This window comes from Danio rerio, chromosome 12 (genome assembly GCF_049306965.1).
Source record: "Danio rerio strain Tuebingen ecotype United States chromosome 12, GRCz12tu, whole genome shotgun sequence".
Lineage (NCBI taxonomy): Eukaryota > Metazoa > Chordata > Actinopteri > Cypriniformes > Danionidae > Danio > Danio rerio.
In genome coordinates, this window is record NC_133187.1 from 11,869,710 (window position 1) to 12,417,500 (window position 547,791).

The 547,791-nt window shown below is 36.6% G+C and overlaps 7 protein-coding genes and 2 long non-coding RNA genes across 34 annotated transcripts; 4 read left to right on the forward strand and 5 right to left on the reverse strand.

Annotated features, from left to right (window-relative positions):
* Positions 1-520: 520 nt before the first annotated feature.
* adam9b (ADAM metallopeptidase domain 9b) lies at positions 521-34,570 on the reverse strand. The gene is given in 22 exon segments (NM_001114439.1): positions 521-1,081; positions 3,748-3,794; positions 4,006-4,126; positions 8,850-8,991; positions 9,071-9,176; positions 9,972-10,058; positions 11,514-11,697; positions 13,377-13,482; positions 14,030-14,225; positions 14,937-15,026; positions 19,801-19,972; positions 21,434-21,555; positions 23,339-23,426; positions 25,930-26,099; positions 26,261-26,332; positions 26,916-26,978; positions 27,072-27,255; positions 31,243-31,319; positions 31,571-31,646; positions 31,728-31,804; positions 31,886-31,995; positions 34,463-34,570. Coding segments are annotated over 22 exon segments (2,406 nt in total). The 5' UTR covers positions 34,521-34,570; the 3' UTR covers positions 521-1,023.
* A 2,744-nt stretch (positions 34,571-37,314) lies between these two features.
* On the forward strand, positions 37,315-55,607 carry si:rp71-19m20.1. Of its 2 annotated transcripts, none has more exons than XM_073918269.1 (6): positions 37,315-37,763; positions 41,405-41,608; positions 43,859-43,931; positions 44,004-44,204; positions 47,444-47,757; positions 54,848-55,607. In XM_073918269.1, the coding sequence occupies exons 1-6, from the start codon at positions 37,630-37,632 to the stop codon at positions 55,020-55,022; spliced, it is 1,101 nt and encodes a 366-aa protein (XP_073774370.1). In that variant the 5' UTR covers positions 37,315-37,629; the 3' UTR covers positions 55,023-55,607. The 2 variants fall into 2 exon arrangements, with proteins under 2 accessions (XP_073774370.1, XP_699238.2); XM_694146.10 differs by having other exon boundaries at positions 41,405-41,602.
* Positions 55,608-73,394: 17,787 nt separating this feature from the next.
* On the reverse strand, positions 73,395-142,441 carry htra1b (HtrA serine peptidase 1b). Of its 2 annotated transcripts, XR_012387655.1 has the most exons (10): positions 141,843-142,441; positions 122,005-122,107; positions 118,874-119,075; positions 87,747-87,941; positions 86,756-86,788; positions 86,295-86,409; positions 83,008-83,065; positions 82,739-82,834; positions 74,536-75,785; positions 73,395-73,984 (listed from the first exon to the last, which is right to left on the reverse strand). XR_012387655.1 is itself a non-coding variant. In NM_001111182.1 (9 exon segments), coding segments are annotated over 9 exon segments (1,431 nt in total). In that variant the 5' UTR covers positions 142,303-142,427; the 3' UTR covers positions 73,398-75,616.
* Positions 142,442-177,794: 35,353 nt separating this feature from the next.
* Positions 177,795-278,706, reverse strand: plekha1b (pleckstrin homology domain containing, family A (phosphoinositide binding specific) member 1b). 13 transcript variants are annotated; one of them, XR_012387866.1, is made up of 17 exons: positions 278,609-278,706; positions 245,806-245,966; positions 235,529-235,585; positions 230,793-230,838; positions 227,870-227,967; positions 223,205-223,336; positions 221,823-221,960; positions 214,193-214,261; positions 203,689-203,753; positions 199,708-199,771; positions 197,873-197,962; positions 192,345-195,533; positions 191,919-192,023; positions 190,820-190,948; positions 190,560-190,645; positions 190,208-190,250; positions 189,569-190,110 (listed from the first exon to the last, which is right to left on the reverse strand). XR_012387866.1 is itself a non-coding variant. In XM_073918274.1 (14 exons), exons 2-13 carry the CDS (start codon positions 245,944-245,946, stop codon positions 182,277-182,279), a joined length of 1,122 nt encoding a protein of 373 aa, XP_073774375.1. In that variant the 5' UTR covers positions 245,947-245,966; positions 278,609-278,706; the 3' UTR covers positions 182,014-182,151; positions 182,268-182,276. The 13 variants fall into 13 exon arrangements, 9 of the variants coding, with proteins under 9 accessions (XP_073774373.1, XP_073774377.1, XP_073774372.1 ...); XR_012387867.1 differs by lacking the exons at positions 189,569-190,110; positions 190,208-190,250; positions 190,560-190,645; positions 190,820-190,948; positions 191,919-192,023 and adding exons at positions 180,450-182,151; positions 182,268-182,440 and having other exon boundaries at positions 195,463-195,533; XM_073918274.1 differs by lacking the exons at positions 189,569-190,110; positions 190,208-190,250; positions 190,560-190,645; positions 190,820-190,948; positions 191,919-192,023 and adding exons at positions 182,014-182,151; positions 182,268-182,440 and having other exon boundaries at positions 195,476-195,533.
* Positions 184,754-187,505, forward strand: LOC137490434 (uncharacterized). Its single transcript, XR_011009895.2, has 6 exons — positions 184,754-184,800; positions 185,121-185,233; positions 186,151-186,277; positions 186,451-186,536; positions 186,831-186,873; positions 186,971-187,505. It is a non-coding gene; the product is annotated as an uncharacterized lncRNA (long non-coding RNA).
* Positions 278,707-281,676: 2,970 nt separating the features above from the next.
* On the reverse strand, positions 281,677-335,051 carry btbd16 (BTB (POZ) domain containing 16). 11 transcript variants are annotated; one of them, XR_012387871.1, is made up of 20 exons: positions 334,972-335,051; positions 334,785-334,875; positions 332,865-332,904; positions 332,617-332,770; positions 324,468-324,573; positions 324,036-324,124; positions 321,198-321,326; positions 319,515-319,634; positions 319,211-319,322; positions 310,488-310,557; positions 309,131-309,261; positions 305,222-305,341; positions 304,901-304,986; positions 300,170-300,252; positions 296,502-296,576; positions 296,284-296,385; positions 293,054-293,242; positions 287,452-287,490; positions 286,914-287,017; positions 281,677-282,223 (listed from the first exon to the last, which is right to left on the reverse strand). XR_012387871.1 is itself a non-coding variant. In XM_073918281.1 (19 exons), the coding sequence occupies exons 2-18, from the start codon at positions 334,841-334,843 to the stop codon at positions 286,949-286,951; spliced, it is 1,734 nt and encodes a 577-aa protein (XP_073774382.1). In that variant the 5' UTR covers positions 334,844-334,875; positions 334,972-335,051; the 3' UTR covers positions 281,677-282,223; positions 286,914-286,948. The 11 variants fall into 11 exon arrangements, 9 of the variants coding, with proteins under 9 accessions (XP_073774382.1, XP_073774381.1, XP_073774387.1 ...); XR_012387870.1 differs by having other exon boundaries at positions 334,785-335,051; XM_073918281.1 differs by lacking the exon at positions 287,452-287,490.
* A 477-nt stretch (positions 335,052-335,528) lies between these two features.
* Positions 335,529-449,163, forward strand: waplb (WAPL cohesin release factor b). 2 transcript variants are annotated; one of them, XM_021480269.2, is made up of 20 exons: positions 335,529-335,788; positions 341,625-342,115; positions 364,536-365,217; positions 369,337-369,656; positions 374,717-374,829; positions 399,289-399,384; positions 401,377-401,538; positions 404,513-404,649; positions 404,757-404,868; positions 404,965-405,192; positions 414,890-415,001; positions 415,129-415,226; positions 416,156-416,232; positions 430,978-431,141; positions 433,401-433,516; positions 437,549-437,713; positions 438,185-438,389; positions 442,163-442,251; positions 443,194-443,289; positions 447,407-449,163. In XM_021480269.2, exons 2-20 carry the CDS (start codon positions 341,647-341,649, stop codon positions 447,470-447,472), a joined length of 3,507 nt encoding a protein of 1,168 aa, XP_021335944.1. In that variant the 5' UTR covers positions 335,529-335,788; positions 341,625-341,646; the 3' UTR covers positions 447,473-449,163. The 2 variants fall into 2 exon arrangements, 1 of the variants encoding a protein (XP_021335944.1); XR_012387869.1 differs by lacking the exons at positions 433,401-433,516; positions 437,549-437,713; positions 438,185-438,389; ... (1 more) ...; positions 443,194-443,289; positions 447,407-449,163 and adding an exon at positions 432,203-433,380 and having other exon boundaries at positions 430,978-432,105.
* A 4,445-nt stretch (positions 449,164-453,608) lies between these two features.
* On the reverse strand, positions 453,609-454,391 carry atoh1c (atonal bHLH transcription factor 1c). Its single transcript, XM_021480473.2, has one exon. The coding sequence runs from the start codon at positions 454,367-454,369 to the stop codon at positions 453,755-453,757; it is 615 nt and encodes a 204-aa protein (XP_021336148.1). The 5' UTR covers positions 454,370-454,391; the 3' UTR covers positions 453,609-453,754.
* A 68,812-nt stretch (positions 454,392-523,203) lies between these two features.
* Positions 523,204-524,410, forward strand: LOC141376770 (uncharacterized). Its single transcript, XR_012387879.1, has 2 exons — positions 523,204-523,363; positions 523,434-524,410. It is a non-coding gene; the product is annotated as an uncharacterized lncRNA (long non-coding RNA).
* The last annotated feature ends 23,381 nt before the right edge of the window (positions 524,411-547,791 follow it).

Below are 547,791 nucleotides of genomic sequence, written 5' to 3' on the forward strand. Positions count from 1 at the left end.
TATAGATAGGGTGAGTAGCTCTGTCAACCAGGAGGAGCTCAAAGTAGAGCCGATGCTCCATCACATTGAGTGAAGTCAGCTGACGTGGCTGTGGCATCTGTTTCAGATGCCTCTTGGACGCCTACCTAGGGAGGTTTTCCAGGCATGTCCCACCGGGAGGAGGCCTCGGGGAAGACCCAGGACAGGCTGGAGGGACTATGTCTCTCAGCTGGCCTGGAAACGCCCCGGGATCCCCCTTGAGGAGCTGGAGGAAGTGTCTGGGAAGAGGGAAGTCAGGGGTTCTCTCCTAAGACTGCTGCCCCCGCGACCTGGCCCCGGAAAAGCAGTAGAAAACGAATGAATGAACAAATACCAACAGAATAGTTTCAAAACGGCTTGCCATATTGGTAAGTAAATCGAATATAAAGAGTGAATGAGCATCATAATGCAGACAATGCCATGTAACATTATAAGATATGGAATATTTATGAACATTCTATCAAAACAGCATTTTTAAAACTAATTTACATGACACGATTAATAGTTTAAATACAGAATATACTTTATTATTTTCATTTAGACATTTATGGTACATATAAAACAGATTTTCAGTAAAATTACGTTACTTTAATATGAAAATATTTGTATTAAAATAGCAAACCAAACAGAAAAAAGAAGAATGAAAACAGTGAACCTTTTCTTCTAAATGTAACAAAACAGGCAGAATTTACACATTTACTGTGCTCAAATCCCTGAATTCACACGATTACAGTGCAGCTTAATCTATGGGAGATTAATTCTTCCCCCAAAGACAATAAATATTATCAACCACTGTGTTAAGATGTCATGCATTCATCACTTAATGTAGAAAACAAAATTACAATTCATGTAAACATTTTTTTACTATAAGCAGCACTGATCCTTGGTCTGTTTTCAATTTTAGAAAGTGTGCCAACAATTTCATTTAAAGAATAAATTGTGTGTCAAGTGAAAATACAATACATGTACAATACAAAAGAGCAATAATTGTGCAGGTTTGTTCCTTCATACTGGTACTTGGGTCTGTCTGGGTGGGATTGGTTTGGGGACTCCAGGTCCTTGTCTGTAAGATGGAGAAGAAGGTCAGATCAGTCATGAAAATCTCAGACATTGATTTGAAACAAGAAAGTCAAATTATGTTTGTAAAGGTTTTTTTTTTTACTCAATGGTCAGGCATCCTATTTTAGTGACTACCGGATTTAATGTACAAAAGTAATTTTATATGTGCAGCTCAAGGAAAAATTATTAGCTTTCCTGTGAAATATTTATTCTTCTTCAAATAATTATCAAGTAATATTTAAATGGCGCAAGAACATTTTCACAGTATTTCCGATAATATTTCTTCACATTTGTTTTATTTTAGCTAGAATAAAATAAGTTTTTAATAATAATAAAAACCTCTTAAAGTCAATATTACCCCCTTAACAGTATTTCTTTATCAACTGGCAACAGAAGAAAAAAAAAACATTATACATTGACTTGAATAATTACCCTAACTTGCCTAGTTATCCTAATTAACATAAGTTTTTAAATCACACTTTAAGCTGAATATCTTAACAATATCTAGTAAAATAAAATGCACAGTCATCATTGCAAGGATAAAATAATTCAGTAATCAGAAATGGGTTATTAAAACTATTTTGCTGTTTTAGAGATGTGTTGGGCAAAAAATGATCTCAGTAAAACCAAGCTTGGGGGGAATCTAAAAGAATTCTGAAAGAATATAAAAGACTTCAACTGTATATAAGGCGTAGTATCTTTTAGTAAATGGTCTACTTTAAAGGTTGCAAACCACTATCATGTAAAGAAGATGTAAAATGTGGGTGACAGCATTTCCATCATTTATTGTAACATTATATTTATGTAAGATGGAAACAGCATTATTCTGACCTGTACTGATATTGAAATATAAGACAAATACACAAAAAAATTATGTCTGCAAAATTGTTGCAAACAATTTAAATGTGTTGAATTTAAACAAATAAAATTTAGTAATGTTCAACTTAATTTGTTTAAATTCAGCCCAAATAAATTCTTTACAACCAGAAATTTTATTACTTCAAGGAATCATCTTTAAATATTTTTTTTTCAGTGTAATGGTCTGAAGGATATTTTTGAAGTGTAAGGATTTCAATCATTCATAAAGGCAGCAACACCAACACTCCAAAAATAAACACTTATTAACTTTAAAAAGCTATCACAAAGCGTGTGACGTTTTGAGCACCGGCTCTCCATCAGACAATATTGATCACAGCATGTTTCTCTTTTATACACCTTTGGATCCTATGAGCTACCACATACAGTTGAAGTCAGAATTACTAAACCCCCTTTTAATTTTTTTTTCTTTTTTAAATATTTCCCAAATGACGTTTAATAGAGCAAGTAAATTTTCACAGTATGTCTGATAATATTTTTTTTTCCTGGAGAACATCTTATTTGGTTTATTTCGACTAGAATAAAAGCAGTTTTTAATTTTTTTAAACACCATGTTAAGGTCAAAATTATTAGCCCCTTTAAGCTTTAACTTTTTTTTTTTCAATTTTCTACAGAACAAACCATCGTTATTACAATAACTTGCCTAATTACCCTAACCTGCCTAGTTAACCTAATTAACCTAGTTAAGCGTTTAAATGTCACTTTAAGCTGTATAGAAGTGTCTTGAAAAATATCTAGTCAAATATTATGTACTATCATCACGGCAAAGGTAAAAGAAACCAGTTATTAAAACTATTATGTTTAGAAATGTGCTGACAGAATCTTCTCCGTTAAACAGAAATTGGAGAAAAAAATAAACAGGAGGGCAAAAAATTCTGACTTCAACAGTATAAGTGTGAGTGTAAATACCTAAAATGATAATTAATTCGTATTTTGGGGCTGAATGTGATATTTTTTTAAATTAATATTATGAAAACATTCTTGTTGAAAATTTGGCCAACATTATTTTACTGTATCAAATATACTGTTAAAATAAATTACATTTTAGTCTTCTGTAACGCATGGTAAAAATGCACATTTTGCTCAGGATAAGATACAGTAAGAACCCTAACATTTTAACCACATACCTGAGTAAATTGCATTGCATGATTCATTTAAATTCTCATTATGCATCTGAAAGGAACACTACTAAAATAATTTATGCCGTAAGGTCAGCTGCAAAAATGTATGACCATGGCTTTCCAGCACTCATATTTCATTGCATGTCTTTATAAAAACCTTACATTATTATTAACCATAAAAAAGGTCAGCTCAGAAATTAGTAAATCTGTTTCTAAAGCTGTACAACATTTTTATTTTAATGCCTGTGAACTTTTCATCATTGATTTTTTTCTCCATTTTCTAAATTGATCATTATTATCGTTTCCCAGTGCAAAACCTACCACCACAATAGCTACAAAAGTATATTCTATACAGCTCTCTATTACAGCAGTACAATATTCTTCCAAGACGCTGCTATGCATTTGTGTTTTTGTAATATGTTATTAGGGTGTTTTGATTGGTTGCTTAGTCTTTAAGTCTATAATATTCTGGGTATGTTTTTAAGAGCGCATCTCCCTTTCCAAATATGCAGACAAACTTGGAGGTCCAGTTTCAGACCAAATATTTGAGACTAAAATTAGATTCATGGAAATATTCTTGACTGTAATAAGAAGTACAGTATGTTGCCTGAAACACCACCAATAAAAACAGACAGCACTGAAAATACTTGGGCCTGATATTTCTAGTGAATACCTTGGTTGGTTTACTGTGGTATCCTGTTGATACTTTGGATCAGTTGGCTGAAAAACAAATAAGCAAAAGTTATCATAATTATCTATTACTGACCTTGTAACTATACCAAATGCAACCTTGTTTAGCATTAGTGGCACATTAGAATAGCTGTCAGGACAAAGTATCATATCTCATCCCTAGATTGTTTGCACAATAAAGCACATATCTGTAGCCCTGTTTCTTTTCGAGTAATAATTCATTGTGTGGCAGTGTGGTAACCTGTGATTGGTGTGCTGTTTGAATTTCTGTCATCGACTGTGGAGCGGATGCTCTTGTTGTATTGCCATTAGCTTGCACATTTGACGGTGTGTTCGAAGAACCATTTGCTGCATTCGTTGGCCTGTTGTAAAACATTAAGCAAAATATTAATATCAGAAGATTTTAAACTAAATTCAAACATTTATTAATGACTAATGTACTAATCAGTTGCTTTACAATATTACAAAGCTGTATCTTTTCCTCAAGCCACTCACAATCAACTAGGGATTGATTAATTATAATATTTTAATATTCTAATAAAACCGGTCCCATTTTCCACTTAAACATCCCTCTTATTTCACAATGTGACAGATTATTACACAATAGCAGATCAGTGCTACACTGTAAAAAATGCTGGGATCTTCACAATTCCTTCATCATGTCACAACACAAACCAATTAAGTTAACTTAATAGTTTTACAAATTTAAGTGAATTGAACATAAAACAATTAAGTTGTCCCCAAATTAATTAGGATGTGTGTTGCTTTAATTGTTTTATATAAATAGCTTGTGCAATTAGCAAAAGTACATTTTTGAGTGTATTTGTCTTTTATCCTTCCCATGGCAACCTTAAAACCTGCATTGCTTGTGTTTATATACAGTATATGTACCAAAAGCAAAAAACAAAAACAAAAATGACAGTATAAAACATCTGATCATAGAAATATGGATTTCTTTACACCCGTTTTGAATTTCATCACTCTTTTCAAGTCATGTTGTGTTAATTTAACTTCACAATATATCACTTTGAAAGCAAGCACGTTTACTTTTTAAACAGTGCAGCTTTCAGGTAGAATTACAATGTCATTGTTTACTATAAAACAGCTTTCTGGTTTGTCCATGTTAAGTCTTAATCCGGATGATTATGCTAAGGAAATCACAGAGCCACACCTAACTCATTACATCACAAACCGGTATTAGTTAGAAGATGTTTACTAGTCAGAGTGCACATTTCTGGAAATATATTTCATCCTTAAGCTTAGCTTTGGTCTGGTTTTGTTCAAAATGACTTCAGATCAAGGCCAGGTTTCCCGATAAAGATGCATCTTGGCTCTTAAAAGCATTCTGTATGTGCAAAGTTAAAAATGCTCATTACAGTTTCACACGCATTTCCTCAAAGATGCATGTAAAATGATCATGTGAGAACTCGTTCCATGTGCTAAACTGCTGTTACACCTAAAAACCCATTCTTAATTCTTAGTGCCGTGGCGTTGCCACATAGGGGGGTAATGGTTTTTTTGAAGTGTCACCCACTGTACTTTGGAGTTGCTGTCCATTTACAAAATGCTGAAATATAACCTTATAAAGAGTGGTATCCTGTATGTTTAACGCAATAATAGTCATCTCATGTGGATGAATACAAATGTATATAAAGCACAGATATACAGACAGAGGCACTGGCAAAACGACTTAAAAAAATGTATTAAAAATGAAAACCTTGAGGGTAAAGAACACAAAGTTATGCATAAGAAATGCCCAATACATGCAAAGCTTTCATGTACATCCATGAAAGTCATTGACAGATTTTCAATTATTTATTTATTTATTTATTGAGTTCATCCATATTTCTCCATTTTTTTCAAACATATTTCCTAATTATTACAGCCCAGAGTAGATATCACTGCTAAAATGACTTTTATGAGTCCCGGCTCCAAAAAGTCAGAGAGTAAAGTCACTCTGTAAAATCTTATCCATCAAGATGCTGGCCAGAGCCAGCCTGTCCCGGTACTCAAAGACATACCACAGTGTTTCTTATTTCCTGGCAAATGATAACTTAGTTTAAATTTTGTGAATTCTCAAATCTGTGTCGCAAACTCCACGCAAATGACAAAGGACCTCCTAAAAGACTTCATCTTCCAAGCATCAGAAAAATATCACAGGAAGAGAGAGAGACCCAGAAATACAGGTATTAGTCATGCGTTTACACTGTGCCCTTTTAAGGTGTTTACATGGTGGTTCTTAATAGTAGTGTGAAACTGAATCAGATTTGCCATCCTTTTATCTAAACTCTCTATTTTCCTCGCTGTTTTATGTTTTTGTTGTTATGTGGTGACGTTTTTGTTATATGTTAGACTAATCAATAAATTACTTCATTACCATGTTAGATTGTCTTGAACCAGCGACCTTCTTGCTGTGAGGTAATCATGCTACCCACTGCGCCACCATGAAGCAGTCATAAATATTAATAACTTGTTATTATTAATCATTAACATTCATAAAATGAGCTAATTTCGCTACATGTACAATAAAATCCAATTAAAACATTTCATTATAATTACACTTGCACCTGAATAAAGTTACAGGTGTAATCTACCAATTGTCCTCATCCTCATTGCCGTGGGGCTTTAACGATTACTTTGTTAAAGTTACAATGCTTTTGGCAAAACAGACCATAAAATTAAGATTAGTCGCACAATCATTTTTACAATTTACTTAGGTTTATGATGATTTTGAGAAATGCAGGCCAGGTTGTATTATGATTTTACTTTAAATGTACAGAGCATGTTGGAGCCAATAGCCAAGTGGTACTTTGCGCCGACATAGTACAACATCCTCACGGCGACCCGAGCTTGATTCCCAGCTTTGCCGATCCTTCCCCTGCTACCAATAATTTTCTTAGAGCATCCAGCACTATTTTGTTGCTTTTTTTAAACAGGTGTTAGAAAAGTGCAAGCCACAGTAAATGTTAAAATTCCTGGTCCCACTTTATATTGTCGCTTATACCATAGACTGTAAAATATATGTAAAATATATGGACGTAGTGTCCGTGACGTCACCAATAGGTTTCTGAAGAGCGCAAAAGAAGCCACAAGTAGGCGCGGCCAACCGTCGCCATTTTGTTCACGCGTCATCGCACTCACGGTGGGATACCAAACAAGGGCAAAGAGGAGGAGAGTGAGCGGAGCTACAGACACCTGCTGGCATTTTGCTTGGTCCTGGCTCAGACACACTTTACTTTGGGAAAACGCTTAATACTTTTATCACCTGCGACTCGTTTGTGTTCTGACCACATGTGCTTGGCTGTATACTATATCAATAAAGTGTTTAGAATTTTAAAAATACTGTAGTAATACATTGAGCCACTAAACATTGTTCTTATGGCATTTTTCAACAGGAGGAAAACGCGAATTACTTCCAAACACTTCAGATATAGTCTAAATGCAAGACTATTGATAAAATCCAGCATAACACTGTATGATAACATTTCCCCTGACTGTTCTAGAGCCTACAGCTAATCAATCTGACAGATTCTGGAGTGCATTGCAGCTCTAAATATAAATATAAAAGATAAATGATCTTAAATAAAACAAATACATCTATAGAGATGGTATATAAGTATATAACTTTACTCACATGGGAAACAGAGGCAGCGTGAATGGTTTGTGAGCACAATTACCGGTAAGTGCACAAAGCATTCTATATCATCTGATAATTGTAGGAAACAAGTCCAAAAGGCAGTTGACTGTGTAAAGCCACATAAAACAACACAGAAATACGATAAATATGCCGAGATCAGTGGGTAATCTGCAGGATTCAGCTGAGGTGACGTGACGGCGACCAGCGAGACCTAGCTGTCACTCAAGTGGCCACGCCCTTAATTATGCAAACTTAATATAACTTAATATAAAGGAAACGGATGAGTTATAAAAAAATTTACCCCCCTCACAGTTGTCATGAAGGGTAATACTAGCTGTATAAACCAAAATCGTTTTTTTTTGGTACCAGGCTGTAAACACCTTTTTTCTGCTGTAAAGTTGGCCATTTTAACAGTGGGCTCAACTGAAATTTGCTCTATTCTGAAGCCAGGAGCGGCCAGGACTAGCGGAGTTTCGGATAAATTGCAGTTTTAGTTACTTCCGTATTGGCTTCGCGAGGGAGAGCGGGAGGTTGCCGCTTGGCTTATACCTGTGAACTTACATGGTAACGATGTGTAAGTAGTATGTAACTACAGTGTATGTACACACTGTTGCATAGTATTTACTTGTGTAATACTGGTGTAACTACACACATGTAACAACCCACAATAGTATGTGTAGGTTCAAATGTGTAACAGGACATTATTAACACAATCTTTGGTAAAGTACCCCTTTAATGTGAATTACTGATGTGACTCTACAGTTTACCTTAAAAAACATATAAATGTAAGGCATTTTTGATATTTATATATACACACCGATACTTTTTTGCCAGAAGTTTGCTGTTGTTAAACAGTTGCACAAAGCCTTAGGTTTTATATATTGCACAGTAATTTGTGACAATTCTACACTTTATATTGAGTGGACAGTTCCTGAGGATTTGCCCTGCAATTACACTTAATTCACAAGGTAAAACCTTCTATTGCATTGTTATTTCTGCCATTCTTATTCTAATACAGTGTTCAGAAGTACATGCAAACAGGTGTGAAAGTAGAAAACACCTGCAATTTTATTGTTGTTACAAAATGCACTTATGTAATTCTTGTTAGAGATGTGTACTTTCTTAGTGTTGTTACCAACGTTCTGTTACACATTTGAACTTACACATACTATTGAGTGTTGTTACATGTGTGTAGTTACACCAGTAACACACAAGTAAATACTATGTACCAGTCTGTACATACGCTATAGCTACATACTACTTACACATCTAGTAATTATGCAAGTTCACAGGTATAAGCAACACTTAATATAAAGTGGGACCAAATTCCTTTTTTGTAGTCAAATTAAAATCTTCCCCCATTACTTTCTAAAGAGTAACAAAATTACAACAGAAGTTGAACCTTACTGAACAGGCAAAAATAATGAATGCTTGAGTGACAGATGTACCTTTTCCGTATGGAAGGGCAGCCCTTCAGGAAGCGCTTGAGACTGTCTCTTTTGAACACGTACAGTAATACGATTATTAAAACCACCAAAATTGGCACCACCAGAAGAAAGAAGATCAACAGTCCATTTCTCAGGGAGTAATCTAAGGGGGAAAAGATAATGTAATCATTAAACGTATCTGTGTGTTTTGTATAGTGAAAATGAAATGAGTGTGTTCTTACCAATCTCAGCAGGGCCACTGTCAATACTGCCTCCTCTACCTCCTTTGTTACAGTTGGGTGGACCCCAGCCATTATTACAATGACAATGATATCGATCATTACACACCTGTGAGAACGCCACACAGCATTACAAATGGGCAAGACTTTTGTTGCGTCCAAATTTACATACTTGAACTAGAACTACTTCCTAAAAGTATGTATTTTTTTTGCGTGTAACAGAAGAGTATGCAAGTTTGAAACATACAACTTCCTCATTAACGGATTGCTTTGCTGTTTAGTTGCATACCCTGTCAATCATGTCGACACATCATCCACATTTCTGTCATATTTAATTTCCTGCCTTATTGGATATTCAGCAACAGGTTATTCTGACATTTATGAGTCTTTTATGCAGGAAAAACCCTCAGGTCTTTGGATAAGTATTCATTCAGTACATGTCTTTATATAAGTTCACATTGTTGTTGCAGATGAAATATTTCAAAGAAAATGTCATTGAAAAATTTTCCAGTTGGCTAGATATTTATTAATAGTTTTCAATAAACTTTACCCTCTACTTTTCAGCTGGGCTTGCATGTCTGCCATTTTTGTAGTTTGTTTTTTTAGTTTATAGTTCTAATCTAATTCACATCCAATGCACAATGTATTAGCAGTTACAGTATGTCAGATCTACACATCAAATTTTTACCAGAAATAGTAGACCATCCTCAAACCTTTGGTTTAATCTTTTCAACATACTATGGTTTTGGGCATACTAATTCTAATTTCAAATACTATTTATGAGGGCTAGTATGCAAATTTGGGACAGATCACTGGTCATATCATGAAAAGTGCAAGTAAGAAAAATTAAAAACTAAGAAGGACCAACATCCACTGATTCACATTAACACCAGGAATAACTTACTCCATTACTGCTGCAGTCTCTCTGGGCATCACATTTCCGACTCTGATCCATAACGGAAGAATTGAAACATGTGAAGTTCGCACAAAGCTGAGGGAAAAAGAGAACGGTTCATTTAAAAGTTACACTCTTACTGGCCACTAGGTCAAGACAATCTGCTGAAGTGATGAAAGGTGATTTAAATGACTTTTGGTGCCATGTGTGCTGGTATTGTAATAAAATATATGAATAGATTTAATTAAAAATAATTTTACAATTTACCTGAAGGACCACACCAAGTTTCTTGTTTCTTTCCAAGTTCTTGTTTTGTCACTTTTAGCTTAGCTTACCACAATGAACTGAATGGAGTTTAATTAGTATTTTGTTTAAAAAAAATGGTTTGATCATTTTCCTGTTTAAAGCTTGAGTCTTCTATAGATACATTGTGTAGTAAAACTGACAGAAAATGAAAAATGACTAAGCCAATATTTTTAGGAACTAAACTCTTTCTGGCTTAGTATTCAAGAAACTCTTCTACTGTACCATGGCTGCACCAGGCAGAGATATATTACGCAGTGCATGAGAACGGGGTGTTTTCAGAGGAAAACACTAATGATCAAATCCAATTCAATTTATTATGCTAAGCTAAGTTAAGAGTGACCCTGGCAGAATAAGAAATGGTCTGAATGGATACATAAAGGGCTCAAATAAATGCTTTAATCTAGGATATTTGTAAAATGAGACTGTTTCAACACCTGTGAAAGAGATGCCAATGTCTCTGTTTTTAAATAAGAATGAGGATTATTTTCAATAGGGTTCTAGAATTATATTCAATTGAATTGTGTCATTACCTTTGCAGGCCTACACTAAACAAATGGGCTTTAACGTTTAAGTTAAAGACAAAAAGGTACAAGGCAAGCAAATATTATAGTACATATTATAGAGAACACATTTCATTTCAAAAGTTCATTCATAAGATGTAGGTTCAAGTGTCCATTAAAAAAATGACAAATCAAAGTTATGACTTAATTGCTGATATATAGTTGTATATAGTGTTGTTCATAGTGTTGTTCATAGTGTATGAAATGTTCTGGCAGCACAGTGGCGCAGTGGGTAGCACAATCGCCTCAAAGCAAGAAGGTTGCTGGTTCGAGCCCTGGTTGGGTCACCTGTTATTTCTGTATGGAGTTTGCATGTTCTCCCCATGTTTGCGTAAGTTTCCTACAGGTGCTCTGGTTTCCCCACAAGTCCAAAAACATGTGGTATAGGTGAATTGAAAAGATCTGAAGTTTATGTGTGTGAATGAGTGTGTATGGATGTTTCCTAGTAATGGGTTGCAGCTAAAAGGGCATCCGCTGCGTAAAAACATATGCTGGATAAGTTGGCGGTTTATTCCACTGTGGCAACCGCAGATTAATAAGCCTAAGCGGAATTAATAAACTAAGCCAAAAAGAAAATGAATGAATGAATGAAATGTTCCAATACAGGTATAATATCAACAGTTTTAGCCTGAACATTAGACTTGCACCACTAATAGCTTAAATTTAGGATACCCTTCATTTTCACCTTTCCAGGAGCGCAGACAGAGCCTGTTTTGACATAGGCTGGATCTGGCACATCAGGGCCCATGTTGAAATCAGCATTCATGCAGGTTATTGTGCCTCCCTCTATTTTTTGTACACTGACTGTTGCTCCTAGCGGTGGGTTATTGCTGTTGAACAGGCACTGAAGTTTTCCACACATAGCATTTCTGTAAAGAAAGAAAGTATAAATCAGGGTTTTTACACCTTTTCCACAGTTTAAAATCTTAAAAAGCTTTTTTCAAGAAACTTCCAGGTGCATTTTTTAACTTTTCCAGCACTTTTCAATATTAAACATGCTATTTGTTACAGTATTTTATACTATATATACTATATTCCAAAGAAAACTATTTGATGGTACGTTTGCATCAAGCCCAACATTGTCATTTACCATTTCAAATGTCATTTACTCCGATCTCAAACGTGTCAATCAATCAACCAACCAACCAACCAACCAACCAACCAACCAATCAACCAATCAATCAATCAATCAATCAATCAATCAATCAATTCAGTTTTTAAACAGTTAATAATTTTACCTACTTAGTAAGTTTCAAGTTTTCAGTTTCTAACAATTAAACCAAAATCTAAGCACTTTTGTAAACTTTAAAAACCACTAGACTAAAATTCAAGCCTTTGTAAGGATTTTCAGCATCTGTACGAACCCTGATCAATTCCCTCAGCACTTAAGTTGAACTAAAAACACAAAACAAAATGAAAAAAAAATCAGATGGAACAGAAAAACCCACACATTTAACATGTTGCAAAAAATTTCAACAATCTAGGCGCAAAGTCCGAAGCGCATGGCGCAGAAAGCATTAAGGGCATGTACGAATCCACTTTTGCCATTTTTATAATAGAAAAATATGCTGTGCTCCCTGACCCAAGGTCTAACAGAGTTGTGCTTATTCTCTTAATGAATTCTGGGTGTTTTTTGAGCATATTGTGCATTAAGCCAATTAGAGTCTCAATTACATATTCTCTTTAAGAGTCAGTTGCGTTGCGCCATGGCACATTTGCTATTTACATGGCGGACTTTGCAAGCGAAAAAACTGAATTCTTCACTAGCGAGAAAACAGTTAAACAGACCATCTGCAGTGCAAGGATAAAGAACAAGCCTCCTTCATCCGGCCACTTTACTTTCTCTTTCTCTTTACTTTTACTTTTTACTATGTCGATAGGGAAACTCGTTGTACTCACTCCACTGAAGACATTCATTAGCCTACATATTTAATTTTGTATGTTAAGCACAAAAATTTGCTTCAATACAATTTCTTTATTCATTCTAATCTTCAGGAAATTAGTAAATTAATAATGTTAACAAAATGTGGTTGTAATTAATCACACTGCCTATTCTTATGCCCCAAATGGGGATGTACACGTCTCCAAAACCCATCAAGTGGACAAATCTAAACTTGTTTTTATTAAAAAATAGCTCTGCCATGAACATTAAACCAGCTCTTAGTTGGCCAATGAGTCTATTTCAATTTATCAAAATACCAACGGGCCAACAATGCACCTTAAAACACCTCCTTATAGAACACCCATGAGTCCACATAAATGGTGCAAATGGATCTGCTATTTAAACAATGTGGCGCAAAACATGAAAATTAGAGTTGTCTTAAAATAGCAACAAATCATGCCATACACATCTTGCGTCATATTGTGCAGGGTGTATGATAGGGCTCCTAAATTGCCATGGTGATTTCACCTAAAAAAAAATGTGTATTTGCTCACAAAACCTTTGTATTTTCATTCAAAACTTCCCAAAAAAATGTATGTTTTTGCATGTTGATGCATAGACATTTTTCAAATATTTCCTGGATTCTACAGTCTATGAGGTACTTACTGTACTGAACAAGGTTTCGGGAATGTCCCAGAATATCCACAGTTCCCAAATGCATTGCCATAAGTATTAACATTGGTAAAGCACTTATCATCTGCTTTGGTTGCTCCTAAATAGAAAAACAAAACAAAACAAAAAACAGGAATTCAACAATACAAGATAAGCTTTGTATAAACTTAAGAGCGGCAACGTGGTGGCTCAGTAGTTAGCACTATCGCCTCACAGCAAAAAGATTGCTGGTTTAAGTCCTGGCTGGGTCAGTTGGCATTTCTGTGTGAGTTTGCATGTTCTCCCCGTGTTTGCGTGAGTTTCCTCCAGGTGCTCCGGTTTCCCCCACAGTCCAAAGACATGCGCTATAGGTGAATTGAATGAACTAAATTGGCCGTAGTGTACGAGTGTGAATGAGAGTGTATGGATGTTTCCAGTACTGGGTTGCAGCTGGAAGGGCATCCGCTGTGTAAAAACATGTGCTGGATAAGTTGGCTGTTCATTCTGCTGTGGCGACCCCTGATGAATAAAGGGACTAAGCTGAATGAATGAATGAATGAATGAATGAATGAACAAACAAACAAACTTAAGAGCAGAGCGTGATATAATGTTTGTCCGCATCTTAACAGATTAAAAGTGTGCTAAAAGTACAATGTGAAGTACTGTACCTGAGCCAAAAATCTGTTTGCACTGATAATCAAAGGTCTGGCAGCGGCCCTCAAAGCAGTAGGCAGCATTATTGTTACACGGGAGACCGTCCATCATGTAGAAATCTGATGGACAATATGGAGACTCTCCACCACAGTACTCTGGCAGGTCACAGGGGTTGATGGATGGTCTGCAAGGTGTGCCGGCAACAATGATCTGCTCAGAGTAAACCAATGTTACACTTACATTCAATATTTACTTGCATCCATGTTTCTAATATAATCCTGCAACTTAAATAAATGTTGTTAAGAGATATCAATAAATTTGGGTTACACTTTACTTGAAGGGGGGCAAAACCTTAGTAATAATGAAACCTTTGTAACCTTGGAAGATGAATGAGATTTCATACATGCTTATGGCAACTGTCATTAAGCGTCATTAGCTCAGTTATGTCATATTAAATGCAAATATGACATTGTTTGGGATGTCTTTGTTCTGACAACTTGACAATACCAAGGTAACAAAACCTGTCAAAACATGACTGTCCTGAGAGCAGTATTACTGTCATGAAATTTTTCTGATGACCTTTTTCGGTGAAATGCTGAATTAGTCATTAAAATGTCTCAGTAAATGTGTCAAACACTGTCAAATTCTTTTATGAAACGAGAGATTTGCATCATGGATGTGCATGTGTGCGTGATGCTATCATGTCAATATGGACCAAAATCTCTGAGGTATATTTCCAGTACCTTGTTGAATCTATGCCACGAAGGATTAAAGCAGTTCTGAAGGCAAAAGGCGGTCCAACCCAGTACTAGTATGGTGTACATAATAAAGTGACCGGTGAGTGGATAATATATCAAGCCTTTATAACATTGTAATTTAAGTAGTCAGGTTAACATGTATATTTGTGATGAGGGGTCTGACCTGACACTTTTGACAGCAACTTCCTGCGGCGCAGGTGGAGCCCTTAGTGAAGGTGCATGTGGCAGCATTACAGCATGTAGTATTGCATTCCTGCAACACATCAGCAACACTTCATTTAGGACACCAGCAATGAAAAGCTCTGTACTCTGTCACACAATGAGTAAGTTTCATTTTTAAGACGGTTGAATAAATGTAGCCAAGTCACTTCAAAACCCAACCAAAAACCATTAAACGCTGTAATGTGCCTAACTATATGAGACATGGGCTGTTTCTCAATACGCGTTCTTCAGCGGTCTTGCGTCCTTGTGTTCTCATGCAACGTCATCATCAGCTGCCTAAGTTCAGTTCCAATATTTAAGACTGCAAGTACGGAGGACGCGTGAAACTTCTTGGATGTGATCTTGATATAGAGGACGCACTGATGCAGACTTGATCACCGAACTCGCTCTGGAAGTCCCAGAAGTCATTGCGACTGGAGGTGGGAAGCGCTGCATTTTATATAGGTTTATAATAGTTATATATTAATTTCAGAGATATAACTTATTTACCTCAGGAGTTTCCCTAAAGGAAACGGTGAAAGTAAAAACATGACCATGAACATCTTAATCAAGAAATAAACACATTAAGGGTTTTTGTTTGCCAAAATTCGTATTAAAATATGTTTTATTTATATTGTGCAGAGTATATTTATAATGTTTTTATGCAAAGTATATATTTTGAAAAGGGGAAAAACAATAAACCGTTGTATGAGTGCTTTAATGTTTAAATAATTTACCACTTAAAACGCGTGAAGGTAAAGTGACCATCAGGAAAAAACGCAGCATCCCATTTCTCAAAGGACACGTTCTCTGCCCTCGCGGTCTCCCAAGTTTGTTCTTCCGACGACACCTGGCAAGACCGCTCTCCACGATAACGCAAGTCCGTTCTCTGCATTCTTGGAATTGAGAAACAGCCATGCTCTAAACCTTTATCAAACACACCTGAACCAATTAATTAAGACCTGAACACCACATAATAATTACAGGCAGGTGTGTTTGATATGGGTTGCAACTGAAATCTGCAGGAAGGTGGCTCTCCAGGAACAGGGTTGGCCACCCCTGCTCTAAATGGTGACCATTTTGGTTAAATATGTTCCTGTGGCAGCTGAAAATATTTTTGCTACCATTTGAGTGTTAAAAAACACTAATGTCACTTGACCTGCTTTTGTTTCTCTAACAATTGCTTGCTGTTTTTTGCGTAAACATTATGTGCCTGACAGGACCTGAATGCTAATGTGGGATTGAGGTAGCGCCAATATTTTAATCATTCCAGCAAACTCAATAAAGCTGTAAATTCCTGAAAAAACATTTATTCATTACAGTTAGGACTTTGAATGAGTAAATGATCCCACACATCTAATCTGTAATCAAAGAGACTTCACAAACAGTGAGCGATTCAGCACAATCCATCTCTCGGTTTCAAAATGTGCGAATGACCCAAGTAAACTCTTGAGTAAGCGTAAAGTAACCTTGTGAATGTATTGCTTTTGGATGGGAGCCACACATTCATTCTTAACGACTCTGTTTACACCAGGTCACTACATCCATTTTCTCTGATCGGATAGCTACTGAATCTAATTTGTGAAAACATCAAGTATCTACACTACCTAAAACCTACATTTAAAATCGACATTTGGCTATATAAATGTTTCTCCACTAAATGGAAATGATTCTGATCTTTAAATCCTGCACTATATGCAAATTTAACAAGGTTATGCAAACTTAAACACCAGGTACACAGCATTTTAAAAATTACAATAACTGTTTACGGAAATGTAGTAAGTAGAGTGTATCTTTATTCTTCCTATTTCTGATCTATAAATATAAATATAGATTTTTTTTATTTATTTGTCATATTTATCTCATGATTTCATGTGCTTTTATTTGCCGTTAACGAATTGGAATATAAATGGATTAATCTACTAAGGATTAGTATAGTGAGTATATAATGCTTGAGTCAATATTGAGCCGACATTTTGCAAAATGCATTTTTCATGAAAATTGCCACTAGTGTCACGGTTACTGGTGTTACTTTTCTTATGAGTCAAATCACTGTGAGAAAACTGGTGATTCATATGTGTCGCCGGTGTTATTCAGTTTTTTTTTCCACGTCACATTGAAAAAGTGTTTAGATACATAATTATTTATAAGGTAATCAGTTTACATCTACTAAATTCTGCTACACCCAAGGTTTACGAAAAATTGCATCATTAGATGTTTATAGATGGTTGTTGTACTGAACTAACATTGAGAAAAAAAAAAAAAGTTTTAACAAACGTGATTAAAACACATAAAACATAATCCCCCTTTATACAGTCAGGTCCATAAATATTTGGACATCGACACAATTCTAATATTTTTGCCTCTCTACACCAACACAATGGATTTGAAATTAAACAAATGATGTGCTTTAACTGCAGACTGGTAGCTTTAATTTGAGGGCATTTACATTCAAATCAGGTGAACGGTGTAGGAATTACAACAGTTTGCATATGTGCCTCCCACTTGTTAAGTGTCCAAAAGTAATTGGACAGAATAATAATCATAAATCAAACTTTTACTTATTTAAAACTTGGTTGCAAATCCTTTGCACTCACTTACAGCCTGAAGTCTGGAACGCATAGGAATCGCCAGACACTGGGTTTCATTTCTGGTGGTGCTCTGCCAGGCCTCTCCAGCAACTGTCTTCAGTTCCTGCTTGTTCTTGGGGCATTTTCCCTTCAGTTTTGCATTCAGCAAGTGAAATGCAAGATCAATTCGATTTAGATCAGGTGATTGTTTTGGCCATTGCATAACATTCCATTCTTTCCCTTCAAAAATTCTTTGGTTGTTTTTGCAGTATGCTTTGGGTCATTTTCCATCTGCACTGTGAAGTCCAATGAGTTCTGAAGTATTTGGCTTAATATGAGCAGAAAATATTGCCTGAAACACTTCAGAATTCATCCTGCTGCTTTTGTCAGCAGTCACATCACCAATAAATACAAGATAATCAGTTCAACTGGCAGCCATACATGCCCATGTCATGTCACTACTACCACCATGCTTCACTGCTTAAGATCATGAGCAGTTCATTTCTTTTTCCATACTCTTCTCTTCCCATCACTCTGGTACAAGTTGATCTTGATCTCTTCTGTCCATAGGATGTTGTTCCAGCACTGTGAAGGGTTTTTTAAGCTCTAATCTGACCTTCCTGTTTTTGAGGCTCAGCAATGTTTTACATCTTGTAGTGAACCCTCTGATAGTGACCCTCTGACAGCACGCAGCTGTGGCGGCAGGTCTTTTTTACGCAGATCTACCAACTACCTGTGGCGTTATTTAAATGATAAATGTTGAGATCGCATTTATGTAATAGCTTACGAGCATGCAAATCTCTTTGCTTGCGCGCCAATTTCCTCTGTTCATGCACAAAACTTCTTGCACGCCCTCAAATATAGGCTGCTCAAGCGCATATCTTCTTGTGCACTCTCAAATACACACTGCTGAAGTGCGATTTAGTGCGTTTATGTAATAAGCATGTCTCCAACATTTTTTAGATTTGCTACGAATATTTATGAATTTCTCCCATAGACCTACAGAACGGTATTAATGTGTCCTGAAGTAAAGTGAAACGTCGTGTTTGCTGGCCTCATGCATCACGCACCTGTCAGTCAGTCAGCCAGTCAGTCAGCACGTAACCTTAAAGGGTTAAACAAATGACGCACAGTCCTACTACAGTTACAGAAAAGTCTGCGCTGTTATAATTCACGTATATGTTAATACATTTTGGTGCTCGCTATAAAAAAAAAACACGACTGGATGAAAATGACGAAAAACTGTAATGTAGCAGTGGCGGGATCAATTTTGGCATCATGCCCCGCCATGAAAGATTAAATGTAGCGAAAAATCATGCAGACAAATTCTAAATGCAAATAGCAGACTCTGGACCTTTTATCTGCTCATTGTAATTGGAATAATAAGCGAATAACACACATGGCCATAGAACTGCTTATAAGGCAATTGTCCAATTACTTTTGGACCCTTAACAAGCGAGGGGCACATAAGCAACTTTTGTGATTCCTATACCGTTCACCTAATTTAGTTGTGAATACCCTCAAATTAAAGCTTTTATTTTAAATCCATTGTGTTGGTGTATATAGCAAAAATGTTAGAATTGTGTTAATGTCCAAATATTTATGGAACTAATTGTATGATCCTCATATCTTTTATTTTATTTTTCTAAAACTCGAAATACATGTGCAGAAAAAAACAAATAATAATATTTTATAAAAACGTTTAATATTGTCAAAAAAGTGGGCAACAACAGCGACAAAAAATGGTAAATGTGAACTTTAAAAACATTCACAAAAAACTTTAAGTCATTAATGTTTTCCTAAAGCCAAAAGACAATTGATTAACGTGGCCTAAGTTTAAAAGTAAAAAAAAAATATATAGATTTTTTAAACATTTTCCATTCCAAAATAGATGTTTCTATAGAATGACCCATAGATACAGTAGAGCGATAAATATATGTTTAAAATCATACCTTGATATTAAAAACAATAGCAATTTCAATAAAAAACAGAATGTTACCATGTATTAATTTAGGTGTGGATGATGATATTATTATAGTATTAATATAGTTATGGTTCTTTGTGTAATTAGGCCTTAACTTTTTGCAGTTATGTGTATTTAAACCAATTCAACTCTATTATATCATGCCATATATTTTACTGCTTGAGAAACCAAACAAATAGAATACATTTTGAATGTAATTGTTCTACTGAGACTAAAACTCTGATTCCGTACAATGAAACTCTATTAATAATCATCTTAGTTTAAACACATACCTGTGGTGTGCCACAGTCACACTCCTCTCCACTCTCCAGAATTCCATTCCCACATCTGGGCACAGATATGATGCTGTCCTGAGCAGGTATGTTCCTCAAACATGCTCCACCCCCTCCCTGAATCAACCTCTCGAAGGCATTATCACTGCAGTCACTGAATTTAGTTGATCCACTGCAATCACACCAATACACAACATCATCATCATCATCATCATCATCAACTTCACATATAGTATGAGCTCATAAAGAGATTTTGTAGAATTGTCATTATATAATTCAATCTGAAATGCTCTTGCGCAATAAGAAGCATTTCAAACAGAATAACGAACAGCCAAAAATATTATTTAATGTTAGAACAAAAATTATGATGTGCTTAACAATTGGAAATCACCTTAACACCCTTCATTCCAGAACTGGATTTTCGACACGATATTTGTCATTCAGACGGAGAGCCTCAAGGTGCATCTCAAATGGCACACTATTCACTACGTATTTAGGCACTTACACACTCAACAGCATAGTAAAGCACTAATGGGTTTCTTACTAAGCAGAAATTCATACCATTTCCCTCATGATGTTTGACAGTTGCCAAATTAGTGAAATAAATGAGCAATCTACCAAATAATACCTACCATGAGTATAACCGCATTCCCCATCAGGAGGCGCTATAATCACTCTCATAGGAGAATACTGCTTTCACAATCCAAAATAAATAAAGTACTCCAACATGTGTGCCTGATGGCTCCGCCTCCTCCACTATGAGAGCAAAGCAGCGGCCATTGAGTGCGTGAAGTGTTCATCATTATTACACACTTCATTTTACCGGTTGAATAAGTGCATAATCCAGGTAATTAAAGTGCACTTATTATTTTTAGAGCTTTCAGTATGTTCAGTATTTAGCTTCAGTATGTTTTATTAATAATAATTTGAATTATATGTTTAATTAGGTCACATTTTCTTTAAATGTACAATATACACTATTAGTTTAGACATTAAATTAGACTTTTAGCAATAGCTAACTTGCTTGCTTACCTGCCTGCTTCTTTGTTATTTTCCTACCTATTTGGTTGCTTGTTTACTTACTTGCTTACCTACTTGATTACTTGCTTACCTGCTTACTTGTTTGTTTAATTACTTGCTTACCTACTTGATTACTTACGTGCTTACCTACTTGCTTGCTTACTTGTTTACTTACTTGGTAACCTACTTGATTACTTGTTGACTTGCTTGCTTATCTACTTGCTTGCTGGTTTGTTTACTTGTTTACTTACTTGCTTGTCTACTTGCTTGCTTGCTTGTTTACCTGCTTGCTTACCTACTTGCTTACTTGTTTACTTGCTTGCTTACCCACTTGCATGCTTCTTTGTTTACGTGCTTGCAAAAACTACAGAGCCACCATTTCAAATCCCTAAACCCATGCATGGTTGTGCTAGTGCAGGATCTGAGTAAACTAATTGGCTAAAAAAAAAAGTCACTGGCAATGTAATATTTTATGCCGTTTTACTTTTAAATGTGAAGTCTCTTTATACATTTCACAAAACAACAAACAATGAGCAAATGCTGAAGGAATTTAAAATTAAAATGAAATTGAGCAAATGAAGGACTGAAATTATGAAACACAGCAGTCACTGACCTGGCAGAAGGTGCCATGATGCACTGACAGCTACACCCATTGCTGTCATGACTCATGCCCAAATTATGGCCCAATTCATGAGCAGCCACCGTAGAATAATACTGCAGATTGTTGTCACTGAACTGTAGACATGTAAAAGCAAAAGGCAAACGAGAACATGACATTAGAGTATGTTTGCTGACAAATTATATAGATCTAAATACATTTGCAGCACAGCAAAATAAAAAAATTAAATAAACTGACATTTGGGCTGCACAATTTTGGACAAAACATACATTGCAATAATTAAAAAAAATTTAATTTAAAATTTAATTTGCCAAAAATCTATCATTTTACATTGAACTGGAATGTATAGGCATAAAATAATTAATAAAAAGCATAAATTATTACAATAGACCAAATATACAAATGAAATAGACAGTGCTTTATGGTTTTCTGGAAAGTCTAACAGTATGTGAAATAATCAAACGTAAAATAGCACTGTATACAGTAGTCAACATTTAAAGTAGATAAAAACCTTTCATTTTAAAACTCTATAAGAGCACATTCCTATTGTGAAAGTATTTTTTGATCCCTTTCAAATGATGAATACTTTGTATTTTGTTGGTCTTTATTGTATGAATAAATACAATTAATCTTTGTTAAATCTACAACTTTAATAATTTCTTGTACATAAATGTGATACACTGTGATATCAATTCTAAAACAATATAGTCCTAATTTAATTTTATTGAATCATTCATTACTTTTCTTTATATTGCTCATACCATTTGATACAGAACAATATAGAGCTTATAGCTGAGAGAAAAACACCTATGCTATTTGGAACAATTAATTATATTGCCAAAAAATATCAGTGATATCTTACATTAAATGATCTCTTTGTATCTACTCTGTATTTTTACATAATATGTCTTAGCAGGATTATATATATATATATATATATATATATATATATATATATATATATATATATATATATATATATATATATATATATATATATATATATATTGTACATACAGTTGAAGTCAGAATTATTAGCTCCCTAAATTATTAGCTTCCCTGTTTATATTTCCCCAATTTCTGTTTAACGTAGAGAAGATTTGTTCAACACATTTCTAATCATAATAGTTTTAATAACTCATTTCAAATAACTAATTTATTTTATCTTTGCCATAATGACAGTAGATAATATTTGACTAGATATTTTTCAAGACACTTCTATAAAGCTTAAAGTGACATTTAAAGGCTTAACTGGGTTAATTAGGTTTACTAGGCAGATTAGGGTAATTAGGCAAGTTATTGTATAACAATGGTTAGTTCTGTACACTACCAAAAGTAAATTGCTTGAGGGGCTATTAATTTTGTCCATAAAATGGTGCTTAAAAAATTATAAACCACTTTTAATCCAGCCTAAATAAAACAAATAAGACTTTCTTCAGATAAAAAAATATTATCAGACATATTGTGAAAATTTTCTTGCTTTGTTAAACATCATTTGGGAAATATTTAAAAAAAAAATAAAAAAATTCAAGGGGGGCTAATTATTCTGACTTCAACTGTATATATAAAAGTCTTATTTCTTTTATTGTGAGGGGCAAAAACTCACAATGCAACTTCTCAAAGGCCTGATCATATTTGATACTACATTTTAAAATGGCCTTTTTAAATAATTGTAATATTAATAATATATATTGGAGGTTGCATTGTTGCTTCACGCAGCCAGTCTCAAACACACCTTTCCATTAATAAAACATGCAAGTTTTAAATTACTGCTTCCAGAAAGTGCTCCCTCGGGATACTTAAGATCCTTCTTGTTTTATAACTAGAAGTATATTAAGTAGCCTATAATATCATCAGGTCAGTGTAATAGTCAACATGATAAATAAAGTATGCTCTAACCACACTGATTGCTCCTGAAGTACTCGCAGAACATACACTCCCTACGAAGGCCATGCCGAGCACACCTCCGGGATAAGCTCCTTGACCTCTAAAAAGAAAGACACAGATGATGTTACTCATGTTACATGCCCAGAGGAAACCCGGGGAGAACATGCAAACTCTACACAGAAATACCACAGAATTTATTTATTTATTTATTTTTGCCAGTTGCCCAGCCGGGACTCAAGCCAGCAACATTCTTGCTGTGAGGCAAGTTTTGTAATGTGCTTCAAATATTCGTAACTTGAAACAGATAGAAATGTGTCTTCCCACATTACAGTACTTGATCTATACCTGGCATTTCTCCTGTTGGGTTTTAGGTTTCGAAAGAGATAAAATTTCACCACCTTATTCAAATTTTTACCAAATTTGCACAATCCATATGCACAATGCTTTGGCTTGTTTCCCTTGCTTGAACAGACCTCCCATGCCAAGATAAGGTCTGCATGTTCACGTGGGTTTATTCCAGGTGCTCCGATTTCCCCCACAGTTCAAAAACGTGCTACAGGTGAATAGAATAAACTAAATTGGCTGTAGTGTATGTGTGTGAATGTAAGAGCGTATGGGTGTTTCTCAGTCTTGGGTAGTGGCTGGAAGGGCATCCGTTGCGTAAAAAATATGCTGGATAAGTTGGCGATTCATGACGACCCCTGATTAATAAAGGGACTAAGCTGAAAAGAAAACGAATGATGAATGATATGTTTGCACCATGCAATATGGTCATCTGCTTGAGCTGTAATTATTCTACCTGTTTTGTAAGTTAGATTTTTTTTAGCATTGCCTAGTCTTCTGGTTCTTTGTTATCAAAAACTTTGATAGAGCACATTTGTGCCACGCACATTGTTTCCAGAATCCCTTAATCCAAAGGTGTTTCTCCCATTAATTTTTTACCATGGGGATTAAAAAAGTCATGAACCAACAAGATATGGGGTGAATCACAACATTACATTGCCTAGATTTAAGCAAAGTACTACACACACACACAAAAAAAACAGACAAAGGTACAGGGAATGTAATACCCAAGTGTTAACCTCCCGCTCTCCCTCGTGAAGCCAATACTGAAGTAACTAAAACTGCAATTCATCTATTGGCCTTTGGGGGCTGGCCCCTGGCTAAAGATGTTTACTGACTGCAATGCTAATTAAATTGCCCAATTTTACTGCTGATAAAAACATGTTTACTGTCTGGTACAAAAGAGGATTTTGGTGCTTATAGCTAATATTAGCGGTGCATTTTTTTAAATAACTTATCTGTTTTACTTATATCGAGTTATATTAGGTCTGCATAATTAAAGGTGTGGCAACTTAAGTGACAGCTAGGTCTCGCTGGTCACTGTCACTTCACCTCCGCAGATTCTGGCTGATTAGCCACTGAACTCAGCATATACCTCAGGTTTTTGTCTTATTTTATGTGGCCTTACACAATCAATTGCCTTTTGGAATTATTTCCTACAATTATCAGATTATATGGCATGCTGTGTGCACTTAATTGTGCTAACAAACCATTCAAGTGGCCTCCATTTCACATGTGAGTAAAATTAAATACTTATACCATATCTACAAATGCATTTGTTTTACTTAAGATAATTTAGCATTTATAATGTTCTTTAGATCCTGTAAAGCACTCCAGAATCTGTCAGATTGATCAGCTGTAGGCTTTAGAACAGTCATCTGAAACGTTGTCAGACATGCCTGGATTTCATAAACAGCCTTGCATTTACTAGCATAATAATTTGCGTTTTCCTCCCGTAAAAAACGTCATTAAAACAATGCTTTAAGTGGTTCAGTGTATTACAACAGTGTTTTTAAAAGATTTAACATTTTAATGATATAGTATACAACCGAGCACATGTGGTCAGAAAACAAACCAGTCGTAGGTAATGAAGCATTAAGCGTTTCTCCCAAAGAAAGCCTGTTTAAGCAAAATGCTATTAAGCACCTGTAGCTCCACTGAGGCTCTGCCTCGTTGCCCTTTTTTGTTCATCCTCGGTCAGTGCAATGATGTGCGGACAAAATGGCGATGATTAACCACGCCCACTTGTAGCTTAATTTGCGCTCTTCGGAAACCTATGGGGTGACGTCATGGATACTACGTCCATATTTTTACAGTCTATGGTAATACCACTGTATTGGTGTCTCTAGAAGCATACACATACTGTTTGTTTATTTCAAGTCTGTTGCAAATTTTGTGTTATTTTAATTTTAAGTGTACTGTAGGTTCAGTAATCTAACTTTTATGGTAACAAATATGTTGTTTCCATTGCCTTTAGAGTGAAATTATTGAACCTACAAACAGAAACCTGAGAAAAATTCTCATTTTAGATTTTACAACTTGAACACAATTAATCTTCCTCTCTGAACTGATTCATACAGAACTGTGGAATTAATTTATTTACAGTATTTAAGGCAAGAATATTATAAGTACTGTAATTAACTTTCCGAAAAATGAAAAGTAATCCCCTTATTTACTTTGGATCAGTGGATAAGTAATTTTATTACAGCAACAAGTTATTTTGTAACTATTTACACCCAACTCTAATGTGAAGTACTTACACAACGAGCTGAGCTGCGTCATTCCTGATTTGAGGTGACAGTGTTGTTTTTCTCCAGTCCACAAACCTGCCCAACACGTCTCCAGCATTGCCCTCCACACTGAAAGGGTTCCCCGTATCAAAGATCTTCAGGCCAATCAAGGCAATTCGGATATTCAGCTGTTTGAAGTACTTCAGGAAACATGAAAGCAGCCACAAATATGTCATTACATCACATCTTAAACAACCAGTCTAAAAATGCTCTTGACATACAGTTCTTAGCATTAACACAATGTTTACAAAAGTCAAGAATGAGTCAGGTTTCTAGCATTATCGGTCACTAGTTTTCTCACCGTATCCAGCAAGTTAGCCAACTGAACCATTTCGTCACGCACAGCATTTACACTTCTGTTCTTAATGATGAACTGAGAACAGATCAACACACTTATCAGAGTCAACCAACTACAATGATAATTTGTGTATTTGTGTGTGTGTGTGTGTGTGTGTGTGTGTGTGTGTGTGTGTGTATGTATATACATACATAAATGAATACATCACCTTTTAGTATTTAATTTTTTTGTGATAATTTCTCAGTAAAGTGGAGACAAGAAATGTTGGTGCATTTAACCTCTTAAGGCCCAAGGTGTTTTTTTACATGCATTTTTTTTCCTCTTTGCTATTTGTGCTTTTTGGAAACTAATTATAATAAAAATTTAAGTATCATCTTTTGATATGATGTACTTTTAGAGAAAAATTATGCCCATACATGTGGACTCGTGGTCCGAATTTACATAAAACACTTTTTCCAGAAAGTTTTTTTAATGCATATTTAAAATAGAAATTTTTATTTGAACTTGCTTTGACTATCAGAAAGTAAAAACAACATTTTTTTTTTGCTATGAATGCATATATATATATATATATATATATATATATATATATATATATATATATATATATATATATATATATATATATATATATATATACATGATGGCTAAAACTTACCCTTTTTTGGTCAACTACTAATGCCAACTCCACATATTTAGTCTGAGGTAAGGTTCGCTTTTTCTGTGGATTAAAAAGATTCAATGAAACCTCAAATATTGTGTTTGTTCAACATATATCAAAATACTGATAAGGCAAAAGGACATCTTTTCGAACCCGTAAAAACATGGACATGTCAGCATAACGAGAGTGGTCCTCACTGAGAGACGTTTCATTTTCCAGTCCACATACAAAGGGCTCTGAATGACTGTCCTCTAACAGGAAGAGCAGGTGTTCATTGGCTTTAGAGTGCAAGACTGGTTCCAGTCCATAGCTTTTATTCCCAATGATAATGACTCCTCTAAAAACAAAGCACAACTCACAGTGTTACTACTACTTAAAGGGAAAGTTAACCCATTTTTTTATTCACTCATTATTTACTCTCCTTCAAGTGGTGACAAGTTTAAAGCTTTCTTCAAAATATCTTTTTGTTTAACAAATGAAAGAAACTGCTTTTGGAACATGCAATAAGAGAGTAAATGATGACAGAATTTACAATTTTGGCTGAACTTTTACTTTTAATGTTTAAGAGAGCCTTTTTCAGGCAGATCAGCTGAGCACAAAAAAGAAGGAAGATGAGAAAAAGTGTTGTCAGAAGCTTCCTCATACATGCACAATAGGACTACATTATAATGTTTTTTTTGGTTTTGTTTTTTTAGCTTTGGATTTACGCAAATTATAGGGGACACCCTATTGAGCTCTGAAAAAACAAAAATCCCATCCCTGGTTTTTACCCAAAAAAACAATTACTGAACTTAAGAGGTTGATATGAAATATCCTTATTTTTTAAGTTATATATTTATTGGTATTAATACTAAATGTAAGCAGGTCATCTTTTTGCAAATAGTGATTTGCACTGGTTATGCCAATTAAAGTCTGGTTGAGCCAGACACAATTGCAAAGGAAACCTGTTTGGTAACAGGAGAAACAGTATGAAGAATATGCATATGGTCACAAAAAAATAAAAAAAACTTTTATACACTATGTCCTGTGTTTTATTCATTGCTACACTAATGACAAAAAGACATTTTTGCCCATGAAATCTCCTCAAACGTGTCACCTTTGTAACCATGCATGAAAAAGAGTGGCTTATTAACAGTAATGTTTTTTTAATGATTCTTTTTTCTGATCCCATTCTAGGGCTGGGCAATATGGCAAAAATGTCGTCTCGATGATTATCTTCCATATTGAACAATAACAATATAAATTTAGATATAAATTGTTAATGCTTCCATATTTAAAAAAGTACCCCAACAATGACTGAAGCCACAAAAATTTGTGGGTCCATTAAATGGCATAACATAGTATCTGCAAATAATTTTCGTTGGCTTCGGTACATCTCTAAGATCAACAGACTTTCAAATTCCAATTGTTGCACATTTCTTCTGTGTGATTGGCTCTTAAATCAATATAGAGTAAAAAAAATCCAGAGCTTATCATTGTTATTGACATAAACATTATCACAATTTGATATAATATTGTTTAGCGGTCCAGCCCTATCCCATTCTCTCTCTCTTTTTTTTTTTTTTGCTCACATACCAACTTTCATTCTCATTCTCATCTCATTTCTCATTTTACACTGAAACTGGAAATAATTCACTAGCTGATAATTTAAATGAAATTAATACAACCACTATATTTTTAATACAAATAAAACAGTTTTTTAACAGAACTGCAAAGCTATATGCAAAACCTCTTTGAATCGAAGAAAAAGAAAAATAGCTTTGTGAGCCTAAACTAAAACAAGTCTAAACTAAAACAAGGAACGATTAGATTTGATCTTAAACACTATAACCTATACAAAGCACAATTATTGAATTGCAATGCGAATGCAGGTTTATTTTTTATATGTACAGTTGAAGTCATAAATATTAGCTCCCTTTTGAATTTCTTTTTCTTTTTTAAATATTTCCCAAATGATGTTTAACGGAGCAAGAACATTATTATTGATTATTATTAATAATTCTGACTTTAACTGTATATGCAGTGGGAACAGAAAGTATTCAGACCTCTTTGTTTTTTTTTTACTCTTTGTTAGCAGCCATCTGCTAAAATCATTTAAGTAATTCTTTTCCTCATTAATGTACACAAAGCACCCAATATTGACAGAAAAACACAGAATTGTTGACATTTTTGCAGATTTATCGAAAATGAAAAACTGAAATATCACATGGTCCTAAATATTCAGAACATTTGCTGTAAAACCCATATATTTAACTTAGATGCTGTTCATTTCTTCTGATCATCCTTGATATGGTTCTACACCTTAATTTGAGTCCAGCTGTATTTGACTATACTGACTGATCTTGATTAGGAAAACCACACACCTGTCTATAAGATCTTACAGCTCACAATGCATGTCAGAGCAAATTAAAATTATAAGGTCAAAGAAACACACAATTTGAATACTTAGAACTATGTGATATTTCAGTTTTTTTTTAAATAAATCTGTCTTTGTCTGTCAATATGGGGTGATGTGTAAATATTAATGACAAAAATTAACCTAAAGGTGCAGTAGGTGATCTGCCAGAATGCTAGCGTTAGCATAATAGCTTAGAAATTTTACCACCCTCTCCTGCCTTCCAAAGTCATACCTCCTTAAGTCATGAACTGGCGAACGTGCACTGATTAGATATAACACTAGATCATGTCATTTACCAGTTAGAAAACTCTGTGGAGACACGCACTTTATCAAGCGTAGTTGTTGACAGGCCAGCGGGTGCAGGACTTATATATCCCCAAAACTGTCACAGGCTGTCACTGTTCAAACATGAACAAATGTGTGAATATAAATCAAACTTTACCTCAGTCAAGCTGGTTAGGCTGAAGAGCACATTTACTTATGTTTTGTTACTAAATAAAAATTAGATCAGAAAAAAAGGAGCGCTAAAAACAGAAATATCCTGTCATCTTTTTATATTACGTTTACTTTACAACGATTGACTTTTTATTTCCGGTTGTGCTCGCTGATTCTCGTACATCGCTTGTTTTAAGCTCCTTTTTCAGTTGAACAACTAAACGAATGCTTATGTCTCCTTAACTGACTATATTATCGATGCTGCAAAAAGTACTCCATGAACTTGAAAATAGCCAATCTTTTGCCAGATGTTTTCGGTGGTTGAACAACACTTCCGTGCATATAAAACCCATTCATAAACAAGAACACAGTCTACATAAGCTTTGCGTGGCTAAATAGTTTTAAAACATACCTGTCTAAAATTAATACTTCAGCCGTGGTGTGACCCTTCTGATTGTTGTTTTGAACTTCGTAACATCACCTCCATCCAGCATGCAAAAGTAATTTCGATATTGATTCAGGCTTTAGAAAAGTTTTGATTTTGCATTTTTGGCAGAAGCCCTCTCAGAGACCATCTTTCTTTTCATGCATACAAGGCCATGTTGGTCTTTCAGAAAGAAGTTCAGGTTGATGCAGAGTTTGCCTGATGTCTCTCTGTCAGCAGTACATCCGTGCTGCACTTGTTTGCTTAAAGAGGCTGCGCAAAAATTCAAATTTAAATTTGTTGACAGTTTGAGTTACCTGATAATCATAATTAAGTTATTTGTCGATCCTACAATATTTATTTTAGATAAAAAAAATTTTGTCTTATACCTTACCTAGTATAAAAAATACATATGAATACATTTAGATCATTAACTTTAATCATTACTATTGGAATGTAAAAAAACTTTCAACCAGCACAAAAAAAAAATTTCTGGAAACAATCACCTATGGCACCTTTAAATGGTTTTAGCAAACGGCAGCAATACAACAAAGAGTAAAAAATTTAAGGTGGTCTGAATATTTTCAGTACCCACTGTAAGTATGAATGGTCTATAAAATTTGCAAGGAACATAACAAGAATAAAATATATGCAAAGTATAAAGTTTGCAAGGAATAAAACAAGACCTAAGTTGAGTCTGTTATTTAATGCCAGCCAATTTTTGCATGCAGGTATTTGCGTTTGCATAAATCTGCACATTTAGTTTTTTCTTCTTGTTTAAACTATGCATTTAAAATGAGTTGAAACAATCCAATCCTTCTTTTTTATGTTCAATCTACTTAAAGTTATTTTAATCAATTAGTGTTGGGAAAACATGAAGGAATTGTGTAAAACCCAACATTTTTTGCAGAGAAATAAACTGAAGTATAATTTCCTTATGAGTTACTTTGCAAGCATGGTATTTAAAAATGAAAGTATTAAAAATTCAATGTCACCTTCACCCAACTAACTGCTTTGACTGCTTATTTGATAGTGAAATTGTAAGCAGCATACAGTACACTACATACCTGATGCCTTCACAAGTGCTAAGAGCAACAAGAGAGTCTTCATAACCCTCTACATGCCCTTGATAGTAACACTGCACCTGGAACAAATCCACTAGCATTAGTACAGCTCATTTTCCAAAACTGTCTCAAGGTTAATGTCTTGGTTGCTAGTCTTCACAAAATGACCACATGACTGCATGTTTAAAAGATCAGATTACCAACACCCCCGTTATGTATTTTCTGTGACCAGTTTCCTGATTCAGGAACGATTTACATACCATGTAAAGTAGGTTGTAAACAATATGTCTTTCATATATTGTTATTCTAATAAAACAAGTAGAATTCTCACCATTCTTTCAGGCTGCACTTTCCCTTTCTTTGGTGTTTTATGAGAAATCACGACAAAGTTCTTTGATAAAAAGTCTCTGAGGAAATGAGAGATCAAATTTAATTTTGTAATATAAAGCTAAACTTTAATAAAAAGCTAAATTGTTCAAAGTTCTTACGTGTTCTTTGTCACATGCAGTATTCGGTCACTGCCTTCAATCCTGACTGAGTATGTGATGATATCAGCATGTCTTTCCTAAAATCAGCCACAAGATTTCAACGTAGTTAGAAAACATAATTTAATTTATTTCCAGACACTGTTAACGGTGCTCTGTACCTCTGGTTGTTTGTGTGAGGGGTCTGCATATCTCCTCCAACGCATCTGAACCAGCTGAGGTTTGACCACATCATACTTCTTCAAATAGGAGGTCTGATCTATGGCCTGGACTGTATGAAGGAATAAATTAAATTAAGCAACTGATTAACAATTATCAGGGGTGCATTTCCGAAAATCATCGTTAGCCAACGAAAGTCGCAAGTTCCGTCGTTACATAATTAATTGATTTGGCATTTCCCAAATCCATCATTCCAATGCACATTGTTGCGTTGCAAACGTGTACACTTGCAACTACACCTCTGGAGCTGTAGTTAGAAACATAGTTCCTGGCTGTATTTTACTCCCAGTTTTTCCCCCTATGCCAAATTCGTTTAGAACATTCTAATATTTAAACTTGGACTAATTAAAAAAAAAAACATTAAAGTCATCTCTCTTAGGTGTAATTTGCTTTCAAAGTATTTTTACAGTTCATTTTTAGTGATTTTCATTTAAAATTGCGCTCCCTTCGAAGTGCACTTTGAAAACATTGATGCCATTTTGAACACAGCCGTGGCTCATGATGAAAGCTATAGGTGACCTATTATTTAAAAGTGGAATTTACATCACGTCTCTAAAACTTGTGAAAACAAAAAACATAGCATACGTTAATGCTTTTAATTTATATTAGGTTATTTATTAAGTATCTGTACTGTATATGACATGGGCCTGCACATTTCTGAACATTGGTTTGCATGTGTCAAATCGTAAAAGTAGACTTTTCAAAAAATAAAAACTAAATAATAATAAAAAAATCATCATATCATCACCTTTAATATTATTATTAAAGTAGGATTTTTTTTAATTAATTTTCATTTCTTAATAAATAGCTTCATTATTTTTTATTTATATATATGATATTAGAATACGTGTTAGTAAGTGATTTCATGTTTTAGAATAGAATGTGGAATGCAGTCAATATTTGTAAAGGAAACATATGTGCCATTTACTTCTATTAATATAAAAAAAATGAGTGTATTTTTTTTACTAATCTTGGATTTTTTTTTAAATGTGTGTGCTTGTAAAACAATATAATTTGCATAAAGAAATTATGGGGTTCTTTTACAAAGAAGTTGTTACCACCCCGTTTAGGAGCATCATTATGGGCGGTTTAAAATTCAAACAATGGATCTACAACAGAGAAACTACGGATTTTGGGAAAGACTCGTCACTACATCGTTCTTTTCCCAAACGATGCATCGTATTATGATAGTTCAGCCTCGAGTTATGCTGTTGCTTGGGAAACCAGCCCAGATTAGATAATGTAACAACTGGTAATCCAAAAACAAAGAAAAAATGCTTCAAGGGTAAATAATGTGTTGGTGCTCTTTGCATAAGGAAAATAAGGAAGGAATATATATATATATATATATATATATATATATATATATATATATATATATATATATATATATATATATATATGACATATGACATATGTCATATATATCTTTGTCAATAAAGGATTTGAAACTTTTTTGTATCACTGTTATCCTCATTTTATTTTATTTTTTTCAAATTACCTATTGTTTATGTAGACATTTCCAGTCAAATCTTTTTAAAAAAACAAATAGTTTTTTTTCTATGAGTTTTTAAAATAGGTTTTTTATGCTCACCAAGCATATGAGGAAACAGAAAAAAATATTATTGAAAATGTTAAATTGAAAAATAAATAATCAAATTTAAACAGTTTATCAGCTATTGTTAATCGCTCACGAAACATTTTGGATGTTAAAACAGTTTTGCTGATTCATTTCATCCAATATGTCATACAATATGATTAAAAAATGTGACTTTAAATAAGAAAAAAAAATATTAAATAAAACATTTTATTCAGCAAGGACGCACTACTTTTATCAAAATTGAGACAAAAGACAAAGCACTTACAAAGCATTTCAATTTGAAAAAAAAAAATCCTATGCTTATTTAAACTTTTTATTAGCAAGACAAAATGTGGAAACAAGTATCAATATTTTCTAACTAAATATTAGGCTGCAAAAAACTCAAACAACATTGATAACACTGAGTCGTCACATTAGGCTACATTTTAAAATCTATACAAACAGAACGCATAATAACTTGTTTAACATTGAGTAAAACTATTTCTCGAAATGATAGTTTACGATAAATAAAAGCAGCCATGGTGAACATAAAAAGTATTTGTTCAAAACATTAAACAATAGTAAGCATTTACAGAGTTGGTGTATTTATAGATACAGTTTTAGACGTTCCATATATTTTTTCCAGACTACTGTGTAAACAAGAGCCGTTTGTAATCACACAACTCTAAATAGCTCTAACATTAGCTTAATTAACCTACTTTAACAACCTTTAAAACTTAATAAAACGATTACAGTAGGTCTAAAATCAGCTATTATTAATTCACGTTCCCTGTACGATTAATAAAACTCAACACAAGACTTTTGTCGTAGGCTTTGTTGTCGGTGAAACACGACTCTAGCTCTTCCTCCATTAAGGGTAGCTACTAAATGAAGTCATCAGTTTGAAAATATTAAGGATAAATGAATTGATATGTCTTACCTGGACAAATTGAGAAGTTTATGAGAATAAGGACGAAGATGTTAACGTGCCGCGTCATGATGTTTCTGTGAACTGACGCTGCTGGATCTCAGGTGAGCAGCTGAGCACGAGCGAGGGCGTGCACGAGCAGTCCTACAGGTAGAGCGACATTCCACTATTCTTTGTTTGGCCCTCATTCATAACTATTCATAGATGTTATAGTTAGAAATAAGAAATGGCTGGCGCATTCCACAGGATTAAATACAATTTAAAAGATTTTTCTGTGGGGAAAACCCACGCGAGTACTGGGAGAACATGCAAACTCCACATAAAAATGCCAACTTTCTTGCTGGCCACATTCAGCCACATTCTTGGTGGCGACAGTACTAACCACTGAGCCACCGTGCCGCCCATTATTTTAACAATCATAGTAACATAAATTATAAGTATGTGTGTATTGCAGTTAATTGTAGTAGGCTACAAATAGGCTACACTGAAAAAAAATATTTCTGCAAAGTTGTTGCAAACTATGAATTGAATTTAAACAAACAAATTACATTTAGTAATGTTCAACTTTATTTGTTTGTTTGTTTGTTTGTTTAAATTCAGCCCAAATAAAAAAAAAAAAAAGTAAATCCAGTGGCGTTTAGTTTAAATGCCACGCTGAGTTCTGCCACTGAGTAAATCCAAGTAATCATCTTTGAATATTTTTTTTTCAGTGTACAATGTTTGTTTATATGTAGTATTAAATTATAGATAAAAAGCAGTATGGTATTACGATTAAATACTATATTTTTACAGGCCTTTAGCCAGTCTGGTGAAAGGGGTGGTTCTTTTTTCTTGAAAAGTGGACCTTTTTTGCAGTTATTCGCCTCATTTTCTGTTTAACTATGAGATTTAAATACTGAATTTAGGTGACATTTTAAGTTTGTTTTTTTTATTAGCTTGTCGGATGGTCATCATAACCACACTTTTGATACCAAACACTTTGATACCAAACATATTTCCTAAATATTTAGAATAAAGAAATATGACAAATTTGAATTTTTTAAATACAACTTTATTAGATCATTAGAAAAAAAAGTTTTAAATTAAAAACTGTAGTCTATTATAATTTATTAGGCACACAATAAACTGTCCAGCAAATTAAACTTTAGTCAGAATTTGGCCATTAAAATAATAAAAAATGTAAACATATTAATAATAATAATTTAGACTAATAATATTAGCAATTTTTCTAGCCTCCTTTGTAAAAAAATACATTTGAAAATTAATCGATAAAAACAATAGCCAAAATATTATTTACATTTATTTTAATATGGCTTGCTTTTGTGCTGCATACTTGTATTGGTCATGTTCTTTCGAGAATAAGGTCCAAGATTTAGAATAAAAGTTGTTTCACTATTAAAAAAAACTATACAGTAGTGAAAGATGACTTTGCTTATGTGTTTTTTGCACAGATGTTGGACAAAAAAAAATGTTAGCATTGGCCAAAACTGATTAACTTAAGTCACAGTCACACCAAAGCGACAGCCAGCAGAGGATTCTACTTGGTCTTAAAGGGGGTGGATACCGTCTTCCGAACCCCCCGAAGCCCCCTGGCTTGTCTTTTTCATTAATCTGGTATTTTTTTGTTTGACACTGGCTGAACTAAGTATGACAAGTTTATTCCTCTAGATGGCGCTCGAATGACACGTCAGGGACGAATTACTAAGCGTATTCAAGAGGTATCAAGTCCATGCGTTTGATGCATCGTCTTTTGTTTTGATATATGGGCAAAACCTGTTTTACTATATTACAGTAATAAGGCTATCCGTACCCTTTTCCAAAGAGAACTTATTACTGTACCTTATATTCAGTCTTATTGGATGTCTTTAGGATCAACTGATTTGCTGGAAAAAAGTGTGGCCACAAAAATTTCATGTTAGAATTAAAATTAAAGAAATATCTTATAAACTTCTCCACAGACTTTATCCAGCAAAACATTATTTACAAAAATTTAAAAGTGGGATTGAAGTAAATTGTATTGTTTGTAATGAATATGAGGAGACTGCTTTACACTTATTTTGGCATTGCGCATACTCAGTCAACTTATGAAGTGAGGTGCAAAGATTTATTAATAACAGTGTTCTTAACCTCTGTCGTTGTTGTGGGAAAATATACTTTTTGGCATTTCCACCCCAATCGAGAGGAAAGTTGTTTTTATTTAATTAATTAAATTATTTTGCTAACAAAATTTTACATTTATAAATGTAAATTTATCAATAAGAAACCGAATTTTAAGGTGTTGATGACTGAATTATGCTTATATAGTAGTATCAGAAACTCTCTAAATATAAGAAAGCACTACACACCTTACTGTGAACGTATTCATGCTTATTACAAATGTACATTTTGTATATTTGTATTTGATTTATTTACCCCCTGACATGTAGGCCTATTTTTTGTACTGTTAAAATGTAATAATAATAATAATAATAATAATAATAATAATAATAATAATAATAATAATAAAATTAAAAAAATAAATAAATAAGTAAATAAATAAAAGGTATTCAGTTAAATTTTTTTGGTAAATAATAAACATGTTCATCGTTTCTCAACTGTTAAAAGTTATCTTTGTCGTTAATAAATTAACTGAAGCTTCGTATTGTTTGCTGTTCTGTTAATTCAATCTCTTTGCTTTTCAGTGGCTTCAAAGGCAACGAAACTACATGAGATGAATATAGTATTTTATTATTGACAGAAGTAAATGTATGACAATAATATTTATTTATTTATCCTTTGCATACCGCACATGAGAAAACTAAATAAAAAAATAGAAAAACAGTGAATCGTTTGTGTTTTACTCAGGCGTATGCTTGAGCGCCTTTGTAGGGTCCTAGAGTAGCTGCCGTCGCTGTTTAGAATGTAATGTTAAAGTAGAGCGCAGTTTGTTTTTATTGCTTTTATAAAACGAAAAACACTGCGAGGATGTTGTGTTTTTTGTTTCGAACTTGATTAGTTAATATGTTTTAACTTCTCACTCTCACTGCAGATATATGAACGAACGTAACTGAAATCCTTTACTTTAGTGTGCAGTATGTAACTTAATCGTATTGGTTTTGGCTGTTTTATGGGAAACGGTTTAAAATATCGGATTGTGTGTGTGGATGCTGTTGGTGGGGCAATAAGAAGCATTTATCAGGATGTTCTCGAGTAAAGATGGTCTGATATCTGCAAACAGTTCATGGCCGTGTTCATCACAGAAGCAACTCTCTGATGTTCTCAGCACGACACTAGACAACAAACTGAACGACACACAATGGTTTCAACATGACAGGTGAGTCCGTTTGGTGGCTAAAATAGTGATTCGATTGTGTACTTTTAAAGGGGACCTATTATGCCCATTTTTACAATGTGTAAAATAAGACTGATGTCCCTATAGTGTGCTGGTGAAGTTTAAGTTCATAATACCTCACACATTTTCATAGATCTTAGAAACTGCCCCTTTTAGACTTTGGTACAAATTGCGTAGTTATGGTGACTGTCGCTTTAAATTAAAATAAAATTGTGCTTCCAGCCCTCTTTTCAAAAGAGGGTGGAGCTATAAACGTCTATGTGTCATCATAGCTGCAGATTCAAAACTTTAACGGCGGACGGCTGCTGCTTGCACAGAGCTTTCTATGCTAATGAGCGAGGGATGAGGTCATCACTAATAGGTGAGACTTTCCCCCTCCGATGACATACAAAGGGAAAATGTCAGCCAAAGTGTTTCTTCTTAAAATTAGAATTAATTAAAGTTTATTATTAGAGGCTGGCTAAATTCACACAACTGTGCTTTACCCCCTTCTAAAAGTGATTTTTGCATAATAGGTCCACTTTAAATCCAAAATGCACTCATTAATAATTGACTAACCTTTGTTAAGTTAATCCTAAAACTTGAGTTTCAAAATAAATTGTTTCTTTGATGCACTGCGATGCAGATGCAGATGGTTCAATATTGGTTCAGTAATAGATCATAACCGGTTATTACGTAGTGGCGACATTTATCTCCTATGCGCTATGTCGCTGTAGAATACTATGGCAAAGGAGGCGAGGGCGAGAAATTAAAATGCTCCAACTACTTAAAAAGCAGATAATTGTGCACAATTCACTGCTTGTGAGTTTGGTGGACAGTCTTTCTTTGACACTGAAGAATGTACAGCACACAAACTGCTGTTTCACTACTAGCGAGAAATGCTGTAAAACTCCATCTCTGCCTCTTTCTCACTTTGGACATTTGACCCGCTGACGTGTACTTGAGGTAACTTTTCCTCTCCTCGCGGCTGTTACAGCGATACTTGTGGATCCAGACACGAGCTTGCCAGTGGTGCAAGTTTTCTCCACTCCACTATTATGGAGTACCTGTGATAAACGCGTATTATGCGCAAATAGACTGTAACTGCGGTTGTTCTTCCCACGTCACTCATCGGTGAACAACGCTTTCATTTTCAAAGCTAATCGCAGCCTTCTCTATTGAGCGGGTGAAGACAGTGACCAATCATAGGAGTGTAAGAACTTGACAGCGCTCAGAAGGCAAGATGGATAATATTTACATTAGTCTATTTCCTATAAATGCTCATGTTGTTTTCTGTGCATGTACTGGAATATTGTCTAAACATTCAAAAAGATTTTTCTTTGAGCAAGTAAAATTAAAAGTACAGTTTATATATCTTACTGCGTTTATTTAAGGACAAAATTGTATTACAAATAATATAAAAATATAAATATATTTATAGATTTTAATAAAAACAAAATCTTGTGTTTTGAAGAAAAAATCTAATTCTGTATGGAAAGCATCGTCAATGCACCGTGATGTACCGAGATATCAAATTGAACGGAATCAACAGCATGATAATTGTAACTGAACAAATCATGAGACCAGTGTAGGTTCACACCCCTACCTAAAACATTCTTAAAATTAAAGGATTAGTTCATAAAATGAAAGTTGTCTAAGCCTCAAGTGGTTTCAAACCTTTATGCATTTGTATATTTGGTTGAACACAGAACAATATGGACAGAATAGTAGATATCTGATCTTGAAGAAGGTTTGAAATCCTTTTGAAGCTATTAAAGCAGGGGTGTCCAAACTTTTTGGGCCGAGGGCCAGATGCAAAAAGACAAACGTTGTCGCGGGCCAAATTTTACATACATCACACAGACACGTGTGTATATATATATATATATATATATATATATATATATATATATATATATATATATATATATATATATATATATATATATATATATATATATACACATACATATATATACATACAGTTGAAGTCAGAATTGTTAGCCCCCCTAAATTATTAGCCCCCGTTTATTTTTTCCCCAATTTCTGTTTAACGAAGAGAAGATTTTTTTCCACACATTTCTAAACATATTAGTTTTAGTAACTCATTTCTAATAACTGATTTATTTTATCTTTGCCATGATGACAGTAAATAATATTTGACTAGATATTTTTAAGACACTTCAATACAGCTTAAAGTGACATTTAAAGGCTTAACTAGGTTAATCAAGTTAACTAGTTAAGTTAAGGTAATTAGGCAAGTTATTTTATAACAATGGTTTGTTCTGAAGACTTAAAGGGCTAATAATTTTGACCTTAAAATGGTTCATAAAAAAATTTAAACAGCTTTTTATTCAAGCCGAAATAAAACAAAAGTCTTTCTCCAAAAGAAAAAATATTATCAGACATATGGTAAAAATGTCCTTGCTCTGTTAAACATCATTTGGGAAATATTTAAAAAAGAAGAAATAAATCAAAGAGGGGCTAATAATTCAGACTTCAACTGTGTGTGGATAGATAGATAGATAGATAGATAGATAGATAGATAGATAGATAGATAAATAGATAGATAGATAGATAGATAGATAGATAGATAGATAGATAGATAGATAGATAGATAGATAGATAGATAGATAGATAGATCATAACAAGAACTGCTGCTTAATTGAATGCATGTAATAGCGACACCCGGTGGTTATTTATTGAATTGCGTTCATTTTTGTATAGCGGGCCAGATTCTATTGATATTTATAAAAAGCCTCGCGGGCCGCCACAAAACTGATTGCGGGCCACAGATGGCCCGCGGGCCGTAGTTTGGACACGCCTGTATTAAAGTGATAGTTCACCCAAAAATCAAATGTACTCACTATTGACTCACCCTCAAGGCAGTTCCAAACATTCACAAGTTTTTTTCCTCTGTTGAACACAAAAGAATATATTTTGAAGAAAGCTAAAAACCTGTAAGCGTTGACTTTCATAGTCAAAAATCTTAAAAATATCTTCTTTTGTGTTCAGCAGAATAAAGAACATCATAAAGGATTGAAACCTCTTGAGGGTAAGTGAATTTTCATTTTTGTGTGAACTATTCTTTTAACATCTGAAGTAGCTCACATTCTTTAAAATATCTGCATCTCTGTTTAACAGAAAAAAAGAAACTTGAGCAGGTTTGGATGTGGATGGTGAGGAAATAATGGCAGAATTTTCACCTGTTTTTGAACTATCCCTTTAGACACCTTTAGAAAAAATATAAAACAACATTTAACACCAGGAGAAGCAAACAAGTAAATAAGTAGGTAAATAAATAATTGGAATATGAAGGAAAGTTGTGACATGTGGCCAAGTATGGTGACTCATTATACTTGGAATTTGTGCTCAGCCTTTAACTCATCCAAGTGCAGTGAACAGACACACCATGAACACACACCTAGAGCAGTTGGGGGTTCTGTGCCTTGCTCAAGGGACTCCTCTTAGCCATGGTATTATAAGTGGTGAGAGCACTGGTTATTCACTCTTACCACCTACCATCTCTGCCGGTGCCAGGACTCGAGCCTGTGACCTTCACAAGTCCAACTCTTTAAACATTAGGCCATGACTCTTCCCATGAAGTGTTTTTGTGACTGTATTTGCACATGCATTTCTCCTAGGAATGAAGCTGTCTGTCTGGAGAGAGCAGAAGAGGACTCACCGTGTGTCGTCACACTTCAGTGTTCACCCGGCTCTGCGTCTGCGATCAGCAGTCTTCAGGTGGTCAGTGAAGCCCGCACTATTGAAGTGTACTCGCTGTCTGGAGAATACTGCGGCACCTGCCGTGGAGAGGAAGTTCAAATATCACACACTAATGGGTATATGTATGCGAATGCTTAAGTTTACTTTACTAAACTTACTCAATTAAATCCTAATCATGTCATGACAAACTATATATCAGTGGAAGGTCTAAGACTTTTAAATACATATTTCATCACTTTTTTGTTATGTAGGAAGAGTAATAGATTAAAAAATATATATAAGGTCAATATGGTCACCAATGGAAACTGGATGTCATCTGGTCCTGATAATTGATCTTGCAGCCAAGCCAAATAAAATCTTACTAAAAGCTTCTAATTTGAAATATGAGTGGTTCAGATAATTAGATTTTCTGCCATTTTTCAAAACATAAAATACATATTGTATGTAATGTATTCATAAACAATGAAGGCACATAACTTTTATTTTAATCGACATTTCAACTTCTGCCTTCTGTCTTCTTTAAAATAAGACCAAGCTTAAATCTATTGACCAAGGCATTGAAGACATTTAAGTTGAACGTCATTTTCATATGTGCAAAAAGTGGGGGCGACAGTTAAGTTGTTAAATTATTATTATTATTATTATTATTATTATTATTATTATTATTATTATTATTATTATATCATGCTCTTATTGATATAGGCTATGTTTAACAACTACCAATTTTTTTTTCTCAAAGTGTAATACACATAGAAATACACTTCTGATGTAACATAATATACAGATCTCAGATTTCATGAACTTTTCGCTCTTATTTGCATGCAATTTGAAATAATACATTTTTTAAATAGTAAGCTAATTTAGTTAAATAGCAAACAAATACACACATACACAGCTAATGAAAAAAGACAGCATGTACATTTTTACTTTTAATAATTTCAGATTTTTTTTTTGTAATTAAGCAACTTCAGACTTTTCTTGCAAATTTAAAATAAAAAAGTTGTCATTTAGTGTTTGTCTATTTTTAAGCACAACTTCAACATTTAGACGTTAAGAAAAAGTAAAGAAATCAATTTTTGCTGGAATAACCCTAATTTTTTATTACACTAAATCAATTATTACCAGTTGTCCTTTTCTGCTCAACATTTTCATCAGTTAAATTTATCAGACTGTTGTTGAGTGCAACATATTAAAATTTTACTTAAACTCATATCTAACAAATCCAATGATTTTTCAAGTAGTCTTTTAATTCTTCTCCGAAGCTGTAATTACTTTGAATTTGCCGTTTTTATAATGCAAATATCTACAGTTGAAGTCAGAATTATGAGCCCCCCCTGTTTATATTTTCCCCAATTTTTGCTTAACGGAGAGCAGATTTTTTCAACACATTTCTAAACAATAGTTTTAATAATTCATTGCAGATTTTATTTGACTCTTTTATGGAAAAAAGAGCAGTTGTGATTTTTAAGATAATACACATCCCCTTTACTTAGCATTTGAATTTCTACCATCAGGACGCAGGTTTAGAATTAATAAAGCACGAAGAAATGCCTATAAAAAGTCATTTATCCCAATGGCAGTTGTTGTTCTAAACCGGATCAATGTTTGTAGTGGATGAGGTGGTTACCAAGAATGATTTGCAGTATTGTGCATGGGGCTAATTTGGTTTTTAAACTTTTAACTTATGTTGATGTCTTGATAAGTGTGATTGTATCGTAGTTGTATGTTTGTAATTGTTGTCCTAAATCCAGTGTTGAAGAAAAATTTCCTTTCTGTGTCAAGCAGAACGGACAATAAAGTTTTAACTAAAACTAACTTATTTCTAATAACTGATTTATTTTATAAATTTGCCATGATGACAGTAAATAATATTTGACTAGATATTTTTCAAGGCACTAGTATTCAGCTTAAAGTGACACTTAAACGCTTAACTTGGTTAATTAGGTTAACCAGGCAAGTTAGGGTAATTAGGCAAGTTACTGTATAAGGATGGTTTGTTCTGTAGACAATAGAAAAAAAAACTAGCTTAAAAGGGCTAATAATTTTGACCTTAAAATGGTGTTTAAAAAATTGAAAACTGCTTTTATTCCAGCCGAAATAAAACAAATAAGACTTTCTCCAGAAGAAAAAATATTATCAGGCCTACTTTGAAAATTTCCTTTCTCTGTTAAACATCATTTGGAAAATATTTGAAAATGAAAAAATAAAAAATAAAGTGGGCTATTAATTCAGACTAGTTTTTGTTATTTTTAGTTTTTGTCAAACAAGAAAATGTAATTAATTATATTCCACCTCACAAAATGAATTTGTTTTTTGGGTTTTCTTTTAAGTTAAATGTGATTACCCTGATGGTTTGCTCTATTTTGTGGCAGTTCTGAAGAAGAGAGGCATTTCTACAGGAATAATCTGATTCTGGAAAGCCCTGCTGTGTCCTGTGAGGTGAAGGTAAGAAATGTGAGAAGTAAATCCACACTTTCATTGCAGGCATTCAAACTGATATATGATGTGTTTGTACAGCTGCTGTCTCTCGGTGGCCGCTCCTCTGTGTCTGTCGCTCATGTTTGTGTGGGACTGGAGACACTGAAGGGCAGACAAGGTGGGCCGAGAGTAGAGCCAGGCATTGACCTTCAGCAGGTGCAGGCCATGATGGAGGAGATGGGCACCACCCTTTCACCGGGAGCACAAAATCTATTGGAGCTGGTGCAGTGCCAGCAAAAGGTCTGGTCTCAGTCTCTTATTACAGCATAATCACCACTGCACTGGGCAGATTTAATAGGATTGATATTATACAGAGGAATAATAATGAAAATATATTAAATTAAATAATAAATAGTATTTTTTTATATTACTTTATTACTGTTTTCAGTAATAATTTTAGTTGAAAAAGTAAAAATAAAATTCTTTTAGTTGTAACAAATTGAAGTAATTTAGGATGATTATAGATGGGTTGATATCTATTTAAAGCTACCCTCCTGTTAAAATAGATGAGTTTATAATAGACTTTTTAAATTAGACCCTTTTTATCATTTGGACAAATTTGGTTTAAATCTGACAAGTAGCTTGGCATCTTTTTACTACATACAGCTGCTTTTATACAAACAAAAAAGATATACAGAATCTCTTTAGCACTATGACCAATAGGTTGTTTTCAATCATGGTTCTGATGACATACAAAATTCAGATGGGGGGCAGGAAGTAAAAAATTGAATGGGAGACATAGAGGAATGTCTGTATTTTTGCGATTTAAACCATATTTATGGTTTATATTTTCCATATTAATGGAAAATAACCACATATGTTGGACATGATCCTTCTATCATGAAGAGAGCCCAGTTTCTACTAAACTGAAATATATTAGCCTGTCATCGAGGCGGTATATACTGTATAAGCTATTATGTTACATGAACAAATACTACAGTAAATACTTTATTGTTTGAAAGCATACAATAGATTATTACTTGAATTACACTTCGTAGTAATTATAATGTTCCTGTGACATGACTCAACTGTAGTAATAAACAAATGGGGTGTATGCCGAGCTAGTGTTTTTCCCAAACTGATAAACTTCCGGTGACCTGTTATTGTGAACTTTTTTCCATTTTATATGGTTCCTTTTACAGCATGGATGTTGTAATGTCATTAAAATACATTCAGTTAAATAAACTTTGGCAGTCATTTAGTTGCTCAAGCTTAAAACGAGACAAAAAGCCGTTTACTCGCAGGCGCCCTCAGAATTGGCAGGCTAGCGCAGAAGCTCCATTGAATATACTAGGGTAAAATAAATGCTCACATTATAAAGATATGGCAGGGGAAATGAAATTTAATGCAGTGCTTCTTGTACAATCTGAGACCCACTTTATATCGGATATCACTCGGCTAGTGGAGATCGCTGATTTTTAAAGAAAACAGCCCTTAAACGCGCCGGTTTTTGCATTGGCATACAGTTCACCGGAAGCGCTTAACCCAGGTTACTGGCAAATTAAAAGTCCTATTAGCATGCTTCGGCATTCACCCTATTATTCAATAGGCTTATATTAAAAAAATATTAAATTATATTAAAGCTTATTATTCAATATGCAATAGTTTTCTATGCTATAATCAAAATGCACCACAGTTTACACTAATGTTACAGTATTTATTACAGTTTATCAGTTAACTATACTACAGTATTTCATAGCATTAATTAAAGAAGAGTTATACACATTATACACTCTACTATGTGGTTCAAAACATGTTTATTCTTTATTACTATAGTTTTTTTCTCATGCAGATATCTTCCAGACATCACAAAATACAGATGAAAGCAAACAAAAGCAAGGGCGCAAAGACTATTATTATTATTTATTTATTTTTGGAAGGGGGAAAATGCACCACAATAATAAACATCTAGTTTTGTTGGCGGGTTGCATTTCTTTTTTGTTCTGTCGATGAACTTACCTTCAACAAACATTCACTGCTGCTGCGCATCTCGATGTTCACGTTACAGTTGTTATTCTGCCGAAACGCCAGTAAAGACATGGATTATTGTAAAACAAGACAAAGATTTCATTACAGCAATTACATGGCAGGATATGTTATTTATATTCTTCTAAAGTTTGTAAAAGTGTGGTGGTGTTTGCATCTGATTTTTATTTAACACATTAACATATTTATGCACATAGCTAGCTAGGCCTGTATATAATTTTTATTTGTGCTGTCAAATGAATTATCAAGTTCCAAAAAGTTTGTACACATGGATGTATTAAATGAATGTTTGTTACATGCTGCATTTCTACAGTTTTTAGACAGTTTCTTTCTCCCCATTATGAGCAAATAATCTATAAAAGCTGTTTGGCATTTCTTATTTGGGTCAATTAAAACAATTACAAACAGCATAAAACAGAAACATTTTGATGTTCTGATAGCAATTCCTATGTAGAAGAATCACTTCCTGCCCTTCATCTGAATTTTTTTTTAGCCATTATTCTAGTCTTCATTGTTACATGCTGCTTCAGAAATGAATCAAGTTTCTTTTAGAATAAGTTTCTTTTATTCTGTTCAGCTCTTTTGTTGTTCAGGATTGAAGAATCCTGAAAAGATGTTACATGTTTTCCACAAAAAGGCAGTAAATAAGCATTGGTAAAATGTAAAAAAAAGAGCAATTACATGCAAGTTTTAACCAAAATAGCAAGTTTTTGATGTAGGCTTATATTTTAGAGTACTATTTTCCACGTAATTCATAATCATCTTAAAAAGTCTTAAATTTGACTTGGTAAAACCTACAGAAACCCTGAAATAATTCCTGAAGTATCGTGTGAATTGTAAAAATAAAATTTTTACCTTCACATGGATTACGTTTTGGTATATTAAAATATTTTTAATTGTAATATATCACAATTTTCCTGTTTCACTGTATTTAAATCAATGCCATCTTAGTGAGCTTGAAGGTGCCGTAAAGTGCTTTAAAATGTGCATTTTTTTATTTGATGTTATCAGATGATGTTATGACATTAAATCAGCTGAAATATGAAGATAGGGCAGGACCTATAGTTATTTATTTATTATTATTTTTTATGACATCTCTGCCAATGAGAATGGTTGAGCTCAAGCACATCAAATCAAAAGTATTTAGATGGGGGCAGGACATGTTAGATACTAGAGAGCATTTGATTGTTCAGAAGAGAATTGAAGTATGAAGTGATTCATATAGTTGGAGGTTTTGGATGTTTTTATCGTTTTAATGCAAATGTTGTCACTGTTCTTGGAGCTTGTAGATATCCTTAAACTAACATCTATTAAACTTTATTATAATGTCACAAGACTTTTTGATGGTATAAAGTTTGTCAAATGTGTTATATTTATTATATCTTTTCTGTTACACACTGCCAATTTTTTGGACAATAGCTTCATTGGTTGGAAAAAGCTAGCATGCAGCTTTTATTACAACTGAACAATCATTCTTTGTCTGTCGTGTCCAGAATAAATCAGACATGCTGAATGGTTTCATTCCCCTGCTCATGGGAGGAGGGGCTTTAAGCTGTCTGTCAAGAGGAGGCGGGGCTTCCAGTGCCGAAGAGGCGGAATCAGGCCCAAATCTACCCTCTGGCCTCGAGCAGCTTCTGTCTGCCAGCAACCAGAACCAGATACCCACTGCAATGTCTGCCCTGCTAAACTCGGAATCAGCCACAGTCAGCCCAGACCTGCTTCCAATGCTGCAGAGCGTATGCGGTCAGGTCACACAGCTCCGTCTGGAGGAAGCCACATCTCCAGAAAGGAAGAAGAATGGAGAGCGGTAAGTGTGAGTCATGTGTGGTTTTGAGTAAACAGAAGTTCACTGACTACAGTTTTTGATGTGTAGTTGTGGTAACTGGCTTATAATGACAACAGTGTGAGTACTGTTAATATGAGGAATAGTGCTGATAAACACATGACGTTTTTATTATTTTCCAGGTTGTTAAGGTAAAAGGAGTAAAAATTGTAAATATTAATGTTCCTCAAGATTTTAAAATATCTTTATGTACTGTAAATCTTCTATATTAATATCTAACCCAGAAGTAGTTTTAAACAGAAAAAAAATCTGTGAAACTATTGGTCAAAAAATATTTTGTTAAAAATAAATAAAAGTAAAAGTAAAACTCACAATAAATGAAAATCTAAAACTAATGGAAACTAACAACAGTCACTGAAAATGTAACACACTGGTGTTTACAGAAAACCTAAGCAATAATAATAGTCGTTTTCAGAATTAACAAGCAGTCATTCTGTGGTGGAAAATCTGATTTGTAGATGGTGCTTTTACGGACAAAAAAAATCTTCATTTGGCGAATGTAAACTTTAACTATACATTTTTAACTCTATTCATGATCCTTAATCTATTTATAATTATACAGTGGGGGGAAAATGTATTCAGCTCGCCACCATCTTACTCAGAAAACCTATTTCTAAAGGTGCCATTGACTTTTTAATTTTAAATTTTACCCAGATGAACAACCAAAGAAATACATATTTGAAAATAAAACAAATCTAATTAGATTACAAATCATGTTATGTGTGATAAAATGAAAGGACACAGGAAAAAAAGGATTGAACACATGAAGAAGGGAGGTGCAAAAAGGCTGTGAAAGCCCAGCAATCCTCTGCACTCATTAGTGTAAATTAATATTAGCTGCTTCAGTCCAAGATCTACATTTGGCAGGATGATGAAGATGAAACCAGGGTGGACATTTCAGCAAGACAATAATCCAAAACACAGTCAAGGAAACTCTCAAATGTTTTCAGAGAAAGAAAATTAAGCTAAAGAATGTCCCAGCCAATCACCTGACTTGAATCCAAATGAGAATACAAAATAGCGATCAGTTTGGAGCATTTTGAAGGATTTCTAGCATCTGTACAAACCCTGTAGTTAGAATGGACGTTTATTAATTGAAGGGCACCTATTTTACCCCCTTTACAAGATGTACAATAAGACTTTGGTGTCTCCAAAATGTGTCTTTAAAGTTTCAACTCACAATACCCATCAGATTATTTATTATGTGAAGTTTTTAAACTAATTTCGAGAGGAGCACGTGATATAATTGACAGCAGCTGGCCACCTATCTACACTCATTAGTTAGCCAATCAGATCTATCCTAACCCACTATAAGTAGCCTAGCTAGACATTACTCCCTTATCTTCGTTTTCCGAAGAAACCCCCCATCCACCCCTTTCTCCTCCTTTTCTCCTTTACAAAAAGGCGAGCTCTCGAGAACCACCTGATCTCGTACTCCCCTCACATGCTCTATGGACCTGGCGGGAGCCCTGGGCTCAACTGTCTCCGAGCTCAGGGTTCTCTCCCGGGACAGCATGCCAAACCTGCTTACAGCTGTCAAGCAATATCTAAGTGTGAACTCTTGAAATAATGTAAAGTCTGCACATTTTGTGTCTGATGCCAATGTAGCTGTTTTTGTAGCCTGTGGCTTTAAATCCAGATGAGCTGTTTCTCCGCTCACCATTCCAACCTGCTTGTCTGCTTCTCATTATGCGTTACATCAGATAAACATATAGAGACAGACTCGGATGAAGCTGAAAAAAAGGTCTTGTTTCAAAAATACCAAGTACTAATACTCATTTCTAATAACTGATTTATTTTATCTTTGCCATAATGACAGTAAATAATAGTTTATTAGATATTTTTCAAGACACTTCTATACAGCTTAAAGTGACATTTAAAGGCTTAACTAGGTTAATTAGGTTAACTAGGCAGGATAGGGTAATTAGGCAAGTTATTGTATAATGATGGTTTGTTCTGATGACAGTTGGAAAAAAAAACTAGCTTAAAGGGGCTAATAATTTTGTCCTTAATATTGTTCAAAAAAATTTAAAACTGCTTTTTTTCTTGCTAAAATACAACCAAAAAGACTTTCTCTAGAAAAGAAATAATATTATCAGACCTACTGTGAACATTTCCTTGCTCTGTTCAACATCATTTGGGAAATATTTTAAAAAGGCAAACAAAAAAAATTAATAATTCTAATTATTCTAATAATTCTGACTTCAACTGTATATGTGTTTGCTGACACCGTACAATTACATACCGATTTTATTATTATATTATATTTATTATTATACATGTCTTTATTACAAACATGCACTGATTTAAAAACATTTAAGCTTCATTAAATTCATAAACTTCATATAAATTCATTGAGGTGCAGCTAATCCAGTGGTTCTCAATTTCTGGCTTTGGGACCTTCCGCCCTGCACATTTTGTATGCCTCTCTTACTTGACACTCAAGAATCAGTTCATGAATCTCTCTGTTAATGAACTGATGATCTGAATTAGATATTTTAATTAAGGAAGACATACAAGGTATGCAGGGGCGGGGGTGGCGAGGACTGTAATTGAGAACAACTGATCTGATCACAGAGAGTGATTAGATTGTATGTTTCAATCCCAGTTTCTTTGCAAAAAAATAGTCCATGGACACATGTTATTATGGAGACACACTTTTCCTACACACAGTTTTGTCCAAACAGCTTCCAAAAGTTGATTTTCATCATAGGTGCCCTTTAAACCACAAAAATGATGATTAAATGTAACTCGCATAAAATAAAATGAAATCATTTAAATGAATGAAAAACTGAATCTAACAACAGTCATTGAAAACTTTACTGAAATAAAATGACTATTAGCAAATTAAAAACATTCACATGTAGCTGGTGATTTCAAAGACAGACAAACAAAAAAACCTTAATTTGCCAAGAAATGTAAGCTAGGTATTATAGTTTGATCGTTAATATTTGATCGTTAATATAATAAGAAGTTTGTCTGAATTCTTTATCATTTTTACTTGTATTTGTTTAAGTTGCATGTGTATGGTTTTGGATTCAGTGTTCAAACCATTTAGCTTTTTTACTAAGGGTTTTACACAAGAGTTAATGTAAATTGTGCAAACACTAAACTTTGCTAAACGTTTTGTGCTAAACTTTTACTTCAACACTGGTCAGGATCTGCTAAACTAGAATAACAACAAACTGATTCTAAATATACAAAAAATAGATTAAAATGTGTTTACAAAATAAAAACTAAACTCAAATGAACAAAACCATTAATGAAACAAAGTAAAACTAACTCAAATTTACAGCAAGCATAAAAATGGAAATAAAAACTAGTTCAAAAATGCAAATAAAGCCATATAAAGGTTTGCTTTGTTATTATTTTCTCTGGTGAAGCTCTTCAGTGCAAAAATAGCATGATGTATGATTCATACACCTGGATTAGATTAGAAACATTAAAAATTATAAATGCGAAAACTAGTTACAGAGCAGTTACATAAATGCCAGTAAACGTGGCATGACTCTGGTGTGAATTACTGCGTGTGTGAATCAGAGCTTTTTGTGGAATGGGAACATTATCAGTGAACACAATGTCTGTTCTAGAGGGATATAAGATGGCTGAGAAAGACTTAATAGAATGCCATTTACTTTAATTGTCTTACACCAAGATAAGAAATCTAAGTTTCAGCATCGATATCACAATGTGATCATTCCCAATAGTCATATTGCGAGTATACGCAATATTGAGTCTGGATTATAATTATATAATGTGATATATATATTTTTGAGGCCTGTGACTGTGTGAGGGATTTAAAAACATTCAGGGCTAAGAAATTGTACTGAATTGAATTGTTTATAAAATGAAGACTATGCAGTATTGTTTTACATTCGATTATTTAACTACTGTATACCTGAATACAGTTCAACTCATCGAAAAACAAACGCTGTTTATTTAATTAGTATTTGTTTCTTTATTAAATTAGTCTATGATTGTAGGTTGTTTCTTATATTTTATGCATATGCACTTCCCTACAGATTCATTCCAATCAATCTAAAATGATAAATTCTTTCCAAATAGCTATTCAACAGAGAAGTATAGTAACGAAGTAGAACTACTTCACTACTGTACTTAAGTACTAAAAGGCTGTATCTGTACTCTACTGAAGTATTGTTTTTTTTTCTCCTACTTCCACTTTTACGTCAGTACATATTTTCAATGAGTTTAATACTTTTACTCCGACAGATTTTTTGTGTGCTACATCGTTACTTGTTACTAGGGGTGTCAAAATTATCGATATCGGTTCAGTAATAGATCATAAACGGTTATAACGTACTGATGTCATTTAACTCCAATGTGCAATATCGCAATACTATGGCGAAGGAGGCGAGGGCGAGTAAATAACGCTCTTACTACACAGCACACGAGCCGCTATTTCACTTCATTCATATGGAGAAATGCTGTAAAACTCCATCTTTACCTCTCTCTCTCTCCCTTTGGACATTTGACCTGCTGGCCTGTTTGTGAGGTAACTTTTCCTCTCCTTAAAGCTATACTTGTGGATCCAGACGTGAGCGTGCCTGAGGTGCGAGTTTCTCCACTGTGTCTATTATGGATTACCTGTGATGACCGCATATTATGTGTATACAGACTGAAACTGCGACTGTTCTTCCTGCCATCAATGAACATCGCTTTAATTTCTAAAGCCGATCGCAGCCCTTTCTGTTGAGCAGATAAGGACAATAATCAATCATAAGGGTGCCTGCAAGCACTCAAAAAGCAAGCGAGATAATATTTACACTAGTTTATTTGCTATAAATGCTCACGCTGTCTTCTGTGCATGTATTGAAGTTTTGTTTGATACAATCAGAAAGAGTGTTTTCTTTGAGCAGGTCAAATTAAGGGTACAGTTTATATATCTTACTGCTGTGTTAAAGAACAAAATTGTATTACAAACAAATATATAAATATTAACATATTTATAGATTTTAATAAAAAAAAATCTTGTGTTGTGAAGAAAAAATCTAATTATGTATGGAAAGCATCGTCAATGCACTGAGATATCGAATTGAACCGAATCGATGACATGATAATCGTAACCAAACCGTGAGACCAGTGTAGATTTACAGATCCTACTCGTTACAATTATAGACTTTTTTCCTGGCTGCTGTATGGAGGACGCCATAGTGACCAGCGCCATCCGGTAGAATGTTTAGAACTTCCGTTTACAGCGTTTACAACCGGTAATTTGCGATCCGAAAATGGGTTTCAATAGCGTTTTGAGTGGATTACGTAGTGTTTTTGTGAGACACAACTTTGAAAGGTGCGTTAAAGCTGTCATAATCTGTCAGATCTGTGGTTCAAGCGCATGAGAAAAACAGTATTGTATGCCATGTTTCTTTTCATTCTGCCTAATCACGTGCCCCCAAAAAAGATATTAAAAATAAACAAAACTATATGATGTATTTTGAATGCTTTCTATAACTACATTAAACAACACTTGTACTTTCAGTACTTAAGTGGTAAATTTTAAAATAAACTACTTGCAATACTTAAGTACAAAAAATGTTGAATACTTTAGTACTTCAGTAAGTATGGTGCTGAAAGAGCACTTCAACTTCTACTCAAGTCACTTTTTCGATAGAGTACTTGTACATTTACTTAAAGGTTCAGGACACCCTGGAGAACTTTTTTTTATATATTAACAGATGTGTGTGTGTTGAGCATCAGTTAAGACAATGTTAGCACCTGCCAGCTTTAATTGTGGGGAAAACTGGATAATTTTGAGCTTTTGTCAGCTAATTTCAGCTTCCGGGTTTAAAATGATTTTTGGGGCGGGATCAAAATCAGCGACGTAGCGCAGTACTGCAAGTGCAATGATGACGCGTCAGTTTCACATTATTATTCATAGCGAAGTTTTCCTTTCCTATGAGAAGAGCCCCTGCTTAATTATTCATGAGACCTGCCAGAGTCAAGGCCGAGCTGTGAGACACGTCACTGACCCGTGGCACACAGTATTTAGCTGTTCATGAAGGCTCATATGCGTTTGTTTCCATGATCCACGGGGTTTGTTGCATGTTTTCCCCCGCGATCTTGTCAGGGCCGATCATACAGCAAAGCTGTGTGTGTGCTGCTTGCATTTTTGTCGGGAGAGCAGCACGGGTATTAGAGAATGGCGGACGCTGTGTTTTATCAGGAGTTCGTTCACATTCAGACACATCACTGTGCTGCTGTGTTTGCCTAAATCCTCCAGATTACCAGCAGGGCTAATGGTTAAAATAGACAGGTCAGGAGACCTGCTGCACTGAGTCTGCTGGATACGGGGATCGAGGGAGAATCCTCATTTATAGGGTTTACATGAACACACTTATCTTTTTAATGATATAAATTGTGGTTATGTGTATATGAAATTACGAATAACAAATGTAGCAGGGCATTAAATAACTGTTCATTTCTTTGCATTTTAACTTTGTAAACTATAAACTCATGCGTCTCCTCACGGTTTGTCTCATTTTGTGAGCTAGCTTCGTTCGCTTACGTTCTCCCCTGCTGACTACGCCCACTCCTGCCCGATGCTCGCTGAGCTCCACGCCCATTAATCATGCATCTTTTGAGAAAATTCTGAAGTAGACTTTAACCGAAAGTGGGGGGTGTCATGGCACTTTAAGTCTGGGTCTCCAGTACTTTATACATCTCTGCTACTCAACACTTCTAGTTAAATTGTATTCATATTGCAATATTTATCGCTGAATAAAACAAATATTGCAATGTTTGATTTTTCCATGTCGTGCATGTCGTCCTACTTTCTGTTTTGTTCTATGTGAGAAAGTCAGATATTTTTAAAGCTAAATGAACCGCTGCTTACTAGTTACTAGTTTCTGGGTTCTTACGCATTTTTCAAAGTCAAATTTAGTCTTTTTTTAAGCACTTTTCCGGATGCATTTTCTAACATTTGACTGGATTGGTTTAATAAGCACAATACTTCAATCTGTTCATAAAACTTTCATTGTAATTTCTTTTCCATCCTTTACTGTTTTTTCACTGTGTGTCCATCTGTTTTATATTACAGTGAGGGCCATATCTGCTGTGGAGGGTTTGAGAAGATTCTGGAGACGGTTGTGGAGAAGAGAATGGATGAGATGGAGAGAAGATTAAAGGAACATCTGGACCTGCGTCTGGACGCTCTTCAGCAAAGACTAGAGATCACACTTCAGCAGGCACTGTCACATAAACAACAACAGTAAACACCGTCCTGTAAAACACAGAATTAATACTTCTAACAAGATCTCAAGCATGAGATGACAACCATATTATTCTATAAAGGTAAATAAATATTCAAGTCAACTATACCTATATGATAAAAATGGTTCTAACATTTTTGGCCAGCAGTCTCTCCTGCTTTGAGTAGAAATGCTTTACAGTTTAAGAAAACAATTTCAATGATTCAGTCTTAAGTCACTGTACTGACCTGGTTTTGCATAGTAATTAACAGTTTGCTATGTCGGTTGACTAACTTAAGTTCACAAAATTATATCAGTTGATCGTCACACATCACAATCACTCATGGAACACTTCTTAGTAACAGTTGAAATACAGGTAATAAATTATTTTATCCAAAAGATACAACTTGTGCTGCTAAAAGAACATTTTTTTTCTGTTATTCTGACTATTGCAAAATAAACTGTAATGCTAACAGCTGATTTAGAAGTTGTACTTAAAACAGTTGCACCGACGTTATTGAATATGGAGTATTTGTTACTGTAAATGACCTTTGTAAATGATGTTCATATGTTGGAGAACTAACATTAAACTGCTGTTTATACTAAAAATAATGTTGCACTTTTATTATGTTAGTTTGTCATGTTTATGTTTTGTTAAAGAACACTTTCATGCCATCCATTTTCTTTTGTTTTTCAAAACAAAACAAAAAAAACATTGTTATTGTAGTTAAATGTAACAATAAATTCAACATGTTAATCAGTGCACCACAAAAACAGATTTAGTATTAACAATCCATCTTAATATGTGACGTATATTTTATTTTGAAACAAACATTCAGCTTTTTTCAAATATACTGCATTTGATAGCACTTGCAAGCACCTGACACTAGCTGTGGTTCCTTCTTGTTCAATCTTTACGTTAGTTCTCCACATTATTTATAAGCAATAAACTATGTTTGCCCCCATTTAAAGTTTTGTCAATTAAAGTTGTGAATGTCGTTTTCTAACTTAAATATGCATTAGTGTGGACATCTATTGTTTTTGCCATCTTGAGTAGTTTATTATTATTATACTATTTTTTTATTGTACATTTTCATGTTTTTTTTACAATAAATTTACTGACCATACATCATTTATGTCTTATGGAAAAAAGTAATTTGGGCAAAAAAGTAATCAAAGTATATGTGTGAGCTACAGTACGCCATTGTGATAAAAAAATGAAAGGTTCTATTCTAACGATCTAGGCACAAAGTCTAAAGTGCATGGCGCAAAAGCATTAAGGGCATGTCAGAATCCACTTTTGCCATTTCAAGGACAGAAAAATACGGTTGGCGGCCTGGCGCATGGTCTAACAGGGTTGTGCTTGTTCTTTTAATGAGTTATATGTGTGTTTTGAGCATAACTTGCATTAAACCAATCAGTCTCACATCTTCCATGCCCTTTAAGAGTCAGTTGCGTTGTGCAAGGGCGTTACTAGGGTAGAAAGGGATAAGGGGAAGAAGCACAAAGCTAGCACAATGTATGTTTTTCTGACAAATTTGCATGTATTTACATTTATATGACGCACGTTCTATTGATTATAGTTATTTTATTTAATCAAAACTACACATTTTATACTGTAAAAAAACAAATGTTAAGCTTCATCAGTAGTTAGAACTATTCAGTTTTGTGAACTGTATTACCTCATCAGCTTCAGCTCCTCAAAATAATGAATGAATGAAGACAATGGAGTGGCTGGATTTTTTAACACCATGTGACAACAGTGCCACTCCCACCTGCCGGTAGAAACAGGTACTGCTGAACAGCTTAATATTTAATTACCCGACACAAACACTGCATTAAGTGGAATGCGCGTGATTTATATGGTCATTTTAAGTTCCTAGATAACAAAATAAATGTTATACAACCTATTTTTATTTAAGTGCAACATATTCCAAAAGATCAGGAGCTTTTGACAATATATCAGGGGCTTAAGCCTCCATAGCCAACAAAATGTGTCTTAACACACCTCCTTTCTAGATCAGAACACCCATGAGTCTACAAAGTGGCGAAAACGGATTTGCTATTTAAACAACATAGCGCAAATAATGAAAACTACTGTTGCGCTGGTCTGAAAATAGCAACAAATCAAGCTAAACATGTCCTGAACTTTATTGCGCCGGGTGTATTATAGGGCCCATGGGTGGCATGCAAACACGTGTACATGTCCTCATACTATGCTGGCTGATAGATTTTACTTTGCAAATTGTGATGTATGTTTATTTTCATGTGCTTAAAACTGTAACTTTAAGGGATAATTCACCCAAGAATTAAACAATAGTCATTAGCCCCTTTCACACAGTGATACCGGTAAAATATAGAAAATTTCCGGAACGACTTTACCGGTAAATTCAAAAAGTGCTGTTCACACAGGTGAGGACGTTACGGAATTTTTCCGGAAAAGAGCATTCACGCATCCATTCCAAAATACTGTTAAATTCTGAAATCATTAACCAGAAATTACCTCTAAATGGCTGCGCTTGTATTTGTAAACATTTGATTAAATCACAAACTTACAAACTGGATGGATAAGTATTGTGAACAACTTTGATGAAAAGAGAAATACTTTCGCATGTCAAGATGTACATGGTATGTGTGTAAGCTGGCGCTCGCATGCTGTTTCCCGGGCATACGCAAAGCTTGAAGTTAAACAAACAACTGCTTATCATAAGCATCTTATCTATAATTTTTTACACGGTTGGTATTAAGATGAACATATAAACGTTCTCGGACTAAATTCTAGCAGCTAAATGTGTCTGGAAAAATATTCAAAGTCTTTTATTTTCATAAACCGCATGGACGTGAATGCGTCTGACTGTTCAGATTGGCTAAAGCAGACGTCTCACTTCAGCATGTTCTAGACGTGCACGCGATCTTTCCGACAATATTCCTTCTGAATTCACACAGCGCAGCATTCCCGCAAATTACCGGTAATGTTACAACTTCTCTTTCCGGAAAATAGCCAGAACGAATTTACCGTTATTTTCAAAGAGGGCCTATTCACACATACACACCTTTCCGGAAAATTGCCGGTTATTTTCCGGAAAGGTCTGTATGCATGAAAGGGGCTATTAATCACCCTCATGTCATTCTAAACCAGTAAGAATTTCTCACATAATTTAAAAGGCATCTATAGCTTTTTGGACAGAAATGTGTGAAGGTATAGTGCATAAATTTATATTGTAGTCATATAAACGCAGCAGATATCTGTTTTTGAAATTCCTAATGTCATAATCCCAGTGATCTTGGGTTTTGTGCAACCACAAATTTTGATTGACGGGCACTTACCACATCCACAAGACAGGATTTGCAAAAAAAACTGGGATCAGATTATCCCTTCTCCATGATCCAACTGCATTTCAAAAGCAGTAAGTATTACACTTGACATTTTTATAGCATTCAGAACTATAATTTTTAAGATATGTAATTCATAATAATTCGTCATTTTTGGGCTTACGAATATGTATGTTTCAATGGCATTTGTGTGTGGTTCATTCATCATTAATAATAATGAATAAACTTCACAACAAAGATTATTAAATAGCCATTGTACAACTTCCTGGTTCATTGTGCTTAGTTTATCCTCACATCTGACCATCTTTTATCTTTTCTAAAGTAACATAACCAAACAGTGGGTGTGGAGAAGTTTGAGTGGGCGAGGAGAAACCAGTTCATTTGCATTTAAAGGCACAAGCTCAAAACAGCTAAAATTCCCTGTAACCCAAAAATGTATATTTACATAATTATATCTTGTAAAAAGGGCAAATTAGAAGTCCTTGAAATTGGAGAGCTCTCTGACCCTCCATAGAAAGCAAGGGTCCGAGACAGTCCTCTTTGCAGACCGCAGCTTGATGACGTAGTTAACCAGGTCCGTTACTTAATTGATGATCGCCTACACCTCCTTTACCCTTAACCCAGTCGTCACAGTTGCATGGGCACTACAAGGTATGCTATGTAGTTGATGATCGCCTACACCTCCTCTACCCTAAACCCAACCATCACAGTAGCATGGGCGCTTCCTTAGTAGGCAATAGAAGGTCAGATACATAGTTGATGATCATCTTGAAGGTTCCTGAAAAATTCTAAGCCCAGAAAGGGGGACACATGGACTGTTTTGACCATTTTCTTAGTACGTTTTTGGGCTTTGAACTTTTCAGGACACTTGCTTGGGCCGCAAGTTAAGACAACACACGCAAATAGGAAAACATGACCAAATTGAGAAAGTTTAACAATGTGCACACACACATTCTCACAACACATGCAAATAAAGAAAGGCAAGTAGCTCTAAACAAGAAGCAGCAGTATTCATCACTATTGGCATCCCCCAACACATTTCCATTGTGATCTATGCAAATTGCAGTGCATTGTTGTATTAGCATTTGTTGTGAGAATTTGCATGTTTTCGAATTGATAAGGATGTTTAATCTATTTGTTAGTTTTTTTTCTATTTGCTTGTATTTTTTATTTTACTTGGATTGAGTTTGAGCTCTTTCTGCCACCATAACTATCCTGTTTGATAGTATTGCTTGAAATTGACATTAAAACTTAATTTGCGACTGCCTTCTCTTTATTTTGACGTATCCAAGTGAATCAGTTTCTCAACCAAGAAAAGATGAAGGGCGAGACTTGATTTTTTCCAATGGGAAGTCACTGTATCATTGTTTTCTATTGCTCTAATGTGTGACTGACAGCTTCTGCATTACTTTCAAATAGATTGAATGTAATCTCATAAGGTGTTGAGTTTATAACTTCCTTAAAATAATCCTGAAAACTCCACTGTGAGTTGTTCTGGCATCTTTTAGGCACCTCATCTTTTCTCAGCAGTTCATAAAATTTTAGTTGTCTCAGAGCCTGCATTGCAAAAAAGATGTCCTTTTCCCACAGCCCTCTCTTGCATCCTATGAACATAACCTTGTGCTGTTCTTGGAAGTTGCCCATTAACAATGAAGTAGTTGCTTGCTCAGGAACAGCCAAGAAAATACAGCTGAATCAACAAACTCTACACTAAAGGTAACTCCACATGAATCAATGGGAAAATTAACCAAAAACCCTCCAAACTGACCTCTGTCAGTAGCTTTCCACTGTGACAATGCTGGTACTTTGACCCGTGCCTTGTCATGTGAGACGCTACTCGCATTGACATGGCTGTCTTGTGTCTACACCACACTGGTGTTCAGTGGGCAGAGCAGTTAAAACAATGAGCTGTTGTTTTCTTGTGACCAAGAAGAGACGTCCACTTCAGAAGGGGTTTTGTAACCACAGAGAAATGGGTCAGCAGTGGAGGTGGTACCGCTGATGAACAGCGGCTGCTTTTGTGCAGACACCCACGCCAGTATCTCTAAACACCAGTCTCAAACCTTTCCAGATGATCCAACAAAAGACATGCTGCTGCCACACTCCATGCAGACGCTCATGTACTGACCTCAAGAGAACAGCATTATGAAGTCTGCAAGAAATCTAAATCCAAAAGTCACAAATCTCCATTTATACATATATTTGAAACTTACCATTTAATCTTTAAGGTAGGGGTGCCCAATCGTGTTACTGGAATTCTGTCTACCTGCACTTTAAGCATTGATTTCATGTAGCCGAGTCCAGCAAGTAAAGTGCTGTGCAGGTAAACCTCACTAGAGTCCTTGGTTCTTAGCCCCCTTGGTAGAGCAATCAACTCCAATGTGGAAGGTTGCCAGTTTGATCCCAGCTTAGAGCAAGTTGGGTTATGTAGGACAGTCGGGATTGCATTGGTGCCGTGACCCGGGTGAGAGTGAGGTTTAGGGGGTGAGTGTAGCAGAGACCAGCTAGTGAAGTGCTGTGCAGGTAAACCTCACTCCTCTGACGTTTAAAATGTGCTCTAGCGACAGATGAAAGGTTTTTAGCCTCCTTAGTAGAGCAACCACCCCATGCAGAGAGTCACCGCTTTGATCCCTGCTCAGAGCAGGTTGGGTGGTGTAGGACCGGCGGGGGTTACATACACATACCTGTCTGTGATCAAATACTGTTTAATTTGTTTGTCAAGTTGTATTCGATTAGGGTTGGAGCTGAACTGTGCAGGGAAGGTTGATCTTCAGGAGCAGGATTGGGCACTGTAGTATGTCTTCAATGTTGTTGTAAATGCAACTATTCCCAATACAGGTGTGGTACCAAGAAATTAATCCCCATGTTTAATTCAATTTGTGATTGCCAAATCCCACTACATCTTCTAATTGTTACACTACTCTACACCTAATCCCAAGATTCCCAACCCTAACCTATACTGGGGAATGAGGGGAGGCAGAGAGTGCATTCCAAATGGGATGTATCCCCCTCTGAAGTGCACTTGCATCATTGCCATAATATTGATGTTTTATTCCAAACCGAAGTGACCAAAACTGGCCACTCTGAAAGAGAAGAATGCAGGGTTCCACACCATTCCTTTATGTTGTCCAAACACAAAACGATTAAGTTAATGTAACAAATGTTGAATCAACATAAAATAATTTAAGATATCCAAAAAATTTAAATTGAACGCCAATAATTGTGGTGTTTCAGATCATTTTAAAAAAGTAGTTTGAACAAGCAGCAAAAATCTTTTTTTGAGTGAAGAGCCTTTTGCAATGAAGAACTTTGAAGGATACATAGGGTGTCCGCTGGGTCTTAAAAATATTTAAAGTTAAGAAAATTAAGCCCTTCAAAGAAGTCTTAATAACGTTTTTACAAGGTCTTAAAAGTTGTTCAAGCGTTGTTCAAAGTGTTTGACTCCAAAAAAGCATAAATATATTTACTATGATCCTAATATTAACAATTGCATGCCCGATCCACAAGATTGGTTTGTGCTGGGGTGTGTCCGGCCAAGCTCCTCTGTCCAGGAGAGGTCACGTAATTTATGACAAATGAGTGAAGGTGATGTGACGCTTTCCACATGTAGCGAAACCGAAGAGTGAACAGACGGCAAAATGTAAGTTTGCATAATCCTGGTTGGAGAAAGACAAGTTTAAACAGTGGCTGCCACTGAAAACAACCGCGAGGCCTACAGCACGTATTGTAAAAAGAAAATTAGTATATCGTTGATGGGCATAAATGCTGTAAAGTCCCACATGCAGGGTGCCAGCCACAAGGCTGCTGTTGGCTGCAGAGAACAGCTGCAGCCGTCCATCGCCAGTTATGATGCTCCACCAGCCACCCCACTACCCAACACCTCAGCTGAACTTGTCAAAATAGCTACAACAGCAACCTCTGCCCCGATGTCTGCCGACATCAGGGTGACTATGGGCGGCACATTTACAATGCATGGAGAAGGTTATCTGGGCACTTTACACTGCGGTGAACCAACACTCACTGAACTCGAACGAAGGCATTTCAGATATTTTTAAGTCGATGTTTATGGATTCCAACATAGCTAAGACATTCACCTGTGGCAAGGACAAAACTGGTAACATCATGAGATTTGGGCTAGTACCGTACTTTAAGCAGCAGCTAATTGTCACCATCAACAAAGTTGGCTCGTTTGTGTTAATGTTCGACGAGTCTCTCAATCAGTCAACAAAGAAGAAGCAGTTCGACGTACCTGTTCGTTCTTAGGATAGTAAAGGTAAATGTGTCAGATATATAAATAAATCTTGCCCTTGGTTTAATTTATTCTTTCAAGCTTTGTTTCTTCCAAACTTATCTAAGTTCTGTTGCATGGTTGTGCTTCATTGATTTATTTAACTACAACTGATTATTAACAACTGATTATCAAGTTAAAGGTTTAAAACTAATTAGAACTTGAAGTGGCAGCAAGGTCTTACAATATTCTGAGGTCTGTGAGACACCACAGCGCACCATATCTTTACATTGTTTTCTGTCTGCAGTGGACAGACACTGAATGGAACACTGTTTAGAACTTTAAAAGACATGCCATGACACTGTGGCACTTCTCAACCCATGCTTGACTTCTAAGTATTTAAAGTCTCTCAGTGAGCGATCATGCAGGTCTGGATACATCTGTACGAATAAATAATTTGTTATGAACTAATTAATTAATCATAATTAACTAATTCACCACTGCCTATGAAAACAATGCCATCTTCCATCGCAATGTTTCACATTAGACATCGTACGATGCCAAATTGTTCGACATTGCCCAACCCTTATACATTCATATAGCTACATAAACTATATTCATAAATGTTTTCCTGCCTTTAAAAGGGAGGTTGTACCATTTCAAATATCAGTTTTCAATAATCATTGGAGTAATAATTAAGTCAAACTTTTGGCAATAGTAGTCCCCACAGACAAATCAAGCACTGAAGACAAATACGCTACGCATCTTAATGTCAATTCAACATCACTTGGTGTATTAAATAAATGACCTAATTCTGTTTGCATCTCATATTTATATCTTATTTCAACTTTGTCCTGAGATCGACCTCAGATACAGGCAGTGTCCTTCAAGATCAATTCAAGCTGTGATAAATAGGGAAAGAATGCAAACCACCCTATTTCTTCAGTCCAGAGCCTGAAGTCATCCAGCAAACACCAAAGGAAAACACTTACATAAAGTAGTTACACTTTATTTCAAGTTGACGTAGTTACAGTGCCACTATTTACTGAATACTGAGTAATATTAATTAGTTAGATCTACTTAGGCATGGGACGGTAACCGGTTTCTAGGTTTATTGTGGTTTGGAAAAGTTACCTCGATTGTAACTAGTGATTATTTTAGTTACTGTTGCCTTTCTAGCAGCTTAAACCAGTTTGGCCATTCTTCTCTGATCTCTGGCATCAACAAGTCATTTGCACCCACAGAACTGCCGCTCACTGGATATTTGAGATGGTTGTGCATGAAAATCCCAGTAGATCAGCAGTTTCTGAAATACTTAGACCAGCCCATCTGCCACCAAAAACCATGCCACGTTCAAAGTAACTTAAATCACCTTTCCTTCCTATTCTGATGCTCAGTTTGAACTGCAGCAGATCGACTTGACCATGTCTACATGAAGTGCATTGAGTTGCTGGCATTTGGCTGATTAGAAATTTTAATTAACGATCAGCTGGACAGACATACCTTATTTCAAGAGTTCACACTTAGCTCATGATTTATACATAGCTTGTTTGGCATGCTGTCCCGGGAGAGAGCCCTGAGCTCAAGGGATCCTCGAGCCCAGGGCTCCCCCCCTTTTGCAGGGCGAGTGGAGATTGAGCTCAGGTCTATCTCAAACTCCCCCGCTGCTGAGGCCAAGGCGAACTTCCTGAGAGTAAGACATTATAAAAAGGTTTAGGCTTGTTTTATCTATAATATAGAGCAAATTTGGATGGTGGGAGGAAACCGGGGAACCCGGGGGAAACCCACGCGGACACGGGGAGAACATGCAAACTCCACACAGAAATACCAGATGGCTCAGCGAGGACCCAACACCATTGGTATTCTTGCTGTGAGGCAACAGTGCTAGTCACTGGGCCACCGTGCCGCCCATTCTGGATAAAGGAGGAAGAAGGGGAGGAGGGGGGTTTCTTCCAGACGAAGATAGTTGTAGAAAGGAAATGAGGATATATATAGTGATTTGGGATCCTTCGATTGGAGGATCATAATTAGTTAATGTGGACCAGCTGGGTAAATCATGAGCACATGCTCCTCTCGAAATTAGTTTAAAACTAAACTTCACAAAGTGGCCGGTGAGTGATATGCACCAACATCCAAGCATGTTATGAATCTAAATCATGCAGTGGCTCACTTTATATGCAAAGAAAAGAGAGATATCCAAAAATGCATTTTCAAGTTGTAAAGAAATCTGTTTTTGAAACTAATATTTATTTGAATTATTTAGCCTGACATGTTTACTTTTGCAAATTCCTTCAATTTTTTCCTTAAAATAAAACATATTGGGTAACACTTTATTTTGATGGTCTATTTGAGTATTAGAAGACTGTCTGCTTAATATCTGTTGATACTGCTCCTTCAACAGACATTTAATTGACTATAAAAAATTTTTTTAGCAAGAACATGTCATCTTACACGAACCCCAACCTGATAGTCTACTTTCAATCTAATGAGAATTAGTTGGCATGTAGATGCAATGTAACTTGATTCAACAAATGACCATCAAAATAAAGTGTGACCATGTATTGTGTTCAATGTGGGAAAAGGCTGTTGTTTTTTAACACAGACATTAAAAAGACCATATTTCAGAGCTGTAATTGCAATACAATGATTTATATTCAATGTTGTACCTGCAGAATCTTATGCTGGTCCATGCGTACGTGTGCTTTATACATGGTTGAGGTTAAAAAAAGGGGTTAGGGTTAGTTTTAATTATCCATAAATCATTGTAATTACTATAGTAAATCTCTAACTACTTCACCTTAAATTAGAGTGTTACCAAAACATCCTCTATTTTACCTGTTGAGCTCACATGCAGTGGATTATATTTAAAGTCATATGGAGCACAATGTTATAATTAGCAACATTTTCTTTGTTAGGCAATACTTTTGTACTTTTTAATACAGTTCCTCTGCACAGTATTTTCACCTGAGGACACATCCAGTTGTGCTTACAATAAAGGAACAAATGAGGGCAGCATATCACAACAGATCCTGAAAATCCTCTATGTTTCAAAATGAGAGATCTTCAGGTTCACTGCTAATTTTTTAAATGTATTTATGCTAACAGCTGCAAAAGATAAGTTTAACCATGTCATGGGTAACATACAGTTGAAGTTAGAATTGTAAGCCTCCCTGAATTATTCACCCCACTGTTTCATTGTTTCCCCAATTTCTGTTTAACGGAGAGTAGATTTTTTTTTTCAACACATTTCTAAACATAATAGTTTTAATAATTCCTCTTTAATAACTGATTTATTTTATCTTTGCCATAATGACAGTAAACAATATTTTACTAGTTTTTTTTTACAAGACACTTCTGTACAGCTTAAAATGACATAACTAGGTTAATTAGGTTATCTACGCAGGTTACGGTAATTAGGCAAGTTATTGTATAATGATGATTTGTTCTGTAGACTATCGGAAAAATTATAGCTTAAAGGGCACATAGTTTACCCCTTTTTTAAGATTTAATATTAATATTATGGTTCTTCTGACTGTGCCAGTTTAGGTTCAGTTCAAAACACAGTTCAGATTTTTTTTTTATTATAATGTGTTATTTTGGGGGCTTGTACACAGCTTGCTGTTGTAAGGGGGTGTTGCTTCACATGAAAATAAGTTTCGACTTCCAGTGTTAAGGCAAGTGTTAGGCAAAAGACAGGTAGACACAGAGAGAAGCAACAAGAGTGAGAGGATCAGCATTCAAAACATACAAAACATGTGTCTTTGTATAGTTTTACAGCCAACTGCTAGTTTAAAGTTCCGAGCTTGTACACTGAGACTAATAACCACGCACACTGAATTAACTTTGACTGAGGCACCAGATGCGCAGCTCAGAGCCGCGACACAGAACACCAGACAAACACATTCGGATGTTATTTTATATGAAACTATTCAGATGGAGCTCTGTGGCATAGCAGAAATATGAAGTGTCCCGAATCATGGCTGGGCGCGCGGACAGTCGCCGGCTGGAATCGCGTTTATGTGTCCCCTGACAAAAAACTTGCACTTTCCAGCTGTACCTGGTTAAGAACACAGGGAGCTTCTGTGAAAAAAAGGCTGAAGTTTAAGATAGACGCAATGAAAAGTACACATGTTTGCAAACCTACCTACAAACAAACTAACTTACAAACAATAATTCCAATTACAGCGATCATGTGGTGAATGTTGATCTTGTGTTGAGCTCAATGAGCCTTACATCTAAAATAGAGCCAGGGGTGTTTCTTTAGTGACATCACTTTGACTATCACTCTGTAAATAGCGGACGTGAAACAACAAACTGAGCATATGGTCGTGACGAGCAACTGTCAATCAATATTGGTGGACGGGGGGACCGCACTCTTACATCAAGTTGCGGTCAATCTAAAACCAGCTACAATTGGTCCAATGTTTTAATGTTGTTAAATTAAAAATAAAAAGGACTCTGTGTGTTTATTCATTCATTCATTTATTTTCTTGTCGGCTTAGTCCCTTTATTAATCCGGGGTCCCCACAGCGGAATGAACCTCCAACTTATCCTGCAAGTTTTTATGCAGTGGATGCCCTTCCAGCCACAACCCATCTCTGGGAAACATCCACACAAACACATATACTACGGACAATTTAGCCTACCCTATTCACCTGTACCGCATGTCTTTGGACTGTGGGGGAACCCGGAGAAAACCCAAGCAAACGCAGAGAGAACATGCAAACTCCACACAGAAATGCCAAATGAGCCAAGGTTCGAACCAGCGACCCTGTTGTTGTGAGACGACAGCACTACCTACTGCATCACTGCTTCGCCTGTGTGTGTTTATATTACCCCAATATGACTGTCTATATGCTATACCCAGAGATCCCCTTGGTCTTAACTTCGGAGATCGGCAACATCACTATCACACCATCCTCTTCCTTGGGGGCCCTCTTAAAATAAAGAAATTGAGAATGTGGTGACATCTAAAATTGTGGTAAAAATCAGATGAGGGCTTTTCTTTTTCTGGATGGCTTTCTTTAATCGTTGCTTGTGTTTAGGGAAGCAAGCAGGCAAAGCGAGTGGGTCAATCAGTAAAACCAATTGGGTTTAGGGAAGGAGGAGGAGGGTGGGTCATCCGATTGGCCAGTCGCCCAGTAAATCATTCAGTCAGTCAGACACACTGTCACTCAACAGCGGCTTCCAGTGGGTTTACTCGAGAACAGCGCGGGTGCGAACCTCGCTCACGAGAAGCGTTAGAGATTTGCGAACAGATTTGCGAAAACAAAAACTGCACAAATACGTACCTCCCAGGATGTATTTTGCGGTCTCCAGAAACGTCCACAGGACTACGTTTTCAGAATGAGCCTGGGTTGACAACATGAGTCAAATTTGTGAATAACGGCTCCCTTAATTGTTAGTACATGTTGTTGATTAATGTATTAATTAACATTTAAGTTTAACGGTAACACTTCACAATAACAGTACATAAATAATTATGTATTAATATGTAAATAAAAATAATCTGAAATAATGATGAGTTATGGCACACAGTAATCATGAGCTAACTTAACTACAACATGTGACACACGAGTACATGAGTAAATTACGTCTACCTTAATTACTTGTTTGTACATGTTTATTAAAAAAATTATTAATTAACTTTTAAGTTTAAGCCATATGTCAGCAACATTACCTCATGAGCTGTTAATGACATCATTAACTGCTCATGAACTCCTTTGTTTAAACTGTACATGTTGATTTTGACAGAACACTTTTCTATTGTTATTAAGTGTAAATGTGCTAGACGCATGTGCATAAGGAGTTCATGAGTAGTTAAGAATGGGTTAATGATGGTGTGCCCCTACAAGTAAAGTCATAATATAAATATACATTTACATATCATGAATTCATGATGGTTAAATTAAGCATAAATTAATGTGGTAATTAACCCAGGTAAAAAAAAAAAGTGCACTAAAATGCACTTTATTTTAGTAGACTTAACAGTAATGTACTAAAAGTGCTCTATTTTCGCACACTAATTTGTACTTAATGTACTAAAGATAGTATTAGGTATATGTTAAGATAAACTTAATACCATCTAAGTGTACTCAAATGTGCTATTTTGAGACACCATGAAATTGAACTAAAATGTGCTTTTAACATACTATATCTGTATTTAAAAAAAAAAAAAAAAAAAAAAAAAAAAAAAAATATATATATATATATATATATGTATATATTTAGTTACAACTAGAAATACACTTGAACCCTACTTTTAAACATTTAAATATATTTATGACTAAATTAAAGTATAATCCGTCCTTACATTCAGAATACAGTGATATTTATGCTAACAGAATCAACAAACCTATGTCATTAGATTGTTTAGACATCCTCACGTAATTGGTTAGACAAAAGATAATTAAGTAGAAGGATAAACAGTCCAGAACAATTTTAGAATATGCAATGTAAAACATGTTTCCTTAGATTATCATGTTATTGACTACACTGGATTCCCAGAGATGGGTTGCGGCTGGAAGGGCATCCACTGCGTAAAATCTTGCTGGATAAATTGATGGTTCATTCCGCTGTGGCGACCCCGGATTGATAAAGGGACTAAGCCGACAAGAAAATGAATGAATGAATGACTACACTGGATATACACAAACATATCATCCCTTCTGCATACCCATTCTTAGCTTTCCTGATCATTCCTTGACCTACAGCACACACATACTTCAAGACAATAATGTTTTGGTAAGATTACCACACTCAAAATCAATTTAAGTGTTAGTCATAATAGTGCATTCACTTTAAGTGTACTTAAGTACAACTTTTGGGAAAATGTACTTCTACTACAATACATTACTAATAGATTTTTTATATATTAACTTATTTTAAACTTAGAATTAGTATGTATACAGTGCACTAAAAATCAACTAATTTTTAAAGCATTTAAAGCACACTTTTTAAAAACACAATAATAAAAATCTTTTGGATGTTTTATCCTGTAGTGTACTTTATTGTAGTACACTGAAAAATTATTTAAATATTACTGGTATTTGGTATACTTTTGTCAAGTGTACTAAAGTCCTACTGAAGTATAAAAATACTTTTAATTAGTATATTTATAGTGTAAAACCATCAAACATTTATTTAACACAAAAAAATAACAAAGTACTAAAAATGTATTTGTGGGTATTTAAGTGTATTTTAATTGCATTTAATTATATATTTTTTTCACCTGGGAATACATGAATTCTATCAACAAGTAATTAAGGCTGCCATTATTCACACATGAACTCACATGACTCATATTGTAGTTAAAGTTAGTTCATGATTAGCGCATGCATTTACTAGTCATCAGTTCATAATTAAGTAATGTTTAGTTTACATCATTATACATGTACTGTTATTGTAGTGTTACCTATTAATTTCAGAGTCCAACGCCTAACTCTATTTTAACCATAAACCACTTCTTAAATCAAATGACCAGCCATAATCATATCCATAACCACAAAACCAGATTTGTTAATTAATCTAGTTACACGTATTGCTGTACAAAATCATTACTCATGTGCCATATGTGCACCGTATGTATTATAACAACTTAGATCTGATCTCAGCATTTGGCGTGACTCTAAATAATAGCTCTTAAAGGGTAGTAATAATCAAATTCAGTGAGAGTTTTACGTGTCCCTCAGAGCCCGTGCTAGACTATATTAAGAACGGCTCTGATACAGCACGTAATTGATTTGTGAAACATTATTCATCATTAACGCTTTGCTGTCTTAATACGTAACCAAGCATGACGTCCAATCATGACAGAATATTGGAATTCATTTCAGCACAGATGTGACAAATTGGTAAAGAATGGCTAGACCTCAAGAGACCAGATTCACACAGCAGGACCTCTATTAAAATCTCTATTAAACTATCAAGACTCTTTAATAGAGCAAATCTGGGCACTCGCTGCCTCAATTTTCTCTGCTGGAGTGTTTCTTGCCAAAAAAAGACAGCTCAAACTACTATTGCTTCACTCCGAACTGAGCTTAAAGGCATTATTATTAAAATTAAAACAGTAAAACAGTTATTTATTTATAAGCTGACTTATGTACTTACAGTATCCCAAATGTTTTAAAGAATGATCAAATCCAGAGAAAAATTTTAAAAAGCTGTTTAACTAGTTATGGGGTGTGACATGACTTCATACAACCTCAATTTCTGTTGGTTTAATATGAAACAGGGAAACACCAAAGATGACTTAATATGTTGTTCACAATATTAGCCTGTGTAAGTATGATTAGTGTGATAGAACACTGCTTCTGCCAATGTGTGTAAGAATAACTAAATAAAAGCTTCGCTGCCCTTCTAAAAAGAAAAAAAAAAACAACAGCTTAAGGGGCTGATCACACCCAACGCACTTTTACATTCCAAAAAACGCGAGGTGCACCACACTGCATTTTTTGGTAACAAGAAAAAAAAGAAGCGCGGCGCATTTTTATGTTGCTAGGCAACAACTGAATCAGCTGCGTATGGTGCGCGACTGTTGCTGTTGATATTAATATAATTTTAAAATTGAATATTATTGTGATATTCAAGATTTGTGAGTCATATAGCACTGGATAATTCAAAACAGCAACCACAAGTCTTTTCTCTTCAAGTCTCCTTAGTTATCTTGATAACACAAATACTGCAACAGAAACCCTGCCTCTGCTTTCATTTGATTAGAAAATGAAAAAGACGAGATTGATTTAAAAGGCTTTTTCCGCTCAGAGTTGACTCTGTCAACTGTGAGCACACAGCGCACAATGGCAGAAATGCGAGGCACGCAGGGCGCATAAGAAGTGTGCAAAACGTTTGCAGCCATTAGTAAACCATTCAAAAAAGGCAAAAAACGTGTTCTGTGTGATCGGCCCTTAAACCAGCCTAAGCTAGTTGGCTGGTTTTAGTTGGTCAACCAGGGGTGTGTTTTTTTCAAAAACCACTGTTAGCTAACTAAGGTCACAAACATAATTATTTGATTTAGCGATTACAAATTCGTTGTTCCAACGAACATTCCCAAACTGCATTGTAAACTTATATGCTTGCAACCTTACCTCTAGAGCTGTAATCATTCCCCCTAAGCCCTATTCATTTAGAACCTTAACATTTAAACTTGGAATTATAAAAAAAAACAATTACGTCATCTCTCGTAGATGTAATTTGTTTTCAAAGTATTTTTACAGTTTAGTTTTAGCGATCTTCATGTTTACAATTGCACTTCCTACGCAGTGCACTCTGAAAACATTGATGTCATTTTGAACACAGCCGTGGCTCATGACGAAAGCTGTAGGTGACCTACCTATTATTTAAAAGCGGAATTTACCTTACATCTTCAAAGCTAGTGAAAATTTAAAATTATAGCATACGTTAATGCTTTTAATTTATATTTATTAAGTATGTGTACTGTATATGACCTGGGCCTGTTGGTTAGAACATTTCTGCAGTGGTCTGCATGTGTCAAATTGTAAAAGTAGACTTTAAAAAAAAATAAATAAATAAACAATAGGCCTTATCCTACTTACTAATAATAATAATTATCATCATCATTATTATTATTAAAGTAGGATTTTTTTAATTTCCTAATAAATAATATATAATAAATGTAATTTCTTAATAAACAGCCTTATTATTTATTTATTTATTTATTTGTTTATATGATTTATATATGATATTAGAATACGTATTAGCTTTTGTAAGTGATTTTATGCTTATTTAGAATAGACTATGCAATATTCTCAATAAAATTTCTAAAGGAAACATGCCCTATATGTGCTATATTTACATAAATTTTCAATTCATATGGAAAACGAGTGCATGTTTTTACCAAAACTAATTATGATTTTTTAGCCAAAACCAACTATGTCTACCTTGAACCAGGCTGGTCAAGCTGGTTTTAGCTGGTCATTTTCCAGCTTGACCAGCTAAGACCAGGCTGGAAATGGCTGAAACTAGCCGGAAAATGACCAAAATCCCTCTAAAACCAGGTTGGTTTAACAGCTAAAACCACCCAATCAGCTTAGGCTAGTTTAAGCTGAGGTTTTTTCAGCAGGGTTTTGTGCCATACTGTGCTCGTCTTTCATCAGAATTGCTTAAGCGCTCCTGTTTTACTACGATAACTTTCAGCCTTACTCTGCTTTATACTATCATGATAATAAGCGATTAACACTTCAGCTCATCTATGAACACGATTTCTGAAAGACTTCAGCAAACTATGGCTTCATTTGTTGTTAATATGTGCCCTCTAGTAATAATACACCATTGAAACGGTTTAAAAACATTACGTTCTTTAATTTCGTTTCCGAAACTGGCGTCTGACATACACAAAAACATTTAACATTTTCAGAGATAAAACTCATCCTCTAATGGACCACAGTCCATTTTCAAATAATGTCAAGTGTGAGATTTGAGCATAAATATATATAAAAAGAAAAAAAAGTTGTATACAGACAACACCACTTTGTGATGCCTTGCTGATGTATACATAAGGACAAAATACAGGCTTTGTTCCAAAACCTAATCAGCCTCGCTGTCTATACATAGGCAGAAGCCTTCTAGGTAGTAGTGTAACTGTGGTGAACATATACCTGACTGATTGATTAGCCTACTATGCTAATAGCAAAATAGCACATATGCTTCAGTGCTAAGCTAGTAGCAATATAGCACACATACATCTCCGAGATGCTGTTAAAATAGCATTCAACTGAATAATTATATCTAAAACACATTCTATTTCTGAAAATAAGATGTTTAAGCACATTTTCTTCACTTGTTTACTCTTTGACTTTTGATGAAAAACAGGAAAATTGTTGTAATTTATTTAGCTTTAATAAGGCAATATTTCCAAATGAACAAAATACATACAGTACAAACATGTGCACACCGTATTGTTCAGAGCGCGCCTGTTCATGTTTCGGCATTCCACTTAGTCATCTTTCAGGATGGATAAACTTCAGCTTTTTTGGGCTTACTGTAGCATTCTTTGTAGTTGTTTTTATATACTGTGCTATTTATGCATGAATCAAGCCTTTGTCTGTATCTTTGTATAAACAATAGCTCTTCTGAAATATGCTTTGCTGTCCTTGCTTCAGGTTTTCCCATGATTCATTCTGGGAGGAATTTTAATAAAAAAAACCATGAACATTGTGTTGTTTACTCACCCTTTGCTTGTTCCAAACCTGTTTGAATGTTTTCTGTTGAACAGAAAAGAAGATATTCTGAAGAAAGCTGGAAACGTGATTATTGACTTCCATAGTGTTTATTTATGGATTTCAAAGAGTACACGTTTTTTTTATTTTTCTTTAAAATGCCTTCTTTGCGTTTCACAGAATAAAGAAACACCTTAAGGTTTGGAACCACCCAAGGGTAAGTAAATATGAGTAAACTTTTGGGCAAACTACACAGTTAAAGTCAGAATTATTAGCCCCCCTTTGAATTTGTGTTCTTTTCTAAATATTTTCCAAATTATGTTTAATAGAGCAAATAACTTTTTACAGTTTGTCTGATAATATTTTTTCTTCTGGAGACTTGATTTTTGAGTTTTTGATTTTTGTGAACAATTTTAAGGTCAAAATTATTAGCCCCTTTAAGCTAATTATTTTTTTATGATAGTCTACAGAAAAACAATCGTTATAAAATAACTTGCCTAATTACCCTAACTTGCCTAGGTAACTTAATTAACCCAGTTAAGCCTTTAAATGTCACATTAAGCTTTATAAGTGTCTTGAAAAATATCTAGTTAAATATTTTTTACTGTCATCATGGCAAAAATAAAATAAATCAGTTATTAGAGATGAGTTATTAAAACAATAATGTTTAGAAATGTATTGAGAAAATCTGCTATCTGTTAAACAGAATAGAGAAAAAAACAAATTGGGGAAAATGGGAGAAAAATAAACAGGGGGGCTAATAATTCAGGGGGGCTAATCATTCTGACTTCAACTGTACATTACACACATAAACACACACGTTGAATCAAACATTCCTGTTTAATTCCACTGATTTATTTATTTATTTTTTGTAGATATAGGTTTCAGTTACTGATAGTTAAAATAAACCTGTGCAACCATCCCGAATGGAACCTTCGAAAGCAGTTCACTAGGTTTTGGAACAGAAAAAAATATATACATTTCCGAATGTCAGCCCACCAAGCATTTTTAAAAGACATCAACTAGATGTATAAACGCAGGCATCCTGGCTAAAACAAGTCATCAAATAAACATATTAGACAGACTTCACCTCTGTATTCATTCATTCCTGTCTATTTTTTAACTACTGTTAGACATCTTTTAGATTTTCACTATTCACTGACAGTCCAAACATAGCCTTGTATTAGCCAAGATGTCACAGTTTAGACGTCTATTAGACGCCTTTTAAAGAAACACTCCACTTTTTTGGAAATTTTACAATTCCCCTAGAGTTAATCCATTCAGCCAATCTCCAGGGAGCACTTTTAGCTTAGCTTAGCTTAGCATAAATCATTCAATCGCATCCAGACCTTTAGCATCCAATTAAAATATTTCAATCAAGAGTGTCAATAATCTTCCTATGTAAAGCTTGACTATTTAAAGATGAACAATTTGTATCTTTTTTAATTTAGATGCCAATGGCCTATAATCAAATTCAATGATTCATGCTAAGCTAAAATAAAAGTGCTTCTACCATACCTAAAGATCAGCTCAGTGGATTTAAAAATGGTAAACTGTTTAACTCTAGGGGAGTTATTTAAAAAAAATGAAGCGCTCCTTTAAACAATAACAAAAAATGCTTGTATAGTGTGAACACAGCGCTAAATTCTCATATCTATTTACAAAAGACTTATTCTAAGATGGTATGCTAATGAATAAGCAGAAAATGGCTTCATATATGAGAAAAGGCAAAAAAAAAAACAAAGGACATTTGCTGTTCTAAGTTTTGATGATGGTTGGGTTTGGAAGTGTTCATTATGATTGATTTCTAGATTGAGTGCGACTCCAGACACACTCTCAGTAAAAGTCTGAGAACCAGCTCAAGGTGAGCGTGAGGGTGGTCAAGGGTCGATCTCTTCAGGAATGATGGTGAGGATAATGTCTTCATTTCCGCGCCGTACCACTGCTCTCAGGCTTTCGTCTGTCTTGATGGCCGTGCTGACGTCGCTGGCCGATGTGATCCTCTGACCGTTAATGCTGATTATGACGTCACTCTCCTTCAAACCGCCACTAGAAAACAAAGCAAGAAGCAGTTCAAACTGACCTGTTTTTAAGAGTGCCAAACGCTTTAGCTAAAGTCCTTTATTGGCTTTGGAGTCTTTTATTCACATTGGATTTCCAATACAAAACATTATTAGGTTTTGTTACATCAAGGCGCTTATGTCATTATGATGTCATGTTGCAGAATTTAAAGCTATGGTAAAATTAGGAAAACACTTGAATGTTCTGTTTGTTAGTTGTATTTGTTTTGAAATTAACCCTCTGACTCACTTCTATAAATTAGATTTTGAATTTTGAAAAACATTACTGCTTTCTCAAAATGGGCAGAAAATTTGTGACTTTTTGGCAATTTGGAGTGTAAATAAACGTACAAAAGTGCAAGATTCGAGCAGGCAAATTGGTCATAAGAATTGTCACACTTGTTACTTTTGGTCAAAAGTGACCAACCTAGAGGTAATGAAAGGGAAACTTACAGAAACACAAAATATCTAAGAATTTTTGTGTGTATAATCTACAAATCAGTTACAATACTGACGCTCTGGTATTCTCTTTCCTACACAATGTTCACTTCAAATCACTATTTCTAACAATATATATATATAGTTGAAGTCAGAATTTTTAGCCCCCTTTTGATTTTTTTTCCTTTTTTAAATATTTACCAAATAATGTTTGACAGAGCAAGGAAATTTTCACAGTATGTCTGATAATATTTTTTCTTCTGGAGAAAGTCTTATTTGTTTTATTTCGGCAAGAGTAAAAGCAGTTTTAATTTTCATAAAGCCATTTTTGGGACAAAATTATTAGCCTCTTTAAGCTAATTTTTTTTTTTTCGATAGTGTACAGAACAAACCATTGTTTTACAATAACTTGCCTAATTACCCTAACCTGCCTAGTTAACCTGATTAACCTAGTTAAGCCTTTGAATGTCACTTTAAGCTGTATAGAAATGTCTTAAAAATATCAAGAAAAATATTATTTACTGTCATTATGATAAAGATAAAATAAATCAGTTATTAGAAATGAGTTAATAAAACTATTATGTTTAGAAATGTGCTGAAACAATCTTCCCTCCATTAAACAGAAATTTGGGAAAAAAAATAAACAGGGGTGCTAATAATACAGGGGGACTAATAATTCAACTGTATATATATACACATTGTGTATATATATATAATACATTTATATAATACATATAATACATTGTGTACACACACTGTACACTCTACATTCACACACACACACACACACACACACACACACACACACACACACACACACACACACACACACACACACACACACACACACAAATATATATAAAAAAGAAAAAAATCAAAGCGAGGCTAATAATTATGAATTCAACTGGTCTTACGGTTACGATTATCATGCCATCGATTCGGTTCAGTTTGATACCTCGGTGCATCAAGATGCAGTGATGTTGCTTTCCTTTCACAATTATATATTTTTTTCTTTACAACACAAGATTTTTTTTTTTTTTATTGAAATCTATAAATATATTTAGATTTTTTTTATTATTTGGTATACAATTTTGTCTGTTAATACAAGTAATCAGATATTTTTTTGAGAGAGAGAGAGAGAGAGAGAGAGAGAAAGAGAGAGAGAGAGTGAGAGAGAGAGAGAGAGAGAGAGAGAGAGAGAGAGAGAGAGAGAGAGAGAGAGAGAGCGCGCTTTCATTTTCTCCCTAGTAGTGTAATAGCGACTCGTGTGCTGTACCTGTGTCAGTGAAAAACTGTCCCGCAAACTTACAAGCAGTGAATTGTGCACAATTATTTGCTTTTTAACTAGTTGGAGCATTTTATTTACTCGTTCTAGCCTCCTTTGCCATAGTATTCTACAACAACATAGCGTATATGAGATAAATTACATCAGTAACCGGTTATGATTTATTACTGAACCGATATCGAATTGTTCACACTTACATTGCGGTGCATCAAAGAAACAATTGATTTTTGACACCTCTAATATATAAATAACTTTAAGATTGTTTGAATTTATATAAAAATCATAAGAGTGATTCCGATTTCTATGTGACAAGAGAGTTCAGTGAAATTGAAAAAAAATATATATATACAATAATAATTCTGGGTTTTTTCACTAAATACTGATTGCTTATGTCTTCTGACACCCCTGGTTTAGGCAAACACTTGGTTTGAACGACCGTTGATGTGATAAATTATGTATTTCAGCTTGTAGCAAAAGGGTCTTGAAGGGACTGGAATGTATCAAATACTATAGCATTTGACTTGATGAGAAAGCAAAGTTTAATGCGGTGATGTGAAACCATCATTGGTTTATTAGGCTTGAAGTGACACACCTAAAGATTTCATTCATTTATTAATTTTCTTGTCGGCTTAGTCCCTTTATTAATCCGGGGTCGCCACAGCGGAATGAATCGCCAACTTATCCAGCACATTTTTTTTTACACAGCGGATGCCCTTCCAGCTGAACGCATCCCTGGGAAACATCCACACACTTATTCATACACACACTCATACACTACAGACAATTTAGCCTACCCAATTCACCTGTACCACATGTCTTTGGACTGTGGGGGAAACCGGAGCACCCGGAGGAAACCCACGCAGGGAGAACATGCAAACTCCACACAGACACACCAACTGCGCTGAGCCGAGGTTCGAACCAGCGACCCTGCGACCTTCTTGCTGTGAGGCGACAGCACTGACCTAAAGATTTGAATGTTTATATATTCTAAATGTGTCTGCTTTGGAGCAAACTAGGTTATAGATTGCCTTAAGACGAATATATTGAAATGAACACTTAAAACGTTCATGTTGATTCCATGGGGAGTTAAATCACTGGTATTGTTTGATTATAAGCACGTCTGCAAATATGGTTTTCCTTTTTCCAGCTGCATGTACCATTACATTCTTTTGCTTGTGTTTTTTTACGCACTTCTCATTTGAAATTATTTTATCCCTGAACATTCTGTTTAACTGTGTTGTTTTGCAATTCACCATTTAAAATGGTTTAGTTTGTCTGACCATATTTAACGCAGATGTAAATCAAACAATGCTCAAGTTTATCTTTTATTCTTTATTAATATTGCATTATGTTCACATTTACATTCATGTAAAATCAACCCTGAATTGTTCTAAAAGTGGACAGGTTTTATTTCTTTTTACAGATTATATTTACTTCAATCTATCACCCCTGGACTTTTTGTTAAACCCTAATATATCTTGATTTTTGCCATCTAAAAAAGGTTTGATTGCTTCTGACATTATATTTAAAGGTTCCATTTTAGATTTGGGTAACAGTATAACAGTTTAACATAAAAAATCAAATTTTTCCTCTCTTGAAAGTTCAGCAGCAACCTTTAGTTCTTAAAACGTTCATGCTTTCGTACTCCAAGCACTATTTCTTCCGAACTAGCCATTTTGACACAGTTTGACATTTAATTCATGGCAATTTTCTGTAGATTTTCTGACCACAGACAGTTTTTTGCTTCCAAACAAAAAAAAGTTAAATGCTGCTACACGCAACATTAAACCATTTAGTTCTAAATGGGCAACCCACAATGACAGGAAGTGGACACTTATGGACTGGTCACATCATCAGATGTATGCTACAATGATGTGGAAACCTATGTCTGCTGGAGAGTAGATGCTCACCCAGACACAATAAAATTGATGGTCAGGCTGGAAAATGACCAGCCAAATCCAGCTAAAACCAGCTTGACCAGCCTGGTTTAAGCTGGACAGCTGGTTTTGGCTGGACTCCCAACTTGACTAGGCTGGTCAAGCTGGCTTTAGCTGGTCATCTCCCAGGCTGACCAGCTAAGACCAGGCTGGAAATGACTGGAAACCAGCCTGGAAGTGGCCAAAACCCCTCTAAAACCAGCCTGGTCGACCAGCTAAAACCAGCCAACCAGCCTAGGCTGGTTTAAGCTGGATTTTTCAGCAGGGGTATAGTATGGAAGTTTGCGGTATCGAACGCAGCCCTTGTTTTCAGCTGCCATGCCCCCTTGTTTAGCCCTTGTCTATAGTTCTCGTTAGTCTCAGTGTTTACACCTGGTCCACATGTTCTTCCCTCCCTGTATAATGTTCTCTCTTCCCTCATGTCTTTGTTGGTTCATTGCTTCTTGTTACATGTTGTTGACTGACCGTGTTCAGTTATCTGTGCTGTTGTTTGTTAGGGAGTTGTCTTTTGTCAATGTTTGCTTGTGTTTTTCAGTTGGCCTTCAGTATCATCCCAGTCTGGTTAATCCTTTTACAAGTTTGTATGTTTAAGTTATTCTATTAATCTTATTTAGTAGTTTTAAGTGTTTAAGTTAGTTCCTTTTTATTGGTTTTATTTCTTCAGTAAGTTAAAACTAATTCAGTAAGTTAAAACTAATTTTATTTATCTTTGGTTTTTAGTTTGTCAATAGTTTCTGTATTAACTTTTTTTTTTTTTTTTAATTAGTTTATTGTCCCCAATCTGTCTTTGTGTGTGTGTGGGTGTGTGCGCGTGTGCTGTCTTTGTCTAGCCCTGCCTGCTGTGAGTCCCTGAGTGCTGGTGTACTGTGGGCTGCTAGTGGCAAGTCCACTCTTCAGGATCGCTGGTCAGCAGTGCATCCAAGGCCTTTACCACCTCTTGCCTGGACTTGGCATCACTGCTCAGTCTCCTGTTCTCCTGACGTTTTGTGGCTGTTGTTTACTCCATCCAGGACTCTCAAGCACTGTCTCCTTTGTCTGTCGGCTCCATCCAAGATTCCCCAGCACTACCCCATCCATCACCGTTGGACTGTTTCACCTTCCCCTACCTCATTTCACATTGTCAATAAATACCATTACAATAAATAATTATTATAAATTGAAACATGCTTAAAACTACATATAATAATGTGCAAAACCGAAGGAATTATGAATTTTTGTATGTGTTTTCAGCAGATTATATTAATAACTGTTTTTGCAGTTTTTTTTGCTGTATCTGATCTGTACCACATGGATGAATGAATAAAATCGTAATTGGGTCACATGAACCGTTAGGTGTAAATAAATCTTAGTTTGGTCTCCACGTCTGTTTGCGCATGTGTCAATTAAAAAAATTCAGCCTTGATCAGATCCTGAATCATGGAAAATCATGGAAACTGCTAGTTCAGTATGGATATAGATGTCACACAAAATAGTATTCAAAATTAAATTAGAAACACTGAACCTGGAATAAAGCACATAATCAGACCTGAGGTGATCGTCAAAGTCATTTATGCTGTTTTTCCAGCCACACTGTTGCAGAAATTTTCTGTCATCAAAGTGGATGGTTAGGACAGAAACTATTTTTAACATGGCAAAGAAAGCTTTTATCACGTCTCAGCACTGCATTGCATTTAACTCTGGCATTTCCTAGTCCTACAAAGGTCCAGGTTAGTACCAATAGATTGATCTTTTATTAAAATGTAATATACTGTTCAGCTTTTGAAACAACTTGAAATGCCTATATAATAGTATTTTTGTTTATATATCATAATATATGTCCTTTGGAAACCCTTGACAGCAGACATGTTTTGACATTTACATTTATACATCATCTGAAAGCTGTACAAAGAGCATTTTGTACATCACCCGAAAGCTGTACTGAAAGCATTTATACATCACCCGAAAGCTGTACTGAAAGCATTTATACATCACCTGAAAGTTGTACTGAAGGCATTTATACATCAGCTGAAAGCTGTTAATATTTGTCCAAAATACAACAGTTAGAAAATATGGAATCTGAGGGTTAAAAAAAATCTTAATACTGAGAAAATCGGCTTTATATTTGTCCAAATGAAGTTCGTAGAATTGCATATTACTAATCATAAATTTAGTTATCATACGTTTCTTAAAAAGAAATGTTCTAATTGTCTTCATGCCACAGCGGAATGAACTGCCAACTTATCCAGCATATGTTTTATGCAGCGGATGCCCTTCCGGCTGCAACCCATCTCTGGGAAACTTCCATAAACACTCATTCACTCATACACTTTGGACAATTTTAGCTTACCCAATTCGCCACAGAATGTAATTATTCCTGTAATTTTATAGATTCTTTATTGACGTGATAAATAAACTACTAGTCAGTCATTTGGCTAATTGCCGAAAATATAGTCATGCAACTTTATATGTTAGCTGTGGTTTGTCATATACACACACACACACACACACACAACGGACAATTTAGCCTACCAGATGTCTTTGGACTGTGGGGGAAACCGGAGCACTCAGAGGAAACCCACACGAACACCCATATATATATATATATATATATATATATATATATATATATATATATATATATATATATATATATATATATATATATATATATATATATATATATATATATATATTTATATATTTATTTATTTATTTATTTATTTATTTATTTATTTATTTATTTATTTATTTATTTATTATTTTTTGCAGTAGTAATAGTAATAATTAGATTAAAAAAAAAAATCAAATACATTGGTAATGCTTAATTTAAATTCATGCATTTAGTGCTACTCCTCCCTCAATAACAAATGCCTGAGAGCAGTTTAGTTTATCCCCATGAAGCAGGAGGGTTCTGTCTCTGTTGCTCCTCCTCCTCTAAGTACTGAACAAAATACAAGTATACACACATGGATTAAATAATGTCCATAATTTATTGTCATAAATAATGCACCTAGAAGTGCAAATAAAAACCCAATAAAGGTTAAAAATAACCCAACAAAGCACCAAATATTTTTAACTCAACCACTGGGTTATATAAATAACCCAACATTTTTTTTAGAGTGTAGCTACGTGTTTTAAGCATATCACTCATAGATTCTATGTGTTCAAGTGTTTTCTCTCCCTGGTGTGTGAAGTCAGATTGTAATCAGTTTGGTTTCCCCTTTGTTTCTCTGCGTTTGTTTGTTGCCTTGGTAGTTTATTAGCTGTTTTGTAAAGGGTGTCTGCATGTGATGGGCTACTCACACTTCAGCTGGTGTTTTGGGAATAACTTCAATGACGTAAGCACCAGAGGTGACATCTGGGAAATCATTTTTTCTCTGCTTTAGCTCCTTAGCAAGTCTATGAGAAACAGATTCTTAGTACAAACACAAACGCCATGTCTGTTTGCATGAATTATCGACAATACAAGTTAAAATGACTTGTTTAGATGGCCGACTCATTTCATTTAAACATTCCTCCATATTCACAAACGTACAAGTGTGTACAGAAAGAAAACAGTATTTTAGACTCACGTTGGAGTTAACGTCATCATCCTCACACCAATATACTTCTTTTTTGTGGCTGTTTTTCCTGAAAAGTAATACAAGATATTGATAGAATTGTGAATCAAGTTTAGGGACTGATTTACTAGCAGCTAGCACCAGTGCAAACCTTATTTTGGTTTTCAATATAATACTGTCAGCAACACTGTTAACATTTTTCTTTGTAAATTACACAGTATTTAGCCGTAATCTAAACATTTTTTTTTTACTGTAGGACAGTTGTGCAGTATGTAACTGCATTTTAAAGTTGTGTTATAAAAGATACAAAATACTGAAAATACACAGACAGCAAGATAAATGGTGCAGTAAATATAAATACAGTTTTTTTTTTTGCTTGCTGAATTGAACTGCTGCCAGTAAGTTACTGTAGATTCTACAGGGAATTGTTAACAGTGAATGTCACAAAAGACACTTTGCCATGGAAGCGTGTTATTTTGAGCCATATGGAAATCATGTATGATAATAATATCTTGTTGCAGCGAATTTAGAATTATTTGAGGTCCCAGTAAATTATGTTTGCACTGTATACTCTGTTAAACACACATATACACAAACATGGAGTGTGTATGGATTAAAGTATTGTTTTCAAAAGGAACATTGTTCACAAGGACAAATGATTTCATTGAAAATGTTAGTGTCGTCAGTTTTTTCCAGAGTACAATAAAAAATATGTTTTACTAAGGAAATAATTGTAAATTGTGAAACTGGGAATTTAAAGTAGTTTCTTGCCTTTTCCATGTATGTACATATGTCCAATAGGGCTGCATGATTAATTGAAAAAAGATCAGAATCTCAATTCAACTCTACACACGATCTTAATTCTGCTTTTCTACACAGCAAATTCATTAGTGTTAAATTTCGAGTGTTGCAGTAATTCAGAGTAAAGTGTTGAAATTCTAGAGTTAGATAAAGATAAATTAACCCTCTCAGTGTTAGAAGCTGATTTGCCTCCTTGTCATACAAAGTAACATGTATCTAACGCTAATACAGTGTTGACTACTACATCCGAGAATTTATGCAGCAATATCCTGGTAGGATTTTTCCAGACGCCATTTTCTTTTGCCATGAGGAGCAATGAGAAGAAGTAACTGGTGATTAAAGTGTTTGTATATAGACATCTGACATCCAAATAGTTATATATATGTTAGTTTTAAATATCTCAAAGAAAAGCATAATTTTTCATCTTTATTTTGTACTAACCATGTTACATTAAAACTAAAGAAAATCTTAAAACTGCTCCTTTTGGTTAAAATACGAGAAATATGGTTTGTGACTGTTTTGAATCATTTCCTTAAACATTAAGCGAATAGTTAATAAAGTGTTGCTGATATTAAACAAGATATTTTTTTTATTTATGTGCGGTGTTGAAAATTTGATCTATAAGAGTGTTAACACATAACACTGATCCTTTTGTGGTGTTAATATTTTACACTATAAGAGTTTGCTAATTAACACTGTCTGAGTGTTGATAATGTTAACGCTTACAATAGTGTAAATTTAAGACTTTTATAGTGGTTGCCATATAAACTCTGAGGGAGTGTTAATTTGAACTCTAAGGTAGTTAAATCTACTATCTAAAATTTGCAGTGTCTGCCAGATTGAGCCAATTTTATTTTCAAGGTCAGGAGAGTAGCGTAAAGATGGTTGCACACATCTTTACATTGTTTTATATAGGTTGCTCAGCAACATGAACACCTCCATATGGTGTTAAACGTGTCACATACTGTAATTATAAGGTATAATAATAACAATAAAAAAATGGTCAAGATCAAACATTTTTGTGGCTGACTTCACTGCATTTGCAGCTTTCCTTGCGTCTGAAAATGTATGAGGAGAGTTATTAAAGGGATGGTTCGCTGCAAAATGGCTGGTTTCAAACCTTTGTGAGTTTCTTTATTCTGTTGAACAAAAAAAAAAAAAGAAAAAAAAAGAAAGAAAGCTGTAAACCTGTAACCATTGACTTCCATAGATGGAACAACAAATAGTATTTTTTCAGCATTTTTCTAAATATCTTCTGTTGTGTTGAACAGAAGAAGGAGAAATACTGGTTGTGAACCAGTGAAGGGTGAGTAAATGATGCCAGAATGTTGGTTGAACTATCTCCCTAAATCATGTAATTTGATTTACTGAGGTTTGCGGTAGTCTGTTTACTGGCATTTTGTAACCCCCCCCCCAAAAAATTGTGACTCATTTTTTTGTACTTGACATGCTGATGCTGTAAGAGGAATGCAAAGAGTAGAAAGCTAAGTGTAAAACATTCTCTTCATTTCAAAAAGAAGACTATTCGCAACATATTGATTACCATGTCACATTATTTTTAATTTGTGATGCTTTTAGTTGACTGCATTTGTCTCTGGTAAAATGAGCTGAAGCATCTTTCTTTAATCTGCACATTGGCAGTAGAATTACCTACAGAGCTTTGCGCTCCTATCAGCACTTCCAAGTAAAATTTAATGGAAGCTCATTCTAATTTGCCTTGTTTAGCAAATTTGGTCTTTGGACTATCATAAGCTTTAAACACACAAATAAGCAATAAGGTAAATAGGCCTCCTGTTTTTGTTCAGTTAACTTACATTAGAGGCAATGAAAAGAAACAATCACAATTAAAATGAAATTACCAAACCTACACACAAGAGTCTAAGAAAAATGCCTATTTTAGAAAAAAATGTTAAATGACACTTTTCATGTCATCAGATGTAAAAACCTAAATGACATAGGTTTTTACATCTGAACTTTGTTTTTCCTAGTACAGATATCAATGGTTGCAGGTTTCCAGCATTCTTCAATATACTGCATCTTCTCTTGTGTTCAACAGAACAAAAAAGATCAAAATGGTTTGAAACATGTTTCTTTCATGGCTGAACTATCCCTTAAATTCTTATAATAATAACCATTAACTTTGATTTTAGCCTCAATAAACTAATAATTTGCTGCTTATACAGTAGCTATTAGGTAGTTGTTAGGTTTAGGTATTAGGTAGGATAAAGAATGTAAAAACATCATGCAGTAGACAGTATGTAAGTTATAAGTACTAATAAATGGCCAATAACCTATTAATAGGCAGGTAATAAGCCATTAGTTAATATAAAAAAATGGTACCTAAACTAAATTGTTACCAAAACTCTTGACCTAAAATTGAAGCTTTTGAGGAGTTAAGAAACAGAAATGTACTGATCTTTCTATGCTCAGACATAAAATTGAAAACATATGTCATAACAGGACTTAGATGTTTCTAAGTTTTAAATGCTGCTGCTGACCTTTAGCCTGCCTGTCGTGAGACTCAGCCAGGAACTGTCGGATCTTGTCAGAGGGAATGGCGAAGGATATTCCTGCGGTCACCTTCAGTGTGTTGATTCCAATCACTTCCCCATCCTACAGCAACAGACACAAGAGTAAGGACACAAATGTAAACGTGAACTCACACAAGTGCACTGCACATCTGGATGCACAAATGTCTTCCTGTGACAATGTGATATTTCCGAAATTAATCATTATGAACGCACACATGTGTTTATGGTCACGGCTGACTCGACACAAAGTCTTAATGCCAACATATGTTCCTATGCTAATAAAGAAATGCCATAAACATCATTAAATGCAGAAAGCCAGTTTTGACTGGATTCTGCTGCTCGTGTTAATATGCTTGCATACAAGACTCAAGCTGGTTTTATTATTTGCACATGAGGAAGATATACATAACAAAGAGCAAAACTCTTACCAGATTCACCAGGGGCCCTCCGGAATTACCATACTGAAACACAGAAAGAGTGGTTTATGACAAGTGTGTCAAAATGTTTGTTCCTCTTAATCAAAAGTAGATGTTGAAGTTTGTTGCAATGTTATTAAGTTACCTTTAAGTTTAAAACTATGGTAAAAATAAATGAAAAAAGAAAGAAAGTGTATTTATGGCATGTTTTACACATTGCTAACCTAATTTAACACTGCTAGCATGAACAAACATGTTGCCAGCATGTTACTTACATGTTTTAATACATGGTTAACATGTTCTGGCTCATTTTAGCACATTGCTAACTTAATTTAACACTGCTAGTATGAACAAGCATGTTGCTAGCATGTTACTTACATGTTTTAACACATGCTTAACATATTGTAGCAAGCTACTAGAATTAATTACATGTTAACCCATTTGTAACATGATTTACTACATAGCTAACATGTTTTAGCATGTTTTTATGTTTAGCATGCTGCTAATACGCTTTAACATTATGCTATGAATTATCATGTTGCATGCATATTTTTAACATGGTTAGCAGTTGTGTATTACTATGTAAAATGAATGGGAGATTCGCATCGTGGATGTGCAGCTGAAAATCTTTTTTCTTGAATTTGCCAGTATCTTGTTGAATCTATGCCACGAAGGATTAAGGCAGTTCTAAAGGCCAAAGGGTGTTCAAAGGGTGTTTCGGTACTAGTAAGGTGTACCTAATAAAGTGGCCGGTGAGTGTATATTTAAGTCGTTAGCATATTTAAACAACTGGCTAATCAGTGTTATGTTTCAAGCAGGAATAAATATGTTACTAGCATGTTATAACATGGATAACTATACTTTAAAAAGATTACACAGCATGATTTCACCATTGCAGTGAATTAACATGTCTTTAACATGTTATCATTTTGCTATCATTAACATGTTTTAATGCATGATATTACCAAATGGCTAAATAGTATATTGTGATGTTTGTGCTTACATTGATGATGGCATCTGTCTGGATGTAGTCCATATCAGAGTTGCGCAGGCCCAGCTCTTTGCCACCTCTCTGGGTAGTGCTGACGATGCCTGTGGTCACTGTGTTCTGAAGGGAGAACGGACTGCCAATTGCCACCACAAATTCACCTGGTCTCAGATCAGCTGACCGGCCCAACAACAGCACAGGGAGCTTCATCTGCAATATTAAACAAAACACAGAATCAGGCTTTGACACAATAATCCATCCTTCAGGCCATACATTTTCTGAAAAAGTAAATGTTCTATTAAAAAAAGTTTATTAAATCAAGTTAAATTGCTAACAAAGGTTTGGCAGCAGGACCTCCTTAACCAATTCTTAACCTACTCCCTAAAATGTATTTAAGGCAGACCAGCCCTCTAACGCTGTTTCTCTCGTTTTCCCAAACCCCCCGTCACTCCCTCGATTTCCTTGCTTCCCAATAACAATCCTTATAACCCTCTTCTCCCTCCTAGGTTGAATCAGGGGGTCCAATCACTCTACCAAAATTTTACAGAGACTTTACCCCTATTCTAAGTCTCTGGGGCATCACCGTAGGACACCCAATCAACCTACTTATCCTATGTGTTCACTGTTTATCCTCTTACTTCCCTTCCTTCACATCCCACTGTTCCCTAACAATCCTTTTCATCCTTACAATAAAGTCTAGCTCAAAGTGTATAGTGGTCCATAGTGAAAAATCCATGGTGAAAAAAAACAAGGGAACCCCGGTTTTACTCCCTTTTGAGAAATTGCTCGTTTTTATGTATGGTCTCTGTTGTACCCGCATTTTTCTTCAAGTGCTCTCTGATAGTACAATCTCAGCTAAACCTCAAACCATAAAACACACCCATAATGCTTTCATCCCCATACTGCACAGCTGGTCTGAGGTTCTTCTGGTCAGTATTTGGTTCACACCAAAGATGCAGCCTGACATTGTGGCTACCTTTATTTATATGTGCTGAAATTAATGCGATGTCTTGTCCTGTATGGTGGTTTGAATCATTCAACATTCATGGATGATCTAGCAGATAATGAAAGGCCTCAAAGAGCCACATGTGGAAGCCACACACCTCTGCTGCTGAGACTAAAGCAGACCGCAGCTTTCTGAGGTTGTGTCCTCAATGTTACTCCATGATTATGTTCCAATCATTTGATCATTTTAACATATTGTATGTCTGAAGTACCTGTTGCTAGATTTGGGTATTTGATATCAAATATACCCAGGCAGCTTTTTGGAATTTCCAGAAAAGTTGCCATAATTTTTTAGCAAGTATGTTTTTATTTGCTTTTCAGTTGTTTTGAGTATGATAATCATTTATGGAAATGATTTTAGACTGACTGTAAGGCACAATAAATAAAGTTCCAGAGTAAACCAAATTTTTAATTGTGTAACATTCCATGATTTCTCAATAGGATTCGAATCAGACAAGAAAAACTTTATATGAAATTTTAGATTCTCCATCAGACATTATCATAAGATTTATTGTTATTCTTACCATATCCACCAAAAACATGCACAACACTATAGGTTTAAAAGCAGCTAAGCATACATTTATACAAAGTCTTTCTACTTCCACATACTTTCACAGCTTTGTTTATCAAGCAGCTTTTTATGTTATACCAGCTGCTAAATTATAATGTATTACCCCAGTCAAACACCGGGCCTTTGGTTCTATCAAAAGCAATTACTGACTTCGAAATAAGCAAATTAGTGCATTGGTTTTCTATGTGGAATTGTGTGGTACGGGTTTTTCAGATTATGCATCCAACTGTGAACTTTTGATTGTTTGGAAAAACAATAAATCAAAGTGTAATCAAAGCCTGCGGTGGCCACAGCTGTACGGCTGACACAATTCTGAGTCATATTAGACCCTCCCGTTTCACACTTGAGATTTCAACACCATTTCCCTTATGGCAACAGGAAGAGAGAGAGAGAGAGAGAAAGGAAATGAAGATAAAAGTGCAGAGAGATCGAAAAGAGGCTGCTCGTATCATCAAGCTGGGCCAAGACGGAAACATATTTGTTTAAAAATTGACAACAAACTCATGAAACATTTTTCTCACATGAAACAATGTCTTTTTCACACATTTGAATTTAAAACAAAATGATTTTTACAAGATATCCTTCTGAAGTCTTTTGATATCGAGTCTGTATGTACAGTTACTGCATGTGTTTTGGTATGTACATCTGTTATTTTTACAGCTTGCAGCCTAAGGATAATTCCAGATGCTGGAAAAGAAATTATGAGAATTATTTCTTATTAAAGGAAAAGAAGAATTTCAGGAAAAGCCAGAATGATGTTTGGAAAACATGTTATTTGCATGCTAAGTCAACCATCGCTACTATCATTGCTTATATTTAGGGCTGGAATTTGGAACAAACTAAACCCTAACTTAAAGTAAGCCTTTGTTTCCCACATGCTAATTGCAAACAGTGCTTCAGACTTGAATGATAAAAGCTATAGAGAAATGCATCACTAAGCAATTTATAATGGTACAGTAATTAATGGTAACTAACATTTGATTTTAGGTAAGGCGATTGGGTGTGGAGGATGATTCGGGCTAACATAAAACATAAAATGAATTGTCAACGCCAACCCAGGCTCATTCAGTAAACGTACTGCTTTACATTTCTGAATAGTGCCAAATACGTCCCAGGAGGTACGTTTTGTTGCAGTTTTTGTTCTCGCGAATACATCAGAGGCCGTTGTTTATACTTTTTGAGATCTCAAATTTCTCTCGCAAGAGCCATTCGCACCTGCTGTTCTCACGCCAATCCACCAGAGGTCGCTGTTGACTGACTGAACGATTGACCCACCCTCCTCTTTCCCTAAACCCAACCAATAGTGTTTTCAAAAGCACAGATTGACCCGCCCACCCACTTTCCTGAACCAAATCAACAGTTTTAAAAAGCAATCGAGAAAAAGAAAAGCTCTTGGCTGATTATTTACCACGTTTTCAGATTTTTCCAAATTCTCACCATTATTTACTTGTTTATTTTATTTTTTGGCTTCTGTTTTTGTCTTACCTACTTTCTAGAACTGTTCTTCACCAGACTCATACCCTGTGATTGTTGTCAACTCCTCTCTGCAGTGGTCAGTTGTTAAGCACATAAAGGAACGATGTCAAACATATTCTTCATTTTAAAGACGAAATGCAGCCATACTTACTTCTGGCTACATAATTCGCGATCTCCAGAAATGTATATAGGGCTACAGAATATATGTTTTCAGAATGAGCCTATGTTGGTCATTGTGCTACTTTTGACTGTCATCATGTCAACAAGCACAACAGCCAATGACACTGCTGTATTTCAGACTAAATTGGTATCTGTATGTATAATATGTATTTTATAGATGCATCTTTGTACATTTGTGAATCAATATAAATTGACAAATCACTGTATTTGTTTTATAATTTTTGTTGTTGTTAAACTGAGATATTATATTGTCTTCTATAAAAATTGTAGTGTGCATTTATGCATAACAAACTTGTTCAAACTGCTGCCTTGGTATGATCAAGCTGTACATATTGACACAATCAAATTTCTTGTGTTTTGTTTAAATACTTTTGTCCGCATTTACAAAAACATGGAATTACAGAGGGCTTGTAATCTCATGAAAAGCTATCCAATGATTAAATTGAATATAAAATTACAATGCAAGTTTTAGCTTCCTGCCAGTAGCGGGACTTCTATGGCTCGTGTCCACTGACTGGTACAGTACGGTACGCTACAGGTTGGTACTTTTTCAGGCTTGCGTTTCCACTACCAAGGGTATCCTTTTGATGGGCGTGGTTTACGACAGAGAGTTTCAGTTGATGTCATTCTCACTCGTTTACAAATCATATGAGAAGCACTTCTCACAAAACAAATGCTTGAAAACATATAAACACTTGTGTATAAATGTTTATTACTTTCTATGAACATGATTTGATTATAACTGCAGATCAAAATAGCTTACTGTAACGCCTGCAATTATATAAAATAAATAAATAAATGCAACACATATGAACACATACAGACCCTTATAGTCTCCGATATGATACCAATTACAGAAAAACTACACACAGTATACATATAGTTCTTATTTGAGTTTAAAAACAACACACAACATAGCCCACAGTCAAACCTCTCATCTGTGTCTGTAACCTACAGTACATCAGCACATGTAGCCTCTGTTAGAGAGTAATTTTGTCATTCTGAGTTCATAATAGTCCAAAAGGCGATGATAAGCATGATAGCTGCTGAAACAATTTGCTCCTGTGTTTTGTCGAGCTTCTTCTTTTTTTTTCGCGATTTACTCTCGCGTTTGTCCTTTTCTTTTCTGGAAGAATTAGATGTCAAAGATACTTCGATAATCACACACACATTATTATTATCAGCTCAAAAAGTTTGCTAAATGAAAGATTGACGCGATCGCAAGCTCTCTGGAGAAAGCGAAAACAGCTGACTCTTTTAAACAACCTCGTAAAACAACAACAGGACACGGCAGATTTTGTTCTTCTTTTTCTTTGTGGCTGTTCATCAAGACAACGACAAGGTTTGTTTGAGCTCGGGTCATCCATGGCTCATTATATGCATATAATACTCGATGTAATGTATCAGCTGTGTATTAAATACATAGCCGTTCCTTTGTTTTCATTCTGGCTAGCTCCATGAGCTCGTGACATATCTCTGTAACCAATTAGCGTTCAGCTATGTGTGTAGCTCCACCTTTTGGTACCCTTTCTTGTGTTTGGTACCCTTTCGAAAGGGTGCCAGAAAAGTGGTACGATACGGTTTGGTTTAGTACGCCTTTTGACAGTGGAAACGGTCATAAAAGCAAGCCATACCAAACCACTCTGTGGAAACGGTCCAACAGAGAGTATTTAATTGGTCAGAAGCTTAAGTATGCAGCAAAGTCATAAAAATTGTTGATGAGAAACTGCGAATTCTAAAAGCTTCTGGCTTCTAAATGCAAAATTTATAAATCATTTGACACATATCAACACATACTCAAAAGTCATTGATGACCACTGTTTAGTCACATCTCACTTTAAAGTGAATCTTTTAAAGAACATGGTGTACACTACAGTCTTTTGTCTCTGAATCCCAACACCAATATTTTAATGATTTAATGAACCAAGAAATCATGACACATGATGTAAGATTTAACAACCATATTTTTACAAGCCTGGCTCATTAGAAATGTGTGCCCCAGAATACATTTTTGTGAAAGATATTGACCCTATCCTTCAATGTGAAAGTGTGTTTGTTTTTGCGATTATTTTCAAACTTCCGCCTATGGGAGAAATGACTAGGTATAATTAACGTCAGAAAACGGTCAAACTACTTGCTCTACAAACAAGTGTTTGCATGACTATACATACCAAGTAGACTAATATAATAAGAAAATATAAGTTTGCAACATCAAGCAGCATAACAAGCTGTTTTTAACATCTAAAAATGAATGGAAGTTAATAAAACCAGAACCAAAAAGATTGAAATGGTTGTGCCTGCCCTTACATGAAGAATACATAAGAAGTACATTTTGCTGTACATTTCAGATGAAAAACCCTCAAGAGGGCGCTGTCTACATTTTGTCTTACAACAAGTTTTGCTGTACTTTTAAGATACACATCTTTCCTGTGTATGTGAAAAGGCAGGACTTGTTGTACATATCCCCTAGACTAGCGAACCACTAACCAAAACCCTTCTTTAAATCTAACCAATATTGCTTTCAAAGGCGATTTTGAGAGAAAAGTGCTTTGAATGCATATAAAAAAGTACACTGCAATCACAGCTTTTTACCTTGATTTTACTTTGCTTTTATCACATCGTTTTACCTTGATTTTACATAGCTTTTATCTCATTTGTGGAACTGCGTATGACCGGACTCAAACCTGAACATTCTCCACCTACATGGTGAGCAACCAAGCAAACTGACCACGCCAGAAAAGTTGTCCATATAGATATAAAAAGGTGAGGCAAATGTATTTGATTACAAATTAAGGAAGTTAAGGAGGTTTGTGGAATTTATTTGGTGTTGTGCAAAGAAATACATAAAATAATCCTTTAATAATCAAAAATATGTCTCAGTAAATATCATTAGCATTAAAAGGAACAAATGGTGGCATCATACTGGCCCATAGCATTTATTTTGTATAGTAAAAATGTAGTAAAAGTATGTTGAAGTACACATTTACAGTCTGATCTCATGAAGATGATTTTACAGTTTTTGTCAGTTTAATGTCTAATTTTTACAAATTTGTATGCATTTATTCACATAAAAATGTATGAATTTTTTTTTGTTGTGGCAATAAACCCCACCCCTAAACCCAACGGTTAATTGGGGAATGAGCAAATTGTACTAAACTGTACAAATGAGATCATACAACTTCAAACGAATTTGCAAATAAAAAAGTTACAGATTGCTGTGAGATTTTGGTAGTATTTTGAGATTAAACTTAAAAGACACAATCTGAGAACAGCTGAGACTTTTATTATATTTTGAAAAAAATAAGGTAAAGTATATCAAAGTCCACTGTAAATGTTGTGTCCTATTTATTTTGTCCCAAAATAATTTACTAAATTTGTTTGAAATAGTAATAAGCCATTATTTAATACATATCTTCCTAAGAGGTTAACCCTCAAGGGTTAACTAACCCCCCAAGAGATGATACAGAAAGGCAGATAAAAAACAAAACAAAAAAGCTTGTATTTTTGAAAGCGTAACAGAGGGAGTATCAGAGAATGCCTGCTGAGCATTCCAGGCAGTCTTGTTTGCAGATGCACAATCAATGCTTGGATAAAGATAACATGCTACTGTTCTGCTCCTTCATTCACTCCCACAACCTCTGACAACCTACAATCATGCTCTTAAAGCCAGCAGCAGTCCTGCAGCAAATCTGTCTATGCTAAATTTACTCTTCAAATTATACGTGCTTTTGTGTGTTAAACAATATCCGTTATATGAACTGGACACCCCTTCTTAATTTTCTGCAACACTGCACCTGTTTGAATGGGACACAAAGCATAACTGCACACATCTATTGCTGTTCCCTTTATCGCACCACTAGAAAAATACAAAGGATAGAAATAAATATACTTAAACTGCAGTCTATTGCTTGTCAATTATAAATACTACTTGTCACCGACTGACAAATTAATGATTTAACCTCCTGTTCCAATAGGAAGTCAATGGAGTCAAGACTAAACATAGAAACTGAATTACTGCAACAGCCTGAAATGTGATAATTTATCCCATGCTGAATATTGCTCAAAGGACAATGGTATTAAATGCTGACTGCATCAGCTGAAGAGCTGAACTGTGCAAACCGGTGAAAGATGATCCTGTGGTCATGTACTGTAAATGACAGTCAAGGGCTTCTTGTGAAATGTAAAGATTTGGAATGTTTCTTTAACCCTTTAACTTTAAGGGCCCTATCATACACCCGGCGCAATAAGGCGCAAGACGTGAATGGCGCGATTTGTTGCTATTTTCAGACCAGCGCAGCAGTAATTTTGATATTTTGCGCCACGTTTAAATGGCAAATCCCTTTAGAGGTCCAAATCCAAATGGATGTGTGTTAAGGCGTATTGTTGGCGCATTGCTATTTTGAGGGACTGAAATAGACTGACCAACTACTGTAAAAGCTGTCTAAAGTCCAACGCAGAGCGTGTAAATTATGCACCTATGCAGGTCCAAACACCTACACAATGCTTAATACACACATGATGTACAACAATACACAAATATCTTTACATATGAAAAAAATATAAGGCATTAAAAAATGTCACACATTTTTTTTTTACATAAATATAAAAACCACTACCTCATCTCGGGGGATTTTTTTCAGTTTATTCATGACAATTTGCACTTGTATCGTGTTATTATTATTGTTGTTAGTATTATTTATTATATGAATATTTATATTTGTTTTAATAAAAACAAGTTTAGATTTTGGAGACGTATGCATTGCCATATGGGGCATAAAAATAGGACGTGTGTATGGATATATTTCAGTTTCTTGACCATGTTTCGCTATTATTGTTCATTTATTTGTTTGCTGGAAATTAGAACAGAATTTTGAATTAGTTTCAAAACAAATCTTTGCCCTTAACAAACAGAAATCAAATATGTAAGCTAATTAATGTCTTTAGAGGAGTGAGTTTCCCTGTTTCCTTATCTACGAAAGTAAAGGAGTAAAGAGTAAAAGTAAAGTAAAGAGAAGGTATAGAGGCCGAATGGAGGAGGGTCATTCTTTATCCTCGTGCTGTAGATGGTCTGTTTAACTATTTTCCTGCTAGTGACAAATTAAATTTTTCCATGAACCGCCAACTTATCCATCACATGTTTTACGCATCCATACACACTTATTTACACTCACACTTTGGTCAATTTTAGAACACCCAATTCACCTGTACCACATTCCGCATCACTCGGAAACATCCATACAAACTCATCCACACTCATCCAGCCAATGTAGTTTATCCAATTCACCTGTACCCCATATCTCTGGACTGTGGGGGAAACCGGAACACCCGGAGGAAAACCACGCGAACACGGGGAGAACATGCAAACTCTGCCAACTGACCCAGCCGAGGCTCAAAACAACAACCTTCTTGCTGGGAGGCGAACGTGCTACCCACTGCAGCGGAATAAACCGCTAACTTATCCAGCAAAACCTCTAAACTACATTAGAAGTGCCATGGCATCTATTGCTACTCTCTGGTAATTCCTATCTTTTAATCCTCATGTGTATGTTGATTTGAAAAAACAACAAAAACAATTGCTTAATTAAATGCATATAATGAATAAATACATTTTTCTGTACTTGTGAAGAATGTACTTGTAAGAACAATGTGACATAGTAGCATGTGCATATGTTTAGTTGTGTCACTGTTTTGGTTCCTGTATTTTGCTTCACTTTGTTTTGAGAAAGAGTTTCCAATTCTATCCTGAAGGTCAAATGTCAACTAGAGTTTAGTCCCAACCAGCTCCAACACACTTTCCTGAAAGATTCTAGTTAGTCTGAAGATCTCAATGAGCTGATTGAGGTGTGTTTAATTAGGGTTGGAGCTGAACTCTGCGGGACACTGGTCATCCTAGAACAGGTTTGGATGCCTCAGAGCTTGACCTTAACTACTACTTCTTAATTGTCTTTCTTACAAATTAGTCTCACCCATGTCTTGTTTTGTTCTTCCTCTAAAAATACTCCCTTTAGCATGTTGTGTGTTTGTTCTAGTCCTTAATTTGTCTGTTACTAATACGATTGTTGCTCCTTGTGATTTGTTGCATTTATTACAAGGGACTTAGTGACTTTCTGCATGTAGTAGTTATATATAATATTTACCGTACCATATTCTGATCATAGCCATATTATTTTATGTCTTACTTTAATAAAGCTGAAAACAAATAAATGTTTAGGGTTTTGAAATTAAAGCATTTGAGCTGGTACAACTACAAATCTTAGATGCTTGACTAGATGCTTTCGCTTTTCTTTTAATTTTATTTCAAATCATTCAGCAAACTAAAACAATGTTCATTGATCGTCTTACAGGGCGATTTAATCAGCTTGCGTCGTCTGTTAGAGTGGAAGCGGATTTGACGACTATTTCATTAAATCCCTCTAATCTCTTTAAGAGTGGATCATTGACGTGAATTTAGAAAGATCTCTGAGAAAAGAAAATGAACTAGTCCTGCCAGACCTATAGAGATGAGTTATCCCAAATGATGATAAGCCAGACTTTACAAGACCATTTCCACAGGGCAAAACGACTGGCTTGATTTCAGACAAAGCTGCCTCGATGTCTGTAAAATCTGAACTCATGTTTTGACTCCCTTAAGTCTCAAAGCTGTGACATAGTCTGTTCAAGATGTTCTGTCCATCGCTGTATGTCTAAATCTAACACTGTTTTTTTAGAAGTATTGTATTATGTTAATATTCTGGGAATGATTGTTTTGTTCTGTGTCAAATTGCTCCTGTAACTGGAATTAACACCAACATATACATATAACAACAAATATATATATTTTTACTATCTTAGGCCCTCAAAATGCAGGTATTCAAAGTTTGGTGGTTTGTTCAAATGCAAATGCAGTATTGAGTCAATATAAACAAAACTGTCAGTTTTCAAAGACGCTGGCTCTGTCTGTGTAGTGGGGCAAACAGAAGTTTTGGCTTATCATTGTGCTGCCATCTTTGCCATGTTGACAGCAACCATAACAAATCTTTTTTGAGGCCTTTAATTGGCCAACATGACTTTACTGTTAAGAGTATGTTGCCATCTGTTGCTTTGGCACGCTCTTGACAGTGCTTCATAAGGTATTATTGTGTTTTCCAGATTTTTTCTTTTAAACTGTGATGAGTATTTATACAACAAAAAGCTGTGTCTCATTTTAGAGGCTGCATCCCCTGAAGGATGAATTCGAAGGGCGAAGTGTCATCATGGCGCGACAAAGGCTGTCCCATTTAAAAATAAATAAATAATAAAAAAAAAAAACAAAGGCTCCTTCAAACGCAACCTTGAAATGTGTCCTCCGTTTCCCAGGTAATGATGGACATAACCGGTGGATCCTTTGCAGCCTCGAATGTCCCAGGATTTATTGTGTGCTGATAACGACAAGACGTTTTTTAAAGTAAACTCCAGATTAAATGTTTGAACAAGGTTTATTTTATTGGATATCTAAACGTGTTAAAAAAAAAAAAAAGAGTTTGACATGTCTTACTAAAGAGTGCTTTTATAGACTGTTAACATTTTTATGGGTACATGTATAGAGAAAAAAGTTTTAAAATTCACTTTGAAAAAACGTCATTGCAAATTTTATTACCGATTATTAACAGCAGCTTTTATGGTTGCTATAGGTGACGAGACCTGTCCTCTGTAGGCTAGATAATCTCATTTGAAAATTTCAGCTTGTTTGAACATTAAAAGACTCACCTTTAAATTCTGTATCCTTCGGATGATCCAGTCTCTAAAATGAGACACAGCTAAAATTATGTAGAAAATTTGGAATGCACCTACTATAAACAATCAGATAGACTTAGAACAGAAATTTAAATTCTAGGGATGTTTTTTTTTTGTTATCAACTTGAGTAAAATGTCCTTTTTTGTTTCATTCTGTAAACTGCTTATGGCTTTTCCTCCTAATTTAAACTGTTGTCATTTCAAGCATTTTCCCATAACATTTATATTCTATTTTTAGACAACTCCTTACAAATATTTTTACTTTAGAAGAGTTATACTAAAGTAAATAAGAATTAGGGAATAACTCAGGTTCCCCTTCGGTTGGGGAACTTCAGTGCCATGAATGGGAGGATTCGGATCAGAAGCCGCTTATCTGGAGAGTATTGAACGGGCCAATGAATGAAATTAATTGGCAGCGTAAGCTTGCGCAGGTGTGCGACATCTGCAATTATCTCAGCATATAAGCACACCTGAAGCCAGCAGACGCCATCCTTTTCGCTTCAGATCCTTTCTGAGTGAGTCGATGAGGGTTCCTCTTGCTGATCAGCACTTCAGAGCGAACGAGTGTGTCTCCCGGTCCAGAGTGGGTCTTCGCGGTGGCAGACGGTCGAGCTGGGTTACTCCCTTGCCTGCGGTTCTTTGGGTCCGGTCCTCCAGAGCGGTGCGTATAGTTGCAACTTTCCTAAAAGAGCAACACAGTCGTGCAGCACGTCCTTTTCAGGATGGCGCTCCGACTGTGCGTTTCTGGATGCGGGGGTTTCCTGTCTCCGGATGATGGACACGATCACTGCATTGCATGTTTGGGGGTCCAGCATGTTAATGCGGTGCTCGCGGGCGGTTCATGTCGTCATTGCGATGCCATGACCGTTGCACAGCTAAGATCGCGGCTAACTTTCGCAAGAGAGCGAGCCACCCCAGTTGCCTCCTGCTCTAAAAAAGCAGCGGGCGCTCGGGCAGATCTGAGGGTTTCAGCGGGAGCTAATCCGCCGCCCACGGGCTCGCGGACCTCTCGCTCCTCACGGCGCTCCATCCAAGCTTCGGGTGGTGAGAGTGATCCGTCTAACCAGATGGTAGCTCTCACACTCGCTGACACCGGAGATCAGATGTCCTCCGCGGCATCGGAGGGTGGGCTTTCACTGTCCGACGAAGATCCGGACCCGCTCGCCCCCTCCGGGCAGGTGAGCGCTGTCAAATCGGATCCTGAAGCGGACATGTTAGCCGTGCTTTCCCGGGCTGCTTCGGCCGTGGGGTTGGAGATGGTTTATCCCCCAGCTCCGCGGCCGGACCGACTAGATGGGTGCTACGTAGAGGACCAGAAGGCGAAGCCTTCGAAGCCTCTCGTCCCCTTCTTCCCGGAAGTGCACAGTAGGCTCACGCAGTCCTGGAGGGCACCTTTCTCTGCCCGTGCTGCGAGTGCCTCCGCCCTCACCGCCCTTGACGGCGGAGCTGCCAGGGGGTATGAGGCGATCCCGTCAGTGGAGCGCGCTATCGCGGTCAATCTTTGTCCGCGCGGCGCCTCTACGTGGCGGGGTTTGCCCCGCCTCCCGTCCAAAGCCTGTAGGTTGTCTGCCTCCCTCGGAGCCAGAGCTTATAAGGCTGCGGGCCAGGCTGCTTCTGCTTTGCACGCGATGGCCACCTACCAGCGCTACCAAGCGCAGGCGCTGGCCGAGCTGCACGAGGGCGGGTCCAACCCAAGCTTATTACATGAGCTGCGCACCGCGACCGACTATGCTCTTCGGACTACTAAGTCCGCCGCGTGTGCGCTGGGGAGGACGATGTCCACACTTGTGGTTCAGGAACGCCACCTCTGGCTAAACCTGGCCGATATGCGCGACGTTGACAAAGTTCGCTTTCTTGACTCGCCCATATCCCAGGCTGGCCTGTTCGGCGACACCGTCGGTGAATTCACCCAGGAATTCAAGGCGGTGAAAGAGCAGTCGGATGCGATGGGCAATGTCATCTATCGGCGTGGCCGTAAGCCCGCTCCGCCCGCCGAGCCATCCACCTCCGCTGTTCCTCGCCGAGGGCGCCCGCCAACGAGTGCTGCCCCGCCCCCGCCTGCGCCTCCGGCCAAGCGGGCGCGGCGTTCACCTCGAAAGCAGGCAGCCCCTCCTGCCCAGGGCGCCGTTAAGTCCGGTAAACGGACCGCGAAGCGTCCCTGAGACAGGCCATCCGGAGAAGAGGAAACTTGCTCTTTCCCCGCTGGAGGGCGGGGCCCCGATAACAACGGTACTTTTCAGTGCCACCAAAACATCAGTAAAAGAGCACTTTTTCCCTTCCCCGGATGTGACTGCACGAGTTCTGCCAGTCCGGGACGCGCTGCCTTCCGGCTCGCAGACTCTACGTGCTTCGCCAGTGGCTCACGAGCGCTGGGGGGACGGTCTCCCTTCCCTCAGCCCTCCAGCCCCCTCTCCGGAGTCAGGGTGCGGAGCCAGAGCGAATCGCTCTCCTCCAGCTCTTCCGTGGGACCCTCGTGCTTCCCGGATCAGCACACCCACTCCGCGCTGCCCCACCGCTGGTACGTCAGCGATTGTAGCGATGACTCCATTAGCGAGGGCTCTGCCTGCCTGGTTAGCGCGGGCCAGCCCCTCGCGGTGGCTCATACGCACAATCAGACTCGGTTACGCGATTCAGTTCGCGAAACGGCCCCCCAAGTTTACGGGCGTGTATTTCTCCAGGGTCAACCCCCTGTCCGCCCCTGTCTTGCGAGAGGAGATTGCTGCCCTCCTGGCGAAGGGTGCAATCGAGCCGGTTCCTCCAGCCGAGATGGAGAGTGGGTTTTACAGCCCATACTTCATCGTACCCAAAAAGAGCGGTGGGTCACGGCCAATCCTAGATCTGCGCGTTTTGAACCGCTGTCTGCACAAGCTGCCGTTCAGAATGCTCACGCAGAGGCGCATTCTCCAATGCGTTCGTCCTCGGGATTGGTTTGCAGCCATAGACCTGAAGGACGCGTATTTCCATGTCTCCATTCTTCCACGCCACCGCCAATTTCTGCGGTTTGCGTTCGAGGGTCGAGCGTGGCAGTACAAGGTCCTCCCCTTCGGGCTCTCTCTGTCTCCGCGGGTCTTCACCAAACTCGCGGAGGGTGCCCTAGCGCCCCTTCGGCTCGCGGGCATTCGCATACTCAATTATCTCGACGACTGGCTGATTTTAGCCCACTCGCGGGAGCAATCGATTATGCACAGGGACAAGGTGCTTCGGCATCTCCGCCTACTGGGGCTTCAGGTCAACCGAGAAAAGAGCAAACTCGCCCCCGTGCAGAGGATTTCTTTTCTCGGGATGGAGCTGGACTCGATCACCATGGTAGCGCACCTCTCCGAGGAACGCGCTCGCCTGTTGCTGAACTGTCTGAGGGAGCTCGACAGCAAACTAGTGGTCCCACTGAAGTTCTTTCAGAGGCTCCTGGGGCATATGGCATCCGCAGCCGCCGTCACGCCGCTCGGGTTGCTCCATATGAGACCACTTCAGCACTGGCTTCACGATCGGGTCCCCAGACGCGCATGGCACGCGGGCACACACCGGGTCTCGGTTACTGCGCTGTGTCGCCGCGCCCTCAGCCCTTGGAACGACCCCTCGTTCCTACAGGCCGGTGTGCCTCTAGGACAGGCGTCCAGCCATGTTGTTGTTTCAACAGACGCTTCCAACACGGGTTGGGGGGCCGTGTGCCGCGGGCATGCGGCTGCGGGCCTTTGGAAGGGTGCCCAGCTGCATTGGCATATCAATCGCCTAGAGCTGTTGGCAGTGTTCCTCGCTCTCCACCGCTTTTTACCGGTGCTGGAGCGGCAACACGTGCTGGTCAGGACGGACAGTATGGCGGCGGCGGCGTATATCAACCGCATGGGGGGTATGCGCTCTCGCCGCATGTCTCAGCTCGCCCGCCGTCTGCTCCTCTGGAGTCACCCGCGGCTGAAATCGCTGCGCGCCATTCACGTCCCAGGCACGCTCAATTGTGCAGCCGATGCGCTCTCACGACAGCTGTTACGCCCTGGAGAATGGAGACTCCACCCCGAGTCTGTTCAGCTGATATGGGCGCGATTCGGGGAGGCCCAGATCGATCTGTTTGCTTCCCCCGAGAACGCTCACTGCCAGTTGTTTTTTTCCCTGACCGAGGGCTCTCTCGGCACGGATGCACTGGCCCACAGCTGGCCTCGGGGCATGCGCAAGTATGCGTTTCCCCCAGCGAGCCTGCTCGCGCAGTTTCTGTGCAAGGTCAGGGAGGACGAGGAACAGGTTCTGCTAGTTGCGCCCCTTTGGCCCAACCGGACCTGGATATCAGAGCTCTCACTCCTCGCGACGGCCCTCCCCTGGCGGATCCCTTTGAGAGAGGACCTACTCTCTCAGGGACAGGGCACCATCTGGCACCCTCGCCCCGATCTTTGGAACCTCCACGTGTGGTCCCTAGACGCGAGGAAGACTTAGGTAACCTACCGACTGCGGTGGTTAATACCATCACTCAGGCTAGAGCCCCCTCCACGAGGCGCGCCTACGCCCTGAAGTGGAGTCTATTCACGGAATGGTGCGTCTCTCGCAGAGAAGACCCCCGAAATTGCCAGATTAGTGTTGTGCTCTCTTTCCTTCAAGAGAAGTTGGACAGCAGGCTGTCGCCCTCCACTCTCAAGGTTTACGTGGCCGCCATCTCCGCTTATCATAGCGCGGTAGCTGGCGGCACCGTGGGAAAGCATAACCTGGTCATCCAGTTCCTTAGGGGTGCTAGGCGAATTAATCCATCTCGCCCCCCTCTCATGCCCTCTTGGGATCTCGCCCTCGTTCTCACGAGTCTGCGATCCGATCCCTTTGAGCCACTCGAATCAGTATCTCTAAGATTTCTGTCCCTGAAGACAGCTCTGCTGGTTGCGTTGGCCTCCATCAAGAGGGTCGGGGACCTGGAGGCATTTTCGGTCAGTGACTCGTGCCTGGAATTCGGGCCGGATTACTCTCACGTCATCCTGAGACCCCGCCCCGGTTATGTGCCCAAGGTTCCTACCACCCCCTTTAGAGATCAGGTAGTGAACCTGCAAGCGCTGCCCCCGGAGGAGGCAGACCCAGCCCTTTCTTTAATTTGTCCAGTTCGCGCTCTGCGCATTTATGTGGACCGTACTCAGAATTTTAGATCATCTGAGCAGCTCTTTGTCTGTTATGGCGGTCGGCAGCAGGGAAGTGCCGTATCAAAACAAAGATTATCCCACTGGATTGTGGATGCCATTTCACTCGCTTATTCGAGTCGAGGTCAGCCGTGTCCCCCGGGAGTTCGTGCACACTCCACTCGGAGCGTTGCATCCTCTTGGGCGCGTGCACGCGGCGCCTCTCTAACAGACATCTGTAGAGCTGCGGGCTGGGCGACACCCAACACATTTGCAAGGTTTTACAATCTGCGAGTGGAGCCGGTTTCCTCAAGGGTATTAGGTAACCCTTTGGTGATTGAGGAGACAACTCGGTAGGGTGTTGAAACACGCTTGCGGCGCCATTCTCCCTAACACGGAGGTACGTGCGCCTTTTTTATCTGTCAGTAAAGTTCCCCGTCAGGTGAGCCCTGCAGATTCCTCCGTGGCCCCCAGCACTGACTCAGCGGAGGAGTCACTTGCTGGCCCACTACGTTGTAGGTCTGCCCGCTGGTCAGCCCGCGTTTTGGGTATAGGTGCCTGCTATGCGTGATCCCCACTAGGCGATCCCATATGCTTATTCCGCCACGGTTAAGTCCCCCCCCTGGGTGGACCCGTGTCTTCCCTCTCCGCTAACCACTCTTTTGCTATGCGTACTCCCCCTTTTTAGGGCTAGTCCATAGGTAAATTCTGCCATCCCCCCCCCCTTGGGTAACGGATGGCCTCCGCAGCGTCCTCCCTATCGGGATTGCACGCTTCCCAACGTACTGTCGTATTCCTAGAATTATCTAGACGCTCACGACTTCCCAAAAAATATATCTAAATCCGTAAAACTTCTGTTGAAGTAGGATAAATTAGGGCCAGGGACACGTTGGAGGACCGCGCCCCCCATGATGTGGGTGCGTCACGCTTGCTTGACTATCTCCTCATCGGGGGTGTTGGTAAGGTGCAGTCATTATGGCGCTTTCCATATTCTCCCATTCATGGCACTGAAGTTCCCCAACCGAAGGGGAACGTTCGAGGTTACAGAAGTAACCCTTCGTTCCCCGAGGAGGGGAACGGAAGTGCCATATTCCGTCGCCATAATGACTGTCCCTTAGCTGTTTGAAAGTCTCTTCAGCTTAAAAGGATGGCGTCTGCTGGCTTCAGGTGTGCTTATATGCTGAGATAATTGCAGATGTCGCACACCTGCGCAAGCTTACGCTGCCAATTAATTTCATTCATTGGCCCGTTCAATACTCTCCAGATAAGCGGCTTCTGATCCGAATCCTCCCATTCATGGCACTTCCGTTCCCCTCCTCGGGGAACGAAGGGTTACTTCTGTAACCTCGAACGTTTTCAACAAATGAAAAATTGACTTTTTTTGGTAACACTTTTTTTTTATGGTCCCATTAAGTACTGGTAGACTGTCTGCTTAATATCTGTTGATACTGCTCCTTCAACAGACATTTAACTGACTATAAGAAACTTTGCAAGTGCATGTCAACTTACACTAACAGTAACCCTAACCCTAACCCCAACCTAACAGTCTACTTATAATCTAATGAGAATTAGTTGGCATGTAAATGCAATGTAACCTAAATTCAACAAACGTATCATCAAAATAGAGTGTTATCCTTTTTTTTTTTTTAGACCTTAATAGAATGAAACAAATATTAACATCTTACATATTATTTTTTCTTTATTAATTCAGGCTGGGGTGTTTGGTGAAACTGTTGAAACAGAAATTGAACTTAAAACAGCCCTAAATAAAATATTTTCCATCAGATACAGCAGATACAGTCTACTTGCAATTTTGTTCACAGCTCATTAAGACACAATTAGTATCATAATTATCATTCTGTGAAATTTACAAGATTACCCTTAGCCCAGTCTTTTAGTACCTACACTAACAGACTAATTGCCACAAAACTTTATGGCATCCTTAAATCTGTCTGGCGTAAACGTTGTGTAAAGTCTGAAAACATCCTGAGGATGTTATGCATAGCCCACAAGTTTAAAAAACACGTAAACCTACTTGCTTTAATGCTGAAGGAGTTGCCTCAGGCCACCCTAAAGATGATGAGAAAAGCATTCACATTTTTCACGGCAATCTACGTGATCTAAGGATATCAGTGAGATTTTAGCTTGGCCTCAATGATTTAGTTACAAAAGGAAAAAATACTACAACAATCCAATATCATGTCCTGTTCCAATCTTTATCCATGAACACATATTGGATGAGAAAGCTAAATAATTTAGTTGTTTAGTCAGAGGACACATGATATAGATACATGTGTACTGCACGCAAAACCTCTATTTAGAACAAATCAATCCCAGCTGAGCTCTCAATATCCTCTCAAAAACTCCTGTGTTCTGCCAGAAAGAGTAGGAATCTTTGACTGGCTCTTCCTGTTTCTCAGCAACTGTAAATCAGATTCCAAACTCACAGACATTGTGGTGTGGGTCAAACTCACTGTGTTTAGAAATGTCTGAATTTGGCTCTATCATACAAAAATGGATTGTTTATGTCAAATCTCAGCTTTTAACGTCAATTAAAATTTAAGAACCTGTGCTTGCGTCATTCTGATACAATATGTGAAAGCCAGAACTCAGTTCTCTGAAGTTTCCGAGTAAATGTCACAATGTATTTAACAAAAAAAACATATTCATAAATTCATAGAGACATTTTGAAAACATTGCCTTAAATCACTTTTTTTCCATGCAATTTTTGAATGGCTAACATATTTGTTTTTGGAATAAAGAGTCTGACCCAATTTAGGTGTCTTGCCCCATCATGGAAGAAGTCTGCAAGGCTGCTTTCTCGGACGACAAGACCAAACGCTTTAAAATATGTGCTGAAACAAACCAGGATGAATGACGACTGCATGTCTGCCAGACTTTGTCTCCTAAATGCCCTGAAGGATGCCAAGACTCCTTGTATGTCTTTAAACTGGCATCGATTGGATTTGAGTGCAAAATTGCCAGCAGGAATGTTTGTGGACTAGATTTGCGGTATGCATTAACCACTGGAAAAGTACATATGTAAAAATAATTCAAAGACAAACTCAGCTGCAGTTTACCTAGGAAATGTTTACCCCCATTTGTATGAGCAACTGGTTGCCAAGAGCGAGACATTGAAGGACTCTCTTTCTTTACTCTGATGAGTCAAAGAGATGTGTCTGAGCAAGACTTACTGAGCCTCAACCAACACCAACCTCAAAAACTGACCCAGATTTCAGACATGTGTCCTCCAAATCAGACTTCCACTCATGATATCTTCTTAGACAAACAGAAGAAGAACACAAGGCAAGTTGTGACAGCGTCGGCATTGCATGTTGGCACTGAAGCCACGGAAAGTTCATATTAAACATTTATTTTAAAAGTATTCAAATAAATTCTGAGTTATTAAGACAGGAATGTTGCCAACAGGGCTTCCTAAATGGAGGGAAATTCCAGACAGAACTGAAATTGGGCCCAAATTAAGATCCAAGAAATTCTGAATATTTTTATAGGCTGTGCGTGTGATTCTGTAGTGAACTCATTGCAAACTATATTTGCTAGAAGTTTTATTTGTTTTTGTTTTTTATTGGATGCATTGGTGGATTTCAGTTCTGTTTTAAACTTTTTGAAAATGTCAAAATGATTAACATGAAGATTTAGCTTTTTCTGATTGTTTAAAAGGAATGCATCTTGATTGAATTTTGATGTATTTAAATTATTTAAATGATATTGAGAGTTTTGTAAATGAGACTGTAAATAAGAATTTATCATTAAAATCTGTGTAAGAACAACTTACTTCTAGGGTTTCTGTTCAGCAAAAATAAAATCACAATAAATAGCAAATAAAAGTAAAAGAAAAGGTTTGTTTTGACACAACATATGTGTGTGTTGTGTATTTTTATTATGTACATATAATTACACACATGCAAGCCTATATATGTGGTGTGAGGAAAACCTCCTCTCACTCAACATTAGCAAAACCAAGGAGCTGGTGGTGGATTTCAGGAGAAGAGAGAACACACCCCTATCATCATCAACGGGAAACCAGTGGAGAGAGTCAGCACATTCAAGTTTCTTGGAGTACACATCGCTGAGGATTTTTCATGGACGGCTCACATAGACGCAGTGCTGAGGAAGGCACAACAATGCCTCTTCTTCCTCAGGCTTCTTAGGAGGTTTGGAATGAGCCCCCACATCCTCCGCTCGTTCTACACCTGAACTGTGGAGAACATCCTGTCTGGCTGTATCACCACCTGGTATGGAAATAGCACCAGCAGCAATCGCAAAGGCCTACATAGGATTTTGCGTACTGCTAAATGCGTAGTAGGAGGTGAGCTTCCCTCCCTCCAGGACATCTACATCAGGCGGTGCATGAGGAAAGCCAAGTTCGAAATGCAATCCATACCTATCCCCTACCCCTAAACTCAACTATAACTGTAAATTATTCCCAAAATCAGAGGGGAATAATAGTTGGAAAACATATGTAGAAGTGCATAAACTGTAAGCCTAAACTTTACATAAACTGTAAATGTATGCCTTAATTCTGACTGGCTGATTGGAATGCTGTTCCAGGATCAACATAGATGTACTGTAAATCCACAACTTACGGTTTTATCTGCCTGGTCAGATGTAGGGTCGAATTGTGACCTTACAATTACAAAAAGCTTTCAGTGCTACACTTGGACCCTTAAAAAATCTATGGAAGTTCCAATGAATTAAAAAGACAAACACAACTGCAGACACTGTGCATTTCAGCTGCTGCTTTTGAGACTCTTTAATGACAGGGCCTTCACTGAGGCTGTGGTAAATTAAAAAGCACACTGTACTGTCAGGGTTGTTCTTCTGTTTGTGTAGTCTTCTAATAACATGAGGCTACTAATAGTGAACATAAACCACATCAAGGAACGAATCCCGCAAACTGAAAATCTGGAAAAAAACAACAACAAATCGGTCCAAATAAAAGAGAACATAGTCTACTGCTGTGGTTGCTCATACACAGCACAAAGACAAAATGGGGACTTTTTCTTCCTGCACTATAATGGATATAATGTTTTCCCTGACAGGCAGAAATGTTATGGCGATAACCCCTTCCATTATCTGATAACCCCTGATGACCTCTTCAATAATCCATGGCTGTCCAAACTAGAGTTGAAAAAGAACACTTATAAATACTGAGTCAAAACTTTACTAAATAAAGTAGATGTGGCCAGATTATGTGTTTTGTAAGGCAGAAAAAACACATCTATGCTGCCTTCAAAATTCAATCAATAGAAGTTACCTACTAAGACAGGAAATACAGCAGAATTTATATTCAGACATGACTTTAGAGCTTTGGATGCAGTTTAAAAATTCTCGTAGGCCAAGGTTAATGTGCTGTCTATTGTGGTTATGGATGCGACTTGACATCACTTTTAAAGAATCAATGAACATGTCTGGCCAATTTCATGGAATGTTATAATGAATCTTTCATTGGCAGAATAGATGACATTTAAATAAAAATAGGCATCAGCGCATGTTTGTTAGCAGCAAGAGAAATAAGATGCAATCATTTCCAACAGTGAGTTTACAACTTCATTTGTTCATTTTCCTTTGGCTTAGTCCTTTTATTTATCAGGGGTCACCACAGTGGAATGAACTATCCAGCGTATGTTTTACGCAGCAGATGCCCTTTCAATTTAGCTCATCCAATTGACCTGTACCTTATGTCTTTGGACTGTGGATGAAAGCAAGGCACCCAGAGGAAACCCATGTGATCATGGGGAGAACATGCAAACACAGAAATTCCAACTGAACCAGCCGGGTCTTGAACCTTCTTGCTGTGAGGCAACAGTGCTAACCACTGAGCCACTATGCTGCCTGAGTTTACAACTTTTTGACTGTAAATAAAATGAAAAGGGTAGTAGGGTACAGTAATCAAGAAAAAGTACTTTACACCTCTGGTCCAATGCTTTTCTTGGAGGGCCACTGTAGATTCTAATCACGGCAGATTTTGGCTCCATTCCTAATTAAACATACTTGGATCAGCTAAACAAGTTCTCCAGACGACTCTCTAGAAGCTTACAGGAAAGTTTGTTAGAGCTGCCTGAAGCTCAAATAGTCCTCCAGGAGCAGAATTGGACACCCCTGTCATAATCTTTCCTTGAATCCTGGTTACACTTAACCAAAGTTCCTTTCAAGAGAAGTCAGCAGCAGCTTCAGCAGTTATTTAGACTCCTGCAGTTTGGGGGCAGGGCGGGGAATCCCCTCAACCACCACCAGTGTGCAACACCCAGCTGGATGACACGACAGCAGCCATATTGCGCCAGATCACACACCAGCTGGTGTAGAGGAGATATAGCCAAATATTATATGGGGGTGGTTAGGAGGTCATGATGGACAGAGGCCATTGGGCAAATTTGGCCAGGATGCTGGGGTTAAAACCCTACTCTTTTTCAAAAGACATTCTGGGATTTTTAACGACCACAGAGAGTCGGCTTAATGTCTCATCCGAAAGATGAATATACTGGGGAGTTAGGACCTACACAGACCACAGGTTGAGAACCTCCTGCTGGTCTCACTAACATTACTTCCGGAAGCAACCTAAATCTCGTATGTGGTCTAGCATCCACGTACTGACTGGGCGCAGGATTGCTTATCTTCAATGGGCGACCATGTGAGAGTTGCAGAAAGCTAGCTGCTGGCTAAATATCTAAAATTCACTTGACTACTTTGGCCATTTATAAAATCTCTTTGATAACCTCATGGGATTACAAAGTTATGCAAATGTAATTTCAATGGAAGCAGTAGGTATTTCAGAATACTTTGAATTTGGATTTATTACCTGGCTCACAGGCTGTTTTTCATATAATATAATGTATGTACTGTTACCTTGCTTGCTGCATATGTTCCAGTTTGTTATTCTAGTTACCAGTTATGTTCCTCATCTGTTTCTAGTTTAATTTGTTATCCATGTGAATATTATGCTCTGCGTTTTCATGTCAGATGTTGGGTCAGATACAGATTACAAGATATATCAGCCTTATTTGGGCATGATCAATTTAATCTACAGTAGGGTATTGTGGTGCTTTGTGTGTCATAGTAAATGACAACTGAATCTGTCTTTGGGATGTTTTACAACGTCCAGACAGAAAGGGCTCTGTTACACTGACAACAACAAGCTCATTTGCACACAACTTTTTAAACAAGGCGAACTGAATATAGATGGAATTATGCAATAGAGGAAAGGTTTGTGTTTGTTGTCTATGGGAATAGGAAAACGTTCAACCTAAAATCAACCAAATATCAACATCTAATGGTGTTACAGCTTGGCGTTGTGTGGACATTAACACTATGACGTCTATAAGATGTTGGATTTTAGTTGCCATACCTGAAGAATAAACGTCAGTATTTGACATCAATATGACATTGGTTTAAAATGTTAGCCCGACGTTGAATTTAAGTCACACACATTTTCGAACACATCCTAAAATCAACCAAATATCAACTTCATTTGATGTCGTTACTGGACATCAAAATAAAATTGTCCTTAGACACTGGCTAGACGTTGAATTTTGGTCACCTGACATAAGTACATAAATACACCCTAAGTCTAATCTAATATCAACATCTTATGACATTGTGTGCCTGCTGGTCAATAACTAAATGCAGTACAGTATGTTGCGTTTACACACATCCACAAATTACATGTAAATGCATCAGCGTAATACTCACTACTCTTAAGTACTTTTAAAAGGTCTACGTTTTACTCATTCTTTTAGTAATATTTACAACAGATCAGAGGTGTAAAGAGTACCTGAAAACCATACACAAGTAAAAGTACAAATACCTTACTGTAAAAATTACTCAAGTTACAAGTCACCAATTCCAATAAGACTTTAGTAAAAGTATTGAAGTATCCGATTTTAAAAGAACTTAAGTATTTTACTCATACTAAATATGGGCTGAAAGAACACAAAGAAAAAATTATTTCTTTATTAAGAAATAAAAACTAACATAAAACTACTATAAAAACACCTCAATGTTTCAAAATGGCAGAGCAAAATAGATTAAAAAATTTAACTAAAACACAAAGTCAAACAACACAAACTATTTTTCCAAAAAAAAAAAAAAAAGTAGTAAAACATAGAGAAATAAAATTCATAACTGACTTTGATGTAATTCACCTCTCATTCTCAGAGGTTGGCATAGGACAATTACCATTTTCAAGGTATACCTTGGTTTGGAAAAGTCAAGGTTTTAAAACAGTAAAAATTTTCTGCAATACCGTTTTTTTTTTTTTGCCATACCGTAAGGTATGTATATGATTTTTTTATTTGTTTTTAGGACGACAATATCTCAGCAGAAATTATGTTGTCTTAAATTAAATTTAAACAAATGAAGTCCGCAGAACTCAATAATTGATTTAACCTAACACGTTTACTGCTCCTAAATATTTTAAATGTTTCTCAAAATAAAATATATTGTGTTCAAAAGGGATTTTTTTACCCAGACATTTAGAGCAGTAATCATTTTAATGTGAAACTGTGATATTTCTATACAAGGATATCATAATCTTAGTCAGAATCTTTTATAGGCCCATGCCTATTCATAGAGGGGCAATGTTTCATATGACGCTAAAACTTGTCTAAAAGTAAAAGAAAAATGTGTTTAAATGTGTAACAATGTGTCTGTCTATTGTTTAAAAATGTGTTCAGAAAAAAATATTTTCTGATTAATATTAAATATGTCAGCCATAAATGATACAGATGGGATGAGAACCTAGCATGTTCAGCCTGTGGTTGTGATTCCTGTGAGCTACCATGCATCACTGATATTACTGAAATCTATAAACCAGAACTTCCTCAATGTGCATGAATTTACTAACAAACATCTAACAAATCTGCCTATTTAATCTACAAGCAGCATGTTTGGCAGGCTAAAAAACAGATGTGGCAGCCATGTAAACTTCTTCAAGTCCTAGAGTGGAAATACATTCAGATACACAAACCAATTGTGACCTAGATCTCATAAACATGTTCTTGAACATTCACACAGAGACTGTACATAGATTTCAGAAGTATCACAACCTTGTCTAAATGCAGGTGACCCAAGTTATCCTTACCAGTTATTTCTACTTCAACTCTCACCCTTTTGTAGCCTGCCAGGACCTGTCTACAGCATTTACTGTATGCTATACAAACTGGAGTAACATGCTCTGACATGCTCTGCTGGCATCTGTTTTTATCCCCATCTCTGCTGGTATGCTTTTCTCATCCAGTGTTAGGTCTGATTCACATATCCTGAATCTGGAGCACATAATCGTAGTAGCAGGGCTGAAACTCTTGGGTATAAAACCAACATTCGAGACCTCCAGCATCCAGGAACCCTCTATACAAATCAGTTCAGCAATATTTACATTAGAATAACATATATTCACATGATATGGTGGCTGTCATAACACTATCGTTTGATAAATCCTATTTTTATAACATCATTGTTATTGGCCAGTTCATAAAATTAGGCCGATATATTTAAGGTGATAACTTGAGCCTTTGCTAAGCCCCGCCCTCCTTAGTTACTGTTGTTACACCTGTCAAGCTTTCGTGCCTGGCACGTCTATTACAATATGTATGCACCGGTGTCAGACATTCCCAGCGATATAATTAGAAATTAGAAAATAAAATCTAATTAGCAATGTATTTTCAGATGAAATGTTTGAGTCTGAGTTATAAATGAAAAATTGACTGAATAAAATAATTTATTTAATTTAAACTGTATTTATTACTCCATGAGTCAATAACACCTTTAACAGCCAACATATAACAACTACTTTAGAGAAAATAAAAATGCAAATAGATAAAGATTATTAAATTAAACGCTTAAACTGTAAAAAACGATTAAATGACTTTACTTTAAAAAGTGAGTAAACCTGTTGCTTTAAAATTATTTGAACTACACTCACTAGCCACTTTATTAGGTACACCTGTCCAACTGCTTGTTAATGCAAATTTCTAATCAGCCAATCACATGGCTGCAAATTAATGCATTTAGACATGTAGGTATGGTCAAGATGATTTGCTGCAGTTCAAACCGAGCATCAGAATAGGAAGAAAGGAGATTTAAGTGACTTTGATTGGTTGTTGGGGCCAAACAGGCTGGTCTGAGTATTTCAGAAACTGCTGATCTACTGGGATTTCCACGCACAACCATCTCTAGGGTCAGTGAGCAGCAGTTCTGTGGGCGCAAATGCCAGAGGTCAGAAGAGAATGGCCAGACTGGTTTAAACTGATAGAAAGGCAACAGTAACTCAATTAACCACGCATTACAACTGAGATATGCAGAAGAGCATCTCTGAAAACACAGCAGGTCGAACCTTGAGGCGGATGGACTACAGTAGCAGAAGACCACACCAGATGCCACTCCTGTGAGTTAAGAACAGGAAACTGAGGCTGCAATTCAAACAGGCTCACCAAAATTGGACAATAGAAGATTGGAGAGACGTTGCCTGGTCTGATGACTCTCGATTTCTGCTGCAACATTTGGATGGTAGGGTCAGAATTTAGCATCAACAACATGAAAGCATGGATTCATCCTGCAACATTTCAGGCTGATGGTGGTGGTGGCGTAATAATCTAGGGGATATTTTCTTGGCACACTTTAGGCCCATTAGTACCAATCGGCCAATTAGTACTCAAATGGCCTCCACACTCACCAGATCTCAATCCAATAAAGCAACTTTGGGATGTGGTGGAACAGGAGATTTGCATCATGGATGTGCAGCTGACAAATCTGCAGCCACTGCATGATGCTTTTATGTCAATATGGAGTTATATGGAATATGTAGTTCTGAAGGCAATAAAGTGGCCGGTGAGTGTGTGTTCATAATTATTAGGCTCAGACACTACCTGGCCAAGTTGCCATTTCTGTGCGGAGTTTGCATGTTCTCCTCGTGTTTGCATGGGTTTTCACCGGGCTCTCCAGTTTCCTCCCACAGACCAAAAATATGTAACATAAGTAAATTGACAAATCTAAATTGACAGCATGACCATTTCATAGCATTATAATAGACTTCCAACATTATCAAGCAGGGGAGTTCTCGAGACTCTTGAGATCCGAGCTCAGGGCTCTCTCCCGAGACAGCATGCCAAACACGCTCCATAATCAACCATCAGCTGAGGGCGAACTCTTGAAATGTACTTCCAGCAAAAAAACTAAGCTCTTGATGATAGATTTAGAAAGAGAGAGAGATGTATGGATTTACACAGTTATTCATGCACAAAAGGGTTTCTACATTGATCTATTGCAGAATTTTTGCATTGACACTGGTACATTTTTACTCTTTTTTTTTTTTTTTTTTTTACGTTGAATTCCACCACGAAGCACTGTTTTGTAACTCTGCTACAAAATACTAATGCACAAGGCCTGAATGATTGCTGTGAAATTGTTGTGTGCAGAAATGCAGATGCAAGATATGGGTACATCACATTCAACAAGCTGTCTAAAACAAGGTCAACAAGTTTCTCAGACTGTTTGTGGAAAGTGATGTTGATGTTCTATCCGCTTTGAGCAATTGACTAATTTGCTGGGAATAACAACATGAGAGTCAGATTAGATCAAGTAGCACAGAAAGAACAGGTGCAAGCGAAAAAATTATGGCAGATTCGGCTCTCAAGAGAAGTGATCCATTCAGAGTCTCTTGACACAGAAAATCATCTGTAATGAGTTTAGAAATGACTTCCGTCCAAAAATAACCAGACAAACAAGGTGGTCACTGTGAAAACCCGGCTGCGTATTTAAAAATGTTTCCCACATCTGTTCTGTCAAATCATTTTTAATATAAAAGGGTATTCTAACATTGAACCAATTGACCACAGTCCACCATAAAACTAAAGATGAAAAGAATATGAGACAGTTACCCAATATAAATTATTCACATACGCCAGTGACTAAGCAGAACCTGAGCCAGAGAGGAGGGGGGTGTTATGCAGGAGAGTCTGCAGAGGAGTTACAGAGACGTGGCACTGCAGTCTGCCAGCATAAGGCCAAAAACTGTTACCAAACAGTTACATCACTCATATTGTTTAGATAAGCATCACTAAGGCATTTTCAATGTGATGCAGTCCTTGATGTATTTTAAGTAAAACAGAATTGTATAAATGTATACACTTTATAACTGGACTCCCCCTGTGCAGTTGATCATGGCTTATGACAGCTTTCATATATTTCATAAGGCTTTACTTTAAGCCTGTGTATACAAAGCATTATAAAATAGTTTCGTCCTGCATGCTGATTGGATAGTTCAACATTCCATTAAATTTATGCAAATTACCAGCAAACAAAAACAACTCTTTCAAAGAGTTGACGTAATAATTTTCTATACATACAACTATATTTGTGTCCCAGAATGAGTTTTTAGGCAATAAAGCAATAGGTCAAACTTTAAATAAGCAATTTATTAGTAAAAAATAGCACTTATTCAGGCCTTTTCGTCTAGAATTTGCCACCCGCTCAACACAAGAGACCGTTTTTCCAGTTTGTTTTTATATCTAATAAACAATGCATGCTCTCATCTTAATTGTTACAGAGCAAAGATTTTTTGCTTATGGCAAAGTTTCATATATTCATTTGTTCATTTTGCTTTGGCTTAGTTCCTTATTCCTAACAGCAGAACGAACCAACAACTAGTCCGGCATATGTTTTACGCAGTGAATGCCCTTCTAGCCGCAAAACAGTAATGGGAAACACCCATACACTCTTACATTCACACACATACTCTAAGGCAATTTTTGTTTTACCCAATTCACTTACATGTATAGCTCATATCTTTAAACTGTGGGGGAAACCGGAGCACATGGAGGAAACCCACATGAACATGGGGAGAACATGCAAACACGTCGTGTTTTTTAAGCCAATATTAGATCTCAATTTGATTCTTACATTATGGTAGTTTACATGCATTGTAGGAATACAAAATCCAGTGTAAATGTGTATTTTGTAATTGGAGGTTTTAGATGAATGAAATGTTTCCTAAATTCTTAAAGAGCATCAGTGTGTGGATGTCAAGATTTTGAGATCAAATTGATTATCATTTTTGACTTGTTTTTTTGATCCTGTCATCAGAACGGACATCAGAAACCATTTAAACACATTTGTAAGGAATTAACATTAAATATAAACCACATCTTAACAATTAAACAGCTAAATTCTGGCTTAAAAATACTCTTCAAAATACATTTTGTAACATTACTCTGCCTGCAGCATTTAATTTTACCTTATTATAAATTTATGTTTTTGACAAATGTGCAGAATTTTGCAAATTATGTACCCCCGCTAAAACATGATGGGTTTAATTTGTTGTGTCTGGGGTCTAATTATGTCAAAATGCTCTTTCATGTGTTTCCTGACTCTGCCTGGGTGTGAAGCCTGTCTTGTTTAGTGAAGCAATTCAACAATGTTTATCTAGATCTAGCTCTCTTATATAAGTAAGAGATACTTCTGATACAGAAGTATGGAAAATTTGATGAGATAAGGTTGTTGTTTGTACCAGAGTCAAGAGACAGGCATCAATTTATTTTAGAAACCATCTCAGATGCTCAATAAACAAGACTAGGCATGATATCAGTCTGTCAGAAGTTAACTGAGACTCATTATGAATCCTTGTCACCACTTTAGCTTAAATTGAACCTTGAAAAGACTGTACAAACTGTTCGTAAGCTGCAACTTTGTTTAAAGTTCAAAAATGTTAGTTAGTTCTTAGAAAACTATATAATGTAGGAAACTGAATACACCAGGAGCTCCCTCAAATACTGGGAAGCTAAGCCGTTGTAGGTAGTCAATAAAATTTTTACATTTATACGATATTTAATAAAGATCCAACGCAATGATAAAAGCACTGGATTAATATGATCAAATTTCTTTGTTCTAGAAAGCACTCCAGCAGCTGCATTTTGACCTAGCTGAAGTTTGTTTATTAGGCCAGCAGGGCAACCGCCTAGTATTGCATTACAATAGTCTAACAGACAGGTCATGAAAGCAAGAATAAGCTTTTCCGCATCAGACATTGTCAAATACAAACACAAATACTGCTATTCAGAACCAAAGAATTGTGCGCTTACTGCACTCCAACGAACTTGTAAGGATTCTAATCTAATTAATACATATTAAAGCTGTTTAACATTCTTAAGTGTAGATGCTAAATCACTGATATGTGTTAGTTTGCACTGATTTCAAACGGTTTAACGTATTTTATTTTCAAAATCCAAAGTAAACTGCTGCTGCTTGTAGTAGTATTGACAATAAATGTCACGTAAAATGAAATTCAAACTCACATTATTAGCATTTAACACTGAATGCACATAAGGTGTACCTGAGGTAAACATTGCCAGTTTATCCTGTTGTTCAGCTGCAAGAAATAAAAGCCATTTCTAAAATATAAATTTCAGGTGTTGGTTAGAAGAAAACCACTCATTTTAATAGGGAAAGTTTTCCTTCTAATCAGGCTGTCATTGCTTTTATTGAGAACACAACTAAAATCTGCCTTAAATCAGCCTTTAGGCTCGATAGTTAGGCACACTTCTGTTGATGTTGTTAATCTGGCAACCTGCGCTTGCATGTGTTTTGAACCAGGTGTGCAATATCTAGTTCAACCACAGGGTGTCAAACTTACATACTGAACCTTCAAGTCTTCTCATCTCCCACATAAACATGCAATGAGCACTGATGTTGCAAGTCAGAACCATAATGGAAATTAGTTGCTAAAGTTCTTCAAATTAGTAACGCACTCACACTTTCTGTGTTTAATTAAAAATTTAAATCTAGACCCAAATCTGTTAACAGTGCGACCCTTTTGAACAAATTTCCAGGATCTAGAAGTAAAATATTTTGTCTTTTTTTCATAAAAATCTTCTTTTATGTTTTAAAAATGTTACACATTTGTAATTTCATTGTAATGAATGAGTGACAGGTTTTTACGATGTTTCCTACATTAAATCCTTCATATTTAGGTAGCTCACTACGATTCTGAACATACTGAATGTCTTTATACACAATGTCTAAAAACCCTGTCTGTGAGCTATACAATATTAACTGGCACTCACCGGGGCGTCTATTTTGATGAGAGCGATGTCTGCTTTCTCATCTACGTCTTTGATTTTGGCATCATAGGTGGTCCCTGTCTTCAGTTCGACCTTCACCCGATGTTTGTTGGCTACCACATGAGCATTAGTTACAATCAGACCATCTTCAGACACCACAAAACCAGAGCCGCTGGCCACCGCCACTTCCCGATTGAAGACATTTCTAAGAAAGAAAAGCGAAGATGTTTTTGAAGACTACTCCAAATGAGAAACATTCCAATAATGTGTCTATTTCCCACAGAAGAACGGCAAAGAATGATGGTCGTTCAACATTTTTAGATCCGACACATATTTTCCAGCTAGGCTTTGGAGGCACTTTCTCTGACAAATGATTTGTTGAAAACAAGATGGTTGTTTAGTGAATTGTTCACCACAGTGTATGATTTCAACAGCATAAAGTTAAGATTGGCTGAAATTGTACATTCCAGAAACTTTCTTATGTAATGATGAAGGTATTGTGTTATTTAAAGTTATGGTTCATTCCAAAAAAAAAAAAAAAAGAAAGAAAAATAAAGAAAGAAAAAAAGAAAGAAAGAAAATTTACTCACTATTTACTCACCCTCAAGTGATTCCAAACCTTTATAAGATTCTTTTTTTTCTGAAGATATTTCAACAAACTTGTAACTTTCAGAGTAGACAAAATATTCTATACACTCAGAAATAAAGGTACGCAAGCTATTACCGGGGTGGTACCTTTTTAAAAAGTACAAATTTGTACCTAAAAGGTCCATATTAATTCCTCAAGGGTAGCCTACATATTAGTACCTAAAAAGTACAAAAGTGTTCCTCTTAAAATGTGTAGTTACTAATATATACTTTTAAGGGAACCAATCCAATATGGACCCTTCAAGTACAAATGTGTACCTTTTGAAAATGTACCACCCCAGTGACAGCTCGTATACCTTTATTGCTGAGAGTGTAGGAGTCAGTGGTTGCAGGTTTTTCAGTTTTCTTCAAAATATCTTCCTTGGGTTCAACACATGACAGAAATTCAGACAAGGGTGAGAAAATGTTGACAAAATTTGTCATTTTTGAAGGAACTATCCCTTTAAAAGAATTAATGTTTAAGTATAAGTGGTTTTAATAAACAACAGAATTCTATATAAAAAAAAAACAAAAAAAAAAAAAAAATATATATATATATATATATATATATATATATATATATATATATATATATATATATATATATATATATATATATATATATATATATATATATATATATTAGGGGCTTGAAACTTTAATTCACACTACATGAAGTTGCCCTAAGGAAAATGTTTATGAAATGTCATTAGCAATAGGTTGCTGCTGAACATTTTGAACAAATATTTTAGGTGACTCAGGAATGATAAGTCCTCTCAGGGAGTGATTAGTTTTGGCACACATTGTGCAGGTGAGGTAGCAGACTGGTTCCTTTTTTGAGTCTTCTAACAAGTTTGAGTCATTCATTCATCACGTGAAATGTCATAAGCCAATCCAATGCAGTTAAACTAGGAATTTGAAAAAAAAAAAATCATATATTTTACATTACTGTGGGGCATAAGTTTAGGGTTGGGCTGTAGGTAGGTATTAATAAAACAATTTATTGTGCAATTTAATAAATAATATGAATAATACTCTATATAATTACTGTTCTTACACTTCTGTGATGGTTGGGTTTAGGGTTGGTGTAGAGGAAGACAATAAAGGGCACCTATAAGGATCAGCTTTTATAAGCTGTTTGGACAGAGCTGTCTGTATTTGTGTCCACTGTCATATTGGAGTGATATAAACCCAAGTCTGTTTTTAAAAATTTCCTGACGTTAAAATTGGACCCAAATCCCTGTGATTTTGTGTGTGTGTGTGTGTACTGCAAATGGCATTTGTGTGAGACTTTTAGAAAGGCTTGAATAAACTTTACCATAAATTCATGAAATAAACTTAACTCTGTATTTTTGCCTAATGAGCTGTATTTCAGCTTTCATCCAAGTCTGTCTCTATCACTGACTGCTGTTTATCTGACATAAAGCATGATGAGAAGCAGACATGTACGCAGGAGTGGTGGGCAGGGAGAAGCAACACATTTGGATTTAAAACCACAGGCTAGAAAAAAAGGTACAATGTATTCAGACAGCGAAATGGGCAGATTCTGGAGATAATAAATTATCTGATGGGTATTTTTAGCTGAAACTTTTCAGTTCTGGAGACAAAAAAAAAATATTTACGTACTTGTATTATTTAATATTATGTACTTATCTTACATCTTGTAAAAGGGGTAAAATAGGTGTTCTTTAATAAAATACAATTAATGTGTAAATTAATAAATAATATAAATAGGTCTCATTAACTTCCAGTCACAGCTGCATCCCTTCAAATAAGAACTGTTCATCACTCAAGTCCTCAGATTTGAGTCATTCATTCATCAATTGGAAGACATGAGTATATCATATGCAGTCAGAGCTGGAAAAAGATTTGATCCGTTCATCTCCCAAGTCCTCAGGTTTGATTCATATCTTTACATGCTATCAAATAATGAATGAATTAATTAATGACTTAAAAAACAAAGGCTTGAAGAGGGAACTAACCATGGGTCCTTTTGGCTGAGACTTCATGCATGGGTTAAGCTTATAAGTGAGTGCTTTGTAACTTGAATGAATGACTCAACTTGAAGTTTTGTTTTGTCAGAAGTGGTGATCTGAGCTAATCATAGACAAAAGACCCAGCTAAAATGGCAATAATGATTATTTTCTCTTATAGCATTCTAATTATGACTTGTTTGAAGTGTGATCACTGTTTGTAAATGTAATTGGAAGCATCTTGAACATTATAATGATATTTTGGCAAATTGAGTCAGTAAAATGATCCAAACTTTAAATGACTAAATGACATTCTTGTCAATGAATTATTGGTCAATTTTTCATTTGAAATTGATGATAAAGGGCTATTAGACGGCTAAAAAGAACAACAGCTTGTAAGTGTTATGAAAGTGACAGAAAAACAGTCCAGAAAATTGAAATCATCCATTTTGTTTTAAAGCTAGACCTGACTAAGATGTTCTTTGGGAGACATGAGATGATTGATTGATGAAGTGTGTTATTCAGAATGCATACTTGCGGAATAATTCAATGTGAACCACAGCTGGAGCGATCTTCTCCACCACATCAGCGATGAAGTTATATCTGTGCCGGAGACTATCTGGATTCTCCTCGTGGCCTGGAGAACACATGGCAAACACAGACACCCATTACAACAGGGTTGGAAATCAGCAGGGGGTTGGTAACCAGAATGTTCCCACAAAGTCAAGATAAGGAGACAATTAAACAATTAAACAAAATCTATTACAGCTCTACAGATTAAAGTGAACATCTTCACACTTTGCATCAGATTTTTTGTTTGTGCGTGTGTGTTTTTTAGCATTGAGAATTGTAACAATTAAGCATGCATTCAAGTGTTTGGTAATGTTCTTTTTGCACATTAAGTTTAATAAGGTAATGGAAATTGAATACTCATAAACTGTATTATAGTTGCACAAAAATGGCAATAAAATTCAAAATATTTCAACAAATTTACTATCAGTACACTCACCGGCCACTTTATTAGGTACACCTTCCTAGTACTGAGTTAGACCCCCTTTTGCCCTACCCGACCCTACCATGCGAATGTCGCAGCAGAAATCAAGAAGCATCAGACCAGGCAATGTTTTTCCAATCTTCTATTGCCCAACTGTAGCCTCAGTTTCCTGTTCTTAGTTGACAGGAGTGGCACCCTGTGTGGTCTTCTGTAGCCCATTCGCCTCAAAGTTGGACATCTTGTGCTTTCAGAGATGCTCTTCTGCATACCTCGGTTGTAACGAGTGATTATTTGAGTTACTGTGCCCTTCTATCAGCTGGAACTAGTCTGGCCATTCTTCTTTGTCCTCTGGCATCAACCGAATTGCCGCTCACTTTTTTTAGATCCTTCTCTGTAAATCCTAGAGATGGTTGTGCGTGAAAATCCCAGTAGATCAGCAGTTTCTAAAATACTCAGACCAGTCCATCTGACACCAACAACCATAGCACGTTCAAAGTCAAATTTCTACCCCATTCTAGTGCTCGGTTTAAACTAAAGCAGATTGTCTTGATCATGTCTACAAGCCTAAATGCATTGAATTGCTGCCATGTGATTGGCTGATTTCAAATTTGCATTAACGGGCAGCTGGACAGGTGTACCTAATAAAGTGACCTGTGAGTGAATGCTTTATCCATTTTGCTTTGTTTCTCTCAGACACACCTCTATATTTCGGAAATGTTTGCAACTCTTAATTATGACCTTACAGTGATTTTCTAGTGGTTACAACTTATTATTACAATCTGCATAGCAAGACTTTAGATGAATCACTGCTAAGAATACTATTTGTAGTTTGGTTCCTTGCACACTTTCACTGACGGAATTTTACAGTCTCATGAATTCATTGCTATGGTTACAATATTATAAAATTACAGTAAAATTACATAAACATACAGTAAAGAGAGACACATATTGGATAATAAGTAAACCAATGAGTAGGGCCAAAAAACATTTTTTTGCTATTTCTGCACAGAATTTTGTAAAAAATCTGTGGGTTTATGCAGAATCATTTTGGAAGTATCATGACTAAAAACATAATACACAAAATAATACATTTTCAACTTTAATGTTTACAATGCAAATCCAATTAGATCTACTTAATTGGTAAACCAAACAAGTCTCTTATATAATATATCAGCTAAAAGACAGAAAATATTACTTTACAAAGTGTATGATAATTAAATTATATGAACATTTTCATATCAATAATAATATGTCAATAATATTAGTAATATTAATTTAAAAACTGAATTTACACAGACTTTATTTACACGAGTAAATAAAGAGACTCAATGATGCTCTAAAAATCGGAGGAAGACTGCATATTTCTGTGCACGCAGATTCCGTTAGGCCTAACGCAACAAACCAGCAATACGAAACAAGTTATAAACACACAAAGAAAACAGAATGTGACATAAAAACTGAAATGATAAAAGTTGTCTTTGTGAAAGATAAAAAGATTTTTTATATAGGCTAGTTTTTTAAATGCTTTTTGGTAATTTAATTTTAACAAGATGTCTGCAAGAGTAGCTTCCAGTATATTACATTTCATGTTAAATTATCTTTAGATTACTTACAATGAGTACCAATATAATTATGAAGGTTATCATTACATACAGTGATCTCCAGTTCCTGGCGTCTAGACTGCAGCTGTGCACAAGAGGTTTGGCCAGAGGAGAAATGTTTGTGCCCAACGGAGCCTGATTTCCCTCAAGTTTTTTTTTCCTTCACTTTCGTCAACTGGTGAAGTTTTATTCCTCACCGCTGTCGCCACTGGCTTGCTTCGTTTGTGACTTGTAGAGCTGCGCATCGATGCATTTGCTCATCAGTGTTTGGACTTTCAGAAGTGAAAATTAAACCACCCTGAACTAAACTAAACTGAACTTCAACTCTGAAAACTGGACTGACGCAGTTTTGAATTTTAACTTACTAGAACTTCTATGTTAAGCTGCTTTGACACAATCTACGTTGTAAACGTGCTATAGAAATAAAGATTAAATGAATTGAATTGAATTGAATTGAATGAAACACAGGAATCCTTGTATTGTCAGAAAGTATGCTATGGTGAATTTCTGGTAACTACAGCTTTTAAATATCCACAACAAATACGTAAATGAATGCATCTGAAATATATAGAATAGAATGGTAAATGAGAAAAACACATTAGTGTGTTAGGCAAAGATTAAACTAGCACAGCTATGTACTGTAGGAATGTCCTGCAAGAGGACAACAGTCATGTAGAGAGTTTTAACATCATTATACCAAAATATTTGACCACAGAATTCCATGATAACTAAAACAGGACCACATAGCTTTTTTTTAGAGGCAGTTATTTTATAAGAACCCTTGCATAAAAACACAAACAGACCGAATATTGCTTATAAGACAAAACAAAACAAAACGTGAGTCTTTTAGAAACATGGGTTGACTTGTCTAGAAAGTGATCCATCCGTTTATTCAAGTGCTTATAAAACCTGGAGTCAAAACCTTTTATAACTTTGCACATGTAACACTTTTTTACCTTACATAACCTTCCTTTCACAACATCTGCATGCAAGCACATCTGCCCTACCCTTGTGAGCGTGTTAAATAGCACGCTATTTGTTTCCTCCCTGAGGATCTGTATACAACACTACTGTATATACTCACTGTTGAAAAGTCCCAGTGATAAATAGCACCTTGACCCAGAACAGCAAACTTTTATGACCTTTTTTTAATTTCTTGGAGGTTTTCAGCATTAGTGAATGCTTGGGTTGTAAAAGCACGCAATTACTGTAATGAAACACAGATGGGTAAAGCGGAATCTCACACTTGCGAAACTAAACGCCACCTATTAGTGTGGAACTATAACAAATCACATATACCCTGCTGTCTTTTTCAATTATGAATTTTATCAAATGCTAAACTCTTGAGAAAATAAAATCCAAATGTCACTTGACAACATCTAGGTGGATGAGAAAATCCTTACCATCTATGTTGAAAATCAGTTGTAAATAGAAATGATTATACTCAGGGGCGCCTGCAGGATTTTATTCAAAGGTACGCATATATCCATCATCCCTCATTCTTATTTTCATCCCAAAAAACAATGATGCTTGCTGTCAAAGGCTACATTATTTAAGGACATTGCCACGAGTGGGACCAAGAAAATGAAAGCATATCATTGTATTTTAATTTTAATATGCTTTCTGTTGGTCAGTTATCTACTAGATAAACAAGAATAAGGAATAAAAACTGGGGTAAGATGCTTCAAAACCAGTCTCAAGCTCTTTTGGAAGGGGCGGTTCAGGGGCTGATGAGGCTGCGGTCTCCACCCCGTGTGGGGAAGCAATATTTGTCTCATTAGTTTTAGGCCTTTTGGCAAATGTCTCAATTAAACTTAGCTGTTTTAAAGAGTGTTTACTCATTTTGAACCTTGTTTTAAACAATAGCTATCTGAACTGTAATTTTTAGTGTGTGAAAAAAATACCAGCAAAACTAAAGCCAATAGAGATTTCTTTACCCATCTTTCACCATGCAAGTATACACTTCAAAACACACAAACACACACCTTTATTTATTCTTTCTTTCTTATTTTGTCTCTATATTTGCCTGGAACGCAACTGTGATTGAACTGTGTACTATATATATATATATATATATATATATATATATATATATATATATATATATATATATATATATATATATATATATATTGTAGTGTATGCTGTTTAATAATCATTTTAAATTATGTAAAAAATAAATAAATAAATAAATAAAATAAATAGGCTATAATTCGCGCTTTCTTATGGTAGGTACGCATAGTGCTGACAGCCGTAGGCAGGCACCACTGATTATAGTTTACTATTGTAGAAACACATTGCTAAAAAAAATTGTAGGCTTATATAACTGATTGCCATTCCCTCTAGCATATCCCATCACGACTCTGGAATCTTGATAATGGAATTGTTTTTCCTCCCTTGTAATATGGCTCCACATCTGTAGAGGGTTTTTAGTACGTTTAGGCGAGAGAACATTTCGTATGCTATGTCATAGCTGGCACAAAATCTAACGTTTGTGAAACTCGCAAACGAGTCATGTTTTATGTGAGAAGTACAAATAATGATTCTATATGCACCAGGGACACACAGAAAGGTCAGGAAATGGCCACACCAACATCTGCTGCTTTGTGAACTTTGTGAATCACAGATTTCGTAACATTTAATTCAAAGAATAATATGTGTTAGGCACTGTGAGTGTAAGCACTATTTTACAAATTTGCAAATGAGCACCGAGTTGGAAAAACCAACTTATAATGATGATAATCTACAGATGATCCAGAAGACTGCAGCTCATTTAGTCTTCAATGAGCCAAAAGAGAGACCATGTAACACCTCTCTTTATCGCTCTGCATTGGTTACTGTTTGAAGCTCTGCTCAAGTTCAAATCACTGATGTTTGCTAACAGGACAGCCACTGCACGTTCTTACCTCCACCTGCTCCTGAAGGACTACATCCCTTTCCAGGGGGCCTCTGATCAGGGCTGCGTTTCCGAAAGCCATCGCTAACTGACTAAGGTCGCAAGTTCCGTCGTGACAAACATAGTTTGTTGATTTGCCGTTTCCCAAATCGGTCGTTCTAACAAACATTTGTTAACTGCGTCGCAAACTTGTATGCGTGCAACTATATCTTTGGAGCTGTAGTTTGAAACATATTTCCTGTCTGTTTTCTATTTCCAGTTATCCCCCTATGCCATACAGTATTCACTTAAAACATTCTAACATTTAAACTTAAAATTATAAAAAAAAAAAGTTTTTTTTTTACGCCTTTCTTAGGCGTAATTTGCTTTCAAAGTATTTTTACAGTTCAGTTTTAGCAATCTTCGTGTTTACAATTACGCTCCCTTCGCAGTGCACTCTGAGAACATTGATGTCATTTTGAACACAATTTATGGAACTTATCTTATTCTTCAAAGCTTGTGAAAACCAAAAATCATAACATACGTTAATGCTTTTAACTTATAATTATTAAGTATCTGCACTGTATATGACATGGGCCTGTTGGTTAGAACATTTCTGCAATGGTTTGCATGTGTCAAATTGTAGACTTAAAAAACAACAACAACAACAACAACAACAACAACAACAACAACAAAAAAAACAATAATATTATTAATAATAATTTATTAATAATAATAATAATAAATAAATAATAATAATAATCATTATCATATTCCTCATCATCATCAACAAATTATATTCATATTATTATTAAATTAGGATTTTTTTTATTTCCTAAAAAAATTATAAATAATATATATATAAATAATTTCATTTCTTAATAAATAGCCTCATTATTTATTTATTTATATGATTTATATATAATATTAGAATATGTGTTAACTTTTGTAAGTGATTTTATGTTTTAATACCGAATATGTAATGTTCTCAATAATATTTTTAAAGGAAACATAGGCCCTATATGTGTCATTTACATATATTTCAATTAATATGGACAACAGGTGCATGTTTTTATCAAAACTAAAATTGGATTTTTTTTTATGCATGTGCGTATAAAAAAATATAATCTGCACAAAGAAATTATGGGCTCTTCTTTAAAGAAGTTGTTATTCCACCCCGTTTAGAGCATCATTATGGGTGTTTTATGTTATAACTAACGTGGTTCAAACGATGAATCTGCAACAGAGAAACTACTGGTTTTGGGAAACATTCGTCACTACAACCTTCTTTTCCCAAATAATGCATTGTACCATGATGGTTCAGCCACGAGTTATATTGTTGTTTGGGAAATGCACCCCAGAATGGGAGCACCGCCTTTTGGTGCCATCACATACTGTAGCTATAAGTAAATTTTCAAAACCTTTTCATTCAATGTTCCTCACTGGTGGAATGATCTTCCCGTTCCCACTCGAACTGCGAATACACTGGTATCCTTCAAACGACAACTAAAAACCCATCCCTTCTGAGAACACCTGAACCCCGGTGAATAATACCAAAACCACCTATTGAAGCACTTTATCTTTCTCTCTCCCTCTCTCTAAAAAACACCACAAACTCATATTCGAGCACTGAATTCTCTGCGCACTAACACGATACTTTGAACAACTAGCACTTCTTATATGTATTGCCTCTTCTTGTTGAATCGCTGAATACCTCCTCAATTGTAAGTCCTTTGAAAAAAAGCCTCTGCTAAATAACTAAATATAAATAAAGAGAAAATCTTTTGAAACACTCAAGGCATGCAAGAGATACCTTGTAATGCTCATCCTGGCAACTCACTATAATATTAGTTATGTTTTCATCCAAATAGCAAATTAGCAAAACTGGATAATGGCATAAAATGTTTAAAAATAAAACACCATTTCGAACCTATGATTTAGGAGAAAAAAACAGTCACTGTCACTGATTGTTTTTGGAGGTTTCGTCTTCTTCTGAGGTCATTTATTACATAAGGAAAAAGTTCCACAGTGACTTTGTCATGATCACCAGCGATCCAGGCTTGTAGATCACTGGTAAACATTAGCTGTTTCTCTATATGAGTTCTTCAGCGATCTTGCGTCCTTGTGCTCTCATGTAACATCATCATTAACCATCAAGTTCAGTTCCAAATCTCAAGACCGCAAGAACAGAAAATGTAAATAAGTTCCCGGATGTATTTTTGATATCGAGGAGGCATGAATGCAGATGCATGTGTGGATGAATACTGCACTGCATTTATGGGTGCTTCCACACCTATGAATCGATTCAGTTGTTCCAAAACAGAGATTACAAATGTTACATTGTTGCTCTTTGCACTTGGAGCGGTTCGCTTTCACACTACAAAGTTTCTAATCAGACCAAAAGAGCTAAAACAAGTCTCATGCGAGTAAACTCTCCTTACATTGGTCAGAGTGTCAGGGTTTATTTTGCAGCGTCCCGCTAAGCTGTCAGGAGAGGTGGTGGTTTGGTGGTGATTGACAGGGTGCACACGCGACGTGTCTGAGGAGAGATGCGGTGGGGAAGGGTTAGAAGGGTGCACGACGATGCCTATTTGAGGACCGGGAGGGAGACGCGAGATTACTGGGAGATCATCACTCGGGCATCGGGAGACTCGCGAAATTTCCCGCCATACTCATAATTCTCTCTTCATATAGCCGTAAGCCTATTACATATCCATAAAACACTGTGATATAACCGCGCTCGGATCGGATCGCTTTCTCACTGCAATCGAACCGCTCCAGGGTTCGTTTCAATCGAGCCGAGACCACCTCATTCAAGCGATCTCGGAGCGATTACTTTGATGTGGAACAGATGTGCCTTGTTCACATATGCCAAACAAACCACACTATCTGGGCAAACGAGACACGTTCTGAAACAAAAGTGTAGGTGTGAAAGCACCCTAAGATTAATAATAACTGTGAGATTGCTTTTGGAGGTTTCGTCTTCTTCTGAGGTCATTTATTGTACAGGGAAAAAGTTCCACAGTGGCTTTGTCATAATCACCAGCAATCCAGGCTTGTAGATCGTTGGTAAACATAAACTGTTTCTCAATATGCATTCTTCAGCGATCTTGCATCCTCGTGTTCTTGTATAACGTCATCATTAATCGTCAAAGTTAAGTTCCAAAACTCAAGACTGCAAAAACGGAGGACGCTTGAAGGTTTCAGGACGTGTTCTTGATATCAAGGATACATGGATGCATTGACGCAGAATACTGCATTGAATTTAAGATAAATAATAACTCTCCATGGCAAGATTCAGACTTTCTGTGGATCAATTATTGTCTTCTATCTATAGTGGCACCAATGTTCTGTTTAACTGAGGCTCTTATTCATGAATGCTGTCACATGCCGCTTGAATTCCTCTACCATCGGAGAAAAATGACTCCTGATCTTCCAAAACTCCTGCTCTATTCTCTTTAATCACCCATCTGGTGGAAAACTTATCTCAGCTTGAATAAGAAAACACAGCTCTGTTGAATTTTCTAGTCGAAAATACTACCTGTACTCTCTGTAACAGCCAGTCACATTTGTGTCATTAGATTTTAATCTAATTTATTTGACATCATGTTGCACTATATGACAAAAAGACTGGACACTCACTAGACAAATAATTTCTTAAAATATAATATAATATAAAAAGTAATTTTTGATTATGAAGCAACAGTATTTTTCGCTAAAAATGAAATATGTAACGTATAAATAATATGAAAACAATATAACAAATGTATTGGTCATTCAGAACTTCCAAGTCAAAACTACAGGCACATATTGGCAAAAAACAAAACAAAACAAAAAAACACCAAAACACATTTTTTAAGATGTTAACAGTCATTTATATGTCCCATGTCGCTAAAAACACTATAAAATATATTTCACAAAAAAAATGGAATTGGTTGTTTTTGCGTTATTGCCAGCAAATTCCTTTTCTGGTTTGAAAAGAAATTTAGAAGCAACGTCACGGCAATTAGATCCTTGTGTAAATTCCAGCGTGGAGACTGGATGTCTGTACTGGCGGGTACAACATGACGTCTTTGAGTTTTTATCAATAATTAATGAGAAAGACTTGGTTCGAACCAATCAGCATGTTCTATTGTGAATGAGGTGCAACTTCATTAATATGCTTGATAGCTTCGAAGAGTTTTTTCCTGTTACAGTGTTCAGATGGCAAAAAAAGACGCCACATAGTGTTGCCAACCGTAATTCAAACAAGTGGAAGAAGAATTGTTTGGAGACATGGGTCGTCAGTGTTGCATTTATAAATGTGCCACAACAAAGGTTTTGTTTCCATTTCCCTGCTATTAGAGAGCGCAGCTGGGCTCAAATGTGGATTACAGTGGTCTGCTAACATGCGACAAAAATATGTGTAAGGGACATTTTTACTCAAGAGCTTTTCGAATCTGGAAATGGTGAAATCCGGATTTGCCACTTGTCTTCTTTTAAACAAAGAAGCAGTCCAGTTGGTGCTGACTGTCCTGTCTCTACAGATTCGGTAAGTGTGTGATCAGTGTCCTTTGTTCATGTTTCTTAAGAGGCAAAGTTAGTTAGTATCGTCAGCAGTACTCTTTCAGTTTTTAAAGACATACCTTAATCAAAATGATTTAGTTAAGTTAACAGTTCTTTGATATAAACACCTTGTTTAAACTATTATCATTGTGCAGCATTTTTGGCACAGCTTTTTGAAGCTATTTTCTGCACTTACCAAGTGCATCTAAGTTGTCGAGAAATGCGGCGGGTTCAGCAAGTACTCATGCTGGGTGGGCGGGTTTGGGGGTGGGGGGTATCAGCGCTCATACTGAAGGCACTGGCCGTCCAGTTTGTTGACCCATGCTGTAGAGATTCATGTTGTTGTTACTAGCCATGTAACATCCGCTCCCTTATCTGATATTACTTGTAAAAGTGAGGCAGAGTTGATTAAATCGTAAAGAAAAAAATGTTTAATACTGAAATTCAGGCTCATGTTGTGCAATTTTAATAGTCCTTTATGATTTTATCTTGTCACACTGTCTCAGTGATTACGTTTACATGGACATCAGTAACCAAATTATTTGCTTTAATCTGAAACCGAATAAGACAATAATATGTTTAAGGTGTTTGCATGAGTTGCTATACACAATTCCTCTAGAGTTTCATGTATTTTCAGGTGTTTGATTTTTAATTTGTCGACGATAACTGCAGTTTAGGAGTTTAACTTTCATTCAGGAACATTATGACAACTGAGATCTAATGACGTGACACAGTGATCATATTCGTACATACTACAATCTAACATACTACAATCATATAGGATTATCAAAAATCACAGAGTTTAAGCTCAGCTTTAGCCTTGGATTATAGAAATCTTTTAGGATTTTCAAAATTTTTCTCAATATCAACAACACGGCCAAATCAACCAGCTTCAGTTTTCACCAAAACTCGTGGTGTAAAAAGTAAAAGGTGTAAATAGTAATAAATCTCAGAAACACTTCAGATCGGACCACTGAAAATGCATGTTAATACCATGTGTCCATATGTTTATTTTAGATTTGCTTATTTAAAAACTAACCCCAGGCAGCTCCTTAATTACAGTACAAGCACTTATTTTAGCATGTTTTGTTTGTCATATAATGGCCATCAGACTAAAAGAACAGCTTTTAAGCATGTTTTTGGATTACCGCTATCAGGTTATGAATGTGGAAATTCAAATATTCCAGGTGAAGGCTGGGCCAGCTCTTTTTATGAATGGAGACTGTTGTAGCAATGCATAAACAAATGTAACTACCCTCAAGTGAACTATACTGTGTCATCGCTGGCTGTGCCAACTATAGTAGGAAGCCTTGCAAATAGTCTTAGAGACAGTTGTGATGTAATGTAGTTTGTGTGCTATTTGTAGGTCACATCCAATTGGCTTAAGCGAACAGATGATTCCTTACCAACAGTAGCATTGGTGCAGACACATGATTTCTCATATATTGAGAGCACTGTAGGGCGTCGCTGGGGTGCAGTAGGTAGTTCTGACGCCTCACAGTAGGAAGGTCGCTGATTCGAGCCTCGGCTGGGTCATTTGCCATTTCTCTGTGGAGTTTGCATGTTTTCCCTGCAATCACGTGGGTTTCCTCTGGGTGCTCCGGTTTCCCCCACAGTCCAAAGACATGCGGCATAGGTGAATTGGGTAGGCTAAATTGTCCGTAGTGTATGTGTGTGAATGACTGTATGTGGATGTTTGCCAGAGATGGGTTGCAGCTGGAAGGGCATCAGCTGCGTTTAACATGTGCTGGATGGGTTGGCGGTTCAATCCGCTGAGGCGACCCCAGATTAATAAATGGACTAATCCGAAAAGAAAATTATTGAATGAATGAAAGAGAGCACTGTGATTAAGTAAACATTTCTTAAAGCTTATATGTTATAGGTATGAGTAGGAAGCCACACAAACCCTAATAACCACTTTGAAATATATATATATATATATATATATATATATATATATATATATATATATATATATATATATATATATATATATATATTTTTTTTTTTTTTTTTTTTTTTTTTTGCTTTTAAACTAATTGTTCATATTTAGTCTTATATACAAAAATTGTGTATTGTAGTAAATACCACACATAATTACAAACGTTACAAGTAAAGCATTGAATTTAAAGGAATAGTTAAAAAGTAATATATATAGGATGGCTTAGGGCTGAGTACAGTATAGGGTAGTTTTCATTTTTGGGTGAACTATTTCTTTAATATAAATGTTGAAATAGGTTGCCCATCCTACTGTTAGTTTGCTATCAGGGAATGACATGAAAAAAGAAAGCCCCGTCCCCTATACTCAGATTCCATTTTAGTTGGAAGTACATCATTCCGGTTCATGCAGACTTTAATAATCTTTCTTTTTTACAACTTTTAAACATCATTTAACTTTTGACAGTGTAAAACAAAACTAAAATTACTATATTTAAGAAAGCACATGCTTTCCTGACAAATTAACGTTCTGAAGTGCAAAAGGAACATTATTTCTTATGGTTTCTTTTTCAGGTACGGTGAAGTACTGTATGATCACCGAGTTATGCTGTTAGGCTGCACTTCTTACAGGTAAAATCGTGGTTTGCTGGGAAACAGGTCTGGCTTTAAAATATGAACAACTGACAAACTTTCATAGTGAGATAAGCAGGTCTATCTACTGTATGTAAACAAATCCCTACAGTTTTTGTTTTACAGTTTGTTTTTATTTTTGTTCTATATACAATTTGGAGGGTTTTATTTTTATGAAGTGCATTTATCATAATTTACATAAAAACAAATTGTTACTCAAAGCATCCTCTTTTGTTTACTGTTTTATGCTTTCACAAAATGGTGTGAAAAGACCTACACAATAATAATAGTGTGATTAACAAATAATATGGCTAAAACATGACAATTTCAAATCAATTTGTCTTTACTGTTGACTTTAATAAGATAATAAGCCTCTGTTTATGGTAGATACTTAGGGCCCTATCATACAGCCGACGCAATACAGTGCAAGACGTTTTAGGTGCAATGTGTTGCTATTTTCAGACCAATGCAACCCTAATTTTCCCATTTAGCGCCATGTTGTTTAAATTGCAAATCAATTTGGGCCGCTTTGTGAAATCATGGGTGTGCCGGTCTAGAATGGAGGTGTGTTAAGGCGCATTGCTATTTTAAGGAACAAAAACAGACTGTGCAATTGACCAACTGAGAGCTAGTCTAAAGTCCATAAATATAAAAACCACTTCCTCCTTGCCTTCTTCATCTCTGTGGGCTTTTTTCAGTTTCATGACAACTTGCTTTTATATAACGTTAGTATTTTTAGTAGGAGTATCAATTCTATGCATATTTTTATTTGTTTTAATAAAAACAAATTTTTGATTTGTCCACCTGTTGCAATTTGGAGACGTCTAAGGGGCATAAGGATAGCACTTGTGTTTGGATAGAGTTTTTGACCCCACTTGGAGTGCGTACAACACTGTTTCCATGTACATAAATAAGTAAAGAGAAAGTAAAGTGGGTGAGTGAAGGAGCCTCATTCTTTATCCTTGCTGCAGATGGTCTGTTTAACTGTTTTCTCGTCAGTGAAGCATTTAGTTTTTCCATTCAGTTTTTCCACTTACAAATCCGCCATGTAAATAGAAAATGTGCCAAGGAGCGTCGCAACTGACTCTTAAAGTGAATGAAAGATGAGACTCTAATTGGTTTAATGCTCAAAACACACCTATAACTCATTAAGAGAATAATCACAACCCTGTTAGACCATGCACCGTGACGCAGAGCGTATTTTTCCATAATTAAATTAGCAAAAGTGGATTTAAACACAAAAATACTTTTGCTCCATTCGCTTTGGACTCTGCGCCTAGATCGTTAAAATAGAGCCCTGAATCAGAGTATTGTTTTAACAAGTTTTGTCTATTGTCATGAGACTAGTCTTGCAGATTTATTGGATCATACAGAGAACTTTGATATAATTTATTGACGTCTGTCCACAATCTTGAATTAGTTTGAAAATCTGTTGTTTTGAACTATCCATAGATCGTTTGCCCAATTTCCACCTAATTGAATTCAGACCATGCTGCCAACAAGTTATAGAATTTTCCAGTTGCAATAGCTTGTTGCTGTGTTTGTTTATGATGTGGTCGCTGGGCTGCTTGGCCCTGATAATTGCTGCTTGCAGCTATATTTTTAATTATGTTCATATCGAAATATTGTTCAATTGTAAATGCACTGACTACTAGGCCTAAATTTTAGTTTCATCTAAAATTTACTTCTAAAGTTAGCATTTTTCTCAGCTTCTAGGTTCAGTAGTTTCTCTCTTATAACATAGAATACTTTCCTTTTAATCTCTCTATGGTGAAATAACTGAACATAAGAGGCTAAGAAAAATGCTCCTTTTTTTGCATCTGAATTCTTCATTTATTAATTTATTTTTGGCTTTAATATTTATGATAAATGGTTTATAAAAAACAAGAATTGAGCTGTAGCTCATTGGCCACAATCAGTATAGTGGAAGCATGGTTAAATCCTACTGTACCTGCCCTCCCTGATGAATTTTCCACATCAATGGCATTTTGCCTGACAGCAGAACTGCACTGTCGACATAAGACTTCCTTAACTTTCTTTGCAGTTTTTATACTGTACATGCCACCGGCTGAGATTGGCTTGCGGTATGCATTTCCTCCCTTGATGCAAACTCAGCACTTGAGGCAAACCATGGAGAGTGTGTGTTGGCTTTACTGCAGCATACTGTAACACTCTCGCTTCTTATGATAAAGACAGACAGTCTTTATGCTCTCAGGACTATATCTGTAGTTATTGAATATCCACACTGCTGATTCTCTTGCTCATTAAATCAAACTTTTATTCAAGGACTGATGTCTGTCATCAATTTAAAGCCAAATAACGTTTTTTTTCTCCCTTGGTTTGGGCAATATCAAAACATATTTCTTCCACAGATCATTTGGGTCTTCAACAATGTAAGTGTTTGGGCAAGACCCTTAGTCCTCTCATTAGGGAGTTGACTTCATGGGTGTTTCCTTCTGGGCACTTTTATGTAACAGAAGTTGATTTTTGTTAAAATCTTTTTACTCTTATTTTTTGTTTTGTTTTATTATAATCAAAATATCTGTCCATCCATCCATCCATCCATAAATTATCCCATCTATCTATCTATCTATCTATCTATCTATCTATCTATCTATCTATCTATCTATCTATCTATCTATCTATCTATCTATCTATCTATCTATCTATCTATCTATCTATCTATCTATCTATCTATCTATCTATCTATCTATCTATCTATCTATCTATCTATCTATCTATGATCTATCTGTCTGTCTATCTGTATGTCTGTCTGTCAGTCTGCCTGCCTGCCTGCCTATCTATCTATCTATCTATCTATCTATCTATCTATCTATCTATCTATCTATCTATCTATCTATCTATCTATCTATCTATCTATCTATCTATCTATCTATCTATCTATCTATCTATCTATCTATCTATCTATCTATCTATCTCTCTATATGTCTGTCTGTCTGTCCATCCATCCATCCATCCATCCATCCATCCATCCATCCATCCATCCATCCATCCATCCATCCATCCATCCATCCATCCATCCATCACGATTCAGTTAAAAAAAGTATTTATTTTGACTTGTACTGTATGTAGAAAAACACCTACTGTAAGTGATCATATTAGAGGTTATTATATTTTCAATGATTAAAAATGTTTAATATATTATCAATTTGGGATTCCAAATACAAAAATTAGATTTTACTGTGCCGGTTCTAAGTGTAGATCTGCTGAATGACTAAAAAAGTTCTTACTATGATGGTAAAAACTGTACAATTCTAGTCAAACCATATGTCTGCAATCTTATACCAAAAATGAAAGTAAGGGCAGTTATAAAAACTAAAAAATAAGCCCCAAACTTTATCAGCACTGCCTTTAGAATCTGTATGGATCTTCTTGGGGACTTGGTTTCACAAATATGCCTGGCAAAATATTTTGTTATATAACCTACTGTTACAATGGGTTACATTTTCTTGAGTGTTTCCAATAAATCATTCATACATTTTCCTCCGACTTAGTCCTTTTATTCATAAGGGGTTGCAACAGTGGAATGAACCACCAACTTATCCAGCGTATATTTTACACAGCGGAAGCCCATACAGCTGTAACCCAGTGCTGAGAAACATCCCTACACTCTCACATTCTCACACACACACACACACACACACACACACACACACACACACACACACACACACACACACACACACACACACACACACACACACACACACACTACGAACAATTTAGCTTATTCAATTAACCTATACTGTGTGTCTTTGGACTGTGGGGGAAACCGGAGCACCCGAAGGAAATCTACCCGAACATGGGGAGAACATGTCCAATAAATTAAGGTACTAAAATATGAAAGTTATTATATTTTGCTCAGAAAAAAATTCTATTAAGCAGGACATCTAATTTATAGAAACAAATCAAGTAGTATTATACTTTTACAGTTTTGATCCTCAAAAACATTTTTGTCTTTGACCTCTATCTAGCTGAAGAAACACCCATATGTTCACATGTCGGAAATGTAGGGAAAAACAGCTCAAGGTTGTAAAATTTGACCTAGATGTGGATCCTCAGAGAATCGGTTTCTAAGATAATGTCCAGCATGGAGAACTCCAGATGTAGATTACGTCATACGATGGTAGATGTCATGCTTCAGCTTTGACTGAGTAGAAACAGAGCTTTACTGTAGGTCCCATTTCAGCAGGTCCTGGGTGCACAAACAAACCTGCATAACTATATTTTTGGTAAGTCAAGTGGTGACCGGAACAAAGGTGAGGTGACAACATAATGAGCCAAAGAGAATACGCAGGTAGCCAGGTTACGTGGAGTTACAGATTGTGCCAGACTTGATTTGGAAACCATTATATCCAATGACATAAAGGCCTGGTAACACCTAATTAAGCGCATTGGATGAGGCTTTTACAAGAGTTCATTACAGTACATTACAGATCTGTTACAAATCCTAGTGCTGTCTCAGCTGTTGACCAGCCAAACTTTCAAGTGGTAGGTCAAGATGAGCTATCAGAGATCAAATTTTTTCAGCTTAGTTTTTAACAATCTTCTTTGCAATTTTACAAACTCACAAAAAATCTTATACACTAGAGCTTTACGTTAGGTATCTCGTTTTCAAATATGTGAGCCCCAAAGGTGACTATTTTAATAATAAGCTGAATTAATGCAACAAACTCATGTATAATCAATTAGCATCTGTCTTTAAATGTATATAAAATATTGTTAAAAAATCAGTTTCTCAAGAGTATGACTGGCGTTTTAACTTTTGCAACCTGGCATTTGTGTTTTGGACAGCAGATCTATGCATTGAATAATGATGGAAAGCAGCAGCTATTCACTTCCATAATATTATTTATTTCTACTATGGATGTCAGTGAGTGTTAGTTTGCAACATTCTTCAAAACATCTTATTCTGCATTCAAAAGAAGAAAGAAGAAACGAATAAATGTTTAAATCTACTTGACTGTCTGTAAACGGTTATGAAGTTTTAATTTTGCGGTGAACTATTCCTTTAAATTCTTGCACTCTTTGAAGCAGAATGGATTCTGATAGGCTGCCAGTGGTATTTATTGTGCATAAACTGGAAAGAAATGAAATGATTTCATCACATTTAAAAGGTTTTAATACATTTTATCAGTCTTTTTGTGAATCTGCCTTTTACCTTTTGGAAGTTTAAAAATGCTCTTTTGGCATTGTTCAAAACACTTTGATTGCATTTTGCATCGATAATGAATTATAATATGAAGGCAAACCAAACGCCGAGTTAAAAAAAATTTGGTGCTTGAAATGTCTTTATTTTACTGCACTAAACTCCTGAGTTATGATGAGTGAGATCCCGTTGATGCATTGGATTTATTGAGACCTCCTAAAACACTAACCTTTTTGGAATGTACTTTTCCTCCTGCAATTTTGCATCAACTATTTGTCTCTTTGAGAGAAAGAACTTTTTTTCCCTTGTGTGGATATCTGCTGTGGATGTGTTTTTCACTGTATTCCTGTATGTTTTCAGTGCCAAGCATAAATCCCGGTAATGGAGCTTTGGACGGACCGGCAACATCTAATAAGCTTCTATGTTTATCGTCTTGAGAGGGAGCCAATTTAAATCACGCAATAAAAGATACTAAGCACTTTATTTAGCATTCAACACCTTAGAGGTATTGTAAACAATCAAAGTCACATTGTAAAAGTCTTATTTTAAACTTACTAACTAAGGGATGGTATGTGATATAAGAGATCAACAGATTATATAACTTTAAGGCATGTCAACACTGTTCTTAAAATGAGTTTTGAGTGGATTTGAAAGTGAGTTTGAAGAATTCAAATGCGAAGACCTCTAAGTACCATTTGAATTTTCTTCTAAAATGGCCATTTTTTCTCACCACCCCATGTTTTTAAACAGTTATTTTACATGAAATGCAATAAAAGTAACTTGAGAGTTTTTATTTTTAGAAGGAAATTTCAAATGGCACAATTTCCTTCTAAAAATAAAAACTCTCAAGTTACTTTTATTACTTTTTATTGGTAGAGGTTTTCCATCTGATCTCTGTATTTAATATTTGTACTAAATAAGGGATGGTATGTGATATAAGAGATTATTATTATATAATTTTAGGGAACTGTTCTCAGAGTGAGTTTGGAGTTGATTTGATAGGGAATTTGAAGAGATTATGTGTAAAACCTCTAAGTACCATTAGAATTTTTCTTCTAAAATGGCCATTTCTCTTACCATCCCATGTTTTTGATCAGTTATTTCACATTAAATGCAATAAAAGTAACTTAAAAATGCTATTTTTAGTAGAAAGTTTCAAATGGCACTAGAGTTTTTTTTTTCCATCTGATCTCTTTATATGATATTTTTACTAACTAAGGGATGGTATGTGAAATAAGAGATAAACAGATTATATAACTTTAAGGCATGTCAACAATGTTCTTAGAGTAAGTTTGGAGTGGATTTGATTGTGAATTTGAAGAGTTCACATGTAAAACCTTGACCATTTGAATTTGTCTTCTAAAATAGCCATTTCTCTCACCATCCTATGTTTTTGATCAGTTGTTCCATATTAAATGCAATACAAGTAACTTGAAATATGCTCTTTTTAAAAGAAAAAATAAAATGTCTCTAGTGTTTTTACATCTGATCTCTTTATTTGATATTCTAAGTGAATTGATCTGTTGTGATATTAAATCTGTGCTTTGATAATTCTCCACAAAAATGCAATAATTTAGCCAAAAATGTAATTTGTATTGCCCTAATCAAGGGCAAAAAACTTTTTCTCTATTTTTCTCTATTTTCTTTAGAATTGTCAGAATACTGACAGAAACATGCTAATGTGAAGAACTTTTTTTTTAATCTTCAAAAAATCTCACAAATAAAAACAGTGATAAACTTAACCCTTTAACTGCCCCAACAAGGAAAAAAAATGTTTGGATTGCATTTCTTAACTCCTAATGTCAATAGTTAACACATTCAATCCACTTTTTTTCCAAAACATCCATTAACTTCTAACATATCAACCTCTACCAAATAGTTGACGGTTTATGGTAAAATAAAAAAAATAAAAAATCGGAATTAATACACTATGAAAAATCTGAAAATATGAAGTATAAGAGCAATTTATTAGAAAAAAAAAAACATTTTGAATACTAAATCATCTTTATTCTATGAAGTATGACATGAAATATTTTAGATTGTCATTTAACATGTTTTCTAGTTTTTTTATTTTTTATTTATTCATTTATTTTTTTTTACAATAAAACCAATACCAAGTGTAGTAGTGCAACAGGATTATGTTGGATTTTTTTTTTTATAAACCAACAATGCTGTTTGTGTAAACCATTATTTAAAACAGTCATTCTCTAAATGACTTTAACAGTTTAGATGGTTAACAGTTAACAGTCAGAGCAGTCTGTTAAAGGGTTAATGTGCCTCAGAAAACAATTAAGAATGCTAAGTGTAAAATTAGGAACATTAACAGAAAGGTTTCCTATGTTTCTACTTGGCTATGATGCACAAAATCGTTGTCTACACTCAAACAATGACTTGCTGCTTGTTCAAACTACATATTTAAAATGAGACGAAACAACACAATTATTAAGTATTATTTTAGGGGACAGCTTAATTGTTTCATGTTTAACACCATATATTTTAATAGATGTGTATTGGGACAACATGAAAGAATTATGTTGAGCCCAGCATTTTCACAGTGTAGCCTATGCATAACCTTGGATATTTTGTCAAAACTTGGAAATGTAAAAGGTCAATTCTTACCTTTCCCGCAGGCTCCTCTCTGGATGAAGATGATGGGTGGCTGCTGAAGCTTCTGCGCCCGGTTACTGACCCTCTTGAGTTCGCAGATGTTCCTGTAGGACACCCCATCACTGCCGCAGACCGGTTCAGAACTCTTGCACACGCACACGCCGGTCTTTCCTCTCCGTCTCACGGTAGTCGTTGCACCAACCCCGTCAGACACAGCGCATTCCAGACCTTCTCCACACTCCGGGTCTCCCAGTTTCCCTGTGCCGCCGCAGGACTCACCCTCGCCGGCCGCGCACACTGGGCAGCAGTCGCACTGGTCCAGGATGTCACCGGCCAGACAGTCGGGCGGTATAGGCGGACAAAGACTCTTATCACAGCGCTCCGGACAGCCGATCACATAACGCTTAATGATCCGCGCATCGCACAGCAGCGGTACCAGAATAATAGACGCGCACAGAATCAAAAGACGCATTTTACGACTATAATCAGAAGCAGAAAACTTTCAAGTCAAATATTTCCAAGTTAATGAGATTTGGAAAACGTCACGGGACAAATAAAAGGTTAAACTGCAGTGAACTTGACCAAGTTTGATGTGCTGTCAAATGCCCGTTATCCTGCGCTTCAATGACAGACTTTATAAAGCTTGAGGAGCAAAAACAGCAAGGCTGATTGGTTGAGTTTGACGTCAGGAACGGGTGTGGGACGGGCTTAATGGTAAACAAGGAGGCCACGCCCAAGCATGTGTCTAAATATTATGGTAACAAATCCCATGCACACATTTTGAAAGCTATAGGCTACGTCAATCAATCAATCAATCAATCAATCAATCAATCAATCAATCAATCAATCAATCAATCAATCAATCAATCAATCAATCAATCAATCAATCAATCAATCAATCAATCAATCAATCAATCAATCAATCAGTCAGTCATTCAAAGTAAATTTAAATAGACTACATTTAAATCACTTATATTAATTTATATAAAATGTGTATTTTTTCAAATTTGTAGTTGATAACATTGTATATTTAGTTAGATTAATAACTAATAGTAATATATAATAACTATATAATTGTATAATCATAGTTAGTTTATTAGTATATAATATAGGGAAGAATGTGAATAATTACAAGTGTAAAAGCACAGTACCGATAAAAATGCTTTTTAGACGAGTTATGAACAACCATATGCTGAAACCCCTTAAAACCTCTTTTTTTTAAACCGTGTACTCTATGCTTCTAAAAACTATATTTATTTGAAGTTTATCTGTACAGTGGTGAATTAATACATATCCCAGACTATAGTCTCCTTTGAGTTCTAGAATATTATAGTCACAGTTTTTCTTTCTTTTTAATATATTTCTTATAATATTAAATAGATTTTAATAAAGTAAAATTGATATGTCCTGACACTGTTTTTGTTGGCATGTTTAGGGCAATATTATATACGTATTTGCAACAGTATAGATTTTGACAAAAACATTAAAATTGAATCAGACATATTCAATATATTTCTTTATATGTATATATGAAAAAAAGAAGGAAATTACTAGAAAAAAAATTACTAGAAACAAGTTTAAATGATACAGCTTTTAATATCATCCAGATATATTCCTGATAGAATTGGCAAGGCAAGGCAAGGCAAGACAAAGCAAACTTTATTTGTAGAGCACAATTTTACACAAGGGTAGTTGATCTAAAGTGCTTTACAATGATAAAAATTAAATAAAATATAGACTTGTCTTAAAAATATAAGAAAAAAAATATATATTAACTGAAATACAGATATACAAATTTAAAAACATCCAATGAGAAATGCTGATGTCCAGAGGGAGACTGTTCCAGAGCCTTGGGGACGCAAAACAAAAAGCTTAACCTCTTTTGATTTGCAGCGAGACCGAGGTACAGACAAAAGAAACTGATCATAGGACCTTAATGGCCTACAAGCTGTATATGGCCTTATAATTTCATGGTTATAGACCGGGCAGAATTGTGCAATGCTTTATATGTGAAAAGAAGGATCTTAAAATCAACTCTGAACTTTATAAGAAGCCAGGGCAATGAAGCAAAGACAGGAGAGATATGATCTGAACCAACTGTAACCAATACATAATCGGACCAATACACAATTTTAAACAATACAGTGTTGATTGAGGTAGACAAATTACAGAAATCTAACCGAGAGGAAATTAAAAACATAATTTACTATTTCTAGATCTTTATTAGAAAAAAACGGTTTAACATTTGCCACCAATCTAAGTTGGAAAAAGCTAGTCTTTACAATTGCATTTACATGCTTGTCAAAATGCAAAAGTAGATAAAAAAAAAACTCAGGTTAACGTTTTTTTTTTTTTTTTTTTTTCGTTGTTCGTTGTATGCGAACAATGTAATTTGTAAAATAAAATGATGTTATTTTTGCACAAAAGCATATGAATTCTCTCTCTCTTTCTAACAAAAGTGAGTGCAAAGAGTAAAGAATGACATCATTTTAGGGCGGACTGTTATCTTGAATAGAGAACATATGTTAAAATCTTGTTAATGTAATATATTTGACATCTTTTAAATTGAGTTCAAAAATAAACATTTTATTCTGAATTCTCCAAAAAGGGTCAATAAAACTGTTCAAGATGAAGTCATTTTGAATGTTTCTGGATTGATCCAATGAATTTAAGTATAGAAAAATGTCTTTTTGATCATAGAGCAGAAAGGCCAGATATAGTCTGGCACCAGTAACTGATATAACCACTACTGAAGTGAAAAGGCTGCAGAACAGAAGTACATTTAACCTTGAAGCAGGTGAGCTACAGCAGCAGAAGAGCACATTTGGTAAAATTCCTGTCAGGCTCAGCAAGAATCAAATAATACAAGACTGGAAAAAGGTTGTCTAGTCCTTTTTTGTTATGACATTCAGAATTTGGCATACGAACATGTAAATGTACTGTAGATCAAGCCTTGCATCAATGGTTCAGGCTGCTGCTGGTGGTGTAATGGTGTGTAGGGAGATTTTCTCACACACTTTAGTCTCCTTTGTACCATTGAGCATTGTTAAAACACCACAGCCTTACTCAGTATTGTTGCTGACCATGCCCATTCCTTTAAGACGAGAATACACACATCTTGTGATCATGGACAAATCTGCAGCAGCTGTGATGCTACTGTATCAGGTTGTTATGGACAAAAATCACTAAATAATGTTCTCTACTCCTTGAAGCTAAAAAGAGCTGCAAATTGTACACTAAAAAATTATATGTTGGTTTTAATTAACTTATTTATGTCAAAAGGTTCCACGTAATTGAGTTTTAAAAAAAGAATATTTATTTTAGGGAACTTAAGTTAGTGACATAAAGGCAATGTAATGTTGTTTAGTTCAATCAACATAACATACATCAGTTAGTTTCAATCTACGTATTATTTAAGTTCAGTTACTAAATAAATTAAAGCTAAATTATGAATGTTATGTTGGTGAACTTTATTTAGGGATTTAATTTATATCAAAATTTACCAAGCATAACATTTCACAGAAATGCTACTAAAACTAACTAAAATGTGAAACTAAAATGTGAAAAAGACAGGTAACATGGCAATTACATAATAGGCCCAATATTATAACGTTATACACAACATGGTATTAAACTTTCTGTACACTTTTTCAATTTGTACCGTAATATTCATATTTTGATTCCAGTATAATGAGAGTGATTGCTGTGGTTTGAATCTTGTCCTGTGTTGTCATGAAACTGCGCATGTGCAGATTTTACTCCACCTTATGACCAAAATGCGGTACTGCAGAAGCAACACAACCCCCTTTCACTTATTTTAATTAACCGAGCTGTATAAAATTGAAAACTTACTTCTTTGGATCAACTCATTTTTTGAATCAACTCAAGCCATAATCCATTTTTAGTGCATTTCATAAAGTGGAAGGATACTGTAAGGTGTGAAAAGTGTCCTTGAATTCAGTGGTTGAAAAAACTATTAAAGAGCCCATATTATGGGTTTTTGAAAATTCCCCTCCATGTAGTGTGTAACACAGCTCTAAGTGAAGTGAAGTATCCAGCTAAGGCTTAAATCTGTAAGAATACAGTGTTTAAAACTGTTGATTCATCTATAAAAGAGTCGAATCATAGTGCTTCAAACGAGTCGCCTTGATACCGACTCATTAGGTGTTTCGCCATGACGTACGAACGAAACAAAGTTTTTCACGTGCACGCGCAAACCCGGGAGATTTCAAACCTGAGGCCCCGCCCTGTGACGCAGTAACCCAGACACACACACACACCCACAAACACACGCACACCCACAAACACACGCACACAAACATGCCGGTCGATTGAAGTCACACTGCAGATGGATATATTGAGTCTCTACCCAAAGATGAAACATCAGCATTATAACCAAGCAGTTGGAAACTTCTGGAAGCTACATGCTACAAAGAATACTTCATCTGAGTTTGTTAAAGGAAGGATCAGTAAAGAGTAACTGATGGACGTCAGGATGAGTTTCTTCCTACATTTCTCAAGTGTAAGTACGTGCGGTTAAAGTTGTTGCCTCGTTTACTCTAGCTTGCAAATGTATTTAGTTGTGGTTTGTTACTTGTAACCGAGTGTACTGTATCAGGTTAACTGGATATATTATCTTATCGCGTGCAAAGTCACGTTAAAAACGCGACGCGTGCTGTTTGTTTATGGAGCTCCGTGCTAGAGTTCTGCTCCCGCGATTTATTCGGAAATGTATTCCCGCGCCGCAGAAATCTGGCGCGGGGAGAGAGAGAGAGAGAGAGAGAGAGAGAGCGAGAGAGAGAGCGAACGAACGAACGAGCTCTGTGTACTTTGTGCTGTGTGTGTACAGACAGCTTGGCTGTCTGGACTGTATACTGGGTGATATTTGGTTGTGTTCTCCGCTCTAGCGGGACCGGGCGCGGCGGGCAGAAAACGGAGCGGGTTCTCAGGCTAAAACCTGGCGGGTGCGGGCTGAAGCGGGAGCGTTGTCATCCGGAGGTGTGTGTGTGTTTTTGTGTGTGTGTGGTATGGCGAGTACACGACTGTCTCCTTCGTTCGGTTATCCGTGGCACTATCCACTCGCCATAGTGTGGCAGCTAAAGTCCACGCCTACACTATCGAGCGTGTATGAACTGTGATTACTTTTTAAATTGCTGATTAGCTATTGGCCATTTCCCTCTCTGACTGAAGGCAGTCGACCAATCGCGACAGACTGTCATCGGTCCAATCAGCGCAGATTAGCTCCGCGCTAAGGAGGGGTTTGGGAACAAATGAATCACTGGACGATTCATACAGGAGTCGCTGGGATAATTAGATAAAAATAAATGCAGATTATAAGACCATGAAAGTGTTTTTTGACCTTGCATGCATATTAGACTGTTGTTGGAGACCCTTACAACCAAGATATGACCTTATTTCATGTATAATATGGGCTCTTTAAAATGCTACAGTAACCTGGTTAACCGTAAGTGTCTTTAATATATGATAAATTACTATAAATTCACTTTCCCAAAGTTCTCTACATGACATTTTGCATGACTTTTTACGCTTTTCTGGTGACATTACTATGGATCTTTTTACTTTCATTTTATGGGTTATGCACAGTAGAGATTTATGTTACATGTAATCTTGATAAAACAATGTTTACACCGTAAAACCAAAAAAGTTAACGTAACTCAAACCATTTACAGTTGAAGTAAGAATTATTAGCCCCTTTAAGCTATAATTTTTTCGATAGTCTACATAACAAACCATCATTATACTGTACAATGACTTGCTTAATTACCCTAACCTGCTAACTTAATTAGCCTAGTTACAGTAAGCCTTTAAATGTCACTTTAAGCTGTATAGAAGTGTTTTGAAAAATATCTAGCCAAATATTATTTACTGTCATCATGACAAAGATAAAAGAAATCAGTTATTAGAAATGAGTTATTAAAACTATTATGTTTAGAAATGTGTTGACAAAACCTTTCCATTTAAAACAAACCATTTGAGTTAACCAATCCATGTGAGCACTGTGAACTTACTCCATTTGAGTTGAAGTAATGAGGTATTTAATTAAATCATTACCTTCAACATTGAGTTCAAAACTCTTTTCAAATGAGTAGAATTAACTTTCAGTCAATGTTAAGTTAACTACACTTTTTTCACTTGACAAAGTTGACTTGGGTTTTACAGTGTTTTACATTATTTAGTTTAATTTTAATTACTTTCAATTTTTTATGTGTGTTACCATGACAGCGTTTTGTTGTGTGAATGGCACCTTTTATAAATTAGCATGTTTCCATGCTTGTGGGAAAAGTTGTACGCGATGAGCATTGATTCATCCACACATGCTTATGGTTGTGTTTTTGTCTGTATTAAAAAGTTATGTTGTGTAGATGTTAATAATTTAAATGCTTTTTTCCCTTCAAAGTGTTTCTAATTGAACATGTTGGATATGAAACTTGTAGTCAAAGTAGCTTTTCATTTTTCTTTTAACAACAAACAAACAAAACCTGTTGCACACATATACATTTTGGTTTTATAAAAATATATGAATAATATTAAAACTTTAAAAAAAACAAAAAACTTTTGTATAAAAAAGTGTTAATTTACCCTAAAATTAAAAAATGTACTTTATGTTCCTATAATATTTTAACACTTAAACTACTGCTGCCATATTTTATTTGTTCATTCATTTTCTATCAGTTTAATTTCTTATCAGGGGTCACCACACCAGAATAGTGGGGGTCGGCATTTGTTTCCGCATATGTTTTACACAGACTTCCAGCTGCAACCCAGTACTGGGAAACACCCATACACTTGCATTCGAGAATTCACATACATTCATACACTATGGCCAGTTTTTTACACTATGCCATTTTTTCACCATAAATTTCATGCATTTTTTTTTACAGTGAAAGTATATGTAATGTAATATAATGTGTGTATTTAAATAGCACACTTATCGTGTATGGCCATACACCCAAAGCACTTCACAATCATGAGGGGGTCTCTCCAGCCTGATCTCACGAGAAAACGTAAGTATTTTACGTTTTGGCAGTTTAGTGGCTAATTCGTACGAATTCGTACGAGTTCAGTCGTAAGAAAATGTATGATTTTAAAAAGGAGGCGTGGTACCTAACCCCACCCCTAAACCCAACCGTTATTGGGGGATATGCAAATCGTACTAAAATGTACGAATTAGATCGTACGAATTTGTACAAATTAGCCACTAAATGAAAAAGTTATGAATTGCCGTGAGATTGTGTTGGTCTCTCCATACCACCACCAGTGTGCAGCATTAACTTGGATGATGCTACGGCAGCCACAGGACGACGGCGCCAGTGTGCGCAACTTACACCAGCTATAGGTGAAGAGCAGAGACAGTAATAGAGCCAATTGGATGGATGGGGAGGTTTGGGAGGCCATGATGGGTAAGGGCCAATGGAGAGAATATCTGCCAGGACACCGTCGTTATACCCCTACTCTTTACGAGAAGTGTCATGAGATTTTTAATGACCACAAAGAGTCAGGACCTCAGTTTAACGTCTCATCCCAAAGACGCTGCTTAAGCAGTATCTTGTCCCTTTCAATATACTGGGGCATTAGGACTCACACAGACCGCAGGTTGAGTGCCCCTACTGGCCTAACAGCACTTCCAATAGCAACCTAGTTTTCCCATGTGGTCTTCCATCCAGGTACTAACATGACTTAGGCTATGTGGAAAACCCAAGCACTGATCTGAGCTAACAAACTTATGTTCAGTTCCATTTGATGAATTTTTAGATGTGCTTGTCACTGAGTTGCAGGTCCAAGTTGTCCTCCCATGCAGATCTCTGAAGGGAGTGGATCAACTCATGCTCACTTATCCTAGGCAACATGTTGCTTTTCTCAATATTTGTGCCTTTATCTCAAAATTCTGGAATTTTTAGTTATTACTAAAGCACAAAACAAACAGGAATAAGATGTGTCTATTGGTAATCCTTAGTTCTGTAGTCTCCTATGTTTATATTAATTAATTCTTATTAAATTCTTTGCACTGAAATAGCTTGGCACTAAAAATGTTTTTCCACAAGGCAAGAATATTTTTTTCAGATTTTTTTGTTAACAAGAGTGCTATTTTATTTATTTATTTATGTTTGCAGAGTTTATACACTGTAAAAATGCTACTTGGGTTTCACACAATCAATTTGTATTGAGACAACTGGAAGGAATTAAGTTAACCTAGTAGTTTTTACAAATTAAAAATAAACATAAAACAATAAAGTCTCCCAAAAAAAAAAAAAAAAAAATAGTGTTGTTTCAGCTCGTTTTAAATAAGCAGCTTGAACAAGCAGCAAATGTCCTTCTTTGAGTGTACACTATACAATGATACTAACCCACCCAGTTCCTCTTAAGCACAAAGGAGCATTTGTTTCTGGAGTGCTAGAAAAGAGAAGGTCTGTAGTTTCTGTACAACATCAAGCTCTTCTAAACTATCCAGTAAGCTGAGTTTAGACAAATCAGTAAGTTTACTTGCAAAGCAATCTCTAGTAGCAGTAATAATTGTAGTGTGTTTGTAAACAGCAGTTGAGTTTGTGGCCTTGGCTAAACAGTGCATCAACAAAATAAATGGTCTGAGATGCCATCTCCTGCCAGAATTTCAACAACATCAACACTGATGCCATGTGACTATATATATATATATATATCAGTGTAAACTGAAGTCAGAATTATTAGCCTCCCTTTGAATTTTGTTTCTTTTTTAAATATTTCCCAAATTATGTTTAGAGAGAGCAAGGAATTTGTCACAATATTCATTCATTCATTCATTCATTTATTTTCTTTTCGCTTTAGTCTATTTATAAATCCGGTGTCGCCACAGCGGAATGAACCGCCAACTTATCCAGCACCTTTTTACGCAGCGGATGCCCTTACAGCCACAACACATCTCTGGGAAATATCCACACACACTCATTCACACACACACACACTCATACACTACAGACAATTTAGCGTACCCAATTCACCTGTACCGCACGTCTTTGGGATTTGGGGGAAAACAGAGCACCCGGAGGAAACCCACACGTACGCAGGGGGAACATGCAAAATTCACCCTTGTGTATTACTCCGCCTACATACAGCGACATGCACAGCAACATGTTGGAAAACATAATGTACTTTTGAGGCTTTTTTATTCGAGAATGTAGTTGTTTAGATTGCAACTATGAAGTTTATTTATAAGCATATTGCCTATTTTAAACATTAATAATTTTGAAGTGCGTGTCGGCGGCCCGTCATTGAGCAGAGGAAAGATGGTTGGTGTTGTCCATCCACAAGATGGCGACAGAGAACGCTTAATAAACCCTGTGACAATGCACGTCTCCCATCAATGCCGATATGCAGCCATTTCGCACTGCTACACAGGCACATGCACACATAGGGCTCAACCTGTGCAGTGCACATGCCCTTTTTGTCTTGGATAGAAAGTGCCCTTCCAAAATGATCAAAAGTGCCCCCGCTAGTTATCATTTGTAGACAGTAAATTAGCTATTATTTAGCTATTATTTTCTGTTAAGAATTCAAATTAAAATTTCTATTAGTATTAAATGTATTATCATTTTAAAAATGAAACTAAAACTGATTTATTGAGTGATTTTTGTCAAATTCGTTGACATTGGGATTGACAGAGCTTAATTTCTTAATGTATTTTAAATTTTTTAATGACTTAATGTATCTTCTCTGAACTAGTTAGAATTTGAATCCACTTGTTTGTCATGTTCTATCATTTACCGCAGTTTTTATTATTCATAATATTTCTCTATAACAGCTAATGGTGAATGTCTCACCCATTAACAGGAAAGTGCTTACCTCTACATTGAAAAATAAGATGGATTGTTTGGTTTGAGACCCAGCAATGGATTGTTTGGTTTGAGACCCAGCAATAAAAACTGAAGTGTACTACAAGACAGCACACAGGCAGAAACATCATTGGCTCTTTAAATTCATGATCTTTCTTGGCCATCATTCTTCCTTTTGTGGCACTTTTCCTGTAAAAGCCTGTGTTTGTTGAAGTTACTGTTACTAGTGTGTGTATTTTAAAGGGCGGGAATGATATACTGCGTGATGACATCATCTGATTGTACCAGCTCCAGAAACATGCTTTGCACAAAACTTTACAGCACAGTTACATCTATACTACTAATATGGCTGATCAGCATTCCTGTTTTGTGAAGGAATGGAGCTACACTGAAAACAGCACAGATTCTGTACAATAATTCACAAGCCGCCATTTTATAACCTAACATTATGCTGTAAAATATACTATATACTATATACTATATAAATATACTGAGTTCCTAGTGTAGCAGCATCTTTCAGTGTACATGGCTGAGGTCCCTTAGTAAGTTATAGAGTGGAGGAACTATATGACGTCACGTCGCCTTGTTGGCTAATCGGCTGCTAGCATAAAACTGGTTCCCTCGATAAATCCCATAAGCTTTTCGAAGATTGCAAATAATAAGCCCTGTGTTCAAACACTGTTTACTACACTAACATGTTTTGTCCAGCCGGATAATCCTCACATGAAAATACAACTTTGAGCACTTTTGTATCTTAAATGCAAACGCAAAAACTGAAAAGCTGACATTAGGCTATAAACAGGCTACAGCGCCTTCGAGGCACGTGCCTGTGATGTCAGCACCACACTGCTACAGACAACTTTTCTAGCTTATTTTTAGAAATATGGTCCATGACAAAGAGTTAATCTCTCTGTTTATTATATTATAATCCACTCTATATATTATAAATAAATAAATACGCAAAAAAACGCATACACCTACATGCCTTTTGGATCGTTTTTAAGTGGGAAATACGTTTGTTTTGCTTTACGGTTCTTGTAAAAGTTTTAAAACTGCATGTATAAATGTGCGTACATAGTATTATCACAAGACATATTTAAATAAGTGTAATGCTTGCATGCACACAGCCTGCTTACCTTAACAGACAAAATAAATTAGGCGTGAGGGACAAGTCTTTATGCCTGCAAGATCCATCATATACACAGAACAACATTCAATATTATTTTTATGTCACGAAGTACAGCAAAATGCAGCCTACACAGTCACATATGCTATACATTTCATTGAGAAGTGTATACTGCAGTAATGACAGAGTTAAATGTGTTCAGATGAAGAAAAAACCCTGATGAATAATCAATTGATCACGTTAAAATAACTCTTAATATGTATGTATGGGTGGGATACGTGAATTTTTATACAGCTGTCCCCCCACTTTTAAGATGTCCACCACACTCCTGTTCACACGTTTGCATTACTGAGAGCAGGACAGAGACAGCTGCACTGGTAAGCAGTATCTTTAAAAAATCATTTAATTGAAATAAATGATCAACAAATTCATCTGTCTTGACTGTCTTTACAAGTGAAGGAATTATCTACACACAATATGAATTCATAATTAGAAAAATACTACAATCAATACAATAATATTCATGAAAAACCTAAATAACAGACTAATCTAAATGCCCAATGCAAGCGAGCTGTGCTTCAAACCAGTTGAGCTCGATGACATAATGTCTCCGACACCACCTGTAGTCTCATTTAGCATCTTGATAGCAACCGTTCTTTTAAAGAAACATAACCGATTTAAAAAATCAAGAGTGTGGTGTAACTGAAGTGTTTTATGTTGTTAAACAAAACGGAAAAGTATCTTTAGTTTCTGTCAGCCACGAACCTTATTTAAGCAATTTTACTAAAATCCCAATGAAAAACAACATTGACTTTGGGATACTAAAATGCTGTCTCGCTTCCAGGTTTTTGCATACAAATTGACGTGATGGTTCCTCCACTCTATTCCAAACATCACAGGGAAATAATCAGTGAATAGTAATGCTATAGAAGGTTTAGCATTTAGCATAGAAGCCATTAAACCTGACTATAAGCCTAAAATTAACAAAAATTATAAACTGTGACTAAAAATGTTTGGGTAGATTGAAACATTGTTCCATTATGCTGCTCTTGGTAAAATACGTTTCTGCAACAATACAAGGTAACATATCAAAAAAATGCTAGCAAAATTCATGCTAAAGTTTGCTAGTAACACTTTTGTTTTTATTATGACACCAGCATCTGAATGGACGACAGTTTCAAAATGGCAGAGATGTTTGGAGTTATCACAAAGAGATATTTATACAAGAAACATATATTAGGAACACATTAAGCCACATTTGCTATATATTAAGACATGCTAACAATGTGTACAATTATAATTTTAAAATATAATATAATAATATAACAATTATAAAATTTGCTAACAATGCGTAATAAATAATGGTGGGTCATCATCAGTGTTAACGTGCTGACTCCTATCAGGCTTTAAAAAAAAAAAAATCGCCGTTAATCTATTCTCAAAGTTGGTTGGGAGATGGGTTTGTTCTATGCAATCTATGATGACTTTCACCTTGATATTTTAGAGCGGGGGCGAAGCAGTGGCGCAGTAGGCAATGCTGTTGCCTCATAGCAAGAAGGTCGCTGGTTCGAGCTTCGGCTCAGCTGGCGTTTCTGTGGGGAGTTTGGGTGCTCCGGTTTACCCCACAGTCCAAAGACATTTGGTACAGGTGAATTGGGTTGGCTTAATTGTTTCGTAGTGTATGAATGTGTGTGTGTGTGGATGTTTCCCAGAGATGGGTTGCGGCTGGAAGGGCATCCGCTGGGTAAAAAAACTTGCTGGATAAGTTGGCAGTTCATTCCGCTGTGGCGACCCCAGATTAATAAAGGGACTAAGCCGACAAGAAAATGAATGAATGAATTTTAGAGCGGATGTATACTTGCCAGAATTGCACTGTAGGGGGTGAGAACGAGTCTTCGGACCTGTGTGGATTGCTACTGTAAAATTACCACATCAAACGTGACGTGCTAACACGAATGCAGTTCACTTGAGAGAAACTGATTAATGTTAGCTACACATCTAATTATCGGGCACCTGTAGAGTTTATGCATTCGAGTAAAACATTTACAAATAAAATGGACCGGGTGCTTTTTAAAAGTACCCTCAAATCAGCAGGATGCCCTTTTGAATCTTTCACTTACTCCGAAGACACTACTTACATGGAAATCTGTAATCTAGTTATTTGCCTTATAATTAGGGCTATAAAAAGCTTAGCATCAAGAAAATGACATACTTTTTGCTTGAGTTTTAAGAGGTCCCTGCTGAAAAATCCAGCTTAAACCGGCCTAGGCTGGTTGGCTGGTTTTAGCTGGTTGACGAGGCTGGTTTTAGAGGGGTTTTGGCCATTTCCAGGCTGGTTTCCAGCCATTTCCAGCCTGGTCTTAGCTGGTCAGGCTGGGAGATGACCAGCTAAAACCGGCTTGACCAGCTTAGCCAGGCTGGGAACCCAGCCAAAACCAGCTATGTCCAGCTTAAACCAGACTGGTCAAGCTGGTTTTAGCTGGATTTAGCTGGTCCCTTTCCAGCCTGACCAGCTAAGACCAGGCTGGAAATGGCTGAAAACCAGCCTGGTTTTAGAGGGGTTTTGGCCATTTCCAGGCTGGTTTTCAGCCATTTCCAGCCTGGTCTTAGCTGGTCAGGCTGGAAAGGGACCAGCTAAATCCAGCTAAAACCAGCTAAAACCAGCCAACCAGCCTAGGCTGGTTTAAGCTAGATTTTTCAGCAGGGGTGTCAAAGGCTAGATCATAGTTCCAAGATGGTGGACATGTCTGAAGTTACCAAATGAGGTATGTAAAGATAAAGTAGAAATCCTTGAATTGCACTCCAGTTTCTGCTTTAAAAGTGTTTTTTTTTTTTTTTTTTTTTTTATTATTGATATCTGACCTTGAAGGACAAGCAAAAATATTGGAGCCGAACAATTATGTAAATATCACAGACCAATAAATGATCCTAAAGTGTTTCCTAGTCAGAGCAATGTTTTCTGAATTTCTTCTTGGTAAGCCGATTTGAACTCCTGAAATGAACTTCCTTTTGTCCTGAGCTTGTTCTTGTTTATAAATTTTGAGGTACTTCCAAGAAGTAGCTTTTTAAACAGTAATTTTTCTACAACGTCACATTGTGTTGATCCATTCCAGACCGATAGTTCTTCAACATTTGTTATAAAGACCATAAAAAATGGCAGATTTATACACATAAACACACTGAGTCACATCTGGACAGCTTTGCACTCAGATACACACACATGTGTGATAAGATAAGAAAAAAATATCAGCAACATGAAGCACACAGTGTGCAAACTACAGCTCAGCACAGATGTGTATTCATGGTGTCGCCGGCCACATATTCCCCACATCCGTTCATCATTCTGTTCAATATTCCTTGCACTTCATGACGTGAGAGTATCAAGCTGGGCTCAAGTCAGATAGAGTACAGCATTCCGGGAAAAATAAGCCTACCTCCTCCCTGAGTTTCCTGAAACAATCCCCAGGACAAGTGAGTCACCCTTTCACATCAGAGAGCATATATTTTACTCCAGCAACTTTCAATTATGGCACATCATTTGCTTCGCTAAGTTTTAATACTATAATGAATCAACTTCCAAAGCAAAGCTGAAAAAGCAAGCTTCCTGCTTAAAAGTAAATTAAATAATTATGCTGCCACAATAGCCAAAATAGTACTGATTTAAGCTTTTTATTTTTTTCTGAAAACCAAAATGTATGTTGACTTTCAGATCTTTTAAGTTGTCACCACTAAACTCTGCAGTGCTTCAGGCTGTGTCTGCAGACTTCCCTTATCAGACTTTCCTTATAAAATCTGGCCACTGTTTGTTGTGCTTTGTGTTATTAGCGTAGCAAACTTTGTTTAAACCTGCGACAGCGAATTTTTAAAACTTCTCTCTTTTTCAGTCAAAGGATGAGTGTGTAATTCATCTATCCTCTTTTCCCCAAACAATGCTGTTGGTGAATACCCAAAAGCAGCTGTGCTTCATGACTCAGACCTGTGAATGAATGTCAGCACTTTTAACAATGAGTGAAATCAAGGCCCAGAGAGATCCATTTGTAAACTTTAGTAAACTCCCAGCTGCTCTCAAATCACTATCAGTCAGTGAAAATTTTTATTATTAATTTACAGTGTGCTTTTAAATTTTGTTCTACAGACAACAGCAGTGTTACTGTAAATTTTACACTAATATTTATTTAAGTGCTTGTAAATTAACAGTTGTACGGGCAATCAAAATTGCTAGTAAGTTGCTGTAGATTTTAATAATAATAAAATTATTAATTTACAGTGTGCTTGTAAATTTACAGTCTTACTGGAAACTAGAATTGGCAGTAAGTTACTGTAAATTTTAAAGTAAATTATTAGATTACAGCATGCTTGTAGATTTGCTGTCCTATTGGCTACCAAAATAAAAGTCAGTGTTACTGTAAATTTGACAGTAAATTATACTTATTAATTCACAGTGCGCTTGTAAATTTAACTCTACCGATAACCAGAATTGCCAGTAAGTTACTGTAAATTTTACACTGATATTTAATTTTAAATTTAGTGTGCTTGTAAATTTACAATTGTACCGGCAACCAAAATTACCAGTAACAGACTGTTAATTTTGCTGCAGTTTTTTTTTTACAGTGAATTTTTAAAGCAATACTCACACTTTCTCCATGATTATTATGTTTAAATAGTAGGCATTTGTTGAACAGAACATTTTTGTTTGCATGCTTTAATAAATAGGCCTATTAATTTATTATTGCTTTATGGCTTCATTTGATTACGATAAATTAGTATTCAATCGTAAAACCAAGTATGTTAAGAGAGATAAAGAGAGAAAACATCAACACTTTACTATAATGTTGTATTAGTTAATGTATCTACTAGCATAAACAAACCAATACATTCATTAAAGTATTTACAGTTTACTAATGTCAGCTTAGGGAAATAAAGTTGTTCATAGTTCCCTTAATTACACTTTTTGTTAACTAACTTTTAAATGAATAAATTAAATAAAGAGCCCAGACAAAATCAAACTGAATCTTATTAATATGGATATTTAAGACTACACACTGTGAGCATATTTCATTTACAATTATGAGGGTGTCCTTGGAAAGTCACATCCTCCAGCTGCTTTATGTGAAATGATCAGGTGTTAAATAAAGGACGCATCCAAAAAGTAAAGTGCTGGATTCCAGGACCAAGACCAACTGTCTTAGCAGATGCCTTTATCCCCATGTGTCTCACCAGCAAATGAGGAAAACACAAGCAATTTAAAGCAACCAACAGTATAGAGGAACTATGAAACATCTGTTCTGCATATTAAAAACTGGCATCTTAAAAGCAAATGACATTTGATATTAGAAGAAAGGTGAATTTTAAAAGGTGAATGAAACATAATTATTCCAGTTTCAGTAATTTCTTTGAAAAATAAATAAAATGAAATAAATTTTAGTTTACTATTTTTTTACAGTACATTAGGCACACCAAAAAAAAAACCTTCACATGCCTACCTATGACAGATATTCATTCGTTTATTAAATAATACACATATGTGCCTTTTCCCAACATTCAGAATTAATCTACTGAATTCTAAAACTGCTGTTTACTCTAATAAAACACAATAAAAGAGGATATTTTTAGAAAAAAAAAAACTTTTAAAAATATTGTTACATTGCAAAATATATATTGTTCAAATGATGTATAATTTGCATGTAGTTTTTAAAATAAAATGTATTCATGCATTTTGCTTATTCTTATTCAATATTCAGTGTGTGTTTGTGTGTGTGTATGTGTGTGTGTATGTATATAGTTGAAGTCAGAAAGATTAGCCCCCCCCCCCCCCCCCCCTTTCTTTCTTCTGAAGAAAGCCTCTTTTGTTTTATTTTGGCTAGTATCTAGTACTTAGTAAAATATTATTTACTGTCATCATGGTAAAGATAAAATAAATCAGTTATTAAAAATTAGTTATTAAAACTTGTTTACAAATGTGTGGAAAAAAAATCTCTCTGTTAAAAAGATAAATGATAATAAACAGGGTGGCTTATAATTTTGACTTCAACTGTATACACACACACACACACACACACACACACACACACACACACACACACACACACACACACACACACACACACACACACACACACACACTAAGTATTTATTATGTGTTTGTTTATTTTAAAAACGTAAAATGTATTTGTGTAGTCAGTTGGGTAAGCTAAATTGTCTATAGTGTATGCCTGTATGTCCTGGTCCTCCAGGTTAGGGTTGTGTTAACAACCCACCTCATGAAAACTAGATGTTACGAAACACCAACATGTTGCGGCTAATATTAACTTTGATATACTATGTAAAATAAAAGAAAGTTTTGCAAAAAAAATAAATAAAAAAATCTCCTAAAATCGCGAAGCAAAATTGTTTTTTATTTTTTATTTTATTTTGCTAAAAAAATAAAGAACTGCAAAAAGGAAATTAAAATTAAATTTGCAAATAAAAATCAAGCAGTGCAGAAAAAAAAACAAAAAAAAAAAAACGTTTCTTCACGTTTCAGCGTGTTTTAGTTTGTTGCCCTGATTTGACAAGGGGGCAAAGTCAAGGAAACTTGGGCGTTTTTTAAAATTGGAAATACAAAATCCAAATACAACAAAATGACATTTAACTTTACAAATTGTGTATCACACATGGTCATGGAAGCCTCAACACAAAATAATATACAAAAAATACAAAAAATGTAGTTACAAATAACATTCAAACTAAAATAAAATTAAAAGTGAAAAAAAAAACATTAAAAAAAATCAATACAAAACAAATATCGTCTTGGGCAAGTTATATGACACAAATAAATTTAACATTTTTAAGGCAGCTTTTTAAATTTTTTTTATAGCCAGGACATCTGAAAACATTTTAAGTTGCTTTATTAATACGAGTAATGGAGGTGTTTTGAAACATCCACATTTATAAATAAAATATTTGACTAATACAATGATCATATTTATCAAATCCTGCAAAACAGAGCAATCTTTAGTAATTCCATATAGTACATCTTATTATGTGAAAGTCAAACCTTCAGCCTCCATTTAATCGACATCATTAGCTGGAGACACAGTATCATCGAGGCGGTCTTACAGCCCTGTAGGTCTGAGCTTGCTGTAAATGCTCAAGTTCCCTTGTAACATTTAGTTTTGTAAAGACAATGCTACAAAATGTTTTGCAAATATATAGTTTTTTTAAAAAGTGCAGATACTTTAGTTTTTTTTGCACTGCTTGATTTTTGTTTGCAGTTTTTTTTTTTTTTTTGCAAATTGAATATTTATTTGTCAAAACTATTTTTCCCTTGCAGCTCTTAAATTTTGTTAGCAAAATAAATGTTTATTTCTCAAAAATAAATTTTTGCTTTGCGATTTGCATTTATTTATTTTTGCTCAATACTTTATTTTTTTGTGTGCAAAGCTTTTTATTATTTTGCAAGTATATGGCCCTAGATTGACTCCATAATACACATTAAATAGGCCTGGGAGTGACTTAAGAATTTTTTCATTATGTTTTTGTATTTTTAAAAAATATATATTTTCTGTATAATTTAAATGAAAAATATACATAGTTTTATGCTTTTTTTATTTAGTTCTTGTCGCAAATATAGAACGTTTTGGAATGTAAATGTCTTATGATAATTTTCTTTCACGTATGTCAAATGAAAGACGTTTATTGTTATCGATCAGAAAGTGTGTTAACAGGAGCAAACCTGCAGAGGGCGCTGTATGACCATCATAAAAAAAAGGCTAAACAGGCCTCAAGAGCTGAAACATACACACTTAGCAGTGACACACACATCTTTCCATATTTTACTAAAGGAATACTCAATTTAAATGTTGCGGTGAGTTCAGCTGTCCATGACATTAATAAAATATCATGACATGAATATGCAATGACAAAACCTAAGTGATGTTTTAATGCACATAGTCATGAAAATGTCTACAAGTGGTTAAGCACAACATCATTTTTCAGGAAATGTGAGTAATGAATACATACCAAGATCCTACTTATTAAAGCCACCTTCCTGGAGATTTCAGTTGCTACCCATATCAAACACACCTGAACCAATTAATTAGGACCTGAACACCACGTAATAATTACAGGCAGGTGTTTTTGATATGGGTTGCAACTGAAATCTGCAGGAAGGTGGCTCTCCAGGAACAGGGTTGGCCACCCCTGTTTATAGACTACATTATGGTAATTGATTCAAGAATTAAAAAAAACCTAAAGTTATCTAATCATGGATGCAATGTAAAACATTTAAATCTTGGAGCATGTGAAATTAGGACTGGCTATTTCAATCAGTTTGGTTATTCAATTTGATTCTGATTTATGTAGTTTGGATTCGTTTCCATTTGATATCAATGTTTCATCTAAAGTTTTAAGGTCGGTACACACCAAGCTGATGCCATACAACTAGCGCCAACAAGACCAAGCTGTGTTGCTGCCTAGTGTAGGCTTATAAATGGTACCATCTGGATAGTCACTGCCTTTGAACATTAAGTACTTGCACACATCAAACTTTAATTTGGTTTCTGCCTAAATTGGCTGCAATGACTTTCTGCCATGATGATCCTTTGTTTTGTTTGGGTCTGGAGCAAAGCAAAATATTGCAACACCTCAAGAACAGAACCTCTCAAGTAAAGTTCATATTAAGAATCAATTTGTGGGTTCCAGAATCAACATAGTTTCGTTAAACTGAAGATATATTTTTTGATTTATTTTTTTTGCCTCGCCCTACTGTAAATCCCACCATAAGATCATTCTGAAAATGTAGCCCTAAATACATTTTTGGAGATTGTGAATTATGCAGTCAGAAGTACGTATGGCTGCATTTCATCTTTAAAACGAATGCAACAAGGTGGTATGATGCCGTTCTTTTTCGTGCTTACCAGCTGACTGATTACCTCTGTATGGACAGCTTTCTTGCTGTTTGTCCAGTTAGCACAACATGTACGTCGGCAGATTTGAGACGCAGAAAGGAGGTGACCATGACAATGAGGTTCAAGTTTAGTAAGGAATGGTTCGGGAAAGTGGGTAAGACAAAAACAGAAGCCAAAAAAATAAAATAAACAAGTAAATAACAGGGTGAGAATGTGGTAAAATTTGAAAACAGTAAAAAATACGATGAGGCCTTTTCTTTTTCTGGATTGCTTTTTAAAATTGTCAGTTGGGTTTAGGGAAGTGGGTGGACGGGTCAATCGGTGCTTTTGAAGACATTATTTTTTGGGTTTACAGAAGCAGGAGGGTGGGTCAGTCGATCAGTCAGTCAGTCAGTCAGTCAGTCAGTCAGTCAGTCAGTCAGTCAGGCAGTCAAACAGTCAGTTGACAGTGGCCTCTGGTGGATACTAACATTTTGGAAGTGTTACAGAGCAACACATACAGAACACAAAAGTATAAATGCAGGGAATGCGCCAATGGGTAAAGCAATCACTTAACGATTAAGTATAAATTAATAAGCGCACCTCACAAAATTTTGAGCTACATCATGAACACATGCTTGATCTGCCTTGGATATAATTGGGACTTGGCAAAGATGGGTTCGAGAGGCAGCAGAGGAAGAGGAAGATAGGTTTGTAAAAGCAGTGGGGTTTGGTTTTCAAGGCTGTTGGAACCTTGAGCATCTGTAGCGAATTAGCTCGAAGTGAATTGAAAATTCATTTGAAGGGGCTTCAAAAGAATCTCACGAACAAACAAATCAATATGTCCATTTCAAAGCAGGATTCATCCTGCAAGCAATGTAAATGTATCTGAATCACAATGTAGGCCTTACCAATGGAGACATTACAAGGTTTTAGCTAAAAATTAGAAAATGGACAGACCTCCCCAAAAAGAAAAAGAAAAAAAATGTAAAGGACCACAACCCAGTAAGTTTCTTAAGCCAATGACAAAGTGAAGAGGAACTAATAATACTTTACCCTCTGTTTGTCTCACGTTTCTGAACGAGGCATGCAGCAGGACCTCAGAAAGAAATCTGAGGCTACTTTGACCAGACACAGTTCTGTACAGAAGCAATGAAAAACAAAACGTCTAGTTGAGCTTACTCTGTATCATGACAAGAGAGATGTGATTGATGAGGGTTCTACTGAAGCAGAGGGGTTATACTCCTTCCTTATTTTGTTCAATATCAAATTGTCATGTCATTCAAACAAGTAACACTTTTTCTAACCAGGCAAGAACTATTTTCACAGCTACACAAGTTTGGAAAAGTATCTTTTTTTGCAAATACCCTCAACCCTGCAGAGTGAAGTTCCAACTATGCTCAAACATTCAAACCATGTAGTTTTCAAATAAGCATGAAGGACAAATTTTGCAGTTCTCGGTTATGTTTAAGCTTGAAAACTTTAGCCCTCTAGGAACTGACACCTCTGTACTGAAGGATGACATGCTACTTTGTTCCATATTATAGTTGGATGCCATGGGTTCCCAGTTGCACCTGCATAGGATATGTGGGTTTGAACTTAAACAACTGAGCAAGGTCAACAGAGCAAAAAAAAAAAAAAAACTAGCTAAAGCTGGTTGTGGTTAATGAGAAAGCAGAATTTGCTGATCAAAGCTGATCTGGTTTTTGTTACCCCTCTAGGTTGAATCTTTCATGGAGACGCAGTTAAAAAAAAATCATGACACTGAGATACCTGCTATAAAGACAAGTTTTTAATGATTTTCAACCAGACAAACTCTTTGTCCATGCTACTACTGATAACAAACATGAAAAATATCACTCACAAATATCCTCCGTAGTTGCTCCAGGGGTTCCTGCTCATGGCAAAGCATCACTGTTGTTTATTTCCCCTATACACAGACCATCACACATAATAGTCCAATGGTACCTGCTAGGATATACAGGGAAGCAGGTGCAAATTCAATTCTTAAAGTTTATGTGGTGGAAACAAGAAAGTGAACAATGGTTGTGACCATGATTATAAAGGGGTACTTTTCCAAAACTTGTATAGTTGGAAAAGCAGCTTTCGACTAGTTAGAAGAATAGCTACTTGTTGGTATGCCATGACATCTTGATATTGCACAAAATAAGCTATCATGAAGTACAATATGTACATTTCATACTTTACAGATTTAACTTGTGTGCACATGCTCTGAGTAAAGGAATCTCCCTTATAAACCCAAATAGCATTATTATGCACAGAAACAGTTTAATTATCAGAAATGATCACTCTGCCACCTGCTTAATGTCATAATTAACATAGTTTGAACAAAAGTAAGGAAACAAATCCTACTTTTCTGGGAAACAGTTTTGACTAACTTCTTCTCATTATTTTTGACAAGGGCCTTGGTGGTTGTTCCCAGTGCACAGACTGAGAGCGGTGTAGGTTTAATCCAAGTTGAGATGCAAGTCTAAATGGCACCAACTCAAAATACACAAGATTGACAGGTACAATGGGACTAAAAGTCCCCTTTAAGGATTTCTGTCCCTATTGACATTGGTTGCATCATGCATTTGTTGCAAACTTGTCAGCTGCACATCTATGATGCGAATCTTCTCTTTCAACACATTCCAAAGGCGCTCTACCAGATCTGACATTTGGTACCCACAACATGAGCAATACAAGGCGTGCTATCTCTCTCTCTCTCCCTCTCTCTCTCTCTCTCTCTCTCTCTTTCTCTCTCTCTCTCTCAAACACACACACAGAAAGAATTACTTGGTAATCCTAATACTTGTACTGTTTTTATATAAAGATAATTATCATTCTTATATCTAATTTAAGAGTCAAACCTTAAAATAAAAGGAAAACAATGGTGTGACTCGATTTAAAAACAATTCAACCAAGAAAATATGAACTTATGGGACATTCTACCAGAAACGTACATTATCTGTGCCTAAAATAAAAACATAAACACAGTGAATATAAAGTATTTCATCCCAAAAATTTCTAAAATGGACTGATGGTTGATTTCTGTGAGTTGTTCTGTAAAGGAATGTCCTTCATTTGTTTCTCAGATTTTTTTTTCTTTAATAAAAAAACTTTACAAATGTACAAACCCTGTCATTGTCCAAAGCTTTAATGGTTTTGTAATGCTAAAAACTGTTAGTTAGAAGAAAAAAACCTTCTGAAATAGCAAGATTAAATTGTTATCATTCACATCAATTGAATAAAAACATGAAATTATAAATTGTACAAATAAATACTACAAATATATAATACAAATGTACAATTTTCCCCAAGTTTCTATCAGTCCTGTCACATTTGCATTAAATTTAGCATACAGTGCGTGTAATACACATTAAAGGCTGTGATTAGAAAGTGACATCATTTAATGAAGAAGAAGCTGACAGTGATCATAGATGCGTTCTATCATTAAATTGTATGATTTTATTCTTGTTTTTGTATGATTGTTTGAGGACGACAAGCTAAAAGTCAGGCCCGTCACATTTTTTACAAGTGAAAATGTACGCTACTGGTAGAATGTCTGATATTCTACTCATCTCATTTTCGTCCACTTATCTGGGCGCCAAGTCCTTAAAGAAAACTCCCAGCCTGATCTCACGAGGAAACGCAAGTATTTTATGTTTTTTCAGTTTAGTGGCTAATTCATACGAATTAATGGCTAATTTATTCATTCATTAATTCAAGGAATTAGTGGCTAATTCATACGAAAAATGTACGATTTTAAAAAGGAGGTGTGGCACCTTACCCCAACCCTAACCCCAACCATCATTGGGTGATGAGCAAATCGTACTAAATTGTACGAAATAGATCGTACAAATGCATACAATTAGCCACTAAATCAAAAAGCTACGAATTGGCGTGAGATTGCGTTGGAACTCCAGACTTCCCTCTCTCCAGACACTTCCTCCAGCTCCTCCAGGGGGGTCTCGAGGCGTTCCAAGGCCAGCCGAGAGACATAGTCCCTCCAGGATGTCCTGAGTCTTCCCTGAGGCCTCCTCCCAGTGGGACATGCCTGGAACACCTCCCTAGGTGAGGTCCAGGAGGCATCCAAAATAGATGCCCGAGTCACCTCAGCTGACTTCTCTCGATGTGGAGGAGCAACGGCTCTACTCCAAGCACCTCCCGGATAACTATAAGAGTATCCATAAGGGTGCGCCCTGCTACACTGCGAAGAAAACTCATTTCGGGTTCTTGTATCTGAGATCTTGTCCTTTCGGTCAGCACCGAAAGCCTATAACCACAGATGAGAGTAGGAACATAGATTGACCGGAAAATCAAGAGCTTTGCCTTTCGGCTGAGCTTCTTCTTTACCACAATGGACCGGTACATCAACCACATTACTGCTGCCACTGCGCCAATCCGTCAATCAGTCAATCTCACGCTCCATCCTTCCCTCACTCGTGAACAAACCCCAAGATACTTGAACTCCTCCACCTGGGTTAAGGACTTTCCTCCAACCTGAAGATGGCAAACCACCTTTTCCAATGGAGCTCTGGAGTCTAACATGCACTGGAAACAAGTTTGACTTATTGCCAGCAATGCAAACCAAACTCTTACTCTGTTTATACAGGGATAAGAGAGCCCTTAATAGAACGACTCTGACCCCAAACTCTCAGAGCACCCTCCACAGTGCCACAAAAGACATGATCGAATGCCTTCTCCAAATCCACAAAACACATGTGGACTGGTTAGGCATACTCCCATGAACCCTTGAGCACCCTGGTGAGGGTATAGAGCTAGTCCAGTGTACCACGGCTTGGACGAAAACGGCATTGTTCCTCCTGGATCCTAGGTTCAACCATTAGTCCTTTATATCAGGTGTTCACAAACTTTTCAGCCCATGACTCCCCAAAATAAAAATGCCAGTAACTTGCGATCCCCAATATCCTCTGTATTATAAATACAGAAACCTTGCATACAATTATAAATACAAGTTATAAATACACAAACCTTGCATACAATTGACCCTCATTTTGAGAACCACTGCCTTTTATTACAAATCAAAAACATGGTGCAGCACATGTTCCACAATAAAAGACATACAGTATTCATCCCTGGGGTTGTGAATCAGTTTACATACACTCTTAGCAAATGGGCCCTTTACACATTCCCAGGCTTCATCATAGTTGGGTGTTGAATGAGATGAGCGGTACAGCAAATATCATTTCACATGTCCATGTTCCCCAACAGTACTACACACAAATGTGTTTATGCGACTTATAAAAGAGGGGAAAAAATACTACATCTCACAGACCTTTTTTTCTCTCAGATCTTGGACTGTATTTTGCAGTTTTGACCTGATATACTTAGAACAGTGATCTTGCAGTTCTGAGAAAAAAATAATTATGACCTATTAACTCAAAATTGGAAGAAAGCCTCTAAACTCACTATTTTTTGAAATGGTCGCAGTTCAGAGAAAAACGGTCAGAAATGGTCAGTACATTCTGAGAAAGTAAAAATAAAAGCATATTACATGACAAACTTGGAAATGTTAGAAAAAAAGTGAGAATTTTGACTCCGAAATCTTCCCAATCTCTTTTTTCTAATTTCTTAAATGTGACAGTAAAACAATTTACTTGAAGGGGGTGTTCATAAGACAACTGACATAATTTTTTTTATAATCATGACATGACACATCAAGAAGAACATTGTATCCATGTTAATGACAACTGTCATTAAGGACTCTATTTTAACGATCTAGGCACAAAGTCTAAAGTGTAATGTAATGTACTGTAATGTGTATTTATATAGAACATTTATTGTGTATGGCCATACACCCAAAGCGCTTTACAATCATGAGGGGGGTCTCTTCACACCACCACCAGTGTGCATCATCCACTTGGATGATGGGACGGCAGCCACAGGACAACGGCGCCAGTGCGCTCACCACACACCAGCAATTGATGGAGTGGAGAGCAGTGATCGAGCCAATTCGGTGGAAGGGGATTATTGGGAGGTCATGATCGTATGGGCCGATAGAGGGACTTTGGCCAGGACACCAGGGTTACACCCCTGGTCTTTCACGAGAAGTGCCATGGGATTTTTAATGACCACAGAGAGTCAGGACCTCGGTTTAACATCTCATCCGAAAGACGGCGCCCACTGACAGTACAGTGTCCCCTTTACTTTTACTGGGGCATTAGGACTCACAAAGACCACAGGTTGAGCGCCCCCTGCTGGCCTCACTAACACCACTTCCAACAGCAACCTAGTGTTCCCTAGTGGTCTCCCATCCAGGTACTGACCAGGCTCAGCCCTGCTTAGCTTCAGTGAGTAACCGGTCTTGGGCTGCAGGGTGACATGGCATGGTGCAAAAGTATTAGGAATGTGTCTGAATCTACTTTTGTTATTTTAGTGATGGAAAAATACGGATTGTGCCCTGGCGCATGGTTTTACATGGTTGAGCTTAATCTCTAAATGAGTTATAGGTGTGTTTTGAGAATAATGTGCATTAAACCAATCAGTCTCATATTCCATTTCCTCTCATCTTTTAAGAGTCAGCTACAGTACGTCGGGATTTGGCGTATTTGTTATTCATATGGCAGACTGTGTAAGTGGAAAAACTGAATGCTTCACTAGCGAAAGAACAGTTAAACAGACCATCTGCAGCACAATGATAAAGAACAAGCCTCCTCCATTCAGCCTCTTTACGTTTACTCTTTACTTTACTCCTTTACTTTCATGAATAAGGAAATGGTGTTGTACACACTCCACTCCAGCAGGATTTAATGAACAATAATAACGTGTGGTCAAAAAAGTTATTTCCAAACACACGTCCTATTTTTATGCCCCATATGGTGATACGTCTCCAAAACCCAACAGGTGGACAAATCTAAACTTGTTTTATTAAAACAAATATAAATATACATATAATAAACAATACTACTAATTATAACATTATTCAAATGCAAGTTGTCATGAATGAACTAAAAAAAAGCCCCTGACATAAAGCCATGGAGGTGTTGGTTTTTATATTTATGTAGAAAAGAACCATTTTGGTAACATTTTAATTCTTAAATTTTTTCATATGTAAAGAAATTTGTGCATTGCTGTACATCCTGTGTGTTTTAAGCAATGTGTAAGTGTTTGGACCTGCATAGGTTTGGTGCATAACTAGCGCGCTCTGCGCTGGACATCAGACCAGCTTTCAGTTGATAAATGGTGGGGTCTATTTCAGTTCCTCAAAAAAGCAACAAATCCAACAATGCACCTTAACACACCTTCCTTATAGACCAGCACACCCATGAATCCACAAAGTGCGCAAATGGATTAGCTATTTAAACAACATGGCACAAAACATGAAAATTAGGGTTGTGCTGTTCTAAAAATAGCAACAAATTGTGCCTTATTGTCCCGAGTGTATGATAGGACCCGGTGCATTTGTTTGCATTTGCATCCAAAATAGATGCCCGAGTCACCTCAGCTGACTTCTCTCGATGTGGAGGAGCAACGGCTCTACTCCAAGCACCTCCCGGATAACTATAAGAGTATCCATAAGGGTGCGCCCTGCTACACTGCGAAGAAAACTCATTTCGGGTTCTTGTATCTGAGATCTTGTCCTTTCGGTCAGCACCGAAAGCCTATAACCACAGATGAGAGTAGGAACATAGATTGACCGGAAAATCAAGAGCTTTGCCTTTCGGCTGAGCTTCTTCTTTACCACAATGGACCGGTACATCAACCACATTACTGCTGCCACTGCGCCAATCCGTCAATCAGTCAATCTCACGCTCCATCCTTCCCTCACTCGTGAACAAACCCCAAGATACTTGAACTCCTCCACCTGGGTTAAGGACTTTCCTCCAACCTGAAGATGGCAAACCACCTTTTCCAATGGAGCTCTGGAGTCTAACATGCACTGGAAACAAGTTTGACTTATTGCCAGCAATGCAAACCAAACTCTTACTCTGTTTATACAGGGATAAGAGAGCCCTTAATAGAACGACTCTGACCCCAAACTCTCAGAGCACCCTCCACAGTGCCACAAAAGACATGATCGAATGCCTTCTCCAAATCCACAAAACACATGTGGACTGGTTAGGCATACTCCCATGAACCCTTGAGCACCCTGGTGAGGGTATAGAGCTAGTCCAGTGTACCACGGCTTGGACGAAAACGGCATTGTTCCTCCTGGATCCTAGGTTCAACCATTAGTCCTTTATATCAGGTGTTCACAAACTTTTCAGCCCATGACTCCCCAAAATAAAAATGCCAGTAACTTGCGATCCCCAATATCCTCTGTATTATAAATACAGAAACCTTGCATACAATTATAAATACAAGTTATAAATACACAAACCTTGCATACAATTGACCCTCATTTTGAGAACCACTGCCTTTTATTACAAATCAAAAACATGGTGCAGCACATGTTCCACAATAAAAGACATACAGTATTCATCCCTGGGGTTGTGAATCAGTTTACATACACTCTTAGCAAATGGGCCCTTTACACATTCCCAGGCTTCATCATAGTTGGGTGTTGAATGAGATGAGCGGTACAGCAAATATCATTTCACATGTCCATGTTCCCCAACAGTACTACACACAAATGTGTTTATGCGACTTATAAAAGAGGGGAAAAAATACTACATCTCACAGACCTTTTTTTCTCTCAGATCTTGGACTGTATTTTGCAGTTTTGACCTGATATACTTAGAACAGTGATCTTGCAGTTCTGAGAAAAAAATAATTATGACCTATTAACTCAAAATTGGAAGAAAGCCTCTAAACTCACTATTTTTTGAAATGGTCGCAGTTCAGAGAAAAACGGTCAGAAATGGTCAGTACATTCTGAGAAAGTAAAAATAAAAGCATATTACATGACAAACTTGGAAATGTTAGAAAAAAAGTGAGAATTTTGACTCCGAAATCTTCCCAATCTCTTTTTTCTAATTTCTTAAATGTGACAGTAAAACAATTTACTTGAAGGGGGTGTTCATAAGACAACTGACATAATTTTTTTTATAATCATGACATGACACATCAAGAAGAACATTGTATCCATGTTAATGACAACTGTCATTAAGGACTCTATTTTAACGATCTAGGCGCAAAGTCTAAAGTGTAATGTAATGTACTGTAATGTGTATTTATATAGAACATTTATTGTGTATGGCCATACACCCAAAGCGCTTTACAATCATGAGGGGGGTCTCTTCACACCACCACCAGTGTGCATCATCCACTTGGATGATGGGACGGCAGCCACAGGACAACGGCGCCAGTGCGCTCACCACACACCAGCAATTGATGGAGTGGAGAGCAGTGATCGAGCCAATTCGGTGGAAGGGGATTATTGGGAGGTCATGATCGTATGGGCCGATAGAGGGACTTTGGCCAGGACACCAGGGTTACACCCCTGGTCTTTCACGAGAAGTGCCATGGGATTTTTAATGACCACAGAGAGTCAGGACCTCGGTTTAACATCTCATCCGAAAGACGGCGCCCACTGACAGTACAGTGTCCCCTTTACTTTTACTGGGGCATTAGGACTCACAAAGACCACAGGTTGAGCGCCCCCTGCTGGCCTCACTAACACCACTTCCAACAGCAACCTAGTGTTCCCTAGTGGTCTCCCATCCAGGTACTGACCAGGCTCAGCCCTGCTTAGCTTCAGTGAGTAACCGGTCTTGGGCTGCAGGGTGACATGGCATGGTGCAAAAGTATTAGGAATGTGTCTGAATCTACTTTTGTTATTTTAGTGATGGAAAAATACGGATTGTGCCCTGGCGCATGGTTTTACATGGTTGAGCTTAATCTCTAAATGAGTTATAGGTGTGTTTTGAGAATAATGTGCATTAAACCAATCAGTCTCATATTCCATTTCCTCTCATCTTTTAAGAGTCAGCTACAGTACGTCGGGATTTGGCGTATTTGTTATTCATATGGCAGACTGTGTAAGTGGAAAAACTGAATGCTTCACTAGCGAAAGAACAGTTAAACAGACCATCTGCAGCACAATGATAAAGAACAAGCCTCCTCCATTCAGCCTCTTTACGTTTACTCTTTACTTTACTCCTTTACTTTCATGAATAAGGAAATGGTGTTGTACACACTCCACTCCAGCAGGATTTAATGAACAATAATAACGTGTGGTCAAAAAAGTTATTTCCAAACACACGTCCTATTTTTATGCCCCATATGGTGATACGTCTCCAAAACCCAACAGGTGGACAAATCTAAACTTGTTTTATTAAAACAAATATAAATATACATATAATAAACAATACTACTAATTATAACATTATTCAAATGCAAGTTGTCATGAATGAACTAAAAAAAAGCCCCTGACATAAAGCCATGGAGGTGTTGGTTTTTATATTTATGTAGAAAAGAACCATTTTGGTAACATTTTAATTCTTAAATTTTTTCATATGTAAAGAAATTTGTGCATTGCTGTACATCCTGTGTGTTTTAAGCAATGTGTAAGTGTTTGGACCTGCATAGGTTTGGTGCATAACTAGCGCGCTCTGCGCTGGACATCAGACCAGCTTTCAGTTGATAAATGGTGGGGTCTATTTCAGTTCCTCAAAAAAGCAACAAATCCAACAATGCACCTTAACACACCTTCCTTATAGACCAGCACACCCATGAATCCACAAAGTGCGCAAATGGATTAGCTATTTAAACAACATGGCACAAAACATGAAAATTAGGGTTGTGCTGTTCTAAAAATAGCAACAAATTGTGCCTTATTGTCCCGAGTGTATGATAGGACCCGGTGCATTTGTTTATGTCAAGCTGTCATAACAAAAACATCTAAAACGATGTATCATTTGCATTTAAATGACATACCTGAGAAAATGACACTCAATGATTCTCTCATTCACATTAATGACATGGGTCATGAAATTCTTTTTAACATCCCTTCAAGTCTAGTGTTCCACTCAGGAAACTGTGGTTTATGAATTCAAAGTTTATATCTCACATTTAATGCTTATACATCAGCAGTTCTGAATTTATTATAAACCAGTTTTCATGAACACACACACTCTCACACACACACACACACACACACACACACACACACACACACACACACACACACACACACACACACATATATATTATTTACAGTGTTTTTTTCTTGTTTTTTTAAGTACATTTAAAATTACGTAAAATTAAACACAGTCGGAAGAACGTTATGAACTGATTACATAGACTTTAAAAGCAGCACATACGCATGCACCAATTGCCAAATCTTGTTAATCTGTTACTGTGAACATTATGGCACATTTCTCTTTGTTTGCCTTGCTTTGTTTGTCAATTGTTTATGTGGTTTGCTGCCGGGATTGACCATTTGCCAGTTATTTGACCATGACTCTGGATTCCCTGCATCTGTTTGCCCTTGTGTTGACTGTTTCTTGCCTGACCATCTCTGTGCAATAAGCCTGCATTTGGATCTGCACTCCTTTGTCAGCGTCCCCTTCACGTTACAGTTCCATTTCATTTAAGATTTGTAACTGAATCATTCCATATAACTTAAACCTCTACATGTTTTACATAAATACTATTCAATAAAATGTAACAACTGTCATTTTAAAGTTCTGAGAATTTTAATCAGTTGTATCTCGTATGTTGTTGTTTTTTTTTTAATCCAAAATAAAACCGTTTAAACTACGACCATGAGCATATCTTGGCATTTTATTAAAGGTGTTTAACTGAATGATTTAGGGAAAATGTTTTCTCTTGAACTTTTAATACAGTCACTTTATTGATGGTGTTCGATCATAATAATCTAGTAAAAGTCTGTAAAATAACAGTGTTTCTCTGTAAAACTCTTAGCGTGTAACTTTACTAAACGGATTTGATCATAATAATCTAGGAGGAGTCTGTAAAATAACTGTGTTTTTCGGTAAACATTTTAATGAAAATATCTGTAGATTTATTATTTTTTGTACTTTATTTCAACAAAGAAATGTTACCATAATTTTATGGTTTTTGTTTGGCAGCCAGTCATTTGACCTTTTTTTAATGATTTTTTTTTTTTTTTTACAGTGTACATAATATATACCGTAGTGATTTCCTCAAGATAAATAGAAAAAATAGCACAGCTGGAATCACTACAGCAGTCGCCATCGTCTGATCTCATATGAAGCAAGAGATCGCAATGACATATAATGACGTGCAGGTGCTGTATGGCTGGGGGTAAATGTTAAAGCCCTTCCACTTCACCCTCGGTTTTAAGGGCCTAGTGGAACAGGTAGGTTTACAAAAATAGATGTGGGATTGGGCCTTAATAACAATGCAAATATACACACTACATAATTCTGTAACTTTTCAGCATTATGTTTATGTTGTTAGTCTAGTCCAGGGGTCACCAATCTCATTCCTGGAGGTCTGGTGCACTGCAGGGTTTAGCTCCACCTTGCCTCAACAAGTATTCAAGTTTACCTAGTAAGACTTGGGCTGTTTCTCAATATGCGTTCTTCAGCGGTCTTGCGTCCTCGTGTTCTCATGCAACGTCATCATCAGCTGCCTAAGTTCAGTTCAAATACTCAAGACCGCAAGTACGGAGGACGCGTGAAACTTCCCGGATGTGATCTTGATATCGAGGACGCACTGATGCAGACTTGAGCACTGAACTCGCTCTGGAAGTCCCAAGTCATTGCGACTGGAGGTGGAAAGCACAGCAATTTAGATTTATTATTAAAGTTCAGAGATATAACTTATTTACCTTAGGAGTTTCCCTAAAGGAAACGGTGAAAGTAAACATAACCATGAACATCTTAATAGGAATAAACACATTAAGGGTGTTTATTTGCTGAAATTCGTATTAAAATGTGTTTTATTTATATTGTGCAGAGTATATTTATAATGTTCTTATGCAAAGTATATATTTCAAGAGTTCACACTTAGCTGATAATCAATAAAGCGTATTTGGCATGCTGTCCCGGGAGAGAGCCCTGAGCTCGTAATATCCTCGAGCCCGGGGCTCCCTCCCGTTAGAAGGGCGAGAGGGGAATTCGAGGTCAGGTAGGTCTTGAGAACTCCCCTGCTATTCACCGTGAGAAGTGTAAACTCAGGTTGTATTGGGTGATAATTTGTTTAAATCGATTGGCTATAGGTTTATGTTTTTGGACGGTGGGAGGAAACCGGGGAACCCAGGGAAAACCCACGCGAACACGGGGAGAACATTCAAACTCCACACAGAAACACCAACCAGCCCGATGGGTTGGACTAGCAGTGTTCTTGCTGTGAGGCAACATTGCTAGACAACTGGGCCACCGTGTCGCCCGATCAGAAAAAGTAGGAGGATGTAGGGGTGGAAAGGGGGGGGGACTTCAAGACGAAGATAACTGGAGTGAAAAACTCAGGTTATTTATAATGCTTCCGTAATCATCTAATAGGGCTGATTACGGAGCTAACAAGGAACCAGCCGTGTTGATTATAAGCACGTGATCCTCTCGAAATTAGTTTATGAATAAACCACACTTTGAAGAGGGGAAAAACAATAAATCGTTGTATGAGTGCTGTAATGTTTAAATAATTTACCATTTAAAACATGTGACGGCCATGTGACCATCAGGAAGAACGCAGCATCTCAATTCTCAAAGGATCTCAAATTCTCAGTTCTCTGCCCTCTCGGTCTCCTGAGTTCGTTCTTCCGAGGACACCTGGCAAGACCGGTCTCCACAAGAACACAAGTCCGTTCTCTGCGTTCTTGGAATTGAGAAACAGCCCTTGATTAGCTTGTTTAGGTGTGTTTGATTAGGGCTGGAGCTAAAATTTGCAGGACACCTGACCTCCAGGATCAAGTTTGGTGATCCCTGGTCTTGTCTGTGCAGATCAAGCTGATCACAAAGTCTAATTTAGTTTGCAATTGTACGCCAGAAAAAAAAAAATTAAAAATAAAAACAAGCCCACCAAATCCCAATGTCTTCAAAAAGAATGAAAGTTTCTGTATGATCCAAAACCTACCCCAAGAAAAAGGATTTGAGCACCAGATTATTTCAAAAAGAATTTATGAATCAAACAGATTTTAACATGACGATCCTCAGGTTGTTAGGAAGGATTTTTATTGTATTCATTATCATCATTAGTCTGATTAAATCTTTATTGGAAACTGTTACAAAGGGGTACATTCACACAAGAGCGGTGCATCAAAAGTTTGATGTATGTTCACGGTGATCTTCAAATATGTCTTAAACTGATGTATTATGTATTCCAGGCCAGTAGTTGGTTGTGTTAATAAACACTATGTGTCTACACACTTACAGCCTTACAGTCCACAACTTTTGTTTTAGCTCTCAAGTAATAGGTAATGCACATGGATATCATGGATGTAGAAGATAGTTATTTGTTGTTAATTGTCAGAATTATTAGCACCCCTGTATATTTTTCCCTCAATTTTTGTTTAATCAAATGATTTTTTTTCAACACATTTCTAAACATAATAGTTTTAATAACTAATTTCTAATAACTGATTTATCTTTGATATGATGATAGCACATAATATTTTACTAGATATTTCCAAGATACTAGTTTTAGCTTAAAGTCCAAGTAAATGCCTTAACTAGGTTAATTAGGCAGGTTTGGGCAAATTATAACGATGGTTTGTAAAATGCTTAAAGGAGCTAAAAATTTTGACCTAATAATTTAGAATAAAAACTGCTTTCATTCTAGCCGATATAAAACAAATAAGACCTTCTCTAGAAGAAAAAATAATATAGGAAATACTGTAAAAAAATTCCTAGCTCTGCTAAACATCATTTGGGAAATATTTGAAGAAGCCAGGAGGGCTAATCATTTTCACTTCAACTGTGAATGGTTTTTAAAAGTTTGTTTTTAGGCCTTCAAAATGTTGTTGCCATGTGAATGAAAGGCTAAAATACTTTGAGTTTTTATCTAAATGACAAACTAACAATGTTCTACCAGTCAAAAGTCTGGAATAATCGTTTTAGAAGGATTTAAAACTGACTAATCAATTGTTGCTCAATTATTGCCTATGATAGCTCACTTTGAGTATGCTAATTTTCTCTGAAGTCTAAAGCCACGGTCACACTATACACTACCTGACAAAAGTCTTGTTGCCTGTCAAAGTTTTAGGAACAAAAAGTAATAACTTGACTTCTAGTTGATCATTTGGTATCAGAAGCGGGTAATATGAAAGGCAAAGGCCTCTAGATTACGCTTATTTTAGCAAAATGAAATATGATCATGCCTTGATTTTTAATTAAGAAATTAATTTCTGACTTTGCTAAGACACAAGTCCTGTCCCTTAAAAGAAATTATGTACAGTATAGAATATAAAGTCATGGTGCAGTGGAAAAAAAAATATTATTGTGTATGACTCCCATGAGCTTGGAGGACAACATCCATACATCTCTGCAATGACTCACATAACTTATTAATAAAGTCATCTGGAATGGTAAAGAAAGCGTTCTTGAAGGACTCCCAGAGTTCAACATTCTTTGGATTCATCTTCAATGCCTCCTTCTTTATCTTAGCTCAATAATGTTCATTTCTGGAGACTGAGCTGCCAATCTTGGCGCTCCTTGACCTACTTTGCTCTTAGTAACTTTGATGTGGAGGCTGAATTATGAGGAGCGCTATTCTGCTGAAGAATTTGTCCTCTCCTGTGGTTTGTAATGTAATGGGCAGCACAAACGTCTTATTACCTCAGGCTGTTGATGTTGCCATCCTCTCTGCAGACCTCTCACACGGCCCCTCACTGAATGTAACCCCAAACCATGATTTTTCCTTCACAAAACTTGACTGATTCATCTGAGAATTTTGGATCCATGTGGGTTCCAATAGGCCTTCTGCAGTATTTGTGATGATTGGGATGCAGTTCAACAGATGATTCATCGGAAAAATCTACCTTCTGCCACTTTACCAAATAATCACCTAGTAGTCAAGTTATTATTTGTTTTTGTTTTTTTTCTACAAATGAACATCAGTTGGTAGCAAGACATTGAGCGTGCATTTTACACAAGTGCTCAGCTTTTTATAAAAGCTACAACAGTTGCATAAATACTCTCAGCTGAGCATTTTTAGAAGAGTGCTGAAATTTTCAGCTGCGCAAAAATGCTTTGGTGGACACGCAAAAAAAATTGGAGACGATTGGAATCAATAATAATAAACTGCAATAAAATTTCACAATATTACTTTTTTATTGTATTTTTTCAAGAAATACATGAAGTCTAGCTGAGCAAAAGTGACATCTCAAATATCTTTATTCCAAAATTTGGACCGGTAGTCTCTTTTATAAAATCAGTTAAGGTTCTTTTTATTACAGACTTCTTAAACAAAAAAATAAATACCAAACTTAAAACAATATACTTCCAGTTTTTCAAACCTTATTGCGTAAAATATACTAAACATATATATTTTCTACTGTACATTATGTGTTTTGATGCCTGACTTCCTTTAAAGCGTGTGAACAGGCATTGTGTGTTTTAGGCTACACAATCTCGCGGCAATTCTTAATGTTTTGATTTAGTGTCCAATTCAGCTAAATGTACACAATCTCATTTATGTATTTTAGCATGACTTGCTCTTCCCACAATGACGATTGGTTTTGAGGGTGGGGTTTGGGGGGCACATTTCCATTTAAATATCTTTTGTACTAATTCAATTGTTTGAATTCGTACAAATGAGCTATTTTAAGCACTGTTTCTGTCAAAAATTAAAAGTTAAATTTATTAGTGAGATTAGGCCAAGTCTAAAGATTGGGGGAAAATATCAGTTACTGCATAGAAATTTAAATTTAGATGCCACATTTGACCATTCCTCTCACATCTGACATAGTAATGCATCTTGAAATGGTCAACATGTTCCCTGCACAGCCTACCCTCTCAGAAATAAAGGAATAGGAGCTGTCACTGGGGCAGTACCTTTTTAAAAGAAACAAATTTGTACCCTAAAGAATCCACATTGGTACCTCAAAGGGGCATATTAGTACTCAAATGTACCTAAAACGTACCTATGAGTAGGCCCACAGAATTCCGCAGATTTTTTGGCCAGTATTATTTCGGTTTATTTACTTGAGTAAATGTGTGTAAATCTAGATTTATTCAGTTTTTAAATTAATTACAGTAATATTACTGACTAACATGAAAATGTTCATCTGATTTATGTACAATGCAGTTTTTACAGTAATAGTTTCTATCTTTTAGTAGAGAAATTATATGAATCTAAATGGATTTTCATTTAAACATTAAATAAAAGTTAAAAAGATATTGTTTTTTTTATTTTATATATTAAGCTTTTAGTTATGATACAAAAAAATAATAATAATTCCGCAGAAATCCACAAGGTTTTACCAAAATTCTCAGCAGAAATAGCAAAAAACGTCTATGAGGTACCATTATGAACCCTTCAGGTACAAATGAGAGCTCCAGTGACAGCTCCTTTACGTTTATTTCTGAGAGTGTACGGTTGAGATTTGAATACTTGAAGAGATTGGATAACCTTTCACTGGTGAAAATGTTTGTGTTTTTATATGCAATAGTCAATATTGTGCTGGCCAAAATAATTGCTGACACACTCTTATCACCCCAATTGACCATATGACTGCTATGGTATTTGAATAGCCAGCCCGAGTATCTTTGATGAACTGCAATATTGTTTGATACAGCTGATTTTAAGATCCCCCTTGTTTAAAATCAATCATTTTTGCATTTTCTATTGTTGTACACAACTGTGTCAAGCTGCTTCCCTTCATGGGGCTCAAATTTAAGTGTTTTTTTTATCTGGTTTTATGGCTGAACATTAAAATAAATGCTTACTGTAGGTCTATTTCACTGATTACATATTAAGATAACTTACATATTAAGAATTACACTACCAATGTTGTTAAAGGAACATTATAAAATTGCAAACCTTTCACCATTCTAAGCATAACAAATGCAGATACACCTTGCTCTGCAAAATTCACAGACTGGCTTTGACCATTCAAATATTGCAGATGAATTATGACTTGACTTATGCTGCCCATAGATACAGCCACACTGTAAAACCCAACAGTCAAGTTTATCAAATGAAATGAGTGTAGTTAACTCAAGTGAAAGTTATCTCTACTCATTTGAAAAGAGTTTTGAACTTAAAGTCGAAGGTAATGAGTTAATTAAATACCTCATTACTTCAACTTGGAGTAAGTTCACAGTACTCTTATAGATTCGTTTTTGAACTCAAATGGTTCGTCGTAATCGGTTTCCTCAAACAGTTTGAGTAACCTATTGGGTTTTACAGAACTCAGTTGGTTTGAGTTCTCTTCATTTATTATTTACTGTGCTAAAATTGCTTTGTGCTAAAATGGATTAAGTTCACAGTACTTATTAGGATTAGTTTTTTTTTAACTTAGATGCTTGGTTGCAATCGGTTTTACTCAAATGGTTGGAGTTACCTTAACTTTTTGGGTTTTACTATGCATATATAAATACAGTTAAAGTCAGAATTATTATCCCTCTTGAATTATTATTCCCAAATTCGATTTAACAGAAAGATGTTCATAAGTATAATAGTTTTAATAACTAATTTCTAATAACTATAATAATAACATACTTTCTAATAATTTTGAATTTCTAATATAATAAGATACTTTTACTCAGCTTAACCAGTTTAATTAGGCAAGTTAGGGTAATTAGGAAAATCACTGTATAACGATGATTTGTTCTGTAGACCAGTGGTTCCCAACCTTTTTTTGCCTGAGACCTGTTTTTCCTCCGGAAAATATTGTAAGCCCCCCTCAACATTTAATGATATTATCACTCATATAAGTTTGCAGTAAGAACGACAAAAAATGTTGTTTTCAAACAAACAGTATGTTTAATACTATATCTAGATATGTCTATGCACAAATTATAGCCTAATGTAAAATATAAAAGCAAAACTTCAGTAAGCCATTTGTAACCGAAAAGCGTAAGCCTTTGGCCTTTAAATTGGTCATATATTAGTTGCCAATTTTTAAAATGTTTCTTGTCAGTAGCTGTGATGTCCCTCATCTCATTTTGGGTATGTGTCAGTTCTTTTGCCTTCCGCTCAAAAAATGCTCTGAGCTTGTCGCGGAATTGGAGATGAGTCGACTGCAAATGTCTTAATAATCTGGACGGCCTCATGAATGGGTTAGCAAGAACTTTGGTGCAGAAAATACACTGTGGTCAGGGACTCTTTGCTTTGAGAGAAAGGAATAATACCATACTTCAGATAACTATCTTGGTGTTTCCTGCATTTCGTGTTTGAAGTATTGCTAGTGCTGCAACATTAAATCTTTTGAGCTTCCTCTCCTGGGTCCAGTATGCTTGGGTCATTAGTATTAGCTGCTGAAGGTGAATCAGTGAGACTGATTTTGTGGAGGACGAATTACAAACTTTTATACTTTAAGCTCAGCCAGGGGATAAAATAAACTAAGGCAACATGATTGTTCTAATTGTACACCGCTAAAAAACTTTAAAAATATGACGTGACCCCTCATAGAACTCACTGAGGCCCCCATGTGGGCCAGGACCCCCCTGTTGGGAACTGCTGCTGTAGACAATCGAAACCAAATATTGCTTAAGGGGCTAATAATATTGACCTTAAAAGGGTTTAAATAAATTAAAAAACGCTTTTATTCTAGCCTAAATAAAAAAATAAGAATTTCTCCATAAGCAAAAAATATTATAGGAAATACTGTGGAAAAAAAATCCTTGCACTGTTAAACATCATTTAGGAAAAATTTAAGAAAAAAAAAAATCACAGGAGGGCTAATAATTTGACTTCAACTGTATCTATGTGTAAGTGCGCTAGTACACCTAAGCGTTATTTCCCACTCACAGCATTTTCTTTCTGTTGTTATCAATGGAAGCGCTATGTTTTTCAGCAAGGTGTTCAGTGTGCATTTTACACAAAGTGCCTAGCCTTTTATAAACGCTCCAACAGTTGAAAAAATGCTCTTGTTGAGCGTTTTTAGAAGAGTGCTGGAATTTTCAGCTATGCAAATAAGCTTTGCTGGACACGTGCCCTAATTTCCCTTAGCAGAAAAATAATTGCCAACTATTGTTATCAACGAATGCCAATAACTTTGTGTAATAGTGTACAATTCTTTGAGAGGCTTGACATTAATTAAATTTCACAGTCCTTATTATCCCATGATGCATTGGGCTTGAGTCCCTACCGTTATCATTTGTAATGTGCGTGTGTGTAAAATACCCAGAACATTGCTGTTACACTTCGGTAGTGTGCAAGTCTTTATCTTTAGGGGAATTTGAAGGTGGTGTTATGTTGGTTCTTCTCTGCCAAGGCGAGCAGTCATCTGTGTTTACTTTAAGTAGATTTGGGGCGACTCCTGGAGCGACAGGCGCGCTCGTGCCCCGGCCCGCATGCTGGTTCGCTCTGCTCCCTCCCACGCCATGCTGATGGCCCGAGGGGAGATGGCATTCTGGGAAACTGAGTTCAGCAGGGACGGGTGAGCGAGAAGTTGGGAGACTTGGTTCATCGTGGTAGAAGGTCGAGGTTGGTTCAGCAGGCTCCTGCGGAGATCGAGGAACAGTTACAAAAACACCAGAACGCTGTGTCAGTTGGGACAGAGGAAACAGATTTTGTAGAGAGGGTGAAAAACTTGAGAACAGGGTGAAGCAGGAGTTACAGCAGGATGTTAAGTGCAGTTTGGGACACAGGCGGCAGTCAAACAATGGCAGTGAAAGCAACCAGGCTGGAAGATGTTGATCATTCTGGGAAACAGCAGGAAGAGGAGAGCTGGTAGTGCAGGAAAAGGGCTCGTTTTTTTGATTGTTAGTGTCTCAGTGTCACATTTAATCTCTGAAAGGGAAAATAAAAGGTGGAGATCAGATAAAACAGCATTGGAGGAAGACAGAAGGTAAAATTGTAGGACAAAATATATATAAAACAGACAGGTCTATTAAAAGGCTTTGAGGAGACAGTATTCACCGCAAACTTTTTAAACTCAAAACCAAACACTTTTTCACACGAAGGAAGAACTGTAGAAGTGTCTGTTCTGATCAACACTAAAGTTTGACTGTTTATAGTCAAATTAACATTTTTATTAAGCTCCTCTAATGTTTTTCTGGTCTGGACAGATCAAGATTTCATGTTGGTGTGAAAAAGAAGCACACTCTAGCATATGCTTTAAAACAGTGTAACATATATAATAAAATAGATACTTAATGCTCATTTTTTAGACAATTAAGTCATTTACAATACTATTTAGTTCTATTGTCTATTAAATATGGATAATTGTTTTGACAACCATTAACTAAAATATATTAAAGGGCACCTATGATGAAAACCAACTTTTGTAAGCTGTTTGGACAAGCTGTGTGTAGGTATAGTGTGTCCACAGTCATATTGTTGTAATAAAAACACAATAAGTCTCTCTTTTTGAATTCCCTGATGTTAAGGATCCAAATCCCAGTAGTTTTGAGGCCCATCCCAATGTGATGTAGGAGTGCTGTTTTCCCCGCCCACCAAATTGATTGACAGCAGTGTCTTAACATGACTCCATTGTAACGTGTATAATCATATCCACAAAGCAGGTAGTGCGCACCTCAAGAATGAGTTTTGCAGGTTTAAAAGTTTTTAAAATAGTGCAGGTTTGCAATAAAGACATTTGCTATGTAATTCAACACCGTAATTCAATTAGTACAATTATAAAACAAGATGCTTCAATCCCAGTTTGTGGACTTGGGTTTAGGTTTATTATTTATTTATTAAATTGGGTTTATTTTGTACATTAATATAACGGATGTCCATACAGCAGTAGGCATTAATATGTGTCTTGTCATATTTACTGTGCAAAAATAGTGCAAATCTAAACGTGTGTGTGTGTGCACAAACTTTATAACTACATTGTGTGTGACTCATCGTAGCAGAAAGGCTTCAATTAATTCCACATCAATACATCAAATAGCCATAAGGAAAGTTCTTACTGTAGTAAGGGAGATCTGCTTCATTCTTATCTGTCACTGTACTGTTTATCGACATGAAACGCAGCAAGTAAAGTCTACACCCATCAGAGTGATCAGTTTGAGTACCGCTTGATCTCTGTGGCTCTGATATGCACGTGGAAAAGGGGGGTGGGAAGAACCAGCTCATTTGCATTAAAGGCATAGGCAACATCTACAATATCGAAAACTACAAGCTCAAATATCCTAGATTCAGAAAGTTATAATGATTAATCTGATGAGTGTTTTGAACTGAAACTTTACAGGCACATTTTGGAGACACAAAGACTTATCTTAAATCTTGACAAATAGGTAAAATAGGTGCCTTTTAATGTAATTCATATTGAAACTTGTGTGTTAGCTCAAATAAATGTAAAAAATAAAAAATATCAAAAAATGCACTGCCTCAAATTTTTTCTAACAATAAAATATGTAAATATATATTAAATGCGCTTATTTAAAAATGACGAAATACATTATAACTTTTCAAAGCTTAAAATTAGGCAAGGCAAGGCAAGTTTATTTACATAGCACATTTCATACACAATGGCAATTCAAAGTGCTTTACATAAACAATAATAAAAGAAACAAGTAAAATAAAAATAAAAACAAATAATAAAAATGCGTAAAAACAAAACAAAACATAAAAACAGGTAAAATGTGATATAAAAGAATGAAGAAGAAGAGAAAAACATGATCGTGCAATCTGTCGGACGCAGCACAGTGCTCATTCAGTAAAGGCACAGCTAAACAGATGTGTTTTCAGTTTTGATTTGAATGTGCTTAATGTTGGAGCACATCTGATCATTTCTGGAAGCTGATTCCAGCAGTGAGGGGCATAGTGGCTGAAAGCTGATTCACCCTGCTTTGACTGAACTCTTTGAACTTCTAGTTTATATGATCCTAATGATCTGAGTGATCTGTTAGGTTTGTATTCAGTGAGCATATCTGTGATGTATTTAGGTCCTACACAGCAAATTCATCTGAGTTAAATTCTCGGTGTTGAAGCATTTCAGAGTAAAGTGTTGACGTTAAAGAGTTAGATTTTGATAAATGAATATAATAAGAGTTAGAATTGATTTTATTCAGTGCGAAATCAAGGAGTTATCTTTTCCACACTTGGTGGTGTCATTTCCAACATCCGGGAATTCATGCAGCCCCAGTCACTGAAGAATTTTCCAGACGCCATTTTCCATCTGAGGTTTAGAACAGCAACTGGTGAGTCAAACTACCTAAATGTTGGTATTTTACTGACTTTCTTTAAGGAAATACAGTTGTAAACATATTGTTAAGTTAATAACTTTAGAATGGAGTGACAATTTTAATCTTCTGCGGTTCATTCATGGTCGTTTGTGTATCTAGCTTAACTGCATTACTATTCACTTCTTTTCAAGAATGTTTTTATATATGCTCACGCATACATAGTGCATAAAAACATCAAATGTACATGTTCAACACATTTCTGTCACGCTTAATGCCATTTTGTGCGTTGTTACCCATCTGTAAAATAAAATTGACACTTCTCCTTTAATTTGAAGCAAACTAGCGAGGGAATCCCCTGAGCAGCCTAGCCTACTCTGCCCGGATGCTAACGGCTAACGTTACACAGGACGGTTTCCATAAGCTCTGGAGAGTTTCTAAAACATATCTGGTGAGTAAATGAACATATGCTTACTTGTAAAAGGCTTCCTGACTAAAACATATGATTGTTTGTTATTCGTGTACGTTAATTTGGTTATTTTAAACACCGCGGCCCTTTTAAACTGGTTCATTCGTGGCCGTCCATATATCGTTAGTTCAGACTCGCGTGATAACGTACGCTTGAATTATATTAAGCGTTGACAACCATTAAAGTCGGAATGTTAACATTAATGTCTTTAAATGACCGCGTTTGCACTTTCTCAGACATTTAAGGTTACAGAAGTCTCCTGGAAGTTGCGGGACTAACGTTAACGTTATCCCGCAAATGCACAGAGACTCCCAGATGCCCAAGTAGATGCCCGCAAATGAATGATAATCTCCCGGAAATCGCGCGTCTCCCGCCCGGTCATTAAACACTTTGCACACCCCTCTCCACCGCATCCCTCCCAGCTCTTCAGGTACGTCGCGCGCAACTCATCCCATTGCTCTTCAGGTACCCGCTACCTCCCGCAAATCAACTCTGTATCCCCCGAAAATGACTTTTCTCAACTCGGGATCTCTGACGTTAGTAAGTTAGGCTATTTATGTAGTCAGGAACATCTTAGTCAAGCTTCTTCTCCCGCATGATATTGTGCTTAAAACTATAGGCTAAACTTAGCATGTACTGTACACAACATTTCCTTTTTGTTAAAGACAATTTAGTGCGTTGTAAACAGCCACCTGTCTGTAAAATTAATCAACTGATTAATATTTGAGCAGCCTAATGATGATACAGGTTTGATTTGTAGATTTATTATCAATAATCAACATCTGAATCAAAAGATATCTAAAAAAGTGTGAGGCATACTTTGTGATGTTCATCTCTCCTTTTTATCTGAAGGTTATGCATATGTGTTAGATACTAATTTTTTGTTGTTTTTTTAACAGCCACAGTTCTCTATACAATAACACAAGACCCTGTGACGGTGGCTGATTAGAGACGGATGGTGTATTTCCAGAGTTGGTGAAATGACCAAGCACACCTTCTTGGTCATATGTGGTGATAATAATGAAGGTATGTTTGATAAAGTTCTGTATTTGTTTCACATAAGCTGAGAGGGTATTAGAGCATTAGAGTAACAAATGACATGAAGGTGATAAGTTTTGTATTGTGGGTGAACTGTTACTTAAATAATGTTTTGCTCTTTGCTTTGCACTTTTCCTCTTCTGCTTATCCTAATATTTTAGATTATATTTGGACCTGAAACATCTGCTAGACTCCAGTAAAGGTGGCGTCAATACTGGACCTGAAAGGGCCTAACAAGTTGAATCTGGTAAAGAAACATGCACGCGCACGCACACGCTTACAGAAAACTGTTGTTTGTGAAGTTTATGAATATTTTTTACACTGTGGCCAATATTTTGGGGAAGTCAGCATCACTAAATGATATAAAAGATTTTAAGCTCCTCTAAATTTTGCTCCAAGTGTTGTGTTAAATTCAGGATTCTGGACAGACAGCTGCCTGTTTTTCCAGTTCTAGTCATAGTGGTTAACCTAATTGTTTTTGGAGATCCAACAGTGATGTATGTGTTTTTTCTACTTTTCCATATCCTGTCACCTCAACCAGCTGGGAGAGTCAAGTTGTGGATCATCATGAAGATTTTCAAAAGGTGAGTTTAGATTTCTTGAATGTTTTATTTACTTTAAATGTTCTTTTAAATATATCATAGAATTTGATTGCAATTTGTTTTCAAACATTTTTCTTAGTCATGCTGGAGTCTTGAAGAGTTCTTAGATGAGCATCACCCTATATCCGTGCATCAGGAACCACCAGACGAGCGATCAGCAGCTACTACATCGTCATGGATAAAAAGGTCATTCTGTGGCTGGGAAGCACTTCATTCACAGGACATGCTTGATGAGATTTCCAAGCTCCAGTTTGTTTTCACACAAGTTTACAGCATTTATACCTTCATTTAAACTGCTGTGTTTGATATGGAGGACCAAGGAAACACCAGAAGTGAAAGATTTGCACGCCAAGTTATTTAAAATGTAATTTCACAAGAAAACTATGAGTTCAGAAGTAAACTATGAGTGACGCTATATTGAACTTTCAAATTGCTCTGATAACACATCAAGTTTGGACCAAAGGACTGAAACAGCCTTTTTGAGCACTGGTCATACATATTTTGTTGATACTGTCTGTACATTTAAAGCATATTTGACATTGTTGCATTTTAAAAACTGAATGAATTGTTGAAGTGGTGAATGTTTTCAAATAAAATGTTTTTTTCTTTTGTAATTTACAGTCTATTTTACCTTTTTAACATATTTACACTCAAGAGAGTTGAATAAAATAATATATTTCACCAGGCGGTGTTAAATATAGTTACATTTTTTAACTCTGTCCAGAGTTAAAATTAACCCTTACTTCGGTGTCAATGTGCCAACCCTTTTGAAAGTGTTGATTTAACTCTGTTTTGAGTGGACCCCATGAGACACTTTCAAAGTGTTGAAATTAACACCCATAGAGTTGTTTTGGGTCCCCATATTTTGCTGTGTAGGCCATTTAGTGATTCATAGACCAGTAATAATACTTTAAAATCTATTCTGAATGTAACTGGCAGCCAGTGTAAAGACCTGAGTACAGGTGTGATGTGCTCTGATTTTCTGGTTCTGGTTAGAATTCTGGCCGCAGCATTCTGGATGAGCTGCAACTGTCTGACTGTCTTTTTAGGAAGACCAGTGAGGAGTCCATTACAGTAATCCACCCTGCTGCTGATAAAAGCATGAACAAGTTTTTCTAAATCTTCACTAGAAACAAAGCATCTGATTCTTGCTATGTTTTTGAGATGATAGTATGCTGATTTACTGACTGCTTTGACATGACTGTTGAAACTCAGATCTGACTCAAGAGTCACACCAAGATTCTTGACCTTATTTTTTGTCGTTTGACCTTTAGTGCCAAGGTACGCATTTACCTTGAGAACCTCATCTTTGTTTCCAAACACAATCATTTCAGTTTTCTCTTTGTTTAACTGAAGAAAGTTTTGACACATCCAATTGCTCATTTCATCAATGCATTGGCATAGGGTGTCAATGGGGCTGTAGTCATTGGGCAGTAAGGCTAAGTAGATCTGAGTGTCATCAGCATAGCTGTGGTAGGAGATTTGGTTCTTTCTCATTATTTGGCTTAGAGGGAACATGTAAAGGTTGAACAGGAGAGGTGCCAGAATCGAGCCTTGTGGGACTCCACACGTCATGGGTGTCCACCTCGACCTATGGTCACCTATACTGACATGGTAACCTCTACCTTCAAGGTAAGATCTAAACCATTTGAGGACCGTGCCAGACAGCCCAACCCAGTTTTCCAGCCTATCCAGGAGTATGCTGTGATCGACAGTGTCAAATGCAGCACTGAGATCCAACAATACCAGCACTGTTATTTTACCTGAATCTGTATTTAGGCGTATATCATTGATTATCTTTATAAGAGCGCTCTCTGTACTGTGATGTGATCTGAAAAAATTAGGGGAATTCATCTCTTTTAATACACGTAAGAGAATTATTAACATTTACAGTTTTTTTACTGTAAATTTACTGTACTTTTAGGGTTTTTAGTACACTACAAGAACACATTAATTGCACTCTACTGTACTTCTTTTTCACAAGCTATATACAAGTTTCATAAGTTATATAAATTATGATAGTGATAATAACTGGAGATAATATTCTGTTACCATTCCGTTACCTGTAAATGCATATGATGAGCATGAGATTGAACCAATTATGATAATTTATTATTATTTTTTAAAAACTCTTTAAAGTTGAACCTAGCCATTCCAATTTTTATAATATTTATTTCTTAAGTTATTGTCATCTAACAGTTGTTTTGTAAGAGAGTCTGATAGTAATATGACATCAACATATTAGATTTGTTTGTACATTAGAGTCCACCTAATCATTTTAATATGTGCTGTAAATGCCGTCAGCCTAAGATACATGGTGATCACTTTTTATCTACAACATGCAATATAATTCAGTTAAACAAACTTGCATTTCTTTTCAAAATATAGATTTAGATTGTGATAAACCAATACTACACAGCAAAATATGGGGACCCAAAACAACTCTATGGGTGTTAATTTCAACCCTTTGAAAGTGTCTCATGGGGTCCACTCAAAACAGACTTAAATCAACACTTTCAAAAGGGTTGGCACATTGACACCGAAGAAAGGGTTAATTTTAACTCTGGGCAGAGTTAAAATATGTAACTATATTCAACACCGCCTGGTGTAATATATTGTTATTTTATTCAACTCTCTTGAGTGTAAAAATGGTAAAAAGGTCAAATAGACTGTAAATTACAAAAGAAAAAACATTTTATTTGAAAACATTCACCACTTCAACAATTCATTCAGTTTTTAAAATGCAACAATGTCAAATATGCTTTAAATGTTTTATTAGTACAGACAGTATCAACAAAATATGTATGACCAGTGCTCAAAAAGGCTGTTTCAGTCCTTTGGTCCAAACTTGATGTTTCATCAGAGCAATTTGAAAGTTCAATATAGCGTCACTCATAGTTTTCTTCTGAACTCATAGTTTTCTTCTGAAATTACATTTTAAACAACTTGGCGTGCAAATCTTTCACTTCTGGTGTTTCCTTGGTCCTCCATATCAAACACAGCAGTTTAAATGAAGGTATAAATGCTGTAAACTTGTGTGAAAACAAACTAGAGCTAGGAAATCTCATCAAGCATGTCCTGTGAATGAAGTGCTTCCCAGCCACAGGATGTCCTTTATATCCATGACGATGTAGCAGCTGCTGATCGCTCGTCTGGTGGTTCCTGATGCACGGATATAGGGTGATGCTCATCTAAGAACTCTTCAAGACTCCAGCATGACTAAGAAAAATGTTTGAAAACAAATTGCAATCAAATTCTATGATATATTTAAAAGAACATTTAAAGTAAATAAAACATTCAAGAAATCTAAACTCACCTTTTGAAAATCTTCATGATGATCCACAACTTGACTCTCCCAGCTGATTGAGGTGACAGGATATGGAAAAGTAGAAAAAACACATACATCACTGTTGGATCTCCAAAACAATTAGGTTAACCACTATGTCTAGAACTGGAAAAACAGGCAGCTGTCTGTCCAGAATCCTGAATTTAACACAACACTTGGAGCAAAATTTAGAGGAGCTTAAAATCTTTTATATCATTTAGTGATGCTGATTTCCCAAAAATATTGGCCACAGTGTAAAAAATATTCATAAACTTACAGTTTTCTGTAAGCGTGTGCGTGCATGTGTGTGTGCGTGTGTGTGTGTGCGTGCATGTTTCTTTACCAGATTCAACTTGTTAGGCCCTTTCAGGTGCATTATTGACGCCACCTTTCCTGGAGTCTAGCAGATGTTTCAGGTCCAAATATAATCTAAAATATTAGGATAAGCAGAAGAGGAAAAGTGCAAAGCAGAGCAAAACATTATTTAAGTAACAGTTCACCCACAATACAAAACTCATCACCGTCATGTCATTTGTTATTCTCTAATGCTCTAATACCCTCTTAGCTTATTGTGAAACAAATAAAGAACTTTATCAAACATACCTTCATTATTTTCACCACATATGACCAAGAAGGTGTGCTTGGTGTCATTTCACCAACTCTGGAAATACACCATCCGTCTCTAATCAGCCACCGTCACAGGGTCTTGTGTTATTGTATAGAGAACTGTGGCTGTTAAAAAACAACAACACATTAGTATCAAACACATATGCATAACCTTCAGATAAAAGAGATAAACATCACAAAGTATGCCTCACACTTTTTCAGATATCTTTTGATTCAGATGTTGATTATTGATAATAAATCTAAAAATCAAACTTATATCATCATTAGGCTGCTCAAATATGAATCAGTTGATTAATTTTACAGACAGGTGGCTGTTTACAACGCACTAAATTGTCTTTAATAAAAAGGAAATGTTGTGTACAGTACATGCTAAGTTTAGCCTATAGTTTTAAGCACAATATCATGTGGGAGAAAAAGCTTGACTTAGATGTTCCTGACTACAGAAATAGCCTAACTTACTAACGTCAGACATCCCGAGTTGGGAAAAGTCATTTTCGGGGGATACAGAGTTGATTTGCGGGAGGTAACGTTAGCGGGAGAAATGAGAACCTGAAGAGCAATGAGATGAGTTGCGCGCGACGTACCTGAAGAGCGGTGGGGGTGACTTGCGTGCGACGTACCTGAAGAGCTGGGAGGGATGCGGTGGAGAGGGGTGTGCAAAGTGTTTAATGACCGGGCGGGAGACGCGCGATTTCCAGGAGATTATCATTCATTTGCGGGCATCTACTTGGGCATCTGGGAGTCTCTGTGCATTTGCGGGATAACGTTAACGTTAGTCCCGCAACTTCCGGGAGACTTCTGTAACGTCAAATGTCTGATAAAGTGCAAACGTGGTCATTTAAAGACATTAATGTTAACATTCCGACTTTAATGGTTGTCAACACTTAATATAATTCAAGCGTAACTGTTACGTTATCACGCGAGTCTATGGACTAACGTTATATGGACGGCCACGAATGAACCAGTTTAAAAGAGCTGCGGTGTTTAAAATAACCAAATTAACGTACACGAATAACAAACAATCATATGTTTCAGTCAGGAAGCCTTTTACAAGTAAGCATGTTCATTTACTCACCAGATATGTTTTAGAAACTCCAGAGCTCATGGAAACCGTCCTGTGTTGCCGTTAGCATCCGGGCAGAGTAGGCTAGGCTGCTCCGGGGATTCCCTCGCTAGTTTGCTTCAAATTAAAGGAGAAGTGTCGATTTTATTTTTCAGATGGGTAACAACGCACAAAATAGCATTAAGCGTGACAGAAATGTGTTGAACATGTACATTTGATGTTTTTATGCACTATGTATGCGTGAGCATATATAAAAACATTCTTGAAAAGAAGTCAATAGTAATGCAGTTAAGCTAGATACACAAACGACCATGAATGAACCGCAGAAGTTTAAAATTGTCACTCTATTCTAAAATTATTAACTTAACAATATGTTTACAACTGTATTTCCTTAAAGAAAGTCAGTAAAAATACCAACATTTAGGTAGTTTGACTCACCAGTTGCTGTTCTAAACCTCAGATGGAAAATGGCGTCTGGAAAATTCTTCAGTGACTGGGGCTGCATGAATTCCCGGATGTTGGAAATAACTCCACCAAGTGTAGAAAAGATAACTCCTTGATTTCGCACTGAATAAAATCAATTCTAACTCTTATTATATTCATTTATCAAAATCTAACTCTTTAACGTCAACACTTTACTCTGAAATGCTTCAACACCGAGAATTTAACTCTGATGAATTTGCTGTGTAGAAGAGAAACATTAAGATAAAAGACAAAACATAAATGTCAAAGAATTGTAAAAGCAAGGTTGTGAAATGGATGGTATACTGGTAGTAGTTAAGTGTGGTCATCAAACAGTATAAATATAATCTGATATAATGAAGATGTGACATGTTGAAGATATTGAGATGTTGAGAACATGATGAAGATAATAAACAATGCTATAAAGAGAATTCCAGCCAAATACCCAAAGACCAAAACGTATAAAGAACAACATATATCCTTTCCAATAAAAAAAACTACATTTTTTTCTTCACTGTGACCAGAAGTTGAAGGGGAAAGAGTCAAATCTTCACAACACTAGCCTGATAAAGCATCCAGATAGATTTTTATTTTGGTTTTATTAAAAAGAACTGTTTGTATAAATTGCATAAATTACAAATATAAGTTGTTTCATATTTTCATATTTGTCTTCTAAAAACTGGATTTAAACAAAGAAAAAAACGCAAGTCCAGATAGTACTTCCAAAAATGTTTATGTTAAAGTTTGAAATATCAGTAAATAAGGATCTGACAGGGCTTTAAAATTATATTCTATTATTATTTTTTTGAAGCGCAAAAAAAGGAGAAGCTGAAAAAAAAGAGCACATTATTTCTTCAGCAAACGTGAACAAACTGATTTGTTTTAATTTTATCATCACCTTTTGGACTAATATGAACTGAGAATGATGGAATGACTCTCTAACAGAGGCTACATGCGCTGCTGAAGATTACAGACAAAGATGAGAGGTTTTCACTGACTGTAGGCTATATTTTGTGTTGTTTTAAACTTAAAAAAGGATAAAATGTATGTTTTGTGTAGTTTTTCTGTAGTTGGTAACATATCGAAGACTGTAAGGGGCTGTATGTGTTCATATACGTTTATTTATTTATTTATTTAATATAATTACACACGTTACAGTAGGCTATTTCATTAATCTGCAGTTATAATCAAACCATGTTTAAGGAAAAGTTGGTAATAAACATTTATACTGAAGTATTTAGGTGTATAAAGCATCTGTTTTGTGAGAAGTGCTTTTCATATGACATGTGAGCGACCCGTACAGCTTTATTGTAGTTATTTCCTTGAGTGAGAATAATGCGACTGAAACTTTCTGTCATACACCACGCCCACCGAAAGAGTAACCTTGGTAGTGGAAACGCAAGCCTGGTAAAGGTAACCCGTACTGACCCGAACCTTACCGTTCTGTACCAGTCAGTGGAAACAAGCCATTAAGGTGTTTGGCTGATCACAACAATTAGACAATTCTTGCTTTTTTTGGACATGAGGGTTTTCAATGTCTTGTACATGATACAGATTCCAACCTATTGTGTTTTATTAACGTTTACACCTACACTCAACCCTAAACAAACCCCTTACAGCAATGACAAAAAAACAACAACAATTATAATTGTTGTACAGGGTCACAAAAATGGCGCTTTATTTATGTACACATTCTCAGTAGCAACCTTTCTAGCCATAACTCAAACTACTAGTGGCATGTCCCTTCTACTGTCCCTTCTACTTGGAGTTCTCAGAGCTGCAGGAATATATACTTGAATAGGGAAGTGATTAAAACTGCAGTGCATAAACTGGCCACTAGAGGCTGGCTCCAAAAGATAGTCTAATCTCAAAAACCTAAAATTTTAAACTCTTTAGCAGAAAAAAAGTTTACAGCCTGGTACAAAAAAGTGTTGGTATATATAGCTAATATTTTTCTTCTTAACAATTGTGAAGAGAGTGAATTTTTACATAAAAAAAAAACAGTTTAATTTAAACTAAGCTTTAAAATTCTGCATAATTAAGGGCGTGGGCAATTGAGTGACAGCTCTCTGCTTCTAACCGCTGATCATGGCATATCAGTCAAGCTTGTGCTTTTGTTTTATGTGGCTTTACACAGCCTATAGCTTTTATGGGTATTTCTTACAATTATCAAATAATATGGCATGCTGTTCAATTCTCATTAAGAACAAGAACAAAAAAAAAATAAAAATAAAAAATTCATACTACACTTGAGTTCAAGACAGAAGTGTGGCTAATCAGATGAGTGGATGAGATGTTAAATATGGATGTGCCAAAAGCATAGTTAAATGGAGTAAATGGAGATGATGGGTGTCAAAGGTCACTCTATAGCAGGGGTCACCAAACAAGTTCCTGGAGGGCTGGGCTGCGTCCAAAACTGCATACTTCCATACTATATAGTACGCCAAAATCAGAGCCGAGTAGTATGTCCGAATTCATAGAATTCGAAAATCAGTATGCGAGAAGTACCCGGATGACTTACTACTTCCGGCGAGATTCAGGAGTGCGCATCTCATGCATGCTGCGCTATCCCATGATGCCCCGCGAGCAAATTCATGAAGTGAAGTAAAGCGACGCAACTGACGCAGGTAGGTCACGTGACCATGACAAAAAGGACATATAGTACGTCTGTATAGAACGTACTTTTCTAACGGCCGAGTAGTACGTATAAATTTAAATGCAGTACCTACTGAGTAGTAGGCGGTTTCGGACGCAGCCCTGGTGTCCTGCAGATTTTAGCTCCAGCCCTAATCAAACACACCTGAACAAGCTAATCAAGGTCTTAGTAGGTATACTTGAAACGACCAGGCAGGTGTGTTGAGGCAAGTTAGAGCTAAACTCTGCAGGGACACCGGCCCTCCTGGACCGAGATTGGTGACCCCTTATTTATAGCATGACATAAGGGGTGGTTTTAGTTGGCTTGGGTTGTATTGTTTAGGTGAAGCAGCTCTATACCCTGCTCAGATGTACTAAAAGGACTGCAGGCCTTCTAATTTCTAAGCAGGGAGCTAAGTGTAAAAGAAAAAGGGCCAAAGGGTTCAATCTCAACACATACGTGCTGCATTCACCATTGCAGGATGTATACCTCTGTATACAAGGGTTTGAGAGCCGCCTGGCCTGACGCATCTGCAACATAGTGCACATTCATTAGGCACCTACATGGCAGAAAGGAGAAACAAAAACTATGTTTCCATTCTTCTAATTGTATGTGCATTTTACGGAGTGGAATAAAAAAACCTGGATAGAAACACCAAGATATGCAGAAATTCTAGAAATGTCCATAATAGACCTAAGCACTCATTTCAGTATAATGATTTTTTTAGCATATAAACTACAATTGATACACATTTGCCAAATAAAAACCTTGAAGTGTATTTGATTTTTCCTCAACATAATTAAAACTTACCAGTGAATAGATCTCATCTCATAAAAAAATCTTCACGCTAATGTAAAGTTGATTTGAATAAATAATAACCGACTCCAGCATGCTAAGGCATTACTCCAGTCAAAGTCCTACATTAGCCACATGTAAGTATTGATGCTCTCTATGTATTTGGCAAGAACGCTTCATTATATCAGCATAGTTGTCCAAATAAATGTCTTGAGAGTGCTTTATAATGAACACTCACTCATACAGGATGATCCTGTTCAATCTTCAATCTCTTATGGGCCACCTTCAGATTAATGTGTTTCAACAGATTTAGAATATATTTATTGTATTTTAAATGTTCATGTTTTTTATTTTTAAATGGAAGCTATTAGATATTCAGTCAGCTCAGTTAAAAGCAACGTGTTTATTTGTCCTTTGGGATTCCCTGTTGTCTTGTTTCTAACAATTCCTCCATATCAGGATATATATATATATATATATATATATATATATATATATATATATATATATATATATATATATATATATATATATATAAACAACTGATGTTTATACCCTAAGATGGACGACAACAAATAGTGCGCTAACAAAAATAATTCAGGCACCATATAAGACAATATATATTTCTTAATCCTAAACAGTTTGGGAGCAGAGTACAGCTTTATTTCAATTTTGTGTTGTTTTTTATGACCTCCAGTAGAAGTGTAACATAATAATAGTACAAAGCAAAACAAATATTTTGGCCTAAAAAAATAATCAATATAAAACTTCTCCTTGCTGCTGAAGCACCATGTCCATGGTATTAAAAAATATAAATGAGTTTTCCCTGCTTTAATAAAAAATAAATAAATAAATAAAAATAATCAATTCACATGAAAACACAAAAATGAACTATTATGCATCTTAATGGGTACACTGAACCAACAGGCAACAACTAAAAAAAATCCTATTATGATGAGTTCACACAAAAAGTGGAAGAAAATTGCACACAAGTCAATGCAATAGTGAAAACAAAGGTGGTTTATGGTCCGGTGGTGTGAAAAATGTAGAATGTGCGATCCATTTGTTGCAAATGAACAGAAATCGCTTCAATGTCTTCCATGTTTGGTGTGAACACAGGTGTTGGCCAATCAGAAAGGAAATATGAGGCAAGAACCGCACAACCACACTTTAACTGGAGTTTCAGACAATTCTCACCCTGAACTAGAAGATTTCTGAAAGTTTTGGTTTCAGTCACCTGATAATGCATTTTTAAGGGGACAAATCGCATAGAACTAACTACAGTTGAAAACACCAGTGTTTGTGTGGACAGGGCCTATGAGGAGATGTCAACCACACAAAACGTTTGAGAACCACTGGGAAGTATATAATGGCACCAGTTATAGGGAAAATTACTTTTGGATGTAATGCATTAAAATATTGAGTTGCTCCACAAAAAAGTAACTAGTTGCATTACTTTTTATAGAAAGTAATGCGTTACATTACCTTTGAGTTACTTTTTCATACCTCCATGAGGCTTGATCTCTTTTGGAACTTGCAGAGTATTTTTCTCTTTTTTTTTAATTGAGGAGCTCCGCATTTAACGTCACACTGTATGTGTTCAAAATAATGAGAATACTTCCATCTCAGAAATGTAAGGCTCTGCCATCTTGCTTTCTGTCTGATCCCGCAGGGAGCTCATTCTCTCAGTGAATGTGATTCAATGTGATTACAGTCATTTTAATTCAGCAAATAATTTTTTTAAAGGCAAATTAATTCATCTAAAAATGTAACTGGAGTTACATTTAAAAAAAGTCACTCAAATATTATTACTTCAATTTTTAAAGTAATGTGTTACTTTACTTGTTACTTAATTCACGTTACTTGTAATGAATGCATTACCCAAAAAACTATTAGCATAAAACTATCCTTTCAAGATTGGCCAGTGGCTGTTACATCAGTAACCGTGACAAGTGAAGTGAGAAATGGTTAAACTGGAAATTAGCTCAGCAATTGGTACAAAACACCTCACAAAAGACAAACAAAAGCATAAAAACAATCTAACTGATGATATGTGAGTTAATAAGAGTCTTACAGATGCTGCTGAGCGTCCAGGACCCCGCTGGGCCACTATGGCCCCAGAGATAGCCTTTATCCAGCCGTGCATCTCTTCAGGGCTGTCAGACTTAAAAGAAATAAAACACACATACCAGTAGCTTTAGTTTTTAAGCTGAAGTAAACATGAGAAGTTTTAAACATCCTTTCTTTCATATTGAGATGTACATCACAATGCTTATTAGTACAAGAAAAAAAATTCATTGTGATGAGATCAGTGAAGTGATGTTCTTTAGTTTAAAGATTATGAAATAAAATATGAATTTCTGTACATGTTTGTAAGCTTAAAAAAAGTTACAAATGATTTAAGATAATGTTTTTCATATATAACTTAGCATAATGTTTTAGTGTGATCACAGTGTTATACAAAAAGTAGAGGATATTTTTTATTTTACTGTAGGTTACAAAGAGAACAAAACGAATATGTTATAAGACAATTTAGTACATCTTATTAAAATAAACACTTTCAAGAGTTCACACTTAACCAATGATTGATAATATGCAAGTTTGGCATGCTGTCCCCGGAGAGAGCCCTAAGCTCAAAAGATCGCAGAACGCAGGGGAGCTTTGAGCTCAGGTAGATCTCGACAACTCCCCTTTTTGATAAGAGCTGATGACTAAAATGATTGTTATGAAGAGATATGCTGCTGGATGATAGTTTGACTGTAGAGCTAAATTTAGATCGATCAATTCACTTGTAGTGCATGTTTTTGGAATGTTGGAGGAAACCGGAGAACCCGGGGACAACCCAAGTGAGCACGGGAAGAACATGCAAACTTTGCACAGAAACGGCGGCCGGTCTATTTAAGCACTAGAACCGGTGACGTTCTTGCTGTGAGGCACTGGGCCACCGTGCCACCCTATGAAGGGAAAGGTGGAGGAGTAGGGGTGGAAGGGGGGATTCTTCTAATCGAAGATGACTGTAGTGAGAAACCCTGGCTCTTTATAGTGGGTTAGGAATCATCTCATTGGTGGATCATACATAGTTAATGCAGAACCAGCCGTGTTCAATCATAATCTTGTGATTTTCACGTACAAAGAATTTTCAGATGGATCCAAGTGCAAGTGAAATTGTATTTATTGACACAGTCAAGATAAATGTGACAGAGAGTACGGAGCTAGGACTAGGAGAAACCAGAGCAGGGATCAGACGGGAAAACAGGGTCTAGTGGTAACTCCGCACGGTCCTGAGCACAGACAAACGAACACATAAGCACACGTAACAAACTGACAAGGAAACACAGAAAACGTTGCATATATATAGGCGTGATAATGAGCCTCAGCTGGCGAACTAATCAAACCAACTGAGTGTCGTCATAACACGTGACCAAAACAAATACACGTGGGCAACAAAAACAAAACAAACTCACATGATCAAACAGACACTACGGAAGAGCGCACAAACCTGCAACCATGACAGTGATCCTCTCAAAATTAGTTTATAAATAATCTTCACTTAGTGAAGGTAATTAACTTGACAAACTTGCAATATTTTCAGAATAAACTCCTAATCTGAAAGCCTGAATCTAACAAACCTTTCATGAGAAAATAACATTGATGTAATACAAAATTCCTATACAATATAATGCAAAAACCATTTGCATCAATAACGGTAACTACTATTAGTTCTTGTATCTCGACTTCACATTCACAATATAGTATGAAGCACCTTTTGTTTTTCTCCTGTCAATAAAATAAAATTACAAAAATAACTGCATGCATTTTATTCCAGCATCATAAATCAAAGCGTAACATTATTACATATAAACCAGCTCGAGATTTTACCATGAATTACAATGAATTAAATATTCCTACCTGAATGTAGAAAGTTCTCGTGGTAGTAACCAGTTCAAAAAGATTGTCCCTCATCATCAAGTCACTAAAAAGGTAAATGGCTATTAGATACAGTACTTATTGAACAGCACAGTAGTACAGATGCATGATGGGAATGCTGTAATTCATTGAAACTTTTATGAAGTGTCCAAACTTTTAAAACTTGTGATTTTTTTTGCGAGTCAATATTATGATAAACCTGGCTGTCTGGAGATAATGGCATGTTTTCCCGATGTTTCCTGACAGCACACATATATCACCAAGATGTTTTTCCCCCCAGTGTGTTTTCATCCAGAAGTCTTTTTTTTTTAATGTTAAATCCTCACCTGCAGAATATTGCTAATGTCATCCATGATTCCTAGAATATCATTTGTAGCATTTTTTATATCAAAGTGTAGAATGAATGTGAATCTGCTTATTTGGCACATTTCACAGTTGTTTATACTTAAAAAAAAAAAACTCAGCACAATCCTTTTCAGATGATTTCCCAGGAGTAACAGTAATATATGTGTAAATACATTACGAAAATCTGTATTCAACATGCATCCAAGTTCCTGAGATTATTGAAATGCCAAGTAGAAACTTGGTTCTATCTGAGACTTACTCACAAAACAATGCTCAAAAAGCGAGCAGGATTAATATTTACATTTGTTTATTTGCTATATATGCTGGGAGTGTAACGAGATGCTTACTTTGCGAGATGAGACACAAGATTGAGTTTATGTGAAAAAGACGAGAAGAGATTTTTATTCTTTTTTAAAATCCTCAATAATGAAATGTATGAATAGAAAAATTTGTACTGAAAAAAAGATAAAAATCAAAAAAAGCAAAACTATTTTGGTGACTTTTTAAAATCAACTTGTAATAAATATTATTTTATTTATATTTTAATTAATTATAGGCAGTGAAGGACATTCATAATATGTGAATGGAAAATAGATTTTATTCAACTGTAAAAAAATAAACTAAAAATAAATCACAAAACCACAAAATGCGCAACAATTTAATTCAGGAGTCTCAAACTGCCATTTGTGGGACACCCTCTTCCTTCTGCTGACCCGCAACTGACATCAAAAATATAACGAGATTCAGCTCAACAAAACATATATTTTTGAATCACTGCCATTACCATTATGTTTCAATCCAAAACCGTGAATTAACTTTATGCACAAAATTAGATTATCGCATTAAAGATGTGCGAATAAAGCAGCGTTTCCATCCAATTCCATTCCATTCCTGACTAACTGGCGCTAAATATCAACAGTAAAAACGGAATTTGCTGCTATAGGAGAAGCTGCGTGAATGTTTTCTTCATTTAATAAATAACTTGCGCCTCAGAAGGCAATGCTGACACGCAGTAAATGTGCAGTGGCGTTTGAAGGCGAGACACGGAGCACAGACGCTCTTGATTCTTGAGGTCATTAATAATATAATAACACATACTAAAATGGTTAAGGTGTTAATTGGTAATACACTTGAACATGTATTTATTTTTATATTTGTATATATATATATATTAAACTAGTTAACCTAATTAACCTAGTTAAGCCTTTAAATGTCACTTGAATTTAAATGAGTTATGAGAAATGAGTTATTAAAACTATTATGTTTAGACATGTGTAGAAAAAATCTTTATATCTATAAATCTTATATATATATATATATATATATATATATATATATATATATATATATATATATATATATATATATATATATATATATATAACAAAATATATATATAAGATGGGTTGAATTTCTATTAGCATTGACAGCAAACATAACAAATAAATCACTGTGTTAGCCTAGTAATTAGTCTACTCCGGAGCATTGAGCTTTCATGCAACATAAATTTTTCTTGCTTTCATACAACTGAAGTCAAGGCTAAACTAAGCCAGGATAGCTTGAAAATCCTACATAGCTTAATCCCTTATCTTGCTTTTGTTCAGTACCCCTCAGGTGTGAAAAAATCTCAGACAAAAAGCATAAATCATGTGGCATTTATTTGAGCAGTTTATCAACCTCTTGTGCAATAGGAGGCGTAGCAGATATCACAAAAAAAATTATTCAAAAGATAATACCTTGGATTTATTACTTTAAGGTAAACAATTTATTTGGCCTGAAATTAAACAAACAAAAATAAGTTGAACATTACTAAATTTAGGACCCTATTATACACCCAGCGCAATGAGGCTGAATTTGTTGCAATTTTCAAAACCAGCGCTGCAATAATTGTCACATTTTGTGTCACGTTGTTTAAATAGCAAATCCATTTGCATCACTTTGTGGACTCAAGGGTGTTCTATAAAAGAGGTGCGCATTGTTGGCGCATTGCTATTTTGAGAAACTGAAATAGACCGCGCAATTACCTTATAAAAACTAGTCTAAAGTCCAGAGCAGAGTGAGTTAGTTGTGCGCCTATGCGAGTCCAAACGCTTACACATTGCATAATACACACAGGATGTACAGCAACACACAAATATCTTCACATATGAAAAAAAAAATAAAATAAAGGAATAAATTGTTACAAAAATGATTATTATCTACATAAATGTAAACCACTACTTTCATGCCTTACGTTGGGGGGCTTTTTTCAGTTTATTCATGACAATTTGCTTTTGTATAATTTAATTATTATTAGCAGTATTATTTATTATATGAATTGTTATATTTGAGACGTATGCATCACCATATGGGGCATAAGAATAAGGCGTGCTTGGATAAAACTCAGTTTTCTGACCACACTTCATTACTATTGTTCATTTATTTGATTACTGGATATTAAAACTGATTTTAAAAATAGTTTTGAAACAAATTCTTGTGCTTAACAAACTAAATTTAATATGTAAGGTAATGGATGTCTTGAGTGAAGTGAGATTCCTCTGTTTCTTTATCTACAAAAGTAAAGAAGTAAAGTAAAGTGTAAAAGTAAAGAGAAAGTAAAGAGGCTGAATGGGGGAGGCTCATTCTTTATCCTCGTGCTGCAGAAGCTGTTTAACTGTTTTCTCACCAGTGAAGCATTCAGTTTTTCCACTTACAAAGTCTGCCTTGTAGGCTAAATAGCAAATGTGCCATGGTGCGACGCAAGTGACTCTTAAAGAAAATGGGAGATGGGATTCTGATTGGTTTAATGCATGTTATGTTCAAAACACATTCATAACTCATTAACAGAATACAACCATGTTAGACCATGCTCCAAGACGCAGAGCATTTTTTTCCGTCCTTAAAAGGGCAAAAGTGGATTCGGACACATGCTTAATGCGTTTACGCCATGCGCTTTAGACTTTGCGCCTAGACCGTTAAAACAGAGCCCTTAATTTGTTTGTTTAAATTCAACCCATATATATTTTTTGGCAACAATGAATTGTTCCAGAAATCTTTTTTGTCAGTGTATGCATTTAGAAATAATTTGCAGAACAAAACAAAATTATAGGGCATTTGAGAACTTCTTGCTCAACAGAAGTGTGGCAAAACACATTAGGAAATTATTTCCTAAAGAAAAAAAAAAAGACATTATGTGGCATTTCTCTGAGCAGTTTGTCAACCTCTTGCTTAATAGATCTTGTAGCAGAGATGCGATTGGAAACTATTTTTAATGACAACTAAATTATTTTCTTACATCATGTGGTATTTGTTTAAGCAGTGTGCCAATCACTGGATTAAGAGGGGGTGTGACAAGTGAAGTAAAAATAAACTGAATTATCCAAAAAAAAAAACAAAAAAAACAACAACAACAACAACAACAAATGCACACACATTTATTTTAAAATAGTTCAAAAACTAAACACATTTGGATATTATTTTCTAAGCCAAAACCGTATTAAAACAACAACGACAAACTGACATCTTGTGGCAGTTTTCCAACCTCTAGTTTAACAAAAAGCAAAACTAAACTAAATAAAAACAAAAACATTTTCTAAAAGCAAATTTTCTAAAACAAAACACAAATGAAGAACTACTGACCTTTGTTTACACTCCTGCACCTTGTTCACTTCTTTCAGAAGGATAACCTTTAATGGCTCTCGCTCCTGAAAAAGAGGGTTTATTTAATACAGACCTTACTTCATGTGAATGGTTGTTCAGAAAAAGCAAGCAATCCAGCCACGCTGTGAGCACGCAGACAGAAAAAACAGGCCCGAGCAGGATGCTGCAATGAGAACAAGCCTGTAATTATCACCCCCTGAAATAGCCTTTATTGACATCTACTGTATGATTTAGCCTTTGACCAAGCCTCACTCCTGCATTCGATATGCCTGACCCCCTTACACGCACCCACACACATATACTGTACACCAACACTCATATTCACAGCATCAGCGGCTTTTGCTGAAGCAGTAACAAGTTCTTGCTACTGAGACTGAGATACCACAGTTAATATATCACTGTATTTGTTTTTACTTTAAAGAGGAGCTCACAATCAAGTTGAATCCAATTTCATTTAAAACAAATTATTTTCTGATCATTTAAAATAGGAAAAAAATATTATAATTTTATTTGTATTATCTCAGTGTTTGTTGGGACTAAGTAACAGGACAGTGCAAATAACGTAAAATGTAAAATAATATTAAAATTGAAATAAAACCAAATTACATTTGGAATTAGACATGGGACAAAAACTCGTTTCAAGATTTACCGTGGTTTGGCAAAGTCAAGATTTTGAAACCACCAAAGTTTTATGTTACACCGTTCCTAATTTATATGTAATTATTTATTTATTTATTACATTTTTTTTTACACCCATTTTATTCAGTTTTTTAGGGCAACAGTATTTTCAGCAGAAAATGAACCTCTACATCAAAAGCTATGGTTCAAATATTTTAAATGTTTCCTACTGTGATACTATGATAGAATATATTGTGTTCAATTGGGAAAAAGTAATCACAACACCGTGATACCATGAAACCACGATATTTTGATAAAACTTTATAATAACTACACACTATGAATCATTTACTTTATAATAACTACATACTATGAATCATTTACTAAGCATTAGCATCTAGTGAATTAATAAGCTGTTAAGCACTAACTCTACATTAATAAGCGTTAGTAAGTAGTTTATAACTGCAGCTACAAATCCTGTATTCTTGACTTATAACCACAAATATAATGTGCTTAATAATTGTACTTTCTTCCTTTGTTAATTATTTATTTTTCATTACTAAATGAAGTATTGCATTATTTACAAACCAGTTGTCTTTAAGAGTAGTTGGTGGTTTTTAAAATCATTCAGAATGAGTTAGTAAATGAATGATAAACTATTCAAATTAATATTTGTTTATTTTATTATTCAGGCAGATAGTAATGGTGACTTTATATGTTAGTGCGTGCTTTATTAACTACAGTTTTGTGACCTAATCTAAAGTAAGGACTACTTATGCTTTATAAATCCCTTATAAATGACATATAAAGGCTTGGTATCAAATGAACAATCATCTGCAATCTTATTTAAAAAGTAACATTTCTATAAATTTTAAACATTGCTGAATAACAAGTGTCAAAATACAACATAAAATTTAATAAAACAACCACAATATAATAATTTAACAATATAATAGGATGCAGTGTTTAACTGTACAGTAATTTTATTTTAGATAAGGTTGCAAATATTTAATATTTATTTGATGCAGTTTAATTTGTGTATCTTTAAACGAATAGGAATGAATAAAATTGTTTATTTTCTTTTTTCCTGTTTAGAATAGAACTGAGCCTTTAATTGTCATTCGTACGGGATTTATAAAGCATAAATAGTCCTCACTATAGATTAGGTCACAAAACTGGATGAAGTTGAGTCAATAAAAAATCAATTAACCTACAAATTAACTATTACTATATGACTAAATAATAAGAATTATAAATGTTAATTTTAATAGTTTATTAATCATTTACTAACTCTTTCTGAATGATCTTAAAAAATTACTAACTGTGCTGAAATACATGTAACAATGCAATACTTAATTTTAGTAATGAAAAATAAATCAATAACACATTATAATTGTGGTTATAAGTCAAGAATAGAGCATTTGTAGCTGCAGTTATAAACTGCTTCCTAATGTCTATTAATGTAAAGTTAATGCTTATCAGATAATGAATTCACTATTTGTTAATGCTTAATAAATGATTCATAGTGTGTAGTTATTATAAAGTGCTACCGATATTTTTATCCAATGTTATCATTCTGTCAGAATCTTATACGGACCCATGCCTATTTGAAATTAAGTATTTAAGTATTAAATTAAGTATTTTATATTTTAATAAGCTACTAAAATTACTTTAATCCTTAATCAGATTATATGTAGGAATCCTAAAAGTATATTCAATACCTTTTTTTTTTTTACTTTTTAAAGACCTCTTCGCCACTTCAAGTTCTAATCAGTATTAAACCTTTAACTTAATAAACAGTTGTAGTTAATTAAATCAATGGAGTAAAACCATGCAACAGAACTCAGATTAGCTCAGAAGAAACAAAGCTACTGTTTCTTTATAGCTTTTGTTCTTTATTTTTATTGACTTATTCTGAAAGAATAAGTTACGTGGTTGTTTTCAGCGACAGGCTTCAGCCACTTTTTAAAATCGTCTTAATCCAACCAGGAATACGCAGACTTGCATTATCCCATTTTGCCATCTGTTTCGTTCTATGGTTTCGCTACATGTGGAGAGCGTCACATCATCTTCCCACGTTTGTCGCAAATTATGGGACATCACCTGGACAAAGAAATTGGCCAGACGTGCCCCTGCCCAAACCAATCGTGTGAATCAAGCACGCCATTGTTAATAATAAAAGGTAAATAAATATATTTATGCTTTTTTAGAGTCAAACACTTTGGTAAAAGCTTAAAATGTAAGACATCGTAAAACGCGGTTAAGGCTTTAATACCTTCTAACGGCCTTAATTTTCTCATAATTGATTTATCAACTTTTAAAGGGGTGTCCAGAATGTAATTTTAAAGAGCCCATATTATGGGTTGTTGAAAATGCACTTCCATGTAGTGTGTAACACAGCTCTAAGTGAAGTGAAATATCCAGCTAAGGCTTAAATTTGTAAGAGTAGTGTTTAAAAGTGTTGATTCATTTATAAAGAGTCGACTTGATAACGAGTCATTAGGTGTTTCGCCATGACGTACTAACAAAACCACATTATTCACGTGCATGCGCAAACCCGGGAGATTTGAAACATGCAGCCCCGCCCTCTGACACAGAACCCCTCTTCCCAACCCCTAACCCCCCTAAGTGTGTATAAGTGTATAAGTGTGTGTGTGCGTGTGTGTGTGTGTGGGCGCGTGCGTGAGGACGAGGGCAATATGTGTGTGTGTGCGTGGGCACGTGCGTGAGGATGAGGGCAATATGTGTGTGTGTCTGTGAAAAGAGCAGAATGTGACAAGCTAGGAGATCTCCTCACCAGTTCTTGGGAGTTTTAGTTAGTCGTCTGTATTTTCAAGTCCATCGACTGTATTTACATTTATCCACTGGCAGCTAAACTCCACGCCTTACACTATCGAGCGTGTATACAGACTGACTAATTCTATTTTGTTGATTAGCTGCTAGCTATTTACTCTGTCTCTGGCTGAAAGCAGTCAGTGTCAACCAATCACAGCAGACTGTCATCGGTCCAATCAGCGCAGATTAGCTTGGCGCTAAGAAGGGGTTTGGGTACAAATGAATCACTGGACGATTCATACAGGAGTCGCTGGGATAATTAGGTAAAAGTAAATGCAGATTATAAGACCATGAAAGTGTTTTTTGACCTTGCATGCATATTAAGACTGTTGTTGGAGACCCTTACAACCAAGATATGACCCTATTTCATGTATAATATGGGCTCTTTAAGGCTTGGTTGTGTTTATAAGATGCAAAGCAATGTGTGTTCATGTTTCACTTGAAGGAAATCATGTTATTTTTTCATAAATCTCACTTTGATTTTATACAGCTACTCAGCTAAGATGAAAACGACTGATATATTTCCTAGTTCATCTGAAAGGCCCGCCCTCAAGTGACTCTGATTGGTCATCGTCATAATGTGCTGCAATTCGCGGATCAGCTCCACATCACGCCCGTACAGACACGCACTTTTCTGCTGTGTAAACAGTCAGTCAACCTCCTGCCTGCTCTCTAAAATAAAATCTGACAAGTGTCTGTAATGAGTGAAAATGGGGTGCGGCTCCTTTAAGAGAGATCATTTGTGTGTGTGTGAATGTGTGAACTTTCTGTAACAAGCGCATGTGCCCGGGACTTTCTTTTTCTTTTTCTCTAATGCTTGGATTAAGACACTGCTGACAGAAGAATAAAGCACAAGATGTGGGATGCGACCTGTGTGAGCCTTGATTTATTTTTCTGCTGCTACATGAGTTAGGCGAGCTCTCCTGTATTTTTTAACTCAATGCGTTACACGACATCTTTCACATATATACGGAATATGCAGGTGTAAGTAATATAAATCGTTCACATATCTTTTACGACTTCATTATCTGAGATGTAAAACGCATGGGAAAGCTGCCTAAAGAGAATCAATGCAAAGTAGCGCACACACATAGACAGAGGCTGCACGCGCTGGTGAAGTGTGTGTGTTTATAGCAGTTTGACTGATAAATATAAATTTGTAGCTAAATCGTTTGCGTTGCAAAACAGCATTTCCTGTTGTTTACATCTTTGCTACAGCATACCATTAACGCTAGATACTGTAGACGTCATGATCAATTTTAACAAATAAAAACACTTGCAGGTTGTAGTTCACAGCTTTTGCTTTGAGGAGATTTTAACCGAATCCAGCACTGAACTGGGAGAGATTCTGGAGCTGTTTTGTCAAATCATGCTTGCTGTATATTTTATAATTCTCTGGAACATAGTTAATATTGAACTGTAAGCACTTCTGTCTTTGTGTCGTGCCCTTTGGAAGTCCAAATACAGAAACAGACGAAGCTCTGTGGAAACAACAGTGTTTGAAAGCATTTTAGCCATCTCTGCTATAACATTACAGTGCCTCTGGCCAAGGCCCTTAGCTGCGCAGTGTGTGTGCGTGGTAAAAGTATGTTTGTGATCTCACAAGGGCTGGAAGTATTTTTTTGTAGTCCCCAAAATTCGTTTATTGTAGGCTTTGCTAAGCTAACTCTGTAAAAACCAAGGTCTCCCTTTGCATTGAACTTAGAGCTTTTTACATTCAGAGATGTCGTTTATGTTCACACAGCTACATTGCACACCAACTAAAGTTTAAAATATGAGATCGTAGTGGACCACCCCTTTAATACTTTTTGAGACCCCATGGACACCCTGTTAATATTTGTTATTTTTAGGATTTACTAACAATATTACTTTAACAACTTTACTAATTTACTGTATTTTCCATCAAACGAACAACCTTAGTGAGCATAAGAATCTTCAAAAACATTAACTATAAATGCAATTATCCAAAACAGTTGATCCAACGAATAACTTCTAGTCATTATTTCATTGAACTTTCACTGTCAGATGCAGAAGATCAGTTTGTATCAGTCTGTGCTATTCTTAACTTGATGGGAATAAAAATAATATCCGTCCTATAAATCTGTGGAGAATAAAGTTTGTCAAAAAGCTTTAACAGGAAGTTGTGTGTTTGAACGTTGGAACGAATTACCATTGTTCTGCCCCCACAGTTTATAATGATTTTAAACTACTACAGCCAAAAATGGTTCCTTCTTCAGACAAGAAGATGTGCCAATCACTTTATTTGAGAGAAAATGTGCGTCACAAGCCAAACAACTGCCCACCCATCCGTGCTAAAATGACATTAGTGATAATAGAATCTTCTCATCCTTAAAATTGCTAATCCAGTGTCATGTACTTCACATTTGGGGGCGTAAACTTCCTAACCCTGAGTTGATTTCCTACATAATTTCCTTTTACAAATTTCCAAGTACAACTGTTCAGTAAAAATGCTCTATTTCTGGATGTTTTTAAAGGGATAGTTCACCCAAAAATGAAACTTACGCTTTATTTTCCTCATCCTTAAGTGCCTCAGAAAATGTATTGGTTTTCTTTATAATGCTTTATACAGAACATTTTTTCTCAGCCTCCTTTGTTTATGTTGACATATTTCAGTTTAAAGACAGGGAAAAGGAAAAAAAAAAAAAGAAATCATGACATTGTACAGACAATTCTACAGATTACTGAGCCACAGTAAGCAAAGCTCCCATGAAGCACTGAGCATGACGTAATCAGCCTTAAATATTTGCATATTAAAATACCTGCATATTATTTGTAATTAACAAATAAGTGCAATCAATACTCAGTGTTCTGTTGAAACTCAAAAAACATTACATCCCATTACTAACCTTACATCTTTCTACAATCATGTTCTGCAGACAAAACAGCCTAAGGTATGGTCATGTTGTTTTTTTAGATTTATGTTTTTTGTTTTTGCGTTCATTTGGATATTACCGTCTGTAGAGAGGAAGTAAAGTTGGAAAGACCGAGATAGGGGATGAGACCAACAGACTGAATTGTCATAAAAACTTCACAGGCTGTACCAGGTGAGCTACTGATCAAGTTTACCATGTTGGAAAATATATACCTGTGAAGAAAGATGTTTGATCCAAACAATAAAGAGGAATTAAATTGAGAAATCAAGTTTAGACAGGTCTTTTGAGGTAACTCAAAACTTTCACGTTGGTACAAAAAAGCTTTTATTAAATCTCACCTGTCAAAAGTAAGAGAAAACGTTTTTTACTATGTGCCACTGCTTTGTCGGTTACATAAACCAAGGATTTATTTGTTTTAAAGTCTGTGTGAACTGGAAGTTGCTGAGACTTTTATTTCAGCATGTTGATGTACTTCCATCTGAAAACAAATATTGAGTAGGGGGCAGGGCTTTCTCTTTGCGCATAATTCCCCTGTAGCATAACTAATGCTAAGAGGAGTGTGGTTAAGAATATGGCTAAACCCATCAAACTGATGTGAGCTAGCAAAATAAAATAATAAATATTTTATATGCAGTCGAAGTCAGAATTATGAGCCCCCCTGAATTATTGGCCCTGTTTATTTTTTCCCCAATTTCTGTTTAATGGAATTTTTTTCCACACATTTCTAAACATAATAGTTTAAATAACTCATTTCTAATAAATTACTTATTTTATCTTTGCCATGATGACAGTAAATAATATTTTACAAGACACATCTATAGAGCTTAGAGTGACATTTAAAGGTTTAACGAGGTTAATAAGGTTAACTAGGTAGGTTAGGGTAATTAGGCAAGTTATTGTATAACGATGGTTTGTTCTGTAGACTCAAACAATATAGCTTAAAGAGACTAATAATTTTGACCTTAAAATGGCTTTTTAAAAACTAAAAACTGCTTTTATTCTAGCCGAAATAAAACAAATAAGACTTTCTTCAGAAGAAAAAAATAATATTAGACATACTGTGAAAATTTCCTTGGTCTGTTAAACATCATTTGGAAAATATTTTAAAAATAAATAAATAATCAAAAAATCAAAGGGAGGCTAATAATTCGGTCTTCAACTGTATTTTATAAATAAAAAAATGTAGCATACATCACATTGGCATTCATCTATTATTTTAACATTAAAAAACTGTTACGTATTCAGTGCAGTGGGTGTAATCATAATTTATATGACAATTAATACAATTTGTGAGTGTTTTACTGTGGCTAGTATTCAGTTATTATATATTTTTGGAGTTTTGCAAAAATAGTATAGACTAATGCTGTGCTTACACCAGATGCGGAAAATGTGGATGAATCGTGATTTTCGTGTGTAAATAGACACGTGAACATCTGAGTATACTCGCTTCATTTACGAGTCAAAATCTGCTTCATTTGTGCGTCAAATTCACGTCACAACACTCGCGGGTTCACATGAAGGGAAAGGCTTCTGTCTGCCCGGTGACTCTAGCTTTATTGCTAAATGGCTAACGTAGATTTTATTGAAAAAATAACTGTGTTTATGTGCTTTATGAAGGCTGAAAAACAGCGTCGATACATTTGGAGCTGTGTCTTAGTCCACTAGATCCATTCAGAGATGTATCCAGCTCTGTGAGATCATAAACTCCTCCAGAAACTTAACCTGGATGATGAAAGCTTTCAGCGGTGCTTCTGACTGAGCCGAGCCCAGTTTGATGAAGTGTTGTCGGTGTGTGCAGGAGGATTTTCCCCAGGGACACCAACAATAGGCGCTAGGTCATAATTACGGCCCCCACTAGAGCAAGCTCCTGATTGGTTAAAGTGGCGCGATCGTCGCTGAAGTTCAGTTTTTCGAACTTGAACGATTCGGGCGAAATCGGTGTGAACGCAGCACTATATAATATTAAGCCTGGTTTATACTTCTGCGTCAAGTGACCGGCGTAACCCACGGCGCATGCAACGCGCGTAGCTGTGCATGTATACTTCTGCACGCTGTCCCTGTTGGTCTGCATTAACACTTCCGAAACACTAGTTGGCAGTCAAGTGTTAATGGTCCTTTGTGTCGAGTTTCTTCGCTGCTGTTTTGCTTTTCCTGAACACTTCCGTGATGTACAAGTGGCTCAAACTCGCTCATTTTAAGGCAGGAACCGGCAGAAGTGCAATAACTTTAACTATGAGGTAAACACAAAACAAAAATTTCCATCCGGAGCTCCTTTACGGGACTCCACACTTGTAAACAATCGCTCCATCAGGCTCGCACCATTAACGCGGCTCTTGGTCCCACCCTGACTTGTCAGCGCTACCAAGCCGACCAATCACAGAGCTTGTGCTACACGTCGTTGCGACGTGTAGTTACATTTTTTGAGAGGTGCACGTCAGCGGTGCCGACGGCCATGGCGGAGAACTATGCGTCAGCGCTGTAGCATACGCTGGCGTTTGACGCAGAAGTATAAATCAGCCTTTAGGGTGACACAGTGGCTCAGTGGTAAGCACTGTCGCCTCACAGCAAGAAGGTTTGAGTCCCGGCTGGGTCAGTTAGCATATTTTCCCCGCGATGGTTTCCACCGGATGCTCCAGTTTCCTCCACAGTCGAAAGACATGTGCTGTAGGTGAATTGAATTAACTAAATTGCCCATAGTGTATATGTGTGCATGTGAGAGTTTATGGAGGTTGGCTGGAAGGGTATCCGCGGCGTAAAACATATGATGAAATAGTTGGCGTTTATTGCGTTGTGGCGATCCCTGATAAATGCTCAACTAAGCCAAAGAAAAAATGAATGAATGAATGAATATAAGTTTTGTTTGGGAGTTTTAAAAAAAATACAGACTAATATATATATATATATATATATATATATATATATATATATATATATATATATATATATATATATATATATATATACATACATACATACATACATACATACATACATACATACATACATACATATATATATATATATGTATATATATATATATATATATATATATATATATATATATATATATATATATATATACGTATATAGTTTTCTATGAAGCTTGTGAGGAGCAATATGAAGTGAGTGAATATATTAATATGACTACATTGTTTTTGTTTATAATTATAAATATACATTGACAAAATTTTAAATGAAATTTAAAAACCTATTATGTAAAAACCTCATTTTTATAAGAGATTTAAACAGTTGTGTGGCAACATTCTGGGATTGTAACCAGCTTTTAATAGTAAAAATGAAGTGTTTTTTTTTTTATATAATCACACTTAAAAAAACAGAAACACAGAAACACTTTGATTGACATTATTTTATAGGAAGGGGAACCCCCCCATCCCCCCCCCCCCCAGTTAGTCCCTCATCAGCATAGGACGTTAGTCTTGTTTTTGAATCTGCCACTATGCTGACAAATAGACATTTGTAGCTCCCTCCCTCTTGTGAAAATAGCCCAGGAAGCACAATATCATTTCAATATAAACCGGTATTCACAAAAAATCTTACAATTAGGATCAAAGCCTAAAAGTGGCAGTTTCAAAAGACTTATAAAAGATTATTTGTGTGATATTTTGAGCTGAAACTTCTCAAACACATACTAGGAACATTTTACATCTTGCAAAAAGGGACATAATAGGCCCCCTTTAAGAGGAAGCAATCCTAAATTCACAAATGCAGACTTGTCCAGACAAAGTAATCCTGTTGACACTCAGCAAGAGGAATTCAAAACATCGTGAACAAGTTCAAACAACTACACACATACATGCTGCACGCACATACACAGAACCTCCACTGGACACAAGCTTTCACTCCCACATGAGTCACTGATCTAATTCTAGGAGCTCGTATGTAAATATGCTCCATTTGGTGAAATGCGATTGGCCGAAAGATCAGATGGCATGAACAATACACAGGCCGGACTTTCACTAATCAGATGGGAGCTTAGAGACGGGCTCACAAATGCACAGGTGCAAAACACAATGCAAACAAAGAACGGTCAATGGGTTTGAGAATAGTTCAAGGACAATGGAAGTGTGCAAGACTCTGGAGAAATAAGGAGAAATCAACATTCAGGAGAGACTGACCATGTCTGTTTTGAAGTAGCTGAGTGCATTGTCATCCAGCATGAAGTATCTCCTCTTCCAGTTCTTCATCTGCAGAATGACAGAAGATAGTGCTGTTAGAGAAACTACGGAGCTGTTAAGCTAGCCACAATTTTAGAGTGTGTAGGCAGTGATTATGTGATTATGAAATGGTCAGTTTTGATGATGCAACAATGCAGCTTACAGGTACAGGTAAATATGCATTTCAAGAGTTCACACTTAGCTGATGATTGATAATAAAGCATTTTTGGCATGCTGTCCCGGGAGAGAGCCCTGAGCTCACAATATTCTCGAGCCTGGGGCTCCCTCCTGTTTGAAGGGCAAGAGGGGAGTTTGAGCTCAGGTAGGTCTCGAGAGTTTCTCTGCTTGTGAATGTGTTAGGAATAGAGCTAGGTTATATGGTAAAAAATTATCATTACCTTTTTTTTATATCAGTTAATGTTGATAATTATCACGATACATGTCAAATCTTTATACCTATTAATTTTATAGGATTTTCAGCATGCCAATCGCTTTGTGCAGCTGATTAAACACATTTTGTGAAATGTTTTAGCTCTCTGACAATATAAATAATAAAATAATAAACAAAAGAATCTTACTTCATCATTTACTGTTCAAGTTTTTAACAACCAAAGACATTACCTACAAGTTATTGGATATTATTGTTCAACCTCAAAATAAATAAATAAAATAAAACCGGTTTGGAACAAGCAAAATGTGAGTTAACGGTAACAGAATTTTCAGTTTTGGGTAAACCGTCCTTTTAATGGTGAGTATGGTGAACTTAGGGTGAAATATCCTACAATATATAGACTATTTTATTTAGAGATGTTAACGATTACTTGATGATCGATTGGCTGTCAATAACCCTTAAATCGATAGACCTTATCGATAACTAATTAAAGATGGACCTTTAAAGGTTTAGTTATGCTTTGCAGTGTGAGACACATCCACGCATTGCATAAAGTGAGTACAGTTACCTTACTTACGCAGTCATTCTCTTGTCATTTCATATTGCGGGACGCATAAGAAACCTGATATGCGCACGTCTTGGTTATATCCGAGGGTGTTTAAATTTTACCTCAAAGACTGGCACGAATAGGCCTATGCAGACTCTCATTTTATAAATCGTGCATCACGGCGAGACATGTGGGGAGCCTCTCCATTCACTCAACGAGGTTCTGAGCTCTCTGATGCTTCAGACCAAGTTTATTAATCCGAGATAATTTAAGAAATCTATCAGTGCTGCAAAAAGCTTGTAAAGACTAGCTGATGCTACTCAAACCGCTCTACGCTAATGAATTAAAATGAAACCGTGAAAATAGTTTAATTGATTGTTTTGGCGGCTGTTCATTCTGCTGTGGCAACCCCGGATTAATAAAGGGACTAAGTGACAAGAAAATGAATGAATGATTGTTTTGGCGCTAAAGCATATACTATAGTGGACTTGTTTTAAAGCGCTTCACCTCAGATGGATGAACTAACATGAACTAACAATGAACTACTGTATTTTCTTTAACTAACGTTAACTAACATGAACAAAAACAGTAGTAAATGTATTGTTCATTGTTGTTCATGTTAGTTAATGGATTAATTAACATTATCTAATGAATATTGTAAAGTGTGACCGATTTAAGTTACATACTATACATAACGAAATTCGTTGCAAAAAGATACATTTTCAAAGAAAAATATATAAAGTGTATATATTTTTATTTCGTGCCCGCCTTAAACAACTGCAGATGGATGATACTCCATAAATAAGGATTTAATTAAATATCCACTGATTATGTAAACGTCTGTCATATACTTGCTGCATTTTTATTATTTCATTATTTTAAAGATTATGTCTTCATAAAGGCTGGTTCTTTTACTGTCGATGAGGGACAATATGTATTAAAAATTCCAAAGAAAATATCTGAATATTAAAAAAGAAACATAAGCTTGACAACAAAAGTTCCTATCAATGTCGTAACAAATGCCCTTAAATAGTGCAGCTTGTAGTTTACAGCAAGCATCAAGTATTCATTGAGATGTGTTTGAGACTGTGTCTGTCATATTTTTCGCCTGTCTTTTCGGGGTTTTTATTCTCGTAAGCACGGCTTTCGAAAATGATGGGTAGTTGCGCTGGTTTACCTACACTTGTTAGGGTTTGTAATTCAGTTGCATGTTCATAAGGGTGGCAATGTTCTAAACGACAAAACAGGTTTGTGGTGTTGCCTGCTTTTGATGACATGAGTCGTCTGCACAGTTTGCAGTGCACGTTGCTCTGTTTTGTGTTGTATTGCAAAAAACGAAGTAGCTCCAGACTACCGATGATTAGTCATGTTTCTTGTCAACAATGTCTGTGACTTCGACCTTTTTACCTTATTTTTGACTTACTCCAAGTGCACCTAACACTGTATGGCTGTACACTTGTACTGTGAGCGGCATTTGGAAGGGCAGGCTGCAAAGTGCCTGCGCAGCCATTAGCATAGTGCGTAAATACTATCAAACACTTATCGAACGGTCATTATCGTTTTATCGAAAAAATGTATGGGGGGCGTCAAAACGCCAGGGAGAAGCGAGATCAGCCATTAGTTGTGAAACACTATCAAAATGTCTACGGTTGTTTATATTACACTTTTGTTTTCAATAGCGATTTCCTAAGTACTTCGAGGAAGTACTCGGCTATACATGGGTATTATTAATTAGAAATTGACTGTACACAGTTTTACATTAGGAAATGCAGTCTTGAACTTACAAACAGTCGCAAGTGCCGGAGAACAGATGTAACACATTCACCCAGTTTAGTTTTCAGTCACGCTCATGTAAAAGGAATATTCAACTTGTTAAGTTTTGCCTTCATTCATTTTTGGTTTCCGTCTTGACATAAAGCACAAGTTTTCAACACATGATTTATTACAACACGTTTTTAAACACAATAGTTAACCTAACTTATTTCTAATTACTACTTTTTAATCTTTCCCATGGTGACAGCCAGTGCATAATATTTTACTAGTTATTTAGAAGTTAGTTGTATACAGACAAAGTCCCGTTGAGTATTCTATAGTCTTTGATTCAGATTAAAGTGTAATTTAAAGACTTCAATAGGTTATGTTAACTAGAAAAGTTGGAATAATTAGTCGAGCTACTGTATAACTGGTTTGTTGTGTAGACTATCAAAAAACAAATAGTAAATATTTCTTAAAGGAGGCTTTTTTACTGCTTTTATTCAAGAAATAAACTGTAAGAAATAAGACTTATTATGACTCCAGAACAATTATTTGTGTTTTATAGGAAATACTATGAAAAACTCCTTGGTTTGATTCACTTGGGAAACATTATTTTAAATTATTGGGGCAAAAAAATGGACTTCAACTTCATCTGTTAAAGTTTACAGGTGTAAAAATATGCCTTGATGTACTTGTTTGTTTGAAGTGTGTTATCCTACAATACAAAGTTGACAAAGTGCTTACCACTGGGCTGCTGTGCCGCCCTATCAGGAGAAGGGGAGGAGTAAAAGTGGAAGGAGGGATTCTTCAAGATGAAGATAACTGAAGTGGAAAACTCTGATTATTTATAGTGACAGTATTCATCTGATTGGCGCAATATGCAGAGCTCATGCAGGACCAGCCGTGATCAATCAAAAGCATAGGATCCTCTCAAAATTAGTTCATAAATAAACCTTACTTATTTTTTTAAAACTCAACTGAATCTTAACTCAACATAATCTCAAATAAGAAAACAGGGTGGGGCATATTGTAGCTCCTCCCCCTTATAAAATCAGCTAATAGCATTTAGTTTATATCACAGCTCTTTTAGTAAGAGTGGTTGAGGTTACTTAAAGCGAAAAAAAGCATCAAGAAGCGGACGGGACATGTCAAGGTGCTTTCACACCCAGACATTTGTTTCGGAAGCTTTGTCTCATTTACCCAGTTAGCATGGTTTATTTGGCATATGTGAATCTCGCAATCGCCCTCAGATCCACGCCAAATCAATCGGTCCAAGATCGCCTGAGTGAGGTGGTCTCGGTTCGATTGAAACAAACTCTAGAGCAGCATTGAATCAATCGTAGTGAGAAAGCAAATTGATCCAGTGAACTAACGAACCAGATATTTGTTTCGGAACCTGTTTTGTTTCACCAGTTACCGTGGTTCGTTTTGCATATGTGAATCCTCGCACTCAGGTCCATGTCAAATCAATCAGTCTGAGATTGCCTAAATGGGGTGGTCTCGGACCGATTGAAATGAACTCTGGAGCGACATTGGATCAATCGCAGTAAGAAAGCTAAACAATCCAACGAACTATAGTACCAGACAACCAACTCTGGAGTGAATAGATTGTAGTCAGAAAGCAAATCGATCCAACAAACTAACGAATCAGACACTTGTTTTAGGAACCTGTCTTGTTTTACCAGTTACCATGGTTCATTTGGCATATGTGAATTGATCTAACAACAATTAAACAGAATGCACATATCATTATTGAAGATTGTTCACACCCCTTAAATATAAATTTTCAGCTTTTGCCTTCAAAACCCTTTAGGCAACCTCTGGCAAAGAAAAATGTGTATCAAATGTCATTCGTGCCAACTGCTATTAGAATTTTAAATACTGGGTTTTACTCATTCATTCATTCATTTTCCTTTCGGCTTAGTCCCTTTATAAATCTGGGGTCGCCACAGAGGAATGAGCTGCCAACTTATACAGCACATATTTTTACGCAACGGATGCCCTTCCAGCTGCAACTTATCACTGGGAATCATCCACAAACTCATTCGCACACACACATCGGACAATTTAGACTAACCAATTCACCCATACCACATGTCTTTGGACTAGGGGAAACTGGAGCACCCGGAGGAAACCTACGCGAACACAGGGAGAACATGCAAACTCCTCACAGAAATGCCAACTGACCCAGCTGAGGCTCGAATCAGCAACCTTCTTGTTGTGAGACGAACGTGCTACATGGGTTAACGTGGGTTAGTTGAGTTTTAAATGTGATTTATGCACTAATATTGAATGTATTTGTGTTGCTTGTGTTTTTGTGATGTCAAGGCTGATGTTGCTATGTGGTGAAGCCAAAGATAAAAATCCAGTTGTGGACAATAGAGAAAGTCGATCAAAGTCAAGTCGATCTTCTAAAGGTTAATTTTGGCACTGTTTTGGAACACACAAGCTTGTAGATATCCTTAATACTTGCATACTGACACAAACATCTAAAAATATTTTAATTTCACAGGACCTTTAAGATAAAGGGAGTCATATTTGAAATTTTACAAACTAAATGCAGTCATTTCAATGTAAATGTGGAAGTAGAGTTTCACATAAAAGGGACAGTTCCCCACACAGATTTCTACTGTATTCAGGTCGACCACACAAATCCCACACGGTGACCAACAGCAAGCTGCCGGATTTGGAACTCCTGTGTTAGCTGTGCTTCATACATTGGTAAGCTATTGGCAATACTGTGAATGTGCATTTAACCCTTAAAATGAATTCTACATCTTTGAAAATGTAAAGACGAATTACCAACCTACGTCACACATGATGTCACGCGGGTTCCCGGTTGCAAAAAAAGACCGGCTGCAATCGCAAACATGTAGTGTTGTGTTCGGTAGAAAGCCAAATTCGAAAGTTGAAAAATAGAAAACTTTACTTTTACCATACACGACACTGTTTTTTTATGGCAACTGCAGACATCTTTGGCTAAAAGGGAGCTGAATGAAGTGACGACCTAATTAGAAATGCTGGACTCTGCAGTCCTCATGTTATTTCAGGTAAGTTCACGCTATGCTGAATCATACACATTACTCGTTTTTGATTGCAGCAATGATTTTAGCAAAAAAAGTTACATATGGTTAATTAACCTGCGGACACTGAATGCTAAGAATGAAACGTGAAAGTTTAGGTTATTGTGGTAAAGTTTGTTTTATATTCACACATTCATTCAGTGACAACTTGAAACACACTCCCTACAGTATATTGTTTACCACGGCACTATGAATATTCAGTCTGAAATAACCTGCAAGTGTGTCTTGAAAACAACATTAACACTGTTTATTTGACTTTGAACAATGTTGTACTTTGATAGTCATTGGCTGCTAATATAATTTAACTATTTAGAGTTCGCAATTAATACTTTTATGAAATTATATTATTAAGAAGAAAGTCTGAATAAGCGAAAATAAAACCAACCTCTTGTAAAATCACTTGGATCTTCAATGAGATTGTATATTTCGGGCTGGATGCTTGGCCATTTCGTCTTATCCAAAATTCATTGGGAGGTTGCTATCGCAAATGGACCTGTTAGATGAACGCTGCTCATTTTGCCGAATCACTGTGCTTATCACTGGCTGTTATAATACACTGAAAGCATTATGTAAATAATATATATATATAAAATCAATATAATTTATTTCTAAGACAACAACAAACTCTACCGCATCAGATGTCATTCCCTCGCTCTAAATGCTAGCTCATGCTTTTTTTCTGCCACCTCCTTGCACGTGCATCCTGAATGTTTACAAACATGGTAATTCATCTATAGATATAGCACATGATTCACTAATTCATCAAAAATAATAGCAATATTTAATATGGATAGACATTAGGCAAAACAGAAAAAGAGGTAAAAGAAAAGTTGGATGTACAGTAATGGCATTACGAAAAGCTGTCACTGTCAATACAGTATTTGCAATATAATATTATACTAAAGGTATAATAATAATTGTATTATTATAAAATATATTGTACTAAAGGTGTTTTTTACATGCATGTTTTATTTCTTTCAGCTATTTGTGCTTATTGAAGTATCATCTGTTGATATGATGTACTTTTAGAGAAAAACGATGTCCATATATGTGGATTGTGGTCCAAATTTACAAAAAAGCACTTTTTCTTAACTGTTTGACAGTTTTTTATGCATATATAACATCAAAAAAAATTTTTTGAGACGGGTGAAAATAGGGTTTAGGTTTGATAATTAGAATATTATAAAGCTATGAGAATACTTTTTTCTACAGTTTCTTCTGCTCAGTGTCAGGCCTCTGATGTGTACCTCATGTGAAACTTTGCTTAGTTTCAAGAGAAAGTCATGCACAGTGCTCGTAAACATGCACATTATACTGACACTATTTAAAAGTTTATTTTTCTCAAAGTCGTTATTGTTGTACCTTGATAATATTCTGATTGAACCACTGAAGGCATTTGGTCTGTTTTGATAATGTGATTTGGACTTTGAATGAGTCTGGAATCTTGCTGTCTATGGAGGACGAGGGAGCTCTCAAATATTTTCACTTGTATTCTGAAAATGAACAAAAATCTGAGACTTTACATAAATTAATACATAGCAATGTCCACATGTTTTTTCGTTCATGTGTTTTACAAGCTTTCAAGGAATAAGATGCTGATGATCGTTTAATGCATCATAACAGTCTTGTGAAAAGGGTCTATTATTAAGAAACTAAAACTGCGGTGTTTGTTTTAGTCGGGATTGCCTATTTCATAAAAATTAAAAACCTGATGAATCAGATATGATACAGCAAACCAGGATTTTTAAATTTATTTTATCTTTAATTTATCTACATTTTTAATATATACTTTATGTTTTTTTTTATGTTACTTACCACAGCTCCCTGTTTGACACAATATCCAGTTTTAATGACCGACTGGTCTTGGTTACTGCGGCTCAGGTAATATGGCAGTTGACCAGGAGGTTTCCTTAGTCCACTCTTGTCTGCACCATTCTGACCTTCACCCTTTTCCTGAAAACCAACGACACAGTACAAATGTAGAATATGCATACTTTGTTAACACTTTACAATACAGGGACTCAGTTAGGCAGGTTAGGGTAATTAGGTAAGTTATTTTATAACAATGGTTTGTTCTGTAGATTATCGGGAAAAAATATAGTTAATAGTATAATTTAATAATTTAAATAAAATTATTCTGCTCCTCAGATGATATTTATTAAATGTAAAAAAAATATATATATATTTTTAAACACTAATTAATTCAATATTTATTTATTACTTATTGTATGAAGTTTTAAACTAATTTACTACTCCAGTCATTATTGCTTTTATAACTATTACCATTAATAATAATAATAATAATGATAATAATAACAAAAATAATTAATATTAGAGTGATTTCTGAAGGATCATGTCACTCTGAATACTGAAGTAATGAAGCTGAAAATTCATCTTTAAAATGACTCGAATAAATGATTAAGGTAAATGATAAACTACTTTTGAACAGTTATTTTATAGTGCAATAACATTTCACAATTTTAGATTAAATAAATAAATTTGTTATTTTTAACTCACTATGTTACCAAGCACAGAATTTTTTTAAAATAATGCATTAGTAAACGTTGAACTATAATAAATAAATAGTGTACAATTGTTCATGGTTTGTTTGTGTTAGTAAATACATTAACATTATCTACGTGTAAAGTGTTTCTTATGTTTTTTTTTTTACATCAGTAATGATACTACACAAACACATGGTAAATAAATGTAGTAATTAAGATACTGTAGATATTAAGATAAAGTATCAATAGCTATATGTTAAAGAAATAGGGAAACACTTTAGAATAATGGTCCATTAGTTAATGCGCTTACTAAAATTAAGTGTGAATAATCTTATTAGGCATTAATTAATCATAGTTTAACATTAACTAATGCATTATTAAAATCCAAAGTTGTTAGTTAATGCACAGTGAGTTAACATCAACCAACCTTATTTAAATTAAATAACATTCACTAAGGTTAACAAAGACTAACTAATACCATAATAAATGCATTACTAATAGTTTGTTCATGTTAGTAAATATATTAACTAATAGACTATTATTTTAAAGTGCTAGCAGAAATAGTTCGCTCAAAAATAAAGATTTTGAAAAACTAAATGAGTGCGAGTAGAAAATAACGATATAATTTTCATTTATAGGTGACTTTAATTGTCTTTAATTTAACTGTCTTGGGGTCTGAGACTGCTGTGTGACCTGTGTGGTTGTGATAATGGGCACTCCTGCGACGATCTCCGTCTTGTAGGACACTTGTTTGGTGGCACTGGAGGACGTGTCCACACAGGCTTCTGCTGTATTTGGAGCCACCTGCTCGCCTGACTTTGGCACCTGGAAGAAAAAGACGAACAGGTATAAATAAACAAGGCGCTGCGACAGCTGCTTCCTTTAAATACCCATTTAAGAGCAAGCATTTACAAAGCTTACCCCAGGACTCTCAATTTCAGAAACCATTCCAGTTTGAGCACATATTTTTAACAAAAACATGCAGCATTTGTGAGCGTAAGTGTTCAGGTACACCCCTCACAGATCTTTCTTTAAGATTAATATTTTCTACAGGATGCTTTACATTATTATTTTTGTGCATATGCATTACATTAGTTAGTACCAAAGCCAAAACTGAAACTAATATTTTACTGGTATATAAACATATATTCATAATCTAGCCACAACCTGCTGCATTTTTACACTCATGTACACTCCCCAATCTTAATTCTGATACCCCTTAGCCCTTCCCTTACCCTGTTTTGCGCAACAACATGAAGGGATTAGGGTGTCTCATTTCTCTTTAGCTTGAAGGTGTAGGGCTAAGGGGACTGGCTAGATAACCTTTTGAAACAAAGATTTTTCAGGACCATACTCCAAACCAAGGGGTACAAAAACTTCCCAGAAAACACCAGCTTTGACAGTTTTTTTTCAGCAGCAGGAACTGGAAGACTAGTCAGGATAGAGGGAAAGATGAATGAAGCAATGTACACATCCTGAATGAAAACCTGCTTCAGAGTGCTCTTGACCTCAGACTGGGGTTCATCTTTCAGCAGGACAATGACCCAAAGCACACCGCCAAAATATCAATGGAGCGGCTTCACAACAACCCGGTGAATGTCCTTTAGGGGTTCAGCCAGAGCCCAGACCTAAATCCTATTGAACATCTCTGGAGAGAACTAAAATCTGTACACTGTGGCTTCCCATCCAACCTGATAGAGCCTGAGAGGTACTGCAAAGAGGAATGGGCAAAAATTCACAAAGACAGGTGTGCCAAGCTTGTGGCAATCCATTTAAAGGGTAACACTTTACAATAAGGTTCATTAGTTAATGCATTTACTAACATGAACTAATCATGAACAACACATGTACAGCATTTATTAATCATAATTGAACATTTACTAATGCATTATTAACATTCAAGTCTATGCTTGTTAACATTAGTTAATGCACCATGAGTTAACATGAACTAACAATGAACTACTGTATTTTCATTAACTAACGTTTATTAACATGTAAAAATACTGTAGTAAATGTCTTGTTCATTGTTTGTTCATGTTAGTAAATGCATTACTTAACATTAACTAATGAACCTTATTGTAAAGTGTTACCATTTAAAATGACTTGAGGCTGTAATTGCTGCCAAAGGTGCATCAACAAAATACTAAGCAAAGGATGTGAATACTGATGTACATGTGATTTTTCAGGCCTCTTTTTTCAGGCCTCTTAATCTTTTTCACATTGTCATTATGGAGTATTGTGTGTAGAATGTTGAGAGAATAAATGAATTTAATCTAATCGGGAATGAGGCTGTAACATAAAAAATGGGGAAAAAGTGAAGCGCTATGAATACTCTGGATGCAAAGTGTATTCACTGACAAATTAGTAAAAATATTCATTTTTAAAGGGGTGCACTCAATTATTCTGAGCACTGTTTTTCCTAAACTTCTGATCAGTTCATTTTTAATCACCCAGAAAATACACACAGTAACACGTACTGATGTTATTACTAGTCTGATGTCGCAAAGATAAAAAACAGATTCTGTGGTTCATTATTGTTTTTACTTGCTTTGCTTCTTTTTTGTGGGTGGGTGGAGATTGGAATGGGAGTTACAAAGTGTTAAACAAGAGCGAGCAACCCTTAAACTCAAAAAAATATATATATATATCATTTTTTGTTCCTGTTTAAACTGTTTTTATCCTCACTGAAAGAGGAAATAATAAATAGTTTTTATGGTTCAGCAAATACAGCTCTAGGGAGGAAAATTATCATATGCATTTCTACTAAGAAGGTCCATACAGATTCCAAAGGCAGATAATGATAAGATCAGGGCCTGGTTAATATGTGAACTTTAGGGGTTTTACAATGTTAACACATAGTTCCAATACTCAAGACCGCAAGAACGGAGGACGCGTGAAACTTCACGGATGTGTTCTTGATATTGAGGACGCACCGGTGTATACTTGAGCACCAAACTTGCTCTAGAGGTCCCAGAAGTCATTGCGACTGGAGGTGGGAAGCGCAGCATTTTATTTAGATTTATTATTAAAGTTCAGAGATATAACTTATTTACCTCAGGAGTTTCCTTAAATGAAACAGTGAAGGTAAACACTACCATGGACATCTTAATAAAGGAATAAACACATTAAGGGTGTCTGTTTGCTGAAATTCGTATTAAAATCTGTTTTATTTATATTGTGCAATGTATACTTATAATGTTTTTATGCACAATAAATATTTTAAAAAGGGGAAAAACAGTAAATCGTTGTATGGATGCTGTAATGTTTAAATAATTTTCCATTAAAAACACGTGAAGGCCATGTAACCATCAGGAAGAACGCAGCATCTCATTTCTCACAGGACGCGTCCTCTGTCCTCGCGGTCTCCTGAGTTCGTTCTTCCGAGGACACCTGGCAAGACCGGTCTCCACAAGAACGCAAGTCCGTTCTCTGCGTTCATGGAATTGAGAGACAGCCATGGTGAAGAAAGAGACAAAATAGTTGGTAAGCTTTGCTCTGGTCTCTTTTTCTGCCCTGTGCTTTGTCTGCTCTGCTCCTCTCCAGCTCTGGACTCTATCTTGTCTGACTCTACTGCTATCAGGCTCTCTTTAAGGGCTACTCTCTTCGTCTCTCTCTCCCTCCCCGTCTCTTCCTCTCCCTCAGGTAACTGTATTTTACATTTAAGCTGGGTACAATTAGTATCATGTTTTTTTTATTATTTCATGTTTTATCATTTTATACAGTTATTTTGAAACTAATTAAACTGTAACCACATAGTTATTGTAATTAAATAATTTTATTTTCAAGTATTTGTGATTTACTTTTGATTTAACATCAATATTTAATTGCTCTATATTGAAATACAATACAATCTCATAATAGAAATGCTCTCCCACATTTAAAGCTATTAATACTGCCCTTATTTCTATTTTCTGTATAAGACTGCAGAAGGATGGTTCCACTAGAAATGTAGTTTTTCATCATCGTTGTTACATGGGGAGTGACACTGACACCTGGGTTCGGATCCAGATGCAGGTTTAATACGGAAGTCAGGCAAGCAATGGTCAACACGGGTGCAAAAAAATGTAAAAAGGTAGTCCAGAATCGTAGTACAACAACAGGCGAGAGGTCAGAAGGCAGGCAGCAGGCAGGGATAAAAGGATAAACTAGGCGACGGTCAAATCACGGTAAAACAAGACAAGGAAAACGCGTTGTAATGTCACAGACTCGACAAAGGGAGTGTGTGTGCTGCTTAAATAGTGTGAGTAATTAGTCCTTGACAATCCTCCGGGGTGTGTGTGTAATCAGTGAGAATGAGGAAACGTGTGTGTGAGCTGAGTGCATGTATGAATGTAGTCCAACAATTGTGGATTTGTAGTCCATAATTGATTGTGCATGCAATCCAGCGTTCTAGGGAGTCACGATCGCTGGTGATCATGACAATCATACAGATAACTTTTAGCCATTTGGCAGAACTATATTTCGAACTGCTGTGGTTAAATCCCATTCTTACAGCGATTAATGGCGTGCTAAAAAAGAATGCGGCTCTGGCAGCTCCTAAAGACATGGCAGTTCAGTGTTCAGCCCTTCAGGTGTAAAAACACTAATCAATAAACTATCACAACACCTGTTGTCTCTAACCCAAAACAACAGGTCAGTCTTAACTGTTACACAAAGAGGCTGTTCAGTGTTCATACCTGGCCATGGATTTTTTTCTATGTCAGCATTATCAACAAAGAGGTATCAAGCATATGTTGCCGATCTCTGTAAAAATAAAGAACAAAATAATAGAACGATATAGTGTTGCGTTCGTTTACAAAGCCACAGTGTTTTGTTTGGGAGAGTATTGAATTCAATTCAATTCCTGTTTATTTCTATAGCGCTTTCACAATGTAGATTGTGTCAAAACAGCTTAACATGGAAGTTCTGGTAAATTGAAACTCTATCAGTCTAGTTTTCAGAGTTGAAGTTCAGTTTAGTTTAGCTCAGTTCAGTGTGGTTTACTTTTCACTGCTGAAAGTCCAAACACTGAAGAGCAAATCCATCGATGCGCAGCTCCACAAGTCCCAAACCATCTAAGCGAGTGATGACAGTGGCGAGGAACAAACTTTACCGATTGACGAAAGTAAAATAAAAAACCTTAAGAGAAGCCAGGCTCAGTTGGGCACGACCATTTACCCTCTGGCCAAACTTCTTGAGAGTAGGTTTTACAGAAATTAATGTTTTGTGCCTATCTGTATGACAAAATTGGATTTTTTATTTAGCCTCTAACGAAAGTAATTGTTAAGCCTGCTTTGAGTGCTGATGCATACTGTACAGCTTTTCAAATCTGCAATTTGATTAGGTCAGAAAAAAAAAGATCCAGGATCAGGGACTTACTGTGATTTTGGTGGCTTTGTTCAGCTCACTGACCCACTCCACTAAATCTTGCTTATCATTGGCCTGCAAGTAAAACTTCCTCATTCCAGCGTTGATCACTGTAGGGCAGCACACAAATATAGACATGAATGTGGTATCATAGATTTGGTGGTATTAAGTGTTAGTCAGTCTTTTTCTGTCTAAAGCTGTTCACATTAAAATCCAGTACTTTTGTTTCTGAAACAGGAAAAAAACAATCACTCATGTTCTTGTTTGCTGTTAACAATGTTCACAACTTGGTTCATCTACTTTTAGTGTATTTTATTGAAGGAACTTACCAAACATTAAATTAAACGCTGCGTGCTTGAATTTAAATATATATTTATATATATACATATAAAAAATATATTTTTTTACATATTTAAAAAAATATATAAAATTGTTTTAAAAAAATTTAAAACTGCTTTTTTCTAGCTGAAATAAAAGAAATAAGACTTGAGACTTTCTTCAGAGGAAAACATATTATCAGACATACTGTGAAAATTTCATTGCTCTGTTAAACATCATTTGGGAAATATTTTAAAAAGAAAAATTTAAAGGGGGGCTAATAATTCTGACTTTCACTGTATAAAATCGTCTGTTTAATTATTGTCCCTTACTCATTATGTTTTATATACAGATCTTTTACTGTCTTCAACTCGTGATTCGTAGCATTACACCAAAAATTTTCAAGAAAAAAAACAAGTTTTCTAATTTTCTTGTCTTTATAGTTTTTATTTTCTAGGCCCTACCCACACTCATCACCAATTTGACCAATCACAGATCTTGAGCTCGGCATCATCGCTAGGTGTTGCTACATTTTTTAGAGGTGAGCATCAGGGTGCACATCAGCGAAAAGTATGTGACTTTAGAAGACTATGCCAGACCTACCACCCATGTGCACTCAATATCAAAGTATTAAAAGTCCTTGTATACTTCAAAGCAGTTCAATTTTGATCTTCGTTTTAAGGCAAAGATAAGTTTAAAAAGGCTAAGTGATAGTGTACTGTTTTCAAACCTTCGGACACTCTTCCGTTGCAGTAGGCGGGGTTGTAATAGATGTGTCATGCTGCTTGAGGCATGCTGCCTTTATGTTTTTCATTGGCCTAAAGCAACTACTGTTGTAGTCAGAATTATAAGCCCCCCCCCCCTGAATTATTGGACCCCCTGTTTATTTTTTTCCTTAATTTCTGTTTAACGAAGAGAAGATTTTTTTTCTACACATTTATAAACATAAAAGTTTTAATAACTCCTTTCTAATAACCGATTTATTTTATCTTTGCCATGATGACAGTATATCATATTTTACTAGATATTTTTCTAGACACTTTTATACAGCTTAAAGTGACATTTAAAGGCTTAACTAGGTTAATTCGTTTATCTAGGCAGGTTAGGGTAACTAGGCAAGTCATTGTGAAACTATAATAACTTCAGAATTATAATAACTTAAGATAACTTAAGAAACTATAATAACTTAAGAATTAATAACAAAAGAATTGCTTAAAGGGGCTTATAATTTTGTCCTTAAAATGATGTTTAAAAAATTTAAAACTGCTTTTATTCTAACCAAAATAAAACAAATAAGACTTTCTCCAGAAGAAAAAACATTATCAGACATACTGTAAAAATGTCCTTGCTCTGTTAAACATAATTTGGAAAATATTTAAAAAAGAAAAAGAAATTAAAAGGGGGGCTAATAATTCTGAATTCAACTGTATGTGAAGGCTATGCAGAACCTACTGTGTGCACTAGACAGCGGAGGCTCATAGAGCACTTGCATTTCATCAACAAATAATTCTTAATTTGTGTTGGCAAATGAAAAACATTCTTACAGCTTTGGAATGACATGAATTAATGACAATTTGTTTTAACAATTTGCTGTACTATCCCTTTAATGGTTCATCTTTGTTCCACGTTTGGCCTCTGCTGCTTTTGTTTTGAATACACAGCTTTTACTGTGTCGTTAACCATGGTATTTGCAGCATCACATTAAAACAGATCATGTTTTTGGCTCATTTGGATTCCTTTGGTGCATCATTTGGAAGCGAAGTAAGGAGGGTTACCTTTTTTAAGGCTTAGATTTTAAAGGGCAGTTATCACGTTTTACTAACTTTTTGGTGCACACCAGAATTTATTTTACCACTATAGCCTATTTGCAATAGTAACATAATTTCCATTATATTTAATGGTGTCTTTAGGCTAAAAGCTGCTTGAAAAGAAATGTATAAAAACTACAAAGACATAAAAATTAGGAAAACTTAATTCTAAATAAATATTAAATTGCAAATGATGCTTAAAAATCAGAACTGAAAAGGCACTGATCTTCATGAAACCAGTCTAAATTGTGGAAGTGAGCCATTATAAATGACATTTGATTCGTAAAGCTGGGCTCTGCTCTGACAGGACTGATATAAACCAGATAAGTCTTCTGATTTCAGCCCCTTTAATAAATGCAGGATCTCAAGATACAGATTTTCAAAGGTTAACTCCTTTTAGCTTTAGCATTGCGTTATAGAACACAAAAAATACATGATGCAAGCACAGCATCAAAGACAAACATAAAAAATGATTACAGATAAACCCAATAAAAAAGCAGAAGTAGTAAAACGCCAAAGATAAAAGAAACACTTCCTCCATTAAACACCTCAACAGAACCTCATTTTGTGACCAGGTTGTGTTTCTGTATTATGTTGATCACACATAAATGCTGTTTCACACACACTCTTGACAGTGGCTTCTCCACCCGGTACAGTCCCAGAACCCCTAGTGTGTGATTCTCTCTGGTTCTGATCTTCGAAAACAATAGCTCAGGGTTAAGGTTCATGGTCTAACACGCTCTCTAATCGCCTCTATTTTCCACATAGTGCTTCCTCTGTCTGACATGGAGAAAGAATCGCTTGCTTACCGAAGCAGAACTCTGCCTTTGGTCGCAATTTGGTGGCATCGCTAACCTTTAAGGACAAAATAAGAACAGATAAATAACACAACACAACACTACACACACACTACACACAGACACACACATTTAAAGGTGCACAGAAGTACTGAAATACTCACACAAAATATTTTTTTATTTGCAAGGATTTTGTTAATAAACCTACATATTTTGAGGAGAGTTTGTTGCTTTTGCCCCGTTTTTTCTTTAAACAACTTGGGAAAATATAAATACATTTATAAATACCTTTTTTTCTCCCCACTCATGTGTCAATTTATTACATTGAATAAGCAAATAAACAAATCAGAAAACCAAAGAATTATATTTGATTAACAGTCATATAAAATGTTAATTAAAAATCCTACTTTGCACTGCAGAAGTGGCAGCATATACAGTACATTTACATTTAGTCATTTAGCAGACGCTTTTATCCAAAGCGACTTACAAATGAGGACAAGGAAGCAATTTACACAACTATAAGAGCAACAATGAATAAGTGCTATAGGCAAGTTTCAGGTCTGTAAAGTCTAAGAAGGAAAGTATTAGTATTTTTTTTTTTGGGTACAGTTAGTGTGATATCCAGAGAGGCAATTGCAGATTAGGAAGTGAAGTGGACACTAAATAGTTGAGTTTTTAGTCGTTTCTTGAAGACAGCGAGTGACTCTGCCGTTCTGATGCAGTTAGGGAGTTCATTCCACCAACTGGGCAGATTGAGCATGAGCGTTCGCGAAAGTGATTTCTTCCCTCTTTGGGATGGAACCAAAAGAAGTACATTTAACTAGGGGTTTAGATAATTTTTTGCAGCTCAGATGTAGCCTAAATGCATTTACACTGTATTTACAGTACACATGCTGTGTATAATTTTAATAAATGCCTTAAGATTACAATATGACAAAAAATAAATTAATTAAAACTGCCAGTAAATGGTTACTTGTCACTTTTTTTAGCCCAGAATAACATTAAACTGTACAAATTCCCATTTCAGATTTTTTATTCTCCAATGAGGCACAGATTGTATATTACCCCTAAAGGTGCAGTAGGTGATTGTCTTCAGAAACATTGCTTGTTGTGCTGGTTGAAAGTCTCTTCACATTCCAATAGTAATTATTAAAGTAAATTATCTAAATGTTTTTATATGTATTTTTATATTCTGGTAAAGGCATAAGACTAAAAACATGCTAGTCCAATTAAAATATGTCCGGCCGATAATTCGCATAATTATCATAAGTGTTCACATGGACACAAGAGAGAGTGACAGCTGTAAAAACAAATGCTGAATCAAAACTTTTTAAAATCCTGAGGCAATATTGGAGAAACGCTGGAGGAAGGACGACACGGGTAGTATTTCTTATAGACAGGTAATGTTATGTTTTAAAATGTAGATTGTCTTGTTTTACAAATGGGTTCTATGCTCGAAAGTGTTGTTTAGCGACTGAAATCTTCCAGCAACATGTAGATGTGATTATTTTCAGTTTCATAAGGAACGTTTTACAGCATCGATAATGTAGATTTTTATTTAGTTTAACAACAAAACATCAGTAAATAGCACTATTCTATAGCCTGCTTTTCTGAGGTAACGATGGTTTTATATTTACATTGGTTCATTTTTGAACAACCTGTGATGCGCTCCCTATATTGTTTACCATGCTACTTTAAGTATTTGCTCTGAAATAGTATGCAAGTATGACTTACTGTACATTCACACCGAAAGTGGCGAGAGCGTCAAAGTAGCCGGAAGTCATTAATTTTCTATGAGATGCGGCGGGGATAAGAAACGAGGAGCAGGGTGGCGCATCTTCACCAGTGTGGGCGTCAAGGAGAGTTAAAATCAAGTCAACTTTATGGTATTAAGTTATGACGCGGTTCGGCGGCAAGCAATCAGAATGAAGAAAACCACCGCTTGAGAGGAGTTCAGAGAACACCGACCTGTGAACTTTGGTTCCGACCACAGTTGTTCCCAAGGCTTTGATTATTGCCGTTGCCGGGTTTTCAATTATTTATTATGTTTTCTTACAGGAACATGCATTAAATAAGTTACTGGCGAGTTAATGATCTGTGTTAATGTTATATATATTTATCTTTAAAAAAGCGGGAATCTCATGCGACAATACAAAACAGTTGCTGCTTCAGGATATTTCAGACATATGGACACATTGGATAATTAAGTAGAGCAAAGCCACAGCACATGCAACTTGATCTTCCATTGTTAAATGAATTTGATAAGAAGAACTCAATATTTTCACGCTAGAAAGCATGTTTTGTGCAGGAATGTAACTGATATGCTGCAACGGCCCCTTTAAATACGAGATTTATATAGCAAATTTTGAAGCTCTCGCCGCCTGAGCTGAAGGCAGACAGCGTTGTCGCTAGGGTGGCCAGAGCGACCTTGAATGCTCTCACTGTTTTCGGTGTGAACGCACAGTTAGTAATAAGTTTAATTTCTGTTCGCGTTCGTGATTTTAGGAGACGTGGCTTTGGAGAACAGGGGATGGACTGTGTTTCAAAGATATTATGCTAACGGATGGCATTTTGGCAGATCACCTACTGCACCTTTAACATGCAAGCAGAAAAACGTTCAGGTCAAATTAAGATTAATTTATTTTTTAATATTTCCCTGTCAATGAGTAAATGATGATATCATTTTCTTTTTTGGGTAAATTATCTTAAATCAGGGGTGTCAATGTTCCTGCAGGGCCGCAGCCCTGCACAGTTAAGTTCCAACCAACCATGCTCCAACATACTTGAGCTGTGGTCACATAGTTATCCATTCATATGAATGTGAATGCAGCAGCTTGTGCAACAAGTTTTGCAGTTCACTGCGTTGCAAAGTTCAAGTTCGGTGAACTCTGACCTGTGAAAACACATCACGTGATTGCACAAGACCAATCGAAGACCAAAACATGACATGTCTGGACATAAATTTGAATATGGACCAATCACTTGCGATATTTAATGTCTAATTATCTTGTTTAGTCCCGGCCTTTTTGGCAGCACCGTACGACAAAATTTCCCAAGCTTAAACTCTAGTGTGACCGCGGGATTACCTGTAGGTTTAATTGAGTCTGAAGGACTCTATTAGTTTGAACAGGTGTGTTTATTTAGGATTGGAACTAAACTGTGCAGAGTTGCGGCCCTCCAGGAACTGAGTTTTACACCTGTGCTTTAAGCCATGTATTGCCTTTATTTGAAAAGCAACATTGACAATATTTGATTTGAAATTTAAGAAATATTAGCAATTTTCTTGTTTATCAAACTTTTAATCAAGTGATATTTAAAGACACACTTGTGTGGTATTGTTTAACTTTGTCATTTAACCACCAGGGGTCAAAGACCATAATGCTTAAATGAACTTAAATTAAACTTTCAGTTTTAATCGTACAGATAAGATCATTGCATCAATCGAATCTGTTAGGTGTCTATTTTTTATTGTGTGCACTCACAATGACAACAAATATGTGTGCTTTTGCAAAATAAGGATAATAAACAGTGTAGGCAATCTGTCTTTTCTCTGTCCGCGAATTGTTTTTTTGAAGACGTCAGTAAAATGTGCTGAAACTTTGCGAAAACAGAACACACAGACATGAGACACATATCTATAGAAAGCTTGAAGAATCTACTTTTAAATGCAGTGAGTGCATGTTGAAAACAAATATTGTTTGATAAAGTAATCAGTATGAAACCAATGCCATGTCTAACTTCTCAGTCTGAGCTCATTAGAGTTAATGCTGCCTCGCCCATGAGGCTTTGTTATGACAATCGTCTGCAAGAAACGCGCACAACATGTAGACTGTGTCAGAAAAAACACGTCATTAAAATGAACTGAAATTCAGCAAAAACTCAACAAAGAAGAATGAGAGATGCATCGATAGAAAGATTGAAGTCTACTTGATGTCAACTTTTGCAGTAACGCATTCAAGTCGAAAACAAATAATCTCTTTTTATGTAATCTGTAAAAAATTAAGGACTTTCCTGCATCGCCTCATTTCAGCTAACGTGATCACGCCCTCAGTGAGGGCACAGTTCATTTGGAAATGAACCGAGGTAACCATGTATTAATATACACAATCCCAGAGACATAACATCAAACGATAAGCTTTATTATAGATACGCATGCTATTTTGTATAGTATTATTTGTGTGGTATTTTAAGCTGAAACTTCACATACCTGTACATATTCTAGGGATATCAGAGATTTATATTAGACCTTGTAAAAATTGACATAATAGGTCCCCTTTAAAACAGATTATAAAGATCAGTGAAAGCATTAATTTTCAAGGTAGGCTTTTGTTTGGTTTATTTTTGAAAAACAAGAGAAAAACATGTTTATAGACAATACATAATTGCAAAGCCCTATATGCTTTATGTATATATACTGAATCCATTTCAACCATAAAAAGATTTTGCTCCTGAAGGACACGACTGAGTGCGCATTCACATTAGATGAAGACTCTAGTTATAGAGCAGTCTAGAAAAGGCTGTTTAATAATACATAGAGATAGATGGACCTCTCATGGCTGTCAAATTTAAGGTAACAACACAAGACTAGCGATTACATTTTCCCCTTTCTCTTTTTCTCTGGAGAAAACAGTGCATCTGGAACATGTAAAAAAGCATACATTTTCTAAACAAGAAGCTCGATTTGAAGTATCATTCATGTCTGTGAACATCAAGTTGGCAACAGTTGAAATAACAAAGCAATGACAAACCTTGGATATGTATGTTAGTTTGATTGAGCCGACATTGGACGTTCCTTCTGGAAGATTCTGTGGAAGGAAAGGAAAGTCATTAGGGCTGAAGTTCGGAATATAAAATGACAGCCGCTGACTTGATTTGAGCAGTGTGTTTGTGTGCGTGCTTGGAGAAGTATCTGAAAATAAACATGGACAGAATACACTCATGGTGAGTGTACGTCGTTTTCCAAAGTTGTAGAATGGCACAAGGTCTATGAAAGTTTCAGCACACATCTACAGATGCGGTGAGGTAAATTATTCAAAGACAGACGTGGCATCAATAAAAGATGCAGGCTGGGGCTGGTCTTAGATAAAGTGATTGGTACAGAACCTACAGCAGCCGCGAGAAAAAGAGAGAATCCATTAAAATAAACAAAGAAAGAATGTGAAATATCAGAAAGACGGGTCCTGACACAGACTAGTCCTGGTCACATTTCGGCTGAGATTTCTTCTTCTGCTTTAAGCTAAATGACATTAAGACCTTAAAAGCATCAGGATAGTTCATATCAAAGCTTTCTGTCTGATCCAACTGCAAAACTCAAAGTTTCAGAAGATTTTTTCATCTTAAAGTCGGCGTGAATTCAAAATGTACAAATAAGAAGGACACATGTATATAGTAGCGTTTGTTATAAATGATGTATCTGTGCACTTTTAACACAATTATTTAGTAAAAATGTATTTGCTCGTAATCTTCATTAAAAAAACATAACCCCTCGAAACCACTTTTATTTACTTCATGGAATGCCTTTAGGGTGGGTCTATCAGGGCCTGTAGGGCAGTATAGTATCATTTATTTATTCAGTTTCTTGTCGGCTTAGTCCCTTTATTAATCCGGTGTCGCCACAGCGGAATGAACCACCAACTTCTCCAGCACGTTTTTATGCAGCGTATAGCCTTCCAGCCGCAACCTATCCCTGGGAAACATCTACACACACTCATTCACACTCATTCATTCACTCACACACTCAGCCTACCCAATTCACCTGTACCGCATGTCTTTGGACTGTGGGGGAAACCGGAGCACCCGGAGGAAACCCATGCGAACGCAGGAAGAATATGCAAACTTCACACAGAAACGCCAACCGAGCCGAGGCTCGACCCAGTGACCATCTTGCTGTGAGGCGACAGCATTACCTACTGCGCCACTGCGTCACTTAGTAATTGTCATTGAATAATATTATAAACAATAAATAATTGTTACTTTTGTGATGGCTGTCAAGTAGATGAATGATGGTTGCAGAGTTTATACACTTTTTTACTACTAAAACTCCATGACTTTTCCAAGACTTTTAAGAAAATTTTCATGACTTAATGTTTCATGCAATGTCTACATATGCATGGAAAAAACAATACTTGTTAACATTTATTACAGAAATAAATAATATTTATTATGTAAAATTGATTTCGATAATACTTACATTGCACAAATAATGTAAGAGTATGTGACTGACCAAGGACAGAAAAGCAGTGAAGACAACTAACCTATATTCATGTATACAGATATCTGTTTCCCATGACTTTTTCAAAACTTGGTGGGTTTTGATTTTCTAAAACTTTTCCAGGCCTGAAAAATGCCATGTCAAAATTCCAGGACTTTTCCAGGTTTTACATGACTGTATGAACCCTGTGGTTATAATTAATGGTCAATGACTACATTTAGGAAAGAATTAAAGGTTATAAAAGGTCATATTTTGGTTTTAGGGGTCTCCAACAGAAGGCTGATACGCGTAAAAGGAAACAATTTCATTGTCTTATAATATGCATTTATTTTTACCTAGTTATACCAATGACTCCCATATGATTCGTTCAGCGATTCATTTGTTCCCAAACCTCTCCTTTGTGTGAGACAAATCTGCTGTGATTGGTCCGATGACCCAGTCTGTTGTAATTGGTCGACTGGGTAGTACAAGTGAGTGTGTGAGAGCCCAATGCAGGAATGCAATAAAGCAATGCTGTTATTACTCTACTCTTAATGTAAACCCCAAGTAATAACAATGACACACTTTCTGTGTTAATCCACACAGTGGCAAAATTTGAACTATTTTGAAAATTAACCATGTGTAGGAACAGCTGATGGTGGCCATAGCAAAGACAAATGACAGAGGGTCGCGAGTTCAGTAACTCAATTAAATTGCTTAAGGAAGAAGCACATGTCTTCTTAACATGGTTTTGGATGCAATATGTAAATAGCCCCATAGAGATTTAACTTGAGAGATACAGTACTAGTACTGATCTATAATACATCTTATCGTTGAGAAAATGAACTTTAACCCTTTATTCCCTGCAGCCAAATCTCCACCAGTGATCGTCATCTACTCGTGACATGATCAGTCCTGTGAAGCCCTGCTCTCCGCTAGTGTCTAAAGGGAAAGGCGCGTTCATTTTTTACCGGATGCGGAAATACATATTTGGTGATGTATTGTATCGATGTCAATGCGTTCAAGCAAAAGATCCGAACCCAACACGATTCATTTATTTGACTCTTAGTTGACTATTTCGTTAAATAATCAATAGTTTTAAACACTGTGCACTTTCAGATTTAAACCTCAACTGGATGTTTTTATTCACTTAGTGCTGTTACACACTGCATGGAAGCGCATTTTGAAAAACCCATTATAAGAATGAAAGAACAATGTTGACATACAAGACTACATGTGTGCAGATGCATAGTGTTTCGTTAGGGTGGAGACACACCAAGTCGACACCAAACAACTAGCGTATTGTTGGCATCTGGACTCAAAAGCTGTGAACACTGCACGACACATGCGTTTTTTTTTTTTTCTAATACTGTTACTATAGTTCTGGTGCTCAAATAATAAATCTTCTTTAGTAAAACAACAGACTTATAGGCTTAGGGTGCTTTCACACCTGCCTTATTTAGTTCGATTGAATCGCACTAGAGTTTGTTTCCCCTTTTGGTACGGTTTGGGCAGGTGAGAATGCAAATCTTGAGAGGGTGAGAATCGTACTCGAATGCGCACCAAAAGCGGACCAAATAAGCGTACCGAGACCACCTCTTCAAGCAGGTCTCGGTACGCTTATTTGGTCCGCTTTTGGTGAGACCCTGAATCGGTTAGTTTGTGGTGAGAATATGATCCGTACTAAAAAAGATCCAACCGCAAAAAGTACTGCGTGTTTTGGACTAATTCAGCTGCCGTAGGCCGATGCGCTGTGCATTATGGGATATGGAGGAAAAAGAGAGAGAGGGGAAAACATTACCTGATGGATCGTTGGTAATATTTCCGCAAGATGACCATGTCGCAGTTTAGCTAAATTAATTCACGTCTCCTCCTGAAGTGACGAGCGATGCATTAAACACTGTTTTCCAGCCGCGGCCGCGCTTCATTTTCGTAATGTATAGTTTGTCTAAAGCAGGGATACAATCAGCCAGCGCAGTCGTCCCTTTATAGTAAAAAGTTTTGTTTACCTGCGGGAGTTTCAGTAGGCATTTTGCCGCTTGTGAATTCTGACCAATCAATAAGCAGTTTAGGAAATATGTTCAACAACATCTGGCCAATGAGAGATGTGGATTTTGTCAGATGACTGCATTTTGGTTCGTTTCAACTGGTTCGGACCAAAGCCAAGAGTGTGGTGTGAAAACGACCCAAAGACAGCAGAAGATGCAACAATGTATCATTTTTTACCCTTGGTCCGGACCAAATAAAGCGAACTACAGATGTGAAAGCACCCTTACTGTATATGACAGATGACACAATTGAACTAAACACATGATTCTTGCAGTAACCTAGGCTACATTATTTGAGCATTCCTCATGACATTGATAATCTGTTGTGGTCTAGCTTATGTTTCCTTTTTTAATATTAAGATTGTTCTTTGAAATCTGTAATAGGCTACCACTATTGACAGTAATTGTTGGTAAAATAACCAGGTTTTAGCAAAGCCTGATATTTTCCTGCAGGTTTGATGCAGACTAACCTAAACTGTCTGAGGTCAGTTTTACTTATTAAACACTCCCTTGCCAAATCTTGCCGTGAGTGAGATGGAGAACATTTTGAATGGAGATCTTTTGACAACATTACGATTTTTAAAAGTTGTGTGTTCATAAAACAATGTAAACAATGATTTCACGTCAGCATACATGAGAATTATGAAACTAGCCTATTTAAGTATTAGATTCACAGTGAACCACAGTGTTCACACAAAAGTACCATGAAGCTTTTTTGATTGTCATGTGCAACTGGACATACTCGAAATTAAGAGAAATATTCTAGGGGAAATTCACCAACAAATGTGACCACACTCTAAAACTTTACAATCAGATCTGGTTAATAAATAATAAATACATAACTAACAGTTAACGGTCTGAATTATGTATTTTAAATGTTCCTAATTTTGTTTTGGAGGTCTACATGCATCCAAAGTTAAAAACAGCAACAATTTTAACTGACTAATCTGACTATCTGGTTTAAAATAAAACTTGGGTGATTTTGTTTTTAAGCTATTTTTAAAAATGTTTGCTGTGTCAGAAAAAAAAATCGTCAAAACGTCTGCGTTCACAAGAAAACGTTAGTCATGTTTAGGTTGTCAGCAAGTGCTTTACCTAATTTACATTCATTTTAAATAATTCAGTAATTTTTTTTTTCAATTATAAAAACAATAACATGCAATAAAGTTTATTTTTGTTTGAATGTGCTGTCAATTGACAACGTCAACAAGACAAAATGTCGGCAAAAACCAGCAAATTAGACTTACCAAAAAATCAGCATCTCTAAACTGAAATATTCAAAAATAATTTTGTTTGTAGGTCAGGACTCTCAGACAAAGACACCCTCATAAAAGAGGCTCACTAAAGTAAAGAGCGGCCCACACAAATGCAAATTCATTTACACACAATGCTACCGTGCTCGCTCTGAAAGTGGTCTGAAGGCAAAGAAAGATCAATGTTCTCCAACACTTTATGAGATTATGAAGTCCACGGCCCATATTCATTGACCACAAGCTCATGGGAACTGAAATTACTCAAAGCCTCTTTCAGAAATGTTTCAGAGTAAATACAGACAAGATCTAGCCTATGCTGAGGGTTCACAAACCGATGCTTTCCTAAATTCTAAAAATACCAAGGTGTGTAGGAGGGGAAGCTATAGCATCATACACTTTTTTGCATATCATGATTCAAACCCTGATACCTATAAAACACATTTTTCTGTTTCTGACAACACTAAGAGGGGTATAGATCTTTAATAAATTGCAGTCATTCAGATTCTCATCCGACAATAAATAAATTCAAAATGTTTTTTTATTATTATTTCTCAGAATAAATGAGGGACATTTCTGAAGTTGAAATATATCAAATAAGAAAACTGACATTTTAAAACAAAATCAAATTAAAATAAATTATTTTATACAAGTTAAATATGATATTTCATATAAAGGAACTTGGGCATACTTTCACTTTTTAAAATTAACCATGCGTACAAAAGTAATTACAACCTCACATATTGATAGATGCTACTTGCTGGAGCAAAGCAACAATTTAGTGCTTTAAAAAAAAATTGCAATGAGTATTATTTTATTTCTATTTTAATCCTCAATTTAATCTTATCTTCTACTTCTATTTTATTGAATTATAGTATATGCCATAAAGGACATGCAAACACTGCTAAATATTTAGCTATAAACTCTACTGACTGACCTCACGTAAGAAATCAAAGTCCTTTACACAAATTGAGCTTACAAAAATAATGTTTTTAATATTTTTTGTACTTCATTTTTCATTTTTTTCATTAAAGATTCATTTTTTAATTTGTCTCCCTCTGATGTACTGGATGCGACACTAAAGTAAGGACTGATAGGAGGGAGTTGTTGTTTTAATACAATTTAATATCGCTCAGCGAATGAAAAGACAGCATCTACCGGACAGCATAAACATGTTTTCAGTAATGGTGATGTGACAATTTTCGAGGAAAAGGGTCTGAGTGTGCGAGCACGCGCAGTTAGAAATGTATGTATCTGTGGTATTTTACTGACTTGGTAGTTGCAAAGAATAGTGTCAAACCTCCATATGTTTATGTCCTGTTAAAAAAATGCAGCTAAAAGTCCTTCACGATATTAATAGTTTGATTCAGGTCTTTATATGTCTGTGCTGCATTTCAATAATGCAACTGAAATAGGAATACTCCACATGTCTTAATTCCACTTGTGTTCATGACGATTATGACTTTCAGCATATCTAAAGTGCTATTCTTTTGCATGTTTTATGAAGCATGGTAATGTGTGTGAGTGGCTGCAGTAGTAGCCCCTGTTGGACACGGCAGCCGCTGAACTCTGTGAAAAAAAAAAAACGGTTACGTCACATTCACCCACCCAACCGAGTGTTTATATATATATATATATATATATAAACACTCATATATCACCCACCCAACCGAGTGTTTATATATATATATATATATATATATATATATAAAATCTGAGTTTTTTTTTGTTTCATTCACTTGGGGATTATGAGACTTTCTGTGTCAGAACTGAATTTTCTATCCACTTTGGAAAAATGTACAAATAAAGAATGTAATACTAAACAGTATATTTCTATATTTTTTAAAAAGTATATTAGACTTTGTTGGTTTGGGTGTTTGTAACATTTACAGTATGTGAAACTAAACTGGGCCAATGACAAGCCCTTGAGGAACACCATACTGCCATATCTGATACAGGGACATGTTTTAATTTTTAATGATACTACCAACCCCCATTCAAACTTCATTTCACATGATGTTTTAAAAAAATAATCAATAAATTAAAATTCATTGGAACAGAGCCATTTCAAAGATTTAAATGTTTTGTAATGTGGACTAAATTGTGTTGTGGCACAAATACATTTTCATTCCACAAAGGCAAATGTAATTTATTTTCAAAAGCCTTTAAAAGTCAAAATCCGATTTTTTGGTTTGACCATATAATTAACGATAAGCACCAGTGGAAGCTGTGATCACTCTTCTAAGCTCTCTCTCTCTCTCTCTTTCTCTCTCTCTCTCTTTCTGCACATAGAAACTTACATATACACATGGAACTCTAAGGGCCCTATCATACACCCGGCGCAATGTGGCGCAAGGCAAGACGTAATTGTTGTTTGCTAGTTTCAGCTTGGCACAAGAGTTGTTTTGACGTTTTGCGCCATGCTGTTTAAATAGGAAATGCATTAGCGCTCATATGTGCGCCCAGTGGCATTCTGGTCTAAAAAGGAAGGCGTTCTGAGGCGCATTGCTATTTTGAGAAACTATAATAGTTTTTTCAATAGACCAAAACAAAGCTAGTCTAAACTCCAGTGCAGAGCGCGTTAGTAGTATATATATATAGGATATAAATATAAAGGATTAAAATATTACAAAATATATTATTTTCTAGCCTACATAAATATAAAAAACTCTGCCTTCATGCCTTCTTTATCTCGGGTGGCCTTTTCAGTTCAGTCATAACAATTTGCTTTTGTATAATGTTATTATTATTATTATAATGTTATTATTATCCATATCTATATTTGTTTTATTAAAAACAAGCTTAAATTTGTCCACTTGTCAGGTTTCAGACCATATGGGGCCCAGCATGTGTATTTGGATTTAACTCATGTTTTTGAACACACTTCGTTATTATTGTTCATTTATTAGTTTGCTGGAAATTAGAACTAAATTTAGAAATAGTTTTGAAACAAATATTTGCACTTAACAAATGAAATTAATTGTTTATAGGCTAATTGATGTCTGTGCGTACAATGTTTCCCTATCCAAGAGCGAAAGTGAAAGTAGATTATGAGATGCCTTATCTCTCATTCTCGCGCTAAAGGTGCTCTGTTTAACTGTTTTGTTGCAAGTGAAATGCTCAGTTTTTTTACTTACACTTACTTTACATCATGCAAATAGCAAATGCGCTTATGGTGTGATGCAACTGGCTCTTAAAGGGAATGGGAGATGAGCCTCTGATAGGTTAAATCTCAAAACACACCTATAACTCATTAAGAAAATAAGCTCAACCCTTTTAGAATCATGCGCCATGGCGCAAAGCGGATTTTTCTGTCCTTATATTAGCAAAAGTGGATTCTGAGACGCCCTAAAAGTGTTTGCGCCCTGCACAAAAAGATTTGCACTTTGCGCATTGACCGTCAAAATAGAGCCCTAAGTCTGCAAAACGATGGCATGCAATTTAAAAAAAAATAATAAGTAATGTCATCCTGAAGGGGTGGCTAAGAAGCAGATCCAGCAGGTGCTGAATAAGGTAATACAGAATGTTTTAGCAGTACTAAACTGCATTAGGCATTAGGACCTGAGGGAGGCTGTCAGTGCAGCAGAGGCAAACTTACTGAGGGGTTTTGTTTTGTTCTGTACTCATAATCGCAGTTTCAAGTTGGCAATCCAAAATAGTGGCCATAAATCACCATACAGGTAAAAATTCACTTTAGACTGCTTATCTGATCTTAATGCTAGCACTTATGAGTAACGGTTAGACACTGCAGCCTATAACACATCATCTTATCAACTAGGCACATCAAAGTCCCTTTAAGGCAAGTCATTTTACTCGGCGGCCATCTCTGAAACGCCTCTCGGGCAGTATGCGCAAACATTCTGTTTGAATGGGGAAACATCAAATTCTCAAAAACTGCTTGCCAAGCTTACTATTAAATTTCATATTAGGAATCACCAATAAAATTAAACAACAACTGTCTTTTTTTTTGTTTAATTTCTAAACATTTGAATCATTAAAATTTGCAGAAACACACATCTGGTCCAAGCCCCTCCCCTGGAGAATCTTCAGTATATAGCGAACGCTGATTGGCTCCTGTACTAGAAAACAGGGCTTTATCTGCCATATTGACCATTATACTTTTCCCCATTCAAAACTGTATGATCGACGTGCCTAGTGTATTCTAAAGTCTTTGGGCACATCCTCAATTTTTTAATAATAAATAACCAAATGCTAGTGTTTGATGCCATTGCTGGCCAATCAAGGGTGGACAGAGTACAGAAAAATCATACTTAAATAAAATTACTATTACTTGCCTAAAATTGTAGTGCAAGTAGAGTAAAAGTATCTGTTGTAAATATTACTCAAAGTATGCATAAAAAGTAGCCCTTTTAAAAATACTCAATAGTAGTGAGTATTATGCTGTTAAAAGCTGATGCGTTTGCATGTAATCTGTGCATGTGTGTGTAAACGTAACATTCTGTAGTGCATCTAGTCATTGCCCAGAAGGCACACAAAATTACAAGACATTAATATTAGATTAGATTTAGGTGACCAATTGATGTCAGGTGACCAAAATTCAATGTCTAGCCAGCATCTAAGGACAATGTTATTTTGATGTCCAATATCGACATCAAATGACGTTGATATTTGGTTGATTTTAGGTTGTGTTGGAAAGTGACCAAAACAGAACGTCGAGCCAACATCCTAATTATTATCGTAATATTATCTTAAACCATAACATCATAACATACACACAACATCAAGCTGTAACATCATTACATGTTGATATTTGGTTGATTTTAGGTTGGATGTTGGACATTGACATCAGCCTGACGCTGAGTTCTGACGTCAACCCAATTTTCATTTCCAAACAAAAGGCAACATCTCCACGACGGTGAGGTACAACGTCAAGCTGATGTCGTGTTGATATCATTTTGGTCATCATCATGACATGCATCTGAACAGTATTTTGTTCAATGTGGGTAAAGATTTTGGACATATTCTTGGACACTTTTGATGTTTCCAAACTGTTTTCTGCAATTATAAATTGCACATGTCTTGAGGTAGTTTATTATAATGCGAATTACCTTACATGTGAGATTTGATTGGATAGGAATTACAGCGCTGATTTTTCTAATCCCCACAGACAGTGACTGCAGGTTGAAGGAAAGTAGTGGAGTAAAAGTACCAATACTGCACTAAAAATGTACTCAAGGGAAAGTAAAAGTACACATTTTCAAAACTGCTTATTAAATTAAAATTCCTGAGGAAAAACTACTCAATTACAGTACTTTGAGTATTTGTAATTTATTACTTTGCACCACTGTGGCCAATACATAGAGCATTACCATAATATCAAGCATCACTGTGTGAAACTTAAATGGATCAAAGACTAGACCCAGATGAACATAACAATGCCATATTTAATAAATGTACATGTTTGAAATGTAATGACTTTTTCAGGAGTAAAAGCAAGGGCAGGAAAATGTCAAATTGACAGCAACTACATTCAGCTAAGCATTGACTGAGTGAAGAAGAAGTAGAATGATTGGTACCTGAGGGTTATCCATGAACCACATCAGGCTGCTGTCCATCGTGTCCAGAATAAAGTAGCGTCGTAAAAACTTGCCACTGTTCTCCATTTCCTCGATGTCTAAAAAGCCACATATCCGGTTCTGACGATCTACGTACGGCATTTCTGAGACTAAGCATTACCCTGTAACACAAAGAGAACAACTGATTAGAAAGAGATGAGAGAATGTGAAGGGGAGAGAAAGAGGTGGAGGATAGTAATTAAAAATTATTTGGCGTCTTTGTGTGTAATCGTCTGGTAAAACTCTGGTAATTATTTCCTATGATGTCACTCTTGGTCATGCTCCAAGGAAGTGACACTTATTTCATTTCAGACCTCTGTGCTGATGAAACCCCTGTCATACTAAGATGTATGAATATAAATGACTTCACTGTGACATTCCCACAGCTGAGATGCAGCACACACATACTTAAACAGTGTAATTTCCCATTTACCTGCACACTTTCTCAATGTCATAACAGTATGGTAACTGTGCAGATGTTATACCAAAGATTATAAAATACACAAGACATGTCACTTTTATAGTTTTGAATAGGGAAAAGTGTAACAGTCATTTGGGGAATAAAGACCCGCATTCTAATACAAGAGCCAATCAGCGATCCATATTAATATAGACTGAAGATTCTAAAGGGGAGGGGATCGGACCAGATGTGCGCTTCTGCAGATTTTGTTTGATACGAAAATTAGAAATTAAACCAAAGGGACAGTTGTTGTTTAATCTTATTGGTGATTCCTTATTTAAAATGTAGCTATATAGCTCAATAATGGTTAAAGGGCCATGAACCCCCTGTTTCAGCAGGGTTTTTTCACACCTCTACTTTGGAAAAAGTCAGGAAAGTGGGCGTTTCCAGCTCTGTTTAGTGGGATTGTCGGAGAAGCAAATTAGCACATTTAAAAAAAAAAAAAAAAAAAACCTCCGCATTTCTCGGAAACTAAGATGCAGTCGGTAGGTAGCGTCTGAAAGTAGTGTGTGTTTGTAACGGGGAGACTGACACGGAGGGATCCATTTGCAGTATTTATTAAGTCACACTTTACTCAACATACAACACGCACGACTGTGCGAACATACAACATACACAGCAATGAAGATTAGGGCTGGCGATTGACAGACACAGAGTGATTACCAGGCATGGGTCAGAGGCAGGCAGCGTGATTCAGAGTCCGTGTAACAGGCTTGGGTCGAGGGCAGGCAGCGAGTATCAGAGTCCGTGTAACAGGCTTTAAGTCGTGATCAGGCAGAAGGCAGAGCAGAGTCAGGGAACGGGCTGGAGTTGTAAACAGGAGATCAAGCAGGATAGAACGCTCAGTAATGCTGGCCGGGGCTAAACAAGGCTTCGCAAAGACTGTGTGAGTGTAAGCTGCTTATAAAGGGTACGTGGGTCATTAACGGAATGAAGATCAGGTGTGCTGGATCAGAGTGAATGGATGACGTAATGTTTAAAAGTCCGGAGATGGTGACCTCTGCTGGCCAGCGAGGGGAATACCTGGGACCGAGTCGGTGACAGTGTTATTCCTGTCACAAAATAAGGTGAAAATCCTACACGACGGTAATAGTTTGATTGTATTGCTAGCATGTTTACACTCGGAGTGCAGCATTTACAACAGCTTCTTCAGTCCATAATATTGTAGTGATATTAACGTAAGAAATCATTTGACTAAGACCTGTCTTTAAACACTGAAAGAGTACTGCTGACGATACAAACTAACTTTGCCATCTGAATAAACAAAGACCACTGACCGCTTACTTACCAAATCTGTAGAGACAGGACAATCAACACCAACTGAATGAAAGACACTAAATGATTTCAGCACACTCAGAGACGTAATAAGGTACTCCCAGGTACAGATGTCCAGTCCACACGCTGGAATACACGCTAAGATCTCATGGCCGTGACGCAGATTTAAAAATTCATTTCAACCAAAAAAAAAAAAAAAAAAACAACAACCAATTTTCACTAATTTGTGTACTAATAGAGTCTTTAGCAGCATGGGACACATATATGACTGTCAACAGCTCAAAAAATGTGTTGATGTTTCATGACCCTTTAAGCTTTATTGAATTTATATGGTGAAGAATATATACAGTATTCAGTGTTACACTGAAATATGTTATTGAAAACTGCTGTTAGATACCTGGAAAGAACTGTATCTTTTGTAGTATCTTCACTATAATGTATCCATTTTGTATAGTATTTTGCTTGTAGAGTTTTTTTAATTTGACAGTGTCCTTTTTTTTACAGAACATATGATATCACATACCAAACCATACCAAAAACCGTGACCCTAAAAATGAAAACCGAACTGTGAGAAGTCTGTATTGTTGCACCCTTTAGCATCTACCGTTTCTTCTCCAGACAATTGATTTTCCAGTTGTCTCAAATAGTCAGAAGGAAGCTTCATCAGAGAGAACTACTTAACACCAGTCTTCTTCTGTCCAATCCTTGTACATCCTGCAGGGTTTTAGTTTGTCCTTGATGCATTTCTTGAAGAAAACCGTTTTCTCGAAAACAGGCCACTATCCAAAAGTCTTCCCCTCACTGTACATGTAGATGCACCAAAATCCACTTGCAGCCTTTCTTGACCAAGCTCTGCACTGGTGGGGATATGATCCTGCAAAAAAGATGGTGCTTACAGGACACTCTGGGATGTCCTGAATTTTATCCTGAATTCAAACCACTCTCTTTGAGGGTTTTGGTGATCCGGTAAATGCTTTTTTTTTTACAGATGCAATCTTCTTTGTAGTAGTTTCTTTGCACATGAGGTCATTTTGATGCAAAAAGGGGGTAACCATTGCTTGGAGGTAACCATTGGTAAAAAGAAGACAATAATTGAAAGCAATTGTACCCTCATGGTAGTAATCAGTCTGTTGTTACAATACAGTCAGTGTGACAATAGGTGCGTTCAACTTCATGCAGCGCTGCACAGATCAATCGAAATCCGTCTTAAAGAGGTGCATGCTGAATAAAAATTTTGTCCGGATTGATGCTGCGCCAACGCCATGTGACTGAATCAGACTGTGCAGCATCTGAAGAGCGGCTGCATGAGCTCTGATGAAGACACAGATATTACACGAATGGCCGAGTTCACCACATGACAAATTCCGATTCAAAAGTTTCAAAACAAACAATTCACTTTTCATACCATCTCTAACTTTTACACATCATGCTTACTAAAAGGCTACAAATATTTTACTGCAGTAATCATGTTTTGTAAAATAATCTGGTTATAAAGGCTGACATGTTTGCATGGGTTTAGTTTCAACTTTTTTTATACAGACTATTTACTGCATTCAGCTCCATGAACGACTTAAATGACATATTTTAGTAATTAACCTAAATATAACTCAAATAAGTCTTATAGACTTGAAATAAAATAATTACCATCATTGAACCTGACACCCTAAAGGTTTCTTAACAAATTATGTAAAATAACTATTTTATTAAATAATTATAAAATGATTATATGATTATAATATAAATGTATATTTTTGTAACGACTGGGGTGGAGTGACAGAAACAACTGGAGGTAAGATCTAATATGCATGTTTATTCAGCATCAGGCAAGCAGTGGTCAAATCAGGTACAAACAGGTATGTGCAGGCAGTCCAGAATCATAGTTGATATAAACAGGCAACAGGTCAAAAGGCATGCGGCTAAACAGGAGAACAAGGAAAACAAGGCTAAGGTCTAAAACGGAGAAACAAGACAGGGAAACGCGTTGTAATGTCACAAAATGCAAACAAGACTCGGCAAACTGGATGGGTTCATGAGTGGCTTATGTATGGTGTGATATCAGTCTCTGACAAGATGCAGCTGGTGAGTGCAATCAAGCTAGATGTGTGAGCATGGGTGTCTGGGAGCAGTGCATGTATGAAAATGTAGTCCTGGGAAATGCGGAAGTGTAGTCCTGAAGTTCGTGTGAGAACCAGCGATCTCTGGAGAGCGATCGCTGGTTGTGTGACAATTTTATTTCCTGTCTAGTCGTTTATATCTGCTCTTTTTGGGAAACATCTGCTTAAAGTGTAGCTCACTTATTTTACCTTTTGTTCAATCTTTTTGGATTAAAATGCTTATTTGAAAATGCTTTCATTATCCAAAATAATCTTAATTATTGTTTAAGACCTAATCAAAACAGCTTGTTTTGGGTTTTACATTAATACATATTGGAAAGTTTTATATCTATAAATGTAAAGCCTTTTTAGCATATTCTAACAAGAAGTAATTAGCCAAGAGTGATGTTTAAACTCCTAGAATTTGTGCTTATTGCTTTGTATTTAATAGGCCTGTTTATTTCTGTTTATATTACCCTCTCGTGTCCCCTTATGTCTCTCATGAATTTGTTAGATATTTAATTCATAATTCCCTTGTTGTTTAAAAATGAACTATTTGTAGAGACTGTATTCTGTTTTATTTGTAAATCTTTTGTTGCTATAAATAAAAAAAAATAATAATAATAATTATGATGACGCCATGTGATCGGTCATCATGACTGCAGCTACTTTGAGCCCCGAAGTGTCCAGCTGTCTGGCTTGACGGCTCTGTTTTCAACTCCGCCCCCGCCTGCGCTCGGCTAACTTAGCTGATCACAGGCTGCAGCTGTGCTTTATGTCGAATGCACTGGTAACACTTTACAATAAGGTTAAGTAGTTAATGCATTTACTAACATGAACTAATCATGAACAACACTTGTTCAGCATTTATTAATCATAATTGAACATTTACTAATGCATTATTAACATCCAAACTCTTACTTGTTAACATTATTTAATGCACCGTAAGTTAACATGAACTCACAATGAACAACTGTATTGTCATTAACTAACGTTAACTAACATGAACAAATTCTGTCGTAACTGTATTGTTCATTGTATGTTAATGTTAGTAAATGCATTAAGTAACATTAACTAATGAACCTTATTGTAAAGTGTGACCAACGCACTTATTGATTACACCTGACTAGTACTCATTCCCCACTGTCACAAGTGCTGCTGACGTGATTACTGAAATGTGTTTTGTGTCAGGGCATAAAAACAATGATTTCTTTAGCTAGTGAAGCTTTTTATAGTTATTTAAAGGGCACCTATGATGAAAATCATCTTTTGGAAGCAGTTTGGACAGAACTGTGTGTAAGTATAGTGTGTCCACAGTTATACTGGAGTGATATAAAGACAATAGGTCTCTTTTTTTATTTCCTGATGTTAAAATAGGGTCCCATTTTGAGGCCCACTATAACGTGACATAGGAGTGGAGTTTCCCCATCCACCGATTTGATTGATAGATGCATATTAACATGTTTCTGTAGAATTGCATATAATATTAAGATATCATTACATCTTAATATTGGAAAAACAAAAGAGCTATGTCTGGGAAGTCAAACAAGAGCAATAGAAACTAGATTTTATAAACCAGTCATCATAAATGGAAAAATAGTAAAGCAGGTCTCAAATTTTAAGCATTTAGGCACAATTATTGACTATAAACTTAATTTTAGAATGTAGAGAATTTTTATGTAGAGGCTGTTTATAAGAAGGATAATATTTTTAAAAATATTGTAGCTTGTTCAAACTACGCATTTAAAATGAGCTGAAACAACACATTTCTTGAGATTGTTTTGGGACGAATTGTTTTATGTTCAATCTACTAATATTTGTTAAATTACGTAACGGATTTGTGTTGGGACAACATGAATGAATTATGTGGAACCCTGTATTTTTTACAGTATACACTCAAAAGGTTATTTTTAATGCTGGTTTAAACTACGTATTAAAAATGAGCTGAAACAACAAAACTCTTGTTATTTTTTGGGACAATTTCTTTATATTCAATCCACTTCAATTTGTTATGTTAACTGAATTGATTTGTGTTGGGACAACATAATTGAATTGTGTGGAACCCTTCATTTTTTACAGTGTATGAAACGATCATATTTATTCAGAAACATGAGTTGAATGACTCGATATTTAAGATGTCTTCAAGATTTTTTTAAAAGGAAGTTTTGGTTGCAAAGTACTTTCAATGAAAAGGAACTTCATGAAATGTTCAATGCAAAAATCTTGGTAGTTTAATTATAAATGTAATAAAAAAAAATAAAAATAAGTATTTTGGATTTTTGGACAAAAATAGATAAGAAAGTCATCATGAAGTTTCAAGAAACCCTTCAAGTACGTTTTAACATTTAAATACACAATTAAGCTTTAATTGTGGGGATAATTTTGAGCTTTTGTTAGCTAATTTCATCTTCCGAGTTGAAAATCCTTATTGGCGCAAGATCAAAATTGATGATGTAGCGCCAATCGGCCTGTCCAAGTGATAATGTGTCGGTTTCTCATTATTATTCATAGTATGGCTGTGCGACATGGGCAAAAGAAACCTATCAACATATTCAATTTTAACCAAAATTTTGTCAAAGACAGACTGAATCTGTGTTTACAGTGTGAATCTGAAACATATTTCAAAAGAAAAACAATTAGATCTTTAACTAAGACTTGACAGTAACATGTCTCTAAAACAGAAACAAAATAAAAATTACCAAGCTGTAGCAAATTGTCTCTAGAACAGACCTATGGCAAAAAGCGTACACGTCATCAAACTCAAATAAGGGCCTACCCACACTATGCTATCCGAACCGTGCCCAGGCCCGTTTCCCGGATCGTTTGAGAAGTGTGAGTGCGCTGAATCGGGCTCAGGCAAATGCGCTCAGTGCAAAACGCGCCAAAGCCCGAAACTGAAAGCGAGACGTGACTTTTAAGGGACTGTTTCAAATGGATTTATTAATCAATCTTACTGTTCAATGAACACAAACTGCCGTAGTTTATTAAAGACGCAAACCCCTCACTGCATGAAAGCTGCGCGCCTTCAGCAGACCTCCTCATTCCTGCAGCAGCATGAGGGCTTTATGATTGTTTACTAGGGCCAAAAGTGGCGGATCTGTTCGGCGAAATATCTGACCGCGTGTCACTGCATCCCTCAGGACTGTTTGGTGAAATATTTGACTGCATGTCACTGCATATCAAACGACTGAAACGATATAACTAGAGAAATGTCCTCTGTGCTGAGCGAGAGCAGAGAACAGAGCAGTATCGATGACGCAAGCTAGCCCAGGCCCGATTGTAGTGTGAGTGCGGGCCGTAAGGCTCCAATGTTCTGCTTGACCAAAGGCGAGAAGTAGTTGCGTGTATGGTTAGATTTGTTTTGTCATGCATAGATTATAGACCTCTTTATGATGCTATGGTAAAATAGGCCATTCACATAGAGTCTTTTGCGCGCACAAATCCATTATTCAGAATCAGAATCAGTTTTATTGCGAAGTGTGCTTAACACACACAAGGAATTTGTTTTGGCAACAGAAGCTTCCAGTGTACATAAAGTAACACCACGAAATAAATATGAAAAAAAAGACGATAAACATTAAACAAAGATGCAATTAATCAAGAAATCTGGATGTTGAGTTGTATGTACAGATTTGTTATAAATATACAGGTTATACGGTGCTGTGTACAAATGTGAATGTAGAAAGTATTGCATTGTATATAGATATAAGGTGCAGTGTACAAGTGGGTATGAGAAAGTATTGCACATATTTATTGCACAGTTGGGGGACATTTAACTGTTTATGAGGTAGATGACCAGAGGAAAGAAACTTTTCCTGTGTCTGGCTGTTTTTGTGCTTGGTGCTCTGAAGCACCGACCAGACAGTAACAGTAAGAACAGGTAGTGTGCTGGGTGTGAGGCGTCCAGAGTGATTTTGCAAGCCCTTTTACTCACTCTGGAAGAGTATAGTTCTTGAAGTGTAGGAAAGGTAATGCCAAGGATCCGTTCAGGAGTCCGGACTATTTGCTGTAGTCTACAGAGGTCGGTTTTGGCAGCTGAGCCCAACCAGACGGTTATTGAAGTGCAGAGGATGGATTAGATGATAGCTGAGTAGAACTGTACAAGCAGCTCCTTTGGCAGGTTACACTTCCTCAGCTGACGAAGGAAGTACAGATGGTGGTGCCCAGAAACCTGAATGACTCTACTGCAGCCACAGTGCTGTTCATGATGGTGAGTGGGGGGAGTGTAGAGGGGTTTCTCCTAAAGTCTTTTGAGTGTGTTCAGCTCCAGGTTGTTGTATCTGCACCATAAAGCCAGCCGCTCCAACAAATGTCTGTATGCAGACTCGTCACCGTTCCAGATGAGGCCACAACAGTAGTGTCATCTGCAGACTTAAAGGTTCAGGACACCCCGGAGATCTTTTTTTTATATATTAACAGATGTGTGTGTGTTGAGCATCAGTTAAGACAATGTTAGCACCTGTCAGCTTTAATTGTGGGGAAAACTGGATAATTTTGAGCTTTTGTCAGATAATTTCAGCTTCGGGGGTTAAAATGATTTTGGGGGAGGGATCAAAATCGGCGACGTAGCGCAGAACCGCAAGTGCAATGATGACGCGTCGGTTTCTCATTATTATTCATAGCGGAGTTTTCTTATCCTATGAGAAGAGCCGGCTGCTTAATTATTCATGAGACCTGCCAGACCTGCCAGTGTCAAGCCGAGCTGAGAGACACGGAAACCACGGCACAGTATTTAGCCGTTCATGAAGGCTCATATGCGTTTGTTTCCATCATCCACGGGGTTTGTTGCATGTTTTCCCCCGCGATCTTGTCAGGGCCGATCATACAGCAAAGCTGTGTGTGTGCTGCTAGCAGTTTTGTCGGGACAGCAGCACGAAAATTAGAGAATGGCGGACGCTGTCTTTTATCAGGAGTTTGTTCACATTCAGACACATCACCGTGCTGCTGTGTTTGCCTAAATCCTCCAGATTACCAGCAGGGCTAATGGTTAAAATAGACAGGTCAGGAGACCTGCTGCACTGAGTCTGCTGGATACTGGGATTGAGGGAGAATAACAAATGCAGCAGGGCATTAAATCACTGTTCATTTCTTTGCATTTTAACTTTGTAAACTATAAACTCATGCGTCTCCTCACGGTTTGTGTCTCATTTTGTGAGCTAACTGACAACAACAGTTGTTCGCTCACGTTCTCCCCTGCTGGCTACGCCCACTCCTGCCCGATGCTCGCTTAGCTCCACGCCCATTAATCATGCATCTTTTGAAAAAATTCTGAAGTAGACTTTAACCGAAAGTGGGGGCATGGCCCTTTAATGAGTTTGATGAAGGGGTCTTTTGCGGTGCAGTCGTTCATTTCCAATGAATATGCGTGGATTGCGTGCACATATTGAAAGCGAAACGCGCAAGTATTCCAGGTGCAAAGTTTCAGACAAACTTTATATTTTTTTTTGAATGCCACACCATCAGTCAAGTAACAAGACAGACTCCCTAGTTTATCACGATTTCATTTTGCAATAAAAATGACTGATTTCATGGCGGGAATTCCCAGAAATCTGCGGACAATTTAGCGACAATTTACTTTTTCTCAGATTTCACTCCCCAAACATAGTCACACATAAGACATGCGTCAGGGCTTCCCCTACTGTAATACACATAAACACGGATTGCTGTAAAACTCGTCAATGGCAGAGAACTGTTTTCTCTCGTTAACTGATGGGAATCAGTTAAATCATTTATTGATTTGACGCACATCATAATACCAGCCATTAACCCTTTAAGATCGTGCTTTTTTCCCATATTGTGATGTATATCCAAATGAAACTTCCTATTGGTCCTAAAATTATAAACAAAATGTAGGGTGATAAATTATTGTATTCTTTGGGAACCAACTGGATCCTTGGAAGATGGGTGTTGCTAACAAAATAAAGAAACATTGATGAATTGACAAAAGTTGGGCAGAAACAACACACGGTCTGATAACCCCTTGCGAAAGGCATTCTATATGACCAGAAGTAAAAACAAAAAGGTCCTTTTGAGGTGACAGGGCAGGTTATGGTATTTGATTAAAGATTATGATGGCAAATAAATTTTTACAAAATAATGAAGTGCACAGATACAATATTTTACAACAAGCACTATTCTATAAATATAAAAACAAGAAGAGCAAATTTTGAGTCCTGCCAACTTTAAAGAGAGAAAAGCATCGACAGACAGAGTTCCCGTACAACAACTCAATGAAGAAAATACGTGTTTCAAGTGCTGGGATATAGGATTACACATCCCGAGAAGGTACTTCAAGTCCAAGCACTCAAATATGACACAATTTCTTTGAGGCTCTTACGCTCGCTGTCATAAAGTGCAAAGCCTAACAAGCTATCACGGTCAGATCATGTTTCAAGCAAAAGAGAAAAGCTCTTTCAGCACTACAATTTGTAGCATAGATGTTAAAAAAAAGAAGAAGAAACTTTATTGCTCACAGAAAGATTGGATGTTATCTACTGTAGAGGAGATAGTGATGCTGTTAGAAACATTTTCATCATATCTATTCAGAAAATACAGATGACTGTCACAGTAAATAAAATAATATAATACAGACTCGTATAGACACATAAATGTAGAGATAATACCACTAGGTGTAAATAGGATAAAGAGAATGTGTTGTAACAGTGCAATGCATTCTGGGTATTGAGGACAAGGGAGCTTGATTCCTGTTTATCTCTGCTGATTTATTGTGTCAGAAATAAAAAAAAAACACGAGTTGTCACTGGGGTGGTACTTTTTCAAAAGGCACCTAAAAGGTCCATATTAATACCTCAAGGGTACATATTAGTACCTAAAAAGTACAAAGGTGTTCCTCTTAAAATTTTTAGGTACTGACATATACATTTAGGGTACCAATATGTACCCTTTAAGTACAAATGTGTAGCTTTTGAAAAGGTACCACCTCAGTGATAGCTCTTGTACCTTTATTTCTGAGTGTGTATTCATACTCGTCAGAAGTACATATATATACAAGCAGGCTACAGTTTGACAAATATTACTGTTGTTAGACAACTTTTGAGGCTTTTTTAGTAGAGAATGTAGTTGTTTAGATTGCAATGATGAAGTTTATTTGTAAAAATAGTGCCTATTTCAAAATATTTACAATTTCTGAGAGCTCGTCAGCGGCCAAAGACAGTTGACGCTGTCTATCCACAAGATAGTGTGTGTTCTCTTGAACGCGTATAAAAAGCTGAAAAACGGAAGCCTCGTGGTTTTTAAGGTGGACCGAATAGAGTCAATAAGAAGCTGCGAATAAGAAGCTGGAATCAGCCTTGTTCCTCCTTATCGCAAACACAACAGCACTCTGGTGAGATCTTTGTAGATGGATGGCATTTCATGTCACGATCAGCCTTATAATCTTAAAATGTGAGCAAAATTTGCTTTTTCGTCATCACCTTAAAGGGTCACGAAACACCAAAACACATTTTTTGAGCTGTTGACAGTCATATATGTGTCCCACACTGCTAAAAACACTATTAGGACACCTATATTTCACTAAAAAGTGTAAATTGGTTGTTTTTGCGTTATTTCAAGCAAATTTGTACTTCCTGTTTGAAACGAATTTTTGAAGCTGCGTCACGGCCATGACATAATAGCGTGTATTCCAGCGTGCAGACTAGGCGTCTGTGCCAGAGTGAGTCTTATTACGTCTTACAGTGTGATGCATTAATGCATGAGTAAGGCTTGGGTCAAACCAATCAGCGTGCTCTATTGTGCAACTTCATTAATATTCATTATTGTCACCGTGCTTACACCACAAAGACGCCACGTTGTGTTGGCAAAACAAGCGTGAAGTGTTGCTTTTATAGTTTGCTGCTGTTAAGTTTCGTTTTCATTTTCTCTCTGTGAGAGCTTATCTGGATCACGTGTGGATTAACAGTGTACGCGACGCGCGACAACAATAACTTACGTGTCTAAGGAGGATTATTGTTTACCTGAGAGCTGTTCCCATCTGCAAACGCTGAAATCTGGATTTGCTTGTAGTTTTCTCTTCATAAAGACGCGGCTCTAGTTGCTGGTGATTGTCCTGTCTCTACAGATTTGGTAAGTGAGCGACCAGTGCTCTTTGTTTATTCAGTTTGTTCGTATCGAATTAAGTTAACTATTGCACTGAGTGCAGAAATGTTAGCACCACATTTTGTGACCGGAATAACACACGCGGCTTTCTGACACTACCTGCCGTGTGCATCTAAGTTTCCGGGAAATGCAGAGTTTTTTTTCTCTCATTTGCCGTGCGGTATCAAACATTGCATGAAAAATACACGCTTGCAGCAGTTCCTCGAATCAAATATCTCGTTTGTCGCGAGAGGCATGAATGAATTCCCTGAATGAAAGAGCCAAACTGCAGTTAAAGTCCAACATTTAATAATTTGGCAAATAATTCGACTACAGATGTCCCTGTAGGTTAAACACCATCCCTTTCTCCTGTCTGTGTGTGTGTGTATTTTGACTCTGAAACTCGCGCGTGCACAAATAGACACTCCCACACCATCCCACTTTAGTTCCTCCGACACTCCCCCCTAAACAGAGCTGGACACCCCCACTTTTCTGACTTTTTCCAAGGTAGAGGTGTGAAAACACCCTGCTGAAACGAGGGGGTTTCATGGCCCTTTAAAGGGGTCACACACCAGAAGTGCCGCTTTACATTACACTACAGAGAATCATTCAAATACTAGGTCTGTTCTGACGTCAGCTGCAGATGTAAATGAATGGCGAAATAAAGTAGTTCCTATACATGGTAAGTCAATGCAAAGATACAATTCTCACGAATGGAGCAGTGGAAGTTCAGCATTTTCTACATTTGTATTGAATTGGTCGAGTTGGACAATCTGAACTTCAGGGGACATTTGGACACCTTTAACCAATCATGAGCTTTCTTTCATAGGGGAGTGGTTATTACGTAGTGCCCAATTTTGGTGTCCCGAGGGAAAATCCTTTTGTTGACACCGGACAACAGCTTATCAAACTGGGCTCAGCTTGGTCTAAAGCACCACTGAAATCCTCCATCATCCAGGTATAGTTTCTGGAGGAGTTGATGAACTCACAGACCTATGTGCACCTCTGAAAGCCTCTAATAGACTCAGACATGGCGCAGAATAAATCTACGCTGATTTTCAGCCTTCTTAAAGCACATAAAGCACAGCTACTATCTCAATAAAATCTATAATAGCCATTTAGCAATGAAGCTAGAGTCACCGGGCAGACATAAGCCCTGCCCTGCGAACCCGCGTCTGTTGTGAAGTGAATTTGGCATGCGAATGAAATTTAAAAGGTCCATAAATATTTGGATGGACACAATTCTAACATTTTAGCTCTATACACCAACACAATGGATTTGAAATGAAACCAACAAGATGTACTTTAACTGCAGACTGTCAGCTTTAATTTGAAGGTATTTACATGCAAATCAGGTGAATGGTGTAGGAATAACAACAGTTTGAATATGCGCCTCCCTATTATTAGGGTTTTTAAATGTAATTGGACAGAATAAAAATCATAAATCAAACTTTCACTTTTTAATAGTTGGTTGCAAATTCTCCAATTACAGCCTGAGTTCTTGAACGCATAGACATCACCAGACGCTGAGTTTTATTACTGGTAGTGCTCTGCCAGGCCTTTACAGCAACTGTCTTCAGTTCCTGCTTGTTCTTGGGGCATCTTCCTTCCAGATTTGTCTTCAGCAAGAAAAATGCAAGCTCAGGTGGATTCAGATCAAGGGATTGTTTTGGCCATTGCATTACATTCCACTTTCATTCTCCATCTGCACTGTAAAGCACCGTCCAATGAGTTCTGAAGCATTTGGCATAATATGAGCAGATAATACAGCCTGAAACACTTCAGAATTCATCTTGGAGCTTTTGTCAGCAGTCACATCATCAGTATACAGGAGAACCATGTCCATTGGCAGCCGCCCACTCCATGACACCACAACCAACATGCTTCACCGCAAGGGATCATGAACAGTTCCTTTCCTTCTCCATACTCTTCTCTCATCATGACTCTGGTACAAGTTAATCTTGATCTCATCTGTCCATAGGATGCTGTTTCAGCACTGTGAAGGCTTTTTTAGAACTCTAATCTGACCTTCTTGTTTTTGAGGCTCACCAATGGTTTACATCTTGTGGTGAACCCTTTGGATTCACTCTGGTAAAGTATTGTCTTGATTGTTGACTCTGATGAACATACACTTACCTTCTGGAGAGTGTTCTTGATCTGGCCGGCTGTTGTGAACGGTGCTTTCTTCATGAGGGAAAAAAATTTATTAGGTCATCCACCACAGTTGTTTTCTGTGGTCTTCCGAGTCCCTGCTATTTTTGCTATCTCTTTGATGAGTTTGTTTTGTTTATTCAGCCTAATGATGGCTTGCTCAACTGATAGTGACCGCTTTTAGGAACTCATATTTACAGTTTACAGTAACAGATTCCAAATGCAAATAGCACACTTGAAATGAACTCTGGACTTTTTATCTGCTCATTGTAATTGGGACAATGAGGGAATAACACACAACTGGGCATGTAACAGCTTAGAAGCCAATTGTCCAATTACTTTTGGACCCTTAACAAGTGGGATGCACATTTGCAAACTGTTGTAATTCCTACAGCGTTTACCTGATTTGACTAATCAAACTAGAGCTGACAGTCTGTAGTTAATAAAGCACATCTTGTTCGTTTCATTTAAAATCTATTGTGTTGGTGCAGAGAGCCAAACGTGTAAAAAAAAAAATTGTGTAGATGTCCTAATATTTGTGGACCTAACTGTAGATTCATGAGCTAAATAGGAAAGTGTCAATGAAAATACTCTGAGTAGTCTAATTAATGAACAATTAATTTTATGATGACAAAATATTTCCAGGTTCGTCACGAACTTTCTGTGCTGCAGCTCCAAAGAACACCTGGACTTCTTCATCATTGGATTCTTTTAAAAATCCTATTTAAAGACTTTCGAGTGATGCAAGCTTGTTATTGTAAACTTTTCTTTCTTCTATTTTGAATTCTAATTTAAATTATAAATCACTTCAGATCAACTACGGTTGTGCTCTATAAATAAAGTTAGCCTTGCCTTGGCAATGGTAAACGGCATGAGAAATAGAAGAGGTTTGGATTCCGACAGGTCAGTGTTGCTTATCTCCACTGCTCCCATCAATAAAAAAAGCTGTCAATTTCTCAAATCCTTGATGAAAACTTTATGGCCGAAGAGTGCTTTCTGAATGACAGCTTCCATCACTCCAAAAGCGTAAATCTGGAATTTTAGAGATAGTGTCAAATAAAATGGAAGGCAATATTGTGACAACACTCAATGGATCTAGGTTTTCTTTCCCCCTATACTGGCTACTCTTTCCAGCACTGCAGATCTTCATACAGTAACTACCTCAGAATTAGCAGAGATATGATGAAACTTTGGTGCAAGGTTTTATGGATTGAGCACAGCCACAGAAGTAATATCATTTACCAAGGACCCATTTACTATTGATGAGAAAGAGTTTGCTCATATAACTGCATGAAGGCTTTTTAGAGTTAGAACTGAAAGACCAAGGATCACCTGATTTGAGGGAACACCACAAGGTTGCCAATTAGCATTGAGCTAATTCAGCGTTATGGATGTGACATTTGCAATAAAAACGTATAGCATAAATTCACAAAGTACTACCCTTTTATAATGTTCGTAGATGTTTTTGATCCATTGACTTTTATTATTATGACATTTCAAGCCATGATAGCATATAATCATGCATTCTGGATTGTTGATGGTTTTCCCTGTTGGGAAGATGTCAATGAAAAAATTCTTGCTCTGTCATTTGGAAAATATCTAATAAAAAATAAATAAATTCACAGGAGTGCGATTAATTTTTACATCAACTGTATATCACTTTGAATAAATCCTGATTACAATTATGACTAAAATAATCAAGATTATGATTGTTCACATGATCAAGCAGCCCTATATTCCACTAAAATTTGTTACGCTGAACACTGTCACCCCATGTTGAGTTGTTCATTCACACAATTGGTTTGCTCACAGTGCAGAGAATATGCCAAAATATACCAATTAATCAACCCCTGTAAAATGCCACTGATGTTAATGCAACTTTCAGGCAGTGGATAACTGTGTTCATACTAAAACAGTGGGATGAAGTTGCAAAACAACGAAGTAAATTCCAGAAGTACTCTACCCAATGTAATGTGATTTGAAACAAGAGTTTGTACCCATTATACATGAGTTTTCTCATCAAACTGTTCCAGCATTAAAACGGGGATGCATTAACAATGTTGGACTGCCTACAGTTTTATTCATACTCTTATCCCATGAGTTATCACACCCAGCAACATTCCTCTCTCTGATTCCAAACTCCTTGAGGTCAATTTTAATGACACTCATCCACCTGTGTTTCTTGTTAATTTCAGCAAGCAGTTTTCTATTGATCTTTGTGAAGCAAAGCTGGACACCAATGTCGAAACAAATGTGAAGACCAGATGTCAGGATTTCCTTCTGGAAGCTGTAAAACAGGTGCAGAAAAGGCTCCCAGCAAACATCAATACATGGAAGCGCATGATATGGTTCAGCCCATCAGTGATTATAACTGAACAAATCACGATAAGGCTGGACTACTGTAATGTTCTGCTCGCTGGTTGCCCAGTATCCTCTATTTATAAACATCAGCTAACAGTACAAAATGCAGTTGCCAGAGTTCTTACCAGGTCTAGAAAATATGATTCCAACCAATTTTATCCTCCCTACACTGGCTGCCTGTTAAGCTCCGTATTGTTTATAAAATATTGCCTTGTACCTAAAAAGCTTTAAATAATCTAGCTCCTGTTTATCTAACCAACCTTCTGTCTCACTACAATCCAGCTCGCTCTTTAAGATCTCAAAACTACACTAAAACTAATACACTCAATCCATTACTTAGCGGGTTTCAACACAAGTTTCTACATCTTGTTTATATACAATATGAACAGCAGCTACGCTAATTATTTTCTTTATTATCCATTTCCACCTGGGTATTCTCATCCCGAGGTCCTCAGATTATGCGGAGTCCCTGATTGGACCCAAAACCAGCGACGAGATGATCCCAAGGTGTCCATATCCAGGACCAGGCCGTATCCTGAGCTGCTGCTGCGCTGTTGGTCATAGGGGAGTGGAGAGCATGAGACTGATTCCAGTGACGCTCCAGGGACAGACGAGTCTTCGCTGAGGCCAGCTTCCAGCCTCCACTGCTGACATTGCAGCTCTGCACAAGACTTTTGGCCAGCGGAGAAATGAAAATGGTCGTGCCGAACTGAGTCTGGTTCTCTCAAGGTTTTTTTTTCTTCACCCTCCAAGTTTTTTTTTCCCTCTCCGCTGTTGCCACTGGCTTGCATGGTTCAGGATCTGAAAAGCTACTCATCGATGAATTTGCTCTTTAGTGTTTGGACTCTCAGTAATGATTTCAAACCACACTGAACTGAGCTAAACTGAACTGAACTTAAACACTAAAAACTGAACCACACTGATCTAGTTACTATGACCATTTATGTGAAGCTGCTTTGACACAATCTCCATTGTAAAAGCGCTGTACAAATAAAGCTGAATTGAAAGAAAATGAAATGTCTCTCCTCTCTTACAGCTGGTGTGTGTTCTCCTCAAATAATTTTTTTTCCCACAGTGTGGATGCTGCACACAGGTGGTGGTTGATGCGAGACCCCCCTCATGATTGTAAAGCACTTTGGGTATATGGCCATACAAATAGCCATTCCACTACATCAGGGGTTTTTAAACGGTGGGGCATGCCCCACCAGGGGGGCGCTAGCAGCTATTTAGGGGGACGCGAGACATTAGGTGTGCACTCGAGTAAATTATAATGATGATTTTTAACTGTTCACTAGAGTGAATCTGATTAATCTTAGCTCAACATCTAACTATCGTAGTGTTAACATAAAAATGGGAACGGGTGCTTTTTAAATAAATGATGGTGAATGAAAGTAAAACCGGTAATCCTTTCATACTTCCGGGTGCAGCTATGCTGCCGTTGGGGCTGGTGCATTCTGGAAAATTTTCTTACCTCTTGGATTCGAGTGTGGTCCTGAAAACTCTATCTATCACTTCCCCTTAGCCTCACGCCTTCAAGCTAAAGAGATTTGGGTAAGGGGAAGGGCTAAGGGGTAGAACTGAATTATTCTAACTAATAATTCTATTATTGCTTATAATAAATTATAAGCAATAATAGCCTAAATTATTGCTTTCCATGTTTTGCAATTATACCACAATAATACAAAACTGTGCATTAGGCACAGTTATACTACTGTATATACCATACTATATGCTCTTGGGATAAGTACCACATACCCGTGTTTTTTTAGACATATAGCAAGATTATAGTGTAGTATGGCCAGTATTTCCTGCATTTAATACATTTGTAAGGTTTGTATATTTTTACTACAGTTTTTTAAGGTTTAGACCAGGGGTCACCGACCCTGTTCCTGGAAAGCTACCTTCCTGCAAATTTCAGTGGCAACCCTGACCAAACACATTTGTCTGTAATTATCAAGTGCTACCTCAGGTCCAAATTAATTGATTCAGGTGTGTTTGATCAGGGTTGGAGTTGAAATCTGCAGCTCTGCAGGAACAGGGTTGGTGACCCCTGTCTATAAGACATTTTATTCCTTTGAAAGAATGCTCAATGAAGACAAATTTTGTTGAAAATAAATAAATATTAAATAAATGATCTCTATATGTTTGTACAATATATAATGCTTAATATCTTTGTGGGACTGTGATAGTTTTTTTTATTTCAATGGTCAGCATAGAAAATTCTAAACACTGTCATTTTTGAGTGATTAAACTGATTAATGTATTTTATTGATGAGTGCACTTTTTTGTACATTGCAGCTGTACTGTAAGTGCACAACTGTAAAGACAAAGAACAGCACAGCACCCGGAACTTTTATATATATTTGATATCCTTGAATTACTTGCTTGACAGGTCTGGCAAATCTTACTTGTGTGAGGTTATTTTTCCTTGCTTCTCTTTACTCCTGACATTAGTATTTACTTTCAGCTCTCTGCTGTAAGGCACTACTAGGTTCACCTTTGGGCCTGACAACAGAGCTAGCCAATAGCACCTACTGGGGAGTTGGGTTTAAAGATAGTAACGTAAAGAAGGTCCCATCCCATCTGATTAGACAAATTTGGTTAAACAACCTATGCATTAGGTGTGTCAATAGTAATTGTTTTTTCGGTGCACCGCAATGCAGATGGGGACTATTCGCTATCAGTTAAGTAATAGATCATAACCGTTTAATATGTACTGACGTAATTTATCTCCTATGCGCAATGTTGCAGTAGAATACTATGGCGAAGTAGTCGAGGAAATACTACTTAAAAGGTAGATAATCTGGCATGTTCATGAGGTAACCTTTTCTCTCCTCTTGGCTGCTAAAGCGATACTTATGAATCGAGACACAAGCCTGCCTGAGGTGTGAGTTTTCTCCACTGCGTCTATTACGGATTACCTGTGATAACCGTGCATTATGCGCATATAGACTGTAATCGCAGCTGTCCTTACTGAGTCACTCATCGGTGAACAGCGTGTTCATTTCTAGAGCCAAGCGCAGACCTTTCTGTTGAGCGGGTGAAGACAATGATTAATCATTGGGGTGTAAGACCTCGCTTGCTTGCACTCAAAAAGCAAGCGGAATAATATCTACATTAGTTTATTTGGTATAAATGCTCATGTTGTCTTCTGTGCATGTTTTTAAGTTTTGGCTAAAACATTAAAAAAAGAGTGTTTTCTTTAAGCAGGTAAAACTAAAAGTACAGTTTGTATAGCTTACTGCTTGTATTGAAGGAAAGAATTGTATTACAAATAATATATAAATATTAATATATTTATAGATTTTATTTTTAAAAAAATCTTGTTCTGTGCAAAAAAAAATCTTATTATGTATGGAAAGCTCCGTCAATGCACCGTGGTGGACCGAAATATTGATTTGAACCGAATCAATGCCTTAATAGTCGTAACCAAACCGAACCGTGAGACCAGTGTAGGTTCACACCCCTACCATGTATGCAACATACAAATGTTTGGCATACAAATATTAATAATTATAACACCTCTCTGTCATATTGCATACTACACATTTGGTCGTTTAAACTAACCATTTAAAATAAGCTGAAAGGTCCGTGTACGTTGCGTTCATTCGATTTTTGATCTTAAACGAAATTTAAAAAACGAGGAAACGGCCGTTTTTCGTTTTTTTATTTGGCTACAAAAAAATTAAATAACTGATTTTGGCTCGATTTTCTTTTTTTGGTTTAGGGTAGGAAAACGGATAAATGACTTTAAAATTCATTATCCACATGTAGGCGGTTCTGAAACGCCTATTTCCTCTGATTGGTCAATCAAATCTGGGCTCCTAACGTCGCCTTCAAAATAACAGTCCTGTAGTCTTCGTCCTCTGCGGATCAGCACCCAGGCATTTAATATATTATATTTAATATATAATATATTAGCAGTATTATTAGACATTTATCATTACAATTTATCATTACTGTTATAGTTTGCCGCCAAATTTGCTGCTATGCACCTGATACTGAGCAAGATTTGCGAGCAGCACTTGGTTTGCACGATTGTTTCCAAGCTAGGCCTATATAATACTAATAATAATAATAATAATAATAATGATAATAATAATACAAATAATAATAATAAGCCTTCCTTTCGAGACTTTCGCTGGATTAATGTCGAGTACAAAATATCTGTTTTAACAGTTGTCAGTATTGTGATTTTTACTTTTTTATTATTTATTATTTATGTATTTATTTACATTGTCTGGGCTGGTGTTGTATATTATGCTACAAAAACTTTGTAATAAACTGTGTTTACATTAATTTATCTATAGCCTATATTATTTCTTAAACATTATATTACTTCAAAAGTCCGCAGAGCAGATATTAGGTCCCATAAATGAACGATGCAAGAGTCGGATCCAACAGCCAAAGAGAACTATAATCTTTATTTTTTTTCGTTTAAAATAACTGTTTAATATACATAATACACCAAATTTACGTATCATTTGAACCACATACTAGTACATAGGCCTATGCCTGATACATTCATTGCATATGCATAAATTATATAAAAACAGCAGTATAATTATTTGACATTAAATTAACATCACTGTCAAACTTCTTGCTGCTATGCTCCTGATGCTGAGCAAAATAAAGCCATTTCTGAGCAGCACATTGCATTATTGTTTCCGAGCTAGGCGCAGCTTTATAGTACGTGATTATTTTCACGTATTATTGTGATGTAATTAAAACTAGACCTATTTAACATATATATATATATATATATATATATATATATATATATATATATATATATATATATATATATATATATATATATATATATATATATATATATATATATATATATATATATATATCAAATACATATATCAAAGTCCCTTTATAGTCTTTGCCTCTCTCTCTTTCTCTTTCTTTATGTGTGTGTGTGTGTGTGTGTGTGTGTGTGTGTGTGTGTGCATAGGCTATATAGCCTAGAGAGGAAAAAAAGAGAGAAAGCGAGAGATGGATAGATGGATATGCGTACATGTAAGGATGAAAGCTTAAATTCAGCCGAATATTAATGAAATACTTTAATTGGCCATATGGCTGTTTCCGAACACTGCCTTTGTGTTTTATTTGGATATTACAAAATTAAATAGTCAAAATGTATTTTTTTACCATTCTCTCTGGCTTTTTTCAATAACAAAGAAATATATTTCAAAAGAACACTTTAAAATGTATTACTTACGCTACATTAATAATAGATTTACTGTAGAGCTCAGCAGTTTACTCCGTGAATTAGCAAGAGTTACATAGCTTATATGGGAGTATTTTTTAAGCGCTAAAGTCTACATTTTTATTTAATCGGGTGGATCAGGTGATAGGATCAGTCATTGCTTATGCAAACGTCATCTACGTTCTGAAAAATAATAAGGTGTTTTAAAAATGTGTATCTTGACAAACTGGCACAAATTTGGATATAAAAATCTTTCATCGTGGCCAGACACGCGCAATCTCTCACAATGAGTTTACTGCACAAGTTGGAGGATGTTGTTCATAAAAAAAAGCAAAGACGGCTCCTTCAAGAATATAAGATTTTTAATTGTTTTGTAAGTGCACTCAGGCATATGTTTTTGCATATCACTATAATTCTTTACAAAAGATTGTTTAATTATTCTGTTATCGAACTGTACATTTATTCTTTACCTGTTATGTTATTATGTGGGCGTGGTTAGAGGTCCGCTCGCGAGTTCAATGAATGTATTTGACACAGTAACGGAAGAGGAACAGAGGAAAAGGCAAGTGCACATCGCGATGCTTAGTCGACAGTTTAAAGAATTATACCCAACAAGATTACAACCACACCATTCCAAGAGCAAGCAGTTTGACTGAATCTTATCAGATGAGAAGAAGATGTGGTGTGATTTGCTTCGGAGTTTGACATAACTTTATAACCACACACACATACACAATCACATGCAACTGCATAAAAATTTACAGCAACATTTAACTTCATCTGATAACTTGTTTTAACACAATAACTCCTCATTTTACATTATACGTTCATGGCATATGAAAATATAGCTACGATCCCGGCAAATGTTGCATAATGTCCACGGATCGTCTGCTGAAGTGATCGCTGGACCTCCTGTTTATAAGGTGGACTTATTCTCTAAAACTATGGGACTTGTTTCATCACTATATTACAACTTCTCAGTATTAAAATTATTGTCATTCTTATGTGATAATTGTTTACCATTTACGTGGGCCTATGCTATTTTGTTTGATTTGTATTGTGATGATTATGTTTACACATTAATCATAAAGAAATTAATACATTGTTTAAACATAATAACTTGTGTCTGTCCTCTTTACTCTTCTTCTATTCTTTGGACATCAAAATATCCTTTAAGGTGGTATAGAACCGTACAGTTATCAGTGCATTCACACAGGCTTCAATACAAATTCTGTATATTTTTTCAAACTGAGTTAACCGGGGAATACCTTCATTGCTGCAAATAGTTTGTAAGGCTGTCCTGGCTCATTCAAATCACGGAATTAAATCGAAACTGACAGCCGCAATGGATGATTTTGATATTAATCGCCAATACAGTTTAATTTAGGCTACTCTGAAATTGTGAATATTTCACTTTAATTTTATTTATATCATTATTTTATTTAACAAAAAAAATTGTGTTTTGGCACTGAAGCCAGGCCTATATAGGGGACCTCAAATATTGTTGTTTGTAGTTAACTGGCCAACAAAAAATACATTAAAATTAAGATATCTTGCTTATACAAATTATACCAAACAAAATTCGTTCCAAAAAGCTCATCTTTCCAACAAAAAAAGCCTATATGAAGTGTATTTTCTTTTGTTAGGGCCGGTCTGCTATACAGTGCTGTGGATGAATTGTTTTGCTAATAAGGATTTAATTATAGGCCTATGCTCACTGTAATTTCTATATTACAAATATTTACATTTTAAAGTTATTATTTTACGAATTATGTCATCTGCCTTTTCCTCGGTGCAGATCACAATCGTAAAACTGTCGTGCTCGGAAATCTTGCTCAGCATCAGGTGCATAGCAGCAAAAATGGCTGCAAACTATAACTTTTTTTTAAATGATAAATTGTAAGGATAAATGTCTAATAATATATATCAAATAATAATAATTAAATGCCTGGGTGCTGATCCACAGAGGACTACAAGACTATTATTTTGAGGGCGAGTGCAGGAGCTCAGATTTGGTAAATAAAAAATTAATGATTATAATTATATGTTTTTGTATAATTTATGCATAAGCAATGGATGAATCAGGCATAGGCCTATGTTCTAGTATGTGGTTCAAATGATATGTAAATTTAGTGTATTATGTTAAACAGTTATTTTAAACAAAAAAAAAATTAAGATCATCGTTCTCTTTGACAGTTGGATTCTACTTGCATCATTCTCATCACCTGCAGCTGCTGCCAAAGTGAAACGCGGCGCCTAGCTGCGCCTCCCTCATATCTGTAGTAAGATGTCCAGCTTATAGGCTAAAGATAAATTGATAAAATAACAGAAAATGCACTGACAGTTTATTACAAAGTTTTTGTAGCATAATATACAACACCAGCCCAGACAATATAAATTAATACATAAATAAAAAAAAAAAAAAAAAAATCACAAAATACTGAAAACTGTTAATTTACAGATATGTACTCGACATTAATCCAGCAAAAGTCTCGAAAGGAATTGGCTTGCTGCGTGAGAGAAAATGTGTGTGTGTTCCAATGAACTCTTATTCTGGCCCTGCTAACAACTATAAAAATAAAAACTAAACAATAAAAACTATATAATAATAATAATAATTATTATTATTATTATTAGTATTATATAGGCCTAGCTTGGAAACAATCGTGCAAACCAAGTGCTGCTCTCAAATCTTTTGCTCAGTATATAGCAGCAAATTTGGCGGCGAACTATAATAGTAATGATAAATTGTAATGATAAATGTCTAATAATACTGCTAATATATTATATATTAAATATAACATATTAAATGCCTGGGTGCTGATCCGCAGAGGACGAAGACTACAGGACTGTTATTTTGAAGGCGACGTCAGGAGCCCAGATTTGATTGACCAATCAGAGGAAATGGGCGTTTCAGAACCGCCTACATGTGGATAATGAATTTTAAAGTCATTTATCCGTTTTCCTACCCTAAACCAAAAAAAGAAAATCGAGCCAAAATCAGTTATTTAATTTTTTTTGTAGCCAAATAAAAAAACGAAAAACGGCCGTTTCCTCGTTTTTTAAATTTCGTTTAAGATCAAAAATCGAATGAACGCAACGTACACGGACCCTGAAACAACACAATTCTTGAAATTTCATTGGGACAAATTTTTTTATGTTCAATCCACATCAATTTGTTAAAAGTGTTAGGTTAACTTAATCAATTTGTGTTGGGACAACAGGAATGAATTGTGTGGAACCCTGCATTTTTACAGTGTATAACAATAATTGTTTGATATATTGTGCTCTAGCAAGCATGAATAATGTAAGCAACACATGCATGCATCAGTGCACACAGTTCCTAAATCAGAGCCCATGAGCATTTGTGTGGAAACAGGAACAAGTGTGGGACAGCTATGCTACGCTAAACTACACTACACTACACTAACCTCCTCTATCTATCTATCTATCTATCTATCTATCTATCTATCTGTCTGTCTGTCTGTCTGTCTGTCTGTCTGTCTGTCTGTCTGTCTGTCTGTCTGTCTGTCTGTCTGTCTGTCTGTCTGTCTGTCTGTCTGTCTGTCTGTCTGTCTGTCCGTCCGTCCGTCCGTCCGTCCGTCCGTCCGTCCGTCCGTCCGTCCGTCCATTTATATATACTCAAAACTGATGTTTGTTGAAACTACTTATTAAAAAGAATTATATTTTCAAATCAGTTTAAACTCAAAACATAAATTCACATATAGAAAGTATATATTAACATTATATTGAAACATAAGTTTATATTTTCCAAAACAACCAACCACAGAGCAATAGGATCAGAAAAATACAAATCTGTAAACATGTTTTATACTTTAAATGAGGGAAATAAACATGCGTCATGGATGTGACCAAAAAAGTCTGCGAGTTTACAGTATACAACATGCTTAGTAGACATTCTGTGAATTAAACTGCACAACCGCCCAAAAATACTGCTAATCAACAGGATATGAGTTGGCTCACTATAGAACAAACATGATTGACTTTATTTATATTTATTATGTTAGCATTTATGAGGAAAAAGCTTTGTTATGGATGTGACACGTCTGCATTATGGATGTGACTGAAATTGCTATTTGTGTGCTTTTTGGTAAATCAAATTGAATTGTTAAAAAACATTAACAGAGACATTTTGAGTATTTCTAAAGCACTGTAAAATACTTGCTTACACAAAAAACATAGAAAAGGTTTCCATATTTTAGTGAAAACTAAATTGTTTTCCTGACAAGGTTGACATTTGCATGGAATTGCTCATTTATATATTTATATTTATTTATTTGAGCAGCAACAACACAATTCTTGAGGGTTTTTTGGAACAGCTTAAAAAATTATATATATATATAAACTTAATACTATATACTCAATACTTGTACTCACGGCGGAAAACTGCAATTAACATTGTCAAAACCTCTGGTAAATGACATTATATTATATTAATTTATTTTTTTGTCTACTCAGACTTGTGGGATAACTGTGATGCTTATGTAAAAAGAAAAAGACAAAGGAAAAAAAGTTCTGCAAAAGTATTATGGGTAAACAATTCAAATCCGACCGACTGTGAGTTTAAAAACTGATGGCATGCTCTTTTATTAAAGCCATTAGTTCACATTATTTAAACTTTTGCATTTCTGTCAGTGCCAACAGCCAATAGGGGTTTAGTGCGCCAACATATAGCGTCATGATGCTCACGGTGACCCGAGTTTGATTCCTGACTCGGAGTCCTTTGCCGACACTTCCCCTCTCTCTACTCCCAATACTTTTCTGTCTGTAACCTTAACTATCCTATCCAAATTAAAGGTGATAAACCCCTAAAAATATTTCCAAAAAACTTTTGTATTTCTTTTAACGACCGACCAGAGACCGAACTCAGATACTTTAATAACCGGTTTGTTAGCAGCTGCACATGCAGCGATGTTGTTAATGAAGTTTCAGGGAACTGTGATGTTTGTTTTTTTTTATTGTTATTATTTTATTATTATTAATTATAATTATAGATTGGAATAGGCGACATGGTGGCTCAGTGGTTAGCACTGTCACCTCACAGCAAGAAGGTTACTGGTTCAAGTCCCGACTGGGTCAGTTGGCATTTCTGTGTGCAGTTTGCATGTTCCCCTCGTGATTGTTTCCCACACAAATCCAAAAACATGCGCTAGATGAACTAAAATAGCCGTAGTGTATGTGTGTGAATGAGTGTGTATGGATGTTTCTCAGTACTGGGTTGCATCTGGAAGCAAGTGGTGCTCGCTGCAGAGCCATTTGGGCGAGCTGAGCTCCAGCAAAGGGGAGCTTGAGCTCCACCTTTTTTGCACTTCTTCTACGAGTGATGTCACTGGGGGTAGGGTTAGGGGTGGGGTTGGTGTACGCATTAAAACAACTTACAGGAGGCAGAACGAGAGCTCATGCTCCCCCTCGCTGGAGCTCAGCTCTGCTCAAATGGCTCAGCAGCGAGCACCCTCTCTCTGGAAGGGCATACGCTGTGTAAAACATGTGCTGGATAAGTTAGCGGTTCATTCCGCTGTGACAGCCCTTGATGAATTATGGGACTAAGCCGAAGGAAAATGAATGACTGAGTAGTTTGGAATCAGCTCCAATCTGTATCGGCAGCTCTAACTAACCAAAAAAATTGGAAAACGGAATCAATTACAATCAAAAATAAATTGCAATCGGTGCATCTATATTTCTTTTAATAACTGTGGTTGATAGTGAGAAATCCTAACAAAAAATGAAATTACCTATTTCACCCTAAAAAATATTTAAAAATATTATTAATGTTGATACTGATAGTAAATAAAAATTGAAAATAAGGATGTTGTTACTAATCACCCTTTATCCCATCATATAATGCAATCTGAGTGCACAGCCAGTCATAGTGATGCCCAAACCCATAGCTGACATTATCAACTATACACACATACTCATTCCCATAATACACCCGCCTATACAACCAATATATTCTCAAAGGCTGAACACTAGAGAACAGCCATTCAATGTTAGCACTGCTAAATAAATTCCATTGACTGGCAGCGCTGGAAAATTCGCTCACTTCATTCAATCATCGGACTAATGTAGGTAATGTAGTAATCAGTGGAGTCATGGGGAATAGTGAATAAGGGTATAGTGGCCGATATCGCTTGTAGAGCAAATCAAACTAACCTGAAAGTGATGTTCAGCTTCTTGCATGCACACACATAAAACCTTAATGTTTCACCAGCAGCAAGGGTTGGGTATCGTTTGGGTTTTTTCGATAACGGTGCCAAATCTATACTTTTAAAACAATACTGGTGCCAAAATGCTGCCTGAACCAATTTTTCACAGTGATTCCTAAAAAATTTATTATTCTGGAGTCATAATAAGTCATATGTCTTATGTCTTAAAAGCAGTTTTTAATTAAAATAAAAATAAGGTCAGTATTACTAGCCTCATTAAGAAATATTTACTGTGTATTTTTGATTTACACAACAAATACAAAATAATTTGACTAATTATTTTAACTTTAGTAGTTAACTGATTAAGTCTTTAAATTATACTTTAATCTGAATAAAAGACTATAAAATACTTAAAGGAACTTTGTCTGAATACAACTGTCTTGCAAAGTAACTAGTAAAATGGTATGCACTGACTGTCACTATGGGGTAGATAAAAAAGTAGATATTAGAAATTAGTTAGTTAAACTTATGTTTAAAAATGTGTTGAAAATAAATCATGCGTTGAAGACGAAAATCAAAAATGAATAAAGGCGTGTCTGAAAACTACATTTAATCAATCTGTTACATCTGTTCTTTGGTACTTGCCGACTGTAAATTCAAGACTGCATTTCCTAACGTAAAACTATGTACACTAGATTTCTGATTAATAAATGCCTCTGCATAACTGAAGACTTCCTATTTTAAAAGTATTAAAATGCTATTGAAAACAGAAGTCTAATATCATCAACAGTGGACATTTTGATAGTGTTTCACAACATGAACATGACTGAAGTTTAATCTTTTTATTACCTGTGTCAATGTGGGCGTCAACTTCTGACGAATGCAGGGAACTGATGCGCACAGCACCGTCACAGAGAGAGCAAGTGCGATCCCGAGGGAGGGATTGCGCGCGACACCTAGAGCACGCGAGAGAGGCATTCCTTTGACTTTTTGAGCCCTCAAATGTGTCATTAAGTTTGACGTTTCCCCCTTACACGCAACTTTTGTAAAGCACGTTGGTGTGTCAGAATCCTTCCTTGTAAAATATGCTTTAGAATGCTTAGTTTACTTAAATTTGATGAATGCGATCATACGTGTTGATCTGAAGAATGCCGTTCTCAATTACCAAAAACCAGGCTAAATGCGCTGTACTGCGCGTGTTGCGTGCATCCGTACCCTAAGCGACAATAACAATCGCCTGACATCACCTGTCCGTATTCCTCCAAATTTTTTAGAATTAAATGTTTAAACATGGTGTGACACAACGCTTATGTGTGCCTTTGATGCACCTCTTTGATGCGTCTTACGTCTTCGTCGCAGCACCAGTGGCACCAAAACTCATATGCTGATTTGATCCGGTACATACCAGTTACGGTTTCGGTATCCAACCCTAAGCAGCACAAGCATTTACTTTGTTTTTCTCTTCTACATTTTTTCATTTCTGGGTTTCTCGGTCATCATAGCTATAGCGCAGTGAATGAAAGAATACAACAAATAATGTTTGTACAATATTATTTGCTCAAATAATAAACGAAAAATTCCACGATGATCTATTAAGACTTTCATAAAAAGGAAAAAAAAAATATGTGAGACTGATGACAGCAGCCAGAGGTGAGAATAACATCAAATTTACTGCCCTGTCCCATAGACGTGACATTAGAAATGCCCCACACAAGCGGTAATACGTTTTTTCGTAATTTGAAGCAAAGATGATATACTACATAAATTAATTCATATAAATATACATACCTTTTAAAAAAAAATCTAAATATTAAAAACTTTCAAAGATGTAAGAAGCTGATGACCGTTAAATGTGTCATAACAGGCTTGTTAAAAGGGTCTATTCGCTAAAAAGGATGGTTGCCATTGATTTAAGTTGCATGCATGAGACAAAACATCCCATTTTGGTTTTTCACATCAAATGAAATCGATAAAACTGACTTTATATGCAAATAGAAGGCATGTTAAATGCAAGTAAACTGTCTAATTTAACGTTTTACCTTTTATTTTCACTTCTGTAAAAATAAATGGTTAAAATATTGGTAATTAGGGATGTCCAGATCTGATCACGTGATCGGAAATCGGGCCCGATCACACAGTTTCAAACTCAATCGGAATCAGACGTTACCTCCTGATCAGGACTCAAATATATATGTATATATAAAGCTGAGTGCCTTAGTGTCCCACCAGTCACGATATACAGCCACATCGCACTGCTACTAGTGTGATATTGTGTTTACACAACAGTTTGACGGCATAATTGCGTATATAAAAAAGAAAATCAAACACAAAGAGTCTAAAAACCCTTTTGTATGAACCTCCTCTATCTATCTATCTATCTATCTATCTATCTATCTATCTATCTATCTATCTATCTATCTATCTATCTATCTATCTATCTATCTATCTATCTATCTATCTGTCTATCTGTCTGTCTGTCTGTCTGTCTGTCTGTCAGTCTGTCTGTCTGTATTACTTTTGTGTTTGCGATAAGAAAAAACGCTAAACATACGTAGGCATTTCTTCTTTGCAAACATTAACTGAACTCTTCTTCTTCTTCTTTGGCCTTAGTCTCGTATGGTTGTGGGGTCGGCTCTTGTAGACTTGTCCATATGATAACAACTTTTTTACACATTCCGGCCGACCTTTCATCTGGGCCTGTCACCCTCAACACACATACACGCATAAACTATGGACAATTTAGCCTACCCAATTCACCTGTAGCATGTCTTTGGACTGTGGGGGAAACCGGAGTACCCGGAGGAAACCACGCAAACGCAGGGAGAACATGCAAACTCCTCACAGAAATAACAACTGAGCCGAGGTTCGAACCAGCGACCTTCTTGCTGTGAGGTAACAGCACTACCTACTTCGCCACTGCTTCGCCCCAAACGTTAACAGAACTAGTCTGCAGTAATATGTGATTGCCATCTCACACTCAACACACTACAATTACTATGGTATAAATACAGCACTACAAAATACAAAAAAGAGAGATTAACTTAGAAAATCACTTACCAGTTTAATAATGATTTGATCAGCTGTAGTTTAAAATTACGCTGGGTTTTTCCTCATCTAAGGGCTTATTATGCGGTCTTTGTCACCATCATTCCGAAATTATAACTATTTAAAATAGGCACTATCTTTATAAATCAACTGCATAGTTGACTACAAACTATAGTCAACTACAATTTTCGGCAAAAAAAGCCTCAAAAGTACATTATGTTGTCCAACAGCTCCAATATTTGTCAAATTGTAGTGAGTTTATTAATCTGCTGTCGCACTATTTGGGTGGCGTAATACAGAAGGGTGAGGAGGCTGTAGGAGTTCTGATATTGCAGAAAATTGCACTGCTATCAGCCAATCAAATTCTGGAACCAGACAGAACTGTTGTATAGATATTCTTATTTAATTTTTAAAACACATTTATAGATAATAAATATACAGTAGCACAGAGTTAAACCCAAAGTGTGTGGCATGACATCACTTTGTTGCAGAGACGCTATTGGTTAAATGCCGCCAAAGTAGAACACGAAAGCAGCTTGAGGCGGAGAGTGCAAGTATGTCTGCGATCTGGATGTATTATAAAGTTGATGATGACAACATTGCCATAGCAAACTGAGAGATATAAAACTTGGGATTGCCTGCCGGGTATTTAAAGTTGAGGTGCTACTTGTTTTTAGATTAGATTTTTTTGTTTTAATATTTGCTGTTGCATCAAAGTCCAAAAGTGAAGAATTTATGATATTTAGTTCTTGATTTTTCAAGCTACCTCACATAAGTGCTCTGTTTGTTTAAAATAAGGTGAATTAAATAAAAATAAGGAACATACCGGATCTGTTTCTTTGCTCTTCTTTATTCTTTTCTTATGTATTACAGAAGTATGGGATCGGGTTTCGATATTGGTAAATACTCAAAATCAAATGACTTGGAGGCATAAAAACCTGATCAAGACATCCCATTGGTACTAAAATCTTCATTGAGCATAATATACTTATGTAAACATTAAACAACTGCACAATTGCAGCCTTGTACTTATAAAATAAAATATTAAACAAAAATCGATATTTGTGTAATTAATTTTAATATTTACAATAAAATTAAGCCAAATACATGATACATGATGAAGCTTGAAAACACCTGTCTTTGATCCCATATATGCATTTAATGTTTCATATATTCACCACTTAAAAAGTCATGTTATAACCCCTATGGAAAAACAATGAATGGGAAAAAAGTGGGCGTGTACTATTAAACTCAACATATCAAAACATTGATTAACAGCTGTCAGCAAGACACTACACCATTAAGAAAGAAAGAAAGAAAGAAAGAAAGAAAGAAAGAAAGAAAGAAAGAAAGAAAGAAAGAAAGAAAGAAAGAAAGAAAGAAAGCACAATGGCACTAACACAGACAGATTATATCATGCATTGCATCACCAGTAACATGGTAATACCATACCTACATCACAGAGCCATGATATTACGCTAGTAAAGGTAAATCTACACCAGTTATGGGCATCATAGACACGTTTATGCGTTCCATTCATTCCGTTAGTGTCCAAAAATGCTGTCTAGTTAGGTACTGCACTAGAATTCGAAAGAGATATGCAACCAGAGCTGCACGGAGCCATGTACAGGCATTAAGAATCAATGCCTTATTCTCAGACATATTTAATCTATCATTTTGTATAGTAAAGGTGGTTTTACATGCAAAGGACATGGAATACGTTCTGGACGTTAGATAAGAAACCTAATGTTTAACGCACTGTCTAAAATAGAAGCGACAGGTTTTGCATAAAGTCAGCTAGTCAACTGCTCTAAGTAAATATGTGCTACTGATAACAACACCACATTCAAAGTTTAATATTTAAAGATATATATCTATAGTATATGCGCAGACTACTTACACACTTCTAAGCAGCTGTGAAACTCCTGTGCATCAGTTTTCGGTCTGCCTGTACTGGACTTTTCAGCCCATCTCCCACAAACTTCCGACGGTTTGCCTATCCCGCAACTGACGGGTGGAGAGCGGAATTGCAAATTCTACTATGGCCAAGGTTTGGCTCATGAATATTGATTAGTTTGTGCCTACGTCCCTGGATAAACCTTTCTCAGCGTCCAATCACGTTTCTTTATTAATAAAAATGAGCCAAACCTTCGCTGCGTTTGGCTTTGACAGTTCTGCTGTTGAGAAACACCCAGTTTCTATGTCTTCGTTCAGCCAATCAAGTGGCATATCTTAAAGCATCAAATTATTATTCATGAGCAAAGTCTTCGCCAGAGTAGAATGTCTATGGAATTTATAAACCAGCGAACGAAGGCGGAAAAGGCCCCTTCCGGATATAGAAAACAGGACGATGGGAATTGTAGTACTATAACAATGATGTTCAGCTTCAAAACGTGTAAGTTGCTTTTAATTTACTGATCCACATTCTTTTATTTAGAAAGTTTAATTACCGTCTATAATATGATTATTTCGCCAAATTGTTTATTATATTATACACAAAAATGTTTTGTTTATGTCTTTCAGTGCCCTGTGTGACTAAAGAGACGGTGCTAAAGAAGGAAACAGTGCTGTATTTTTGGAAATCCCCTCGCCTGGTCTCTTTTTAAGTGTCTTATTGTTCAGGTGCACGTTTCAGATTTGAGAAAAGGTTATTGGAGGTTGAAATGACCTGATATATATATATATATATATATATATATATATATATATATATATATATATATATATATATATATATATATATATATATATATATATATATATGTGTGTGTGTGTGTGTGTGTGTGCGTGTGTGTGTGTATATATATATATATATATATATATATATATATATATATATATATATATATATATATATATATATATATATATATATTCGAAAGAGTTTGAACTTGAAATAACTTTGATTTTTAAAAAGGTTCTGAAAGAATCCCATTAATCAAAATAGTATGAATACATTAAATCAGCTTTACTCTCACAGAAATTATTAATGTTTATAGATAAGATTTTAAACCATTTTAACGTTATAATTATTATTATTATTTTTAATTTTATAATTTTTTATTAACATAAGTAACAGGGAATACATAAAACATGAATTTATGCTAATATTGTATGATCTGAATACAAATTATACACATTCATTGTACATTTAGTAGCACAAATGATACAAGGAATAAGGAAAAAAACAATACATGAAAGAAAAACAAATATTTAAAGAAAACAAAAATATATATAGAAATATATATCAAAGGAAATAAAACAAATATCTCAAACTATACTTAGATTATTAGGAATGTTACATAGGCGTACCAAAAGGGATCTGATAACTTAAAGGTAATAATTATAATTATATTATTTTATTCAGCAGTTCAGTTGTTTTAGCGGCTTCCTTACTTTTCGATAGGCAGACAGATTCAAAATAAAGTTTCAAGTCAGTACAAAATGTTCTAAAACTAGGCAAACACTGAATAACTCTATATTTGTGAAGATGGAAAAGGCCACAAAGAGTTACAATTTTTAACATATTGTGCATTTCCTTACAATCTGACTCCCAAATCAACAACAATAAATTAATTGTCTTAAAATCAAAAAGTTTTTTGTAAGTTGAGAAGAAAAGCCAGGATATTTTTGTCCAAAATTTTTCTATAAAATTGCATTCTAAAAATAAATGCGCTATTGTTTCCAGTTTAGAATTACAGAATGTGCATTGCGAAGAATACTACATTTAGACAGCTAAGAATTACAGGGATAGTAACTATGAAGGATTTTTAAATAAAGTTCTGTCATCTCATTAGGCACTTATTAATACCAGGCCAAATTTTAATGGTAAACAGAACCGGGTAATTTAATTTCCATTCATAAAAAGCTTTCAGGTACAAGCTAAACTTATTAACAAAATTTCTTCTAATGTACCAATTATTACAATTAATATCAGTGATTTCCTCCTCTTCAATAGCTAATTTAGGCATTTCACATTTTAAGTCTGTTTAAGCACAGGTTCTAGTCAGATGTAATGGTTTTGGAGAAATAGATTTTATTACACAATCATATACTCTGGGCGAAATATCCCTTCTGTAAATAGCAGAAAACTCAAAGTAAGACTAAATGTTTCCGTTCTTTTTTAATAAATCTAAAATAAAAAACAAACAAACAAACAAAAAAACACCTCATAAAAAACTATAATGCCGGTTTCACAACGCATGAGTGGCATGGCTATTTTTTTGGCGTGCATGTTCACAACCAGACCAGGAGCAGAGCAGCGCCTCTCAGCGAGTTTGTTTTTTTATCTGCTCAGTTTGCTTTTTGATTAAACTACATTGCTTTCATCAGCGTTGGTTCGGTTGCACATAGAGAATAACATCTTTATTCAGGGATCTTAAGAAATACACTTGCATATAAAGTAAATCGTATCTGAAAGCATTTACTGGGGCACCGGCAATTTTTACTGGGACACGTGCCTCTGATATATATAGTCAAAATTTATATCCCTCCTGAATTATTAGCTCCCTTTGTAAATAATTTTCCCTAATTTAGGATATTGACAACACAAAAAAAAATGCAACATCCCAACAACCAAATATTTTTTTAACATTTATTGTTTTAGCACAAGCCTCTTGGTTTAATTTTGGAGACCGCCACTCAGAGATCATCCTCATTGTTCTGTTGTGGTCTGTATTTGGTTGCTATAAAATCCATTTGCTGTGTTGTTAATCTAATGGTTGATGGCTTTTTATTTGCATGTTTGTGTAACTATATTAACTACTATTTTTTATCTTCTGTGGGTTATGGATAAAATATAGCAATACTAATAGTTTAATCAAATTTATTTGACTTTTGGAAATCACCAAGCGTTCCCCTGTTATTGTCTCCCGACCACCCAGGGGGTCCCAACCCCCACTTTGGGAACCACTGCTGCAGACAATCGAAAAAAATAAAAGCTCAAGGGTGCTAATGTTTCGTTTTTTTGTATAAAACTGCTTTTATTCTAGCCTAAATGATACAAATAAGACTTTCTCCAGAAGATAAAATATTACAGGAAGTACTGTAAAAAAATTCCTTGCTCTGTTAAACATCATTTGGGAAATATTTGAAAGAAAAAGAAAAAAATTATAGGAAAGTTTAGAAGAGGGCTAATAATTTTGACTTCAACTGTGTTCACTATCTATCTAATTCCTAAACCTTGGTGACAAATCTATATAAAAAAAAACCTATTTGTTTCTGTATTTATTAATTTATTTTATCTTTCTCGCAGTCACTTTCCATTGAAAATATGGGTCATGGGAAGTCATCGGTGGGTCAAAGCAGCAGACAGACTTTATTTAAAGCATGCAGCAGGTCAGCGGGTCAGGCAGTAGTCTGTGAACGGCTGTTGTATATCCGCACCGCACTGCTGAGCCTTTTCCAACTTGTATTGTGATCGGGATAGCTTTGCTTCCTCAGTGGCAGTTTGCCCATGTGAAAACACAGAGTGCACCACGCAAAACACGCTTCCTCTTCCCTCAATTCGCAGCCCCTGAAAACAATAGCAATGCAGACCATTTCAAGACGAGGGAAACTATTTTGAGGTTGCATGAGCCAAATGACGACAGCCCACAGAGCTGACGTGGGCTGACCTGAGAAACCAGCTTTAAAGACAACAGCTACTGGTGTGATGAAGCCAAATTATAAGTACATTGAATTTGTGTACATACAGTTCAAAATTAGAGAACAATTTATGAACACTTGATTTTCTTTTAGAAATGTTGCAATATTCACCATTCGAAATTTGAAGAAAATAAAACCTAATAAAAATCACCTAGAAACTTCAACAACAAAAAGGATAAATCTTTTATTTTATGTAAACCACAGTGATTGAAAATAATAAAGAGCAATGAAAAAGTTAGAACACAGAATATCACAAATCTCTTAAAGATAATCATTAGTCTGGCATAGCACATGACTAGTCTCTCACAGACATCATTAGTCTCACACAGCATATCACTAGTCTCTTAAAGACATCACTACTAGCCTTTACAGGTCATCACTGGTGTCTCCCAGTACATTGCTATGCTCTCACAGGACATGGCTAGTTTCTCAGGACATTACTAGTCTTCTCTCTCACACTCTCTCTGCTGTGATCTTGGTTTTTTTTTTCTCTAGACTCTTCTGCAGTTCATTGATTCTTAGCCATACCTTTTGTCACCAATGATTTTCCAGGGATTTTTAGTCAGGTTTAGTTAGGACTCTGGACTGGCCATTTTTTTTATTTCAATGTTTTTTAGCTTTAAACAATGACAGATCCTCCTTCAGCTTCCCAGACTACACACTTTTGGGTTCAGTCTTTTCCTTTTCCTGTTTCAGAGTTTGTTTCAATCGAGCCGAGACCACCTCATTCAAGCAATCTCGGAGCGATTGTTTTGGCGGGGATCCGAGCGCAATTGGTGGATTCACATATGCCAAATTAAACACGCTAACTGGGCAAATGAGACAGGTTCCGAAACAAAAGTCTAAGTTAAAAGCACCCTTAAACTACAGAGGTAGACTGTAAAAAAACAGTAGCTTTCTAGCAACCACAGCTGCCAATAGTTTACCATAAAATCGAGGAAAAAACTGTATCTTTCTTTAAAACCTGAAGCAAATTTCTTCTGTGTCACCATTGTTGAGGAGAGTAGAGCCAGTATTTATGTCAAAGATAAACAATGAACTGCTGATGTTTTTCTGCATGTTTCTTTATATAAAGACAGTGGCTGTTAAGTTGCTGATGCAGTCAGAATCTCTCTGGTAATTCCAGCTTTACATGTATGTGTGCTGCTGTGAAATTTAGGACATTTGGGTTAAACCAAGGGCGTAGAATTGGCATGGACAAAGGGGATGTTTCCCCATCAATATCCACTGATTATTGAAATGTCCCAACCAATAATTTTCAAAGTAATCGACTTTCATCCGACCGCCTCCTAGGGAGTTGTGTCAGGCATGTCCCACCGGGAGGAGACCTAGGGCAAGACCCAGGACACGCTGGAGGGACTATGTCTCTCACGCCTCGGGATCCCCCCGGAGGAGCTGGAGGAAGTGTCTGGGGAGAGAGAAGTCTGGGGTTTTCTCTTAAGTCTGCTGCCCCCGTGACCCGGCCCCGGAAAAGCAGTTGAAAATTAATAAATGAATGACTTCAAAATAATAAAATAATGCTCCGTCAACCCTTAGTAACCTACATGTGCAAAAAGTCAGGTTCACTACGACTTCAACGTAATACTATTGACCAAGGCTGTGCAATTAATCGTAATTCGTAATTTTGGCCTCTGTGATTATGAGAAACTATAATCAGAATACAAACGTTAAATTGTGTCACACACCACTCTAAATTTCTCTCCATTCATACGTCCTTAAAGCCCGACTGCACTTAAATCATGTAAATTGACTTTTGCAGCATGGGACCTGATTGTTATTTGTATTATTAAGTGTTTATTTTATATTATTAAGTCCGTTATTATTTTTTTTAAAAGTGCGTAACAGAATTTGTGCTGTTCAGTGCTGCTCTAAGGATGTATGTCCCCACTAATGTCAAGAGCAAATCTACGCCCTTGGGTTACTTTTCTAATTAACTAAAATAAGTTATCATTATAAGTATGCTTAAGCATACTTTTAAAGTGAGAATTATTAGCCTACTTAGATTTTTTTCTTTCTTTCTTTTTTTTAAATATTTGAGAGGGTGCTCGCTGCAGAGCCATTTGAGCAGAGCTGAGCTCCAGCGAGGGGGAGCATGAGCTCTCGCTCTGCCTCCTGTAAGCTGTTTTGATGCGTACACCAACCCCACCCCTAACCCTACCCCCAGTGACATCGCTCGTAGAAGAAGTGCAAAAAAGGTGGAGCTCAAGCTCAAGCTCCCCCTCGCTGGAGCTCAGCTCGCCCAAATGGTTCTGCAGCGAGCACCACTTGAAATATTTCCCAAATTATGATAAAATAAATCAGTTATTAGAAATGGGTTATTAAAAATATTATGTTTAAAAATGTGTTGAAAAAATCTTCTTTCCGTTAAACAGAAATTGGGAAAAAAATAAAAAGGGGATCTAATAATTCAGGGGGGGGGGGGGGGGGGGGCTAATAATTCTAACTTCAACTGCATATAGCACATTACTTCATAAACTCAAACAACAGTTGGCCAATTTGAGGCAGTTGCTTTTAGTGAACAAAATGAGTTCACTTGAGTATTGTGGATATCAATGTAGTCCATGTATTTTTATAGCAACATACTGTAAAATAACAGTCATCTGCAGCTGCCAGTATGTTCATGTTAATTTACAGAGCAACAGCAAGATGCTGTTCATTTAACTAACTCGCTGAATGTGATTATTTTTAAGGTTGTGTCTTGAGGATTTGATTTTTCCGTTGTGCTGATGTGCTTTCATTTTCTCCGTCTCACTCGCGGCAAGTTTAGGGGTCTGTTTTTCGTAATTACGTAATTATGTAAAATGATTTGGCAGATCCTGGATCTGTTTATCTTGATAACTGATCTCTGGCTAAGTTGGTTCTTCAAACAAGTTTGCGAATCAGATTAAAATGTCTGGATGAACTGTGTTGCGAATGACAGATCTATCGATCCTCAAAATCATGATCAGCAATGCAACGATTGGCTGACGGCACAGCAGCGTAATGACATCATCTGATTAATATTCAATTATCCTTGTAATGAAAATTACATCAAATTAGCAGTAAACGGTTTGTAAAATATGACACGCAATAATAACTTACCACGTTTGTTGTGGGCTGCAGACTTTACACTTTTATTTGTCAGGAGTATTTCAATGCATATTAATGTATTCAGTTCTACATTTAGAAAATATTTTCTTTATTATAGTAACCTAGGCCCACTCAAGCTTTTTTAATCGGCGTAAGGAAAAACTGTTGAATTTTGCATCAAAAAAAGCATTTTGATATTGGTAAAGGTGTCAATAACCGGCATATTAGTGATCAAAACATGTGTTTGGCTGCATAAGTTATCTTTTTTCAAGTCTAATATTGTGCATGTACACGTTTGGATCTAAAAAGTTCATATCAATAAATTTTCTCTCGGAACCACCAGGTGGCAGTCTTTTAGTTTTATTTCGAAGTGCAGACTGCATAAGTTTTATTAAAATACATTTTTTAACTTTATCTATATAGTTAAAAAAAAAAAAAAAAAAAATATATATATATATATATATATATATATATATATATATATATATATATATATATATATATATTTACTATTTTCCCAAGTGTATTGTCTTTGCTTGAACTGACCCAATCTAATCCGGTTTATATGAAATGAACCTGCTCCTACGCAGGTTTGAGCTACCAGAACTGTTACTATGACAACTCTCAGATGAGTTTTGAAGAACGAAACGATCCTGGATCATGTCAAATCGTCAACATCCAAATTCAGCTAATTGAGTGATCCACATACGAAGAACGGACCCCAGGTGAGGGAGTGTTTAAGAAGAAATGTTAATTTTGATTTCAAAGAAAATATCTAAGTGGTAAAAAGGAGTCATAAGTTTGATCCTATGCATGTAGTAAGGAATGCCCTTAAATAATGTAGTTATTAGATGTCTGCAAGCATAATTGTTTATTGATATTGAAATAAGATTAAAAATTGAAATTGAGAAATATTGTTATAGCAACACTTGTCGTGGACATCACGGGATGACTTATAATGAAGGAGCGTGTAGTCTGGCACATTTGTTACCCACGACAAGTCAAGATTTCATCAAGAAAGAAAATCGCATGATTTGACATGGTGACTTTCGTAACTGACAATAAAAATTATGTGAGCTGACCGGGGCTTTATCAAATATCTGTAAGCATACTATGTATACTGTACTTCAGAATATATGCATAACATAACAATAACATTGTTAATACTTGAATTCTGCTCTGCCTAACACCCTTCAGTTGTGACTCTGCTCCCAATTTAGCCTGACCTCTTGTCTGTTAAATAAAAAAAACTGCAGTAAAGAGAATTTCTCACGCTGAACCCACAAAGAGCTGCTTTTGTTTAGCAGTGGTATTGGAATATTGAATTATTGATTAATCTTATCAAGCATGTGAATTTCTGTTGTATAATTCACTCTCAGGGCACTAGATGTAAAGTAGCTGCTGCTACACAGACATCCACTATGAATAAACATGAAAAGCATTGTGAAGTAATACATTAATATATTTGTAATGAAACTGTTTGATATTACTTTTATGTTTCTTCCAACAGGCGCAGGGAAATGCATCAACAACATGGAAAAGCTAAAGCAAAGGTCACCAGAATGGGTGGAGAAAGTCCTTCAATCTGGAATGGCTGGAAAAAGAAAAAAAGAAATTATAAAATTACACAATTTATACAAAAACATATGGCAAGTGTGTGTGTGTATGTGTAAAACGTATGGTTTCCATTACTTATTGTGTATACACACTTATTACTGAAGAAAAAACTATAACAACTAGAAGCTCTTTAGCTACCATCCCTCACAAACAGGATTTCTAGGAAACTCAGTTTGCATTTCAGTTTAAGTAGTAAACTGTTCACTGATACCACAATATTAATTGGCATATGAAGTCCAAAGCTAAATAATAAGACAGTTTTTAAAACTGTCAGGGTTGGTGATGGGAAATGGGGTAAAAGGAGCGAGGACTCAAATGCAAGGAAATGGGATTTTATTAAATAATAAAAGTAAAATAAAATGCAAAATAAACTACCCCGAGGGGGAAAACATTAACAAAACAAATACATACACATACAAACTTCACTGGGCTGGATGGTCAGGAACAGGACTGGAAACATGACAAGACAAGGGTTCAAACAACAACAAGTGATGACGAACTGGCACAGGACAGCAAAAGTGAGGGGTATATAAACTGTAGAAAATTAACACACAAACAGGTGAACACAATTAACTAATAATGGGTTAACAAGGAGGGTGGGACAAGACAATAGACGGGAGAGCGCATGACACAGAGAGACAATACAAGCCATGCGCTCACATAACAACAAGAACATGCAGCCAATGAGAGAACTCATTAACCGCATGTTCATGACAACAAACACAACACTGAAGCACACGACAAAAGCACGTGACCACAATGTAAACACCAAGCCACGTGCTTTGACAAGAGACGCAAGACACGAGCACACGATAGATAAACACCTTACCGTGCGCTCACACATAAGCAACGCACATGCTTCATCTCAGCGCCAACCAAAACTGAAACCAACTAGACGGAGGCGCCGAGAATAAAGCAGCGCGCTGCTGACAGAACAAACACAAACACTAGTACAAGAGCGCGCACGTCTGAGGGACGCAGAGCGTGCGCGGCCACATCAAGTGGCAGCCCGCACAATCTGCGTACACCCACGACGGCGCGCGCGCACACAGAGACAGAAACAGGACCAGACATGAGTAGCGTCAAAGATCCGCCACCAAAACAAGAATTTACAAGATCAGAGTGGCAGAACCCTGACACTACCCCCCAAAAAGGGACGCCACCTGGCGTCCCTAAAGGGAACATCCAACAAGGTACAAGACAGACAAGAAACACCACAAGACAACAAAACAGGCAACATCAACAAACACAAGACAGGGAGGTGAACAGGCAAGACATGAAGGGGGGGAGGGAGGGGAGCCAAGTCAGACCCAACACGACAAACAAGGGAGGGATGGGAGGGCAAGACAAGGGAGGATCAGTCCAGGGTGGGACCGGAGGAACTGTCCAGGGTGGGTCCAGCGGGTCGAGAGCCCTAGCAGGGAACCAGGGTGGAGCCGGAGGGTCCGTCCAGGGTGGAGGAAAGGAACACCAGGGAGGGGCAGGAGGGACGACCCAGGGAGTGTCTATGAGGGGAAACAAGACCAGAGGTCTGTGGGGGGCCGGCAGGGCAAGGAGCCGGGCTGGGACCGGCAGGGCTAGACGTCTGGTAGGTGCCGGCAGGGAAAGGAGCCGGGCTGGGGACGGCAGGGCTAGACGTCTGGGTGGTGCCGGCAGGGAAAGACGTCTGGGTGGTGCCGGCAGGGCAAGGAGCCGGGCTGGGGCCGGCAGGGCAAGACGTCTGGTTGGGGCCGGCAGGGCAAAAAGCAGGGCTGGGGCCGGCAGGGCTAAACGTCTGGTAGGTGCCGGCAGGGAAAGGAGCCGGGCTGGGGCCGGCAGGGCTAGACGTCTGGGTGGTGCCGGCAGGGAAAGACGTCTGGGTGGTGCCGGCAGGGCAAGGAGCCGGGCGGGGCCGGCTGGGCAAGACGTCTGGGTGGTGCCGGCAGGGCAAGGAGCCGGGCTGGGGCCGGCAGGGCTAAACGTCTGGTAGGTGTCGGCAGGGCAAGGAGCCGGGCTGGGGCCGGCAGGGCTAAACGTCTGGTAGGTGCCGGCAGGGCAAGGAGCCGGGCTGGGACCGGCAGGGTTAGACGTCTGGTAGGTGCCGGCAGGGAAAGGAGCCGGGGTGGGGCCGGCAGGGCTAGACGTCTGGGTGGTGCCGGCAGGGAAAGACGTCTGGGTGGTGCCGGCAGGGCAAGGAGCCGGGCTGGGGCCGGCAGGGAAAGACGTCTGGGTGGTGGCGGCAGGGCAAGGAGCCGGACTGGGACCGGCACTGAGCGGTGCTCAGGGGCTGGAGCCGACACTGGAGGGCGCTCAGGGGCTGGAGCCGACACTGGAGGGCGCTCAGGGGCTGGAGCCGACACTGGAGGGCGCTCAGGGGCTGGAGCCGACACTGGAGGGCGCTCAGGGGCTGGAGCCGACACTGGAGGGCGCTCAGGGGCTGGAGCCGACACTGGAGGGCGCTCAGGGGCTGGAGCCGACACTGGAGGGCGCTCAGGGGCTGGAGCCGACACTGGAGGGCGCTCAGGGGCTGGAGCCGACACTGGAGGGCGCTCAGGGGCTGGAGCCGACACTGGAGGGCGCTCAGGGGCTGGAGCAACCCTCGCAGAAGAGGCCTTTCTCTTCCGCCTCCGCTTTTGGGTGCGGGTTAACCCTTGGGGGCTGAACATGGACCAGGAGATGGTGCTGGTGGTGGTGGTGAGAGGGGTCCATTCCCCCTCCAGGATCTCCCTCTCCATCCTCAGACAGGAATAGTCCACCACCTCCCAATATGTCCATGTCCCGATATCACCCAGCTCCTCCCAATCGAATGGCTCATCCAATCCAGCCAGAAAGATGTGGATGAGGGTGGTCTCACTGAACCCAAGCCCCCGGACTGCCTCGAGAAGATCTTCGGCGTAGATGCCAAAGGGGCGATGGTTCTGCCTGTGAGACAGTCCTCTGGCTGGGGGTTGGTCAATGGGTCCTTCTTGCTGGGAGCAAGCTGGGCGCAGAAATAGTCCCATTTCCGCTGAGTCCTCTTTTTGGCCAGTTCGTACTGTCAGGGTTGGTGATGGGAAATGGGGTAAAAGGAGCGAGGACTCAAATGCAGGGAAATGGGATTTTATTAAATAATAAAAGTAAAATAAAATGCAAAATAAACTACCCCGAGGGGGAAAACATTAACAAAACAAATACATACACATACAAACTTCACTGGGCTGGATGGTCAGGAACAGGACTGGAAACATGACAAGACAAGGGTTCAAACAACAACAAGTGATGACGAACTGGCACAGGACAGCAAAAGTGAGGGGTATATAAACTGTAGAAAATTAACACACAAACAGGTGAACACAATTAACTAATAATGGGTTAACAAGGAGGGTGGGACAAGACAATAGACGGGAGAGCGCATGACACAGAGAGACAATACAAGCCATGCGCTCACATAACAACAAGAACATGCAGCCAATGAGAGAACTCATTAACCGCATGTTCATGACAACAAACACAACACTGAAGCACACGACAAAAGCACGTGACCACAATGTAAACACCAAGCCACGTGCTTTGACAAGAGACGCAAGACACGAGCACACGATAGATAAACACCTTACCGTGCGCTCACACATAAGCAACGCACATGCTTCATCTCAGCGCCAACCAAAACTGAAACCAACTAGACGGAGGCGCCGAGAATAAAGCAGCGCGCTGCTGACAGAACAAACACAAACACTAGTACAAGAGCGCGCACGTCTGAGGGACGCAGAGCGTGCGCGGCCACATCAAGTGGCAGCGCGCACAATCTGCGTACACCCACGACGGCGCGCGCGCGCACACAGAGACAGAAACAGGACCAGACATGAGTAGCGTCAAAGATCCGCCACCAAAACAAGAATTTACAAGATCAGAGTGGCAGAACCCTGACAAAAACAATACAACAATGTTATTTTGACAAATTGTCTTGTTTATTTATATAAAAGATAACTGACCAATAAAAGATAGATTAAAATTAAGTTAAAAATAATAGCAAACAAAATTTGTTTCAAAAATTTTTTTTTTTCAAGAAAAATAAATTATATTTTTGTTTGTGCCTCTCCTCTACTCAACTGTGCTGTGATGATTTGATTTGAGGAAAACAAGGATTTAGTAAAAGCTTCACTGTGATTGTATCTCAAATCTGATATATATTTGCAAATTTTTTAAATATTTCATTATTTTAAAGATTAGGGGCCCTATCATACACTCGGCCCAATAAGGCACAACACGTGTTTTCCACAACGTGTTGCTATTTTCAGACCAGGGAAACCCTAATTTTCCCGATTTACGCCTTGTTGTTTAAATAGCAAATCCATTTGCACCACTTTGTGGACTCATGGGTGTTCCGGTCTGGAAAAGAGGTGTGTGGAGGCGCATTGTTAGCGCGTTGCTGTTTTAACCATGTGCACGTAAAGATCCTATTATTATTGCACATGGAATGTTTTTTACCTACTTTCATTTTGATTTTGACAAGTTTTATTGTTTATTTATAAAAATGTCAAACAGATATAACTGTTAACTGAAAACCCTGACTCCAAGAACCAAATCATGTAATAAGATAGATGTAAAAAACAAACAAATCATTGATTTTATTTATTACTTGCTTTTATGGAAATATACAGTCAGAACTTGAAATTACCCACCAACTCGCCAAATGCAGGTCATTTCAGCTGAGATGGGTTACATCAATGCAATCTCATGGCAATTTGTAACTTTTTGATTTAGTGGCTAATTAGTATGAGTTTGTACAATCTAATTCGTACAATTTAGTATGATTTGCTCATCCCCCAATGGCAGTTGGGGTTAGGGGTGGGGTTGCCACGCCTCCTTTTTTTAAAATCCTACATTTCCGTATGACTGAACTTATACAAATTTGTACGGGTTAGCAACTAAACTGACAAAACGTAAAACACTTACGTTTCCTCGTGAGATCAGGCTGGTTAGACACACTCCCACTAGCCACTTTGGCTAGTTGAAAATAATTTTTAAATTGCCAGTGCTGGCTTGTTACTAAAGATAAGAACTTTAGTTTATGGTCATTTGTCAATATGCTGCAAATGTGATCTTAGAATCGAAAAGCAGCACGAATGACAAAATAAATTGTTCGTGCGAGCAAAAGAAAGCAGGTAAATAAAGAATGAGAGGATCATGCGCACTGTGAGACAGGCACTCCACACTCACTTACGAGGGCTTTAGTGTTGCGTATACAGCTGATGTGATGCGTGCTCTGACTTCCTTGCGCGAAGCAACCGTTCCTGGAAAAGCAACTCATGTGATCAGCTCTCTTTGAAATAGACTGGAAAAAATTCAGTGCTCAGGCACACACAGCCATGCTACTTTCAAGAGTTTGAGATTCTTTGTGAGCAGCAGCGGTCAACATTTTTGCTTTAACCATTCTTAGAACAGATTATTAATGAGCCTAAAGGCCATTAACCGTGTGCACGTGAACATCCTATTATTATTGCACATAGAATGTTATTCACCTGCTTTCTTTTGCTTATAGTGCTTTTCGTTTATGGTTTACTTTAATTATCATCCTTTACAATAACATTGCTTTAATATGAGATTAACTCTCCATTTATGTATAGTTAACTGGTAATCTGGGACCTTTAGCCAGGACAGACTACTGTGCATAGTTTTAGATAAATTACTTTAATTCAACCAGCTTAGTCCCTTCTTTTGTGTTATGCAACCCTTCTGGTGGTTCTACTACACAGCCACTACACATGCAAAAAAAAATTTTATAAATAAAACTTATTAAAATCAACAACTTTCTCTTTTGCCTTTCGATTGATCCTAATTATGAAACTAATAATTTCCTTCCATCTAATTAAAAACACATCAAGCAAAACATGAAAAATACTAAAGTAAGACTGATTGCTAATAATTTGATGTATAAAATCTAAATCTTGAGTGTTTTGGGCAATCAGCAACTGCTGTTTAGATTATTGTTGTTTTTGTGTAACTTTGTTCTGAAGATTTCTTGAGTTGTATGTCAGTCTTTGAGTGCTGGTACCTTGCTCCTGCTGAGGCGCTTGCATAAGCCGAAGTGTTGATTGACAGTTCCACTGCTGTGCTCTTGCCACTCTCCGTTGGCATAGCTTTGCACTGTGATGTGAAAGCGCACTGATCGATCAGCCCTCATGCAGTACGGATGGCTCACAGCGGAAGACTGGGGTACAGCAGGATCCCAGTGTCTTAACCTCTACACAGAGAGAGGGTGAGGTGGGAAAGGATGAATTCCAAGTAATAATTAACCCCCGAAAATAATTTTTCATGACATTATGAATTTTTCTTATTCTGAGGATTTCATGCACAGCTAAAAGTAAAAAAAGCAATCAATTAAATACAATAAAGACAACTCTAAAGGTCTAAGTTTCTTTGGGTTTACAATTTATAGTTGTGTGTTTGAGTAATAACTTATATTTTATTCCATAAACCAGGAATGCCCAAACTAGGGCTCACAGGCCAAAGTTGGCCCATGTTAACTTTTGATTTTGCCCACCATCTCATTTAAGAAGAATTATGAGGATGATTTAGAGTCTGCGGTTTCTATATAATATAACCTTTTTGTTTGTTTAATTGCTAAGCTACAAAAACTAGCTGAAAATGTTTCAATTAAATGTAATTAAATCAGATTCTTTTTTAATTGTACATACGGTCACCCGACAGATAGAAGACATTGCAGAGACATCAATGAGCAAATGAAGGCAAAGGCAGATTCTGCTTGACTAGTGTATCCAGCATTGCACTCCACTGTCAAGTAAGGGGATCAGAGCAAGGAACAACATAGACAATGATCCAAGTGTAGGTAAAATAAATTTATATTTAAGCAAATAAGGGACAAACAGAAATGCAAAATTACAAAAAGGGCAATACAAAACGTAGTCAAAAGCTGACAATCAAAGTAGGTGTCAAACAGGATCAAACAATAAACAAGGCTAAGGTAAATAAAAAAAAGGGGCAAAACAAAGAAATACAAACATACATTTAAATCTAAACTGGTGTATGTGTGGTGTATAAATAGTCTGAATAATCAGTGATCACAAGTCTCAGCTGTGAGCAACTAGTGTGTGACATGGCCTGATAGGATTTGTAGTTCTTAAACATGACACATGTAGTTCACCAGTGATCTGTCAGGAGTGGATCGCTGGTGATCGTGACATCCACTGTGTTACAAATTTATTTTTATTTATTTTTATTGTAATAAGTTAAATTGAAAATTATATTGCATTAGTTAATATGTTTTAAAGCAATATTATACATTATTTTCTTTTTATTTTTCAACATAACAAAATAAAGTAGGAAATTTAACTTTCGGCCCATGGCTCTCAATGATAATGGGTTTTTAGCCCTTATTTATACAAAAAAGTTTGGGCACCCCTGCTGCAAACTATTAATGACATTCCTTCTGAATCAAAATTACAATGTTGCCATTTAGAACATTATATTAAAATGAATATACATAAATAAAAACTAGACAACACAATATTGATCTTTTAACATAAGAAGAGGAAATAATAGGAATAACCCAGATTTTCACATAAACACGAAAATAGTTGGTGTTGAAAAATATGCCTTAAATGATTATATTTTTATAAACTGGCAGTTTTAAAGAAACTGAGAATTTACAAGTGGTCTTTTATTTTTCCCTAAGCAACACATTTAACTGTGTACTGAAAAAAATATTAATTTGATTTATGATTCATTAAGTGTTTGGTCAAAACTATTAGGTTGACCATTTCTAAATTTAATTTGTTTGTTTAAATTCTGCCTATATAAATTGTTTGTAACCACTTACCTTAAAAAAATGTAAATCCAAGGAATAATCTTTTTTCAGTGTGGTGTGCCAAACCACATTGGCTCCAATAATGAACAATAATAATGACTTAACTATTTAGACAAACTATTTATAGCACAATTATTGAGTAGTCCACTTTTATGGCACTTTTTAAAATACACTTTCTTTTTTTAAGTTTGACAGCACCATTCCCAATTTCCCATTGAAAATAACATTCATCCATTTTCTTTTCGGCGTAGTCCCTATAGTAATCTGGGATCACCACAGTGGAATGAATTGCTAACTTATCCAGCATGTGTTTTACGCAGCGGATGCTCTTCAAGCTGCAACTCATCTCTGGAAAAAATCCATTCACACTCATACACTACCGACAATTTAGCCTACTTATTTCACCTGTACCACATGTATTTGGACTGTGGGGGAAACAGGAGCACCTGGAGGAAACTCACGCGAACACAGGGAGAACATGCAAACTTCACACAAAAAACGCCAACTGACCCAGCCGAGGCTTGAACCAGCGACCTTCTTGCTGTGAGGCGACAGCACTACCTACTGCGCTACCGCGTCGCCCTAAAAAAATAACAGCTTAACCATTTTAAACAGCTACTTCTACATGTCCCATTGAGAAAAAAAAAGTTCATATAACGACTTAAATATTGATAGTATTCTGGGTAAACTCTTTATCTTTAAATTTACATTAGGGTAAACACATTATAAATCAGTATAGTCCAATGTGCCATCTGGTGGATGCTTCAGTCATATTGAGAAACTGTACAAATTACACATCACAGTATTTTCTATTACAGAAATTCTACACTTTAAAGGGAATATACTTAAGTGCAATACTGAATGTAATACTTTTAGACACATAATATTTACATTTATTATTTTCCTTTGGGCTAATTCCCTTTATTCATCTGGGGTCGCCACAGCGGAATAAACCGCCGACTTATCCTTAAACTTATTATTATGTTTTACACAGCGGATGTCCTTCCAGCAGCAACCAAGTACTGGAAAACGCCCATACACTCTCATATAAACTCACCTATAGTGCAAGTCTATGGACTGCACTGAAAAAAAAGAGGTCTGTAGAATTGTTGTATGCAATAATATGTGTTGAATTTAAACAAACAAATTAAACTGAGTAATGTTCAACTTAATTTGTTTTTGTCAATTCAGCCCAAATGAATTGTTTACATCCATTTAAATTTGTAATTTTTTATATAAAAATTCTATACATTTTTAATATAAAAATTATATTTAAACTGTTTTTTCAGTGTGTGGGGGAAACGAGAACCCGGAGAAAACCAACACAAACACTAGGAGAACATGCAAACTCCACACAGAAATTAATCGAAAATGCCTTATTGCTTAATAATATTAACAAGTTAAGTCTAATTAAAAACAGTTTGATATTGCTTTCTTTTTTTTAACAGTGATCTTACCTCAATGGAGAAAATGTATGTATTGGATTGACCCATTTTGGCAGCTTGAAGAATAAAGTAAAAGCCATACAGGTTGATGGTCTGAGTGCAGCATTCCTGTTCCTGTATGGTGACACAATAAACAATAAAATGAAAGGCTAAGCACGGACTTACTGTTGTATTATTGCAAAGACAGCAACAGTGCATGAATGAAGGATAGAAAATCAAATGTACTGCACCTGATTCAACATCATTCCAAACCGCATGGCTTGTTTGGAGAAGTCAGTCACAATCATGTCACCCCCACTATAAAGCTTTGGACGGGAAAAAACACAAATTGTTGCAACGCAGGCTCATTCTGAAAACGTAGCCCAATATACATTTCTGGAAGGCGTGAATTATGTAGCCAGATTTACGTATGTCTGCATTTCATCTTTTAAACAAGCGCTGCTGGGCGGTATGGCACTGTTCCTTTTCGATCTTACCAGCTGACCGATTACCTCCAGATGGACGACTTTCCCGCTGTTACCAGTTTGTCCAGTAGCATGCCATGTATGTCGGTGCATTTTTACAGACGTAAAAAGGAGCTGACCATGTCAACAGGGATCGAGTCTGGCGAAGAACGGTTCCAGAAAGCAGGTACAGTACGACGAAAACAGAATCCAAAAAATAAACAAGTAAATAACAGGGTGAAAATGGTAAAAATCAGGCGAGGTCTTTTCCTTTTCTGGATTGCTTTTTAAAACTGTCGCTTGGGTTTAGGGAAGTGGGTAGGCGAGTCAATTTTTGCTTTTGAAAACACTATTGGTTGGGTTTAGGCAAGAAGGAGGGTGGGTTAGTCAATCGGTCTGTCAGTCAGTCAGTCAGTCAGTCAGTCAGTCAGTCAACAGTGGCTTCTGGTGGATTTACGCGAGAACAGCAGGGGCGGATGGCACTTACAAGAAAAATTTGAGATCTCAAAAAACATACACACACTCTCCAAAAATGTATATAGCGGTACGTTTTCAGAATGAGGCTGGGTTGGATTAAAGGCATATTCACCATAAAATGAAATTTAGGGGCCGATCACACCGAATGAGCATTTTGCGATGAGAGGTGCCCATTTTAATGATTTACTAACGTCCACAAGTGTTTTGCGCACTGCCTGGAAAACATGCACAATCGCTAACAGACTTAAAATTCGCCATTTATGGACTACATCTCCATACATGTACTCCGCTCACACTCACGTTTCTGATCACAGACACTATTTAAGCAGCAATAACACTCCCTGTAGTCGCTGAGTCTTGTTTTCTGTTAAAGTGACATTACAACACATTTCCTTTGTCTTGCTTTGCAGTGTTTTGATCCTTGTTTATTTATTTATCCCTATCTGCCGCCTGCCTTCTGGGGTCCGTTCTTCGTACGTGGATTACTCTGTTAGCTGGATTTGGATATTGACGATTTGACACAATCCAGGATTGTTTCGTTCTTTAAAGCTGATCCGAGAGTTGTTGTCATAGCAACAGTTCTGCCTGGTCAAACCTGATCGGGAGCAGGTTCAATTCATATAAACAGGATTAGATCGGCTTAATTCAAGCAAAGATAATACAGAAAGTGTTCCGAATTCTGATATTTTCTTACAGTAGTAGTTATATACACTTGGGAAAATGATACATATTTTTTAACTATATATATATAAAGTTATAGTCATTAATAAAATAAATTAAGTTATACATATTAATAAAATGTATGCAATCTGCACCCTCGAAATGAAAGTACAAAGACTGCCACCTGGTGGTGCAAAGAGAAAACTTATTGATATGAACTTTTTAGATCGCTTTAGTACAAATTGTGTATAATAGAAATGCACAATATGTGACTTTTTTAAAAGCAATAATACATTTCAGCAGTCATAAACATGTTTTGATAGTTAATATGCCGATGATTTGATGCTTCACAAAAGTTGCAGACGCCTTTACCAATATGAAAATGCTTTTGTAAACAACCAGTTATTCTTTACACCGATTAAAAAACGGCTTCTATAATAAAGAAAATATTTTCTAAATGTGGAACTAAATACATTGATTTGCATTGAAATACATTATGAATACACTTGACACATGAAAGTGGAAAGGGTGCAGCTCACAACAAATGTGGAAGGTTATTGCGTGTCATATTTAACAAACCGTTTACTGCTAATTTGATGTAATTTTGCTCACATGAATAATTGAATATTAATCAGATGATGTCATTACGCTGCTGTGCCGTCAGCCAATCGTTGCATTGCTGATCATGATTTCGAGGATCGATAGATCTGTCCTTCACAACACACGCAGCGATCTCAGATCAGTTTATCCAGACATTCTAATCTGATTCGCGAACTTGTTTGAAGAACCAAATTAGCGAGAGATCAGTTATTAAGATTAAAAGATCCAGGATCTGCCAAATCATCTTAGATCATTTAAGCGAGGTACGAAGAACGGACCCCTGACCACTCGCCTTTTATTTTGACTACATTTCTGGATTGCTTGCACCCGTGTTAACCATTGCTTGCCTGACTTCCCTAATAAACTTGCATTTAGATCCTAACACTGTTGTCAGCGTCACATTCCCTGTTACAATCACAATATTAATAAATATTAAAATGTAATTAATATTAACAGCAACACCCTCGCACAATCCATTTATCGAAAGATTCTGAAAGAGCAGTGGTAATTTCAGGCTTAGACCATTCTCAGGGTACTTGTAGGTATTATTTAAGAAACAGTTTGGTCCTTTCTCTTAGAGATTGTAGGAATTGTTGAAAATAATTAGGTCCATTTTCCTATGGGAATTTTGAAGCCATACAATAGTTTAGGACTGGTGTTGCTGCAAGAATTAGGAATTCTTGACTGGGTCCAAATTCAGTAGCCACTATTTTATTTGTGAAAGTAACATAGCCTTCTGAGATAAGACAGAAATATTTAGATATTGTAGGCTTAGTTCCTTTTCTGGAGTGTGTAGGAACTGTTAGTGTGGTGGGCCTCGCATTTTTGCTATGGAAAATCCTGTTTGGTGTGATCGGCCCCTTACTCACTAGTTACTCACCCTCAAGTGGTTCCAAACCCTTATGAGTTTCTTTCTTCTTTTGAACACAAAACAAGATATTTAGAAGTAACCTGAAAACCTGTAACCATTTACTTCCATAGTAGGAAAAACAAATACTATGGAAGTCATGTATTATAGGTAGGCCCACGTGGAATCTGCGGATTTCTCCAGATTTATAGCCCATCATTGAGTCTATTTATTTACTTGTATAATTGTGTAAATAAATCTATTTTATATTATATATTAATAAATATATTTATTCAGTTTTTAGATTAATGTCAGTAATAATACTGACTTATATTCCTATGTTAATTTGATTTACTGGCAATAAAGTTTGTAAAGTAATATTTTCTGTCTTTATTATATTATATGATAGACTTGCTTTGTTTACTAAATAAGTGGATCCAGATGGGTATGCATTGTAACCATTAAATAAAAAGTTAAAAAGCTACTGTTTTCTATTTAATTTACTTAGATTTTAGTTATGATACTCCAAAATAATTCCAGCATAAATCCGCAGATTTTTCCTCAGATTCTGTTTGGCCCTCTTTATAGGTTTTCAGCTTTCTTAAAAAAAAAATGAAATGAAAATCTTCTTTTGCATTTAACAGTAGAAAAAAAAACTCATTTAAGTAAATGAAGACAGAATTTTCATTTTCGCATGAACTATCTCTTAAAGCTAACCTTAAAGCTAATAGTTCTCACTTGGCACCAAAAAAAATCCAAACAAACAAAAAAGATTTCAACTTTTACAAAGCTCCACTGCAACAAGCAGCTCATGAATTACAAATGGCGCAACATCTGGAGTGAAGGATAGATTGAATATGGTGTTGCTCACAGTGTGATAATGATTGGACAGGATGTTCAGCAGCCAGGATTCAGGAAGCACTCTGATGTTCTTCAGCTCCTGCAGATGCTGCCCTGAGATATAAACACACATAAACAACACAACTCAGAGAGGTGGATAGTTTGGTACAATAAAAGCTGCGGTGCTATTAACTAATTGTACAGACAGAAGTATCAGAAGTGTGGCAATGTAATGGAGACCAGCTATGGGGTAAACCTTACTCCACTGGCCTCAAGATACATACTAGTGACTACAGCTTCCGCTGTTTTGTGTCCTGAGACACTGCCAGAGACACCAGTTTGAAACTTTGAACACGGTGAGTACTGTAGAGATTAGAGCTGCACAATTTTAAGTTTAAAGTTGAAGTCAGAATTATTAACCTTCCTGTATATTTTTCCCCCAATTTCTGTTTATCGTAAAGACTTTTTTCAACCAATTTTTAAACATAACAGTTTTAATAAATTTTATTTTTGCCATAATGACGATACATAATATTTGACTAGTTTTCAAAATACTAGTATTGACCCTTCGCTAAGCCACACCCAAAAACTGCCACCCACCAACCGAGGCTTAGCAACCGTAGCTATGCGCAGGGGATCTGTTGAGCTTTTGAGCGAAGAAAACAAGGGTGGTTGAATTTTTTCCCTTTTTGAAACCTAAAACTCAAGGGGAGAATTGCCAGCATGTATCAAGCTCTGTTAGGGGCCCTAAAGGAGCGGAGTTAAGTTGGTTTTGTTTTGATTTTCCAGACACATTCAGTGATAGACGGCAACAACTCACACACCTCTTACCCTAAAAAGATCTAAATTGTGTTTTCTATAATAGTCGCAATAATAGTCATACTAATAGCAATCAAGAACAAAACCAAGACGTGATAACAATCTAAACACTTGCGATTAATATACTTCACCTGCAGCTGTTTTTCAGTCATTTCTAATCCTCATGCCCATGTCAGAGCTACAAACCTCCATTGTTTTTGTTTATCTTTTAGAGATTTAGTCATTGGGGATGATGTTATAGCGGGTTAGTGTCTGCTTTTATATTTGATTTCAGATTTATATTTGCTGGTAGGGAAAATCTATTCGCTTCTTCTATTTATACTTTGATTTTATTACAATATATAAATTTTTTTTAAACTTAACTGCAAATTAGAATAGAAACTGGATTAATAGCACACAAACATACTGACAGTTAAAGGTACTGTATATTGTTATGGGTCAATGGCACAAATCCATCAATTTCCCCTTTCTAGCTATTCTTTCTTTGAATGAATTATGTAAAAGCACTGTCCATGCGTGTTTCCTTGTTGGTTAGTAACGCTATATTTCATTGCACAACAATAGTCTATCAGGCTTTTTGGCAAAAAATTTAATTCACGGTTTAATTAGTTACAATTAGATTCATTTTAAATTGCACCTATCCTGCTGTGCATGAAATAAGCTGTTGAATGGTCAGAGTATGAGTCGGCTAGGCTAACCAAGCTTTAATTTTGATTAAGTTCTTATATAAGTAATTAGTTGCATATTTTGTCATGAGCATACCCCTGTAATGCATACTGCAGTCCTTTTTTGTCTGGCTTTCTCAGATATCTCACCTGTTCGCCAAAAACGACTAAATATATCCCTGGGAATGTCTGACACCGGTGCATATATTGTAATAGATGTGCCAGGCACGAAAGCTCGACAGGTGTAGCAACAGTAACTAAGGAAGGTGGGGCTTAGTGAATGGTCATTTCAGCTTAAACTACATCACTCTGTGTGTGTGTGTGTTGCACTAGGGAACCAGAGCTCATTAATATTTACAACCGTTCCTAATAAGGTCTGAGCTTTTGTTTTGCGATTAATTTACGTGGTTATAAATCAGCATATAAATCCACGATTTTTTTATATTACTCATGCCACACCTACACTCAATCACTTGTTCAAACTACTCATTTAAATTGAGCTGAATCAACACAATTCTTGAGTTTTTGGAGTGTTACTTTTGGAGTGTTCTGTGTTTTAATTTATTTATTTGCTGTGGTGGTGTGCTTTCTGCGCTTGTTTGAGTTGTAGGTGAAGTTTGCAAAAGGCTTGTTCGGATTGCATGATGCCGGGGATGTCACTGCGGATTCCCCGTATATAAGGGTGACGGCAACGGTGGCTCAGTCTCTCTCTCGCTCTCAGGCTGGCGGTGCTCCGCGCGTGCCCTGGCGCCATCATGCCATGGCGCTCTTTTCAGTGTTTTTGTTAAATTTTTGATCCTTTAGCTTACTTAATGTGTTAACAACAACTTTATTGTTAATGTTCATGTTTATGTTGCCTAATAGCAAGAAGGTCACTGGTTCGAGCCTTGGCTGGGTCAGTTGGCATTTCTCTGTGGAGTTTGCATGTTCTCCCTGTGTGGGTGTGGGTTTCCTTTAGGTGCAAATCCAAAGAAATGCGCTAAAGGTGAATTCTCTCCCCCCACACAGTTTTGTGCTCCAATTAATAAAAATGACCAAATAATGAGCCCATGAAACAAAATGTTCCTTTTTTATCCCTACTGAGTCATATGGCACGCATCAGTAGTATGACTGTGTTTATAAAGTATTTTTTGAAATCTGACATGCTTTTGCGGGGTGGAGTGGGTTATAATCCCATGCTGGGTAAGTGTTGAAGGCTCAGTAGATGAGGTTGTGATTTTGGGCATGACGTGAGCCTTTTGGGACGTACTGTTTGTCTGGACACGGCTCATGGAGATATACACATTGACTTTGCCAAACTGTCTGCTTTCAGTTAAGCTAATGAAGCACGTCAACATTATGTAGAGAATTAGAGGAGAAAAATATATCACAGATGTATGCCTAGTTATGATGAGGACAAATCTAATGTGCAATTCTGACAACCCAGGTTCATTCTGATTACGAACCCCTACATACATTTCTGAACAGGAGCAAATACATCCTAGAATTTTTATTTTTTTTGCAGTTTTTGTTTTCGCGAATTCACCAGATGTTGCTGTGTAAGCATTTTAAGATCTTAAATTTCTCTTCTGAGTGCTATTCTTGCTTGCTGTTCTTGTGTAAATCCATCAGAGACTGATGTCGACCAACTGACCATTCCCCCCACCCTTCTCCTTCCCAATACCCAACTGATAGTGTTTTAAAAAGCACCGATTGACCAGTGCCCATCCAACTTTCTGAAACCAACCGCAGTATTTTGAAAAGTAATCGAGAAAAAGAAAAGCCCTCGTGGCAGTGTGATTTTTACCATGTTTTCCGATTTAACCACATTCCCATCCTGTTATTTACTTGTTTATTTTATTTTTTGGCCGTTCTTCACTGGACTCAAACCACGTCGTCATGGTCAACTGACGACGCATGATCTGCATCTCAAATCCTCCAATGTACAATAATATAATAATAATAATAATATTAAGCAGAGGGCCATTTTACTAACAATTTGACTGACAATTCATAGGAGGACTGTTTTAACATTCAAAAACAAGAAAAAAAAAGTTACGTAATTGATGCATAACAGACCTGGGGCCTCATGTATCAACACTGCGTACGCAACCAAAACTTTGCCTACGCCAGGTTTCATGCTCAAGTTTGGATTTACTAACAATGAAATGAACGTGAGAAGCTGTGTTGGTCCACGGCAACTTCATGTCTGGCGTACGTGTGTTTCTTGTGTGTGTTTGTTTTATTTCCATTGGTGTCTCCTAGAGGCAATTATGTTAAATTGCACACTACAAAGTATTTTTGAGCCGTGCAATGAATGGCAGCTGTATGAGATGGGATCATCCGCATGTATAGAAGGTATATAAGGTTTCCATACCATACAGTTGACCAGCCAAACATGAAAGTGCAGTTTGCAGCGATCGCTGGTTTTCCCTGAGCGATCTACTGCACACACATTGCTAGAAAGGTGCCATCTAAAGATGAATTTGCATACGTTAATCAGAAACATTTCCATTCAATAAATGTGCAAATAATATGGGATGCTCAAATGTGCTTAACGTAATACACACACATTAATGATTCCTACTTGTCTTCCTCGTGATAATTCGAACCGGGTTCAGGAATGATAGTGTCAAAACATGTGGACATGCGCTTTATGAGCTACACCACTTACGCTGCTGAAGTCTGCTCAACTATCACTCTATTAGCTCATTCCAACGAGATGTCCAACAAGACCCTGCTGCGTTACCGCATCAGCTAAACTCTCCATTTCTATTTTTTTTCTTTTGTTATTAATTCCGTAGGACAAACTTGCAAATACAGGGTACCCCCAGAATACTCCAAATGAATTTCAAGGTTTTTTAAGACCTTTTCAAAGCCATTTCAAATTAAATTCAATGACAACTTCGTACCCATTCCGACAGAAGTATGAGGGGAAAATGTCAAATATTGTTTTGTTTCTTTTTAGCTTTGGTTAATACTTGATTTTGCTGACCTAATGTGAGCACTTGATTATTCTTTAATGTTTAAATAAATACTTTTTGGTACCAAACCATCCGGTGTATGTCCTCCCTTTAATTTGTCATTGCCTTTGATCCGGGTCGTTACAAATATGGGTCATATTTCCTACGGGACTACGTTTTCGGAATGAGCCAGCGTTGTATATTTTTGACGTTAGTTGCAGGCTGGAGAGAGGAAGAGGGCGGGCCATAATTCACGATCTCCAGAAATGTATATAGGGCTACGTTTTCAGAGTGAGCCTATGTTTGATTCTGATGCACAAATAATCAAAAACTTACATTCAGTAATGCCATGCATACGAAGAGCTTGAAAGGCAGTGATGTATTTCTGGCCCTGAGGCAGTTCCAAGAAAACAGTCGTTTCCCTGAAAGAAGACAGATATATGATGGAGGGATGCCATTAAAATAGCTTATGTGTGTGAAACTAGCTATGCGGTATGAAGGTCAATTCAGTAAGAAGGCATAGTGTATGACAAGTGCTGAAACATTGTAATGTCCTTCGAAAATGTGGTTTTTAGTGTCTGGAATTATAGGCTGCTAATGGACCATGTGCATTATGTTGTTGTGATAGCAGTAAATGGCATGAAGGAGGTTATGTACCTGGAGAAGAAGGTGATGACGGTGCTATGGGCAGGAGGAGTCTGTCTGAGGGGGTTTAACTGCAGGTACAGCCAGTACAACACCACTCGCAAGACCTCATACTCATTAGGTGCAAACAGTCTAGACACAGAGAGCTTATTAGTTTCCTGCTGCTTTACTCCATCTGCTCATTTCTGAGGCATTTTGATAGTCATTATCTAAGCAGAAGGTGATTTCAAGATCAGAAATGTGCTTTATGAATTAATAAACATAAGGAGTGTTTGCGTAAGCTTGTTTCTGAGTTCTTGCATTTTTTACTAAGAATCTTGTAATTCTCAATGGTAACTAACATTAGATTCTCATTACTGTCAAAAAATCAGAAAGTCAGCATTTTTAATTATCTATTTACATCAGCATAAGGTAAATACCGTACATTGCACAGAAGGGGTTCTCAATCTCGGTCCTGGAGGTCCGATGTCTTGCAGATATTAGCTACAACCCCAATCAGACACATCTGAGGTAGCTAATCAAGCTCTTACTAGGCTTTCTAGAAACATCCTTGCAGGTGTGTTAAGGCAAGTTGGCGCTAAAATCTGCAGGACACCAACCCTCTAGGATCGAATTTGAGAACACTTGTTAAACAGTTTATGGACCTGATCAGTCAGGGGCGGACTGGGACAAAAAATCAGCCCTGGCATTGTAGCCACACTAGCCCACATTACCACACCGACACAGCCCCACCCACGGACACGCACATTCACTACTTATATTGGTGTACAGATGGTAAAATTATATAAGCAGTACCATATTTAAGAAATATTTAAACATTTGATGTATGTGACTGGAACAAAAACAACTTATTCATATATGCAATCATGTCATAATTTTTTTTTTTCCGGCTTAGTCCCTTTAATAATCTTAGAACCACCAACTTATCCAGCATATGTTTTACACAGCAGATGCCCTCAAAGCTGCAACCCATTACTGGGATAACAATTCCCAATTGGACTACCCAATTCACCTATAGCATGTGTTTAGACCAGAAAACAAGGAAACCAGAAGGTAACCTACGCGAACATGCAAACTCCACACAGAAACACCAACTGACCCAGCTGAGGGAACCAGCAACCTTATTGCTGTAAGGCGACAGCGCTACCAACTGGATCACTGCACTGCCCCCTTTCGAGACTAGTTCAGTTAATTTCATGAATTTGGCATTGTCTGACTTGACTGCCTTTCCCTTTTTATGGTCCATCTCTGACAATTTGTTGCACTTAATGTGTGTTGGACATTCTTGGCAGATCTTGATTACGTCTGCGTAACCTCAGATTGGGTCGGCCCATCTTGAAACCAGCCGGTCGTTGCCGATTGGGCCATTGCTTAACATTGATTAATATTCTTACTATTATCATTATCATATTATCATCATCTTGCAAGAGATAAAAGCTGCTTACATGTAAAAAACAATACATTAAAAAAAAATAAAAAAAATAGCTGACCGGCCCACATTTAAAAAATGGTCCGGCCCTTCTGGCATTTGCCAGAATTGCCAAATGGCCAGTCCGCCCCTGTGATCAGTGTGTGTGATAGTACATGTACATGTATACATAAATATGAATAATTGTTTAGAATAACACAAAATAATGTTTAAAAAAAAGCATACAATAATAGCGCTCGGTGGAGAATACTTGCAATGATTACAAATAATAAACAATTAAGGTAACACTTTACGTTAAGGTACAATTCTTGCTATTTATTGGGTGGCACGGTGGCTCAGTGGTTAGCACTGTCACCTCACAACAAAAAGCTCAATAGTTTGAGTCAGTTGGCATTTCTGTGTGGATTTTGCATGATTGTCCTGTGTTTGCATGGGTTTACTTTGGATGTTCCGGTTTCCACCACAATCCAGAGACTTGCGGTACAGTGAATTGAATAAACTAAATTGGCCTTAGTAAATGTGTGCGAATGAGTGTGTATGAGTGTTTCCTCAAAAATAGTTGCTGCTTAATTCTGCTGTGGACACCTTAGAAAAAAAGAAACTAAGCTGAAGGAAAACTAATGAATGAATGAATTCCTGCTATTGACAAACCATAAACAAGCTTTACCTCAATAAACCATGACTTTACTGCTTATTAATAGTTAATAAGGTAGTTGTTGGGTTTAGTTATGGGGAATAATTAGGGATGTTGAATAAGACTATATTTTAAAAGGAAGATAAACAGACAATATCTTAATAATAGGCAAGAGCTCTCTGCAACTCTCACATGGTCTCCCACTGAAGCTAAGCAGGGTTGCACCTGGTCAGTACCTGGATGAGAGACCACATGGGAAAGGTATGTTGCTGCCCGAAGTGGTGTTAGTGAGGCCAGCAGGAGGCGCTCAACCTGCAGTCTGTGTGGGTCTTAACGCCCCAGTATAGTGAAGGGGACTCTATACTGCTCAGTGTGCGCCGTCTTTTCACTCATCACAGCACATGTGCTGCTGATGATGTGACAATAAAAGTGATTTGATTTGATTTGATTTGGATGAGACGTTAAACCTCTCTGTGGTCAAAAAAAATCCTAGGATGTCTTTTGAAAAAGAGTAGGGGTCTAACGCCAGCATCCTGGCCAAATTTGCCCGCTGGCCTCTGTCCATTATGGCCTACTAAGCAGCCCCATATCATAATTGGCCTTTTCACTTGGCTTTATCCTCTCCACCAATCAGCTGGTGTGTGGTGTGCGGTATGGTGCAACATGGCTGCTGTCGCATGATCCAGGTGGATGCTGCACACTGGTGGTGGATGAGGAGATTCCCCCTAATGTGTAAAGCGCTTTGAGTGTCTAGAAAAGTGCTATATAAATGTAAGGAATTATTCCTATTAGTTAATCATTAATAATTGCAAATAATGCAATTTTTGGGACAAAGCTACATTTATAGCATCATTACTACAGTTGTCTTTGACCTGTGATCCTTCAGAAGTGATTTTAATACATTTAAATTTAATCATTTAGCAGACATTTTTATCCAAAGCGACTTACAAATGAGGATAGGTGATGATGATTTGCTAAAGAAACATTTACTACTATTATGAATATTATTATTATTAACTGAAAACTATTTTGTATAATTTAGTGATAGTTAAGACAAACCTAAGTAAACAATATACAGTTTTATTCAGGAAAAGGGTGTTAAATAGATTATTAACTCATTAAAAAAGTAAAAATACATCAAAAAAGTTACGCAATTGCTTTTAGCATTGATATTTAAAAAAAAATAAAATAAAATACTGACCATCAAACCATCACAGACTGATTTATGAAGCAAATTTGACACTAAAAATGTATCTTTCCAACAAAAAATAAATTTCAGTACTTTTTCCTGTATTTTGGATTTCAGGGAGCAGAACAAGGTTACATATTTTTTAATCATTAAAAAAAAAAAAAATATATATATATATATATATATTTGTATGTATGGTCTAATTGGTTTAATGCTTGGTTTGGGACTTGTAGAGCTGCGCATCGATGGATTTGCTCTTCAGTGTTTGGACTTTCAGCAATGGTGCTTTGAAACAATTTACATTGAAATAAACAGAAATTCAATTGAATTGCATAATTACATTACAATATATATTTTTTAGATGATATACTTTATGCAGCCAGGATGATTTTCATGACTGTATAACAGCAATGAGAATCTTATGTGAATTACCATTGAGAATAGAAAAAAACAAAACAAATATAAACTAGCTCAAAGTAAAACATCCTGCAATGAATTAACGAAGTATTTGGAGGACAATTTCATGATGCAAATCCAAATGTTCTGTCAAGAGGCTTCATCTTTAAGCAAGAGAGATTCATTCAGACAAGATTGTGAAGAAAATGTTTTGAAATGTGACACACTTGAGAAGGTCAAGCAGATGAGAAAACACACAAAAACATAAGAGACCTTGGACTACGGAGGGTTTTCAACAGCAGGTCAAACGGTAAATCTTTAAGTTTTATGTGAGAACTGAGTTCGGTCACAAAGAACAGCTCCAGCCAGCGTTCACATGCTCTCTGGAGAAAAGTCTCTTTGAACTGGAAAAACAGAAAGAGGTTTAGAAACGTTGAACGCTGAATGCAGAGCTCCCCCTATTGATCATTTAAAGATAAACAACTTTGTTATACATTTAGATCAGAGATGCCTAAAGTAGGGCCAGTGGGCTAAAGTTGGCCCATTGCAACCTTTAATTTGGCCCAACATGCCATCTTAGAGGAGAAGTGAGTATGATGGAGAGGGTTGGGGTGAATGACCTTAACACAGAGATCTTCATTTCTAATTGACGCAATTTTTTTTTTTTTTTTAGTTTTACTGCTGATCTACACAATAGCAAACTGAAATGAAATGTTTCAATAAAATTAATAAACTAGGAATAAAGTGGATTAATAAAGAACCACCCAGTTAAAAATCAGTGGCTGCTTGCAGTCTGCAACATATTCCCACTTGAGGCTTTCTCCACAGCTATGAAGAACAAACTTTTTCTATTTTATCGGACCTGGGACCCTTGCTTTGATTATCTAAGAACCTCTAAGTCACTAAGATTAAAAGCTTGTATGAGCTTGTCTCAGCATGGACAAAAGAAATGTAATAAGCCTTTTTGTAATATATTTTTTGTATTTTATGTCATTATTATTATTATTATTTTTGTTTAGTTACAATTACATTTTATTTACTATTATTATTATTTGTTGTTGTTATTATTATTTTACTATTTATTTTTACTGTTATTTTTACTATTATTATTATTATTAATTTGTTTGTTTACTTAATTAAAATTTAATTTTACTTACTATTATTATTTGTTGTTATTATTATTGTTACTATTATTATTATTATTATTATTAATTTTTTTGTTTATTTAATTAAAATTTAATTTTACTTACTATTATTATTTGTTGTTGTTATTATTATGATTATGATTATTATGATTATGATTATTATTATTATTATAACTGTCATTATCATGTGGGGGTCAGAATTCAAATTACATGTATAATAGATATTATCTTTTTACTCAGTGTAATTTTCTGACTTGTTTTTGTACTGAAAATGTTCAATAAAATATATTTGAAAAAAAAAAAGATAAATAAATAAATAAATAAATAAATAAATAAATAAATTAATTAATTAATTGAAATAAACTAGGAAATTACCCAACTATATTTACCTTCGGCCCACTAGCATCAATCAATTTTGGTTTTTGGCCCTTCATAAGAAAACGTTTGGGCACCCCTAATTTATTATTAATAGTAATAATAATTACCTTGCAGGATGCTTGATGAAAGCTGCACACATTTGAAGATGAGATATCTGCCATCATCTTTTTAAGACACCTGTAAATCACATAGAAAAGTCATTCAAAGAAATTGTTTTTTATATTGTCAAAAAAAGTTTGATGTTTGTTCAAACTATTTAAAATGAGACAAAACAACACAATTCTTTAGTTTTTTTTTTTTTTTTTTTTTTTTGAGGGGGAAACAACTTAATCGTTTTATGCTCAATCCACTTCAATTTGTAAAAATAGACCGATTGTGTGGAACCCTGCATTTTTTATAGTGTATAGTAGTGTTCGGGTACTCAACTTGAACTTGGACTCGAGTTTTACAAAACTATAATTCAAATGGAGGATTCAGGTTCTGGTTTCTGATCACACACACACACACACACACACACACACACACACACACACACACCACTGGAAGCTCATGATGGACTGATTACTAGGACTATAAAGACACATCATTCACACAGACTCTTTGCTGAGTCTTGTTTTTACTTGTGAAGCATTACAAACTATTTTCTCTGTTTGTCCTGCTTTGTCTTGTTTACTGTTATTGTTGTTTTGCCTTCTGTCTTGTTTCTAATTCTGTGTTTAATAAATGTTTTGTAAACATTTTTATGTTTTTATTATAGTTATTTTCAATTGAACAGTTTGTTTGTTAATGTATTATTTCTTAGTACCAAATTTTTGTTCACTCAACTTCAGACATTATAGGTCAGTGCAACTGATGTTTTCAAAAATTTAGTAAACAAGAAAAAAGGAAAGGAAATAAGAATTATGTTTTCTTTTAGTTCACTAGTTTAGGCATTCCAGTTCTGCAGACCAAAAATGTTCAGTTGGCACAACTTAAAAAGTTTTGTTACAGAGTAGCTCACCACACCAAAAAAAACTAATAATCTTATGTTAACCCAACTGAATGTTTTTTTTATATTGCTGACAAATAATTTTAGGTCAGTGCAGCTAATGTTTTCAAATGTTTTTTTTTTAAAACAAGAAAAAGCAAAAGGAAATAATGATTATGTTTTTTTTCTATTGTACTGGCTTAAAATTGTTTCCAGTGTAAGTAAAAACTGGAAGGTAGCATTTATTTTTTTTAAAATACATGTTTCACGCTTGCCAAAACAAGAGTCAATCTGAAACTAAGCATCTATGCATTTTGTGTGCAAAAAATATGATTTGAATAAATAATTACAAATTGACACACCCATGACCGATGATCCAATGTAAGCTGTAGCTCAAACTCTGTTGGGTGGAACATGGTTGATCTTATTTGAAAAATATCTTTTAAGTAAACCCAGAGACTTACTGCACTGCCAAGAATCACATCCACCCAACATCCTGGAAATGAATCAGTCTATACTGGATAACCCAAATGTTGATAGAGACCTGGGTGTGGACTTATGAAACTACTGGATCAGGGTTTATTACTTAATATGGCACATTACATAGGCATAGGAACATGTTTTTGTGTTTCAGTACTTGTAGGAGACTTTTAATGTGACCCTTAGTCAGTCAGTCAATCAATGAATCAATGAATCAATGAATCAATCAATCAATCAAAATGATCTCTTTTGATTAAAAGTTGACATTTGATTACATTTTAACTGTTTAGATTTTTGTGTTTGCCTCACTGTATCTGTCAGCACAGACAAGTTGAAAGTCAACTTTTTTAGTAAACTGTCTGTGTATTCATGTGCCACAATTTATTTATCAATCAATCTATTATTAATCAGTCCATCGTTCTCAAGCCTCAGGCACCTACACTGTAATTCTGCACAAGAAATTTGCCAGAGGACAACTGGTGATGCCTAACTGAGCCTGTTTTTTTCTCAAGTTTGTTCCCCTCACTTCTGTCAATTGGTCAAACCAGTCCTGGCCATTGGCTTGTACGGTTTAGGACTTGTTGAGCTGTATGCCATTGGATTTGCTCTTCAGTGTTTTGGTTTTCAGCAGTGACAATTTCATTACTTAAACGAACTTCAACTGTAAAAATTGGACTAAAGCAGTTTCAATTTACTAGGGTGACACTTTATTTTGATGGTCCATTTGAGTAGTAGACTGTCTGCTAAATATCTGTTGATACTGACATTTAACAGTCCTTCAACAGTCATTAAACTGACTATAAGAAACTTTGCAAGTACATGTCAACTTACTCTAACCCCAACCTAACAATCTACTTCTAATCTAATGAGAATTAGTTGGCATGTAGATGCAATGTAACTTCAATTGAACAAACAGACCATCAAAACACAGTGTTCTTTACTAGAACTTGATCTATTTTAAACTGCTTTGACAAATTCTATACGAGGATAAATGGTGCTATTCGCATCTAAATAGACATGTGATCATTTTGAGTTTACTTGCTTCAAATCATTATTAAACTAAGTGATATTCCAAGTCGATCACTCTCTCTCTTATATGTTGTAATGCTGTATTTATAACGTTACCACAGTAAATGTGTCAAGGTGCGGTGAGGGGAAAAAGGAGCGAGGACCCAAATGCAGATAACTAAGGATTTATTGAAGAATACAAATAAAACAAAAAGGCAAAACAAACAACCCCGAGGGGGAAAAACACTTATAAAACAAATAAACAAACAAACAAACTTGACAGGGCAGACAAGACAAGGCAAGGCAGGGCTGGACACAGCAGGATAGGGAAAGATCGACAAAAAATTGGCACAAGACTGAAAACATGAGGGGATTATAAAGCAAAAGTAAATTGACACACAGGTGAACATGACAAACTAATAATGAGTTAACAAGGAGGGTGGGACTAGACAATAGACGGGAGAGCGCATGACACAGAGAGACAACACAAGCCATGCGCTCACATAAAACAGGACAAGAACATGCAGCCAATGAGAGAACTCATTAACCGCATGTTCATGACAAGACAAGCACAACACTGAAGCACACGACAAAAGCACGTGACCACAATGTAAACACATAGCCACGTGCTTTGAAAGATGCAAGACACAAGCACACGATGAATGCAAACACTCACCATGCGCTCACACACAGCAGTGTGCATGCTTCATCCCAGCGCCGACCAAAACCGAAACCAACAAGACTGAGACGCTGGGAATGAAACACCACGCTGCAGACAGACGAAAACACAAAAAGGAGTACAAGAGCGCGCGCGCACGTCGGAAGGACGCAGAGCCCGCGCGGCCGCATCAAGCGGGAGCGCGCATGCTCTGCGCACACCCACGAAGGCGCGCACACACACGGAGACACACACAATGACAGAAACAAGTGCTCGACCCAAGAAAACCTGAGCCGAGCACAACAGGACAGGATTAGACATGACATGTCCGGATTCTGCCACCAAAACAAGAATTTACATGACCAGAGTGGCAGAACCCTGACAAAATGTAGTGGATTGAGTGTGAGATTAGGGACTCACACATCAGGAATGTGTGTTCTGTTGGCAAAAAGAAAGAAGAAATGCCTGCTTTTGTTTATCATTTTTCCTTATCTCAAACACAACAGCATTCTGGTAGTTATTGTGCTGCTTTTTTCAGGGTTAATTATTGTGATATTAAACGGTCGCTTCATGTTTGATATGTATTTTATATAAATGTCATGTCCCCTTTAAGAGGACTTCTGTGGTTGTTTTACATTAGAGATGTTAGCATGCATGTATGGGAGCTCAGTTCAGTTCTGGCGAGCTCTGAGGAGTAGTGTGTGATGGTCGTTCAACCGCTGTATCATTCTTTTCTTTCAATAATGTAACATTTTATTTTGCGACAAATGTGATGGAGTGTCTTTTTCTTTCCCTTTCGCCTACTCATTGTCATGGCATATATATAGTCGACAGCACTTGGGAGAAACGCATAAAGGCCAATAGGAAGAGCGAACTAGTTTCTGTCTCCTTTTTGTTTCATTTCTAAAAGTCTCCGGGTAAACGTTGGGACACCTGGCATCCGTCACAATATACCAATTGCAACAGAGAAATACTGTACTCTATAATAGACTGTAGGGAAATATCTTTGTAGACGGATGGCATTTCATGTCATGTTCAGCCTTATAATCTTAAACTGTGAGCCTAAATCAGCTGTTTTGTCATTACTTTAGACATTACGCTAGAGAGTCATTCAAACACTAGCTCTAAGTGACATTGGTGAACTAGTAATGGCTTTTGCTGTTTTGATGTCAGCTGCAGATGTGAATGAATGGCGGAAGAAAGTAGTTCCTAATACAAAAGGGTTTTCAGACTCTCCGTGTTTAATTTTCTTTTTTTATATACACAATTGTGTCATCGAACTGTTGTATAAACACAAAATCACACTTGTAGCAGTGAGTTATGGCTGTATATTAGCACTGGTGGGACGCTAAGGCATGCCTCCCAACCAGTGCTGATATACAGCCATATCGCACTGCTACACTTGTGATATTGCTCGTATATAGATGTTTGTTTGAATACATTTTACTTTGATAAAGGTGGCTGCAATGTCAACCAATGATATATTATATGTAATGATTATACTTGCAGGAGAGGGCTCTTCCCTGATTCTGCAGCCTCAGAGCCAAAGACAAAGCCAATTTCCTGACCCCAGGGGCATGTTGTATTTAAAGAGTATTGAAAGTTAAAAGCGTTTTCTGCTTTTCTACTATTTGTCTGAAGTAAAATCACTGTGGATTGAGACAATCCCCTTTTTAAAAAAATTAACACATTGTCCTATTGGCTGCATGATTCATTGCAACTACTTTAAGTTTAATTCAGCAATTTGTTTTTTAAAAGATAATTAATTAAACTTATTAATTCAAATATTATTACTTATTTTTGTAAGTAATGTGTTACTTTACTCGTTACTTAAAAAGTAATATTATTACATAAGTCGAGTTAATTGTAATGCATTACCCCCACACTGTGTTTTATGAGATAAAACAGTACAGCAGGCATGTCCAAACTCGGTCCTGGAGGGCCGGTGTCCTGCAAAGTTTAGTTCCAACCCTAATTGGACACACCTGGGCTAGCTAATCAAGCTTTTACTAAGCTTTCTAGAAACATCCTTGCAGGTGTGTTGAGGCAAGTTGTAGCTAAAATCTGTAGGACACCGGCCCTCCAACACCAAGTTTGGACACCCCTGCAGTTCAGCTATGTACTGGCCATCGGAACTACTTGGAGAATCCTCCAATTCACCTGAGAGGCACTTGAGGCAGAAGTTATTTGAGGAATTAAGGCTGGCAAAAAACTTAAGAGGAGATGTTAGCAGACCGACCGAAAACACTCATGGCTAGTGTCAAATTGAACTCTTTAAGAGTTAATTTAGGGTGCTTCACACCTGTGAATCGATTCATTTGTTCTGAAACAGGGATTAAAATTGTTACAATGTTGCTCTTTGTCCTTGTTGCAGTTCGCTTTCACACAGAAAAGTTTCTAAATGGAGCAAAAGAGCTAAAACAAGTCACGTGCGAGTAAACTCTTCTCACATTGGTCAGAGTTTCAGGGTTTTCAGAGTCCCGCTCAGCTGTCATGCATCCTTATTCTATTTTATGATGAGCAATAAAGACATCATAAGCGAAAAGCTGCGCTTTCATTTTGAATGGTGACACCCACAGACATCGTTACCAAATATAAATCAGAGGTAAGACTTACCCGTGTATAGCAGTTGTCCTATGCATTATAGGCTTTTACATGAAATGACCTCCCGCCCTACTCATAATTCTCTCTTCATATAGCTGTATATTTGACATATCCATGATACACTGTGATATAGCTAGGGTCGGATCATATCACTTTCTCACTACAATCGATCTGCTCCAGAGTTTGTTTCAATCGAGCCGAGACACCTCATTTAGGTGATCTGATTGATATGGCATCCGAGCGTTATTGCTGGATTCACATATGCCAAACGAACTGCGCTGGCAAATGGCCAAATGAGACAGGTTCCAAAACAAAAGTCTAACAGAGAAAACTTTACTGTGCAGACAAAAAATGCTCAGCTTGGAAATAAACATTTCGTGCACCAAAGCACTGAAAACCCCAGCTCTCCTCTAAAAATCTTCTTATCTAAAATCTGCCTCTCTAATTGACAGAGCTTTTTTAAAAATATATTTTTTAAATGCAGCACTTCCATTGACAGCAACAGAAAAAGTGCTCAGCAACAGAATTTTTTTTTTGTTTGTTTATTTTTGTGGTTTAGAAGTGACAGCTAAGGAAACAATTAGAATACTACTTAAAATAAAAAAAAAAATAAAAAATGTAATTAAATTTTGTTTGCATCTTGGAGTCATTCTAAATACGTTGCCCTATATGGATATCTTGAGAATTATGTAGTCAGAGGAACGTACGGCTGCATTTTGTCTTTAAAGTGAACACTACGAGGTGGTATGACACTGTTCCTTTTCGTGCTTACCAGCTAACGTCTTAACACCTGATTCACACAGGGCATTAGCGTCAATGCTCCCCATTCACTGTAAATGGGTGATGTCAAGCGTTGCCAAACTGAATTGTGGATCCGTCAGCACCACTTCAGCAACTTTTTCGTTTCTTTTTTTACTCAGACCACTTTATGCAAATACCCCAGCTCAGACAGTAGCCGAATTCTGACTATTTTCATTGGCTGACGCTGCTATAACGATTGCGTCTGGCCCAACTTAAGACACACCCATCGCCAAGTGTTGACGCTGAAGCCCAGCTGAAGCCCCGTGGTTTATACTTCTGCTTTAAGTGATCGGCTAAACCCACAAGTAGCTAAAACTCGCTTTTTTCAGAGGCAGAAGCTGGTGGATGTGCAATAACTGTAATCATAAGGTAAACACAACACAAAAGTTTCCATCTGGAGCTCCTTCATGGAACTCGACACTTGTAAACACTAACAACAAGCTCGTGCAGCTCTCGGTCCGGCCCACACTTGTCAGCGATACCAAGCAATGGTAATGACAGAGCTTGTGCTATGCGTCTGTAACGGAGGCCAGCTAGTGAGTGCTGTGCAGGTAAACCTCACTCCTCTGATCTCTAAAGATGCTCTAGCGACAGAGGCTAGAGGCCATGGTCTTTAGCCTCCTTGTTAGAGCAACCGACTCTCATGCTGAAGATTCAATCCCAGCTCGGAGCGGCTTGGGTGGCGTAGGACCGGCGGGGTTACACGTCCTTGCGATGGATAGATACATTTTTGGAGAGGTGCAAGTCTGCGTCGCTGTCACAAACGGTGAGGGGTCTGCCACCGTACAAAGGCTGTACTGGAGCATAAAGTACACATGCTTGACGTAGAAGTTTAAATCAGCCTTTACTTCAATATGGACATTTCTTTTCTGTTATTACCAGTTTGTTCAGTGGCTCGCCGTGTATGTTGAAGGATTTGAGATGCAGAACAGAGTTAAATGTGGCAATGAGGTTTGAGTCCAGTGAAGAATTGTTCCAGAAAGCAGGTAAGAAAAAACATGAGTAAAATATATAAAAAAAACAAACAAGTGAATAACAGAGTGAGAACGTGGTAAAATCTGAAAACGTGGTAAAAATCAGATGAGGGTTTTCCTTTTTTTGGATTGCTTTTCAAAACACTGTCAGTTGGGTTTAGGTCAATCTGTGCTTTTTAAAACACTATCGGTTGGGTTTAGGTAAGAGGGTGACTGAAGGTCAGTCAGTCGACAGCCGGCTCTGGTGGATTTACATCAGAAGAGCAGGCACGAATGACACACACTGAAATTTGAATGGGTGACATCAAGCGTTGCCTAACTGAATTGGGGATTCGTCAGTACCACTTCAGCAACTTTTCAAGTGCCAATAGAAGCGTCAGTCTATCCGATCACTTTCTGCAAATACCCCTGCTCAAACGGTAGCTGGCTGCAGACTATTTTCATTGGCTGACACTTCTATGACACTGGGACAGGCCCAACTTTAGACACACCCTACGCCAAGTGTTAACGCTGAAGTCCCGTGTGAATTGGACATAAGGCTGATTTATATTTCTGCGTTGAGTGATCGGCGTGACCCACTGCGTCTGCCTTGCGTGTAGGATTTATGCTTTTGCGTTCTATTTTTGTTGCTCTGCAGTAACACTTCTGAAACACTAGTTGGCAGTGGGTTTTTGTGTTTGACTTTCTTCGAGGGTGTTTTTTATTTTTCTGAACGCTAAATTAATGTACAAGTAGCTAAAACTCGTAAAAGTTTTATTAAAAAAAGAAAAACAAACAAACAAGTGAATAACAGGGTGAAAATATGGTAAAATCTGAAAATGTGGTAAAAATCAGGTGAGGGTTTTTCTTTTTCTGGATTGCTTTTCAAAACACTGTCAGTTGGGTTTAGGTCAATCTGTGCTTTTTAAAACACTATCGGTTGGATTTAGGGAAGAGGGTGAGTAAGGGTCAGTCAGTCGACAGAAACCTCTTGTGTATTAGTGTAAGAAGAGCAGGCACGAATGGCACTTGCAAGAGAAATTTGAAACCTCAAAAAGTGTACATGGCGGTCTCTGGTGGATTTGTGAAAACAAAAACTGCAAAAAAAGTACCACTTGGGATGTATTTGGCGCAATCCAGAAATTTATATAGGGGTACATTATCAGAATGAGCCTGGGTTATTTGTTTTATTCTGTAAATTACTGATGAAATTTATTAAAGCAATTGTTTTCTTGTTTGTTTCTTGTTGTTTGTTTGTTTGAATTGACTGTGCCTGTAGCAGGTTGTGTTTTGGACAGCACATACCAGATTGATCGGATCTGTCAGTGCACAAACAGATTACAAAATTGCCAAACTCACTTCTGGAAGAGGTTTGACATTCCCAGTAACGCAGCAGCGGAGAGTACGGCCTCTCCCCACTCATCGGGGCGTTCCTCAGGGTCATACAGTATCCGCAGAGCAAAAGACAAAGCTGAAAAACAGCAGAGATTCTTACATAACTGTGTTACTCCTTAACTGTCACAGAATGCCCCCTCATCAGTCAACATCACTAAGAGTACAGTAAGATCAGAAGCTCATGTGACAGCAAGTCAACAACAGATGATGACACCGCTTGTCATTTACAGCTACAGTATAATAAGCATGACATATTTTTAGCGCTTACCTTCTTTATTGATGGAGGCATCTTTGACAGGCAGACGGAGAATCAACAGGCCACTGAGATGCCAATTTCTATACACCAGTCCTTTTCCATGTGCAGAACTACTGGCTCTGCTGGCTTTAACTGCACAAATTGGACAGTGGATTTTAACTATTCTTTAAAACTGAAAAATATTTTTAAATTATGTCCAAATCAATTAATTTAATATGATCACAGTGATGATAACATGGTCTGTTTATCATGTTCACTATGTGATCTTCGCTCTTGCATTATTTATTAGATAATAATAGTTTACAAGTTATTATACTGCATATTTTATGACTATATTTAATGAATTGTTTTGTTAGATATACATATATCAATATATTGTGCTCAAATTGAGGGGGGATTGCAGGGGAATGGAATCCCCTTTATGGAAAAAATGACAAAAAGCATCCCCTTTGTAAAACTACCATCCCCCTATACAATCCCTTTTAGATTAACAACAGTGTGTGTAATGTAAAACTTATCATGGAAATTAAACAATAAAATTATCTATTTATGGTAATTTTTGACTTATAAACAATAACGATTGACCAATCAGAACTCAGTATTAAGACCCTTTTGTGTTATCACTGTGTGTGTAGCTACATCTATCTATCTATCTATCTATCTATCTATCTATCTATCTATCTATCTATCTATCTATCTATCTATCTATCTATCTATCTATCTATCTATCTATCTATCTATCTATCTATCTATCTATCTATCTATCTATCTATCTATCTATCTATCTATCTGTTTATTTACATTTATTAATTTAATTTAATGTATTTATAGTTTTTTGTTTGTTGTCTGTTTTTTTTTTTTTTTTGCTATGATATATGTAGCAAACTTAGCAACTTAAAGTATTATAACAAACCAAACAGCTCAATAGTGTGCACTTTCAGAAATCATCAGGTTCCAAACACTGTGTCTTACTTTGTAAATAGTTTTCTCAGACAAAAAGTCAATAAAATATAAAGTAATTTGTTTTTCTGTTATAAGTGCAGGCACACTCATTGGATACATTTGAAGAAAAAAAACAGCGGTCTTAGGAGAGAGAAAAATGTTTTGTTGGACACAAGGTTTAGCTGTGAGGATTCAGGAAGCATGCTGTTGCTATGGTTACATTTTCAGACGAGCACGATGATTCCTAAAATTGAACACTATTGAGCAGGTTGGTGAGCTATACTGCTTTAAGTTGCTAAACACTATACACATATATCAAAGCAAAAAAAACAAAAAAACAAAACAAACAAAAAGTAATGTTAAAAATAAAGCAATGAAAACAAAGCAAACAAACAAACAAACAAAGAAAAACTAAATGAAAAGCAAAACAAAGCAAAAACTAAAGCAAAATGAAACAAAATAAACAAAAGTAAACAAAGCAAAACAAATGCTAAAACAAAAACAAAAATAAGGCAACGCACAAATATAAAATAATAATAATAATTATACAAATACATTAATAAATAAATGAATGAATAAACAAACAAATAAATAAACGAATGAATGAATGAATGAATGAATGAATGAATGAATGAATGAATGAATGAATGAATGAATGAATGAATGAATTAACAAACAAAAACAAAAGAGCAGGAAATCCTTATTTTGAAACTCAGTGATTCAGAAGTTACAGCATATAAGCAGACACAATACCTGCTCTCTCATGTAGCTGAACATCCCTCTGTCTCTTGCTGCTCGTATACAATTCACATAATGTGTCTGAACTACTCAAGACAGCGCAGTGCAGCTCCCACCTGACCCCAAGACATTCCAGTACTGCATCTATGAATATGCAAGAACAGGACAGAAGTTATGTATCATTTAGTTGAAATATGAATAGAATACAAGCAATGAGGAATAAAAAAAATGATGAAACTTGAGTTTAATATTTAAAATTAAATGCCATTAATTACTGCAAAACTGCTGGAGAATATAAATGGCATTGATGTGTGATTGCTAGAATGTTAGAATAGTTGCTAAAGTGTTTTGTTTGATTATAACAGACCAACCCTAAGTCTTATTTACAAAAACAAAAATAATAAATAAATAAATAAATAAATGAATGAATGAATGAATGAATGAATAAATAAATAAATAAATACATAAATAAATAAATAAATAAATAAATAAATAAATAAATAAATAAATAAATAAATAAATAAATAAACAAACAAAAAAATGTGACCCTGGATGCTTATGTTGTAGAATTATATATTTGGCAATAGTACAAAAATACCACAAACATTTATGGTTTAAAATGATTGATTTTATTTTTTTTTTTTATGCCAATATCAATCATTATAATTTTAAGTAAATATCCATGAAAACTGTTTGTACCTATTGAAAATCCTATTGATTAGTAATATACATTAAACACTTATTTATCTAACTTTGAATATAATTTTCTCAATATTATGATTTTTTTCATAAAATATTTTTCATATTTTCTTTTCGGCTAAGTCCCTTTCTTAATCAGGGGTTGCCAAAGCGGGATGAACCACCAACTTATCCAGCATGTAGTAGATGCTTAAATAGTTGTATCTTGACCAAATATTATCTGCCCCATTACGTCAGCACCAGACCTGGTTGAAACCACAGGCAGTCAGGCAGTGTAATACAGAGAGTGAATCACTATGGACGTAATGGGGGCAGGTACTTTCACTTTTCACTGCTACAGCTGCTCACCTCTGCTCGTGTTCAAACCAAACTATGATCGGCGCAGTTTTTCACATGGCAGGTTTTTATGTCCTTCATACATGTTGAAAGATCGAGTTGATCGACTTGATGAGGGAATATGTCTTGACATAATACACACAGACATAATTTGGTAAAGCATAAAGTCAGGTATCAATTTAAATGTTGCATCAGTCTGTATGCAAACCCCCTCGTCAGGCAGCGCTGGAGCAGCGGGAGAGAGTGGCCCACAGCGCATCAAACCAAAGGTTTTGTATAAGGTTATTAACACAAGAAAAACACACAACTCAAGAAACTTAAATGCTTGTGTTTGTTGTATTTGCACAAACTCTGTGATGCTCGTCCACAACTTTATGCATTGGGTTAAATTAGGCTGTCCAGTCTCTGTGTTCAGTACGATACACTCACAGACAGGCAGTCAGGCAGCGTAATACAGAGAGTGAATCAAAGCGCATCGAATGATGGGTAATTAAAAGGGGAAAAATGAAAAATAGAATATATATATATATATATATATATATATATATATATATATATATATATATATATATATATATATATATATATATATATATATATATATATATACTTTTATATTGGACACACAACTGATGCTTATTTGCACCAGGTCCACACCCACAACTTCATGCATTGTGTTAAATTAGGCTTTACACTCTCCTTTTCTTCCACTGTATCTGTTCAGCGGAGGGAACTAAACCAACCCCAGTGACGTCCGACACAGCAACATTCCAAGATGGCTGCACCCCTAGGTCTAAAATCTATAGTAAAACGTGCTTTCTTCTAAATGGTTACATTAATCGAGTTTGTTTAATATATATTCATTAAAGTAGAATCCAATGTACAAAATAAGGTAAGCTTGACAGAGTGCTTCATTTCGCCTTTAAAGCAAGTCATTTCAATCGGCGTCCATCTTTGAAACGCCTCTCAGGCAGTATGCTCGGGCATTCTTTTTTTAAATTATATTTTTAGGGGTTTTCACCTTTATTGGAATAGGGCAATGGAGATTTTACAGACAGGAAAGTGTGTGGAGCAGAGATGGGGAAACGATCAGCAAAGGACCTTGAGCCAGGAATCGAACTCGGGTCGCCGTGAGCACTTTGGTGCTGTGTGTCGACACACTAACCACTAGGCTATTGGCACCGACATGGGCATTCTGTTTGAATAACCAATAAAATGAAACAACAACTGTCTATTTACTTTGATTTCTAAATGTTTGTATCACACAAAATCTGCAGAAACTCATGTCTGGTCTGATCAACTCCCCCAGAGAATTGCCATTCTATAGCGATCGCTGATTGGCTTCTGTACTAGAAGGCGGGCTTTATTCGACATATAGTGATCGCTGATTGGCTCCTGTACTAGAAGGCGAGGCTTTATAAACCTTAATGACAGTTACACTTTCCCCCCATTCAAATGTATACGAGTGCATGTCTTGTGTATTCTATAGTCTTTGACTAAGCCTGCCTTGTGTACAGTCGGTTTCTTGGTTAACAATACTACAGTCAGCCACTCTAAAAACATGATGGAAATGCATCAGATTTTGCTTCGTGTAGAATGAAACACAGCTTTTATCATCTGTATATAAAACTTTTCAAATGGAAAACATGATACAGGTGTAGTACATGTAAACGTTTCACAGCACTGACGTCCGCTCATATCAATAAGAATGCTGGAGATCAGAATCGCAAGCTCATGTGAAAACGTTTTTCAGTAAGTTCAACTATCAGTTTATCCTGCGTTAGCAAAACCACCAATTAGACTGTAAATATTTCATACCTGGATTAGAATTATTGGTCACTTTGCGAGACAAGACGTGAAACCGTTCCTCTGGAGTGTGAAGCTTTGAAGACCATGTGACATCTTTGCTGTATATAAAGGTAAAGAGAGACATTATAGAGAGACACACACACACATACACACACATTTTATCACTATAATCCTCTTTAATCCTATAGTGCTTCAGGGCCAAGTGTTCTGCGGCCCCTCCTGATAGTCTTTGTGTTCAAAGGCCCACCAAATTGAAAGTTGTCATTCTCTAATGTGCTATCCAACCTGCTCCATAATGATAGCATGTGGCCCTGGCAGATATCCCACAGATCTATCCCTGGAGTGAGATAAACTGTCCCCCCCACCTCTCTCATCGCCTGCCTGTCTCTCTCTCCCGCTAAACAGTTGTCATGGAAGTCCACTCGCCCCTTGGCAACATACCAGAGTCTGGTGCGTCGGCTGGCCGAGAGCGGGTGAACAAGACGTGGCAAAGGGGACTGCGGGCAGCTAGTGGCATCCTCGTGCCAGTGGAGTGCCATGGGGTCAGCTGCAACATAAACACACAGTGAGAGAAAATCTGAGAGCGTGTGTGTTCAAGAATAGGATGAAGTGATCCAGAGATCTGAGCTTTGGGCAAACATATGTCTGTGACAGATGGCTGTGCGCATTAGTGCAAACCAAGGAAAATTATGAAAAATGAATGCAAATTAGGAGCATTCTACTTCAGATAAATAATGCTTTAACGCTTTTTATAACGTTTGATTTCATCGTTCCAACAAGCAGCGATTTTCTTGTGCAGTTCTTTTGTCTGCCTTTTAAATCACTTACTTTAATTATAGTGGCTTGAAAAAGCTAACAAACTGTTGTGCATAACCTTATTATTCTTCTTCCATCTTCTTCTTCTTCTTCTTAGACTTAGATCTTGAGAACACATCTCCTCCTAAACCATTCATACTACAACCACAAACTAACTTCAAACTGTACTGAATTAAGTTTCTATATCTTTTCCAACTGATCCCACTAACGGTTTTCTGAAAACTCAGAAAACCTGAAAAAGTCCCATTGACTTAACATTGGACCAAACTTCATGACCTCATAACTTTTCGCCAGACTGTCATACAGACTTGAGGCTGGGCTCATTTAACTCAGACTATCAATCTGCCAATTACCGATGACCTTTTAACTTACTAGCCATACCCTAGCAACTGTCCCATTGTAAAAAAAAAAAAAAAAAAAGATGCGGAACAACATACCAATTCATACTAACAAACATCATACTAGCAATATGAAGGAATTGTGTGGAAACCAGCATGTTTTACAATATAAGATGACAGAATTGTAGTTTGTTTTATTTTTTTGGTGAAGTATCTCTCTTTTTAACAAAATAAATATGCTTATAAAACACTGTTTTTTCACATAAGTTGTATGGGAGGGTTCTTTTAGAAAAAATAATAACCGTTTTTCAGAATGAAAATTAAATATTCAGTTTGTTTGTTAAACCTTCTCAAATTATAACTTTATTCCAGAGTACACAGTTTTTGTCTTGTTCCAAGTCCAAATATCTAATTATTTTTCAAAATAATAATAAATTTTTCCTTAAAAACACAATCTGTCAATGGGGTTTGCACAATATGAAATAAGGAAAAACTCAATTTCTGCAAATTATTTCTGAAAACAAGACAATATGTTTTACTCGGCAATGATCAACAACAGGCATAAACGTGTACAAACAAGGCAACCGGGAGGCGTCATCAGGTAACAGGCAGATGGTCAGTACAGGCGGCAGACAGTGTAAACGATACAAACAAAACAAGGGTCAAAACCCGTGTCAACTATACCAGGAACCTTTTTGTAATGTTACAAGTTGTTAACCTAATAAGACTCAGCAATGAGAGTCTCAAAGTGAGCTGTATATATATGTGAAGTGTAATCAGTCCATGAGCAGCATCAGCTGTGTGAGTCTAATCAAGGAGGCTTGGAACAGGTGTGTGTGTGTGTGTGTGTGTGTGTGTGTGTGTGTGTGTGTGTGTGTGTGTGTGTGTGTGTGTGTGTGTGTGTGTGTGTGTGTGTGTGTGTGTGGTGCATGACAGGATTGTAGTTCGTGTAAATGTTCTCCAGCAATCTATGAAGGTTAAATTGCTGGTGATCATGACAAATATTGTTTTCATTTCTATACAGCACTTTAATTCCACTAGTGGTGTTGAAAGTTCTTTATAAATAATTTGAGTTCACTGTAAAAAAAAAAAAAAAATCCAGATTTTCACAACGTTACTGTAAGTTTTTTTCACAGTAAATTACATTAGTATCACTTTACAGCATTTAACTGTAAAAATTCACAATAATGCGTTGTATTCAGAGTTTTATTGTGAAATTGATCAGATTAGCATGATTACAGCAAATTACTGTAATCTTACATAGATATTTAACATAGATATTAATACAAATGAACTTTTATGCTAGTTTTGGCACTTTTTTGATATTTAGAAAAAAACAAAATGTTATTGCAGCCCCAAAAACAATTTGGTTACATCTTCAAAAATAATTTGAAAGAAAAATCACCCTATATTGAAACATGAATATCATGTCAACTGCATAAATGTCATACATGCACTGCACCTTTTTATAGAGTTAACATAAAAATAGGAGACGTGTTGGCGCAATAGGTAGTGCTGTCGCCTCACAGCAAGAAGGTCGCTGGTTCGAGCCTTGGCTGAATCAGTCGGCGTTTCTGTGTGGAGCTTGCATGTTCTCCCTGTGTTTGCGTGGGTTTTTCTCTGGGAGCTCTGGTTTCTCCCACAGTCCAAAGACATGCAGTACAGGTGAATTGGGTAGGCTAAATTGTCCATAGTGTATGAGTGTGTATGTATGTTTTCCAAAGATGGGTTGCAGTTGGAAGGGCATCCGTTGCGTAAAACATGGCCTGGATAAGTTGGCGGTTCATTTTGCTGTGGCAACCCCAGATTAAAAAAGAAAACTAATGAATGAATGGAGATGAAAATATGAAATAATTTTTATAAATATAACTTTGTGCTTAGCCAAAAACGCCATAAACTGGAACAAAAGCTATTGATTCATAAAACCAAACACTGTTCAACGCCCAAAATGATTTCAAAGTCAGGGTAAATGTCAGAATGACTAGCTGAGGAAAGCCTACTTCACAGTAAATTATCCTTAATTCTACAAGATAATACCGTGAAATGGACGTTACTATCTACTGTGAAGTTACATGACTGTAATTTCACAGTAATTTAATGTAACACAATCACAGTAAATCACTTTTAACTGTATCACAGTAATTTGTTGTGAATTTACATACAGTATTTTATTTTGAAAGTAATGCAATTATTAGCCAGTAATTAATTGTGAATTAAGGTAAAAAAAAAAAAAACAGTGTTAAGTGAAGTAAAACTGAAACTAAACATTAAATAACTAAATAGAAATGTGTTCACATTGACAAAAATAAAAACTAAACTTATACTAACAAAACCATTAATACAATACACTAAAAACTAACCTGAAATTTAGAGCTCATTTAAAAATGGTGTTCAAATAAAACTCATTTTAAAAAGCAATTCTATAATTTAAGGAAAGTTAAAAAATATATATTTTTGTTAGGACAACATAAAGGAATTAAGTTAATTTATTCGTTTTCACAAATTTAAGTGGATTGAACACAAAAAATTTAAGTTGTCCAAAAAGAAAAAAAAAATGTTTCGGCTTATTTTAAATAAGTCTTTGGAGAAATGGCAAACATATATTTTTTAAGTGTACACTGTAATAAAAGCTGGGTTCCACACAATTCCTTCTTATTGTCCCATCACAAAGTGATTAAGTTAACCTAATTGTTTTTACAAATTTAAGCGGATTGAACAAAAACATTTAGTCCCCCCCCCAAAAAAAAAACCCCACAAGGAATGTGCTGCTTCAGCTTGTTTTAAATAAGTAGCTTGAACCAATAGCAAACATATTTTTGAGTGTATATTTGATCTTCGCTATAGCTTGTGTCTCTAATGTGAAAACAGCCAGCCCATACCGCTATAATACTGCTAAAGTAAAATTATAACTCCCTCACTCCAGTCAAGACGCATTCAGTTCAAGCAGACGCCTCTCATTAAGCACAAGCCTATTCTGCTGCAATATTCCAACTGACAAACCTGGCACAGAAATCAAAAGTCATACCGTCTTATTATTGTAAATATTTTTGGTTCGTTGTTGTTGTGTAAATGCCGTTCATGTGCATAACTTACAACGCCTCTTAAACACCTCTTGTGCCAAAACCCTACAGGTGCCTTTCTGTAAAATGATGCCAGGTTTGTGACACCAGGTCGGCGGGTTGGCATCGAGCACCACTCGTATCCCTCTGGTCATACAAGGATTCTGGCAAAAGTCAAGTGCTGTAGATGCGCTGTGTTATTATGGATACTAGGCGCTTTAATCTGTGTTGGATACTCTTTGATGTAACAGAGCTTTTGCCAAATCCTCACACCCGTTCAGAAGCATGAGTCATGTTTCACGCTTACTAGATCAATTGGATTAGAAAAATGTCAGATGATTCCAAAGTCTCAGTCTGAGGAACTGACTGAACTGCAAACTGTACACTCTCAGTAATAAAGGTGCGAGAGCTGTCACCGGTGTGGTACCTTTTCAAAAGGTAAACATTTTTACTTAAAGGGTCCATATTGGTACCTTAAAAGTATATATTAGTACCTACAAATTTTAAGAAGAACACTTTTGTACTTTTTAGTTACTAATATTACTAATACTAATAAAATTTATACCTTTTGAAAAGGTACCCCCCAGTGACAACTCTTGTACCTTTATTTCTGAGAGTGTAGGGTGACATTTCAGATGAATTTTATTAATATAGGAGCATTTAGAAAACATTCTCAACTATACATTTTCAACAAGCAGCCACAGCCATGTCACCCTGCAACCCAAGACTCACTTGCTACTCACTGAAGCTAAGCAGGTGTGAGCCTGGTCAGTACCTGTATGGGAGACCACATGGGAAAGCATGGTTGCTGTTGGAAGTGGTATAAGTGAGTGCAGCAGGGGGTGCTCAACCTGCAGTCTGTGTGAGTCCTAATGCCCCAGTAAAGTGAAGGGGAAACTAAACTGTCAGTGGGCGCCATTTTTCGGATGAGATAAAGCCGAGTTCCTGACTATCTGTGGTCATTAAAATACCAGGGCACTTCTCGTAAAGAGAAGGGGTATAATCCACGGTGTCCTGGCCAAATACCCTCAATCGGCCCTTAACAATCATGGCCTCCCAAACATCCCCATCCACTGAATTGGCTCTATCACTGTCTCTCCCCTCCCCCTTTAGCTGGTGTGTGGTGAGCGCACTGGCGACATTGTCCTGTGGCTGCCATCGCATCATCCAAGTGGATGTGATGCTGCACACTGGTGGTGGTGTAGAGACCCCCCCCCCCCCCCAACGGTTGTAAAGCGCTGTGGGTGTATGGCCATACATGATAAATGCACTTTATGAATACACATTACATTACATAAATCTAAAATGTAATGCATTTTGGATGTTCATTTACACAGTGATAAAGTTCTGTCTTAAAATGCAAGCTAAACAAATGTTTTTGAAAATTATACTACTTTTTTTTTTCTTTCTATGTGAACTACAAAAATGTTTGTAAAATTTTGTGAGCGACCATTAAACTCATAATTAATTTAAATAAAAAAAAAAGATACATATTGTGTTAATACACATGCATTCTTGGTGATTTCGACACTTCATGCCGAGTTCAGACTGCATGATTTTCAAACTAGTCATGTCACAGATGTTTTCACACTGCATGACTATCTGGGCTAGCGTTTCATCGCTGCTTTGTTTACACTGCAAGATGGTTCGGTGACATGGACATTCACATTGCATGACTTTACTATAGGGAGAATCACCGACAACTTCATCCAAACTACGTCTCACAGCCAAAAACATGTAGTATATCTTTTGTTATTAACTACATAATGAGAAAGAAGCCTTTAATGGGGTAGAACATGTACATGTTTGCTCAACTGGGTTTAAAGGGAATTAGCCATTTCTCCTCAACGTTGATGATAAACTAATTTCTTTCTGTATGAAATATCAAACAGACATGGGCGCTCCTGAGTCCTGTCAAACCTCCACCAGTTTTCCCTCCACTTCGTGGGTCCAAATAAACCGAAAAAGAGCGCTTTTACCTTCTCCCCCAGCCTCCCGCTGACCTGCAGCAGGTACACACACGCACAAACAAGTGAAAGCTGCTCTTTCATTGGCTGTAGGCGATCGCTGATGTTATTTTCAGTCAAAACTCAATTCACACAGCATGATTTGAATCGCCGACAGCTCCAGATATTTAGCACGCCAAATATCTCACAGGCATTGGCGACTCATCGGCGATTCTCTCAGATCGCATCTTTGATCGTTCATACTGTGTGATTGTCACTCATGTGCACGAGCAGCGATTTACCTGTGATTTCAGGCATTTGTCTGCGATTTCTCAAAACCTGTCGGAGAGCCAAAATCGGGGCTAAAATCACGCAGTCTGAACTAGGCATTAGATGCACTTGTTTCTGTAACCAGGGGATGTGACGCTGACAACTGAGTTGAAGTATCATGACATTTTATGGTTATGGTTTTTTTTCATATATCATTGTTAACCACAGTCATATCAAATAATTAAAATACATTACAAAGTATAAGTTATAAAAGTAAAAAGTTCGCAATTTTTTAAATAAATATTTAGTTTCAAAGTAAAAGTAAAATTAAATTAATCATAAAACTAAAATCTTTTTTTTACATTTGAAAGCAACTTAAATAAAAAAATTAAATAAGTACAGTATTATATTAAACAAAATATAATTTATGATATAGATTATATTATAAATAACAATAACTAAAGCAATAGTTAAATAAATCACACACAAACTTTTAAAAAAACTATTTATTTATTTATTGAAATGTATTTATTATTGAAAACAACACAATGTTATCACTCCACTGTAAAACTCATCAGTCAACTTTATCAAATGAATTTATCAAAATTTACTGAAAGTTAATTCTACTCATTTAAAAAGAGTTTTGAACTCAGTGTTGAAGATAATGTTTTAATTAAATACCTCATTACTTCAACTCAACCTCCTAGGGCTTAGTGGCCACATACATGGACAGCACAGTTTAGCACTTAAGTGGCTATTTAAAATACTTATCATCCTGCAACTGTTTTGCAAGATATAAAATGAACCCACACTTTTTTGAACTGTCCAAAATGGGAAAATAATTTTTTTTTACTCTCTAAAAGTCAAAACATGTTCAAACACTTTTTAAAAGTTAAATATGAATTAAAAAACAGTCAGGAAAAAGTGCTTTATGTAAATTCGGACCACAAGTCCACATATATGGACTCAAAAGATGATGTTTTTTATTCTAATAAGGCTCCAATAAGCCCAAATAGCAAAAAGAAATAAAAATGCATGTAAAAACACCTTGGGCCTTAAGAGATTAAATGGAGTAAGTTCAGAGTACTTATACAGATTACCTTTTTTTATTCAAATGGTTTCTTGCAAATTGGCTTCCTCAAACGGTTTGAGTTGTCTTAACTTATTAGGTTTTAGAGTACTCAGTTGGTTTGAGTTCTCTTCATTTATTGGGTTTTGCTGTGCTTAAATTGCTTCATTTACTCAAATGAATTAAGTTCACAGCACTCATTAGGGTTAGTTTTCGAACTTAAATGGTTTGTTGCAATCGGTTCCCTCAAACGGTTTGAGTTACCTTAACTTTTAGGGTTTTACAGTGTAGTTACACAGTAATACTAAAATAACCTTAGTGTCAGTTTAACTTTAGTGTCCAAAATTGTCATTTTGGACTCAATACATAAGCATTTTATTGTAAGTTTAACATGTTTGTATGTATTGGAGTTCATATGTTTTATGTAGCGGATGCCCTTCCAACCCTTCCTAGTTCTGGGAAACACCCATACACACTCATTCACACAAACTACGAACAATTTAGTTTATTCAATTTACCTATATTTCCCAGAGATGGGTTGCAGCTGGAAGGTTATACCCTGCATAAAAAACATATGCTGGATAAGTTGGTGGTTCGTTCCACTATGGCGACCCCTAATTAATTAAGGGATTAAGCCGAAAAGAGAATGAATGAATGACTTTACCTATAACGCATGTCTTTAGACATACAGTGGTATTTAAATTCATACTAAATTATGGTCATTTGTATTATTTAACATTATTTTTTACAGTATGTTATATGTATCTGTATTTTGCCAGTTATTCATCTGTTGTTCAACAGTGATCATTTATTGCATAGGTGTAAAAGAAAACTTACATGAGTTTCAGTATTACTGTACTGTCTGCATTATTAAACTGATTAGACATACAATGGTATTTAAATTCATCCTAAATTATGGTCATTTGTATTATTTAAGATTACTTTTTACAGTATGTTATATGTATCTGTATATTGCCAGTTATTCATCTGTTGTTTAACAGTGATCATTTATTGCATAGGTGTAAAAGAAAACATACATGAGTTTCAATATTACTGTGCTGTCTGCTTTATTAAACTGATTGCACATCTCACCTGATTTAATTTTCCTTTCTGGTGATTTATTGGCAAACTCCTCTGCCCTCTGAATCTGTGCTTGCCCCAACAGGTCACTGCCTAAAGCACCTGCCAGCTGCCAGCGGTTGGTGTGCCCAGCTTGTGTGCGCTGACATAGTGAGCGAGCTGACACCTGTTAGAGTCAGAGAACAACATAACCATGTGCAGAATACTTAAAAGGGGAGCTCAAGACTTGGTACAGAGAGTTATGAAATATTCAGACTTACATTTCGTGTGGTGTTTGGTTGGGTTGTTATCATCACTGACCTGAAAAACAAAAGTATACTAAATTAGTAGCAAAATGATAAAAGTACAAAATATTTTACTACATATTTTCAAGACACTTCCATACAGCTTAAATTGAAATTTTTAGGCTTAACTAGGTTAATCAGCATAACTAGGCAGGTTAGTGTATATAGACAAGCTGGTTTGTTCTGTAGACTATTGAAAAAAAATAGCTTAAAGGGGCAAATTATATTATTTTTAAGAAATAATTAAAAACTGTTTTTATTCCAGCTAAAATAAAACAAATAAGACTTTCTACAGAAGAAAAGAAATATTATCAGACATCCTATGAAAATTCCCTTGCTCTGTTAAACACCATCTGGGAAATATTTAAAAAAGAAAAGAAAATTGAAAGGGGGGGGGCTAATAATTCTGTCATTTCAGCTGAGCAATTCCAGCGTTATGGATTTGCAGTAAAATCTCAAAACATAAATTAACAGAGAAAGTTTGTTAACATTATATTAAACCATCTGTTTATATTTTCCAAAACAACTAACCACAAAGTCATGGAATCAGAAAAATATCAATCTGTAAACATGTTTTATATAAGGAAAATAAATGTGCATTACGAATATGACAAAAAAGTCAGCGAGTTTACAGTATACAACATACTTTGTAGAAATTCTGTGAATTAAACTGCACGAGCTAAAGGAAACAATGCTCATCTAAAGAATAAATGTTGGCTCACTATAAAACAAAAATGATTGATTCGATTTTATTTGACATTTTTGCATTTATGAGGAAAAGCTTCGCTATAGATGATGTCTCTCTGTTATGGATGTGGTGTCACTCCGTCATGGATGTGACAAATGTGAAATTGCCACTTGTGTGATTTTGATAAATCAAATATTACAGTTTGAAAACATTAAGAGACGTTTTTAGTATTTTTAAAGCACTGTAAAATACTTGCTTACACAAACAATGCAAAAATGGTTTTGATACCCAACCTAATGTTTTTCATGGCAAGGTTGATATTTGTATGGAGTTGCTCATATATAACCTGTATATTTATAATAAATCTGTATATACAACTCAACATCCATATTTCTGGACTAACTGCATCTCTGTTTAATGTTTATAATCTTTATTTTATTTAATTATTTTTTTCCCCTCATTTTTATTTTGTGTTGTCACTTGTCACATTATGTACACTGTGTGTGTGAAGCACACTTGGCAATAAAACTGATTCTGGTTCTGATTCTGATTAAAGATCCATTTTAAGCATATTTTATGAGTAACATATCCAGTTGATTGAGACTGATCCCAGAACTAATTTTAGTTATTGCTTACCGAGCAAAGCAAAAAATGGCACTTTTGCTAATTAACCTGCCCAAACATAAATCATGGGTGCTTCTGCAAGTTGGTAATCTCAAAACTCAAAGCTTTACATGAAACTCTTCTAAATCTTCAAACGAAAGTGAATAGTCTAAATAGTCTTTCTATTAACTTTAAACAACTAAGATTACTGTTATTGTAAACATTTTCCTCTCTAATTTTATCTTGCAAAGCATGATATGAACTACAAATGCCCAAACCAAGTAATTGGACCAACACAATTCCTTCAATACAAAACCCTTAAGTTAACTTAATGGTTTAAAAATTTAAGTGGACTGAACAAAAAAATAATAAACTGGCCAAATAAATTACAAGAAATGTGTTGATTCAGCTCATTTTAGAGAGGTGAGTTAGTTTGAACAAGCAGCTGATCAAGCAGCTCCCCATTTTTGGGGAGTAGGGACACAACTATAACGTTAAAGATATTCTATAATGATTAGACCGCACTGCACAACAGTATTATAGTTCATTTACGCTTAAAACAGTTAGTACACAACATTAACTAAATGTGATATGTATAACCCCACCTTGTGTTTGGTCTGAATGTCATATTTTTGCCGGTTGAAGGACTCCACTGGATGTGCATTGTCTTTTAAATGGCGCAGATGTAAACTGGAACTTCACATTATATTCCAAAACAATAAAGAAATTTAAAGACTAAATGTAAAGAGAATTGTGTTATTCCTTTCTACATCTTGAACAAACACTAAATACCATTAAATAAATCAAGAGGTGCCCGAACAGGTGCATGAAGAATGAAGAAAACTTAGCCGGAGTGTTTATGTTCCTTGTCTGATTGTTTATAGGTCTTGTTGCTGGGAGACACGTGGTCACTTGACCAGCTAATGTCAGGTGCACCCAGAGACATATTTTACCACATTCCTGAACAAAATATATACATAAAAATAAATACTGCTTAAATTAAACTCTTGCTATATTCGTTTTATTTCCCAAAATGTTAACATTTACTAGTAGTCTCTCTTGTTACAAGGCAGTTTCGTATTAACCAGATATTTTTCTTGAATATATTCTAGCTGAACGACGTGCATGTAAATTATTTTTAAATAATATGACGTTAAATTCCTTAACATTAAATTGACATTTGCCTACATTACCCATAGTTCATTATGAATAACGCCCGCCCACCGTGTTCAAGTTCAACGCTCTTTCAAAGACTGACCAATAAAACGCGTTGAAATCGTCTTACGTACGCTCAGCGCGTTCGGTGATTGGTCAACATGGTTATGCCTGTACCGCGACGCGATTGTCGTGATGCGAAAACGCGAGGGAGGGGGATCACGAATGGAGGCCGTTGGTGTTTCAGAGTCGAAACAATCGAAGGGGAAACAAATAAGAAAAACTTAAACAAAAAGCCTGCTGTTTTGTCTCTTTCGTTATATTAAATCTCATATTTCAGATACACGTTAAACTGTGTGGGCGGAGTTCGCGAAACAGTCCTTGTCAGTATTTAGTGTTTGTTTATAGTGTTAGTGGAGCTCTGAGGCCCGGATTCACTCTCTTCACCAACCAGGCGAGTATTTAACATCTTTTGGTCCTGCTGTGGGATTCATTCTTTCCTGGATTCAATATGCACACTGCTACCTGATATTAAATGAGAATTGATACTGGAAGTGATGTGTGTTAAACATTGCCTTATTAGCCTGCTAGCGTCTTCATGCTAATCCTCTTGCTAGTCTTTTAGCTGTTAGCATTGATGTGTTGTTGTTGTCAACCGGGCATCATTTCATCCCCTCTTTTGTTTAAATCTAAATGAATAAGTTGTATCAATGTGCTGTTTGCTTGGCGGATGAAAAAAAGTAGTAGAATGTACGTGTTTATCAAACAATGAACGTAAATAAGTAGCATTAGCGTGTTATCATATTAGCTTTTAGCAATCTCAGTTTACTGTTGATTATTGAGGGGAAAGTCGCTGTGTTTTCAATATTACTGAATGCAATTGTAGCATATTTGTTCTTAATGTTTTGTAGTATTGATTTTTTTACTCTCTAGAATGGAAGCTAATAACGATCTTTACTTGTGATGGTAATATCTTTATGAATGATTGCCATGTTAGTATGTCATTGTATTTACTTAGTACCCCAAGGGATACAACTATAAAATCCATGCTAGTTTTGATACTTGTAACTAGTTGTAGTCAGGCTTTTTAGCCTTGGATTGACTGCATTAGTTTTTGTGGATATCAAAGCTAGACCTTTCTTTTTGACCACATTGTTTTATTTGCATGTGTAGGGCACAAGTGCATTAAAACCCTTTTATTCATTTAACATATTTCTTGTTATAAAATGAATATGATCAACATTATAAAGAGAAAACTAATAATGGAATTATCATGTAGTACAGCATTTCAGACATTCTTTTGAAAAGTACACACTTCAGTGTTTTTAAGGATTTGGCAAACTGCAAGAACTAAATTGGGGTAAATTTGGTTTTATATTATTTGCACATTCAGACTTCTTAATAAAATAATTTCAGAAAAGTATTCTTTGCAAACTCAAAATTGGTAAATCATACAATAACCCAATGACTATTAAAGTACAACATTGTTGACAGTCAATTGATAAGTGCTTATGTTGTTTTGAAGTCATACTTGCATGAGATTTCTGACCGAATATCAAAATAGCAGTATATGGACTGTTATCACAATGGAAGTTATCACTGAACAAAAGTGTGAATATAAACCGAACTTAGCAAACATCTCCACTAATTGCTTCACATTTAGATTTGAACTTTTATACTGTTTAGGCAGCCTAAATATCCCTAATTTCACTTATTTAGATTTTTTGTAAGTGTTAAGTTTAGCAGCTTACTGTACTTTCTAAAATTACATTCTTATCAGGAATTAGGGCTGCACGATTCTGGCAAAATGTGAATCACAATTTTTTTTGCTTGTAATCAAGATCACGACTTTCTCATGATTTTGAAAATGTAAAATGAAAGTTAATATGATTAGCCTATTATTGTTAATTCTCAAACATATGGTAAAACAACAATAATAATATTAGACCTTTGTGTAAATCTACTGTTGCTTAAAATGCTAAAGTTTGTATAGTCATTATGGTGGACTTAAACAGACTTTCAATATGTCATGCTTGGTAATTCACAGTAAAATCATGACATTAGAATATAACTATTCATAATTATAATGTTGATTTATTATGTTTTAGACATGAGCTTGTCATATGTCATTGACAACATTATTAGACCATTTGAATTTAATGGTAAAATTAGAATTTTGTTATCAGATTCCTTCTTGCATTATATTCAACATTATATATCGTCTAGGGTTGTTATACTGACACAGTAAACATTTATTTTCATGCACATACTGTGTTCGCTATGAAATAAAAAAAAACATATCAAATGCTTGTCGTAATCATAACTACAAAATGCGATATTATCATTTAAATGATGTGCGCACAAGTTTTAACTTTCACTTCCTAGTGCAGCTCATGGCTGCTGTCACTGTGAGAAAAAACGCATACATGCAAATCAAACCTTCCATGCTACCCTCAAACGATCGCTCTGTGCAACAAACTGAACGTTATTTACAACTTCATTACCTGATTTTCACAGCCTATGGAGGTTGTGTTCACTATAGTAGGCGTCATGCTTGCACGCTCGTGTTCTCGGTAGTAAACTAACCTCTTGCAGTCAGCTCACGTGTGATTTTGCGGCCACAAATACATCATTACAAATACATGATTATACATCATTAAATACATCATTGTATTTGAAAAATATAATTGGCTGAATCGTAGAAAAGCTGAATTAAGATTGTGTGTGGGGTCAAATCGAGATTGTGATTTATTTATTTTTTGATTAATCATGCAGCCCTATCTGGAATCATTGCATACGTTTTGTTCATTTTAAGGTGTGTTGAGTAGGCACTGACTAAATTGTTATTTAATGACAGCATGACCTTATCGTGATAGTAATAACATGGCACTTAAGGATTGACATATTAACGTACAATTGCTTTTTTTTTAAAAAAGAAACCATTAAAAATACTTTATTTGTAGATCAGTTATGTTTTTACGCTCTATTTCACCTTTATTAAGAGTAATTTCAGTGTTATGTATGTGACATTTGAAGTAAAATCTTAAAACATAAATTCAGAGAATGTGTATTTTAACATTATATTGAAATGTCTGCTTATATTTTCCAAAACTACTAACCACAGAGTTAGGAAGAAATAAATCAATTTGTAAACATATTTTATATTTTAAGTGAGGAAAATAAACCTGCGTTATGGATGTGGCGAAAAAAGTATGTTCAGTTGCAGTTTACAACATACTTTGTAGAAATTCTGTAAACTAAACTGCACAAAGCAGAAAAAAATGCATTTATGAGGGGAAAGCTTAGTTATGGATTTGACATATCTCCGGTATGGATGTGACAGATGTGAAATTGGCAATTGTGTTACTTTGGTAAATCAATTATAATTGTTTAAAAACTTTGACCGAAACATTTTTAAGTATTTTTACAGTACTGTAAAATACAAGCCCACACAAAAAGCGTTCACTATTTTGGTGAATTTTTTTTTTTCATATCAAGGTTGAAATTTGCATGGAATTGCTCTAATCTGTTCTGTAAGCTTACATTTCTTGCTTCAACCAAAATGTCATTTTTTAAAAATATGCTTAAATGTAATCTAAAGCGCTTGAAATCAAATAAACAAAATTATATTTAATAAATAAAACAAAAAATGTGTTCAAAGTGACTACATTATGTAGAATGACACATATAGTGATATAACGGAAGATTATAACTCGCAATGAAAACATTTTGACTAGCATGTTTACAGAAAAGCATAGATGGATGAAATGCACAAGTTAAGTACAGCTACAACAATAAAATATAAAGTAATTTTAAACATTTCACTTTTTTACAATAATAAAGTCATTTTTAAAGGGTTAAAATTAAAAAATGCTAATTAATTAATAAGACTGTCCTATTGCCTAAACTTATTTTAAACTGTTTACAATTAGTGATCATTAAAGAGATCATTAATGATAATGCTAGTGTGCAATAAAGTGAATGATGAATCAAAAGAATGATATGGGTAATAACAAACACAAACGTAATACTTGGAGCCATCACTGCACATTAGAGCTGCACTATTAATTGTAAAAAGATCGCAATCTCGATTTGACCCCCTAGACGATCTTAATTCAGCATTTCTACGATTCTGTCAATCATATTTTCAAGTTCAGGAGAGAAGGAAAGGTGGGCGCACAAGTCTTCACATTGTTTTAAATACTTTGTTCAGCAACGTGGACACCTCCAAATGGTATTGGTAAAGTCACATGCTGTATTTAGAAGGTGTAATTGAAAATGCAATTTCTGTCTTCATGTAATGATGTATTTGCGACCGCAAAATCACACGTGTCACGAGCTGACTGTCAGCTGTTACCACAGAGAGGCCAGGCGCGCGCACCTGTGAATTAAGTCTACTTTAGTGAACAGAACTTGCATAGGCTGTAAATAACTGGTAATAAAGTTGCAAATAATATTCAGTTTGTAGCACAGAGTGATTGTTTGGGAGTCGCAGGGGAAGCATGAACCGGTCTTAGCAGTGAAAATGAAACAGAAAGCCCGCACAATGTTGCCAGATGTAGCAAATCAAATCACTTTTATTATCTAAATCCAGCCCAATAAGTATTCAAAATCCGCCAAAATGCAAAAATATCCACCCAGTCTTCTGTACTCACAAAAATCACGTCAGTGACAGGTTTTAAGCAGAAAATTACAGATTGTAAGCATATGTCTCAAACACAATAATTCAACATCAGAATTATCAACAGCATTAATGACCAGGACAAATCTAAAGTCTGTTCAAATCCACCATTACGAGTCTATACAAAATTTAGCATTTTAACCAACAGTACAGCTACACAAAGCCTATTGCTGTTTTACCACATTTAAGAATAACAATAATAACAGCCCACTAGCCCACTCATATTAACCTTTATTTTACATCTACAGAATTGTGAGAAAATCGTGATCTTTAATTTTGGCAAAAAAATCGCAGTACTCATTTTAGCCAGAATCGTGCAGCTCTACTGCGCATAAAGCAAATCAAATCATGTAAACATTTTAAGACAAACATGATGCACACTTAATTACATAATATATTGTTTTCAACTTGGTTTAATATTTGCAAAAAGTTTTTACATAAAATCCACCCTTTTCAGAAAATAATATAAAATATGGGCCTGTAAAATAAAAACACTCTTATTAAAAGATTAGTTCACGCAAAAATTAAAACAGTTTTTTATTATTACTCTCTCTCAAGTTATTATTATTTTAACCCCCCTGAGACTGTTCATCTACTGAAGTCATCCATGTACATGGATTCTAAAAGAAGGTCAAAGCATTCCATGTCATTTCAGCAGTAATGCAGTCATACAATGCTTCAAGAAAAAGCTGAAAAAAGCTTCAGGTCAGGGTTTGGATTTACTACGGTCAATATGAAGTATTGCCATTAGAGTCAGCAACGCAATGTGGAAATGTAATTTTGCCCATAGAAAACTCACTCTGATCTGATGCAGAAGACATAGACAAACAATGTTGAATTTTACACACACAAGTGTTACAGGAGCGTCGTATGATTTCAGTTTTGTCTCTGAAATAGCTTGGAATGTATTCCAAAGTCTTTTTCTGGACGTCTCAGAACCATTGTTGTATTGACCTTATTTTGCAATGTGGAAGTGCGCTTGTTTTTGAGATTGTTATAGTCCGATTCAGTTGCCTACAGGAGAAATGACTAAACGGCAGAAAAATCTGCTTACTCTACAAACAAGTTTGTTCATGATAATGCTTAGAATCATATAAAAAGAAATTATCAATTTACATCAACATTACGTAACGAGCTGCTTTTAACGTCTAAAAATCAATGGAAGTGAGTGAGATCGGAAGTCTCAAACCAAAAAGATTCTAATGACCGTTCAAACATGAAGAAGAAGGTCATTATGCAGGAAGAGAAAGCTCCTGGATTACATCTAAAAGGTCTCAGGGCATTGAAACAACATGATTCTTGGTAATTAATAGCAGAACTTTTATTTTGGGGCAAACTAATACTTTAATGACATGCTTAAATATTTAAAGTACAGTGACAGTAAAAAAAAAAACACTGCTTTTTGTGACCCAAGTAATGCGAGTAGTTTTTAATATCATCAGTTATTAATGAGTTATGAATTGCCTCAAGATTTTCAATGTACCCACATGCAGAGTAATGTTGATTTTATTCATTATGAACAGCTGAGAATCGAGGAATTAATAGTCATCATTTCATTACAGAACCACCAATGAATTATTCATGAAACACTTTTTATTATCGTTCACAGGGAATATGAGACAGATGCCACAATGACGTCTAGATTTGGAAAAACATACAGCCGAAAAGGAGGAGATGGGACCTCCAAGTTTGACGAGGTCTTGTCCAATAAAAGAGCCATGCTCAGCACCAAATGGGGCGAGACGACCTACAAAGCCAAGGTGGGAGCAAAGAGACCTGGTTTAAAGACAGAAGTGACGGATCAGACCAAGAGATCCAAGGTATCAGAAGGCGATGGCTCAGAGGATCCATTCGGATTTGACAGTGATGATGAATCTAAGCCAGTCACGTCTCGTAACATAGCCCAGTCCAAAGCAAAGGTGACGTCGTCAACAGGAGGCTCCCAGGCCAGCTTAACACTGGAGCCCAACAGCAGAGTGAACCAGCCCGCCAGTGTGGAGGCCGTGGCCCCCAGTAGAGCCTCATTCTCTCTCAGCAGTGAAAGAAGCGCTCACAAAGTTCCAGAGGATCCTGGGAAATATTTTAACACCTCAACTACAGGTATGTTTCATTCCTGGAGGATATATAGTTGAAGTCCAAATTATTAGACCATCTGCAGGGCTCTAAATTGCGACCGTTTTGGTTGCATATGGGCCCAAAATTTTATCTATGTGACCTGAAAATATATTTGGGAGCATTTGTGCAAGTGCATAAAATTGTTGTTGTGCGACCAGTTTTCACAGCAAAATGTTCATCATATGCACGGATTTTGGAGGCTTTCAAGCATTATGCATCCTTACACCTAAAAACACCAAATGCGGCGCTCAGGAATGGTTAAAAACAGTTGACATGGCAACAAAGCCCGCAATGCTTGTCCCGCCTTCAAGCTCTTCTTATTGGCCCATTGCGCTAGAACAGAACGCGAATGGATTAGCTAATATCAGCTGTCAATCCCTCAGTTTTGATGATGGTGAAGCTACAGCCGCGAAAATGTAAAGGTCTGGATCCGAGAGAATGAAAAACACTAACAGATTTAGTTTTAGAAACCACCTAAAGCAGGGGTGTCAAACTCAATTCCTGGAGGGCCGAAGCCCTGCACAGTTTAGTTCCAACCCTGCTCCAACACACTTACTTGTAGGTTTCAAACAAGCCTGAAGGACTCAATTAGTTTGATCAGGTGTGTTTGATTAGGGTTGAAACTAAACTGTGCAGAGCTGCCTTATTGTCGTTCCGCTTTTGTGTTGACATACAGAGGAACAAAAAAGCATGTCAAGTAGCACAACGGTGCTATTTAATTTAATTATAAATACAAACACAACATGCATAATTGACATATATTATAAGACAGTGGTCCTCAACCACCTGATCAATTGGTACCGGGCCCTTCAAGAAATAATTCATTATTTTTGTTGTATGAATTATGTATATACAATCTTTTATTTTGAAATTCGCTTACATCTCTGTCACTTAAAAGCCCAAAATGTAACCCACAAGCAGCAAAATGAGTAAGAAACATACGTCTTTGGAAAGTTTTTTGCTAAGTGAAAAAGGCCAAGTGAAGGAAGCATGAACTGCCAAGGAATGGATCTGCAACTCAATTGTCAACAAATCAGGTGACTCCACCATGTCTGTGCAAGAAGATCAACTGATGCAGATCGCAAATGACTGAGGCCTTTTTAGGGGTCGTTCGCATATCGCATCTTTTCTACAGTGTGCTCGAGTTCGTTATTTCTAACAGCAATGTTTTGTCAGCTTGTCATCCTCTAAGAAAATGGTGGATGGTCACCTAGCAACCTACGAACCCCCACCCCCAGATTGCGGCAAAATTGTCACACGTTGACCGGTCAGCGGTGATAACTGAGGGGACCACTGCTGTGAGATACTTAACTATACGCATAAGACAGGCTAAACAAGTATTTTTACATGAGAGTGATCAATTATGTGCAGGATATTGTGCAAGAAAAGTATTAAGGGTGAATATTGTACAAAAGAGGTATTTGAGGTTTAATATTGTGCAAAAGAGTTATTAAAGGTTGAAGCAAGCAGTGCAACATGATTGTGGGACATTTATTTAGTCCTTGTAAGATGGACTTCAGATAAAATGTCAGGTGCATAAGAGAGAAGAGTGTTTCTACAGGTGGTTTGTCAAGCCCACTCACCTCTTTGAAGCACAATTTGAAATGCACATAGTTATCAAGAGACATGGAGTAATTAAGAAAGTGTCTAGTAGAAAAATTCTGTAGACAATTGGAAAAAAAAATAGCTTAACCCTTAAAGACCGAGACAGCCACCCGCAGCTAAAAATAAGTATTGTTCTTAAATGTTTAATAACTTTTGATTGCCTGATCCGATCCGTACAATTCCAAGATTGGCATAAAGAAGAGAATCTCAGCTTTCCAGCGCTGTAAACAATTCCACAGACCTTTGGAGGCTCCGGAATTAGTGTGGTTACGTCATCAAATTTTGACAACGCTGATTTGACAAAGAAACGCTTGTGGCTTGTATCTCCGGACAAACCAGACATGATACATACATTAATCCATTGTCCCTCCATGCCCAGATTGGTTCAAACTCGCTCTCTCTCTCAATCAATAAGCATAGGTTTCGCTTTGTGGACCAACAATCAGCTTTTTGAACAACCAGAGAAATAGGCGGTACATTTACGCACGGCTAAATAAAACGCAAAAACAAGTTTAGCATGAAATAATTCTCATACGAAGTACTTTTGCATGCACAACAGCACAAAAATGAGACAAAACAGTGACACAGCACAGACGAAGTGCTGGTCTTGCTGTTTTCAAAGGATGCAAATGAAGGTGCGGCTGTTTTATATTGATAAAATGGAGGCTTATATTGATAAAATAAGAATATAAAATATTAATAAATAAAAACTGCTTTATTCTTGCTGAAATGAAACAAATAAGACTTTTTTCAGAAATAAAAATATTTTAAGAAATACTATGAAAAATACCTTCCTCTCTTAAACAGAATTTGGGAAATATTTGAAAAAGCAAATAAAAAAAATTGGAGGGCAAATCATTATGACTTCAGCTCTACTTCCCAATTATACATTTGTTCTAATGTTCAAAAACCTTATTTGTTTTCTTTTCAGCTTTATTGGGCTATATCAGTTGTGTGCTGTCAGAGTTGTTCAGGTGCTTGACCTGTTTATCTCAACGAGATGCAAGAGTGCACTTACCACATCAAATAAAGCTGCCCTAGATTGCTCTTTTGTGGTTGTTTACTTGCCTGAACAATTCGAAGAACCGACTGTAATTGGGACTAAATTTCACTTTGTCTATTTTTTCTATAACTCATATAATCAAAAAAGCACGTGTTTGTTATAAAAAAAGTTTTTTTTGTAATATGCTGTTTTTGTGGTTTTGTCAGCTGTTTCTTGCAGTCTCTGACCAAATAGTTTTTTTTCTTCTCCACTTTAGATGTGAGCAGGAGCACTGATAATGTCTATTTCTGTTTATATCATGTAGAGCTTCTGGTCGATCTTCTGCATTTTTTTACCAGGGCAAAATCATTCAAATGACTGTTTGCTGTTCTTGGGCTTTTGATTTAGTGTAAAGTTTTTAGTTGTTAGAGGTACATTTGAATACCGTATTTGGGGAAAAGAAATTCTAGCTTTATATATATATATATATTCTGGGATGTTGTTGATAACAAAAGTACCCGAGTGTGATTTTGATCTGGTACATCCTTAGCTGGTTTAGACCTGTCATGGACAGCTGACTGACTGACAAAGCATCTTGTGGTTTGCTCATGTTTTGAATTTTGGTGCAATATTTCAATAGAATTAGATTTTGTTATCAAGTGAAATCTCCTTGAACATATTGTAATCTTTGAACTGCAGTGTTGTAACAAAAATTGCATCTGCATTTATACAAGCTTTAATCCATTTGTATAGTTTTTTGCTCAAAAATGAAAGTATTAAAGTATCAGAACAATAAAAATGCAATATACAAATTTTTGTTTACATTTAGTATTGGGACTGGGCGATTAAAATCGGTATTGATATTTATTGACCAAACACCATTGTCAATTTCGATTAAAAAAGATTTGGCATAAAGCGCTATAGTTTTATAAAAATGTGGCTGCTGAGCACGCACCTTGGAAGCAATGCCAATGAGCTTAGAGCGCACAACTTGCATGACGCGCTTATGGGAGCGACGTGCACATGTTGTACAAGCCGCGCGCACGTGAACCACGCACATTTTCCAGCCGCATCTAGTTGAAAACATCTGGGGCCTCATGTACGAAGACTTGCATTGAATTCATACCAAAGCATTGCGTACGCACAAAGCTGTAAATGTGCGGAACGCGGAATCCCCCGCATATTCTCTTTGTACATCGGAATTAACGTGAAACTGATTGCATGTGCACGAGCGCAAAACCCCTCCCCCTAATAAATATGCTAATGACTCTACTTTGGCAAAACCAAATGAAAAATCAATGGCAAAAGCAAGCAAAAAGAGAAACTTTGAACAGAATGTGAATTGGTGGTGCTCCTATCGGAGGAACCGCAGAAAAACTGTGTTATTTGCAGGTTTGTCCTCGGGAATTCATAACAAAAGAAAAAAAATAGAGTGGGAGAGTTAGCAGCGCACTTTGAGTGAATTAAAAAAGAAATAGTTCGATTTAAAGTGTAAAAATTTTGTGGTGTATCTAGGCTAAGTGCAAATAGCACACCTCGTTGGAATGAGCTAGTTGAGTGATTTCCACCCGTTTGATCGACAGAGACAACAAAACTAAAGAGAGCGCACATCAGCAGCGCGAGTGACGTAGCTCGTAAAGCGCATGGCAACATGTTTTGACAGTATCATTTATGAACCCGGTTCGAATCCAGCGTCTGATGAACTCATTCTTTTTTTCCCCATTACATATCAGATTTTGCCTACTCTTCATCACGAGGAAGACAAGTAGGAATCATTAATTTAAGTGTTTGTATTATGTTAAGTGCATTTGAGCATCACAATTTTATTTGCAAATTTATTGAATGGAAATTTCCGATTCACGTAGCCTCTGCAAATTCATCTTCAGATGGCACCTTTATAGAAATGTGCGTGCAGTCGATCAATACGATTACATTGGGAAAACCGGTGATCGCTGCAAGTTGCGCATTAATGTTTGGCTTGTCAACTGTATGGTATGGAAACCTTATATACCTGCTAGACATACAGATGATCCCGTACCATACAGCTGCCATTGCATGGCTCAAAGATACTTTTAGTGTGCAATTTAACACAATTGGCTCTAGGAGACGCCAACGTAAATAAAACAAACAAACAAACAGAAGAAATGAACGTATGCTAGACATAAAGTTGGCGTGGACCAACGCACATTCTCACGTTCATTTCATCGTTAGTAAATTCAAATGTGAGCATGAAACCTGGCGTATGCAAAGTTTTTACGCAGCGTGCGTGCTTACGCATGCGTACGCAGCGTTGATGCATGTGACCCCTAAACTTTTCCGAATGTTGCGAGCGAACCGCGATTCATGCAAGTAGAACTAACCAATCCGCTTCACGCTTTGTATGGAATAAACACATTTCAGTCACAGCAGACTAATTATCTCAGGCGAACACAGCGCACCCATACACTGGAGTGATTCTAATTTTTCACGTGCTTGTCACTTCAGGTCAGAATAACAACACATGTGAAAAGGAGTGCCGTATAGCAGCAGTAAGGAGACTGTAAATAAAAATGGATGTAAGGATGTCACCAGAATGGATTTTTGGTTTCTTTTCTTGTGCTTCCCAGCCTCTAGCTCCCCATCTGAAAGGGTTTTTTAGTGGGTAAAATAGTCATCCAACTTCACAATCTGTAATGTTGCAGTATGTATTTGAATAATGATGGTTGCTTCCTTTACTTGAAAGCTCAGATTTGATTATCATAATTTGTGTTGTTGACAGAGTTTGAGGTGTACTGTATCATTATTATTCACACCTTAAAGTTTGCTTTGATTGTTCAGTGTTTACGCTTTACCGTTGCACACATGTTTTAACATTTAATTTATCAAGTTTAAGAGTCTCTTTAATACTTTGTATATTTTGTTTAAATATTTTTGTTTTTGACTATTAAAAATGTTGGTAATTAAATAAAAGTGGTTAAATAACCTATAATATCCTAATAATTCTAAATTGATTGTTAAAAATATTCAATAATTGTCTATATCAAATGATATGAAACATTACCTTGTGTTTTTTTTTTTGCAATATCGACCAGCCCTATTTATTTTCAGTATTTCATATCTATTTCTAATTATTTTTTTAAATAACTTTTTTTTTACAATGTTTAAAGACGACACAAACTAAAATGTTATTCAGTGTAATAATTAATGTAAAGTAATATTTAATAATTAATTAGTTAATAATAAAATACCTTTTATGAGGCATCTTTACTATAAAATTAATTTGATATATTAAGTGAATATTTAAAGATCACTCTTCAGCCCCAAATTATTTATGATATTTTTTCTGCTTTTCCCTCAAAACACTGGATTTTACACATTTGTCAGCAAAACATTTCTAAAAAGTGTATACATTATAAAATGTACTACGCTGAATAAACTATTTTGTAAGTGTGGGAATAACAGGTTAACTCGTAATACAGTATTATCACGATATCAACAATTCTGCAATATATTAAAATATTATGAGAAAACCCGTACACAGTATGTCACTATATTTGTATCAAATCAATCAAAAAGATATATATTATATTATATTATATTACATTGCATTACATTACATTAAATTGTATTATATTATATTATATTATATTATATTACATTACATTACATTGTATTATATCATATATAATATTAAATTATATTATATATTATAAGCTGTATTTTGTTGTATTATCAAAACATATATTTTATGTACAAGCGCACAGATGCCATACAAACTTGAAAATAATATAGTGCACTTTCTCTAAATTAGCTAGCTGCAACTCAGTTTTTTTATTACAAATGATGTGAAATACTTCTGTGTGAATATTGTTTGAAATGATGTGAATATTAATACTTAATAATAATTATTAATTTTGGAAAAAAATATTTAAGCTATGTGTTCTTGTCAAAATGTGAAATCAGAAATGTATTTCTCCTAATCTTTTCATAAATTCAATGTGAAGGTCAAGGGTTTCATTTTTACACAAAAAGATATTTAATATATTTTACAGTTATGTATGGGCGCTCGTTATTTGTGGGTATATATTCCTGCATTTACCTTATTATATTGTATTACCCAACCAATTGCCAAAAGAACATCCTGTCACAGTCTTCTTAATGGTGTTGTTAGGAGAGGACAGAAATATGGAAGTGAATGTGGGTGGAATTTCACATTTGTGTAATTGCAGTAATGTTGTTTGCGCAGTATAAATTTGTCAAAAAAAAACTTCCTTGAGGGCAACCGCGGCGTGAGTACTGTACATGGTCAGGACACCAGTCTTACAGGCTGTAGACTTGTGTAAGACCCTGCTTAATATCGCAGTAATAGATACGGTGGACTGACTCTTACAACAACAGCCTGGAGCTCCCAGCAGACCAAGAAATGAAAATCTTTAATTGGCCCAAACTCTATTTTACATTTCCTCCGCATAATTGCTTTTTCAGGTTGGTACTCCTCCAGGGTCTTGCAAATCATTTGGCTGACTAAGTAATCAATGAGGTGAAGTTGGGGAAACTTTCAGAACACTGACACCCGTCAACGGGCCGTGTTAATATGAGGAGAACACTTAGACGCCATTGGAGCATAGCATCTGGACAGGCCTTTGTGAGCTGCTTATCTCATTTAGAAGCACGACACACACAACTCATCACCTTGTCTGGAACCACTAAGGGTCTTTTATGATAATGCATGCTGATGAGGGACTGTTCCTGAGACACTTGAGTTATGCTGCAAATTTAAATTCTGCTTGGATCAACCTATTTATCAAAATGTAAATGTTTATGTTCAGATTGTTCTCTAGACAGCAGAACAAAGCCTGTATCTGTGGTTGCCAGAATGATTGGTAGAACTTAAAGGGGTGGTCCGGAATGTAATTTTAAGGCTTGGTTGTGTTTATAAGATGCAAAGCAATGTGTGCTCATGTTTCACTTGAAGGAAATCACATTATTTTTTCATAAATCTCACTTTGATTATATACAGCTACTCGACTAACATGAAAACGACTGATATATTTCCTAGTTCCTCTGAAAGGCCCTCCCTCAAGAGGCTCTGATTGGTCATCTGTCATAATGTGCTGCTATTCGCAGATCGGCTTTACGTTACGCCCGTACAAGCACGCACTTTTCTGCTGTATAAACAGTCAGTCAACCTCATGGCTGCTCTCTAAAATAAAATTTGACAAGTGTCTGTTACGAGTGAAAATGGGGTGCGGCTCCTTTTATCTGTGCTTGAGCAGCGCCTATTTGAGGTGACGTGTAAGAAGTTTTGTGCACGAGCAGAGGAAATCTGCGCGGAAGCAAAGAGATTCGTATGCTCACATGCTAATACATAAAAGCAATCTCGTAACATATATATATTTATACACAATATGTAAGACATTGACTAGAAGTCTACATTAGAAATTGTAAAATAAAGGTCTCAAGTTGGAGATGCAGCCTTTGCTTTATTTTTCTCCCAGTAGATCAAGGCTGTGTTTTTAGGAATTTTGGGATTAAAAAAAAAGTTTGGTGATTACTGGCCTATATTGATCAAAGATGTCTATGCACTCATAATAAAATAAGACAAAAAAAAAAAAAACTAGAGATTCTCACTAGAGTGGTATCTTTTCAAAACGTATTATTATGTACACTTCCTATTCTTAAATGTACATTTAAATCAGGCCCATTTTCCTAAATCACAGATGACAAAAAAAAAAAAAAAAACGGTCATAAAAGTGGACTTGGTGAATTTTTCACTGAAGTTTTGATTTGATTAATAAATCAAAAGCAGTGTTTTATTCCTAATCAAAACATGCTTCATCTACTTCAGGGATATTTTACCATTTTTTGCAACTATTGTCTCAAATACACACAAAACACAAAATCCACTCGACAATTCAATTCGAGAGCAGCAAACCCATTTCATAGGGTTTTAATTATCCTAACAAAGTGTTGTAAAATTGTATATTTTTTCTTGATTCGGACATTTTTTTATCTGTAAATTGTATTTTAACCATGTAATAAAAGAAATAAAAACAATCTCATTTTGCTGATGATTATTAAGCATTATTAGGAAATAACTTTAAATAAAAATAAGATCAAGCGATGGTACAACATGACGCCTGAGGCTGGTTGCATGCAGATATGTGAAGACTTGAATCTACCTGCTTTTTCTGTTATTGACTGTATGTCTGTGAAGCTGCTTTGATGCAGTGTGCATTGATTATATAAGCGTCATTAAAAAAGGTGACTTTTGCTGATTTTTGGTGACTTTTTTCAGATTAGAATGCGTTATGAAACTGTCCAGTCTTAAAAAAAAAAAACACTTTCTTGAAACACTAGTATAGAAACTGGCAATCAAAAAAGAAAAAACCCTCACATGCGAAGGATAGACCTTTAATTCCTCTTTTGATTTGTTGCATGATTCATGTTATGTCTTGTAAGACAGCATTAGCTAGGTCAAATTGTACCTAGTAAATTGTTGCTTTGGTGCTTCTCTTGTCTGAAAATGTGATGTAATAAGCACATGAAGATATAACCAAGTTCAGTAGCATTAAACATCTAAATATTCTAACCATGTCATTGTGCCAAATCATTTTTGACAAAAAAGCACAAGCACTACTTTTTTTAAGTTTTAAAGGGGTAGTTCGTTGAAAAAATGAAATTTTGTCATTGCATTACTCATCATTGACTTGCTCCAAATAGGACAGAAAAGACAAAAAAAAAAATAGAATGTTGGAAATCTTTTACCATTGACAATAGGAAAAATAATTACTACGTTTCTAAATAATTAACGTTCTCTTAATATAAATTTTATATTATGTGTAACAAAACAAAAACTCAGGCAGTATTTTATTTATTTATTATTTTGTTAGTTTTTTGCATCACTGGTGTGATATTTGGTGTGTACACATGCCAGAAGAGGGTATATGCTTAGTTTTTCACTCATTGCATTAAAATTCAGTGTTTCCTATAGGATTCTTTTCAGCGGTGGGGGCAGGCCTTTTACACAGATCTTCCAACTACTCATGCCGTTATTTCAATTAAAAAATGCCGTGAGCACAGTATTACAAGTCGAGATTGCATTCATGTAATACGAGCATGCGAATTTCTTTGCTTGGGCGCTGATTTTTTCTATGCACAAAACTTTTTACGCTGTCAAATATACACTGCTCAAGCACCTATTATGTTGTGCGCTCACAAATAAATACTGCTGAAGTGCGACTTAGGCCCCGTTTACACTGTCAGGTCTTGATGCCCAATTCCGATTTGTTGCCTATATCTGATCTGTTTGCCTGTCTGTTCACACATTGTTTTAATTGTGACACAGATCCAATTCATGCGTTTACTCTTGCCATACAATTTACGTTGTAGCGCATGCATAAAAGGCAGACTCTAGCATTTGTGCCATGATGATATGTATAATCCATTTATAAATAATATTGTTTTGTTTGCGTCTAACTATCCACACAAAATAGTCTTATTGTTTTGTTGCTGTCGTAACATGGATATTTTCTCAAGTTGTCATTAAATGTGGAGCTAACAAATTACTAGATAAAATAAGAATTTAATCGGTTGTCATCAGTTAAACAAGCTGAGTCCTTGCCAGAAGCGGCCCGGACTCTACACACAGACTCGGGCCAGATATGGTTAACAGGAATCATCACAAACGGATGTGCGCGAGCGAGCGAGCTGCGGGCCATACTCGGCCCGGATAACACTTGCCGATGCCGAGTGTTATCAGCCGAGCTCAGGCTCTAGATATGTTATGGTATGGTATGGCCCTGGTGTGTGTGTGTGTGTAGTTAAAGATGTAGCTTTTGCCTGTGTGCGCAGTGCTGCGCACTGGTGTTGGAAAGAATAAAGTTGTTCTAAGTGAAGCCGCAGTGCGTGTATTAATAGCGACAAAAAGTGAAAGTTACAAAACGAAGTTTGCCCATTTTTAAAATGATTTTGAGGCGGAGGTGGGAAAGGGCTGTCGTCGCAGCTTGCACTTATCGTTCATGTGCTGTATGATGTCCTCCACCATTCAGAGGAATGTATGGGTACGAGAGAGGTCTCAGGTCTGGTAGGAGCAAATTGTGGCGACTGACCACTTTCCTCTGATGTTGTTTACAGCGTCGTCATCTCCACACACGCTCTTCCTTATGTCATTTTACCGCGGAGAAGCACTACATTGTCGCAAGTTTAATGATGTACAGACCGAAATGCCTCAAATCCGATCTGCCTGTATACATGACAGTCGCATTGTCACATATCCGATCTATATCTGATTTATTTCCACATATGAAGGAGGCCTAAAACCGATCTCTGTATATCCGAATGCATGCGTTTTTTTCCGTGTTTACACGGTCATAGAACAGATCCGATCTGTGTCGCATATGAGCCAAAAGATTTGGCTCGGTTGATTTGCTTGGTATATTTATAAAAAGCTGGGCTATTCGATTGGCAGCCCGTAAAGGCCGAACCGGGCCCCCAAGGCAATTTGTTCAGGCCCTCCAAATAGTGCAACCAAGACATAAAAAAAAAAATTAGTTTAGTGGAAAAACGGCCGCTATAGTTATAAAGTGACATACGTCTGTTCAATATAGCACAAGCTGCAGAAGCTGTGCAGAGTGCGATTCACCATAAGCGAGTGGCACGAGCAGGGGATTCAATGATTAGACGAGTTCACCATTAACTGTGCTTAATTCGTCAAAGTTAATTAATCGTAAAGGCTTCTAAACGCCACATTTCTGTGGCACTGAATGGAAAGAAACTGCTGCAACTAAACCAAGTTATGCCAAGTTGTCAACTCTGCACACCGAGGCTAATACGCACACATGCAAAGCGGATTAACTAACGCAGCGGCCGTTCCCATATCACGTCTTTTCCTCTTTCAAGTTTGTTATTTCTAATGTAAGAATATATGACAATATGCACGCACAAGCGGAGCAACGCGCTTGTGTCTTTCCAGGCGCATGCAGTAGAAAACATCTCACAGTGAAAGTTGTGCGTGCCTTTCAGTACAATGCCAACAAAAGATATGTTAGACAAATTAATATTAAAATGATTATATATGTATGAACGCAGATGGCAACAACAGTTAATCCAAATAGCTACTTGCCTCATATAAAGCTTTAAATTACTCTAGACGTGATAACGGTGAACCCATGATTATTTTTCAGACTATAAAAACGTACAACCAAAATCTATAATTGTTGCATCCCTAATTGTAATGCATTTTGAAAAATAATATATGAATGTGTTTGAATGTAGAAGAGACCTACTTCAGCAAAGCACTGCTTTTGTTGTGATCTGAAATACAACATTGTCATATGTTTGTAAAAAAGAAAGTGTATTGTACACTGCACTGATATTAGCAGTTTCAAAATACAATATATTCACATTTTAATGTAGATAACGCCAACGTGGGTCTCTTATGGAGGACAAATACAGCATATGGGCTCTTATATGAAGTTTTATCACTTGTATAGCAAGTCATTTCTCTCCGGCCCTTCGTTTGGGATGAACGGCCCCTGTGACAAACTAATTGAATAGCCCTGTTCTAATATATCTAAATGAATCTAAATAAAGTTGTTCAGTGATAAAACGCGCTTGACGATATGAAAAGGAAAACTTCAAATCTTGAAAAGGAAATGTCCAAATGGACGAAGCATTCTTAGAAGAGAACTTTTGTATGACTACATCTTTGTGTTTTCAAGGGTCCTAAGAATTAGCTTTATCTTAAGTATAGTTGGTATTAGCTGGAAGAAGAGGCTTAAATCTCTCAGAATGCGGAAAATAAGTGACCCGTGGTGGTCAGAGGACAGGACGGATTAGAGATGACCCTGGCGGCGATAAGACACCGTCTGAAGTAGAGCGGGGGAAGGAACCAGGACTTGTTTGACTTTTTGCTGGTTGAGAGATTGAAATTTGTCAATTCCCTGTCTGAGTGGCTTTATAAGAGCCGCCAAGTGGAAAATATCTTTTTCTGTCCTCTTCCAGTAATGTATCTGTTCAAATGTCAGAGGAGGCTCTTGGATCCAAGCATTCATTTATATAAAAAGAAATGTTAACAGGATTTGTCCGAATGCTGTTTTATATTGACTTTTTAAGAAGTATTAAGGACACCATGAAATCAAAATTGACAGTTCTCTTATTTTTTTTCATTTATTTAATAATTCATTTATTTATTTATTTATTTATTATAGTTTGCAGTTGGAATGGAATATTGCAGATTTAATCATAATTGATTTATCTAATTGTCTGAAACTATTTTAATTGCTTTGTGTGTGTGTATATTGTTTAGGGTTGCGCGATTAAGACACATGCAATTTTCTCTTGCACTTGTTTTTCAACATTTGTATCCAATAGATTTTCTCTGGCAATGAGCCAAAATGAATGTGCAAACTCACTTTCTGACATTAGACGACATTTAATGAAAAACAGAAATGCAATGTTACTAGGGGTGAGAATCTTTAGCGACTTCACAATCTGATTCCAATTCAGAGAGTCATGATAAGAGTTTGGACTTCCTATGCTTTTGATTATGATAGGAATCCATTTGTGACAGTACTGCTATTTTAAAAATGATTACAAAGAGCAGTTATAACGAACAAACAGTTCCTTTTCCAAGAAGAGAGCATTACATTTTTGGATAGTTTGTTTATAACCTTTAAACAAAGGATAGTTGTGTTTTTACGCCTGGTTATTCTCATTTTGACACTGTGTAGTCACGATAAGCATGAGTAAATCATTCTGGTGTGCATAGGGCTTAATATTGTTGACCACAATTTTTGCTGTATTAAAGGGTACCTAGTTTACCCCTTTTTAAAGATTTAATATTAATATTATGGTTCTTCTGCGTGTGCCAGTTTAGGTTCAGTCAAAACATAATTCAGATTTGTGTTAAAAAGTGTTATTTTGAGGGCGTGTACACAGCTCGGTGTTTTAGGGGCGTGTTGCTTTACATGAACATTTGTTTTGACTCCCTGCCCAATTTAACAAGGGATTTGTGTTTGGCAACAGACAGGCAGACAGAGAGAAGCAACATGAGTGAGAGGACCAGCATTCAGCTGTACATGTATGACTCAAACACAGACCAACAGAGCCAGCCAGCTGTGTGCTAGTTCAAAGTTCTGAGCTTGTACACTGAGACTAATAACCACCCACACTGAATTAACTTTGACTGAGTCAACGGATGCGCCACATGGCGCACGAGACGCGCACATTCGCATGTTTATGAAACTATTCAGATGGTGCTCTGTGGTGAGGCAGAAACATGAACCGTATCCTGAGTCGTCGCTGGGCACCGCGGATAGCCGCCCACTTGAAGCGCTGTGGTGTGTACCCTGAAAATGTTGCGCGTCGCCGAGCAGAGCTTCTGTTGTGCGATCTGCAGGCAAGTTCGTTATTTTATTTTTAATGGAGGGACGCGCACGTGAGGCAACTCGCTCGCACTTCCCAGCTGCACCTAGTTAAGATGACGGAACTTCTGTGACCGCGAGAAATGCATACAGCTAAAGTTTAAGAAAGACGCAATGAAACGTACACATATTTGCAAAACCACCTAAAGTTACAAACAATAAGAGCAATCATGTGGTGAATGTTGATCTTGTGTTGAGCCCAATGAGCCTTACATTTAAAAATAGAGCAAGGGTATTCTTTTGGGGATTGCTTTGATTCACACGCTGAAAGTGGCAGACAAGAAACAACAAACTGATCCTAGTTATGCCATTGTCGATCAATATTGCTGGGCAGGGGGACCACACTCTTACGGCAAGTTGCGGTCGATCTAAAAAACGTTTTAATTGGTCTACCGTTTTATGTTGTTAAATTGAAATAAAGGGCTGGGTGTGTTTATATCACCCCAATCTGACGATCTATACACTATACATACACGCATGTCTGTCCAAACAGCTTGAAAAGTAGATTTTTCACCCTAGGTGCCCTTTAAATAGGACTGAAAAACAATTAGCATTTGTTTGTGTAATTAAATGATACTTCAAAAAAAAAAAAAAGAAGGTTAAATGAGGAAACATAATGCAAATTGCCTTTTGGATTATATATGTATATACTTCATGTAAACAAGGTGGTCCCCAACCTTTTAATCACCTAGGACTGGTCAACGCTTGATAATTTTATTGTGGTGTACGTAGATTGCTATGTGAAAATCAACTGACATTTTCACAAAACATTTCTACAACTCTAATATAAGTTGTATTTATGGAGAAAATGGAAAAAGTGCTGCAGTGCTTGTGTGTTCTGTGTTTGGTAATTAGTCTACTGAAATGTGTATATTCCATTTAAATATGAAGCTGATTGGTCAGTTCTTGTCAAGTGACTCGCGGAACTGAGTGCGCCTGGAAGGCACGTCGTTCTCAGTAAGCGCATGTAAGCGGCACACTTCCATTGGAAATAACGAACTTGCATTCGAAATAGATGACGCCCATCATTTGGCGATCTCCAGCAGTTGATCTTCTTGCACAGAAATGCTAGATTGACCAGATTTGTTGATAAATGGGTTGTGGATCCATTCCAGGGCAGTTTGTGGTTGCTTCACTGGGCATTTTAATTTTCGCAAAGAAACTTTACAAATGCATCTGTTTCTTACTCATTTTGCGAGTTCGTGGGTTAAAATTTGGTGCTTAGGTGACTGAGATGTAAACGAGAGAATACAGTCATTTTTCAAAATAAAAGATTATTCACACTTGATTATAAATAAAACGGAAATAATTCATGGTTTCTTGTGCGGCCCCTTACCAATTGTTCCATGTCCCGGTACCAGTCTGGGCCCCAGTGCTTTGAGACCGCTGGTTTAGACCACATTTTTGTTCGTATATTGAAGTCTAGTGGTAACCATACCCAGGGTTCTTACGGGTGCTGGAAATCCTGGAAAATGCTTGATTTTTAATATATTGTTTTCAAGGTTAGAAAAGTGCTTTGATTTTGGACAAAGTGCTTGAACCTGCTTGAATTTGAGTTTGCAGGGCTCAAAATTGTGACTGTTTTGATTGCATATTCGCACGATTTTATCTATGTGACCTCAAAATATATTTGGGAGCATATGTGCGAGTGCATAAATTGTTGACGGTTTTCAGTTTTCATTGCAAAATGTTCACCGCATGTGCGTATTTTATGGAGCTAATAATAAGCCAAAACAATCTGAATTTGAAGTGTGTTCAACTGAATTATTAACAATTGTAAGTTAATAATACTGATTACAAGCTATTAGAAATGTTTTGAATTTGTATTTCTTAACTTGATTATTGAACATCTGAAGTTTAAGACAACTTAATTTTTTAAGTCCGAATTTTAAAGAACTTCAGATTTTTTTGGTTCTGAATTCAAAGACTCCAGATATTGGGAATGTAAAAATACAGTTTTAAGTTTTTAAGAATTCTAATTAATACAATTGAAATTCATATTGTTTTGGCACTGTTAGCTTCATGTGTATTTAGGAGACATTCACCCTTAATGCATCTTTGCACCTGAAATACCAATCCAATGACTGTAAAAACAATAACAATGCACATGAAATATCATGAACGACTAGTCATGAAAGTTTGGTACTACACACAAACAAAATCTGACTGTAAGCTTATTTCGTGAGATATAAACTTTAAGTAGAAAGGGACCAAACTTAAAAACATCCAATAACTGAACTTTTTATATTTATTTACTTATTATTTTATCATTTTTGGGTGAACTATCCCAATAAATCTATGCTCGAAAGTACTCAAGAATTTAAGTTGAAATGTCATATTGTGTTTTTTAAAATGGCACAATAGAACGTGCCATAAATGTGAAAGTACATACAACATATATAAACGTAAATAACTGTGGTTATTAGGTGCTGGAAAAGCATACAAATGCACGTTGTAAGTGCTTGAAAAGTGCTGGAGTTTGAAGTTGGAAAAGAATCTTGCAAACCACAAAATGTCACTGCATTTTTTTTCTTACTTTTTTCTTCTGTACTATTAAATTTATTCATACTTCATTCTGACTTAGTGGTTGGTCACAGTATGTTTATTTCAGTGAAATGTCAATGGCAAAAATATCCACTGTTTGCCTTTAATACTGTAGTGATGTATAAAAAGCAAACTTTACACAGAACTGGCCTTTAATATGATTCCTTTCACAGATGTGTAAGGCAACTATTTTTGTTCGTAATATCAATCTCTGTCAGGTCACGTTTCCTTAAAGCAAAATCTTGTACTAATAATTAATGATGAATTCTTCACAGCCTGTCAGTGAGTCTCCATTGATTGGCATTTTCGTACTTTATAGACTTAATATCAGGTGTGGTAAACCCTTTTATAGGTTACATCATTCTTTTAAGATTTTATTAAAATTCAATCTTTGCTTCGTTTCATGACTATAACCGCTTTGCATTGTTATAAGCACTTATTTAGGTTTTTTTTTATTTAATCAAAGTCTGTCAGAGGTGATGGCGACAGCTTGTTTTGTCATTTTCCTCTTTACAATCAAATGAATAGGGAATGTTCTGAATTACCAAAGTGGTGATTTAACTGAAATTGTGTAAGTGCTCTTGTGTAATAGATGTTTTTTAAAGTTAACAGCGTCTCTGAAACACTTCCTTTGGTGTAGAGCTCAATAGGGATTTTGTATGTTGTTGTGGATCCATTTCAAACCAACTTTAGTGTTTTGCCCCATTTCATAACTCAGTAGATTTATATATAGACATAATTACGGTTATTGGTGTGAAAGTGAACACATAGAAGAATGATAAATAATGAGTGCTGTCTGACAGACTATAGTGCAGATGATGTTATGACTGCAGAGGTGTGATTATTGCTTTGAAGATGTCTAGAAATGTGTTGACATAATCTTCTGGCCTGTGTTTGACTAGTCATGAAATCAGAGAAAATGATGAAATGTAGCTGCGCTTGGTTTAAACCTGATCATATAAGAGATGTTTTATATAAGGATAGAAAATACATTTATGTTGGCAATACATTTTTTTCTCAATACCCTTCCAGTTATCAAATGCTTTTGCCGACTGAAAGATTGTATTTGCTTTGTGTAAGTATTAGAGCTGCACGATTCTGGCTAAAATGAGAATCTCGATTTTTTTTTTTTTTTTTTTTTTTTTTTGCTTAAAATAAAGATCACGATTTTTTTGCGATTCTGTTTATGTAAAATAAAGGTATGGTAAAAACAAACATATGGCACAGGATCGATAATAATATTATGTGTAGTTCTACTGGTTTTATAAATAATTCTATTCTATTTATTATTCTGATGTTGAATTATTATGTTTGAGATATGTGCTTGCAGTCTGTCATATTAGACAAATTTATTCACTGGTTAAGTCAGACATTTGCCATTATCAGATTATATTCAACGATATATAGGCTAGAGTAGTTATACTCACAATGTAAACATTTATTTTCAAGCACAACTGTGGGTTCACTACGAAAGAAAAAAAACATTTTAAAAGCTTGCCGTAATCATAATGCGATATGATCATTTAAATGAATGTGCACACTTTTGACTGCTAAGCACTTGTTCATACCTCGCGCGCGGGTGCCAAACGATCACTCTGTGCCACAAACAGAATATAATTTACAACTGTATTACCTGTTACTCGCAAAATATGCAGGTATGTTCACGCGCGTGCGTCTATCATTAAGTAGAGTGCGCGCCTGCCCTCTCTATAACAGCTCACAGTCAGCAGCTCAAGTCACGTGTGATTTTCCCGGCCGCGAAAACATTATTATATGAAGACAGAAAAGACATTTTTAGGTGAATTATACCTTACAAGTACATTATGTGACTCATTCAACATCATTTGGAGTTGTCAGTGTCACCGAGCAACGTGTGTGAAACAATGAAAAGACTCGTGCAGCCGCCTTTTCTTCTCTCCTGAACTTGAAAATATGATTGACAGAATCGTAGAAATGCTGGATTAAGATCGTCTAGGGGGTCGAATCGAGATCGCGATCTTTTAACAATTAATTGTGCAGCTCTAGTCAGTATATTGTTTAGGGCTGCACAATTAAATACATATAATGGTGAGCACAATTTTCATTGCTTCTGCTTTGCAATTAAATTATATTTTTTGTTATTACTATAAAAATAAACATTAATAGTATTGGTGGTAAATGTTTTAAGTGGATGAGTTTATTTGTTTGATTAAATAATTCATGACCATTGATATTTAACCAAAAAATATTTAAAAATAGACCCTCAAGTTTTTTATTGTTGTTTTTTTGCAATAATTGATGTCAAATGTTTTCTTTTTTTTTTACATGAGAACAATTTGGACAGACTAGGGCTTGGACAATAAATGTATGTATTGTGAATTGGGAATAGATTCTGCACAGATTCTGAGATTTTTCCGAATGCATTGAGATTCTCTGAATTGATTCTGAGCTTTGTTTGAACCAACAGGTGATACTGTATGCTTTACACATACCAGCGCTTACACATACCACTTGAGACTAACATAAGCATAATGAAGTTTGCAAAGGTTTAAAGGGCACCTATTTTACCCCTTTATCAAGATTTAATATGCATCTTTTGTCTCTCCAGAATGTGTCTGTAAAGTTTCAGCTCAAAACACCCATCCGACTATTTATTATTCCTTTCATATTATTAGGATTTTCTGCTCTGACCAACTATTTAGCTGTTTTTATTGCCTGTCTTTGATTCAAACGAGCTAGTTCTCCCCACCCACTGTTTTCATGTGCCTGTTGGAGTATGCCTCAATCTCTGACTGCATCAGATAAACAACACAGTGAAAACACAAGAAAAAACAATCAGGTTATGTTTCTGATAAACCTGATTTAACGTCCACAGACCAAGATTGAAGAGTCTTCTTTTATAATTGTACTGACATGCGGCTATGAGAATTTTTTTTTTTTTAATTTTTAACCATCTTAAATTTACACAAAACGTTTTAAACTTATAACATTCATTCTTTATCGTGTTTGATGATTGATGATCACAATGATCTGAACAAATCTTTTGGTCCTAGTATCTTTGTGCATGCCCTGTGTTGTTGATATTATTACATGCGTTACTATGGAGACATGTTAATACCTGGCTGTGAATTAATTTGGTGTGTGGGAAAAGCGCATTTCAATGTTACATATCGGTGGGCCTCAAAATGGGAGGGATATAGATCCTATTTAAAGTCAGGAATTAAATTCACCCCAATATAACCATGGACACACTATAGCCCCTTTCACACATACAGACCTTTCCCGGAAAATTGCCGGCAATTTTCCGGAAAGGTTGTATGTGTGAACAGGTCCTTTTTGAAAATACCGGTAAATTAGTTCTGGCTATTTTCCGGAAAGAGAAGTTGTAACATTACCGGCAATTTGCCGGAATGCTGCGCTGTGTGAATGCAGAAGGAAGATTCCCGTAATAAGCGCGTGCACGTCTAGAACGTGCTGACGTGAGACGTCTGCTTTAGCCAATCACAACAGACGCATTTACGTCCGCGCGGTTTGTGAGAATAAAAGCCTTTGAATATTTTTTCAGACACATTTAGCTGCTAGAAGTTAGTCAGATCACGTTTATATGCTCTTTTCCGGAAAATTTCCGTAACGTCCTCGCCTGTGTGAACAGCGCTTTTTTCAATATACCGGTAAAGTCGTTCCGGAAATTTTCCAGAAATTTACCGGTATCACTGTTTGAAAGGGGCTTATACCTACACACAGTTCTGCCCAAAAAGCTTTCGAAAGATGATTTTCATCACAGGTGCCCTTGACGTGATTACAAGAATGAGATGTTCATAGTGAGCTGTTTACATTAATTCCATTACAAAACTGTCGAGTTGCAAGTGCAAGTTGACCACATAATGTACAGTGCATCGTATTCATAGTGCTTTGTTTTTTCCACATTTTTTTATGTTACAGTCTTATTCCAAAATGGATTAAATTAATTTATTTCCTCAAGTATACACGCAATATCCCATAATGACAAAGAGGAATGGGCAAAAATTCCCAAAGACAGGTGTCAAGCTTGTGGCATTAAATTCAAAAAGACTTGAGGCAAAAAATTGCTGCCAAAGGTAGATCAACAAACAATTGAACAAAGGCTGTGAATACTTATGTAAATGTTTTTTTGTTTTAACGTTTTCATTTTTAATAAATTTACAACAATTTCAAAAAATCTTTTTTCAAATTGTTATTATGGGGTATTGTGTGTAGTATTTTGAGTGATGACTTTCAGGATTGACTTTAAAACAGCTAATTTTATTGCACATGGAATCTAAAGTGCGGCGCCACATTTTTTTTTTTTTTTACAGTTGTACAGTAAAACATTACTTTCTATGAGGCTACAAAGACCCACTATTTGACATCTGTTTGCGTTGCTTAGCAACATACAGTGTACAATGTTTAGACAAAGTACAACAGGAATGTACAACCTTTTCTTTTTGAGCATTTAAGTGAATGGTTACAAACTAGCCTAGAGTGGCATCTACTGTTAAAACCAAGTTCAGAATCAATTCCAAAGAGAATCGCTATGCATTCCAAAAGTCCAAATATTTTCAACAAAACACAAGACCTTGATTAATGCATCGTCCCAGCCCTAGTAAGTATTTTTTTTTTCATAACCTGTCCTCTTATAGTAAAAGAATCAACAAACATACAGAAATCGATATTAGAAGTGGTTCAAAATAGGGCTGCACGATACATCGTTTCAGCATCGAAATCGCAATGTACACATCTGAAATAGTCACATCGCAGGAGGTGTGATGCAAAAAAAAATTTAAAAATTTTTATATATATATATATATATATATATATATAGATGTGTAGGAGGTGTGATGCAAAAAAAAAAAAAAAATATATATATATATATATATATAGATATGGGTGGAGCCGAACCCGAAAACGGTATATAAGCACGAATAGCGTGTTTTTACCAATACTTATTTCGAACAAATACTTGAAAAATTATTTGTATTCAGGAACAAGAAAAATATTATATCGAAAAGCTGCGTTTCCTCATGAGACCGCAGTGCATGCCCGAGTGAGTGACAGACGTTCAGGAGTCGAGTGGGGCCAGGGTAAAAGGTGACTGACGCAGGCTGCTGCTCCACACTGACGCAGGCTGCTGCTTCACAGTTTGATCGGTATATTATTCCATTACGCTGCATTATTGACGTCTGCAATCTGTTGCTCTCTGTTTACATAAGTTAGCTCTGTTAGCGCGGTAATTAAGACAATAGGCTGTTGACTGTGTAACGTTAACATTTGGTTATAAAGGTTAAAACGATGCTTGTGTAGTTGTGTCGAATTGTATGCACTTATAGGAGTTTCATGGTACGTTTAAATTACTGTCATTTGCAGACAGCAAGATATATGCTAAGCTAGTTAACCTTAGCATAGCTTCCCGTCACTTCTTTGTGGAAGAATTTAACAGTCAGTGGTGCAGCAGACAAAACGGTGATACTGTATGTAATGTGTGCAAAAGTATATCTTAAGTATATATATAAATATTGCAATATATATCGCAGAGAAATAAAAAATCTCAATGTCAATTTTTTCCAATATCGTGCAGCCCTAGTTCAAAACCAACAAAATTGACCTAAATCGTTTAACAACACCATTCCTGTTTTTTTTTTTTTTTAATCCACTTCAAATGTTGACTGTTCTAGATAGTTTTAATAACAGTATATATATTTTTAAAGTAATTAGTAGCTACAGATAGATTAATGTTATGTTGAAGATGACAAATTTATCTTTGCAGTTGCTCACTTTAATTTGCCTTCATCAGGCACTTGAAATTGGTTGAGTTCACTTAAATTCTGTCACCTCATCAGACTGATTTTTTTTCTGCTTGCTTTCATTTCTTTAGGAAAGACCCCAAGTTGGCCTGCCGAGAGCACAGATCGCCACAGCTACTCATGGTACAAAAACCCTTCTGAATGTGACACACGACCTCTTGCCCAGACCACAACATTAAAGTCTGAAAAAACAGAGGACAAGGATTCGTATGATGCCTGGAGCGCTGTGGTTGGTCTAGGGGCACGCTCTACATCCCTCTTTACTGCACCTAAAGAGTCATCTTCTATGTTGTGGGCATCCAGTAGTTACAGTCACAGCAACATTCAGGGCAAATCCTCCACTGAGACTCGGTTAGACAACTTCCACCAAGGGGAATTTAATGTTCCTGTTGAGCCGTCTGAAAGCGAGGACCACTCTCAGTCTGTGCTCAGGGCGCCTAACTGCAGAACGTACTGCAGACCCAATAAAGGCAAACAGCCTGGTGGAGCTGATGGGAGCGGAAGTGCTTCCAGTCATATCTCCACAGGAGTGTTACAGACCATTGGGACTGACAATGCTAGTAAAACAACGAACAGAGGTCGGACGAGAGACTTTACAGTGTTGCACCCATCTTGTGTATCCATGTTTAACGTCACCTTTCAGGACTCTATGGACCGCAGTGTAGAGGAGTACACAGCCAGCACCCAAGCGTCTGGTCCAGGAGATGAAGGAAGACTGAAGAAGAAGACTGAGACGGAAAGCAAACCTTTGAGGTAATAGCTTGCTAAACTAATATTATTCAAATCATATTAAAGGCATTTCACAGCATTATTTTCAGTTGTTATTCATACTGTTTTTAAGAAGATTGATTATATCTGTATATCTTATATCATGGAGCATCTCATTCTGAATACTTAGCTATTTTTGCATTTAGTTGATAGAACCATGTAAAGTCTGTTTTATTGTCTATGTAACGAAGGTCAGCAACAGAAGCTAGGGCCATGAAGAAGAAGGGCCATGGTCTTTAGCCTCCTTGTCAGAGAAACTGACTCCCATGCAAATAATTGCCAGTCCCAGCTCAGTGGGGTTGGTTGCAGTTGGAATGGTGGGTTTCACGTGGGGGCTCATCTGGGATCGGAGTAAGGTTTGGGGGGGGGGGGGGGGGGGGGGGATTGGGGGGGGTGAGTGTAACAGTGGCTACCTAGCAAAGTGCTTTGCAGGTAAACCTCACTCCTCTGATCTTAAAAGGTGCTATAGTGACAAGCTAGGGGCTATGGTCTTTAGCCTCCTTGTTAGAGCAACCGACTTCCATGCAAAGTATTGCCAGTTTGATCCCAGCTCAGCATGGGTTGCATGCAGTAGGACCTGTTGTTTTCACATGGGGGCTCGTCTGGGATCGGAGTGAGGTTTAGGGGGGTGAGTGTAACGGAGGATATCTAGCGAGGTGCAATGTAGGTATACCTCACTGCTCTGATCTTAAAAGGTGCTCTAGTGATAGAAGCTAGGGGCCATGGTCTTTAGCCTCATTGTTAGAGCAACTGACTTCCATGCAAAGAATCGTCAGTTCGATGCCAGCTCAGCATGGGTTGGGTGCTGTAGGACCGGTGGGTTTCACATGGGGGCTCGTCAGGGATCCGAGTGAGGTTTAGAGGGATGATGGTAACAGTGGCTATCTAGCGAAGTGCTATGCAGGTAAACCTCACTCCTCTTACCTTAAAAGGTGCTCTATTGACTGAAGCTAGGGGCCATGGTCTTTAGCCTCGTTGTTAGAGCAACCAACTCCCAAGCAAAGAATTGCTGGTTTAATTCCCATAGGACCAGTGGGTTTCATCTGTTTTTTGTTTTTTTTATCTACATTTTATTATGGATGCACTAAATTTTCAGTTTTTGGTATAAATCGAAAAAACGGCAATCAGTGTTTCGCACACTGGTTTCGCTTTCGCTCACCATTGATTGCAATGGCTATGCAAGAGTGGTTTGTTGGTGCACGGAGCAAAGTGCAAGAGCAGTGGAGCACAGTCAACTGACGTGTGCTTTTATGACAGTTTTTGTGGTGAACAAACACACTAGAATCTCAGTGAATACTTGCTTCACAGACAAATTAAATCTTTCTAATAAAGCTCTACTTTTAAATGAACCAACCCCACTTAAATACAAAGTCACAAGGAACAGTCCAATCTGCCAAAAACAAACCACATGACAGCAACTACTCAAACGTCCCACAAACTAGTAAACAAAGAGTTGCTGTCATTTCTGTAGGAGATTCGCCATCAAGACCAAGTTATGATTTACTTCAGAAGGCCAGCACGATCAGACCATTATTCATAAGAGAATGATAATGTGTAAAACGGCTATAAATAAGGTTGGTGTCGTGATCTCGTTCTTTTGAGTCCTCATGCATTTTAACTCAGGCAACCTGAAAACATGCTGATTTTGTTTGATTTGAAGATTTAGAAACAAAACTTATGAGACAATTTTTGTTTAATCTTATTGGTGATTTTAAATATTTTAATGTAATTGTAAGCTTGACAAACAAAAAAAGTTTTGGAGAATTTGATGTTTCCCCATTCAGACAGAATGTCAAAGCATACTGCCCGAGAGCCCTTTCAAAGATGCAAAACTTGCGAGATTATTTTTTTACATGGTGTAGAACGGAGTGTGTGAAACGTGCCCTCTGTGCTTATGTAACTGACTATGACTTGACTATGACACCCCGAATGCTCAGCTGTAGCCTGTGGATAATAGTGTAGTGACTTGGCCCCCCTGGTCCACTAATCAGCTCTTTAACGGCAAAAACTGCTGTCCCATCATACCATCCATAAGCAGAATTACTCAACTGGCGGCTTTGCATCACGCTGAAGATGAAGTGTATTTTTAAAAATATAATTTGTGCTCATGCCGCGCCATTAGAGCCATTAGGCTAGCCCTTTTTTTTTCCACCAAAATCACTTCACAGAATTGCGTCTTTACATTTTACATTGTGTAAATGTCAGATGTTCCTCTTGGCAGCATAAAAACCTAAACCTATTCAAATTGTTAAGCAAGTAGCACTTAAATTACAAAAGGTATAGTAGTATACGACTGCTATATTATTTAATAATATTAACAACAACTTTTTTTCTAAAGGGGTTCAGATGTAAATGAACCTAATGCCATGATTAAATACATGTTCGATTTATTATCATTTTTTGTTATTAATAAAAAGCTATGAAGACATTTCTCTGATGCACTAAAGCCCCAGGTTGGTGGACTGCTTTCTGATATTGGAGAGTATATTACAAAAATATGAGCAGCCTGATTTTAAACAATATTTTAGCTAGTGTCTTTTTTTTTTGGGATTTTGTTTACTAGAGCTACATTTGTTTTATTTTATATATATATATTTATATTCTTTGAGAAAGCTCTAAACCATGAGTGCCCAAAACTTTTTTTTATAAAGAGCCAAAAACCAAACTTGATTAAGGGCTGTGAGCCGAAGGTAAATATATCAAGCTGTATTACAAAGTTGCTATGTATAATATCCACAGTTATTTCTAAATACATAGAAAACATTTGTTTAATCATTTTAACTAATGCATTATATATTGTTTTACATTTTATAATCAACCTATTAAAATGAAAACATAAGAATTCACTTTATAACACAAAGTAAAACAGAATCATGTCACCCAGATTGGGTCAGTATTGGGATTTAGGTTTTTACATGCCTGTGAAAATCTTCACTGACCCCACCCAAAAAAAGAAATAAATAAAGTTAATAGCTATTTTTAATCGTATGTTTTAAGTAATGTATCAATAGCCAAACATAACTTCAGCTTAACTTTTCTTTAAATACAAACAATTGTTAAAAAAAAAAACAATTGTATTTTATATGGATACATGGTTTCCGCTACATTCATTCTGCCATGGCGGGGCGCCACACCAAAATTCATCCCGCTGCGGCTACATTACAGCTTTTCATTCAAAACGTTCAGCCACTGTTGTTGTTGTTTTTCTAATAGCGGGTTATAATTGCACCAAAACGCATTAAGAGGTAAGTGTATTATAACAGCGCAAACCTTTTTGTAACCCTAGTAGCACTGTGCGTTATTTGTTTAACCTTTTAAGGTGACAGACTGACAGGTGCATGATGCGTGAGGCCATCAAACACAACATAGCTTTCAGTTAAGATGAACACATTTTCCATAATTATACTTTATTTATAGATAAAGGTCTATGGTTCTGCATACAATAACTTTATCTTGCTGGAGTTTATTGCTGTTTCACTTTACTTCAGGACTCATTAATGCCGCTCTGTAGGTGTCTATTGGAGAAATTCATAAATATTCCTAGCAAATCTTATGAATGTTGGAGACATACTTATTACATAAATGTTTATTTGAGAGCGCACAAGAAGATCTGCACTTGAACAGCGTATATTTAAGGGCGCGCAAGAAGTTTTGTGCACGAATAGAAGAAATCGGCGCGCAAGCAAAAAGATTTGCATGTTTGTATTACATAAATGTGATCTCGACTTGTAATGCTGCACTCACAACATTTCTCCATTTGTCATGGAAATAACGCCATGGGTAGTTGGTAGATTTGTGTAACAGACCTGCCGCCACAGCTGGAAAAAATCCTAGAGGAAACACTGGTATATGTATATTATAAGCGATCTGTACACTTCAATTTTGATTATTAAATTTTAATATGATATCGTTTAACGGCCCAGGCCTACCTAACATAAAGTAAAACAAAATCGTGTATATTCAGGTCAAATTAAAATGGAATTCAAGTCAGACTTATGATTCCTTGGTTGCCTCAAATGCCCTCATTCTTTCATGTTTGATTTGAAGTCAACATGTATGAAAGTCTGACTGTTTTTTTGTTTTTTTTTTCTGTGGGGTTTCTAGTCGATCTCGACCCACGCAGAGCAAAATGAAGAGCAGTAAGCTGGAGCTCTTCGGGTTTGATGACACTGATGCTGTGGCTGACGACGACGACTCTGCTTCAGGAAGCTCGAGCTACAGGATCAAATACTTCGGCTTTGATGACTTGAGCGAGAGTGACAGTGAAGAAGAGGAGGGTTCCTCTCACAGAAGGAGAGCCAAGAGGATGGCAGCGGCCGAGGCAGAGCCTCTGCTGTCTATAGACACAAATGTTGACAGTCCTCCGCCCAGAGAGATGCAGAGCTCCCATAGCAGTTATACTGCAGGTCACAGCCTTAAACACGGTCAGTATTTACACTCAACATTGGAGATTTCTGGAGATCTAGTTTTTGCTTCTGTTTACCTAGCAGTGCCAGCATAAATCCATTGTAAAGCTGAACAGATTATTTTCCCTCTTATCTATCAATGTCTTCAAGAATAGACCTAGTTTGTGTCTATTGTGTGCACCATTATTTCTGTTTATTTCTGATGTTTTCTATATATCTTTTTGTAATCCACTTTTTATGCCAGTCATAGAGATCTTGATCTTCCATATCCTCATAATAATCGAAACTAATGACTAATGAACTTGTGGGGTCATTAGCCAAAACATATCAAGTTCCTTTTTACTCATGATGACATAATTGTAAAATGATTAAAGTGTGGACTACAAACAAAATATGCACCAACATATTGGCCACAGTAGTTTTGGAAGGCCAAATTAAAATAATCCAGTAGTTTAAATTCTTAGCTTTTAGAATTTGACACAAATTTATCACAAAAATAGGATGTTAGTAAAACTATATGGCATGTTATATTTTCCTTAGAGTTAATAATTATGCTGTCTAAATCAGCAGGGTTCAACGATATTGATTTTTTCTACTGGCCTGATTGGGCCAGTGGTTCAGATTTTTCTTGCCCTGCCACAATTTTCACTGGCTCCACCAAGTCAATAGCTATTTTTTACCCACATATTTTAAATAATGTGTCAATAGCCAAACATAAATTCAGCATAACTTTTCTTTAAATACAACTGGCATAAAATAAAATACGATTGTATTATATTATATAGTTATTAGAGATGGGAACCTACACTGGTCTCACTGTTCTCTTCGGTTACAAATACTATGCCATCGATTCGGTTCAATTCGATATCGGTTCAATGCATCACGATCCACCAATGATGCTTTCCATACACTGTTTTATATTTTCTTCACAGCACATAATTTCTTGTATTAAAATGTGTAATTTGATTTATTTTTATATACTGTTTGTAATACAACTTTGTCCTTTAATACAAACAGTCAGATATATCAGGGCTCGAAATTGACCTTTTTGCTTGGTAGCATCGGTGCTCTTAACTTCAAAAATTTAGGCGCATCAGCCAAAATTTAGTCGCACCCACCAATTATAAGCACCGTTACTACAAGTTTTATTCAAACGTATTTATTGCATTTGAAATCAACAGTAATCAAACTAACAAGCAACAATTTATATATATGCAAGCGTGAGAAATTTCTCAATGAAATCTCGTTATCACAAGAAAATAGATTTTTTTTTAACATAACTGAGTGATCAAAAGGTACACGGACCGCTCACCGGCCCTGCACGCACTGCTTGACATGAATAATCTGTTAACGGTATAACTGTGCTGTTCTCACGGGTGGTGTCTGATATTGCACTGATGCTTTTGACATATACTGTACCTTATTATATGCATACATCATGTTAATTGCAATACCGGTCTTTTTATGAGCAGTGATATTAGTTTACTGTGTTTGGTGTACGTGGTGTTAAATTTGACATATAGCTGCCACTTGCATGGCTGACAGCATCTGGCGATTATATGAAGGATTAAACAGAACCTCTCGTGCTAGATGTGGCAAATAGTAACCTGAAAATTCCATCAAACAGACTTTTCATAGCGGACTTGAAACCAATTGAAGTCTTTTATCCACTCTTGGAAAATTGTAAATGGTGGATTAACATTCAGCACATGGTCACTAGTAAGATGTGTCATTATTTGTAACTAGATGGTTTCTAAAACAAAATATGTCAGTGTTATCTTCATTCTTATCTTCAGCGCTTTACAGTTTTTCGCGGTAGTAGCTCTCAATGTCATTGCAAGCCAGCATTGACTGAGTGATTGACAGCTGATATTTCAGTGCCAGAGCAGTGGTGGGCCAATAAGAAGAGCATGAAGGCGGGCAAGCATTACGGACTTGGCCTTGTTTACTGCAGCAAGCTGACATGACAACTGTTTTAAACCATTTCTAAGCGCTGTGTTTCTCGTCTCAAGTACATGCACAGAACAGCATGAGTATTTATAGCAAATAAACAAACACAAATATCCCGCTCACTTTCTGAGCATTACCTAGCGAGTTCTTTCTTACACCCCTTTGATTGGTCACGTGCTCAACAGTAAGGGCTGCTATTTGCTCTAACCCATCTGGCGCTGTTCACATACGAGTAAATGGCAGCGGCAATCACAGCTGATCCATGACACCGAAGAGAAAACTCGCTCTGCAGACACGCACTTGTGTCTGTATTCAGAAGTATCGCTGAAACAGCCAACAGGAGAGAAAACGTCACACCAGCAGGTTAAATGGAGAGAGAGAAATGGGGTTTACTTTCATGTTCTCAATCGCAGTGAAAGTGTCAGTGAAAGACTGTCTAGCTAACACACACACAGTGAAACTGTGCAGAGTTTCTGCGTTTTTAAGTTGTTGGAGCTTTGTAAATACTGGAGCTCGCCCCCCCGCGCCATAGTCAGCTACAGCGACATAGCGCATATGAGATAAATGAAGTCTAGTACATTATAACCAGTTAGGATAATTAGTGAATTGTGTGTGTCTGCATCACTGTGCACCGAAGAATCAATTAATTTTGACGCCCCTAATAATTATATTATATGCAAGCGAAAATGCACACTTTTTGACACCCATATTGTCACCAAATATAAATCAGAAAGGTCAGACTTTCTCATAGCCTCATTTCAGTTGTCAAGTTTTGTATAAAATCTATCTATTGAATTAATCCTATATAAAAAAACAACGTTGGCTAGAATTATGAACCGAAACTGCTCAGATCATGAAGCAGATCAATGTTGATCTTTCTTTAAAGAAGAATGCAGAAATGAACAAAACAAGAGACCTAATACAAAATATTATGAGATTAAAATATGAAAAAAATATCAGAAAGTAATTTGTCAATTTTCCTAATGGATAAACAGCAGTCTGTATGATTTCAGCATGGTTCACTTTTATATCCGACATTAAACGCACATTTACCAGTAGGAATGATGGCATCCCGCTATACTCTTAATTCTCTCTTCATATAGCCGTATGGCTATTACACAACCATAATACACTGTGATATAGCCTGGTTTGTTTGTTCGATGGATAATATTGCTTTCTCACTACAATCGATCCGCTCCAGAGTTTCAGTCAGGCCGAGACCACCTCATTCAGGCCGATTGTTTCTGCTAGGATCGGAGCGTGATTGCAGGATTCACATATATCAAATGAACTGCGCTAACTGGGTGAATGAGACGGGCTCCAAAACAAACGTCTAGGTGTGAAAGCACAAACAGTCACAGCCAAATGTGTGTACTGTCACATAGCCCCTTTATTATAGCTATTATTATTTATTATATGGGCCAATATAAGATTCTGACAGTATGATATCCTTGGATGTAAATATCACAATTTCACAATATCATGATAGTTAACAGTATCACAGTATTTACAGTTCTAAAATATATATTTTTAAAATGTTTTGGTAAACATTTTTTCAGTGCTTTATTAGTGAGAAGTAGTTTTCTTTGATTTGTATTTTAAATAATAATAATAATAATAATAGTAATAAAGATTATAATTGGATAAATAAACATTTTACCAGCCCTAAGATGGTTCTTACCATTGTGAATGCATAATCGTGGCAATCAGTTTGTTACAAAAAAAGTTATTCAACAACCTGAAACCAGTAGATGTAAAGCAACGATAGAAATAGATAGAAATCGTAAGTGTTCACAAGAAGACAAGACTTTTCTTGTTTGTACCTACATATAGCCTAAAAGTAAAGTCAAATTAGATGCGTAATCTAATTAATTTATAGTTTGAACTTATAATACACAACATTTTCCTCAAAACACTGAAAACTTAAATATGTTTTATTTATAAATTATATGTAATTAAATAAATACATAAATTTGATTCACTGAAGCATGAATTAGACAAAATAAACTTGCTGAAAAAGTTGACCCCTGCCCTCATCGTCAATATATAACATTCTGAAAGTTGATGAATAAAAATCACTGTTTGCCGAAAAAACTTTGAATGGCAACTCTGCTTTTGTAGTTAGTTACAATATTGAGTTATTCCTCTTCTAACAAATAAATAAATCAAGCAAATAGCAGAAAATAGATCCGAATAGGCCCACTTTATTCAGATTCTGTCATTAATAGGCCAACTACAATGATAATTGGTGCCGTTTTCTTCAGGACTAAGCAATAACACAGATCATATAAATTTGATATAGTTTTAACTCGATATTGATTAATTTGGAAAATTATCAGATACAGTATGTTTATTCTTTTTCCCAAAGAATGAAATCTCAGCTCTCTTCTATTTCAATTGACTGGCAATAAATAAATAAAATGGGTATAATATTTGGAGAGTCTACCATTAGCCAGAATTTTGATTAAATATTGATCCAGAGTGATTTTAAAGTCTCATAAATACAAAACATTGGATCTGTGCCTGCTTTAGAGGCCTCTTCACAATGCTATGAAAGGAAGAATAAATATATAATTCACATTATACACAAAATATTTGCCCACTTTTGTGTGCAATATGAATGCAGCTTAGATGATGGCAGAAGTACAGATTATTAATTATCAGAATTATTTTCTTTTTAAATATTATCCTAATGATGTTTAATTGAGCGAGGAAATTTTCACAGTATGTCTGATAATATTTTTTCTTCAGAAGAAAGTCTTGTTTTATTTTATTTTATTTTTTAAATAATAATTTTAAGGTCAATATTATTACACCTTTAAGCTAATTTTTTTGATAGTCTACAGAACAAACCATCGTTACACAATAACTTGCCTAATTACCCTGTCCTTCCTAGTTAAGCCTTTAAATATCACATTAAGATGTATAGAAGAAATATACCCAGTAAAATATTATTTGCTGTCATCATGGCAAAGATAAATTGAATCAGTTATTAGAAATGAGTTATTAAAACTATTATGGTTAGAAATGTGTTGAAAAAAATCTTCTCAGGGGGCTGATAATTCACGAGGTTTAATAATTCTGACTGCAACTGTACACAGATGTTTTTTCATATGTGTGTTTTAAAGATCCTTTGGAGTTTCCAGACATCCCCTTCCCCTTTGAGACAGTGAGGAAACCTCAGGTCAAAGCTCAGGAGAAAGCCAAGGAAAGCCGGAGGATCTTCAGTGGGCCAAAGAAGGTGAGGTTCTTTTTCTTTTCTGCCATTCAGGTTTGTAATGCCAGTACATTTAGGGATGTAACGATTTACCGTGAGCCGGTTGAAAATTGGTTCAAATAAGTGACGATTCAAACCGGTTGAAATGCTGAACAAATCGCAATACATTTTTTGAACAGAGGTAGCGCTGTGTTTACAGATGCAAACTCGCTTTACCTGCACATCATTGGCAAGCAAGAGGTGGGGCGGCAGAGTAAAATGACAGGAGTGAAGTCTGTCAGACAAAACACAAACTGTGTGCAAAAAGACATTTACTAACACAACAACGAATATGATGCACATAAACCGTCAACACAGTTAGAAACTACTGTCATAGATGTCTATGCGCAAAAAGCTATTATTATGGCGAACATGCGAACCAGGGGCCTCATGTACTAAGACTTGTGTGGAAATCATACTAAAACATTGCGTACGAACAAAGCTGTAAATGTTCGTACGCAGAAAAAAATTTAGATGTATGAAACACTGCGTACGCCGAATCTCACGCATATTCTTTTGTACATCTGAATGAGCGTGAAACTGAGCGCACCATGCACGAGCACAAAACCCCTCCCTGCCTCCTCCCCTGTATGAATATGCTAATGACTCTGCTTTGGCAAAAAAAGCAATGAAAAAGCAATGGCAAAAGCAAGCAAAAAGAGAAACTTTGAACAGAATGTGAAATGGAGGTGCTGCTTTCGGAGGTAGACCGGAGAAAAGCGGTGTTATTTGCAAATTTGTCCTCCGGAATTAACAACAAAAGAAAAAAATAGAGTGGGGAGGGTTTAGCTGATTCGGTTAACATAGTTGGGTCTGAACATCGCACTGTGGAGTTAAAAGAGAAATAGTGTGATTTATAGGTGTAAAATGTTGCAAAACCCTTAACAATCTCAGTGGCGCAGCTCGTAGAACGCATGTCATCATGTTTTGACACGTTCGAGCATGAACTCGGTTCGAATCCAGCGTCAGATGAACTCTTTCTTCTTTTTTCCCCCGCTACATATCAGATTTTGCCAACTATTTATCACGAGAAAGACAAGTAGGAACCATCAATAAGTTTGTGCATCATATTTTATTTGCACATTTATTGAATGGAAATGTTTCTGATTCAAGCATGCAAATCTAGTCTCATACAGCTGCCATTGCAAGGCTCAGACACTTTGTAGAGAGGAATTTAACACAACTGCCTCTAGGAGTCGCCAATGGAAATAAAACACACACGCACAAAAAATGTGCGTACGCCAGCCATAAAGCTGCCGTGAAGCTGCGCACATTCCCACTTTCAGTTCATTGTTAGTAAATCCAAACGTGAGCGATTCTGAGCGTGAAACCTGTCATACGCAAAGTTTTTGTGCGTACGCAGCGTTGATACATGAGGCCCCAGATGATTTGCAGCTCCACTTGCTCCGATGAGCTTTTGGTAGCGAAAGATGTTTATCAGACTAAAAAATAAATATGTTTTGTTACAGAACCAGGTATTAGCAGTGTTGGCAACAACTTTCATTAAAAAGGCACCAAGCTGTGCCCAAAATGTCGCTAAATGTTGCTAGATTACGTCAGGTTAGTTTTGCATATTACTAGCATCATTATGTCTGACCGTTTTTGTTTGTTTAACAGTCAATGGGTATGGAAGGGGTATTTATATCTGCACTTCGCTTTATGTATGCATGTTTATTTACACAATTTATTGCTTTGTGAATACAGTATTTCAATAACCCTCACTAAAATATCTGGCTGTAAAAAATAAAATAAAAAAAATAAACAGTCAAATTCAATTGCTAAATTTAAGACAATGGAGAGGCAGATTGATTTGACTGTACCAGGGAAATACCTCACACTCGCGGAGCTAAATCATTTGCTGTCGGTATTCAGAGGGGTGATCTGCTCTCAGGCTGGGGGTCGGAGAGACTACTGTATAAACAAATTACCGGTTTGTAAACATTCAGGATGCGCGCACAGAAAGGGAGTGCTAGCATTTACAGCGAGGGAATGACATCGGGTGCCTTACAGAGTTTGTTGTTGTATTACAGACAAATTATATTGATTACATGTATATTATTTACATAATGCTTTCAATGTACTATAACAGTTTGTCACCCAGTGATAAGCATAGTTTTAATTAAATGATCAGTGTTCTTCTAATCATTCGTGTTAGCAACCTCCCAATGGATATTGGATAAGAGGAAATGGCCAAGCTTCCAGCACGAAAAATACAACTATCGCATTGAAACTCCAAGTGATTTTACAAGAGAGAAGATAAAGGCCTACAAGTTTATTCTGCATGCTCATGTGCAAGAAATGTTCCATGATTACTAGATTCAAAACTATGTAGTGCTAAAAACCGAGGTTCTGCCTAGCCAAAGACAAGGAAAGAAGATTGAACTGTACGATGCCTGGGTAATCAAGAACAAGCGAAACTACTGCATTCTGACAGCAAACTACACCTGTATGGCAGGGCGTGTTCATTTCATTTCATTGTAAGCATTTAGTGTCCGCTGTTTAATTAACCATATGTAACCGTTTTTGCTGAAATCATTGCTGCAATCAAAAACAAGTAACGTTTATGATTCAGCATAGCGTGAACTTACCTGATATAAAATGACAACGGCAGAGTCCAGCATTTTTAATTAGCTCCTCACTCCATTCAGCTCTTATGATGACTGAATGCGGTTTGCATTAAAAGCAGTCTGGTGGAGAAGGGTCTGGCTGCAGAGTTGCACTTGCATCTTCAGGTTTGCACTCTCGGGCTTGCATGCTCAGGCATCTACGCTTCTTATGCAAGTAATGTCATTTACAATCGACACCTGCACCTTTCAGGTCACTTGAAATCAACACAAATAAACCACAATTAAGTTTGCAGTTCGTTTGCGTTGTCAGTGACGACATTGTCAAATAATTCTAATTACTTAAGTTGTACGCCATGACAGGCTCCCACCCCACTGGGAATTGGGTTGGCTAAATTGTCCGTAGTGTATGAGTGTTTGTGAATGTGTGTTTGTGGATGTTTCACAGAGATGGGTTGCAGCTTGAAGGGCATCCGCTGCGTAAAAACATGCTGGAAAAGTTGGCGGTTCATTCCGCTGTGGTGACCTCAGACTAATAACGTGTCTAATGCGACAAGACAATGAATTAATGAATGAATATTATCTCTTTATAAGTGTATCACACTAATTTCTATGCTAATTAATTATACAAAGAATATTAATTATTTATATGCATAATCACGTTCAACTCCTGTCTCTATCCCACTATATAATTAGTAATTTTATAATCTGTTTTTTTTGCCAGTGGTCAGTCCCTTGGATCAGATCCAACTATTGATCCACCTGCTTTAGAAAAGGCTTACCTTTCCACACCAGCCATCTCACTCCCCATTGAAAGTGTTATTTTTATTTATTTTTTTTTATCAGCAGGGGACATTGTAAATGTGCAAAGACCCCAGCTTATGCCAGAAAACGTAGATATGCTAATATTTCTTTTTAAAAAATGTCAAATTAAAGCACAGTCAAAGTTTTAGTTTGTTTATATTAATGAGTCTTCTTTATTTTGTATTATTATTTGTTTAGTTACTTTTTGTTTGGAATTTGTTTTTAAAACACCAATTTAGTTACCGCATACAATATATCATTTTGCAAAAAAAATGTGCAGCGTTTAAGAAAAAAATAATAAGCCTCTTCACCTTAAATTTGTTTCATATAATTTTGTTAAATTGTGTCTATTGTGAAGTTATATCGTGAATCTATTGAATCGTAAGACGTGAATTGTTACATCCCTAAATACATGTTTTGGAGTGTGGTATAATCTATCAATTGGCGATTATGGATTATCACAATATTTTCTGGTATTTATTGTGATACCGATATTATCGACAATAATTGATGTGCATCCACAGTATTTTACAAAAAAAAGGTCTTCAAGCTTCAAACTATTTTTAAAGTGCACATAAAAGAAAAGCTAACCATATTGATTTTGTTATCTCATATTGCTAATTTGTGGTCAACAGTTTATCTGTGCACATCAAGAAAAAAAAAGTTTTCTCTTGTAATCTTTAATTGAAAACTGAAATGCTGAAAATAGTCAGATTATGTCTGTCTGAGGTATTGATTGTTAACCACGCCCCTTCAACTATCCCTTTTGACTGCACTATGACAACAAACAGAAATATTGAGGAGGAGGTGTCTGTTAGGTTGTAATATCTCTCTTGAAACCCTTTGCTCAGTCTTTCTGAATGAAACGCCTACTTTACTACATCCACTCATCTTGTGATAGAAAAAAAACAAGCCGCGCCCACTGTTTTCTGATTTAATGTTTTGTTTCTCTTGGAGCTGCATCACAATATGGGGAAAAAAATTATCGCAGCTTCCGATTCATGCGGACTTTAAACACACTGGTCAGGATTGTATGAAATACACATTCAGATAAATCTTTCATGATGGTGGGCAGAGATCAAGACCCTCAGCATACAATACAATGTCATTCATACTTTGAATCTTGAGGGTGCTAATTATTTTCACTTATATGCTACTGACGAAAACCCGTAAGCTACGGTCAACTGTCATTGCAGGACAGCAAAGAGCATAAAGATGGTAGAAATGGATCAAACATGAAGACAACTTTATTGGCAATATATGGTTTAATTGTGTTCTTCAAGCCATTCTGGGTTTTATACCCATAAAAGTATATTTATAATGCAATGCTAATTAAACCTTACCTTTATAACGGCATTCTATAAAATAGCATGATTTCTTCTTCATTCTTGTGATATTAAACCCTGTGTAGTCACAGAAATGTGCTATTTCATACACTGAAGTGGTTTGTCAGTTAATTTCTTATTGTGATCAAGCTCAAACATGCCAATGTAATAATAACTCATCACACAAACCACTTAAAGGTTTAATTGCCATTATGAATGTTCCTTTATGAATGCTCATTACTTTTTCGGTAATGTTATGAATTTCCATTATTGCCATTAATTGCCATTAAAATTATCTAGGGGAGAATTTATACTGATACTTGCAAATGATAAGATATCACCCATTCCTAGTGTAATCTGTCATTTCTTTCTCACCCAAGTAAACTATGCCCAACTGCCATCATGTAAAGAAATGATGTAGGTGTTTGATTTGTTGTTCTTTGCTTTATTTACACTAACCGAAGTGTAGTGAAAGCAGACGGTGGGACGGGCATTCCACTGTTGTCTTCGGCATGACTTTTATCTGTAATGACAGTAATGTAGTTATGTTGCTCACCCCTGCTGACAGCTCAGCCATTATCATGCCTTCTCCTGTGGCTGCTGTATGTGCACAGGCTCTCGCGTTATGATTGATTGTTTAAGTTGTGATTAAACTTTAAACATAAAACTGCTCAAAGAGAGCTATGTTTTGATAGCGCCATAGTGTTTATACTTTCTGGGGGGATTAACCTGTGAGTTGTAGTTGACTCTACATATTAACAAAGACTATAGATTATAGAATACACAAGACATGTCACTCGTATAGTTTTAAATGGAAAAAAGTGTAATGGTCAATATGGTAAATGAAGCCTTGCCTACTATTACAGTAGCCAATCATCAATCGCTATAGACTGACATTTTTCTGGGTGAGAGGCTCAAGTCAGATGTGTGCTTTTATGACAGTTTATTTGGTAAACAAACACACTGAAATCACGGACATAAGAAATAAATCCACATAAATCTTGAAATCTGTACTTTTAAATGAACCAACTACACTTGAAAACAAGTTTTCTGCTGTTGTAATCTGTATGAAACAAACACTAGGTACAGCCTTTCCTGTCAAACGCACATCACATGACAGTAACAACTACTCAAATGGCCCACAAACTTGTAAACGAAGTGTCGCTGTTATTTCTGGAAGAGATTTGCCATCATGACCAAGTTGTCAATTACTTCAGAAGACTATCTCGCTCAGATGATCATTATTCAGAGGATGATAATGTGTAGAACGGCCATAAATAAGGTTGGTGTCGTGATCTTGTTCCTTTTCCTTTCGAGTGCATCTGCACATAAGCTTAGGCAACCTAAAAAAAATATGCTAATTTTGTTAGATTAGATTGTTTTGAAACTAAACTTATGAGGCATTGTTGTTTAATATTATTTGTGATCCCAAATATGTAATTTAATCATAAGCTTAGCTGACAGTTTTGGAACATTTGATGTTTTCCAAATCAGACAGAATGCCCGAGTATACTACCCGAGAGGCATTTTTAAAGATGGTCGCCAACTTTTCTTAAAGGGACTTTGATAATCAACAGAAAGGTGATTTGGTATTACTGTAGATAAATCTGATGGTTTGAGCCATTAGGGCTGTCGATATGGCAGAATTGCCTAAATTCGAATATCTTTCTTAAATGCAAGCATAATCCTAATTATATTCAAATGCTACGAGCACTTCTTAATGTTAACAGGAAAAAGTACTGTATTGTCTGCACAAGCGAGCATAATAGGAAAATAAAACCAGATCAAGCTTCACATCTTAAATTGAAAGGAAATGAGTCACTTTTTAAAGTGCATCTCCTTTGAAACACTATTCATAAAATAAAATCTTATTTCTTTAATGCGCATCTAAGTGCAATTAGTAATCAAGTAAACAAAAAGGTAAAAGTGTATCAATAACCCATGAAAATACACTTCAACAGACGTTGAAGTGTTTGCGTCACCACTTGAATGCAAAATAGCGAACTGCCTTTCAGAATTAAGCAGTTCACTGTCACTACACATCTGCAAAATTGGTCAAATACGCAGAGATCAGCATGGTTCTGCTTTATGTGAAACAAACTTTCAAGTGTGTTTGCAACACAAAATCAATTGAAACCCTGCTAATAAAAGCTAAATATGAGATTGTATTATAATGTTTCTTTTTGTTTTCTTTAGTTGTATTTAAAGAACAGCTATGATTTCTCATACGTTCTGTTTTTAAAATGCTTAGCACACAATAACATGTCAGATATTTAAAAAGAAAAGTTTAGTGTTTTGATACCTTAATGCCAAAGCCATGCAGCCCTGAAGCTGCACTGAAGCAGGGCTGAGTCTAGTTAGTAACTGGATAGAAGACCACATGGGAAAACTAGGTTGCTGTTGGAAGTGGTTTTAATAAGGCCAGCAGGGGGCGCTTAATCTGCCGTCTGTGTGAGTCCCAACGCCCCAGTAAAGTGAAGGGGACACTATACTCTCAGTGGGTGCTGAGGTCCGAGGTCCTGTGCATATAACAGAGGTCCTGACTCTCTGTGGTTATTTATTTCTGTGGTTGTCATTTAATTCCTGATATTACATCATTCAATGCCACTACGCATGACTTCACGGAGAGCTTACAACCAAATAACTGTGGTTTGCCTTGACGTGGTGCAACTGAAGTAAGAACAAATTTAGTTGAAAATTAGCTAGTAGTTACTAAGCCCCTAGTGTGGACTTTATGTTCCAGTTTACGAAAGAACTTACGAACAACTGGTGCAACCCTACCAGATCTCTGACCTCTAGCATCGTTCTAGGCGGTATTTCCAAGTAGGAAAACTCAGTTTTCTTCAATGCAGCATAAAAAAAACAAAAAACATATCATGTCTGTTATTTTTTTATGTGTCATGCCTATTGAAACACCAAAGATTCGAATGTAATTTTTTGCATTCAAATGCCTTTTTTAATACATTTGGCAAGTATTAAAAATAGTTTTTTCTGATAGCCCTATGAGGCATACACATGATTGCCCTGATCAGGATATCAAAGTGGATCTCAAAGCTTATGGCCTAATGCAGTTTGCAAATTACATAGGATGTGGTTTTGAAATTGAGTTTAAATCACACAGACCTGAAGAAGTCCTGTAAGATCATTTCTTCAACCCTAGATCTGCTCCCACTGTATAAGAGGTTGCTGCAGTCAGCATTGTAGCCAATCACAATCATGTCACATTCGTGTACACAAAAGCAGTGACCTCACCATTTCTGTTCTTGCACTGTCATGAATGCTTTAACTATAACCAGTGCACACATGATGTAGTCCGCATAAGAGATTAATTGTGCAATGTAGGACCCTGTCATTGATTATAACAGCAAATTGGCAAGAATGCTGAACTATTTTACCAAACATGTACACAGTCTACCATTGTTACATGGGGCTTGCAGAATCACTAGTCTGATATCGCTGGGCTATTGTGTCTTCTAGTTGGGTAACCAAAATCTATTTCCATCCTGCCTATTAGGCTGTATTATTAGGAAGAAAATGTATATTTCAGATTTTTTGCATTCTATCAATTGAGTAATTGGTTGTTTGTCATTTTTTGCCATCTGGGAGCCAATATTGATCTGTTTTAATTTGTGATTGGGTTATCTGATGTAAGCATGGGTCGGTTTAAGATTCTGACGGTATGATAACCTTGGATATTTGAGAAACATTTAAAATATTTGGAACAGTAAACATCCCAGCAGGCACAGGGCATTAACATGACTTCAGATTGACGTTGTAGCCCAATGGGGGACATTGCATTTTATTTGGAATTGAAAATCGGGTTGACATCAGAACCCAACGTCCAACCTAAAATCAACCAAATATCAACATCTAATGATGTTACAGCTTGACAATGTGTAGACTTTACCACTATAACATTGAAATATAGGTTAGACTATAACAAGACCTACATCTAACCTAATATTAACATCTTATGATGTTGTTTGCCTGCGGGGATGTCATGCTAAATAATTCAAATAAATTATTGAATCAATCATTTTGCTGTCTTCATTTGTTTCAAAAACACAGATTTCTGTACAATTTAAAACAGAATCTTTGGAGAGCTTTTCTCCTGGAGATACTGTTGTCCTAAAAAAAAAAAAAAAAACGTCAATAAAAAATCTTACACACACCTTAGGAACGGTATAGCAAAAAGATTTGGCAGTTTTAAAACCAAGTGTGCCGCAAGCCTGCGTTTGAGTGAAGGTCTCGGCCGTTAGATCGCCCCCTGGGGGCTGGCTGCAGTACAAGTCATAAAGCCCGCCTCCTCCGTGTTAATGAAGGAGACTTGAGCCCAAATAAAAAAATTAATTACACTTGCAATAAAATGTCCCGAAAGATGGTTCGGGTCGATTAAGGCACTGATTATTGTGCTGAAATAGGTGCAGATCTTCATTTTTGTAAACAGTTTGTTTTTAGCAGTAATTTAATGCTGGGCGTGTCATCGTGATTGACAGCTGTGATTGACAGTTTCTCAAAGCGCGGCGTCTGAGCTTCGGCAGAAGACTGAAGTGTTATTACTCGATTTCTGTGATATTTTACTATGACAAAATGAGTTCAGCAGTAAACTACAGTTTCTGACATACATGATCCTGGTGGAACACTGTTTATTCGCTAAGGTCAGAGCTTTTTTCGGGCTTTATTAGTTTGCTAATACACGCCTAGCCACTCAGATAGCAAAATACACTGGGGCCAGTTCTTGCCTACCGGAGACTTACCCCTCAGACTGACTACCTCTGCTGGACCTACTCCGGATGCCTGGACTCACTGCCCGATTCCAGCCTGAGTCAATTGAGCCAGATGCGGCGGCCGAGCGAGCAGGCGCTGCCGCATGCGAGGCGGAATCAGCCCGCGACGCCGCGAGTAGGTTATGCGCTGCTGCCCGGAGCTGGCGCGATTGAATCTTCATTATATAAAACCCTCACATTTGTTAACGTTATTACATCCATTTTTGTTGATATAACAACAAACGCATGCTACTATGTGAACGCAAAGTGTATCACTGAGTTTAACCTTTGAATAAAGATGCAAACAGCATACATAGCAATTATTTAAATAAAGGACAAAATAAATAACAATAAACCTGTATCGATTGCACAAGTATTAAATAATAATACAATTGAATACATTTTGTAGTGCACAAGAATTAAGAAATACGAAAATGACAATAAAACTGCACAATAAAATAAACCCATTTAAGTAAATACAGGAGATCGTTAACAGTAATTCTCTTTGTGTCTAAATAATAATCTCCACGTTGATCTCCTGTAAGGTTATTTGAACTTGCTTTACGGGACGTCTCTGCATTTTAAATTTTGGCATGTTATTAAGTAATCTACTGAATTTGCTGTTATAAATCATTATAAGGTTCTTGAAATCGAATCTTATATAACCTAATAGAGCTGTAAATATTAGATATTATTTATTTACATCATTTACTGTTGGCGTTTTATTTGAACACTCCAGCTAACATTAAAATGAATGTAAATTCCTCGTTGCCAGATATAATGTAGGCATCGAATAAACCAAATGAAAACGGAGGCAAAAAAATTAAATAAATCAACAATTCAAGCGAAAATGAATAAACAATATACTAGTGATGATGCAGCAGATAGACATTGTATTAATAGTGCAAAGTTTTTTTGCACAAATTGACAAATTGCAGGGTTGGGATGTGTAAATATCCTGTTGATATTTAGTAATCTTGCTGTATTTATCTTCTAAACGCACGATTGTTCCCGCATGGTAAATCGTTATGGTGTGTAGGCTATATTTTGGGTTCTGTTGATGGCTAATTAAAAATAAAAACCTTTCTAAAAATGTATGTGTTGTTTATATGTTATTGTTCATATTTTACAAGTGTTATTTTTACCCCTATGGAGATAACAAATACCAACAACAAATATAACAATAAGAGAATATATTATTTGTGCTCATATTCAGGCTAGAGTGTATAAAAGATCGTTTATTTCTGCAGTCCACCATGTATTGCTTTTATTAAAGTATAACAGCTTACATCACACCGTTTTTAAACCGTATATTATTGTGTTTTTTTAATGTAAGTGCTTCTATTTACATCAGTGAACGTTTGTTATAGTGCAGACACCGGCAGTCGAGTGAGAAGTTCGGTGGCGTGGTTGATTTTACATAAAGCGTTTGGTTGGAAGCTCGACTCCGCTCATTTTCGCGGCTCCTCCTCTGGCTCCATCAGACAATCCTTCTGCGCATGTCAAGGCTCCAATTTCAGCAGTCTTTTGCGACAGTTTGTGCCCGTCAAGCAGGCGTTTTTCCCTCAAGGCGTTCAATGGGAAAAGGGGCTGTCGCGTCGTCCATATTTTTTACAGTCATTGTTTAAAACCTTGATTTTTCCAAACCGTGGTATACCTTGAAAACGTTTATCGTTCCATATCTAATCTGGTGTTGTCCGAAGAACAAAACTTTAGTACGAAAAAAACCAAAAAAAAAAACCTGGTTGGGACAGGTCAGGATTTTTGCAGCCAATACCGAGCACTGATTCCTTTTCATGGTGATCGGCCGATACTGAGTACCAATTCTAATGCTTCAAGCTTTAGAATACATTAAGCACATTTTCTTTCTAATGGCCCGTTTCCACTGAGTGGTACGGTTCGGTTTGGTATGCGTTTATGGCTGTTTCCACTGTCAAAAGGCGTACCGAACCAAACCGTACCAGAAAGGGTCCCAAAAGGTGGAGCTACACGCGCAGCTGAACGCTATTGGTTTACAGAGATACGTCATTCGTAGACGCAACAAGCCAGAATGTAAACAAAGGACTCGCCATGTTTGAAATACACAGTGAGAGATTACAGCGGAATTATATATACATATGCAGCCATGGTCGATCCTGCAAACAAACCCTGTCGTCGTCATGATAAACAGCCACAAAGCCATGGAGAAGAGCGGGTTTACCCTGTGTCGCGTAGTTTTTTACGAGCCAGTCTGAAGCCCGAGTGGTTTCGCTATCTTCCTTGCGCTCGCTGCGCGTCTCTATCTAAAATAACAAACTTCTTGAGCTGATGATAATAACATGCACTTGATTATTGACAAGCTTTTGGAAACCCGATCCTGTGAGAAGCTGACAAACGCGAGTGACACATTCAGAAAGTAAAGAACAAACGTGAGAGTGGGGCACGGAAAAAAGGCGAAGCCAAGGAGCATGTTATTTCTTCAGCAAACGTGAACAAACTGCCTTGTTTTAATCTTTATTATCACCTTTTGGACTAATATGAACTGGGAATGATGGAATGACTCTCTTAACAGAGGCTTTGTGTGCTGCTGAAGATTACAGACACAGATGAGAGGTTTACTCTGACTGTTGGCTATATTTTGTGTTGTTTTGAACCTAATTAACGACGAAATGTCTGCTTTGTGTAGTTCGTCTGTAGTTGGTAACAGATCTGAGACTGTAAGGGTCTGTATGTGTTCATATATGTTAATTTATTTATTTATTTATTTAATATAATTACAGACGTTACAGTAGGCTGTTTCGCACTGTCATTGATCTGCAGTTATAAACAACTTCTGTTTATGTGTGTAAAGCATCTTTAGTTTTGTGAGAAGTGCTTTTCATATGATATGTGAACGACCTGTGCAGGTTTATTGTAGACACAATAAATACGATGGTTGCACTTGCAACAAAGAGACCATCACTCACGCAAGTCGTACCACGAGACTGTATAAACAAAGGTCACACCGCATCGGTTTATATTTAAGCTGTTGTGATATGACCGAATCAATCATTCGTACCTGCACACATCATTTACCTCCTCATCTGTGGCTGCTGTAGGATATATATAGTATACGGGAGTGCACGTGAATCTTACTCTGCTTGTAAACTCCTAAACAAACACCTGTAATCGGTTCATGAGATTGGCGAGTACCGATTGAGTCATTACAGTCTATTAGTATTCTATCGCATTCATTAACAAAGTACAGATTATACACTACTATGTGGTTGAAAAACATATTTATTATAAATTACTATAATCATTATAATCAATATATGTTTTCCCCATGCGGATATCTAGACGTCACACAATAACAGATTAAAATATACAAAAGCGTGGACGCATGGTCTGCATTATTATTTTTACAATTTTTGTAAGGGGTGGAAAAGTGCTCTAGTTTTGTTGCAAGGGCTGCATTATTTTATTTATTTTTTTGTTCTGTCCATAAACTTGCAATCAACAAACATTCACTGATGCTGCGTATCTTCATGTTCACGTTACAGTTGTTTATTCCGCCGAGACTTAGATTATTGCAAAACAAAACAAAGATTTCATTGCAGCGATGACATGGCAGGGTTCATTATTTATGTTCTTCTGTTCTTTTTATACATGTGTTGGTGTTTATATCTGATTTTTATATATCACATTAACCTATTTCTACACATAGCTAGACCTTTATATAATCTTTATTGCTGCTGTCAAACGTTTGTACTTGTAGATGTATTAAATAAATGTTTATTACATGCCACTTTTTCTTCTGTTTTTCAGCCAGTTTCTTGATCTTTCCTCCCTTTATGAGCAAAAACTTTTGGAAGGCATAAAACTGAAACAAAGCGATTCCTGTGTTGAAGAATGATATTGTCCTCATCTGAATTTTATGCGTCAGCAATGGCGTCAGTACATCAGTACATCAACTTACGGAATGCTTTAGCAATTTCTGCTGCATGCAGATTTTAATTAGCATCATATTATATAATTTCTATAAAAGCAAAGGCTGCATTGGATTGTGTTATTTGGATTAAGTTAATATACCAAACAAATAATGCTCTACCCGTAAATCCACATAGCTGGAACAAGAGCAGCAACACTGTTTGCATTAAAAACCTTTAATATGTAATGCCATCTTAATCCTGTAATTCTAGTGCATTTCCCCTCTTTTGTCACTTCACTAACGCCTGCCAGTGGGTGGCCATGATTAAAAACATCACAGTAGTATGTGGTATGTGTTCTGCTGATACACGACTATTAAAAGTAGAAATTAACTGAAAAATAGTTTATTTCACTAATAGCTGTATCTAAATGGACAAGAAAAGTCTAAGAGTTCTTAAAGTTCTATTATCTTTTTCTAGTGTTTGACCTCTCATGTGTCAGGGAAGGTTTGATTTCTTTCGTGACCTCTTTTGTTTTGACAGCCTCACGTTTGCTAGCCAAGCAAAATAACATGGTGACATTTAAATAGGCACAATTCCCCAAGCGTTGTTTGAAATATCACAGAAAGCAAATGTTTAAGTTTACAAAGCATAACACATTTGCACGATCAATGAATGTCAGATTGGTGGAATGTCATAATGTAATTGTTGTCCCAGTAGGGCAAGTGATGTTCTGTCCACTTCTGCAAAATCTCTCACACTGGTCTCAGGCCAGCCTTGTAATATTAAGCCACTACTAAGAGTATTTTGAACGTTACGGCTCATATTATGCTCTTTTAATGAATAAAGCATGTAAATGTTTCAACAACCAAAAAAAAAATCTTTTAATTTTTAAATCCCTTTTTATTAAACTACCATTTTTTATTTCAGTTTTGTAATTTTTTTAATTTTTTTTATTTATTTTTTTTACATGGAATGTCAATTACAACATTCATTTATTCCTTTTCTTTTCAGCTTAGTCTCTTTATTTAACACAGCGGAATGAACCGCCAACTTATCTAGCATAGATTTTACGCAGCGGATACCCTTCCATCTGCAACCTTTCACTGGGAAACATCCATACACACTCGTTCACACACATGCATCGCGCGTAATTTAGCCTACCCAATTCCACTATAGTGCATGTCTTTGGACTTGTGGGGGAAACCGGAGCATCCAGAGGAAATCCAACATGGGGGGAACATGCAAACTCAACACAAAAAAGTCAAATTGAGGCTCGAACCAGTGACCTTCTTGCAGTAAGGTGAACATGCTACCCACTGCGCTACCATGCAGCCCTCAATTACAACGTAAATTTTTTAATTATTCTCCCATGTCGTTGTCAACACTACCCCTAATAAACACTTCCCTTCCCCCAACAGCCTGTACTTTCTATTGCTATTAAGAGTCAAGATAGAAAGCAAGCAGATAATCTAAAAAGTAAAAGCTAATCTTGCTAGTAAAAGTAGTAAAAGCCAAAGCCTTTTGGACCATTACTGAAAGGTTAGCATCTACTGCCAACCCCAAAAAATGGCCAGAAGTGGATTTGTGTCCAAATCTGTCAAACGCATCTTTCAAAGTTTCATATATTTCAATCAAGTAATTTAGATGTGGATGAGATCCAAAATTAATTTTAGCAAAGAAGCAGCTGCCTGTCATTTTCACATTCGTTCTTCAGTTAGGGATTAGGCCTAATATTAGAGTAGCCTAATAAAAATGTTTTGTTGGACACTAAATACTTCTACAGTAGTCTGCTCTATAATTAATATTGTAATGTATTATATTTATTATTATTAATATTAATAAAACTAAGCTTTACAATTAATAAAACGAAAAACCCTTTTTAATGTTTGCTTTCTTTTCGACATCGCTAACAGAAACATCCCATTATGCAGCAGCAATCTCAAGTTAGGACACCTAAAAATGCCTTTCGAGTTTAAAGATGATCAGCCTGCAAAGTTTAAAGTGTCATAAATGAAATCGGTATATAGTACATGCAGCAGATAAACCTCTCACATGTGCTGCAGGTAGGCTGAATGATCATCTTTAAAAAATATGCAATACAAAACTTTAACATTTATGTGACGCGTTTGTCACAGTGACCGTCAGAGCCCTAGTTTCAGCCTTATTCCAAAATGGGTTACATTCAGTTATTTCCTCTAAATTCTACACACAATACCCCATAATGACAATATAAAAAAAAAAACATTGAAATTGTTGCAAATTTTTTAATTTACCTGAAAAATCACATCCACATCAGTATTCACATCCTTTGCCGTGAAGCTCTAAATTGAGCTCAGGTACATTCTGTTTCCACTGATCATTCTTGAGATGTTTCAGCAGCTTAATTGGACTTCACCCGTGGTAAATTCAGTTGATTGGACATGAATTGAAAAGTCATTCGCCTGTTTATATAAGATCCCAGGATTGATAGTGCATGTCAAAGCACAAATCATGCATGAAGACAAAGGAATTGTCTGTAGACCTCAGAGAGAGGATTGTCTCGAGTCGCAAGGCTGGGGAATAGTGGCGAGACAGAAGCCACTGCCTGCCTGGAATTTGCTAAAAGGCATCTGAAGGACTCTCAGACCATAAAAAAAAAACAAAACAAAACGAAATTCTCTGGACTGATGAGAGTAAAATTAAACTCTTTGGAGTGAATGTCTGGCGTCACATTTGGAGAGAACCATGCACCGCTCATCACCATTCTAATACCATCCCTAGAGTGAAGCATGGGGGTGGAAGCATTATGCTGTGTTTTTCAGCAGCAGGAACTGGAGGACCAGCCAGGATAGAGGGAAAAATGAATGCAGCAAAGTACAGAGACATCCTCAATGAAAACCTGCTGTAGAGTGCTTTTGAACTCAGACTAGGGCGACAGTTTATCTTCTAGCAGGACAATGACCCAAAGCACACCTCTAAAATATCAATTTAGTGGCTCCACAACAAATCAGTGAATGTCCTTGAGTGGCCCAGCCAGAGCCCAGGCCTAAATCCTATTGAACATTTTGGGAGAGATCTGAAATTGGCTGTACACCGTCGCTGCCCATTCAGCCTGATTGAGCTTGAGTTGTACTGCAAAGAGGAATGGGATTTTTTTTTTTTACATCATCTTTATTGTGTGTAGAATGTACTGTACGGATGCACTGTACCTAAATACTTAAATCCACCAACTGCTCATCTCTATCATTTTGTTTTAATTTTTTAATTTTTCTTTTTGTTTGTGTTTTTCTACCTCAGTTTAGTTCGATTGTGAGTGCATCAGTAACTGCTTTTTGCAATAATAGATGTTGAGTAATTTTGAAAAACAATAGCCTTTTACTGGTAATCAGCATTAGTCCATATCCTGTAGATTGGAGCTTGACTTCTATTAAGTCTACAATGTCTTTTAGTTAAAGAAATAGCCAAGAGAGCTGTCCTTATTCATGCTGTTGTGAAGTTTGAGAAGTGTTTGAAATGGGTCAAAGCTCAGAATCGCTATGACTCTTGCTGCCACCGCTGAACACACAGGGCAGAAGCTGCTCACCTCTCGCTCAATATCCAAACACACAGACTGAGTATCCTGCATGAATCATTTATGCTGAGTTTACCTCTGTGATTGTTCTCCCAGCTTTTTCTTATCTCACACATTTTTTCATCCTTTTAAAAAAAACAATTCAACTTAAAAAATGAGATTCACCAATGCTTTTATAGTGATCGATCAAATTGTGCCATTTAAGAGTGTAGTAACACCTTCATTAGTGTAGCTTGTAACAGTAGTGCTGTAGTATTAATGTATGTTTTTGTTAAATATTTGCTAGAAGGTATTGCTGCAGCCCGAAGACCTCCAAGGTGGAGGGATTACACCGTAAGTAGGCTGGCTTTAGGGTTGGTGTAGGGCAGGGGTGTCCTAAGTCGGTCCTGGAAGGCCGGTGTCCTGCTGACTTTAACTTTAACTTGCTTCAACACACTTGCCTGGAAGTCTCTAGGGCTGCGTCCGAAACCGCCTACTACCCAGTAGGTACTGCATTTGAATTTAAACTTACTACTCATGTTGTGAGCAATATAAATGGAATTTGGATGTACTGCATCTGCTATTTTGTCATGGTCACGTAAACCTACCTGCGTCAGTTGCGTCGATTTACTCCCATTTATGAATTCTCTTGCTGGGCATTATGGGGTAGTGCAGCATGCATGGGATGCGCACTTCAGGTTCTCGCCGGAAGTAGCAATTCATATGGCGGCTACTTGCGTACTGATTTTCGAATTCTATGGATTCGGACATGCTACTCGGCTGGCATACTGATTTTAGCGTACTGAGAAGTATGCAGTTTCGGATGCAGCCTAGTATATCTAATAAGAGCTTGATTAGCTTGTTCAGGTGTGTTTGATTAGGGTTGGAGCTAAACTCTCTAGGACACTGGCCTTCCAGGACCGAGTGTGGACACCCCTGGTGTAGGTGTAGTAGATATTAAAACACAACAGGTTACTGTGAGATTGGGTTTGGGATCAAGGTTGGTTTAGACCAGGGGTCACCAATCTCTGTCCTGGAAGGGCCGGTGTCCCTTCAGGGTTTAGCTCCAATTTGCCTCAACATACCTGCCTGGATGTTTTAAGTATATCTGATAAGACCTTGATTTGCTTGTTCAGGTGTGTTTGATTAAGGTTGGAGGTAAAATCTGCAGGACACCGGCCCTCCAGGAACAAGTTTGGTGACCCCTGGTTTAGATGTTAATAAAATGCTGCAAGGTTGCTGTAAGGGTTTAGGGTTAGGGTAGGTGTAGAGCACACTATAGACACTATGGGCTCTACTTTGACGGTCCATGAGGAAAAGGCAAAGCGCAGGGTGCAAATGCATTTAGGACGTCATTCTACTTTTGCTAACTTAAGGACAGAAAAATCCGCTTTGCGCTATGGTGCATGGTCTAAAAGGGTTGAGCTTATTTTCTTAATGAGTTATAGGAGTGTTTTGAGAATAAACCAATCAGAGTCTCATCTCCTATTCCCTTTAAAAGTTTGTTTTGTCTCGCTATGGTGCATTTGCTATTTACATGACGTAAAGTAAGTGTAAGTGGAAAAACTGAGCATTTTACTAGCAAGAAAACAGTTAAACAGAGCATCTACAGCGCTTTCCCTTTTGCTCTTGTGGATAAGGAAACCTTGTACACAGACATTAATTAACCTATAAATAATTAATTTTGTTTAAGTGCAAAGATTTGTTTCAAAACTATTTCTAAATTCAGTTCTAATTTCCAGCAAACGAATAAATGAACAATAAAAACGAAGTTTGATCAAAAAACTGAGTTATATCCTAATACACGCTATACCCCATATAGTCTAAAACCTGACAGGTGGACAAATCTAAGCTTGTTTTTAATAAAAACAAATATAACTACACATTTAATAAATAATACTTCTAATAATGATAACATTATACAAAAGCAAATTGTTATGAATGGACTGAAAAAGCCTCCTGAGATAAAGAAGGCATGAAGGCAGTGTTTTTTACATTTATGTAGGCTAGAAAATAATGTTTTGTAATATTTTAATCCTTAACATTTATATCCTATATATATCTTTATTATATCCTATATATATCCTTAATATTTGAATTATTTTTCATATGTAAAGATATTTGAGTATTGCTCTACATCTTGTGTGTATTGAGCAGTGTTTAAGCGAGGCGCACAACTAACGCGCTTTGCGCTGGACAATAGACCGGCTTTGTTCTGGTCTATTGAAAAATCTATCATAGTTTCTCAAAATAGCAACGCGCCAGCAATACACCTTAACACGCCTCTTTTTTTAGACCAAAACGCTTATGGGCACACATATGAGCGCAACAGTGTGTCGCAAAATGTCAAAACAACTCTAGCGCCAAGCTAAAACTAGCAAACAACATTTGCGTCACACCACATTGCGCCAGGTGTATGATAGGGCTCCATGACTTACAAGACAAAAAGACATTGCATAAATTATATTGTTTAAGATAGGGCTGCACTGATATTGTACTAATATTGCGATTATTTTATTTTCCTACAAAAATTATTGAATACAAATATTGAACTGCTGAACACAACAGCTACCTGTTTTTAGATGCATTACAGTCATGTAAATTCATCGTTTTATTCAGTAAACGTCAGAGTATTTGACTTTTGGCCTAGAGTGGGAACCTGGTTCCTGGATCAAGTATATTTCATCTAAATGCGTAAGCGCTATTCCCTTATCGAGAGACCCGCCTGGTCTATTTAGAGGTCTTACTTGGCAGCGTCATTCCCAGACGTTAGAAGGGGATTCCAACTCACAAAAAAAAAAAAGAGAGAAAAAAAACTTCAGGGGGGCAGTTTTGATTTCTCTCTGCGAGACCTTCTGGAAGCTTCTAGCCCAGCATGAGGAGCTCAGTATGGGGTGGAGCTTGACTTTCACTCCCTGCTTGCATGACGAACACTTCTTAATTACAGAAGATTAAAACCAGTCTCCTGCAGAGCTGTTTTGAGGGCCAGACTCTTTCTCTTCATTATTAATAATAACCCCGCCTTAGCGTTGCCCAGCGGACTGCGCCTACATCTCCTCCTGTAGCCAAGTGCACTTTTTTATCACCCCCTCCTTATTTGGCTGTTTGTGTGCCGTCAGTCCCCGCAGTTTGACTTGATCTGGCATCCTCTGCGAGCTGTTCATATACAGAGTGTTCCTGCAGTCTGCTTTGAATGCACTCCCACTGAGACAAATGACCTGCGCTTCAATTCACACTCCGCCAACACAAACAAGCCCAGAATGTAGCGCTCCTTAATGGCTTTTAATAATGAACGTGATTACGGGAGATCGAGTATAGCTATCTTTTTGCAAAAGCTTGTGCACTGAAAATCTTTTACTGACCATTATTGTCATAACTGTAGTGCATTTGGATGTTTGGGTAGTCTCCAGTTTCACACTTGGTTTGCTTGCTTTGTTTTAACCCGTGTGTGATTCCACTACCAAACACTCACAGGGTCTTTTCACCGTTTATTTTTGGCTTCATTATTGCTTCATTAACATGAGCTTTATGCTACTATATCTAGGTGACTGCCAAAAATGGATGAGTGTTATTTGCTTCGCATTTTAGCAGGGCTTGCTTCTCTTTTTTTCTAATACTCTAGTGTAATTTTGGTTGAAAAAGCACAACTTTTTGGATTCCAAGACCTCACTTTGATCCACAACAATATTCTGCACTACATTCCTTCTCATCCATTTTTAAGCTGAATTATAAAGGGTTTTTTAGGTGTTTTAATTAGTCTAAAATTAAATTAGTTAAAGGTAATCGAGGGAATTTACATTTGATATTTTAAAGCTTGGCAAACTAGAAAAATGTCTAATTATTGTAAAATGCCTACAGCATTTTTAAATTTGTATGACCTTTCAAGGTCTAAAAATCACACTTTTAAAACGTATTGAGATGTAAACAATTGTAGGTGGTCCTGAGAACATTTTGAATATTTGCTTTGTCCCATCGATCAGATTTTTATTTTTTTTTTGAGAAACATTTAATTGTTCTTGATGCAAAAAATGAAATTTAATAAACTCTTATGTGAGTAGGGATGCAATGATTAACCAATCTCACTAATAACCGCGCTTTAATTTGTCATGGTTAATTAATCATAAAGGCTTCTCAACACTGTTTCTGCATGGAACAAAACGTATGCCAACTGTAAGCTAGTTTAAAGTTCAAAGCGTGTACACCGAGACTAAGGGCATACTCACACTATGTACAGTTGCTTTGAAACGGGCAGAAGCACGCTTGCCACCCTTCCCTTTCTCCCCCGATGGCCCGCACTCACATTGCATTCGTGCCCGAGCGCTTGCATCGTCAATGATGTGCTGTTCAGTAGAGAAGCAATCTTGCTCAGCACAGTGGAGATTTCTTTAGTTATATTGTTATAGTCGTTTGATATGCAGTGACACGCAGACAAATTATTCGCTGAATAGATCAGCCATTTTTGTCACTCATAAACAATCATAAAATTGTAAAACCATATGACATAGTCCCTAAAGTCATGTCTCGTCTACAGTTCGCGCTTTGGACTCGCACAAGTGAACCGTGCTCTGGCACACCTCTTCCAACCTGGCCAGGGTTGGCCAAGTGAATCGCGCCTGAGCCTGAATCGGAGCACTCACACTTCTCAAACGATTCGGGAAACGGGCCTGGGCACGGTTTGAATAGCATAGTATGAGTACCCCCTAAGGCCCCGTTTACACTAATACGTTTTAGTTTTAAAACGTGTGCGTTTGTGCATGGTTATGACTTTGTCTGCACTACCCCAGAGTATTCGATCCCCGAAATCGGATCTTTTTGTAAACGCTGAAGAGGCCATTTTCATTTTAAAATGCAGCTGCTTCGTGTCTGTTGATGGGGGTCACTGAGCCATGACTGCATACATCTGATTGGGGTTTTTTCTCAATATTACATACACAAAGTCTTGTATCCTTTTCTTCTAAGTTCAGTTTGATATGAAAACAAACTCCTGAGGACAGGCAGGGTTAATCTTCAAAGAGAACAGTACAGTTTATAACGTCATTAACCTCACCCTGGCTACGTTATTTTACTATATTAACAATGAAATGAGAACATGACAAAAGGATCTGCCTATTTTCAATTTGATATTAACAACTTAACAGACACCATAAATGTTAAGGCATCATGTAGCCTTAACCTTAATATGACCCTCATCTTCACTGCATGCATATTTAAAACAAAACAGAGCTCATAACATAACTGCCTCCTTTAATTTTTTTATTGAAACCTATGAAACATGCCCAGTTTCTTTTACTGAATGTCAGTTTTAATAATCAGTAATGGCCATTATAAAAGTATAGGCTAAGGAAATAAATAGGCAATGTAAAGGTGTAGGTTGCATAATTAATATATAAACTTATCTTTGGGGTCGCCAAAACACGTTACCTGAGAACAAGTAATAGATTCAAAAGACCGAAGAGTCGTTAGAGATGAGAGTAATTAAGTATCATGTTTAACAACTATAGTGAGATGAGGTCCAGCGGAAGATCCTTGATGAACTGTCCGACATGCGCTGCTCTCATCTGTGTCGGTGTGCTCAAAGCACCCGCTGACTGCCTATAGCTCAGATGTGTGCATACGCTGCATCGCATGCCAGAGTGTGTGTGGCCATGTGATGTCGAGATCTTTTCAGAAATGCTAATGCTGAGCGACTGATTGATTTTAAAAATAGTTGTGTCATGAATGTTTTCACATTGCATGAATATCTGGAGTAGCGTTCCGTTAGTGCTGTTTGCACTGTTGGATGGATTCACACTGCATGACTTTAAAATAGGAAGAATCATGAACAACTTTGTCCAAACTACGTCTCACAACCAATCGCACGCGAGAAGTGACATGAAAACAATGCAAGGTCCCGTAATATATCTTTCATTATTAACTACATAATGGAAAAAGAAGGCTTTAGTACGATAGAAAGTGTACTTCTTTTGCTCACCTGGCTTTTGAAGAGAATTAGCAATTTCTTTTCAACTGTTTTTACTTTTCAACCCGATTGTGATATTGCTCAGATGACAGACACGGTTCCCCAAATTTCCGCTAGTTTTTTCCTCCAGTTTTTTGGGTCCAAATAAACAGAAAATTAGCACTTTTAACTTCTCCCCCAACCTCCCACTGGTCTGCAGGTATTTATACAAGTGGATGTTGCTCTCTCATTGGCTGCAGGTAACCGTTGATGTTATTTTCAGTCAGAAAACATTTCACACGGCATGATTTAAATTGCCAACAGCTCCAGATATTTAGCATGCTAAATATCTCATGGGTGTCAGCAACTCATCTGTGAATCTCTCAGATCGTGTCTTTGATACTTCACACTGTGTGATTGTTATTCACGTGAACGAGCTTCGATTTACCTGTGATTTTAGGCATTTGTCGGCCATTTCTCAAAACCTGTCAAAAGTCAAAATCTGGGCTAAAATCATGCAGTCTGAACTCGGCATAAGTGAAATGCCAGTATGGATGTGGATCGTTCTCATTCTAAAATGTCATTTTAAAACTAAACCGTATTAGTGTCAATGGGGCTTAACACCCACCACGCACACAAGTTTAACTATAACTGAGACTATTAACAAAGGACCCTTAACATATAGCGTCTTTTGCGCACACAAGTTTGTTAATACCAATGGAGGTGCATGATCTATGTATTGGGATTGGCGCACTTAGTCGAAATAATGCCCCAAGCGCACCGCGAGTCAAGTGACAAGAACTAGATTGATCTGCTTCATACTTTGAATGGAATATACTAGAGCTGCACGATTAATCAAAAAAAAGATCGCAATCTCGATTCAACCCCCTAGACGATCTTGATCCAGCATTTCTACGATTCTGTCAATCATATTTTTAAGTTCAGGAGAGAAGCAAAGGCAGCCGCACAAGCCTTCACATTGTTTTACATACATTGCTCAGCAATGTGAAAGAGTCACATACTGTATTTATAAGGTATAATTCACCCCAAAAATGTTATTTCTGTTTTTATGTAAATGTATTCATTCGTGACCGCAAAATCACACGTGACGTGAGCTGACTGTCAGCTGTCACCACAGGGAGGGTGGGCGCGCACCTGTAAATGAAGTCATGCACATCATTTATATAATCATACCGCATTATCTATTTACATTTTACATTATATTTTTAATGTATTTTTATTTATTGATCGATTGATTGTTCTGTCGTTTAAATTCAGTGTAAACGTATTACTTATGTTTGAATGCCAAAAACTTTTTTTTTTTCATTTATTCTTTTTAAGTCCAAGAGAAATTGACTATTGTTTGTTTTTAATATTATTTTGTGCTGTATTATTTGGTTACCTAGCAGGAACGAAGAGCAATTTAAAGCATTAGGAGTTTTCATGTGATTTAGTAAACTAGTAGTGTTTTGAAATGAATAAATGCAAATTAATCATGATAACCGAGAGATCATAATTATTCTACAGACTATAATCGTACAACTAAAATCTATAATCGTTGCATCCCTATATGTGAGGCTCTTGTTTAAAAAAAGCCTTGAGTCTAACAATGCTTTTTCTGTTTGCAGTCGCCTACTAAAGCTGTGTATAATGCAAGACACTGGAACCAACCAGAAGCAGAAGAAATGCTACCCATGCCTCCATCACGATCTCAGGCTCCTCCAGTGAGTACATCACATGAAGCTGCACTGAAAACTACTCCCACTCTCACACACAGTCCACTTCAGATCACGCACTTTTCATTTTGTCACCACAATGTTTATAGTCATCTTTGGGTAAAAAGCTCTTACCTCTTTAAGGCTCCTTTACACATTTCTACTGAAGTGTTTTCCCAGTGTGAGACATTTAACAGTGATCGTTTAGCACTCCAAATCAGCTGTTAAAATCAGTATGAAATTTAATTAAGAATGCATTTTTATTCAGTGTGTGGTATTTTTCAAGTTGTGACATGTAGAGAGAGATTTGGTTGGTTTGGTATATTTTTGCAGCACATCATAGAGAGAATGAGAAATTTTGAATTCCCCTGCTTAAAAAAAAAAAAAAACTTAAACCAGCCTAAGCTGGTTGGCTGGTTTTAGCTGGTTGACCAGCTTGGTTTTAGAGTGGTTTTGGCCACTTCCAGTCTGGTTTCCAGTCATTTCCAGTCTGGTTTTAGCTGGTCAGGCTAGAAAATGACCAGCTAAAACCAGCTACAACCAGTTTGACCAGCCTGGTTTAGGCTGGATATAGCTAGTTTTGGCTAGGCTCACAGCCTGGCTAGGCTGGTCAAGTTGCTACTTTTATTGTCATAACTTTTATTATGTAAACAAAAACAGGAATGAACTGTTGGCAGCTATTGCTAAATACTGCTTGATCTATGCCTTTATCCAACAAAATTACTCAATGGCCTTGTGGTAGACGTTTGCAAATGTTTTGTTTAAATCAGTCATTCAGTGTGTCTGTGTCTGTCAGATTGGCCAAATCCCATGACTTGAGAAAACTAGGATACCATTTCCAACTTTGATACTGACAATGAATTACAATAGTTGTGTGTGTGTATATATATATATATATATATATATATATATATATATATATATATATATATATATATATATATATATATATATATATATATATATATATATATATATAACTTAAAATATTGTGTAATGCAAGCATAAACTATAGTGGTATTTATTCTAAACAATGTGAAATGGCAAACCTTTACAAGTTAAAATAAGATACAGGTATGTATTGTGTACGGTGTACGGTAAATGAAATCCAAACGTTATCTATGTTTCTTTACGAACTGTAAATCCAGCAAATACTTATATCTTTAATAAATATCTATACTAAATAAACTATAAATAGCATATATAATTGATTTGTAGAAGTCATCTAGGCATGTTAAAGCTGTGTTCACATTGCACTTGCAGAAATTAGTGCACATGGAGATTATAAATCATTGAGTTTACATTTTATCAGTTTATTTGTTCTACAATTATGCTCCTGGTTAACATTAACCAGCAGACTTTTTTTATAAAGAGAGGAAATTTATTCCATTTTAATGAAAGATTCTGAAACAACCATTATTTTCCCCCTTCTGGCATAACTGGACTTGTTAAATCATTTACGATACATACAGGAATGTTTATTAAAGTAAACATTTCTTTCTATATGCACCATCTTTTTCTTTCTCTCTCTCTCTCTCTCTCTCTGTACATAGGCCATCCAAACACAATCAATCCCATACAGCTGCATCTACTGCTGCCAGTGAAGCCCACTGTAATGTTATGCAGATTGACAGATATGCTTACGCTTCACTTGAACTGTTTATAAGCGTTCTCATTAGCTGAGCACCTCCATCTGTACCGCTCGTATAAACAAGACCACATATATTAAAGTTTTCAAAACATTGCATTATTCATTCAAGTATGTGGCGTTTGCGCTTTATTTAGCAGCGATTCTGTTGGTCGTGAATTTGGCCTGGGGAATTTCTACATGAGGAATTTACAATGTTGTTTTTTTTTTTTTTGTAACCCTATCTTTAGTTGTCATGTTACATAACAAGCGGTGGGTTGGATGTTGGCAGCTCAGAGTTTATATGAATCAGCCCTGCAGTGCTTCCAAAGCATGTTGTTATGCTTTAAATCTGAGTTGTTGTTCTTGCACAGGCCGCTGCTTCAGGAGGCAGTAAAGAATCCAACTCGCACAAGGACGACGGAGTGTTTAAAGCTCCAGCTCCTCCTCCCAAAGTCATCAAGTCCGTCACTATTCCTACAGAACCGTACCAGGACATGGTCACTGCTCTTAAATGTCGGAAAGAACACAAGGAGGTGAGTGCAAACTCTTGACCCGTCCCCTTTTTTTGACATTTCAGAATAAAATATTATGAGCGCACAACTAACATGCTCTGCGCTGGACTTAAGACCTGCTCTCAGCTGGTCTATTGTGCAGTCTACTTTAGTTCCTCAAAATAGCAACGCACCAGCAATGCGCCTTAACACACCTCCCTTTTTAGACCAGAACGCCTATTGGTGCACATATGAGCGTTTATGAGAGTTTTTTTTTTTTTTACTAGAACTAACTGAAACTGTATTGCGAGTGGACAAATATATTAGAATTTCAATGGAAATCAACAAGCTCATTAAACTGGAAGGAAAACTGTTGGAAAAACATTATTAGATATTTCAAAACACCAGCACTAACCGCTAAATATACAAATAAGTTTCCAAAATGCTGGCGTAACTGCGGATTCAATAAACAAACCATTATCATATCTTTTTGGAATGTATGTATATTCAAGAATATTGGAAAGAAATACAGGAGGCTCTTGAACATATATTTGAAAAAGATATACCTCTAGAAAGTAAATTGTTATATTTTGGCTGTGTGGATCCAGATACATTAACGGCAGACAATAAATACCTTATGTGTGCTCTCATGGCTGCCAGCAAAAAAGCAATCACACGCAAATGGCTACAGCAAGAGCGACCAACCCTTAGTAATTGGATAGACGCAACTATTGAGATCTATACAATGGAAAAATTTACCTTTGTTGTCAATTTAAAGAAAGATATATTCCTGAGAAAATGGAGGAAATGGGTTGAATATATTTTAGTTAGAAGACCTGACTTTGTTGCTATAAACAAATAGAAGATGATGTTCTAATAGATAAATATATGCTAATGTATGTATATGGTTACACTTATTCATATTATAATGTGTCCCCATGTGTATACTGAAGATGGCCACTTGAGATTACTCTTGAAGGAATTATATTACGACATGTGTTCTAACCCTGGATGTAAATAGTGTTTTAATTTTCATTTACTTTTGATTATTATATTTTTATTTTACCTTTTTCTTATCATTTCTTATTTTTCTTTGCTCTTTACTCTGTTTTTCATTTTATAATTTACAAAATTTGAGTACTACTGGGTAGTAAATACACCTGACAATAATGTACGTAATTTTTGTACCACCTAAATTCACATACTGAGATACCAATGTACCTTGAAATGTTGTACGACTACTCAATTGAATGTTCAAAATAAACAAAGTTACAAAAAAAAGAAACTGTATTGTGTACATACAAAACTAACTAAAACTACCTAAATTATAGCAACGTCTTTGTAAATGTATTTAATACATACTGTAAGTGTTTTAGAAGTAAATTTATTTACTTCGTGCTGCCAGGTGTTTGACCTGAGCGGCACCTCACAGTCTGTAGTTTTGCCACCATTGGCCAGTTAAAGCCGCTTCTCCTCCAGTCAATTCTTGCTGTTGCTCCCGCAACAAAAACAACGTGTGGACATGGCAGCAGCACGGTGACGGCTTTAAACAAGACCTGTGCAGACACTTAAAGTATTAATTTAACACATTTGGGCGCAATAATGGGTTTTATTTCCATATTAGCGATCGCGGACGAATCCTTTTTTTTAACCAAATCTTCTAAGTAAACCTGTTGAACTCGTTCACCAAATCAAACTAAATCATTTGAAATGATGCGTCTCCTGAAAGCACTTATCAACAAACTACTTACTTTTAAACATGCCTGATAACCCCCATCTGACTCGAAATTAAGCAATTTCTCAAGTTATTCAATTATTAGAACAGCTCTAAGCTAGTCCTTTTTATTAATCAAGGGTTGCCACAGTGGAATGAACCGCCGACTTATCCAGCATATGTGTCTAGCAGCGGATGCTTTTACAGCTGCAACCCAATACTGGGAAACATCCATACACACTCATTCACACACATTCAATTGGGGCAATTTAGCTTACCCAATTCATCTAATTCATACCAATCAGAAGAGTGCGAAAGCGGGGCAAGCTTTTGTTTACTGTAGGAAGTTGGCATGACAATGGCTTTAAACCATTCAGAATGAGTTTTGAAACCGTTTAAAACAGGTAAATATGCATGTTTAAAAACCATGATCCTGGTTTTCTATGCACAGGCTCACCAATTTGGAGGTACCTTAGACCTTTTGTCCCAGCATGGGTTTGAGTCAGACTGGGAATATCTTTGTATCACTCACTGATGTCTTATATTAAAGTAAATCTGTACTAGGTATGCTTTGCTGCTGAGTTAAGAGATTTGTAATGCACTAGACATTTGAATATTTGGTGTCTTTGTACTAAAAGCCCGAGCAGGAGCCAATTAAATTTGAAAGTCGGTGGCATGGAACCAGTGATAAAGGCACAAAGCTCAAATCTTAATATGCATAAAAAGTAGTGCAGCTGTTTTTCAGTGAATTCTGAATTTGAATGTCTCAGTGGCAGCATATTGAAAACCCTGGCATGATCATTACACTTTTTTTTTTTTTTTACAGTTACACACAAAGACGTACTGATGGGGTCTGGAAAGACCTAATGTAATTCTTTTTGTGGGATGTTAAACATTTTAAAAGGTGTTCAAGCCAACCTACATAAAACCCCTAATTTTTTTACTTCATCATGAGTTTCAAGCTGTAAACCATTCAAATTGTAGTCAATAAAATCAGTTTTAAGACCACCCTGCCTTTGTTTTGAAGTCTTTATATTAGCTTGTAGACCTGTAATCTGTGAATATGGAATGACGAAGCATTTATATTTCTTAAAAATGAATATAAATTATTTATAAGAAATAATAATATAACAAGGTCTTACTTGTCATGTTTATAAAAAAAAAATATGACCAATAAGGCAGATGCTCTATTGCCATCATGAATCTAACATTCGCTGTGTGATCCTGCCTTTTGAGTGCATGCTCTGGCAGATGGTTACTGAATCAATAAAATAGCCATCAACATGCTTGCTCTCTCCGCAGTTGTACACAGTTGTTCAGCATGTGAAGCACTTCAATGATGTGGTGGAGTTTGGTGAGAATCAGGAGTTCACAGATGACTTTGAATATCTTGCCACTGGTCTGAAGACTGGACAACCCCTCAACACACGATGCCTTAGGTGCAGAAAACCTTTCATCTTTAAGCATTCAAACCATTTTTAAATTTTTAAACCGTGACCTCATGTTTGTTTGTAGACCACCTTATTCTTCTTGCTTCTGTTTGCAGTGTTATTAGTTTGGCCACGCGTTGCGCAATGCCCAGTTTTAGAATGCACCTGAGGGCTCGTGGAAAAGTGGCCCAAGTCTTTAAAACTCTCGGTGATGCACCCCAACATTCAGTAAGTTCAAAATAGTTTTGACTTATTTCAAATGTTCAGTGGTTGATGTTTTGTTTATAACTGATTTTGTTTTGTTTTTCTTTTCCTCTTTTTTAGAATCTAGCTCTGTGTACGGCCTCTCTTATGTACATTCTCAGCCGAGATCGCTTGAACATGGACCTGGATCGGGCCAGTCTTGATCTTATGATCCGATTACTGGAGTTGGAACAAGATAAATCCATCGCTGATCAGTTGACGACAAAAGAGATGAATAAAGTGAAAGAAAAGATTCGCAAACTCTGCGAAACTGTCCACAATAAGCATCTTGATTTGGAGAACATCACAGTAAGCTTGAAATCAGATTTTGCTTCTTTATTGTGCAATAGTCATTTTTGTGGGCTTTTTCATTGCGTTCCCTACCTCTAGTACCTTTAAAAATGACTTTTTCGTATATTATTTGAGCAAATAGGAATAAAATCAATTTTTTTTCATACTCTGCCAGTCACTGTACTTTTAAGTTTGCCCGACTATGAAGACTTCCGTTGCTGAGTAACTCAGAAATGTGAAAAAGGTCTATTGGTCTGAGAAAATTGCCACTACCAGTGTCATTGGATTTGTGACACGAGACTCCTAACCCACTTTATTTAAATAGTCAGCAGCAGCCACTGCTGTATTGTTAGTTTGCATGACTAAACCATTGTTTGTACCAACGCAAGACAAACACACCCAATGCGTCATTTACACTTGCAGCGACTTTGTAGCTGCCTGTCGCTCTGGGTGTCTTTGTAGGTCTACAGCATGGAGAATACACCCAACCTCTGCCGGAGCTGAGAGAGGATCACGTAACCTTCACTGGTGCTCCTATTGGCTATCGCTCAGGAAAGTTGCTCTTCATTCGCATAAAGTCATAGGATTATCAACTTTGTCACTGGCGCTCAATACGCCCAACTGGTTGCCATTGCTCAACGAGCGCCACCGGTTGCCATCGCTCACCATGCACAGTTGGTCGACGTTGTTCGTCACGCCCAACTGGTTGCTGTTGCTCAATGCGCTCATCTGGTCGCCATCGCTTGACACGCCCAACTGGTTGCCGACGCTCATGTAGACTGAGGTCGTCGGAAGTCGCTCACTCTCCGTTGAAATAAATGGTCGATTGTCGATTTGCTGTCACTCAACACTCCCAACTTGTTGCTGTCACTCATGTAGACTGAGGTCGTTGGAAGTCGCTTACTCTCTGTACGGCCGCTTTTTGATTTGCCGTTGCTCGACACTCCAAATTGGTTGCTGTCACTCACATAGACAGAGGTCGTCTGAAGTCGCTCACTCTTTGTTGAAGCAAATGGCTGCTTGTCGATTTGCCATCACTCGACATGGCCAACTGGTCGCCATCCCTCACGTAGACTGAGGTTGTCGGAAGTCGCTCACTTTCTGTTGAAATGAACGGTCGCTTGCCAATTTGCCGTCGCTTGACACGCCAAACTGGTCGCTGACGTAGACTGAGGTCATCGGAAGTCGCTCACTCTCCATTAAAATGAATTGTCACTTGTCACTTTGCCACTATAAGCCCGTTCATAGTGTAAATGAGGCTAAAAATGGCAGCACCGTAGTCAGTAGAAGATTTTCAGATATTCCTCTCATTGAGCACATTTACATGGACACCAATCTTCAGATTTTATTACGATCAATAAAATACTCTGATCAAGAGTCTAACATGTAAACAGTAATTTTTAATTACATTATTTCGATTACAGTCATAATCGAACTAAACAGAAATGGTATAAAGACATGTGGAGGATTCCTATTTTAGTCACATAATTGGAGTGCTGTACAGACATGTAAACACCTTAAACTTTTACCAGTTTGTAGTATATTTCCATACATTTTGTGACAATGCACACACAACAGTTATTGGTTGTTTCAAGACAAACTAACAAGAATGGCTTCAAGCTGGAGAGCACATTTTGGTGCGACTGGAAAAAGATGACTATTCTGAGAATTCTCATTCAGTAGTCTGAGTTTTTCATGGCACCTTGATTAAAAAGGTAATGAATGAAATCGCAGAGGTGGCCTGTTTCTTGCTCATTTGTTTCTGCCATCGTCTGTTTGCATAGTGTGAGAAATTAACTGCAGTTGAACTTGATGTAAATTTTAAAAACAAAAGATATGGTGCCATGATGAACATGAACTCTTGTTGCTTAAAATAAATAAACTAGCATTTAGTGCTGACATAATGACGTTAATCTAACTATGTATTATAGCATGTGAAATGGGAGCATAAAAGGAACATTCAAAAAGCTACTCATGTAAGCACCTTAATCATATTATTTTCTTATTCTGATTAAGGCAAATAATTAGATTACTGGTGTTCATGTAAACTTAGACATTGGAAGCCTAGTAGTGGATTCAGTTAGAGCTGGATGGGAACTCATAGCAGTAGAGGTTGCACAACTACAGTGATAATCTCACCCTGCTATGGAAATGCAAGCTGAGCCATACCTTACCAAGCTGCTGCGCAGTGGGTATGTTTTTGTAGTATATGATTCTGCTTGTGTAATTGCACATTTGGATGGGAGACTGTTCTCTTGGGGTTTTCAGAAATCTTCAGTTCCTACTCCCTCTAGTGGATACACTTAAGTGCTAAGTTTTTTTTTATTGTATTATGTGATGGACTGTTTCAACATTTAGTCTGTGCTGAAAGAAAAGTTTACCCCGTAATTTAAATAGCTTCAACACCCTCATGTCATTTCAAATTCCTTTAGCATTTCTACCATACTGCATAAAAAGTATCCTGTGAAGAAATGTAAGTAATTTATAAGTTATTACAAGTTACAATAAATGAATAATATATACAATATATAAACAAACACAGATCATTTATGCAACAGAAGTATAGAGGTTGCAGCTATAGAGAGAATAGAAACTACTTTTTAAGTATCTTAAAAGATGCATTCATACCAAAAATATCTTCCTAAAGCCTTTGTGTGAGACCAAGCTGTTATTCACAGAAAATATGAAGTATCAGAAGTATCTGAAATGGTTTATTTGCTCACAATCTTTGTTTTAATGGCGAGATCATTTATTGAATTATTCACAACCGATTTCATTTTCAAATGGTCAATATTTTACATGTAAATACTAGGGATGCAACAATACAGTTAGTTCATGGTTCAATACATACCTCGGTTTTTTAACACAGTTTTTGGTTCGGTTCTCATGGATTGACACGTGTTTTTGTTTATTTATTTTTTATTGTTCTATAGGCAATAGGAACAGTAAGAGGTTAAGGAGAAAAAAATATAAACGATTTATTACAATACTCGTTTTGTTTTACTTAAAAGTCAAGAAAAGTACAGTAGTTCCTAGTGTATTGTATACAAAAATTAACACTGAAATCTCACAGCTGCTGGTAGCTCATGTACCAACTGTGGAACACATAAAATCCTACATTTTAAAAATAATCATACATGTGAAGTTAAAAAAGGTAAATTGGTCATTTCAAATAAACACATTTGTACTAAAGTAAACATAAACCATCTTAATTATCTCGGTGCTGAAAAAATGCGAGACTGTAGTCTGTAAAGCGGATTGAGTGCTTTTATAAAATGACAAAAGCCCACATCTCTAATCACCGAAAACAGCTGCAAATCTTTAGCAATAAACACCCGCACTGCCTTTGTTGTTTTTATGTGTCTCTCGGAACCAGTTGGGTATGTTTGCTTGAAAGATTCAGCGAGGGATTGTTGCTATTTGGAGGACTTTATTACCTTCTCTGCTATCCTGCCTTCAGTAAGTGATATTGCTGGGTGATGGCGTTGTAGATGTGCAGTCATGGTTATACGTGTTAAACAATGCTTGCACAGTTATTTTTTGTTCTTTGTTTTTTCTTGGCATTATACTTGCCGGCACCGCTTGCCGGCAACGCCGCTTGCACTGTTAAAGTGTGGAATGATGGTCAAGCGCCCCCTAACTTTAGAGCATAGTGATTGGATATTTACTCGCGGGGAGGAGTTTCCTCATCCCAGCTCATGGATTTGGGGCACACACAGTCAATTCGGGGAGATATAAAACGCACTTAAATTATTTAAACGCAAAACTGAAAAAAAAACGCAATTGACAAGCGCATATTGAACCGTGGAGGTCGTACCGTACGGTTCAATATTATATTGAGAAGCGTGGCATCCCTAGTAAATACACTTACTGGACACTTTATTAGGTACAACTGTCCAACTGCTTGTTAATGCAAATTTCTAATCAGCCAATCACGACAGCACTGCAGTGCATTTAGCATGTAGAAATGGTCAAGACGATCTGCTGCAGTTCAAACTGAGCAACAGAATAGGGAAGAAAGGTGATTTAAGTGACTTTGAATGTGGCATGGTTGTTGTTGCCAGATGCCAGAGGTCAAAGGAGAATGGCCAGACTGGTTCCAGCTGATAGAAAGGCAACAGTAACTCAAATAACCACTCTGACTTCACAACACGACCAACCTTGAGGCAGATGGGCTACAGCAGCAGAAGACCACACCGGGTGCCACTCCTGTCAGCTAAGAACAGAAAACTGAGGTTACAATTTACACAGGCTTACCAAAATTAGACAATAGAAGATTGGAAAAACGTGATAAGTCTCGATTTCTGCTGCAACATTCGGATGTTAGGGTCAGAATTTGGGGTCAACAACATAAAAGCATGGATCCATCCTGCCTTGTATCTATGATTCAGGCTGGTGGTAGTGGTGAAATGGTGTGAGGGACATTTTCTTTGCTTACTTTGGGCCCATTAGTAGCAATTGAGCATCGAGTAAACATCCCAGCCTGGCTGAGTATTGTTGCTGACCATGTCCATCCCTTTATGACCACAGTGTACTCATCTTCTGATGTCTACTTCCAGCAGGATAATGCGCCATGTCATAAAGCGTGAATCATCTCAGACTGATTTCTTAAACATGACAATGAATTCACTGTATTCAAATGGCCTCCACAGCCACCATATCAGGATGTGCAGCCGTCAAATCTGCAGCAACTGCATGATGCTATCACGTCAATATGGACCGAAATCTCTGAGGAGTATTTCCAGTACCTTGTTTAATCTATAACACGAAGGATTAAGGCAGCTCTGAGGGCAAAAAGGGGGTCCAACCCGGTATTAGTAATGGTATACCTTATAAAATGGCCGGAGAGTGTATAAATTCTTGAACCTTGTAAATAGTACAAAAATCTTCAGCTTTATAGGGGATGAAATTGTAGAACGAGTCTGTGTGTAGTTTCTCTGACAATAGCTGCTTTTCCACTATCGTGCCAAACCGTTCTAAGAACACTTCGGTACGGTTACGGTTGTTTCTCCACTGAGCCTGGAACGGCGCGGCACGATTACAAACCGTTCTTGGCCCGGAATTTTCGGCACGGTTAGACAACCGTGCTGAACTGTGCTGACAGATTCTGTGTTGACGTCGCGACTCGGTTGCTAAGCTACCACAGCTGGCTCAGCAGAAGCGCGCTAGTTATCAGACATCCTCAATAAACTACAGTACATTTAATATAAAATAATGATCCAGGTCTAAACGATATTTAAAAAGGATTTTAAAACCATAGAGCAGTCTCTGGAAGAGAAGTGAATAACTCATCACATTCTTACGAAGATATTTTATTCATTAAAGTTATTATTTTATTGACTTGAATACAGACCTACATCGCTTGCCTGAATGTGAGTTTATTGCACGCAGCGCTGTATTTCACAGCACAAAACTCGCTCTGATCCGGGAGAGACATACCAGCGCCTTGCGCTGCTGACTTTTTTTTCCTGCTGCGCATCGAATAAAGCGAATAAAGTCACGCTTTGCATCGTCGATGTCCAAATTCCACAACAACATCACTATATCCATGGAACACGAACTTGCAGACTCTTTTAACAACGAGGAAATAATTGCACTTTTTAATTCAAAGCCAGGACAGCTTGTTAATACCGGCGAGACCACCTGAAGGACGGCATGTTCGTGTTGTAATGTCGGCCGTCCAAAAGACTTTGCTTGAAAGCTTTACGGAGCGGCACTGTAACTGTCCAAGGTACTGTTGTATGATTTATATTATAGCATATGCACTAATAAACAAGTCAAAAGAATGAATAAATTAAATAAATATGGATTCTTAAATGTCAGTATTGCTTTTACTCAAAAAATATCAATACGTTTTTGACAAATGTTTTATAAAAATAAAATGAGCAATTTTTATCATTTCAGCTATAGGCAATTATATGATTCAATTATACATAAGTTATATGACATTTATGTGGCATGTAACATGTTTCTGTGTTTTTTTTTTTTTTTTGTGGGGATCTTTAATATAGCTACGCAAATATTTTCTAAAACGTCTAGCAATAATTCGCCTACAGCTTGTTAGTTAATTATGAACACAAAAATAATTATAATAATAAAAATAAAATGATCAAAATAAAAAGATAATAGAGCATTATTTTGCTAAATATAATAGTGCTTTATATGCTTTAAATCCTGCGATATATTTTCATATTCGTTTTTTTTCACTTGCTGCATTCGTTATTTAATGTTTGAATAGTAAAACAAATAACAGCCATCGCTTAATTGGTTTCATTTTACCATCAAAATGTAGTATATTTTATATCATTATCAACTTTTTATATAAAAACGCAGTGTAATTTAAATAATTGTTTAAAATGAAATAATTTAAGTGCTGTGTTTTTATTAGTGAAAGTGCCCGCTCACCTTTGACAAGGCCTGTCCAAAATTATATTTCTGCCACTATAATGCAAATGCATTATTATTGTTGTCTTATCATTGTTTATTTTTCTGTTATGTTCAGAGATTTTAAATATTATTTATTTCCCCTCCAATTATTTTCAATCATCACGTTACATTTTGGTAATTTTCCCTCCAAATAAAATTTAGCCAGAGCTGCCATATGAATAAATAAGGGTGCACATGTACCTATATTTAGCACCCCTATATGATAGAGCGGCATAACAGTGTTTAGTCACATGGTTGCTTTTGCTTTTATGAAAAAAAAAATAAATAGTTTCGGCTCTTATTTAACTTTAATTGAACAAAGGGAGCCGTTTACATTGCGTTACCAAGGCAACTACTGATGCGTTTTGTGTAATGTTTTAAAGAGCTTTGTCGCAGCACGACAGTGGAAAATGAAACCGTATCCGTGCTGTCTGGCCCGGTTTGGCACGGAATGGAACAGTTCTGTTTAAAGAACGATTCAGCACGATAGTGGAAAAGCGGCTAATGGTTTACGTGCTGCTGACTGTAGCTTTTGTAAACTGTTCTCACAGGATGTCTATATAAACAGCTGAGTGCTGCGCATTTCAATGAAGCATAGTTTAAGGATTTTCAAAAGTTAAGCTTTTCTTACTTGACACCTTTTTTTGTAATGCTGATGTTGGTAAAAACAGAAAGAAGACCTCTGTCAAGAAGACATGTGCACAGAACAACATTTAAAAATACACAAGCAAAACACAGTACCACTAGGCCTGTCACAATAATGAATATATCGACTGATCGCACAACACACGGACATTACCTCAATCATTTATGGTGATGCAATATATATTGCCCATGTTTAAAAAAAAATACTCTAGCAACATTTTAGCTGATTGTGCAACCTCTGTCTCTATTAGAGGTCCCACTGTGTGTATGGTTAAAACCACTAAAGTATTTAAAGTATAAATTACTTCAGTATATTTTTATGTGTGTGTGTCTGACAACTGACAATAGATCTGGTAGTAGATTTCGCAAACTTTATACTTGGACTTTTTTGTTAATATTTATTATTATTTTAGTGCTTCTTACAGGTTTGAAATTGAAACACACCTTTTACCCACAGCACATAAATAGTTAACTATATGCGACAAATAATTTTATTTTAACACAATTTTATTATTATTAACTGTTTTAAACAATTTTTTTCAATGGGTTAAAGTAAAAAAAAGACTGTTGACTGTCTCTTTCACATTCAAGTTCAGGTTGCTTTATTGGCATGACATTGTGTACAATATTTCCAAAGCATTTTAGATGTATTAAAAATGTGATATATTGATATCATCAAATTTATAAAATATACAGAAAATGAAAAATAAATGACAGAAAAAATGAATAAAAACAGACAATATCTCTAAAAAAAATTATGATAATTACAAGAATAAAACATGTTTTAAATAAGATCAATGAGTTGATTACCCATTTCAAATGGTTTACTAATATTCTGCAGTCAGTTAAGATGTAATGTTGTCCTCTGAGTATTTAGTAAAGTTATTTTATTATTATTATTAATTGTTATTTTATTATTTTATTATTAACATTAGTTGTCTAGATTAAAGAATTAATCGTAACACTTATATTAACTACACACAATGATTCATTTACTAAGCATTACCACCTAGTGAATTCCATACTTTTTTTTATTAACTCTACATTAATAAGTGTAAGCAGTTTATACTTGCAGCTACAAATGCTGTATTCTTGACCTACAACCACATTCATAATCTGCTGTGTACTTTTATACTGTGTTAATGATTTATTATTACTAAATTAATTATTACATTATTTACAACCCAGTTGCGATTAATAGTCAATGGTTTTTAAGATCATTCAGAACGAGTTAGTAAATGATTAATAAACTATTGAAATCAACATTTATCTATCTAATAATCCATTATTTTTTTTTCCCTAAATGCTTTAACTTAACTTGTGAGGACTATTTATGCTTTATAAATATTTTATAAATGACAAATAAAGGCTCGGTATCAAATGAACATTAATCTTTGCAATCTTATCTAAAAAGTTAAATTACTGTAAAGTTTAAATATTGGTGAATAACAGGAGTGTCAAAATACAATATAAAATTTAATAAAACATCAATAATATTATAATTTAACAGTATAAAAGATGCAACGTTTAAACTGCAGTCATTTTATTGTAGGTTGCAAAGATTTATTTTTCATTTGAAGTACAGTTTCATATGTGTATCTTCAAAGGAATAGGAATAAATAATGTTGTTTATGTTCATTTTTTCTGTTTAGAATTTAACTGAACCTTTTTTTTGTCATTTATAAGGGATTTATAAAGCATAAATAGTTCTCACTTTAAATTAGGTCACAATACTGGATGCAGTTAAGTTAATAAAGCATTTATTAACATACAACCTAACTCTTATTAGGCATATTAGGAATCACCAATAAAATTAAACAACATCTTTCTCTTTAGTTTCATTTCTAAACATCCAAATCAAACTAAATCTGCAGATCTGACGTCTGGTCTGAGCCCCTCCCCCGGAGTATCGTCAGTATATAGCAATCAAGGATTGGCTCCTGTACTACAAGGCGGGCTTTATTCACCATATAGCGATCAATGATTGGCTCCTGTACTAGTAGGTGGGGCTTTATTCACCATATTGACCATTACACTTTTCCCCATACAAAAAGATACAAGTGACGTGTCTTGAGTTTTCCATAGTCTTTGTTGTTAATGAGTGGCATAAAATGATCACATAGACATTGATATTGTTTATGGCTATTTTGGTGCAAAAAAAATTATAAAAACTAAACAACAAAAAAAAAAAATTCCCAGAGATGGGTTGCGACTGGAAGGACGTCCGCTGCGTAAAATGCTTGCTGGATCAGTTGGCGGCTCCCGCATTAATAAAGAGACTAAGCCGACAAGAAAATGAATCAATAATTGAAATAAAAAAAAAAAAATAGATATTGTGGCAGGCCTAAATACCACATTCTGTGTAAACCCCTAGTAAAGCACAGCATGATAAACTCACAGATAAATTAATTAAAAACACCCTTTACCAAACTATTCAAATATTTACTCGCTTTAATGTTTTTTTGCTCAAGCCTGAGAAACTTTTATGAAGCTGTTTCTTTGCATTTCACGCTGTCCATTTACATTCGATTTAATGTTCTCTTCAGCAAACAGAACTTTTACATTTGCATAATGGAGTCATTAAAGCTGAATGTATTTTTTTCTAATATCTTTCAGACTGATTGTACTTTGTTTTTCTTGGCAGACGGGACATTTAGCCATGGAGACTTTGCTGTCATTGACGTCAAAGAGAGCAGGGGATTGGTTTAAAGAAGAGCTCCGGCTTCTGGGAGGCCTGGACCACATTGTAGATAAAGGTATTCTGCCTTTTTGTAATATTAGTTCAAAATATGTCCATTTTATGTGATGTTAGTGAAAATCCCTTTTGCTTGGGTTTTTTTTACATCGCTTTTGAGAGTGAGTTGTTTATGTGTGTTTCCATAGTTAAAGAATGTGTGGAGAATCTGAGCCGAGAGGATGATAAGGAGAACTTAGTAGCATCTTTGTGGGGTGCTGAGAGATGTCTTCGTGTTCTAGAAAGTGTAAGTCTGATACTTAACCACTCTTAACTTGTGATGCTTGGACTTCAGTTGTCATGTTATTTTAGATTCAATCAAGTGGAGTAGGGCTGCACAATATATATCATTTCAGCATCGATATCGCAATGTGATCATTTGCAGTAATACCATCGCAGGATCGATGGCGATATATAAGCTAGAATTTAAGTTTAGTAAAACTAAAACATTTATTCTAAATTGTGACCTGATTAATAAGCTAGTTGCCAGTAAATTTATAAATGTGATACCAAATCTATGACTAAAAGTACAAATAATTTTTTCTTTTAAGTATATTCTGTTCTTTTGAATGTTTCTGTTTTATTTATTTATTTATTTATTTATTTATTTATTTATTTATTTATTTGGAGCATCAAATTGGCACATTAGCTGTCATGTAGTAATAATAAAGATTAAAAATGAAGCTGTCATCGCATCAATATACTACATTTTAAAGAGAAATACAAAATATTAATAAATATTTTTAATTTAAAGATAATTTACAATAATTGTATTAATTATTTTACTTAATAATGTTTGCCTTTATTACAAATGCAGTATTTCAGACTATGACAATTTAATGCCTTTTTGATCCAATCGTGGTGAGAAGGAAGGAAGGAATAAGTAAGGCATAAAAGGTTCCTAAATGTTACTATAGTGCACTAAGATTCTAGTCATGGATACCAATTAAATCCTTTATCTGTAGAACCTTAGATGGCTTGTATTTGCTGGTAGAGTGAGTCAGACTCTAGATTTCTCTGAGGGATAAACAGATTGCATTAACCTTGATATTAACCTACTGTAGATTGAACAACAGGGTCAGACACACTAATCTATTCCTGCTTGGCCAATTTAAAAGAGCAAGTTATTAATTAATAATAGTGTCTCTTTTTTGACCTTTTTTCATTTTAATACAGGTAACCGTTCATAATCCTGAAAACCAGGGCTACCTGATTGCATACAAGGACTCTCAGCTCATTGTGTCTTCAGCAAAGTAAGTGCCTACAGTTGAAGTTTTTCAGCATAGCTATATTTTTTATGGTACAGCTTATTGCTCTCTGAGTCTGAGATTTTCACACTTTGTGTCAATTTGAAAACTTTGAAACTGTTGTCCGTCATGAACTATAGCAGGTTCAACATTTTTTTTTCACATCTGAAAAAGTGTTTTGAAAGGGGCTTTGACAGTTCAGAGCAACTGTACAAGCGAAAGCCAAAATCCAGAATGCTGTCACTTGCAGCACAGAGCACTTTATGACAAACAAAGTGCGTAATATAATGACAGAATGTGGCCTTTTCCATGGCGCTGTTTGGCGTATGTGTGGGTTTGTGTCCATAACTTTTGACATTCCGTTTAAAGGAACACACTCACCTTAAAAAAAAAAAAAAAAAAGACTCCTTCAGTTTTTTAAAACCGTTTAGCTGATTATGTATTTTTACTATTTTATAACAGACTTGTTTATAAGGACTATTAATAACAATAATTTTCAGAATTGAATCGGTTGGTTTGTTTGCTGAACACATCGAATCATTGTAAATCTGTTGTGTTTTTGAATAGAGCTCAATAGCGTGTCTATCATCTCTTCATTGTTTTAAGCAGCTAATTTTCTTACGCTGCGTGATATCATTCCGCGTGATTTAGGCATTTTACTGCAGCACATTTTCTTGATTATAACGCCAGAATGACAGTGTAGTTCCTTGCAAATTTATTTTCTAATTCTAGAAATAGAAACTTTTTATTCTGTTCTACATTGTGTAACTACAGTCACTCTTGAAATGTAAAAATATTCAAATGTTTTTTTATATTTTTTGAGGGAAATGCTAACAGTCAAATCTGATTCAAAGAATTATGCTTAGCCAAGCTAATAGTTACCCCGGCAGAACCAAGTGTATCTGTCTGCAGACTGCAAGAGAGGGGCGTAACATGAGGACTGTGACTTGTAGTAGAGGTGTGACATGTAGTTATAAAGATCCCATTGGACCATGCGAGATGTCACAATGAGATGTTGTTTACAAGATGGGGGAAATACTTAATAGAGAACATTTTCAGCAAATGTTTTCATGCATATTTTACAAATTTATCCACAACCAATTCATTTGATTTAATATATTCATTAATTTAGCAACTCGCTGACTACTTTGTCTATTTTGTCATGATAGTTAGACTACTTGCTTTCATCCCTTGTTGTTACTAACTGTAAGGTCAAGTATGAAAACCTTCGCAACCTGCTGCTGTACATGCATAGTGGAGTAGATTTAGATGTTAATAACTGATTGTTGGGTTTAGGGTTGTGGAAAGTGTAGACGTTAATAACTATGATGGTTAGGTTTAGGGTTGGGGAAGGTGCAGATGTTAATAACTTGATGGGTTGCATTAAGGGTTTTGGAAGGTGTAGACATTAATAACTGTGATGGTTGGGTTTAGGTGTGAAATAGGAATAGACGTTAATAACTGTGATGGGTGGGTTTAGGTGTAGAGTAGATATAGATGCTAATAAAAGTGATGGTTGGGTGAGGGTTGAGGAAGGTGTAGACGTCAATATCTAATGGTTGGGAAAGGTGTAGACATTAATAACTGATGCTTGGGATTAGAATTAAGGAAGGTGTGGACTTCTATAACTAATGGTTGGGTTTAGGGATGGGAAAGGTTTAGACATTTATAACTAATGGTAGGGGTTAGAGTTGGGGAAGGTGCAGACGTTAATAACTGATGGTTGAATTTAAGGTTGTGGAAGGTGTAGACTAGACACTAAAAACGAATGGTTTGGTTTAGGGTTGGGGAAGGTGTAGATGTTTATAACTATAATGGTTGGGTTTAGGGTTGGGGAAGGTGTAGACCATAATAAGTGTGATGGTTGAGTTTAGGGTTGTAGAAGGGGTAGACATTTATAACCAAAATGGTTAGGTTCAGGGTTGGGGAAGGTGCAGACGTTAATAACTGTAATGGTTGGATTTTGGCTTGTGTAAGGTGTAGACTAGATGTTAATAATTAATGTTTGGGTTTAGGGTTGGAGAAGGTGTAAACGTTGATAACTATAATGGTTGGATTTACGGTTGGGGAACGTTTAGATGTTAATAACTGGTTATTGGTTTAGGTGTGGAGTAGGTGTAGATGTTAATAACTGATGGTTGGGTTTAGGGTTGAAGAAGTTGTCGACGTTAATAACTGTCATGATTTGGTTTAGGTGTGGAGTAGGTATAGACATTAATAACTGATGGTTGGGTTTAGGGTTGGCGAAAGTGTAACTATAATGGTTGGGTTTAGTGTTGGGGAAGGTGTAGACGTTAATATCTATGATGGTTGGGTTTAGGTGTTGAGTAGGTATGGACGTTAATAACTAGGCATAGATGTTAGTAACTGAGGGTTGGGTTTAGGTATGGGTATGTGTAGATGTTAATAGCTTTGATGGGTACAGCGCCATCTTGCCAACAATATAGTTTTGGCATAAGTCTCGTTCTCGTGGGTCCCAAGTAACACCACTACTATAAGTTATGCCCCCTTCATGTTATGCCCATCTTGCAGTCAGCAGACAGATCCTACTCGCCAGAACAAGAAATTAGCTGAATGCTTTCAAAATTGGTTCAACTGCACAACTCTAGGAGACTTGTGAAATGGGCCTTTGTTTAAAAAAGGTGAAGTGTTCCTTTAATGCTGTGTTCACACCAGAAGCGGAACGCACGGATAAATCGCGCTATTCGCGCGTAAATAGCTGCGTGAACATTTGAGTTTACTCGCTTCATACGTGCGTCAAACCCCGCTTCATTCGCGTGTCAAATTCACATCAGAACAGACATGGATTCGCGTGATGGGCAAGGTTTTTGTCTGCCCGAAGACTCTAGCTTCATAGCTAAAGGGCTAACATGGATTTTATGAAGAAAATAACAGTATTTATGTGCTTTATGAAGACTGAAAAACAGCGTCGATACGTTTAGGGTCGTGTCTGAGTCCACTAGATCCTTTCAGAGGTGCATCCAGCTCTGTGAGCTCATAAACTCCTCCAGAAACTAAACCTGGATGACGGAGGCTTTCAGCGGTGCTTCTGACTGAGCCAAGCCGAGTTTGATGAACTTTTGTTGGTGAAGGCTGGAGGATTTCCCTCGGAACACAGACAACAGGTTCTACGTCACAATCACGCCACCCATAAGAGCAAGCTTCTGATTGGTTAACGCGGCGCGAATGTACGCTGAAGTTCACATTTTCGAAATCGAGAGATTTGCGCCTAACGCTTGTTAAGCGCGTCAAACTGCATTCACTTAACATGTAAATCACTCGCGCTTGACGCGCGTGCCGCATCTGGTGTAAACGCAGCATAAGGATGGAAATGTGTGTTATGTGTCTGCAGTATCAAAAGTTCAAATAGTATCCAAATTCTACTGATTTTCTGAAATAAACTTTACATTTCACAAAAATCCCTCGCAGCTTTTTGATAAGGAGGTGATCTTTCCTGCCTCTCCGTGCTGTGGATTGGGTGAACATAACATTTCCTCTTTTTTTCAAAGACAAATAAGTAACCTTTTTTCAAATGATCAATTAATAAGTCTCGAACTGTGTGATACATTTTTCAGATACAAATACAAAAAAAAATGCGTACAAAGTCTTCAGACTTCAGTGTGCAAAGACCTTAATCAAGCATCACAGTTGTCATGTTTTCCTGACTATTTTTGGCAGTAAGTCACTGGTACTGTGCGGTCAGGCAGGGTGCAGGTTAACAGTGCAGTTTGTACTTGCTTCTCTCATTATAGCAGACAGCCTCCAGACTCATTAACAAACCCAACAGCAACAGGAACACTTTATCAACAGCACCAGCTGCCAAGACCATAAGCGCAAAACTGCTGTGCCAAAGACCACCCTCCGATACGGCTCATACCGTGCTGACATATCTTAAAGAGACCAATAATTTCAAACATTAACAGGAGTTGAATGCCGTCTCAAGGGTCCCAATTCAAAACACTTAAAAGGATAGTTAAGTCATAAATGACAGTTGTAATTTACCACTTCATGTTATTCCAAACACGTAGTACTTTCTTCCTTGCATGCCAGAATGTCATAGCCCATACAATGAAAGCATACAGTGATCAAGGGCCGTCAGACACTTAAAAGCTTGTCCATGTGAATCTTACATCACTCAGATTCATGCTCCTCATTTGAAAACGCGCAAGCTAAAGTTATCAAAGAATATAATAAAATACTCATGGATTTGGTCTGTTCTTTGCAGAAACTTCAGATGACCTTTTTCACATTTATATTACATTAGAGATAATAGGAAAAGTGGTTTAACAGCAAAAAAAAAAAAAGGATTATTGCATTTCTGTGTCTTTCCAAAAAAGGTTATAGCAGTCAGATCAGTGAAAAATGGCGACTTTGTTCTTCTATATATTTTTGTACTCGTTAGCAGGGCTAAACAAAATCATTTTATTCAGTTTTTTTCTAGTTTTATTTAATGCATATTCAATTAAACCTTTTGTTTATTGGTTAATTATATTACTGAAATTAATAGACATATTAAATAAATATGAATATATTTACTGAAATTTGCATAGGTAAATAAATACACTCGATGGGATAAATAATCTGCAATTTCTTTGGGCACAGGATACGTACAGCTGTATCAGCAACACAGCGTCTTTGCCCACTGAAGTCAGAAATTTTCGTATGCGTTTTTTTCCCTCCGTATTTATATAAAAAAAAATTGTGCATTTGAGCTGAGATGGATTATTGCGAGTTTGTTTGAAGTGTATATAAATAATTTATATTGATATGAAGTTTATTTTAGGAAATCAGTGACACTTTGATACATTGCTTGTGATTGTTTACATATTACGTTCGTAAACATGTTGAACAGAAACTGCAATACCATAGACATTATAGATGATGGCCACGTTGACATCGGAGCAATGCACCCTGAGGTGTGTTTTTATTATAATGTCTATGGGCTTTACGTCAAATGTATAGACACATACAGACACCCATGCATCCCAAACAGCAGCAGATGTAAAGTTCCCTTGTCACTGAATCCAGCAAATGGGTTTTCAACTGTCTGCCACATTCTGTCTTATATTATGCGCTATGTTTATTATAAAGTTATGAGTGGCTCAAGAGGCGGCATTTTGCCTTTCACTTGTATGGTGACTCTGAACTATCAAAACACATGCGAAAAACTGAAAAAATCAAACCCTGTTTGAATATTTTTTTATGACTGGTGAAAGGCATTTCAGAGGCATAATTGACACAACATGAGGTCAAATTTATTTTTTAACGTGCGAAAATTACGGATAAAAATTTCAGATTTAGTGTGCAACAATCTTAAGACTGAGCAAATGGAACAATTAAACAGTGCATCTAAATATTGGGATTTTCCTTTATAAATCAATAAGGCTTACAATAGTAAGAGCCGTAATACCTAGCATAGAACGTAAGCTTTCATCACAATATACAATAGGATTATGAAGTGTAATAGGTGACGCATCACAGTAAGGTCTCATTAGTAAACATTACTTAATGCATTAAAATCAGCAAAATCAACTAATTACAGTTGCAAAGTTAATGTTAGTGTTAAAATACAACTGAACTTTACTAGTTACTAAATCCATTTAATAAAAAGGTAGTACCTCTTGTGTATAAAGGGGTGGTGCAGAGTATATTTTTAAGGCTTGGTTGTGTTTATGGTGTACAAAGCAATGTGTGCTCATTCGTCATTTGTAAAAAAATGATGTTGTTTTTTCATATTTCTTACTTTGATTATATACAGCTACTCAGCTAACAGGAAAATGGCTGTCATATTTCTTAGTTCCTTCTCTGATTGGTCTGGTAGCATACTGTACTGTGATTCGTGGATTGGCTCCACATCACCAGGAGCCATCAAGCTTCTATTAGCATGCGCTTTGCCGTTGTTTTAATACTGTCAGTCAGTGTAACTGTTAGCGGCTGCAGGTTCTTTTATATATATATATATATATATATATATATATATATATATATATATATATATATATATATATATATATATATATATATATATATATATATATATATATTAGTGCTGTCAATCGATTAAAAAAATGAACTAATTAATCGCACCTTTTTAAAAAAATTAATTGAGATTAATCGTGATTAATCGCATTTAAAATACTGAAACTTGTAATTTTGCCTATTTAAATGTAAAATTAATGTAAACACAAGACAAAAAATATTTAAATTCAAAATATTATTGTTTAATAGAATTGTTGTTTAACTTGTAACACAGATTTCTTCATGTAAACAACATACCCACAATAAACCATCAAGATCCTGGCTTGACAGCCATATTTATTACAGAAATTAAAACACAGGCATGTTAATGACATTTAAATTTCAAAACAATCAATGCCAATAAAGAAAACATTGATTTCCATGTTGGATTCTAAGTGGACTGCAAAAAAATACCAAAATACAGTAATTGCAGATATGGAAAATGAAAAATTATAATAATAAACTATGGAATACAAACTGTTGCACTCATTGTAAAGTTTTATTGCTGTGAGTTGAGAACATTAATTATAGAGTAGAAACAATTTTGCTTAATCCTCCTTTACATTTATCCAGTTGCTAAGACTAGGAGTATCCCGCAAGTGCACAGAGACTCCCAAATGCCCGCAAATGAATGATAATTTCTTGCAAACCAGTCGTTAAATACATTGCACACCCCTCTCGCCCCTACTCGGATACGTCGCTCACTCCACCCCTGACACAGACACACACACAACGCGCTGCAGACGTTTTGGCCCCAACAGCCTTCCATACTGGAGCGACTCCCCTCAGATTCAACACGCATGATCACGTTCATCAAATTTGCTTAAACTAAGCGTCCTAAAGTATTACTGTATTTCACAAGGATTCTGACACAACAATGAGAAGCATACGCTTTCATTTTGTTTAATGAGGAAACACGCTAAACATGGAGGGCTCATGCTGAAAGGCAGAGTAATGCCCTGTCTTTGACAGATCGCGACTTCACCAGAGACGTTCTGAGTAAATTCACATAAGACACCAACACTCCGATTTTAATATGATTAAGATAATACTTCTACCGTGTAGCCTTAAAAGAAACCTTACCTTAAAGGAACACCGAGTCACGAAATGCTGAGGATTTAATTTCTGTTCGCCATGCGGTATCAACTTACAACAGAAGTTGAAAGTTAAAAATGAAAACCCCGAAATTGCATGAAACTTTGGAGAGCCTGGTGATGCGACTAATTATTTTATACTGAAACTTGCCTTCAAAAAGTGCTTCCTTGGTCTTATCCACATTTATTGCATGTTGAACACACGTCCACCACAACAGGAAGTAAAAAAAACCCTGCAACGTTAATTGACGCTAAGTTCGTTAATTGAGATTTAGAACGCACAAAAATTGGCCGCATAGAGAGACACTGCAGTGCTGGTAAAGATTGTTGGTGTTTACAGGGGTTTGACAAAGAAATATGTATTCCGCCAGCTACATTGTTAGCGGTGCCAAACAGCATTTCCCATTGTTTACGTCCTTGCTACAACATCCTGTTAACGCTTGAAACAATTTTTGTAATAAATACACTTTAACAACTAAAAACAGGTTGTGACACACAACCCACAGCTGTTATGGTTGAAGCTGCACCTTCGAGGAGTTTTTGGCCAAATCCAGCACTGAACTGGGACAGATTCTTGAAGCTGTCTTTTGTCAAATGCTAGCTATAATTTTTGTATAATTCTCTGGAACAAAATTTAAAACTAAACTGTAAGTACTTCTGTTTTTGTGTCATGTCCAAATACAAAAACAGTGTTTAGACGCCATTTTATCTCTGCTATTGACCTTTTTCTTCAATGCGGAAGTGCGCTCGTTTTTTCGCTTGTTTTAGATCATTTTATTCAGTTGCCTATGGGAGAAATCACTAGAAATAATAATCATCAGAAAGCGGTCAAACTACTCGCTCTGCAAACAAGTGTTTGCATGACTAGACTGAAAAAATAAAATGAAATAATAAGAAAATATCAGTTTGCAACATCAAGCAGCTAAACGAGCTGTTTTTAACATATAAAAATGAATGGAAGTGAATGAGACTAGAAGTCTCGAGCCAAAATGATTCAAATAGCTGCACCCACTCGTCCGTGGAGAACAAGGTAAATAACAATACAGTGTCTCTGGCCACGCCCCATTCACTGTGCAGGATGTATGCGTGTAACCTGAAGGGTTTATGATTTCATTAATCCAGATGTATTTGTTTGTAGTCCCCAAACTTAGTTCTTCAGGCTTTGCTAAGCTAACTCTGTAAAAGCCAATAGCTATGTTTCCATCCACCTATTTTTTTGCTTATTTTGTATATGCGCATTAAAACCCAGTTCATGGCAACGCCATGATGTGCATTAATTTTTAAAATGCACATAAAAAACATGTGCATAACTGAGTAGGATAAACGTTTTATTCGATAAGAAAAGATCTGCATAAAAACTGCGATGGAAACACTTTTACCACACAAATTCCAGCATGCGCATTAAAAATGGTCATGTGATTTTGTTAAAAGAGATCATGTGATGATGAAAATGTGTGTGAATGGACAAACCATCAGGAGCACACTGTAAAACATCTGAAATGTTGTTTTGGTCATTATAAAATGCCCTACCGTTTAAGTATTAGGGTAATTATATTATTAATGACCTCCAGAATCAAGAGAGTCTGTGCTCCGTGTCTGACACCTTCAAATCCCACCTTGCTTTCACTGCATGCCAGAATTGCTTTCTGAGGCGCAAGTGATTTATTAAATGAAGAACAGATTGATGCAGCTTCTCCTATTGCAGCAAAATCAGTTTTTACTGTTGATATTTGGCGCCGGTTAATCAGGAATTGACAATTGTGTTCACTTTTACTTGTTGGATGGAAACGCTGCTTTATTCGCACGTCTTTTATGCGATAATCCTTTTTTGCGCAAAATGTCTCACTTTGTATTGAACTTTGAGCGTATTACATTCACATCTACTTTACACTTGAACTAAAGTTTAAAATATGATATCTTTGTGAAACACCCCTTTAAACTAATGCTTTTTGTAGTATTCATTGTAAAGTAAGTTAAATTACTAATGTTAACAAATTCAGCCTAACAGTTTTAATTAACACCAGGCACAAAAATTAAGGATTTTTAGGCCCAATACCAATTCTGTTTTTGTACCCCTACCCCTACCCCTTTCCCTTGGCCCTTACAACTGAGGGTTAAGGGGAGTGGCTTCAAAATTTACCCCTAAGAATTGGGACAGCACTACAGTACCTGCACTCATATGTCCTCGCGATTTCTTGCTTCATATGAGATCAGACGATTGCGACTGCTGGGGTGATTCCAGTTGTGTTATTTTTTTTATTTATCTTCAGGAATTTACTGATTTAATTTAATTTACATATATTATGTTATCTAACGATCTAATGTGGCAATAAGACCGTAACTGTACCGTGCATTTAACACAGTGGCCATACTCATCAATGTAAACACACAAATACAGCATTAACATAATAGCAGACACTGTAAAAAGCTCATTGACATTCCAGTGTCATTGAGTCTCAGAATGTTGTGGGACTGCTGTACAGGAGTTATGATTAGGGATTATAGATCACGAAATTTAGCTGTTTTTATTTTGAATATATTAAAACGTGTTTGTTGTAAAAATTCGCAATTCTGACAAAAAATACTAATTTGTGGATCTCCTTACTTCTGGGTGGCGCTGTTGCTGGGGTATTCTGGGAAATTTTTCTTACGTCTTGGTTTCAAGTGTAGTCCTGAAAAATCTTAATTTGAAGGGTTGTATACCCCTTGTCCTTAGCCCTACGCCTTTAAGTAAAAGAGAATTGGGACACCACTACCCCTTCATGGGCACGCGCAAAATGAGGGGTAGGTGTAAGGGGAAAGGCTAAGGGGTAGAATTGGGATTGTGCCTTAATCCATATCTGGCACATGTTATGGTTAAAAAAACACTATATTTGTTCAGTTCACACCTGTACCAGACTGGGAGACCTATTCCTAAAATTTTATCTAAATAAGGGTGCTTTCACACCTGTGAATCGATTCAGTTGTTTCGAAACAGAGATTACAATTTTTACATTGTTGCTCTTTGCTCTTGGAGCAGTTCGCTTTCACACTGCAAAGTTTCTAATCGGACCAAAAGAGCTAAAACAAGTCACGTGCGAGTAAACTCTCCTTACAATTGTCAGAGTGTCAGGGTTTATTTTGCGTCCAGCTAAGCTGTCAGGAGAGGTGGTGGTTTGGTGGTGATTGACAGGGTGTGCACGCGACGTGTCTGAGGAGAGATGCGGTGGGGAGGGGTGAGAAGGGTGCGCGACGATGCCTATTTGAGAACCGGGAGGAAGACGCAAGATTACCGGGAGATCATCACTTGTTTGCGGTCATCCGGAGACTCGTGAAACTTCCCGCCATACTCATAATTCTCTCTTCATATTATGATCGTAAGCCTATTACATATCCATAAAATGCTGTGATATAACCGTGCCCGGATCGAAACGCTTTCTCACTGTAATCGAACCGCTCCAGGGTTCGTTTCAATCGAGCCGAGACCACCTCATTCAAGCGATCTCGGAGCGAATACTTTGGCGTGGAACAGAGTGCGATTGCCCTGTTCACATATGCCAAATGAACCGCGCTAACTGGGCAAACAAGACACGTTCCGAAACAAAAGTGTAGGTGTGAAAGCACCCTAAGTTTAATGTTAGACAATGTTACAGAGATGTTGAAGCTCTTTAATTTTGAGGAGTTTTAATCCATTCAGCAGATACTAGCAACCAGATTGGAACCTAAAAATACGCTAGAAAACCTGCAGCAGTGCCCTGGCATATGAATTTACATGGGTGACTACAACTCAAAATTCTCAGACTTTGTTTTGCATATTGAGAATTAGGCACATTTTAGGCACATTTTAGCATCTGTTATGTTAAATCCTGCTCATATTTGTCTGCTTGAGGCAGCCTGGCCTCTCTTCCGCTACTAATGTAATTTCCAGTTGATGGCCCAGCTCTCTAGACAGGGTCAGACCCTTCAGAGTGCACAAACACGGGTGGTGCTCGAGACTATGAAGAAAGGTCTACATGAGTCGACAAAATCAGCTCACATAAACACACACTGCTGGAAGAGCTTATTCAGCTGGCTGTAATTCAATTAGAGATTATGACAGGCCTGCATTAATTATGACCCCACCAATATATGAATACATGAACCTCTACCTCTATTTCCAATCTCACTCGCTAATGACCTCTCATTATGGTAAGCGCATTAGTGGCATTTTGCATGAAGCTGGTCATACTGTAGCATTTGATGCAGACTGCCTTTCTCTCTCTCTCCATTGCTATCTTACACACACTCAGGCCTTGGGGACTAATAGAGAGGAAGAGCTAAGTTTTCCCCCTCTGGAGAGAGCTAATGCAGCTTGTGTTCGTGTCTGCTGACCCTGACTGTGGCGTAAATGCGGTCCATTAGGATGTGCACACTTCTCACTGCAGCTGTTATCTCCAGGCAGTTTTTTTCCCATCTTAAGTGTTACTCTGAAACGGCTGTTGTTTAAATGTTGGTGGAGCACTTATTGTACAGGATTTGCTGTTAAAATGTTCAAATGTGTAGGGGGTACACCTTGAATTTATCTGAAGTATTTTGGTCTAAGAGGGTGGTAAGTTTTAAGTGAACTGAAGGTAGTCTCTGTATTCTTTTTACCTTGCATCATTTTTTTTATTGAGAATGATGAGTATATATATTTATACAACAGTTCTGTCTGGTTCTGGAATCTGATTGGCTGATAGCCGTGCAACATTTTGCCAGTAATATCACACAAAGGCCTCTTCACCCTTCACCTTTGTGTATTACTCCGCCCACATACAGTCAGCAACAAGCAGAGAGACACTCAACAGTTTGACAAATATTACTGCTGTTAGACAACAATGTACTTTTGAGGCTTTTTTTTAGTCCAGAATATAGTTGTTTAGATTGCAACTATGCAGTTTATTTATAAGAATAGTGCCTATTTTAAAATATTTACTATTTCTGAGAGAGCTCGTCGATGGCCATTAGCCTGCCATAGAGTAGACCAAAGACGGTTGTTGTTGTTTTCTATTGACAGGATGGTGACAGAATCTCCTAATAAACCCTTTCACTTATAAGATTATTACAGTCTGATTTCTAACTACAGCAGATCAGATCATTATTAAACTGATAAGCACACCTGCCAACACTGCCGTTTATTCCTGGGAGTATCCTGTATTTCAGACCAATCATCCGCAATCATCCGTTTTTTTTTTTTATTTCTTCCGGACAACTCCCGTAATTTTATTCCCCATCTTTGGTATAGTCTGTAAACACCCCTGGGTCGCCAACGTTGGTACAGTACCCAATCGCAGCGGCTGACCAAAACCCACTGCATCCTATCCTGGTTCTCAATAGTGTTATTTAGAGACCTCACCCCAAAACACCCACTCCCCACAGTCTCCCGGATTTTCAGAGATATGTTGGCAGGTTTGCTGTTGAGTGATATTCTAAGTCGTTCTCTCTTTATTTATGTTGTAGTGCTGTATTCATACAGATTTGCTCGCATATCAGGAATGTGTGTTGTGTTTGCAGAAAGAAAGAAGCAAAGTCCGCATGTGTTTAGTGTTTTTCCTTATTGCAAACACAACAGCAGTCTGGTAGTGATTGCGTTGCTTTTTTTCGGGGTTAATTATTTTAATATAATTAATATCACAATAATTGCAACAGAGAAAAACTAGACTAACACTGTAAGAAGATATCTCTGTAGATGGATGGCATTTCATGTCACGTTCAGCCTTATAATCTTAAAGTGTGAGCAAAATCAGCTGTTTTTTCATAACTTTAGACATTACACTAGAGAGTCATTCAAACATTAGCTCTAAAGTGACGTTGGTGAAATTAGTAAAGGCTTCTGCTGTTTTGACGTCAGCTGCAGATGTGAATGAATGGCAGAAGAAAGTAGTTCCTAAAAAAATGTTTTTTAGACTCTCCGTGTTTGATTTTCTTATTTATATACACTATTGTGCTATCGAACTGTTGTATTAACGCATACCACACTCGTAACAGGGCAATATGTCTGTATATCAGCACTGGTGGGACACTAAGGTCTCCCACCAGTGCTGATATACAGCCACATCGTATTGCTACTCGTGTGATATTGCTAGCTGTAGTTGTTTAGATTATTTTATATAGATAGTGCCTATTTTAAATATTTATGATTTCTGAGGTACAGCGCCATCCACAAGATGGCGTCAGAGACTGCATAATTAGCCCTTTTATATGTTGTAGTGCTGCATTTATACCACAGAAATGTAGTGTGATTGTGAGATGGAACTCGCATATTTGGAATGTATGTATTTTGTGTTGGCCACTCATTGTGTAACCTTGAGTTACTTTTTGGTTGGCCATCTGTTTGTTCCTAATGAGTCTCCTGTTTTCGTTACTGCAGACTAGTTTAGTTAAAAGAAAGAAAGAAGGAATACCCACACTTGTTTAGCTTTTTTGCTTATCGCAAACACAGCAGTAATCTGGTAGTGTTTGCGCTGCTTTGGCTTTTTCTGGGTTAATTATTGTGAAATCCCGATTGCAACACAAAATACTGGGATATCTCTGTAGACTGATGGCATTTTATGCTGTTCAGCCTTATAATCCTAAAATGTCTGCCTAAAATCCCCTGTTTTGTCATCACTTTACATATTAATCTTGAGAATCATTCAAATACTAGCTCTAAAATTACATGTGTGAAGTGGCAATGGTTTCTGCAGTTCTGACGTCAGCTGCAAATGTGAATGAATGGCGGAAGAAAGTAGTTCCTTATACAAAAGGGTTTTTAGACTCTGTGTTTGATTTTCTTTCTTATATACACAATTATGCCATCAAAACAGTTTGATAAATGCAATATCACAGTCTTAGCTGTGCGATATGGCTGTATATTGTAACTGGTGGGACACGCACGTCTAATTTTAAAAAAACACAATATTGACTCCAAGCTTTTGAGTGATATAATGTATAATGTTACAAAATTATTATTTATTTCCAGGTAGATGCTAATCTATAAAAGTTTTTGTTTAAAGAATGCTGAAATAGGTACTCAACTTTAAATATAGATTATATAATAATAATAATAATAATAATAATAATAATAATAATGATAATTTTAAGCATTACTTGAACAGAATATCTGAATATTGCAATAGATTTTACAATTTAAAATACCTTATTCATTGAATTGAATATATGTTTGTTTATTTCTTTTCTTATTGAATTTATTTCTTGTTTATTTCTTTTTTTATTATTATTTTTTAAAGAATAATTAACAATTAATTCATTAACATTGAATTCTTAGAAGTATTGGAAAAAATTATGCACCCTAACTTTTACATAAGAAATAAATATAATAGAGGATTATTAAGTACTACTATAAGATGTGTATTTCCAGTAATTTTGACAGGTTGAGCTGCCTTCAAAGGTGTTATAAATTAGTCTAGAAACACTCAACCCAGACCTCATTATCACTGTATTGTGCTTCTCAGTTTTGCATTGTGTCTAACATCGGCCCTTAGCTTCTCTAAATTCGCTGTAAACCACAGCTTCTTGAGGCTTATTGCTTTATTATGCCACTTCGTATAAAAGAGTCTGTTTAATGCATCGATGTGATGAATAGCAATTGGCAATAATTTTTCAGCTGGCCATGACATCTTTACTGCTGTGTGTGTTTCAGGGCATTACGGCACTGTGAGGAGATGATCCAGAGGTACAGCCGAGAGATGAACAGAGGCCTGTGTACAACGCTGCCCTTTTGCAGTAACAGCAACGTGGGGAAAGCCGTAGAGGACTGTATGCGAGCCATCATTGGAGTCCTTTTGAATCTCACACATGACAACGGTCAGTAACAAAACCAGGACATCTAACTAAACAGACTTTTGTTTGTGGAGGAAGGCATTGTAAATGTCACACTGTGTCTACACTGGATGGAAGCAGCTCAACATGAGTTTAAAGGAAACAAAACCCAATATAAATAGTGTTCCTATTTACACTGGATGTGGCACACGGTGCAAGCTAAAACGGATACCTTGCTCAATTTATGAGGAAACAAATTATTTGCAACGAGTGCTTGCTCAAATTCATTGTAAACTCCCTCAAGCTGCTAGAGTTATCACTGTACCAAAATCAGTAGGAATTTAAGCAAAACACTGATTGAACAACACACTTTTTATTAACAAAATAAATAGCATTTAAATGCTTTAAAAGGTAATCAAAGTCATTTTATTAATGTTCCCAGCGAAATTTTAAAAATCCAGCTTTACATATCAATCCAGGGTATCTGTGGGGTCTTAAGTTTTAAAATGTCTTAAACCTCAAAAGCTAAATTTTAGACCTTACAAAGTCTTAAATCTAATTAAATGTTGTGTTGTAGGTCTTAAATCTTTTTATCAGGTCTTAATTTTCCTTTGTTCGTGTATAGCTACTCAACCTGGCCAATATACAATCACCAACAATCCATCTCAAAAAAACATTTAACCTTTTATTTAAAAATATAATTTTTTACTGCTGAGGATACTGATTTTTAATATTAAATTCTTATTTGTGTAGACTGAAGTAATTGACAGCTACGTTTTTGTTTTATTCTTGGTAAGGGTTATAGGCTTTGTAAATGGATATATTAGAAAATTAATACATAATATTAAAACAAATTTATTCTTATTGCATGGTTTCCGCTACATTCATTCTTCCATGGCGGGGCGCCACGTCAAAATTCATCCCGCCACGGGCTACATTACAGCTTCTCATTCAAAACAATATTTTTTAATAGCAGGTAATAATCACAACAAAACGTATTAAAGGGTAAGTGAATTATAACAGCGCAAACCTTTCTGTAACTTTAGTTGTGCTGTGCGTCATTTGTTTAAATCTTCAAGGTTATGTGCTGACTGACTGACAGACAGGTGGGTGATGCGTTAGGCCAGCAAACACGACATATAGCTGTTTCACTTTACTTCAGGATGCATTATTACCGCTCTGTTGGTATTGGAGACATTCATAAATATTCCTAGCAAATCTAAAAATGCGGAAGACATACTCGTTACATAAATGCACTAAATCGCACTTCAGCAGTGTTTATTTGAGAGCGCACAAGAAGATCTGCGCATTCTTGAAGCGGCTTATATTTGAGGAAGCATGCAGGAAGTTTTGTGCAAGAGCAGAGGAAATAAGCGTGCAAGCAAAGAGATACGCATGCTCGTAGGGTATTACATAAATGCAATCTCGATTTTTAATACTGTGCTCACTACATTTTTCATTTGAAATAACGCCACAGGAAGTTGGTAGATCTGTGTAAAAAAAATAAAATAAATGTTCTGTCGCCTTAGCTGAAAAAAATCCTAGAGGAAACACTGTATTGTATTATGAAATGTATACATTTTTTGATAGGTCATGTGAAAATATTTTCCAACAGGTATGTTTGTATAAGCCTAAAATTTAATTCATAATGGTCTTAATGTCTTAAATTTACCTTTGAAGCCTGCAGAAACCTTGTCAATCAAAACTGTGTCTGGAAAGGGAGAAAGAGCTATACACACTTGTACAAGACAACACTGTGCCACAGTGGGTAGCACGTTTGCCTCACAGCAAGAAGGTCGCTGGTTCGAACCCAGCTTTTTTCACAATGCAGTGCAGTGCCAACTAATCAGTGATGTAATTCATCATTGATTATTAACGATTTGCCATTTTAGACCTAGCAACATGTCTAGTTGTAGTTAGGTACTCCAGAACACTGCAAAGTCAGATATGCTGGAAGCCATTCAGCGGAACATTCAGGCTACTGTGCTGCTTTCTCATTACATTATGCCTAATAGAACGTTTGCTATTCCTCTTTTGAAAGGCTTAAAGTCAATAAGAGTCTTTTGGCTTTCTTGCATGGGTTTTTTTGTTCGATGTGCCAAATGGATTTCTGTTAGCAGTGCAGCTTTGGCTAGCTTCGTGCTAGTGTCGCTGCCAAACTCTCCAGCATAATGCAGGAGTACTCGGTCATAAGCCAGATGTGTGAGCAGCTTGGAGAACAACATTCAAAGAAAATCCCTGATTACCCCGTGCTGAACTCTGTTTGTGCAGCAGCCATTGAGCGTATTTTCTGTCTGTCTGTAGAATGGGGCAGCACAAAGACAGGCGAGCAGGATGACTTGATCACCACGGCGCTGAACTGTGTGCTCAAGGTTCCACAGTACCTGCCACAGGAGCAGAGGTTCGATATTAGAGTCCTGGTGAGTACAAATCTTTATTTTACAGTTAAACTCTACTTATTAGAGGCTAATACTACTTATTAGCCTTTGATTTTATTTATTTATTTATTTTTTAAATATTTCCCATATGGCATTTAAGCAGAGCAAGGAAATTTTCACAGTATGTCTGATAATATTTTTTTCTTCTGGAGAAAGTCTTGTTATTTAATTTTGGCTATAATAAAAGCAGTTTTTAATTGTTTATGAACCATTTTTGGGACAAAATTATTAGCCCCTTTAAGCGCTTTTTTCCAATAGTCTACAAAACAAACCATCATACAATAACTTGCCTAATTACCCTAAGCTGCCTAGTTAAGCCTTTAAATGCCACTTTAAACTGTACAGAAGTGTCTTGAAAAATATCTAGTCAAATGTTATTTACTGTCATCATGGCAAAGATAAAATAAATCAGTTATTAGAGATGAGTTATTAAAACTATTATGTTTAGAAATGTGCTGAATAAATCTTCTCTCAGTTAAACAGAAGTTAGGGGAAAAACAAACAGGGGGGCTAATAATTCTGACTTCAACTGGATTTGTTCATCTTCTAAGGACTATATTTGACCACGAGGAGTTCCAGAGTGCTTTTTATACACTACATTCCACTATGTGATCATTTTTAATAATCTATATGATGTATCAGATATTTGCTAGTAATTATAAAATAAAGTAATTTTGTGGAGACCATAATGAAGACCTTACAATAGGAAAAAGCTATTAGTTTTAATTTGTTACTGATTCACTGATATGTCATATGTGACGACAAAACTAGTCATGCATGTCAATAAAAAAATAAAATATATATATATATATATATATATATATATATATATATATATATATATATATCAATCAGGGATGCACGATTTATTGGCGTCCATATCGTTATTGGCCGATAAATGCTATTTTTATTGTTATCATTATTGGTCCGATATCAAAATTAGGCCATTATCTTTAAAGGGCCACAAAACACCCCTGTTTTCACAACTCTAGTTTGGAAAAAGTCAGGAAAGTGAACGTGTCCAGCTCTGTTTAGGGGGCAAAGAGGGAAGGTGGATAAAAATTGGCATAAAAATGTGAGTTTGGGTTTGGGTATGCGCTGATTTTCACAGAGGCACAACAACATACAGACACAAGGAAGAAAGACAGTGACTGTGTTTACATGGACATCAGTAATCAAATTATTTGCCAAATTTTTTAACTTTAGCTGCAGTTTGGCACTTTCATTCAGGAAATTCATTCATGACCCTCGTGACAAACGTGATATTTGATTCGAGGAACTGCTACAAGCGTATTTTTTAATGCAATGTTTGATACTGCACTGCAAATGAGAGAAAAAAAAAAACCTCTGCATTTCACTGTAACTAAGATGGACTCAAAAGGTAGCATCAGAAAGCCGTGTGTGTTATTCCTGTCACAAAATGCGGCGAAAATCCTACACAACGGAAATGGTTTGATTGCAGTGTTTACATGTTTACACTCAGAGTAACATTTACAGCAGATCTTTCAGCCCATAATATTGTAGTGATTTTAACGTACTGTAGACTTCAGTAACTTAGAAATCATTTGACTAAGGTATGTCTTTAAACACTGAAAGAGTACTGCTGATGATACAAACTAACTTTGCCATCTGAATAAACAAACCAAAGACCACTGATCGCTTACTTACCAAAACTGTTAAGACAGGACAATCAACAGCAACTGGAGCCGCATCTTTTTTTAAAGGAGACGAGCGGCAGTTACAGATTTCACCATTTCCAGATGAGAAAGGCTCTCGGGTAAAAAAAAATGTTCCTTAGACAAGTATTGTTGTCGACTGTCGTATGCACTGTAATCCACACGTGAGTCCAGCTGAGCTCTCATTGCGGGAAAATGAAAACAAAAACTACCCTGCAGCAAATTATAAAAGCAACACTCACGACCCGTATCTCCAAACAATTCTTCTTTTACCACTTGTTTTCGCAACACAACGTGGCATCTCTCTGTCGTCTGAACACTGTACAAACAGTGTTTGAAGCTATCATGCATTTTAATGAAGTTGCAGACACAATAGAATGCGCTGATTGGTTTGAATTAAGCCTTACTCATTAATGAATGCAGCATACTCAGAGACATCACAAGATACAACACCCAGGTACAGACAGCCAGTTTACATTTTGGAATACACACAAGTACCTAATCGGCGTGGCGCAGCTTCAAAAATTCGTTTTAAACCGGTAGAACGAATTTGCTCAAAATAACACAAAAACAACCAATTTTCTCTTTTTTTGTGTATGTCCTAATAGTGTTTTTCGCACATGGGACAAATATAACAGTCAACATCTCAAAAAATGTGTTTTGGTGTTTCGTGACCCTTTAAGCTGATAGGTTACGCAATTGTACATAACTGCCTGCCTCGCACATGCCTGGGTCGAACTTGTTCAGACTTGTCTAGTGCACTATAATGGAGCTTTCCTCACATTGTTAATTCCTTCACAGTTCGTCCTTTCATTGTGTGGTATTGCTGTACATTTGTAAATTAGTAAGTAACCATGTTCCTTATCATTGTAGATATGTTTGATAGAGTGTCAATGTGTATTTTGGTTTAAATCGCCTCAGGAAAAATATGACATGTGTAAGCATAATAGCAGCGATGTACACGTGCTAAACAACTCATTGGGTTGTTTGTAATTTAATATGATTATTTGTTATTATCTATGCGTTGCTTGCCATGTGTTGTTGATGTAATATTCTGTTTGATCGGCATATTTATGATTATAACGAGTGCACATGATGGCTGTGACCACGCACACAAACAAACACAAAGATATAGTGATCTAAAAGCCTTTACAGCAGCCTGAACAGTGGCAGGGGAGACGAGTGCTGTCAGTTGTTCACTATATAAACATATTACATTTTATAATATTTACATTTATCTCTATAGTGTATCAGTTATCGGCCTCCAAATCTTAAGAGTTAAAGAGGGGTCTGGCTGCAGACCCGGTGCAGTGCAATCTGGGCTGCATCCAATGCTTTTTAATGGGCTCACCTAATCCCACCCCTAACCCTACCCGACAAAGTGACGTCACTAGCTCCACTTGAGTGCATTGAGTCTGAAATTGCATCGCTGAGTGATGCAGTCTCAGCTTGCATCATAAAAGCTGCATCCAGATACTATTGAAGAGTTGTTGATATTGGTGCAGACACTTTATATTTGGCAGCAGAGGTACAATTATTTGAAAATGTGGAATCTGAGGGTTCAAAAAAATCAAAATACGAGTAAATCACATTTAAAGTTGTCTAAATTAAGTTCTTAGCAGTGGTCATTACTAATTAAAGTTTGAGTTTTGATATACTTACAGTAGGACATTTACTAAATATCTTCATGAAATATTATTTTCACCTAACTGTTGGCATGAAAGAGAAGTCAATACATTTTTGGGAGCTTTTGGCCAAATATACCCTTGCAACATGTAAAGAAGGTTTTTCTTTTCTCCATATTGTTAAATGTCCTAAAAAATTCTAGAAATTAATTGCACAGGCTTTTGAGGTTGATTACTGTAAATGCCACCAATATTATAACTATTCTTGTCGAAAAAGTTATGCTTACGCTGTGAAGCGCCCCAAAGTTATACTAAATAGTCAGTAGTATATATTTTAAGTAATATTTTTTATTTTTTTTTTTATCAGTTCTGTCTGAATTATTTACAATATTGGTTTAACATGTTAACCAGCCAGTATTAATCACCATATTGAATTCACCTTCTTTCCCATCATGAAAATGGTTAAATTCAATTGTTCTGTACTTTTATATATATATATATGTTTTTTTTTTGTTTAAATATTGTATGCTTTATATTGTAAAATGATTTACTTATTTCAGTATTTTTTCCCTGACCCTCTATTTGTAATTATGCAAACCAGTAGCATGTGACATTCATATCAAAGTGAAACCAAGTTTTCTCTGCCTGCTTTTAGTTCTTGTTGATCTAAATGAGGTCTTTTTCATTATGTGTGTGTGTGTGTGTGTTTGTAGGGTCTGGGCTTGCTCATTAATCTGGTGGAGTACAGTGCGAGGAATAGACACTGTCTGGTGGAGCTGCAGATGGAGGGAGGTGAAGTCTGGGACTCCATGTGCGTGTCTGACAAAGATGAGTTGCAGACAGAGAGATCTCACAGTGCCATTGCTGCTTTGGTGAAGGTAAAAACACACACGCATACACAGAAAAGGCAACTTCTTAATGGCCAATGCAAAGCACGTAATAGTGTAAACTAAATTTTAAAAAATGCTATGATGCTTAGGTTTTCAATGTAGCCTTTCAAGTGAAACTTGTTTACAATCTAAACAAAGAATTAGTAATAATATTAGTGGTGGGAAATTTTAGGGGAAATGGAACGACAATTCCAACCTGACGACGGTAGAGATTACTAAGTCTTTGATCTCGTTTTATGCTTGAACAACTAAATGAATGCTTAAGTCCATTTAAATTAATGTATTATAATTGCACTACAACATTGATGCTGTAAAAAGATCCGTATAAAATAAAAAACAATAACATTAAGCTTTCACCAGGAGTTTATCATTGGCTGAAAAACTCTAGCTGTCCATATACGCCATTGGTTCTCAAACAAAAGGCAAATAATTGGTTTCTCTCTGTTTCACCATTAATAGCTTTTCCTTCAACGAGAGCATGCAGCCATGTTGGCGGAAGCAGAGACGGATGACTTCATCAATGATGCGCCGAAGCCCCAATTGGACCAAAGCGGAGAATGGAAAGAGACCAATGAAGAGATCCAATGGGTGGCTTCAGAAAACAACAGCACAGAGGAAAAGAAGAAAAAGGAAGAGGATGATGAAGAACTTGATCTCAATAAAGGTGGATACTTTCACTCACCCACTTGGCAAAAACATATTTTTTTACCCACTGTGGTTGGTGATATTGTCCCCTCTATGAGTCACCTTGATGGGCATTTAATCTCAGATTTATGCCTTGCCACATCAAGTCGATGGCTGGCTGCCTGCCAGAGCTGGGCTGTCATTGAGCTTCTTTCAGCCCAGTTTTTGCAATAAGTCCTCTTCTGTCGACACTGCTGATGGCTTTTTGGCCTATTGAGTATATTGAATCAGCACTAGAAAGGTAAAATCACTCTGTGTAGCTAAACAGTGTCCAGGAATTAAAACAAAAGTGATAAAAGCTATTAAGTGACATAGTGAAGTGGACAATAGCATAATGCCTTTTACTTTTTAGAAATTAAAGCATCATTGCAGAAGAAAATATACAAATAAATCCTGTACTTCCATATAAACATATCCATTTTCTCAAACCCTTGATCATTTTCAGTTTCTTAAAAGTCCAATGAAATTAAACTTTGTTTAGATATTAGTTTTTTAGGATATCTATAAGCTAGTGCATAACAAAAAAGTGAAATAAATGTGTTTGGGAAAAATAAAACTGATACAAATGTCTAAAGTTTGCAGCTTTTCACTTCCACCTAAATGGTTTTATTCATGTCACCTCATACTAGTTTCTCACCAAATATTGACCAACCATATACTCTTTAGTATCTGACATGCCCCGCCCCCTTCAAGATGCTTCACATTTGGTGCATTTGATCTTAACCACACTCATTGGCAGAGCGGTGATAAAACCAATCACTATTGGATATTTTTTTTAAAGGGGAGGAGCTACACTATGTAGACACCTCTCTTTACGTTGTGGTTGAGATTGTCAAACATTCAATAAAAAGCACATTTCAAAGCACTTCAAGAGACCTTTAGGCATTGAAATTTCTTATATAAAGAGGATCACGTCACACTGAAGGGTAAAGGCAATATACACAATTCAATAACACTAAATTACCTTTTCAATTGAATTAAGCTGCATTCCAAATTGCACACTATGCACTATGTACTTATGCACTTACATACTCACCAGCACAGTATATGTATGTAGTGTCATCCCAAGTGAAATTTTTTTTTTTTTTAACTAAGCAGAAATTTAAGCCGTTTTCCTGATGACGTTTGACGGTTACCAAATTAGTCAAACTAGTGAAATAAATAAAAGCACCAAATAATATCTGCCATGAGTATAACCGCATTCACCATCTGGAAGCGGTATGATTACTCTCGTAGGAGAATTTTGTTCATATAGCTCCACCTTCCAATTTCACCCCGATAGCTCCACCTTTTCCGCCACATGAGCAAAGCAGCGGCTGCTGAGTTCGTGAAGTTTCCAACATTTCATTCTTCATTTTACCGGTTGAATGAGTGTATCATCCGGGTAATTATAGTGCACTTATTATTTTTAGAGTTTTCAGTGTAAACGCATTACTTACCTTATTTATACTACAAAAGGGCGTTAAATAGTTCAGAAGTATGCAATTTGGGACACACCTATAATCTTTTATGCGTGTACTCACCTTGAACTGAGCCCTAGTACAGTTGTCACCCACTCCCCTAACCATAGGTGGGTTGAGTATCCAAAATCTGCTCTCAAATAAAAGTACAAGTACTGGGGGAAATCTTTACTACTGTAAAAGTAACAATCTTAAAAGTTACTCAAGTAAGAGTAAAAAAGTATTCGATTAAAACATTACATTAGTCGCAGGACTCTCAGTTTGTTTGGTTTTGTAGAAAAAGGTCATGTAAATTGGTTAGAATGAACCTTTCTTCATGAAGGTTTGTTTTAGGGTTTTAATGTTCACAAGATGTTTGTCTGCTTTTAGAGTAAATGAGGGAATATACTTGGTCGTGTGAAATTTGGTATTACAATAAGATAAAAATTGCCAAATAGGCATAACTTTGACACCTACCACTACATGTTTTTTCAGGTTGCAGCTGGAATTTGAGTATGTTGTGATGTCGCTCGGTGTACAACGTGAATCGCATTATAAAACTATTCTTTTAGACTATTCATCTTGTTGTGAATACAGATACTTTGAAGCCTGGTTTATACTCGACACGTCCACTAGTTCGCTTGAGTGCGTGGTGAATATGACATCATCACTGTGTTTGCAGAGGTTCCCTTTGGGTGCGCGCAACATAATTTTGGCTGGCGGAGCGCATGATTTTTTTTTTTTTGGATAATTAAGCGAACAGTTTGGGCGGCACTACGCTTCATTTGAGTTCAATATGAACCACTTTGAATGGATTAATGGATGTCTGAAACAGGTACAACTGTACAGACATCTTTGTAATCCAAGATCATAGATATAACCAGATGACCAATAATTCTCGGCTAGAAATTGCAACAGCTGTGAGAAAGGAGTAAAGGTTTGTTAAAAAGTTTGGCAGAGTGGAGACCCAGGTACACAATTACAGAAATATGTTTTTCCACCATTCATAGGTTTAGCACTGATGTTGGTATTACAATTTTGAATTTAAAACAATTGAATCGTTAAACAACTAAAATTAAAGAAAATTTAATTTTCTTAAAATTACAAATAAAAAAAATTTACTTTTTTTGCTTTTATTCTTGCCATAATAAGAAATCTTTTTGTAGAGCAACCCATGTACTTTTGTAATTAACTTTTTAATAAACTTTAATAGGTAGAGCTTTCCGACATATGAACAAAAGCAAGTGACTTATCAAAGTTTGATAAAAAAAATCTTGAATTGTTATAAAAATCTTTATAATAATTAAAACAATTTATTAAAATAAAAAAATAATTAGTTTAAAAATACTGAATGATATTAATATGATGTAATTCCGAAAACCTTCTATTTATGTGTTTTTCGTTTGACGTTACGGTCCGTTTCTTTTGACCGCCCCCCTGTCGTTTTAAAGAATATCACAACGGTGAAAGTATAAAAACCTCGCTATTTCATGAGGTGCGCACACAGTCAGCAGAGGTGCATGATGTGGTGCCAGGCGAAAGTATAAATCCAGCTTGAGACTGTGGGTGATCTGAACCAATTAACTCTTTAGCCACGTCTTTAGCACTTCTTTTGCCATCATTCATTCCAACATGTGCTCTCTAATCAAAAGCTTGCAACATGTCTCAATAGCAACCTCTTGTGACACAACCTCTCCAACGTGGCACGTCGCTATGTTAGCGAAGAAGTCATATCAATCATAATTACTAATACATTTAAAATTTGAGCCGGAGCATACTGTGACTGTTCGAACAATGGAGATTTCTTGTTGTGTAATATTACGAGTCGTTTGCTGTTTAGCGAGGGGTTTGTATCTTTGATAAACTATGATAGGAATGACTTACAAATGCATATGGAACTGTCCCTTAAAAAAAGAAGTGTCCCCACATCTTCATATTCATGCTCGGGCATGCTTTGCACTCACACTACATGCATACCGACTGAATCGCACTCTGGCCCACCAACTGGGTTTTTGGGGGCAAACATGCCCAGACATGATCTTAATTGTGATACAATTTAACAATATCACTGTTTTATTGCAATAATTATTTATTTTAACCCATGGCAAACACAAATAGCAGTAGAAGTTTCTTTGGAAATGAAGAATCATGAGCATACATTTTATTCAAGTTTCTTAAAACTTTATTGAAATTATTGTTAGATAACCAATATTCCTTTTTTATTAGGTTAGAAAGTTTTAAATGATGTAAAAGAAAAAAAAAATATTGGTTGCACGTTGTTTTGCCTAATCTGTGATGTCATTTCTGTCTCCAGCGCTTCAGCATGCTGGCAAGCACATGGAGGACAGTATTGTGGCGTCATACACTGCACTGCTTTTGGGCTGTCTGTGCCAGGGGAGCCCTGTAAGTAACTCATATTTACCACAACATTTTCTCTTTTTTAAATCTCTCATTTATGAATTGAATCCATCTACTTGCGTTTTCCTCAAGGTATAAAGAGTATTGTGAATTATTAATGGCAGGTATGCATTTAGCTACAACAAGAGTGCAGTTTGACTCAATATTTTTTTCACTCTGCAATAAATGCTGGCTGGTGCCCTCAGCAGTCCAAACGATGCCTCTTCACTTTAAGGTCAGGACAAACCTGAACCAATAAGAGCAGAGCTTTGTTGTTAATATTCCTTTGCGAGGTTTGAGTGTTGTTTGTCTAAATTGCTGTTTTCAAGTTTCAGCCAGGTATCTGAAGAAAAGCCCCATGTTGTGTTCGCCAGTATTAATGGCTTTATTTTCCGAACTTTAATAGGTGGGCAGAAGAATCCGCTGTAATTGACTCTTCTGTTTCTCTTTCATACCACTGCATTCTGACTGATGTACACGGCCATTATCTGTCTCGCCAATAACCGCTGCCCAGACACAAACACAAAAAGAGACAGCATTTATACTCCGTTTATTTCACCCACTTTTCCGTTTGGATGCATGCTTGCTCACTTTGAGTGTCAAGTCCGATTCGTATTTAAACACACAAAAAAAAATAAAAAATAGACAAATTGACTCAAAGGAGAATTTCTTTTGGAAGCCGCATTGTCCTGTTTGCAGTTTAGATTTATGTTTGGGGCCACGAGTGCATCGGAAGGAGGGAAATATTTTATTTGGATGTGTTTTTGAAGATTGAGTACCATGGAGACTTGGAGCGCGCTGAAAAAATGATGGCCAGTGATGCAGTGCTGCTGCTTTGATCAACAGAGACTTGCTTTTAAAATCTCCAGACTCCCTTTCAGCGCCGGCCTGAAGTGTACTATAACCTCGGAGGAGGAATGGGCTGCTAATGCTGTGTTTCTCTTTCAGATGAATGTGACTACTGTGAGGGAAAACCTGCCAAAAGGGGATTTTTCGGTTATGACGGAGATGTTGAAGAAGTTCTTAAATTTCATGAACCTTACAGTAAGTGCACATGAGTTTTTGCCAGTATAACATGCATTTTAGATTGAGTGGACAGTACAGTAGTCAAGAAGCCAGACATTGTGATGTCATTTTTAAATAAATGCTAATACAATCATTATGATGACTATTTCAGTTTACGGATAATTTTAAAGGGCCATGAAACCTCCGATGGTGTGTACAGTGTTAAATTTTAGATTTAGCGGACATTTGTGCTGAACACGCAGTGAATGCAACGCATCGAGATTCGGTGTACTTTTTTACTCTTCAGCCGTTTGCATTCCCGGCGGTCACAAAAGCTCCCTGTCATCTGACAGCAGAATGTCTTGAGTGATTGACAGCTAATATAAACCAATATAGCGGCAGGGAAGACCGATTTAGCAAGTTTTTAGAAAAAAAACAAAAAACAAATCGCACTACAACCATTATATGCAGTCGCACAAATGCTCCCAAATACATTGTGGTCGCATAGTTTAAATTTCAGGCACATAAAACTAATACAGTTGTGTAGGATTTTTACCGCATTTCAGCTTTCTGATACTATTCTCTGCATCTACCAAGTGCATCTAAGTTACCAAGAAATGCAGAGGATTTTTTCTCTCTCATACAGCCTACAGTATCAAACATTACATTAATTACACTCTTCCAGCAGTTCATCGCATCCAACATCTCGTTTGTCACAGGGGGCATGCTGGAAATTTTCTTAAATGAAAGTAAAAATGCCCAACTGCAGTTAAAGTCGAAAAATAAATAATTTGTCAAATAATTCTATTACTGATGTCTAAGTAAACGTAGTCACTGTCTATTTCCCCTTCGTCTATGTGTTGCCGCTGTGAAAATCAGCGCATACTCAAACTGAAACTATCCTTTTCATGCAAACCTTCCCCTCTTTCGCCACTCAACACTCCCACCTAAACAAAGCAGGACTTGACTGACTTTTATCAACCTGGAGATGACAGGGAGGGGTTTCATGGCCCTTGAGGGCGTACTCGCACTATGCTATGTGAACCAGGCCCGTTTATTGGATCCTTTGAGAAGTCTGTGCTCTGAATCAGGCTCGGGCACGGTACAGTTGGCCGACCCTGGCCCGGTTGGAAGAGGTGTGCCAAAGCGTGGTTCACTTGGGCTTTGGCACTGTACGCTTGTAGAGTGAGTGCACTTACTGTGAACGCAAACTGTCCTAGATTATTAAAGACACAAACCCCTCACTGCACGACAGCTGCACCTTCAGCAAACCTCCTAATTTCTGCAGCACAAGGACTTTACGATTGGTTATGAGCGTCAAAAGTGGCTGTTCTGTAATATCTAGAACAATATTACTCAAGAAATCTCCACTGTGCTGAGAGACAGAGCTTCCTTAACTGAACAGCTCATCATTGATGATGTAAGCGTGCTCAGGCCCGAATGCAATATGAGTGCGGGCGGTCAGGGGAGACGGTAGGGTGGACAAGCGTGCTTCGGCCTGGTTCAAGGCAACTGTACATAGTGTGAGTACGCCCTTAAAAACTAAAAGAATACTGCTGACACTACTAACTAACTATGCCATCTGGAGAAACATAAATAAAGAACAATGATCACACAGTTACCAAATCCACAGAGACAGGATAATCAAAGCAAACTGGAACGCATCTTTTTTAAAAGAAGATGATTGGCAAATCCAGATTTCATCATTGGCAGATTCAAAAAGCTCTCGGGTAAAACAAAAAGTTCCATACAAACATATTTTTGTTGCATGTTAGCAGACCACTGTAATCCACACATGTGGGTCCACACATGAGCTGCAGCACATTTATAAATGCAACACTGACAACCCATGTCTCCGAACAATTCTTCTACTACTTGTGTGAATTACGGTTAACTATACAATGTGCTATCTCAAAGAGTTATCAAAGCTATATCAAGCATATTAATGAAGTTGCATCTCGTTCACAATAGAGCGTGCTGATTGGTTTGAACCAAGTCTTTTTCATGAATTAATGAACAGTTGTGCTGAAAACTCAGTGACGTCACTTTGTACAGGCCGGTACAGACATACAATCTCCATACTGAAATTTACACAATAATCTCATTGCTGTAACGTAGCTTCAACATTTCTTTTTAAACCGGAAGTACGAATTTGCTCTGAACAACATAAAAACAATCAGTGTTCACTTTTTATTGAAATGTATGTGTCCTGATAGTGTTTTTAGCAACATGGGACATATTTATGACTGTCAATATCTCAAAAAGTGTGTTTCGTGGCCCTTTAATATCTGTGCTGCTATGTTAATAGAGTATTTAAAAAATAACATAATTTTGTAGTCCAACACAAAGTTAGCAGAACTGTTCTTTCAACATAAAGCAATACAGTTTTTTTCCCCCAAAGTCCTCTGGGTTATTGCAGAAAATAAGCTTTGTGACCAGAAAAGGTTTATGATTTCTTCAGTTTCATTCATCTTCACAAATGAACACAAGTAAATGGAATGTTGCAGCCTAAATGTAGTCGCCTGAAGCAAAAAGCTAAGTTTGTATGAGCATGAGTATAAACAAAATGAGCTTGGGAATGTATAATAGTGACATTTAACAGCTGCCTTTCAAGACACAAAGTCTTAATCACATAAAAACAACTTGCCTTGGCAATAGATCTTATTTTAAGGCATTTAAATTCAACGTGAGCTGGAAGTTCCTGTATATTGATGTGCTTCCAGCTGAAACTAAATATTGAGTAGGGAGCAGGACTTTTTTGAGCATCATTCCCTTTTAGCAAACTAACAGTGAGAGGAGCGTGGTTACGAATATTGTGACAAAAGTTACAGACATCAACAGAGAAAAAACGCAAGTATAAACGCAGAAGCAAGTGGTCAAACTTTGATTGAAGATTACCAAAACATTTTTTTTTTTGTTTTCCAGTGGATTAACTTGCATGGATTAACTGTTCAACTAAAGAATAATAAGCACAGCTTAAAAAAAAAAATAATAATAATGAAATAAAATAAAAAAAAATAGTACATTTTGATTTCACACAACCCTTAACCTAATATAAAGCACCGGGAGTGCCAGTTATAATAAATCAAATTATCTATTTAATAGTTGAAGCTTTAAAATGTGTATAAATAAATCACAATTTAAATGAACTAATAATGAACAAATAAATAGACATATTTAAATGTGTTTATTTAAATTGTGTTTTTAATAAAGCTATAAAATAATGCATTTATAAAAAACTTTTAAATGTATAAATAAACAAATTTATAAATGTTTTTGTAAATTCATGTTTTAAAATGTTGATTAATCAAACAATAAAAGTGCATTATTAAATCATTTAAAATGCATATGAATACACAATTAAAAAGTTTTTTTAAAGGCATTTTAAACGATTTAGTAATACACATTTGTATTGTTTGATTGATCAGAGTTTGAAAACATGAATTAAAAAAAACATTATAAATATTTTATTTATTTGTACTTTTTAAAAAGGATTTATAAATGCATTGTTTTATTGCTTTATAAAATGACATTTAAAAACACAATTTAAATAAACACATTTAAATATGTCTATTTAATTGTCCATTTAAATTGTTATTTATTTCTAACCAACACTTTTAGTCCTCCATACCCTAAAACCTAATTAATAAACACAGGTGAGATTAAAATGATTGAGCCAGAAGCTCATAAATGCAAACTTGTTTTGTGGTTTGGGACATATTTGTTAATTTTGGGATATCCACAAACCACACAAAATGTGTATTTTTAAACTTTTTTTTTTTTTACTTGAGAAATTAGCAGTTAATTTCACATAATTAAAAGCAAGCCAAAGTAAACCTAGCCCTAGGTAAGTAGGTTTTAAAATCACACACTTACAAGGACACTTTAAAATAAAGTGTGATCTATGAGAGAACTTCCACATGTTAATTAGCTGAGAGGATGAATTGAAACGCCTTAATCTCAGAATGGCCAAAAATTGACTGATTAATTGACCTGTCACTAGAAATTATGCAGCATGAATATATAAAGATAAGTAGCTGATGTGTAAGCATGTTGTAATATCAATACTAATGTTTTGCCTTATCATTTTGCAAGGAAAACCTATATGAAAGTTATACTTATTGACTGACCAATTGTGCTTGTGTGTCCTTTGTAGTGTGATGTTGGCACCACAGGGCAGAAGTCCATCTCCAGGGTCATTGATTATCTGGAACACTGCTAGTGTGCTTAAGTGGAGCTCTACACGCAGACCTCAGCAAACCCAACACCATCATCAGCCAGTACCTCCCTCATTCAGACTGTAGAGAATGAAATTTTAAAGCACACACACACACACACACACACAAACACACACACGCAGAACTCTATTAAACTGAGCTGTTTTGATTGAGTTTGTCACAAGCTGTTCATCCGTTTCGTCTTCAAATGTTTTCATCACGCCGCAATTGTGTTCCTCCCATCACAACCCTGCTTAATCTGCCGTCTATTGATCACTCTCCTTGGAAGGTTGTTTTCATTGGCTGAAATGGCGAGTGGCTCTGATAAAACTTGTTAAAGGAAGTCTCCCCCTCTGTTTGTTTAATTCCACTTTCAAATCTGTCTATTCAAAAGCGCTCCACACTGACCTCAACGTCTGGAGGGTGAATCCAAACGCGGCAATCAAATTTTTTTAGACCTCTTTAAAATGCCGCGAAGACATGCCCTCCTGGTTCAAATCCATTCTCTTCACTTCGGCGTGTTCTCCCTTTGTGTTGCACAAATTCGTTTTTAATCGATAGCACTGTGTCGAAGGTCAGCGAATGAATAAATTACATCACTTTTCATTTAGCTGGGGCAGGAAAAGGGACAGCGGTTCTGGAATGCTTTAGTCGTCCAGACTCCTAACCGTGTAGTTCAAATGCCATAATGTTAACGACCCAGATTTCCAAATCTTACATGGCTTAAATTTAGCAGCGAAGCTCTATAAAAGCATACAAGTCGAATTATGCATGGCTGCATATTCGTATCGTGCATGAGAGAAATTTGAATAATTTCAAATGCCTTTTCCAAGCTATAGGCAATCTCATCTTTGGGTTTGGGTCATGGCTACATGGTAAAGTCAGGTTTTGCAATGATTATCGTGAATGCCCTGCTACCTATGGTTTGGACATGATTAAAATTGCTGTGAGAATAATTGATAAATGTGCGACAGTATGCAACCTTGACTTTTTGTCGTCGACTGAGCCAACTTTCATTCAACATTTTGCTAATTTGTGTCATAAACATCATTTTTACTGCAAGATTGAATCTAGCACTTGATGTTTCGCTGATAAAGCCAGCAGATTGCAATTCTGACCCATAACGTTCTGCTCTTCTCCAGACTGAAAGTGTTTGTTTGCACCTATAACAGTCGCTTTTAATGATAAGCCCGTTTGATGTCAGATGCTCAGGTGTTTTGCTGCCGTTGTCAGTCTTTTCATGACTGGAATAACTAGAATTTTCAATATACACACCTTTGCAAAAGGGTCATTTGGTACATCCCCCCCCCAACAACCCCCCATCCCCCTTCACTGTTTAGCTGTTGCACTCTGTTACATCAAACACTATGATTTGTGCGTATTGGGTTTTGGGCACAGTCCTGCAGTGTCTGAGAGCTCCGAAAATCACAACGGGATTGAATTCACACAGCGGGGGACTGAATGCAGCAACACGAACTGTAAATACTTGTGTACATATTGGCTGTTGGAGAACTAGATAGACTACTTTTCTGAATCCAATCGTTTTATTTTATACCACGTTTTTCTCAGTTGTGTTTTTTTGAGACGAGTTATCGAAAACCAACTGCAGGAACATGATATTTGTACCAATTTCAAAATAATGTCTTTGGTTACTTGTACATAATTTTAACGCAAATAAAAATTGCTACTTTCAGTACTTTTTAAGGTTGTCGTTTTTAATAAGAATGTCATTATTATAACATAGTTATATATATTCTCTCTCTTCTATCTCTGTCTATAGAGATACATACATGCATACATATACAGAAATGTTTGATCATTCTTCTAGAAGGGAGGTCAGGCTCTAATGCATGATGAAAGGTACTCTCTCTGCCTCTGCTCTTATTTCTCCCAAATGTGTCTAATTGGGTTGCGTTCAGGATTCTGTGCAGGCCATTCAAATTTATCAACACACTCATCCATGTTTTAATGTACATTGCCTGATGTAGTGGTGGCCAGTTATGTTGGAATAGGAAGGGCCATGACCCAAATAGGCTATATGCACAGCTAGTGTTTTTCAGCCAATAATAAACTTCCGAAGAAAGCTTAATGTGACTATTTTCAGTTTTACAAGGTTCCTTTTACATCATTGATGCTGTAATTAAAATACATTCAGTTAAATAGATTAAGCATTCATTTAGTTGTTTAAGCGTAAAACAAGATGAAAGATCGTGTAACCCCTAGTGCTGTCAGCAGTGACGTAGATATTTCTACCCCATCCCCGGTACTTAGATCATATATTAGCAAAGCCTTAACACCATGTCCAAAAAAGTGACGTGACCTCACCTCATGCTTAACACCACTGCCAGCCCGGTTTTAACTTTGCGTGATCATAACCCCACCCCCACCTCTTCACTTTGCACGATCATAACGTCCCATTCACACAGGGCTTCATCTCAACGCTTGACAAAGGGCTTGTCTGAAGTTGGGGCTGACACGATCATCGTAGCAGCATCAACCAAAGAAATAAGTCAGCAATCGGCTACTGTCTGAGCTGGTGTATTTGCATACAGCAATCTGATTGGCTGACGCTTCCGTCGGTGCTTGAAAAGTTAAGCAATTACCAACTTCCGCAGCGAGCAACGTCTCTAAAGCAGCGCTGACGGATCCACAATGCAGTTCGGCAATGCCTGACGTCAATGGAGCGTAAACACACCAACAACCCCTCACATCAACACCCACAACCCACCCCACCTTATTTTTTTTCCCATATTTTGCAAGATCACCGAGACCAACTGTCTTAATTTCATGGATTCGTAAGCAAGACCAAACACCTCAACCCTCCGGTTATTTACTTCTAGAGGGCCCCACCTTTAATCTTGCTGGTGGGCCCATGCATTTGTAATTTAATGCAATGCTTCTTGCTTGGTCTGGGACCCACTTTATATCGTATATCTATCAGGCAGTGAAGATCACAGTTTTTTTTTTTTTTTTTTTTTTTTTTTTTTCAGACCTAAAACATGCCGATTTTTATAATGGAAAGACCGTTCACTGGAAGCCCTGGTGCTGGCTGGCTGAAATTAAAAGCCTGTGCATATACACCATTGTTCCCTCATGTTGGGAGCATGAAATTTTCCAAAATCTTCTTTCACTGGAACTATGGGGCCAAGATCTGCAACCCTGAAAAACAACCCCACACCATCATCCACTAAACTTTACCCTTAGCACAATACAGTCAGGCAAGTACAGTTCTTCTGGCAACCACAAAACCCATACTCTTCTATTGAACTGCCAGAAAGAGAAGTAATATTTCTCTCCAGAGAACATGTCGACCACTCTAGAGTGCAGTGATTGCATGCTTTACACCACTGCATCTGATGCTTTGCATTACACTTAGGGATGTAAGGCTATTTGGGATGTAAGGTAAGAAGCTATTTACGCACTGTTCTTGAGCTAATGTTTAAGGTTGCATGATGTTATGAGGTCTGTTGCTCTTGGCATGTTCTCACTCGGCTCTGCACTCTTTCACACATACACTTCGGCCAATTTAGCCTAATTCACTTATAGCGCATTATCTTTGGACTGTATGGGCAACTAAACCCAAGCGAACACGGGGAGAACATGCAAACCTCACACAGAAATGCCAATTGACCTAGCCGGAGCTTGAACCAGCAACCTTCTTGCTGTGAGGTGATCGTGCTAACCACTGCACTACCGTGATGCCCTAGATCACCTAATATCGCATGTTAATATCAAATATCAGTTGACTGTGAAATATTTATTAGTAAGGAAACAAGAGGCAACCTATCACCATGCCATGCTTGAGCTCCTGAGAGCAAACCATTCTTTCACTAATGTTTGTTTGTAAAGCAGTCTTTGGGTCTGGATGCTTTTTTCGAACACCTGAGTTCAATGGTTTGTCGAGGTCTCCCAAAATCTTTGGCTATATAGTTTATCTGTACGTGATGATGTACATTTAGCCATTGTTCTTCTAGTATAATACCAGACAGGCTCATCAGCAGCCCAGTCTGAAACAAGTTGCCATGTTTTTGACAACAGGAATGTTTAAAATTGGGTGGAATAATTCTGATTTTCAACTACAAGATATGAAGACATTAGTTATTCTGACCATTGATAAACCATTTTTAAATTGCTTTTAAATCAAATATATAGTAGTCAACATTTGAAGTGAATCAAAAATGTTTTTTCAAAATTGTCCTAGGACAAGAATGGGCGTTGTTTAAAAGATTTAGGTTTAGACTTCGGGTTTACAACATTAAATGGTGTAAAGTAACTAATTACAAATACTCAAATTACTGTAATTGAGTTGTTTTTCTCGGGAATTGTAATTTATTAAGTAGTTTTAGAAATACTTTTACTTTCTCTTGAGTAAATTTTGGCGAGGCAGCGGCGCAGTAGGTAGTGCTGTCGCCTCACGGCAAGAGGGTCACTGGTTCGAACCTCGGCTCAGTTGGCGTATCTGTGTGAAGTTTGCATGTTCTCCCTGTCTTCGCGTGGGTTGCTACAGGTGAATTGGGTAGGCTAAATTGTCCGTAGTGTATGAGTGTGTGTGTGGATGCTTCCCAGAGATGGGTTGCGGCTGGAAGGGCATCCGCTGCGTAAAAACTTGCTGGATAAGTTGGCGGTTCATTCCACTGCGGCGACCCTGGATTAATAAAGGGACTAAGCCGACAAGAAAATGAATGAATGAGTAAATTTTTATTGCTGTGTCTGTACTTTTACTTCACTACTTTCCTTCCACCTGCAGTCACTATTTTTTCTTGTCTATGAGGATTAGAAAAATCAGTGTTGTGATTCCTGTCCAATCAAAGGTAAATCACATCACAATAAACAACAGTACCTCAAGACATGGACACTATAAAATTGGAGCAGACTGGAAGCATTTAAAGCAGGGGTCACCAAACTTGTTTCTGGAGGGCCGGTTTCCTGCAGATTTTAGCTCTAACCCTAATCAAACCCACCTGAACATACTAATTAAGGTTTCAACAGGTATACATGAAACACCCAGGCAGGTGTGTTAAGGCAAGTTGGAGCTAAACCCTGCAGGAACACTGGCCTTCCAGGGCCGAGATTGGTGACCCCTGATTTAAAGTGTCCAAGTAGACGTCCAAAAACTTTACACGCGTTGACCCAGAGACTGTCTAGGTGCATGTCACCGATGAGAAGATGACGGATGTTTATGAATGGCCTTAAACACACAGCACGCACAAGACGTCAACATGACATCAGATTGATATTGTACTCCAACGTCGTGGGGACGTTGCAGTTTGTTTGGAAATGAAAATCAGGTAGACGTCACAATTCAATGCTTGATGATTTGTGGACGTTACCACTATGACATCTATCAGTTGTGGGATTTTAGTTATACCTGCAATAAATGTCAGTATTTGACGTCAATATGACATTGGTTTAAGATGTTGGCTCTGTTGGATTTTGGTCACTTTCCACACAACCTACAAGCAACCAAATATCAAAATCATTTGACGTTGTTATTGGACATTAAAATAACATTGTTTCTAGACTCTAACTAGACCAGGGGTGGGCAAGCTCGGTCCTGGAGGGCCGGTGTCCTGCACAGTTTAGCTCCAACCCTAATCAAACACACCTGCTTATAGATTTCTTGTGATCTTGAAGGCACTGATTAGTTTGTTCAGGTGTATTTGACTAGTGTTGGAACAAAACTCTGCAGGGACACCGGCCCTCGAGGATCAAGTTTGCCCATCCCTGGTCTAGACACTGAATTTTGGTCACCTGACATCACAACCTATTAATGTCTTATGACATTGTGTGCCTACTGGGCAATAACTATGTACTACAGAATGTTACGTTTAAACAAACACATGCACAAATTACATGTAAATCATGAGCTTTTCATAGCGCAATACTCATTACTCGAGTACTTCTAAAAGGGCTACGCAAGTACTGGTACTTTTACTTGAGTATGATTTTTCGGTTCTCTTTCCACCACTCATAACATTTAACTACTTTTAGTTAAAGTCGATGATCCACTTCCCATGTTGACTACTGTATAATTAATTCTAGGACGGTTATGATCAAATGTCAGAATAAACCAATTTGTCAAATTCAGGAATACTAATAATTGTAGCCCTTGTACTGTAAACTCAAGTCAACAAGACAATCTTTTTCTTATTTAGAAAATATTTATTTGTAAAGCAAAATATTTCACACACATTTATTTCCTACTACAACATGCCCAAAAAATTGATTTGAATTTAGCAATTTTAGTATAAATTCACAAAAACAACACTTCGAATATAAAAGCAAAGCTATTTTACACCATTGTTCCTTTCCAGACAGTGAGAGTCCACTAAGAGTTCAGCTGTTTTGTGGTCACTGCAAGTTAGGCACCCAAAATTCCCATTATATGATCTTATCCTACAGGTGGGATTGTTCTTGAGTTCTGTTTTGGTCTCTTCGGTCATAGGCAACCCCTTCGTGATGTCCTGATCCTGCATGGTCAAAGTCGGGTATGGGGTTTCTGGGTCACAATCTTTGTCCTCCAGTAGCTCACTCAGGGTGCTGATGTAGATCTGTGCCATCTGAAGCGTCTCAGACTTGGACAGCTTCCTGTCACTCTCCACATTAGGAATAACACTCCTCAGGCGGTCGAAGGCCACATTCAAGCCCAGCATCCTCCTCCTCTCTCGGGCGTTAGCGGCTAGTCTGCGACGCCTCCGGGCTCGGGCGATAGAGCTCTGCTCTTCACTGGAATATGAAAGGCCAGTGAGCCGGAGCTGGACGAGTGCGCAGGGGTCACAGCTCGCCCTGTCCTGCAGCTGCTCCTCTCTCCAGCCCATTGGGGCTTTGGGACACTGCTCTGAGTGCGATCTGTCAGTCTCTCTCCAGATAAACTGGCCAAAAGGGGTGTCCGGATGGGGCATGGTGAGCGCTAGAGTCTGATCTGAGGCTTCAGAGAACAGCAGAGCTGTATTTATTGAGGGGCGGGTGTGTGAGGGTCGTGTGCGCTGAGAAATGAATAGAAATGAGTCTCTTTGATAATGACCACAGGGAGTCTATTAACTCAGTTCATCAAAAGTGGATTAGATGCGTATGAGTGATCACTGACGGGCCTCCTGACACTCGGAGGTAAACACAGATTACTGCTGCTTAACAACTACACTAATGGCAATAAACAACTGTATTTGTTGTACGCTACATACTTCATTTGGATTCTGTTTGTAGGATGTTAAAGTAGAAGTTCTGCCTTCAAAAGTGAGAACTAAGAAGAAAAAAAACACTTGGCTGTTTAGGTGTAGTGTCAGGAATTGTACTGTACTTTAAAATTTAGGACTTTTTATTCTTCCAAAAGTAAAAAAATAAGGCTTATTTTGGTCTTTTTTTGTTACCTGTTCCATTTCAGTATTTAAATGCACCTTTGAGATGTGAATTACATTTAATACTTGATTTGGTGTTTTTTAAACTTTGCCCCTAATATTTGTTCTTATTTGTTTCAGACTCTAGGTTATGTCAACAAAACAGATCAATAATGTGACTTAAAAATAATCGATAATTATTATATTAATAATTATATTAATCGATAAATAATTAATAATCTTTTAAAAAATACAATATATATATATATATATATATATGTGTGTGTGTGTGCTAAGCATATATAAGTACACCCCTTATAAATCTTTTAAATTCATATTTTTCAATGGAAAGCTATATATTATTATATTTGTGCATATACATTAGATTAGTCTGTACTGAAGCCAAATCTGGACATAATCTAACAAAATAACTTGCGATAACGGTCCAAAAATATCAAATGCAAATAAAAAAAAAGAGGAAAAATCAAGAGAAGCAAGAAAAAAAAAGAGTTTTTGTAGGTTGTAGTTTATTTTTGTAATATTTTGCTTGAATTTAATTTTATTATCTTTTGATTTCTAAATATGTTTGGTGACAAAAATTTTATTTTAATGAATATATGTCTGTAATATATCTGTATAGTAAATCTGTTTTGTTTAAATGCACCAAAATACATTGTCTATATTCACTGACAAATGGATAAAAATATTCACTCTTAACTGTGCTTGGTTTACTCTCAATTATACTGTTATAAAAGTCAAGTAATCAAGTAAATAATATTTAATAAATTTGCCAATGTGTGTGTTTTTTTTTTTAGTTCATTAATTTATTAGATCTTTTTTTTTTTTTTTTTACTATTTAATGTCCATTAAATGTAACACACTGCCACTATCAAACAATTATTATTATTATTATTTTTAAAAATAGTTGTGGAAATTGGAATAGATCAGAATTAGTTTTGCGTAAATCTGAATGACCATTGGAAAACTATTCCCTCTGTTTTTTGACATTATTTTAATTAAAACATTAAAACACACACTTTGCCTGTGTAATTAAATAAGATTTACACATTTTAAAGCATATTTAGAAATCATCCCAATACAAGTAAATCAGTTAAGTAGCTCGTTCACAATGAATAACTTTTATTCATTCAATGAATGACTTTTGCAATAATGCCTGGTGGAATAATCCTGATTTTTTAACTACAACAAAAGAAAACATTACTTATTCTGACCATTTGCAGATATAGACTTACTGACTGTTTTATTAGCTTTTTGAAAATTTGCCTTTAATTAAATATATACAGTAGTGAACATTCGAAGTGAATCAACAATGTTTTTTTGGAGCTGTCAAGACAAGAATGGGTGTTATTCAATAGTTTTAGTACAACTTTGATGAAAGATGACGATTCACTTCAAATGTTGATCAATGTATAATTAATTCTAGCACTTTTAAAATCAAATGTCATAATAAAACCAATTTCTCAAGTCCAGGAATACTAACATTATTACTATCAAAGGATTCACTGTAAAACCCAAAAAGTTAAGGTAACTCAAACCATTTAAGGAAACCGATTGCAACAAACACTTCAAGTTCAAATACTAAATCCAATGAGTACTGTGAACTCAATCCATTTAAGTTGAAATAATGAGGTATTTAATTAACTCCTTACCTTCAACACTGAGTTCGAAACTCTTTTAAAAAGAGTAGAATTAACTTTCATTAAATTGAGTTAACTACACTCATTTCATTTGATTTAGCTGACTGTTAGACAGTATAGTGTTTCAAAAATTAGTTCAGGAAATTGAAGCACACCAGAAATCAGTTTTGCATAAATCTAAATGACCATCGAAAAACTATTCCCTCTGTGTTTTGACATTATTTTAATTAAAACAAACACTTTGCCTGTGTAATTAAATAACATTTGCACATTTTAACAACATATTTAGAAATCATCCCCAAACAAGCAAATCAGTTTAATTGCTTTACTCCTTCCTTTAAGTAGCTCGTTCACAGTGAATAACTTGGTTATTGTTTATGACTTTTGCAATAATGCCTGGAGGAATAATCCTGATTTTCAACTACAACAAAAGAAAACATTATTTATTCTGACCATTTGCAGATAACAATTAACAGACTGTTTTATACATTTTTTTTTTTTTTTTTTGCCTAAAATACACAATAGTAGACATTCGAAGTGAATCAAAAATGTTTTTTTTTAGAATTGTCCTAAGAAGTATGGGTGTTGTTCATGAGTTTTAGGACAACTTTAATTAAAGGTGACGATCCACTTCAAATGTTGACCAATGTATAATTAATTCTAGCACATTTATAATCAAATGTCAGAATAAAACCAATTTGTCAAATCCAGGAGTACGATTTACATTACTATCAAGTGATTTTTAATTATTTCACTGTAAAACCCAAAAAGTTAGGGTAACTCAAACCATTTAAGGAAACCGATTACAACAAACCATTTAAGTTCAAAACCTAATCCCAATGAGAACTGTGAACTCAATCCATTTAAGTAAACAAAGCAATTTGAGCACAGAAAACCCAATAAATCAAGAGAACTCAAACTGAGTACTGTAAAACCCAATAAGTTAAGGCAACTCAAACCATTTGAGTTAAAACTAATCTATAAGAGTAATGTGAACTTACTCCATTTAAATTGAATTAATGAGGTATTTAATTAACTCCTTACCTTCAACATTGAGTTCAAAACTCTTTTAAAAAGAGTAGAATAAACTTTCAGTAGCTTTTGAGCTAACTACACTCGTTTAATTTGATTAAGCTGACTGTTAGACAGTATAGTATTTCAAAAATTAGTTAAGGAAATTGGATCACACCAGAAATTAGTTTTGCATGGTCATCTAAATCAGGGGTTCCCAAACTTTTCAGCCAGCGACCCCAAAAATAATCATATCAGTGGCTTCCGACCCCCATTTTTCAAGGTGGTTTTACTGTAAATATGTAAACGTTGCAGACACAACTATAGGCAAATATAAACATGAGCTTACTGACAACACAAAAATGCAACAGTCTATTAGCCATATAATGTTTTTTAAAGTCATTTATGAACTTAATTACATTTTGCTTTTAAAATTAAAGGCTGATGGTTGATTGTTATTTTTATGTTGTTGTTTCTTTAATGCAACTATTAACTATATTCTGTCGGTTATAAATAAAATATGGTAATTCTAATAGTTTAATAAAATTTATTTGAGTTTTGGATATCACCAAGCAACCCCTTGTCATTGTCCGCGACCCCCCTGGGGGTCCAGACCCCCACTTTGAGAACCACTGATCTAAATGACCATCGAAAAACTATTCCCTCTGTGTTTTGACATTATTTTAATTAAAACACACACTTTGCCTGTGTAATCAAATAACATTTGCACATTTTAATAGCATATTTAGAAATCATCCCCAAACAAGCAAATCAGTTTAATTGCAGTACTCCCTCCTTTAAGTAGCTCGTTCACAGTGAATAACTTGGTTATTGTTTACAATGACTTTTGCAATAATGCAAGTGTGATAGTGGCTTAATTTAAAGCCTTTTACTCAGTCTTTTCATATAATCTGCTCATTGTACATGAAATATTCTCAGGCAATAAAGTGCAGTTCATAAAGGTCTAATTGACAGGCGACATCCGCAGCACTCAGTCTAATCCAATTACCCATAGAACACACACCGCCAGCGCAGAAAACCCCCCCACACACACACTCCACGCACTGCAATATTCAAGAGCAACAAAAGCAGATTTACTTTGCCCATGGAGGGTGAGGGGGGTATTCATGTTGTGGCTGGGTAGGTCTTGGCACACTTCACATATTAAAGCTAATGAAGCGGCTCATTGAGGCGAGGACGCGGGCTGAGATCAAACCAGTGTGGGGTGGGCGCATTCAGGGAAACCCCGTGTAGAGGGTAAATTGGGGTGGATTCACGCCTGTCAGAGCGAAACCAGCCCGAATGAAACCAAATTCTCATTGAGGGGATTAGTGACACAGGATGAATCGACGGTAGCAGCTTCTTTTCACATGGTGCCAATGAAGCCACATTTTGCAGGGCGCACGAGCCAAAACCCTGAGCTGCCCATATTGCTGCAAAGTGACACTTGTCACAATTCATTAAATCTTAGCACACACCCTGACATGCACTGGATATGTATGCCAGCAAAAATCCTGTCATGCTGGGTTTTTTTTTTTTTTTTTTCCTTTAGTGCAGAGAAGAAAAGTTAACCTGCACACTGTTGTAGCTGACATGTAGTTTTGGATTTGTTTTAAGGTTTTACAAAGTAGAAAAGGTAATGTTTGGGAAGTGTTCTGAAGGAGGTGTGTTTACACTTAATTTTGATGGTCCCTGTCACAGATAGGCTGTGATTGACTTTTATGTAGGCAAGCTAGTAAGCATGCACTAACTCACACAAACCATTTCCTCTATACACACAATTTAGATGCCGGCTGAAAAAAAAAATCAAATTTACTGTGTGTGTGTGGATACCTGACTGTTTTGTGTGATTTAGAAGTTTTTAATTTATTTGTGAAAAATAATTTTTGCAGTTTGATTATTTAATTTATTCAGCTTAACATTTTGTTATTTGGTTTAACTTTTAAAATAAATCACACCAGACTCTGTTGCAATCATAATAGTTTATTTTTCATGGTTAAAACTAACAAACAAATAATATTTAGGGATGGCTGACGTGAAACTGACATTTCGACACAGTGTCGAGATCCCGAAGCGCAAGTGTTTCGAAGCATGATCCGAAACACCCAGGTCACGTGACTAAAGTGTTTCGAAACACTTGGTCACGTGACTAAAGCGATTTAAAGCATTGATCATTTCAGAGGCGTTTCAAGACCCGGAGAATCTGTATTTGACAGGCATGATCAAAAGTATTACTCTATCTCGTAGAGCCTAGTGGACCGTGCATGTGCACATTAATACTGTGTTTCAAATTTATTTTGTGTTTGAATCCCGACTAGTCCAAATACTCCAAAACCATGATTTTATGTATTTTAATCATGTTACTGTTTTATGGTGTAATCTAGACAGCATACAGCTGCGGATATGCCATCAATTTAGCATCATTTTTGTAACACTGTAAAACAATAATTCATATTTTTACAGTACTGTGATGGGTTTAGGTTTTGGATAGACGTTAATAAAATACAATGGGAAATTAAATTAATAATATAAATAATTATTGTTAACTTCTGGCCACAACTGTATCTGATCTAGCAACAACCCTGTTTTATGAACAAAACAATACAAATTTATTTACAAGGTGTTTATTCGTATCTCAGAGCAATGTTGGAACCAAAGGATACAATAACAAAGCATTACCAACTGGTATTAAAAATTATTTCAAAATAACTATATCAGTCTGGATACAAACCCACTATTCCCGCATGGTGGTCACGAACTCTTACCACTCAACCAAACTATTTGCAAATTCAATGCTACAAAGTGGGGTTTCATACCTCAATTTGCTCAACTGTTCTTTGCTGAAGTTGTTTCAGTGAAATACAAATAAAATGACCACTAGGTGTCACCGTAGAGTGGTGTTTCGAAACGTTTCGAAGCTTCGACACATTTGCTTCGATAGTTTCAGTGTTTCACGAAGCCCCGCTTTGCCCACCACTAATAATATTGTCCTACTTACATTCTGGGTCACCTCCAAACAGCCAAACCTGTATGCAGGAAAGGCAGCCATTTTAAGGTTTCCATTTCCCCAATGATTAGGGTTCTACCATGTTAGATGATGTCATAGGGGGAAAAATCAAGGAAACTATTGATTTTGATGGAACATATTAATCAGACACTTTTTTTTAGGTAATTCTGAGATGTATATGTTGCATGTTACTACCATATGTATTGTCTCTTAAAATATTTTTGACTTGCTTTGGAAGTTGTATATGTTTTCATGTGGTATGTTCTAACAAAATGGGTGGAGCCAAACTCTATAAAATAGGCTCGTTTGAGGTGCGCCTCGCCTTGGCTGCATTGTAAACGAGAGCAGGCGTGTGCAGTAAGAGGAGGGCTCAAAAATTACATCAGAAGTCGGACACTTGCCGAATCTTGCTGTTTAGCCACCTGGAAACGTCACCAGTGGCGGAGATCTCGTTCGCGTTTTTTATTGCAGACGAATGACCTCATGAAAAAATACTATGGTGATTTATAGTAAATATTATAGCATTTTTGAACATGTTTTTTCAGTATTGGGTTATGTTTATAGTTGTTGTGATGTGGTTCAAAAACACTAAAGTATTCCTATAAATTACTATAGTATTTTTAATGTGGGAGTGGATGCAATAGAAATATCACTGTTTTTACAAAAAGATGTTCAGAATTACAGAAGATGAACAGCTCATTAACTAAAAGGGTGTGTTTAAAATATAATTCTGTATATTCAACAAATGTTAAAAGAATAACAAAATAAACAGCTTATACAGCAAGAAAACTTCTAAGAAACCTAATTTGGCTATATTATAAATGAAGTAGCTATAGCAAGATGCTTTTGAGTGACAAATGTTTGTTTGACATAAAGAAATTCTTAGGTGTTTAATTATATTGACATGCTTATTAGGTCTATATAAACCGCTTTTACTCCAGCCAGATTAAAATAAATAGCCCAAGACTTTCTCCAGAATAAAAACTATTAGACTGTAGGAAAAAAAAAAAACTGAAAATGTTCTTGGTCTATTAAACATGACTTTTGACTTCACATATATATACATATGTGTGTGTGTGTGTGTGTGTGTGTGTGTGTGTGTGTGTGTCTTGTTTACTGCACCCTTTTCACTTCTCATATGAAACTACACAAAGATGAGGCATAATGACAAAACTTTGATATATTGGATTGACTTTGATGGAATAATGCTGCATAAAAATTACAATACAAAATTCACATAAACATACAAAAAGTGAAAATGACAACACCAAATAAATAAAAAAAAACATATGTAATGCTCTTTATGACTTTTTTTAATTATCAACGAAAATACAAAAAAGGTATTCAACAAATCCAGGTATAAACCTTAGTTAAACAAGATAATAAAGTGTAATGTGTCAGTCTCAGCCAGTCGTTTCCCATCATGCTTTTGGTAACGCAGTCTTTTGAGATCAACTGCTGCTGACTGCTTAATCCGAGGTACCCGCCTCACGATCGTGAGAGTTTTTTGACGCACGTTACGTGACATCAGAGCAAGGCGAAGGCAGGGCGGACACATTTCTAACAGGCATGCATCCTGCGATGATCACCGGTGATCGATTCTGCGCAGATTTTGCCCATCTCAAACGAGCCTAATGGCTCCTGCATGACGGCCATTTTAGGAAGTTTTTTTTTTCCTGTGTGGATAGTTGTGTGTTTGGGCCTAACTGTTGGCATAGCCAGAACACACCTTAATTCTGTAAATTTTGTATGTAATTTTGTAGACGAAAAGGAATATATATATTTTTGCTGGGAATGCACACATTTTTGCACTAAAATAAACACTTTGGACTGAATTTTTTCCTCGTCACTGGTTTTGTACATCTGGACCCCTGTACATCCTAACAGTCCCCAATAAATTTATTATAAAACTACTACATCATATTTTAAACCTTAGTTGATGTGTAATGTAGAACGTAAAAACCATCTTTGAATGTAATGCGCTCAAGGTTCAATGCAAAGGAAGACGTAGCAGACGTTGGCTTTTACAGAGTTAGCTTAGCAAACCCTAGAGCGAACTAAGTTTGGGGACTACAAACAAACACATCTGAGTTAGTAAGATCACAAACGCTTTAGGATATGTGAACACATCCTGTGCAGCAAAGAGGCGTGGCCAGGGATGATGTAATGTTATAGCAGAGAAAGCTAAAATGGCGTCCAAAAGCTGCTATTTTCATAGAGCTGGTTCTGCTTATGTATTTGGGCTTTCAAAGCACACGACAGAGAGAGGAGTGTTTACAAACGTAATTTTAATTATGTTTATTTACTGCTACGCTACATTATTGCTGCTATGCCTGTGATATTGGGTTTATACAACAGTTCAACGACATAATCCTGTGTATTAAAAACAAAAATTCAACATGGAGAGTAAAAATCCTTTTGTATGAGGAACTACTTGCTTCCACCATTCATTCACATCTACAGCTGACGTCAGAACAGCAGAAATCGTTGCTAATTCACAGACATAATTCACAGCTAGTGTTTGAATGATTGACTAGCACATGAGTTTTCAAACTGTGGGTCATGCCAACACCTATTAAGTGGGCGCGAGACATTGAGGCGTGCACTCGTAATTATGAAGACAACTTTAATTGTGTTCACTAGAGGGGAAATGATTAACGTTAGCTCCACAGCTATCTATCAGGCACCTATAGAGTTTATGCGTTCCAGTAAAATATACACAAACAAAATGTAGCGGGTGCTTCTTAAAATGAATGACGGTGAATGAATGAAAGTCAAACCGGTGTGCGTCAGACAAAAAAGTGCCCTTCTGAATCAAATAAGCAGGATGCCCTTCTGGATCTTTCTCTTACTTTGAAGACATACTGCCTACGTTTACATTGACATCAGTTATTTGCCTTAATAAGACACTAATATAATTAAGGTTTTACGTGAAGTGCTTTTTGAATGTTGCATCACCGGGCTATTCACGTTCATGCTAATCACATCCAATTTTGGGTGTTTTATCCTTAATTTTTCGACTTTACTGCAGTTCGTTTCAAGTTTCACTTTCACTCATGAACATTCACGCTCCCGTGACAAACTGGGGTAATAGATGCGAATATAAGGTAAGGACTTGCGGAGGAGAGTTGTTTTAATGGAAAGCCGAATGGAGAGAAAAAAAAAAACTTCGCATTTTGTGGTGTGTGTGTATATATACATGTCAGCCCTTTACTGACAGCTGTGTGTGTTTTGTCAAAAAATGCGGCGAAAAGTCCTACATGACGGTGATATTTTGACTGATGTGTTTATCTAAATAATGTCACTAATATATGCATACTCCACATGTCTTAATTCTATTTCTGTTTGACTTTAGTCGGATTAAGGTATTTTAAAATTGCTGATTACATGGTAGACTCTAATCAGAGTATTGTCTTAATCGTATTCAAGTCGTACTAAAGTATTGTTGCCCCTGAAAACATACTCAATGTTCCACTCAACCACACTGTCAGGGCTTTGCAATCTTGGCTTTGCGAAGCAGCATTTTCTGTTTGTTTGTTCATCAAAAGCAAGTATGCTATGGCTCGTGCTTATTGACTTATTTGTTCAGCTAAAAACTAATAGAAGTGAATGAGCCCAGAAGTCTCGAAAACAATTAGGTTCCAACCAGTTCCAACGGCTGCGCCCACTCTTACTTGAAGGAATAAGGTCAGTAGGTTTCATTGTGTTAACATGCAATTTTCTTCATTTTGGAAAGACTCAAACATATAACTTTTACACAGATTTGTTTTTTCAGAGTGCTGAAGGTTTTCTTTTTTTTTTCAAAACATGAAAAAGTCTGTTATGCAGCAGATCATCTCTTCTATCTAAATTAGTATAGATTAAATCTTTCTCTCGATCTTGATATTAGAATTAAAGAGCAACAAACAGATAAAAACAAATCTTGTATTAGTAGACATTTTCCAAGTGACTGCTTTCCGAATCCTCTTTAAAACATTTTTAAATATGTGCTGCATGTTCTAATTTAGATATAAATGTTTATACTTTTTTGGCTCATTGATTAATTCTGATTCACTAACAGATGTTCTAAAATGGCATGCAACTGCATATCACTTTATTTAATTTATTTCAAAGACCCTTGAAGCATTTCACAGAAAATAACCAAATGGTACAAACAAGTAATAAGATCAATTGAAAACAATGCAACCATTTCACTTCTAAGTTGTATATAAACACAACAAAAATATAAATTTTTGTTTACTCTCATTTTTTATGAGCTGAACTTAAAGATATAAAACTTTTTCTACTTACACAAAATGGTCAATTTCCCTCAAATATTGTCTACACATTTATCTAAATCTGTGTTAGCATGCGTTTCTTCTTTGTTGAAAGAATCCATCCACCTCACAAGTAAGGCATATCAAGATGCTGATTATACAGCATGATTATTGCACAGGTGTGTCTTAGGCTGGCCACAACAATGGCTTGTTTCCACAGAGTGGTACGGTACAGTTCGGTCTGTTACACTTTTATGGCTGTTTCCACTGTTAAAAGGTTCCTTAAAGTGAACCGTACCATACCACTCGAAAACCACCCAGCTATACAGAAACAGAAAACGTGGAAAAAATTTGGATCCCACGGAATGCAGACCTCTAACCCGAGCTTAAACAAAACCTTGTCGTCATATTGATGAACAGCCACAAAGTCAAGAGTAAGAGCAGAACCTGATAAAGGTGACCTATACCGACCTGTACTGTACAGTACTGCATCACTCATTGGAAACAGGCCATAAAAGGCCAATCTCAAAAGTGCAGTTTTTGTCAGGACTCCGCCACTTTGGTCTTGTTAATTCTTGTTTTGGTGGCGGAGTCATTGTCTTGTCTAGTATGTTGTGCTCGGCTCAAGTTTTCTCGGGTCTAGCACTCATAATTCCTGTTATTGTCTGTCTTCATCTTTGATGCAGATGCGGGAGATCCAGGCATGCTCTGGATGCGCACTTTCGTCCTCGTGTGTGTTGTTTGTTTGTGGCACAGTGTTCGATGTCAGCACTCCAGTCTAGTTGGTTTCGATTGGCGCTACAATCAGAGCATGCTTGTCGCATGTGTGTGTGCACAGTTAGTGTTCTCATTTACTGTGTGCTTGAGTCTTGTGTGCTGTTTGTTTTGGCGTTGTGTAAGCACGTGGCTTCATGTTTACATTGAGAGTTTTGTTTCATATAAATGCACGGGTAATGAGTTCTCTCATTGGCTGCGTCTTCTAATTCTAGCCCTGTTTTCTCGTGAGCACATGGCTTGTGTTGTCTCTTTTGTTTCATGTGCTCTCCTGTCTATTGTCTAGTCCCAACTTCCTTGTTATTCCATTAGTAGTTTATTCATTTCACCTGTTAATTCTTTCTCCTTATTGCTCCCTCTTGTCTGCTGTCCTGTGCCAGTTCGTCGTCTTTACAGAGTTAGTCTTGATGTGTGCTGTCCTGCCCAGCCCAGCCCAGCCCAGCCCAGCCCTGATCCTTGCCAGTCCATCGAAGTTTGTTTTGTGTTAATGTTTTCCCCCCTCTGTTTTTTTTTACTTATTTTATCAGTGTGTGGACTTGTGGGCATAGTCGCATTACAACTAATGGTCCCACTTTATATTAAGTGTCCTTAACTACTATGTACTTACATCAAAAATAAATACAATGTACTTACTGTGTTTATATTGTATCTGAGAACACTTGTGGGGCTTTTGAGTTGGGATAGAGGTTGAGTTATGGACAGATTTGGTGGCATGGGTAGGTTTAAGGGTGAGTTAAGGTATAAGGGATGGTCAACTGTAGAGGTGTGAACCTATACTGGTCTCACGGTTCGGTTCGGTTACGCTTATGATACCTTCGATTCGGTTTAATTCGATATCTCGGTGCACCACGGTGCATTGACGATGCTTACTATATACAGTGTTATATTTTAGGGGGGAGGCTATAACAAGCTGTCTGTATGAACACATAGACACACAGCACCACACTGTCTCTCATTAAAGCACATACACAAACATAGACAGCACCAAACAAATAAACACACACTCACACTTTAGCCCTTGCAACAGGGAGAGCTCGCGCTGAGCGGAGCAGAAAAGCGAAAAAAAAAGAAAAAAAAGAAGCACTTTTCCGACGGTCCCTTACTGAGAGCTCCTCTCAGCGCGAGCTGTCCCGGCTAAACACATATTGCGAGGGCTTAAACGGAGCAGTGATCGTAATGTCGAGCAAAAAAAAAAAGAAAGACAGCAGTGAAACATAACCAGCTTTGTCTTTTTGTTGGAAACACACTTTAGATCTTTTTAAGGGTAAGAGGTTTTTGAGTTATTGCCGTCTATAACTGAATGTGTGTCAGAAAAATCGAAAACAAAACCAACTGAACAGCACTCATTTCTGGCACCCCCCTGGTTGTACAGCACCCTTAGCATATGCCTATGGTGCCTATGCAACGGGCCAGCCCTGAGTTGCCTGAGTGTTGTAAATACTCGCGCTCACCTCCCTCGCTACAGAGCGCATAGGAGATAAATGACGTCAGTACATAATAACCGGTTATGATTATTACTAAACCGATACAGAATTATCCGTGTCTGCATCGCGGTGCACTGAAGAAACAATTAATTTTGACACCCCTAGTCAACAGTGTATTTACAAATGTAATTACAAAAGTTAATTACAGATGTAATTACATACATGTATTTGATCAAGCATAAGTACACAGTAAACATGTATTTACACAATACGTACATTGTAACAAACTATTAATTCCTGTGTAAGTACATATTAGTTAAGGCCACTTAATATAAAGTGGGACCAAACTAATGAGCTCAGACTGAGAAACTAGACATTATGTTGGTTTCATACTTGGATACAAGACAAGAGGGCGGCACGTACACATTGCGAGGCTTTGCCTCTCTCCAGTTTTTGCAGTATTATTCCTGCTCATTTTGGGTCTGTTCGTGCAGAACAGTAGTGACTTTACATTGTACACCCAACAGGAGATCTTGGATATTGGTTTGTGCATTCCGGACAGTTTTATCAGCAATCTTTGACTCATCCCTGAGATAGCCAGAACACCACAGGCTGATCGCCCTGCCCAGCCGGGCGGAAGTGCTTGATGATGGCGTCGAGACCGTAAACAAAGGCGGGGGAAGCACAGCGGGCTAAGAGCTAAGCTAAAGCTAACACCACACCGGCTCTATTTACCCAGCATTTTGAGTGAATGAAACAAAGAGTGAACGAAATGGATGAGATTCGACTGCGCATCAACCACAGCAATAGATTATAGAACTGTAATGTCATGACTTTCACAGAAACATGGCTAAACAGCGTGATACCAAACAACGGGGTATTGCTAACTGAGCACCACACATTCCGAGCAGACAGAATGGCGGATGACTCCGGTAAGACCAGAAGCGGAGGATTATGCATTTATATTAACAAAGCTTGGTGCACAAACTCTGTCGTCGTTGGGAGACATTGCTCAGCTAACCTGGAATTTCTAATGGTTAAATGTAAACCGTTTTATCTATTAAGGGAGTTCACATCCACCATCGTAGCTGTTGCTTAAAATCCTCCTGATGCTGATGCCATACTATGAATGAACTTCATGCAGCCATCAGCAAACAACAGACTGCTCACTCGGAGGCTGCTTTTATTGTTGCGGTGGATTTGAATCACTCAAACTTAAAGACAGTGCTCCCCAAATTCCATCAACACATTTTCTGCCACACAAGGGGAAACAAAACCTTAGACCATGTTTACACAAACATGGCTGAAGCATACGCTGTGACCCCCTCCCCCACTTGGGTCAATCAGATCACCATTATCTGTTCCGTACCCCTAAGTACTCACCCCTCATTAACCATTTGAAGCCATCAGTGAGGACAATCAAAGTGTGGCCAGCAGGAGTAGACTCCACACTCCAAGACAGGTTTCAACACACATACTGGAGTATGTTTGCTTCCCAGTCCACCTGTGGCTCTCACACAGACATTGATAGTTGCACTTCCTCTGTTCTGGAATACATCAACATCGCCATAGACAGTGTTACAACCCAGAAACAGATCTCTACATACTCGAATCAGAAGCCATGGATGAACAAGGAGGTGCGCCTCCTGCTGAAGGCACGCAACACTGGCTTCAGATCAGGGGATGCACAGGCCTACAGCACCTCCAGGGCAAATCTGAAGAGGGGCATCAAAAAGAGATTGTTACAAGGTAAAGCTAGAGGAGCACTTTACCAACTCTGATCCTCTGCGCAAGTGCCAGGGCATCCAGGCCATCAGCAACTACAAACTCAGCCAGTCCACACCCACAGCCACAGATGTCTCCTTCCTGAACGAGCTGAATGCTTTGAAAGACACAATGAACTCTACACCAGGATCACATCCTCAACCGACCACTCACCTATCACACTCACCTTCTCAGGAGTCTACACCGCAATGAGTCGGACCAATGTACGTAAGGCTGCTGGACCAGACGGTATTCCTGGCAGCATCTTCAAAGCATGTGCAGGACAGCTCGCTAGGGTATTCACAGACATTTTCAACCTGATGCCTATGTCGGTTTCACACCGCAAGCAAAAACAGTGCGTGAACAGCGCATATGCAGCACGCATGGAGAGCAGAAGCATTAACAGGAGAAGACACCTCAAAACATGTATAGACAGTCTTCAATCTCTGGGGATTAAGTTTAATTAACTTTGTTGTTTCAACTGCCAAAATCATGTTGAAAAAAACTAAAATGCAGAATAATTTTTACATTGTACAATTTTTTACATTGTAATGAAAGCTGCTAACCTGTAACCACTGTAATCCATAGTAGGAAAATAAATACCCTTTATGTCAATGTGATACACCTTAGTGTTCAACAGGGAGAAAAAAAATTAAGTAAAACCAGTTTGGAAAAAGTAAAGAGTGAGTAAATGATCACAGAATTAAAGTTTTTGTGTGAACTTCACCTTTAATGCCCCTGATCTTCCCACAATTAATCATGGTTGTTCCTTTCCTTCCTGAATTGTTATGTAGAACTCTCTCTCTCTCTCTCTGCCTTTGATGATTTAGTGCGCCCTCATTTGTTCCTGCACTAAACATCTGGACATCATGGAAAATGTACCACCAGCAAAAATGTCTAAAAAAGTGGGTGGGTGAGAGAGAAGTGGGACATGCCGGAAGCGCTGACCCCTGACCCGCGCTCTCCAGGAATCATCTGCTTCTCCGCTGACCCCTCATTTGTTTCATTTCACACTGTGTGCGCGTGTGTGTCCAGAGCTCCATGCGGCCTAATTACCAGCCATCGATTAGCTTGATCCCTGTTGTGTGTGAGCGAGTAAGAGTTCAATAAAGCCAGATATTCTGAGGGAATGAAAAAAAAGAAAATCTGTATTTTCCTGCGAATAGTTGAGTGGATGTGTGTCTGGAATGGAAACGCACACACTCCTCTGACATGCCAAACATCATCTCAACAGCCGAGGTGGCAAAGGTCAGCGGTGTTTTTGCCCACCGGGGCACATTCACACATGACCTTTACTTGTGTCTGGTTGATTGTTAGAAGGAGCTGTGTTTTTCACCATCCTTTTCTCTTTCGTTTTTCAGAAAGGCATCCTAGAACTGTCATCGTCGCCTTTTTCTTTGAAATATAATTGTGTTCTATTCAGCGTCTTTTCTCTCAGCTTGATGCGCCTTAGTACAACTGTAATGTTTTTTCAGTCTTTTCAAACAGATCCTCAGATTAACATCTGCTGACATCAGCTTTATTCTGTGATTTGTCTTGCATTAATTGACATTTTAATGCGTGTACTTTTCAACGAAAAGAATTGTTTTAGTTTAGATTCAGCGTAGAAGTCACTGATGTCAGCAACGATCAATATTTAGTCTGTTTTTTTTTTCTGGGCTGTTCAGGTTTTTTGTTCAGTTGCTCACTTAAAAATCTGCCACATTCATAGTACACAAGGTACTGTGTGGTCCGGTGATGTTGTCTGTCGTCTTCTGCTTATAAGGTGTCGATTGTTTTAATTATAAAAATGACGGAACATTTTTGTTTTTCTCATTTGAGAGAGGGATGGGTAAAAAAAACCCAAGAAATTCTGAGGAATGCACCTTTCGTTTTTAGGACTGTGCACTTAAAAAATTATGTTTGCTCTCTGTTTACTTAATAACTTAATAACAACTTCTAGTTGATCATTTGGTATCAGAAGTGGCTTACAGTAGAGTGGATCCGGAATATATTCATAGTGCTTCACTTTTTTCATTTTTTAATGTTACAGCCTTATTCCAAAATGGATTAAATTAAGAGAGTCTGAGAGTCCTTTAGATACCTTTTGGCAAATTCCAGGTGGGGAGTGGCTTCCGTCTGGCCACTCTTGCATGCAGGCCTGATTAGTGGATTGCTGCACAGATGGTTGTTTTTCTGTAAGGTTCTCCTCTCTCCACAGAAGAACGCTGGAGCTCAGACAGAGTGACCATCGGGTTATTGATCACCTCCCTGACAAAGTCGCTTCTCCCCTGATCACTCAGCTTAGATGGCCGGATAGCTCTAGGAAGAGTCCTGGTGGTTCCAAACAACTTCCACTTACAGATGATGGAGGTCCCTGCTCATTAGAACTTTCAAAGAGGCAGACTTGTTTCTGCCTTGAGACAATCCTTTCTCGGAGGTCTACAGACAATTCCTTTGTCTTCATGCTTGGTTTGTGCTTTGACATGCACTGCCAACCCTGGGACCTTATATAGACAGTTGTGTGCTTTTTCAAATCATGTCCAATCAACTGAATTTACCACATGTGAACTCCAATTAAGCTGCTGAAACATCTCAAGAATAATCAGTGGAAACAGAAAGAGCTCAATTTAGAGCTTCACGGCAAAGGCTGTGAATATTTCTATGCTTGTGATTTTTCAGGTTTTTCATTTTTAACAAATTTGCAACAATTTTTTAAAGAATCTTTTTTGACATTGTCATTATGGGGTATTGTGTGTATAATTTTGAGGAAATAAATTAATTTAATCTAATTTGAAATAAGGCCTTAACATAAGGAAAATGCCTGTAGATTACGCTTATTTTAACTAAATAGAATATGATCACACCTTGATTTTTAATTATTTAATTAATTAATTAAGACAGTAACGTCTGACTTTGTTATGTACAGTATAGAATATAAAGTCATGGAGTTGTGAAAAAAGAATTAATATTGTGAATGACTCCCATGAGTTTGGGCGAGTGCATCCATACATCTCTGCAATGACTCAAATAACTCATTAATAAGGTCATCTGGAATGGCAAATAAAGCATTCTTGTTCATCAAGATTCTTTGGATTTATCTTTAATGCCTCCTCCTTCATCTTACCCCAGAAATGCTCAATAAAGTTCATGTCTGATGACTGGGCTGGCCAATCCTGGATTCTTTCAGGAACTTTGATGTGGAGGCTGAAGTATAAGAAGTGCTGTGCTGTTGAAGAATTTGCCTTGGGCAGCACAAATGTCTTGATACCTCAGGCTGCTGATGTTGCCATCCACTCCTGCAAATCTCTCGCACGATTTTTCCTTCCCCAAACTTGACTGATTTGTGTGAGAATCTTTGGCCCATCCGGATTCCAATTGGTATTTTCGAGGATTTTTGCAACTATAGCATTACAAATGCTACTGATAGAACAAAAATGTCTGAAAACATTGGACTTTTTGTTATGTTATACCAAAAATGCTCTAAATGACAACTTTTTTATACTAGAATTCAAAAGAAATGTTATCACACCTGTATAGATTAAAATATTTTACTCAAAATCACACATAGTAGGTCCAATAGAAAAAAAAAATTCTGCTAATATATATGTACAAAGCCTGGTTGATGCCGGAGATCAGAGGAGAATAGCCAGACTGGTTCAAGCTGATAAAAAGGCAATAGTAACTCAAATAACCACTCATTACATCCGAGGTATGCAGAAGAGCATCTCTTAATGTACAACATGTCCAACCTAGAGGCAGATGGGCTACAGTAACAAATGACCACACTGGGTGCCACTCCTGTCAGCTAAGAACAAGAAACTGAGGCTATAAGTCACACAAGACCACCAAAATTAGACAATAGAAAATTGGAAAACGTTGCCTGGTCTAACTAGCTCATGTATATTTTTTTCCCCAATTTTTGTTTAATGGAGAGATCTTTTAACACGTGGTATAACTCACTCTCTCTTTCTCTCCCCAGTTTTACTGTAACAAAGTTTGTTACAAGAATATATCTCATTATTTTGATATGTCATTAAATGACTTAGTCATGACAGCCGGAATAGTCGCTATGAGATTCATTATTACAAGAAATATCTCATTATTGAAAGTAGGTCATCATCTATTATTACTGAGAAAGAATGTCTATTATACTTTCACATTATGATAAGATATATCTCCTATATTTTTTTTATTTAATGGGGAAACTAGCTTTCCATACCATCCAGATCAAATGTGGATCATCATAACCTGCATCCAATCCCGGATAACTTCCGGAAAGCTCCAGGACTGACAAAAATCCAAAAAGTTTTGCGCGAGCAGAAAGAAGAATCAGCTAGCGGAAAGAACTGATCCGTTGCAGTTGTAACCTCATTGGTCCTACGCCACCTAACCCGTTCCAATCTAGTATCGAACAGGCAACCTTCCGCATTGGAGTCGGTTGCTCTACCGAGGAGGCTAAAGACTAAGGCCTCTAGCATCTGTTGCTAGAGCACCTTTAGAGGTCAGAGGAGTGAGGTTTACCTGCACAGTACTTACTAGCTAGCCTCCGTTACACTCACCACCTAAACCTCACTCCCATCCGGTCACGGCATTAATGTAACCCGCCGATCCTACACCACCCAACCCACTCTTACCTGGTATCGAACCGTCGACCCTCCGCATGGGAGTCAGTTGCTCTACCAAGGAGGCTAAAGACCATTGCCTCTAGCGTTTGTCATTAGAGCACCTTTAGAGGTCAGAGGAGTGAGGTTTACTATTTACAAACTAGCATCCTTTACACATTGGAGCTGTAGTTTCTTCGCTGTAGTTACTTCTCCTCATGCGTAAACATCACTGCTGCGCTCAATTTATTTTGCCATTGATTTGTTACCATACCCCTAATTCGCAAATCATACTAAAATATATGAATGGAATCATACAATTTACTACAAATTAGACACCAAAAAGTTCCGAATCACCATGAGATTGCATTGATATAACTTTTATAACCTATACATGCTCTCAACATGACTCGGTGGCCTCTTGAAAGAGTTTAGAATAAACTGAAGAAACTCAACTGTGTCTGTTTATAAGTTATTGGAAGACCACTTGAAATGACACTTTATTTAAGCTTCTGAAAGTCTTGCTGACTGACAGTAATAAGTACAGGCCTCATGATATTCCATTCTTTTAAAGGGCACTTCAAACAAACCACCTGCAGCCAGTGCTATAAAATTCAGAAACACACCACTATCGCTGGATAGAGCCATGCATATGAAAGAAACTGCATTTATGGATCGCCTTTCCCACGTTGCATCACCGCGACTCTGTATTTCAGGCTGTTTCATCTCCTCTAGCAATCTGCACCATCTTGGGATAGCGGTTAAAAATCAGTTGTGTTTATATAACACTGAATTAAATATGAAATTATATATTAATGTTGTTTTTAGAGAGACTGTAAGTATCTATTATAACTGGGTGTGAGTGTTATGTGTGATTGACGTTGATCCAAGAACATGAAAGATGTTTTAGAGAGATTTTGAAAGAAGTGTCAAAATACAATGTTTGATAGTCACGGAGGAGGTTATTTGCTCTGATAGGACTGTGATTGTGTTCTCAGTATAATTAGATACCCTTCAATTTTACACAAAATAGCCAGTAATAACTATGTGAGACTTTGATATGTTGGAGATTGAAAGGCACAAAAAGATGTGTCTGGCTTTAAGCTTCCTTTGATTCTCAAATTCACAAAGAAAAAAAAATCAAGGCCAGTTTAGAAAGGAATATCTGCTGTTGAAATAGGCTTTGGGGAATAATGTATTATAAATGTATGAGAGCTAGACAAAGACAGCCAGCACGATGATTAGATAAAGGTTTAATAACAACTTTTTTGGAAAAAAAGATTTCTCTTATGACTATTTTCTATACATCGAAAGCAAGTAATGGACTGTCTATCTGTGGGGAAAAAAAACAAAAACTTTGTTATAGTAGAGTTTAATGCAGCAGTCAAGGTTTGGCTAGAAAATTTAGAGCCATATTTTTCAAGCAACATCTTAACTGTGAAAACTGATAATAAGTGCTGGGTCATTTGTGTTGCCTATTTAGCAAAGATGGTTGGTTATTGCGTTCTTACCAACTGCTTAAGCACTTTTCCAGTTACTTTTAGGATCACATGCACTCAAAAAAATGATGAAACTACGTATTTACAACGATCTGAAACAGCACAACTCTTGAGGTTTTGTTTGGAACCTAATTGTTTTATGTTCAACTTAATTTTTTCTCTGTTTAATCTACTTAAATTTGTAAAAACTAGTAACATACCCGTAGCCGGGTGGGGGTGGGGGAGATTTGTCCTTTTAGATTATGTTATGTCATTTAATGTTATATAATATATTTATTATATACGTAATGTAATATATTTATATTTAATATATATTGTAATAGTGTAATTTTGAATAACTCTGGCCAGTAATTGAAATTCCATAGGGCCTCAAAGCCACAATAATGTGAGTCACGTGACATAACCCACTGAGTGATCTTAAACATGCTAGACTTTCTGCGATGGGGTCGTGAGTTGTCTCAGACAAGGTATCGGTTGTCGTAAACTATGACACAGTACACGAGAAGAAACGATTGAATCTTGTGTCTCGACGCCCATTTGTCGTTTACAAATCCCTGCGACACCCTTCTTCAAGGAAAATGTGCCTAAATCTTGTGATCTAACCGGGGCTTATGGCAAAAGTTACTCACTTCCTAACAGATGAAAATCTGCCCATATTCATGAGGTTCTAGGCTAACTGGTCACATTACCCGGGACGCCTGTATGTTTAACGAAGGCTTTAATGGCAAGCGGAGTCCTCAGTCGTCAGATGTCACTTCACAGGAAAAGGTGCTAATCCCGTCACGTCTGTGTTTTTAAGGCTGTTTGGTCACTTTATTCGTTTTATTCTGATCGGATATAAATCAGATTGATCAAACCACTTTAGAAGGTGATCTGAGATGCATAGTTGATGAATGAATGAATGAATAAAAAGCATAGTTTTTTATTCGATTAATGAAATAAAAAATCATTCAAATAGTCCAATATTGTCAGTTGCAGGCCTTGTACAAGGTGAGCTACAAAGCAGACTGATAACAGCAGAAAAGTTGTCCATATGGAGGTAGATAGGTGAGGCAAACAAAATTAATTACAAATTTGGTTACAATTATAAATAATAGAAATCGCTAAGTTGTTTTGTGGTATTCATTTAGTGTTGTGCCAAAAAATGTGTGAAAATAATCTTTTTAATAATATTTTTTTCATAGACTTAGACTTATTTTACTCACAACCCAGGCTCATTCTAAAAACTTACCTCTGTATATATTTTTGGAATGTGCCAAATACATCCCAGGAGCTACGCTTTTTTGGAGTTTTTGCAAATTCGCCAGAGGTCGCTGTGTATGCTTTTTGAGATCTCAAATTTCTCCTGCGAGTGCCATTTGTGCCTGCACTTCTCACTCCACCAGAGGCCGCTAGCAACTGACTGAATGATTAACTGGTGGACTGACCCACCCTCTTCCCTTCCTAAACCCAACCAATAGTATTGTCAAAAACACAGATTGACCCGCCCACCCACATGACAATTTTACAAAGCAATCCAGAAAAAGAAAAGCCCACGCCTGATTTTTTTTTTTTACCATGTTTTCAAATTTGACCACATTCTCACTTATATTTACTTGATTATTTTATTTTTTGTTCTTGTCTTACCTACTCTCTGGAACCGTTCTTTACTGGACTCTAACCCTGTCATCGTGGTCAACTCTTTTCTGCGCCTCAAGTCCACCAATGTAAAAGGGCAACAACGTAAAAGGCCCAGCCTCACTTTTTCTTTAATTTTGATCGGAAAACTTTTAACAGTTTCTGACTTGATGACCTTAAACATCTTGCAGATATGTTAACAATCACAAATTCAGAAAGATAAGAAGGTGCCAGACCATTTAAAACCTTAAAAACAAAGAGTAAAATTTTTTAACTCTAAAACTAGTGCAGAGAGAGTAAGATGATGGCAATATGCTCAAATTGATGAGTGCCAGTAATAAGTCTAGCAACTGCATTTTGGACCACATGTAGGCGACTTATATAGGATTGACCAATACATATAAATTGAATTGCAGTAGTCCAAATGCAACCCAGGCTCATTCTGAAAACCTAGTCCCATGGCCGTTTCTGGAGAAAGCAAATTATGTAGCTGGAGGTACGTATGGCTGCATTTCATTTTTTAAGCAAATGCTTATGGGCAGTATGATGCCATTCCTTTTCACCTTTACTGGCTGACCGATTACCTCCATGTGGACGGCTGTCTGGCCATTACCGGTTTATCTAGTTACCTCGTCGTGTATGTCAGCGAACTTAAGATAAAGAGAGGAGCTGACCACGATGATGACCGAGTCCAGGGAGGAGGGTTTCAGAAATCAGGTAAGACAAAAGCAGAATCCAAAAAACGAAGTGAACAAATTCATAACAGGGTGTGAATGTGGTAAAATCCAAAAACGTAGTAAAAATCAGACGAGGGCTTTTGTTTTTCTGGACGGCTTTTGTAATTTGTTGGTTGGGTTTAGAGTAGTAAATGGGTGGGCGGGTTAATCAGTAAAATTGATTTGGTTTAGGGAAGGAGGGTGGGTCAATCAATTGGCCGTTCACCCAGTCAACTATTCAGTCAGTCAAACAGACAGTCGTTCGACAGCATTCTCTGGTGGGTTTACGCGAGAACAATGTGGGTGCGAATGGTACTCGCAAGTGACATTTGAGATATGTAAAAGCGCACACAGCAGCCTCTCGTGGATTCGGGAAAACAAAAACTGCAAAAATACGTACCTCCCGAGACGTATTTCGCGGTCTCCAGAAACATCCATGGGACTACGTTTTCAAAATGAGCCTGGGTTGTCTGATTGTGAGGATATGAATTCAGCAGGGGTTAAAAATCCTTTCACTTTGCCCAGTAATCTCAACTAAAAAGCACAATTTAACTAATGCATTAACCTGCTTATCAAATAGCAGAACGATACCTAGAATTTTTTACAGATGGCTTTATATAATCAGATAAACTGCCCATCCCCAGACAATTGCCTCTGTCTTTACCGATGATATATCTATACGTAAAAAGGAACTAAAGTTGTTAGTGCCATGGTTTTCAGTTAATTTCACCTTAAAACTGCAGTGAAACTTATGTTTAAGTACTATTTCTTTTGCAGTTTCACAAAAATGTAGGCTGAAGCACATATTTCCAGTCAGCCTGTGTTGATATAACTGCAAACCATTACATTGTGGTTCATTAAAACAGATGGCTGGATGTTTAAATACACTGCTCTGACGCATTGTGATTATTAACACATTTGTTTAATACTAGTGGTCGGTAGGGAATTACTTTATCATATTTAATTAACAGCAATTCATATACACATTTATAATCACATAGAATCAGTTGCTACAACAGTCACCATTAATAAAGGGATAATTCTTAATAAACCATATATTATTTCTGTTTACCTTGTGTGAAAGCTTATAAAGTGTTATTCAAAAAAGTATTTTAAATAGGATATACACTACCTGACAAAAGTCTTGTCATCATTTCCAGTTGTAAGCGCAGCAATTAATAACTTTTAGTTGATCATTAGGAAAAGTGACAAATGGTCGATTTTTTCCAATGAATTGTCTGTTGAACTGCATCCCAATCATCACAAATACTGCAGAAGACCTATTGAAACCCACATGGACCCAAGATTCTCACAGAAATCAGTCAAGTTTGGTGAAGGAAAAATCATGGTCTGGGGTTACATTCAGTATGGGGGCATGAGAGAGATCTGCAGAGTGGATTGCAACATCAACAGCCTGAGGTATTATGATATTTGTACTGCTAATTACATTTCAAATCCCAGTAGAGGGCAAATTCTTCAGCAGGATAGCACTCCTTCTCGTACTTCAGCCTCCACATCAAAGTTCCTGAAATCAAAGAAGGTCAAGGTGCTCCAGGATAAACCAGCCCAATCACCAGACATGAACATTATTGAGTATGTCAGGGGTAAGATAAAGGAGGAGGCATTGAAGATGAATCCAAAGAATCTTAAACTGTCGGAGTCCAGCAAGAATGCTTTCTCTGTCATTCCAGATGACATTATTAATAAGTGATTTGAGTCATTGCAGAGATGTATGATTGCAGTCCTCCAAGCTCATGAGAGTCATACACAATATTAGTTCTGTTTCCACTGCTCCATGACTTTATATTCTATACTGATCAGTATTTCTGTTACAGTTTTTTACAATGGCTATGACACTTTTTTCAATACATTTAACAAGTTTGCTAAACTCTTAACGCAGCAACACACCTAAAACACACAATTGGCAAAACAGTTAATTTCATGCTCAAAATCACACATTATAAACTAAACCTCTAAACTACTTTTCAAAATACAATAATAAACGAACACACTACACCATGTCTAACAAAACACTGCAAACATGTTTCAAAATGAAACTATTGTTTAAAACACTAACACATGTTCTCTTCCAACAGAAACATTCAGTCAATCAGAACACACTGACAATAAAAACACTATCATCAGCTGACATTACAGAAACTTTAGTTTATGTGTAAGCTCTGCCCTTATATTTGAAGTCTCGTTACAGTTTTGTTTCATTGGGTTAAGTAAATGCATGCATTTTCTTTCTTTTACTGCAAAAATTCTTTACAAAACGAAGAAAAAAATAGCTTTATAAAATGTACAGTTTATGTAAAAAAAAAAATACAGACACAGGATTTCTGCAGTACAGACTTTTTTTGCAGAAGGACATCAGTGCAAACAGAAAAAGCACCACAATTATAATAAAATAACAAAGTAATCTTCTATTCTGCCCGGTCTTTTGCCACATGTTCTCATCCACATTATACTTGATATCTTCTGTGGACCGGCACGGTAACTGTGGCCCTTTGGCCTATTATGTTTTTCCTACGGCGACATCCCCAGCCTTGTCAACATTGAAAATTTCATGTGGTACTTGACTGGCCTCTAACTTCATGACTCTCTGAAAGTAATTAGACACAGTGTATGCAAATGCTGTACTGTATATGTACTGTATGTACTAATGAACTCCAGGTTTAAAGAGTAGTTTACTTCAAAACACACTGTGTATTGTACTATATTGCATAATCTTACATGGGCGTATTGGTGACAGAGTTCTTTGATGGGCTCACTGTTCCTTTCAAAAACCTCAAGAGTCCTCTATTTGTATATTTGTATCTATTTGTACATGTATATATATATATATATATATATATATATATATATATATATATATATATATATATATATATATATATATATATATATATATATATATACACACACACACACACACATATATATATATATATACACATAATGTATATGAGAAACATCATATTGCGGTTACATATATATATATATATATATATATATATATTTATATAACTGCAATATGCTGTTTCTCATTGGCAATTGAATAAAATATAAGGAATATATTTGTGTTTCAATTCACAATTAGAACAGCTGTTCACTATGACTTTATCCTATATAATTTCTGTTTAGAACATGGTGTTATCTGTTCTGACATACTGTGCTAAAGCATTTGTAAATTTGACTGTAAAATTACATTGTTTTGTTCTTGGTTGTGCTTGTGTGTAAAATAAGTTAAAGCATTTTAAATTTGTGTTAACTGGATGCATTTTGTGTCAAAGCAACAAGAAATGTGTTAATTGTATAGCCCACGAAGACGGATGTTGTGCTAACTGTGTTAAGAGTTTAGGAAACTTGTTAAATGTATTGATAAAAGTGTCATAGCAATTGTAAAAAACTGTAAGTGACAAGACTTTCGTCAAAGCAAAGTCAGACCTTACTGTCCTCATATTTAAAAATCAAGGCATAGTCTTATTTTATTTTGGTAAAATAAGCATAATCTAGAAACCTTTGCCTTCATATTAGCCACTTCTGATACCAAATAAAAAAAACTTGGATAGGCGACAAGACTTATGTCAGGTAGTGTAAATGATTCTAAAATTGTAATATTTGAGCAATCAGCTTAAAGTGCAACATTAAACTGTATACAGCAAAAGAGGATGGCAGGGATGAGAGCAGTAATGTATTTACGATTGCAAGGTTTAAGGAAATTTTAGATATCAGAATAATTTTTTGCAAATGTAAGTTCTGATAAAAAAAAATCCCATTTCTGAGTGATTATTATGGATTTGCCTTTTTTATATTAGGGTTAATACAGGGTTGAAAATCTACATTATGCGAAGGAGGTAGTCTGTTAACAAAAATAAATTAAATAAATCACATTTGATTGTTATTTTTCAGTAAAGGTACAGCCAAATTTACTGCAGCTTGGCAAAATTTCACGGGTGAATTTCAGTCTTGTCAAAGGGAATTGGTGCTGTGAAGAATGTCCAAGTTTGCAACTCCTGCTGCATCCCAATGCACACACTTTTATTGCACCTTAAAAGTAAGTACTCTTTTTGTGAAGTAGAATGTGTAGCAGAAGAGCAGGCAGGCTTTGGGGCTTACTATTACATCATAAAATTGTTCCATAAAAGTTTTCCCACTCTATACTGCCCTGTCCATCAACCTGTCACATACTGTCAATACTTTATCTCCAGTCTCATTCACATACACCATGTATGTAGTTATTTTTATACTTTATATGTAGTTAAGGTCAATATTAGTTTTTAAAAATTGTATCTACTTTTAAAAAATGCTACTGAAAAGCAAACCATCCTGCAACGTTTGTCAGACTCTTTTGAACAGTTTTGGATATCTGTTTATTTAAGATATCTGTTTATTGATGAAAATATGATATTTTGAGACCTGGATCTTTCTTTCAACAGTTACTAACATTGAAAAGTAAAAAAAAAAGACTTTTAAAGAACATTTTTAATATTTTAAAGTGAAATATTATCTGGGTTGGTGCTGTATATTATGGTAAAAAACCTTGTTATAAACTGACAGAACTTTTTTCTGTTATTTTACAGACTTATTTCTCTCTATAGTATTTCTTATACATTATATTATTTCAAACTACTTAAATGTCATTAAAAGTCACTTTGTTGAATTTTGAGTTTAATTTTCAACATCAAAAGTAGACAAAGCAGAGATCAAGGTCCCATTATGCAATTCATTGATGTAAATAAACAGAAAACATATCTGTATAGGAACTGTTAATTAACAGATATATATATTAGTGCTGTCAATCGATTAAAAAAATTAACAAATTAATCGCACCTTTTTTTGAAAATTGATCGCAATTAATCACATATAAAGGACTGAAAATTTGTGATTTTGACTATTCAAATGTAAAATTAAAGCCATATTTATTACATACATTAAAACACAAGCATGTTAATATCATTTGAATTTCAAAATAAACAATGCCAATAAAGAACAATATATATATATATATATTTGGTCCAATTTTTAGTAATGTTGTTTTCTGAAAAACAACAGATTGTTCCACTCATTATCTAATTGTGGTTTTCCTGTTTATCAAATAATTTATTTCATATGTAAAACTCTGTTTTAGTTCACCACTAAGTTCTTTCTTTCTTACTTTCTTTCTTTCTTTCTTTCTTTCTTTCTTTCTTTCTTTCTTTCTTTCTTTCTTTCTTTCTTTCATTTTTTTTTTGTGACTCTGGGAACATCTGCTCCAGCTTTTTATTGTCTGGATGTTAAATACTCCAAACAAAAGACTAACATTAATTGCCTTTAAGCGAGAAAGATGCTTTTTGTCGCCAGATGGTGTAATTATGGCTTAAAGGTAGCAGATCTTGTTTTAAAATATATAGAAATGATGCTGATATGAAGCAGCCGAGAACAATGAAGCAGAGAATCCAAGTGTAGTTTATTACACAGTAAATCCAAACCAGAAACATAAAACATGGAAAAATTACCAACATGCTTCAAACATGATAAGAGCAAAAAATTCTAAATCAATTTCTAAAAAAAATTAAACTAAATGGGAGTGCTATTGATGGGTTCAACAACCAGAAATGAGAAAGAAAATGAGGAAGTTGAAAAAAAAAAAGAGAAAAACACAAAGATGAAGACTACAAACAAGACAGGTGAAGAAGTTGAAGACAACGAAAAAGTTGATGAAAATGAAGACTATAAACAAGTCAGGTGAAGAAGTTAAAAGACAACAAAGAAGATAATGATGGAAATAGAGACTACGAACAAGACAGGTGAACAAGTTAAAGACAACGAAGAAAATAATGATGACAATGAAGACTACGAACAAGACAGGTGAAGAAGTTAAAGACAACGAAGAAGATAACGATGACAATGAAGACTACGAACAAGACAGGTGAAGAAGTTAAAGACACTGATGCACATTTATGAAAGTAAAGCCAAAGGCAAATGCGAAAAAGATGAATCTGGGCAAAATGAAGAAGACAAAGATGAAGAAGAAATGAATAAAGTCAAAGATGACAAAGAATACAACGATAAAGAAGACTAAGATGAAGAAGACAAAGATGAAGACAGCTTAAGACAAATAAGACCGAGAAACAGATAAAGAAGACAAATAAAATAAAGACAAATAAGATGAAGACTAACAAGATAAAGAAGACAAATAAAGTCAAAGGCGAAGCCAAAAAAGACAACAAAGATGATGACAAAGACAACAACGAAGAGGAAGAGAAAGAAGACAAAGAAAAAGATAAAGAAGAAGACAAAGAACTACACAAAGAAGATGAAAAAGATGAAGGCAAAGATGAAGTCAAATATGATGAAAATGAGATTAACAAAGAAGATGAAGCCAAAGAAGACAAGATATAACAGACAACGAAGACGATGATGAGGACAAGATAATGAAGCAGACAGATGAAGACAAATAAGATGAAGAAATAGATGAAAAAGGAAAAATAATGAAGGCAGATGAAGAAGACAAAGATGATACCTAAGAAGACAACTAAGATGATGACAAAGATTAAGTTAAATATGATGAAGATGATGTTTATGAAGATAAAGATAACAAAAAAGATGAAGATTAAGTTAAATATGATGAAGATGATGTTTATGAAGATAAAGATAACAAAAAAGATGAAGCCAAACAAGACAATAACACAAAACTGAGGACAAAGAAGTTTATGATTATGAAGAAGACAAAGATAAAGACAGATGAAGAAACAGATAAACAAGACGAAGATGAAGCAAAAAAGACAACAAAGATGATGACTAAATCAAAGAAGACAAAGATGAAGAAGACAACAATAAAGAGGAAGAAAAAGAAGACAAGAAAAAGATGTAGCCAAAGAAGTACACAAACGAGATGAAAAAGGTAAAGATTAAGGCAAAGTTGAAGTCAAATATGAAAATGAAGATGAGGATAACAAAGAAGATGAAGCCAAAGAAGACAATAAATAAAACAAAATGAAAGACAATGAAGATGGCGACGATGAAGAAGACAAATATTAAGAAAGATGAACATGAATAACATGAAGAAACAGATAAAGAAGACAAATAAGATGAAGACAAAGACAAAGTCAAAGAAGACAACAAATAAGACAAAATCAAAGACAAAGATAAAGCAGAAGACGACAACAGAGGAAGAGAAAGAAGACAAAGATCTACACAAAGATGAAAAAGATGAAGATGAAGGCAAAGATGAAGTAAAATATAAAGAACTATATAAAGATAACAAGGAAGATGAAGACATAGAAGACAATAAAAAACACAAAACTAAAGACAACGAAGATGATGATGAAGAAGACAAAGATGAAGACAAATAAGATGAAGACAAATAAAATCAAGATAGATGAAGACAAATAAAATGAAGAAGAGAGATAAAGAAGACAAAGCCAAAGAAGATAATGACAAAGATGAAAAAAACACTTTTACAATGTAGATTGTGTCAAAGCAGCTTGACATAGATGTTCTAGTAAACTAAAACAGGTTCAGTGCAGTGTTTCAGTTTAGTTTAGTTCAGTTCAGTGTGGTTTTATTTTCACTGCTATAAGTCCAAACACGGAAGAGCAAATCAATCGATGTGCAGCTCCACAAGTTCCAAACCAAGCAAGCCGGTGGCGACAGTGGCTCAGTTGAGCATGACCAATTCCCCTCTGGCCAAACTTCCTGTGAAGAGCTGCGGTCTAGGTGCCTGAGGCTGGAGAACACTGGACATCCATCGTGGAAAACGGCAGGTGTGAGTAGGTCACCGGTGGGTGATCATGCTGGACCACAGGATCAATGCAAAGACTCATCTGTCACTGTGGTCTTTCAAGAATCAATCTCATGCTCTCCACTCTCCCATGACCACCGCAGCATTAGCTCAGGACACGGCCTGGTCCAAGATTATGGATACCTTGGCATCGTTTCTTCACAGGTCCTGGATCACATCAATGGCTCTGCATAATCTCTGCATAATTTTCCAGGTGGAAATAGAGAATGAAGAAAACAATTAGCGTAGCTGCTGTTCATAGTGGATTTAAACAAGATGCAAAAATGAAGTGCTGTAAATGAAAACAAATGTATAAACAGATTTAAAAACAAACATGTAAAGCATATGAGTGTTTCTAGGAAGACTGTGTCGTACAGGTGGTTTGTCAAGCCCACTCCCCTGTGTGGAGCACACTCATACTTTTATCATCATACTTTTATGACAGGGAAAGAAGATGAAATTGAAGATACCAAAGATGAAGGAGAAAATATGATAAAGAGGAAGACAAAGAAGACGAAAGAGATGATGAAAACAATAAAGAATACAAAGATGAAAAAGAAGAAGAAGACAAAGAAGACGAACACAAAAAGCTTAAAAACATGAAGACAAAGATGAAGAAAAGGGCGAAGATGATAAGGAAGAGGGATCAAAATGTCAAGAACACATGACAAACACAGCAATGTGAATAAAAGATTATGGTTCTGGTTTTGGTATTTTTTATTTTTTTTCTCTTTAACAAGGCAACAAAAAAACAAAAACAAAAAAAAAATTGCTGCCTTTGAAGGTTTTTTTTATAATTTGATTTTAATCTCAGAAATAAAGGTACAGGATCTGTCACTGGGGGAGTAACCTCTTCAAATGATACACTGTATTTGCACCCAAAAGGTCCACAGTGCTCCCTCAATGATGCATATTAGTGCCCAAATGTACCTAAAAAGTACCTTTAAAGTACCATTATGGACCCCTCACATACAAATATGGGTCACACTTCATTTTGATGGTTCGTTTATTAAATTTAAGTTACATTGCAGCTACATGTCAATGTAGGACTCCATCTATCTACATGTTATCGGCACGCAATGGCTAACAATAATCAAATATGCCTATTAATCAATTCAATTGTGCCATATATATAAAGGTAACGAGACTCCGGATAATCTACTGGATACAAAGAATTCGCAAAACTCCAGAATTAATCAAAACTTAACATTTTATTTGTCAGGTAAAATTGTATTCTGCCAATTACATAATAAATCATCAGAAAGACCAATTCAGAGATGAGACTGTAACAATACAACATCCATTAATCAAAGATAAATCAAAGAGTTAAGAGATGCATACCTGACCAGAGAAGTACATTGCAGCATAAGTCTCAGAGATGCTGCAATGGGGTGTCTTTTTACTCCCACTGTCCTAAAGCACATCTTACCTTATATACTCAAGTCAAAACAAACAGCCATAAATTCAAGACAATAGAAGTGTCACAGAAACCCTGGCCTGGTGAATTTGATGACTTAACCATCTCTTAGGAGGGAGAGCATCTTATCAAGATCTTATAGAAGTCAAAAACCAAATCAACATATACCAGTGAAATATTACTGCAAAATTAAGACCACTTTACCAACCACACAGAGACATTTCAAAATGATACCAAACATGAATATAGTGCTGCAAGATACACCATGTTAAAACCTTGAACATTTTATGTGAAATGTGCTCTGATCAGCAAGTCGCTTAAAGGTCAAGAAGGGGGGCTTGGGGTGAAAGTAAAGGATGCATTCCTGCATTCTTCCCTGCTGTAGTGTAGCTCTGTTCCTCCAGCCTGTGTTTTCATTGTCAACAGTGATTTAAATAGAACAGTGGAACAGTTGGTTTCTTCATCACTTCTCTTGTCTAATGAAATTTCATAACAGTTCTCAGGGTCTGAATTTTTGGATCCTTACACCAACTAATTCTCATTAGATTATAAGTAGACTGTTAGGTTGAGGTAAGATTTGGGTTCAAGATTAGCGTAAATTGACATGTACTTCCACAGTTTCTTATAGTCAGTTAAACGTCTGTTAAATGTCTGTATCAACAGATATTAAGCAGACAGTCTACTAATACTTATATGTACCATAAAAAAATGAATAAATGTTACCCAAATATGCACCTTTTGAAGGGGTACTGCCCCAGTGACAGCTCCTCTACCTTTATTTCTGAAAGTGTAAGGAGATCTATTCATGTAAATATGAAGGATGTTCAGCCAAATCCCAATGACAAACATCAAATTTAAGATGTTTATTAGGACTTGTCACACACCAATCTAAAAGTCAGGGTTGTATTGAATGAGTTATTAGTTCCTGTGCTATTCTCTCGCAGTATTTGTTTTCAGCATGCATTACCATCCTGATGGATGTGATGATAAATTATTTAGCGTTTTAATCAATGTTTCTGCGGCATGTCCACCTGAGGGCAATTAAGGAGCAGCTCAGTGTGTGTTTTTAAATGGAGTGAAGAAAGTCTGCATGTTTTTACATAAGGGAGTGTGATTAAAACAAAAGTGCATAAAAGGTTTGAACCATGGAAGTCATGCTTTCTCTCACATGTGCATTCTACACTAGGAAAATATCAATTGTGCTTGATTATGTAAGATATAAAATTGCTGTATGTAAATGAATTTTTTCAGCTTAGTCTCTTTATTTATCAGGGATCAACACAGCAGAATGAACCGCCAACTTATCCAGCATATGTTTTACACAGCAGATGACCTTCAGCTGCAACCCAGAACTGAAAAACACTCATACATTCTTACATTCACACACAAACACTACAGCTAATTTTAGTTTATTCAATCCACCCTTACCACATGTGTTTGGACTGTGGAGAAACCAGAACACCTGGAGGAAACCCACGCAAATGCAGGGAGAACTGACCCAGCTAGAATTCAAACCAGCGACCTTCTTGCCCCCTTCTTCTGATCTTCTTGCCCCTTGTTGAAAATCATAAATTGTAATTGTGAATTAAATTGTAACTAATGTAGTTAAGTGCATTTTACCTGCCTTTTACTTTCCAAAAAATGTATTATGATTTTGATGTTTGCTTTAAAAAAGTGTCCACTGGACTAAATATTATATGAACCATCCTCCGTTCTTAAATAGATCTTTGCTTTCTTTTGACAGCATCTTTATAATTTACTAACCTTGAATATTATTTCAGCCATGCTGTTAGCTTTCACACAAAATAAATATATGAATACACCCCTCACAGATCACTCTTTTAAATTACTTTTAAAAAGTTAAAGTTTAAAGTTTTCTATCTATCTGTCTGTCTGTCTGTCTGTCTGTCTGTCTGTCCCTCTCTATTCTCTCTCTCTCTCTCTCTCTCTCTCTCTCTCTCTCTCTCTCTCTCTCTTTAAGGTCAAAATTATTAACCCCTTTAACCTATATATTTTTTCGAATGCCTACAGAACAAACCATCAATATAAAATAATTTGCTTAATTACCCTAACCTGCCTACCTGATTAACCTAGATAAGCCTTTAAATGTCCCTTAAATCAGTATAGAAGTGTCTTGAAAAAAATCTAGTAAATATTATTTAGCCATCATAGCAAAGATAAAATAAATCAGGTATTAGAGAGGAGTTATTAAAACTGTTATGTTTAGAAATGTGCTAAAAAAATCTTCTCTCCGTTAAACAGAAATTAGGGAAAAAAATAAACAGGGGGGCTAATAATTCTGTCTTCAACTGAGTATGTATGAATGTAAGCCAAAACTGTGTATGTATGAATGTAAGCCAAAAAGAAAATTAATAAATGAGTATATATGTATATATACTTGTAGCAGTACGAGGGGCACTGCTACAAGTGTGATATTGCGTTTATACATTTGACGGGATAATTGTGTGTATAAAAAGAAAATCAAACATGGAAAATCTCAAAGACCCTTTTGTAAGAGTAACTACTTTTTTTCTGCCATTCATTCACATCTGCAGCTAACGTCAGAACAGCAGAAACCGTTGCTAGATAATAAACATTACTTTAGAGCTAGTATTTGAATGATTCTCTAGCGTAAAGTCTAAATTGATAATAAAACGGGTAATTTTGCTGACATTATAAGATTATAAAGCTGAACAGCATGAAATGCCATCAGTCTACAGAGATTTCCCAGCATTTCTCTGTTGCAATCGGGATTTCATAATAATTAAACCCAAAGAAGGCAAAGCAACGCAATCACTACCAGATTACTGTTGTGTTTGCAATAAGGAAAAAAGTTAAACACATGCAGGCATTTCTGCTTTGTTCCTTTTTACTCAACTAGTCTGTTTTAGTGGAAACAGAAGACTCATTTAAAACAAACAGATGACCAACAAATTCAATGGGAGCTGTAGAAAGCCAGTGAAAGCCCAGACAGCAGCCGAAATCTTTCACAAGTTATTCAGCAACCCTCAGCCATTTGTCATTGTAAATTAACAGCTGCTTTAGTCCAACATCTACATTAGCAGAATGATAAAGATCAAACCATACTGGACATTTCAGCAAGAAAATGATCCAAAACACAGACAAAGAAACTCTCAAATGGTTTCAGAAAAAGAAAATTAATCTGTAGAATGGCCAAACCAATCATCTGACTTGAATCCAATAGAAAGTACAAATTAAAGATCAGATTTGATAGACAAGACCCACAGAACCATCAACATTTTTGCACTTTGTTGAAGTCTCTGAAAATAAACCAAACCTGAGCTATGGACGTGACTTTATTCTCCATATGAGTGGTGTCTTACAGCTGCCATTACCAAAAAAAAAAAAAAAAATCCTTTAATATAAAGTATTAAATACATATTGATAGATCAGAATTCTTCTTGTGTCATTCTATTGTTATTAAACATACTTTTATTATATTTTTTATGTTTATATTGTTTGTGTTTTTACCAAAATCTGGTTCAATTCCATGTGAACAGATCCTTTGGAAATATTATTCCAAGGAAAAAAAAAAACACTGTGAGAGCTAAGGGAAAAAAATCTAAAGTTTTGATTATTTGACTAAGTTTAGGCTTTTTGTTGATGGCAGCTTAAAGACGACTCTCGTGTAGAGAATGAAGTCACATGCATTGCTCAGGTGTGATTTATTTTTCACAGACTTCAGTGTATATATAAAGCCTGACTCTCTGCCCACTTTTTGTATTCATATTTAATAACCCTCATGTATCTAAAGAGCTCTTGCCCAGGGAAACATGAGGGTGTGTTGCGAGACGTGAGCTGGCTGGTCGTCGAGTAAACATTATTCCTGTAAATGCTCAGATGATATTTTGGAGTAGGGTACAGGAACATTTATCTTCACCAATAAATGAAAGTGGCTCAGTATCACTCTCTGGAGACGGCTGTAAAATAAATGAAGAGCCATTTCATATACAAGGTCACATCATCTCTCTCCGCTGCAGATTAGCATTTTTATTCAGAGTGTCACAGTAAAGCTCAAGCTTTCAGTCTATGCGCCCTTTTCTCAGAGGACGTGTGTGTCGATACTTTTTGATAATTGAGCTATATGCCACCAGATAATTGTTGAGAAGTTCAACTTTCTTGTCTCTTTAGACACAGACACCAATTAAAATGTGGGATAGTATAGAATGAAGTTTCAAAACAAACTATAAAATATCTGCCAATTCTTCTTCCGCCATTAGATTTTTAACTGTTCCCTTACGTAAAAGACCTGGAACATGGAACATTTTCATGTGGAAAATAAGTGATTACCACCTTCTTAAATGAAAATATTACAAAAGCGCTTGTGTTTATCATAAGCCGCACGTCAAAATTACATTTGAAATGCACATTGATTTTGACGGACGGCTTGTGATATTCATGTAGCTGTCTTCTCTTTAAAGATGTGGTGGCATTAGTGAAATTTAGGTTTTATAAATTTCATAATGGTAGTGTAATTAACATCCTTTTTACGTTGTCAAAAACACTTCAGTCCACAGTGAGCCATTTCGCTTCATGGGCTCTATTATAAAGCCAGCGCAATAAGGCACAAGACATGTTTGGCGTGATTTGTTGCTTTTTTCAGACCTGCGCAACAATAATTTTCATGTTTTGCACCACGTTGTTTAAAATGCAAATCCATTTGCGGCACTTTGTGGACACGTGTGCTAGTCTTAAAAGGAGGTGTGCTAAGGCGCATTATTGACTCTGGTCTAAAGTCCAGAGCACAGCGCGCTAGTTATGCGCCTATGCAGGTCCAAATGCTAGGGTTTCCCACAGGATCCTTGGTTTCTTACCACCGTCCAAAAACATGCAACTTAATCTAAATCGGCCCCATAGACATGTTCCTAGTAAAAAGTTATCTCTTAAGAGCAATCACTATCTGTTGATAAGTTACTACTGTGAACTCTTGAAATAAATATAATAGCCCTACCTCCATGCCTCATCTCAGGGGGCATTTTTGTGTGTATTCATGACAATTTGCATTTGTATAATATTATTAGTAGCTGATTATTTATTATATGCATATTTATATTTGTTTTAATAATAACAAGTTTAAATGTGTCCTTCTGTCAGGTTTGGGAAATGTATGCATTACCATATGGGGCACAAGAATGAGAATGTGTTTGGATATAACTCACACTTTGTTATTATTGTTCATTTATTTGTTTGCTGGAAATTAGAAGTGAATTAAATTCCCTTTTTCTAAATGAATAGATCATTACCGTGTCCGCTCGGAAGAGCGGCGGCTCTGCTTGTGTTTGTTTGGTCAAATTAACAATAAATTGATCCGGAATATTAATGATTAATAATAATTTGTTATTGTTGATAATTAATATTCATAATCTGGGAGTCCGCTCGGTCACGCGAGCATGATCATATACAATCATATGTTTGTTTGACCAAACTGACTGAAGCTTAAGTCGGAATATTAATAATTAAGAATAAACCGTTATTGTTGATTATTAATATTCATAAAATGAGCTAATTTCTGTTACAAAAAGAAATGTCCCAGAAAATATTATCAAAAACCTTCTATTGTGTGCAAACCACTTTTTGTTGGACTGCTTTACGACCTCGGGCAATAAAAAGCTGGACTCATATCAACATTACATTTAAAGGATGCTTATTTTGGTTGGTTACAAAATGACGATTTCAGTTAACTCATGTTTAAATCAGATCGTCATCTTTTAAATGCAGAGCTGTGTTTGTCAGTGTGGTGTTGTTGGTTTAAACACTAACCAGCTAAGAAATTTGCAGCTGAGTGTTTGTTAAACACACCAGTATCACTTTTCTTATGTATAGATGCTTGTTTGAATACATTTTACATTGATAATGTTGGGCTGCAATGTCAAGCAATGATAAATTATGTGCAATGTTTATTCTACTAAGAAACAGCCCAGCGTAATCAGCTAGTAAGCTCGAATCGGAACGGCGTCATACCACTTTGTAGAGCTTGTTTTAAAGACAAAATTTAGCCATAAGTACTTCTGGCCACATCATTTGTGATATCCAGGAATGTATAGGACCTCATTTTTAGAATGAGCCTATGTTGCAAACTTCTCTCCTTTTCATGATGTGTCATGACAGTCTTATGAGCTCCACATTTAAGTAAAGTGTTACCTGTTACATGAAAAAATAGATTTGGAAAAGCTTTTTTTTTGTGAACAATTGTTTTTATTATTTCAGTTTTTGTTTAATATAGTGAGCATACAGCATATAACTATATCATAAAACAACCCTGAATCCCCACCCCCCACCCAGGTAGACTTGTTCTATAATGACAGAAGTTAAAAGCTTGCTGTGTTTTATATATATATATATATATATATATATATATATATATATATATATATATATATATATATATATATATATATATATATATATATATATAAGAAGAATAAATAGAGTAGTAGTTATTTAAGTACAAATAAATAACTATTACATCATGAGATACTTAAAGACCATATAAACAGAAAAGCTGTACATTAGAAGGAAGAAACAAATGATTTGACAATAATCAAAGCTAAATTCCAGGACTTTTTTTGAAAAATTTTTGAGTTCCACGTATGCACGCTGTTGAAAGATCCATACAAATAATGTCCAGCAAAGATTTGGAAAAACTTATTGAGTGAATGTTAAGTATGTTTTTAGTTTGATTGTGTATTTTTGGGCAATTTATTAATTTACTTTAAAATGCTACATTTAAGATTCGTGTTTGTCATTCATAATTTATCAACCCAGGATTAGTCTGAAAATTTACCACTATATACATTCCTGGAGAGTGCCAAATATGTCTTAGGAGGTACGTTTTTTTTCTTCAGTTTTTGTTGGCCGCTGTGTACACTTTTTGAGATGTCAAAATTATCTTAAGAGTGCCATTCGCACCTTCTCTTCTCATGTAAATTCACCAGAGACCGCTGTCGACTGATTGACTGACCGATCTTCTGACTCACCCTCCTCCTTCCCTAAACCCAACCAATGGTGTTTTCAAAAGCACAGATTGACCCGCCCATCCATTTCTCTAAACCCATCTGACAGTGTTTTAAAAAGCAATCCAGAAAAAGAAAACCCCTCGCAATTTTTGCACGTTTTCAGATTTTATTCTCACCCTGTTATTTATTTGTTTATTTTTTGGCTTCTGTTTATGTCTTACCTGTTTTCTGAAACTGTTCTTTCGGGACTCAAACCCCATCATCGTTGTCAACTCTTCTCTGCGTTTTAAGTTCACCGACGTTCATGGTGAGCTACTGAATAAACTGGTAACAGTGGAAGAGCCGTCCATACAGAGGCAAGCAGTCAGTTGGTAGTGAAAAGGAACAGTGTCATACCGCCCTGTATAGTTCCTTTTAAAGACAAAATGCAGCCATCCATAATACTGGCTACATTATTTGAGCTCTCCAGAAATGTATATAGGGGGATGTTTTCAGAATGAGCCTATGTTGTAACTAATAATAAACCTATTGTAATGTCATGAGATGTAAAACTTTGGCCACAGATTGCTCAAAAGCGCTTTTTTAAATGTGAAAAAAACAAACACTTTTTTGGTCAGCAGTTGGAGTTTCTAGTGCAAAAACCTTTTTTATTATCATTATTTTGCTTCTTCATCTCTGTTTACTTTACACTTCTGCTTATCATTTTCAAAATTCTCCTCTCATTCTTCTCTCCTCCCTGTCTATTGATTTCTCCTCTCCAGCCTCGTCTGTTGTCTGTTCCATTCTGTCGTTTAGCTGTCCTGCGTGGAGGGTCTGTCTGCATGGAGGCCTCCGGGACACCACTGGACCACTGACCCCCGTCCCACCTTGAAATCACCATTCTCACACATGTGTAATCAGGCACGCACAGGCCAAATGACCACCTGTTAAACACTCCACAAAATCAATCATTGTCAGCTGGAACATTTCACGGGGGAATAAAACAGCCCTTCATTTGAAGGCGACCGAATGCTTGTTTAAGCACTGCCGGGTTTGTTCAAGAGATCGAAATCGATGCTGCTCTCACCGAGTACAAAAGCATGCTGGCTATTACAGATGTCTCAGAACATAGTGCTTATCTGAGTCTTTTTGGAAACTAAAGCCTCATCTTTTTTGAACAGCACAACTGTGAAGTCAGTCCCTGAACTCAACCCAGTTTCTAAGATTTTGAAAGCTGTTTGAAAGGCATTACTCTGACATCATTCCCGTTCACCATTGCTTGATTTTCTGATCCATAAAGCCCAACGCATAGTTTAGTTTCATGTGTAGGGTCCACATATGATGCATGTGACAGTATTTTTGTTGTCAGAACACTATGAACACTCCCTCAGTGATCTTGTTGAATCTTAACCTTCATCTTGATAGATGCTCATCATTCTCAAGCTTACAATTTCTAGACTGTGGCTCTGCCCTTTAAGTTTGGCCAGACAAGATCTGTATCCCCTAGCTGAGCTCGGTTCTCTCAAGGTTTGTTCTTCAACTCCTTTAATTGGTGGAGTTTTGGTTCCTTGCCATCGTTGCCTTTGGATTGTTTGGTTGGGGCTGGTGGACCTGCATTTCAGTGGATCAGCCTTTAAGTGTGACTTTTGTGTTAAAAGTCTGTAAGAAAATTAAATTTCAAATGTTTATTTTGCTGGTGCACTTTTTTATTCTTTAAGAAGACCTTGTAGGTTGAAATGTTGAAAAACTGTACAAAAGCACACACATCCCTCTCAACTTAGCTCAGCCAAACAATGCAAAAGTTGCAAAATATATATTTAATGAAGGCGGCAACACCAAAACTCCAAAAATGCAAATGTTTTACATTTAAAAGGCTGGCACAAAGCGTGTAACGTTTCGAGCCAAACGGCTATTCATCAGACAGTGTTCATCACAATCAGGTGCTCCATTTTGTACATACACATACACACGCACAAACACACACACACACACACACACACACACACACACACACACACACACACAAATATATATTTAGCCCCCTTTTGATTTTGATTTTCGTTTTTAAATATTTCCCAAATGATTTTTAACAGAGCAAGGACATTTTCACAGTATGTCTGATAATATTTTTTCTTCTGGAGAAAGTTTTATTTGTTTTATTTCGGCTAGAATAAAAGCAGTTATTAACTTTTTAAAAACCATTTTCAGGACAAAGTTATTAGCCCCTTTGAGATAATTTTTTTTCTCGATAATCTACAGAACAAACCATCGTTATACAATAACTTGACTAATTACCCCAACCTGCCTAGTTCACCTTATTAACCTACTTAAGCCTTTAAATGACACTTGAAAAATATCTAGTAAAATATTATTTACTGTCATCATGGAAAAGATAAAATAAATCAGTTATTAGAAATGTGCTAAAACAATCTTCCCAGAACAGAACAGAAATTGGGGAAAAAAATAAACAGGGGCGCTAATAATTCAGGGGGGCTAATAATTCTGACTTCAACTGTATATACACATACACACACACACACACACATATATATATATATTTATTCATTTTTCTTGTTTTGCGATTGGATGAAGAGCCGTGTGGCTCGAAACGTTACACGCTTCGTGTCTGCCTTTGGTAACACTTTATGATAAGGTTCATTAGTTTATGCATTTATTAACATGAACAACACATGCACAGCATTTATTAATCATAATTGAACATTTACTAATGCATTATTAACATTTAAGTCCATGCTTGTTAACATTAGTTAATGAACCATGCGTAACAAACTAACAATGAACAACTTTATTAACATGAATAAATACTGTAGTAAATGTATTTTTCATTGTTTGTTCATGTTAGTAAATGCCTTACTTAACATTAACTAATGAACCTTATTGTAAAGTGTGACCCAGCCTTTTAAATTTATTAAATTTGCATTTTTGAAGCTTTGGTGTTACCGCCTTTGTTTAATGTATAGGTTGAAATGTCCAATTACAGTTTTTCTCAGTTTTTCTCTGGTGCATTTCTTACAACACTATTTACATTTGCACACTAGTCACTTCATTTCTTAAAACAATTAGTCATTTGTGCACATCATAGTAGCAGTTTCTCATTCCTTCCAACAAATTGCAAATGCTTTTGGACAAACATGAACTGCTTTCATACAACTCTGCAGTTTTATAACATTATCATTTGCTTATGTCATGTCAGTCAAAATTAACTTGTGAATGCTGAATAGTCATTCCATATAAAACTAATAGTCCTCATTTTTTATTTCTGGAGTCATTACATACAAAAATGTTAAACTAGTTGTCAAAATCTGTCAAGGAAATCTTTTTTTCTTCTGAAAATGTCTTCTAAATTGAACAATTTAATGAATGATTTGCAGACCTGTGTTGTGACGCTCAATAATCAGGACGTGGAACCCATTTGCAAGTGAAAGTGTTTTAATGATGATCACAGGAAAATAGACAGAGAAAATGGTGAGTGGCTGGAAGTACACAGTATTATTAGCAGAAATAAACAGTAGCGATCTGGGTCGGCAGCGCTGATAGAAAGTTCATGACACTCGTCAACAGAGTGGATCAAACAGTCATCATCAAAGGAACCGGAAGCATCAGAGAGTGCAACGAGGAATCAACCGAGCCACTCACCAACAGCGAGAATCAGCGAGAGGATCCTGACAAAAGACAAAGCACCGTGAGCATACAACGAACTGACAAAGTGAGAGAGGAACGCTGAACATTTATAGGCACAAAAATGCGCTACACCTGTACAGCCGAGCGGTGACACGCAATAGTTCCGGTAACAATGATCATGTGACCGTTCAGCTGATGACATGAAAACAAACACCCACTGACAGGCACGCGACTCCCACACAAACACAGAGAGAGAGAAGCACACATACTTAGAAACACATACCATAATAATGAACTGTCACACAACGCAGACACTTCAAATAAAGAGCAGATAGATCCTGACATGTGTATGTTGTTGGTTCAGTTCCAATATGTACTCCAATATTGTTTACAGTTGTGCACGTCTCTACCCAAAGGAAGTTTATGTTTGTTATAAATAAGGGTGTATTTATTCTTTTGCACAATGCTGAGAATAAATTAGAATTGCAAAGAGCATAAAAATATGAAACATACATATTCAGTGTCTTGTACTCAGATACCTAACTAAATGCAATGATGTCTAACTTTATGCCTACTGTAGTTTTCAAATGGCTTTGCAAATAGTATATAGTGCTGTCTTGAGCACTTTCAGGAAGTGTCTCCAAAATCAGTTTTGCATTGAAAAAAATGTACTGAGTAAAGTGTCATAATGAAACATGACAAAGCAATTTGACTATCTTGTTCATAAACAATGGTGTCAGGACCTTTCATCTTGATGACACTAACACTTTCATTGACATGAATACTTGCTTTTGAGGAATGAGATCTCCATTTTGAGAAAGTTACAGGCTTTTGCAGGTTATCAACCAGGTTTTGCAGTTTGTACTAATTGTTTTGAGAATTGCATGAACTGTTATGCAAATGTAAAAAGTGTTGTGAGAAATGCATTAAAGCCATTGAGAAAAAAACTGTAAATTTGTCTTTTGAGAGCAAAAGTGGTAGTGTGCCACTGTTTACTTTTTCTATCGTTTGGCTTGATCGAGGACTTTCGAATGAGTTAATTTACTAACTCATTCTGAATGATTCTAAAAACCCTCAACTACTCTTAAATACAACCAGTTTGTAAATAATGCAATACTTAATTTAGTAATAAAAAATAAATCATTAACTAAGTATGAAAATACAATTATTAAGCACATTATATAGGTGCTCATAAGTCAAGAATAGAGCATTTGTAGCTGCAGTTATAAACTGCTTACTAAAGTTTATTAATGTAGAGTTAATGCTTAACAGATAATAAATTCACTAGATGCTAATGCTTAGTTAATGATTTATAGTGTGTAGTTATTATAAAGTGTTACCGTTATTTGCTTTTTATTTATTACAAAAACAAGTGCATGAAACTTTTGATTTTAACAAACAGAACTTAAACCTGTAATTTTATTAGAAATAAAATGAAGAAATAATCAGCTAAATAAAAATAAATTGTAAAATATTCAGTACTGTGAAAAATTCACTGTTACTATTACTGTTGTTGATCATGCTATATGTATAAAGTTTATATTTAAGTATATATGTATATTTGTATAGGTATATTTAAATGTATATTTTTCATTTTCAATAAATAATTCAGTCATTCACTTATAAAACTTTGTTTCATATTTCAGTAACATATTTTTAATGGCTGGTTGTTGCCACCTATTGGTTGAAAAATGTAATTGCTGCCTACAACTTTCATTTTTGAGCGACATTAAATGCACAAGATGGTAATTTTAATCTTTACCCTAAACATCAGTGGTTTTATCTAAACTATAAACTGTTACCCCAGTACTTCTGTGTTTATTTGACTGTTTGTAACTTCAAAACTAGCTCAAAAGATTAAAGATATATACAAATCACTATCATTTATAATTTATGTTGCGTGGGTGTTGAGATCCCGATCTTTTGATGAGTAATTGTAAAGGTTTACACTGAACACATTATTGCAGGCTAAATAAGTAACACATGCCAAATAACCTACCATAACTTCTTCAGTCATCATTATATTTTACAGGATAGCTTAAATGCTTTCATACATGTGATTTGAATGACGCGAGAGGTGATTTCTCTGCAACCGTTACAAATTTAGGATTAATCTACAAGTAAAAAAAATGTGGGTCACATGCATTCTGAACCGTAGGTTGTGATCCGTATGAATCATGGATCAACCGTGATCCGTTACACCCCTACCTGCCTGTAATTATCGAGTGCTGTTTAGGTCTTAATTAATTAGTTCAGGTGTGTTTGATCAGGGTTGGAGCTGAAATCTGCAGAAAGGTAGATCTCGAGTAACAGCGTTGGTCACCCCTGGTATGCAGTACAAATTTCCTGATGTCTCTCATACACTTTAAATTGTCTTTGCATCATAATTAATCAACAAGATGTCAACCCTGAACCTGGTCTTTGTTTCAAAGTCAGAAAAGCAACGAGGAGATAGATCAAGAATGACAACACATTACTGAAGACAGCAAAAAATAGATGATTGTGATGATGAGTGCATAAGTTTAAGAACTAAAAAAAAATTGGAATGAGTAAAAATTAATTTTGTATTTCATAAATATTGGAGAGAAGTTTGTAGACACCAGATAAGAATCATTGAAACAATGCATACAGGTGGTGGGTTCAGTAAAAAACCCAGGTCTATCACTGATCAACTGATTAAATAAACTGAATTCCTGATTTCCAATCCTGATCTCAAACTTTGTTTATTTGAGGTGACCTTTAAATCATGATATTTTGTGCTGTTGCCTTTCAACCTACATTGTCCATTACTGGACACATCTGGTTTCGCCGTCTACCTGGCATCTATGATTCGGGAAATGCCATTATCCACAGTGAATCTGAAAAGCAGAATGCTGTTGAAGACACTAGAGAAAAGAACATAACAAGACACCAAAATCCCAATTTATTCTCCACGGGCAACAAATTACCATTACAGACTCATTTAAATCCCTGGGCTCTCTTCCTGAAGCACATATCACAGAGCACCTCGTCAGATAGACACTCCAAACATTGTGCTATTTCAGACAATTAAGGGGAAAAAAATCAGTCAGTCAGCACCTTCTACTTTTTATGCTGCTATTGTGGAGAGGTGCAGAAGTAAATAGCCTATAGTTTATACCAGGTCTTAGCACATGGCATCTTTGACATCAGAAAATGTGGAAATTATGTTTTTGTTTATTTTTTTCTGTGCTGAGTATACTGGCAAAAAGTCATTTTAGCTTACTAGCAAAGTTTTCTTTATTAAGATGTTGCAAACCAAACATGTTGCCTTCAAACTTTGTCATTGAGGGAGTTTAAATTATAAGTGTATTCTAAAGAAATACAACATAAACTTTTTGTTACTGTTCAGGCATCCAGCATTTATTGCATGTAAGCCCACAGAATGGATTTTCAACTATCCTGTTTTATCAAATCAGTCAGGAGGTACAGTAAATCACAACATTACAAATTTTGGTTTGAGGAAAAAAACATTTACAATCCAATAGGGATGTAACGGTATCAGAATTTCACGGTACGGTAATACCTCGGTATGAATGGCACAGTACTGTTTTTATTAAATCATTTACAGGAAAAACAAAACTAATGAAAATACCCCAAAAAAGTGCCAAAAGTGTCAGTGACATACAAATTAGCCATCTATCTGTAAGCTTTAAAACAGGAACTTCAATTTTTCAATTTTAATAACAAAAAATTATTAAACCATGTAAAAAAAAAATAAAGTTTCAATTTAGTATTGTTGAAAACTCATCACATTCAACATTTAATCACTCACTCACTCACTTAGATAGAGATGGGTTTTAAGGAAAATTATCATATAAATATAATCTGGTAAAAGCTGGGATCTCTGGGCATTTACAATGTCCCCTGCAACAGAAAAAAACCCTCTCATTTGGGACTGAGGATTCTGGGATAGAGATATGACTTGGCCCAGGTTGACAGCAGTGGGTAACGTTGTGCAATGTCTTTCCCCCACTTGAGAAGACAAGCCATGAGTGAGATAGAGGTCTCTTTGCGGTACAAGTCAATGTCTGCATCAATCTGAACAGTGTGCTGTGTTTCTGCAGTCCCCATGACTGTTATTAGTCGTACTCCTCAACTTGTGTTTCACCACAGTCTGGCAGTGCCTGCATACCGTTTTTTTTTTTTTTTTTTGTCTGTCACCTTTTCTCCTTTCTCATATCTTTTTAGAGAGAAACCCAAATGCTTCCACACATCCGATTTAAAACCTGCTTTAGGTTCGATCATTTCCAGCTCTTTTTCATCCCCGCTACTAGCAGTACATTCCATTTCCGCATTACTGGATCTGTAGCGACAACAGACCGCAAAGGATGATGGCCACGCTTGGGCTGATGGGAATTGTAGTTTCCGCTACCTCCCATTCATTCGCCTGAGCAAATTTTCTCAGAAGACCTACAGTTTTATCGAGTCATGCGATTACGGTAATATTGAAAAAAAATTGCTATTGCGGTATGACGGTATTTACAATACCGTTACATCCCTACAATCCAATAAAAAAAGCATAGTTATGCCTATAACATTTTTGTTGTGATTGCCAGCAGGCTGCTGGAGTACACTCTCTGCTATTCTCTTGGACTACAAACTCCCATTACACATTGCGATATTCTACTGCTACAGCTGTTGACAATCTGAACTCACAGTTTTTTTTTTTGATCCTGTGTTTTGGCTTGCTTAATTCATGATTGTTTGCTTTCTGCTTCAACCCATTGCCTGTTTCTTGGATTACATTTTGCTGGATTATACTTGACATTAGTGATAGGAAGTTCATATCTTTTTCATAGATCTTCATCAGATCTTTCAGACAGTCCGTTTTAATGAACCGATTTACACTTTTACACTACAATGTAATGGCATCATCCCCAATGACAATCCCCCATGTTAGGACTCAGAATATCATAACAATCAAAAATATTTAGTCAGCAATTGTAATTTCAGTCAGGGATGTTAAAACATCACCATGATCGCAAAAGTTTCTTGCATTCAAGTTTTGCAATCCAAATAAAGCACGATTCACTTACTATTTAAATTCTATTACAATTTTCTTTTATGAAATAAACTTACATGAAACCAGATCCTCTCATTTAAAGCCATGGATTACCCACGCTGCAACTTAAAAAAATATCAGACATGTTAAAAAGTAAGTTGTTTGTTGATAAGTGCATACTAAACCATTTCAATTCAATTCAGTTTTGGTGAACTGGCTTGACTGGTTCAATTGGAAGATCTGGTTAAAAAAAATCGCATTACTGTACTGTAGTGAAAAAAAATTCTTGCTGACTATCTTTTTTAGTTAAATAAGGTTATCTTTTCTAGTCATCTCAACTTACATCAAACTGACTAAAATATTAAGTTAAACTTTGCAAAAGAAAAAAAAAAACTAATTAACTTATAAAAGTTTTATATTTATAAAAATATTTGTTTTCATGACTTTTTATCATTACATCTTTTACTTTACGTGTACTTGACATTTTAGTTTGCTTGTATTTTGACCCCTGTCTGTCTGACCATCCAGCTTTATAATTAAGCTGTTTGGATTTCTTTCAAAATAAATGTTGCTTGATACTACATGACAACTTTCAATGCAGTATGTATTTTACAGTACACATACTTGTAAGAAACTGGGTTATGTACAGTAGTTAAAGGGTTAGTTAATGTAAATAAAAAATAGCCTATAATTCACTCTCACGCTGAAAAAAACTGTTCAGAATGGAATTAATGAAATAAACTTAAATTATTTTATTTTTATCACAACTCTAGTGAATGAAGAAGTCCTGTCATGAATCAATGTGTTTTTAGAAGAAATATCCATACAACTTCAGAAACAGATTGTAGCCTGATCTCACAAGGAAATATAACTTATTGTGAGATTAGTGGTTCATTTGAACAAATTCACTCATTTTTATTGGTATGAAAATGTCTGATAAACCTACCCCTCATTAAGAGATGAGCAATACTAAAATGTACAAATGAGATCATACAAATAAATACAGTTAGATTCTATATCAAAAGTTTCGAATTGCACTGAGCTTTGACCGTACTCATATCAATGCACATCTGCTGGAAATGCAGTCTCATATAACAAACTCAAGCTCATTCTGAAAACGTACTGATATATACATTTCTGGAGAGAGCCAAATAATAATAATAATAATACCCAGGAGGTATACTTTTTTTTCAGTTTTAGTTTTTGCGAGTCCACCTGCTGTTTTTTTTTTGAGCAAATCCTCCAGAGGCCACTGTTGACTGACTGACTGAATGACTTACTGATCGACTGACCCACCCTCCTCTTTTTCTAAACCCAACCCATGGTGTTTTAAAAAAAACTGACCCGCACACCCACTTCCTTAAACCACCCAACCTTAAAAAACAATCCAGAAAAAGAAAAGCCCTTGTCTGCTTTTTACCCAGTTTTCAAATTTTACTACATTATCACCCTGTTATTTACTTGTTTACTTTTATTTTTGGCTTCTGTTTTTGTCTTACCCACTTTCTGGAACTGTTCTTCGCTGGACTCAAACCAGTGAGTCGTGGTCAGCTTCTCTCTGCGTCTCAAGTCCGCCAACGTACATGGCAAGCTACTGGACAAACTGGTAACAGCGGAAAAGCTGTCCATACAGAGATAAGCTGTCAAGCTGGTAAGTGTAAAAAGGAACAATGTCATACAGCCCTGTAGCATTCGTTTTAAAGATGAAATGTAACCATGCTTATGGCTACATAATTTGCAATCTCCTGAAATATATAAAATGCTATGCTTTCAGAATGAGCCTATGTTGCTCATAACAGTTAGCTGAAGTTGCACAAAATTGTTTATAAATGTTAAATAGATGTTTCAAATATGTATTTAAGATTTTAATGATTTTAAATGTTTGAAAAAAAAAAACAGTTTTTCTGAACTTTATTGACTGCAGATGGTCTTCATACAACACACTCCTTAAATACAGCTTTCATTTCACTGAGGCAGATCTTATAAAATGTATAAATGAGACTGTACAGATTTATATGAATTAACCACTAATCCATCCACATGTAAAATTGAGAGAAATTGCAATGAGATTGTCTTGTCATTCGGTGCAGATCCATCAGTCATATTTTGTGCTCATACAGTAACTTGTCCTGTCTCATATGATGATGAACCACCAAACATCCAGTAAAGCGTGTTCTGCTTCCCTTAACAACTGAGGTAAACGTGTGAAGGTAAAAAACAACAACAACAACAACAACAACAACATGTAGTTGTGACAGCCAATGATTTATATGTTATTGTTTGCATGCATTTTTATGTATTTTGAGCTGTTTTTATCACAATAATCAATGTTTACATGAGAAACGCTAAGCAGATGTTGCGATTAGCTTATTATAAATAGCTTCTTTCCGTCTCATTATATGACCAAATCAACACTGGAATGCAATCAGTTATAATAACAAACAATCAACCAGATTAAAATGAGTTTTGAGAAAAACTCTAATTACTGTCAGACTTTCAAAATTTATATGAATATATATGAAACACTGGGGTTTAACAATGCCTTGGAAGAAGCAGTTAAAGGGTTAGTTCACTCAAAAAAATTTAATCATGTTTTTCTTACTAAACCTAACAATATAGACTTATTCTGAAAATGTAGTCCCTGTATACATTTCTGGAGCTTGTGAATTATGTTGCCCGAAGTACATCTGGCTGAATTTAATGCATGCAGTACAGCACATTCAGTGAGCGAGAGCAACTCTCTTCAAATCAACATGCATGATCACGTTCATCAAATTTGCTTAAACTTATCATTCTAAAGTGTATTTTACAAGCAAGGATTCTGACACAGCAACATGAAACAGATACTTTAAAAAAGTTGTGTGTAAAGGCTGATTTATAGTTCTGCGATAAGCGCACCCTTATGCTACGGCGCAGCCTATGCATTGACCCATTGCCCTACTCCGTGGCCGTCGACGTCGCTGACGCGCACCTCTCAAAAAATGTAACTACGCGTGACATCGACACGTAGCGCAAGCTCTGTGATTAGTCGGCTGGGCTAACTAGCGCTGACAAGTCTGGGTGGCACTAAGAATGGTGCGAGTGGTGCGAGCCCGATGGAGCGATTGTTTACAAGTGTGGAGTCCCGTGAAGGAGCAACGGATGGAAAGTTTTGCTTTGTGTTTATCTCTTAGTTAAAGTTGTAACTATGTAGACCAACAGAGACAGCGTGCAGAAGTATGGAACAACAGTGGGAACAACAATGCTCCAATTTTAATATGATTAAGACAAAACTCTGATTAAGAGTCTACACTTGAATTTTGATTACCTTAAAGGACCACAGACACCTGCGTTGCGAAATGCAGAGTTTTTTTTCTTTCCATTCAACGTGCGGTATCAAATTTCATCAAAAGAGCACTGTTCCACCAGTCCTTACTTAATGCTCGCATCAAATACCTGTTTGTCATGGGGGCATGAATGAAATGTTCCTGAATGAAAGTGAAACTGCAGTTAAAGTTAAAAAATTAAAAATGAAACACCTGAAATTACATGAAACTCTGGAGGAAGCATGGATAGCGTGGTGACATAATGACATTAATCGATTTATGTACTATAACATGTAAGACAGGATCGTAAAAGGAACATTCAAAAAGCAACTTATGTAACACCTTAATCATATTATTGTCTAATTCATTCATTCATTTTCTTGTCGGCTTAGTCCCTTTATTAACCCGGGGTCGCCACAGCGGAATGAACCGCCAACTTATCCAGCAAGTTGTTACACAGCGAATGCCCTTCCAGCCGCAACCCATCTCTGGGAAACATCCATACACACATTCACACACTACGGACAATTTAGCCTACCCGATTCACCTGAACCACATGTCTTTGTGGGAAACCGGAGCACCCGGAAGAAACCAACACGAAGGCAGGGAGAACATGCAAACTCCACACAGAAATGCAACTGAGCCGAGGTTCGAACCAGCGACCTTCTTGCTATGAGGCAGCAGCACTACCTACTGCGCCACTGCCTCGCCCATTTGTCTAATTCAGATTAAGGCAAATCATTAGATAACTGATAACCCACAAGTCACAAGCCCCAACCCTAGAAAAAAGGAGTTCAGTATTTTGATGACTTTCCACAGGTTAGTAGTAAGCTACTGTAATGTCATAATGCTAATCTTAAATTCATGCTAATCCACAAATGATCAAAGGAAATATATAAATGTAATTCAAATATATAAAATATGAATTGATGTTTACTTTAAACTTTAATTATGTTGTTCTATTAAAATATTTTTTAAAAAGATTTTGTCAAATAAAAGATTTTTCTAGAGTCAGCCACCATAATTGTGGCTCAAAAGTATTGGTTCAGGTATTGTTTTGGCACAGGTACCGTTTTAAAAGTATCGATTTAGCACCGGTATCGAAATAACCCCAAACGATACCTAACCCTAGTCCTAAGGAGTTTGACTTGAAAAAATGTTCCAAAAACATTGAATGGTTTCATTTCTGTCAGCTTTGCCTTTAATTCAAGAATTAATAACAGTTAGAACATTGTTTTGTGTAATAAGCAGGATAAAGTACAGTACAATCAGGTGGTGAGTTTTTTTGCGATAGCAACAACCTGGATGTACTTTATCCCTTACTTATTACATGGCTGTCTGGAATATTAAATTGATATTGGTCAGTTGTAACATTCCAAAGTATGTTATTCCCAGAAAACAACTGCTGAATAATACAGGCTCCTCTTGCAACTTCAAATTACTTTGACCATCAGTGAATAAATTCACATCCATATACTTACATCCTCATATTTATTTGCATCTGCCTTGTTTTTTGTCACGTTGATGTTGTTAATTTTCCAAGTTGTCTGGAAATGACAAAATTAACTACACCATTAGAACGAGTGAGCAGGAGGCAACCGGACTAATTGACTAGTAGTTAACCCTGCATCCTCTGATTAACTTCAGAATGTTGAGATCATGTCGGTGAGAAAAATGAACATTGGGGACATTGGGTACCAAATGAAAAAATAATCAAGGGTATGGGACCAGATATAAATAAAAATGTTACAACTGAATCCTAAACAAAAAAGACAACCTATTCCTGATTAGAAATACAATCTAAATTTGACAATCACTTAAAATTGGAGTCAGATTGAATTCAGAGCTGAAAACAATTATAAATAAATTCAAAAAAATAACAGAATTCTTTTCAGAAGCGCTAGTAAAGGCTTATACACACTTTTCCTTCAACCATTCACCAGATTCTGTTGTTGGGCCTATAGAATGGAATATTAAAATATTTTTGATCTCACAATGAAACGTAACTATTTTATGTTTTGTTAATTTAGTGGCTAATTCAGAGTTTGATCGTACAAAAATGTATGATTTTTAAAATGAGTCATGGCACTAACCCCCACCACCAAACCCAACCTTCATTGGGGGATGAGCAAACTGTACTAAAATCTACGAATGAGATTCCACGGATTCATACAAATTAGCAAGTCATAAAGACAACATTAGTTTGGCACTATCTTGTGGATGAATAACATGTTGGTTAGTATATGCTCCATCCAACCAGTTTTGTTTCTTTCAGCTTTGCGTTTTGACTGTTTGGCGCCATCTTGTGAACAAATAATTTGCAGGTTATTGTGTACTCCATTAGCTCCACTCTGCCAGGTTTGTTTTTGTGTTTAATTAAATAATTAATAAACTATTACAGCTCAGAACAATGCTTTGTGTCTAATATCTACATTTCGTGGCAAGTAGCAGAGTAATTTTTTTTAAATTTAGAATCAAGCCCTTTAGTCTTTCATTTCTGCTTTGTGTCGGGCTGTTGATACCCTGCAGACAAAGGACATAAACATGTCATCATATTGATGTTGTACCGCAACGTCAAGGGGACGTTGGATTTTGTTTGGAGATAAAAACCGGGTTGACGTAAGAACCTAATGTCAGACCGGCGTCACTGTCCAACATCCAACCTAAAATCAACCAAATATCAATGTCTAATCATGTTACACCTTGACATTGTGTGGACGTTACAACCATGACATCTGTCAGACGTTGGATTTTTGTCACTTTCCAGCACAACCTAAAATCAACCAAATATCAACGTAATTTGACGTTGTCATTGGATGTCAAAATAACGCTGCCCTTAGACACTGGCTTGACATTGAATTTTGGTCACCTGACGTCATGACCTAAACCTACCCTATTATTAAAGTCTTATGATCTTGTGTGCCTGCTGGGTATGCTTGTTGGTTTTTTCTGCAGTAACAACAGCTGCTATAATATAACAACTGATAACAATAACAACTGAATGTATTGTGACACTCCTTTGACATGCCTTACTCAACAAACTCATTTCCTATAAAATGAATGTAGCTTTTACTACCAGACAAAAGCTCCTTTAAAGGGTTGAGGGAATATGCTGGGACATTAGAAGATGAACTGGTGGGCGCTCTGTGACTGCATGGGAGCTTCAAAAAGCCAGACTGTCCCAAATAATCACAAATGTTGGCATTTTTCTCTTCACCTAGACTCCCACCGAGGTCATCCAGGAATGAAATGAGCATCTCTGTATTGTACAGCCCAATTACAGGTTTATGCAACCGCAGGCCATCAGAGGATATTGCTTCACATTGTGAGGCATTTACATGCTGATATTTCAAATGCTGTATTAATCCACTTACAAAACATTTTCACATAGAAGCATATAATGTAATATTGTAATATATGAACACAGAAAATATTTATTAAATTAATATCAGTCCTCATGGTGGGAATATCCAATATGATTCCTGCATGGGTTTCCATTACAGATCATCACTGAAAACAGAAAACAATCTATCCACCTATGTGAAGGCTTTTTAATTTGAAAAAAAAAATTATGTAAACAAATTTAATTTGTTGACTATTATGGAATAACCAATATCCCTCCACATATGTATTATATCAATTGCTTTTTAAAATCTTTTTCACCTAGGGTTGTGTTTCCCAACAACATTGTTAGACAAGTAATTTTCTAATAAATAAATACACACATACATACTATGGGCCCTATCATACACCCGGCACAGTGTGGCGCAAGGCGTGACGCAGTAGTCTTTTGGTAGTTTCAGCTTGGCGCAAGAGTCGTTTTGAGGTGTTGCGCTACGCTGTTTAAATAGCAAATGCATTAGCGCTCATTTTTGCGCCCATAGGTGTTCTGGTCTAAAAAGGAAGGCGTTCTGAGGCGGACCGCTGGCGTGTTGCTATTTTGAGAAACTATAATAGATTTTTCATTAGACCAAAACTAACCCGATCTAAACTCCGGTGCAGAGTTGCGCCTCGCTTACACACTACTTAATACGCACAAAAGAGCAATAGGCAAATATCTTTACATATGAAAACGTAAATATTAAGGATATATATAGGATATAATAAGAATAGATATAGAATATAAATATAAAGGATTAAAATATTACAAAACATATTATTTTTTAGCCTACATAAATATGAAAAACCACTGCTTTTATGTCTTCTTCATCTCGGGAGACTTTTTCAGTTCATTCATAACATTTTGCTTTTGTATAATGTTATTATTATTAGCAGTATTATTTATTATATCCATATTTATATTTGTTTTATTAAAAACAAGCTTAGACTTGCCCACCTGCAGGTTTTAGACCATATTGGGCACAGCATGTGTTTTAGGATATAACTCAGGTTTTTAAAAACTAAGTTTTAAAACTAATATTTGCGCTTAACAAACAAAAATTATTTATTTATAGACTAATTGATTGCGTAAACGTTTACTTATCCAAGAGCGAAAGTGAAAGTGATCCATTATCTCTCATTCTCACGCAGTAGATGCTCTGTTTAACAGTTTTCTGATAAAAAACTGTTAACTGTTTGCTAGTGAAATGCTCATTTTTTCCACTTAGACTTACTTTGCGTCCTGTAAATAGCGAATGCACTGTTGGCGCGACGCAGCTGACTCTTAAAGGGAATGGGAGATGAGACTGTAATTGGTTTATTCTTAAAACACACCTATAACTCATTTAGAAAATAAACTCAACCCTTTTAGACCATGCGCCAAGCGCAAGGCGGATTTCCCATCCTTAAATTAGCAAAAACGCGTCCTGACACGCCCTGAAAGCGTATGCGCCCTGCGTTTTGCGCTTGGACCGTCAAAATAGAGCCCTATATATGTTTTTAGCTACCTTTACACTTTCTACCTGTAACTTCTTCAACTGGTTATGTTTTACTTTTTTAAATAATAAAAAAAGTAATTTACAGTAAACTATTTGAATATATTATTAAACTACAATACACCACAGTTTAATGTAGTAAAACCAAACCTATACTACAGTATTTATTATCGTTTATCAATTTTCTATAGTTAATGCTGTAGCATCCAAAAAGTGTTGCAAATACTACATATCAAGGTCACACAAGGAAGACAAGGATGGTTATCTTTTAAGGTTTTTTTTTTTTTATAATTCAGATGATGCAGAGAAATAAAGCAGGCAAGTGGTGTTGTGGATTGAAAGCGATCTCACACACAGTTCACAAGGTAAACATCAGATCTTCAGTCAACCACCAGAATAGCTTAGTCACTGCCCTTATTTGTTGCATATGCATCCACAGATGCAGAGAGATATCCACAGAAGAAGGCGAGAGGGAGAGAAGGTAAGGTGAACCATCCAACTTTGATTTCAGCTAAAGAGTGAGTGCAGGAGGTGAGTACTAAAGATGTGTGGTGATTGCGCGTGCAGGTGCAAGGAATCAGTATTCTGGTGATTTATTATGGGTGTGGTAAGAGGTGGTTGGCGAGGAAGAACAGTGATTGGAATAAAAACGAGCCGAGGGTGTGACATTATATGTGTGTGTGTGTGTATGTATATATATATATATATATATATATATATATATATATATATATATATATATATATATATATGAGCAATATCACACAAGTAGCAGTGCGATATGGCTGTATTTCGGCACTAGTAGGAGGCTTGCGTTGGCTTAAGACCGCAGGCCGAGTGCTTTAATGCCCCCACCAGTGCTGATATACAGCCATATCGCACTGCTACTCATGTGATATTGCATTTATACAACAGTTTGACTGCAAAATCGTGTATAAAAAAAGCAAATCAAACACAGAGTCACAAAACCCCTTTTGTATAAGGAACTACTTTTTTCCACCGCTCATTCACATCTGCAGCTGAAGTCAGAACTTCTACTACAGTTTTTCTCCCTCTAAGGACTTATTATGCTGTCTCTGTCGCCATATTGTGACTGAACTTCAACTGTCACTTTCTTTGGTCGGCACAGACAGGCAGATAGGCACTATCCTTATAAATAAACTGCATAGTTGCAATCTAAACATTCTTGACTAAAAAAGCCTCAAAAATACATGTTGTTGTCTAACAGCAGCAGGATTTGTCAAACTGTAGTGTCCTCTGCTTGTCGCTGTATGGGCAGAGTAATACACAAGGGTGAAGGGCAAACAGGTTGTACTAGTGCTGTTATTTGCAGACTTTTGCATGGCTAGATTCAAGAACCAGGTAGAACTGTTATATAGTAAGTATAATAAGTATAATACTATCACAGCAATGCTTGACTGTGAAAGCTGGCTCACACTGTGAGATTTTTTATAATCCTAAACAATTGTAGCCTATCAGACTGCACGAACATGGCTCCCATGTCACACTGTAAGATCTCAGCTGTCATAAGGTCAGACTGAACGACAATGAAGACGTGACAAACTTGAAAGAAAATGCCCCCAGAGTTTAAGGTCATCCATCTGTGAAACTTTCACTTTCCCGCATTTTTTGCACACGGCGTGTCTCAATAATAAAACCAGAAAGAAAAAAACTGTTTTGACATTTCCCCGCGGCCATTTGAATTGTTGCATGGATTGTGTCATGAATTTGGAGCTCCTATTGGTTCTTGGATTGACGCTCATCGCAGCTGTTGTAATACTGCAAGAAAGTGTCTGAAATCTTCTGACACTGCCAGAACTTCATTGGAGGAAAAAAATTATCGCAATGGGCTTTAAGCGGCTGTCAGTGAACATGTCAATCCAACGATCAAAGATCACTGATTTTAGCCTAGGATTTCAGGAATCTTTTAGGATTTCCCAAATTTATCTCAGATAACAAAATCATGGCTGAAATCTCACATTGTGAGCAGGGCTTTACTTTCAATCACCCGATCACTGTTACCTGAATTCCAATCAGCCCTGCACCTGCACATCATTCCCGTTTATTACTCCAGCATCATAAATACCTTCACCAGCCCTCACTCAGTGTCCAGTGCTGCACGCTCTATTCGGTCAATGTCAAATACACTATTTCCAAGTGTACGTGTTCTCGTTCCCTGTTATCTTTAGTGTCTGTGTCTCTCCTCCCTACTGTGGTTTCTCCTCTGGTTGTCGTCGATCTTCATACCTGAATATCTATAATATTAATATATTGTACCTGGCTTCTGTGTACTCCTCTGGTCCCCCTGATTCATCTGGTCATCCATCTCCATCCTGCACATCAGCTACATTGAGTTTTGTTTATCCTGCCATCCTTTATGATAAACTGTTGTTATACTTTTATTTCTGGTTCCCGTCCCCTCTTGTGACAGATACACTTTACTATCACATTCAAAACACTATAGTATTTTATATATTTGCTATTTACTACAGTATTCTTTTCATATAGGTAGTATATTTTCAAAAAGGCTATACTCAAAGGTACTAACCACATGTAAAATACTGTAGTAAATTACAGTAAAGGCCTATGTAAGAAATAGTACTAGTAGCATGAAAACAGATCCTAGCTGTCACCGTACCTTGAGTTCTTACTCTCTCCAGTTCTATGTTATAGATTACCTTCAGTCACCTGCTTTTCTAGTGTTCACAGGTCATCGGAGTGATTCGCTCCACCTGTTTCTCATCCCTTTGTTCCTATTTATAGCACGTCATTTCCCTTCATGTTTGTCAGTCTGTTGTCGTTGGTGTGTGTGTATAACGGTCTGTTACTCACACCATATTTGTGTCCAGGGCTGCCAGCGAACGATTCTCCCGTTTGTTTCTGGACTGTTTTCCACGGCACTCCCCCGGCACTCACCCGATTGGGTTTTTTGTTCCTTTGCAAAGACTTTCTCCTTAATAAACACTTTGTGTTCTGCACTTGAGTTCACTCCTTCTTCTACTCGTGACACTAGTAGGCTTTACAGATCAAATATTAAACCTAAGGTTAAGAGTATAGTTTCTTTCTAACATGACATATTATTAGCTCATTTAAATACTGTGCATAAACATATGTGCTCTTTAACCATTATAAAGTTTTGTAGGGAACAATACCAAAACAACAAAGCTTTGTTTGATATTTACTGCAAAAATTCTTACATTATTTTGAATCATTATAATGAATATAATATATGACTAGCTGGTTAGTTTTATTGTACTGAGGTAGTTAAGCAGTGAGTCACGTTGTTTGGGAAAAGCACCCCTGGTTAATTTCCAAACACATTTTTACCTCTCACTGTGTGCTGGCAGTTGAAAACAGCCTCATACTCATATATTACTGTGTGAAGCGCTGGCCCGGCTTCAGTCTCAATAAATCTTTAAAACGACCGTACAACAGAACAGTTAGGCTTGTTTGACGCCTGTGCTTTGTTTGGTTTTGTTCTAAACCTCTATTCATTTTTAAAGATGTGCCGCCTTACCTGGACATATGGATGATGGGAAATTCCTCTCCTCCTTTTTTAGGAATCTTTGCAAATGTGGAAAATGCTAGTTCACTATAGGCTGAATATTCTTCCTTTTGGTTTAAATTGGCTGTACACCTATCTCATCAGAATACAAGGTTTTGATTTATGACATGGTCAATTATACTGTACCTGTAACACTGATCTCTATAGCTTTTAGTTTTTCCTCTCATTTACTCACACGTTCCTATTTACCGAACTTGTCAGTCAGCCTTTTTTATAACTAATTCAGGGGGAAAGTATGTAAGAGCAAGTATTCCACATTTTAAATCTAAAACACTGTCAATACAGACCTCCCTCAACTGAATTCCAGGACTGTACATTGAATGCAACAACACATATGCTGAAAAGTAAAAAAAACAAAACAAAACACTTCATCCCACCCAACACATAACATCTGCTAGCTTCAGGCAGATGCCCAAAAATTGCTTACAGCTCAAACATCCCAATTTCAGTTTTTCTCAAACGATTTGCTCATTTTCCCAAACTCATAGTCTCAAAACAATTAACACAGCCATCTGGACATTACGCAGTTGTTCATATGTTCTGATTTCAAATGACAAGTTCTGTACATTGGAACACTACTTCCTAAATGGGTCAAAACACTTTCAAACTTATCCAATGATGTATGGATTCACTCGGGGATTTAGCATTTTTCACTCTTTGAGTTGCAGTTACATTGTTTTAACATACTCAGCAGGCACACAACATCATAAGACGTTTTTAATATTAGGTTAGATTTAGGTCATGACGTCAGTTGATCAAAATTAAATGTCTAGCCAGTGCCTAAGGACAACGTTATTTTGATGTCCAAAAATGACGTCAAATTACGTTAATTTTAGATTTTGTTGGAAACTGACCAAAATCCAATGTCTGGTAGATTTCATAGTGGTAAAGTCCACACAAGTCAAGGTGTAACAAGATGAGGCATTAATATTTAATTAATTTTAGGTTGGACGTTGAACATTGACGTCGGCCTGACATTGGGTTCTGAAGTCAACCCTATTTTCCAACCCAGGCTCATTCTGAAAAATGTAGTCCCATGAATGTTTCTCGAGGCCGCGAAGTACGTCCCGGGATGTAGGCATTTTCGCAGTATTTTTTTGCGAATCCGTGTGAGGCCGATATATTGATTTTTAAACGAATGCTATGGGGTGGTATAACGCCATTCCTTTTTGCACTTAACAGTTGAACGCTTACCTCCGTATGGACGGCTTTTTTGTTGTTCTAAGTTTGTCCAGTGGCTTGCCATGAACATTGGTACATTGGACTTGCGAGACTGAGAGGTGTTGACCGTGACATCGAGGTTCAAGTCTTGTGAAGAACACTTCCAAAAAAAAAAAAAACAAACAAGTAAATAACAGAGTGAAAATGTGGTTAAATCTGAAAGTGTGGTAAAAATCAGGCTGCAACGAGGGCTTATCTTTTTCTGGATTGCTTTTGAAAACACTGTCAGTTGGGTTTAGGTCATTTCCTCTCCTGCTTTTGCTCTTTTTTGATTTTGCAGTCAACTCCTATATTGATAAAAGATTTTTAAATCAGTTGAATATTGGTTAACAGGTTTGAGTACTTAGCGCCTCTCCTGGCTTGTTGGGTCCATCTTTATATTAAGTGTCCTTAACTACTATGTACTTGTATCAAAAAATAAATACAATGTACTTACTGTGTTCCTAATGTATTTGAGAACACTTGTGGTGCTCTTGAGTTGGGATAGAGGTTGGGTTATGGACAGGTTTGGTGGTATGGGTAGGTTAAGGGTGGGTTAAGGTGTAATGTAAGGTCAACAGTATATTTACAAATGTAATTACAGAAGCTAATTACAGATGTAATTACATACAGATATGTAGTACATAATAAATACATGTATTTACACAATAAGTACACAACAAACTATTAATTCCTGTGTAAGTACATTTTAGTTAAGGTTACTTAATATAAAGTGGGACCAATTTTTGTCTGGATACCCAAAGAAACAGACATTTTCTGACAGGATCTGGCATCCAGGCTAGATCTTATTGATCTGGAATGGACAGTGTAATTTAACAATGCAGATTCATTTTAATGTATCACCATTACGTTATTACTTAAATGTGCCATATTATAAAACTCTGTGTGGCAGGAGAGGTAATTAGTTGCCAAGTGTCATTAATTTACGGGTCCTTTTCTCTGCCCTATCACAATACGGCATACGGGCTATAAAAAGAGGGAAGCATTTGCTACCTGGGATGCGTCACTTGATTAGTTGCGGCGCCGTGAGCGCGCGTCGTCACTTCCCACACCTGTTGAGGGCGGTGAGGGGTTTTTGATCGGGCTGGAAGTTGCTTCGCCTGAATTGTTTGGCTGCAATCGCCAACGCTAGAACGCGTGTAAGGACTGGAAAAGCTGCGAGAACCAGATGCGGGTGCGCGACTGTTTGTTGGCTGTGCCGGCTGTTGACTGAAATGTACGTGCTATCTGCCTCTTAAGTGACTGATTGAACCCCGATTCCCTTCGGTGAGCAGTAGGCTGGGTGGCACTCTGCGAGGGGAGCTCCGTCGGGCGCTCCGCATCCGTGTGCGGCTACAGTGCTGTCCTGTTTCCCGTGTTTTTTTTTCTGTTTTCTTAGATTTTGTCTTTGTTTCCTTAATTGTTTATCGGTGAGGGGTTTTGATCGGGCTGGAAGTTGCTTCGCCTGAATTGTTTGGCTGCAATCGCCAACGCTAGAACGCGTGTAAGGACTGGAAAAGGTAAGCAAGCGTCTGTCTCATGTTTTGGTTGTCGCGATCGTTTTGGAAACGCTGTGTCCGCTTTTCTCAGCTGCGAGAACCAGATGCGGGTGCGCGACTGTTTGTTGGCTGTGCCGGCTGTTGACTGAAATGTACGTGCTATCTGCCTCTTAAGTGACTGATTGAACCCCGATTCCCTTCGGTGAGCAGTAGGTAGGTGTTTGCATGTAGTTGCAAATGGCTTATAGCAGATTTTGGACTTTATCATGACTATTGATTTATTTGTTCAGGCTGGGTGGCACTCTGCGAGGGGAGCTCCGTCGGGCGCTCCGCATCCGTGTGCGGCTACAGTGCTGTCCTGTTTCCCGTGTTTTTTTTTCTGTTTTCTTAGATTTTGTCTTTGTTTCCTTAATTGTTTATCTTTTTGAGTGTTTTTTTTGGTTTACACAAGGATTATTTAATTTATTTTCTTGTTGGTACATTTATCTATCTTTGTTTGTTTGGGTTTCATTTTCTTTATTGGATAAATCTATATAGTGCGGCTGGATTTGTTTATTTTTATTATTTTGACATTCATGGAGCATGTTGATTTTTTTTCCTTACATTTTTGTGCTTTTTGTGTAAATCTTTACTGTTGTATTTTCATTTCATTTATTTTCTCTTTAATTTGGTTTAAGATTTAATTGTTTCCTCCCTTTTTAAGTTGGAATTTAGTTGCTTTTTCTTTGTTTTCATTTATCAACTTCATTACATTTGTATTTTGTTTATTTTTTTACTTGTGTAAATTGATTTATTCTTTTGTTTAATTGCAGGGCAGTGGTCCGACCTTTCGGCTGGTGACAGAGCCAGAGCTCCCTGGGGTGGGAGGCTAATTTTATTGGACATTTTAGAATTTCTCACAGTGTGTAGTGCTCACTGTGTGCTGGTTTGTGCGTGTGGGTGCTCTTATTTTCACACAGTGGATTGTAGTGGGTTTCACTTGCCTGAAGTATAGCCTGGCCACTTTCCCTAACGCTGGCCAGCTCTGGCCCTGGAGCACCTTCATAAAATTTACAAACTGTCAGTGTCAATGTCAACATATTGGTTTTAATGCTGTTTTTATTTGAGATTTGAAAATAAAGAAATCCTATTTTTGTACCGTGCCAATGTCTCTGACTGCAATTTGGTGGAACGAACTTGTGCGTGCCTTTTATATGGGTGGTGCGTGTATTTAAATTCTTTGGGTGAAATTCCCAAGGTGGCGTAGTCGGGTAAATCATTAATATTGTCAGATTGGAGGTCTAGCTCCATCAGCCCACCTGCCCCCCCGCCACATCTTGGCGTAGTCGGCAGGATCCACCATAATTTAGCGTCAGAGACATTGGTGTTTTTTTTCCTTTTCTTTCAGTTTTTTTTTTCAGCTTCTTTTTGGGAAACAGGACGGCAGTTTGTGGTCTTTTGTAGCCTCGTTTAGTGGTTCCCTCCTTCCTGGGTAAGTGTATTTTCCTCTCCTTATAATAATGGATGAAGAACTACAAGAATTGCGAGATTTGGTTGTTCAATTAAGAGCTGATAACGCGCGGCTGCAACAGGCTCAGGCACCGGTTGGGTTGCCTGTCCCTGATGCTGCCCTCCCTAGCACCTCTGCGGTTCCGCCTGTTACGCCGCCGCCATCTGGCGTTACACCAGAGCGGTTTGTTTTTGTGCCACGAGATCGGCGGTGCCCGAAGTTTAATGGTAAATCGGGTTTGACTATTGACGAATGGGTTGAGGAGGCACAGGCATGCATGAGGTTGCGCTATATGTCAGTAGCTGATAAAGCTTTCTTTTTAATTGATCATTTAGAAGGAGAGGCCAGAGAGGAGATCAGATATCGTTCTGATTTAGAACGTGGGGACCCCAACCGAATTATTCAGGCATTGCGTGACGTCTATGGTTGCTCTCAGTCATATGTAGCCTTGCAAGAAGCCTTCTTCTCAAGGAAGCAACTCGAGGGTGAGACTCTTTTAGAGTTTTCTCTTGCACTCATGGGCTTATTAGAAAGGGTTAAAAATAGAGCGCCACACGTTTTCCCCAATGCAGAAATTTTGTTGCGTGACCAATTTGTGGAGCATGTCACAGATAGTGCCCTGAGACGCGAGTTGAAACAGATGGTTCGTCGCCAGCCTACTGCCACCTTATTAGAGGTCCGTAGTGAGGCAATTAGATGGGAACAAGAGGGGATGCCCGGGGGAGCAAGGGGACGTAGTCAGTCGGTCCCGTTAACTTATGGTATCCAATATGGGGTACGCAGTGAAACACCTTTGGGGGTAGTTAGATCATCACAACAGTCAGAGTTGGGTGAACTAAGGGAAATGCTGCGGCAACAACAACAGCAGCTAAACCAGTTAACTCAAACATTTGCACGATTTCAAACGTCACATGCTCAGAGTAATTCCTCTCGATCAGGTCCAATTGTTTGTAGGCGGTGTCAACAGCCAGGTCACTTTGCCCGTGATTGTAGGGGGCAAAGGAGTTTCCCACGCCCTCCTCAGGCTGCATCTGGTTTTGTTACAGCTGAGAATAGACGACAGCGCTCGCCCCAACCGTCGGGAAACTAGCCCCCACCAGGCTGCGGAGTCACAGCCTGGGTGGGGAAGGTATTGACTCAAGTAAGATTCTTGCACACCACTCAGTTTCTAAATTGATTTCTCCTTGCCCACATGTGACCGCTCTCATAGGGGGTGTTGCAGTGCCCTGTTTGGTTGACACCGGCTCGATGGTGTCAACAATTACAGAGGGTTGTTTTCGGCAACATTTTGAGCCATGGGGCCTGGACCGCCTTCAAAGTTGTCAGTGGTTGCAGTTACGAGCAGCTAATGGGCTCACTATTCCATATGTGGGCTACTTTGAGTTAGATGTAAAACTTTGTGGCAAGTTGGTTACTGGGTGCGGCCTTCTGGTGGTTCGGGACCCTCTAGAAGGTATGAGTCTGGAAGTTCCTGGGGTACTGGGGATGAACATCCTCTCCCGGTGCTACCAGGAACTGTTTGGACAGCATGGTAATGCTCTGTTTAACCTACCTTTACTAACACAATTGCCTAGTGTGTCGAGCGCCTTACAGTACTGTCATCAAGTAAGTGCTAGGAAACCTTCTGATCATGTGGGGTGCGTGCGGGTTCGTGGGCGTAGAGTGTGTCGCATCCCGGGTGGCACAATGAAGTTAGTGGCTGCAACCTGTTCGGCCCACTATTTTGGCCATGTCGTTTTGTTTGAGCCCCCAGAGTCTGGTCTTCCTGCTGGACTTTTGGCATCACCAGCTTTGGTAAGCGTAAATCGGGGAACAGTCTATGTACCAATAGTAAATGTTGGTGCAGTGGAGGTAGTGCTTCGTCCTGCAACAATGATGGGTAATTTGAAAGAGGTCTATATAGTTAGTCTGCCAGCTGGGGTTAGTGAAGAAAAACCAGTGGCTGCTATGATTCAATCTCATAGTGTGGTTGGGAGTCCTTCTTTTTTTCAACAGATTGAGTCACTTGATCTATCTGTTCTGTCTCCACCTGAGCAGGTTCGGGCTCTTCTGCAGAAGTACCAAGCTGTGTTTTCGGATCATGAGAGTGATCTGGGTTGTACCAGTCTTATCTCCCATGACATACCGCTGTTGGATGATGCTCCAGTGCGCCAACGCTATCGGCGAATACCACCATCTGAGTATGAGGTAGTAAAAACCCATATTAATCAGTTGTTAGAGGCTGGAATAGTTAGGGAGAGTTGCAGTCCTTATGCGTCCCCGATAGTCTTGGTAAAGAAGAAGGACGGTGGCCTGCGCATGTGTGTAGACTACCGTCATTTGAATGCCAAGACTAGGAGGGATGCATTCCCTCTGCCTCGCATTGAGGAGTCCTTGGACTCCTTATCTGGTGCTCGCTGGTTCTCTACGTTGGATTTGGCCAGCGGGTATTTGCAAGTTCCAGTTTCTGAGCAGGATAAGCCGAAAACTGCGTTCTGTACACCGTTTGGATTGTTTGAATGGAACCGTATGCCCTTTGGCCTTTGTAATGCTCCAAGTACATTCCAAAGGTTGATGGAGCGGTTATTCGGGGACCAGCGGTGTCAGTCCCTGCTTTTGTATCTTGATGATGTTGTGGTGTTTTCTTCCTCCATAGACCAACATTTGGAGAGGCTGGAGATGGTACTAGGTCGTCTAGAGAAGGAAGGGCTCAAGGCCAAGCTGGAGAAATGTGCTTTCTTCCGGCGTGAAGTAAAGTACTTGGGTCACGTTATATCTGCTCAGGGGGTAGCAACTGATCCAGGTAAAATAGAGGTGGTCACACATTGGCGCTGCCCGGGGACCGTGTCCGAGCTACGAACATTTCTTGGCTTTGCGAGCTATTATAGGCGTTTTGTGGAAGGGTTTGCTAAGCTGGCCGCCCCCCTCCACCGATTAGTGGCAGAAGTTGGAGGGAGTAAGTCAGGTAAGCATAGAAAACAGAGTTTGACTCATGTATGGACCGAGCAGTGTCAGATGGCTTTTGAGGCCCTAAAGAGGAAGTTAACATCCGCCCCAATATTAGCTTATGCAGACTTCTCAAAGCCTTTCATCCTGGAGGTAGATGCCAGTTATGGAGGTTTGGGGGCAGTTTTGTCCCAAGACTTCGAAGGGAAGGTTCGACCCATCGCCTATGCCAGTCGTGGTCTCAGGCCCTCAGAGCGAAATATGACTAATTATAGCTCAATGAAACTAGAGTTTCTCGCCCTTAAATGGGCTATGGTTGAAAAGTTTCGTGAGTATCTTTTGGGGCACAAGTGTATTGTGTTTACAGACAATAATCCTCTGAGTCACTTGGCTACAGCAAAACTTGGAGCCACAGAGCAACGTTGGGCCGCTGAGTTAGCCGCATTCGATTTTGAGGTCAAGTACAGGGCAGGAAAGAGTAATGGAAATGCTGACGCGCTCTCCCGCCAGAATTTGGTTGACAAGAGTGTAGTTGGGGAGTTAGCAGTTAGCTCTAAGATTCCCGAAGCCTTGCAGCAGGCCATTAGTAAGGGCTGTCCGGTCCAAGCAGATATGCGGACTATAAGCACATTGCCGGGCTACTCTGTCCCTGACCTTCGCTGTATGCAAGAGGCTGATCCTGTTATTGGACCAGTAATAAGGTTCTGGGAGCAGGGCCAACGTCCAGGATTAGAGGAGCGGAAACTTCTAACCAAACCGGTCTTGACCCTACTCCAGCAGTGGAATAGGTTTGAGGAGAGGGAAGGAGTTTTGTACCGCAAGATATTCCGTCCTGATGGAGGGGAAGTATGTCATCAGCTTGTGTTACCTGATGTTTTGAAGGAAGAGGTCTGGATACAGCTGCACCAACAGCATGGCCATCAAGGAGTAGAACACACCAGTGAGTTAATCCGACAGCGTTGTTATTGGCCTAATATGTTGGCTGATGTTACCCGGTGGTGCCACGAGTGTGAACGCTGTCAACTTGCCAAAGACACTGGGCCGGTGGCACGGGCATTCATGGGCCACCTGCTGGCCTCAAAGCCTAATGAAATTCTTGCAATCGACTTTACCATGCTCGAGCCTTCATATTGTGGGAAGGAGAACGTGTTAGTGATGACCGATGTGTTTAGTAAGTTCTCTATGGCAGTGTCCACTCGTGACCAAAGAGCAGAGACTGTGGCCAAGGTTCTAGTTGAGGAATGGTTTTACAAGTATGGGGTTCCTGGACGTATCCATTCAGATCAGGGCCGCAACTTTGAATCCACTCTTATACGGCAGCTTTGTGAGCTGTACCAGGTAAAGAAATCCCGTACCACCCCATACCATCCAGCTGGCAATGGGCAATGTGAGAGATTCAATCGCACATTACATAACTTGTTGCGAACCTTGCCAGACTCTAGAAAAAGGGACTGGGTGTCTTGTCTGTCACAGGTGATATTTTGCTATAACACCACCCCTAACCAAGTGACAGGAGAGTCTCCACATTACCTCATGTTCGGTCAAGAGCCCCGGCTGCCAGTAGATTTCTTGCTGGGCCAGGTACCAGAACCCACTGTAGGTAGTGTACATCACTGGGTCTTGGAACATCGTAGGCGGTTGCAGGTTGCCTTTGAGGGAGCACAGGGACGATTGAAGGCTGCAGCAGCCAGGCGGAAAAACCTGCATGACCAGCATGTTCGAGATCAACCCCTGGTGGAAGGTCAGTTAGTTTATCTAAGGGACCACGCAGTAAGGGGACGCCACAAGATTAAAGACTTGTGGAGTTCTGTTGTCTATCGGGTCGTCCACTCCGCTGAGGAAGGAGGGGCGGTATATGCCATTGCACCAGTTACAAGCCCAGGTAAGATGAGGCGAGTACATCGGTCACAGTTGAAGGCCTGTGTTCCGAGAGGAAAGGTCTGTAGTGACCAGCCGAAAGGTGTTGTGAGGAGATTCAAGAGGACCCTCAGGAGGATGCTCAGGAATTGGATTTAGAGGCTGTCGATTTGGCGGTGATGGTGCCAGTGGTCCCTCAGGCCACTCAAGGGGTGGGACCTCGAGATGGCTCGCATCCGATGCAGTCTAGGGTTCAGGAAGATTTGCCCGGGGACCTCTCTCCTGTAAGGGCCATTGTGGTTGAACCACAAGGACCAGGGGTAGAACCTGTAGCAAGGGAACGGGAAGTACTTACCGAGCCTCCTAACGACAGTGTGGTCCCTCCTCGTCGTTCAGCCCGAGTTGGGGCAGGACAGCATACGAACTTGCATCATCTTCCCCGAGGTGTAGGAGAGGTGAGAAGCGGACCTATGAATCATGAAGTTGCCAAGTGTCATTAATTTACGGGTCCTTTTCTCTGCCCTATCACAATACGGCATACGGGCTATAAAAAGAGGGAAGCATTTGCTACCTGGGATGCGTCACTTGATTAGTTGCGGCGCCGTGAGCGCGCGTCGTCACTTCCCACACCTGTTGAGGGCGGTGAGGGGTTTTTGATCGGGCTGGAAGTTGCTTCGCCTGAATTGTTTGGCTGCAATCGCCAACGCTAGAACGCGTGTAAGGACTGGAAAAGGTAAGCAAGCGTCTGTCTCATGTTTTGGTTGTCGCGATCGTTTTGGAAACGCTGTGTCCGCTTTTCTCAGCTGCGAGAACCAGATGCGGGTGCGCGACTGTTTGTTGGCTGTGCCGGCTGTTGACTGAAATGTACGTGCTATCTGCCTCTTAAGTGACTGATTGAACCCCGATTCCCTTCGGTGAGCAGTAGGCTGGGTGGCACTCTGCGAGGGGAGCTCCCTCGGGCGCTCCGCATCCGTGTGCGGCTACAGTGCTGTCCTGTTTCCCGTGTTTTTTTCTGTTTTCTTAGATTTTGTCTTTGTTTCCTTAATTGTTTATCTTTTTGAGTGTTTTTTTTGGTTTACACAAGGATTATTTAATTTATTTTCTTGTTGGTACATTTATCTATCTTTGTTTGTTTGGGTTTCATTTTCTTTATTGGATAAATCTATATAGTGCGGCTGGATTTGTTTATTTTTATTATTTTGACATTCATGGAGCATGTTGATTTTTTTTCCTTACATTTTTGTGCTTTTTGTGTAAATCTTTACTGTTGTATTTTCATTTCATTTATTTTCTCTTTAATTTGGTTTAAGATTTAATTGTTTCCTCCCTTTTTAAGGTGGAATTTAGTTGCTTTTTCTTTGTTTTCATTTATCAACTCCATTACATTTGTATTTTGTTTATTTTTTTACTTGTGTAAATTGATTTATTCTTTTGTTTAATTGCAGGGCAGTGGTCCGACCTTTCGGCTGGTGACAGAGCCAGAGCTCCCTGGGGTGGGAGGCTAATTTTATTGGACATTTTAGAATTTCTCACAGTGTGTAGTGCAGTGCTCACTGTGTGCTGGTTTGTGCGTGTGGGTGCTCTTATTTTTACACAGTGGATTGTAGTGGGTTTCACTTGCCTGAAGTATAGCCTGGCCACTTTCCCTAACGCTGGCGAGCTCTGGCCCTGGAGCACCTTCATAAAATTTACAAACTGTCAGTGTCAATGTCAACATATTGGTTTTAATGCTGTTTTTATTTGAGATTTGAAAATAAAGAAATCCTATTTTTGTACCGTGCCAATGTCTCTGACTGCAATTTGGTGGAACGAACTTGTGCGTGCCTTTTATATGGGTGGTGCGTGTATTTAAATACTTTGGGTGAAATTCCCAAGGTGGCGTAGTCGGGTAAATCATTAATATTGTCAGATTGGAGGTCTAGCTCCATCAGCCCACCTGCCCCCCCGCCACATCTGCATATTTACTTATTTAATTTAATTTTTCATTACTTGGCAATAGCTGAATAATAAAAATTCAGTACATGTAAATGACATACCGAGAGCCTTACAAACCATTGTTTCCTTTTTCTCCAGTACATTTAAGAAACGTATTAAGAAAAACAGGCCAATCAGAACAAAACACTAACTCTGACAACATAGGATCAATAATATCCACTCCATAGGCATTTGATTTGGTACATTTCTAATGTGGTTACATCAATAATAATTATTTATATGTATATCTAAGCACATGTAAGTCATAAAAACTCCTGCTTACCCCACTTGCATGGGTTGTTTTAATGTGACATAGGCCTGTGTAGACTGCTGTATAAGTGTTTTATGCATGTTTATTCACCATTTCATTTCACGCAGTGAAAGGACACCAATAAACTTCATTAAAGCATCTGTCTGCGAAGCTTCACAATAATTTCTGCATATGCTTTCATATTCATTACAAAATACAGCTTTAAATACATATTTGTCAGCCTTTTTGTCAAGTAGTAGTTGCTACAAGAAGTGATGCTACTAGCTTGATCTCAAGAGGAAATGTAAGTATTTTATGTTTTGTCAGTTTAGTGGCTAATTCGTACAAATTTGTATGTACAATTTTAAAAAAGCACCCAACCCCACATCTAAACTGAATCTGAATCAAAATCTGAATCAAAAAGTTACAAATTGACGTGAGATTGCATTGACATTTCACTGTAGCATGTCGTTACTTTCTAAATCAAATAGCTTTTCAGTAGCGAAGCATCTACACAAGCTTAATTTGCAGATCACAGAGGTGTGAAGCTGATGTTTGGCTATAATAATTGTGCATGATAAGGAGAATGAAAAATTCTTCTTCATGTTTAACGATGGTCAAAAACTAACTTTTTGGTGAGTTACTGCCACCTCTCGCTCCCGTCGTCAATCAATCATTGGTCTGACATGAGAAACTTGCTTGATGGAAAGATGACTGTAAAGGAATTAATTTTAAAGCAGGACCATAACTCAAAGTACATGTCTTAAAGTGCCATTAGATGAAAAAATAAATAAATTATATAATATATATATATATATATATATATATATATATATATATATATATATATATATATATATATATATATATATATATATATATATATATTTTCCCAGAGATGGGTTGCAGCTGGAAGGGCATGCGCTGCGTGCTGTATAAGTTGGCGGTTCATTTGGCTGTGTCGACCCCAGATTAATAAAGGGACTGAACCAACAAGAAAATGAATGAATGAATATATATATTAGTTTAATGTAAAAACAGCATTTGAAAAGTTTAACATTGTTATAGGGAAGTTATTCAATTATTTGCTGTGGTTATTTTATAATTATTTTTCATAGTTAAACCTACGAGAACATGGGGAGACCATGCAAACTCCACACAGAAATGCCAACTGACCCAGCCAAGGCTTCAAGCTGCTACCTTCTAGCTGAAGCAATCAAGCTACCCACTGCACCACCGTGAGGTACCGGCATATATAATCATTTCTGTATAATTTCTGCACTTACCTAAGCCATATTAATTAATATGCAGTTATTAGAGAGCATCTAACATACTGAATCAATGCAGTCTATGACCCTTTTAAAGCGACAGTTGACCCAGCAATAACAATAGATTTGACTGTACGTGTTCTACATATGACAATTTTTTTTTCTACAGAAACAAACACTTCAGGGTTACTTTTGATTTCTATTTTCTATATATATACATTTTTTTGCCAATATATCTCAAATTATACTTATTTTTTTATTTCTTTAACTATCATTAAATTGAAAAAAATCATAGCGTGTGTAAATGATTTTCATCAGAAATGTACTTTACTGTGTTAAATTGTGTATTGTATTTTATTAAACCAGTCAAATTAAACACGGAACTGTACTGTATATCTGACTTTCCAAACTAACTGCAATATTTTCTGGGTAATGAGTAACAGCCTGCCTTCCAGCCCCCTTTATATTATTTATAATAAAAATATTATACATTTTTGCCAGTATTGTCCAGGTGGAAGGAGCTGCTATGAAGCCCACAGATCCAAACAAAATCTATAGCTATCCATGCCTGAAGGCAAACTGCACCAAGTCCAGATGGTGTGTGACCATGAAACTGTTTCAGGATCAGCTTCCCAAAGATGTTAATGATGTGAGAACACTTCCCAGCATGCTGCATGGCTCATTTCTGACATCCCCAACCTGAGCTACAGTACATACAGCAGAGATCAACATTTGGAAATTGTTTATGAACTTGATTATTTAATGTAAACCTAATCGATCAAATAAATCAAGTCACTTTGTTGTGGCTGATTTGCAGGTAAAAAATTTTACGCATGATATTTTGTGAATAACTAAATGATCAAAATTAGAGGATAGCATACACAGCCACCTCTCGTGGAAAACAAAAACTGCAACAACAAAAAAAAGTATCTCCTGGGATGTATTTGACAGTCTCCAGGAATGTATATAGTGGTACATTTTCAGAATGAGGCTGGGTTGCAAGAGTCAGATAGCGCAATAGATAAATCTAATTTATACTACTGTGTCAAGTGATCACCATACCCAACAGCACACAGCTAATGACAATATGAGCATTTATACTGTTGGATTCTGTCTATGTTGCTCTGTTATAGCACTTTCAAAATGCTAGTAGCCAGTGGAGTTTTTTGTGTGCAATTCTGCTTTAGAAGTAACGGTGGATTCAGTATTTTCATTTTAGGGGGGCTCAGCTCCTTAGGTAAAAAAAATAAAATAAAAAAAATAAAGCCTAATATTACATTTATAAGTAGTAATTTAATAGTAATACACTTAAAAATGTTTGTTTAAAATGGGTTGTATACTAGTATTCCACTGTATTACATAGACAGACATAGCCATTTGAGTTCTAAATGAGCCAAATAGGCTCAATCCATCTGTTTACTGTAGTAAAAACCACTTTCTTTATTCTAGTGCATTTTTTATTTCCATATATTAAATAAATAAACTGCCACATTTCTAGTTAATTGACATACATATAAATATATATTATTAAATTTACAGGCAAATTCACATATTTCATGATCTGAATGATGATAATAAATAAGAAGTATTTTTAATACTAGACAACACTTGATGTTTCTATCCTGTCAGTGACTCAGTGACAGTTATAACGAGTACATTCTTTAAGTGGTTCTGTCACTGTTTAATTCCTTCTATGCAAGACTGTATGGTATAGTTAATGCCACACAAACTGTAAAGTGTTTAATATTGGTAGTTCATTTTGAAATAAAAATAGCAAAATGTTGGTTAAGAGTTACATTTTTCACTATAGGAAACAGCACGAGAAAACTCGACTGCTCCTACGTGACATTGGGATACAGGTGATACAAGGTTGTCTATATCAAAGAACTGCAAATAAGCAGATATTATAACAATTTATCAATGATCTCTCGCTGTTCACGGCTGTGGTTTGCTGATCAAATTTAAAGGGGACTGTGACTTTCACTTCTATGAAGTGATTGGCGTGACCCATGGCGGATGCTTTGCATGTAGTTGTGCATTTACACTTCTGCATGCTGTTTGGGTTGCTCTGCAATAACACTTCCGAAATGCTAGCTGGCAGTAGGTTTTCATGTTCCTCGTTGTCAAGTTTCTTTGTGCGTGTTTTGTTTTTTCTGAATGCTATCTTAATATACAAGTAGCTAAAACTTGCTTGTTTAGAAGTAGGAACCGGTGGACGTGCAGCAAAAGTTTCCATCTTAAACTTGTCCCACGGCTCTCTATTTTGAGAGATGCATGTTAGCCATGGCAAGGGGTATGCGCCGCATGTACGAAAAGAAGGCATGAACTAGTGAACGTTCAACAACTTTAATCTTGAGACAAACACAACACAAAAGTAACCTTTCATAGCTTCTCCACCAGCTCCCACAGTTTTTGTCCCCACCCACACTCATCACTGGTACTTAGACCACCAATCTGATCTTGAATGCATGTATGGTGTGTCATGGTGTGTATTAGACTCACCTCTGTGTGGATGGATTTTCTGCTTTTACCAGTTTGTCCAGTAGCTCGCCGTGCATGTCGGAGTATTTGAGATGCAGAGTCTGATGGTTCCAGAAAGCAGGTAAGACAAAAACAAAAGCCAAAAATACAACAAAGAAATAAATAAAAGTGGAAAAATGTGATAAAATATGAAAACATGGTAAAAATCAGCCTGCACTGCTTTTGAAAACACTACGGTTGGGTTTAGGGAAGGAGGTGGGCGGGCCAATCAGTGCTTTTCAAAACACTATTGGTTGAGTTTAGGGAAGGGGGAGGGTAAAGGCATGGGTCAGTCAGTCGACAGTGGCCTCTAGTGGAAGTGAGAACAGTGGACTAGTTTCTCACATGTCATCACTACTCTATCACCAGTCTTTCACAGGCATCACTAATCTCTCACAGACCATCACTAGTCTTCTCCCAGGTCTCTCACGGAGATCATTAATCATTTACAGGCATTATTAGGCCATACTTACACTAGGTACAGTTGCCTCGAACCGGGCCAAAGCATGATTGTCCCCCCTCCCCTCTCCCCCGACGGCCCGCACTCACACCATCAGGCCTCGGCACGCTTACGTCATCGCTGCTGCGCTGTTCTGTGAGAAGCGCTCTCTATGGCAAGCCTTTTTAGCATTTAAATCTTTGTTCTGACTCCATAAATATATTCAGAGATATCTCTAATTATATTTCGACTAGTCACAATTATAATTAGAGATATCTCTAACTGAAATTTTACTAGTCATAATACATTTGGAGATATCTTTAATTTGTCATATTTAGAGATATTTACAAATATATTTGAAGATATCTCTAATTAATTTACTAATAGTAGAATTACAGTTGTAGATATCTTGAATTGGATTTTTGACTAGTCAAAATTTATTTGGAGATATCTCTAATTACAATTGTGACTAGTCAAAACTCATTAAGAGATATCTGCAAATATTTTTCAATGGAAGTCAATGGAGGAATATGACTAGTCATAATATATTTGCAGATATCTCCAATCTGATTTCGTACTAGTACAATTGTAATTGCAGATATCTCTAATTGTCATTCTGACTAGTCGAATTATAATTATGACTAGTCAAAATATAATTAGAAATATAGTCAGAACAAGGTTTAAATGCTAAAACGGCTTGCCATACGCTCTCACTCAGCAGCACAGTGGAGATTTCTCTAGTTATATCCTTTCAGTCGTTTGATATGCAGTGACATGCAGTCAAATATTTCGCCAAACAGTCCTTAGGATGCGGTGACACGCAGTCAGATATTTCACCGGACAGATCCGCCACTTTTGGCACTCATAAACAATCATAAAGCTCTCGTGCTGCAGGAATGAGGAGGTTTGCTGAAGGCGCGCAGCTGTCGTGCAGTGAGGGGTTTGCGTCTTTAACAAACTACGGCAGTTTGCGATCACTGAACAGTAATAATTAATAATAAATATATATGAAACAGCCCCTTAAAAGTCACGTCTCACTTTCAGTTTCGGGCTTTAGTGAAGTGAACCGCAAGCCCAAGTGAACCACGCTCCGATTCAGCACACTCACACTTCTCAAACGATCCGGGAAACGGGCCTGGGCACGGTACGGATGGCATATTGTGAGTAGGCCCAGATCATCACTGATATCTCAGACCATCCTTAGTCTCTCACAGAATATCTCTCAGACCACATCACTAATTTCTCCCAGAAAATAACAACCATTTTGGTCAGTTTTCTAATTTAAGTGTTTTTTAACTGTTTTCTGTACTTTTTGTCCTCTTAGAATATGTGTAACTTATGAAATATGCTTAAAGAACTGCTGATTAACTCCTTTAAGAAAAACTTCAAATAGTACTAAGCAGTGAGCTCAAAACTTATGTGAAATTGTAGGTAATTAGAAATAGGTATTTTAAAATCCATTGTACAGTGCATGTGGAGGATTTGATCATTCATAAGATAACTGGAAGAGTTCCTGAAAGCGTTGTCTGTTGCTTCATTAAAAAGTACCATCCAAGGGAAAAGTGCGGGAGAACATTCCTTACTTACACCTGACATCGTCCTGGCACTGTGTTTCACACAATGCTTTACTACAGGTTCATTACTGTTGAGAATCAAGAGATAGAGCTCATCCTCGGTCAGTGTTCTATCGTCTAAATAAGACCGAGTGGACCCAAAGAGACCTGCATTAGCATACGCATACATAATTAAGCAGCTGCATGAATATGTATCTCAGGTCCCCTGCAGAAACCAGTGATGTCTTACAAGCCATTTGAATTTCAAGTCTCTCTTGTAGAGATGATTGGTTCTGCACTACAGAGATTGTCAACAACTCAATTTACCTGCTTTTGAATAAATTATGACTCTTTACGTTGACTCAGAAGGCTATTCCAGTCAAATCACAAGGCCCCCTGGGCTCTGCTCCACCTTTCCCCCCACAGTGACAATCCCTTCATCAATCTTTGATGATTTGAGTCTTTCTCAAATGGTGTTACTTTTTTTGGCAGTCATCACGAAAAACTAGTTCACTTTAAAGCCCATCTCAAACAGAATGATTTTTAAAAACCATAAACAATTGTAGCTTGTCAGACTGCACAAACATGATACCCATGTCACACTGTAAGATCTCAGTTGCTATATTGTCAGACAAAACAACAAAGACAAACATGGACACCCAAGAAAACTCATCCAGAATATGCGTCATTCATCTGTGACATATTCAACAACCCACACTCTGAATATTTACCTCACAGCAAACATAAACAATCTTTCAAGTGTTCACACTTAGCTAATGATTGATTATAAAGCCCTCAGGTCAAAAGATCCTCGGGCATTGGGTTCCCTCTTGTTTGTAAGGTGAGAGGGCAGATTGGGCTCAGGTAGACCTTGAGAACTCCCCTGCTTATTTGTGGCTAATGATGAATTTTCTTTATAAAGGAAAAACGCTGTTGGCTAAGAACTTGACTATGGAGCAAATTAAGTTTAGTCAATTTACTTATTACGCATGTCTGCAGATGCTGAGAGGAAGCCATGGTTAATAATAAGCATGTGATCCTCCTGAAATTAGTTTATAAATAAACTTCACATAGCGTAACTTTAGCTTACAACAAATCTTAACAATAAAAGCACTGATTGCATCATCAAATTTGGTGCTCCTATCAGTTCTTGGTTTAACACTCACTAAATTCACACTGAACTGAAATCTTCTGACACTACCAGAACTTTATCGAAGGAAAATTTTGATTGCAGGAACCATTAAGCAGCTGTCGGTCAAACCAACAATTAAAGATCACAGACTGTAGGCTAGGATTATTATTAATTCGGGGTCGCCACAGCGGAATGAACCGCCAGACAGTTATCCAGCAAGTTTTTACGCAGCGGATGCCCTTCCAGCTGCAAACCATCTCTGGGAAACTTCCATACGCACTCATTCAGGATCATACACTATGGACAATTTAGCCTACCCAATTCATCCCCACCGCATGTCTTTGGACTGTGGGGGAAACTGGAGCACCTGGCAGAAATCCACACTAACTTCCAGGGCAACCCATCTCTGGGAAAGGTCTCAATCATATATATATATATATATATATATATATATGTAAAGTTTTATTGCAAAACGAGATATATCCATTTTGAGAAATGTTGGTTATTTGACATTATTATTTACTGTAAGACATCAACAGTCAAGTTCATTCACAATTTTTATACATTAAACTATTACTTGAGCTCAGTGAAGGCAGGAACACAATTTTCTTCAAATCCAGGATATTTTTTATGCAACTTTATGCTCATAAATAGTTTATAAAAAAAAAAAAAAAACAAGCCAAAATACAACATATTTATCTTAACATTGTCAAACATCTTAAATTAGTTAAAAAATACATCATAAGTATATGAAATAATATATACAAAGATTGATTAATAATAAGATCCTGAGTTAGTTTTGGTCAGAACGTGCATAACATTTATTTATTTTAATTTAGTTTTTTTTGCAAAACGCTATCTAACTTAGGCTATATTCTACTACTGCAATATTTTTAAGAAAAACTAGTGAATCAATTTTTGTTTGATAAGTAAGATTAAGTTAGTTAGATTAACCACTTGTAGCTTGTTACAAAAAGAGTGGAGGCTCCTTCACACCGCTGCTGAAAATTAAACCTGTATGATCAGAGCAGGCGGAGCGTCACAGTTCTTGCCTCTGTTGCACAGAGTCCTTGATAAGATCGCCTTGCCTGTCATATTTAATGAATTATTTCACTGTAATAATAATAATAATACTCATCAACATCAGGGCCTGACCAGCCACTGTGGCTATAGTTGCGTTTCCAGTCACAATTTCAAGCAAGAAAAAGAGAGCGCGCACGCATTTTAAACAGTTGCGCGCATCACAAACAGCTTTTGCCGTAAGTTATCCTCTCATTCAGTATTTACAGAAACTATTTAAAGAATAAACTTACAAAACACACTTAAAAATGGAGCCTTGCAGACAGGTATCTTCTGATGGGGAGGAGCACAGGAAAAAAGGCAGCATTTCACTGTATCCCCTGGCCTTCTTCTTGACATCAGTGGAGACTGACTCAGGATTATTTGATGCTGGTCCACTTTTGTAGCATTTGTGCAGTAGGTAGTGCTGTTGCCTCCCTGCAAGAAGGCCGCTGGTTCAAGCTTCGGCTGGGTCAGTTGGCATTTCTGTGTGGAGTTTGTATGTTTTCCCTGCGTTCGCCTGGGTTTCCTTAAAGGTGCTCTGGTTACCTCCACAGTCCAAAGACATGCGGTACAGGTGAATTGGGTAAGCTAAATTGTCCGTAGTGTATGGATGTGAATGGGAGTGTATAGGTGTTTCCTAGTGATGGCTTGCAGCTGGAAGGGCATCCGCAGCCTAAAACAAAAGCTGGATAAGTTGGTGGTTCATTCCGCTGTGAACCCAGATTTATTAAGGGACTAAGCCAATAAGAAAATGAATGACTATTGTTCCATTTCATTGTCAAGTCAAAGCCATTTTTGGCTAATATTTTGTTTCAAGTTCATACAGGTTATCTTTATTTTCGATCATCAATGTCAATAAACAGCACTTGGGTTCTCCACAGCAGCATCTTTCTCTTCTGCTTCATGCCAGCTTTGTTATGCTCTCTCTTTTAGAGATAATTATTTCAGAACTCTGACAGAGATTGTCAACAGCTCAATTGTCCTCCTTCGGAATTAATTATCACTCTAGCATGTTTGCTCGGTAATCTAGTTAGTCAATACCAGACAGTCCGAGCCAAATGTAAATTTCAGTGTTGTAAACAGCTGCCTACTTCATTTTACACAAAGAGGACATTTTATGGAAAAAGGAAATACACGGCAACACATTTTGATAATGAATGTCAACATATATTTTTAGATGTACTGTAATAATATCAACTATGAGTAATATATTTTGTCATATAATAAACAAAACACTGTGTTGTAATTGCTGGAGGCTACAACATTTATTCTTGACTAGTTTTTGGCATGTTCTCTATAAGACTGCTCAACACTACAGGTTTGATGCCAATAAGGACTATGCATTTTGCATTTGCATTTGTTTGGCATTTCTAATGCGCTTGAAATGAAAATTTGATGGGCCCTGTGGTTACTTTGAATGCCATGTTAGTTTCAGGCTGCCACACGGTTTGAATATTTGACAATGTTTTGCTGCACAAAAAAAGGATTTCAGACTCTGTGTGAAAAGAAAATCTCATCAGATACAATCGGTTGCATTTTGACCTGTTTTGAAGCATAAAGGAAGATTAAAATTTAACAATCAGCTTTGTCTCTTTGATTTTTACCCATAAAGGTTAACAATTCAGCAGAAGGATAGGGTATGAAGAGGATGCACAATGCCTTCTTCATGCTTGCCTTTCTTCTTTGACACACTGATGTTGTCGTGCACATTATATAGCCTTGCAGATGTATTAGGGTTAAAGATGATATTTTCAAGTTTCTCAATGCATGATTTCCATTGCCTTTGTGTATTGGAAAAAGAAAATCTTATCCCCTCCTTTAACAGTGCCTTTTGTAACTATAATTACAATTATGGTTGTCGCTGGAGTTGAAAGTTCAGCTATAGTTTTCAAGACATGTGACATGTAATTACACAATCTAAGAAGGAGTCATCTCAACCCACAAAGTAATGACAGGCAGCGTCCCTGATGCTTTTCCCATTAACTGCATAATGCCCTGTCTGAAATACAATTCCCTGGTTATTTAGCCATCCCATAGAAACATTTCCATTAATTTTTTATATTTTTTTTACATAAAAACTTGACATGACATTTAGCTCTTAATAATAGACTAAATGCATCTCATTATAAAAAAACAGCATTCACTGATTTCTTCTGAAAACTATTTGGAAGTTGTAAAGAAGTGGGTAATTACTACAGGATTGCACGACCCCTGTATAATTGTACAGTAATTACAGATGGTACTTTCTAACAGTTAGGAAAAAAAGTTTAACATTAGAAAACAGGCCAATTAAGTGGCTAACCTGAATAATATTCCAAATCATCAGTACAAAGAAACCCTTCATTCGTGAAAGGGAACATAGCGTACGCTTTGAACTTTGCAAGGCATGTCGTATGTTAGTTCTGGGGTGTTCAATTTGAGGAAAAAAGTTTACTTATTTTTTTAATTATTATAACGTTAAAACATATCTGAGTTGGTGAGCTTTGATATACCAGACTCATATTTGATCCTTAATTTGCAGGGAAAAGATGTGTAAACCAAAAAGTTCCTCTGAATTTAAAGGGCACCCATTATACCCCTTTTCAAGATTTAAGACTAGTCTTTTGTGTCTCCAGAATGTGTCTGTAAAGTTTCAGCTCAAACCACCCAACTGATTGTTTATATACCTTTCAGAATATTAGAACGTTCTGCTCTAAACACAATGTAGCTGTTTTTGTTGCCTGTGCCTTTAGTGCTAGTTCTCTCCAACCATGTACCATGCCTCTTTGACAGGCACGTGCCTCTCAATATGTGTTCTTCAGCTGTCTTGCGTCCTGTGTTCTCGTGTAATGTCATTATCAGCTGCCAAGCAGCAAGTTCAGTTCCAATACTCAAGACCGCAAGAACAGAGGATGCATTAAACTTCCCGGATGTGTTCTTGATATCGAGGACGCACTGATGCAGACTTGAGCACCGAACTCGCTCTAGAAGTCCCAGAAGTCATTGCGACTCGAGATGGGAAGCACAGCATTTTATTTAGGTTTATTATTACAGTTCAGAGATATAACTGTAATAATATTACAGAAAAAACATGGCTCCTGATTTACCTCAGGAGCTTCCCTAAATGAAACGGTGAATATAAACATTATCATGGACATCTTTATAAAGGAATGAACACATTAAGGGTGTTTGTTTGCTGAAATTTATATTAAAATCTGTTTTATTTATATTGTGCAACGTATATTTATAATGTTTTTATGCATAGTATATAATTTGAAAAGGGGAAAAACAATAAATGGTTACATGAATGCTGTAATGTTTAAATAATTTTCTATTTAAAACCAGTGAAGTTACCGTGACCATCAGGAAGAACGCAGCATCTCATTCCTCAGAGGGCGTGTTCTCTGTTCTCGTGGTCTTCCGAGTTCGTTCTTCCGAGGACACCTGGCAAGCCCGGTCTTCAGAAGAACGCAAGTCTGTTCTCTGCGTTCTTGGAATTGAGAAACAGCCAGAGTGTGCCTCAATCTCTGACTCGACTGTGTCAGATAAACAGCACAGTGACAGACATAAAGAAAGCAGATCTCACGTAACGTTTGTGAGAAATACTAAGAACTTTCCCTATGAATATTTGATGTACTTGTTGTGAAGTTAATTCAAACCTTTCAGCAATGATGATTCACACAGTGTCGTTACAAAGTTGATTCATACACACAGAGGACACACACAGCGCGCACGTTTAACTTTGCACTGTTTTTGCACAGCAAATGTGAAAGGATACACGTTAATATCCAATGCTGTATGGATATCCGTTATGTTAATGTACGGAATAAACCTGATCTAACGTCCACAAACCATTATTGAAGCGTCTTCTTTTATATTGTTGTACTGACACACAGCTGTGGTGATAAATAAAATGGCTGTAATTCAATACAAACATGCACTGTTTTAAAAACGTTTAAAACTTGTAAAACTCATTCTTGATCACATTTGATAATGATTGATGATCACAGAGAGCTGAACAGATCTTTTATTCCCAGTTGCTTTGTACATGTCCTGTCTTGTAGACATGTTTATATACATTTCTAAGGAGACATGTTAGTACGTGGCTGTCAATCAATACGGTGGGCGGGGAAAGCGCACTCCTATGTTATGTTGCAGTGGGCCTCGAAATGAGAATGATTTGGATCCTATTTTAATGTCAGGAAGTTAAAAAAAGAGACTTATTGTCTTTTTATTACCCCAATATGACTGTGGATACACTATACCTACAGATAATGCTGTCCAATCAGCTCACAAAAGATGATTTTCATCATAGCTGCATACAAGCTTCTCACACACAAGTTATCTAGACAACCAAGACTATCTATTGTGCACCACTGTGAACTGTATTTTGTGATGCTCAAGGTACTGAGCATAATCACAGAGATCGATTTGAATGTGGATTGTATTGACAATGCTAAAGTGCCCCTTTTATGGATTTTTGAAAATTACCTTTCATGCAGTGTGTAGCACAGCTCTAAGTGAAGAAAAACATCCCTCAAAGTTTTTCTTTTGAGACAAAAAGTATTTTCTATTGTTTAAAAGCATCAGGCTATTAATGCAATTACTTCATGTTGTTGTAGTCAAAAACATGGTCTCACTTGCATTTTTTTTAAGTTTCATGTTTATATGACATTATTTTCAAAACAAATTGTGTTTACACATTTTCATGAAAATTGCCAAAAAACGAGGGGAACACGGTCGATCAGTGGTTAGCAATGTCACTGGTTCAATCCTGGCTGGACCAGTTGGCATTTCTATGTGGAGTTTGCATAACATAGGCTCTTTCTGAAAATGTAGCCCTATATAAGTTTCTGGAGAACGCAAATTATGTAGCCAGAGCTACGTATGGCTGCATTTTGTCTTTAAATTCAACGCAACAGTGTGGTATGACGCCATTTCTTTTCTCACTTACCAGCTGACCGCTTACCTATAATATATGACATATATACATAATATATTACATATAATATATGATGTGTCCCCATGCAAACTCAACTATTGTTGTTTAAGATGTTGGTTAATAGGATTCTATACCACTAATGGTATATTTACTCTTACATTACAATATATACATTTCTGAAGATCACGAAACAGGTCCCAGGAGCTAATATTTTATTTTTTTGAAGTTTTGTTTTTGCTAATCCATAGCAGGCCGCTTTGCATGCATTTTTAGATGTCAAATTTCTCTTGCGAGTGGCATATTTGCCTGCTGTTCTTGCGTAAATCTACCAGAGGCCGTTGTCGATTGACTGACTACCCCCACCCACCACAATTCCCTAAACCCAACCAATAGTGCTTTCAAAAGCACTGATTGACCCGGCAACCAACTTCCCTAAACCCAGTGGACAGTGTTTTCATAAGCAATTCAGAAAAAGAAAAGACCTTGCAGACGTCTGATTTTTACCATGTTTCCAGATCTTACCACATTTTCACCTTGATATTTCCTTGTTTATTTTATTTTTTGCCTCTTCTGCTTTTTGGAACCGTTTTTTACCGGATTAAAACCCTGTCGTCGTGGTCAACTCCTCTCTGCTTCTCAAGTCTGTCATCGTACATGGCGAGCTACCGGGCAAACTGGTAATAGCGGAAAAGCCAACATAAGCTCATTCTGAAAATCAAGTCCTATATGTTTCTGGAGACCACAAATTATGCTTTTATTTTTTTTTTTATAAATGCTATGGGGCGGTATGACAGCAGTCCTTTTCCCGCTTACCGGCTAACAGCTTACCTCCTTGTAGACAGCTTTCCTGCAGTTTGTCGCGTTGGCTTGCTATCTATGTCAGCGGACTTGGAATGCAGAGAGGAGTTGACCACAACGACCAGTTTTGAATATATTGAAGAACCGTTCTAGAAAGCAGGTAAATAGAAATCCAAAAACAGAATCCAAAAAATAAAAAACAAGTATATAACAGGGTGAGAATGTGGAAAAATCTGAAAACGTGGTAAAAATCAGACGAGGGCTTTTCTTTTTTGTGGATTGCTTTTGAAAATTGTTGGTTGGGTTTAGGGAAGGGGGAGGGTTGGTCAATTGATTGGTCGGTCAGTCAGTCAGTCAAAATAGGCTTCTGATGGGTTTGTGCGAGAACAGCAGACGCGAATGGCACTCGCGAGAGAAATTTGAGATCTCAAAATGCGTACACAGCCGCCTCTTATAGAATCTTGAAAACACAAACAGCAAAAAATTTACCTTCTATGACCTATTTTGCAGTCTCCAATAATTTATATACAGGTACGTTTTCAGAATGAGTCTGCCCTGGGAAAAGCTGTGGAGGTGGAGGTGAGCAGTCAGCTGGTAGTGCAAATGAAACAAAAGCCGCCTGTGGCGTCATATCAACCTGTAGCGTTTGTTTTTAAGATGAAATACAGCCATACACATCTCTGACTACATAATTTGTACGGTCCAGAAATGGGGGTAAGTTTTTACAATGAGTCAGTGCTGTTTACCTTCATGGTTGGAACACAGTACCTGACTGTAAGTGCATTTCTGTAAATTTTAATTTCTTTGAAAAGTACTGGTATGATAACCAATGCCACAGTTAAGGCATTTTCTTAGAAGAAAGTAGATGTAAACACCAGTAGATACATTTTCAGAGTGACGTCACTAAACTTCCAAAGCATAGGGTGAATGAGAGAAGTGATCATCTTGACAGATCTAGCAAGGATGTGTTGACTTACATTCTGAATAGAAGGTGACAAATATTATCACAGGATAAAACACAAATTAATACTTACAGCACCAAAAAAAAATGCAATTTGTAAATCGGTTTTACAGTGAACTTTTAATGTTGCTTATTCAGATTAGATTGACAGGGACAAGTATATATTAAACAGTGAATCTACCATTCATTCATTCATTTTCTTTTCAGCTTAGTCCCTTTATTAATCAGGGTCGCCACAGCAGAATAAACCATTAACTTATCCAGCATATGTTTTACAAAGCGGATGCCCTTCCAGCTGCAAACCATCTCTGGGAAACTTCCATACACACTCATTCACGATCATACACTATCGACAGTTTAGCCTACCCAATTCACCCCCACCGCATGTCTTTGGACTGTAGGGGAAACCGGAGCACCTGAAGGAAATCCACACGAATGCAGGGAGAACATGCAAACTCCACACAGAAATGCCAACTGACCCAGCCGAGGCTCGAATCAGCGACCTTCTTGCTGTAAGGTGACAGCACTACCTACTGCGCCACCGCATTGCCGTGAATCTACCAATTAAATAATGTTAATAAAGTACATTTATTTGAGGCTAATGGAAATTTTATTACAATTTCCAAAGTTTTTACTTTATTTTATTTCAATTTTGTAATCCCTTGAAATAGTCAACACAGGATAATTAAAAAATGTAGCTCTATATACATTTCTAAAGATTGCAAATTATGTATCCAGTAGTTTATATGGCAGCATTTTATCTTTAAAATGAACACTACAGGGTGGTATGATGCTGTTTATTTTTGCACTTACCTGCTGAGCGATTTAGTTCTTGGCATGCACATAAAATCACTGTACATTTTTGAACCTGACAATTACCACAAACTATGGACATGTTATTGATTAATTAATTGATAGATTAAATAAGAGAGCCCTCAAAACAGATCACTGGAGAACATCTTTACTTTCTAAACTGCCCCTGATATTGCTCTGTAGGCCTAATTGTGGTGGGGATGTTTTTGACAGCATTATAATAAGGACACAATTGTCAACAGCATCAAAGGCTTTTGTTAGGTCTAATAATTATGACTTCAACAATTCTACTGTTGTCCAGTTTGATAAGTATTTTTCTTGACACTAAAGCCAAATTGCTTGGAAATCTAAAAGGACTGTGATGGGTGGTAATGAGTTGTTTTGCCTCTTAAATGTGAAAAGTAGTATACTAATAGGTGTGTAATTGTACATTTTTGAAAGACTGCAAGCCTTACAAATAGGTGTTATTACAGTATCTTGTGCCCTTAGGAAACCCTTATTGATGCACCTATTTATGTAATATGTAATTTAGCCAGACAGACACTCAGTGGTCTGAGGAACATTGCCAATAACATTAGGTACAAACCAACAAAAATCATTATTTTAACCATAAACTTACACAAATTTTACTATTCATTGTTCAATCGCCATCAAATCCAACTAACACATATTCAAAAATGACCAAAATCTTAAAATGCCATTGGCTTTTTTAGGGAAGCTCAGCGAAGCTGGCTCAAAAAAGTCACCTTTCCTAGCTAAATGTCCTGACCCATCACACAAATGTTTAACAATAAAAGAGTTCTTTATTTTACTATATTACATTTTGACATAACAGCAATAAGCCTCCTACAGTAAGTCATGTAATAACTTGCAATTTCTGTACTTTCTCTACTAAGGTTATGATAAAATGTCTTGTACTCATATAAAGTACAGTAGCTGATTTCCATTTTTTCATTCACATATTATGTACTTGTCAACTCTTCGCATGTTTTTTTGCTTGTTTTGTCTCTGTTACTTTCTTGGTTGTGAAACAAACAATGACCTAATTTAGCACTGCTAACTTGAGGACAAAATAAGTGTTAAATACCAAACAATACAAAGCACATGTGCAAAAAGATGTCATATGCACTGTTAGAAAAAAAAAACTGTAACATTTTACTTTAAGAGGGGTTCATATGAAACCTTTACAATCATGGCATGTCATGAATATAAAAGAGATCATTGGGTGTCATTAGCTCCTCTATGACATTTTAAATGTAAAGGTTACATTGTTGATTTTTTTTTTTTGTTATAACAACTTGACATAAACAAATAAATCCTTAGTGAAGTTTCATAAACTAATTTCGAGAGGAGCATGTGATATGATTGAGCACGACTGGCTGCTCATCTGTAATCAGTAGTAATCCTATTGGAGTGATCCAAGCTTGCAATAAACTGATAGTTTTTCCTTACTGCTCTATCTTTGTTTTGGAAGAATCCTTCCTTTCACCCCATCTACTCCTTTTCCTCATTTTTTCTTAGGGGAAGCTCTCGAGACCTATATGATCTCGGATCCCCTTATATGCTTATTGACTGGGCGGGAGCCTTGAGCTCAAGTATCTCTGAGCTCAGGGTTCTTTCCTGGAACAGCATGCCAAACCTGCTATTAACGCTAAGCATATCTATGTGGGAACTCTTGAAATGGTCATGGTCTTTGTCATGACAACTTTACATTACCAAGACTCTAAAACCTGTCAGTGTTTTTGTCAAAAGTTGTCATAAACATAATTGTCATAATGCCATTATACTTGTATGATAAACAGCTTCATTTATATTTTTACCACAACAACAGTAGTACACATTTAATTTCAATAAATGTCATTTTAAAAAGGACACTATCCTTATAAATAAACTGCATAATTGCAATCTAAACAACTACATTCTCAACTAAAATAGCCTTAAAGTACATTATGTTGCCCCACAGCACGAATATGTGTCAAACTGTAGAGCATCCTATGCTCGTATGTGGGCGAAATAACACACAAAGGTGAAGAGGCCTTTGTGTGCTGTTACTGGCAAAATATCTCATGATCATATCTCATATCAGCCAATCAGATTCAAGAACCAGACAGGACTGTTGTGTATATATATATATATATTAGAGCAGTCAAAATTAGCGCATTAACGCATGTGCATGTGATTAATTTTACACATTTAATGCATTAAAAAAAAATTAACGCAAATAACGCACTTGCAGTTTTTTTTATTTCCTGTTGCGGCCGACGTGTGTTTAGGGATGGTGCGTTCATAGAGGCGACCAAGGTGGGCGCCTTGGGCAGCAGAATAGTGAGCGAACCCCCCGTCTTCACTTTCATTTGCTACACCGACCCTCTTCCTCACGGTCCTCGCTTTCATCAGCAAAAAGGTCACTTTCTTTTTCACTTTCGGCCTAAGGGCAGCGTGGTTGCCGTTTGCTTAGCGCGCCAGTTTAGCTTGCCCCGGCCTTACGCGTGTTTGACGTGCAAAGAAAGAAGACCAAGGATGCGATTTCAGGAGAAAGTTACAGTATAAAATAATTAATGTCGCATCACCAGGCTATCCTGCGTTTCCTCCAGAGTTTCATGCAATTTCGTGTGTTTCATCTTTAATCTTTAGACTATAACTGCAGGTTATCAGTTCACTGTCATTTAGCAGATTTTCATTCAGGATGTTTTAATGGAATTTGATACCGCATGGCGAACGGAAAGAAAAACCTCTGTATTTCGGGACTCGCTTGATACTTTAAGTTATTAAAAAATCACTGCTTACATGGTACTCTTAATTCGTATTATCTTAATCATAAAAGCGGAGTATTGGTGTCCATGTAAATTTACTCAGTGAAAATGGCAGATGAAGTCACAAGCTGTCAAAGACAGCCCTTTTCTTTGCCCTATTTTCTAATCTGCGTCCATGAGCCCTCAAATTTCATAAGTTTCATGTTGCTGTTTCAGAATCCTTGCTTGGAAAACACAGCCATACTTTAGAGCACATAGTTTAAGCAAATTTGATAAACGCGATCGTGTGTGTTGATGAATCTGAAGGGATCCTTCCCTCGCTCACCGGGCCCGCTGTATTGCGCGTGCATGTGTGTGTGTGTGTGTGTGTAGTCCACTTAGAATCCAACATGAAAATAATTTTTTTTGTTATTGGCTTTGATTGTTTTGAAATCCAAATGGCATTTAATGCCTGTCCTTTTGTTTCTGTAATAAATACGGAGTTTCGTGATTAATCATGATTAATTACAATTCGTGATTAATCATGATTAATTACAAAAAATTGTAATTAATTACGTTAAGTTTTTAAATATATATATATATATATATATATATATATATATATATATATATATATATATATATATATATATATATATATATATATATATACCAGTAAGGTGTTAAATTATAGTTATATTTCCTAAAGGTATCTGATTTAAAATGTATATTATCAATTTGTTTAAATACAAATTTCCATTATTCTTTCTGAAGTTTATATCTCTTAAATTGTAGCAAAAGAGGTGCTTTCCTTGGCAAACAGCAACAACAACAAAAACTACACTTATTTCTCAAGATATGTTGACTTAAATTCAGGATTTAGGGATTGATGGTAATGCTGTAAATGTAAGTCTTTTTTTCTGTTGCTGTTTGATAATAACCTCAGGACAGACACAGTCATGCACAGTCGGGAGCATGTTAGGTTTAATGTGCATTCTCTGACCAGAGTTGTACGTTTCTTGTTTTTTTTTTCTTTCCCTAATCCTTTTGAAGTAGGTTGGGTAAAGGAGAGGAGAAGTAAAGAGACAATTTAAAACTAATTTAATGGAGGTATCCCTCCTCCCTCCTCTTGCCGTGTCTCTCTCTAACTCATCCTCATGCAGTATTAACCAGACTCTTTCTTTCTTTAATCACTTTCTTCATCATAGCTGTGCTTTTGCTGTGGGCTCCCCAGTGAGGGGCCGGAACCCAAGCAGGCTCCCTGCGGTCTGCTGGGATAAATTTAGCTCCCAATACATCAGCGGCTATAGCCAGAAGCAGTGACAACTGACCGGACCGCTTTGCCAGAGCAGTGTTGGATTGTTTCATCAATTAGCTATTGGCTAGTGCTGTGGTCATTAGGGAAAGTCCATAAAACACAGACACCCACCCCTTAGCTATGCAGATGAAGAGTAAAGTGGGTTGAATGGGTGGAGAAATTAAACTGCTCTGTGAGAGCAAGTGAATTTGATTCGAGCCAAAATCATAGTGGCAGTATCCATAGGGGGAACCTTTGTATTATATTAAAACCACATATCCTGAAATTAATGCATATGCTTTACCAAGATGATGCACCAATGGCGATGAGTTGAATATTAAGCAGAGAATACTGGGGGTTTTACCACTAAAGGAATCATACAAATTAGATACCAGTGCATACGTAATACGTTTATGTTTATGGTGAAAAACAATTTGCAATCACCCTGATTAAATGAAAAATTAGACTGTGGCGGGTAACTTATTTATTTTATTTATTTTTATTTCTTGAACTTACTGTGGCAGTCTTGAAAATGGCAACACACATGCTATATATTGCACATATAATGCAGGCTAGTATTTAAATAACCCTTGAATGGTGCTCAAAGATTAATGCTTTATTGATTGTGGAATCATGTATACTAAATCCTACGTAAAAAGCCCCGCCATACTCATGTCATTTGTTCATCTGTTAGGGTCAAAATAAGTTTCTGAACAATTAATTGCTGTTAATATTTAAAACACCTCTTTTTTATCTACCCCTTTTCTATCACGGATGCCCCTTTGTTATGCCACAAGATGTTATGCCCATCGTGCCCCTTTAGTTAAAACTGTAAGCACACTTGTTGAATGATGGGGCACCGTCTTTGGCTCTTCAATACAAATCAAGAAGTGGATGCACATCACCAACATATTCCTATATGTATGGGTAGGGAACAATTTCAATGGGCAACATTTCATGGTTGTTTAGGAATTACTCAGAGTAGACCTAGACCCCCCCAAGTAAAACCATTAATGTCAGCATCAACATAACAATGAGACTGGCAGAAAAGAAACATACTTTAACAGATTGTAAGCATCTGATCATTGTGAGAAGCTAGAAGTTCACATAATCTTGGATCCTACCCTTGTCATAAGCAGAAGCAGGTTGTCATCAATGAGTCAATGGCACAGGACTGATTCCTGCAGATACCCAAGTGATTGATAACTCGATGCATTGATCTCATTGGCTAGTCTAAACAAACACCCTGTGACTAGGGCCAGACGGAATCTGCTGACAATTTTTGCTATTTCTGCTGAGAATTTTGGTAAAAATCTGTGGATTTCTGCTGAATAATTTTGGGAGTATCATAACTAAAACATTCATATGTAAAATATAATATAATATCTTTTCAACTTTTATTTAATGTTTAAAATGCAAATCCAATTAAATTCACTTTATTTGGTAAACAAAGTAAGTCTCTTATATAATATATCTACTAAAAGAGAAAATATTACTGTACAAACTGCATTGAACATAAATCAGACGAACATTTTCATATTAGTCAATAATATTACTGTAAATAATTATTAAAACTGAATAAACTTACATTTACTCAAGTAAATAAACAGAATTAATGATGGGCCAAAAATGTGCGGAATCCTGCGCATGCAGATTCCATGTGGGCCTACCTGTGACTTACTTGAACCTGCATGTTCACTATGATAGTCATAAATTCTCATGAATGCTCATCATACTCAAGCCATCTGACATCTTACACTGCAGCTCTGCCCCTTTATGTTTGGCCAAAGGAGAACTTGTTACCCTGAGTGAACTTGTTTTCTCCCAAGATTTGTTCTCCGATTCCATCAACTGGTGGGGTTTTTGATTCCCAAAATAAGACCATTAATTTCAGCATCAAAATAACACTGAGACTGACCAAAAAGGAACAAACTTTAACAGACGGAAAGCATCTGAGTATCATTACAAACACATAAACTGTAGTAGCTCTGACTTAGAGTCATCATTCGGAACAGGTTCACACAATCTTGGATCCAGCCCTTATCCATAGCATATAGTTGTCATCGATGATTCAAGAGTACAAGACGGATTTTTGCATTGATCCCATTGGATAGTCTGAATAACCACCCTGCGACCTACTTGAACTTGTATTTTATCCTCAATGGATAATCATGTATTCTCATGGATGCTCATCATACTCAAGTCATCCGACATCTAACGCCCCAGCTCTGCCCCTTTATGTTTGGCCAGAGGAGAACTGGTTATCCTGAGTAAGCCTGGTTTCTCCCTAGATTTGTTCTCCGATTCCATTAATTGTAGGGGTTTTGGTTCCTTGCCACTGTCTCCTCTAACTTACGTGGCTGTGGCTGCAGGAGTTGCTATTCAGCAGATCGCTCCCCAACTCTGACATTTGTATAAAACTGAACTGAATTAATTAATTATTCATTTTCTTCAGCTCAGTCCCTCTAATAATCTGGGGTTGCCACAGCAGAATGAACCACCAACTTATCCAGCATATGTTTTACACAGCGGATGCTCTTCCAGCTGCAACCCATCACTGGGAAACATCCATACACACTCATTCACACACATAAACTACAGACAATTTACCCTACCCGATTCACCTATACCACAAGTCTTTGGACTTGTGGGGGAAACTGGAGCACCCAGAGGAAACCCACGCGAACACAGGGAGAACATGCAGACTCCACACGGAAACACCAACTGACCCAGCCGAGGTTCGAACCAGCAACCTTCTTGCTTTGAGGCGACTGTTCTACCCAATCCGCCACCATGCAGCCCCTGAACTGAATTAAACTGAACCAAACTTTAATAGTGACATTTGTATTAGAATACCTATAAAAAAATTAAATATTAATATTGTACTAAACAAAATGAGTTTATATTTTATTAGAACCTGGCCAGCATTCTACCATTATTCAGCTTACCTGATATGCTGGAATGTGTCCACAATCTAAAATATTTTAGTGCCATTAATTCTCTTTTTCTCGTATGTTCTAATCTGCTTTGACACAATCTACATTTTAAAAGTGCAATAAATATAAAGATGACTTGACTAGCTAAATCAAATCACATTATGTATCACTTTAGCAGTCTATTGGTGGACTAAATACAGGAAAATAACCAGAAAATATTCCATATCAAAGGAATAGACATACATTGTGAAACACATTGGTGGGGCATATCAAGTAGCCCCTCCCCCTTTTTAAATAGCCAAATTCATGTTGTTTATATCACAGCTCTGCCAGCCAGAGCCAGCTACAGCACAACCAACTCATGATAGCTACAGTCTATAATAGCAATAGAGTGACCATTATCAGCCACAGCTTTAGCATCTTAAAACATTTTAATTCAAGAGAACATATGATTGGTCAAACGATCTAATGAGAAGCCGAAGAGTGCAGTGATGACATTAGAATG

Excerpts from the sequence above, each read along its gene's own strand:
- si:rp71-19m20.1 (XM_073918269.1), top strand. The coding sequence starts at position 37,630 with ATGTTCTCGAGTAAAGATGGTCTGATATCTGCAAACAGTTCATGGCCG. Across the intron at positions 37,764-41,404 it reads CAATGGTTTCAACATGACAG|GAATGAAGCTGTCTGTCTGG; the intron begins GTGAGTCCGTTT and ends CATTTCTCCTAG. Across the intron at positions 43,932-44,003 it reads CTGTGTCCTGTGAGGTGAAG|CTGCTGTCTCTCGGTGGCCG; the intron begins GTAAGAAATGTG and ends GTGTTTGTACAG.
- plekha1b (XM_073918270.1), bottom strand. The coding sequence starts at position 245,946 with ATGCCGTACGTAGATCGTCAGAACCGGATATGTGGCTTTTTAGACATC. Across the intron at positions 203,754-214,192 it reads GCTACTTCAAAACAGACATG|GAGCGAGAGCCATTAAAGGT; the intron begins GTCAGTCTCTCC and ends CCTCTTTTTCAG. Across the intron at positions 182,152-197,872 it reads CTGGACGCTCAGCAGCATCT|GAGCCTGCTGAACCAACCTC; the intron begins GTAAGACTCTTA and ends CGATCTCCGCAG.
- btbd16 (XM_073918281.1), bottom strand. The coding sequence starts at position 334,843 with ATGCACATCCAGTGGAGTCCTTCAACCGGCAAAAATATGACATTCAGA. Across the intron at positions 310,558-319,210 it reads ATGTCAAACCTCTTCCAGAA|GTGTCTTAAAAAGATGATGG; the intron begins GTGAGTTTGGCA and ends TGTGATTTACAG. Across the intron at positions 305,342-309,130 it reads AAAACCCTCCGTAGTCCAAG|ACTGTTTGCACCTAATGAGT; the intron begins GTCTCTTATGTT and ends CTCTGTGTCTAG.
- waplb (XM_021480269.2), top strand. The coding sequence starts at position 341,647 with ATGACGTCTAGATTTGGAAAAACATACAGCCGAAAAGGAGGAGATGGG. Across the intron at positions 369,657-374,716 it reads AGGTCACAGCCTTAAACACG|ATCCTTTGGAGTTTCCAGAC; the intron begins GTCAGTATTTAC and ends TGTGTTTTAAAG. Across the intron at positions 443,290-447,406 it reads TAAATTTCATGAACCTTACA|TGTGATGTTGGCACCACAGG; the intron begins GTAAGTGCACAT and ends TGTCCTTTGTAG.
- atoh1c (XM_021480473.2), bottom strand. The coding sequence starts at position 454,369 with ATGCCCCATCCGGACACCCCTTTTGGCCAGTTTATCTGGAGAGAGACT.